This window comes from Balaenoptera physalus (genome assembly GCF_965194825.1).
Source record: "Balaenoptera physalus genome assembly, chromosome: 3".
Lineage (NCBI taxonomy): Eukaryota > Metazoa > Chordata > Mammalia > Artiodactyla > Balaenopteridae > Balaenoptera > Balaenoptera physalus.
This window is the reverse complement of record NC_138890.1, coordinates 153,316,973-153,893,688: the sequence shown is the minus strand read 5'-3', so window position 1 is coordinate 153,893,688 and position 576,716 is coordinate 153,316,973. Positions and strand designations below refer to the sequence as shown.

The window sequence follows — 576,716 nt, the reverse complement described above, 5'->3', positions numbered from 1 at the left end:
GATGAAGAGTGGCCCCCGCTTGCCGCAATTAGAGGAAGCCCTCGCACAGAAACGAAGACCCAACACAGCCTAAATAAATAAATAAACTTATTAAAAAAAAAATGATATCAACTTCGGGCTTCTTAATTCATGTGAATTACATTGCTTTTTATTATGACACATATCTTAATGCAATCCTTGACCTACCTTTCATTTCTTTTTACATTCATCTCCTTGCTTGAAGATTTCCACTCATTATCAAGCAGACTGAGCTAGTTTTGTTTATTCTTTAGGAATTAATTATGATTGTTAAGTCAGATTTGGGTATAGTTAGACACTATGTCACTGCACATGATGTAGATGCTATTCTAAAGGGATGTGATAAGGGAAGCAACATTGTTAAGTGTTTACTATTGTCTAGATAGTGATTTAGATATATGTACAGAGGGGAGTAAATGTTTGATCATGCTGTTTTCCCTGCACTGTTTTAATATAGTGATATTTGGATGCCAGGATTTGGGATACAATATTTTGATCACAAAACATGCTTTTGTATTTATGAATAAAAATTAAGTGAAAAACCAAAAACCTCCCCAATATTATGGATTAATTCTTATTAAAAAATTACTTTCCATCATGAAACTTTCACTACCAAGATAGTATTAGTATTCTATATGGATAAACATACTTCTATATGGATAAACATACTTCTCACATGTTATTATTTAATGTTAATTTAAATTAGTTTGTTTTAATTATTCTCAACATAAACATTATACTTATTTTTTACAAAATGTTACAATAAATACTACAATAATATTTTTCTTAATTGTGTTTCAGATTCAATTTTCCTGGATCAAATTAGCCAATCTAAATTTTAAAGTGCTGATTTGATTCTTTCCTCAATTTTTAATAAATAACAAATGTTATTGATGCCATTTTAGTCACTAAAATTTACATTTGTGGAATTTATACTTGTAATATTTATTATCAATATGCTGCTGATTTAAATTAATCTATGAGAAAATAGTGAGAATCTTGAGAGATAACTAGGTTATTTTTTAATTATCAAAATGTATAATCCTAATTATATCATTTATCAGTAGCTACCATTCTTTCCAGTGAGGAAAACTAAAAGAGCAGGATCAAAATATTTGGGGGACAAAATTTTCAGTGTCCAAATGAATGATTTAAAATGGAGGGACAAAAATTTTATTTTAAAAACATAATCCTATTGCAATAAAATAAGTATATTGCGGAAGCATAAGTGGTAGGCTTCAATGATAGTGCAAAGATATTTCTTCTACTGTTGCTCTAACTTTATCCAGTGCGCTAATTTTAACCTGCCACGGATAACTTTTCTGATTACTCTTTGTTCCTTAGATCAGGTTAAATTTGCCAAACCATCTCATTTCAGTAATATAAAATGTCTAGTTCATTAAGCATTCTGAATTTTTAGTTTAATATTGTCTTCTTCATGAACAACGGCTGGCAAAGTGTCGTAGTCCTAAAACATGGGAAGGGGGTAAAAAATCCTTTCCCCCCAACCCCAGTTTTCAACTTCCTACTTTGTTTTGACTAACTAGCTCCCATTTCTAACAGGTCAGGGTAGTAGAAACAAAGAGGGAGGAAGCAGGAGGAATAGCAGTAAATTCTCACTTGACTAAAGCAGTTTTAAAACTGGCTTCTCAATCTTTCCTCCAGATGACATATAAAACTTATGTCTTATTGTTTTGAGGCAACATTCGTATGTCTTCTTTGGAGACATCTTGTCATTAGAAATCTTTCACTTGTCGATGTTAGTAATGCACTCCCAGGAATGCAATGATATGTTCAGCTTCTTCCTACTGAAGTCGCTTGCTCCTCCAAGTACCATTTTGGGCAGGATCTAATTTGATCTCACACTAGTTGTCCCTCACATATTGTCTATATTGTGCTCCACAGGAAACAAACTCAAGCAGTAAGAATCTGTCCCCAGATAGCCACGCCCCCTTGGGTTTTCTTCAGCAGCTAAACACACTGTTTCTCAAATTTTAAAATCAGCTGAAAAGTGTTAAAAATTAGCTCATTGGATCTCCCAACCCCAACTGCAGTAGCCTTATATCCTGTTTCCTGAGTGGGCTATATCCTAAGCTTTTCTCTCTAATTCTGAGTTTGGGGGGAAATCCCCCACCTTCCAAAATTGTAGAGAAAAAAATTCATAGCAAATCAGCAGCTCTCTATGGATAAATTATCTTCCAAATCCTCCAATAACCTGTATTTATATCTTTAATATGGGTTACAGTTTTAAGAGTGGTGTAGCTAGTTTTCAGTATGTTGCTTGAAGACTTGTAATTTTGCTTTGGCAAATAACCACGGTGTGTCTTATCAATATTATCTGTTGCCTTGGGCTGAAATTCCATTTAAATATTCTACTTCTGAGTATATATCCAAAGGAAATGAAAACAAGATATTGCAAATATATCTTCACTCCCATGTTTCTTGCAGCAGTATTCACAATAGCATATGGAAACAATTTAAGTGTCTGGCAAGGGATGAAGAGATTAAGAGAATGAATATATATATATATATACATACACACACACACATAAGGGAATATTATTCAGCCATGAGAGAGAAGGAAATCCTACCATTTGTGATCACATGAAAGGACCTTGAGAGCATTATGCTAAGTGAGGTAAGTCAGACAGAGAAAGACAAATATTGTTTAATTATCACTTGTATGTTCAATCTAAAAAGACCAAACTCAAAAAACAAGAGAGTAGAATGGTGGTTACCAGGGCCTAGGAGGTGGGGATATTATGGAGATGCTGTTTAAGGGTGCAAACTTGAAACCAGTAGGTAGATAAGTTCTTGAAATCTAATACAGAACATAGTAATTATAATCAACAAAACTGTATTATAAATTTCAAAGCTGCTAAGAGACTAGATCTTAACTTTTCTCACCACAAAAAAGAAATGATAATTATGTGACATGATGGAGGTGCCAGCTAACACTACAGTGGAAATCATATTGTAATATATAAATGTATCAAATCAACATGTTGTATGCTTTAAAATTACTCAATGTTATTTTGTAATAACCTATAAGGGAAAAGAATCAAAAAAGAACATATATATATATATATTTATATATCTGAATCACTGTGCTGTACACTAACATGACTTTGTAAGCCAACTTACTTCAATTTAAAAAATAAATAAAATTACTTAATATTGTATATCAGTTATATCTCAAAATTAAAAACTAAATAAAAAATGTCATACGTATTTCTAAAAATCTTTACAGTTGGAATTATACTTTCTTCTTTTACATTTGTGAAAAAGACAATTCAAAGAAGTTAACTAATTCTTTTAAATTCCATAGTTAACAGGAGTTACAGCAGCTATTTGAAGCCAGATTTTTCTACCTATTTTTATTGTGTCTATGCCATGTCTGTAGTAAAACAAAACATGCAATGCAGTTAAATTGATCTTATCTTTATATAATATGTATATGAATATGTGTAAACAAATATTTACGCTGCATCATTCTATGTATTTTATTTCCAACTAATTCCTTTGCAATTTTCATACTGACATGAGTTAATACACTGCCTTCAATAGTTAAAAACAGGATTAACAAATCATTCTCATTTGCAGTGATCGTCAGCATGCTACTATTTCTCTAACCAGATTAGCAATGTGTTTATACATTATAGCTTTGGAGGTATGAGCCATTAATTACACATGCCCAGTGGCTGACATGTGATTAATTAGAAGTGGGAAAACTATTCTTCAGGTGACCAGAAAACTCCTTCCCCTTGTCAATGTTTATCTCTTTTTCTAAGTTGTATTATCCCAGAAGATATAGGAAATAATATTAAAGAAAAGAAAGCTCACCCAGAAATTTTGACAATCAAGTTCTTGGACATATTTAGAGGCTCAATGCCAAAGCTATTTGAAAAACGGAATCAAGATTATACCAAAAAAGAAAGCTGCAGGCTAATTTTACTTATAAATATTAAAGAAAAAATTAAGAGTATAGGAATTTTTTATTGTTTAGTTTAAAATATCATAAATAAGTTTCTATATTAAGGACTGTGGTGGACTAAAAATCAAAATATTCTCTTCATAATTATATCCTTAGTCAACTTCCAAAAATACAATTAAAGTCCATTCTTAATCTCACCATTATAAGGCTTTCAGATTTTCTTCAATGTCAAGTCTCAGGGTTTTTATAACATGAGAATGAATCTATGCTCTAGTTTAAGCTCAATTGCATTTTTTTGTTTGTTTAAACTTGTACCTACAAGCTTTGCATTTATTTATTCTATACAAGATTATTCAGCTATTTTATTGGTGTCGAAATCTTCCAATCATCTTATGATCATGAGATCAAAATCTTTTTTATAGTACTTAAAATTGTCACAGACAAGGTAGTCATTAATATCTACCTTCATATTTGAAAACTTTTTAAAATGTGAAGATCAAAATTGCTAAGTTTTTAATAATGATTCAGCTTAAGGCTAAATTGTGCATCTACTATATGGAATCTCAAAAAATAGAGTAGCTAAAAGTAATAAATGATTGTAAACACACATACATAAATACACAGACACATACACATGTTCATTGATTATCATAGTAATAGTTTTACCAGTTTTCTGAGTTTTTTTACATAGTGTTCTTCTAAACATCTTTAAATAGAAATATCCCTTTGAAAAAATTTGATAGTGTTTTTCTAAGTGTGGTCTGCAGATTGTTAATAGGAATTCAGGGAAGCATCCCTGATCTAAAAAATCGAAATCTTTGGAAGTGGGTTCAGGAATCACTTCTGACAAAATCTACAGGATAGTTTTAGTGGGCTCCATTGTTTGAATCATTGCCCTTTGAGGTATATACTACTATTATTCCATTATGTAGGCAAATATATTGAGCTTCTGAGAGATGACATGACCTCCCAATATTACACAACTAGTAAATGACTGAGCACTTATTCCAACATGGGGTCACTCTAAAGCTCATGCAGTCTCTAGAAGCTGGAAAAGGCAAGGAAACAGATTCTCCCCTAGGGCCTCCAGAAGAAACAAACCCCTGCTGACACCTTGATATTGACCCCATAAAGAACATTTTGGACCTCTGACCTCCAGAACTGCTCAGGGACACAGTGACTAAATGGACGCAGTTTCTGCCCTCCTTAAACATGGAAGACAGAAGCAGAAGAGTAAGTATCAGAGTAATATAATATAAGAGAGACTTGATGGGCCATTGCTGGTTTGGAAGATGGCAGGGTCATAAGCCAAAGAATGTGGGCAAACTCAGGAAGCTGGAAAAAGCAAGGGAAGAGATTCTCCCCTAGAGTCTCCAAAAAGAATGCAGCCCTGCCTGACATCTTGATCATCGTAGCCCAGTGAGACCTATGCTGGACTCCATATATATATACTTATTTTACATAAATGCATGTGTAAACTACCTTTGACTAATGTTCAGTTATTTTTACGCTCTTACTATAATGAAAGGAAGCTCCAATAAAAATTACTAGTCACAACTACACTTATTGTACTCTGATGTATTAATTCAGAAGAGTAAGTTAAAAAATAAAACTAAAGTATTGTATAATTTCAAAATATTAGAGAGTTGCAAGGCTATATTTCTTAACCACTATCACACTGATGTGTTGTGAATTTTTCACTACTTGTTTTGTCCATAAATAACTAAGTCTTGCTATATATTTTATTAAGATTAATAAAAAAAGAAATAAAAGCAGAAAAACCTCAACCTGAAATTAAAAATGGAAATGACTTTTTTTTTCCAAAATAGAATAACACAGAAATAGAAAATGCTATGATGTAAAAGAATCTCAAGTCCAATAAGAAATATTTTCACCTTCAAAGATCTCACCAAAATTTTTATTGTTATCATATTTCTAAAGCACTTCAGATATTTATAGAGATATTGAGACAGCTAGAGCAATACTGAGACAGTATTGGTATAGACAATTTAATTAGGTGGGAGAAGACTTAGCTGGTGAGATGTCTTTGCTTTTGCTACACTTACCTTCCTTTAAATTACCATTGTTTCACTCACCATCAAGTTTTATTTTTAATAAAAGAATGAGAAACATGTGACCTTAGGTAGCAGTGGAAGCAATCCCAGAGACCAAGCCCAGTTTCCAGTGCCCACAGCCTCAGGTGTGCATGGTCCAGCCATTTTCCTGACAAGAGCAGTCTTAAAATTCTAATCTGCCTTGTTCCACCATGTGCTTTGGAGATGTGTTCCTGGGTCAGTAATGCTCAGCCCACCCAAACAATTCCAAATTCTTGTGATAAACTCATTTTCTGCACAAATCCCCTGAATTTGGCTTCGGTTGCTTGCAACTGGGAACTTTTATTCATACAAGTAGGTATCATAATCTCATTTTCCATATGAGGAACTTAGATTTAGAGAATTTAATTTATCACCGACTTTATGTAGCTGGTAGAAAGCAGAATCTAGATCCAAATCCACATCCACCCGATTCCACCTGATTCCAAAATCCATTCTCATTAGTATGCTGATATCCCATACGAGCTGAATGAAAAACTGACACATGCTCCTACCTAAATATATTTGCTAAGTACATCAGATAACTACAGCTGCCTTGAAGTCCTATAATTTAAACTTATGGTGTGCATGTGATTTTAAAAATTTACCACATCCTCTTTTGTGCTTCATTTATGATTATGCTTGTTCCGCTGTTCTTTTCTAGCTTTAAGCATGAATTTTGCATTGTCATTATTTATACACTGGAAAAACCTCAGTGGTATCTCTGATCAGCATTCTTTTGCTTCTTGAGCTACAGTTAATGTTGTCATTCAGTGTAATCAATCTTATTTAAAAGCCGTCTCTCTTGTAGCAAACCATATTGCAAACATGTGCATGCGGCATAGATCCCTAATATGGTGTTAACATGGCTCAAAATAGGCACACTGCAAAAGAATCTGAGTTATCCTGGGGCCAGCCAGTAGAGTCAAGCTGAAACTCAGGTCCTGGATTTAATGAGGGAAGAGATCATACAGCAGAAGCACTTTGTGAAGAAGTAGATCTTGACACAGCGTAAACAATCCAAGCTGGAAGAACCGAAACCTGGCATGCAGTGATTCATTGGTTCATTAAGTGGAAAGAAAAAGAACAGTCTTATTGACGGATGATATCTCTAGGACAGTATCTTTGGGCCTAAACCTAAGAAACTCTGGAAAAGGGCACTTCTAAGAAATAAAGAAGTAATGTAGAATGTGAAGGTACCAGAAGACCGGAAATGGTTAGAAACAGTGAGGGGACAATGGACTGTAGCTGCCGTGCTGTGGTAGCTGCATCGGAGTAGCTGAATCAGAGCGTTGTGATGAAGTGCTTACAGGAAGCCATGGCAAGTCTTCATTTTCAAAAAGGAACTGCCCCAGTCGGACTTCTTGAATCCAAGAAGGCAAAGGCACATCTGGAAAGTTCAGAGAGCTTTCCTGAATTGACCCCAACTCCTCCCTTTAGTCTACACCTTTCCCAGCCTCCCAGCTTACTGAAGTATAATTAGCAAATAAAAATGTAAGACATTTAAAGCGTACAACATGATGATTTGATATATGTATACATTGTGAAAGGATTCCCCCCATGAGTTAAATAACACATTCATGTCCTCGCAATTTTTTTCTGTCCCCTCTTTTTATTTAGTCATTGACTTTGTTTCCAGCGTGTTCCAAATTTGGCATATCATTTTATAAGACTCTTTATCCACTATATTTTATCTTCTATACCAGACTTATTTCAGAAAAAAAACCTTACAGTCATGGAACTGTCTAGCCTTGGAAAATTACTTCTGAAGTTTCTTCAGGGATGAACCTAGAGGATTAGTGCCTGCTGGCACTGGTACTAGGCTTAACTAGACATATTGAAGAGAATAAGTTTTCTATCTGTCTATCTTCTGAAGATATAAATGAATGCCAACAAATTCAGTTAGCAGTATGCCAGGAATAAGGGGCTTTAATTTTATATGCATAGAACAATGGCAACTTTCTGTAATAATTTACCTTGAAGAAAAATTGTAAACTTAAAAGAAAAAGATTATCTATCTTATAACTCATAAATATATGACAGCAAAGAAGCCAGACCCTTTCACAAGGGTAGCCTAATCCCAAATAAAATTTGCTAAAGGTAAAAATTTCAGTTGTTATAGCATTTAGAAGAGAAAGACTTGTGCCTAGGAAGCCAGTGTGCCAAAAACTACTTAAAAAATGTGGGATTTCCCATGTAGAGTATAACTGCATTTCTGCAAAAATACTATCTTCTAACAATGGACTGTCCACAAGATCTCTGACCCTGGATTAAGGATTTAAGCTATAATCCATTCTGCTTCTACAGCTGTTTTTGCATGTAAAAAAAGTTTTTGTTATACAAATTTAATTCTTCAAACTTTTGATGATATGGTTAACCACAACATAAAAATAATTTAACGAAAACATTGTACATGGAGAGACACCATCTTCATCCCCTATCAGCAAGTTTTGAAAGTCAATTATAAATTAAAATAATAACTAATACTACAGAGCCTCTGCTAGCACATTATGCTAAAATTGATATTGCATTACTACTGAGGCAAACTCAACTCTCTCAAATATTAATTTATGGTAAGGGTAATCAACTTTTGTTCAATTAATCCAATTCCTAGAAAAGCACTGAAAATTTCATGAATATCTCTGAGATAATTAGAGAATTTCTATATTTGTAGAGTAGTGACATCTCATAGATATCACATTGTGCTTTTATCTTCATATATGCTCCTTCTCACTAAATATAGAAAAGTGGTAATTAACCTTAGAAATATCCATTAAACACGAAGGAAGATAAATATAAAGACTAAATGTCGTATACTCATTATAATTTGCAAAATAAAATACTGCTAATTCTTCAGTGGTGGCTATTAATATGGCAAAATGTTGTCTAACATGAAACCAGAAACTCACTGTAATCCCTATGAACTAAAGGTTTGCTAGGAGAACATCATCATGAAAACAAATCATAGCATTAATATAGGAAGAAAAGCTAGTAAGAGCATGATCTTCTACAACATAATTTCTTTTAATAAAATATTGTAAGAGGTAAAATATTAAGAGCAATTTAAAATGTTAAAAAATTCCTTATGCTGTATTAAAAATTAGAAACTTAATAAATTTTAAAATTTTCAAACAAAGGCAAAGTAGGGTGAAAATAAATGTAAACTAATATAGTTATTCAATTAAATTACAGGCCTTAATAAAAGTATTTAAATAGTAAATAATTTGAGCACATTGAAATAGAGACTGCTGCTATAGACCTCTAAGATTGACAGTCTTAAACTTTTTTAATAATGTTGTAAATTACCTAATGTGTCTTTCCAATTACAGCTAAACATCAAAGATCAGATCTTAATTTAAAATAAAAGTGTCACTTTCACTTTGTAAAACAAATTTTATTCAGAAAATAATATTTAATAACAATTTTAAAAAAGTTTTTGGATCATAGTAAGAAAAATGCACAGCTCTTTTAAGTAAAAATTAATTCTGTAGAATATATTCCAAGCAATACATTTCCCCTATGTCTCCAGCATCACTAGAAAAAAAAGGCTCTGGATTAAAACTAAAAACTGTTTTAATCAGAAGTGTTATATTAAATGATAGGCTAGTGATATGCTTAAATTCTCTGGGTTGTAATTTATTTGATATAAAAAGGGATTTTTACTATATAATATCAATTTTTAAAAATCATTATGAGTCTAAGTAATACTTAAGTAACTGGATTTCCTACCTAATTTCTAAATATAATAATATCTGTTGAATTTTAATCAGCATTTTCTATTTCTTAGAATTCATAACTATATTTAATTTACTGCTATTTATGTACTCTGAAGAGCTATTATTAAATTGGTATGTCTAAAAGTCAATGGTATTAAAATTGAAAAATATATAGAGAATTTCTATGTCTCTTTGCCTAGTAAGTCATTAGATTAAGAAAGCAAATGTGAAAAACAAAAACATCTTCTGTGAATTTCTGTAAAATCTGTAATTATGACAGTTTAAAATTAATACATAATTGTAGAATTATATACTCAACTCTGGGCTCTTCCTAGTAGCTCCTAAAACTTGAGCAACTCATTTTTCTCTTGTCAGTAATCATATCTAATAAAATGGGCTATAATAAAATATGAGTCACTTTACATCCATTTGGAAATCTTCTCCTCTGCATCTACCTCTAATTATTAGCCCTGCCATTAAAGGTCAATTCAAATAGGCAGTTCTCACTGCTTAGTGGAAGGGAGGGTTATATACAAGGAAAGAGGCAGGGAACCTATTTGGACCAGAGCTGTTCCAGGCAAGTTTCAAAATTTGGGCTGCCTCAGAATAGCAAATTGGTCCAGAAAATCAAGTTGTGAAATTAACCTAAACAAATGATTGCCTAGAACTACTTTCTCCAAATATGCATGCTCACACACACAAACACCACATTACTATGTTTGAAAGACTTTGTTGCTAGTCATGCATAATCATTTGTTAATGGCAAGTCAGTTTCATTTACTAAAAATAGCTTGGAGACTCAGCTATTATATGGTTGGGTAATGATGGTTATTACTAACCCAACTGGACCTAACAGATATCTATGAATAAGAACACTCCACCCCACAACAGCAGAATTCATATTCTTCTCAGGTGCACATGGAGCATTCTCCAAAATAGATCATCTGTTGGGACATATTATATCTTACAAAGTAAATTCTTCACAATGGAGTAAAATTAAAATAAATAGCGGAAGGAAATTTGAGAACTTCAAAAGTAAGTGGAAATTAAGCATCACAGTCCTCAATAACCCATAGATAAAGGAAAAAATTCAAATGGAAATTTGAAAGTATTTTGGATGAATGAAAACGAAGACACATATGAAAACTCATGGAAGCATTAAGATGATGATTAGAGGGAGATTTATAGCTCTAAATTCTTATATTATAGAGGAGAATTATTTCAAATCAAAACCTAACTTTCCACCTTAAGACACTGGAAAAATAAAAGCAAATTAAACCTAATGCAAGCAGAAGAAAGGAAACAATAATCATTAGAGTGATAATAAAAAAGGAAAACGGTGGAGAAAATCAATGCAAATAAAAGTTGTTTCTTTTCAATAAGCAAAAAATTGATCTTTAGTTAGACTGACCAAGATAACGAGAACAAAGTTTCAAATTACTAAAATCACTAATTATAGATGGGTACATTTCTGGTGAATTTACAGAAATGAACAGGATTATAAAGCTATACTATCAACAAATGTATGCCAGCAAATTGGATAAATTAAATCAAATACAATAGAAATACCAAGACACAAATGACAGAAATTGCCTCAAAAAGAAATAGAAATTCTAAACAAACTAATAACAAATCAAGAGTTTAAATAGTAATTGAAAAACATCTCACAATGAAAACTCTAGGCTCAGATGTCCTCACGGTGAATTCTACTAAATATGTAAAGAAGAATTAATTCCAATTCTTCACCAACTCTTTAAAAAATAAAAGGAAACTTTTCTCAATTTATTCTATAAATTCAGTATTACTCTGATATCGCCACAGAAAGATATTGCAATAAAAGAGATGACACTCTTTTTGCTAATATAGAATCCTCAACAAAATATTAGCAAACCAAATCCAGCAACATATTGAAAGGGTTACACCTCATGACCAATATTTATCCCAAATTTGTTTAACATCTGAAAATCAATCAATGTCATACATCACATGAATAGAATAAAGGCAAAACCACATGATCATCTCAGTAGATGTAGCAAAAGCATTTGACAAAATACAATAAACCATCATGATAAAAAATGTTCTACGTACTAAGAATAGAGGGAACTTCTTCAGCTTGGTAAAAAGCATCTACAAAATATCCACAGCTAACATTATACTTAAGGATAACAGTCCAAATGCTTTCTTCCTAAGGTCAAAAAAGAAAGTAATGTTCACTCTCGATACTTTCATTTAATGTTTTACTGGAGGTTCTAGCTGGGGTATTTATGTAAGAAAATTAAATAAAATGCACCCAGATTGGAAACAATACATAAAACGATCCCTATAGGAGAAAACATGACCTGGTACATTGAAAATGCCAAAGAATTCAGTAGAAAAAAAACTGTTAGATCTAACAAAACAAATTAAGCAAGCTTGCAGAGTATAAGATCAATAAATAAAAATCAATTTTATTTATATAAGTTATTGATAAAGTATCTGAAAATAAAACTATATAATTAATTCCAAGAGTATTAAAATCATATAGTTAGGAATATATTCAACAAAAAGGTACAAAATTTATACTATGAAAGAAATTAAAGACCTAAATAAATGAAAACCCATCCATGTCCATGGATCAGAAGACTTAATATTGTTAAGACAGAACTAAAACTATAAAAACCTTAGAAGAAAACAGAAGAGTAATCTCTGTGATCAGGGTTGGGGGCTTAATAAGAAGTAATTACCAATAGGGACATAGATTATTCTTAAGATGATTATATGATCGAAAATTGATTATGGTGATGGTTACACTAACCTGAATATACTAAAATCCATTGAACAGTATTTTAAATGGATGAATTAACATCTCAATAAAGCTGCTGTATATTTTTTAAAGTGTATAAATGGCTTCTTAGTAAATATCACTAAACAAAATTAGAAAGACATTAGGAATTTAAAAAAATATTTGTTTTCTTCTTTCATAAACAGCAAGATATTGCTGGTGTTAAAAATCCAAAAGCATTGCTTAATAAAAACACATTCAGTAGTTTTATTTTTCAAGTCATATGCCATTTTTATTAGGTCTTGAGCACTTCTCTGTTTCTATCATTACAATTTGGTTTGATGCAATAGTAAAGAGGATTTGATAATATATTTAAAGCTATAGATTATATAGTCTAGTGTTTTTCAGTTTGGTCCTGAAGATCACAGAGTACTCTCTGAAGGCTCCTCAATGTCTGGAAAGATGTGAAAAGCAATAAGGCAGAGGAGTTAAACAGCACTGTCTTCCCATTTCACTCACAATATTTGATGATCTAAATGAAGTTTCCGCTTTAGAACTGAAGAAGATCCACTCCAAAAAACAAAACTAAAGACTTTATCTGGCTAGCCAAGCAAATTAGTAAAATTTGAAACAAGGACTCAGATTGCGTGATTCTATATTCAGTGAATTTGTGATACAGCCTGCTTGATTTCAGGATATTTAACTGTTTCACACACTATACTTATATAACAAATATGAACTTTATTGAATTTCTCAATTAAGTAAATTTCTGAATTTTTGAATATTTACTTGTAATCTGTGATTCCTCCCACCATTATTTTGAATAAGTTTATTATTTTGACTAGTTCTTCTTATGGGGAACTGGTCATCCCTTCTAATTCAATCATGTCTTTAGTAGCTGCCAAACTCAATACTGTATCACGTTTCAAGCTGTCAAAACAAAAGCATGGTGATTGCCCAGAAATGGGTATATACGCAAGCATAGAGAAGATACGTAAGCAGACAGGAGAGTGTCTCTTTTCTTTTCTGATGGCAAGCTTTAAGTATGTGATCCTTGATATGTGCATGATTGTGTGTGCATTGGGAAATTTATAGGAGAGAAATGAACCAACATGTAGACGGAAGCCAAGTTAAGAGGCAGCAAATGACTTCTAATGGTGTTTGGGTCCCTAAAGTCAGTTATATTTTAGTTCCATGTCATACTTACTTTAGTCCCACATCTCCAAACCACTGTAAAATTATTTACAGTTTTATTATTTTCAGTTGCAATTTTACTCTTGTTTCATAATTACATAGTTCCCTTTTCCAGTAAAAAAATATGTTTTAAAATGTAGAGAATTAATAGCATGGTTTCCCTGGTGTGTTCTTTGTGGCAGTAGCCATATTTTCCTGTGGGTGTTCTCACTGTATAATTAATTTGCTTTATTCAAAGTCAATGTTACAGAACTTTCTGGAAGCCTATGAAAGAAATCATGATTCTATGACAGAAATTCTGCAGTGGACAGAGGATATGATCCTCTTACCAAGCCATCCACTTGAGCCGGGGGCTGGGCCATGGAGCCCCGGGACAATCACACTGATGAAAGTTCTGAATATCTTCAGGGTATCTGATTCAACCCATGATCAGTGGACCTCGCAGAGAAAGGGTCAGGGAAAGCACTAAAAGAAAGAAACGAAGGCCACGCCCGATGGCCCTGGAAGATCCCAAGCACTGTGGGAAACTTGAAAATCTCAAAGGCACTCCAAAGAGTAGTACCCACCACCCAACCCCAGGCACAGAACTCAGGTCAGGGGCATGCCTGTGTCTAAGTGAGGTACTGAACAATAGAAGATATGAAAATATATTTAATGAAATCAATGCTAGAACATGAATCAAATATGAGTGCATAACTACTGATGAAAGAAGTTCTGTGTTGCTCTGTATGTATAATAGTAAAACAATTTTGAGATATGAAAATATTAATTCAACAGATTATCTTTCCCACACTTCCTAAGCCACTTGAACATGAGTTCTTCTGTTGAATCCATTCAGTATTTTTTTCTCAGCTTTTTATAGACACAATCTGGTTCAATGTTACTGACAAATTCTCCAAGAGGGGAAAATGAGATGTGGCTGCTTTTATTCAATTTCCCACGCTAGAAGGAAAGAGGGGACTGTCACTCAGAAAGGCCAAGGGAGGAATGTGGATGAGACCACTGAGAATTGCCTGCATTTGGCTCTCAGCCAGACTCATACTATGTGGTGTTGTTTCAGCCACAAATTGAAAGGAGTTTGTGAATTTGCAAAAGTGCTTATAATATTATTTGACACATCTTTTGATTACTTAAATTATCTATGCCAAAACTGGAAAAAATTCATATGATATATTTATGAATTGGAAGGAATCCTGGAGAGAAGTAGCAACAGCAATGATTAATGAGGATTCAAAGTACAGACAAATTTCCATGTGTCAAATACACTCAAGTCAATCTTTAAAACTAGGATTTACCCATGGGTGGTTACTCCTTTCCCTAAAATGATATTTTTCCTAGTTGCTATGTAGCCATACTTGAGTGCAAAGAACCCCAGTGTAAGTAGTAAATGGTCAGAAACAGCTTCTTCCTTGAAATACAAATCCCTAGGACTAAATATCTATCAATAATTATTTAATCAAAATATTTTATCAAAAATGATCACTCAAATTTTTATATCCTCGTTTCTTATTTAAACTGTTTGCCAGCATCTACGTTTTCACTGTTTCAAAAATACCAGAACATTATTTTAAATCTGTGTCACAAGATAGTTTTCATCATTTTGTAAAAAATTCAATACTATAGGTTGCTTATTAATAAGAAGGATAATGTGCTATAATAAAAAGATATTTTTACAAAGAATTATTCGCAAGCCCTTAACAGTGATGAAATAATCACGTTTATTGAAATTAAAATATAATTAATGACGGAGGTTCTTATTCTTAATATTGGTAAGAATTCAGAAGACACACTGCCTTGTATAAAATTAATCTGACAACCATATTTTATATATCTATTATATATGTTTCATAAAATAGAATCGTTACATATATTTTTATTTTATTCCACACAAGAGTCATGGATGGGTTGGTCATTTTTTAATTGAATTAATCTGTTAGTTAATTAGCAGTCACTTGTATAAAAATATTCCTTTAGGCTCTGTTTTTAAAGATTTCCCATATATAAAAATATAACTGAGACTATATTGTTATTAATATATTCATAAATTTTTATCATTCCATCTTATAACTGTAGACCCTAGAAAATATAAAGAGATGATTTGATTGGTATAACTTTTGAAGATAATTTGGAATGAATTAATGTCCCTAAATCTATCAGTTAGCCATTATTGCTTATAAAATCCACCCAACACCTAGTTCCCTAGAAAACCACTTACTTAACTTGCAATTCTATGGCTTGACTGGGATTCTTTTATGCATCCGCGGTCAGCTGTGATAATCTTTTCTTGGATCTTTCACAAGCTTCGGGCCTCACCTGGGACAGCTGGATTGACCTGGCTCCGATCCCAGTGATCTCTCATCCTCCCGCAGGACAGCTTAGATCATTCACCAGAGGAGACAGGGGTCCTGAGAGATGACAAGTGTGCAGAGCCTATTGAGCGATAGACTCAGAATTGGCACCATGTTAACTCCTGTCACGTTCTACTGGACTGAAATTGTCACAAGACCTATTTGGATACACGGCGTAGGAAAACAGACTCAACCGCTTGAAAGCAGAAGCTGCAGGATCACAATGTAAAACATGCGGATGAAGGAAGGGTTGTAGAAACGGCACAATTTTGTACACGGTCTCTGCTACATCTGAAGTCTGACTCTGAGTGAAACTTTAAAGAAGTCTCTCATAAGCTTCCAAGTTACAATTACTCTCAAAATGTTAAAACCCTTTGCATACCCTCCACTTTCTCAAAATAGCCACTACACCAAGAATACCTATCTTGGTTAACAGAGGGATTTAGAGAAACCAAAATCCCCAAAGACCGATGATTTCTATGACTGTAGATCTGTATCCTGAGAGACCTCTGTTAGTATTTTGTCTTGTGAGTTTCTGACATTATGGCCTTTAGCATCTGCCTGTAAATACTGAGACATATGGCATTAACAGTCATAGTTGTGCTCTAGGTCCAAGTCCAAAGTTTTATATCAACAAAAGGGGAGAAAGCTTTTTTTTCCCCCCATGCTATACAATTATCACCTTATTTACAGGGAAATACAGCACTATGTATGTATATATACATGAAAGCACAAAACATGCACACACATATAATATCACAATGATTCCCTATCCTTTATCCATCCTTCTTTGCAATTCCAATTTACCTTTGCAATTCCTCCCATCAAAGAAAATTAACTTCCCTAGCCCTTGAATATGCACTGGTCTTGTGATTTACTTTGACCAGTATGCTGCAGCCAAAATGGCAATGTGCCAATTCTGAACCCAGGCATCAAGAGACCTTACACACATCTGATAGGTTTCTTAGGACCCTACTCTGCCATGAATACAAGTCCAGACTAGCCTCCTAGATTCCTTAGTAAGAAATGCAGCACTCAGCCACTTGATCATACTAGCTAACAGCTAAGCAATCATCAGATATGTGAATGAATTTATTGGTGACAAGCCAGTCTTAACTCAACCATAAGCTTACCACAGACACATGAATGCACCCAACTGAGATCACTCAAACCCAAGTCTGATTGTCAACAGTGCCCAATGACCTATAGATTTGTGAAGAAAAAAAGTTTGTTCTAATGTTAAAATACTAAGTGTAAGCATCATTTTTTACAGCAAAAACTAACAAATATAACTGTACATATCTTGTGTAAATATGTCAAAAATTAAGAAAAAATAAAAGCAATTATTCAGATATATAAAATTCATAACTCCCATCATTGACATGGTTTTAAGAATTTTGCACTCTTTCAGTATATTTTAAATTCTGGTGTGTTTTTCGTCCTCTCTAGAATTTTAATTTTTTTCTCAAAAATTGATTCTATAAATTGGATCAAATGGATTGACCAGTATGCAAAACAAGTACATACTGAGTATCTAATTCCTTCAGGGCATTTACATATTCAATGTTAACCTAGCATATGCATTGCCAAGATATTTAGATATTAGTTTGAATTCTTCTTTGCTAGACCTATATTTTGCTTTAGTCAGACACACTATGAATTTGAATTAGACCTCCCTTGGATTTTTCACCTGTCAAACTCTATCCTATTATAACAACATCAAAAGCCTAACTGTCTTCCCTGACCTAATTTTTCTCAAGTGGCCAGATAAAAGGGAGTGAAAAATAAATTAGGAAACCATCAGTTGCAACACAAGTAAGTAAATACGAAAAGAGGTTAATGAGAGGACAAAGATCAAATAAGCTCAACCAAAATAACAGGCAAACTCTTCTTAATGACTGCAAATGTTCACAAGACTTTTACTTTTATCCTGTAAAATAGAACATCCTAAAACAATGAATTATATTGAAATATGAATGAACACCATTTCATGGCCAGGGTTCATTGCCCTTATGTATTTATCAGAAGTGTGTTTCTCACAGGTCCTTCTACATCAAAGCTTTATATCAGATCACAGTGGTTATCTTTCATTTGGTCGTTTATTCAAAAGACTTATTCAGTAATACTAAGGAGCAAATTATCACTTTCTTACATACTTCTTTTACCAAGAGTCTGGGAGCTCACAATTAATTACTTACCCAAAGCCAATATAGAAACATTAGTCTCTTATGACTTAGGAGAACACCATACCTACATTGACCCAATTCCCTACTTGCCATTATACATGTTTCATAAAGGATTTTTTATTTCAAAATCAGAACTTATTATAAATTTGATATACATAAACAATTTTTATAATAATAATAAGGGAGACAGTAATCGTGCATTTTTATAAATCTAACTATTAACTCCCAACTAGATGAGAAAATATTAAAAAACATATTTTTCTTTTTTCTGCAACTTGAATATTCCTGTAACAAGTTACAGCTCAGTATGGTATATAAAAATACCAAGAACACCCTTGGAAACTTGCCTCTTGGAAAGACATTTTTAATATACAGTGAGAATTACACAATCCTTAAATTCAAATAACTTGCTATCTTGACTAATGTGTATCAAGCCTTAAGTGAGACCTCATTTTTTTATATAGTGGTGTTCCACAAAAAGTCTGATAATTTTTAAACTAGCAAATAACTTTTCTATGATCGTTTCTGTTCCATTTTTTTTCTTGCAAAACCACTGCGGTTTCTAAGTTATACATTTCTGCTTTATCTTCTCATATTTATTATTGTCACCTTTTTCCATCTCGTATGTAAAGCTTTATGTGAGTTTATTGAACAGTTAAAGCCAGGAAATCTTCTATCTGTATCAATAAGTTTTCTAAATGTAAAAATGAGAGCTCTATTCCAGTGAAGTTGTGATCTGCTGGATTTATAAGAAGCACTTGATGGATTTATTAAAATTAAATTCCCTTGGTTTGCAACAGAAAAGTTATATCTCTAGGTTGAGAGTTGACCAAGAAATCCATATGTTTGGTTTTCAAGATGTTTGTAATTTGCATGATTTTTGAGTGAATTTAAAGTCTTTGTAGTTTTTTTTTTAATAAGGACCAGTATTTTAGAATTACAATTTTCACTATGAAGTGCTTCCAAGACTGTAAGTATAGGTACCCTAATTCTCTAGGTTCTGTATAGTGCTGCTGATATCCACAAGCTGCTTTGATGCATTCAACTAAATGAATGTGAAAGTTAGATAAACATCCCCAATCCCAGAACATTTAACTCTTGTAATTACTTCCTTTTCTATTATTGGCTTACATTCTATACTCTCAAGCTAGGGAAAGATGGAGAGGTTAGAAACTCTATCTCTTCTTCCCAGGCAATAATGTAGTTCTGGGAGAGTCTCTAAAGCACATTTTTCAGTTCATTTACATTCAGGTAAGTGCAGATGTACCCCAGATTCTGCTGTGTTCTGTTACTCTTACTTCTTAACAGTGTGTGTTTGTGTGTTTGTGATTTCCATAGAACCATATGAAGAATGGTGTTCTTACCTGTTTATAATCAAGGTGCTGTTTATCAGCAAGTAAATTCTGTAATAATTTATAAAAACATAGATATAAAGATCTTGATTATGGTTGTTTACAGAAATTGTCTTCTAAATGTGATTTTAATTGTAGTTACCACTTAATTCAATCGTTTCTTTTTTAAAATATTTCATCAAAAACGAAATACTGGGGAGTGACATCAGCATCCTGGCTGTGTGACATCCTCCCTTTGTCTCTCTCCTTCAATCTACAACCATAAAACATCCATAACTCCGCAGTTTCCTCTGCCCAACACACCAGTACACCAGAGTTCCACAAACCTGTATGTCTAAAGTGGGCAGATTGGAACACACAGAGGAGGTGGAACCAGAGGAACAAAGGAGGGGGTGCCTGCAGTCCTGACCCCTGGCTGTGGCAGCTGAGCCTGCAGCCCCAGAGAACCCAGTAGCAGCAGAGGAAGCGGTGGGACGCACCCCAGCCTCAGGGGCGCCAGTGCCCCAGGGAACTGCACAGCAGAAGCAGCAGGACCTACGATCCCATCCCTTCAGTTGTGGAGGTGCCCATGACTCAGCCCTGCCTGCCTGCGGCAGCAGCCTCCATGAACCCTACAGCCTTTGGGTGCAGCTGAGGCATCCTCGACCCCGGGTCCTCCCCAACCTCCCTTCCCCCCGGCGGTGGCAAAGCCTGCAACCCCGGTGACCCTGAACGTGTTAGAGAATCCCACAATCCCTGTGCTCCTAGCGGCAATGCCATTGACAACAGTGACACCACCAGCAGCAGCAAGGCACCAGTGAGCCTCAAGACACAAGCAGACACAACGTGGGCACCAGGCAGCACCACTGGCAGAAGCTGTGCAGGTTACAAACTGCATTTCATTTACCTTTTCTATTTTTTTTTTTTGTCTCCATTTTATTTACTTTGGCTCTGATCTTTATTCTTTTCTTCCTTCTACTGACTTTGTGTTTCATTTGTTCTTTTTCTAATTACAAGCATGAAACTCAGCATTTTCTAAAACTAATGACTAATGATTAGGTTCTTGTTCATTTAGTTCTATATTTCATACAAACTGTCTTTTAATTTAAACAGTTATAAATTACAAAACTGCTATGATAGAATAATATTATACTCCTTATATGACCTGTTTTTCCAAAGAAGAATTGGAACAAACAGTTCAACAAACTGTAAGAAACAGTTTACATTTTTCGAGATAAATAACAAAAGAAAAAGAGAAGTTTACTACAGTTTTTATATGCAATTTATGTGTCTTATTTGATAAAATAAAAATGATTTAAAGTTAATGTCTTACAGTCGGATACTTAAAAAGTAACGAAGTGGAAATTTTGAAAAATATTTAGAATAAAAATAGCTATAAATAAATTGCTTCACAAATACTAATTGCATCAATTAGTAGCCTCGGGAATATGCTTTGGTAAGACACAAGCGATCATAACATCTCAGAAGCTTAAACAACATGTTCATGTTGGCCGGGCGGTGAGCTCTGCTTCCCATCTTTTGCGTTCTGGAACCCAGGTTGCCAGGGTGCAAGGGTAGTCACTGTCTAGATCATTGTTGGTTGTTGTGGCAGAGGGAAAGAGGATGGCACATTATGTATTGGCTATTAGAATTTACATCCAAATTCACAGCACTTCTTCAATTTCGTTGACCTCAGCAAATCACATGAACCAACAAAGCCAATCCCCAGAGGTCAGAGTCACCTAATCCTACCAGGTTCCCAAAATGATGCTGAAAGATTTAGTGCAGATCTGATTACCGCACTGGTTCTACATTATCTTGACAAGATGTAGATCAGCTTTTAAACATATTGATAACATTACAAACAGGTATTTTTTTATTGGAATTCATCTTAGGGCTTTATATTTATTGAATATCCTGACTTTCTAGGTTTGATATAATATTTAAATTGTTTTCTTTTAAGTCTTATGTTATTCATGTATTGCTAAATTTGCTTTAAGTTGTACTACTCTGCATGATACTAGAAAATGTCATGCTTTTACATTATTTAGAAGTTCATTGAAATTTTTGTGACAGGTCTAGTCTACCTGTGTGGTGGGAAGTTTATCTAACTGCTGCCTAATGAAGTCTGAGAGTCCACTGGGCTGCTGCTGCTGCTTTAGCCATCCAGTGGAAATAACTAGAGGAGTCTGATATGGATTTTAGTTCAGTCATCATGGCGAACCTTTTAGTGCTGCAAATGTTACAGATTACTCTTTGAAAAAAATGTGCTGGACTAGGAGTTCAAAGGCCAATGCTTTATTTTATGTACCATTGGCTTAACCTTCATTCAGCTTCTCTTTTGATTTCATCCCCTGGAATGTTAGTACTAAAAAGTAGGCTTTATTTCTTCTTTGCTATTATCTTATCAATGAAGATATATTGAAGAGAAGAGGCAATTAGACAGTTTGATGATTTAACTGGAGTGTGCTTGATGGTGTAAGACTTTACAGCCCAGTACCCTTTATTTGAGGTCTGCAGGAAGAACAACCAACTCCACAGCTAAGAGAACAGACCCAGTGATTTTTAAATAAAGATTCACAAACTTCTGGAGTTTCTAAAGGACTCTGCAAGTGACATGTTCTCTGGCATTTTTTAGTTTATTGGGACTACAATAATGTCTTGTTTGGTTTTCAATACTAATCTAACAAAGTCAGTTAACGCATTCTGAATCACCCAAAATGTCAGATTAACAAGGTAAAATAAATGAATTCAGTGCCCACATGTAGGTTTGCTTTTAAATTTATGATGACTTTTGAGCACTGTAGAGATCAAATGAAATAAGAAGTGGCTGCACAAAGGACATTTTTATAGCAATTTAAGGACAAGTATTCTGAAAATTAAGTCACCTTAAGACATTATATAGCAGTATGTTTAGGTCAAAGCCAAAAGTCCTTAAATGGTGTAAAGAGGTACAAAGTCACACGAAGAGTATAGGCATTGCTCAGATTCCAGGTTTGTACATTTGAACTTGAACCGCTTTTTTATTATGGAAACTAGTCATAAATAATCATTGGGACAAAGTTTAAATAGTGCCTTAGACATTCATTATCATATTGTATGAGACTTTATTAAATATATTTACTCATACAAATGATACACATATGTTTAAAAAGTTAATGACAGTAGCAATGATGGTACAATACTTTTCATCATATTCAGAAACAAAAAGCTAATATAAATAAAAACAATTGATTGTTTCACTAGAAAAATTATTTCACCACACTACTCAATTTTAACTTTAGCAAAAAGTATAGTTCACATTGGATTAGTATTGCCAATTTTAATTATGTAACTTTTAATATTGCTCGTATCTTGTTTATAAACTTGTTTTGAGTTTCTGATTTTAATAGTTATAAAATGAGTGAATGTAAACCTAATTTTACTATTTCATAATTTTTTAGTTTATCAGAATAAAAATTTTGAAAAATGAAGTCCATTAAAATATTTGCTTGTCACAACAAAAATATGGGTTTAATTAAAACACAAATTATTTTCTTCCCACTAACATTCTCACCTGCAAACTTTACTAAAAACTCCTTGGAGAAACACAAATTTTAAAAAAGAGGGTAATATTTGTATAAAGCACCCACTGTTGGCATGACTAATTTTTTTTTTTTTTTCTTTTTAAAGCTGAACTTTTAAACAAGTTGTTTATGAACATTCCTTTGCACTGAAATAGGAAAATAATGCTTAGGAGTGCCCACTGATGCACAAGCTGGCTTCCAGGACCAGCATGTGATATGTAGTTACAGGTGGTAGTATATTTTGCATTTCATAAATGTTAAATACATGCAAAATACAGCTTGATAATATGGTACTTTCTATAATTTACCAAAAAATGAGCTGAATCTTTGCGATCCCATCTAGGCAAACCTATTTTTCTACCAATGATTCATTCTACCCCAGGAACAGTAGTATTTTTTTTTTCATATAAAAATATAAGAATTATAAGGCCACAGAGTCTTTGCATGTGCTCATCCCTCCATCTGCAATAATTTTCCACTAGAAATTTCATGGCTTTGTTCAGGGATCACGCTCTTGGGGAGGACTTCCTACTCAGCTTGATGTAAAACTACGTTAACTTCAAATTTCTAATTCCTACGTGCCATTCTCATTTCTTTTCTCTATAGAAGGCATCTCCTTCTGGTTTACCATATAGTTTACACATTTATGTTGTTTACTCTCTCCTCTCACTAAAATATAAATCTGATGAAATTAGGATTTTTTCCTATTTTTGTTTCCTGTGAATCCCTTCTGACACACAGGTTATATACAAATTTTTTTATTAGCTTTTTGTTCCACCATACTCACTGAAAAATAAATCTTTTTATATAGCAGAAATAATAACTTTGGAGTGATATTATGGAAATTATCTATCTTTTTCAAAGTTGTTAAGAGGAGGTATGTCCTAGTTAACCAGTGACGTGTAATTTTAGTTCATTGTTTATTCCTTTAAAAGCAGATGGAATAGATAAATGTATACTATGTTGATGATTAAATTAGCATTTAAACACTTTTTTAGAGATTTTTTCTAATGTCAAATAAATATTATGAATAATATTGACCCCACTCAGATGGAATTCAGAGCTAGTAGTAATTCTGAATTTCCAAACCTCTATGTTTATTACTTTCTCTTTATTACTATTAGTGTATTTTGTCTATTTTTAAAATATTTAATGATATTTTCCTTTTAATCCTTCCTATTAAACCCTAAATAGCTAAAAGGAAGGACACATATCTACATGTGCTTGGAAATAATATTGACTCAATAAATATTTGGGCAAAGAAATCCAAATAAATGAATTACAGTAGTAAAATCCACTGTTCCTTTCAGACTGATTTGTGAACAGAATCATGAGACACAGAAAAAAAACCAAATCCCTCTGCAAAGGGACATAGTTGACACATGAAAGATTCTTCTTGCATGACCTTAAAATAATCTAATATTTCTCCATTATTACACAAAGAAATTACTGCAGTTTTATTACTGGTCCCGATTGAATAAGGGCTCACCTTTTGATGGTTGCCATTTTCTGCTTTTTGTGCGTAATAACTGACTTGACATTTGTGGTGCTCCAATGTGTCTTTCTTAATGTGAAGGAATCATCTGTGCATTAATGAACTGGCTTGATATATCTGCCAAACCTTTCAAAGAAGCAATTAAGTCTGTGTAAGAACTTGCATGAATGACACGATTTATTATAATCTAAGAAGAAGAAGTATAAACAAAAAGTAATTAATTTCTAAAGGTGGCAGTCAAGTAATACAACACCAGAACTCCATCTTTCGAGCTCCATCTATATAGAGCATGAAAACAACATGCTATTTTGTAAATGTCACATGAAATTTCAAATATTACTTTTGGGAAAATACTCAACTTTATTAGTGTTCAAAAATTTTTTGAATTAAAATAATAGGGTATCATTTTTATCTATCAAACTATAAAACTTAAATTAGACACAGAAAGAATATGAATATTCAGAGTTATGAAAGGAATGGTGAAATGAATACTACTTGACATTGTTAATGGCAGGGTGAGCTGCAATCATGTTGTTTGTTGATAAATTTTCGATCTGTATGAGACGCTTAAAAATGCCATATACTCTAGCTCATAATCTACTCTTCGTAAATACCCATAAATATAGTTTAAAAAGCACTAATGCCTGAGGATCACTATGGCATTTATTAAATAATTTTTTTTAAAATTCTACCATGAAAGCAAACATCTGAAATATCTAACAACAAAGGAATGATAAATTATACTATGTTAATGCCACCAGCTAAATTGTACATAGTACTTTAGGTGATATTTACTTACACAGAATGCATTTTCCCATTTAGCACGTATTGAACACTTTGTGCTAGACATCATGCTAATTGATTTACATTTAGTTCTTACAGGGCTTATTTCAGTTGTAAGACCTAATATTTTTCTTAATTTACTGACAAAGATCATTTTGATTAAAGTAACTTGCTCAGGGTCACACTGCTCTGGAACAAAGAAAAGAAATATGTCTGATTAGAAAAATCCATGCTCTTAACCCATGAACCATACTGACTATTCAATGATGTAATCTTACTGGGTAGAACTCAAATATACTCTCTGTGTATAGAGTAAATGCTTAAACTGAATTGGTAAACTCTAATAACCTTTTCATTTTTGTCATTATTATTGCTTGTTATGTTAGGATGTATAAATAGTTGACTAGGTGAAGGAGTTATTTGCACAACTTATTTTTTCCCCCAAGGCTTATAACATGCTTTTGCTCCCTCAGTTGGCCTCCTTGATTTTATCTTAGATAATCCATACTATACTAAGTTGGACTATTTGGAAGTTTCTGAATCAGGAATCTGCAACTTTTGAGGGGCTGCCTCCATGGACTGAAGATCAATTTTCCATACCATATTTTTCAGGAAGTCTGGATAATAAGGAGTACCTCTGAATGACACTTACAGGAAACAATATAACTCTCTATTTTTTAATGTGGTCTGATTGGAACATGAGCTGAAAAAGTCTACTATCCAGAAAACATTTTTTACCTTATTATAAAAACAACATGTGTTTTTATGTAAACTCATAGTTATCTTTATCATGGTTCATTCTCTTTTCTGTTCCTTATAGCATATTTTATTTGATCTTTGTAGTTCACTCTCAGTGTCAGTTTGTCAAGAATGCCTTTCTTGATTCCTCAGACATGACACTTTATCTGATACTCTGTTTAGTGACATTTAATACAATTGAATTGATTTCTTTGGTTAAATATTTTCTTAGTATTTCTCTTTCCCATTAGACTATGAATTCTATGCAGGCAGGGCAGGAAAGATGCTTTCATAATCTCTATTGTAACACCACGATAGAGCACAGTGACTAGCACATAACCAGTTTTTAATATATATTTGTTGAATGAATAAATGAGTGAGTGAAAAAATGGCTGTCTTATATATGTTTATAAGAAAAGGGAGAAATTTAATTTTTTCCTGATTAAATACAATACACACACACGTGTGTGTGTGTATGTATGTATATTACAGAAAATTGGGGAGAGCGTATAAAGTGCTCATGAAATTGCATTGATTTTAGGAAACCTAACTTAAACCCACTGAGGTAGGGTGGTGATACGGAATTTTTGGTCACTCCTGTGAGAGGCACAAGAAGATATATCTTCAGGATGAATTGTTTATAGTACACTGTTTTTCATAGAGAATATTTCTTTGACCTTCTTATCTATTGACTTTTAGTACATCTTTCTAATCATTCCAGTTGAGCACAGTGTGAGCTAAAGTAAGATTATTTGACTTTAAAAATGTTAAGTTTATATGTTGGCAAATGGCAGCTCTCAATGACATCCAGAATTTGAAGGAGGTAAGTATAGATTTTTCTATGGTTGCTGATAATATAATTAATAATATAAAGACATTTTCATCATTTCTTAGATTCTCATTCTTGAATATTAATAGCTTAGCTACAGTCAGAAGGAGACACTCACATATACTATGGCTAAATACAATTCTTTTTGCTTCATTTCCTTTCCCTTTTTATATTGTTTTAGTTTCAATAATCTTGAGGAAAGTTAGGAAGCATGCTGCATTTTTTTTCACTAGATATTGGTGGAAGTGAAGAAAGAAAATTGACACTATAATTTGCCATATGTTACATAAATATTTTAAATTATGGGCCTAATGTTCATTTTAATACAAAAATTTAGCAGTGCTAGGTAAAATAATACTTCCAATTCCTCTTTTCAGCAATTTCCAGATTCATGAAATTGTGGGATGAGGATGTGACAGGGTTGGAGAAGTAAAGATGTGTGATGGCTTTTTATTTAAAAAATAGAGAAACAAAGGAAAATTATATGAAAATAATGGAATGTTATGGTTGAGTCTGGACCTTGCATTCTGACATTTGCATTTATCATACTTAAATAAACTGAAAATTTGACCAGGGTGATTTGGACTTACAGTGCTGCTATCTCCCACTCAGAATAAGTAAAATAATATATTTTTCTTCTTTTTATTTATAAAAACAACATGTTTTGAGAATATAAAATGATGAAAGATCTACCAGCAAATAATGTGATAAAACATGCTTATGTACAAACTAAACACATTAAAATCAGTTACTTTGAGGAATGTAAAAATTCCTTTAATCTTTTTCAAAGATTAAATATGCTTTGAGGTACTTTATAATTTTACTTAGCATAGTTACATAATTTATTTTGCTTATTAGTTTTTATGGTAAAACTCTGCTCTCTAATATAGTATCAATAGAAAAGGCATGATGTACAAATAAAATAACTTCATTTTCAAAAATCACTTAACTGTGATTACATGTTTTGCTGACTATCCTGAAAACAGCCTGATTTGTTTCATAAAAATTAAATTTACAAAGCTGAATGCCATTTCAAAAGAACACTTTAATATATTTTACCTCATACAAAATGAATAGAAGTTGCAACAAACAACAAAAGCAGACAAGATATGGTCAAAGAAAGCCTTTGACAAATTATGGAATAATATTAAATTAAATGAAAACCAATTTCTAAAATATAAATTTCTTTCTAAAGGTTAGTATGGCTTTGCTTTTAATTCCAAAGAATAGTTTGTTAAGAAAAAGAAAATATTTGTAATTCATATTAAATCAGAATTATGACTACAAATTAGTAAAGTAGCCATAGCAACATGAAAATATATTGACAATAAATAAGACACAATTATGAAGTATATTTTAATAAAAACTGGAAAAAATCAGAAAAACTATGCTCCAATAGTTGATATATTTTGGACATATAAAATAGAGTTAATCAAGTAAAATCCTAAGAGTCATAACAAAATTATTTTAATTACAATAATAAATTCTTATATAAATCTAACAGTAGTTAGTTGATGGTAATAAGCAAGATTTATTAGATAAAAGAAGAGTTATATATATTTTTCAGTTATATTTAATATCATAATTTAGAGGAAAACATAGTATCAAGATATGATAAAATTATCATGTTATTGTATAGTAGAAAATTATTTGTACTCATATATAGAGTATAAATTATATGATTACAAAAAGTATAATAAATACATGTGCATATTTAAAAAGTCAACATTGGTTATAGTGTGGCCATAAAGTTATGGTTATTTTAATTTTCTTTTCTATGCATATATGCAAAATAGTTCCAAGGAAAATTCATTGCTTTTCAAAATAGAAAAAAATAGCACTGTTACATAAATATAAAGAAGAAATCTTAGTAAATCTACTTTAAAAAGTAGATGTGACTTAATATAAGGATTCAACAAAATCTCAGCAATTTATTTTGTGGATATTGACTGATTTGTAATTTTATATGAAGAGGTAAAATACCCAGAATAGCCAACTCAATATTGCAGAACATGAATAAAGATGGAGGACTGATACTATCTGACTTCAAGACTTACCACAAAGCTACAGTGATTAAAACAGTATGGTGTTGGTGAAGAATACACAAATAAACTTATGGAACAGAATAGAGAGCTCAAAAATAGACCTAATATAGTCAACTGATCTTTGACAAAGAGGAAAACATGCAATAGAGCAAAAATAGTCTTTTCAACAAATGGTAATGAAACAACCAGACATTCACATGTAAAAAAAAAAAAAAAATCAATATAGACACAGACCTTAAACCCTCCACACAAATTAGCTCAAAATGGATCATAATCCTAATTGTAAAATGCAAAACTATAAAACTCCTAGAAGATAGTATTCAAGAAATTCTACATGACCTGAGATTGGCAATGATTTTTAGATAAAATACCAAAGGGGTGATGCTTGAAAGAAAGAATTGATAAGCTTCACTTTATTAAAATTAAAACTTCTGCTCTGTGAATGATGCTGTCAAGAGAATGAAATGACAATCCACAGAAAAGGAGGAAATATTTGCAAAAATATATCTGATAAAGGACTTTTATCTAAAATATACAAAGACCTTAACACCTTCATAACATCACATAATTACCATTTATTTTTTGTAGCAAGAACATTTGAGATTTACCCTCTTAGCAACTTTCAAGTACATAATACAGTATTATTGACTATAGTCACCATGCTGTACATTAGATCCCCAGAACTTACTTATCTTATAACTGGACGTTTGTTCCCTTTCACCTAATTTTATTGGCATTTAGAACTAAAATCAAACTATGACATTCACTTTCATTTTATTGGTTTGGGGTGTGGGATTGTTTCATAAGGATGTTAACATAGGTTCTTTGCTTTCAGATGGGCTGCACAGCCACTACAGACTTTTTAAATGCATAGTCCAAGAATTATCTGTATCAAAATTATAGGAGGTGCTAGGTAAACAGGCAGATTCCAACCACAATGACTCTAAATTTTTAATAATTCTTTGTTAGCATTTGACATAGATATGTAGATATATATGTGATATTTATATATATTTATATATATACACACACATATATACATATATATGAAGTTCAAATTTCTTTTAACATTGTCTTATTTAATTTCTATTCAAAAATAGTATTATTAAACTTAATATTTAAAGAGTAGTATCCATGGGATTATCACACTTTTAATCTACATATCTATGCATCCATCTATAAATATTTAGACCTATTTTACATATGTATTGACATAAACATTTGTGTGTATGCATGTGTGTGTGTAGATCTGAATAATGTTTTCCCATATTTTTGTGGTTACTTCTGTGTTTTGGAATTCAGATATATTTTGTTATCTTGCTGTTTTACTATTTATTTCTACCTTGTTAGGTAAATTTACATATAACAAGCATCTGCCAAACATCGTTATTCATTCTAAATGATGCAGATTTCTGGGCTTACTGCATTACCACCTCTGGGGATGAAGCATGAACATTTGCCTTTACAAAATCTCTCCTGGAATTTTTGCACATACTCTCATTTAGAACCTTTGCAGTAGTCCATAGGGTCATATCACAATTAATGTGATAAGTTTAGAATCTGAATTTGAAATAGTTGTGCAGGTGATGTTTTCTTCCGATTCCTTTCCCCGCCTCTTGAATTAATCTTCTTTCCATAATCTGATAAGACAAGTTTTATCTTGGATGCAAAGAACATGGCTTTCTAGATTAAAATTATATAACATTATTATAACAAATTTAAATGGAATAGGTATCTTATCCTCTGCCTCTATGTCTTTCCTTGTCTTTTCCTTCCTTTCAATAAAAATGCTTTGATTTGTTTGGTATACATTTGGAAATACATACAGAGTAAAAAAAAAAAAAAAAAAGGCATAGTCAACAAAACCTTCTGGCTATTAAGTTCCAAATGTTCAAGTCCTAAAGAAAATTTAGAAGGAGAAAGAACATTCTTGGGTATACTTATTATGACTTAAGAAGTAAAATGAAGAGAAATTTTCCTCTTAAAACTAGTAAAAGAAGACTCAGCCTAAGGAAGATGACAAAGCCACAGCAATCCAGTGCCATGAGCCAGAGCCTAGTATCCTGAAAATTCCACTGAGGCTCTGGCTGTGTTATCCACTGAGTCACATAAATGACCATTCACTTTTTTCAGTGATATTTAGTAAGTCTATTTGCCAAGCACTACTTTAAACGCTGGTAACAGACAATGAACAAAAAACATACAAATCTCTCCCTTATGGATCGTACATAATATGTGGTGACAGGGAGAGTGTGCATAAACAAACAATTGTCAAGTGGTAACAAGTGCTATGGGAAATGATTTAGAAAGAAAAGAGGGATAGAGAGGTTGCCCAGAAGGTGCTGGGAAATATGCTATTTTACATGGTGAAATGGTTAGTTTTCTGTGAGAAAGTGATTTTTGAGCAAATTTCAGAAATATCTAGGAGAAGAGGTCAAGTAGATTTCTGGGAAACAGTAGCATATATCAGCAATTCTCATCTGCCTGCATGTTAGTAACAAGAGGCTCAATGGATAATGCTAATGTATATTCAAGGTTAGGAAAAATTGGCCTAGATTAAGGAGGTAAGAAGAAAGGATGCAGAAACATCAACCTGGTTATTGACACTGAGGGAAGAATTGTTTACTTCCATAGTCTCTACAAATCAAATTAGTGTGCTCAGGATATCCACTCCAAAATTTGGGGCCTGGAAAGAGGAATAGGTAGAGAGGTCAATGACTCTGATTAGGAAATGGGTATAAGTGGGACCAGTTCTTAATACCCGGCAAAACTAAAACTTCACAGAGCTGCTTTAAGTCAAGATAGTTGCCTCCAGCATGTTAAAGTCTGGTAGAAAATAGAAACATCCTTTTGTTTAGAGGTTAGAAGGAAAATGTAGAAAGAACATATTTGGGAAAGAGAGAAAGTAAGCTGCACCAAACTATCAGGATCCTCAGAACTCCTAGAATTTCTCAGACCAATTCAGAAAACAAATCAAAACCAAACCAAAACCAAACCAAACCAAAACAAAACTATTTAGACTGGTAGCCAGTGTGTCTCTGAGGAACCAAAGTAGATCTATCTTTTACATGGTGTCTTACAGTCAATGATCATTATCTTACAGTAAAGTAGTGAGGGTGCACTATGAGAATTCTGTTCAGTATAAAACTATAACTTTAGTAGGTTGTACAATAATGACACAAGTTTAGAGATTGCTTATGTGTTGGCAAACAAAAGAACCAGACTTGTGCAGAGTGGTAGAGCTGTGCTGAGTTTAAAATCACCCTGAGATGTCCAAGGGCAGGTATCCATTCAGTAAGTGAAGCTTTGGGGTCTGGAGCTCAAGAGGACAATTAGAACAGGTGGTAAACATTTGGGAATCATCAAAGCATTAAAAAACTGAAAATATGAAAATGGATTATATTGTTCATATATGATATACACATGTTAAAAAGAGAAACAGGCAGAATGAACTCCCAGGACTACACTAAATTTTAAGAGCTAAGGCAAAAGAAGAATGAAAGGGAACATAGGTGGCTAGAGAGTTCCGAGAAATATCACATGGCCTTTAATGTGACCTGCAAGGTAATTTAGCTGCGCTCCAAGCACCTATCGGGAATTATAAGTGGCAATACCTTGGTGCTCTGCTGAAAATACAACCTTTCTGATATAACCTTTGGGGTATGCAGTTTATCCATTCTACATAATCTATCCCTGGCTCACATCAGAACAGCTGAGGTTGCAAATATAAAGTACTTCATTTCAGTCTGCTTAGAATGGTTTTATTGAAATACCTTTGGCAAATACCTTGGCAGCAGTCATTAGCGGATGCTATAAGATGTAATTTTATTGAACTTTTCCTGTATTTCCTGTAAGGTTGCAGTGTTCAATAAATTGCAGTTTTTTGTGTGAGGACCAGCACTAGGCATGTCTCCTTGGTCACTGTACTGGGAATAGTAGTGCTATACCTCAGTAAATTTTCTGTTCTTTTATGGTTCTATCTTTCATTTAACTGACCAAAGTTTGATCTTTGCATTGGCTGGAAGAGGGAAATAAATGGCCTAACTTTAGGCTTACAGATATTTAAGCCATATTTTTCACACTTAGTCCTCGCTTGGCTCTTTCTACTTGTTCTACTCTCCTTTTACTTGTTTTTCATTATCTCATCTTAGTAAAATTACTTTTTGCTATATTATGTGTATGGAAGTCAACTTAAATGATGCTGAATATTCTCCGTTTACCCACTCAGATCTATCATCTATTCTGCTCCACCTTGACCTGTGTCTCGAAGAGCTGAACTTTATGGATAATATCAACTTGGATCAATTTCACTCTGGCTTTAGCTTAGTTTTGGCTAATGGTAGGTGCAGCTTGGAGATCAGAAGACTGGAAGACAGTGAGTTTGAGATATCTTTGTGTCATTATTTACCTGTTATACTGTGGTTTGGCAGTGGCTGCGTCATTTTCCAAAAGACATAGGTCCTATCATGTTACTCCTACTCTTGGCTGTAGAATCCTCTAGTTTCTGGTTACAAAATTTCTTCCTTTTTCATCTCAAACCTGGTTGTGGCATTGGTCTTCTGCTACTACTGTTAACTTGGTGCTTAGTCATTTGTTTGCCTAACTCTTTCCAAACTTTGATAAAAGTTACTTCAATATCTGTCTCGTATTAACTCTTTTAGTGTGTCTTCTTTCTCACTGAGATGCGGACCAATGAGGTCATTTTCTTACTTTTTTTTAATTAAATAATTTTTCTATATTTTATTACATGTATGCATGTATGCATGTTTCCACTTGTGCACATACCTGAACTGAGTGAATTATTTCTAATTTTATGAACCAAGAGTTTGAACGCCAGAATGGAAAAAAAATCTCCAAAACGTCTCCTAATAGCCTTAACTAGTCTTATTTCTCTCTCTCTCAAAACCACTTAAATAAATGAATGAAAGTTAACTTGTGACAGACAGCTTCAATATTGGTCCACAATCTCCCTGCCTCCTGGTATTTACACCATTTTTCAGTCTCTCTTAATATTGTACCAAGGTTGGTTGTGCAACCAGAAGCATATGCCAAATCAATAGTATGAGTGACTCTAGCAAAATAGTGCAATAGGCAGCTCCAAGCTCTCAACTCCCTACAGAAACAATGAAAAACAAGCAGAAACTGTCAGTATCAACTTTGTCAGAAGTCTGGAAAAAAAGCCAAAGATTTACAGCAACCAAGGAGATTGAATAAAAAGCAACTTCAAGTTGTGGAAAAGCTTTGTGGAGTTTTGAATTTCCCTTTCTCTACCTCTCCTGGATGTGACAACACTTTTTAACAGGGAAAGCCACATTCCTGGAGTGAGACTCTGGTTCTTGGTTCTGGAGAAAGCAGAGCAGACCTTATTTGCAAATTATTTTGTATGTCTGTTTTAACCTACCTAAGAGCTACTTGTGGGAGTGACCCTAAAGCAGGAGATAGATGGACTCCAGGCTAGACATTACAACTGGACTCCTGTTCACATTTCCTGGGGTGAGAAAAAGATGGGCTTCAGGCTGGACATTCACTACCAGGCCCCTGTTTACATTTCCTGAGGCAAGAGACAAATGGGCTTCAGGCTACATATTTATGACCGGACTCCTGTCTACATTTTGAGATCTGCACTTTGATATAAGAAACAACAACAAAAATAGGGTGGATAACTGGACATTGGACACTTTTATGGCAGAGACAGAGAGGGACTAAACACTGTTAGAAGGTCAAGAGGTCATACGTTTCCCATCCTTGGGGCAAGGGAAACACTACACATGTGCAAAAGTCTTTAAAGAGTCAAGAAGGCAGGAGACGCCAGACCATAGTGAGTCTTGCTATTTTCCTCCCAGAAGCCTTTGCGATTAAATCCATCTTGATTGAGGGGTGCGTGTGCACCCAGGGGAGGGTTCTGAGACAAATTAGACATGGGGTCAAACCAAGAGGATTGGCCAAGAAGAAGACAAAGACCCGAAAGACTGCCCCCTTATAAAGGATTTAAACTTCTCAAAGGCGCAACTCTGTGACTCTCTCGCTGAGTTCGCCCATGCGTCCGTCCGCGTGTACTCTGTTTTTCTAATAAATACTTTACTTTCTTCTGTACCTTCCATCTCCTTGTCATATTCCTCCTTTCAAGGTAGACAAGGACTGGGGATTTAGATTTTAGCCACTGGCCCCTGTGGTCTAGCAGTTAAGATTCTTGGTTTCCATCCAGGTGATCAGAGTTTGATCCCCAGTCAGGGAACTAAGGTCTAGCTTCCAGCTGCAGCTCACTGCAAGCTACTGCTTACTGCTGCATGCATCCAAAATCAACCCAAGGTGCTAATATCTATTTCCTCTAACTCAGAAATCAGGCCATAAAAGAAGTGGCTCCTACTCAAAAACACTGCAAGACAACCTAACAACCTTCAGACTCTTGTGGCAAGAGATTACAGTTGAAACATATCATAGGCTACCTATACCTGGGAGCAAAAGCTGGGAAGAATTTCTTTGGGACATTAAGACATTCAAAAATGTGAGTATAAGAGGGGATTTAGGAGGCTATGTTCACACCCAGGGCAAGACAAATGCTCACAAAGATTTGAGAAGACATAGAACTATCACCCCGTAGGGTACTTCCTGGGCTCAAGGAAAGCCTGGCTAAGTATTGAAGGGGTGCTTTGTTTGCAAATGAGATGATTGTCTAGGTAAAACATCTGAAAGAACTGACAAATAAAAACTAATAAGTGATTATAGCAAGGTTGCAAAGTAAACAGTTAATATATAAAGATAATTTGCTTTTCTAAATACCAGCAATAAACAAGTGGAATTTGAAATTAAAAACACAGTACTAGGTGCCCTCCAAAATGAAATACTTAGGAATTAATCTAAGAAAAATATGTAAGATGTATATGAAGAAAATTACAAAACTGTGATGAACAAAATCAAAGAAGAACTAAATAAATGGAGAGATATTCCATGTTTATGGATAGAAAAATTCAATATTGTCAAGATGTCAGTTCTTCTCAAATTGATTTATAGATTCAATGCAATCCCAATAAAATTCCAGCGTTATTTTGTGGATATTGACAAACTGATTCTAAAGTTTACATGAAGAGGTAAAAGACTCAGAATAGCCAACACATTATTGAAGAAGAAGAGCAAAGTTGGAGGACTGACACTATCCAACTTCAAGACTTACCATAAAGCTACAGTAGTCAAGATAATGTGGTATTAGCAAAAGAATAGACAAGTAGATCAATGGAACAAAATAGAGAGCACAGAAATAGATCTGCATAAATATAGTCAACTGATATTTGACAATGACCAAGGCAATACAATCGATCAAAGACAGTCTTTTCAACAAATAGTGCTGGAACAACTGGATGGCCACATGCAAAAGAAAAAAAAAAAAGAAAAAAAAAAATCAAGGCACAGACCTTACACCTTCACATAAATTAACTCAAAAGGGATCATTGACCTAAATGTAAAATGCAAAACTATAAAAGCACTGGAAGGTAACATAGGGTAAAACCTAGATGACTACTGACTATTTATATGACAATGGCTTTTTTAGATGCAAGGCTAAAAGCACAATATATGGAAGAAATAATTGATTAGCTGGACTAAAATTAAAACCTTCTATTTGTGAAATACAATCTAAAGAGAATGAGAAGACAAGAAGTGCTGGTAGAAAATATTAGAAAAGACAAATCTGATAAGAGACTGTTATCCAAAATATGCCACAAATTCTTAAAACTCAATAATAAAAAAAAAAGCCTAATTAAAAAATAGGCCCAAGACCTGAACCAAAAACCTCACTAAGGAAGAAATACGGATGGCAAATAAACATATGAAAATATACTTCACATAATATGTCATCAGGGAAATGCAAATTGAAACAATAATAAAATACTTCTACACATCTATCAGGATGGCCAAAATCCCAAACACTGAAAACACCAAATGCTAACAAGGATGTGGAGCAACAGGAACTCTTATTCATTGCTGGTAGAAATGCAAAATGGCATAGCCTCTTTGGAAAGACACTTTAGCAGTTTCTCAGAAAGCTAAACATCCTCTTACTGTATGATCCTGCAATCACATTCCTTGGTATTTACCCAAATGAGTTGAAAACTGATGTCCACACAAAACTTGCACATGGTTATTTATAGGAATTTTATTCATAAATGCCAAAACTTGTAAACAGCCAAATATGCTCTTCAGTAGATAAATGGGTAAATAAACTGTAGTACAACCAGAAAATGGAATCTTATCCAACACTAAAAATAGATGATTTTTCAAGCCATGAAAAGACAGGGAGAAACCTCAAATGTATATTACTAAGTGAAAGCAGCCAATCTGAAAATGCTACTTAGAGTATGATTCTAACTATACATTTTAGAAAAGGCAAAATTAAGGTGACAGTAAAAATATCAGTGGGCTCTAGGGGTTGAGGAGTTGGGAGGGGTGAATAGGCAGAGTACAGAGGATTTTTAGAGCAGTGAAATATTCTGTATGATACCATAATGATGGACACATGTTATACATTTGTCCAAACCCACAGAATGTAGAACACCAAGAGTGAATTATAATATAAGCTGTGGACTTTGGGTGAATAAGAAGTGTCAAAGCAGGTTTATCTATTGTAACAAAGATAAACTCTTAGAGGGTATGTTGATAATATAGGAGTGTCAACATGTGTAGGGAAAGGGATATATGGGAAATCTTTGTACCTTCCTCTTAATTTTGCTGGGAACCTAAAACTGCCCTAAAATATAAAGTCAATAAAATGTATTAATTTATATTTTATGTCAATTAAATATATATATATATACAGTTAACCCTTGAACAACACAGGTTTGAACTGCATAAGTCCACCTATATGCAGATTTTTTTCAATAAATACGTACTACAATATTTACTACATGATCTGAGTTTGGTTGAATCCAAGGATGGAGAACTCAGGATATGGACGGCTGACTATAAAGTTATACAGGGATTTTCAACTGCATGAAATCCTGGTGCCCCAACCCCTACATTGTTCAAGAGCCAACTGTATATTAATCATACATGTATTTATATATTTATATATGTTAATATAGTAACTTATAATTTAATAAATAAATTTATATATGTATATATATGAAATTGAATCAATATGGTTCTTTAAAAGAATCAACTAAATACAAAATATGGAAGGAATGGAGAAAATGAGAAACCAAAAAAGTGTCTATAAGATATACAGAAAACAAATAAACCCATACTTCTAGAGCAAATTGATTTTTGACAAGGATACCAAGTCCATTCAATGTTGAAAAAACAGTCTCTTCTACAAATTGTGCTGGGACAACTGGATAACCACATGCAACAGAATGAAGTTGGACCTCTACCTCACAACATACACAAAAACTAACTCAAAATGGACCAATGACTGAAATATGAGAGCTAAACACAAAACTCTTAGGAAAAACATAGGTGTAAATATTCATAACTTTGGATTTGGAAATAGATTTTAGATATGACACCAAAAGCATGAGCAACAAAAGAGCAAATTAGGTAAATTGGAATTCATTTTAAAAATTATAAGACATTCCAAAGAAAGTGAAAAGACAACTTACAGAATGGAGAAAATATTTGCAAATCATACATCTAATAAGGAATTAATATCCAGACTATATAAAGAAAACCTACAACACAACAATATCACCACCACTACCAACATAACCCAACCGAAAAATGAGCCAATGGTTTGAATAGACATTCCTCCTAAAAAGATATTCAAATGGCCAATAAGCACACAGAAAGATGCTCAACATCAGTAGTTCCTAGGGAAATGCATATCAAAACCTCATAACTCATTTTAAGGAAAGCGACTGGATGTCCTCAAAACACTTGTGGAAGGAAAGCCTGAGCAGCAGGAAACTGAGGCATCAACCACCAGCCAGTATCAAACACCAGACAAGTGAGTCAAGGAGCCTTCAGATGATGCAGTCTCAGCAGAAGTCTTGCCTACAACCTCATGACAACTCTGAGCCAGAAAGATACAGATAAGCTACACCTGGATTTCTAAGCCTCAAAATCTATGTGAGGTAATAAATATTTGTTGTTTTCAACAATGTAGTTGTAATTTAGGGGGCACTTTGTTTTGCACTAATCGATAACTAATATATAACTTACACCTTACCTGCAATGTAAGATTTAACCTCCACGTACCAGAAAACAATCCTTTGTTTTAGAAAATTAAGATCACTTATTCTAAAACCAAAATGAAATAATGCTTAAAAGGTTTAATTGTAATTATCTTTATTAATTTCATAAAAAGGAGAGAAGTAACTTTTTTTCATATATTTTCTGTCCATTGTTAACCTGAATAGAACACATTCACAAAATACTATTATATGTGACTCAAAATCTAATAAAAATACAAACTTTTCCTTCTTCACATTTTAGAGGCTTGTGAAGTTAACTGAAATGTAAAACACTGTAATAAGTTTCCAGCGATTATTTGGTGAAAAAGATCTGTAAATAAATGGTAAAAATTGTTTCAAAGTGACTATGCAAAACATGAGCAGACAGTAAAAGATACACACCCTAATTGCACTGCAGTTTATGGTGGTGTTTCATAACTTATGGGAAAAGTGTCATTTTATTTTAGAATCAAATTAATGACAAATTTAAATGAGGTGAAAACTATTATAATAATACTTAGGGGAAATACGATTACCTCATAAATAAAGCCAACTGTGGGAAAATATATTTCTAGGTGATAAAATTTACTAAAAGTAGTGTTTAATTAAATAATTGAAGCAATGATGAGGTCAAAGTGCAAAAGGAATTATAGAACTCCCCAAATATAATTAATCTTTCCTTGGGTATTGAAAATAAATATCGTTAATATACTATGTATGTAAAAATATCATAAACATTATATCAAACTTTCATTTATGTGGAAACAATTAGAATATACAAATATTTATGAAACTTTTCAATTAATCATTCAGGAAGTATGCTTAATGTAGGTGGGTAGCAAGCCGAAGAAAGAAAGGAAGCTTATATATGCTAGGTTAAAGCAGAAAAACACTGTGAGCCATGGGAGATCCACTCACAGCAGACCTCTGAGAGACCATATACAATGTGCCTCAGTGATGTCGCATCTATGGGGTGAGGAAGCTCGTCTATTTATCCGTCAACTCCACTCGTCATTGGCTGAGGGCTGCTCAAAGGGGCATTAAATCCCTATCACTTCCGGAGAAAGCCCTCAGGCAGACAGGCTGGTGTTTGCAGTAGGAAGCACTTGGCTTGAACAGAAACCGTGAGTATTGAAGGTATGAGCCCAGCGCTGCTGGATCCAGCCACGACCCAAAGTCTCGCTCCATCTCAACCTTGATCCCTGATTCTACCGCTAACATCATACCTACTCTATCAGGCTGTTATTTTAGGTCTAGTCTCACTTTAAATTAGCTGTCAACTGCTATTTTAAGAAATCTAATTCCCACATTGAGAAAGAGCTTGGTGAGTGTCTTCCAACCACTGTGCTGTTTAGAGGTGAAAAGAGGAAAGTATGTGATGACAGGTAAAAACATACTGTGTGTTGGTAGTGCAAACATCTGGAATTTATTTCATGACCCAAGGAAGAGGGAGTTATTATACAGACAACATGACACCTTTCTTCTCTTTCTCCAACCTATCTGCTCCTAATGCAGCATGAGGATTATGATTTGGACAGTTAATGCAATTCTGAATTCTGACTATGTATGCTAACTTTCTCTGTATGATTGCATCTCACATTTTGGTATGTATAAATATCATCTAAAATTTTTGTTAAAATGTATATTAACACACATATCTCCTAGGGAATTTGATTCAATTGTCCCTGTGTGAAGCCCTGGCCCCTCCAGTTCGATACAAGTGCCTCTAGATAATTTTGATACAAATAGTCCCTGAATCACATTTCAGGAACACTGTGTAGCATATTTCATAGATATTTACATTTTAATTGAGAATACTGAAAAAATAAGTAAACAGGCTTTTTCTGTACTGTCACCAGTGGAATTTTATGACTAGAAAACCCAGAGAGATTCGTATTCTGAAAATTCAAATATGGGAAGAAATAAAAATGTTAATATTTCAACTCAGTCTTTCACTCTGATTTTGACCTCTACCTCATATGCAGTATCACCCAGTGAGGGACTGGAATATGCTACTTTCAGCAAGACATTTAAAATTTGGCAGGAGAAGTGTAGGTGGCAGATCAATATCCTTAGAGGGCTCTATAAATGTCATTTGTGTGCCAGAAATGAAAGCGGCAAGTACCGGATAGAACTGAGTTCCCTGATCTCAATGAGAAAAATGGGATCTCAGAGGCTAGATATCAGTGCTCCATCAGAGATAAGGGGAGGCAGACTGACATCTATAATGATGGACAAACAATCATGGGACCCTGTAGTTGTCACAGACTGACAGTCTGTTAGGGTGATATGTGACATGTACAGGAAGAAAAAGTCTAGGACTGATAGAACCCTCACTCAAGTGCAAACTATGAGGTTGCTTAGCTTCTTACTAGTTCCCTTATGTTGGTTATGTAAGTGGAGGCCTTTGACTGATGGAGAGGGAAATATCTGAAGAGAATCCTACGACCTGGCCATTGGCTTGAAGAATAGACTCTACCCCAAGCATTCCCAACTGGGCTTTGCAGATATTTACCAGGGTGGGGTTTGGGATGTGTGTGTGTGTGTGTGTGTGTGTGTGTGTGTTTGTGTGTGTGTGTGTGACAGAGCACTAAGAAATAAGTATTACCCAGAACTTTAAGAGAATGTCAGATGCTGGTTCTAAACTTGCACTGCTTCACAGAGACCCAATGCCACTCTGGTTCACAAACAAAGGGTTTATGGAGGTCAGGTAATAGATAATAGAAAGATTTGGTCCAGGCAAATTTAATAATGTGTCCAGTGGAAATGTTGAAAAATCATGTGTTATTTATAAATCCCAAAATATAAATTAGAATTCTACCTTGGTTTCATTATTCATGGAGTAAAGTGTATTATGGCAGAAAGGGCTACTCAGAAGCCCCTAGAACTACATACTCTATTAAAGAGAGTAAGTCAAAAGAACTGCTCCATCTCTGAGGATTAGAGATTATTTCTATCATCAAGGAGAGATGCATGTGTACTGATACCTACATCTTCGATTTAACTTACTTGCCTGTGCAGCACACAAACCAACTGATCAATGCATAGTAACACTGGACAGTTGGACTAAATCAGGGGTTGATGGCAATCAGAGTTATTGTAACCGAAAGTGGGGTCCGGCTGCTTGCCACTCAAAAGCCAGTAAAGAGGCAAGTTTGGTGGAAAGGAAAGTTTGCTTTATTTTGGATGCTGGCAACGGCGGTGGGGAGGAGGGGGGAAGGGGGAGAGTGGATACCTGTCCAAAGGCCGACTCTCCCCACCACAACCAGTGGGCAAGAGCTTTTATAGGTTGAGGGAGGGGGCTACATGTAGAAACCACACAGTCAGCTCTGACAGTCATCTTGAAATTGGTCGTGCGGCATCATCTTGATTGTTTTAAGTACAGTTAATCTTCAGTTTCAGGGTCAGTTTCTTCCCATTCCTTGAGGCCAGTTCTCGGAATTGTGGCAGCTTATGTCATAGCTACAGTCTGGTCATCATGTAGTTAACTTCTTCCACCTGGTGGGGGTCTCAGTATCTACAAGATAGCTCATAGGATATGGCTCAGAATATTACCTGTAGCCCGTAAGAAGGAACTAAAGGTCCTTGACAATGTTTAATGACTACATTATTATTATTTGGTCTCCTTTGACTGTTTTCCTTTGTTTCTGCATTTTCTCACTTCTCTGATTAAACTTATTCTTTGGCTAAAGTTTTTCCACAGACAAAAGGCAGGCAGAGGACATGGGGGCAAGGACCATAGGGTCCTGCTCTGTTTCACTATGGTTCCAGATATGGTATCTTTATTCAAGGAAATCAGCATAACTCTTGGCACCTGAATGGCAACATATGCTTCCTTTGCATTCCCATTAGTAAGAAAAATATGAAGCAGTTTACATTTACAAAACAATACTAAACAATGGGGAAATAGTCTTTATCTTGTTCCAGGACTAAATCAATCTAAATCAATATACTGCTGTTTGTATAATGCAATCTGAATAAAAAGCCATCATACTCAAATCTCAGGAAACATCACATCACACCTGCTATTACCTTGATGGCATTATGCTAATTAGATATAGGGAGTAAACATGCTATATATCTTACAAATATAGCTGTGTGATAAAGGGTAAGAGATGAACCTGGATAAATTTTCAAGAATTGGTCTGAATTAAGGCATGTCAGGATATCTCTTTCAAAGTGAGCAAGGCATGATGGTTCATTTTGTTTCACCAATGAAAAGGATGCACAATGTTTGGTGGGTACATTTAGACTAGGACACAACATATATAACATATATCGTACCTAGGCAAGCTTCTTCAATCCATGAGGCTGACAGATTTGAGTAGAACCTTGAACAAAAGGAGGAGCCAATCATCATGATGGGTGTTGTTGTTGTTGTGGTGGTTTTGATTCACTGAATCATAAAATTGCTCACATAGGACAGTATTGCATTATACATTTGAGGTGGTATATTGGTAATTGGGATCAAGAAGGTCCAAAAGCCACAAGTAAACTTCCTAAGCTTATAACTAAACAAGCTGTTAATTTATTAATTTTCTCTTAATATCCTAAGATATAGGCTCCAGTAAACACAGGAGGAAGAAATGCAGCCAAGGTTAACATACAGAATCTCCATGGTATGCCAGAACCACCTGGAAGATGGTCAGGTACTTAGAAATAATAACATTGAAAAATTGGTAACAAGGATGAACTTCTTAGAATAGACACTGAGTGGGAAGATATTTGGATTACAAGTGAATGCAAACAATGAGCATCTGAGGCAATGCAGGTTCTCAGTAATTAGGAGGGCAAAGTGGCCCATTTTGTGGATGACAGCCTCATTTCCTGATTATTCTAATGATGGCTTAAAGGGCCTAAAACAACCATGATGACAAGCAATGCATATATGGAAGTGTAAGTGATTTGAATCTATGCTGGTATCCTCTATAACATCCTATCCTTGATCAATATATTTGAAATATTTATCCATATTGAAATATATAGATGTAATTAATTCTTCATATATTTAATTTTTGATATATAGTATTACATTATGTAATTATGTAACAATTGATTTATCAATTATCCTGTGATGTCCTTATATGTCATTTCTAAATATTTTCTCTTATAAACAATAATGTTGATTTCAACATTTTTAAATCTATCTTCTTATAAATATGTGCAAGAATGTCCTTAGAGTTCTATAACAATGACTGAAATTGATGTGCTATAGAATATTCATATCTTCAACTTTACTAGACATTGCTATATGGATTTATTAAATAGTGGTAGGTTAAATTCTTATTCCTTTGGATTATAAAATAAAAGTTGCTACATTAAGTATCTTTGTCAAATATCTGTTACAAAATTCTTTAACTTTTTCAAATATTGCATTTTAAAATTTTCATCTAATATAACCTCTTTTTTCATATGCAGATATTTTCAATTTTAATATTATAATTACTTCCTTAGTTTTGGTGTGTGTGTGTGCATTTTTAATCTTTTCAAATAAATCCTTCAGAACAATTTTATAAAATGTTTTTATAAGATTCTGAAATTTGTTTTTAATCAGACCAAATATCATAAAAATATCCTGACATATAATTATTGTATATTTGTCTTCCAAAAATAAAGTTTTTAAAATTTTATATTTATAATTTTAATGAATGTGGTAATGATATGTGTTATTGTTCTATTTACTAACCTCTGGCAAAGCTGTAATACAGTCCTATTGCCATGCTTTTGTCTACACTCTGGAAAATATCCTCAACTATCACTTTTTATTCTTTTTTAAATTTCTGCTTTTAATTTCAAAGTAATTGTATTGTTATTATTTTTCTCTAAAGGTTCTATTCTAATTTTTTTAAATTAATATTTCATTTTCTTCTTTCTTATAGACAACTTACCTTAAAGGATACCAATACTCCATTTTTTGTTTTATTTTAGATTGTTCTCTCCAGGCATTTACTGGGTTTTCTTCAGTCCTCTCTGTTGTTCATGTTGCTGTTTTCTCTTGTCTTTCACAATAGAGGTGTTCCTCAGCTACCTGAAGATTACTGTCCTTTGTAATCTCCAACTGCATGGGCCATGTTTTTTGATTGGTGGACATTCCAAAGGTAAATAGATGTGCCGTTTTATTGAGGGATTTTTTAAAATTTATTTATTTATTTATTTTTGGCTGCGTTGGGTCTTCGTTGCTGTGCGTGGGCTTTCTTTTTAGTTGCGGTGAGCGGGGGCTACTCTTCATTGACATGCGCGGGCCTCTCATTGCGGTGGCCTCTCTCGTCTTGGAGCACCGGCTCTAGGTGCGCGGGCTCTAGAGCGCAGGCTCAGAAGTTGTGGCGCACGGGCCTAGCTGCTCTGCAGCATGTGGGATCTTCCTGAACCAGGGTTCGAACCCGTGTCCCCTGCATTGGCAGGCGGATTCCTAACCACTGTGCCACCAGGGAAGCCCCCATTGAGGGATTCTTAACTCTCAGGATTTAAAATATTTTTTAAAAAAGGTTTTCTTTTCCTAATAGATTCCTCAGAAAAGTCCTCCTATCTTCTGAGTAGAGGTTTTAAGGCTGAATCCAGTGATTTTATAGCTGAGTTCAGGGGGGATGCTGAGGGAAATAATATTCCCCATGTAGATTTTCAGGTCTGGTGCCTAGTGGTTTTGACATTTCTTGAGAATCAACTTTTAGTATAACGGAAAAGATTGAAGATCAGGTGTTCTAACTGCATCCTAAATAGACTTTCCATCAATTTGTTCAAATAGATCCTTCTTTTTCTTTTTCATTGAGTTTATAATTACCAGATCCAAGTTTTTATCAACCTTAATTTTCTTGTTTTCTTCTGCTTTCATAATTCTTTTTCTCATTTCCTTTCTTATCTGGAATATATCTGTATAATAAAATTATTATTGGTAATTCAAGGTAAACAACTATGTCTTTATTTAGTGAAAAGCCTCTGTATTTCTTCACTTCTTTTCAGATTAATTTTTGATGTAGCAGGTATTTTGTAGGAATATATTGTCTATTCAACCATAGAAAGTAAATTACTGTCAGGGCCATGATTAAGACAAAAACTTAGATTTACAGGGTATAAAAACTGCACTATCTCTTTGTGTATAATTTTTTCTAGCTTTATATTAAAAATATTAAGTTTTGCTGGAAGTTTCCCAGTATAGTTTCATGAAAATTATAGCATTAAAAAATTCCAAAATATAAGTATTGCTAATATACATGAAGTGGCACAACTATTTAGGAAGTATGTTCCAAATGCTTCTTTCCTCATCCTCCAAATATATAGAAAGTATGATACATAATATGATTTATTATATTTCCTAAAATTCTTAATATTTGAAGAAAAAAGGAGAAAATACAGTTCATTGAAATGAAGAAAATCAGTAATTTTTATCACTTAATAAACATTTCCTTTTCAAAAATGTGCCCTACATCACCAGTCATTTTTTTTTTAATTATGTTTTCCAAGATTTCAGAACTACTGTTGTTTTGCTGTGCAATTTCATTTCAGTTTGTTTCAAAAGTAATTCTATTACAAATTTATTCCAATTTTTGTTTGTTTGTTTGCTTTGGTAGACAACCTTAGTAAAATTGCAAACAACAGTCAAAAGTGCAATCTTTTGTGTTGGTTAATAAGACAGAAAAAAAAAATTCAGTACTTATTCCCAAAGATTCTTCTACTGTATAAAGTTACTCATGGCTTCAAACCTCAGAGTTTCTTTATAAAACTTTGGTTGACATTATGATTAAGGGTTTAAGATTTGTGATAACTGTATTAACATTTGAGCACTCATGGTCTGACATGCTATGGAAAGGACAAACTAAGAGAAATTTTCATACAAACTAGGAGAAATTTGCTTCTACTCTTAGTCATTGAATAATTATAGCTAATCAATTAATCAATCAATCATGCCAGAGACACCTTTAGGAAATATACCTAAAATAGCATTTAAATTTTTTCCTTTGGCAAAGAGAGCTTCATTTTTAAATATTAAAGTGAATCATTAACTATATGGACTATGAATTAAACGTAACCACATCCCGAAAATAATCAGAAAAAATAAAATAAAGTAACTCTCAGTTATTTGTTTTCTAAAATTTTAATTGAAAATATACATTAATTTTAATTTTTACAGCTAAGTTTCATAGTTTTAAAATTTTCTTTCTATATACTAATTTTTTGAGGACTTTGATGTCTATTATCTTTTTCTCATTGCAATTGTGCATTTGCTTAGAATATTTACTAGAACAACTTGTAAATTTGCTTATAAAGTTAATATAAACTGAAACAATAGTCAGAAAACATGATAAACCTTACATACTAAATTTGAGATTTAGTTGTAACTTAAAAGTAATAGTTTTCTAAGAAACTTTAAAGCATTTTTTGCTTAACTTCCATGATTAAAATGTCAAACCATTTATAGAGTCAAAATAATAGTCTTGTTTTAATGTCTGACCTGTCCTCTGGAACATTTTAGTTATTCAAAGAAGATAAATGAATTGAATTGTTAAAAATTGGTTCTTTTTCTTGTTTACGGAACTTTAGGAACAGGTAGACTAATGGGAAGAGATGTATGGTTTCTGTCATTTAAATGGCTTTATTAGGTTAAAGAAGGCATGCTTCTTCTAACAGATGAATAGAGAAGTGCCTACCTCTAGGGATATTATATCATTATATTTTACTCCTGACAACATATCATGAATATCCACACAGATTAATATGAGTAAAAATAAACATATTTTTCATATTGCATAATATACTCTAGTATGGATGAGTTATAATTTTACCCAACAATCTCTTTCCCAATGGCAATTCGTAATATTTCAACACTTTTGCTACTGAAAATAACAGCATAATAATGTTCATGTTCCTTCATGTTGCTATGGGCTGAACTGTGTCTCCCCAAAACTGCATATGTGGAAGTTCTAAACCACAGTAACTCAGAATTGGACTGTATTTGGAGGTGGTTCCTTAAAGGAGTAGTAAGTTAAAATGGGTAGGTCTTAATCCAATATGACTGGTACCCCTATAGGAGAAGATTAGGACACAGATATGTGCACAGGGAAGACCATGCAAAGAAACAGGGAAAAGGCCATCCACAAGCCAAGGAGCGAGGCCTTGGAAGAAACCAACCCTGCTTACACTTTGATCTCTGACATCTAGCTCCAAAATTTTGAGAAAATAAATTGAAGTTGTTCAAGCCACCCAGTCTGTGGTACTTTGTTATGGCAGCCCTAGAAAACTAATACAAATGTATAAAATTTTTAGGAGCTAATTCATTATTTTAATATATTGATATTTATGTAATGAAGAGTTTCAATAGTGAACTTATTGGGTCAGAATGTGTGTATATATATATATATATATATATATATATATATATACATACATATATATATAATATTTAATTTCAACAGGCATTTCTAAATATTTCTAAAATGTTTATAATAATATATGATGTGTCTATTTGCCAAGGTTTTGTTTCTTTTTAAAACTCTACTAGTTTAATTATTTAATGTTGATACATATTTATTTATGTATATATTTATAACATATACAGATATATTAATAAATATTAATTATTACATAAATTAAGATTTTATTTATATATGAAATCCCAATTACTAATGATTAAGCATTTTTCATATTTGCTAGTCATTTGGACTTTTCTTCTTTCAGTCAACTGCTGGGTTCAAACAACTGGATATGATACCATTTGCACAATTTTTCTTGGTTAGCATTGGCTTTGCTTGCTTTCCATTGTTTTCTGTTCTTGAAAAAGAAATTGAGAGGAAATCAGGGCCAAGAGCTATGAAACACAAGCCTGGGAAAAGTCTCAGTGGAGATCATCTGGGCGGTGAGTGTATTTTTCTCTTTGTTCCATATAGAGACAAAAGTAGAAATTAGGTTCTGCCAGTAAATAAATAAGTGATGGCATATGTTAAAAGCATGTATGTTTTGTGCATCTTATATTCCTTATTTGTAAAATGTGCTCAAGAATGACTTTAAAAGTAACTTTTGGCTTTCAAATTCTACTAATCAGAGAGTTAAGTATATTGTATGGTAGAAGATTAGTTTTGTGCAGTAATAATAAGTAGGTAATTTACTATTAAATCTGTCCAGAAGTAACATATGATTTTTCACAGCAATAACTACCACATTATTTATGTAGGTTTAATATGCAAATTGGTAATTTGTGTTTTGAATTATCACCTAGGAAAATTAAGCTACAATCTAATGGTTTTCACTGACATTTAATTCCACAATAACTGATTACAGTATTACATTCCATTATATTTTTGAACCCATTATAGCTTTATAGTATTGTTATAAATAACTTACTTTTTTTCTCACTTGTTCTTACTGTATATAAATATTCTATACTATGAATGCATTGCATCTATTCTTTTCATGTTAACATATTTTATCTCATTTTACATATTAAGTACCTCATATCCTTAAAAATTCAACTAGTGTACTAATTTAACACAATCAGTAACATTTTTCTACATTACTGTCCTTTTAATTTATAGAGGAGAAACACTTAATGTATTCATATTACACACGAATTGATATCTGGCAATTCCATGCTCATTGAAACTTAACAAATACAAAACAGATACCTGAAAATTATTATGGTATTAATTTAATTACATCGTGATTTCAACTAGAATTTTAAAAATAATATTATTTTGGCATTTTGATAATTTGATACTGCTTTTTATTAAAACCTGATCTAATTTTAATTACATATCTGCATATCTACAGAACAACCCTCATTTTGTTTTGAAACAATCTGTGTTGTAGATTTTCTAGGAAATTTTAATGAAAACTATTTAAGTTTTATGTTAAGAATACAATTTCTAAGGTTAATTTCTAATTTGGCTACATTTAAATTAAAGTCCCACATTTTAGATGATCTAACAGCATGATAATAACATATACAACATATTTTATTTTGTCTTCAACTATTACTGATTAAAATGAATACTGCTTCTAAATATTTTGGTGATATAATGATTCATTTATATTTTTATCTGAGCACTATTTTTCTTATTATCCCCTTTGTTTTAGTGGTAAATGTTGCACTATTTTTTATTTCTATTCAGGGTTACCATTTCTTTAAGATTTAGATATATATTTTAGAATTAAAACATTTTATAATTCAATTTTTATCAAAATATAGATTTAATAATAGAAAATGGAGTGATGGTTAACATATATTCAATATATATTTTGCTTTGGGAAAACTGAAAATTAACCTACGTAAACACTTAGTGGCTTAATACATTGTGGCTAATAAATATAAACAAATACAAGAAGGAGTATGAATTAATATAAGGCATTTATAAAGCAGATTAAAGATATGTATAATTTCAGAATATTAGACATGATAATTAATACAAAAATGTGTATTAATTTTTCCTTTTAGCTTGATAAAAGGCATGCATATAGAAGACACCCTAAATTGTATACTTACATTTCATGTGTGAACAGAAAAAATCAAAGTTCAAAGAAATCCCTCCTCAAATTATCTAAAGAGAAAAATCAAGTCTAGAATGTTGGAACATAAGTGTTAAATGGACAAAAACAAAACAAAATACATGAAAAAACAAATAAATGAGAAATAATAACAGCAACAACACAAACAGGGTCTTAAAATCATGGCATACCTGAACCTTAGAATATAGACTTTCAAAAAATAAAATACTGTTTTTACCTTTTGTACTCAGATACTATGGGCCTGTAGTAATGGAAAATCTATATATATTCTTCACTGAGACTCTGATATTTACAAAAATTTATGGTGGTTTTAAAAGCATCTCAGGAAAATATTGCAAATTCTGGAAAAACTGGGAGACTGACATTGGTAGTGGGAATTCCATTTTTATAATTCCAGGCATCAGCATAAGCAAAACTTATAATCATGGTTGAAAATAGAAAAAAGCCTAGTGACAATGCATTCTGAGATTTAGGGTATATTGTTGGCCTTATCTTTTAAAATTTCCAGGGAATTAGGCAGTTAGCAGAGTATTAAGTAAAACCCAGCTTAAACTAGCTATTGGACTAGAAAATTTGTTCTGTAACCATGAGAATATTGCATATAAAAATGTTTTGGATATGGCCAATCCTGTTTTATGAGAAAAATTGTTTTCTAATGTTAATTATATTACTGCTTATTATGCCCTAAATGTGAATAATAAGTTGCTGCAAGTTAAAAACAAACAAATAAGAATAGCATTGCAAAAAGCATTTGTTACGCAACTTAAAATTATTATAAGGAAAACAAAGTATCGAAGAAAATTCAAATATTCTGATAAAAGTCAGAAAAGTTAAGAGAAATAAGAATACTATTTAACTAAAAATAAGAGTTTAATTGACCATACATATAAAAAATATTTAAATCTACTAACAATGATTTTTTCAGTAAAAGAGACCTTTCAATGTAGTAAAGTCTAGTGAAGTTTTATTCCTGGATGACAAAAATAACAATACAAAAATTTTAAAAATAGGAAAAGAGAAAATATTTCATTTTAAAAAATGAAATACTTAGAACTATTGTGAAGTCTTTCTGGCAAAAATAAATATAAGTAAATTTGGATTCAAACAGAACAGGAACATTAAAATACCAAGAAGGTCTGGATTCTTATGAAAAATAAATGAAATAAATGAAGGTGTCCTGGAGGATTCATCCACTGATACTATACTTAGAATGAATGCACAGCCAAAACCAGGTTCCATCAGGACTCAAAGAGAGTAAGTTAATCACTTTAAAACAACATTCTTACACATAAAAATTTGCCACACATAGAAAATTAAAATGTGACCTGGGAAAAAGGGAAGGTTGTGGAGAAAAATGAAAAATATTTAGCTTGCAGATGCTAACACAGCAAAACACAGATAACACCAAATAATCAAACAAAAAGACTTGTGAGCCACAAGCCTAGGTTTTGAGCCACTTGCACACATAGCTGTGTTGAATTGACTTATTATGTCAAATTTGTATGCCAGAAATTTACTGGACATATAAGTAAAGGAAAGAAGAACAAAAAGATTCATTGATGAAGATATTTAAAGCAGCACGACTATATATTTCAAAGGATATTAAAAGTGTATGGGTTACATTAAATACATCCAATCTAGAAATTGATCAAAAGAAGGCTCAACAAAGTTTTATTCTGGAAATGGCAGACAGGCTGGATTAAACTTGTTTTTCTCCAGAAAAATATAAAGTCTAAATTAAGTATACATTTTAAAAAAATCTGAAAGTGTTGAGCAAAAATCAGTGCAAAGCAGTATGCTTGAAAATAATAGAGGCAAATTGGATCAGGCAATTATTCACCCAGGCTTCTCTGAGGGGTATTTCTTGGTCTGAAGTGCAGAGAGATGAAGCCCAAATAGAAATAGTCAGTCTTTCCATGCAAAGGAGGCAAAGATCAGATTCCAGGACAACTATAGTGGTTTGAAATTGGAAATCAGGTACCAGACAGGGGAAGTCATTAAAAGGAAACCCCAGAAAACTGTGTGAAAAATTTCCTTGGACTTTGGATTATTTTCCTGGTTTTTTGGATTGTATGTGCACATGGACTTGAAGAGATTGGTAGGTAACTGTTGATGGGAGGCACACAGCTGAGTGGTGATTTCAACAGTTACACATGGTGTGGGATAGAGGTTGGACCCAGCCAGAATAAAGAGTCCTCAAACACCCTACACACTTACTTGAGAGTGCAACCAGGTCACACCCTAAAGCAAAACATATTTCCCATGAGTGATTAAAAAAATCAAAACAAACCAAACAAACCAAGAAAGCCTTCTGTAGCTCCTTGATAACAAGAACTATAACCAGGCATTGGGAAGATTAATTAGAATTGCCAGTAATTAAACTATCTACCAGAAAAAAGAAACCAAAACACTTTTTAGGAAAACCTTTACAATATATTTTCAACAATTTTGAATTGTTGAAATCATTTTTACAATATTCTGAAAAATCAGATAAAAGTGATATAAAAAGATAAAGTAATTAACATACATAGAGCCAGTGATAATCTAGACATTGGAATTAGCAAAAAAAGACTTTAAAAGAAGGAAAGATGAGCAAAGAGCATAAGATGGGGTATATCTAAAAAGAAGTAAAATATATATAAACACAACAAAAAGAAATTAATAAAGAATTAGCTGATATAACAACAAAATGGACATAGTAGGAGAAAAGTCCAGAGAAATTGATGACTAGTCAAAAGAGAAAATTTTAAAAATAAAGAAAAAATAATAACCTTTATTGGGTTTTTATTCCATACAGGACAAGTATACTATCTTGATCAATAAAAAATGTTTATTTTTGTATCTTCAGGGAAGACAGGAATCTTACTGTGTTTAGATTCAGGCTCTATTTACTCTATTTTCCTCTACCATATGCTTATCTACTCTCTCCTTTAGTTTTCTCACCTATAAAATGGCAAAAATAGTAACTAATTAATGTATTTGTTGGGGGACCATCACTTAACATATATGAACATATTAAAAACTCCGGTTAACATGTAATAATACATTTTATTGTTATTATTTTTATTATACTCTGGCTTCTGTTTCTGCATACTACTACATATACAATATTGAACATAGATAATATGTCTTACATGAAATTTTATTTCCAAAGTAAAATTATTTTCTGGGTACTTTTCTACACTGTTGTTACTTAAAGGTCTCAATATTCATGGAGTTAAAACATTCTATTTACAGCAAAGCCAACCTGTACGTCTGTGGTTACAAGGCAAAGTTAAATGAAAATTTAAGATAAAATTCACACAGTATTCTAAGTTGCCTTTGGCTTTTTGGGAGTATTAACTACTGTAATAAATGTGTGATTTAACTCTGCTCTGTCACTCAGAAACATAGCTACACCTTATTCAGTTTTCTATCTTAGCAATTATAGCATGATTTTCTCCCCTTTTTAGAATGCCGTATACTGAATGAAGTCATTAATTTTACATGTTTTTCTATCCTGATCACTTTATTCCAACATATCCTAATAAATGTCTATTGAAAGAGTGTATGAATAAATGAATGAATTAAGCTTTAAAAGAGATAAAGTCAAAATGAAAAACCAAGACATCTTCGCAGTTGCTGGCCAGAATTATGTCTTATGTGTTTGAAGAAACTTCAAAAAGTTTTTCATCCAGGCATCTTACCTTAATCTTTTGTAGTTAAAAAATGGAAATCTCAACTCATCACACTAATTTCCTTAAGAATTACTAACAGAGGTCCTATCACTATATACATAAGGTATTATGTTAAGTGCTTTTCTAATTAAATGTTGAGAAATCTCTTCTGCCCTTAAGGCAGAATTGAGAGGCTGCAAATGAAAAACTATTTTCTAACCTAAGAAGACCTGGGCTCTTTACATTTCTTTCATATTATAAATATAAAACAACCACTTTCTCTAGCCCTTCTCTTTGTTGCAGTTGTCATATTCTACCTGCAGATTCCCTAGTCAAACTGAAATATTCATTATGTACAATATCCATTTTTCAAGTTTCCTGGTAATAGTTTTACCAACTGCTTGGCTACTGCATAACACAGGTTACCATCTTACCATCACCCAATTACATCTTCCTCACTTCTTTGCAGCCTTCACTAGTGATAGACTTTCCATTTGTTCAGCCTCTGCCCACTGAAGGTCATGGTCAGTGCCATATCTTATAGCATTCCGATATGGTAGCATCCCAAACTTGAACAATTTCTGAATCATATAGCTGTTGCTGTATAACAAACTTGCCCAAACCTCAGTTTAAAAAAATGATGACTTTTATTTTGTACTAAACTGTAGGTAAATTGGGAAGTTTTCCGTCTGAGATTATGTGGAGGGGATTCTCGCAGTCTGAATAGGGACCATTCTAGGCCAGTCAGCCTGCCAACAGAGAACCCCTACCAGATGAGCGGAACCACTTACCTGACCCAGAGTTAACTGCCAACTTGGAGGAGAACTCCTGTAGACTTGTTAGCAATTGTTAGAGGTTATTATTTTAAACTACTGACATTTAAGATAGTTTCTTAATGCAGCAATACCTAAATAATTTATCTCTTCACATTGAAATATTTTGAAAAGATTTTTCTTCTTAAAAAAGTCCCTGAAATTATAAGCTATAGTATAATGCAAAAAAGCAGAGGAGGCCTGTAGTACTGAGAGTAGTTTAGGGCAAGAAAATAAAAGCATAGTTTAATATTCAATACCTTATATAAAGTATAGAAAAAGCATTTTACCAGATACTTAAATGTTAAACAGAATTTTGATGTAAGGTCAAATCCAATTATTAATAAAATAGCAATAGATATATAATTTAATAACATAATATTATTGCAGTTAACATACTGACATATTTCTTTCCAGGACTTTTCTATGCATTTTTAATATATAATTGAAACAAAAATCTTCACAAGGGTAGGCAAGCTAGAAACTATTATTTACTGTTAAACATAAATAAAGAGTTCATTATGTTTAATAAACCTATATATAAAATGAAGAAACAGAAAACAACACGTTTCCAAACAAATAATTAATGTAAAAGGTGTGTATATTCTGGATACTGCTTTCTCTTTAATACTTAAAATTCTGCCTGACACACAATAGCTCAATACCTTTTCAGTTGAATGAATGACTAAATTACAAGAAATTCAAAACAAAACTAAACTGAAGTACTGCCTTTTTTTTTCTAGGGAGATGGTTAAAGATGGACATTGAATTCTACCTAGTATTTTCAAGAATGTAAGAAAAAGACACCATTTTCAAATACCATTGTTAAGCAATTTGTCAATTTTTTTTCAAAGTTCAAAATGTGCTTTCATGAGGAATCTAGGAAAACATCAACTGGGGCTTTGATGACTAGCACGATAGGGAGAATTCAAACAACAAAATATCCCATGAAAGTGAGGCTGTGGACAAAGACCTTTGATGCATAAGGAACCTTGGTATGTTTCTAGGAAGGCATAAAATAGAACATAGACTCAAAAAATTAAACATAAAAATATAAAGATATTCTAATGACTCAGTCAAGATTCTTTACATATGTCAGACATTTAGCAAAACTCTCTGAGTCTTTCAAGGCAGAGGGTACTTTTGGGATACATTGTCATTGTTTACTTTCCAGGCCAAAGAATAATTAGGCTGAGTTTAGTTTACAGTTTAATTATCATTTCGGAAATTTTCGTAATTGTAATTTGAAAGCTATATATCTTATTTCACTATAATCATCTGTATACTTTGTTACAATATATAAAATAGTTAGAACTCAATTAAAATGAAGACAGATTTATTACTACTAAATATAGTGATGCAATTTTCAGTAAAATTTCTACTGGTACGTTTCCCAGAAAGGATTAAAAGAATCTTTAGATTATTAATAACACACATGCTGAATAGAATTATCTGACTGAAATTTGATGAATATCATGCATCTAATTTTGAACAAGTCAAATTAAATTTGACTACAATGAATCCTTTTAAGTTACCTTCAAGTGTGTTTTATTCATGAAGTTGCACATCTTGAAAATTACAAAAAATATAATGTACTTGCAAATTCTATGCTTCTGCATGCAGAATAGCAAGACAACCAAGAAATTAAATCATGGAAGAAAAAACACTGCATTTGTTACTTGATAAAATCTTAAATTATTATCATAATGCAAAAATAACTTTAAGAGAACAATGTCTTAATTGGTTTATAACAATCAAATCCAAACAGGATATCTCTATAACAGTTCCATCTACCAGGCAAATGTGGCTTATACAATGTAGTTCTTCATAAAAATCATCATTTAGTGTACAGCTGGCCACAGTTATCTATTGCAGGAAAATTGTCCCTTTCACTAGCATTTATTAAGAACCCATTTACATGTGACATTTTGTTCTTGGTGTTACAAAACTGCTTGATGAAAATAATAGAAGGTTTCAAATGTTGCTGTTTTCCCCTGTGCAGCCATTGAAGGTAATTAATATTTTAGCTAGACTGAACTAAGCCATAAAGTAATGGATAAAAGCGTTTTTATTTTTGCTTTGCTCCTTATAAAATATGTTTATTGGAGGAGAAAACACAGGAAGTGCACAAACATATAAAGAATAAAATCCACCGTACCCCTGTCATCCAGCAGCAGCCATAGTTAATAAGTTTCCAAAGTTTTGCTTTTTCCTGTTCATTTTAATATATGGGATTTTTGTGACTATCAGTCATAGCTATGTCCCATATGTAGCTGATATTCCTAATGTACTTTGATGTAAGATACATTTCTAGAGGTGAATGTATAGTGTTAAATTCACGAGGCTGTGTAGCATGGAGCTGAGGAAACAGTCAGCAGGCGTGTGATTCTGGGTTCTGTCCCCATCAGCTGAGTAAACAAATCACTCAATCTCTCTCTATCTTCATTTCTTTATCTGTAAAATGGGAATAAAAATAGTTCCTACCTCACAGACTTGTTACGAGGATGAAACTAATTCATGAAAAACTCTTGGACTATAAATTAAATCAAGAGATGTTAGTTACTTTTTTCAGGCTCTTATTATATATTCTCAAACAGCTTTCCAGAAACAGTGGACATCCTTTTTAGAAGTCAGCTCTCCAGTAACAAGTGGGTTCACACACACACACACACACACAAACACACATAGTATTTAGTGTGTATAGTTGTGTGTATATAATAAATTTAAAAAATGAAACTTAAAAATACCAAAATCATAACTTTTTTAACATCATAAAATAGTTCTGAAACAGAGAAACTGGAAAAGATAACCAAATATGAAGCTTAAAGAACGCTACCTATAACTAAACACAATGAGTCAGAATATCTGTCCTTTACTCTCCCTATATTTCTAAATAAACCATAATTATATCTACATGATTTTAAATCAAGTCATCCTAACTCCTCCCCAGAGATGTCTACCCATTCGTCTGCATCAGTGCAAATTCACACCACCCAAGTATTAGAAGCTCCAGTGATTTAGAAAGTGGGCATAGAGGGAATTTACCTCAACATAATAAAGGCCATATATGACAAACCCACAGCTAACATCATTCTCAATGGTGAAAAGCTGAAAGCATTCCCTCTAAGATCAGGAACAAGACAAGGATGTCCACTGTAACCACTTTTATTCAACATAGTTTTGGAAGTCCTACCCGCAGCGATCAGAGAAGAAAAAGAAATAAAAGGAATCCAAATTGGGAAAGAAGGAGTAAAATTGTCACTGTTTGCAGATGACGTGTTACTGTACATAGAAAATCCTAAAGATGCTACCATAAAACTACTAGAGCTCATCAGTGAATTCAGTAAAGCTGCAGGATACAAAATTAATACACAGAAATCTCTTGTATTCCTATACACTAACAACAAAAGATCAGAAAGAGAAATTAAATTTATACTATCCTGAAATAGTCTTAACACTTTATGCCATTACGCATGGACCTCACTCTCCATTAAGCATGGACCTTATTATCCATTATGCTACTCTCTTATATATAGAGTAACGTGGCCTTCCCCTTGTTGCTGTCAGAGGCACGCTGGGCCCTAGTGCCCTACAGGCAGGACAGCGTGTTGACATGCACATCTTCATGAAGAGCTTTGCAGAGAAAATGTACCCAAACCACACTCTCTCTCTTTCCTCCCACTCATTGTCATTGTCACTTTTTTATCACCCATCATAGAAACTTTTCCTCTCTTGGCTGAAGATTCAGTCTCTCACACCACCATTTAGAACTGCAACAAGATTGCCCACAACACCACATTTATCTCCAGAACACCAAAGTTTGGAAGTGCCTCAACTGGGGAAACACTGAAGCCCATTGAGCTGCAATGGGGCTACATGAGGGTGTATATTATCACTGAAAAAGAGTCCTCTAAAACGTATTCACCCACACATACTGTCTGGCTTCTGGCTTCATAATTTTTCAATACACTATATTATATGTGCCACTTAAACGGCATTGCTTAAACAAGTGTGCAAATTCGCAATATGTGTTGCAGTCTATCTATCCTTTGTCCACAATATTCACTGCTATATCGTTAGGGTTTCTTGAGGTTTCTGTACAGCAGATCTGGCTATAACCTATCACATCACTAATTTGTTTTTCTATAAAAGAACTATTGTTAGATTAATAAGACTTCTAGATTTACTAGCCTATAAATAACATTTTTTTTTGTCTAGAATTTTGGATTTTTATGGAGTCATATTTTGCCTAGTTTTAGTGAAATATCTTAAAATTATGAAGAATATGATCATTTTGTTATTCTGCCTGATAAATATAGGCATCCCTATAGAAATCCAGTTCAGTCTAGTTTAACTTTCCTTAGATTATTTTAGGTCACTGAGTTTTTAAAACATCATGACACCTTTTGTATGCAAAATAGAGATTTCCTACTGTGAACTCCTTTCATTTAATTTTATTGACATAAATCTAGTGAAGTTTCCAGATTTATGAGGCAGAGAGAAGTAATTTTTATGTCCTATTTTTGAATGATTTTCCCTTGGTTGAGGAGCTTACCAAAAAAGTAAAACTAAACAATAAAAGAATGGCAAGTGCAAGTAGCAATTTCTGGTACATCTGATGGATAGATTCTAGTTTGGGTATTAAAAATACTAAATCAACAAGGCTCACAGTCATGAGGAAGATGCCAAAATTCATGCGTGGGTCATTAAGTTTAATTATTTTAGTGATGAAAGGAATGGAATATATTGATTTAGAGTATATAAAGTATTCTTTACGACAGTACCCCAACTTCAAAAGGTGCTTTCCCCCACAAGTGGCACTATCGTTGATTCTTCAAGAGGCCATTTTTCATTCTATAGATCCAGGTGCCTCTGATGTATAAGTTAAAATAATAACCATTTAACCCATGGGAATTAACATGTTGCTTTACATTTGCCTTATGAATTCCACTTTTTGTTCATATGTGAAATACCACAGAAGGTGGGACTACAAGTAGCAATTCATGAAAGTAAGAAAAACTTAAATCTAGAATACATATGCTATCCAGCAGAACAGATCACTGTTCATCCTCTCATCTCCTACTTGTATGCTGGAATCTACCCAATGCCATCAACTTGCTATAAAGAAAGTGACTAGCCCTTTCAGGTGATGGGATGATAGAGTGGGTTCCACATTGGATGCTCAGAATAGGCAATTCCCAGGCCAGACTTTATAGAGGGAAGTACATGATATTTAGTACATATAGAATCAATCTTTCAGCAATTCTCTCCACACTGTTCATGGGCCCATTGATCAAATCCTTGAATCATGAAAGGTAGAAGCTGATTGACATCCACAGGACAGATTGTTAAGAATCTCTTCTGCAGTAGGGCCTTTGGAAAGCATTTACATGGGTGATGGAAAAGGTAGTCTCATGTTCACAGGTTTTCTACCCCTACTCAGGCACAGAAGAACGGGCCTTGAACTCGTAACTCTTCCTTACATAGGCCTAAAGCCTTCACAGCCCATCCTGGGTTTATCCCCTGGTGTGGGAATATCTTTTCCTTCTTCAGACTCAATGTGTACTCCTTTGTTCTGCTTAAGCATGTGCATCATATGGCACCTGGTCAACCCCAGGTTATATCTGTTCCTGGTAGGGAGGGAATAGCGTCCTTTGTTTACAGCATGATGGGGTGCATGCAGACTATGGCCTTGCCTTTGCCACAGGATGACACACTGGCCATAGGGGACCAGCACCCACAACTGAAGCTTTCAAGAAGACCATCCACATATAACTTCTTAAAACCCACGTTCATATTTTTATTTAGTCCCAGACTATTTCTTTAAATAACTGCCAAAATATTACCATTTTATAGTCTATATTCAGATCATTTATCCTTGATTTAAAAGAGGAGGGGAATGAAATAAACTGTTTAATGTCCTACCTGCTAGGAATATTTCCTTTCTTTACTTTCTTTCTGGGCCAGCCCTTAGTGAACTAAGACACCTTGCAAGTCCACTTCCAGCTTGCATGAACCTATTGGGCAAGCTGCCTGTAATACACTCAGCTCTCTATTAACTTTCTTCAAAAGAAAATTTATGATTTTACATAACAGGAAAAACTCTATCTCTTCGAAACCACTTATGTATATTTTATATCCCTGAATACATTTTCCTTCTAGCACCTATCATTGATGCAAATTTACATTTAATTACATGCTCATTTTATGGATAACAAGGTTTCTCACTTGTCTAAGGTTCCTTAGGGCAGGGATGGGTTTGGTTTATTTTACTATTGACTCTCTTGCACAAAATACGTAGCAGGGATCAACTCACATTGTCTATGAAAAAAATCATGAGTATACTAAGTTTTATTAGAAAGCAAATGATCAGCATGCACGGGAAAAAAATCGCTATTTTTTTCTCTTAACATTTCTTTCATTTATAGAATACTCTAACTTGAAAGTTGAAAAGGGTCATCATACAAGTTGCTTAGAGATAATTTTTATAATGTGTTCTGATAAAACTGCTAACCTTTCCCCTTCTTAAACCCTTGCAAATTTTCAGCCATAGAATCTTAATTTTGTAGAATTTTTTTTACAAAAGCTTGTCTTTAATGACAGGGTTTCATTTTTCGTATTTAAAAAAATTTAGTATACTTTTTAAATTATGTAAAAATTGCAAATATGCCCATAAATCCTGCATTCTGCTTCTTTGATTGTCAATGTTTTACTTTACTATGGTATACTTGCTTAATTTTAATATTTGAAAACTAATTACATAGGTCTGGGATATGAATAAAGTTAGTCCCTCCTTTCACTTCTTTCATTTGCTATACCTCATAATTACTCATCATAAACTGATACTTAAAAGAAATAGAATGATATTTTTTTGATCAACATCAGAGGCTATTTAGTATTTTCCATTTTACTCATTTGTTTTAAACTAATATATAACAAAGGGTTTAATAATAGTTACTGTTGGGAAATGACAGTGACTTTTACAAGAAACTTACAAACTTGAAATGTTAAAATGTGGAAGATTTAATTAAGTGCTATTCTGTATCTCTGATTATTTATCACTCTTCAAAAATGATTCACTCTGAGAATATAAATGTAGAGATATAAAATAACACCAGCAAGACAGTGGTCATAAATAGGCAGGCAATAACTAACAGCATGCCTTATTTACTCAGTATGATTTTTTACATTTTAACAAGAAAGATTATTCAATGACAGTTGCTCTTAATCTCTATGGGATGAATCACACACTCTCAAGATTGCATGCTATTTATGGACACTTTTTGAAGAATAAATATAGTCTCTCACTAAACATTAATTAATATTAATAAAACTTAAAGTTAGCAAATCTGAAATACTGTACCAAAAGGAAGAAATATTTTCTCAGAGTTTTTTTTTTTTTCTTTTTGGCAGTGCCACGTGGCATGCAGAATACTTAGTTCCTCAACCAGGGGTCGAACCTCTGCCCCCTGCAGTGGGAGCACACAGTCTTAACCACTGGATGGTCAGGGAAGTCCCTCAGACTTTTTAAAGATAAAGTGTGTGTCACAGTGCCTAGTTCCAAAATGGGAATTAGTAAGTGGGAAAGGATTCGTTTCGAATGAATGAATTTTTTTAGTGAATTTTGATATCACTGACAAATTGCTTTCTACTATTAAAATCATATGAAGCATAATAATATTTATAGTTGCATGGGAACATGAATATTGCCTTTAATAAATTAAAGTGAAGTAGGCAAATATTTTTAATAGGACACAAATGTTTCAGTTATGTAAGATGAAAAAGTTCACATTATATAATGTATATAATGGTGACTCTAGGTAACAATACCATGCTATATACTTGGAATTTGCTAAGAGGGTAGATCCTAAGTGTTCTTAGCACAAAATTAAAAAATAAGCAAAAGCTAACTATGTAAGGTAATTAGATGTTAATTAGCTTGATTATGCTGATAATTTCACAATGTGTATGTATATCAAATCACCAAGTTATACAGCTTAAATATATACAATAAAAAACCAGAATTGCTTTTCATTAAATGACACCATAAAAAGGTGATTGCACATACATTTGATAAAGCATCCTATATATAAGATATACAAAGAACTTTACAAATCAAGTAGCAAAATGCAGAAAACCTTAAAAAAAACTTGGCAAAAGACTCAGAATGACATTTTGGAGAAGAGTATTTCAGAATGATCAATAGACACATGAAAAGGTACTCAACTTCATTAGTTACCAGAGAAAAGTAAGCTAAACCTTCAATGTGGTACCTGCTCTATTAATAAAAAATAAGACAATAATACTAAGTGCTGGTGAGAATGAGTAACAGCTATAAATCTAATACTCTGTTGTTCAGAGTATACATTTTTATAACCAGTGCAGAAATCTTTCTGTCAGTACTTAACACTAGCTGAACATACACAACACTGCAAGTCAGAAATTTAACTAGTATATATACTTCAAGAGAAATATTTAAAACAATGTGTTTGTATACTCAGCAAAAGAAATGACTGAAATAGTCACAGAACCATTCTTATTACTCCCAATTTAGAAACAACTCAAATGTCCACAAACACCAAAATTGTTAAAAACGTTGGAGAATTTATAAAATAGAATACTGTAGCAATGAAAAAATTATTGCTGTCAAACAAACAACATAGATGAATCATAAAATAATATTTAGCTAATGAAATCATACACAAACTAGCAATATATATCACTATATGTATACACACAGAGACACAAACACACACATATATAGAGTTTACAAATAGACAAAAAGCAAAACTAATCTATGGTGTTAGAATTGAAATAGTGGTTATTTTGGGGATAGGCTAATAACTACAATGGTACTTGCGGTTTCCTGTGTGCTAGAAATATCTATTTCTTTTTTTTTGTTTTTTTTTTTAATTTATTTATTTTAATTTATTTATTTTTATGGCTGTGTTGGGTCTTCGTTTCTGTGCAAGGGCTTTCTCTAGTTGTGGCAAGCGGGGGCCACTCTTCATCGCGGTGCGCGGGCCTCTCACTATCGCGGCCTCTCTTGTTGCGGAGCACAGGCTCCAGGCGTGCAGGCTCAGTAATTGTGGCTCACGGGCCTAGTCGCTCCGCGGCATGTGGGATCCTCCCAGACCAGGGCTCGAACCCGCGTCCCCTGCATCGGCAGGCAGACTCTCAACCACTGCGCCACCAGGGAAGCCCCAAAATATCTATTTCTTAATACGGAAATTTTCAATATATCATATAATTAAACATTACATATAAGATGTAATCAAATTTGATAGCCACATAGATGCATGATTATACATCAGAAGATTAGTATCTTTTGATAAAAGATACTGTGAACGTAAATGAATATCCTAGAAATATTTTATAATACTTATAGAGTAGAATGAGGCATCTACACAAATTCAGATTGGAAATGAAGACTTAAGGTACTTCTTCAAATTTTAGAAAACTTTGCATAAAAAAATAGAGGATAGAATTATGACCACTGAGTTATTGTAGGAGCCAGATCTATTCCAAATAAGCAATGGCATTCTATCAGAGCTGTCTAGAAACTGACTGGAATGTTACTTGGATTCATGAGTCCCACAATCATCAAATTTATTGAAATAGGATCGATTTTCATTTCTAAGAGTTATTTATCCAGTCTTTTGTTTTGTTTTTTTTGTTTGTTTTACCTTAACAATTACTCACTGAGAATTTGTTGGTACAATATATTTTTCTAGGAGTATCCTGTAGACTGGATTTTTTCTTGAGCAAAGATGTAGATTAAATAATACTTTCATTTTTCATTTTAACTCAAGAATCAATGGTAGTCAAACTAAAGTGTGGTATATCACACTGGTTAAATTCCTGTGCTATGAATTCAGACTTCCAGGGTTTGAAGACTCTTTCCACAGTTTCCTGGCTCAGTGATGTGTGTAAATTTATTTCAAACTTTTATTCCTCAGTTTCCTCAGCAGTAAAGTGTGGATAAAATGGTTTCTACTGCATAAAACTTTTCTGAAGATTAAGCAAATTTTATAAGTTATGTATGCCTGGCTACTTTGAAAGCATCAGATGTCTTTACACTGTAAGTGTTATTTTTAATGTTATTTTAATTCAGATAAGTATAAATGTACAAATTTAGATATTTAAAACACTGAAGGATGATTTTTTCATATTCATAATGCTACACAGACATATACATTTGTTCAGGTATATATATATAGAGAGAGAGAAAGATAGTAGGTACATGCATGTGTGTAAGAAAAATTAAAATATATCAGTGAAAGATGTTATTTATTTCAGAAGCTTAGTGATATTTTAATTATATTCACTTTATATAAAATTATACCACACTTTCCTGACCAATTCAGGCATTTTGGATGTCCTACCACCCTCACTGAACCTTATTATTATGTGCTTCAAAGTTGTGGGATACTCAGTCAACAAATTTTCTCCTTTCACAACCAGAAGTTATTCAGTTACGTTTCTCATTTCATGGGTCAGTTACTTTCTTTGTTCCTATCCATGAAGGATAAGCCCAAACTATCTTATTGGATTAGAGGCAGGTAGTGTGAGTCTTAACTCTGTTATGGATCTTGGTTTGTCACAGATGAATTGCTTCTCTTTGATACAACTTGAGCAATCTATCTAGTATGTTGAAAAATTCCATCTCTGTAGAAGAAACACAATTCAGACCAAAGAGATGCTTCTCTTATTTAAAATGAATAGATGGTGGCTATTGGTGGATGACAAATCCACAGTCCATTTAAAGCTGCTAGTCAATTGTCTGTTGAAGGATAGACATAGCTGAAAAAATATATAGAGATTGTATAGTTGCACCATGAGCAATTTCTCCTGGAGTAAGTTAAACTACTAAAAGTGAATAATAGAAGCCAGAAAATTTTATTATTTTTTTTTTAAGTGAAGTAACAGAGAAATAGAAATCTTTCCATTTTCTAAATGTGCAAAGGAGAAAGTTTAGGTATGTGGGCTCAAAAAATGTTTGGGAAAAGCTGAAGAGGAGGCAACTGAGATGAGGAAAGATACCTCTTTCTCTCCCTCCCTCTTTCTCTCTCCTTCTTTCTCCCTTTCTCTGTTCTTTTAGGTAAAAGTCCGATTTTATTTCCCTCATATAATGATATGAACAAATTGCAGAGGTCATTTTGGTGTTGATACATTCAGAAATAATGTGTAATTCTTTGAGAATTATGTAATAATTTATTTTTGAGTAAATAAGAAATTAATTTAAAAATTACTGGCTTTGTGGTTAAAAAGTTTCTTAAAGAGTAGTTTGTGATTTTCAACATTTTTGAATATGATGTAAATGGAAATTTATATTATCAACAAACATTTATTTCAAGATAAATAAGACATGAATCATGTTTGTTTCACTGCATTTCTGGAGATTTGAGTGTGACTGCAAAGAACAAACATACATGTGCACTTTCTTCAAACTTAAGAGCTATCTGAAATAATAAAATTCATGAAATAATGTTGCTCTAAACCACAGTTCTGCATCAATAGGATTTTTTTTGTTTTAATTTTATTTATTTATTTATTTATTTATGGCTGTGTTGGGTCTTCGTTTCTGTGCGACGGCTTTCTCTAGTTGCGGCGAGCGGGGGCCACTCTTCATCACGGTGCGCGGGCCTCTCACTGTCGCAGCCTCTCTTGTTGCGGAGCACAGGCTCCAGACGCACAGGCTCAGTAGTTGTGGCTCACGGGCCTAGTTGCTCCGCGGCATGTGGGATCTTCCCAGACCAGGGCTCGAACCCGTGTCCCCTGCATTGGCAGGCAGACTCTCAACCACTGTGCCACCAGGGAAGCCCCATCAATAGGATTTTATACAACCAATAAGAAGTAAATAGATTTCAGATGAATAAATGCATTTTGCATTTTTCTTAGAGAAATAAATAGCTTATGATTAATTTTTCCAATACAAGGAGATAAATTATTCTGGTGAGCAAATATATCTCAAAATTAGAAAAAAATGAAAAAAGTATAAGAAATGTATAAATAATCACACTTGTAGTGGTAGTGAAATTTCATAGAATTAATATTAAATTCTTTATTTAGCAGTTTTCTTTTAATCCTATGCCATACAGAAAACAAATAAAATGAGTGGTGAGTTTTAGAGAAAGTAAATATTTAAAGCAGATATTTGTTTATTATTTATCATAAGCTATATAATGTCTAATTTTATTTTAACTTAGAAAGAAAAAGGAGGGCTGGCACAATGCATGTAAGCTTATAGCATAGGTTTATGTATCAAATTTGATATTATATTTATATGTACAACCGATTCATTAAAGGTTTTTTAAAATAATTATTTGTTTTTTGAGTACCATTCAGCTATATCTATATGTTACATGAAAATGATATGTTATTATGAATTCATGTGTTATTATATATGTATACATATATATGGCAAATATTTGTCTGCAATATCAAAAGTCTATTACCCAACATTTGTATACATACCATCTTAGAAGAAGAATCCTAAAGAAATCATAAACAAGAGCTTACATTTTTTTTCTAAGAGCCCCGTAACATTTCACAGTATAGTAAGTACTTTACTAAATCATATAATACTTTAGAATGTTTTTCAGACTAAACACACACCCCAACACCTTGATCTTTCTCCTAATACAAAATCTATTACATTATATAAATGTCTGGTTATTTGACATATTTTTCATCTACAACATTGGTTATGTGTACTTTCTCCCTATTTTCTCTATTAATGAACACTTTGGACATTGTTTTGTCTCTTTGCTTTCTTTCCTTCCACCCTTTCCTTTCTTCTTCATTTTTAAAAATAAATTTGGAAAGAGTTCAGTGTCAGTGACCTGTGCACAAACTACAAAAAGCCAAAGCCTTCTTCATTGATATCAGGAGACCAGACTGAGCCCAATAAGCTTCCTAAAATAGGAGCAGGACAATCTAAGCTAAGGAAGAAAGTTGGTCACTTGATGACCTTTTTGACAGTGTGTTGAATGTCCCAGGACCAAGATTTTCCTTATAGGAAGTAGCCCAGAGAGGAAAAAAGGAAGAATCTAAAGAGGAAAAAGAGGAAGGTGTGTCTCCCCAAGATATACTTACACTTAAGCATGATCCATCATGACTCTAGAACATGTTTAGCTAAAATTCATCTTCATAAATTGAGGACCATGCAAAGAACATGAACTGCGTAAAGGGAAAGCAGAAGGGACAATGGCCAAGGAAAAGTAATATTTAAGTAGAAAATATAAAGTTTTATATACATTTCTATTCTTTCTTTCTCACTTCCCTTCTAACTACCTGTAAACTGTTTCCACAAGGTTTCTTGCTGACCAGGAAACAAATCCTTCGCTACTGTATTTTTCTTTCTTATTTCATTAATTTTTTTCACCTATCATCAGCATTTCCTCCACTTAATTAAATTTTTTTTAAGTTTTTTATATTTCTCTAAGTCCTTAATTTGAAGACAGAACAATATTTTTCAAGTTTTCTTATTTTGTTAATATATGATTTAAGGTTATGTATTTCCTTCTTATTTTCACTACATTCTGCTTTAATTATTTTACATATTAATGTTGAGTTCTCCTTTGATCCATGAATTATTCAGTAGACTGCTTTCAAATTTCCTAAAGCATTATATTTATTTATCCTTTTCACCATTGATTTCAAGTTAATTATATGTCTTTACATGCAATTTCCTTGAAATGTGATACTTGTTCTATGACTTATTATGTGGGTCATAATATCTTACAGTTTTGGAAGTCAAAAGTATGAAATCAATCTCTCTGGGCTAATATCAAGGTGTTGGAGAGGCTGGTCCTTTCTGGAGGCTTTAGGTAAGAATCCATTTCTTTCCCCTCTCCACTTTCTAGATATCACCTGAATTCCTTGGCTCATTGCCCCTTTTTCCATCTTCAAGTCTAGCAGCCTAGCATCTTTAAATCTCTCTTAGACTCTTTGACCTCTGCTACTGTCATACTATCTTCTCCTCAAATGGTGACTCTCCTGATTCTTTCCCTTATTATATTGAGTTCACCTGATAATCCAAAATAATCTTCACATTTCAAGATCTTAATTTAATCATATCTGCAAAGTCCTAGCCATGTAAGGTAATCCATTTTTTAATAAGTTCTGAAGTTGGGATGTGAAAATCTTTGGTGGCAGCAGTATTTTACCACACGTGCATTCTCTAAATATTGATGGCAGGATTCTATGTATGTCTTCAAATCAAGCTTGGAGTAAGATTTCTGGGAATCAAGAAAGTTGAGACCTATAAATTTGACTGAACTATCCTTTCATGTGAACAGGAAAAATTTGCCTCTGAGAATAGTAGCAAATTATTTCAGTGGAGTATACTTACTGTGATTTTTTTTCTGCTTAATTAAGAGGGTAAACTCCAGTGGGTCCAAACTGGTCACTCCATGGTCACTTCTAGGTATCATCCAGTGTTTAATTCTGGCATGCTTAAAAGCAGCAGCAATGCCTAAGGCTTTCCAATGGGAAGACAACTGGAATAGATCTTATAATGTTAAAATAAACAAAATGAAAGTATGATCCTGCTACCTATGAGAGAATCATTCAGGATGCTGAATGGAATGGAGAGTGATCCAAAGCCTACTTTGATTCTTCAGTGACTGATAATCTTCAAATTTCTAGCCAGATGTTGATCAGTTTCCAAGGGAGACAGTAAAGATGAGAGCTGATTTAACTCTCACTGACCTAGCCCTCCTCATTCAGGCTAAACACAGGGACTACTAACAAAACCATTGTATCATTAATTAATCACATATAAAACTTAAAAGAGAATTGTGAACTCAAAATGTTATTTTATGTAAGCTAATTGGTTCCATAAAAATTAATAAACAGATAATAATGGTACTTGGAAAACAATTTCTCAAATATGTTTTATGTGTCCCAACTAGGAGTCATCTAAGCAAATCAAAATTACTCATTTATATTTTATCAGAAACCATCATTAATAAAATAATACAAAGAGCAATTTCTTTGTGAAACTTGTCTGTTAGAGTTAGATGAATTTATGAAAGAGGTTTGGCAAGGTAAGCATGACTGTCTTGCCTAAACATGTCTATATCAATTTGAAAATGAGGATGGATGGTGTATATCCCAGTCTGTGTCCAAAGCCCAAGAACCAGTTGTGCCAATATCTAACTGCAGGAGAAAATGGATGTCTTAGCTCAAGTAGAAGGACAGATTCACCCCTCCTTCCCCTTTTTGTTCTATTCAGGCCTTTAGTAGGTTGGATGATGTCCGTGCATTGGTGAGGATGAGCTTCTTTACTCAGTCTACTGATTCAAATACTCACACTAAAAGGCAAAAAAGCATTTTGAAGATACAGAAAAAGCGCCAGAACCAGACTCAGATATGGAAAGGTTGTTGGAATTATCAGAGTTAATTTAAAACAACTATAATTATTATGCTAAGGGGTCTAATGGATAAAGTAGGCAGCATGCAAGAGTATATGGGCAATGTAAGCAGAGAGAAGGGCATTCTAAGAAAAGATTTATTTGAAAAAAATGACTGAAAATTTCCCAAGTTAATGTCAAGCACAAAACCATAGATCCAGGAATCTCAAAGAACACCAGGAAAGAAAGATGGCAAAAAAATTTACTCCTAGGCATATCATAATTAAACTGCAGAAAATCAAAGATAAAGAAAAAATCTTGTAAGAAGACAGAAGAAATAAACACCTTGTCTATGGAGGAGCAAAGATAAGAATTACATTGGACTTCTCATCAGAAACCATTCAAGCAATAAGAGAGTGGAATAAAATATTTAAATTATTGAGAGAATAATAAAACCATTGAATGGTATTCTGTATCTTGAGAAATTATCTTTCAAAAGTGCAGGACAAATAAGACTTTCTCAGACAAAAAAAAATAATTGCACAGATTTGTTGCCAGTAGACCTGTGTTGGAAGAAATGTTAAAGGAAGTGCTTTGGAGAGAAGGGCATTGATATAGATCAAAAATTTGGATCTACTTTCAAAAAAGGAAAAGCATTGGAGAAGGAAAAGTGAGGATAAATAAAAACTTTCATTTTTCTTATTTTTAATTGATCAATTGTAATTGATCAGATAACAGTTCAAAATAATAATAGTAACAATCTATATAATTATATATCTTTATGGGTATATATAATACCTCATGATACAAGAGATAGGAGGAAGGGATTAGAAATATTTTGTTATTATACAGTACTCACACTACCCATAAAATGGTATATTGTTATTTGAAAGAGGTCTTGAATTAATTTAAACATATTTCACAAGATCTCTGGCAACAAAGTTTAAAAAAGTATAACTGATATGCTAAAAAACAAGAGAAAATCAAAACACATAAAAACCTCAATTAAAAGTATAAGTGGAAGAAACGCAGTGGAAGATAAAAATAGAAGCAAAGAACAAGGGCAAAAATAGAAAATAACACATATAGTAGATATTAATCCAACCATATCAATAATCATTTTATATGTCAATGGTCTAAATATAGCAACTGAAAGGCAAATATTCTCAGAGTGAATAAAAAAACAATACCCCATTATATGATGTCTATGAAAATTAGCCTTAAATTTAAAGACACATATTTTAAAAATACAGGGATGGAGAAAGATATACCATGCTAACACTAATCAAAAGTAAGCTGGAAGTAGCTTTATTAGAGACAGAGAAGACATAAGAGCAGGAAATTTACCAGTGACAAAGAGGGGTATTATATAATGATAAAGGGTTCGATTCTCCAAGAAGCAGCAAGAATCCTTAATCTGTATGTGCCTAACAATAGAGCATCAAAATACAGTAAGCAAAAGCTGAGAGAATTACAAGAAGAAATAAATTAATCCATTCTTATAGTTAAAGACTCAACACCACTTTATCAGAAATGGACAGATCCAGAAGGCAGAAAATCAATAAGGATACAGAGGAACTCATGAGTATCATCAAGCAACTGGGTATAATTGTCATCTAGGACTATGTTTTCCAACAACAACAGAATGCACATTTTCTCAGGCTCACGTAGAACATACACCAAGGTAGATCACATTATGGTCCACAAAATACACCTTAACGAATTTTAAAATATGGAAATTATACAATGTAAGCTTTCTGATCACAATGAAATTAAGCTAAAAATCGTTAACAGAAAGAAAACTGGAAAATCCCTAAATACTTGAATATTAAACAACACACTTCTAAATAACACGAGTCAAATAAAAATTTTCAAGGGAGACTAAATATATTTTGAACTAAATGAAAATGAAAACTTATCAAATTTGTGGGATGGTCAAAAGAAACGAATAGACCAGACATTTCATCAAAAAAGATATACAGGTGACAAAAAAGCATATGAAAAGATGTTCCACATCACATGTCATTCACGAAAAGCAAATTAAAATAATGAGATATCACAACTAGCCTACTTAGAATGGCCAAAATCCAGAATACTGACAACAAAAAATGCTGGTACAGTCCAACTTGTCTGGCCTCCAAGCTCAGCTGATGGGGCTGAATTTTTTTAGGATGACCTTACTTATATTTCCATTTGTTGGCTTGATATGTATTGGGGCGATACGTGTCATCCAGCAGGCTAGCCCAAGAACAGAAAGAGAGAACTACTCGAATGTGCAAATGCTTTTCAAGTCTCTGCATGTATCACATTTGCTTTTGAGTCATTGTTCAAATCTGGTTATCTGACAGAGTCATCACTCAAGAGGCAAGAAAATATGCCCAACCTATTCATAGGAGGAGCTGCAAAGTCACATTGTAAAGGGCACACAGACAGAGATGTGAAGAATTGTGGTCATTTTCTCCATTTACCACAATTGCAAGCTTGCTTTGTCGTTTAATAGATATGTAGTAGATCCTTGCTTTGTAACTTTAATACAAATTAAAATAATTCGTGATAATTTCTTCTGTCCTTTTTTTGTTCTTGTATAAGTAATAACTACCTATATAAAAAATAATGCTTATATATTCTTCTCTCTACTGGTATGACCTCATACTTATTTTTATTCTCTTAATCCATTTATCTTAATAAGACAGTGTTAAGTAATAGCAATGATGGCAGAAATGAATGACTTCATTAACTACACACACAAATATATATCATATTTGGAATGATGAAGCTACTTTACTGGAAATATTTTCATTTCATCAGAATTGATTCATTTTGTATTCATATTTTCCATGCAGAAAAAGATGAAATCATTGAGTGAAAAGGAAATTTCTACAAGCCAGAAAAGACACTCATATGGGCAAATGCAATCACTTTATTTTTTGTACTGTCTCATTTAAATGCTTATAATTTTAATAAATAGCTTATGTTTGATATTTTTCTCAGTTGTTGCTAAATAACATGTCACTGTGAAAGATAAATGCATTCCATAAATATTGAACTGTTTTATTTAATTACATTGGGCAATCCTTAAATTATGTTTTACTATCTTAAAAGCTAGTAAATACATTGTGCTAAGAATGACCAACGAAAATAAAATATTTCTTAATTTTCTTTGAAAAATATATGTTTGTGTCAGAATTTCTGCTCTTAGCTTAAGGAAGTTTCATTATAATAGTGTCCGCTTTACAGCACAATTTGTCTTGTTAAAAATGCATAAGCTAATATATCATATAAAGAATTCATAATATCCACAAAGTATTGTAATTGAAATAAATAGAATGGGATGCCAGGGTCAAAGATTAACAATATAATTAGTTGTTCAGTCCATCATTCATCTCATTAAAAATGCCACTTTAATGAAAAATATATAAATATAAAATTTCACAAAATGGTGATATATTTTAGATTGATTTATTAGATAGAAATTTTCAAATTATTATTTAAAGAAGTTGCTGAAATGTTTTACCAAATCAGCAACAACTATAATACAATAAATTCATTTCTTAAATATCATTGAAATGTCATGCTGATACCGTGCTTGGTTACATAATTAAAAATTGAAGAATCCCAAACCTATAAATCCTGGGCACCAATAAGATTAACCTTCACTGACTCACTGTCTACCCCAATCCACTCTATGTATGTATTACGTTATCTCAAGTCCTGGGGCAATAACTATATGAGATCACAAGAGCAGGGAGCTTTAGCAGTTTGAAACTTAAGACAAGTTATTTTATTTAAAGCACCCCAAAGCTTTGGGTCTCAGGCATTGTCCAGGCCATGACTCTAACATACAAATGTGAAAAGTGAAGAATTCAGGATGAGGTGATATCTAGCTCCTATATTCTTCCTATAGATTTGTTTCCATGGAATGCTCTAAGTAAAACTAAAGTCTGGAAACAGGTTAATATACATTTTACTTAAGTCAATTAGGAAGAAAATAGACAAAGCCTATTCAGGCAAAGCCATCCTCCTTTGCTTGATAATAAAGGAGGTAAGAGAATGTTTACATCAATTCTCAGACTCATAATTACTGATACACATAAACTTCAACCATGTTGTATAATTACGGCATGTTCCTTGGCAAAAGAGGAAGGAAGAAAACTTCTCTAGTGCTATAAGGATGGTAACAAATTCAATATCTCTGGGATTAAGACTATGTCTTAGTTGTTCCTATTTGGCTAGCCCAAATTATTATTATTTTTTGCTTTAATATTCTTGCCCAAGCCAATAAGAGAATGCACTGGGATGGTTCCTATTCACTAATTCAAAGGTGTAGACTATGTATCCTAGAGGAGAAAGACTGGAGAAATGTACTGATGATGAGCGAAAAAAAAGGTAATGCAAAAAATACCCAGAGTGAGTATTTGTCAGGATCCAGGGCCGAGAACAGAGCCAGGTTTTGTACCCACACTCAAGGTCAGCAGCATAACCTCTGAAAGAATAGCCCACAGTTTACCTAGGGTAGTTAGATCCTAGGTATTGAAATACAACCATTTTGAAGATTTTTCTGTTCAATCAAGGAATGACAGGGTAAAGAACCACTGGTTTTCAGATTTGGGAAAGGGACTCAGAAGATTTCATGATAGACTAGAAATGAGACTTTCTCTAAGCATGGGGGCAGGACTCCCACATTTCCATGTGACCTTGAGAAAGGGGTATGTTCCAATTCCCAGGTGCATTAATTTACTATTGCAGTTGTAACAAATTACAACAAACCTAGCGTCTTAATACAGCACAAATTTATTAAAGTATAGTGCTGGAAGTCAGAAGTACAAAATCAGTCTCACTGTCCAAAACTAAGCTGTTAGAAGAGCTAATTCATTCTGGAGGGTGCAGGGGAGAACCTGTTTCTTTACCTTTCCTAGCTTCCAGAGGCTACCCTTATTTCATGACTTGTGACTCCTTCCTACATATTGAAAGCCAGCAGCAATGTAGCACCTTCAAATCTCTCTCTGCTTCTCGCATCACATCACCTTTTTCTCTTTGCTTCTTAATCACATTGCCCCTGTGTCTCCTTCTTAAAAGACCCTTTGTATTACTTGGGACCCATCCAGAAAATCCAAAATAATCTTCCTATCTGAAAATCCTTAATCTATGCACATCTGCAAACTCTTATGCCATGTAAATTAACATATTCACAGGTTCCAAGGATTAGGTCATTGATGTCTTTGGGTATTTTATTCAGTCTATCACACCAAGGATATTAAAATTATTACTATTTTCACAGGAGAAAAATCGAGAAGGGAATTTAATTTGAATAAATTATTTCTTAAAAGTGGACTTTCCTGGCACCCATTTGTTTATAAACTAAATTCACCTTCATATCATTTATAGTTATAGGCCAGTCTATATTTCTGTTTATATTTAAAAGTGCTACCAAGTTTAATTATTAATAATTTTCCTTTGAATAACCTATATTTGATGGTAACAGTACTTTCACTAGAGTTTGGAGTTTATTTCTGCTTTTATTTCTATAATCGATTTTTTATTTATTTAGTGTATTTTCCTTTGTAATAATTTCAGAAGCTATGATTTATAGTCTTATAATTTTTAACTATACTAAAATACATACCTGTCATAAAATTAAAATGTTAAAATAATCACTAAATCCCTTTGGTTATCACTCAAAATGAGTGTATTTAATATATTCAGAATAATTCTGTGCAGTTTTACTAACTTGATTTTCCCACGCACAGTATTTGATAGTGATTATTCCATGTTAAAATATTGTCATTGTCTGAGTTGTATTTCACCAAACTTTGTATGTTGAAGTCCTAACCCCATGTACCTCAGAATGTGACTGTATTTAGAATCTTAAAAAGGGGTAATTAAGTTAAAATGTTGTCATTGAGGTGGGCCCTTATAAAAAGAGGAAATTTGGACCCAGACACACACAGAAGAAAGACCACGAGAAGATAAAGCAAGAAGATGGCCATCTATAAGCCAAGGAGAGAGGTCTCAGAAGAAAATAAATCTGCTAATACCTTGATCTAAGACTTTTAGCCTCCAGAACTGTGAGAAAGTAAATTTCTGTTAAGCCACCCAGTCTGGGGTACTTTGCTATGTCAGTCCTAGCAAATGAATACAAACATTAATATAAATTTTACTGATTTTAACAGTGTGTAGTATACCATACTATGGATACATCATTGTTTATACCTCTATGACTATTGATAATTATATACATTTAGATAATCTAAATGGTCAGGTGCTTTAAACCAAGAGTTTTAACTTTCACGACAACTGGCTACAGAGGTGAGTTAATGATTACTATTTCACATATTATTTGATGGTTTCTAAAAGCTGATAGTTTATTTTTTTTCTATTTTATTTTTCTTTGAGAGTAATGTCTACATTTTCCCACATCAAAGCAAATATCCATGTACTCTGTACAGGTTTCTATAGTTTGTGTTAAGACCAAGGCCAGTTTACACTAGTTGACATTTCTCTCACTTCTTTACACATTCTTCACTTTAAAATACCTCCTAATATTCTGATTTGTTTTTGTTTCAATTCCAGGTCTTAGATTTGAATTTTTCTTCATATTACATGTCTGTGGGGTATTTTATCAAAATATCAGGAAGAAGATACAGTAAATGCCTGAGTTCAAAATATCTTGAAAAAATCGAACAACTAAATAATTTTTAAAACTTTAATGAAGTAATAAACTAATATACAAGTCATATAACCACATTTTTATTGCTCTGTTAAAATTACGTTTACTCAAATTATTCTCTTATAAAACCAATCTACCAGAATGCATGCAACTCCAAGTTGTCAATAAAAAGCTGAAAATTTTCCTTAAACACCAATGATTTGAGTAAATAGCCAAGTATAGAATATTGTATTTTATTTCAGATATTTGTCTTATATTTAATGGATGCTTAAGAAATTTTTAAAATGCCCTTCAATTTTGAACACGTTAGGAAGAAGAAAAATATAATTACTTTTAAACTGCGCCGACACCCATAATTTTATACAGTATTCCTGCAAAATGTTGTTTTTAAATGTATCGGTATGAAGACGTTACCATCCTTCAATTCAAAAGTAATGCAGAGGAAGTGGCGGTGCGAGGGCTGCGGCACAGCTAGCGGAGCCGCGGTCCGGACCGCAGCGCGTGCCCGAAGCTCTCCGCCTTCCCCCGCCCGCCAGCCCGAGGCAGCCCGAGCCCAGCCCGCGGCCCCGGCAGCAGCCCCGAGAGCACCCCAGTAGCAGCGCCGTGGCCGCGTGGAACGCCTACAACGACAACGTCATGGCGGAAGGGACCTGTCAGGACGCGGCCATCGTGGGCTATAAGGACTTGCCCTCCGTCTGGGCAGCCGTCCCCGGGAAAACCTTCGTCAACATCACGCCAGCTGAGGTCGGTGCCCTGGTTGGCAAAGACCGGTCAAGTTTTTACGTGAATGGGCTAACGCTTGGGGGCCAGAAATGGTCTGTGATCCAGGACTCACTGCTGCAGGACGGAGAATTTACCGTGGATCTTCGTACCAAGAGCACCTGCAGAGCCGCCGCCTTCAATATCATTGTTGCCCTGAATGCCAAGACGCTAGTCCTGCTGATGGGCAAAGAAGGTGTACAGGGTGGTATGATCAACAAGAAATGTTATGAAATGGCCTCCCACCTGCGGCGTTCCCAATACTGACCTCAGCTGTCCCTCCCCGCCCCCCGCTCCCCACTGCTTTTGCACAGCTCTCCATCCCACACACACGTACACCATTTTTATTTTGGGGGCCATTACCCCACACCCCTTATTGCTGCCAAAACCACATGGGCTGGGGGCCCGGGCAGGAAGGACAGACACCCTTCTCCCAACCCATGCCCCTCCTGTGTGTGGTTTGAAAATTCTTCTGTTTTGGGTTTTTTTTTCCCCAATAAAAATGATTATACTAAAAAAAAATAATAAAAATCCAACTGTACCCGTATATGTCTTTTTTTTTTAAACATCTTTATTGGAATATAATTACTTTACAATGGTGTGTTAGTTTCTGCTTTATAACAAAGTGAATCAGCTATACATATACATATATCACCATATCTCCTCCCTCTTGCATCTCCCTCCCACCCTCCCTATCCCACCCCTCTAGGTGGTCACAAAGCACCAAGCTGATGTCCCTGTGCTATGCAGCTGCTTCCCACTAGCTATCTATTTTATATTTGGTAGTGTATATATGTCCATGCCACTCTCTCACTTCGTCCCAGCTTACCCTTCCCCCTCCCCGTGTGCACAAGTCCACTCTCTATGTCTGCATCTTTATTCCTGTCTTACCCCTAGGTTCTTCAGAACCATTGTTTTTTTGTTTTTAGATTCCATATATATGTGTTAGCGTACGGTATTTGTTTTTCTATTCCTGACTTACTTCACTCTGAATGACAGACTCTTGGTCCACCCACCAAAATACAAATAGCTCAATTTTGTTTCTTTTTTATGGCTGAGTAATATTCCATTATATTTATGTGCCACATCTTCTTTATCCATTCATCTGTCGATGGACACTTAGGTTACTCCAATGTCCTGGCTATTGTAAATAGTGCTGCAATGAACATTGTGGTACATGACTCTTTTTGAATTATGGTTTTCTCAGTGTATATGCCCAGTAGTGGGATTGCTGGGTCATATGGTAGTTCTATTTTTATGTTTTTAAGGAACCTCCGTACTGTTCTCCACAGTGTGTGTATCAAATACATTCCCACCAACAGTGTATGAGGGTTCCCTTTTCTCCACACCCTCTCCAGCATTTATTGTTTCTAGATTTTTTGATGATGGCCATTCTGACTGGTGTGAGGTGATACCTCATAGTAGTTTTGATTTGCATTTCTCTAATGATTAGTGATGTTGAGCATCCTTGCATGTGTTTGATGGCAATCTGTATATCTTCTTTGGAGAAATGTCTATTTAGGTCTTCTGCCCATTTTTGGATTGGGTTATTTGTTTTTTTGATATTGAGCTGCATGAGCTGCTTGTAAATTTTGAAGATTAATCCTTTGTCAGTTGCTTCATTTGCAAATATTTTCTCTCATTCTGAGGGTTGTCTTTTTGTCTTGTTTATGTTTTCCTTTGCTGTGCAAAAGCTTTTAAGTTTCATTAGGTCCCATTTGTTTATTTTTGTTTTTATTTCCATTTCTCTAGGAGGTGGGTCAAAAAGGATCTTGCTGTGATTTACGTCATAGAGTGTTCTGCCTATGTTTTCATCTAAAAGTTCTATACTCTCTGGCCTTACATTTAGGTCTTTAATCCATTTTGAGTTTGTTTTTGTGTATGCTGTTAGGGAGTGTTCTGATTTCATTCTTTTACATGTAGCTGTCCAGTTTTCCCAGCGCCACTTATTGAAGAGGCTGTCTTTTCTCCATTTTATGTTCTTGCCTCCTTTGTTGTAAATTAGGTGACCATATGTGCGTTGGTTTATCTCTGGGCTTTCTAGCCTGTTCCATTGATCTATATTTCTGTTTTTGTGCCAGTACTGTACTGTCTTGATTACTGTAGCTTAGTTGTACAGTCTGAAGTCACGGAGCCTGATTCCTCCAGCTCCGTTTTTCTTTTTCAAGATTGCTTTGGCTATTCGGGATCTTTTGTGTTTCCATACAAATTGTGCAATTTTTTGTTCTAGTTCTGTGAAAAATGCCATTGGTAATTTGATAGGGATTGCATTGAATCTGTAGATTGCTTTGGGTAGTATAGTCATTTTCACAATGTTGATTCTTCCAATCCAAGAACATGGTATATCTCTCCGTTTGTATCATCTTTAATTTTTTCATCAGTGTCTTATACTTTTCTGCATACAGGTCTTTTGTCTCTTTATGTAGGTTTATTCCTAGGTACTGTATTCCTTTTGTTCCAATGGTAAATAGGAGTGTTTCCTTAATTTCTCTTTCAGATTTTGCATCATTTGTGTATAGGAATGCAAGAGATTTCTGTGCATTAATTTTGTATCCTGCTACTTTACCAAATTCATTGATTAGATCTAGTAGTTTTCTGGTAGCATCTTTAGGAGTCTCTATGTATAGTATCATGTCATCTGCAAACAGTGACAGCTTTACTTCTTCTTTTCTGATTTGGATTCCTTTTATTTCTTTTTCTTCTCTGATTGCTGTGGCTAAAAATTCCAAAACTATGTTGAATAACAGTGGTGAGAGTGGACAACCTTGTCTTGTTCTTGATCTTAGTGGAAATGGTTTCAGTTTTTTACCATTGAGAATGATGTTGGCTGTGGGTTTGTCATATATGACCTTTAATATGTTGAGGTAAGTTCCCTCTATGCCTACTTTCTGGAGGGTTTTTATCATAAATGGATGTTGAATTTTGATGAAAGCTTTCTCTGCATCTATTGAGATGATCATAAGGTTTTTATGCTTCAGTTTGTTAATATGGTGTATCACATTGATTGATTTGCATATATTGAAGAATCCTTGCATTCCTGGGATAAACCCCACTTGATCATGGTGTATGATGCTTTTAAAGTGCTGTTGGATTCTGTTTGCTAGTATTTTGTTGAGGATTTTTGCATCTATGTTCATCAGTGAATTTGACCTGCAGTTTTCTTTCTTTGTGACATCTTTGTCTGGTTTTGGTATCAGGGTGATAGTGGGCTCTTACAATGAGATTGTGAGTGTTCCTCCTTCTGCTATATTTTGGAAGAGTTTGAGAAGGATAGGTGTTAGCTCTTCTCTAAATGTTTGATAGAATTCGCCTGTGAAGCCATCTGGTCCTGGGCTTTTGTTTGTTGGAAGATTTTTAATCACAGTCTCAATTTCAGTGCTCGTGATTGGTCTGTTTATATTTTCTATTTCTTCCGGGTTCAGTCTCAGAAGTTTGTGCTTTTCTAAGAATGTGTCCATTTCTTCCAGGTTGTCCATTTTATTGGCATATAGTTGTCTGTAGTAATCTCTCATGGTCCTTTGTATTTCTGCAGTGTCAGTTATTACTTCTCCTTTTTCATTTCTAATTCTGATGAATTGACTCTTCTCCCTTTTTTTCTTGATGAGTCTAGTTAATGGTTTATCAATTATGTTTATCTTCTCAAAGGACCAGCTTTTAGTTCTGTTAATCTTTGCTATTGTTTCCATCATTTCTTTTTCCTTTATTTCTGATCTGATCTTTATGACTTCTTTCCTTCTGCTAGCTTTGGGCTTTTTTTTTTTTTTTCTTCTTCTTCTTTCTCTAATTGCTTTAGGTGTACAGTTAGGTAGTTTATTTGAGATGTTTCTTGTTTCTTGAGGTACGATTGTTTTGCCATAAACTTCCCTCTTAGAACTGATTTTGCTGCATCCTATAGGATTTGGGTCATCATGTTTTCATTGCCATTTGTTTCTAGGTATTTTTTGATTTCCTCTTTGATTTCTTCAGTCATCTCTTGGTTATTTAGTAGTGTATTTTTTAGACTCCATCTGTTTGTATTTTTTACAAATTTTTTCCTGTAATTGATATTTAGTCTCATAGCGTTGTGGTCGGAAAAGATACCTGATACAATTTCAATTCTCTTAAATTTACCAAGGCTTGATTTGTGACCCCAGATATGATCTATCCTGGAGAATGTTCCATGAGCACTTGAGAAGAAAGTGTACTCTGATATTTTTGGATGAAATGTCCTATAAATATCAATTAAGTCCATTTTGTTTAATGTATCATTTAAAGCTTGTGTTTCCTTATTTATTTTCATTTTTGTTTATCTGTCCATTGGTGAAAGTGGGGTGTTAAAGTCCCCTACTATAATTGTGTTACTGTTGATTTCCCCTTTTATGGCTGTTAGCATTTGCCTTATGTATTGAGGTGCTCCTATGTTGGGTGCATAAATATTTACCATTGTTATATCTTCTTTTTGGATTGATCCCTTGATCATTATGTAGTGTTCTTCTTTGTCTCTTGCAATAGTCTTTGCTTTAAAGTCTATTTTGTCTGATATGAGATTTGCTACTCCAGCTTTCTTTTGATTTCCATTTGCATGGAATAACTTTTTCCATTCTCTCACTTTCTGTCTGTATGTGTCCCTAGGTCGAAAGTGAGTCTCCTGTAGACAGCATATATATGGGTATTGTTTTTGTATCCATTCAGCCAGTTTATGTCTTTTGGTTGGAGCCTTTAACCCATTTACATTTAAGGTGGTTATCGATATGTATGTTCCTATTACCATTTTCTTAATAGTTTTGGCTTTGTTATTGTAGGTCTTTTCCTTCTCTTGTGTTTTCTGCCTAGAGAAGTTCCTTTAGCTTTTTTTGTAAGGCTGGTTTGGTCATGCTGAATTCTCTTAGCTTTTGCTTGCCTGTAAGTTTTTTAATTCCTCTGTCGAATCTGAATGAGATCCTTGCTGGCTAGAATAATCTTGGTTGTAGGTTTTTCCCTCTCATTACTTTAAATATGTCCTGCCACACCCTTCTGGCTTGCAGAGTTTCTGCTGAAAGATCAGCTGTTAACATTATGGGGGTTCCCTTGTATATTATTTGTTGTTTTTCCCTTGTTGCTTTTAATATTTCTTCTTTGTATTTAATTTTTGATAGTTTGATTAATATGTGTCTTGGCATGTTTCTCCTTGGATTTATCCTGTATGAGACTCTCTGTGCTTCCTGGACTTGATTGAATATTTCCTTTCCCATATTAGGGAAGTTTTCAGCTATAATCTCTTCAAATATTTTCTCAGTCCCTATCTTTTTCTCTTCTTCTTCTGGGATCCCTATAATTCGAATGTTGGTGCACTTAATATTGTCACAGAGGTTTCTGAGACTGTCTCAATTCTTTTCATTCTTTTTTCTTTATTCTGCTCTGCAGTAGTTATTTCCACTATTTTATCTTCCAGGTCACTTATCTGTTCTTCTGCCTGTTATTCTGCTATTGATTCCTTCTAGAGAATTTTTAATTTCATTTATTGTGCTGTTCACAATTGTTTCTTTGTTCTTTAGTTCTTCTAGGTCCTTGTTAAACGTTTCTTGTATTTTCTCCATTCTATTTCCAAGATTTTGGATCATCTTTACCATCATTACTCTGAATTCTTTTTCAGGTAGACTGCTTATTTCCTCTTCATTTGTTTGATCTGGTGGTGTTTTACCTTGCTCCTTCATCTGCTGTGTGTTTCTCTGTCTTCTCATTTTGCTTAACTTACTGTATTTGAGATCTTTTTGCAGGCTGCAAGTTTGTAGTTCCTGTTGTTTTTGGTGTCTGCCCCCAGTGAGTAAGGTTGATTCAGTGGGTTGTGTAGGCTTCCTGGTGGAAGGGACTGGTGCCTGTGTTCTGGTGGATGAGGCTGGAACTTGTCTTTCTGGTGGGCAGGACCACATCCAGTGGTGCGTTTTGGTGTGTCTGTGACCTTATTATGATTTTAGGCAGCCTCTCTGCTAATGGGTGGGGTTGTTTTCCTGTCTTTCTAGTTGTTTGGCATAGGGTGTCCAGCATTGTAGCTTGCTGCTCCTTGAGTGGAGCTGGGTCTTAGCACTGAGATGGAGACCTCTGGTAGAGTTTTCACCATTTGATATTACGTGGAGCTGGGATGTCTCTGATGGTCCAATGTCCTGAACTTGGCTCTCCCACCTCAGAGGCACAGGCTTGACATCCAGCCGGAGCACCAAGACCCTGTTAGCCACACGGCTACAATTAGAGTTGAAGTACCTCCCTTATAAGGCTGCTGGGCAGATGCAGTGAAGTCATCTTTGTCATCTTCCCAGATCAGGTCTGATAGCTGGTGCCTGTAAATCTCATGAGGCCAATCTCAGATGCTAGTTTCTATTCCAGTAGAGCTGAGACTGCTAAGTTTTCACTGCAAATTTTATGCTGTCGTACCTCCTATCCCTGCTCCCCAGCCATGCACACACAGAGGAACCGTCCTGCTCTCTACAGCACAGCTACTCACACTGCTCTCATATATGTCTTATTTTTGTATTCGAAGTTGCACTTTCTCTTTCCCTTTCCTTGGTGACATTCATTAAAAGCATATCTCTATTGCTCATGTTTTTCAATGAAAACACTTTTAATTGATAACAATTGTTTGCTTCACCTTTGGTTTTATATTTTGTTATTTTCTACTTACTTGAATTTATCTGTTATTCATATTTTCTTTTTGCATTAAAAATCCCATTTCATACTTTTGATTTTTCATCTTTTTCTATAAATATGATTTATTCTTTAAGTGTTCTGATTTCTGCTATTGACATATTGTTAATATGTCATTCATTTATAGATGTTCCTTTGTTCTTTTATTGCATGGAAATTACATAAATCAGTCTTCAACATGAATCAAATTTCATATTCTGTGCAATTCTTCCACATGAATAAATGTATAATTATTAAAGAATATTATAGGAGACCATACTTATAAGACCAACACTTTAACATGGCTCAGAATGACCACTGGTCCCTTTCAGCTTCATTCTCTACCACATTTCCCCTTGCTCTGTAGGATTTAGCTCTTATTTCCATTGTTTGAATTTGTGAACACCCATCTCAGGGCCACTGAGGATGCTATTCTACCTGGATGCACTTCCTCCCCTGTCCTAACCTAGTTGTTGGTGCATTCTTTAGATGTGAATTATGATGAACTTTAACATGGACGGACATTTTAAAAATACTGCTTACTTTATAAAACTTTTAAAAAATATTAATAGTTAAATATGTGATTCGTTCATAGAAACAAAATATATTTTAATGGGGTAAGTGATTTTGCAATGTTTGATATAATTGCCATCTTCAATAGGTAAAAGTGTAAACATTTTTCAAAGTAGATTGTGACCAAAAGAATGTTTTATACTTTTGATTAAGAAAATAAATATTTAAATCTTGAGCACAGCTGGTAGGATATCAGGTAAAACTCAAGTATGTATCATGTTATAGTTTACCCCATACACTGACTGAAAAATTACTATTCAGTTAATTTTTTATCTCCTATCAAAAATATTTTATTCATAAGATGAAATCAATTTTTGTTTTTCAACTTGGTCATTTTACATATGGAAGAAAGGGATTTCCTCAGATCCGATTAATTTGTCAACAATAGTAAATATAAATCAAATAATATAATGATAAAGGTTAAAGTAAATACAATTAAATTAGATTATTTAAAAGCATCAATATATTCAATAAATATACTGATTATAAATGTTTGTTGATTCCAAAAATCTAAGGTTTATGTGTAATTTTTAAAAAATAATTGACAGTTCCTTAGGAGATATAACTTCTAATATCTGTGGAGAAGAAGATTTAAAAGTATTAATTGCTGATTTTACAGTATATATTTCCACTCAAATGTTTTAACGAAAAAGATTATTGTGGTGTACATATAGCAGGCATAGAGAAATGTGTTTAGCTAATATTTTTAAGAGTTAAGAGGTAGATGCATTATTTTACGTAAGTAGATTAGAGGAGATTTCTGCATAATTTAATATTAAAGATATTACTGCTATGGCAATGATTCTGCATTAATATAATGTCTTTCTATTTATGTACTCATAAATCCCATAGAGCAAGTATTGATACATGTTCCCTGTAAAGCAAATGGATATGGTTCATAAGAGTGCTGAGCTCCTTTACAACCTCATGACACCATAGACTCTGGTTGTTACTCTTTTGAATGGAATGACCATGGTTCATAGGATTTATGGGTAATCTTTATCAGTGTTGTATTTTGGAAGTTATAGCTCCTGTGGATATGTTACCTTCTATTATAACGCTTACAAACCACACCAGTTTATTTTCAAGGGGCTTAAAATAGCCATAGCTAATGCCACAAGAATTTCCTTACTGTGGTTATAATACTTTATTCCCTAGAAGTTATAGATTGAGTGACAGTTAATTCCTATGTATGTATAAAATGTATTATTCTATTATTTAATCAGTTTTGTGTGTGTGGGTGCTGGTCTGTACCATTAATTATTTTAACTTTCTTCTATAATATGTATGTGTGTTTAATTTAAAAAAATAAAGTGGTACATGGTACACTCAAGTCGACATATGTGTTTTGTTTTAGATAAATTAAAATGGCAAGGGCTTCCCTGTGGCGCAGCGGTTGAGAATCTGCCTGCCAATGCAGGGGACACGGGTTCGCGCCTTGGTCTGGGAAGATCCCACATGCCGCGGAGCAACTAGGCCCGTGAGCCACAACTACTGAGCCTGCGCATCTGGAGCTTGTGCTCCACGACAAGAGAGGCCGTGACAGTGAGAAGCCCGCGCACCACGATGAAGAGTGGACCCCGCTTGCCGCAACTAGAGAAAGCCCTCACACAGAAACGAAGACCCAACACAGCCAAAAATAAATATAAATAAATAATTTTAAAAAATTGTTTTAATTAAAATGGCAAGTATAACCAAACTGTTGACATTTTATCTCAAAATATTTCATTCCATTTCGTTTTTATAGATATAGCACACATATTAAAATAAAAATATTAACAAAATGTTATTTATATTCTCAGAAATTGTTAAACATTACTTTGCTACTTTTCTGGAGCACCATTTCTGCAAAAAAAAATTTTAAATGATTTTCATGTTTTTGTGATTAATTATTTAAAAATATCATATAATAGGTATTTATTTTAATGCTGTTTCCTACATTTAAATCTTTAATTATTTTCCCTTTTACAAATAATTTTATTTTGCTTTTTAAAGTTTTATTTTGTTTTTTATACTTGAAAAAAGTTTAGTTTCTAAACCATATTATTTCTAAGCTATTGATTTAGTCGTATACTACAATTCATAACACATCATGATTCATTCTCATTTTATCTTAGACATTTGTGACTTTCATTTCAAGGTAAATGATCTTCAGCAAGACACAGTTACCACAGGAAATAAATTATAATTTTACCAAATAAAAGCTCTAATTTGTATTCTCAGTAAAATTTTAGGATATTGTATCCAAAAATAAGAAGCTATACTTTGAAAAAAGTACAATTATACAACCTAACGTGTTCATAATGTTAAAGAACAGGAGGGCTAGAATAAAGTTCTCAGTAGAATGAGGACTGAATGAATATAATATTTGCTTTCCAAAAGGTAACTTAGAAAATTAGATTACATATCTTATAAAGAAAAAAATACTGAGAAAGATGGAAGAAAAGATAACACAATCAAAGAATGTTACTTATCAAGTCACTTATTTAATATGAATAAGCTGAAAAAAGATGAATAAAATTAAAACCAATGTAAAACTAAAACATTAAAATTGGAGAAATTTTTGTCTACAGATCAAAAGTATTAATGTAGAATTCATAAAAACAAACAAAAAAACCCATAGCAAAATAAAAACCAAATAATTACCCTCATCTGAAAAGTACGTTCTGTTAAAACTAATGCGAAAATCAAAGCACAAAAAATGAGTAATAAACAAACAAAATACATGCTGTCTAATAAAGAAAGTTAATAAAATTGCAATTATATTTTCCAAGTGTGAGTAGTGATTTGTTAAAACAGATTAGAATGGTTTCCATGTCATTCCCTCTTAATATACTTAAAGATTTTCCATTGCTTTAGAAAAAAATTGAATCTCCTTACAGGAGCCTACCAAACCCTGAATATTCTGCCACTGTTTAACTTTCTGAATGTATCAAAGGCCAGCCTTTCTTTTACTCATTAATTTCTAGACTAACTTCTGAGCACACTAGTGCTTTCAAGACTAAAAGACAATTGGCATACTGTTCCATCTATTTGGAATTCATTGCTCACAAGTCTGCCTGTTTTCTGCCTTTACATCTTTCAAGGCTTACATTAAGTCCTTCACTAAGTTTCTTTTATTTGACATGACTTTGTAATATTTATTTTAGAATCCTTTTTGGTTAAATTCATAGCACACCACTTAATGTGTAATTACACATTTGTTTATCATTGTTTCTTTCTGTACTTAGAACCTGTTTACCTGTTTACTGTCTGAATCATGGAATGCTAAATTTCATGAAGCCAGGGACCTTACCTATCTGGTTTACCAGACTTAAGACAATATGTTCAACAGATGAGATTCTTAGAAATTAATTGGAGGGTCAGAAGAGATGAAAAAGGGAGGTGAGTAACCTAGCTGCTATCTAAATTAAAAATAATAGGTGCCTGGATTAAGAGAGAAAGAGTGAAAATTAAAAGAAAAGAATGGACTCAAATATGTTTTGGAGGTAGAATCAATCATGTGTAATCTAAAAATAATACATATATTAAATAAATAAATAATACCCTAAGTATTATTATTTAATAACCCAAGTTAGGTATATATTTTGACCTTTTGCTCCATTCACTATACTGTGCTTATCATGGACACACACACACATACACACCGGCATGCATGCACCCAGACACACGTGATTTCTCCTTGGTCTTAGATTATACATGATTGATTTTTTTATGACTGATCCCTATTTTTGAAGTTATCTACAGTGCCATATCTTTAACTTGTATTCCAAATAAGCTATAAAAATAAATTCTTCCTTTCCTTTGACTCCCACATTTGTCAATATCTTTCTAGATTCTATGTAATTTAATTTCCAATATTTACATCTATGTTTTTTCTCGATGATGCAGATCAAATGTCAAATATTCTGGTGAATAATAGTAGCAATAATATGCAATCCAATACTTCATCTATGTTTTTCTCTTCTGACTATGGAGGGGATTTTTCTGTGTTACTGTTTAGATATTATCAGACTACCACAGAGTGTTATTTTTCACTATGTTCCCATAGTTTCCTTTTCTGACTAGATTAAATATAGCAGTCCTTTTGAAGGAATATGATGCAGTTTAGAATTAAGAATGAGCATAATGCTTAAGACAAAAAATATTTTAAAGCAATATTAAATGACACAGCAAGGCCTAAAAGACCTTTATTTTTATATCAGTCAGGTAATTTAAGTTTTATGTAAGAGAATATTAACTTAAATTCAATCAAAAAGTAAAAAGGGTTTTTGTAGTTATTGGCTTAACTGCAAATAATTAAGGTTGGACATATTGCAAGTGATGCAGAATCAAGACTAAATTAGCATTTCTGTGATCCTCTTGGAATTTCATCACTCATTGTGTTGGCTTCATCCTCTGAGTGACTGAAGTAATTTCATGTACCATATTTATACACCAAACTTCTAAGGGGAAGACTATTTGTGGCCCAGACTTACCACATAATGTTCTGATATCCGCACTGATTTTTGCTCTTGTATCAAAATTTGCAGACTGAATAATACATCTCATCCCATTGACTGGTTTAGGAGGGTGCATACTGAACAAATCACCTTGACAAGATATGATTATGTTGAATAGTTCAGTGATTTTCAATACTGGTTTTTATAGTAGAATCATGTGTGAACAAAATATATTGGTGCTAGGAATCATGTCTTAGATCTACTCAATCAACCTCCAAACCTGAATATTTTTTAAAAATCTTTTCAAATACTCTGTTATATAACATAGACTGAATGCCCCTTAGGTTTAGATTTAGTCCTTTAGAGATCACACTTATAATTGTGGATCAGATTTAATCCCATCCCACAGAACACTAAAGTTTGGCTAGTGAGAAAGTAGAGCTTCCTCTACTTTTCTCAGTAGTAGGAGAGAAAATTACCGAGGAGGGAAAAATCAACTTGTAAATACCTTAGTTCAAGTAGGGCAACATAATTTATTCTTTTTTGTCACTATTCCATCTTCAGTAGTGTATAGTGTATAGTTGATTTAGTTTTGGAATCTTTGCAGAGCCAATCCAAGATGCAATATTGAGATACTTTCCATGATTACATTAAGTTAAAGCGTCACAGAATTGGTTGATTTGTTTGAATGTAAATTTGAGAAATTATAGTAAAAAACAACTCATTGATATAGTTTATAATCATTTTTCCCCCCAATAAGTTTTTATTTAAAAACTTATAATGAATTATGCTACATTCATGGTGTAACCAACAGTGGGGTCTGGCTGCTCGTACCTCAAAAGCCAATAAAGAGGCAAGGTTGGTGGAAAGGAAAGTTTGCTTTATGTTGGATGCCAGCAACCTGGGGAGCAGGGTGAGGGTGACTGTCCAAAGGCTGACTTCTTGCCACTGACAATCAGCGGGCAAGAGCTTTTATACATGGAAGGAGGGGGCTACATGTAAAAGCCACACAGTCAGCTCTGACAGTCGTCTTGAAATTGGTCATGTGGTGGTCTGACCAGCATCACCTTGATTGTTTTAAGTACAGTTAATCTTCAGTTCCAGGGTCAGTTTGTTCGCACTTCCTTGAGGCCAGTTCTCAGAACTGTAGCAGCTTATGTCATGGCTACAGTCTGGTCATCATGTAGTTAACTTCTTCCACCTGGTGGGGGTCTCAGTATCTATAAGACAGCTCACAGGATATGGCTCAGAATATTATCTATAGCCCTTGTGGAGGAATTAAACGTCCTTGACTTTGCTTAATGACTAAACTATTATTATTTAGTCCTGTTAGACTGTTTTCCTTTGTTTCTGCATTTCCTCACTTCTCTGATTAAACTTATTCTTTGGCTGAAGTTTTTTCACAGACAAAAGGCAGGCAGAGGACATTAGGGGGAAGGTCCATAGGGTCCTGTTCCTTTTCAATGGGATAGAAATCCAATGGAAATTTATATTCGTTTAAAATTATATGTTCTTGAATTATTAAAGTGTTCATTTGTTCTCTTAATATTGACATTCAAAATTTTTTCTCTTAATTTAAAAATATGAGTAAAAGAGAATTTATGCATTATGTTGCTAGCTTGAGAAAAAATGCTACATCAGTATAAACAGTTTGATAAGCACACTAAATCTCCTATCACATCAAAAAGTATGTTTTGCTTTGTGTGCTATTTTCTATGGACTTTTGCTGGTGATACTGTTGTAAAATTCTCCAAGATCTAAAAAAGGCCTTGAATTTCGTTTGCTTCTGTTGCAAATCTATTAATAGGATGGGCAGAGAATTGTAATGCTTCACTGCTTTCAGCTGATGGAAGGAAATGAAAAGACCTCTTACTTTCAAAGTGGCATTGAAGCAAAATTACCTCAGATGTCCAGATATGGAATAAAGTAAAAATAGGATTTACTCTTTTTCTCAAGGCCTGAGAAGGATGCACATCTCTTTACAAAATGCAAGTATTTCAGAAATTTAAAATTTTGAAGCAATTTCATTTGCTTCAAATAAAATAAGAATGGTATGACTGTGTACTCAGTGTCTATAATCAACCATGAACTACATTTTGTATATAAACATGAGCTTGCTACATTGTGGCCCAATAAAGTCCACTACAGGAAAAATTCTAAATTACATAGGCTACAAAATTTCCTACCGTCTCTTATATTACATAATAGCATTCAAAAACATTTATTTAGATTTAAAATGTCCAGCAACAATTTTCTCTTCAATAAATGTAATTCTATAAGTACCAACTTACACATTATAGAGGATTTAGATATAAAAATACTTTGAAGAGCCACATATCAAAATGCAAAGTCTGTCTCCAAAAGGTAGTTTTAGACCAATATTTATGTGAAAATGAAATAAACAGAGAAAATTAATTTACTCTTTATACAGAACACTCTATATATGTAGTTAATTTAATCTATTTTATAAACATGGAATTTTTTGTGTCTTCTTACTTTTTAATCTTTGACCAGCATATATTAGGTTCAGAACAAAGAACTATATCTGCTTGTAAAATAGTAACCTGAGAAATTTAAGTTAGCCATAAAGAGAAAAATATCTGTGAAAATAAAGTCACACTGGAAATAAGAAATGGTGATAAAATACCTTAAATTGTGTCCCCACCATAGTGAGACACTGGCTATTTTTCAAAATGAAGGTAAACACATACCAAAAAAAAGGCACATGTACTCACTAGCAGAATATACTTGATTCTGTATATAAAGAAATATATTAAAAAGTGATATAATTTCAAGACTTCATAAGATACCAAATAATTCTTTTTTTGTAAGTAATCTCTATGGCATTTTGTGGAAATATAATGACTGATAAAAGAGGACTGTACTGTGAAGTGGACTTACACAAATCGCAGATCTCACCTGACTGTGAAATATGCTAGTGTATTGCTTTCCTACTGCTGCTGCTGCAAAAAATTACCACAAACACTGGGTCTTAAGACAAAACAAATGGACTGTCTTACAGTCTAGTGGTCAGAAGTCTGAAATAGGTTTAACAGGGATAAAACCAAGCTGTCAGCAGAGCTGTGTTCCTTTTGGAGGCTCCAGAGGAGAATCTGTTCTGCGCCTTGCCTGGCTCTAGCAGCTGCCTGCACTCCTCAGATTGCGTCTGCATCATTCCGACCTCTGCCTCCATCATGACATATTTTTCTTCACTTCTGACCTTTGCCTCTTTCTTATAAGAACCCTTGTGATTACCTTGAACAAACCTGGATATTCCAGAATAATGTTGATAAGGATGTAGCAACAGGAACTCTCATTTGCTGCTGATGGGAACTCAAGATGGTACAGTTAATTTGAAGACAGGCTGGCAGTTTCTTACAAAACTAAATGCACTCTTACCATACAATCCAGCCATCACACTTTTTGGTATTTACTCAAATGAGTTGAAAACTTATGTCCACACAAAAACCTGTACAAGGATGTTTGTTTATAGTGGCTTTATCCATAATTGCCAAAACTTGGAAGCAAATATGTCTTTCAGTAGGTGAACGGATGAGTTAACTGTGGTACATCCAGACAATGGAATATTATTTGGCACTAAAAAAAATATATACTATCGTGCCATTAAAAGACATGGGAAACCTTGAATGTATAATTCTAAGTCAGAGAAGTTAATCTGGAAAGAATATTTTCTGTATTATTTCAACTATATAACGTTCTGGAAAAGGCAAAACTTAGGAGACAGAAAAAGTTTAGTGATTGCCAGGGGCTGTGGGGAAAGAAAAGATAAATAATTTGTGCACAAGGATTTTTTAGGACAGTGAATCTATTCTGTATGATGCCACAATGATGAATACATATCATTATACATTTGTCAAAACCCATAGCATTTACAACCTCAAAATAAACTGTAATGTAAACTAAGGACATTGAGTGATATTTATGTGTCAATGTAGGTTCATCAATTGTAATAAATTAACCACTCTGGTGTGGGGTGTTGAGAGTGGGGAGACTTTGCATGTGTGTGGTGGCAGGGGGCTTATGGGAAGTCTCTATACTTACTGCTGAACTTTGCTGTGAACCTAAAACTGCCCTAAAATGACATCTATTTAAGCAAACAAACAAATAAGTCATTTTTTTTTTTTACTATATCTCAGTAAATGGCCATATATAGAAATAGGGACAAAAACACCCAGAAAATCCCTGTGAGGCTCTGAAACTCTTGACGCCATTTCCTAAACGTCCTGTTTTGCACACTGAGGTGCATGATAAATGAGTCCATGTATAAGTTGATATCAATCTGTCCCTACTGACTTTCCTTTCCACCCAGCCAGAGCAAAAGACCTAGTGGTTGTGGCAGTGTAAATCCAAGAAGTTTAACTTATTGTATACAATGACTATAATTACAGTTCTTCATAATGCAACCTGGCTACAGTCCCTGGAACTTCCAGAGCAGACAGATGCAAGTTAACTTCTTTGTACCTAACCCAAATTATTTCCTGCAAATCTCAGCATTTGCTGTGAAATTCCAATTAAATCTCCTACTCAGATTTGCCCTTATGAGGAAGTACCTAGAAAATCGATTGTTAAAAACTAAATTTGCATAAAGCTTTAAAATTATACCATTATCATTAAAAGGAAGCAGTTCAATAGCTGAGGAAACTGGGGGTGTGGTATATCCAGTTCTGTTTTAGGTAACCTGCTCCAAGTTCTCAAATTCCAAACATGTTTTAGACTCACCAACTGTTGGTAAAAATTCAAACATTCTGTAATTTGGTTCTTTACATTCATCTGCTCGGCCGTAAGTTTTCAATGACATGTAAACTTGTCCCACAAATTTACTAAAAATTCATTTTATTTCTTCTAAATTATCTTGAAGATGTTTCCTGCTCTAGGAAAGTGGATTCCCTTTCGGTTCAATACCTATTGCTCGATTATAAAACATTGTTAAAAACAGAACAAACCAGAAACTAAAACAAACCAACGAAATCATGGTCAGGACAGTGAGGATAACATAATAAAACAAATGCTGTAAGCCAAGCCCCTTTCTCAGAAGAAATGAGGTATAATGTATCCCAGAAGGAATTTGAAATGGATGATATACAAATAAGGTACGTAATAACTCAAAAAAACTGGAGGGAGAAACTTTGGAAAGCAATTGTATTTTGCTTTATTTTATCAATATTTTCCATAAAAATTTGAAATGTAAAGAACAAAGAACTAAATGGAACCACTTAAGAGAAATTAAATGTTTTTTAAAGGAAAATCATAACACAAATATTAAGCTATCATTGGAATTAGTAAATATCAGCATTATGATTTTAATTTCTATACAGAGACTATTCTACAGATGTTTACAATGAATTGATCATGAAAAAAACTGTTATCAATTTTTCCTATATTTACAGTGAAATTTTAAATTATTTTGTCTTCCTGCATAATCTCTATAAGCAGAGGTTTTCTAAAATCCCAGTTTAAGATAAATATATGAAAATAGCAAAGACAAAAATTAATGACATTAAATGTTCTTTACATTTACAATTTTAAAGGATATCTTCTTCCCTTAAAATAGGCAGATTGACTAGTAATTTGAGCAAAAGTAAAGAAACATATTGTGTTGAACGAAGAAATGATGGACTTTTCAGTGAGTTGTTATATATCCATATTAAATTTGAAATATTAAATTTAGAGAGCAAAAAGGAAAATATTAGAATATATGGGTGAACATATGTTAATAAGAGAATGTTTTAAAAATGCCTGTGGATTTAATTGAAGATTTATAAAAGAATATTTTTCATAGCTTTTGTATTACAAACACCATCAAAATATCAACATGGGAAAATAATTCTAAACCAGTTATGAATAGAAGTTTAATAACATTACTATAAAAATTTCCTTTCAGATTAATTACGAAGATTAAAGTAAACAAAATATAAAACATATAATTCATGTAATAAGAAATAATTTATTGCCACATGAAAACTTATTTCCTTTGTAAATAATCATAGAAATAAAAATTAAAACAATGGATATATTTCTATCATGTTGACAAAGATGAAAGAATACTAACCGACACTCATGAAAAATCAGTAAAATTTTAATTGCACACATTGCTGAATCCATGAACCTAATGCTTTATGTTTCTACTTTACACTGATGAGTAGACCTTGTTAGATGAACCAATATTGCAAAATAAGCTATTAATTATTCCCTGGTTGTTACTTTTTATTATTTATTCTTTATTCTGGAAATTATTTATATATACCTTATTTTATTATTTTACTGTCTTTTTTTTTTTCAACATCTTTATTTGAGTATAATTGCTTTACATTGTTCTGTTAGCTACTGCTGTATAACAGAATGAATCAGCTATATGTATACATATATACCCATATCCCATCCCTCTTGCGTCTCCCTCCCACCCTCGTTATCCTGACCCTCAAGGTGGTCACAAAGCACCGAGCTGATCTCCCTGTGCTATGCAGCTGCTTCCCGCTAGCTATCTATTTTACAGTTGGTAGTGTATATATGTCCCTGCCACTCTCTCACTTCCTCTCATCTTACCCTTCCCCCTCCCCATGTCCTCAGGTGCATTCTCTACGTCTGCGTCTTAATTCCTGTCCTGCCCTAGCTTCTTCAGAACCTTTTTTTGTTTTTTTTAGATTCCATATGTATGTGTTAGCATACGGTATTTGTTTTCCTCTTTCTGACTTACTTCACTCCGTATGACAGACCCTAGTTCCATTCACCACACTACAAATAGCTCAGTTTTGTTTCTTTTTAAGGCTGAGTAATATTCCATTGTATATATGTGCCACATCTTCTTTATCCATTCATCTGTTGATGGACAATTAGGATGCTTCCATGTCCTGGCTATTGTAAATAGTGCTGCAATAAATATTGTGGTACATGACTCTTTTTGAATTATGGTTTTCTCAGGGTATAGGCCCAGTATTGGGATTGCTGGGTCATGTGGTAGTTCTGTTTTTAGTTTTTTAAGGAGACTCCATACTGTTCTCCATAGTGACTGTATCAATTTACATTCCCACCAACAGTGCAAGAGGGTACCCTTTTCTCCACTCCATCTCCAGCATTTATTGTTTGTAGATTTTTTGATAATGGCCATTCTGACTGGTGTGAGGTGATACTTCATTGTAGTTTTGACTTGCATTTCTCTAATGATTAGTGATGTTGAGCATCTTTTCATGTGTTTGTTGGTAATCTGTATATCTTCTTTGGAGAAATGTCTATTTAGGTCTTCTGCCCATTTTTGGATTGGGTTGTTTGTTTTCTGATATTGAGCTGCATGAGCTGTTGGTATATTTTGCAGATTAATCCTTTGTCAGTTGTTTGTTTGCAAATATATTCTCCCATCCTGAGGGTTGTCTTTTTGTCTTGTTTATGTTTTCCTTTGCTGGGCAAAAGCTTTTAAGTTTCATTAGGTCCCATTTGTTTATTTTTGTTTTTAATTTCCATTTCTCTAGGAGGTGGGTCAAAAAGGATCTTGCTGTGATTTATGTCATAGAGCGTTCTGCCTATGTTTTCCTCTAAGAGTTTTAGAGTGTCTGGCCTTACATTTAGGTCTTTAATCCATTTTGAGTTTATTTCTGTGTATGGTGTTAAGGAATGTTCTAATTTCATTCTTTTACATGTAGCTGTCCAGTTTTCCCAGCACCATTTATTGAAGAGGCTGTCTTTTCTCCACTGTATATTCTTGCCTCCTTTATCAAAGATAAGGTGACCATATGTGTGTGGGTTTATATCTAGGCTTTCTATCCTGTTCCATTGATCTATGTTTCTGTGTTTGTGCCAGTACCATACTGTCTTGATTACTGTAGCTTGGAGTGTAGTCTGAAGTCAGAGAGCCTATTTCCCTCAGCCCCATTTTTCTTTCTCAAGATTGCTTTGGCTATTCAGGGTCTTTTGTGTTTCCATACAAATTGTGAAATGTTTTGTTCTAGTTCTGAGAAAAATGCCATTGGTAGTTTGATACGGATTGCACTGAATCTGTAGATTGCTTTGGGTAGTATAGTCATTTTCACAATGTTGATTCTTCCAATCCAAGAGCATGGTATATCTCTCCATCTGTTTGTAACATCTTTAATTTCTTTGATCAGTGTCTTATAGTTTTCTTCATACAGGTCTTTTGTCTCCTTAGGTAGGTTTATTCCTAGGTATTTTATTCTTTTTGTTGCAGTGGTAAATGGGAGTGTTTCCTTAATTTCTGTTTCAGATATTTTATAATTAGTGTATAGGAATGCAAGAGATTTCTGTGCATTAATTTTGTATCCTGCTACTTTACCAAATTCATTGAGTAGCTCTAGTAGTTTTCTGGTAGCATCTTTAGGATTCTCTACGTATAGTATCATATCATCTGCAAACAGTGACAGTTTTATTTCTTATTTTCCAATTTGGCTTCCTTTTATTCCCTTTTTTTCTCTGATTGTTGTGGCTAAAACTTCCAAAACTATGTTGAATAATAGTGATGAGAGTGGGCAACATTGTCTTGTTTCTGATCTTAGTGGAAATGGTTAGTTTTTCCACCACTGAGAACGATGTTGGCTGTGGGTTTGTCATATATGGCCATTATTATGTTGAGGTAAGTTCCCTCTATGCCTACTTTCTGGAGGGTTTTTTTCATAAATGGGTGTTGAAATTTGTAGAAAGTTTTTCCTGCACCTATTGAGATTCTCGTATGATTTTTATCCTTCAGGTTTTTAATATGGTGTATCACATTGATTGATTTGCATGTATTGAAGAATCCTTGCACTCCTGCGAACAACCGCACTTGATCATGGTGTATGATCCTTTTAATGTACTGCTGGATTCTGTTTGCTAGTATTTTGTGGAGGAATTTCACATCTATGTTCATCTGTGATACAGACCTGTAGTTTTCTTTTTTGTGACATATTCTTCTGGTTTTGGTATCAGGGTGATGGTGGTCCCATGGAATGATTTTGGAAGTGTTCCTCCCTCTGCTATATTTTGGAAGAGTTTGAGAAAGATAGGTGTTAGCTCTTCTCTAAATGTTTGATAGCATTCTCCTGTGAAGCCATCTGGTCCTGAGTTTTGTCTGTTGGAAGATTTTTAATCACAGTTTCAATTTCAGTGCTTGTGTTTGGCCTGTTCATATTTGCTATTTCTACCTGGTTCAGTCTCGGAAGTTTGTGCTTTTTTAATAATTTGTCCATTTCTTCCAGGTTGTCCATTTTATTGGCTATAGTTGCTTGTAGTAATCTCTCATGATCCTTTGTACTTCTGCAGTGTCAGTTGTTACTTTTCCTTTTTCATTTCTAATTCTGTTGATTTAAGTCTTCTCCCTTTTTTTCTTAATGAGCCTGGCTAATGGTTTATCAATTTTGTTTATCTTCTCAAAGAACTAGCTTTTAGTTTTATTGATCTTTGCTATCGTTTCCATCATTTTTTTCCACTTATTTCTGATCTGATCTTTATGATTTCTTTCCTTCTGCTAACTTTGAGGACTTTTTGTTCTTCCTTCTCTAATTGCTTTATATGTAAGGTTAGGTTTTTTATTTGAGATTTTCTTGTTGCTTAAGGTAGGATTGTATTGCTATAAACTTCCTTCTTAGAACTGTTTTTGCTGCATCCCATAGGTTTTGGGCTGTTGTGCTTTAATTGTCACTTATTTCTAGGTATTTTTTGATTTCCTCTTTGATTTTTTCAGTGATTTCTTGGTTATTTAGCAGTGTGCTGTTTAGCCTACATGTGTTTTTAATTTTTACAGTTTTTTTTCCTGTAATTGTTATCTAATTCCATAGCATTGTGGTTGGAAAAGAGACCTGATAGGATTTCAATTTTTTAAATTTACCAAGGCTTGATTTGTGACCCAAGATATGATCTATCCTGGAGAATGTTCCATGAGCGCTTGGGAAGAAAGTGTATTTGTTGATTTTGGGATGGAATGTCCTATAAATATCAATTAAGTCCATCTTGTTAATGTGTCATTTAAAGCTTGTGTTTCCTTATTTATTTTCATTTTGGTTGATCTGTCCACTGATGAAAGTGGGGTGTTAAAGTCCTTTACTATGATTGTGCTACTGTTGATTTTCCCTGTTACGGCTGTTAGCATTTGCCTTATGTATTGAGGTGCTCCTATGTGGGGTACATCAATATTTACAATTGCTACATCTTCTTCTTGGATTGATCCCTTGATCATTATGTAGTGTCCCTCTTTGCCTCTTCTAATAGTCTTTTCTTTAAAACATATTTTGTCTGATATGAGGATTGCTACTCCAGCTTCTTTTGATTTCCATTTCCATGGAATATCTTTTTCCATCCCCCACTTTCAGTTTGTATGTGTCCCTAGGTCTGAAGTGAGTCTCTTGTAGACAGCATATATATGGGTCTTGTTTTTGTATCCATTCAGCCAGTCTGTGTATTTTGGTTGGAACAATTAATCCTTTTACATTTAAGGTAATTATTGATACGTATGTTCCTATTACCATTTTCTTAATTGTTTTAGGTTTGTTTTTGTAGGTCTTTTCCTTCTCTTGTGTTTCCTGCATAGAGAAGTTCCTTTAGCATTTGTTGTAATGCTGGTTTGGTGCTGCTGAATTTTCTTATCTCTTGCTTGTCTGTAAAGGTTTCAATTTCTCCATCAAATCTGAATGAGATCCTTGCTGGCTAGAGTAATCTTGGTTGTAGGTTTTTTCCCCTTCATCACTTTAAATATGTCCTGCCACTCCCTTCTGGCTTGCAGAGTTTCTGCTGAAAAATCAGCTGTTAACCTTATGGGGATTCCCTTGTATATTATTTGTTGTTTTTCCCTTGCTGCTTTTAATATTTTTTCTTTGTATTTAATTTTTGATAGTTTGATTAATATGTGTCTTGGTGCGTTTCCCCTTGGATTTATCCTTTATGGGACTCTCTGTGCTTCCTGGACTTGATTGAATATTTCCTTTCCCATGTTAGGGAAGTTTTCAACTATAATCTCTTCAATTATTTCTCAGTCCCTATCTTCTCTTCTTCTTCTGGGACCCCTATAATTCGAATGTTGGTGTGTTGAATGTTGTCCCAGAGGTCTATGAGAGTGTCCTCAATTCTTTTCATTCTTTTTTCTTTATTCTTCTCTGCAATAGTTATTTCCACTATTTTATCTTCCAGGTCACTTATCCATTCTTCTGCCTCAGTTATTCTGCTATTGATTCCTTCTAGAGAACTTTTAGTTTCATTTATTGTGTTGTTCATGATTGTTTGTTTGTCCTTTAGTTCTTCTAGGTCATTGTTAAACGATTCTTATATTTTCTCTATTCTGTTTCCAAGATTTTGGATCATCATTACTATCATTACTCTGAATTCTTTTTCAGGTTGACTGCCTATTTCCTCTTCATTTGTTTAGTCTGGTGGGGTTTTACCTTGCTTCTTCATCTGCTGCGTATTTCTCTGTCTTCTCATTTTGCTTAACTTACTGTGTTTGGGGTCTCCTTTTCACATGCTGCAGGTTTGTAGTTCCTGTTGTTTTTGGTGTCTGTCCCTAGTGGGTAAGGTTGGTTCAGTGGGTTGTGTAGGCTTCCTTGTGGAGGGGACTGGTGCCTGTGTTCTGATGGATGAGGCTGGATCTTGTCTTTCTGGTGGGCAGTACCACATCCGGTGGTGTGTTTTGGTGTGTCTGTGACCTTATTATGATCTTGGGCAGCCTCTCTGCTAATGGGTGGGGTTGTGTTCCTGTCTTGCTAGTCATTTGGCATGGGGTGTCCAGCACTGGAGCTTTCTGGTCATTGAATGGAGCTGGGTCTTAGTGTTGAGGCTGAGATGTCTGGGAGAACTCTCACCGATTGATATTACGTGGGGTTGGGAGGTCTCTGGTGGTCCAGTGTCCTAAACTTGGCTCTCCCACCTCTGAGGCTCAGGCCTGACACCCGGCTGGAGCACCAAGACCCTGTCAACCACATGGCTCAGAAGAAAAAGGAGGAAAAAAAAGAAATATAATAAACGAAAATAAAATAATATCTTTGAAATAAAAAAATTTTTTAATGTTAAAATAAATAATAATAATAATAAAAAAAGAAGAGAGCAACTAAACCAATAGACAAATCCACCAATGATAAGAAACGCTAAAAACTGTAGTAAAGATAAACATATAAATCAGAAATTAGTCAGTCGCATACAGAAATCCCCAAGTCTATAGTTGCTCCCAAAGTCCACTGCCTCAATTTTGGGATGATTCATTGTCTATTCAGGTATTCCACAGATGCAGGGTACATCAAGTTGATTGTGGAGATTTTTCCGCTGGTCCTGAGGCTGCACAGAGAAATTTCCCTTTCTCTTCTTTGTTCACACAGCTCCTGGGGTTCAGGTTTGGATCTGGCCCTGCCTCTGTATGTAGGTCACCCTCTAGCATCTGTTCTCTGCCCAGACAAGCGGGGACTAAAGGAGTGGCTGATTAGTTTGCTCTGGCTCTCTCGGGCTGCAGGGAGGGAGGGTACGTAATGTGGGGTGAGCCTGCGGTGGCAGAGGTCAGCATGATGTTGCAACAGCCTGAGGAGTGTCGTGTGTTCTCCCAGGGAAGTTGGACGGCACTGGTGGGCTGCACAGGCTCCCGGGAGGGGAGGTGTGGATTGTGACCTGTGCTTGCACACAGGATTCTTAGTGGCTGCAGCAGCAGCGTTAGCATTTCATGCCCATCTCTGGTGTCCGCGCTGATAGCCGTGGCTTGTGCCCGTCTCTGAAGCTCACTTAGGTGGTGCCCTGAATCTCCTCTCCTCACGCATCCTGAAACAATGGTCTCTAGCCTCTCTGGCAGGTGCAGACTTTTTCCCGGACTCCCTCTCAGCTAGCTGTGGCACACTAGCCCCCTTCAGGCTGTGTTCACACAGCCAACACCAGTCCTCTCCCTGGGATCTGACCTCCGAAGCCCGAGCCTCAGCTCCCAGCCCCCACCTGGCCCGGCGGGTGAGCAGACAAGCCTCTCGGGCTGGTGAGTGCTGGTCGGCACCGATCCTCTGTGCGGGAATCTCTCCGCTTTGCCCTCCGCACCCCTGTGACTGCGCTCTCCTCCGTGGCTCCGAAGCTTCCCCCCCTCCGCCACCTGCAGTCTCCGCCCGCGAAGGGGCTCCTAGTGTGTGGAAACATTTCCTCCTTCACAGCTCCCTCCCAGAGGTGCAGATCCCTCCCCTATTATTTTGTCCCTGTGTTTTCTTTTTTCTTTTGCCCTACCCAGGTACATGGGGAGTTTCTTGTCTTTAGGGAAGTCTGAGGTCTTCTGCTAGCATTCAGTAGGTGTTCTGTAGGAGTTGTTCCACATGTAGATGTGTTTCTGATGTGTTTGTGGGGAGGGAGGTGATCTCCACGTCTTACTCCTCCAACATCTTGAAGGTCCTCCATCTAAACAACTCCTGTCTTTAGTCTTTTGACATGTTTTTCTTTTGTGTTTCATATATTTGATATATTTTGTTTGTTTTGTTTTTTTAATTTCTACTGATTTATTACTAGGTTAAAAAACAAAATTACAGTGAATGGAGAGCCTATGCAAGGAATGTTTTGGGAGAAATAGGAAATTTTCTCAGAATTAATATGTGGAAATAGATTTCATTTTTTCTTATAAAAACTACTAAATAATACAAGACTTCATAGTAACATATTTGTTAAAATTTGAAGACAGAGGTCATTAGCAAGTTTACTTCTGTTAATAAAGATTCTTTAAGTTCTTTTTCAGCTTTAATGATATATAGTAGGCAAATAATATTGTAAGATGCTTTAAGTGTGCATGTCAATGACTTGATACATATACATTGTTATTGGATTCTTTCCATCTAGTTAATTAACACATCCATCACACTATATATATATATATATATATCTATACATAGATATACAAAACATGTGAATGAAAACATTTAAGTTCTATTCTCTTAGTAGACATTGATTTTTTTTATTCCCAATAAGTAGTTATGGTTTTTATATCCCAGTTTGTATATTTGTATATCCTCATCTGTTCTAACATGCCTATTTGCTCCCTTTTGTATTATTGAACTTACATCAGTGTTGACACTTCTTTACTCTTTTTTCCTCATGTGTAATGTATCGTTCCTTTTATGGTTATTTATGTTCCCTATCACACACTTATCTATATCACTTGAATATGGTATAGCTGGGTTTTGTTTTATATTGCAGTTTGAGAATATACATCTTTCATAGGGTCTCATTTCCTTTCATGAATCAGGTACACACAGAGAAGCTGAAATTTAGACCTAATTCTTCTTCCTCATGCCCTCTCTCCTCTGCCGCTGTCATCTTTGCAGGCTCCTAACTGCCGCCCTGTCTTTCCGGTCCTCTCACTCTACTTTCTCCCTGTGCTATTATTATCACTATACCACTTTCAACTTCAATGAAATACAAGTCATTCCCAAATTTTATCTCAAGACAGCCCTTTCTCAGAAACCTGTCTTCCTAAAAACCTACTTTCTTCAACATTCATATCTAAATCATGACTGTCTTAATTAATATAATTCATGTATGTAATCCACATCTACATTTCCCCTGTTGCCTTGGTCATTCAACCTATAATCACCTCCCATCTCTACAGCAGTAGTTTTTCCAAGTTAACTCTGGTTCTATTCAAACCTGTTTGCTTCCTGTTAAAATCAAAGTAATCTTAACAAAATGAATATGTTATCTAGTCACGCTCTCTGTTTTAAATACTTATAATTGACTCCAAATTACTATCAGGGTTAAGATAAAAATTCTTAACTTTGCCAATCATGCCTTGCTTACCTCTGTGGGCCATTCATATATACTATTCTCTACATTTCTCACATGCCAGTCACATAAACATTTTTGTCTCTGCAACTTCCTACTTCTATTTCCTATGTGACTTTTCTCACATTCTTCTCAGTATCTCTATTAAGTTCCACTGCTTTTTAATTTTTTTTCCAGTCTCATTCTTACTCATTCTTAAGAACCAATTCCTCAGTTTGGACTCTCAGATTTCCCATCCAAAACTGGGGTAGCACTTTATGTTACATTTATCCATTAACACGTATTTCCCATTTATATCATTTATAATCCCTGCTAGATTTAAATTCCTGAGGTGTTTTATAAGAGCTCATATCTGGCATATAGTAACTAGCCTTCATGTTGAAAATATTGAAAATGGTTGTCCCAGTGATTTAGGGTCTCCCACCTTTAACCCCTGCCTATTTTATATAATAAAACTTAAGTATAAGTTCTATTACAAACTTAGTTGTAGCAAATAGTGTCAGAGCTGCTGTTACTATTGACATGTGTGATTATCATAGAATGAAACCTTGGAAACTCTCCACTATTGCTTTTTGGGAGTTTTGCAATATGGATATTTATTGATATTTGTTAATAGAAAAATTATACAGCACCATGACATATGTTATAAAAATAGGTGTCAGGGAAACAGTGAGACAAGGGGGATGCCTTCCATAAGGAATTAACAGACAATTTAATTTGGTTACATAAAGGAGTGTGGCCTACAGATAAGTGCTACATGGAAAGGATGATTTCTAATTATTTGTCATTAAAAATGTTTTGGTAATATAATTTGCAACAAGGTTTTCCAATCTTCAACATCACCGCATATTTTCATTCACACATTTTGAAATTTCATCCAAGTTTCTAGGTCTGCTAAAAGAAGTGGATGACTTTCACAGGATATAAGGTTATTTTCTAGCATAGAGGAAAATCTGAGAAAAACTCCACTATAAAAATTAAAGATGGCAATACCATACTCCCAATATTTCATATTTTATGGCATTACTATTTGTGTTTGGGGCAGACTGAAAATCTATTTTTATTATGCTTTCTGAGATGGCACTTTGAATTTAAGCCCCATTTTCCACGGCTTATAGCTTTTCCACTGAGTACCTTTGGGGATAAACTTCATCATGCTGGTTCTTAACCTAGAATGAAATAATTCAGGAAGTTTGAAGGAAATGTATTCCATCGGTTTTGATTTAAGTAACCACAAGGAAATTCTTTTGGGCTGTTGAAAACTATTATACAATTTCTATTATTGAATAATTCATAAGGCATTATGATTTAACTACATATATTGATAATGTAATCATGTTCTATAAAAGATACACACCTATTTAAAATTACTTATACAGAATAATAAATGAAATATAATCTATACTCACTACATTCCTCCATTCATATAATACAATTCTCTATGATCTGTCAAATCCATCAGAAGTTCTGAAATGTAGGCTTTTGTGGGAAGGTACTGAATCAAAATAAGAAATCATATTTGCAGGAATGACTAACCACCTATTAAAGAGTCAGGATTTTTGTGGTTATTTAAATGCAGTCTCAGTGGTTTATGTCAGCTGTCAAAATTTCCCATTCTCCCATTTTAAATGTGTATACATAAGGTTATTTTTTTAATATCCATTTACACAAAATCAAACTTTGAAAGAGTAATAAAGTGAAAAATCATAAAGGGCAAAAATGGCCAAGACTCATGTAATGGCCCACTCAGCTTAATAATCATTGGAATTCTCAGAAGAAAAAGGGAATACTTATACTTCCCAATACAATGATTAATGAGTGAAGACACCTGCTTTACTGAGAGAATTTGATAAGCATTATACAGTCAGCATTAATCAATTATAGATATTATCCATTTGAGAAATAAGGAAAGAATTTTGACCAGAAGCAGGAGAGTCCATCTACACAGGAACACAATATTTGTGTCTTTATTACACACACGCACACACACACACACACACTATTTATATATGTATATATGGTTGTGTGTATCTGTCTATATATATCTATATCTATATATAGCTAAAATATATTATTTATACACAGGCAGTTAATAAATAATTAAGTGGGAATGTATACAAAAGTAAATATAGATTATATATATCTGATTTTGGTTTAGTTGTCTCTAATTCTATTTCATAGTTTTTTTTTGTTTAACTTCTGGAAGAAGATAATCAATTGGGTTAGTTTAGTAATAGTTATTTTGAAAAATACCCAGTATTTAACAACATTCCTAATTATATTGCTCAGTAAACACATGCACACATATATTTTTATAAATTCACCACAGTTGAATTAATTATTTTTATTTCACATATTCTCTCAAAGTTATTTTTATAAAGAAATGTAAGCCTATAAAAAGTTATATTCATCTGGATTTATTATATCCCATCTTCTTTGTACTATACTGGGGAAAAAGATATATAATGAAAATTCATATGCAGTTAATTACAACAAGAGGTAAAAAAATTATTTATATTTACTTATAAAGTGTTTTTGGAACCAGTGAAGTAAGAAAATGTGGTCACTTTAAGGACAGAGACTTTAGTACTGAATTTTAAAGAATGAATGGAGATTTATAATGTAGAAAATGGAGGAAGTCACTGTTTCTATCAGGCATGTCTGCTCTATCAAACAATACTTATGATTTTATTTTTAAAGCCTACAGCACATGGTATTCCCAGACAGTCTTCTATCCAAGTACTAACCAGGTCCAACCCTACCTAGATTCTAAGATGAGACAAGATGGGGCTTGTTCTGGGTGGTACAGTTGTAGACTTGTGATGTTTGGAGGTTTTTTTACATATTATTTTTAATTGGGGTATAGTTGCTTTACAATGTTGTGTTAGTTTCTGCTGTATAACAAAGTGAATCAGCTATATGTATACACATATTCCCTCCCTCTTGGACCTCCCTGCCACCCCCGACCCCCATCCTACCCATCTAGGTTACCATACAGCACCAAGCTGATCTCCCTGCGCTATACAGCAGGTTCCCACTAGCTATCCGTTTTACACATGGTAGTGTATATATGTCAATCCCAGTCTGCCAATTCATCCCACCCCTCTTCACACCCCCAATGTCCACACATTCATACTCTAAGTATACGTCTCTATTCCTGCCCTGCAAATGGGTTCATCTGTACCATTTTTCTAGATTCCACATATATGTGTTAATATACGATATTTCTTTTCTCTTTCTGACATACTTCACTCTGTATGACACTCTTTAGGTCCATCCAAGTCTCTACAAATGACCCAATTTCTTTCGTTTTAATGGCTGTGTAATATTCCATTGTATATATGTACCACATCTTCTTTATCCATTCATCTGTTGCTGGACATTTAGCTGGCTTCCATGTCCTGGCTACTGTAAATAGTGCTGCAATGAGCATTGGGGTGCACCTGTCTTTTTAAATTATGGTTTTCTCAGAGTATGTGCCCAGTAGTAGGATTGATGGGTCATATGGTAGTTCTATTTTTAGTTTTTTAAGGAACCTCCATACTGTTCTCTATAGTGGCTGTATCAGTTTACATTCCCACCAGCAGTGCAAGAGGGTTCCCTTTTCTCCACACCCTCTCCAGCATTTATTGTTTGTGGATATTTTCATGATTGCCATTCTGACTGGTGTGAGGTGATACCTCATGCAGTTTTGATCTGCATTTCTCTAACAATTAGGGATTTTGAGGACCTTTTCATGTGCCTCTTGAGATCTGTATGTCTTATTTGGAGAAGTGCCTATTTAGGTTTTCTGCCATGTTTTGATTGAGTTTTTTGTTTTTTTGATATTGAGCTGCATGAGCTGCCTGTATATTTTAGAGATTAATCCTTTGTCAGTTGCTTCATTTGCAAATATTTTCTCTCATTCTGAGGGTTGTCTTTTCATCTTGTTTATGGTTTCTTTTGCTGTGTAAAAGCTTTTAAGTTTATAAGGTCCCATTTGTTTATTTTTTATTTTATTTTCATTACTCCAGGAGGTGGGTCAAAAAATATTTTGCTGTGATTTATGTCAAAGTGTGTTTTTCCTATGTTTTTCTCTAAGAGTTTCATAGTGTCTGGTCTTACATTTAGGTCCTTAATCCATTTCACGTTTATTTTTGTGTATGGTATTAAGGAGTGTTCTAATTTCATTCTTTTACATGTAGCTGTCCAGTTTTCCCAGCACCACGTATTGAAGAGGTTGTCTTTTCTCCATTGTATATTCTTGCCTACTTTATCAAAGATAAGGTGAGCATATGTGTGTGGGTTTATCTCTCGGCTTTCTATCCTTTACCATTGATCTATATTTCTGTGTTTGTGCCAGTACCATACTATCTTGATTACTGTAGCTTTGTAGTATAGTCTGAAGTCAGGGAGCATGATTCCTCCAGCTCCATTTTTCTTTCTCAAAATTGCTTTGGCTATTCAGGGTGTTTGGTGTTTCCATACAAATTGTGAAAATTTTTGTTCTAGTTCTGTGAAAATGCCATTGGTAGCTTGATAGGGATTGCATTGAATCTGTAGATTGCTTTGGGTAGTAGAGTCATTTTCACAATGTTGATTCTTCCAATCCAAGAACATGGTATATCTCTCCATCTGTTTGTATCATCTTTAATTTCTTTCATCAGTGTCTCATAGTTTTTTGCATACAGATATTTTGTCTCCTTAGGTAGGTTTATTCCTAGGTATTTTATTCTTTTTGTTACAATGGTAAATGGGCGTGTTTCCTTAATTTCTCTTTCAGATTTTTCATCATTACTGTATAGGAATGCAAGACATTTCTGTGTGTTAATTTTGTATGCTGCCACTTTACCAAATTCATTGATTAGCTCTAGTAGTTTTCTGGTAGCATCTTTAGGATTCTCTATGTATAGTATCATGTCTCTACAAACAGTGACAGCTCTACTTCTTTTCCAATTTGGATTCCTTTTATTTCTTTTTCTTCTCTGATTGCTGTGGCTAAAACTTCCAAAACTGTGTAGAATAATAGTGGTGAGAGTGGGCAACCTTGTCTTGTTTCTGATCTTAGTGGAAATGGTTTCAGTTTTTCACCATTGAGAACGATGTTGGCTGTGGGTGTGTCATATATGGCCTTTATTATGTTGAGGTAGGTTCCCTCTATGCCTACTTCCTGGAGAGTTTTTATCATAAATGGGTGTTGAATTTTGTTGAAATATTTTCTTCATCTATTGAGATTCTTGTATGGTTTTTATCCTTCAGTTTGTTAATATGGTGTATCACATTGATTGATTTGCATATATTGAAGAATCCTTGCATTCCTGGATAAAACCCCACTTGATCATGGTGTATGATCCTTTTAATGTACTGCTGGATTCTGTTTGATAGTATTTTGTGGAGGATTTTCGCGTGTATGTTCATCCGTGATATTGGCCTGTAGTTTTCTTTTTTTGTGACATCTTTGTCTGGTTTTAGTATCAGGGTCATCTTTGTCTGGTTTTAGTATCAGGGTAATGGTTGCCTCTTAGAATGTGTTTGGGAGTGCTCCTCTCTCTGCTATATTTTGGAAGAGATTGAGAAGGATAAGTGTTAGCTCTGCTCTAAATGTTTAATAGAATTCACCTGTGAAGCCATCTAGTCCTGGGCTTTTTGTTTGTTGGAAGATTTTTAATCACAGTTTCAATTTCAGTGCTTGTGTTTGACCTGTTCATATTTTCTATTTCTTCCTGGTTCAGTCTTAGAAGGTTGTGCTTTTCTAAGAATTTGTCCATTTCTTCTAGGTTGTCCATTTTATTGGCTATAGTTGCTTGTAGTAATCTCTCATGATCCTTTGTACTTCTGCAGTGTCAGTTGTTGCTTCTCCTTTTTCATTTATAATTCTGATGATTTGAGTCTTATCCCTTTTTTTTCTTGATGAGTCTGGCTAATGGTTTATCAATTTTGTTTATCTTCTCAAAGAACCAGCTTTTGGCCTTAGTGAACTATGCTATTGTTTCCTTCATTTCTTTTTTCATTTATTTCTGATCTGAGCATTATGATTTCTTTTCTTCTGCTAACTTTGGGGTTTTTTTGTTCTTCTTTCTCTAATTGCTTTAGGTGTAACGTTAGGGTGTTTATTCAAGATTTTTCTTGTTTCTTAAGTTAGGATTGTATTGTAAACTTCCCTCTTAGAACTGCTTTTGCTGCATCCCATAGGTTTTGTGTTGTCGTGTTTTCATTGTCATTTGTTTATAAGTATTTTTTGACTTCCTTTTTGATTTCTTCAGTGATCTCTTGGTTAGTTAGTAGCGTATTGTTTAGACTCCATGTGTTTATATTTTTTACAGTTTTTTCCTCTAATTGATATCTAGTCTCATAGCTTTACAGTCGGAAAAGCTACTTGATACAATTTCAATTTTCTTAAATTTACCAAGGCTTGATTTGTGATCCAAGATGTGATCTATCCTGGAGAATGTTCCGTGTGAACTTGAGAAGAAAGTGTATTCTGTTGTTTTGGCATGGAATGTCCTATAAGTATCTATTAAGTCCATCTGGTTTAATTTGTCATTTAAAGCTTATGTTTCCTTATTTATTTTCATTTTGGATGATCTGTCCATTGGTGAAAGTGGGGTGTTAAAGTCCCCTACTATTATTGTGTTACTGTCAATTTTCCCTTTTATGACTGTTAGCATTTGCCTTATGTATTGAGGTACTCTTATGTTGGGTCATAAATATTTACAATTGTTGTTATCTTCTTCTTGATTGATCCCTTGGTCATTATGTAGTGACCTTCTCTGTCTCTTGTAATAGTCTTTATTTAAAAGTCTATTTTGGCTGATATGAGAATTGCTACTCCAGCTTTCTTTTGATTTCCATTTGCATGGAATATCTTTTTCCATCCCCTCACTTTCAGTCTGTATGTGTCCCTAGGTCTGAAGTGAGTCTCTTGTAGACAGCATATATATGGGTCTTGTTTTTGTATCCATTCAGCCAGTTTATGTCTTTTGGTTGGAGCATTTAATCCATTGACATTTAAGGTAGTTATCGATATGTATGTTCCTATTACCATTTTCTTAATTGTTTTGAGTTTGTTATTGTAGGTCTTTTCCTTCTCTTGTGTTTCCTGCATAGAGAAGTTCTTTTAGCATTTGTTGTAAAGCTGGTTTGGTGGTGCTGAATTCTCTCAACTTTTGCTTGTCTGTAAAGGTTTTAATTTCTCTGCAAAATCTGAATGAGATCTTTGCTGGGTAGCAAAATCTTGGTTGTAGGTTTTCCCCTTTCATCACTTTAACTATGTGCTGCCACTGTCTTCTGGCTTGCAGAGTTTCTGCTGAAAGATCAGCTGTTAACCTCATGGGGATTCCCTTGTATGTTATTTGTTGCTTTTCACTTGCTTCTTTTAATATTTCTTCTTTGTATTTAATTTTTGATAGTTTGAGTAATTTGTGTCTTGGTGTGTTTCTCCTTGGATGTATCCTGTATGGGACTCTGTGCTTCCTGGGCTTGATTGACCATTTCCTTTCCCACGTTAGGGAAGTTTTCAACTATAATCTCTTCAAATATTTTCTCAGACCGTCTCTTTTTGTCTTCTTCTTCTGGGACCCCTTAAAATTCGAATGTTGGTGTGTTTAATGTTGTCACAGCGGTGTCTGATGCTGTCCTCAATTCTTTTCATCCTTTTTTCTTTATTCAACTCTGCAGTAGTTATTTCCACTATTTTATATTCCAGGTCACTTATCCATTCTTCTGCATGAGTTATTCTGCTATTGATTCCTTCCAGAAAATTTTAAATTTCATTTATTGTGTTGTTTATCCTTGTTTGTTTATTCTTTAGTTCTTCTATGTCCTTGTTAAACACTTCTTGTATTTTCTCCATTCTATTTCCAAGATTTTGGATCATTTTTACTATCATTATTCTGAATTATTTTTCAGGTATACTGCCTATTTCCTCTTCATTTCTTTGGTGGTGGGTTTTTACCTTACTCCATGTGCTGCATATTTCTCTGTCTTCTCATTTTGTTTAACTTACTGTGTTTGACATCTCTTTTTTGCCAGTTGCAGGTTCATATTTCCTGTTGGTTTTGGTGTCTGCCCCCAGTGGGTTAGGTTGGTTCAGTGGGTTGTGTAGGCTTCCTGGTGGAGGGGACTGGTGCTTGTGTTCTGGTGAATTGAGCTGGATCTTGTCTTTCTGGTGTGCAGGGCTGCATCCCATTGTTGTTTTGGGGTATCTGTGAACTTAATATGATTTTCAGGCAGCCTGTCTGATAATGGGCAGGGTTGTGTTCTTGTTTTGCTAGTTGTTTGGCATGGGGCGTCCAGCACTGGAGCTTGCTTGCTGTTGGGTGGAACTGGGTCTTAGTGTTGAGACAGAGATTTCTGGGAGGGCTCTCACTGATTGATATTACATGGCACCAGGAGGTCTCTGGTGGTCCAATGTGCTGGACTCTGTCTCCCATCTCGGAAGCTCAAGCCTGACACCTGGCCAGAGCACCAAGACCCTGACAGCCACACAGCTATATCCAGTGAGTGTCCAGGGTGTCAGGCATGGCCCCTGAGGCTGTAACAGTTCCCTGTAGTACAGTCTTCACAGCAGGGTGATGGAGACACACAGCTTTTTCATATATGATTATTTATTAATATTTTGTTTAAGATTTTTCATGTGTCTTTATTAGATATATTTTTGTAATGTTCCATTCTTAAATGTACTTCTTAGGTTTTGGTATGAAAGTTTTGATCACTTCATAGAGTGAAATAAGATATGTTTCATTTTCCTGTTTCCTTGAATACAGAAAATAGAAAAAGTATATTTTGCTATTGGAGGATGTTGTGGAGAGCATGTGACCACTGGTTGACTTCTGAACTAGATCCAGGCAATCAGAGGCTCCCCACCCCTACCCCTGTCCTTGGAATGAATGGTCCACCCACCATTGCCATAGCCAGAGACATTTCAAGGATGTAGCCTTGAGAGAGTAATGTGTTGTTGAGACCATCTAGACTGTAATTGTGACTGAAACTAGTTAAGTCCTCTATATAAGCATTTAAGATGCTGGTGGGTGGGTGCAGAGATCAACTCATCTTGTGGCTGCCCAAGAAGAACCTCCTATGTAAGTCCCCTTGCCAGTTAAAACTGTCACCTACTAATCTGGAGTGATCTGCCTCTTTTTTCAGTCTCCTTTGTCTCTTTTCAATTTCTCTCTGAGTCTGTATGCCAAATCAACATTTGCCCTCAGAAAAATTCCTGCAAGAATGCTTAGAACATCTGTAAGTTTAAATGAGTAAATCCTTTTGAGCCAGGAATTTTCCTCAAAAAACTCTTAATTAATAGGTATTGGAATATACAGGGTTTTTTTGTTTTTTTATATCACTGTTAAATTCTATTTTTCTAGGAATCTGTCTGACCATTGTATCTAAAGTGCCAAATTTATCACTGTAAAATTTTGCATAATAACTTATCTTTGTTACCATTGTAACTATTACTCGTGATAGTTTTACATGCTTGTATAAATACCTCTAATTTCTGTCTTTTTTTCTGACCAGTCTGTCTTGCATTATTTCATCAACTTTTAAGATAAACTAAATTTCTATTTTAAAAATATTCTTTATTGTACTATTTTCCTATTTTATTGATATTTGCTCTTTACTGATTTTTGCTCTTTATTCATTTCCTTCTAAAATTTGACCTTGACTTGCTGTGCTTTTTCTAGTCTCATGCAATAGAAGCCTATTTCACTAATTTTTAGAATTTCCTCTATTTTAATATTGCTATGGCTGCTTGTCTACCGTCAAAATTCATATGTTGAAGCCCTAGGCCCAAGTTATGGTATTTGGAATGGCACCTTTGGAGGTGATTAGGTTTGGATGAGATCATGAATGTACATACCTCATGATGAGATTGGTGCCCTTATAAGAGACACCAGAGAGCATGCATCCTCTTTCTCTACATCATGTGAGGAGCCAGCAAAAAGGCAGCCTTGCACAAGTCATGAAGGGAGCTCTCACTGGGAACCAACATCTTGATATTGGGCTTCCCAGCCTCCAGACTGTGAGAAGTAAATTCCTGTTGTTTAATTCACCAGTCTATGGTGATTTGTAATGGCAGTCCAAACTAATACAAATATATACCCTTAAATCAGTAAACTTACTTTTAAACATTGCTTTAAGTACATTTGATATGATATACTTTTATTTTCATTCACATAACAATATTTTCTAGTTTCCATTTTGATATATTCTTTGGCCCATGTGTTATTTTAAAGAGTATTTCTTAAAGACAGTGGATTTCTCTATATCTACTTTAACACTGTCAGTTAAAAATATTTGAAGGTATGTTGTCGTATGTATCCATATTTAGAATTGTGAAGTATTTCTGCTGAATTGAATTACATACTGTCTCAGTTAATATGGTATGATATTTTTAACACTAAAATCTACTATGTCAAATATCAACATATTTACACCAGCTCTCTTTGGTTAGAGTTTAGACAGTGTAGTTCTTTCCATCATTTCATTTCAACTTCTCTTTCATGTGTCTCTTGTGTGAAGCAAATACAAGGGTTTTCGTATTTTAGCTGATCATTTTAGTCCTTTACTTGAATATTTATTCTATCATATATTGTATAATTACTTACATACTTTAGTTTATATCTACTATGACACCAGTATTTGTTTTATGAATGGCCAGTCATTTTGTATTGAATATTCTGTTCTTTTTTTACCTTTGGATTCATCAACCCTTCCCTATTATTTTATTTTCTATTAACCTGTAATTTCTTATTTGTAAAATAATTTTAGGGGGGATGCCTAGATATTACAACATGGATAATTTAAGTTATTACATTATGGCAGAATAATTATATCATATTATTCATAATGCTAGAGCCTTAGTTCACTTGGATTTTATTTACCTCATTATTGTCTTTGGTATTATTGGTCTCCCAGATTTTAACACTGCATTATTTTACTTTTTCAATGGAGTCCATTTTCATTTTTTACTTATCTATATTTTCACATTCTGTGTTACTTTTTATTTTATACAGTATTTCTCTACTTCTCTCTCAGATGTTTTTCCTACTAGAAAGATGATTAAAATTTCTCTGAATGCAGTAATAAATACTGTTCATTTTTTATTCATCTCAATGGATCTTTTATTTTTACTTTATTTTCAAAGGAATTTGCAGGGGAGGTTTGGGAGTAGAATTTCTTGTTGACATTATTTTTAGCCATTTAAAAATGCCCTTCCTTTGTCTTCTGCTTTTCAGCATTTCTGTTCAGAAGCCAGCTTTCACACTTCTTATTGTTGCTTTGAAGATAATAATATAATGTGTCTAGTTTTTGCTCCTCTGACCACTTTTTATATGTTTCTTTCTGCTTCAGGTTTTCATTTATTCTATTATAATGTATCCAGGTGTGGTGTGCTATATATTTTCCTAGTCTGGTCCTTGCAGAATTTCTTGAATCCTTGGGTTGATTTTTTTCATCAGCTCTTGTCTGTTGAAATACTGCTTCTACTGAATTTTTTTCTCTTCTCCATATTGAACTTAAATTATATGTAGTGATCTTTCTTGCCCTACATTACTCTTATGTCTCCCTTTCTTAGACAAAAACTCTGAACAAACTCTTTAAAACAGTGGTCCCCGACCTCTTTGGCACCAGGGACCAGTTTCGTGGAAGACAATTTTTCCACAGCCGGGGTGGAGTGGGGGGCGGATGGTTCAGGCAGTAGTGCAAGTGATGGGGAGCGATGGGGAGAAGCAGATGAAGCTTTGCTCACTCACCCATCACTCACCTCCTGCTGTGCAGCCCCATTCCTAACAGGCCGCAGACCAGTACTAGTCTGCCGACCAATACTAGTTCACGGCCCGGGGTTTGGGGACCCCTGCTTTAAAATATTCTATTCACAAGATAACTTGCTTTCCTGTCATTACTGCACATAGTGAAAAAATTATAAATAAAACTTAAAAATCTTATACGTGAAAATCCCAGTCCTTGAGACAAATTGGCAATGCATAAATTATTGCAGACCTGAAATACATGAAACAGTCCCTAACCTAACATAAACCCTAGAAACATGGGCAAGAAAGTGTTGGTCTGCCTTGGCACAAAAACGTGAAAGCAACTTGAATAGGGTTATTTATTTATAGTGTGCCTTCACAGATGGCTGTCTATGTGGCTTTGAAATTTGATGAGATTTACCTGTATCATTATAGATTATGGAGAAGCAGTAAACCTAAAATATAATCCAGCAAAACAATCTGGAATGGCAGCAAAATATAAAAGCCTACTGAAATAAAGGAAAGCTATGTCATTTAATAACATAATAAGGTGTTCTTCATGGATTAGAAAATATATGACACTGGTTGAAAGTGCTAATCTCTCAGTATTTATCTAGCATTATCTAATTAGATGAGTTATGTGCTAGTGGATATGAATGTCAAAGTGTAAAAGATCAAATGGAATCATTCCTTAGGATGTACAATTCTGGGATGAAGTAACTTCCTGACATCCTTTCCTAAGGCTATATTTTAGTTAATCCTTTGTCTCCCCTGTTAATTTAATATTGAGAAATAACTATGCTATGTTAGAGGTGCTTAACTTCATCTAAAATAAGGATTCTATTTTAATATAAAATCTTCTACTGTATAGTCCTGTTTGTATGCAAGTATTGGGAAAGTACATAATAACAAAATATAACTATGAATTCAGTGCTATTTTAAATAAAATTGTTTTATTTGTATTTTTAATTATAACATTTTATATGGTTTAACACTGTCAATTGTTTACATAAAAGCACAGTGGAACAAATTCACTACAAAGGTCATGTCTGTGAATATTAAGTGATCAATAAAGTACACTAGTTTATTTATTACCTATGGAATGCACTAAATAATAGAATTAGGTACAGTTCCATAAATTCCTAAATTGTATATATAAAATGTAAGTGTACATGCTAAAAATGCATACAAAATTTAATTATGAAGATAATACCTTATATAAAGATTAAAATCAAAGTCTTTAAAAATGATTATTAGAACATCAGGGAGAACATCTATTTTCCAACTAGGATCAAAGTTTAAAGATATACATGTATTGGTATATAAGTTATCTTGGTCTTCTGTGATTAGGTTGTACTAAACAGATCATTGGCAATGGAGTAAAAATCACTGGCAATACATAATTTAGATAAAGAAAGAGTAGATGCAGACTTTTGTAAACAGGATTATTCATAGAATATTTTCTGCATCATGTTTCCATTGGAGGACATAGGAAAAGAGCTCAGAGAGGTGTTGCTACTATAAATAAGCCCAATATTTCAAGGAGTAACAGAACATGGGTGCTGACAGGGTTCACAACTACAACAGTTTTTGCATTTTTATTTCTCAGTTGTTCTGCTTCCCAATGCACTTCAATAGACAGTAGAAATGAAGTGGAGAAAACAGACAGAACTTTGATAGAGAGCATGAAGTCAGAACAACAATCCTGCTAAACACAGAAAGCATAGGTGAAGGGAATCAAAAGGTACAAACTTCCAGTTATAAAATAAATGTCATGAGGATATAATGTACAACATGCTGACTATAATTAATAATACTGTATTGCATATTTAAAAGAGGCTAAGAGAGTAGATCTTAAAAGTTCTCATGACAAGAAAAAAACATTGTAGCTATAAATGGTGATGGATGTTAACTAGACTTATTATGGTAATAATTTTGCAATATATACAAATATTGCAAAATTATGTTGTGTACCTGAAACTAATATAATGGTATATGTCAACTACACATCAATTTAAAAAAGATACAAACCTGTAAAAAAAAAAAATAGGAGAATACTGATTTGTTGAACTGGAATTCAATAATGTCTATTTTTTTTATGGTTGTGTTAGTTACTACCTCATATTCAGGAAGTCACTTAACTTTTTTAAGGCTCAGCTTTCTTTTATTATATAATAAAAATATAGTATTAAGCTCCCTAAAAAAGTATTTTTGAAAGTAAAACTATGTAATACTTTCAAACCATAGTGGGTGCTTAATAAACTTAACTTCTTCTTTCTTAGAATTCCACTTATGTTTTTATTTCTAAAGCAATAGTTGCATTCATTTTTTGATTTCAAATTTAAGTCCAGGCCAAACTCTATTTTATATAGACAACTTAATACTTTTAGTCTTCTATTCCTAGTGTCATTTGTAAATGTACAAAACTCTACATGTGATATCTCCCTAACACAGTGCTCAGAGAATGTTATATAAATATGAATATATAATATAATATATAAATATTATGTAAACATTCATTTACTGTTCTCAATCACATTCTAGGAAGACATATCATACAGAAGGAAAAGCATATTTTAAAAAGATCAACAGATAAAATTTTCATAACATAACATAAATTGTCATTATCAAACACATACATACAGTTTTAGTGTATATACATATATGTGTATATACATATATAAATATATTTTTATAAATATATAGAAAATGCAATTTGATTATTTAAACAAATTATTTGAAAGACCACTAAATATTTTAGTGGTCATGTTATATTTTTTCTTTAGCAGTTCCAACTTAATCATTTAGTGTCATTAACTAGATACTTATACTATAGCATTCACATCTTCCCATTTGTCTTCTGGCATTGTATGCTTATTTTGGATTTTTTCCTAAACTTTATGCTGATCAATTTTCCACCATCTCTTTGGTTACAGCTCATATTATTGTAAGGTTTTTCTAATAATTAATCATCATACGCTGCTTTCTAGTGTAGAAGATGTGTGCATTAGCTGCAGTCTTGTTTATTTTGCTTCCCAGTCAGCAATTACAATGCCAAATTAAATTAAACTAAATTATATTTTTACGGGTTTTGAGGTAAAAATTGATGATAATTGCTGATATTCTAGTACAGGCATATTGGAAACGCAGTCAAGTAAATTAACTCATGCATAAGACTCATTCATCATATAAAATTATTGATGAAAAATTACTGATGAAAATTAAGCAGGGTTTTCATCTATGTATATTATTTCCACTTGAGTTGTGTATACCTGTGAAAAAATACACTCTTAAAGTTTAAATTTCCTTTGTATAACTTTTTTATTCTGTTGAATGAATGAGCTTTCATTGTCATTTTTAAAGACACTTTCTTAAAATCATCTGAGGTATTCACATGGATTCTTTCAACCACGACTCTCCTACAAATCCCTGGCACAAGCTGATGTCTCAATGAATATTTTTCGGTGAATAAATGGATAAGTGGATGGATGATTTTCTTTCTATTATGAACTATTGAACATTCAGATTTGTTCTATCACTGAAAAATTCATTTTCTATGTAATGTTTTAAAAAAGAAAATAAGATAATCAACTGGAAGCTTTCAGTACAAATTATAGTGTATGTTATGGGAACATATACTATATTTTATAGTATATGTTATAGTATAGTATATTTAGGAAAGAATCCTTTGGCAAATGCAGCATTTCTAATATGTCCCGATCTCCAAGACACAAGGAATTTGAGTAAGCCTGATATAAAGTTAATGGCCGGCCACCTCTTCCTCTTTTGTGACCTAGCCAATTTTAAAACAGACATTGATTTTAAATGATTCAACATGTCTTTTTAATACTACATTGATCAGAATAAATGCACACCTCGGAGATATTGCAGGGCTTTTTTCCAGACCACCACAATAAAACAAACATCGCAATAAAGTGAGTCACACAAATTTTTTTAGTTTCCCAGTGCATATAAAAGTTATGTTCAGGGGATTTTCCTGGTGGTCCAGTGGTTAAGACTCTGTGCTTCCAATGCAGGGGGCATTCGATCCCCGGTGGGTGAAATAAGATCCCACATGCCGCGCCACGCAGCATGGCCAAAAACAAAAGTCATGTTTACACTCTGCTGTAGTCTATTAAGTGTGCAACAGCACTATGTCTAAAATCACAATGTACATACTTTAATTAAAAAACATTGTTTAAAAATGTTAACCATCATCTGAGCCTTCAGTGAGCTGTGATCTTTTTGCAATAGTTCCATCAAAGATCCCTGATCACAGATCACCATAACAGATACCATAATAACGAAGAAGTTTGAAATATTGTGAGAATTACCAAAATGTGACACAGAGACACAAGAGAGCAAAAGCTGTGGGAAAATTGGTGCCAATAGTCTTGCTCAATGCAGGGTTGTCACAAACACTCAATTTGTAAAAAATGTAATATATGTGAAGTGCAATAAAACAAAGTGCAATAAAACAAAGTGCAATAAAACAAGGTATACCTGCATTTTAATGTGGTGATTAACTTTTTTTTTAATTTGAATTTTGCCTTTTTTTTTAAACGAGTGATGATATTAGTCATTTACCTGAGTTAGCCTTTGTTTTCTTTTAAGCTCTATGATATGTTATCAGTTTTTGCCCATAAACAGTGTCAGATTGTTAGACAGATCATTCAACAGAGGGAACACACTTACTAGTAGGTGAATTGTATTACAGGATGCATTATTATCTATAGTTCTTGTCGGTATACTGGTAAATACATCTTACAGTTGGATACACAAAATTAAGTCATTTAATGGATTTGTAGTTCAGTTGATTGAGGTCCGCAGGTCTCCGTGCACTTCTGGAAGCCATTTTATTTCTTCTGTAATTGTCTGTCACTGTCATTTCCACTTGGCTGCTGTTCTGTGACTAGTCAGAACATAAGCACTGAAAATGGTATCACAACATTGATAAAATGGTGTTTAAAGTTACCTTTACACACATATATACACACGTACGTAATAAAGAAGTTTCTTCAGATTATTTTAAAGTCAATATTTTTTTTTTATTGAGGAATTGGGATGTGTCTGCTTATACTAAGTACACAACTTTACATTGCTTTCTATTTAATGCACAAAATAGAACATCCCAGATGCATAAAACGTCATAATAGAGACTAATTTCAGCTGTATCAGAATTTCAATGTAGAAATAAAAAGATTACAACAGTGAAGCTAACTCTAGCAACCAAAACCATTTTCTACTTTTATGTATTGAGTCATCTTAAAGTTCTTGTGGTCATTTAAAAAACTCACATCTACTTTCCTTCTTTAAAAATTCACCTGCCTTTTTTTGACAAACCACATCATTTCAGGAAAGAGATCAAATCTTAGGAAAGTAAGTTTGGCTCAAAATGATTTATTGTTAATAGTCCAGTGTTGTTAGGAGCTTGCCAGAATGCAAGGATTTGTTCTTCATTTTTCAGTGTCAGCAGTTTTCTGATTCAAAAGTCACAAACACAGCATTTTTTATTTTTAATTGACTCTGTGAGGACATTAGCAAATCTCAAATAAATAGCAGCTCTACATTCTGGAGGAGTTCTGAAAAGCAAGCTGAATTCCAGATGGAACTCTCAAGCTGGACACTGAAATGGCGTTTTAACCAACACTGTGGAAGTTAAGTGATAAACTTTACCAAATATCAGTTATGGTCAGGATCTTCATCTAAGGAAGGGCCTGAATTAAAAATGGATATATATATATACACACACACACATATATGATATATATTCATATATATTTATATATAAAATCATATATATGAATAGGAACAATGTTCCTTTTAATGTTTTAGAGTTCTAAATTACTATTGCATAATTGCTTACAATTATATTTCTGTGTCCATGAAGATATTTATGTTACAGTCATATTGAACAAACAGGTGTCTTAAATATAATTTCCACATAGAATTATGCAAATTATCTCTCAAATTTGCAAATATGTATATTTCATATATATATAGTTTTTAACCTTATTAAGTATTTCCTTGATATTTATAATGACATAAATACAAAATTAGAAGGACAAATATTTGGTAGTTATGAATCATGTTTAAAAGCAAGATAGAAACTGTGTTTCTATTTATATATTAATGATTTCTGGAACAAAAACTTTATCCCTAATAATGAAGTGTCATTAAAAAAATGACACAGAGAAATGACTAATGAATGAAGTCATGGAGTACACATATACACATATGTTATAAAACTAATTAAAAAAATACTTTTTTTTTAGTACGTAGGAATATTTTGCCATAAATTCACATATGGAAAAGTAAGGAATGGGGTAAGCTTTTAAGGTCCTAACCCACAGATAGTTGCACAATGGTGGAGTTATATGTTCTGGTGTTTTGTTGTTATACTCTTCAATCCTGATGACTTGCTGTTCGGCTTACTGAATATATCAATGACTTAAGTGATGCTTCCACATTATTCAAAGTTGATTACCTAAGAACATGTTTATTTAGAGCAGTAAGTCAAAAATCAAAGGATCTGGGACTTTTAGAAACAAGAACTATCAACTTGAGGGGGATATTTGCTGAAAAAGATAACACAAACAAGGCTTATAGGATATATAAGAGCCCAAAATCTGAGGCAGTAAGTGGTCAGGAAAGAAAGATCCACCTGACCTGGATTCCTAGAAAAAAGTAAGAGGTGGGTGGTCTGTATCTTGAAGAACCAGATTATACAGTAATTTGACATTAGACATAACGAAACAAAGCAAAATTTTTCGTAGGAAACTAGCATAAATAAGTTGGTATCAGGAAGTGATCATTCAATTATAGGAACAGATTTAGAAGGAGGATTCCAGGTCATAGGGAAGAAAGCTACACTCTTCGAAAAAGTCAGGTAAAATGTCAAGGCAAATACTTGAACTCAGAGGGTTGATTCATTAAGCCAGTTATGATAACTAGTATCTAAAGTGAAATTTAGCACTATGCAAAATCCCTGCATGAGAAGATATGCGGGGTATGAGTAAATTGTTTGGTGAGAGTAAGAAGGCAAGACACTTAGAGCTAGTAACTGTAGAAAAGGAGTCATTAAAATGCAATAGAATGGATAGTTTTCTATTATCTAACAAAGCCAGGGTATGGAAAAAAATTTGGATTAAATTTAAACAAGGTAACTGATGCTGGAGATATTTAGGAGTTTTGAAAAATGTTTGAGCAAAACTAAAATGCAGTCTGAATGAATTAGACTTAAGCCATAGTAGAACAATTAATGATATGATGTTCTCTAAATATGGAAATACTCATCGTTGAAGAGGGTTACAGACTCAAAATGTCTGATGCTCCTTCTCTACCATTGAAATATTCTAATTTCAACAGGAAAATTTGACTGTTTTTGGACTTTTGATTTTATTCTGTAAAATCATTTTGACAGAATAATGTTGGATGCCTTTTGGGATAAATTTTAATGTATTTTAAACGGAAGGTAACTTAAATTAAGTGTAATTGTTTGAACTGACCTCTATAACCTTCACTATTGGTCACAGGATATATTTTTTTTAGATAAGTGCTGGCTGTTAACCTCTAAAGCTCCGATTCCAGGTTGCCATTTGTCTTGTATTTTTGTTTTCTACTTCTACATTGCACGTGCCAAAGTCACTCAAATAATCTCAAATGATTCTTGTTCCTATGATTTTATTTGCAAATTTTAAAATGACAACTAGCAATAGGAATAATGTTCATTCTAATGTTTTAGAGTTCTAAATAGCTATTATATAATTGCTTATATTAATAATTCTGTGTCCATGAACATATTTGTGTTACTGAACAAACTAGTGTCTTAAATATATTTTCCACATAGAAATTATGCAAATTATCCAAAACAAGTAGAATTAAAGAGCTCAAACATCTGAATTTCTGAGGGTCAATAATATGTGTAAAAATCTGAAGAGAATGTACAGTGCAACACATTAATAGATACATTTTGTAGAATAAAACAGAATAAAAACATATAAATATGTATAAATACAGAGTCACTATTCAGTTTATAGTCTGTTCAATACTTTCTAAAACATGCATACTTTCACATTTTAAATCTCCCCACCTTCCTAGATGACACATTTATTCATTTAGTTGATATTTTTTTATAATGAGATTTAGATAAAATTTAAATGACAGTTTTATCTATTTATTTATTTAATTCCTTTATGGTACACACGTAAGAAATAGCTCAAACAATATGTGCTGAACTGAAAATTAGTACCTGAAGAAAGATAATGAGTTGTCATCAATATGTATTTATACAGTTTGCTAAATCAAGTGATTTATATTTTTCTTCTAGTGTTATTTTTAGAGTCTCAGCAGTGTTACTGGAAAATCAAAACAAAACACAAAAATGGCAAATTTTTCTAGAAAGAAAGTAGTTCATGGAAAAATATTAACACACTAAGGAATATAGAATTTATATATTCAGTACAGTAATTCACTAAGGATTCACTATATTATATGAAAAATTCAATATCCTTTTTAAAGTCTGTTTTATATATTTAAAATGTAGTGATCAAATAACTTCTACAATAAGAGGAAATCTCTGCAGATAGCATTAGGTAAGCATCATTTTTTGTGAGATGTGTATGTCAAGAGGCCTAGACAAATTCTTCAGAAATACTGTTAAGACCAAAATAGAATGAGATACTAGTATTTTTGAATATTTTCTTTTTCTAAGTTTTGACCAACTCTGTATTTTATTGATAGGAAGCCAATGACAAATGAAGCCAGCAACATGAAATAAAACAGAACATATAAATCTATTTGTGTCATTTTTCCAGGGGAAAATACTACCCTAAACAAGGTCAAAGACCAAATAAATGTAACACTATCTTTTATAGCATATTTCTTTCAGTATGACTCCACACACCTTCAAAAATTCACATCTAAAGCAGTTTTAACATTGTACAGATGCTGGCATTAAGAAGCTTTATGCTGCCTGTTTATTTAATCATTACTTGTATGTTCAGTGGTGGAAATCTGGAATGTTTAAACGTGTTAGTAATATTTTATATGTGATGTTGTCACATTATCTTGTTATTTAGCTGAAAACCCACATAGATAAATTCAATTCTTCTGAATTTCTGTGCACTTTATTTTCTATTTATAGTTTTTGGTACATCAACTACTTTCATATGAAAAATTTCCATTTAGTTTTTCATCCACATTCATGCTAAAGTCATACTACATTTTGAATTTCTCTTTCTGATAGTGTATTGCTAGTGTGTAGAAGCAGATTGCTGTCTCTAATGTGGGCAGACCTCATGTGATCTGTTAAAGGCTTAACTAGAAAAAAAAAATGCTGATCCTTCCCCAAATAAAGGAGAATTTTTCCTTCCTGAGAGCTCTCAGACTGGGACATTACTTTTTTCTTGCCCCCAGAACTGAACTGAAAGTTTAGCTCTTCCTGCCCGTCTTCCACCTGGAACTACATCAGCTCTCTTGGTTTCAGGGCTGAGGAAACAGATTGGAACTAAACCCTCAGCTCTCCTGGGTCTCCAGCTTGCTGACTTATCCTGTAGATCTCGGGACTTGCCAGCCTTCACAATTTTGTGACCCAATTCCTTATAATAAATCTATCTAAAGAGATTTATTGTTATATATAATAACAATAATAATTTATTATTGCACCTATAGCTGTATGTATTCTATTGGTTTTCTTTCTCTGGAGAATCTTGACGAATATATACAGTAAAAATTTTTATCCTATTTCTGTAAGAGAAAAGGAATAAAGAAAAAAAGCTATATTCTGTATTTTCTATTTTCTCTTAAGGACTTAAATTAATCATGTAAACTCTGCCACTAAGTGGAGAACAGTAAATTTAATGGGGAAAAAATAAGCATGTCTTCCATGCCAAGACAAGATTCCAAATGATTTTCAAAGATAATAAAATGTATTATTTAAACAATAAATCTTATATAAGTAATAAATATAAAATTGAAAATAAATAAAATTGTTATATAAAATTTAATTTAACAAATCTGTATTGATTTGCCAAAAGAAGAAGCTGAGAGTTGCCAGTGGGTAGTGGGTGGTGAAGAAGGATGTAAAGGAATCATCATTTGGAAAGTGGTAGAATCAGGTGATTGAATTTCACATGGAGATTCAATACCAAAATCAGGGATCCTTCATGATAAAAATATTTTCCTTGAGACTTTGACAAACCTAATCCCCTGACATGAATATCACTCTTACTCAGTGTTTGCACACACACACACACACACTTTTTGAGTTTTTCAAAATATGGCATGCAGTTCAAAATTTTTTCATATGATATTGTCTGACAAAAAAGTTTTGTAATTAGTAAATTGGAGCTGTTTTGCTTGAAATTGTGATGATAAAACTTTACTTCTTAAAAAAATTATTTAACTTGCCTTATAAGTAAAAATATTTTAACAAAATAACAACAAAACCCATCTCCAAAAATCTTTCAAGTGTCAATATTTCAAAAAGTATTGGAATAAACAATTGTTATGTAGGTAAATCTGTATATATATATATATATATATATATATTCCTAATATTTCCCATCATGAAAATAAGTACTGAGGATATCTAGCATAGTGTCAAATTTTATTGTTAGGAAGTTGTCAAAAGAGCTGCTTTGTTAAGGAAGAAAATTTTGTGTAGATCAGCTTGGGTCTCAGCTCTAACAGTATTTTCCCATGACCTTTTTCACCTGATGACTATTTATTACAATATATGGGGTATTCCTTTCAAAATAATCCCATATCTGTTCTTGAATCTTTGGCACTTAAAAGTCTTACCCCTGTTTACTTTTGTTGCCTGTGTCTTCTAATTTTCTCCATGTGTCTGCTTTAATTCTTGCATAAGAGTTCTTTAGAGAAACAGCACCAAATTTTACCAAACCAAAGCGAACATAATCTTCCATGCATTTACCCTAAACTACTTAGGAATTTAGTGGCAATCTTGAATGTCTCTTCAGTCTAATATCCATAATAAAGTTGGTACATTCTGGGGAATAGTACAAAATCATAACTGGTTTATATAAAAGTTAGTTTAAAATCAGCCATTTCTGAGAGTTTCCTGGGTTGGTCATGGCTGAGATAAATCTATAGGCAAGGAAAAGAAGTTTGGCTGTAGTGGGTGGTACTTACAAGGAATAAAATGTCTTTTGTCTCGTAACACAATAACTAGTACGTAAATTTTGCAGCCAGAGCAAAAGTAGCCATTGTATACATTTTTTTCTCAGCATCTTTGTTTATGACTGTTCTTTTAAAATCAAACCTTACCTGAACATAGTAGTCTAGAAGGCTGTGACAGAACAGGTTTCAGGAAGACATACAGAGTGTGATGTTCTCAGTGCTTCAAATTTAGAATAATGACCTTCATTTTAGGTTTAGCTGACATTTTTTATGACTGGCACTTGGTAATTCTGTCTAAAATGTAAAAACCTTCTTTTGTCCTATATACATAAAAAGCATAGTATGGAGGCAGAAAAATTAAAAAAATATATATATATATTATATATATATATATATATATATATTATATATATATATATGTGGTACACACAGCCCTGCCAGGTTGTAATGTAGTAGAATGCCTTGCTCTGTTTCTCATTCTTTATTCTCCTATTGGCCAGGCTACAGCAGGCCACTCAACTGCTTTTAACGACTTTCATTATTCCCTCTTATTTTCTAGGTTAATGACATACTGAAAGTGGTAATGGCATAAAATTTTCAAATAGCTCACATACTGTTCATGAAAAAGGCAGTATGTTTTATTTTATATGCATATAATTTTTCTCCCAGCGGATTAGCTGCAACATTTTGCTGCTTTGTAATTTCTCAATTTAATTGAGGAAGTAAAAAAAAAAAAGGAAAAAGCACGGTCTCCCAATGTGAAGTTGTAGCTACAAAAGTGGTCACACTTCACCCACTTCACCCCCAAAACTGCAAGGAGTGTTATACAGTCTGGGAAAGGAAGTGCAGAGAATCATAGATTTTGATTCTCAGCTACTTCACTTTTAAAAAAATCTGTGATAAATAGTCCAAGTTATGAAGATGCACTAATTACAGTCAACACAGGGCCAGGAAATGTGTATGATTCAATTCTTAACAGACATCAAGTTTTTCTACCCTGAGTTTTATGAGTCATTTCTCCAAGTAACAATTATAGAAGAAACATTCAATTAAATAATATCTAAAAATTCTAAAGAAGACATTTTACTTGTTTAATTAAAGCACATTAACATGAACAAGAAATGATACCATTTCTGAGTCTGCCTTTTTTAATCATATATTCTGTTTCTTAGTCTCTTTCATGGTACAGAGGAAATGGATGCATTTGGAGTGTTTTAGATAATAAAGAATTTTAAAAGTAAGTACAATAAATTGAAGAAGGAAAGAGTATACTACACAGTCAAGTCTTAAGGAAAACTGGGGATGACTTCAAGCAGGTCTCCCAGAATCTAGAGCATTATTTGTCAATGTGGTAGGAGTTCAAGATATAGCTCAGCCCCAGGAGCCCATTATTTTGTTTCTTTAGCAGCAGTTGAATGTTATGAAAATGTCTTAAATCAGTTTCTTTAGAAGCAGTGCCTGAGCTGGTGCTCTCCATGAGAGTCATATTAAAGAAGTATTCTCAGGAGAAGGGGACTGAGGAAAGCAGGACAGGGCAGGAAAAGAGGTTAAGCCAAGATGTGGTCTGTACTAGAGAAGAGCTTGAGTCTGGTGCTGCAGGGCACTGTGGAGTATTATTTACATCAAGGAGGCAGCTCAACCTTAAAGCCAGGAGTTAGACTTCTGTACCCCATGCTCCTGAAAGTTACTAGCCTTGAACCCTTTGGCATAATATCATTTCCTCTAAGGAGGCTAGTGAGAGCAATTTTTCAAAGAAGATGACACGTGTGAGACCTTGGCACCCAAGATTTATAGTAGCCAGTTGATGAGTGTTCTCTCCTGGGGAAAGGAATCCAATCCATTTAAATAGCCCCCATTCCAGATACGTCAGCTAGGTTAGGAAGACTAACTTAGTCTTGGTAGACTAGATCATTGACCATAATTAGTCAGTTGATTGATTGATTGTCTTTGTGTCAGGGGTTCACCTTTGAAATTTAGTAGACGTGTAATTTAGCATACCACGAAAAGAATTTTGATTCCAACCCTCTAAATTTGCTTTTTTCCTAGTCTTCTTTTTTTTTTTTTTTTAATAAATTTATTTATTTATTTATTTTTGGCTGCATTGGGTCTTCGTTGCTGCACACGGGCTTTCTCTAGTTGTGGCGAGCGGGGGCTACTTTTCGTTGTGGTGTGCGGGCTTCTCATTGCGGTGGCTTCTCTTGTTGCAGAGCACGGGCAGGGAAGTCCTTTCCTAGTCTTCTTAATCTCAGTAAATTACTTACTTTTCTGGCAGATGCACAGAACAAACACCTAGAAATCGTACTTTTCTCCTCGTAATACTCTTATTTAAACTATCAGTTAAGCCTTGCTTAATTGTGTTCATTTTATTGTTAAGTTACTCCCTTGCCCTATAGTATTTAATGTCTTTGAAAGTAATGGCTTTGCCTATCTTAAATATCTTACTATGATCAATGTCAAACATGTTTGGCACTCAACAAACACATTTACTTAACAATTTTGGAAAGCTCTCAAAGATTAATTCCTATATTTTAACTTTGATAGGGATGCTCAAAAATATCTATTTATATGACCAGTCATTAGTGAATAACTGTAGAAATGAAGCGTTGCTTCATATTTCCTTTATCTTCTCTGTAACAGATTTTGTGTCATCATCAAAAATAGTGTAAATATTCCCTCTAGTGCTTAACTCTTGGTCTGTGATCATTTAATTACATAGATTCTGAAAACACTTCTAAGTTTTAAATCAGCTTCCTTCACTAATCAGTGTATAATTTTCAACTTAAGATATCCCACAGGATTGGAAAAGATAAGCAAAGAAGAATTCATTAACAATCTATAATATTATGCTATGAAAACAAAAAACAGATTTTTATGTCTCTGTGGAAAGTACATTAACAATACAATTTAATTTTTGCATTTGTTCTCTAAGCAAAAAACATAATTCACACAGGACTGCTTTCTTTCTGAAAACACATTCTAATCTTCATACCAGGAAGTCATTCCTCATCTTAATGTTGGCATGTTTGATGAATTAACACATAGAACATGGAGCTTACATTCCCTCCTGATCTCCTATTACGTCACTTAGTCTTCTCAGGAGATACCTATCTTGAAAATATGGGAAAGAGAGACAAATGACAACTTCAAAGACAGAGGCAAGTTTGTTGGGTTTTCAACCCAAGACATATACTGGATGTAATGACACTAAGTGAAAAACATAAAACATATCTCCTTCCAAGTAGGAGCACAAAGAAAAACAACACAAAATTAAGCGAGGAAAAAAAAAATCTTTGAACATTCATATTTTAATTACAAACTTTCAAAGATAAAACCATCTTTTGAAATACTTTCTGTAAAGTCATATTGTTAAAAATAAATAAATGAAATTAAGTTGCTTGAGCAGCAGGAAATTCAATTTCAGATGGAAACTGTCAGCCTGATCTCATCCATCTTTCCAACAAGGATATCAATCATTGTTTCTTCCCTGCCTTCAGTATTACTTTTCTTACTTCCAGCCTCTTGTGCTGGTATAGTTAGCTGAATTTCATTGCTTCTGCCTTACTTGTGTTTTCAAAAGCTTGTGTAAGGACAGGAAAAAAAAAGAAAACACAACTCTGTTGCCCTTAATATTTGTTCAATAAACAGTCTTAGGATAGTTAAAAGTTGAAATACTATAACAGAGAGCAAATCTCACTCTTTCTTGAACAGGAAATACTTATAAACAGGCAAAATAAATTGATAATATAAATATATCATATATTTTGTATTTGTTTACATTTTTTCTTTTATAGAAATCAATTGCACTTCCTGTCATCAGTTCAATTTCTAAGCCTAGAGGTCTTTGTAAATTACATATTTTAATGTAGGTAGCTTTATCTATATCTATAATGGTATTGATATAGATATGTGTATCTCTGTCTATCTATCTATATGTAATCTTTAAACTCAAAATTTAATTTTTAAAACAAACACTTTTTAGCAAAGAATAAACTTGGCCACTAGTGATTTTAATTGTTACTCTTTCAATCATTTCTTTTTTAGTTTCCTAAATAAAACAACTTTATTAACATAAGTCTACTACTAAAAATGCCAAGGCACAATCTATTCGTAATAAAATTTTATCATAATTTGTTTTGTTATACCAAGTCTGTGAGCACTGTGATAATGACTTCAACTCCCTGTGCAATCCCAGATCCATTTCTGTATTTCATAATAATAGTGGTTGTAATTTCTGCCTGGGTTGTCATGGCTTAAAATAAGCCAACTTGAATTTTCAAATTTCAAATGCACTAGAATGATCTTTCATAATAAGAAGAGCACATGTATTAAATATCACAAAATAAGAACTCAAAGAAATGTAATAAGAGTACAAATAATTACATTTATTCATTTCATTGAAAGCCTTCATGAGAATACAAAGGGTAAACCATTAAAAATTTCCCCTAAAATAATAGGCTTATGGACTATAGTACTTTACCTTTTTATCTGAACCTATAAGTTATAGAACACTCAGATTTGCATTTTTCTGAATACACAAATGGGATAGACAGAAAAATGTCATTATAGTGTGTTGTCATTGACACCATAGGAAGAGAAGAGAAAGTTTCAAGAAGTAATGCCTAAGTCGAAAGCTATGACAATACAACTAAGATATCTCTGGAATACTGGTTTTCATGCTTTGCTCCTAGCTCCTTCTTTCTTCTCATTCCACATATTTGGTACAATACCTCAACATCTCTTGTGTCTTCAGTCCCCAGGCATGGGACAAAAATTCCTTAACATTGGTCTTCAGAACTTCTCTTTTTCTTCATATTGAATTGTATAAAGCTTAAGTCCTCTTAGACATAATTACTTATATGTTCTAGCATGGTGCATGTCTACTAAAAATAGCCCACATATTTGATTTTATTATTTGTATTTTAAAACAGATTTTTTTGGTTTCCAACTATTTTTACTATCATCTTTTATATATTTCACAACTAATATTACTTCTCAGTGTCATCAAATAAATGAAATCATTTGGTATAGGTTATGCCTATCTGTATTCAATTCTCTACCTCAGCATGCCCAAAACTGAACCCATAATCATGTCTCCCACAAAATTGGTTTGTGCTTCTGTGTTTCTTATCTCATAGAATGATTTTCTATTCATTTAGATGCATAAACCAGTAATTACAAAGACATCCTTCATTCCTCCATTACCCTCAGCCACTGCATATTCAATTAATTTTAATTTTTAATAATTTTACCCTCCAGACATCTGTCATATGTGTCTACTTTGTTCCATCCTCATTGCCAGTGCCATATATCAAACTATGATTTATTTCTTGGATTATTCGCATATACTTTTAAACAGTGTTCTTTTCGCTCTTTTGTGTCCATCCATTCATGTTTCACACTGCAGTTAGGGTGGTCCTTCTATGACTTTATGACTCCTATTTCTCTCAGTGTTAGTGTAAACTCCATGACAGAATCGTCAGTGTCCTATAGCATCGTTCCTTTTGCATCTATACATATGTCTGACCATGCCCTTATTCAAAATCCATGTTCAAGTTGTAAAGAACATCTTCCAAACCCATGCACCTATAGCCAACTAATCTATGACAAAGGAGGCAAGGATATACAACGGAGAAAAGACAGTCTCTTCAATAAGTGGTGCTGGGAAAACTGGACAGCTACATGTAAAAGAATGAAATTAGAACACTCCCTAACACCATACACAAAAATAAACTCAAAATGGATTAGAGACCTAACTGTAAGACTGGACACTATAAAAATCTTAGAGGAAAACATAGGAAGAACACTCTTTGACATAAATTACAGCAAGATCCTTTTTGATCCACCTCCTAGAGTAATGGAAATAAAAACAAAAATAAACAAATGGGAACTAATGAAACTTAAAAGCTTTTGCAAAGCAAAGGAAACTACAAACAAGATGAAAAGACAACCCTCAGAATGGGAGAAAATATTTGCAAAGGAATCAACGGACAAAGGATTAATCTCCAAAATATATAAACAGCTCATGCAGCTCAATATTAAAAAAACAAAAAACCCAATCCAAAAATGGGCAGAAGACCTAAATAGACATTTCTCCAAAGAAGACATACAGATGGCCAAGAAGCACATGAAAAGCTGCTCAACATCACTAATTATTAGAGAAATGCAAATCAAAACTACAATGAGGTATCACCTCACACCAGTAAGAATGGGCATCATCAGAAAATCTACAAGCAACAAATGCTGCAGAGGGTGTGGAGAAAAGGGACCCCTCTTGCACGGTTGGTGGGAATGTAAATTGATACAGCCACTATGGAGAACAGTATGGGGGTTCCTTAAGAAACTAAAAATCGAATTACCATATGTCCCAGCAATCCCACTACTGGGCATATACCCAGAGAAAACCATAATTTAAAAAGACACATGCACCCCAATGTTCACTGCAGCACTATTTACAATAGCCAGGTCATGGAAGCAATCTAAATGCCCCTCGACAGACGAATGGATAAAGAAAATGTGGTACATATATACAATGGAATATTACTCAGCCATAAAAAGGAACGAAATTGGGTCATTTGTAGAGACGTGGATGAATCTGGAGACTGTCATACAGAGTGAAGTAAGTCAGAAAGAGAAAAATAAATATCATATATTAACGCATATATGTGGAACCTAGAAAAATGGTACAGATGAATTGGTTTGCAGGGCAGAAATAGAGACACAGATGTAGAGAACAAACGTATGGACACCAAGGGGGGAAAGCGGTGGCGGGTGGGGGTGGTGGTGTGATGAATTGGGAGATTCGGATTGACATATATATATTAATATGTATAAAATGGATAACCAATAAGAACCTGCTGTATAAAAAGATAAATAAAATTAAATTGAAAATTTAAAAAAAACAAAGAAAGGAAATAAAGAGTTAGGGACAACAATTTATCTGCCACATGTTCCTCTTTTCTGCTTCCAAAGGGAAATGAAGCAAGTTTATTACAATATTCTTACAGGCCTTATCTCTGAGATTATTCCAACATTGCAGTGCTCCTTTGACCTCACATATCAAAATATATTATTCTAATATTTTTCCCCTTTATATGAGTATAGTCCAAAATTGTGGCTGTTATAGAAGGAATAAAAAAATTATTTAAATGACCAACTTCACAAAGCCAATATTTTCCCTCTCTTTTTGAAATAGCTTTGGAGTTAATATTTATCCACAAGAATTAATCCAAACCTAACAGATTTTGACATATTATGTTGTATTATCACAACTGTTAGAAAAAGGGCCTCTAAAATATTGAATCTTAGATAGTGGTTATTCTAGTCTCTAAATCTTCCACAATCCGATTATCTCTGAAAAACAGTTATGAAAATTATCCTGAAATATTTCAGTGCATATATATATATATGAATTAAGAAATGATACATACTGTTAAAAAGTTGTGCCTAATAAAATTGATTAATTAAACATGTGAAAATGTATTCCTAAGAATATATTTTAGGTTTTTCTAAAATGTTTAATTTGCCTTAACCTATGCATATTACATTCAGTACAAAGATATATATCACAGAAAAGAAGATATATATATATATATATATATATATATATATATATATATATATATATATATATATAGCTATTTATCTATCTATCTATATATATAGATATATATACATTTAGGCCAGTGTGCATCACTGATCTGGACCTATTCTTGGTTTATCGTGTCTATGGAGTTTTCCCATTTATCCTGTAATATCTTTCAAAATGCTTTCAAAAATGCTTTTACTCAATATATATATCAAAGTGAGGTAGAAACCTCCTGCAAGAATTGTTTCCTCTGGATATAAAGCCTTGTATCAAAGAACAATTTCAAAATATATGTTTAATATCTTGTGTTTCTCAAAGAGGGTATAGAATTTCAAACTAATATGTTCTTAACAGACTTATAACAAAGGCCTAATGCATTACTATATATTACAGCTAAAGGACAAGTATTTTATAAATTCCTGTGGGCGTTATTTTCCTTAGTAAAAATTATTTTATAAGTTTTCAAAGGCAGTAAAATTTGTGGGAAATTATACATGGGGACATATTAAAGGATATATTATTGTCAAAAAACTTTTTCTCCTCTATTTTAGATAACATTTGGTTTCTATGAAATAAGGCACCACTCTTCTTTGTATTGAAAAATTCTATTTCTAAAACTCACATAAGAAGATTAAATTTTTTCAAGAGCCACAACTGGAGTGATTTAGTGTAACTGTAAGATGATGATTGAAGAGGGAGAAAAGTGGTCAAATATAAAATATTATATTCAGTGGAGACAACTGAAGAATAATGTTTTATAAAAAAATAAATTTTGCAAAATGTATAAGGAGACAATAAAGATAGAAGAAAAAAATCTGGAAAGCGAATTAAGGATTGGCTATATATTGACAATACCTTATTTTTGAAAATGGATTAGTTAAAAAATTCATTTCAGTCACAGTAAAGATTACATAAACACAGAGATGTTTGCTAACAAGATTTTGAGAAAATATTTTTCTTAGAAAGCTGTACAAAGTCAATAAAGAAATACTATTAATGAAATTAAAGAAGGTACAATCATAATAAAGGATAAAATAACTTTAAAACTGGCTGATTAAAATAAAGTCATGTAATGCATTTTTTACATTGTTAGAAAGAAATTTTCAAAAGGGATATGTATACTACCTAAATACAGCAAGGTTTATACTTAAGCCCTCTCTCACTTTCTTCATACTGTGTCCTAAGACTAACCAGTCGATATTCTATCTTTAATGAGCATTCATAGATAAGTAATGCATTTTTAACTCTAGATCATATTTACTTATATTTACATATATTGCATGTATTCTTATATATCCAAGTAACTAGTAGAGAGCTCCACTTCAATATCTCTGAGGCAGATCAAACTCAATACATGTCATAATAAACTTCCTGTATTTCAATGTTGGTAAAGCATGCATAAGCTACCTTTATTCTGTTACATTAGCCAGCAGTGTGTCATTCTTGACACCTCTCTCTCTCTAATCCCAGTTCTGTGTCATAACACATGAGCTGTCAATCATCTGTATTCAAATAAAAGCCATTCTTTCCTCTTGCACACTGGATCTCATTCCTTCTAGCCTGCACGTGGCCATTGATCCAGTACTTGTCCCTTTTCTTGCTTGTGTTATTTATTTTGCCCTTTCTCAATCATCGTCATCAATATGGCATGTTATCTTATTTTCATTCTTTAAACAATCAAACAAATCTTGATGTCATTTACAGGCAGTGCAAAGTACATAAATCCCCTCACAATAAAATTCCTTGAAAGAATTGTCTTTTGAAATGCTAGATTTCTTTCTTCCCATTCTCTTTGGATCCACTTCAATCTGGCGTTGTCCCTTCATTTTTCTGAAAATGCTTTTATCAAGTTCCTCATTGCCCTCCATATTGCTGAATCTAGTGGCTGTTTCCGAGGCTTCAGCTTACTATCAGTAGCATTTGAAAGAGATGACCACACATCCTTCTGCTGGCAACTGTACTTTCACTTATTATTTTTTATTTAAATAAAATTAAAATTAAATTAAATTAAAATTAAATTTATTTAAATTAAATATTTTTTATTTAAATAAGTGAAATTATTTCACTTATTTCACAAAGTGCTTATTTTGTTTTCCCCCATCTCTCTAGCTACTTCTTTTCAATGTCTTTGGCTGGTTGCTCTTATGTCATACAGTTAATGTTACACTGCCACAAATTTTCCCTTTTTAGATTGGGATTCTAACTCCATATCCATTTCCATGGCTTTATATATTATCAATATGCTGATGAGTTCCAAAGTTCTGTCTCAAACTGACTCTCTCCCCTTAACTCCAAATTCATATATCCAATGGTCTTTCTACCATCTTTATGTGGATAGCTGATAGGCACCCCAATCCTGCTCAGGAAAGTACCCCCATGTTTGCTGAACATAATCATTCTCTTAACTATATGCTTCCATACAACCATATTTCTTGTCTTATGTACATATTTTTCTATTCTTACCTGTTAGACTATAATCCACCGTTATTTTCTTACTATATAGTATAAGCACTTAAAACAATAGTAGTGGGACTTCCCTGGTGGCGCAGTGGTTAAGAATCCGCCTGCCAATGCAGGGGACATGGATTTGAGCCCTGGTCCGGGAAGATCCCACATGCCACAAAGCAACTAAGCCCGTCTGCCACAACTACTGAGCCTGCACTCTAGAGCCCGCGAGCCGCAACTACTGAGCCCGTGAGCCGCAACTACTGAAGCCTGTATGCTTAGAGTCCGTGCTCCACAAAAAGAGAAGCCACCGCAATGAGAAGCCCGCGCACCGCAACAAAGAGTAGTCCCTGCTCATTGCAACCAGAGAAAGCTCGCAGCAACGAAGACCCAACACAGCCAAAAATAAATAAATAAATTTATATTAAAAAAAAAATAGCAGTCACATAATAGGTGCTAAGTGATTATTTGTAAAATGAATTAATGAATTTACCGATCACTTATTTAAAAAATTAATAAAATTCACATTAGATTCATTGAAAGTCATTATGAAAATGAAAATTTAGGAAAATTATCAACTGTTTAGTATATATTACAGTTAAATATAGTGCCTAATTTTTTTTTTAATTTTATATTAGTGTTTACACTCTAAATTACATTTAGAATTATGATTGTGGTTTGTTTTAGAAAAAATGCTTATTAAGACATTTTATGTGTGTCATAACTAGAAAAATATATAAATGGCAGTAAACTTATTGCTGGCTAATTAAATATAGAAGCCATAGATATTTCAGATTAAATAAATTGAAGCCCAGTGCCATGAAAAAACCTCCTAAAATCATATAAAGAGATTATGACAGAGCAGAGACTAGAATCCAGATAATTTATTGCTAAATTCAATCATTTATTAAGACATAAAACCTAATGGTTTTGAGAAATAATCCTATAATAACATGTTGATTAAGAAAAAATATAGATAAGGGTAATTTTTTTAAATACCTAGAAAATAAAATGTAATATAAGTCCACTAAAGACCTTGGCAGAGACCTTTACTTGCTCACACAAATATCCCTTCATCCGTTCCTCCTTAATAATAATAAGGAGGTGGTAGGATGTGGCAGGTTTCCAAGTTAATAGGCTATACTTCTCAGTCTCTCTTGCCCGTAGGTGTAAGCTTGTGACTGATTCTGACTAATGACATATAAGCAGAAGTCGTTTAATGGGACCTTTAAAAATAGTCTTTAAGTATACAACCCCCTTACCCACCTTCTTTCCTCCTTGCTTCCTCAAACTCAGAGGGAGTGATGCAAGTTCCAAAAGTTATCTAGGACCTTGGAATGACTTTGAAATTAAAAGCCATTTCCTAAGATAGACAAAGTAGAATAGATGGAACCTATGTCCCTGATGACTTTGACAATCATTCTACCTGCCTAACTTGGGAATTCTTTCATGTGAAAACTAAAGTTTCATCTTAGTTAAGCTAGAATATTATGAATTGTTTCTTATGTATGGCTGATCCTAACTGATCTAGGATACTTTAAATCATATAAGTGACTAAGTGATACATATTTGTTAGAAGGGAAAGCTTCTGATCTGGAGAATTAATTTAAAAATGATTATTTGGGGGAATGTCAAGAGTATTTACCAATTTTGATTTTATTTCATATTTATTTTATGTTCTCACAGGGATAATTTCTCATCCTTTTAGAAGAATCTTACAAAAAAGGGTTATTTACAGTTTTGTGTCCTAGAGTATGGTCTTCATATTTGTGTCCTAAATATCTGGTAAATATTATTGTAGCGATTTTTGATAAAGCTGAGGAAGTCATAAAAAAAGAGACAAGATGCATCTTAACATTTCAAATATTCATTCAGTATACTTAGATTCCATGCTTAGTGTCTTCCTGATTCACTCAATTTCTCTTTACACACAGACAACTTTGTAGTCTTATTTTCATGTTGTTTCCTTGTTCTTCTACTTCTAGTTTAAAAAGACAACTTAATTTTCACCTTGATGAACTACCTGTGGGCATTTATCTGTCTTATTTTAACATAACTCCACATGATCAAACAAGTGTACTCCCCTACTGTGTCTTTACATAAACAATCTAGATGGTAGTGCAAATGACACCACAGTGTTCCATACCAGATGGAATGAGATAAATTACTTGAATAGAAACAAGAACATTGAAATGAATACACACAAAAAGCAAAAAACTTTATTTTTCATCCCAATTAGTATTTGAAATAGCAAACCTGCTTTTTGATTATTGAATGCATGACTTCCTATAGATAACGAAAAGCACACTACCTGATGTATCTCTTGCTATTGCTATTATAGGAAAGGAAAAACAATTTAAATTTAGTTCCAGTGTCCTTTTTCTTATCTTAAAAAGATTATAATTAGTTCAGATGGCCATAAAAATCATAAACAGGTTTATTTACATTCATTATATAAACATGTATGTATATAATATAATGCATCGATATTAATCTACTAAACTTTTAATTAATTTTGCTCCTATAGTTTAGTGACTAAAGTTAAGTTCACTCAGGTTTTGGATTGGAAGAGAGTTAAAGATAAGTAGTAGGGGTCACATTTTTTTAGAACTGGAATGCAGGTTGAGAAGAGTGCTGTGAGAAGAAAAAAGATTTGGATATGAAGTGAAACAACTGATGAAGTCTTCACTATTCACCTTTCTTTCAACAAATATTCTTTGAATGCCTACAGTATACCAAATATTTTGGGGACAGGGAAAAATCAGTGAACAAGACTCAACCCTGTTCTAAAGCTACTTGTAGAACAGGGATTGCTCATATGAATCTATACTAAGACTGAATGCAAGAGCAAATGAAAACAAGCATGATGCATTATAACCTGGAAGTCAAGCAGCCATAGCAAATGAGATGAGAAGATCAAGAGTTCAATGAAAATGCAAACATAGAGGGATAAGTAAACACCAGGAAGTAGATCAAGGATTCAAGGGATTTGTACAACAGAGTGATAACACTGAATTTAATAGAATTTCAAAGGTCAAGGTATATCAGTTGACATCTGCTTATAGTTACAGCATGTTTACACCGAAATACATTAAAAGACAATAATGTAATGTTGAAACATTCTTATATAGAATACACTATTTTTTTAATATTAGAAATAATTTCAAATTCTCAAGAAGGGACTTTCACATTTCTTTCAATAAGCTCTACAAATATATATTTACTGATTTTTAAAATGTATGTTATGATATATTTCTCATGATGCCATCTGACTTTAGGTGCTTGCAGAAGTCATTTTTTGAACTTTCCAGAAACATAAGAATCAAACTCAATAATATCAACTTTAAAAACACTGGTACAGGTAGCTAATATTGAAAATCTGCTTACAATATGCCAAGATCTAAGTGAAGTGCTTTCTAAATTTTTAGCTCTTTCAGTTCTCACCACATTCTTAGGTAGTAATTATTATAATTATCCTCATTTACAGGTAAAACAGGCTGAATGAAATGAAGTTATCTGTCTTAAGTTATACTGCTGGGGTGCTAGAGATGTTTGCTAAACCAATGTGCTAACCATATCATCTCTATGATAGATTATCACCATTCCAGGTGATTGAGGTAGACAGACAGGGAGAATTTTCTAAGGGAGATTCATTCTGATATAGTGGAAAATCTGTGCAGCAAAAATGACCCTAATAATTTTATAATGTTTATCTTATCAATATATAAAATTCAAAATTTATTGATTCACAACATGTCTGAATCAACCTTTGCTGAAAACGAAGAGGATGATTAGGATGATCTTACCTAGAAAATACATGATGTGTGTAAAATAGACATTTCAGGGCTCTGGAGAATACTGCAAATCCATGATATTGTAGTTCAAAGACTAATGATATTGTAGCCAAAAAGACTGAGAAACAACAATAAAACAACTGTAAATGACATTCCAGATATAAAAAAATGTTAAGAAGAAAACAACCAAAAACACATTTTACATATGAGTTGTAACTGAAATTCCATAAAAGCAGATATGCTGAATACATATATATTTGCCATTGAACTACTTCTTGCATTATCAAAACTCTTGGTAACATCTTCCAAGGTAAGTAACAGGGTTTACTATTATTTTTTAATTAATTTAAAGAGGCTGTTCATGGTTCCCCCCCACACTGTGTAATATAATAAAGTGCCATTTTTTTATATAAAATAAGTTAAATTGAGTTGGTAAATATTGTTACTCAGAGCTGAAACTCTTTGTGGCAAATAGAGTAGAATTTTATATTTCATATATAATATTTATTTTTCTCTTTAGAAACAGCAGAAAATTACAAAAAAAAACATAGAAAAAGATAAAGAAAAAAATTTAAATCAGCTTTAAAACCATATATACACACATATATTCATGTCCCATTTTAAAATGTACTTTATATTCACTTTAAATTTTAGTCTAACATCTGGAGATATTCTTCCATGGTTACAAAAGTTGGCTTAATGGGACAAGAAAAGTTGTATTTTACCTTGAGTTTCTGTAGGAATCTTCAATATTTATCATCTGTATTTCTGAGTAAATTGCTTAAAAGTTATATGGACCTGTGTCATATTCATTGAATGATTTTTTTAGGGTTTGAATTAATAGTTTCTTTTAACTTTTTTAACCATATTTTGTCAGTGTTTCTCTGTGAACAAACTGTGTGTGAATTTTGTGTGACACTGTCATAGTCATTTAACACCAAAGCTTCTTAAGATATTTGCAAAGTAGCAAGTTCCCACAAGATATAAAATCTGAGACTGGTGTTAATTGCTCACATTCCAGTAATCTTCAAGTCATGACACTAATGTCAACATTTTTCAAAAGCATAAATGTTTAGGCAGAAAGGGCATTTTTGGCTCCTGAACTGCAAAACAGTCTATTAGAAAGATTATAAGTATCTATCTATATATACAGGCATATTTCATTTTATTGCACTTCACTTCATTGTGCTTCATCGATATTCTGTTTTTTGTGAATTAAATATTTGTGCAACTCTGCATTGAGCAAGTCTATTGGCACCATATTTTTAACAGCATTTTCTCACTTTCTGTCTCTGTGTCACATTTTGGTAATACTTTCAATATTTCAAACTTTTTCATTATTATTATTTTTGTTATCATAATCTGTAATCAATGATCTTTGAGGTTACTACTACTACTTGTTGAAGACTCAGATGATGGTTAGCATTTTTTAGCATAAAGTATTTTTTTAATTAAGGTATGTATGTTGTATTTTTAGACATAATGCTATTGCTCAATTAATAGGCTACAATATCTTGTAAACATAACTTTTCTATGCAATGTGAAATCCAAAAATCTGTGTTATTCACTTTACTATGATATTCACTTTATTGAGGTGGTCTGGAACCAAACTTCAAATTCGCTGAGCTACGCCTGTAAATAAAATCTTTTTAAAATGTGATTTATGTTCAACAAGTATTAGTTTGCTGGTAAGAAGCTAAATTTTGAATAAAAGGTATTTGACAAAACAAATTTTAAAATATTTCTTTACATTAAACACAGCAACCTATTTTAATTTACATTTATATCACATATGCATTAAATTGAAACTTAAACATCCCTGTGGAAGTCCAATTTTTGAGACATTTTGTTTTTTGGATTTTTAAAATACAGTGTGATAATTTCTTCATATACTTTCATTCGTCTATATTTTCTCTTCCTCTATCTTTATCTCTAAATAGATTCTGTAATAACTAACTAGTTGGTAGTTAGTGCAGAACACATGAACAGCTACTGTTTTTTTCTGGATGGAGAAGAAAAATTACTCCTGAATTTGTATTTCCAAAACCATGCTTTGTACAAAGATTTCTGTATGTGACTTTTATTTGTCTCATCTTTTAAAATAACCCATCCTTGCATTCTTCCTCAACTGTACTGAAAAAGCCCCAACCTCTCTCTGTGTTCAAGATATGAGGCTATCAAACACTAGTTTGTTCTCAGTATCGGTGAGTCTGCTTCTTTTTTGTTATATTCACTAGTTTGTTGTATTTTTTAGATTCCACATATAAGTGATATCATATAGTATTTGTCTTTCTCTGCCTGACTTATTTCACTTAGCACAATGCCCTCCAAGTCCATCCATGTTGTTGCAAATGGCAAAATTTCATTCTTTTTTTATGACTGAGTAGTATTCCATTGTGTGTGTGTATGTATATATATATATCACATCTTCTTTATCCGTTCATCTGTTCATGAAGACTTAACCTTGATTCTATATCTTGACAATTGTAAATAATGTTGCTGTCAACATTGGGGTGTATGTATCTTTTTGAATTAGTGTTTTTGTTTTTTTCAGATATATACCCAGAAGTGGAATTGCTGGGTCATATGGTAGTTCTAATTTTAGTTTTTCAAGAAACCTTCATACTGCTTTCCACAGTGGCTTCACCAATTTACATTCCCACCAACAGTGTAGGAGGGTTCCCTTTGTATTCCCTAGTGGTTGGTTACCAGTGGGAGGGCCAATATAGAGGTGAGGAAGTGGGAGGTACAAAGTATTAGGCTACAGGGATGTATTGTACAACATGGGGAATATAGCAAATACTTTGTAATAACTGTAAATGGAATGTAATCTTTAAAATTGTATAAAAATTTAAAAGAAATATTAAAAGAAACAAGGCTATTTCATATCTTTACAACAATATCTGACAGTTACTGTTTTGCATTTTTTAAACTTTTTTTTCTTTTCTATTCTGCCAATTGAAGTGCTTTCATTAAATGTTCTTCAAATTTAAGAAATAGTAAAAGCATTTGGAAAAGAAATTTTACTGAACTTGTTTTTCAGTTTGATAGAGAGGTGCTAGCTTGACCATAATTGCCAACAATATCTTTTGAAATTAAATGGCTTTGACTTTCTTTTGGTCTTTAATCACATCTGAGTACCTAGAAGGTAAACACCTGTTGCTCTTTGAAATGTTTGTATTTTTTAACTGGAAGAGCTTACTTTAAACATTTAATTATTCCTCATAGAAGCATAAGACTGTATCTATAAATAGCTAGCTATCATTTTTATTTGATGAACATAAGGGAAACCTGTTTGCTTCCTTATAGTACAGCTGACACTCAGAGGGACATATATGAGAAGAGGTTAGTAAGACATAGTGCCACTTTCATTTGCTTTTATTCATGTTCACTTTTTTATTTCACTAAATTAAATAACCTCCTTCATTGTTCTTCAAAACAAAAGCTACAGCTTTACTAGATTGCCAATTGGTATCACTTCTACCTGAGCGCCCCTGGCTTCGCTGCTAATGAGAATGGAGTTAGAATTTTAGCAGCCAGATTGGCTTCTTTCAAACTACCTACAGAGACAAACAAATGAACAAAAAGATTTTAATATTTAAAAAGCTACTATAATGACAACAAATAAACCTATTGAAATACAGTGCGATGAAAGTAAACCTTAAGTATTAGAAAGTGAGAAAAAAAGGAGACGTAGGATTCTTTTTCCTAGTCCTGGTTCCAATGTAAGAGCCCTGGATTCAGAGTCTAGAAATCTGAGTTCCAGTCCTGGTTCATTCATTTACTATTATTTTTCTGTTTGATAACTTACTGAATATATTTCAACCCTACATTTCTCATCTGAGTAATAAAGAAAAGAACCATATCCTTGTAATAAAATTTTCAAAATGATAAAACTTCTTTACAAATGTGAAGGTAATTAAATGATTTGTTCTACACAAATTCAACCTATAATTAATATATTTATGTAGTGCTGTGAATAGTTCTCTACCCTCATTGTCCAGAGAAGACATCTATAAAATCACCTGAAACACAACAGAGACATTAAAATTGATTAATTAAAAAGACATTTAGCATGTAGTCACATTCATTCCCTTAACGTTGTTTAATTCCTGTGTGCCACATATCACTCTTTAAAATAATGAAATTTTCTTACATACCTTCTGAGAATTCATTGACAAGAGATGATTTACTCTTTGGCTTTGCACTTTAGCGTTTATTAAATTTCCTGTATTGAGTGGGTTCTGGATGCCTGGTAGTTATAGGCATGAAACATGAATAGCTTTTTTCTAAATAAGGGATAAGCAGATTTCTCATGTGTCCAAATGGTGAAGTGAATGAAACATCAAAAGATATCAGTCAGATTATATCTCAGATTGAATCTTTTAGTAGTCAAATTTATGCAAGTATTCTAAGCAACATGGGCTCATAAAAGAATTCTGCTCTCACCTACGTACCAACATTTCTCAGGAGAAAAACAAATTTCCAATAAGAAGTGCCACCAAGTCAATTATCCAGTAACAACTATGTAATTTTTCTGTGGCAGAACACAAGTTATATATGAAAAAGTGAAAAGAAGCTACAGACATGGTGCACTTAAGTTTTTATTAGTAGCAAACAAAATATCAGTATATGTGGCATCAAAACATGATAGAACTGGAAAATTTTACACAGAAATATAAAGTGCATATATATGAAAATGTGAAGTGTAAATAATTATACACAGAAATATTAAGTTTAGTGTACATAAGGTCTCCCGATATCATTAGGGTAGTGGAAATTCAAATCATAAGACACATTTAGTTTATTTTAAGCAATCTGGTATGGCAGTCTATAGTAAGAATAGGGTATATGTAGAAGGTAAAAATGGGTATTTATTAGCAGCTGAATAATGGAAGATAGAGAGTAGTAGTCCTAAGAAATATTGGGACTATTATTATGGTGACTGAGAGTCTACGTAAGCTACAGAAAAAGAGAAACAGAGAAGGGCAAGAAGAAACACAGGGTAGAAAACATGCAGACATTTTGATGAGTCAGATTTAGACTATTTTTAAAAAAATAATGGACATGTGTGGAGATGGAAACATCCTTCTGTAATGCAATTAGGCAATAATGAATTTGTACCTGTTCAGAAATGGTATCAATCCTTGATTTTAATATCATTGGCATAATGGTGATAGTTTATTGAGCGTGTAGACTAGTAAGAAAGCAGAGTACAAATTAGAACAGAATCTTGAAATTGCATATAGGAATTTAAAAAACAAACACCAATAAAATCTATGTAGAAAGTATAATCAAAATAACAGGGGAAATAATCAAAAGTATGCAGTATTACAGAAGCCAAGGTAGAAGTTTTAAGATTGATCAGGGCTGAAATGTATCAATCTTAAATTAGATGTAGACAGGGCAAAGGATGTTGGCTATGGCAAAAAGTTAGAAAAGAGTAGTGAATATAGAGCAGTAAATACAGTGATGAAATGGGAAGTGAAGCAGCAGAGGGGTTGAATGGAGACATTTTTTTTGTAAGTTTGGCACAGAGGTTGAGGTCATTATTTGTATTTAAACCAGAATGGAGGAAAGAGTTTCACCACACAAACGACTAAACACGACTGCATCCAAGGGAAATAAGCAAGTTGAAAATGCGAAATTGAAGATACGCAGAAAGGGATAAAGGAAAACGTGATCAAAAGCTAAAGTGGTAATCACTAAATATAATAATTTGATATTGAAAAGAAGAGCAAAACACAAAGTACCTAGTCCAGCAACAAATTTCCTTAGAGTTGTACTTTATTTCAAATTGTATTAGCCTTGTAACCTTAAGCAAATCATTTAATGTCTTGGGCTCTATTTCCTTGTCTGCAAAATATAAGTGATAAACACACATGACTCACACAGCACTGTGTGAAAATATAAGTGAGAATAAAGGTGTTTCATCAGTTGAAAAATATTCTAGAGGTGATTAATATTATTATTTTCTGGAAAAAAAAAAAAAAGAACTTTGGAAACCGAAAATGAGGGGAGCAGCAAAAATGTTTCATGATTTTTACTGTGTAATGATTTAATGTACCTGGGTTAGTTAATAGGTTAAATTTGCATAGAACTTGTATTTGTGTGGTTTTTTTTCATTATTACTTGCACAACTTACTGATTGTTAGCATACTACATAATATCCCAGTAAAATAATTCTCTGTTGAGATATTTAACTTAAATTACATATATAGATGCACTCTTGCCAACTCTAAAACAAATTTCCCATGAATGTACTAAAAATTATGAGATAAAGGACTCTCTTAATTGGTCTTATACGTTCATATAATCTGGACACTATGTAAGTAGCAATAAAAGTTGCAATACACATGACAAGCAGCCTGTGGTAAGCAATAAAGACTCAAGGATAACAATATAATCAGTTTTCTAAGTCTACTGCTCACAGTGAGAGAGCAATAGCATAGAACATATTTTTATTTGTACGTGCAAAAATAGTTCCTGATAATAAAAATGTCACCATATGATATTGCAAAGAATACTTCACCCTACTGTTCCTAGAGGAATTCATAACACTCTAACTAGCAGAATTCATTCTCTGCGGATTTCAAAATGCAAACTGATTTGTTCATTTTCCTGGTTTAGAGAAACATAATATGCCCCTGCTGCCCCATGAGATTCTTCAGATTTCCTTGACTGAAGGCAAAGTACCTGTTAATACTTACAAGTAAATGCCCTTGGGGTCATACTGAAAGCACAAAAACTCACTGGGATCCATTGACTAATTTTTAGAATCATACGGAATTTCAAATGATCAAGCTTAAATACTTTAAAATATATTTTATTTTAAACCAACCAAGATGATTATTATTTTTATTCCTATTTTTCTATGAATTATAAAACCAAGAAACTAAACTTGTATCATAAGCCCTTTATTTAAAAACACTTGCATTAAAATTATACTCACTATTGAAGGTAATATGTATCATACAGTATGTAAGATATAGGTAGAAAGTGTTTTATAGATGCAGGAAGTCAATGAAAACTATTTTTATCACAAGCAAACTGGAAAGCTCTCAGTCAGAATGATACTATTTAAAAATATATATTGTGAACAGACTATACGTCATACACCTGGCAGGGATGTTGCAAATAGTAAGTATCACCTTTTACTCCATGGAAGGAAGTTTTGGAAGGGAATATTACAATAAAATGTGATAAGTTCTACAATGTTCCTAAGTAAGGTTATGCTGTGGGAACCAATGCAGTGCCCGAAGACAGCTGAAAAGGGGAGGATTTAGGTATGGACAGATATCTGAAAGACTTCTGTGGAGGAAACATTTTTGTTCCATGAGACATTTTGTCAGGACTTTGCCAGGTGACATATGTAAGGGATGAAGGCATGAGCAAATGCAGCATGATGAGGAAACTACAGGTAGTTAAATATAGTCTGCCTGAAGATGGAGATGATAGGAATGACAGGTGAATTCAAAGCATGAATCCCTTTTGTAACATAATAAGAAGTGAGAGAGTTTTTTTTTTCACCCTATAGGTGGTGAGAAGCCAGAGTAATATTTAAGTGTAATTTCAAAGCAGTCCTTCTACAGAGATTATTCTGACAGCAGACCTGATGAAAGCAGAGACAGGAGACCAAAAAAGGGGGAGGAAAATATATGTGGAGAAACATGGAGATGGGGGGACTCAGAACAGAAATGCCTCCAGTATAAACGTGGTTTCCTTTAGTTATTCATTTGATATGTTACGTAAATGACCGATAAATTTATGTGCACTCTCCAGTTTCAGTCTTGGGTAACTGGATGGATTCTATGAAAAATCACAAATGTAGGAGTAAAGGAAAGTAGGTGCCCCTATGGGAAGACATGTGCTATAAAACAAGTGGCTTTAGTTATATTGAAACTAAGTCATTGTCAAGAAATTCAAGATTTTGCTCTCCTTCCAGTCCTTGAATAGCCATAAATCTAAGCATGGTAAGGATTTTCAGGGTTGTACAGGCTTGTGGGAATTCAGGATGGTTGGTGTAGGGGAAAAGATTAGAATGAGTCACCAGTGGTGTTACAACGGTGTTAATTGAATCAAGTATCTTTAGTAGTGGAAATGCAGGAACTGGAATTGTTATGTCTTCTGAACTGCACCATTACACAGTTGAAGACAAACCTAGCTGCACATTTACCTAAAATATCACAACTATTGAGGCAGATTCACTAGTTGTCTCTCCCACAACATCTGGTTACCTCTTCTTCTATAATAGACATGTTAGTTGAGTACTTGAGAATCCAGGCAAAACAAATTTTTCCAGACTTCCACACAGCTGGAAGTGGCCTTGCAATTAGGTTTCCAACAATGGAATATAAGTAGAAGTGATATATGCACCTTTCAGGTCATCCTGAATAGAACATGGACCTAGAAGTGGGAATCAAAGTGGTATTTTAAATACAAGATCTAAGCCACAATTTGATGATGACAAAGCAACCACATAGACAGAGCTTTGGTCCTCAACGACATGGAGAAGTCAATCATAAACTGTTGATACTTAGTGAATGAAAGTGAAATAGACTTCTACTCTGATTAAGACATTATTGTTTCGTTATCACAACAAATGCATAAGAAAATGTTTTGAGGTGAGTCTAAACATTTATAGTAAAGACACGGCCTAATTATTGTTATTTGTCATTTAAAAAATTATCAAGTGCATGCGGGATTAGATTTTTAGCAAACAAGTACCCAATTTCTATGCTTTTAATAAGGAAGATGAATGAAGCTAAGATATTTAGCAAAGCATTTTGGGTATGTGTACAAAGCAAAGAAGGTTTCAGTTACTCGAATTTAGAACAGTGTGCAGAAGGGCAATGCCATCCCCTCATATCCTACATCATCTAATTCTATTTATTAAATTCTATGTTATTTAATTATGCTGATGGTCTGCTGTATTCTAAGGAGAATTAAAATTAATAATAAATATTAAATCTCAAAATGATAATATCAAATAGGAGGTAACCATTATGATTAAAAATGAAAAATGAATATGATTATGTCAGGTCCAGTATGTGACCTAGAGTGTTTATAATAGTTAAGGTACTTGTCTAAGCATTGTGCAAATTTAAAAGCTACAGTTTACACCCTATTTATGCCTTAAAACAAAATTTGAAGTAAGAACTTATCACTTTAAATATGAGAAAATAGAAGCTCAGAAAGTTTAGGTTACCTGGTTATACAGAGTAAGTGATGTCCGGGTTATTTAACTCCAATGTATAATCCCATAGACATCACTGTGATATTCTCTTCCCATTTGCAAATCAAATATGTGTTGATCATTTACTACATCCCAGGAACAATGCTGTGTCTTTAACATATTTCAACTTATTTAATACTCTCCTTGAATTAGAGGGGAAAATCTGAGGTTCAGTGAGGTCTGAGATTGCCCGTTTTGTAAGTTGTAAAATCTTTACTTAAATTCTGGTCTGTCTTAAATGAAATTTTGTGCTTTTAACCACTATTCTACATCTTTTATATATTTGTTTGTGAATAAAGATTTACCAAATGCAAAAAATGCATGTTTTATAGTGTTATATGTGCAGTTATTAGCTATTAAGTATTAATTAGTAAAATGTTCAGGGGAACCTTCATTCATTAAGGAAAATCAAGGCTGGATAATTAGAGTGCTTTGGGATATTCAATAATAAGATAGCCATCTGAGAGCCTGAACAATGATTAGGAATTTATAGAGGTTGAGAGGGCCAAACCTATTCCCTTAACTTGAAAATAATCTCCCTCTGCAGCCTTGCCATGCAAAATAAAAGCTCTGATTTAATCTGTTGACATGAGGCAATGGTAATTCCTGTTATTGAAATATTATCTGGAGAGTATGATACATTACAATAATTTTAGGCATCACAACTTCTCTCAAATTAATTTATTTGAGTAATTTTTTTTGCCTAGGAGAATCCTGAGCAAATGGGCTGTAATAATGAGTCATATGTTTTCTGATGATAAAATGAAGCCTCTAGACAGGATTAGTGCCATTAAAAAAAGAAGAAGAAAAGTTTATTGCCCTAGTTTTTCTGATGCACATATAACCCAAAGCAGTGCTTCATTCAGCTGAAATGGTTTATTTTTATCAATACTTAACTAAAACTATTTATAGCTTCAGTGCTATTTCTACAGGTGACATATACACGTTATAATATAGTCTTCAATGAAAACCAAGTATCTTTGTTTAAAACAGCCATACTGGGCAAGCTCTGCTTTATGTACATAGGAATTGAAGTCTGGGTTCAGAACAAGTGTCTTCTTCATGACTTCTCTTTTTTGGGGAAGAGATAGTTTTCCTCAACACTGTGCTTTTTCATCAGTGTTTTCTGTTGCTCCTGATATTACCTATTTGCCAGCAATATTACAAGATGTGATGGTGGAAATGTATAGCCCAATCCTCTGGGGTATATTTTTCAGTTCAAAATATCCAAAAGGTCAGAGTATCTAAGTGTCATTTCCAAGATAAATATTCTCATAAAGTGACCAGAGTTCCTATTTTGTACTTCTACTGGTGCTAGAAAGCCTGTGTCTTGTGTTTAGTTCTAAAAATAGCTATGGTACTTCATAACTTTACACATCATACAGCCCATGTTTCTGAAAGTATGTATTATAGGCTCATGCATTTCCAAAGTCTTTCCTCAGTCCTGCAGTTTCCAGATTTATTTATTTTTAAATCTCTGTTTTGTTTTTCATGTAGGTAACTGCATAGACTGGTATAAGATTATCATCAGAAGATTTTAGTCAACTTTGAATAGATCAGACAACAAAGCTATATTTCATATGAACTTAATGTAGTGTTTTTGATGTTAACTATAGGAACAAGTGTAATATTAGAAGTCAGAGTGGAAAAATAACCAAGGCTCATTTTCTTGGCTCATTAATTTTGAAGTGCAGCTGCATTTGGATTGTTCACCAAGATGCCTAAGTGCAGCAGATACTCTTTCAAACACACAATGCAGGGACTGTTCATCTTTCATACCTTTCATCAAAATAAAGTTGTATATTATACATATTGCAAATAGCATTTTGTGTGTTAATAGACCTATGAAACAGAGAGAAAAATAAAAGCTTTGCTATGTATATTGATCATGCGCCTTGCATCCAGAGAAACCCCAAATTAAAATCAATAGGTCAGGAAGAATGTTAAGATTAGTGAGATTTCCAAATTCTGTAAGAACATTGTATGGTAGCAAATTAGGAAAACCAAGCACACTTCATCCAGGAATAACCAAATGTGACTTGAATAATTCCAAAGAATATATGTTTATGTATGAATACCATGAGCACATAAAAATGGGTCAATTTACTCAAGATACAGTCTAATCAAAATAAATAACTTAAATAAAATACTTAAAATTCTTTCAAGTAAAGAAAACAAAACTTTATTTACTTCATAGCTTGAATGTGAATATAAACAACATGTATTAAATTCCTACATCGGCCAATTACTGTATTGTGGCAAATTCTGTGAGTAAAAATATTTGGTGAAATTAGCCGCCTGCCCTTCAGAATTTTGATACCACATTGGGTGAGGATACAGAGGATGCAGAGACAAAGGCACACATGCTGAGGTAAACCAGGAGAGGATTTAGTGGAAACCAAAAAAGAAGATAAGGATTGAACTTTGCAAAAGGAGCCTTTACTCTCACTCATTTCAGTCAATAGATTGAGCTTGCCACCCCTGCATTCTAGACCAGCAACATCTGCTGGAATGTCAGATAATTCAGGGTTTGAATTCCATGGTCTATAGCTTTGTCTAAATCATCATCTTTTATTCTAAATATTCTCATTTATTAATCAAAACAATAAGACCTGTTGTTCATGATTAAGTATTGGGAAAGTTCGTGGAGGTTCTTAAAAAGTGACACACTATAGGCAGCAACTAAGTACATTAAATAATTGAAATTATAATCTATGTCTGGCCCAGGGATATTGCAATGATAAAAAACAGACTGCAATTATGTAAAGCAAATCTCACTTAGAGTTTGAAGAAGACAGAGCAGTGATGGTGGCCAGTATTCTTTTTTTTTTTAGTTAATTTTTATCAGAGTATATTCTTGATTGCAGTCATCCTTGGCAGCCTGTGCACAGCCTGGGAAGCCACAGATCACAGGGGTTTGTCTAAGAGAGTTTGATTATAAGAAGAACCTCAAATTAAGATTTAGCTATTAAAACAAGTGACAGAAATTTGAATGAAACAACCAGAACCTGAGTTTATTAAGCTACACTCTCAGCCAGTGTATTGAGGTTGGCCCAGTAACCGGACCAAGGGAGAAGTCCACTCAGGTAGAGCAAGTGAATATTACAGATGAAGAGGCTCAGTCTGATTCTCTGCAATCCCCAAAGTTATCTTCAATATATGGTCACTAGAAAGTAGAGGAGATTTTGAAATCTGTAAATTAATGCCATACTCTTCTCTTAGTGGAGGAAAAAGATCTCAAGCATACAGGCACAGAGTCTGAGTATGTGTTAACTAGCAGATAGGGTATTATTATTGCAGGTATGGGCATGATTGGAACAGACAAGAATTTATACCATCTGTCTCCATTGTCAGCCCGGAGTTTGAGCCAGAGAAAAACAGAAAATATAGAAATTGGAAGGAGGCACATATTTCTTTGAGCAAGCTGAGTTCCCTTGCACATCTCTTTGAAACCACCTTAGTATTGCAACAGGAAGCTCAAGACCCGGCAACTTGGAGTTTTCATAGAAACCAGGCCTTCTATTGTTTTGTATCTTTATGTGCTACTTGGAACTTATACCATCTGTCTCCACTGTCAGCCCAGAGTTTGAGCCACAGCAGAGATCTCTAAAATTTATAGTCATGATCTAAGTGTTTTAATGTTAATTTAGAGCAGATGTACATGCAAACACTGAGTGTCTAATATTGCAATCAAAACACTGGTTAAGAATAATAATTCATGAATCTTTATATAACTACTGGCTTGGATCACATCATAGAGTTTATGGTTGTTTGTTAGTTATTTAGCTAATAAAGCCCCTATTTAATTGATAATAATTAGACCAAACACAGCAGTTTTTCTTTGTGTGTTATTTTTTTGTGTGTTTGCATTTTTGGTTGTTAAAGAAATAATTGGTTGGCTGTGTTCTCCTACTATTAGTCCTCTAATAAAATAAAATAAACCTCTCTCTATATATAAAATCTTAACAGTAACAGTTCTTTTTCTGTCTCTTGCCTTTAACACTTTAGCTTATATTTTCCAAATGGCTCATTTGTCAGTCAAAATGTCAACTGCCCTCCATTCCACTTTTCACTTAATTTCCTCCCCAATTGGATTATAAACCCTTCGGAGCATGTGAGAGGCAGGTGTGCCTTCATTATACATGTAGTGTTTTTCACTGTGTTTGGCACAAGTAGGCAATCCATAGATAAAATTTATTCTGAAACAAATCTTGAATTCAATTTTTCAAAAACCCTCTGCAGCTTTAGCAATGTTATGACCTGTTTGGTCTTCCCATAGATGAATAGGATGGCTTGCTTCATGTGACACTTATTTAGATTTATATTACTTCAGCCTTTAAGCTATGCAAATATGACAACCTATTAGCTGTATACTACCATTATCTAATTCTATAACATCACCATCTTATCTAAGGTATTATTTAATGTAATTTTTAATATTTAATACTTTCATATATCAGCAAAATGTATTTTCAATAGCATGTGAATATTTATTACGCATGATTATTTAATTCTAAAGAAAACCCCATTTATTCATTTCATGGTACAGAGATCAAAACATATGCTCTACTTCAACTAGACTGCCTTGCAATATTAACCACATAACATGATCAGAGATTTAAATATACACTAATACAAACTGACAACATTAATTCCAAATGCATGTGGCTTTTCTAATTAGTCATAAACTTTACTTGAATAAGCTGTTGAAGCATATAGTAGAAGAAAGGAAGTAGTTTTTGGCAGGAAATGGAGTTTATTACTTTAATTTACTCAAAAAAACATAGTGCAACATGTAAATCATGAGAGTAATATAAAAAGAAAAACATGTGGAATATTACTTTATGAGCCTTTGGCTGGTACTTGTCATAAGTAGGGAAATAAAAAACTAAAAAAAATATGTAAAGCTTTTCATATTAATTATTTCAACCTGAATATCACTGTTTAGCTATAAATGGACTTCTAAAAGTGTTTTTGGAATTATCTTTAAGACTGTTAACCCAGGAGCACTTACCTTATTATAATAATGCTTTAAAAGGAAGAGATTTCTTTATGAACTGTTATAAAATATTAAACACTTATTCATTAAGGATTAGTTAAAAAAAAAAGGCTGAAACTATAATGTCTAAAATGGCACCTGTGATAACCCCAAAGTCCAGTAAAAGCTAATGTTCCACAGAAAAAATGTGCTCCAACACTCACGTGACCATCATGACATAGTAAAGATTAAATGAGAGGAACTTGATTATTTCGGAGGCTCTTTCATCAGCATGCAGTTTCAGGACTGTGTTAGTTTACAAATGTGGTTTATCCTTAGATAGAGAATGAGTGAGTGAATGAATGAATGAATTCCCTGAGGTTTGGAAGTGTTTCTCTTATGCTCACAGCTTATTCAGCTCTAGATTTTGCCAGTGTTGATAAATGAGTTCTTGCGTTTTCCTGACATGCAGTCCGTATCCGTGGTACAGATGGTACAGATATCAAGACTTCTAGAGCTCAATCGTATCTGGTTTTCCTCTCCTTTTTTATCCCCAATAATATTATATTTTCTTTCTCTCTCTAATTGAGGGAGGAGGTGTCATATTGGTTTTGGCCAATGGGATTGGAACATAAATAGTGTGTTTCATTTCCAGGCCAAAGCACTGATCTGTTGGTGCCAGGCCCTTCACTGCCCTCTTCCCACTGCCCCATTGATCAAGAAGATCATGTGATCCAGAGAGCCCACAGGATGATCTCGGTCTCCACTAACCTGTCCCCCTGATGACTTAGAACACAAATCTCCCTCTGATTGATGCATATTGAGCATGTGCCATGAAGAAAATTGTTTTGATGCATATTGAGCATGTGCCATGAAGAAAATTGTTTTGTTTTTGTTCTTTAGTTTAAGCCCCAGGTATTTTAAGGTGAATTTGTTGTTCCAATATTCCACCATAATCTATGCTAGTTTAATACCCTCCCTTATAACTATGAATATAAGAACTAAATGACTCTGATGTTTCCTATACAAGAGACCCTGACTAAAACCTCAGACATATTAGATTAATGTCCAGCTATATATTTTTTACTGTTCTTCTTCATATCCTTCACTCACCCTCTGAATTGGAGATCACCCCAAGTATAGGGCTGTTTTCTTAGAAACTGATAACTATTGATGCATTTTCCAGATGCAGCCTAGCTGCTTAATTTGTGCTATTACCTTTCTTTATTTGCTCTAATTCTCTGGTCTTTATTTTCATTTTTTAAGGTACATATGACATATATTTTCACATGAGTAGTTAAGAATATTTTAAATTTATATTTCTTCTTTTTCAGCTCTATTGAGATATAATTGACATATAATTTTGTGTAAGTTTAGGTGTACAATGTGCTGATTTGATACATTTATATATTGCAAAATGATTACCACCATAGCTTTAACTAACACTTCCATCACATCACATAATTGCCATTTTGTTGTTGTGGTGAGAACATTTAAGATCTACTCTCTCAGCAACTTTCACGTGTATAATACAGTATTAACTATAATCACCGTGTTGTACACTAGATCCCCAGAACTTATTTGCCTTATAACTGGAAGTTTATACCCTTTGGCCAACATCCAGACTCTTTTAGAATATCAGCCCAAACATCCTAATAGCAAATCCTTCATGGGACTTGTGGCCTATCCACATGCCTTACCTGCTGAATTCCTTACTGCCTATTTTTTTTTTTCAACGATTCCTACAGCTGAGTCTGTTTTCCCCATGTTGATTCCACTCTAAGCTCTAAACCCCAGTACATCCTGTAATAAACAATTTAAGTGTTTACTAAGGTACCAAACAGCACTTGTTTTCAGGAGCAGTTTTTCCCACCAAGTAAATTGTGTGATCTGATTATAATTTGTTATTTTTAAAGATTTTTTCTATTCTTTACTTTTTATATTAACATAAATTGTTTGTGTGAACTTAGCAGTCATTCAGAAGTCCCTATTTTGGAAGCAAGATGTGGTTAAAACCCTGCCTTCCAATGGTAATACAGGCACATATACAAGAAATCAGTACAGTCTATTCTGTTACAATGCTTGCTTTGTAAAAAAGACTTTGTTCCAAAATAACTGATATATTAGGGAACAATGCAAAAACAATTTGCATTTCAATTTTGAGTTTGTTCACGTACAATTTTATCTTCAAGAAACGTCAAGTGAACACAAAGTTGAACCCACCTGAAAAGAACCATATAAGAATACATAAAACACACACATGCATATACCTCCAATATTCCCAGCGACCTCAGTTCACTGCATGTGTTATAAGCTCACCCATTCACATTCAGTGTTACAACTATTGGTCTAAATCAGATGACTCTCCTTCCACTACTTTATAATAATTCACAAGCTACAACCCCGCTTATGCTCATTTCTATAAACCAAGCACAGATTTTTTCAAGGTTAAGTGCCATATTTTTTGTAATATACTATATATGTATGTCAACCATTCAACATGAAAAAATGCACTATTATATTTCATTATTTTAATTTATGTGTCACTGAGGAAGTTTTAAGTGCTGTGTCTCTAGTCCCATTTTCGCCCACAAGCCTTGCTGTTTAACTCAGATGTCATGCTACAGTAAAAACACAGTACTTGAATTAAAAATGAAACTAGAGGGATCTGTATAAGAATGGATGCTAGCACACAGTCTAAGGGGAATGTTGAAGTAGGGTAACTGTTTACAGGGAGGAGAGTCTCTAAGGAATCGTGGCAGTGCAACACGAACTGATTTGAGTGTGCCATGTAGTACGGCAAACAGACAGTCCCAGGGCACAACAGGCAGGAAAAAATTGGCTCAATTCAGAATCGCAAACAAGAGGCACTGAGGAGGCCATCATACATGGTAACAGGGTCCTCAGATCTTTCTAGTAATAAGGAACTGAAGAATGATATTCACGTATATGACCCAAGCGTGTCCAGTGACGTCACTTCTCTTTCAGCTACACTGCAAACATTAAGAACTAATACAAAATAATTCAATGTTCATTCCTTTTAGAACTTGTCAGTGTACATTTTGCAAAAATGTGTTAAAAACCATGATAAAAAGACATTTGTAAATAAGGATTCTTCTTAATATTTGCATATATGTAAATATATATTTAGTCATAACATATGCTAGATGCTGATTAGTATGAATTTTAAAATCCTGATGTATTTAATACAGGCCAGGTGAAAACAGATCTATAGTTCAGCAGCATGTCTATTAACCTTGTATTTTTACTTGTTTCTCCATGTTTTGTGTCATTTCTTCCCCCCCCCCCTTTTTTTTTGTATCTACTTTGGTTTATGAATTCTAAATCCCATCCTGAGTACATTCCATCATCACGAGATAACCAGTATTTTAAAATTTTTCTTAGCCTCTACCCAGGAAAATTGTTTCAGTAATTAGTCACCTTACTGTGTATGTTTTGCTGTGGACACAACCTTAAGAATTTCTGTAATATGTAAGTCAAATTTTAGATATTGATACAGAAATACCATGTGCATTATATAGATGTAGTTACATTTGTGATTGAATTTGAACTAATATATTCAATTTATATATTGTGAATTATTAAATTTCTTGTACCAATTTCAATTCAAAAACTGAGGCAAAGCATTGATAGAACATGCACAAAGAAATTAATACATGCAATAAAAAGAGCAATATATGTGAAATAATAATGTTTGAGTAGTTTTCATGTTTAACCATATATGGTTTAACCATATAATGTCTTGGTTTGCTTTACTGATTAAGACTACTCTTTTTAAGACAATCTTTCAAATTTATTTATATATTACCTATTCAACAACACATTTTGTATACATCTAACATAGGCCAGTAATCTTCCTAGGGCATAAAACAGACAAAACGCCCTCAATATATATCTATGTCTATACACTAGACATACAAGATATATATTTTTTTCTGCCAATATCGGTAAAGTGCTATTCAGCAAAAAAAAATATGAAGTATTGGGAAAGATTAAGAAAGGCATCACTGAGGGGATTACATTTGAGCTAAGCCCTAAAAAAGATGACATAAGCCATGGAAATACCCAGAACTCAGGTTTCTAAGCAGAGGAAACAGCAACAGCATAAACCTTTAGGCTGGACAATTCCTGAAGTCTGCACAAAGCCAAGGAGACTGGAACAAAGAAAAGATATTAATAGAAGATGAGACCAGAGTTAAAGTGTTGCCAGACTGTGTCTTGTCTGGATACTTTGAATTTAGGTTGGCTTTTATCACTATAATTATGGGAGTGAGATACAAAGCCACTGGAAAAGTTTGAATATAAAATTCAAAGTATCTAACTTCAGAATTTAAAAGATCACTCTGTAATGCTGAGAAAACCCTGTGGGGCAGTATGTAATATATGTAATAGATTATTTCTATTACAATCATCCAGGGGATTGTGGTGGGTGAATTAGGATTGTACTGGTGTAGGTAGTGTTACCGGGTTGGCTGCATTGTGTCACAATAGCTTCAACTGAGGAGGTCAACGGAAGACCCGGACCAGCAATCTCGGTCCTCGCGGTAGCAAGCAAAGAACTGCAGACTACCACTTCAGGCATAAGCGCAAAGCAAAGTTTATTTAAGCATAGGTAGGCTCTCAGAGAGAGAAAGCCAGCTGTTTCTGCGAAGTGAAAGCAGCATTCCTGTACAGGCCTAACGGCATTTTTAAGGAGCATTTTGCCGGGAGGCGGGGTGACTGACAGAGGTCATTATTTGATTGACAGTCCCGAGCTATGTGACAAGTTCACTATTGCGCATGCTCTCACTCTTGATTCTCTAAGAAACGCCCACGGGAAGGGGGGTGAGGGTGAGGGTGGGGGTGGGGACAAAACCACATGTAGATTTTATTATAATGATGGTATAATGAGTTTGGGTTTACTATAGGTTATACGCCTGTCTGGTCTGGGCATGCGCAGCCTGGGTAAGTTCCCTCGTGTTACTGTGCCACCTCTTTATCAGGATAAGTTTGCCCACCACACGACCATAGTTTCACCCGTTCTGGGCAGCGTCAGGGGAGGGTCCCCAGATGGTTGGGGTGTTACTTGACTACTCCCTCTTGTCTTTTCACAGCTGTCACCTCCTAGCTGCTAATGTCTAACTACCTAACGGTAGTAGGATGCTGTGAAAATTTGGATATTTTTGAATGTAAATGTGAGGTGAGAAAGAAAAGAGTCAGAAATAATTCTACAGGTTTATGACCTGGACCACTGCAGTAATGGAATTGCTGTGTACTAAGTGTGACTACTGAGGAATTAGTAGTTTCAGAGAAGAAATGACAGGAGTTCCATTTTGGGCATGCTATAAATGAGGTAGCTATTATATATTTGAATGATATATTAAGAGGAAAGTTGGCTATATGAATCTGGACATCAGGGAGAGTTCCAGGATGAAGAAATACATGGTAATTCATTAGCATTTAAGGGACTTTTAGAGGTTTATATAACTAAAGATGTGGGGGAGAAAAGTCCAAGCTGTGAGTTGCAGGGAACTCCAACTTTGAGAATCTGGAGGATGATGGAAAACACAAACTAAGAAGAAGCAGTAAGTGAAAGTAAAAAATGAAGAAAATTAAGTATAATCAAAGTCAAATGAAGAAAATATAAAAGAGGATTTTAATACTCTGTCAAATATTGCTGATGAATAAAGTAAAAAAATAGATATTAAAAACGACAAAATAATTTTCAGCAGAGAGGTGGGGAAACACCTAAGTGGGATGTGTTGAAAAGAGAGTGGATAGAAAAAAAATGGAGAGAATGAATTAAGATAACGCTCTCAACAGTTTTGAAAATAATTATCTTAATTGAGAAAGGAGCAGAGAAAGATCATTAATGGGAAAGAGGTGGTTGGCCGAGACATTTTTTAGTAGGAGATATAATAGCATGTTTGCTTACTCAGTGAGGGCAACACTGTGAAACAAAAGAAATAAAGGAAAAGAGTTGATCACTATCCATAAATAGATGAGAAGAGATAAGATCTAGTAGACATAACACAACAGGCGGTCACAGATAAGAGTACAGATTTAACCATAGTTACAGAAAGGAGAGAAAATTATATGAGCTCAAATACAAATACATTTTGGAAACAGAGATGGGAAATAGTAGAAAGTTTCTTAATTGCTTTGCTATTCTCTGGTGAGGGGAGAAGCAAAATCAATAGCAGTGGAATAGTTGTCATAGGCTTTAAGAGAGAGAAGGGGGTTGAATTGGTCATTTAAGGAATTAAGAGAGTGAATGGACTAAGGAAATAGATGAGGATTGGTGAGGGAAAAAAAGTTTTCTGAGGTTAGTGGCCATGAGTTTGGAATGAGATCTGTCAGTGTGGTTGTGTTTTTCCCTCACCTATATTCAGCTTCATACAGGTGAGGAAGAAAACGAAAGTTGTGTTTACTAGGGTTTGCATTTTGCCAGGTAAATATGAGGACTTGAGAGAGGCAAAGAAATAGTGGGAGAAACCACTAGATTGATTTTAATGCTGACCCTGGGAAATTTAAATGAGTAGGTCAAGAAGTTAGGACATAGAAACAGTGAGTGACAGACCAAAGCAATAGACCCAAGGATTTGAGTGGGCACAGAGAATTGTGGAGTTGTTACTACAGGCAATGAGTGGAAAAAGAAGTTTGGGGTGGTTGGAGATTGGGAGTCTTAAAATTGAGATTATGGAGGGTTAAAATATCATTAATGAAACAGAGTATCACCACTGGTTTAAGTGGTTTGGATAGGAAAGCAAAATGTGAAACATTTTAATTAAATGCAACAATTTTATTAAATGTACTACACACCAGACACCATTAGTATAACATATAAAAACAAAAGCTCTGAGTTAGACGCATCTATTATACAGATGAGGGAATTGAGACACGTAGAGGTTAAGTAACGTGCCCAAGGACACACAACTACATTATGGTGGAGGTAAGTTTTGGAACTAGAAAATCTTATTCAAAATTCTGAGCTCTTCACATTTGACTATACATTGGAAGAAAGGAAGCTTGTTGGTCATATTATTGAAAATGGCATCTATATTGCATGAGAAATCAACAAGAGTTATGTCAGGGGTGTTGGAGATCATGGTGGTGAAACAGAAGTTAAAATTAAAGAGTGAACAGTTGTGATTTGGGGATCAGTTAACAATTACTATAAGGAGGACACTTCTAGGAAGCAAGGAAGGAGAATAGTCTGGAAGCAATAAGGAGAACAATGATTCCATCTCCAGATCCAATGGTAAGAGAGATGTTGAATGAAAAATAATTAAAATATTTTACAGGAGGGAATGTCATTGAGGAAGAGCCAGGTTTCAGTTATAGCAAAGGCATAAAGAAGACCTTCAGAAAAGAGGTTGAAGGTATAAGTCATCTGACTAAGTTCAGAGGGAACAGCCCAAAGGTTTAAATGTGGGAGAGTTGGAAGATAGCATCACAAAAAGGAATGTACAATGTCAAATGGACATAATGTTTTATAGAATCTTAGATAAATTGTATATTGTGTTTCAACTGTCATCAAAGATACACAATATTACAATTTGATTTTTCTGTATCATATAAAGAAATTACAAAATAATAATAGTAATGATAATAATAATAATGTATACATGGAAATTGATTTTCCATTATGGAATTGGTTACATGAATAATGATATACCTATATATTGAAATACTATTCAGTACTTAAAATTCACATTTAAAAATACTTAATGAAATAGGAATATATTCATGAGGCACTAGTAAACATTAAACATTTTAATTTTGATTTCACTGAATAGTCCTAAAATATAATAAGGGACACAAATATATACATATATATATACACGACTACATATAATATGCAGTGGAGTTAATGATAGTTTTCTGTCAATTCCAAAGTTTTACAACTAACTTATATTATCTGATAATGAGCAGAAACCTTTTTAAAGGCAACATTAGGAATCACAGAACATAAAACAAAATGTAAAGCAGCCTAGAGGGAGTACTATGTGGCATCGCAAAGTAGGATATTCCTATTCTATTTTTCTGCCCTTAAGATTTCAGTGGGACAAAGATCAATTTGCACTCAGTCAGCCATGGCTCTATGTGAAATGAAATGACAACTAATACACTTATGGAATCTACCCTAGAAGCATACATTAAAACATGATGGAGTTTGGTATGTGATATTTTAAAATAATGGATAATTTTGGAAAGAAAATACATTCTATGTAATTGAATTAGGTGATGAATTAAAATTAGGTATGTTTCTGTAGTAATTAAAGAATGTTTACTGTGATATAAGCAGCTGATGCCAGCACCTGCAGAACTGAGACCACTTGCATTATCCTTTACAGATGGAGTGGAAGTCCTCTGCGGGTCTCCATATTTTATTTTATTTTACTTATTTTTTTAACATCTTTATTGGAATATAATTGCTTTACAATGGTGTATTAGTTTCTGCTTTATAACAAAGTGAATCAGCTCTAAATATACATATATCCCTATATCTCCTCCCTCTGTGTGTCCCTCCCACCCTCCCTATCCCACCCCTCTAGGTGGTCGCAAAGCAAGGAGCTGATCTCCCTATGCTATGCAGCTGCTTCCCACTAGCTATCTATTTTACATTTGGTAGTGTATATATGTCAATGCTACTCTCTCACTTTGTCTCAGCTTACCCTTCCCCCTCCCATTGTCCTCAAGTCCATTCTCTACGTCTGCGTCTTTATTCCTGTCCTGCCCCTAGGTTCTTCAGAACCATATTTTTTGGGGGGGGGGAATTCCATATATATGTGTTAGCATATGGAATTTGTTTTTCTCTTTCTGACTAACTTCACTCTGTATGACAGATTCTAAGTGCACCCACCTCACTACAAATACCTCCATTTCATTTCTTTTTATGGCTGAGTAATATTCCATTGTATATATGTGCCACAGCTTCTTTATCCTTTCATCTGTCAATGGACGCTTAGGTTGCTTCCATGTCCTGGCTATTGTAAATACAGCTGCAATGAACATTGTGGTACATGACCCTTTTTAAATTCTGGTTTCCTCAGAGTACATGCCCAGTAGTGGGATTGGTGGGTCGTATGGTATTTCTATTTTTAGTTTTTTAAGGAACATCCATACTGTTCTCCATAGTGGCTGTATCAATTTACATTCCCACCAACAGTGCAAGAGGGTTCCCTTTTCCCCATACCCTCTCCAGCATTTATTGTTGGTAGATTTTTGGATGATGGCCATTCTGACTGGTGTGAGGTGATACTTCATTGTAGTTTTGACTTGCATTTCTCTAATGATTAGTGGTGTTGAGCATCCTTTCGTGTGTTTGTTGGCAAACTGTATATCTTCTTTGGAGAAATGTCTATTTAGATCTTCTACCCATTTTTGGATTGCATTGCTTGTTTTTTTGATATTAAGCTGCATGAGCTGCTTGTAAATTTTGGAGATTAATCCTTTGTCAGTTGCTTCATTTGCAAATATTTTCTCCCATTCTGAAGGTTGTCTTTTCATTTTGTTTATGGTTTCCTTTGCTGTGCAAAAGCTTTTAAGTTTCATTAGGTCCCATTTGTTTATATTTGTTTTTATTTCCATTTCTCTAGGAGGTGGGTCAAAAAGGATCTTGCTGTGATTTATGTCGTAGAGTGTTCTGCCTATGTTTTCCTCTAAGAGTTTGATAGTGTCTGGCCTTACATTTAGGTCTCGATTCCATTTTGAGTTTATATTTGTTTATGGTGTTAGGGAGTGTTCTAATTTCATTCTTCTACATGTAGCTGTCCAGTATTCCCAGCTCCACTTATTGAAGGGGCTGTCTTTTCTCCATTGTATAGTCTTACCTCCTTTATCAAAAATAAGGTGACCATATGTGCGTGGGCTTATCTCTGGGCTTTCTATCCTGTTCCATTGATCTATATTTCTGTTTTTGTGCCAGTACCATGCCATCTTGATTACTGTAGCTTAGTAGTACAGTCTGTAGTCACAGAGCCTGATTCCTCCAGCTCCGTTTTTCTTTTTCAAGATTGCTTTGGCTATTTGGGGTCTTTTGTATTTCCATACAAATTGTGAAATTTTTTTTCTACTTCTGTGAAAAATGCTAGTGGTAGTTTGATAGGGATTGCATTGAATCTGTAGATTGCTTTGGGTAGTATAGTCATTTTCACAATGTTGATTCTTCCAATCCAGGAGCATGGTATATCTCTCCATCTGTTTGTATCATCTTTAATTTCTTTCATCAGTGTCTTATAGTTTTCTTCATACAGGTCTTTTGTCTCCTTAGGTAGGTTTATTCCTAGGTATCTTATTCTTTTTGTTGCAATGGTACATGGGAGTGTTTCCTTAATTTCTCTTTCAGATTTTTCATCATTAGTGTATAGGAATGCAAGAGATTTCTGTGCATTAATTTTGTATCCTGCAACTTTACCAAATTCATTGATTAGCTCTAGTAGTTTTCTGGTAGCATCTTTAGGATTCTCTATGTATAGTATCATGTAGTATCTGCAAACAGTGACAACTTTACTTCTTTTTTTCCAATTTGGATTCCTTTTATTTCTTTTTCTTCTGTGACTGCTGTGGCCAAAACTTCCAAATCTATGTTGAATAATAGTTGTGAGAGTGGAAAACCTTGTTTTTTCCCAGATCTTAGAGGATATGGTTTCAGTTTTTCACCTTTAAGAATGATGTTGGCTGTGAGTTTGTCATATATGGCCTTTATTATGTTGAGGTAAGTTCCCTCTATGCCTACTTTCTGGAGGGTTTTTATCATAAATGGGTGTTGAATTTTGTCAAAAGCTTTTTCTGCATCTATTGAGATGATCATATGGTTTTTCTCCTTCAATTTGTTAATACGGTGTTTCACATTGATTGATTTGCATATATTGAAGAATCCTTGCATTCCTGAGATAAACCCCACTTGTTCATGGTGTATGATCCTCTTAATGTGCTGCTGGATCTGTTTGAAAGTATTATGTTGAGGATTTTGCATTTATGTTCATCAGTGATGTTGGCCTGTAGTATTCTTTCTTTGTGACATCTTTGTCTGGTTTTGGTATCAGGGTGATGGTGGCCTCGTAGAATGAGTTTGGGAGTGTTCTTCCCTCTGCTATATTTTGGAAGAGTTTGAGAAGGATAGGTTTTAGCTCTTCTCTATATGTTTGATAGAATTTGCCTGAGAAGCCATCTGGTCCTGGGCTTTGGCATGTTGGAAGATTTTCAACCACAGTCTCAATTTCAGTTCTTGTGATTTGTATGTTTATATTTTCTATTTCTTCCTAGTTCAGTCTCGGACGGCTGTGCTTTTCTAAGAATTTGTCCATTTCTTCCAGGCTGTCTATTTTATTGGCATATATTTGCTTGTAGTAATCTCACATGATCCTTTGTATTTCTGCAGTGTCAGTTGTTACTTCTCCTTTCTCATTTCTAATTCTATTGATTTGAGTCTTCTCCCTTTTATTCTTGATGAGTCTGGCTAATGGTTTATCAATTTTGTTTATCTTTTCAAAGAACCAGCTTTTAGTTTTATTGATCTTTGCTATTGTTTCCTTCATTTCTTTTTCATTTATTTCTGCTCTGATCTTTATGATTTCTTTTCTTCGGCTAACTTCGGGGGTTTTTTTGTTCTTCTTTCTCTAGTTCCTTTAGGTGTAAGGTTAGGTTGTTTATTTGAGATGTTTCTTGTTTCTTGAGGTAGGATTGTGTTGCTATATACTTCCCTCTTAGAACTTCTTTTGCTGGATCCCATAGGTTTTCGGTCATCGTGTTTTCATTGTCATTTGTTTCTAGGTACTTCTTGATTGCCTCCTTGATTTCTTCAGTGATCTCTTGGTTATTTAGTAGTGTATTGTTTAGCCTCTATGTCTTTGTATTTTTTACAGTTTTTTTCCTGTAATTGATATCTAGTCTCATAACGTTTTGGTCAGAAAAGGTAGTTGATACGATTTCAATTTTCTTAAATTTACCAAGGTTTGATTTGTGACCCAAGATATGATCTATCCTCAAGAATGTTCCATGAGCACTTGAAAAGAAAGTGTATTGTGTTGTTTTTGGATGCAATGTCATATAAATATCAATTAAGTCCATCTTGTTTAATGTATCATTTAATGCTTGTGTTTCCTTATTTATTTTCATATTGGATAATCTGTCCATTGGTGAAAGTAGGGTGTTAAAGTCCCCTGCAATGATTGTGTTACTGTCAAATTCCACTTTTATGGCTGTTAGTATTTGGCTTATGTATTGAGGTGCTCCTATGTTGGGTGCATAAATATTTACCATTGTTATATCTTCTTCTTGGATTGATCCCTTCATCATTATGTAGTGACCTTCTTTGTCTCTTGTAATAGTCTTTATTTTAATGTCTATTTTTTCTGATATGAGAACTGCTACTCCAGCTTTCTTTTGATTTCCATTTGCATGGAATATCTTTTTCCATCCCCTCACTTTCAGTCTGTATATGTCCCTAGGTCTGAAGTGGGTCTCTTTTAGACAGCATATATATGGGTCTTTTTTTTGTATCCATTCAACTAGTCTGTGTCTTTTGGTTGGAGCATTTAATCCAATTACATTTAAGATAATTATCAATATGTATGTTCCTATTACCATTTTCTTGATTGTTTTTGGTTTGTTATTGTAGGTCTTTTCCTTCTCTGTGTTTCCTTCCTGGAGAAGTTCCTTCAGCATTTGTAGTAAAGCTGCTTTGGTGGTGCTGAATTCTCTTAACTTTTGCTTGTCTGTAAAGGTTTTAATTCCTCCATCAAATCTGAATGAGATCCTTGCTGGTAGAGTAATCTTGGTTGCAATTTTTCCCCTTTCATCACTTTAAATATGTCATGCCACTCCCTTCTGGCTTGCAGAGTTTCTGCTGAAAAATCAGCTGTTAACCTTATGGAGATTCCCTTGTATGTTATATGTTGTTTTTCCTTTACTGCTTTTAATATTTTTTCTTTGTATTTAATTTTTGATAGTTTGATTAATACGTGTCTTGGCGTGTTTCTGCTTGGATTTTTCCTACATGGAACTCTCTGCGCTTCCTCGCCTTGACTGACCATTTCCTTTCCCATATTAGGGAAGTTTTCAACTATAGTCTCTTCACATATTATCTCAGACCGTTTCTTTTCCTCATCTTCTTCTGGGACCCCTATAATTCGAATGTTGGTGCATTTAATGTTGTCCAAGAGGTTTCAAAGACTGTCCTCAATTCTCTCCATTCTTTTTGCTTTATTCTGCGCTGCAGTAGTTATTTCCACTATTTTATCATCCAGGTCACTTATCCATTCTTCTGCCTCAGTTTTTCTGCTATTGATTCCTTCTAGAGAATTTTTAACTTCATTTATTGTGTTGTTCATGATTGTTTGTTTGCTCTTTAGTTCTTCTAGGTCTTTGTTAAACGTTTCTTGTATTTTCTCCATTCTATTTCCAAGATTTTGGATCATCTTTACTATCATTACTCTGAATTCTTTTTCAGGTAGACTGCCTATTTCCTCTTCATTTGTTTGGTCTGGTAGGTTTTAACCTTGCTCCTTCATCTGCTGTATGTTTCTCTGTCTTCTCTTTTGCTTAACTTACCGTGTTTGGGGTCTCCTTTAGGCAGGCTGCAGGTTCATACTTCCCATTGTCTTTTGGTGTCTGGCCCCTGTGGCTAAGGTTGGTTCAGTGGGCTGTGTAGGCTTCCTGGTGGAGGGGACTGGTGCCTGTGTTCTGGTGGATGAGTTTGCATCTTCTCTTTCTGGTGGGCAGGACTGCATCCGATGGTTTCTTTTGGGGTGTCTGCAACATTATTATGATTTTAGGCAGCCTCTCTGCTAATGGGTGGGGTTGTGTTCCTGTCTTGCTAGTTGTTTGGCATAGGGTGTCCATCATTGTAGCTTGCTGGTCATTGAGTGGACCTGGTCTAAGTGTTGAGATGGTGATCTCTGGGAGAGCTTTCACTGTTTGATATTAATTTGAGCTGGGAGTTCTCTGGTGGACCAATGTCCTGAACTCAGCTCTCTCACCTCAGAGGCACAGGCCTGACACCCGGCGGGAACACCAATACCCTGTCAGCCAAATGGCTCACAAGAAAAGGGAGAAGAAAAGAAAGAAAGAAAAAATAAATAAAATAAAATAATTAAAAAGTAAAAAAAATATATTAAAAATAAAAATATTTTAAAGTGATAAAAAGAAAGAAAGAAAGAAAGAAGAGAGCAACCAAACCAAAAAACAAATCCACCAATGTTAAGAAGAGCTAAAAACTATACTAAGAGAAAAAAATTTAAAAAAACACAAAAAAACAGACAGACAGAACTGTAGGACAAATAGTAAAAGCAAAGCTATACACACAAAATCACACAAAGAAACATACACACTCAGAAAAAGAGAAAAAGGAAAAACATCTATATCTATATATATAAAAAAAAGGCAGAGAGCAACCCAATCAATAAACAAATGTACCAATGATGATAAACTCTAAATAGTCAACTAAGATAGTCATAAAACAAGAAAATAATTAGGTACAGAAAGCAAACTGCAAGTCTACAGTTGCTCCCGAACTCCACCCCCTCAATTTTGGGATGATACTTTGTCTATTCAGGTAGACAAAGATGCAGGGTGAATCAGGTTGATTGTTGAGATTTAATCCGCTGCTCCTGAGGTTGCTGGGAGAGATTTCCCTTTCTCTTCTTTATTCGCACAGCTCCTGGGGTTCAGCTTCGGATTTGGCCCTGCCTCTGTGTGTCGGTCGCCTCAGGGCATCTGTTCTTTGCTCAGACAGGACATGTTAAAGGAGCAGCTGATTAGGGGGCTCTGGCTCACTCAGGCCGGGGGAGAGAGGGGTACGGATGTGGGGCAAGCCTGTGGTGGCAGAGGCCGGTGTGACTTTGCAACAGCCTGAGGCGCGCCTTGTGTTCTCCCCGGGAAGTTGTCCCTGGATCACGAGCCCCTGGCAGTGGTGGGCCTGTGCTTGCACACAGGCTTCTTGTTGGCTGCAGCAGCAGCCTTAGTGTCTCATGCCCATCTCTGGGCTCTGCACTGATAGCCACGGCTTGTACCCGTCTCTGGAGCTCGTTTAGGCAGTGCTCTGAATCCCCTCTCCTCGTGCACCCTGCAACAATGGTCTCTTGCCTCTTAGGCAGGTCCAGACTTTTTCCCGGACTCCCTCCCAGCTAGCTGTGGCACACTAGCCCCCTTCAGGCTGTGTTCACGCAGCCAACCCCAGTCCTCTCCCTGGGATCCGACCTCCGAATCCTGAGCCTCAGCTCCCAGCCCCCACCTGCCCCGGCGGGTGAGCAGACAAGCCTCTCGGGCTGGTGAGTGCTGGTTGGCATGGATCCTCTGTGCAGGAATCTCTCCGCTTTGCCCTCTGTACCCCTGTTGCTGCGCTCTCCTCTGTGACTCTGGAGTTTCCCCCCTGCCCACCCCCCCGTCTCCGCCACTGAAGGGGCTTCCTAGTGTGTGGAAACCTTTCCTCCTTCACAGCTCCCTCCCAGAGGTGCAGATCCCATCCCTATTGTTTTGTCTCTGTTTTTTCTTTTTTTGTTTGCCCTACCCAGGTACATGGGGAGTTTCTTGCCTTTTGGGAAGTCTGAGGTCTTCTGCCAGCATTCAGTCGGTGTTCTGTGGGAGTTATTCTACATGTAGATGTATTTCTGATGTATTTGTGGAGAGGAAGGTGATCTCTACTTCTTACTCCTCCGCCATCTTGAAGGTCCCTCAGGTCTCCATATTTTAAAAGGAGCTCCCTGTTCCAGTTTTTAAATCCTGAGTAAATCCCCAAAAAGAATAGAATAGAATAGAATAGAATAGAATAGAATAGAATAGAATAGAATAGAATAGAATAGAATAGAATAGAAAGACAGAATGGAACAGAATAGTATAGGACAAACAAACAATCAAAAAATAAAGCCATGCCAATCTCATCTCGTTTTCTGTGTTTTAGGTTTTATCAAGACAGGGTTTAATGCAGCTAACAGTCCGCCTAGAAACATTTGAGGTGGACACAGGAGGGGCCGGACTCTTCGTACTACTGCTTGCTGATCCACAGGTGCAAGAAGGTCCACAGCGAGGCCAGGATGGAGATGCGCATCCACACAGAGTATTTGTGCTCAGGGGGCACGATGATCTTGATCTTCATCGTGCTGGGAACCTGGGCAGCAACCTCCTTCTGCATCCTGTTGGCAATGCCCGGGTGCATGGTGGTCCCACCAGACAACACTGTGTTTTCATAGAGGTCCTTGAGAATGTCGACATCAAATGTGACAGCAGTAGGTTGGAGTGAGCAGCCCAAAGTTCTGCAAAGTGGCCGAGGACTTTGATTTTACATTGTTTTTTCTTTTTAAATCGTCTTTCCAAATATCGTGAGCTGCATGTTACAGAAAGCCCCTTGCCTTCCCCAATGCCACCCCACTTCTCACTAGGAGAAGGGCCAGTCCTTGCCTGAGTCCACACAAGCGAGGGTGATAGCATTGCTTCTGTGTAAATTATGTAATCCAATTTTTTAAAAAATCTTTTCCTTAACATTTGCTCTTTTTGTTTATGTTGAATGGCCAGCCATCATGGCTCCCCTTGTTTTCCCCCAACTTAAGATGTACGAAGGCTTTTGGTCCCCCTGGGAGCAGGTTGAGGTGCGGAGGCAGCAGGGCTCACCTGTGCACTGACTTGAGACCAGTTCAATAAAGTGTGCACCCTAAAGAAAAAAAAGAAAGAAAAGGAATTTTTAAAAAATAAAATAAAAGGAGCCCCCTGCACTGCCTAAAATGCTGCTTAGACCAGGTTCAGCTTCTTTATTTCCATAGTCTTGGAATAAAGTCACCCCAGGAAACTGCTTCATGGTACATGAAATGCCCCATTCTAACATCAAGCATTTAAGGACAGGATGAGGGTGGGGATAAATGATTCTTCATCAGAGAAGACATTCGTTTGATAGAGGTAGAGAAGTAAAAGCTAGTGCAGAGGGAAGATTTTTCTCCCTCTCACAGATTCAAAGAGGAAGCAATGTGGTAAAAAAAAAAAAAAACAACAAAACCCAGTTTTTGCCTCTATAAGAATAAAGCATCACACCATGTATTTCATAAAAATAATAACCTATGAATAGCTAATAGGTTTTTTGACTCAAAAGCTGCTAACAACGTTAGTATCCAAATTCTTAATTGTATCTGTTCATGATACTTTGTTGTACAGATGATGTGAAAGTTGTTTCAATAATATGAGTATTTTATAATCGAGGTCTAAATGACATTGGTATTTAATGTGATGATAATTGTGGGGAGGCTATTGAAACAAGGGTTCAAGTAGAAGATAAAACCTCACTCATGTTGCTGCACACTTTTTCCATGCAACCTTTGCCCAGCTTCCGATTTAAAGGGTCAAAATTACTTTTATCCCTATAGTAGAAGTGTTCCTTTCTTAGACTGAAATCAATTACTCTTGGCATGGAGTAATTAAATGAACTAATTAGATGTTGATTCAAATTAGGACCACACTTCTTTCAAACATTCTTGCACTAAACTCTGACTATCAACTGTCTGTTGTTAGTATCTTTTCTGCCTCTGTTCTTGATGTTTTCTGGAAAATAACACTTGTTATAGGAGAATATAATTACTAAATATTTTAATTGTTTTTTTACTCCTGGAAACTGAGAGGTTTTCTATAAATGTGAATTCACAAAAGAATATACTTCGTTGCCTATGTCTGCTGTCAACTTTACTGCTCAGGTTAATTTAATTTCAATTATTTTAGTGCATATCATACTGTAAAGTGATTTCAATTTCTTCCTGATGTAACTATCCATTACTTTGTTGTTCTCTGGCTTATTGTATAAGATACATTTTTGCCTAATATTTTTGCATTATTTTATTATTTTCTTAAATCCTTAACTGAATTGATAATGCAGTTCTGCTCCTCCAAGATTTTGAAGTCTAATACTGTCAGGTAGAAAACCAAATCAAATCACATTAAAGAATAAGGCTGAGACCATTTCCCTAGAGTAAATATGCATTGTTGTATATGACTAAAGGGATTACAGGGGCTTATTGTGTTTTGCAATTTCATTATATTTGAATGCATATGGATATATTTGTCTCATAGTAAATTTATCTTTCTCCTTCTTTCATAGATAAATTATCCTTTCATCTAAAAGCAAAGATGATAAAGACAAATTCATACATCATGGCACTCATCTCTCTGCACCATCAATTTAAAATGTGATGCATACCCACAGTCTTTAGTTTAAAACTACTCTATGCTGACCTAAAGCAATACTGTTTCCTGATCTCACCCATGTGCTGTATATGTGCGTGAATGTATTTCAAATGTAGGAGTTTGTGATCATGATGTTCTGAAAACATAATGTGAACACAAGATCACCCCAGGGTTCAATGCACCATCCCTTCAGTGCAAACCTCTTGTGCCCCTATCCATTTGTCGACAGTTCAATAGCCTTGGAGCATTCTCTGGATTATTATCCGCATAAGCAGATCTATTGTCTCCTGTCTACTTCAATATGTGAAATGTTATTTCTCACATCATCAGGTATGTCTCATCATGTTGCTGTAAGTCAATTCTTCTCAGCTTAAGTACCTTTTGTTTTCTTCTTTCTCAACTACACTTATTTAGTTTGGGTCACAATTATGTAGAAAAAGAATCTGATATTCAATTTTAGACCATATACATTATTTTTAAATAAACTACAGAAATCAAACTTGGGAAAATGGAAGTCAAGGGAAGGGTCAGAACACCAGGATTCAAGCAGAGCCTGGATCAGGGCAGTGATAGAAACTTAAGCAGGAGGGGTTGAAAAACCCTTTTCAGAGTGCTAAATTAGCATTAGTCAGCACCAGGCTATCTTAATTTTAGGATATCACTGCACCAAATTTTAAACACTGGGGAGAAAAGAAACTGCTCAGTTTCAATCAAGTGTTTACTTCTGGATCAGTTAGTGATAGCCAGAAGTGCTTGGGTCACATAGCACATATGTGACCACAAGTCTGCTGCAAGAGACTCTGGGGCTAAGGTAAGCCAGAGTCCCCAAGAGGTGTCTTTCTCTAATAGTATAGACAAGTGCTAATAGGTTACAAACAGCTACTACTTAAGGGATTGGTGATATATTAATAGTATAGTTAGAGGAAAATATTATGAGAGTAGTTAATAAGGCAATATACAGAGAAACACTATGTGGTTTACTTATTTTAACTGAGGACCTTTAATATATATCTTCATGAAATTGTTCCTCTATGAGAACTTTTCTAATGATATCAGAACCTCAGAGGTCTTTTCTTGCACCCATTCCCACCCTACCTTGACATAAAACCTAGGGCAAATCTCAATTTAAGTTCCAGTGCTCTTTATTTATAAATTTATTTATTGAGATATTTCTTCTAATCTCTAATAAATGAACATTCTTTAGTTGGACCAGAATCATGTCTCCAACCCAGGCAAAGAATTTATGCAACAGACCATTTGAACAAATATTAAGGAAACCAAAACTGAAGGGGATTTCCAGGTCAACCAGAAGCTACCTTGTAAAATGTGTTTAACTTTATTAGGTTGAACTAACTCGAAAGGGTTTAAATACTTTCAATGACTAGAGCAGGGAATTCATAGGTGAAGCTAGAAATAGGACATGAATTTAAGAGGAAGAAAACCAAATAAAGGGGAATAGGAAAGTGGTGGTTTTTGTTTGTTTGTTTTTTGTTTTCTCAATGACCACTAGCAGGATCAAGCCTACATCTATGAACAGTTTTGGTGGATTTGTCACAAGATTTCTCATCATTAGCAAGATACCTGAGAACTCAGTTTCTTCTAAAGGAGAAATGAATACTAACTTGGAGAAAGGGTTTTTTTTTTTTTTTTTGTAATCATATAGGACTAGCCTATACTTCATTGCCTAGGGTTTTTGTTTGTTTGTTTGTTTTGTTTCCTTTTGTTTTCTGCTGTCTGACTCATGTGTTGAATCCTTCATTGACTTCTGGAAGCTTATGTTTCTTCTTGTTATATTCTACAGTAATGTTTATTAAACATCCAAAGCCAAGCTATGATTTAATTGGGACTTAGATGCTTACATTATAACATAATGTTAATGTAAGTGATATGTTAACTTTTTAAAAATTTTTATTTATTTATTTATTTATTTATTTTATTTTATTTTATTTATGGCTGTGTTGGGTCTTCGTTTCTGTGCGAGGGCTTTCTCTAGTTGCGGCAAGCGGGGGCCACTCTTCATCACGGTGCGCGGGCCTCTCACTATCGCGGCCTCTCTTGTTGTGGAGCACAGGCTCCAGACGCGCAGGCTCAGTAGTTGTGGCACACGGGCCCAGTTGCTCCGTGGCATGTGGGATCTTCCCAGACCAGGGCTCGAACCCGTGTCCCCTGCATTGGCAGGCAGATTCTCAACCACTGCGCCACCAGGGAAGTCCGATATGTTAACTTTTTATACACGTGTATGTTTGTCCTATATTAGTATTTATAGTTCCCTCAATATATCACCTATTTATGGATAAGGGTCAAGTTTTTAATATGCCTCAAGATGCACTAGGAAAAGTAAATCAATATTATGTCCTCATAAATGGACTAATTCTTACTGGAGGAATGAGTGTTATAATGATGCCATACTGTGCCTATGTAAGATGTTATAATGTTACCAAATGACCTGGAATATTTCATTAATATATTTAATCTATTTAGATATACAAGTAGTAAGAATAACTTTCCTCAGCAGAATTTTTTAAAAAATACATTACACACTTTTAGCCTGCCTTTTTTCACTTAACTACTTGCTGGACCAGTCAATGAGCCCTGTTGCCTCTGTAAATCACATTGATTGATGCCTCGGGCACATCAAATGCCTATAATAGGTCAGCTTCCCTCTGGATGGCCATTAGCTTCGGCTTCCACCATGTGGGTTTTATACTTAAGAAGATAGGATGAATTTTTTCTCAAAGCTAGTTATACCACTTGTACTCACAATTACAGCAATGTCACTTACATATTAAGAAAGTTAAAATAAATTTGAAATAGAAAAGATTTATTATTTTGCTACAAACTATTGTGCATCATTTTGTAAATCAATAGAAATAATATAAGGGAAAAATAGGTGTGGGCCAGATAACTGTGAAATATGGAGATATAGAAATAGAATAGGTTTTTATATAGGCTGTCACACAAGTGTTTTCAAATTCTCTTTGCAGAGTGAAAAAACTAAACCGAGAAATATTAAATGATATATGATGGGTATGTTTCGTGTGATGATGATAATATCAATTGTCATTCGACACCCTGTATCTGTAAAAATGCCTTCTTCTCCATAAAAATATAAATTAATAAATTATATAAATACATATCTGTAGATGTATGCATGTGTACATACATGAACTGCATGCATGTATACAAATTTCTATATAATTTTCTTTATTCATTTTTGAATTCACTTCAAGAAACCAGACCAAAAAAAAGAATTTTACCTTAACTGACTTACAAATTTACTTCTATTTGGCTTAGTCTACAGACACTGAAAGAGAAAACAAAATACTCTGACTTCACTCATCAATTACATTTTTAGGATGGCAAGTTTGGAGTTGTCAAGTTGACACCTCAGGTAAAAGATTTACTGGTTTTTTGAAAGCTTGAGAAGTGAATTGTGTTATCTCTTTTATAATCTCTTATAACTAATATTATTTTGAAAAACAGAGTGTAAAATTATAGCATAAAGAACAATTGCTCCTGCTATTCTTAAGTCATTATGCCAGGATACCTTGTAATTTTGAGGTAATTTCTTTTTTCTTCTCTAGACATGAGTATTCCTTCATAAAGAATATGAAAGCACATAGGAAGAAGAGACAGTTTTTCTTGAAAATTCAGGCAAGACTGTGTTCTAACATCAGCCAATTTTTAATAGAATATTTTTCCTTTACTCTTCTTTAACGTGGATCCCCACTCTGTAATACAACTTTTTACTTTAATGATGTCAGAGCAAAAAATTTCACCAGATAATATTAAACAGGCAAAGAAGACTATTCAAGGGAAGAGAGGCTGGAACTCAGTCTGAGCTCAGCTCCACTGAGATAAAGAGCAGGATGATTTTAAGACTAGGGGAGGAGGAGTGTAGGCCATGTGCATTTGCTAATTCATTTTAGGAAAAGGAAAAGTAAACTTCCTTGTATCTTTGTTATAGGAGTGAGGTGCCCACTGAAGTTACCCTCCTACTTTCCCCCAAACACTGGGAGATAGAGAAGCTATCTTCCTTGATGTTTACATTTCAAAGGGATGATTCTTAAGTCCTTGAGAAACATATTCTTGGGCTGTAAAACTGACAAGAGCCTTTTAAATTGATTTACATCTCAAAGGGGCAGAGTAAGAATTTGCAATTGCAAGTAGTCTCAAAAAAAAAAAAGTCTCTAAGGAAAAGGAGGTCAAGACCTAGAATCTGGATCTGGAATCAGCCTGTCTAAAGTTTAGTTTAACTGAAGAGGACATTAAAGCTGCCTTGGTCCGTGGAAATACTGTTTCTTCAGTGGGCAGTGTGGTAGCCACTGGCCACATGTGGCTATTGAGCACTTGAAATGAGGCTATTATGACTGAGTTATTGAATATTTAATTGTATTTACATTCAGTTAAGGTAAATTTAATTAACCACGTTAATTAAATGTGGTTAGTGGCTGCAGTATTGCACAGCATGGATATAAATTAAGGCATAATCGATAGTTATTATTTTGAACAAAAGTAGAATCGTAGTTAAGAATGAGAAATAATTGACCCTCTGTAAAGCATCTGCATTTATGTTTGGGATATTTGGGATATGTGCTCCTTTTTGTTGCTGTTCTCTAATTTTTGGTTGTCATGTTCTTTCACTTATGATGGATCGTCAAAAATCACCAACTAAACACACACCAACTTATTGATTTTCAAATATGTGCGCTCGATTATTACTCATTTTCCAAATATAAGAAAGGCACCACAGCAGCATGGAATTTCTTGAGAGAGAAGAGTAAACTTCCAAGTTTTGCATTTCTGCTTTGGTAACAATTGTGTTATATATTCAGTGCTTGAGATACACAACACTGTATTTCAAAACCAGAATCTCTCTTTGCCTTTCTCTGAAAGTGCCATTGGTTGTTTATCTCACTTTTTTTTTTTTCTGAATGAGTGAAGTGGTTAAATGCCCATGTCCATAAGTAGATAATTTTCCCACTGCCTATTCCATTTATGCTGCAGGAGGTGGAAATCTTCAGCTGATTTCTCTGCATCCTCATTCCTTTTTTTGTTTCCTTTGTTTTTGAAAGTTATACACCTTCATCCTAAGATTAACATTTGTCCTCACGTTATCTCTTTATCTAGCTGTCTCTTTAGTACTTATATTAGTCATCAATTCTCCTCCCACTTGTAATGTCAACCTCTCTTTCTACTGATTCTTTCTCTGACCTAAGCCTAAAGTTAAAAAAATTTCCAGCCAAGAACCAATGAAACTATAGCAGCAAAACTAACAGCCCCCTACATACTCTCTTGGTTAAGTTATGATCACTTGCTCCAATTTTTAATGTGTTGAAATATAAGTAAGGCTTAAAGACATTCCCAGAATCCCTATTAACAAACATAATCTAGGAAAAGAAACAAATAAACAGAAACTAACCCAGTCTTACAGATATAGAAGTAAAAATTGTTAAAAAAGAAAAAAAGGTACAAAAAAGAAAGCAAGAAAGCAAGCAGTGAATCCAATATAGTACCAAAAAAGTTAATACACTATACCCAAGTAGGTTTCATAGCAAAAATGAAAGAATGTTTCATCATTTGGTTATTTGTTAATATAACACATCATTTCATTAAGTCATAAAGGAAAATATGTGAGAGGTTGTATAGAATTCCTCTTAAAAAACAGTACAACCTAGGAAAGAAAAGTTCAAAGTATAGACTGATAATCCAGGTTTAAGACTTGGCTTTGCCCCACTTTTGCTGTCTCCTTCACCAATTCATGTAACTTCTCTCTGCTTATTTTATTATCTGTAAAATTGGAATAACAATAGTGCCTGATTCATAAAGTTTAGAGGATAAAAGAACTAGTTCATTTAAAGCATTTTACTGAGTGTTTGGCACAAGATAAAACCTCAATGCATATTAGGTATTAATATTTTTATTATATTATATTATTTTATATATATAATATTTCAGTTGACTCTTGAACAACACAGGTTTAAACTGCACAGGTCTATTTATATGCTGATTTTTTTAAATCGTAAATACTACAGTACTACATGATCCACCACTGTTAGCTGAATCCAGGGATTTGAAACAATGGATACGGAGGGCCGACTATGAAGTTGTACATGGAATTTTGACTGCTTGGTGGGTAGGCACCTCTAACACTTGAGTTGTTCAAGAGTCAAATGTATATTACATTACATTACATTACATTATATTATATTATATTATATTATATTATATTATATTATATTAATTTGCTTTCTACTTTAGCGTCAATTTTCTCCAGAGTCCTTCTTTACTGTTTTCCTACTACCATTGTGGGCAACCTCATTCATTACTAAAACATGGCTTTTCAGATTTGAATGGCAAATTTTTGTTATAAGCTCATATCTCTATAACGTTCCAGCCTCATCCATATTCTCAGCTATCAATACTTATTGTACATGGCTACTAGGTTGCCCTTGGATAGATCACTATATCAAATGTAAAGTAACTACCACTACCTTCCGGCTCTCTACCTTAACCCCATGTTTGCTTCTTATCTAGGCATACTCTATACTGATTTAGGCAATATTGATTCTAACTCTTAAATTAAAAATTTTAAAAATACTTGCTTTTTCTCCCTCACCTAAACTATATGGCTATTGTTAATATTATACAGGTGAAATGGAGAAACAATCAGCTTGGAAATTTTTGGCACATGACAAGAATTTGTTCCACACTAATGACTAAAGGAGTATGATAAGTCGCCAATAACATGTGCATTTCCTTATATATTTTCTGTGTCTGTCACCTTCTTTTAATTTAATTTCCCCTCCCACAATTTGGATTAGGTTTTCATCTGCTCTTTCCCAGGCTACAGAATCTGCCTCTGATTTTCCAGCTTCCCAATGAATCCTTTATATCTTCAGTATATTCAATGGGCTTCATTTATTATAGCTTATACTTGAAAACCTCTTAGTAGCTTTTCAAGCCCTTCAGAATCACTTCCGGCCATGCTTTTGCATTCTTGAATCTCTGCTCACTTTAGTCCTTGGCCACTCCCAGAACTGCTATATTTCCCAAACAACCCAGGAGTTTTCTCATATTTTTGGCTTTCTACACACTGGTTTCCCTTGTTTGAGTCACTTTCCCCCTTTCCCATTTGGAAACATACTGATTTTACCTTCTTTGAGACCCAACTAAACTGCTATCTCTTCTATGAAAATCTCTTTTCTCCAAAAAACTTTGTAATATAAAAATTTCTCCCACTGAACTTACAAAACATAATTGTGGTATCTTATCAAATTATATTATAAATATTTTATGCTTTCATTTTTTTTTCTAGTAGAGTGTGAGTTCTTAGCAATTAGATATTGTTTTCTTAATATCTGTACATTCATATAATTAATGACTTGCCTCAATTGATCTTTACATGCATGACTAATATTTTGGAATATGTGCATCATTCAAGAAAACATGTCACTAAAGTTTGTTATTTAGTTTTGATAACGATAAGAAGTCTCTATTAAAATTGTTTTTAAAAAAGATTTCTTACCCCCATGTTAAAAAAAAACCTAAAACTGTAATAATTAAATATTAAGATACCTGTTTAATAATTAAACTTTAATTCAACTTATAATGTTATTTTGAATATTTTAAGATATAAAATAATTTGTATTTGATTATTTCAACTTTTCAAACATTCTTTTAATTATTGAATTTTCATTCATTTTGGCTCATTCTCTCTAGTATTTTAGAGGATAGGTCGCCACCTGGTGGAAATTTTAAGTCTTAACTAAATGACCTAAAACAATTTTGTGTAGCTTGCTTGTTATTGTTATCATGAGCATGTTAATAAGGATTCCGGTTGCAGTAGAGAAAATGTATTAAATTAATGAGCTGAAATCTAGTGTAAAATAAGAGCAAATATGTTTTAAAATTAAACAAATGTGTTTCTGCTTGCCTTAACCATCCATTTGTGTCACAATGAATTTCATACTGTGCATATTAAGGCTGTTGAAACTCAACAGATAGAAAAGTAACCATTGGTGACTTAAATCATAAACCATGATTTGCTTTTGCTGATATCAGGCAAGTTAAAAAAAGAATCTCTAAATTTCTATTGTTTTTGTTTTAGTAAGTCTCATATACAAACATTTCAAAGCTGATCATACTCATTATTTCTGAAGCAGTAAATTATTGAGAATAATTCTAGTGGTTGGTAGAGTTTCTTTCTAAGATTCTAGAGTAGCTGATTATATCCTCAGTACAATTCTTGACATCACCTCGAAAGGCAGTGTATTTTCATCTAATGAGGGTGTTATTCTTGTTGGATACAGTTTTATTTCCAAAAAATTAAAATTTAATATCACCATAATGGAATGTTTGCCTAGACATGCTAGGCCTGACAGAGATGATTTATGTTTCTGAAAATATAACTAAATTGCACAGAGCCCTTGAGGAACCTAAAAGCAGAATATGTTAGGGAATGAGGGTTACATTGTGAAGGAGGAAAGCTCAAGAGCAGTCCCAGTTCGGTTACTAATTCACTGTGTGATCTTAATAATAATGATATAAATATTATTATTTATAAGATAATGCAAAGTAGTTTTATATCACATATTATTAAATCTTCACAACAATCATATGATCCAGGTTCCCTTATCATCTGGATGGTATAAATGACAAAACAAGTTCAGAGACACAAAATACCTTTCAAGTTCAAAGGACACTGCCAGAAAATTCAGCGAGACTATCTGAGGTTCTGTTTGCCCACTGGAAAAATAATAATCTCTAAATTTTTTCAAGATTTTAGTTTCTCATGAGTTGAATCATAATTACTAGATATGTTTCATTGTGGGAACAATTCATGTGTTTCTAAATTATGTTATGCATATTTTATTATGATTCTATCATACATAGATAATGTATGGTACAATAGTAATGTAAAGAACAATCCAGAAAAATATAAATGCATAGTTCAAATAAATTAAAACAACGAACCGTAGCAGTTTTTATGGTTAGCATTGCAGAAGTTCCCAGCTATTTATACATGATTATAACAGTCATCTGCAACTGACTTGGATGTAAGATTTATGTTAAAATGGTTGACACTAATCTCTTTAATTTTCTTTAAAATTATATTTCCTATGTATCCATAACTAAACATAATTTAGTTTTGCCTGTTTTTCTCATTTAATCACACTGTACATTATTTCATGTCTTGTTTGTTTTAGTCAATAATGTTTGTGAAAAAAATTTTTTTTTACTTGAAAGAATAATCCAATTATTTTATTTTATTTTATTATTTTTTAACATCTTTATTGGAGTATAATTGCTTTACAATGGTGTGTTAGTTTCTGCTTTATAATAAAGTGAATCAACCATACATATACATATATTCCCATAGCTCCTCCCACTTGCATCTCCCTCCCATGCTCCCTATCCAACCCCTCTAGGTGGTCACAAAGCACCGAGCTGATCTCCCTGTGCTATGTGGCTGCTTCCCACTACCTATTTTACATTCAGTAGTGTATATATCTCATGCCACTTTCTCATTTCATCCCATCTTACCCTTCACCCTCCCCGTATCGTCAAGTCCATTCTCTACATCTGCGTCTTTATTTGTGTCCTCCCTCTAGGTTCTTCAGAACTGTTTTTTTTTTTTTAAGATTCAATATACATGTGTTAACATATGGTATTTTTTTTTCTCCTTCTGACTTACTTCACTCTGTATGACAGACTGTAGGTCCATTGACCTCACTAAAAATAACTCAATTTTGTTTCCTTTTCTGGCTGAGTAATATTCCACTGTATATATGTGCCACATCTTCTTTATCCATTCATCTGTCGAAGGTCACTTAGGTTGCTTCCATGTCCTGGCTATTGTAAATAGAGCTGCAGTGAACATGGTGCTACATGACTGTTTTTGAATTATGGTTTTCCCAGGGTAAATGCCCAGTAGTGGGATTGCTGGGTCGTATGGTAGTTCTCTTTTTATTTTTGTAAGGAACCTCCATACTGTTCTCCATAGTAGCTGTATCAATTTACATTCCCACCAACGGTGCAAGAGGGTTCCCTTTTCTCCACACCCTCTCCAGCATTTATTGTTTGTAGATTTTTTGATGATGGCCATCCTGACTGGTGTGAGGTGATACCTCATTGTAGTTCTGACTTGAATTTCTCTAATGACTAGTGATGTTGAGCATCCTTTCATGTGTTTGTTGACAATCTGTATATATGCTTTGGAGAAATGTCTATTTAGGTCTTCTGCCCATTTTTGGATTGGGTTATTTGGTTTTTTTGATATTGAGTTGCATGGGCTGCTTGTAAATTTTGGAGATTAATCCTTTGTCAGTCCCTTCATTTGCAAATATTTTCTCCCATTCTGAGGGTTGTCCTTTAGTCTTGTTTACGGTTTCCTTTGCTGTGCAAAAGCTTTTAAGTTTCATTAAGTCCCATTTGTTGCTTTTTGTTTTTATTTCCATTTCTCTAGGAGGTGGGTCAAAAAGGATCTTGCTGTGATTTATGTCATAGAGTGTTCTGCCTATGTTCTCCTCTAATAAGAGTTTTATAGTGTCTGGCCTTACATTTAGGTCTTTAATCCATTTTAAGTTTATTTTTGTGTATGGTGTTAGGGAGTGTTCTGATTTCATTCTTTTACATGTAGCTGTCCAGTTTTCCCAGCACCACTTATTGAAGAGGCTGTCTCTTCTCCACTGTATATGCTTGCCTCCTTTATCAAAGATAAGGTGACCATATGTGCGTGGGCTTATCTCTGGGCTTTCTACCCTGTTCCATTGATCTATATTTCTGTTTTTGTGCCAGTACCATACTGTCTTGATTACTGTAGCTTTGTAGTATAGTCTGAAGTCTGGGAGCCTGATTCCTCCAGCTCAGTTTTTCTTTCTCAAGATTGCTTTCGCTATTTGGGGTCTTTTATGTTTCCATACAAATGGTGAAATTTTTTGTTCTAGTTCTGTGAAAAATGCCATTGGTAGTTTGATAGGGATTGCATTGAATCTGTACATTGCTTTGGGTAGTATAGTCATTTTCACAATGTTGATTCTTCCAATCCAAGAACATGGTATATCTCTCCATCTGTTTGTAACATCTTTAATTTCTTTTATCAGTGTCTTATAGTTTTCATCACACAGGTCTTTTGTCTCCTTAGGTAGGTTTATTCCTAGGTACTTTATTCTTTTTGTTGCAGTGGTAAATGGGAGTGTACCCTTAATTTCTCTTTCAGATTTTTTATCATTAGTGTATAGGAATGCAAGAGATTTCTGTGCATTAATTTTGTATCCTGCTACTTTACCAAATTCATTGATTAGCTCTAGTAGTTTTCTGGTAGCATCTTTAGGATTCTCTATGTATAGTATCATGTCATCTGCAAACAGTGATAGCTTTATTTCTTCTTTTCCGATTTGGATTCCTTTTATTCCTTTTTCTTCTCTGATTTCTGTGGCTAAAACTTACAAAACTATGTTAAATAATAGTGGTGAGAGTGGAGAACCTTGTCTTTTTCCTGATCTTAGAGGAAATGGTTTCAGTTTTTCACCATTGAGAACAATGTTGGCTGTGGGTTTGTCATATATGGCCTTTATTATGTTGAGGTAAGTTCCCTCTATGCTTACTTTCTGGAGGGTTTTTATCATAAATGGGTTTTGAATTTTGTCAAAAGCTTTTTCTGCATCTATTGAGGTGATCATATGGTTTTTCTCCTTCAATTTGTTAATATGGTGTATCACATTGATTGATTTGCGTACATTGAAGAATCTTTGCATTTCTGGGATAAACTCCACTTGATCATGGTGTATGATCCTTTTAGTGTGCTGCTGGATTCAGTTTGCTACTATTATGTTGAGGATTTTGCATCTATGTTCATCAGTGATAATGGCCTGTAGGTTTCTTTTTTTGTGACATTTTTGTCTGGTTTTGGTATCAGGGTGATGGTGGCCTCGTAGAATGACTTTGGGAATGTTCCCCCCTCTGCTATATTTTGGAAGAGTCTGAGAAGGATAGGTGTTAGCTCTTCTCTAAATGTTTGATAGAATTCGCCTGTGAAGCCATCTGGTCCTGGGCTTTTGTTTGTTGGAAGATTTTCAATCAGTCTCAATTTCAGTGCTTGCAACTGGTCTGTTTATATTTTTTATTTCTTCTTAGTTCAGTCTCGGACAGTTGTGCTTTTCTAAGAATTTGTTCATTTCTTCCACATTGTCCATTTTATTGGCTATAGTTGCTTGTAGTAATCTCACATGAGCCTTTGTATTTCTGCAGTGTCAGTTGTTACTTCTCGTTTTTCATTTCTAGTTTTGTTGATTTGAGTCTTCTCCCTTTTTTTCTTGATGAGTCTGGCTAATTGTTTATCTGTTTTATTTATCTTCTGAAAGAACCAGCTTTAGTTTTATTGATCTTTACTATCATTGTCATCATTTCTTTTTCATTTATTTCTGATCTGATCTTTATGATTTCTTTCCTTCTGCTAACTTCGAGATTTTTTTGTTCTTCTTTCTTTAATTGCTTTAGGTGTAAAGTTAGGTTGTTTATTTGAGATATTTCTTGTTTCTTGAGGGAGGATTGTATTGCTATCAGCTTCCCTCTTAGAACTGCTTTTGCTGCATCCCACAGGTTTTGGGGCATTGTGTTTTCACTGTCATTTTTTTCTAGGTATTTCTTGATTTCCTCTTTGATTTCTTCAGTGATCTCTTGGTTACTTAGTAGTGTATTGTTTAGCCTCTATGTCTTTGTATTTTTTACATATGTTTTCCTGTAATTGATTTCTAGTATCATAGCATTGTGGTTGGAAAAGATACTTGCTATGCTTTCAATTTTCTTAAATTTACCAAGGCTTGATTTGTGACCCAAGATATGATCTATCCTCGAGAATGTTCCATGAGCACTTGAGAAGAAAGTGTATTCCATTGTTTTTGGATGGAATGTCCTATAAATATCAATTAAGTCCATCTTGTTTAATGTATCATTTAAAGCTCGTGTTTCCTTATTATTTTCATTTTGGATGATCTGTTCATTGGTGAAAGCGGGTTGTTAAATTCCCCTATGATGATTTTGTTACTGTTGATTTCCCCTTTTATGTCTGTTAGCATTTGCCTTATGTATTGAGGTGCTCCTATGTTGGGTGCATAAATATTTACAATTGTTATATCTTCCTCTTGGATTAATCCTTTGATCATTATGTAGTATCCTTCTTTGTCTCCTGTAATAGTCTTTATTTAAAAGTCTATTTTTTCTGATATGAGAATTGCTACTCCAGCTTTCTTTTTATTTCCATTTGCATGGAATATCTTTTTCCATCCCCTCACTTTCAGTCTGTATGTGTCCCTAGGCCTGAAGTGGGTCTCTTGTAGACAACATATATACGGGTCTTGTTTTTGTATCCATTCAGCCAGTCTATGTCTTTTGGTTAGAACATTTAATCCATTTACTTTTAAGGTAATTATCAATATGTATGTTCCTATTACCATTTTCTTAATTGTTTTGCGTTTGTTATTGTAGGTTTTTTCCTTCTCTGTGTTTCCTGCCTAGAGAAGTTCCTTTAGCATTTGTAGTAAAGCTGGTTTGGTGCTGCTGAATTTTCTTAGCTTTTGCTTGTCTGTAAAGGTTTTAATTTCTCTGTCGAATCTGAATGAGATCCTTGCTGGGTAGAGTGATCTTGGTTGTAGGTTTTTCCCTTTTGCCACTTTAAATATGTCTTGCCACTCCCTTCTGGCGTACAGAGTTTCTGCTTAAAGATTAGCTGTTAAACTTATGGGGATTCCCCTGTATATTATTTGTTGATTTTCCCTGCTGCTTTTAACATATTTTTTTTGTATTTAATTTTTGATTGTTTGATTAATATGTGTCTTGACATGTTTCTCCTTGGATTTATCCTGTATGGGACTCTCTGTGCTTCCTGGACTTGATTGACTATTTCCTTTCCCATATTAGGGAAGTTTTCAACTATAATCTCTTCAAATATTTCTCAGACCCTTTCTTTTTCTTGTCTTCTTCTTAGACCCCTATAATTCGAATGTTGGTATGTTTAATGTTTTCCCAGAGGTCTCAAAGACTGTCCTCAATTCTCTTTATTCTTTTTTCATTATTCTGTGCTGTGGTAGTGATTTCCACTATTTTATCTTCCAGGTCAGTTATCAGTCCTTCTGCCTCAGTTATTCTGCTATTGATTCCTTATAGAGAATTTTTAATTTCATTTATTGTGCTGTTCCTGATTGTTTGTGTGCTCTTTAGTTCTTCTAGATCCTTGTTAAACGTTTCTTGTATTTCCTCCATTCTATTTCCAAGATTTTGGATCATCTTTGCTATCATTACTCTGAATTCTTTTTCAGGTAGACTGCCTATTTCCTCTTCATTTGTTTGGTCTGGTAGGTATTTACTTTGCTCCTTTATCTGCTGTGTTTTTCTCTGTCTTTTCATTTTGCTTAACTTACTGTGTTTGGGGTCACCTTTTCGCAGGCTGCAGATTCAGTTCCTGTTGTTTTTGGTGTCTGCCCCCAGTGGCTAAGGTTCGTTCAGTGGGTTTTGTAGGCTTCCTGGTGGAGTGGACTGTTACCTCTGTTCTTGTGGATGAGGCTGGATCTTGTCTTTCTCGTGGGCAGGACCATGTCCGGTGGTGTGTTTTGGGGTGTCTGTGACCTTATTATGATTTTAGGCAGCCTCTCTGCTAAGGGTGAGGTTGTGTTCGTGTGTTGCTAGTTGTTTGACATAGGGTGTCCAGCACTGTAGCTTGCTGGTCATTGAGTGGAGCTGGGTCTTCGCGTTAAGATGGAGATCTCTGAAAGAGCTTTTGCCGTTTGATATAACATGGAGCCCAGAGGTCTCTGGTGGACCAATGTCCTGAACTCGGGTCTCCCACCTCAGAGTCACAGGCCTGACACCCAGCTGGAGCACCAAGACCCTGTAAGGTACACAGCTTAGAAGAAAAGGGAGAAAAAAAGAAATAAATAAATAAAATAAAATAAAATATTTTTATTAAAATAAAAAAATTTAGTAAAAATAAAAAAAATTAAAGTAATAAAAAAAAGAAAGAAAGAAGAGAGCAACCATACCCAAAAACAAATCCGCCAAATGACAATAAGTGCTAAAAACTATACTCAAAAAAACCCAAAAAAAAACGGACAGACAGAACCATAGGACAAATCGTAAAAGCAAAGCTATACAGACAAAGTCACACAAAGAAGCATACACATACACAGTCACAAAAAGTAAAAGTAAAATATTATATCTATATATTAAAAAAAAGGAAGAGAGCAACCAAATCAATAAACAAATCTACCAATGAAAATAAATTCTAAATACTAAACTAAGAAAAACATAAGACCAGAAACAAATTAGCTGCAGAACACAAACCCCAAGTCTACAGTTGCTCCCAAAGTCCACCACCTCAATTTTGGGATGATTCTTTGTCTATTCAGGTATTCCACAGATGCAGTGTCCATCAAGTTGTTTGTGGAGATTTAATCCACTGCTCCTGAGGTTGCTGGGAGATATTTCCCTTTCTCTTCTTTGTTCACACAGCTCCTGGGGTTCAGCTTTGGATTTGGCCCCACCTCTGCATGTAGGTCACCTGAGGGCATCTGTTCTTCCCCCTGCCAGGATGGGGTTAAAGCAGCAGCTGATTAGGGGCTCTGGCTCACTCAGGCTGAGGGGAGGGAAGGGTACATAATGCGGGGCGGCCTGCAGCGGTAGAGGCTGGCATGACATTGCAACAGCCTGAGGCACGCTGTGTGTTCTCCCGGGGAAGTTGTCCCTGGATCACGAGCCCCTGGCAGTGGCAGGCTGCACAGGCTCCTGGGAGGGGAGGTGTGGATAGTGACCTGTGCTTGCACACAGGCTTCTTGGTGACTGCAGCAGCAGCCTTAGCGTCTCATGCCCATCTCTGGTGTCTGTGCTGATAGCCTCATCTTGCGCCTGTCTCTGGAGCTTGTTTAGGTGGCGCTCTGAATCTCCTCTCCTTGCACACCGTGAAACAATGGTCTCTTGTCTCTTAGGCAGGTCCAGACTTTTTCCCAGACTCCCTCCCAGCTAGCTGTGGCACACTAGCCCCCTTCAGGCTGTGTTCACGCAGCCAACCCCAGTCCTCTCCCTGGGATCTGACCTCCGAAGCCCGAGCCTCAGCTCCCAGCCCCCGCCCGCCCCGGCGGGTGAGCAGACAAGTCTCTCAGGCTGGTGAGTGCTGGTCTGCACCGATCCTCTGTGCGGGAATCTCTCCGCTTTGCCCTCCACACCCCTGTGGCTGCGCTCTCCTCCGTGGCTCCGAAGCTTCCCCCCTCCGCCACCTGCAGTCTCCGCCCGCGAAGGGGCTTCCTAGTGTGTGGAAACCTTTCCTCCTTCACAGCTCCCTCCCACTGGTGCAGGTGCCATCCCTATTCTTTTGTCTCTGTTTTTTCTTTTTTTCTTTTGCCCTACCCAGGTACGTGGGGATTCTCTTGCCTTTTGGAAAGTCTGAGGTCTTCTGCCAGCGGTCAGTAGGTGTTCTGTAGGAGTTGTTCCACATGTAGATGTATTTCTGATGTATTTATGGGGAGGAAGGTGATCTCCATGTCTTACTCCTCCACCATCTTGAAGGTCTCAATCAATAATAAGTTTGTGAAAATTACCTCTTATTGTGTAGATATTCAGTTTATTTTCATTGTTCTATAGTAATTTATTCTATTAATTTGAAATTAATACAATAATTGTGGTCATGTAACTGGCTTTGGCCAATGAGATATGAGAAGGAGTGATGTATGTCATTTACGGACAGAAACTTTAAGAGCCAGTTTATAATTTATCACATTCATTTCCCTCTGCTGTGGTGATCATAGGTGCATGGTCCAGAGCAAGCCTCCACTAGCTTGAATCCGTGAGTGACTCCAGGAGCAGATTCATCTAACAGTCTACATCAGATATGAAATGTGTGTGAAATGTATACTTTTCGTCTGTTAAGCAAGTGAAATTTTAGAGTTGTGTATTACCACCGAATGAGATGACCTGTTGTGATTGTTCCTATAACAATATGTGTTCTTATCAATTTCTACAACACTAGTGCTGCCCTTCTAATACTCCCGGAATAAAACGTTGTGTAAACACCAGGTCTCCTTTATCTTATTTCCTACTGCTATGTCTTGCTTCTGTATTTTAAGTCTCTCTATTTTAAATACACTGTATCAATATATTATATTCTTAAATAGTTAAAGCTTGTTAAGATTTATTTTTATATGAATCACTTTTGTCATCCTTTATTCTTTAAACTACCTCAGTATTTCCATCTGGAATTCCTTTCCTCCTGCCTGAAGTATAGGCTTAATGAGTAATCGATTTTGATGTGGAACTGGTGGGTATGGCTTAGACTAGACATTCTTTACTTAATGTGAAATTATGGCTACACTAGCTTTCTTAATACACTCATGTTGCTTCTATCAAACATCAGACAGATTTGATTTTGTCATTAAAGAAGAAAGAAAATGTGTCAAAGTCTTTTGTCTTGCCTCCAATAAATAAATAAGTTATTAGCTTACTTATTTTTTGTAAAAGTTTTTTATAGAAAGATTGACACAATTGAGGGGAAAGATTTGAAAGGCCTGAAGAGTAATTTTTACTCGTTCCTTCCACAAAGGATGTGAGACCACTTTGAATTAAGCATGAAGATACAAAGTGCATTCTGAAGGTTAAGCCAATCATGTTGAGAAGATATTTTTATTTGTGATTTAAAGCAGGGTGATTCTATATCAAAGATTTAAAGTGCTGTTTCTTTTGCCTTATGGCCAAAAGAAATGGCCTGGAAGAGGTTCTCCAGGGCTGATTAATTACTGTGTGTTATGAGAAAGTAAATGAACTTGCAGCTTAATTGTCTTTTTCCTCCAGTAAGTTCAGCTATGATGTAGGTTATCTGTGTACTCAATATGAACAACACACCTACTGATAGTTATAAGTGAACAAACACTTTTACTTACTCTGTGTTTTATTTTAACTGAAAAGAATATAATCCAACAATCTGAGTAAAACGTATAGCCAATAGTTAAAACACAGACACGCTTATACACACACTTACACAGAGCTACACTTAGTATGCAAATGAATTCTAAGGTCCACTTATTTTCTTAAGAGTTTACAGTAAGGAAGAAAATCCTAGAGTTGAGGGCAAGGTTTAGCATACTAATGAGAGTTCTTTTGTTTTTTGTTCTTACTTTTACTTATTTTTTCTCTAGAAGTATATAGTATGCTATCTTCATCATTTTTCAAATTTACCTGGTTTGTATTCTCAGGATCATCCCTGAGTCTTTTTCCTAACATTATTTCTAAACTTGCTGTTATATTTTATTTCAAAGTCCATCAACTTTTCATCATAGTCTAAAATAATTTTGTCTGTTCAACTGATTCAAGTGTCATATGATACAACAGTTGTAAAACACTGGACTGTAATATTAATGTACCACCTAATGTGCAGAAAGAAAAAAAATTAGTTATTTTAAATTGCCAGCAGTTGACTGTTTTTCAGTGGAGAAATTCAAATTCATGTATGAGGATGGATTACAGTTTCTTTTTTTGTAAGTAGTAAAACGTATTAAGCCAAAAAATTAGTAAATGGGTCCTGTGTTTATGTAAGCATAATTTTAATTACCTAGACTTAATTGGAAATGAAGAACTTCAACACTATGAGTGGCTAAGCTGCTCAACATAATTATGTGAAACTTTGTGATATTAGTTGCATTTTTACAGATTATCCTAAATTTGATAAAAGTTGAGCCTACAAGCAGAAATGGAAAAAAAAGAAAGGTCTTACTTTTTTCTTTTCTCTTTGATCCAGTGCCTGTCATTGAAAAGCCTGGATTGCTGATTAAAGGGGAATAGTCAATAAAACTATCACTGGGAGAAATAGGTTGGCTGTTACAACAAGGTGGCAGGTGAGGAAATCAGCAGAGGTGGTCAAGTCAAGCAAGACCATCTCTAGTGGGATGTCACGTAAGAACTTCAAGAACAGTATTATCTAATAGCCAATAAAAAAATTTCAGTTCTTAAATGGTACTTTCAATCCGTTGACCAAAAACCTTTAGTAAAGTTTCTTTAAACACCATAGTCTTAATAAATTTTTGAGTATTGAAAGTTACCAATATCCGCACTTGGTTGAAAGTGGCATATTTTACCACAGAAGAGGGAGAAGCTAGTTAATAGATAGCCAGGTGACATTTGCAGAAACATAAAAATCATTTGGGTATTGATAGAAATATTGACAGAGTAAACATACACAAAATTAAAAGTCAGACTATTGTCTTGGGGTGTTACAGACTGCTCACTGAAGGCTAGAAAATGCAAATTTAGAAATGCTTTGCTATATACATTCAGCCCTCTGTAGCCACGGGTTCCACATCCTCAGATTCAACCTATCTCAGATAAGAAAATTTTAAAAATTCCAGAAAATCCCAAAAAAACAAAATTGAATTTGCCATGTGCTGGCAGCTATTTACATCATATTTACATTGTACTTACAACTATTTACATAGCATTTACATTTTATTAGATACTATAAGTGATCTAGAGATTATTTAAATTGTGCTGAAGGATGTGCACAGGTTATATGCAAATACTGTGCCATTTTATTAATATATAAGGGACTTTAGCAACTGCAGATTTTGGTATTCCCTTGCAGGGGGTTTCTGGAACCAATACTCAGCAGATATCAAGAGAGGACTATAATGAGTGCCTATTTCCAAATGCTAATACTATGATCAATCTGAAACACCTCAGCCAAAATACAGCTATACTATTTTCCTAGATAGGCCTTCCACATTTTTCTACCTCTAAACTAGATGAATTTCTACACGGGGCCATAGGGGTCTTCTTAAAAGTTGCCCAGATCATGTCACTTCTAAACTTAAAGCCCTAAAGCAATTTCTTGTGTTTTTAGAGTCACATCTAAAAATCATTAACGGTCTGTAAGCCACTAACTGACTCATGTTGATTTCTTCGAAAAATTCTTAAAAAACCTGCTGGCACTCTGGCGTATTTTCATTCCCTCAAAACCACCAGGTCCTTTCTCTACACTTCAGGACCTTCGTGCATGCTCTTCCTTTTGCCAGGGACACTTTGAATTCATAGTCTAGTTCAAATGCTACTTTCTCTATTTCAACGATATATCCTTAGTGTATTTCCACAGCACTGTTTACTTCTCTTTTAGAGAAAATGTCAGAATTGTGTTATAATTATCTAAATAATTTTACGTATCATCAATCTCCCTGATTAGACTGTAGAGTCATAAAGGTAGGGGTCATTCTTGGCTTGTTCACCACATTAATACTTGGGAGAATGTTTTGCAGATAATTGACTTAAAACTCATGCTTCATTGAGTGAATGAATTCATGAATAATTAAATAAAATCATGAATGTAAGGCAGATAGTGAGATAAATACTGAACTTTTTCACACTTGGTATTTATGCAAAGAACAGTATTAATAATATTAATGTTAATATCATGTAGCATTCATTTCACAGTCCTTAAGAATCAATCTCCTGATAACTTATTTTAAAAATTGAATTTATGATCAACTTTCTAGCTCAGTTCTCTGAATTTCACCACATATTTTCACCATTTTTGCTCTAATTACATCTTCATTTTCCTCTTACCCCTGTAAGGCATTACTCAGCATCATCTAACACATGTCCATAAACACAATGTGTTAAAACTCCATTTTCTCTGTCACACAAGAGTACAATGTATATTTCTTTAGTTAGTATCTACATCTATGTGCTTGTTATAGCGCCCTAAATGCAATGGGTGCTCAATAAACATTGGCAGGTGAAAATGATGAGGAGCCATACCTTGTTAAAATGATTAGAATTCAATCAATCAGGGTGGTTTAAAATCCTTAGCAATTTCTGTCTTTGAAAGTTTAAAAAAGAACCTCTTAAAAAGAGTATAACTGTGATAAAAAAAAACACACCTGTATTATTTTAGTTATATACATTATTCATTTGCAAGTAGTTTAATTTGATATTAGAAATAAAAGAAAATGGCTACTGAACAAAAGACTTGGCTCAGATTATTATAAGGAAAATTCTTTTTTTTTAATATATTTTTTTAAAAATGTGACACATACTTTTAATTTTATTCATTTATTTTTGGCTGTGTTGGGTCTTCGTTTCTGTGCGAGGGCTTTCTCTAGTTGTGGCAAGCGGGGGCCACTCTTCATCGCGGTGCGCGGGCCTCTCACTGCCGCGGCCTCCCCCGTTGCGGAGCACAGGCTCCAGACGCGCAGGCTCAGTAGTTGTGGCTCACGGGCCTAGTTACTCCGCGGCATGTGGGATCTTCCCAGACCAGGGCTCGAAACCGTGTCCCCTGCATTGGCAGGCAGACTCTCAACCACTGCGCCACTAGGGAAGGCCCGGAAAATTCTTGATATATAAATACATGCGTGATGTGGGGAAGGCTTCTATTTCCAGGTGTATAAGAATGCTTTTACCAAACCTGAAAGCAAGAATAAAGGTACATTTTGGAAAGATTTACCAAAATATGCTTAGTCTGGAAACTCCATGTTCTAAGAAGATTCTCTGAAGGAAAAACTAAAAGCTAGAATGAAGGTGTAGGGAACTGCCTTTCAGTTCCATGTATCAGGCAATCTATGACAAATTTATTGATAACAAGCTGATTTTACAGCAAGTGAAAACTCAGTATGAGTAAAGAATGTTTTCATGAAGCAGCACTAGTGCATAAAGTGTGAAGAAGTTCAGTACTCCAGCTGCCTTTCCTGTAATAGAATGTACAGCATAATTCCAAATGCATTGTTCCCAGATTTAATTGCATAGTAATACTCAAATCAAAGAAACAGGTAACATTCTTGGAAATATGAGCTAAGTTATGACTCAGTAAATAGTTTAGATGATTATGCTCTGTGTTGCATGAATGAAGCCATAAAAATTCAACTTTAAATGTAATTATGATAAAAATCATTTTGTTCATGTACTCTAGTTGATTGATGAGTTACATTCATTTTAGACCAAAATACATGCTAAGCAGAGGAATGTCCTCTAGCTACAGCATGGCTTTTTTTCTGACTAAAAGAACCCAGACATGAGCAATTGAAAGACTGCATAATTTATCTATATCAATGTGGTTAGAATTAAAGTACATAGTCCTATACTATGTACATTTGGAGGCATTTTGAAAAATTATCAAAATTGACTACTTTAGGTTTCATGTTTCTTTAGATGATCTGTCTCATATTACCCTAAAGTCTAACGTTTAAATATTCTTTAAAAATTTCCCTAGCTGAATAGAAGTAAAATCCAAATATTTACCTATAGTATGCCATATTCATAATTAAATAATCTTTTCAACATGCATAGTTACCAATGTGGGAAATGTTAAAACATAATTAAACTATTTTTAATGTAATATAGGTTATTAAATTGTTGTTTATTGTGTATAATGGCAAACTTGTATGCACAGTTTGGCTTAAAAAGATGACATTTAGAAGAATCAGAATTTTGTTTTGTTTTGTTTTAGCATTCAAGTACCTGATTTAGATAAAAACAACACTAACAAAATCTATTTGTGTCATTTAAGGTAGCTATAAAAAAGGCCATGCCATTTAAAGCATGGCCAGAATTATATTCTGAAGGTTGTCAGTCTCTATGATACTCTAGATATTCAAACCAGGAAGTTTAAATTTCTATTGGGTTCAAATGAAGCGTATTTATTTTCTATTGTTCCATAATAAATTGCCACAAATTTAGTAGCTTACATAATGTTGTAGGTTAGACCTCTAGGTGGGCTCAGTTGGGTTCTCTGTTAGGGTCTCACAAGGCCAAAATCAAGGTGTAGGCCCAGTTGAACTCTTATCTTGATTCTCTGGAGAAGAACCACTTTCAAGCTAATTCAGATTTGGTGTAATTTAGTTCCTTGTCACTAAAAATCTGAGGTCCTCGTTAGTTGGTTGGCTGTTGGCAGGACATCTCTCACAGCTCCTAGATACCATTCTCTGGTCCTTGCATGCTGTAAAAGAAAATTGCATCTGATCAGTTAAACATGCAAGGAAAAAATTTTCAAGACTATTGCAGTAGGAGAAAAGAGATGATTTCAATACAGGAGAGACCTTGAACTGAACTCTGCTTTAACAAAAGCCATGACGATTTTTAAACATTTTGGTGAGATAATGGAATAGTACTGGTTAAGGTTAGGGGAGAAGTTGGGCAGTTGGAATTGCTGCTTATTCAAGTCAGGCTCCTACCCTCCCACAGAAACTGGGAGGTAGAGGTGCTATCTTCCTTGATGATTACATTTAGAAGGGATGACTCGCAGGTCATTGAGAAAAACATTTCTGAGTTGTGGAACACTTACATCTCAAGAAGGGCAGAGGAAGAATTTGCAATTACAAGTTTGCTAAAATAAGTGCTCTTATTTTAAAGGAGGCCAGGGCCCTATAGTTAGAAAGAAACCTGTCTAAAATTTAGTCAAACTGAGGGAAACATTGTTAATATCATCCAGGTCAACGTGGACCCTTCCCTCTTTCTTCAAAGCCAGCAGTGTTGTCTTGAATCATTCTCATGCTCTCTGATTCCTCTTTCAGCCACCATCTAGAGAAAATTCTCTGCTTATAAAGGACTCATATGATTAGATTAATTCCACCCAATAAGCTCTCTTTGCCTTATAATGCTCCATAATCACAGGGATAATACTCCTCATATTCACAGGTTCCATCCACAATCAGTGAGGTTAAAACTTATACAAGGGTGAGAGACATTGAAAGTCATTCTTAAAATTTTGCCTACTACATGAGCTGTGCATTTCTCCTTACATTATAATTTCTAGAAACCATGTTTAATTACTATTCAGGGCTGCACATTTTGAAGAAGAGAAAGAAGTGCTCCACTGTGCACCCTTCAGTTGTTTCTTTATGAGTAGGGAAATATGGTGAATTAAGTGTGTGCACAGCAGTGGTAATTGTAAGGATGTCCCACATAGTTTCCTTTTAATCTCCCCTTCTTATCTACCTGTTTTCAGATCCACATACTCCTCACATGGGTAGGTAAAGAAATGTTTACCTTTGCAACCCTGAGTTCTAAATTCTGCTCCTCCAAGAGTAGCTTCTTCAGGAAATGTAAGTAGCCTAACCCTTCTTTTTGATACCTGAAGTTATCAGAGAAGTTACCCCATCTGCATAAATTCACAGAGATCCTTTCCCTGGTAGCTATGATGTTCTATCTCTGATTTAGGAGGGAGTGAATTGAGCAGAATAAGTATATGTGAAAGTCTGTCTATTTTAAAGTATGCAACATCAAAAAATGAATGCATATTACTCAACTATGTTCCAATACAAAATTTAAAAAAATTTTTTTAAAACTTAGTTAATTAAACTTATGTTTGTTTGTTTTTTCCAGATTTTTTTCCCAACAATTTTCAGTTGTTTGCCAAAAGAGTTTCCATCCAAAGTGTCACTGGTTTTAAAATCAAAGTTTCCAATATGTATATGTGTGCATCTCTGAGCACTATTGTAAGGGACATTTTGATCAGTATTATTAGGTATAAGTGAGAGCAGTGAACGTTTGGCAGGGCTGTTACTGCAATGATGCACTTTGGGCAGAAGGCTGCAGTATTAGATCACACTGAACACCTCTAGAGGTTGCATTTATCTCCTTTGAATTAGCAACTAGCCAAACATTTTAATATTCCTCCTTACCTTAAACATCTCATATTTATTTTTGCTTTTCATTTCTTTAAATCAGGATTCTTTTGTCACTGATAAATTCCAACACAAAAAGAAATGAGGGTAATAACTTAGGCAGTTCATAGCACAGGAGAATAAGTGCAAAATCATTTGTTCTAAATATGTATTATGCCTATATCAGGATTGGTAAAGTTCTTCGTGCTCAATGGTACAATTAAACAATATTTCACATGTATTACTGTGAAATATAAATTACAGAAAGATCAATTACATGAAAGGTTAATGGAGCCATAAGAAGGGATAGTAAACAAGCATTTTGCAAAGTGGGATATGGCATTTATTAATCAATATAATCACTTTTGAATCATACTCATACATCTTTAAAGAAAAAACAGACAATTTATAGTAGATATTTCACATTTTGGTATTGAAGCTGTCAGAATCATTTTATTATTTTATACTACAGTTTTGTAAAAGGTATACAAAATGGTAATAATCTCATATTTATACAGCATTTTTCTCAACATTAAAGAAAAATATTGCCTTTTTTTTCCCTCAGTAGACCTGTGATCTTCACAATTTCAAAGAATCAGTGAATTACAGACTTGAAACTCAGGTATTCTTTCTTTTTCTTTCTTTTCTTTTTTAGTATGTTTCTCATTAAAATGCAATCTGATAATTTTTTTGCTAACAAGTCTAGAAAAAATGTGTAATATTTATGAAATACATTCTTGTATTTTATGTAACAGAAATTTTAGGTGACTTGATGCTTTATAAACTGCTCTAGGTGGGAGGTAAACTAATTTAGGCAGAAGGTATGATAAAATCTGTGATAAATACATTATCAAGAAATCTAGTGTCACATATACTGCCTTTTCAGATAGGACTAGAGGGATGTTTGAGTCAGGAGAATTTTAAAAAGGAAGTAGTAGTTACAAGTGTATACTAAGTGGAGATACTGCCACGCCCTTAAAAAGTGGTTTAATACTTACAGAGTCATGGCCAAAGAAGAGAGAGGTTGTACCAATCTCACATTGCTTGCATCCTTCCAATACAAGTATAATTTCTGATTCCTGGTCCCAGAGCAAAGAGTATTATCATATCCAGTTTCCCATTCTATTGGATAGGGTTGGTGATCGAATTCATGGTAGTGATTCTTTATGAACCATGACTTGACTGCACAGGGGTTTCCCACTTCACTTGCTTATTCAAATAAAAACCAGGTGATCCAGTAAAGTTTCATATTTTCATTTGAAAATTTGATTACAATCTCCCTCTCTTCCCTCTGTTTTGGTCAAGACTCAGTTTCAGGTGACAAAATGTTACACTCAAATGAGAGTAAAGGGAATTGCAAACTTATTGGTTCACAGGTAAAAAGGAATCAAAGGAAAAGTCAAACTTTAATAGGACTAGGCCCAAATGCTTGAAAATGGTCATCAAGAGTCTCTTTTTCCCTCCAACTCTTAGTGTCACACTTTGCTCTGAGTTTTCTTCATTTTCAGGCAGTCCCTTTCCAAGTGGAGACAAAAGTGTCCCAAAGTAGGTTCAGGTTTTATCCATCATTGCAGGGAGAATTAGTATGCCTCTTAATACGTTCACTACAAATTTCAAGGCTGTCTAATAGACCTCTTTGGGACAAGAACCCATCCTGAACCAGTCATTTTTGGACAAAGGAGGAAATGCTGTGAGTAGTTCAATTTGGATTATGCCTATCCAGAGCTAAGGGATGCCTGATCTGAAATATGTAGGGCTCCTGTAGGCAGAAATAGTTCTTCACAGGGAACTTGGTGTATTTTTAATAAAAGAATAGAAATTACATTCTGGTAGGCACATTAGGTGATAATCTCAGCACTCCCTGGTTCCAGAGAACACATCCTGTGTCCAAAAATTAAGGTGGTTCATCATTTCTAAGGATAATTGCTTGGTCTGCTCAGCATACTTCTCTTTTTTTTTTTCCTGATAATGAACTTTAATAAAACATAAACATTAAAAGATATATATTACCTTAATTATAACTTTAGGTAGCTGTTTTCTTTTTAAACTTTTGACTTTGAAATAATTATACTTAGGAAGTTACAAAAAAAAAAACACAGGGAAGTCCCCTTTACCCAGTTTCCTCCAAAGGTAACATCTTTAAAAACCAGTAAATTGACATTGGTACAAGCCACAGAGCTTATTCAGATTTCACCAGTCCTATATGCGTTCATTTGTGTGCATGTGTATGTGTGTGTGTGTGTGTGTGTGTGTGTGTGTATGTGTGTGTATGTGTGTGTGTGTGTGTGTGTGTGTGTGTGTGTGTAGGTTTAGTAGATTTAACATGCGTACATTCATGTTCCCATCACCAAAATCAAGATACACAACTCTCTGGTCACCACAGGGCTACATCATGCTATTCCTCATTCTTGTCTCTGACATCTGGCAACTACTAATCTATTCTCTATCTGTGTAATTTTGCATCAGAATGTTGTATGAATAGAATCATGTGGTATATAACCTTTTCATATTGGCTTTTCTTGTTCAGCATAATTCCCTTGCAGTTCATCCAAGCTACTGCATACGTCATTAGTCCTCAGCGTACTTCTCTTATTCCATGAACCACGCTGTGTGTTTTGGGTATGGTTCCTCCACAAAGACAAACATATTAATTTGTGGCTGCAGTAATCATGCTATAACACACTTATGGTCATAAAATGGGCCAATGAAAACCAAGTTCCTGGGACTTGTTTTGAAAATGAGAAGGTAAGGATTTGAGAATCAGTCTTTCTTGGGTGAGAAACCTGGGATTTATCAATGACCATGTCAAAATATAAGATAAAGAGTTTCTGAAAGCCAACTCATATAGAAAAACAGAGGTGAAATTTAGTAAGGAGTCTTAAAGGTATTTTGGACACTTCTGTCCAGTTACTGCTGAAGTCCTTGTTCTATAGAAATTTGATTATCACCTCTGTCTTTTTTTGTTGTCCTAGTAAGTTAGTTATACACTTAAATTGAAACTAAAGACATTATCAAAAAATGCCACACTCTCCACAGATCATGTTTAAAAAGTGCCACTTCTCTCATCGTTGTGACAACTGAAGTAGGGAATTATTTCTCAGTGTCTGGTTACTTAAAAAACAGCCTGCAGGAATTGGGAACCTAATTCTTATTAGTTCAATTTATATATATCTTTCTTATTAAAGCAAAATTTACTAATATGTGAAACTAAAGTATTCTTGAAGACAGCAGTCACTGAGAAACACACAGATGGTACTTTTATATGTCTGTCATAGTGATCCACAGTAACTGTGGATAGCCATTAACAATCTCCATATGGAAAAAAATACACTTGGTGTAATTGATGACATTATAAAATGGTATGAGTTAGTGGTAGATGATACTGATAAGGAAGAATTAAAGGATGTAAATATTACATAGTCAATTCTCTCTTTTAGATTCCCCTAGATATCTCTAGATGAGCTACTACTTCTACCTTTATGCTTTTGCTCTCTGCCCCTTGCAATTTATCACTGAATTAGTAATGATGGAACAAACACCATCAATATAATGATAAAGCACCCTAAACACTCATTTCTCACAATATAAAATTCACTGCAAATTGTTATAATTATGCATTTTTGCCCACATAGCCCTTCCATGACTGAGGTTCCTTCCATTGTTGATGTCCCCATTTTTAACACATTGTCTTCCATACAATGTAACCATACAATGGGAAGAAATAATAGAGGATTATGCCTTACAAAATTTAAGTGCCAAACCTGGGAATGGAGCACCTCCCCTTCTGACCTCCCTTTCTAAATCAGATGTTTGGTCCCAAACTAACATTTTTTTTTTAAATAAGACTTTACTTTTTAAGGGTAGTTTTAGATTCCCAGTAAAATTGAGAGGAAGGTACAAAGATTTTCAATATATCTCTTGCCCCCACATATGCATAACCTTTTCCATTACCAACATCCTCCACCAGAGTGGTACCTTTGTTACAAATGATGAACCTGCACTGACACATCACAGTTGTCCAAAGTCCATAGCTTACATTACGGTTCATTCATGGTGTGGGACATTCCATGGGTTTGGATAAATGTCAAATGGCATGTATTAATGATTATGGTATCATACAGAGAATTTTCACTGCCCTAAAATTTCTCTGTGCTCTGTTTCTTCATTGCTCTCTTTCTCTCTCTCTTTCTCTGTCTCTCCTCTATTTGAATATACAAGGAGAAGAGGCCCATCTGCAAACCAGGAAAAGGACCCTCACCAGGCACCCAATCTTCTAGCACCTTCATCTAGTATTTCTCAGCCTCTAGAACGGTGAGAAATTGTTTGTTGTTTGAGTCACCTAGTCTATGGTGAATTGTTATAGCATCCTAACGTAAGACATCATGCTTTAAAATGGAAGTAAAAGGCAAAAAAACCTAACAGACAGTCGGAAAGAAAGAGGGAAGGCCTTCCTGATTCAACAAGTATGTTACCAAGGCTTTAAAACTGCCTTAAGACTTATGGATTTTAATTAAACAATCTGTTAAGAAACAAAGCAAAACAAATAAACAAACCAAACACAAGCCAAGTTAAACAAAGCAATACAAAGAAAGTAGTACAAGAAATGCATTTCATGAGACATAAAGGTAATGAGACAAAATGTTAACAGTTGATGAATCTTGGTGTAGAGTAGAAAAAAATTAATTGCGTTATTTTAAAAACTTTTGTGTAGATTTTTATTTGGAGAAATTTATTTTAAGTAGCTAACTCATTAGAGAGAAAGCTGATGTAGAAATGGACAAATGAAGGTATCAGAGAATGCTGCAGTTCTGCCTAGACTGTACACTGTGCTCAGTGTTAGTGATGACCAATATGCCTTATTAATTTCAGCAGAGATTTGGGCTCATAATCAGCAGGTCACGTAGAGGGCAGGCGTGAGAAACAGCCATGTAAACGGAGGTATTATGAGAGATCTACATACAGAAAACAAAAGGTGCCAACTGGCCACTACATTCTCTTTCCTCCTTAGAACACAGGTAAAAAGTGCATTCCATTAAAAAAATAATATAATCTCCCTAAATAAAATGAGTTAGAAATTTGGGTGAAAATAAGGCTTCTTTTGAGGAAGCTGATATCTGGGGAAGAAAAGTTGTGCTAAGTTTCATATTATGACTTCAGCCTGGCAACTTGCTCTCTATAAATGTGATTTGCATGGAATTTTCAAGAAGGATTCTTACTCAGAGAAAGGTCTGGAAGTAAAGATCTAATAAGAAAGCCAACTAATTCTTGAAATTATAAGGGCATTGCATATCTCATAGGCAGTCTAAGTCAACCAAATGAACAAGCATCATGACATATAGCTGAGCAAATATCTACAAAATTCTGAGTCAGAGAAGGAGGCTGATGCCTAAAGCTCAGCTTCTCTGTACCCCGGAGCCGAATCAAAACTCAGAGAGAGTTTTGGTGAAGTAGAAAAGGACAGCTTTATTACTTTGCCAGGCAAAGGGGGATACAGCAGGCTCCTGCCTTGAGAAACTATGTGTCCCAACTTGGAGAGGATAGTGAGAAGGTTTATAGTAATTGTTCAAAGAGGGCGTGATTAGCTCATGGACATTCTTCTGATGGGTTGGTGGTGAGGTAAGTAGGAGTCAGCATCATTAACCTTCAGGTTCCAACTGGTCTGGGGTCTACGTGCTTGTGGGCAGCATACCATCGTTAGCTGTTAACTCCCCCCCACTGGAGGGGGTTTCAGTAGCTGCAAAACAGCTCAAAGATATCGTTGCCTGTATCCATTGATGGGAAATCGGGACCTTGTCCCAAGGCTGCACTATTGTTTCTCCTGTTTTTTTCTCCCTGGTCTCACATCTCCTCCCTTCCCTAATTAGCAACTGCTTGAATATGCCCGTTGGAACTCAGGAAAGGTCATGGAGGCTGAATGAAGGTGATTTCCTATAATCAAAGAAATGGGGAGACCCAGAAAGGCTTTGTGACCAGGAGCCCCACAGGGCCCTGCTCTGTATCAAGACCAAGATGTTATATTCAGTCAGTCTCCTTTCAACTGTAAATTCTATTTAGACAAGAATGTTAAAGCATTCAAGAGGTCAGGAAATGTAGACTTGGTGATCCTGTTAGGTAGTTAGTCAGACATTAGCAGCAAGGAGGCGACAATGGCGAAAAGACAAGAGGGAGTAGTCAAATTACACCCTAACCATCTGGGGACCCTCCCCTGACCCCACCCAGAAGGGGCGAAACTATGGTCATGTGGTGGGCAACTTATCCTGATAAAGAGGGGACACGGTAACAGGAGGGAACTTTCCCAGGCTGTGCATGCCCAGGCTAGACAGGCATATAACCTACAGTAAACCCAAACTCATTATACTATCATCATTGTAATAAAATCTGCATGTGGTTTTGCACTCCCCCTCATCCCGGGGCGGGGGGCGGGGGGCGGTAGGGGTGGGGGGCGCTTTTCTTAGCAAATCAAGGGTAAGGGCATGCGCAATAATAAACTTGTTACATAGCTTGGGACTGTCAATCAAATAATGATCCCCTTTCACTCACCCATAATCGCACTCTGCCTCCTCACAGAACCCTCCTTATAAACACTTAAGCCTGTACAGGAGCGCTGGTTTCACTTCGCAGAAGCAGAAACAGCCCCCTCTCCCTCTGAGAGCATAACTATGTTTTAAATAAACTTTGCTTTGAGCTTAAGCCGGAAGTGGTAGTCTGCAATTCTTTGCTTGCTATCACAAGGACAGAGATTGCTGGTCCGGGTCTTCAGTTGACCTCCTCAGTTGAAGCTATTTGACACAATGCACACCAACCTGGTAACAGTCCCTAACTGGGGAAAGGGACTATCAGAAAATAAGACATCATCACCAATAATATAAATTAAAATAAGGAAAAATTGGAATCAGTGAAAATATTCTTTATTATTCTATAATGGTGGATACTTGGCATTTGTCAATACCCAAAGCAAAGAGTGATTCCAAATATGGACTTTTGCTAATGATAATATATAAATATTGGCTCATTAATTGTTACAAAGGAAACACACCAATGCAAGATGTTGATGTTGGGAGAAACTGGGGTAGTGGGAGCATGAGAGAGGACATGGGAACTCTGTAGTTTCCACTCAACTTTTTATGTAAAACTTCTCAAAAATAATGTCCACTGATTAAACAAAACAAAACAAAAACAATATGAGACATCAATACATGTCAATGTAGATATTGACAATTCCTAATGCTGACAAAATTGCAGAAAAAGAGACTCACTCATTGCTGTTAGAAATGAAAACATGGCACAGCTTCTTTGAAAGACTGTTTGGCAGTTTCTTAACAAAACTTAACAAAGTCTTAGCATAAGATCCAGCGATTATGAAGGTATGTCCACAACAAATTGAAAACTATATACACATCAAAACCTACACACAGACGATTATAGTAGCTTTATTCATAATTGCCCAAACTGGAAAGAGCAGAGATTTTTAACAGGCAAATAAACTATGGTAGGTCCATACATTAGAATATTATTCAATGATGAAAATTAATCCATTAAGCCATAAAAAGCCATGGGGGTACTTTAAATGCACAATGATAGGTGAAAGGAGCCATACCAAAAAGGCTACATATTGTATGATGTCAGCTATATGTCTTGCTGGAAAAGGCAAAAAAAAAAAAAAAACTATAGAGATAGTGAAAAGATTAGTGGTTGCCAGGGATTTGGGGTTGTGGTAGGAGAGCCTAATAGAGGAAGCATGAGGTTTTTTTGTTTCATTTTGTTAGGATGGTGAAACTATTCCATATAATAGTGTAATGGTGGATAGATGACACTATGCATTCTTTAAAACCATTTTTTTATTACTTATTAAAATGCATTTATAGAACTTTACAGCTTTCACAGTCATGAAATAGAGCCTTAATGTAGGCAAATTTAAAAATATATTTACATGGTCAGGGGATAACAGGATGGACTGCAGTTTTGACATGTGAACCTAAATATATTACAAATATATGAAACAATCCCACTGAAGGTGATGTAGGGAAAAGTTGCTGAACTTTAGAAATAATGGGCAACTGCAAGAATAAAGCAAAAAGAAATTGCACAAAAGAACTGCCCTCTCATTGATAACATTGTTTCACACTGGAGTATGTGATAACAATTGACACTACTATACGTGTGTACAGGAATTAAAGACTTAGTGAAAGGATAGCAGATTGTGGGAGCCAGGTTTCTCACTGTTGGAGTGGGAATTTATAGATAAACAAGGGAGAAGGCTAGAATGATTCACATAGTAATGGATAGAGATGGAGAGGTCAGGAAGAATGCAAGATTAGCATATACAAATACACATGTTTATGTATAGAAATATATATATATATAAAATATATATATACACACACACATATATTTCATTTCTCTACCGACTGAAGGGGCTTAAAAGAAATGACATTTTGTTATAAAGGATCACATCTAGTACCCAGAACTTGGGTTCTAATACCATTTGTAATAAAAGGAACCAGAGTTCTTTGGAGAAAGGACTGATTTTAGGATATGGGCAGTAAAGATACAAGATGAACCTGAAGCAACTTGTACTGACAGAAAGAAAGTGCAAAAAAACACCAATAAGCACACACATTTATGGGAGCATGTTAAAGCACACTATTATAGGTTGAATTTTGTACCCCCAAAAGATATGTTCAAGTCCTAACCCTCAGTATCCGTAAATATGACCTTATTTGGAAATAGGTTATTTGCAGATGTAATCTACAAAGTTACAATGAAGTCATACTGGTAGAATGAGCCCTGATGCAATGCCTGGTGTCCTTGAAAGATGAGGGAAATTTGGGCACACAGGTACACAAAGATGGAAGACAGCTTTGGGAAGAAATAGAGTTACCGGGGAGAATGTAATATGAAGACAGAGGTAAAAATTGGAGTGATGTATCTACAAACCAAATAATGCCAAGGGTTGCTGACCAGGACCAAAAGCTAAGAGAGAATCATAGATGGGATTTTCCCTCAGGGCCTCAAGTAGGAGCTGACCCTACTGACACCTTGATTTCAGACTTCTAGCTTACAAAACTCTGAGAGAATAAATTCCTGCTGCTTTTATCCACCCAGTTTGTGGTGCCATAATAACAGTCCTAGGAAACTAATACAGATTTAGATATTGGGAATTGGGTGCTGCTGTAACAAATATCTAAAAATATCAAGGTGGCTTTGAAATTGGGTAATGGGTGGAGATTGGAAGAATTTTGAAGCACTTGATAGGAACAAAAGTTAGATTTCCTTGAAGAGACAGTTGGTTAGAAATACAGATTTTTAATGCAATTATGGTGAGTACACAAATAGAAGTGAGGAACATGGTAGAAAAAGCTTCTGTCATCTTATACAGATAATCATGAACAAGCAGTTGAAGTATGAATGTTCATGGTGCCTCTGGTGAGCTCTCAAATGGAAATGAAGAACACGTTATTGGATATCGGGGACTCGTAAAGTAGCAGAGAACTTGAGTGAATTACGTTCTATTGTTGGATGGAAGTAGCACTTGTAAGTAACAACCTTGTATTTTTAACTGAAAAGATTTCCAAACAAAGTGTAGAAGGTATGCCCTAGTCTTTCCTTGATGCTTACAGTAAGATGTGGGAGGAAAGAGAATAAGACAAGGAAGGAATTGTTAAGCAAAAGTAACCAACACTTGAAGATTTAGAGAATTATCAGCCTATTCAGGTAGCAGCAAAAGATGAGAAAGCATGCTCTCAAGATAACATTAAAGGTGTGGCTGTACAACCATTGGATAAGTTTACAAAAGGGATCAAGCATGTGATTTATGAATTCAATCAACATCTCAGCAGAGCTCAGCAATAGAGAATGGATTATTCAAGGAAGGTGTAGGGAAGCCTTTATGTCTTGGATTTCTATGAATTATGCAGAAGACCAACAAGGATTATGAGAATTTGATACTAGCAGAAACGCTGTCAGCCAGGACTGATAGAGACAGAGGTAGAAAAAAATGAAGAAAAAAAAGTGACTTTGAGGGAAGATCCATGAAAGCAGAGGCCAGGAGGACAAGGCTGTTGGCACAGAGGCTGAGCAGTCCAAGGGATCCTCCCCACTGTGAGACAACAGGGCCTCAGTCTGGAGGACCCAGATTGTGGAGTATAAGCCCACAGAGAATTATTCTCAGGCCTTAGAATCTATGGAGTTTGTCCTACTGAGTTTCAGACTTGCTTTGGACCCAAGACCCATTTTATGCTTCCAATTTCTCCTTTTTGGAATGATAATTTCTACCCTATGCCTTTCCTATCACACTATAGCTTGTTAAAAATTTGATTCATACAAAGTGTGTTATCTCAGTACAATGGAACAAAATTAGAGAAACAAAACAGAACAAGAATTTAAAAATTCATGAACATGTGAGAACTTAAATTACATCGCTAAATAACAGATCAAAGAAGAAATCATAAGAGAAATTATAAACAACTCTGATATAACTGAAAGTGAAAATAAACCATACATCAAATCTTGTGGGATGAGACTAAAGCAGTACTCAAAGAAAAATTTACACCTGCAAATGCCTATATTTAAAAAAAAAAGAAAAACTCTCAAATCAATAACCTAATCTTCCACCTTAAGAAATGAAAAAGAACATTAGAGCAATCTAACCCAAAACAAGCAAGAGAAAGAAAATTATAAAGATTAGGGAAGAGGGCTTCCCTGGTGGCGCAGTGGTTGAGAGTCTGCCTGCCAATGCAGGGGACATGGGTTCGAGCCCTGGTCTGGGAAGATCCAACATGCCACGGAGCGACTAGGCCCGTGAGCCACAATTGCTGAGCCTGCGCGTCTGGAGCCTGTGCTCCGCAACAAGAGAGTCCGCGATAGTGAGAGGCCCGCGCACCGCGATGAAGAGTGGCCCCCACTTGCCGCAACTAGAGAAAGCCCTCACACAGAAACAAAGACCCAACACAGCCATAAATAAAATAAAATAAATAAATTTATTAAAAAAAAAAAAAAAGATTAGGGTAGAAATAAATGGAATGGAGAATAGAAAAACAATAGAGAAAATCAACAACCAGAAATTGTTTGCTTTTTAAAAAATCAACAATATTGTCAAACTTTAGATATATTGCCAAGAAAATAGAGAGAAGGCTCAAATTACCAAAATTAAGAATGAAAGAGAACATAGAAATACAAAGGATTAAACAAGAATTTCCACCAACTATATATCAACAGATTAACACATGAAAAGAACAAATTCCTAGAAAGAGAAATACTAACAAAATTTGCTCATAGGAAACTAAATTTTAATAACGCTTTAAGAATTAAAAGGATTAAATTAGTAATTTTAAAACTTTCTACAAATAAAATCTATAAAGAAAAACCCAGATTGTTTCAAAGGTGAATTCTATGAAAGTTTAAAAAAAAAAATCTATACGAATTCTTCAAAATTCTTCCCAAAAATGGAAGGTAAGGGAATAGTTCCAAACAAATTTGATGAGGTATATCATACCTTGATAGCAAACTAGACAAAGACACCACAAATAAACAACACTATGAGCTAATATCCCTTATGAATGTAGATGCCAAAATCCTCCTCAAAATCCTAGCTATCTGAAGCCAAAAATATAGAAAATGGATTATACAGCATGATCTAGTGTGATTTATCCTAGGAATGAAAGATTGGTTTAACATCTGACAATCAACTAATAGAATGCAGTATTTTAATAGAACAAAGGAACATAATACATGTTCATTTCAATAGATGCAAAATTTTATTTTGACAAAATCTAAAATATTTTCAAATTAAAACTCAAAACAATCTATGAATATAATAACACTCCTTAAACTAATGAAAGACATCTACCCAAACCAAAACAAAACAAAACAAACAAAACAAAATAAAATTCAACAACAAAAAACTTCATGATAAAAGACTGAATACTTTCCCCCTAAGATCAGAAAAAGCAAAAATATCCACTCTGACATTTCTATCTAAAATTCACTGGTGTGTCTAACCCAGGCAATCAAACATTAAACACTGATATCCAGAAAGAAGTAAAATGATTTCTGTGAATTTTCAAATGGCATATTCTTATAAACAGAAGACGCTAAAAGAATTTATTTACAAACTATTAAAACTAATAAACAAGTTCAGCAAGATTAATATAAAATAATAAATTGAATTTTAATAAATTGAATTGAATTTTAATATATTTAATTTAATATAACCTCAATGAAAAATTCAAATAACATTCCATACAATAAGATCAAAAATAATAAAATATTTAGGAATTCATTTAACAAAAGGCATGCAAGGCTTGTATAGGGAGAACTAAAATTCTAAATAAATGGGGAAAATCTCATATTCATGGATCAGAAAACAATATAACAATATTATTTAGATGTCAACATATCCTAAATTGACACACAGATTCAAACTTAACCATATCAAAATTCCTACAGCATTTCTTTCAGAAATTGTTAAAACGATCCTAAATTTCATATAGAAAAGCAAGAAACTCAGATGGTCCAAACAGTTAAAATAGAAGAACAAAGTTGGAAGACTCACATTTCCTGATTTCAAGATTTACGACAAAGCTACAGCAGTCAAGGCACCATGGTATTGTCATATGGTAGACACATAGATCAATGAAATAGAGTTGAGAGTTTAAAAATAAACCCTTACATGTATGTCAATTGATTCCAAAGAAGAGTGCAAGATGACTCAATTAGAAAAGTCTTTTCTACAAATATTACTAGAAAAATTGGATATCCAGATGCAAAAATATGAAGCTAGATCTTTTCTACAAACATACACAAAAATTCACTCAAATACATTATAGAAGTAAATGTAATTATTAATATTTTAAAACTCTTAGAAGAAAATATAGGAGTAAATCTTCATTATAAATGGTTAGACAATGTTTTCTTAAATATGACACCAAAAAAACACAACTGACAAAATTAAAAACAAAGTTTCCTCCATGAAAATTGAAAACTTTTGTGTTGTACGCAGTATCTTATCAAGAGGGAAAAAACATTCCCCCCAGAATAGGAGAAAATTTATTCAGTGACTTCTGGATTTATATATTCTGGAGTTTTATATTTATCAGAATATATTTAAATAATTATTAAACTCAATAAGCTCAATATTAATAAACTCAATAAGTTTAAATAAATATTAAACTCAAATGACCTTATTTTTTAAATGGGTAAAGGATCTGTATAGACATTTCTCCACCAAAATATGCAAGTGGCCAATCAGCACAGGCAAAAATGTTCAACATCACTAGCTGTTAAAGAAATTCGAATCAATCTATGAGATGACACTTCATAACCACTAAGATGACAGTAATCCAAAAGACACCCGATAACAAGTGTTGGCAAGACTTTAAAGAATTTGAATATTTATATTTTTCTGGTGGGAATGTAAAATGGTGGACTTTGGAAAACTGTTATTTCCTCAGAATTTAAGCATATTATTACTATATGGCCAAGTTTATCCACTTCTAGTTATGTCCCTAAGATAATTAAAAGCATATATCTACACAAAAAGTTGTACATAAATGTTCACAGCAGCATTATTCAGTTTAGCTGGAATATGGGAAAAATGTATATCAGTTGACAAATTGATATATATATATATATATATATATATATATATATATATATATAATGTGGTTTATCCATACAATAGAATATTTATCTGTATAGTGTAAATAAAATACTGATACATGCTGAAGACTACATGTTGCATAATTCTATTTGTATGAAATATCTGGAATAGGCAAATCTATAGAGATAGAAAGATTCCCTGGATCTGCGGGAGTGTGGCATGAACAGGAGTGACTGCTGATGGACATAAGGTTTCTTTTGGAGTGATGAAATGTTTTAAATATAAATTGTGTTGATGTCTGCACAACTTTGTGTACATACTTAAAAAATTAAGAATAATGGGTATATTTTACGGCATATGAATTATATCTTACTAAATCTGTTAAACAATTTAATGAATTTGTTGCATTAATTTTTTTAATTAAATCATTTTATCAATTCCCTATGGAATGCTCATCCTTTTCTTTAGATTCTTGTTATTATCATTTTTCTACATATTTATATATCATCTCAGTTGATTTGCACATCTGTTAAAATCAGATGTCATTAAATAATCTACTGAAAAGTATTTAGATGAGTCTTAGAAATAACACTGGAAAATTGTGAAAGTTTACTGGTTATGGCAGTTATGCCTACATTGTATGAACATTGCTCTTTTAAAAATTCATTATAAATCATCCTGAAGATCACATACAGGGAAAAAAGTCAGCAAACATTTTTCTTTTGAGAGAAATATTTTTTTGCCTCTTTATCAGGGAGATACAATTGGATAAAAGACTTTGCTAGCCACATTAGTTTGTACTGTTGTATTTTTGTCTCACTGTTGTCCATTTATACATTTGTGTTGTCATACAGCAAACATCTGCTGCACGGTAAGTATAATATAATAAACTTTTTTTAAAAAGGTCAAATCTAGATTGAAATATAACCGTTGCCACTTACAAGATTTTGCAAGCTATTTTACCAATTAATCTCAATGCTTTTATTTGTTAAATGGGTACATACACTGAAGTATTGTGAAGATGAGATTAAACGGCAAGTGCTTAGTCAATATCACCATGCCAGATATTTGGCGTTTTTATGAAGTCTGGACTTTGTGAGTGTGGATGTGATTGAGCATGAGTGTGTTTATATGAGTGTATAAAGTACCTGTATATTTTTTACTACATTTTCAATTATATCTCTTAAATCTTGAGATATCTACTACCTAAAATTTTCCTACAACTTTAGATAATATTCTGTTTAATTCTTGAAGCTTAAATATTAGAGACTATATTTATAGTTTATCTTGGTTTTGTTTCTCTTGCTTTTTACTATTTATTAAGGTAATGTCAAAGTATACATGTTAGAACTTATCATGGCTCTATACTTTATCAAATAATCCTGAGTTTATTTTTACCATCACACTTTAGTTGAATATAAAATAGTTTATGTCTATTTTATTTTATTTTTAAAGAATTTCACTTTTTTATCCATTTATTTTTGGCTGTGTTGGGTCTTCATTTCTGTGCGAGGGCTTTCTCTAGTCGCGGCAAGCGGGGGCCACTCTTCATCGCGGTGCGCAGGCCTCTCACTGTCGCGGCCTCTCTTGTTGCGGAGCACAGGCTCCAGACGCGCAGGCTCAGTAATTGTGGCTCACGGGCCTAGCTGCTCCGCGGCATGTGGGATCTTCCCAGACCAGGGCTCGAACCCGTGTCCCCTTGCATTGGCAGGCAGATTCTCAACCGCTGCGCCACCAGGGAAGCCCCTGTCTATTTTAAATGGTTAATTATTTGATGCCAACAGTGATTTTAAGCTGAAGAAAATAATTTGGCTTATTGATAAAGATTCATGATATTACATTTACCATCTTAATCATCTCAGTTTATATCTAAAACTTTAACAATTTTGAAACAAAAAATTCATAATCAATTGTTTATTAAAACTGATTTCACCTTGAATTTTCTAAAGTGATTTTTATTAGTTCAAAGTAAATCTTTTGAGAAGTAAGTGAAGCAAATCTACTTCCCAAGAGACAGTACATCACAGAGTGTTGGAGCAAACAAACACAAAAAACTGACAGTATATTTACATCTGCCTCAGGGGAACTGGTACTTGTGAATTTTGTAACAAAATCTAATACTTTGAAAGAAATTTGATCTTTCTGACAGTTCCACCAAGTTATCATACCAAAAACAGAAAGAATTTTGTCACTTTCGGGAAGTCAAGGAAACATTATTAGGAGATAAGAAAGCATGATATTCAATACAATGTGTCTTTGGCTCTAGAATTTTAAAGATATTCCATTTTGGCAATATTGTTCCACATTAAATGATCTAATTTTTCAGTTATGCCATTCAGTTACTCTCTAGGTCTTTTGTATGAGTGATAAAGAGAAAAAGAGAGAGGAAAAAGAGAGAGGGAGAGAGGGAGGAATTAAGAGAGAGAGGGAGTACTCATTCACAATCTCTTAAAATAACGGCAAAAGTTTTATTTTCAGATATTTGCCATCCATAAAAGTCTAACATCTGTTATATTTCAATTTTTCTATGTTGTAAACTTATAGACGGAATTATGTTTATTTTCCATACAATTTTGAATAGCATGTCATTTATCATTTCTGAAATGTAAAATTTCTAAAATACACACACACATGATTTATTAAATGCTGATTACCTTTCGATTGCATTATAGTTGCCCATTTTTCTGTATTCCACCTGCTGGAGAGTAAGATACAATTTTGTGGTGGACATTCTGTGGAAGAGAGGGATGTTAAAGGTAAGTCATATATTTTTCTAAATATCAGATATGTAGAGGAGGGGGCAGTGCCTATCTAAGTGGTAGGCAATCTATCAGAGGCTGTAGAACAGAATAAAAGTTGTGTGCAGTCTGAAGATGTGGCAAAACAAGGCTGCAAAATGTGGCTCAAAATAAAATTAAAATTGAAGTCTGGAAGCATAAACAGACACTGAAGTAAGACAATATGTGTGTAGCATCAGACTAGAATAAACTTCAAGAAACTGTTCCCTGAAAGGGCAGTCTTGTTTATGTTAGGGGTTGTATTTCCAATGAGTAACTTAAAGAATTAAATCCTTTTTGGACGCATGATGATGATTATTATTACACATCATAGTATTTGCCAAAAAAGGAAGTGTAGAATAATGCAAAACATTTTACCCTTAGAATTAGATGATCTTACTCAGATGATTTACCCTTTTATTTATTTATTTATTTCAGATTTTATTAATGTATGATTTTCATGTAATCATATTAATCAGGTTTCATTATACAATTTGATAAAAATTTTAAATGTATGCAATCATTTAATCACTCCCACATCATGATATAGAACATTTCTAGAACCAAAAAGTTCCCTTATGACCCTTTGCAACCAATCTTCTAATATCCTCTATTGGCAATATATAAACTGTTTTATATCGTTACATTAAATAAAAACATATAATATGAAGTCTTTGGAGGCTGGCTTCATTCAAATGTCTTTGAGAATTAGCCATTTATTTTGGGGTTCCTGGTCCCAATCCCAGTGTTGGAGGGATGCCCCCACACCAACAAGCAAGCTGGGTGTCCTATGATTTAACTCAGTTTTGAAACTGTCTAACTGGGGAGAGCATCAGATTCCACAAGTTAAGGGTTCAGTCCCACAAGACTGCTCCCCCCCACAACAGCCCATCTCAGAGACCAGTCATAAGCCCAGGTTGTTACCTGTGCTTCTGACAGGGCTATAAATAAGAGTTCCCACGACCCTCTTCTCAGAGTTCATTAATTGCTAGGGTGGCTCACAGAACTCAGAGAAACATTCTACTTACTAGATCACTGGTTTGTTATAAAAGGATATAACTCAGGAACAATCAGATGAAGGAGAGGCATAGGCCAAGAGATATGGAAAGGCATGAAGCTTCTATGCTGTCTCCAATCTCGCCATTCTTTTCAAATCTCCATGCATTCACCAAAACAGGTCTTGGAAGTCTGTTCTTTTGGGTTTTTATGGAGGATTCATTACATAAACATGATTGATTAAATTAATGACCATTGGTGATCCATTCAACCTCCAGCCCCTCTTGTCTCCCAGATCAGGGGGTGAGACTGAAAGTTCTAACCCTCTAATGAGATGATCGGTTCTTGTGAAAACCAGCCCCATTCTTATGTGGGGTCCAAAAGTCACATCATTAAAATAACAAAAGACATCTCTATCATTTTCATCACTTAGAAAATTCCAAGAGTTTTAAGAGCGCTATACCAGAAAGGGGATAAAGACCAAATATATATTTCTTATAAATCACAATATCACATCATGCTACTGTGTCTATCAGAAATCAATTCATCTTTAGTGTTGATTTGGATTTCGTTATATGGTTATACAACAGTTTATCAAATTTTCAGATAGTATGAAGAAAGCTGCTGTAAATGTCTGAAATCTTGTCTTTGAGATACACATGTTTCAATTTACTTTGGTATCTGGCCTAAGAGTGAAATTGCTTATTCCATGGTAATCATAGGCTTAACTTTATAGGAAACTGTCAAATTATTTTTGAAAATAGCTAGCTTAGCTTGTATTGCAATGCATCAGAGTTTTTCACCAATATTTGGTAATAACCAGTCAGTTTAAATTCAATCATTCTAGTAGGAATGTAAAGGTATCTCATCATGGTATTAATATGCATTTCCTAAAGACTAATAATACTGACTACATTGTCATGTGCTTAAGTATCAGCTAAATTTCTTGTTTGGTGAGGTATAGCTTCAATCTTTTAGCAATCTTTATTGAATTATTTTTCTTTTTATTAATAAGTTGTAAGAAATCTTTACATATTCAGGATATAAGTCCTTTATCAGATATGTGTTGTTTAAATATTTCATCCTAGTCTTTCACCATTAAGTATAATGTTAGCTGTAGTATTTTAGTATGCCTTTATCAGGATTAGAAAGTTTCTTTCTATTCCTACTTTGCTGAGATTTGTATCATAAATCAGTATAGAGTTTTATCAAATTCATGAGATTTTAATGATATTGAAACTTGGTTACTGGGAAAGAATCAAGCATCTATCCTGTATCACCATATGAACTATATAGCACTGGATAACCAAATAGTATACTATGGAACCCACCTTTTTATAAAATTATTCAAATTAATAAATAAAAATAAATATTTAGAATTAGAATATCTCCATTTCCCAAACCCCAATGAATGAATAAGAAAATTAAAATATTTTATTTTACTTTCATTTACTCTTTCTCTAATATTTTCCCTTTCCTTATGTAGATCAGAATTTCTGACTTGTATCATTTTCCTTCTCCCCAAAGTCCTTATTGGCCACTTATTGCAAGGTAGTTCTACTGTTAAAAATGACCCTCAATTTTAGTGTGAGAGATTCTTTATTTCTCTTTCACTGTTGAGGGATAATTTCACTGGTTAAAAAATTCTAAGTCAATGATGGTGGGTTTTTTTCAGCACTTTAAATATTTCACTTCACTGTATTCTTGCTTGCATGGTTTCTGATAAGCAGTTTGATATAATTCTTATCTTTGTTCCTTTGTACGTTTTGTCTCCCCTCTTGGCCCACTTGTAGTTTAAAATCTCAAGCTAGTCTACACTGAGCCTCCAGCAATCCATCAATTACAATTTAAAGTATTCCTTCTGATACTGGATCCACTTGTAGGATTCTGCTCCTGGGCTTCTGTTCCCCATAAGCTGTGGTTCTTTGTATCTACCTATCTGTCTCTCTAGTTTTCAGAACAGCAGTTTGCTCTGTTACCTCAGTTCTCTGATGAATCTAAGAAATATTGTTGATTTTCAGTTTTTTTGAACTCTGGTCTTGTTGTGAGAACAGGACAGAAAATCTCCAAGCTCTTTATATGTCAGACCAGAAATTAGAAACAAATGTAAAACATAAATTATAAAAAAGTTATAGAAGATAACAAAGGAGAAAACCTAGGTGGCCTTGGGTATGGCAGTGAGTTATCAAATACAACACCAAAATCACAATGAATAAAAAAAAAAGTTAGGTTACATTGACATTTTAAAAAATCTGCTTTGTTAATAACACCATTAAGAGAGTGAGAACATGAGCTACTCACTGGGAGCAAATATTTGCAAAATATATATATGATAAACAACTTGTATTTAAGAAATACAAATAACTATTAAAAATCAACATTAAGTAAACAAACAACCCTATTAAGAAGTGTATAGAAGACCTTAATAGATACCCTACCAAAGAATATATATAGATGGCAAATCTCAACATCATATATCATTAGGGCATTGCAGATTAAAATGAGATACGACTCACACCTATTAACATGGCTAAAATCTAAAACCATGACAATATCAAATGCTGGAGAGGATGTAGAGAAAGAGAACTCTCATTCTTTGCAAGCAGAAATGAAAAACAGTACAGTTACTTTCAAAGACAGTTTGGCAGTTTCTTACAAATCTAAACATAGTTTTACCCATGCGTTCCAACAATTGTACTCCTAGATATTTACCAAAAAGTGTTGTTCAAACAAAAACAACAACACAGATATCTATAGCAAGTTATAGCAATTATTCATAATTGCCAAAAGTTGGAAGCAACCAGGATGTCCTTAAACAGGTGAATAGATAAGCAAACTATGGATCATTCATACAATGGAATACAGAGAAATGAGCTATTGAGCCATGAAAAGACATGGAAGAAACTTAAATGCATATTGTTAAGTGAAAGAACCAATTTGAAAAGACTGTATACTGCATGATTCCAACTACATGACATTCTGAAAAATGCAAAAGTATAAAGACAACAAAAGGATTAGTTGTTGCCAGGGATTGGAGAAAGGAAAAGAAAGATGGATATATCTGAGTACAGATTTTTAGGGCAATAAATTCTGTATGATATTGTAATAGTGGATACATGACATGCATTTGGCAAAACCCATAAAACTGTCCAATACAAAGAGTAAATTTTACTTTAAAGTATGAGCTTTAGTTAATAATTTATCACTGTTGGCTCCCCAATTGTAGCAAATTTACTATACTAATTCAAAATGCTAATAATAGGGGAAACTCTGGTTGAGTGGAGAACTCTCTGTACTTGTGTTCAATATTTCTATAAACCTAAAACTGCTCTAGGTAATAAAGTCTATTAATTAGAAAAAAAATAGAAGTGCCCTGAAACCATATATATTGAGAAGACAATTCTTATGTTTCTTAACCTTGAATATATTGACCGGAGGAAGTGTATCATGGATGAGTTTCAGGATATTGACAAAATTTCTGGATCTGTGTGAAAACTTTCTCTCCTTGTAATTGAAAATTTGTGTGAGATTCTCATTATAGAAGTTGACCCCCAAATTTTAACAATTCCATTAAAGAAATCATGTTAATGTTACTTCTGAATTCTAAAATTATTTTGTTAAATATTCATAACTATTCCTTAAGCTAGTTTACTTATACGTAAAATACTTTATTCACAGATAATTCATTTTTCAAAGTCTTGACACCACAGTTCAGATATAGAAATTCTCTCCAAAACATGAAGTTACTAACATATAAAAAACACTTACCAAATTTCATGTAATCATGTGTTGAACACTATTTTCCTTTTTAACACCTTTGTCAACTTACATGGTAGTTTTGACTTCTCCAGTGATTTTTTTAAAAAAAATCAATTTAGAAAAACTGTCATGTCCTAAGTGATTTCTGGTAGATATATTTCCATCTAAACCTTGGCATTCATACCTTGAAGAACCCTGGCAGCAACATCATTTTGATTAAACTAATAACTTAGTTTTTGTGCCAGTTGGATGCACAAAAATCTTGACTTCACATTTGCAGTTACTGAACTGCAATGAAGATAGATCATTCAAACTATTTTGGTTAAAAGTTCTGATCAGAGTTGCATAATCGTTTGGCCACTGTAAATGTGAAATAGGCTAAATGAATTACTCTACAGGAACTTAATCAACTTCATCTTGTTTATATCCAGGCTCCTCTCCAACTCATCAAGGTCATTTTGAATTTTAATCCAGTTTTTAAATGTGCTAATTGTCCTACCAAATTGATGTCATCAGCAAATTTCATAAAGACACTCTGGTTCATCACCCCAATCATTAATTTTAGAAATGTTTAATAGTAGCAGACTAAGTAATGTCCCCTGCAAAATATACTTAGCACTTAAAATTTCAAAAGATGATACAGTATAATCGATTTCCTGACAACTTGAAACTTTTCATTGGTTAAAGAAATTATATATACATATAAAATTTTATTTAAATATCAATTTACGTTTAGTTATCTATGTGTAAATGCTAGTGTCAGATATTTGACCTTAGAGCTTGAAAGAAGGAAATGTGTCTATGTCACACCTTGATGATATTTTGAAACAATATTACTTTTATTTGAAGTGCCCCAAATCAAATTATACCACATATCATGTCTTCTTCTTTCTGTCTTTTGTGGCCTCACTTTTATAGCTCCCCATACTCACTGAAACATACAGTACTTTGTGTTTCACCACTATACTTGGTTCAGTTGCCCCAACATCCCATTATTCTGACCTTCCAAAAACCTATGATTTTTCACTCCATCTTTCCCAAACACTCACATGGTCATATTTCAGAACTTGTCATTAGTTACTGACTAAAAAGTATTATGGACATACACTAATTTTTTAGGAAGTGAAACAGGATATATAATTACAGATGTGATGGATATGTAGATACAAACATAAGCACATGCATGGCAATGAATTCAGAAATGTGAAAATATCTAAAAATACAAAATATTAAACCTGACTCCGAAGAGAATAGTCTATTTCTATACTTTTAATTATTAACATTGAATTAGTTGAAAACTTGCTCCCACCAAAAATAAAAGAAAAACAATTACAAAAAGCAAGCCTGGTGATTTTACAGGTATATTCTTTTAAGTGCTTGGGGAAAAGAAAATTCAAATATCATTAAACTTTTTCAGAGAATGTAAAAAGAAGCCTTGCTTTCAAAATTATTTATGGGGCTTTTATAACATTAATGCCAAAAGTACTGAAAGACTATAGAAAAGAGGAAAATTATAATCTAACCTCACTTCTTAAATGTATTTGCAAAAATCCTAAACAAAATTTTATCAAACACATCTAAAGACAGAATTTCAAAGAAGTTGCAAAATGATCAAGTTGAGTGTATTGTGGGCATAGGTTGGTTCATTATTAGAAAATATATTAATGTAAATTTCCACATTATTGATTGAAGGAGAAATCTCATATAATCATCTGAATAAAAAGTATCTATAGAACTCAACAATTAATATTTAGAATTTAAGGGAACACGGCACTTAGATTTAACCATTTATATTCCTCAGTACATAACTACCATAATTTGAGTACCTGTAGATCCATAATAATTCTTTAAGAAAATGTCAAATGGCATTGACTACACAGGCCATTTGAGTTCTAATTTTGAACCCAATGTAGGAGAACTCATGATTAGGGGATGTTTTGACAGGTATATGTAACAGTTGTTGACTAATATGCTAGTTATCCCACTTGGATTGCCGTGTGACTTTTATGATACCTTTAAATTGGTTCTTAATTAAATCAATAGTAAGCTGAGGAAAATACAAAAACAAAGACTTTATTCCTCCTATATTCGGTCAAAATTATATATCCACAGACACAAGTTTATAAAACAACCTCTAAGTCTAAAAATGTTCCAGCTTTCTGGACTGCCCAAATGAGAAATTCTTAAAAGCAGTAAATTTAGTACCTGCCCCATAATTCTAATGTGGATGCTATGATAAATGTTACTCATGAAAACATGTAAAATCTCAAAGTAAAATATTTGCAAAGATCTATAAAGAATTAATGTATTTAACCATTTTAACAGCTGTATTTCTGTCAAGGTTCTGTTCAAATACAAATGAAACATTCAAGTTGGGTAAGTTGAAGACAATTTAATAAAGGGCATATTTACAAAGACATTAATTGGTTGTAGAGATCCCACGAGAGACTACACCTTGTATAATAACTTTGGGATATTAACAGCTATGAAACATAACTAATATTAAGCCTGAGGGGTAAGAAGATGGAGTAATTGCATAGAATAAGTGCCCTGAACCCAGAGACAGAGAGAACAATGAGAAGGGAACAATCTCTCCTTTGGTAGAGGAATGTATTTAGATCTCATTGCCACCCTTATGACAAACAGGTTACTGTTTGTCATAGTTGCATAGGACAGCCTCATACAGGGCACAAAACACATGGAGAGAAGATCTGGAAGGGTTCACAGAAGACATCCACCACTGCTGAAAAAATCCATTTGATAAAATTAAAATATATACATATAATACAAACACTTGGAAAAATAAGAATTGATGAGCACTTCCTTAATTGTGCATGTGCATGTAGGTGTTTGTGTGCTTGTGTGTGCTTTTGCATGTGTGTATGATTGTGAGTGTGTAAGAGGATATTAACATTCAACTAGTGTTTCTACAAAAATTTAACTTCTGTTTGTTTCAGTTTTCATTTTTTGTATTAAATTAGAAAGATTGAAACTATTCTAAGGGTGAGGACATCTCTGCAATGGTCATTTTTTCCCTGCCACACAGCTTACTACGTATTTGAAATATTTTACCACATCGATATTGTGTTTTTGAAGACTGCCCCCCCCACCAGTCATTCCAAAGAGTATTAAGGAAAAAGGTTTTTCAGGTTGCAAGTCAAGAGAATGCCAGTGTAGATGATACACATTGAAAAGTAGAGTAGTTGTAAGAGCTAATGACAGGGAGGAAAATTCAAGATTACACATGGTTTTATATAAATTATAATGATTTTGGACTTTATTCTAAATATGAGAGAAGCCACTGAATGATTCTGATCTGAGAGGTGACCAAATCTGAAATATTTAAAAATGATCCGTCAGGTAAAGTGTGGAAACTATACTCTTGGGTCAGAGCAAAAGTGGAAGCAGGGAGATTAGTTAATGGCCATGTCAACATTCTAGGAAAGAGATAGTGGTGGCTTTGGCCAGAGAGGTTGCAGTGGATATCATGAAGAGTGGTCAGAGTTGGTCATGGGGTAGTACAGAGTTGGGAATATCAAAACAATTACTGAAGGGTATATTGTGTTTGATGCTATTAAATATTTATATGCAAATTGAATTAGGAAGTGACAATTGTGTGTGGATTTCCTGCCAGAGATTCTGGCTGAAGCTACAAATTTGTCAGTCATCAGCAAATATTTGCTACTAAAAGAGATCGGTGAGAGAGCTTTGGTGCGGAATAGAAGAGGAGCTTGGACTGTGCCCGGGGATTTGACAAAATTTAAAAGTTGGGAGAATTAACAGAATCCAGCAAAGAAATCTGAGAGGTATCAACCAGAGAAATAAGTTAGAAATCAGAAGAGGATATAGTGTTTGGAAAATTAAGTGAAAGTTTTTCAGGAAGGATGAAGCGATCAACTGTGTCAAGTACTGGCAACAGGTCAAGTAAGTTGTGGACTTTAGAACTTCTGGATTTTGCATTGTGAATGTCATGGGTAATTTTGTCAAAAGACCTTTTGAGGAAGAGTAAGGCCCAAAGTTGGACTGCAAAATATTTGAAAAGGTGTGAGAGAAAAGTGGAAGTTGAGATGACATATGCTACTAGATGAAGTAGAAAAAATCACCAGGTAGAGATTTCAAAAGGATGGGTTAAGTTGTAGTTGAACAGCTTCAACTGAAATTGTAAGCCATGATCAAAAAAGCAAAATATAAATGTAGCATCCAAAGTTACAGTTATTTCATTGCATACTTCTTAAGAAGCTAACATATAGATAGAGCTCCACTCTAAGGAGATCCATTGTTGAAAACTATTCAGTGCTATCCTCTTATAGATGATATATTCATGCTTATATTTTTGAGTCAGTTTATAATATAAATTAAATTATTATTCATGAGGAATGCTTCCATGATTTTCTCTAAAGCTGAGAAAATCTGCCTTCACTTCCACACATTTTTAAAGTAGCTTTAATTTTTTTCTTGTACCCTAGTTTGTAACATACTGATACATAAAATACATTTAATATTTAACTACAAATAAATTAATTTTAAAATGTTATAATGTTAGAAAACTAACTGAACATAATCTGATTTTTAATTGAATTCAACTTGATTTATAACAAAAATTATTTGGAAGAACTGAGAAAATACTAACAAGATAGACAGATAGATCAAGCATGAGAGATCCAGATATTATATCTTAATAAATTTAATGGGGTTATTGTTTAAGCCTTAACCCCAATGATACTTCATGGTATAGACAATTATTTTATAACAATGGTTCAGTGTATTTTAAACCATCTTTTTCATAGAGGATTATTAAAATAAATTGAAAGTCGAGATTATTTGATGATAATCTGTGCCATTACTAGGTCAATATTTTTCATGTAATAAACTATAAACACACTCAGCTTTTAAAATTACATCGAATACTAGTTGTATACATTACTTACATTTAGCATGGTACTAAGACTGTTAGTATATCAAACTTAATATACTTACAGATTTGTTTTACATTAATTTCCAGAGAGAAATACAGAAGGATGTCTAGATATATTTTGTCCCATTAGATCTGCTCAAACAGTTCGAGGTAGGAGAAATAAGCATGCTAGTTACTGTGGCATTTCTAATAGGACCAGCTTTCTCATTATTTTATTAAACAGGTCTTCACCTATGAACTACTCTCTGGGCTATACACAATTGACTTGTTTTACATTTAATTGTACTCTTGGGAATATATTAGTGTCTTTAACTTTAATGAGGAACTTCTGATGCCCAGTAAGTAATTTTTTTCTCTCTTGTTTGCTTCCTTAATCATATTCAGCAGATATAATTAAATAAAAGAAATAAAATGTCTTATATACTGGTCCTAAAACCTACTACTGTGAAGGAAATCATATCCTTGATTATTTCAATACATACTTTTACACACATACACAGAAATGTTCATACATACACAAGCACACACAATACAAATGAGTAATGTTTTTCAAACTGAGATGTATGATTTTATAAATTTTACCTCAGTTTATTTTTTCTTTACATTTTAGACATTTTAATTTCAGCATAGTGATGCAAGTACATTCCGAGGAAAACCAACACACACACACATAATTGACATGAACTTTTTGTTTTCTCTTGGACTTGTAAGAAAGTGTTTTATTGACCTACCAGTTACTACACACACACACACACACACACACACACACACACACACACACACATAAATGAGAAATCTTGAAGGAATCATTTAGTTCTATAAAATTCACTTTTCTGAATTACAGAATAGGACAATATATGTTCCACTAATGCAGATGTTTTTATGATAACAAAAGACAAATATATGAAACTTTCTATCAGTTATAAAAGACTAAAAATAATAGTTTTATAATACACAAATGTAATTTTGTATAAAACAGTAGTAGAAATCCCTCTATATGAAGTTGCAGAATGATACATGTAGTACCAAAACACCCAAGATTTTGAAAAAGTACATTGATGAAATGAGGAAAAGCATATTCAAGTATTTGGGCATTTAGTTATTCCATAGTACTTAAGAACAGTAAAACTTTTTTTTTTCCAAGTCCCTTGTCTAAGTTATTTTTTGATATCATCAAGAGAGAAAACAGGAAGATAAGATTAGAAGAGATGATTTATTTTCTGATGTTCAGCCTCAGGAGAGGTGGAGTTAAGCCATTAAGAAGGGCATAGTTTTAGATTTCCCTCTCTTCTGAGGAGAGGCAGTGAGATACCAGTGATTAGGAAAAGCTTGGTAAAAGGCCCAAGCTCATTCCAAATAGAGCTAAAATTATGTCACATTGTTTTGGAAGAAATAGTAGGTGATGGGTAGACGTAGCTTTCCATAATGCATGAGGGAATCGTCTTTCTTAAATTCAGTGAGGAAATAAATAATTATCACATTTTATTTATTAAATAAACTCCAAGTCTGAAGCCTTGGCTACATGATCTATTGAGATGAAAGATAATAATTATGCTTATCCCTCAAGATTTTAAAAGTTATAAAAAATGGACACACAACCACAGAAAATAAAATGTTACATGCAGATGAGGTGTTTTACATACGAAGAAAACTCAAGATCATCAACAGAAAAATACTGGAAATATGAAATAAAATACGTTCATTGGGCATTCAAAACTGTTCTCCAATTCCATATTGTAGTGTATTTAAATATTAAAATTAATTTATTCCATACTGTAATGCCTGACAGTAAGCTTTTTGATTGTAACGTTAAGCTTTTAAATGGCAGAAACATTCATTCAAAGACATCCATCTCAAATAAATATATTGCCAGCTATATGACACAGCTTCTAGCAAAACAACTAGATAGGAAACCAAGCCGCACCCACCCATGAAGTTTCTCTTTTAGAAAGCCTGGTTAATCTAAATAACTAATGGCCTGAGTGACGCTACTTTACCTTCCTGTGTCCTAATTCCAGCTTTTATGCTTTAAATTTGCCAATGAAGAGTGAACCCTGGAAACCCTAGGCACTCCTCCCATTGACCTTAATAAAGGTAGAGCCCCAGGTTTGCACTCCTTCTCTCTCCCCTCAACCTCATTTTGTGGTCCTTGAGCATGCCATGTACCCTTCAGGACTTCTGAATAATAAATTTTGTTCTTCAAAGTTATCTGATGGTTTTGCTTAGGTGCGCCCTGCAATCATAATAAGAACCACAAGGGCTGGTGCAGCCACAACATTGGCCCTGATGGTGATGGGGGAACATCTGTGGGGTTCTCTATCAGTAAATATGGCCCAGGTAACTGCCTCAGGCATTCCTAGCCAAGAACATCGCTATCAATAGGCTGGGACCGACTATATATATGTATATATGTATGTATATATATAATATATGAAAATAAATATATATATATTATATATCACAGTCATCTATATTTATATGTATAAAATTTTCATGCATTATGCATCTCTGAGATCAGAAGCAGGAATGAGACATTTCCAAATGCAAGAAATCCATGGAAACCAACAAGCACATGAAAAGATGTTCAACATTACTAATGACTAGGCAAATTAAATCAAAACCAAATGAGAGGTCATCTCACACCCATTAGGATGACTACTATCCAAAAAAAAAACAGAGAATAATAAATGTTGGTAAAGATGTATAAGAATTAGACCCCTTGTGCACTGTTGGGTAGGTAAAATGGTGCAGCCACAGTGGAAAGCAGCATGGCAGTGTCTCAAAAAATTAAAAATAAAAGTACTATATAAACCGTTTGGCAATTCTATTTCTTGGTATATATCCAAAGAATTGAAACCAGGATCTAAAAATCTATTTGCACACTCATGTTCATAGCAGCTTACATAGCAGTATGTGAGCATACATATTGGTTCATAATAGTCAAAATATAAAGGCAATACAAATGTCTCTCAATAGATAAATGAATAAACAAAATGTAGTATATATATAAAATGCAATACTGTTCAACCATAAAAGGAAAGCCATTTTGACACATGTTAGAACATTGATGAATCTTGATGAAATTATATTAAGTGAAATAAGTCAGTCACAAAAGAACAAATATAATGTGATTCTATTTATATGAGATACCTAAAGTATTCCAGTTCATAGAGACAGAAAGTCGAGTGGTGGATATCAGGAGCTGGAGGAAGGGGGAAATAGTGAGTTGTTTAATGAGTACAGAGTTTGAATTTTGCAAAATGAAAACATTCTGGAGATTGATTTCACAACAATGTGAATACACATAACACTACTGAACTATACAATTAAAAATGGTTAAGTTGGCACATTTTATGTTATGTTTATTTTACCACAATTTAGAAGAAAAAAAAGAAAGAAAGAAAGAAAGAAAGAAAGAAAGAAAGAAAGAAAAGAAAGAAAGAAAGAGAAAAAGAAAGAAAGAAAGAAGGAAAAAAAGAAAGAAAAGAAGTGAATGTGTGCATGAGTAACCTACAGTGTTGAGTAGGTGTAGGAACATTACTGTCAGTTTTGGGGTTTAAATTCCCAGATGGGTTAAGAACTATGTGTCAGAACATTTAAGGCAAATTGAACTGTGCTCCCTGTATAAAGATAGTAGTTTAGAAAGGGTAATCCCTTTAGAAAAAAATAAAAACGAAGCCAAAAAAATGACATCAAATTTTAAAATTTCAAAATACAGTATTATTTATAAGCATTCATAAACAAACATTCTATTTGAAAGACATGCAAAATATTTACAAGATGTAGGTTCTTTTTTCTTAATTTTTTTTTTCAGAATAACTGCAATGTATAAATGTAACTTTACATATGGAAACTCAAATTTTGTAAATGTTCATATAATGTATGATTGTCCTTTGTGTAAGGAAGTGCTCCATTAAAATGTTGAATTTTACAATATATAGATGTTAGCTATTAATATGTTTTAATATATTTTTTTAAAAATCAAAGCAATAAGGAAACCATCTACATTTCTATTATTTTCAATTGTTATATACCACTGAGATAACCTAGATAAAAAAGAAAAAAATGATTACTCTTTACCCTTGAACAACTCAGAAGTTAATCTGCCTATAATTTGTAGTCAGCTCCTCTATATCTGCATTTTCTCCACTTTGGTGGATTTAATCAAGCATGGACCACATAATACTGTATTTTTCACTATTGAAAAATGTCTACCTATAAGTGGACCTGCACACTTTAACCCCCTTTGTTCAAGGGTCAACTGTATTAACAAGGATTTATACACAATTTCTTACGTTGACACATGAACTTTTTCCATTGTTGCTAATCTATTATTTTTCACTTTATGAAAACATATATGCTCTGAGGAAGCTTATATAAATAAATAAAATACTGAAATCTTTGTATATTTAAGAAACAATTTGCATGAATCATCATAACATTTTATCTTTTGTTAAAACAGATTATTCACATTTGGGGGCTTAATATACGCAAGGTGTGACTATTTTAAAAAATGCCCTGCAAAAATACAGTTTAAGTTTTGGAAGTTTAAGTACAGTTCTACTGTATAATTAAACACGTTGAAGTGGTAAAATAATTAGTAAAGAAAGCAACTGATTCCTCTAATTAGAAATTATGGTTTCCCCTTCTGAAATATCCCAAAGTAAAATAATCAGGCTATTAAAATGGAAAAATTTCAGGTTATGTTTTCACAAAATGTGACATATCATTTCATGGTGTACAACCAGCAATATCAAATTCTGTTTATGTCAATCGGATTTTCCCTTTTTAAACAATATGGTTCTAAATTATTTAAATGAATACATTTAATTTAATATCTGCCTAGACTATTTCTCTTAGTCACTAAAATTCCAAATAACAAATAGACTCTTTTTGCTAAGCATCATTAGAACATCTAATATGTAAGGTTTTATTTTTTTCCATTTATACCTTTGGTTTCTGTTACCAAACTATTTTTTTCTTAGTTTCAACTAACTTTACAATGTTTTTCCTTACTAGACCATTATGATTCCTTGAAATAACAGAAGAGGTAAAATTTCCCTCTGAAATGAAAAAATGTTGAAGTAGAACTGTTCTTTCAGTTAGGGAACATTGTACAAAATCTAGTTTAAAATGTCTGTAGTGTTTGAAGCATTATCAGCTAGTTATCACATGTGGTACCTATGCAAATTTCTTTGAGCAGATGTTGAGAAGGTAGTAAAATTCTACTCACTATGATCATTCAGATGTTCAGTTTGGTCTTTGTAAATGTAATCCAGCCTAAATGAAACATAGAGCCCCTGGCCGTGCTCCTTATGTGCTGCAGTTACATCCAACAGCCCTTAGCACAAGACATCTGGAAGTATATGCTGTTGTATTTGACTAATCTTTCTCCTGGATTCCACCTTAAAGTTGCCATTTATTCTAAGAAATTCAGAAGAGCAGACACACACACACACACACACACACACACACTGGAATGAGAAATAACATATATAGTAATATATGTATTATGTATTACATTATATCTTATTATATACATAATAAACAAACCTATGTATACTTTATTGTATGATAACATATCTTTGGTGAAATAATTGCGCATATCTGTATATTTTAGATATGACAGTAATTTTACATTTTATATTATTTCCTGTTTGGACAGTGTTCATTAACAAAGCAAAATACTTATTGCAGAATTCCAAAATATAATCTATACTAGCAAATATTTAGAATATTGAAAAACTATTGATAAACCTCATTATCAATTCACAAAATAATCAAAATTTCTGTTGCTATCTTTTAAATGCCTGCAATTTTTTTTTCTTGATTTACAAACAAGCTTTATTTACATATAAGAAAATGTACTTATGATATGTGCAAAATTTGATGGTTTTTTTTTCTTCTCTCAATAGTTTTATTTTATTATTATTATTTTTTACATCTTTATCAGAGTATAATTGCTTTACAATGTTGTGTTAGTTTCTGCTGTATGACAAAGTGAATCAGCTATATGTATACATATATTTTGCTTTGTCAATCAGAAATATCAATTAAATGTATCCTTATGTAAAGATATTTTGGTAGACGTTACTATTGTTCACTAATATCATGTTCCCATTTCAACATAGGCACATGGATGTCCATACTTCCCAGCACTTTTTCAGTTAGCAGGGCTATTGTGGACTGAATGTGGGCCTCCAAAATTCATATGTTGAAATCCTAACCCTCAATGTGATGATATTAGGGGACGGGGCCTTTGGGAAGTGGTTAGGTCATGAGAATGGAGCTCTCTTGAGTGCCTTTATAAGACCCTTCCATCCTGTGAGGGATAAGCAGCAAGGGAAATTATCATTGAGGCTGGAAAAATGTTTTAGTGTAATGCTGTGACAAAATATTTACTAATTTTATTGTCTGCAGCTGAACCTGCAGTATCTCTGAGATATGCCTGTACACATACTGAACCTAAAACTTTAGGGATAAATGTTGGAAAAAAGAAGTTTAAGTAGAAAAAATGCTGGTTACTATCGGCTGCCTCTTACAAAATATTACCAAAAAATGAGCTCAGGGAAAAACAATGGGGGGGGGCAATTTGCAAGCAGAAATGAAAGAGAATGAATAAAGACATGATAAACATTTAGAGACTTGCAAGATTAGAATAGCTGACTGTTGTTAGTCCCCAAAAGGTAAGCAATGAGATTTAAGTGAGGTTTGAATGAAAAATATCTCAGTCTAATATATGCCTGAATTGCAAAGATTTGTTCAAGGACTAATGCCAAGTAAAAGTGCTTAATGAGTAAAAATACTCATGACAAAGTTTAGGTCTGTAACTATATCTACACCCTTAAAAGTAGAGGTAGGATAGGCTGTACTATAACAAACATACCTGACATTTCATATGAAAGCTGATTTTCTCACAATAAATTCTGTTTTACAACCAGTAGCACGTGGGGACCACATTTATGCTAGGCATTGGGAATATGCCATCCTTGGAAGCTGAACTCTTTCCTCAGTCATCTTGAAATCTTGACTGTTTAAATCTCATGGTTTTCATAATATAAAGTGCATTAGTTGGTTACTGCTTTGTAACAAACTATAGTGATTATTTGTGGGTTGAAACAATGATTATTTTACTCAGGATTCTGTGAATTGGGCAATTTAATCTGTGATTAGTTGGATTCATTCTTCTGGTTTTGGTTGATCTCAGCTCAGAGTCCTCATGCATCTGTAGTCTCTGGGTGGGTTGGCTAGTAGATAACTGGCTTAGGTTTGTCTCAGCTGCAATTTGTCTTCTCTATTCTATGCCTCTATTAGGCTGACACGAGCAGATTTTCATGGAAAAGAGTTACGCCACATCTCTATTAGCCAAAGCAGCATTCACTGAATGGGGAAGTAGACACCATCTATTGATAGAAAAAACAAAACAAAACAAAACTGGAAAGCCATCGTAAATACTTTCTGAAGACTTAAACTGGGATCAAAAGTAGACGTTGCTTGAAACAGAAAATATATGGGGAAAATTTTGATTCCCAACATAGCTAATAATGTTTCTTGAATGAACACCTTTTAGAATAAGGAATAATAAGTGTTTCCTGTCCTTTATATATGGCTCTAATATTTATATTACCTTCTTATTCTTTAACAGTCTATTTGTTTTGCATCACTGCTTTAATAAACTGTCACAAAATTAGTGTCTTAAAATAACACAAATTTATAATTTTACAGTTCTGGAGTTTAAAACTTTTAAAATCAAGGGGTTGGCAGGGTTATGTTCCTTCTGGATGCTCTAGGGAAGAATCCATTCTCTTGCATTATCTAGCTTCTAGAGGCTGCCTACATTCCTTGGCTCACGGCCCCACATCATTCTGACCTCTGCTTCTTCCTTTTTTCTGACTCTTACCCTCCTGACTTTCTTTTGTAAGGACACTTTGGACTACACTGGCCCTACACTGATAATCCAGGATAATCTCCCCACTGCAGTCTTAATATAATCGCATTTTCTAGGTCTCTTTATCTACGTAAGGGATATATTCACAGGTTTTAGAGATTAGAATGTAGACATCTTTGGTGTGTGTGTGGGAGGAATATTCTACTTACTAAAAATACCACCTCATAGAAGTGGGTCTTTAGATGGACAAACTATGGTACAGTTGGCTCTAAATATCTGAGCATATTCTGTTTATGGTACTAGGTACTTCTGGTGCCTTTGTGCTATGCCATTTGTACATATGTGCAGACATTGGAAGAAGTCCTATAGAGGTTTTTTTTTTAATAGTAAAATCCAACACTTGTCTTTCCCTTCGATTTTTTCATTTATTTTTATGAGAATTCCAATTTTTAATTTTTTCCAGTTTTGTTTAGATACAATTGATATATAACATTGTGCAAGTTTAAGGTGTACAATGTGTTTATTTAATGCATTTATGTATTGCAAAATCATTACTACCATAGTGTTAGCTAAAACCTGCATCAAGTTACTTAATTACCGTTTCTTTTCTGTGGTGAGAACATTTAAGATATTTCTTAGCAACTTTCAAGTATATAATATAGTATTATTAACTATAGTCACTATGATGTGTATTATATCCCTAGAGAAAATGCCAATTTTAATCACGTTAATATTCAAAATTAAAATGATGAGTGATACAAAATTTAAAGGCATATTTAGAGATAGGAATAAGAATATTGAATATATTCTGATGAATTTCGTTAACTACATTTTAAAAGAAAATCCCATTAGCAAGAAAAATAAAATATTTTGCTTAATTGTGGTGTCCTTAAAAAATGCTATTACCTTTTAGAGAGAACTCTCAGGAAAGTATGCTTTAAATTTGCCTTCACTATTCCAACTTGATTTAGAAAATAAGACTATGTGATCAATAACTTCTGAAGTTAATAAAAAATGTTTTTTTATAACTTTTGATAACTTTTCCTTCATATAAATACTCAAAAGTATTTAGAAATAAAAGAGAAAATTTTAATGTCAGTGTCATATGCATTATATCTTTTCTATCACCTGGTTATAAAATATTATTGAATTTTTAAAAAGTTTTGAAAGACTAAGAGTTATCAATACTACCATGTGATTAACCTAAGACAAAACTGAGCTAAATTATCTGTGACATATTAATAAATGTTATGCCAAAACATGAATTGTGCAGGCTAAAGGTTTATTCATCTCTTGGTAAGAAAATAAAAGCTTTTTCTTTCTTGTTTTTCTTAACTCTAAGCCATGATTATATCAGGTAACATCTGAAGCTACAAAGAAAAACAAACTAAGTTGTTGTGCCTTATAAACATAAGGATTGTTGTTTTGTTTTTTAAATGCTAGCTTCACGCATGTGCAGTAAAGACTACTTATAATAATACAGTGAAACATTTCAACCAGTGAATGGGTTCATCTTATTCAAAGCTGCTCTTTATCTTGAACTGAGGCCATTAATTCTACCCTACTGGTATAGGCTAATTATTTATTAATGAACGTAACAAATATGACCTTTTTCATTGCCCATATTTCCTTCATTATAACTTTTCCTAAAAACAGACATATGGAAATCTTAGCATAATACTATTATTAAATATAAAATATATTACCAACCAAATCTAGTCTCAGTATTCCACCTATTATTCCACTGCACATCTCACTTTCCAGAAAAGTCAAATGTAACTTTGCTAAGAGTTAGTTTCCTAAATTTTCACAATCTAATATATCGGTCAAGGAATTTTTTAAAAATGGGATTAGTCACTGAAGTACACATCCCTCCCTTAGTGGGGAAAATCTTTATCCACTAAACATTTAGAAAGGAAAGGATCTGGAAGATTTAGGTGATGATTTGCAAGTAAATGTTCTGCTCTTCATGAAGTCAAGGGGAGGACATAAAATGCTGTGCCCTCACTTGAGTGGCCCAAGTGTCCCTAGATCTAAGGTGCCCTGCCCGGGATGCCAGCAGAGGTAGCTGCTCCTGCCTGTTTCCCGTTTTGTCCCTCGCAGCCTACTGTTCTTGTGGTCGGTGGCCAGATCCAGCCATGGATAACCCAGGCTGTCACCCGCCCACAGCCGCTACTCCCCAGCTGCCCCAGGTGCAGTGCCTGTGTCAGGGGTGGCTACATCCCTCCGAACATGCCCGGCATCTGGCTGGATAACTCTGGTTAACTATTCAGGGAAGTTCAACCAGGACCACTTGTTCTGAAAGGTGGCCAGCAGGTCTGGGCTGTTCTGAGGAACCAACCTGCCAAACCTGTACCCTGGGACCCTCTGGTCTTCCCTGGGGGTTTTGGGCACCCCACTACCATCCAGCAGCCCATTCCTCCATATGGAATGTACCTTCCCACTGGAGGAAACCCATTCCCAGGAGCCCCAGTGTCAGGCTACCCAGGGCACCCAGTCTGGACCTGTCCCCCCCGCCATGCCCCCACCCCCATCTGGAAACCAAGGCACCATCACATACACTTCTGGATGATTTCAATAAATATCAGCTAATGTCAAACAGGTGGAGCAGTGAAAAGAGCATCTGTCAAGAGATGTCTAGGGACCTGGGGCAGGGAACACTGCCCGTGGTGGAATGTCTCAAGAATACTCCAGCTTTCTTTGCTGAAATGCTCGACAAGGCCATGAGCGGAGCAGAAACAAAGGACCATACCCCGATTCGCATCCTGGAGTCTCGCAGCAAGATGGACCTCCTGGATCAGATTGGAGTATAAGTGGCCGTATGGCAAGTCGCTGTACCATGACATCTCGGAAAATATTTCAGGGGATTACCAGAAGATTCTGCTGAAGATCTGTGGTGGCAAAGACTGATTGGTGATGGGTGGCTCCCTGCTGTCTGCTTGCTGCCAACTGGCGATGCCATGAAAAGGCCCAGAGAATGTCTGTCTGTTTTTAGCAGATACACAAAAGAGCTGCAGAGGAGGTGTCCCAGTGCAGACCATCCAGAGAGCCTTGGCTCCATCCTTTGCCTGCCCCTCCTGACCCTTTCATCGTGCTTGTGAATGACCTGGTTCAGTTACCAGCTCTCTCAGGATGTCTTTTCCTCCCCACCCTCACAGACTTTTGCTGCTAAAGTAGATGTTTTAGTTCCTAATTCTTGCAATAATTCCCCTTTGCTTGTGGCTGAGACTCTTGGCTTCATTTTAGTCATGTAATTTTATGTTTTTATTTTAAAGTATTTTTATAGTCATTGTCAGACAGACGCATACAAGCCTCTGTGCTGCATACACATTTTGGGTTAGAGACGTTGGGTGTGGGAGTGCCATGCCCTCATGGAGAAGTAAAAGAGAAGACATTTAAGGGTAATTTTTGGATGTGTTAAGACTGTGTCATGAGCTTTTTTATTGCCAAACGCACTCCTTTTTAGAAAAGGAAAAGAAATAGTCAAAATCATCTATTCCTTCTTCGATGAAAAGCCAGGAGACATGGCTTCTTCAATTTGGAATGTGACTTAAATATGAATGTCCATCTACCATAGGTACTTAGGAGAAAGGAATAGAGATAAAAGGGAACACAGACATAAATGAATAAAACAAGAGAGGTGCTGGGTGAAGGGCTCAAAAATTACAAACTTCCAGTTATAAAATAAATGTCATGTGGTGTAACGTACATTATGGCGACTATAGTTAATAATACTATATTTTATATTTGAAAGTTGCTAAGAAAGCAGATCTTAAAAGTTATCATCACAAGAAAAAATTCTAACTATGTGTGGTGATAGATGTTAACTAGACTTATTGTGGTGATCATTTCTCAATATATACAAATATTAAGTCATTATATTTTACACCTGAAACTAATATAATGTCATAAGTCAATTATATCTCAAAAGAAGAAATTTTAAAAGGTGTCTTGCATAGACCAATACCAATCTTTCCCCTTGAAGTATACCCATTATTGCTGTGATAATGGTATGTGACAAATAATGCTCCAAATCTCAGTGATTTACAACAATAAACATTCATTTCATTCATGGCTCTGTAGATGCAACAGAGCAGCTCAATTTCAGGCTGTTGGTCAAGTTCACATCTGCTTCGGTTTCTTTCCATTCTCCTTGGACCAGCAGTGACCCAGGGTGGGCTCTTCTCATAGTAAATGGTAGAGGCATAAGAGATGGGGAAAACCTAGCAATCACATTTGAAGACTTTGTTCCAGTTGGTCCACTAACATTTGATTGGTCCAGTCATCTCACATGGCAAAACCCAATTTTAGTTTGTCAGGGAAGCAGATTTTGCAACCTCTACTAGGAGGCAGAGCTATGTTACATAGTATGCATAATCATTCCTGTTTCCTGGGTAGTGAAGAATTAAGAGCAATATTTTATCTATCACAGATGCACTGGAAAACACACTCTTCTATATGCAGGTTTTTTTAAGAAGAAGAAAAAAGTGCTGCATAAAGTTTGTCAAAAGTAAACAACAGTGTACTTTAAAATCAGACTACTTCTATCTGCAGCCCTTTCCTAGTGTCTTTCTTAATTCCTTTGAGTAAGGGCAATTGAAATACTTTTCTTTTATCTTTGTCTTCTAAGTGAGTAGTATAGTTTCTCCGTCTTTTAAATTATTTTTCCAAGTTGCACATAACACCAAAAGGACTTCCCAGTTTATAGACCTCTTTCCTGTGTTATGATCTGGGACATTCTACCCTTTAGTGCCTCTATATGCCATTTAGAAGGAACAATAAGAAAATCTATAACAAAGGGCACAGAACACACATAATGTGTTAATTACTTAGAGTGTGTTTATTTTTAAGAAAATGTATATATGCCACATAGAGTGATAATTTTAATTAACCTAAAACAACGTATTTGGTAGTGTTTCCACTATTATATATTTATTTTAGAGATTACCAAGTACTCAATATCTAACCAGTGACCTTGTAAGCCTATCAAGGATTGAAGAATTCACTTAAAAATTTCTGGTTTGACCTACGTTTATGTGAAATATTTTACTTCTAGCTTCTCTAGCTTCCTTCTCTCGACCTTCCTATGCATTCACAGAAATAATGCTTTCCTAATTTTTCATGATTTGCATTATTTCCTTCAAATATACTTTTAGCTTTTGTGACTGGAATTATGATGTTGGTTTTTTCCTCTAAATCCTCTAAAGTGATTTTTTGGAGTTCATATGTTATGCACAACATTATTTGAATCCTTGAGAATTATATCTCACACTCTACCTCTACACACACACACTAACACATAGATACTCACACACAGTCACACACTGATGTTTGCTTAAAAACAATAAAATATATAATTATATAGGCACTGCTGGATCTTTGCTTGTCTGTCCACTGTCTGTAACACAATCCATGCTTGATGACTGCAACATGTTCCAGCTGCAATTCATGTCATTCCATTAGAGTGAACCTTAGGGAACTTTAAAAATAGTACATAAAAACAATAACCAAAATAATCAGAAAGAATATAAGAATACTTATAAAATAATATTATATATATATATATATAAATCCATATTTGGAAACTATTAGTAAGTATATATGAAGGTTGATTTTATATATCAACTAGAAGATCAATATTTAATTGGTGAACTTTGAAAAAGGAAGATTATCCTCCATAATGTGGGTGAACCTCATCCAAACAGTTGAAGTCCTGAATATAACAAAAAGATCAGTCTTCCCAAGCAGGAGGGAATTTTCCTGGAGACTGCCTTTGGACTTCATCTATACCATCTCTCTCCTGGATCTCTGCCTGCTTATCTTCCAACTAGAACTGCACCATGGGCTTCCCTGGGTCTCCAGACGGCTGGTCTTTGGCTGCAATTGCACCATCAGCTCTCCTGGATCTAGAGCCTACAGGGTCATACTACAGTTTAGGAATTGCCAGCCTCCATAAACTCTTGAGCCAATACCTTATAATCAATCTCTTTCTGGAGAATCCTAATACAGTATATTATATTTCAGTTTCATTGCAAATATCTTAACACTTGCATAGAATAGCTATGCCTCTATAGCATCTCCCATTTATGCCTGTGCAATTACACATATCTCCCCCAGAACAGCAGATACATTTCATGGTAATTATAAAAATGAAATTTCTTTAAAATACTTCTCCAATAAAAATACCTCCTACCCAATTTAAGATGCAAAGTATATATATTTTTAAGAGAAATTTTTTGAAAGAAAGGCTCATACTTTTCTAGAAATTAACCTAATTTAATGGGGGAACTTTTTGACTTTTACTATTATACAGGCTTTGCATTTTCTTAAACAATTTGATATAACTGGAAGCATTGAATTACTTAGAATGATACATATTCCCAACCACTCGACTCATTGAATCCTCAACAAGAGGCATCATTACCATTTTCACACATTTTCATTAATACAGATAAATTATTACCACCCTCAACACAAACTCTCAGGTTTTAAACCAAATAGTCATAGATACTCTTAACAACCATAATTACAATGTTTTACATTATTTATATCTGATACTGTGGTCTGCACTAAATAGAGAACATAGCAGGCTACCTCCTTCACACTAAGTGATAGCAAGTAGATCAATATCAGTGTTTTATCCATTTTAAAATAAAGAAGAGGAGTTTAGTTTGAGTGACTTTCAGGTCAAAAAAGTCATTCCATACTAAGTGGGACATTTTTTTTTTTAACATTTTCAAGATGCTGATCTAAATTATTCATTGTTATACTCTGTTATCACCTTTACACAGGAAATTATGGTGAGAACTAAAACAAATATTTATCTCATGTAATAGGTCATCTGTGGAAAGATAAATAATCATCTGTCCTTAGGAAACCAAATTTCCAGCTTGAACTGCTCATTAAAATGGTTTTTTCTACTTTATCATGTAGTGTACTTGGAACATAACAGGTCCACATTAATTCCTGATGAACTGATGAATCAATTAGCTATATTAGTTAATAATAGATGATGACATTCTCTGAGAATAATTTCTGTGATGTTCAAAATATTAAACCTTGCTCACCCTCTGAGGGAAGCATACACACACACAAATAGATAGTGCTTTCCACTGAGCAGTCATTGCAGATTCAAAATAAGAGTTTTCTGCATATACACACCATAAAAATTAAGAGGGGATTAATGGACTAAATACCAACATGGTCAAAATATGATGGAGATTTATAATTTTGGTTTTTTTTAACTTTTGTTACTGTTCTAATTTCATTGCTCATACTGTTTCTCACATATAAACTAAGAAAAATCACTTGCTGTCACTTATAATAGCTAAGTGATTAGACATTGATGATGAGTTAGGAAGAATTTCTGTGAATATGTTTCTCACCTAATGTCAAATAATTTATTAGTAAGGACAAATAAAGCAGATTGTAGGTTATCACTCTCTTCCTAGCACAGAAATTTTCATTGTTATTGTCATTTTTCTTTAAAAGTTCAGGGAAAAATGAAAAATTAAACAAGTGAAATGTTAATAACTTATGACTACCTGCAAAATTGACAGAATTCTATATAACTTGTGAGTGTTCTTCAGATATTTTACACCAGACTTTTTAATATAATATTAAGTATGAATGTATGAATGTCTTATTTAATATTTAAAATATCCATAGTAGACCACTTCAAAAAAAGTGTACATCTTACCCAGTGATAACCAAAAGCTAATTGATTTTTATATCATTTATACTTGGAGTCTAAAGCATGAGAATCTATGATTTTTTCCACTTATTTTAGTATTAATTAAATACATACTGTATACAAAAATTATACTTACAAATTTTATTCAGTATAACACCTGTCTTCCAGTGGAAGAAATAAATTATTTAAATAGCATATAACAAGATTTTGAAGTTTTAAATGGCTTCTGGTTTGCCATTCCTAAGACAGGGAAAGTAAATAAAAAATTTAAAAAGTAATCTCAGAAAAATGGTAAACCTTAAAACTAAAAGAAACTACAAACATAAAACTTTCATTTATTTAAAAACCATGAAAACAAATGTCTATAACAAAACAGAAACAGACTCACAGATATAGAGAACAAACTAGAGGTTAGCAGTGGGAAGAGGGAAGAAGGGAGGGGTGACATAGGAGTATGGAATAAGGAGTATGTATAAAATAAATAAGTAATAAGGATGTATTGTACAGCATGGGGAAATATAATCATTATTTTGTAATAATTCTAAATGGAGTATAAACTATGAAAATATTGAATCTCTATGTTGTATACCTGAAATTAATATAATATTGTATATCAAGTATACTTCATTAAAAAATAAAAAATAAATTAAATAAAAAATAAAAGCCACCCTATTTTTACCATGCACAATTCACTGTGTGAATTGCTGTGGGTGTAGAAAATGCATGGATTTTTGCAAGTTGGAAAGGTGAAGAGAGTAAGCTAACAACTGTAATATAGTGAAACAGGTGTTCCAAAAACTCTCTTCCAGATGAGATGGGACACATTGGGAGAGTGCTGTGCCAAGTCTTCAAGAGTGAGGGAAGATTTCCTGATTAGAATGGCAAGTAAACCTTAATCTGATGGTTGATCAGTTAAAAGAATTAAAAGATATTGGAAGGTGATTAAATAGAACTTTTGAGACTGATATTACTTTAATGTAATTGAATTATGTAAGTGGAGATATCAGGTATTGGGGAATGATAAAACATGAAGCAGGAAGGAAAAACAGGAAAGAATAATATAAGCTGTATTAATTCACTATGATATGATAGAAATACTTGAAAGGTCACTTTTTTTCACTAAAAAGTGAATGACTTAGACAAATATATTCACTGGCCCTGGTAGCCCAAGAGAAGGATAACTTCCAAATTGATAATACAGGATAATAATATTCCATAATACTCTTACAATGCGGTCCATGAACCACAATCAATAATCACATGGGTTCTTAAATAAGCATGCAGATTTGGGGACAACTCTATCAAACCTACTAAATGAATATTTTGAGGAGTGAGACCAAAAAATCAACACTTTCTTGTTGATTATCACTTAATCACTTAATTCACTTAATCAACACTTAAATCACGTAATCAACAGTTTAAGTGATTATCAAGCACATAAATATGTAAGCTTAACTTTATAACTTCTGATTATATTTCTTGGGAATCTAACAGTGTGTAATTGGTCTGGTTAATCCCAGTAACAGGAGTTAGGGGTCTTGGTCATATTATACAAGAGCCTCTGCCCCCCACCAAAGAACATGGTAGGTAATAACTTATATGGGGGTTTCAGTTTACTATCAATAATGTATCACATTATACTAATTTCAAATGTAATATTTGTTATAGTTGTCTTCAGGAGCATATTTAATACCAAATAGGTTAGTCAGGGATAAATTGTAGTAGTTCAATTTCATTTACTGGAACTAGGAAAATGAGTATGGAAATTGGCTTCCAAAAATGCTAAAATGAGAGGCTTATAAAAGATTGGATGGCCCTGTATTTCTTACATATTAATTTAGTGATGCATCTTGATTACGTGATATAATAGAACAATTACCAATTGTTAGAACAATTACAATTATTAGAATAACTAATATTGGAATCTAATCTACGTATATTAACTCCCTGCCACATCACTCATACTTGCTTCTTTCCAAACTTCTACTATGTTCATCTTTCAAGATGCAAATAGAGACAAATGACACCAACCATTACAGTCCTGACTGGAAATCAGAGAATAAGAGCCTGTGTGATAATAAGAGCCAGTGTTAGACGATAATTTGCAGGCCCCAAGAATATTATTTTACACTTTGAGTTTCATTAAACTCAAAACAAAACTAAGTAACCCTATTAAGATATTCATCAAATATATACATTTATCCATTTAAAGTTTCCTTTCAGATGACCCATTGCTTAAATCCTAATTTTAATGTTTATGATTCTTTATTCAAAAAGTTCATCCAAACAGCATCATCATGCTTTAGATAGGCAGTGTTTATTTGTTTATTAAAATGGTTAGGCCTTGTCTTCATTAGTTCAGGCTGCAATAACAAAATACCACAGACTGGATGGCTTATAAACAGCAAAAATTTGCTTTTTCACAGTTCTGGAAGCTGGAAGTCTGCAACCAGCGAACAGCATGGTCAACAAGGGCTCTTTTCTGGGTCACAGACTTCATGTTATATCCTCAGGTGGCAGATGGGGCTGGGGAGTTCTGTGGGGTCTCTTTTATAAAAGCACTAATTCCATTCGCGAGTGTTCTACCCTCATGGCCTAAGCACCTCCCAGAGACCCCATCCCCTAATGTCACATTGGGCATTGGAACTTCAGTGTATGAATTGGGGGGGAAACACAAACATTCAGACCATAGCAGGCTTTTTTGTTTGTTTCTTTTTATTCTGACAAGTTTAAGGAACTTGAAATATGTATATATATGTAATTTATATATAATATATAGATGTATATAAAAATATATAATTATAGTATTATATATATATTCCTGGAGAACACTATAGAAAAATAATAAGGAAAACATTTGAAACTGCAAGGCAATTTAGAAGATAAGTTGAATATATATGTCTACTTGATTGATCTCTCCTGCTTTTTCACCTACTCTTTCCTCACTTTTTTGGGGGGATTCCCCAGGACATCTTCCTGGGATCTCTTCCTTTTTCTTTTTGAAATTTTACTTCATCTCTTCTACATATACTTCAAGCAACAACCCCCATGGTCACACACTCAACATCTTATATTCTTTTCCCTTCTACCACACATAATTCTCAAACAGGTCTACCACTCCTCATGAAGAACCAAAACAGAAAATAATCCCTACCCTTTATAACAGAAAGAGATTAATGAAGATCAACAGAAATGATCATATGAGCATTTAAGGTCTTCAGAGACAGTATGAATGAAAGTAGTAGTTATAGTAGTAGAAATAGACTATGGGTTTGGTCAGATTACAGCTGGCAGTGCCATTTTTAGGGGTGAAATAGTAAATATAAGTAAATGCATCTAAATTTTATTTTAATTATTAAAATCCAGATTAAAAAGGAACAAAGAATATATAATATTTTTCACCAAAACTGTTAACATATAATAAGAATAAACATAGTAACATATTTTGGTACATTCAATTACACTATTTGTGAGTTTTACAATAATTGTATTATTGTTACAATTACCAGTCAGAGACTTGAAGTTATATTTACACAAGGGAATCATCATTTATTCTGTCAGAAGGAATTGGCTTAGCATTCTGTGAAACACTGAGTCGTTATTTTATATTATTTTATAAAATATATACCTGCTGATAGCTTTTTTCTCCCATTCTAACACTTTAAGTACCTTTGGGACTTTTGATTTTAGAAAAGATTAAGATGGTATAGAATGTTTAAACTTTAAAACAAAATTAATTGTGAAAATAACACAAAGATATTGAAAGACTCAAATTATTTTTCATTAAAAATTATTGCCATGGCTCCTTTGAAATGTACTATATGGAAAACTTCTAAAGATCATATATTCAGTATGATATGTGTGAAAAGGTCACCAGTTAAAGGGCAATTGCACATAAGACAACTAGATTGCTTTGTTATTAAAATATCATGTGAAAAGTTTTATCATTTCAATGTCTAAAAGGAAACTTCAGAAGTTGGAAAATAATCATTCTGAATAGTATATTTCTAAATAAAATAATTTAATTACCTAATACATCAGTAGAACTGATTTCAGTTTATTTTTCATATTGCATTTATAATGGATTTTTCTGATAATGAATTCTGAGAGGAGTCTAAAATAGTATTTGTCAAAGAAAACTGTGGGAAGTAGATCTAAGAAGAGAAAATAAAAAAGATTTTTGGAATGGTATTGTGCAAATTTACTTACATGTTGAATAGTTTTCATCATTATTAAGATCTACCTGTCATGATAAAAAGTGATTCTTTCCACTTAGCTCATTTTCTCCTAACACTGTAATGCCCTAACTTCACCAATTATAAATAGACATAGATGTAAGAGATGGAGATGGAGATAGAGATGGGGCTGCAGATGGAGATGAAGATGGAAATAGAGATGGACATGGAGATGAAGGAGGTGCGGGTAGAGAGAGAGATTAAAACCACACAGACATTTCTTCCAGGCTTATTTTTAAAGGTAATCATACTGATTCAATTCTGATTTCCTCAGTAAGTTTGCTAGGACTGTTGTACCACAGACTGGGTGGCTTGAATAACAAACATTTATTTTCTTACAGTTTTAGAGGCTAGAAATCTGAGATCAAGATATCAGAGGGATGTGCCCTTCTGAGGGCTGTGATGGAAAAATCTGTTCCAGGCCTTTCTACTTGGCTTTTAGACGGAAGTCTTCTCCCAGTGTCTTCCCTCTATACTTGTCTATGTCTAAATCTCCTCTTCTTGTAAGGACTCTAGTCATACTGGATAAGGGCCCACCCTAAAAACCGCATATTAATTAATTACCTCTGTAAAGACCTTATTTCTAAATATGGTAACATTCTGATGTACCTGGGATTAGAACTTCAACATAGAGTTTTGGGGGGCCTGCAATTTTGTCCACAACATGCCTTAATATTTAGTATTATTATTTTAATACAATAATTAAAGTTATAGTATTTTTATATAATAACTATAACAATATTGACATTCCTTTATGAAAAATAGAGGTTTTAATTTTCTATCCTACTACTCATCTTTCTTTCTCGTCTCATATTCTGTGTTTTTTATTTGTTCAGTTAGTTGTCTATATGTATTCATTAATATAATTATATCCATGCCAAATGTTTAATTTTCTATTTGGGTAATAACTTCTTGCCCTATTTGAGATTAGTTTTCCTCTGAATTTCATCTTGATTAGTTGTTGTATGGCAATTACATAACTTTTTATTCCTTTCATTGATATAAAAATTCACTTTATTCTTGAAGATGATGTCCTTGGAGTTGGCCAGATTTCTGTTTGAATTTGAATAAAATTACTTCCTGACATATGGCACAAGAATCATCCTCACATTCTTTTCAATTGCATTTTTAAAATTCATTCCAACTTTTCTGGATTTTCTTCCTTTGTTTATAGCTTTTTTTAAGCTAGAAACCATACTTATGTAATTCTTTAGCAATACTGTACACATTTTATAAATTTGTTTAGTTAGCCTTACACTTGATTATTTTTCTAAAATTTTGCAATTTAAAATGCAGTATAGCCAAAGAAAAACTGTGGTGCTAATATGAATTTTATTCATTTGTATACCTGCTTATTTTTGTTCCTCCCTCCACTGAAATTCATAATAGTATTATGAGATTAGAACCCCTGAAATATCTATTATCTGTTGGATTATTGTTTACCTTCTATAATACTTGTTACAGGAATTGTGTATCTAATTCTGTGTATCTTCGTGAGCATTAACTTTTATGCATTCCGTGTCTTCTCATTTACTTTACTTTTTGGCAAGGAGCTGATTTCATAGATTTTAATTTGCAGCCCTTCTACACATTTGTTATATTTTATATTTAATTTTTTAAAAATTCTTTTTCTCTGAATGTTCCTATTTCTTAGCATTATTTTTTTTCTTTAATGTAAAATATCTTTTCAGATTTCTCTTATTATATGTCTTAACATCATCATTATTCTTATCATCAACAAAATCACCATCATCTCAATCACTTTTTTCCAGTTTTATTGAGATATACTTGACACATAACATTGTATTAGTTGAAGGTGTACAAGATAATGATTTTATATATATATGTATTGCAAAACGATCACTACAACAAATCTAATTGGCATCCATTACCTCACATAGTTATAATTCTTTTTCTTGTGATGAGAACTTTTAAATTCTACTCTCTTAGCCACTTAGACATCCAAATATACTATGCAGTATCATTAACTGTGTCACCATGCAGTACATTACATCTCCAGAACTTATTTATCTTTCAAACACTTTTCTAAAAAATTATTTTTGTCCTAATTTATTGTTATTTTATCTAGAGTTCCTTGATCAGTTTATTCATCATAGTCTTTCTCTTGTTTGTTGTTTGTTTTCGCTATTTGTTTGGCATTCCTTGCTGTTTACTCTTAACATATGAATTGATTGTTCAGTTAATCCATTGAGGGCACTGGTATATATTTCCTTTGCAATCCCATCCTCTTGTTTCCCCTTTGAATAAGCTGTGCCCTGCCTATGTGGATTATTCTCTTTCATATGTGGGATCTTAGAGTCCCCTCTGTCCATCAGCCATTTCCTCTAACGAGGTAAAAATCTGCTTTGGGCAACCAACGTACATACTATGGATTCCTGCACTCCTTGGCAGTGATTTATTTTGAGCACGTCTTCACTTTTAACCACTGCTCACTGCTTTCTTTATCATTGCTTTCCATCCAATTTCTGACTTTTTTATACCTACTGGGCATTGAGACCAGGATTTTTATGGGTCTCTCCTGAGAGGAAAAGATACACCATTGTCTTGTCAGTGCAGTGGACTAGAACTTGTTGCTTCTAGTTTATCTGTCAGTAAAATTCAATTTGCGTGACGTCATCCATAAATTTTTCACAATCTGTTGTTTACTTCCATACCACCATTATCATTATGACTTTATTGTAATCTGTACTACTTTACTGTCATTGTAATGTTTTTTGGGGGGCAGAAGAAAAGATAATAACAATAGCAAAACACACACACATGTTTCCTTTGTATACCAAACATATTTATTCACACACACATACACATATAGATGAAGGAGAGATAACAATAATGTATTAGGGTTTTCCAGAGAAACAAAGTCAATAGAATAGATGGATAGATAGATAGATAGATAGATAGATAGATAGATAGATAGATAGATAGATAGACAGAAGGATAGATAAGGTAGATACTTATTAGAAGGAATTGGCTCACACAATTATGAAGGTTCACAAGTTCCAAGATCTGCTGTCTGCAAGCTGGAGACCCAGGAGAGCCATGTACCAGCTCCCAGCAGTCAAACTGGAGCAGTTCCCTCTCACTGAGGATTTTTGTTCTATTCAGGTCTTCAATTGATTAGATGTGGCCCGCTTACCGTAGGGAAGGCAATGGGCTTTATTCAGTCTAACCATTCAAATGTTAATCTAATCCAGAAACTCCATTACAGACACACCCAGAATAATATTTGGCCAAATGTCTGGCCACACTGTGGCCCAGTCAAGTTGACACATGAAATAAGATTAACAATTACAAGCAGCAAACACTTTTATATAATTTATAATGTTTTTGCTATTGTTACTATATATGTCATATTACATCACATATATAGTTTATTCCACTTATGCACCATAGGCATGTTCTAGAATGTCACTGCAAACACTGAATTAGTGAGTACTAAACCCTTGCTCCTAAGAAAAATAAGGGTTAGGTTTCTATAACTTCTATTCAGAGCATTTTAGTCAACCATTAAATACATAACCTTGCTTTATATGTGTTTCTCTTTAAAGACATCATAGTTAGTGTATATTGTTGATTCATAAACATTGAACTCACAACCAATAGCACCATAACACATACCTTAACAAAGCTAATCAGAGAGTATGATATTTTCTCCATAATGCACATCACATCTTGTGCTTGCAAACACTAGACTGCATGTCAACACTACACTTAGGGTCTTATTAAACAGCAAAATCACCAAAGAAAACAGAAAGATGCAAAAAAATTGTGGCATTAAATAGACCACAAAAAAGAATGCTTGCTTACAGTATGAGAGCTGACATAAGAAGGCAGAACATCGCCCTGTTGGAATTCAGCTGAAAAAGTGCATGTCAGGTGACTCACCCACTCTACACATATCCACCAAAGACGAGGAGAGAACTGCACGTATTGATTTGGGGTATAAAAATACATTTTAGCGAGTAGGCACATTCTCAAATGGAGAATAATGAGGATAGACTGTATCTGAGAGCAACTGAGAGCAGCTGTTATAATCATATATATCCTTTAACTTACAAGAACTCTGGAGTGGAAACTGGATACTTAATCTCCCAAGTCTACCCTACTTCTCAAGATCGACCACAAAATAGTTTCTTTACTTTTAACACTGTTTGATTCCACATATTTTATCCAGATCTCTAGATTAGAATATTTTGCCATAATTTAATAGCATACAAATACAAAAATAAAATTTTGCTAATAATTTGTTAATGAATACAAAAATCTGTTTGAAAATAAGTACCTTGGAAGCACAACTTAATATTTTGTAATCAGCTCTTGCAAACTACCTTATTATCATTTCATAATTTATAGAACTTAGAACATTTAAATTAATTGAAAAAATAAACAGTAAAAATGTGACTGGATAGAATTTTTGCAAATCTCGTTGCAAATATATTAATAATTAAACACTCCTTAAACGTGTTTGTTGAATTTTCTGTTTTTGCTGTACGTTGGGATCTAACATGATTTGTTTGCTTAGATGCTCTTTACTAAGCAGTTCAGATGGCAGAGCTAAGGCAGAAAACAGCTTATGTTTCCCGACAGCATCCTCTCTGGCTCAGAGCAGGTGCTTTCGTTGCTTTTATACTTCTCCTACGGGTGAGTTCTTCCAGCTCCTGAGGAGGTGGTAATGTGCATTACTTTCCTCAATACTAGCTTCAGTCCAAGGACTGTGGCTCTAAAAATAACAGTGAACATAAACCATCTGCGTTTAAGTACTTGACATTTTGGTAAAATACGATAGCTATACCAAAAACTCCAACTGTTTGACTTGAATTTGTTTGATCTTCTTTTTTTTCTTTCTATTTTTATGGGGCAAAGTTCAAAAAAAGCACAGTTACTGTTTAATGAAAACAGCAGGCAATGCATTTCACAAACAGAGAACTGCTCTCATATTCCCATTTGAGAGACCTGAATTTTAAAATCTCAATTCCTCCTTGGAAATCATCCTACTTTTTATTCAAATTACAAACATTCAGGTTACCAACTGTTTGAAGAATTGCAAGAGGTTTTCAATTTGAAATTGACATAAGAATCCTTTTAGTTCCTACTGGGAAAAGAAATTCAGCTTGGTGTTTTTGAATTCTATATATGATATAACACCTTTCCAAACAAGACAAAATGCATTTCATACACTATTTCTGTGCCCCTTGCTTCTTTCCTCCCTTTCTTCCTTCCTTCCTTCTTTCCTTCTTTCCTTACTTCCTTTCTTCCATCCCTCCCCCCTCTGCCTCATCCCTTTCTCTTTTGCTTTTCTCTCCCACCCCCTTTCTTTCCAAAATATTCTGTCATTTCTGTGAGTCATAAATACTTGATTCTATTGTCCACTCTCTACATATTCATTTACTATATATATGCATTGAGGGCCTAATATACTAGAATATCCCTATTCTAAGGGCTGTGGACAACACCTCAAAAGTTCTTGTCCTCATGCAGCTTACTTTCAAGTGGAGAAAAGTACATTGAATTAAATCAAGAATTTAAATTTTTTGTTTAAACTAAATAAAATATTATTCTAAATAATTTATATTTTTGTTTATGAAACATTTGAAAACACCATGTTTTCCTCCTCCTCATTGCCTATTTCTTATTTGAATGAAGAGTAAATATTTCTAATTGTAAATACAACATAAAGCTAAACTTATTTAAAAGCCATTGTTCAGTTATCCCCACCACAATTAAAGTTTGCAGTATTTTCTAAGAGATTTAAACAGAAATAAAGCCTGTAAACCAACTGGGAATCTGAAAAGCACTGGTCTTCTGACCAGACACCAAATCAATGAGGCTAGAATCTGAGACAAATTCCATATTAAGTAGAAGCTTAATGATTAGCTTAGTGTACAGTTTATTGTCTATCCTTCTTTCTCTTTCCCTTTGTCTCTTCCTCTGAACAGATGTAGAGGTATATGTAACATAAATATATTTTTGTCCTCAACAGGATGCTTAAAACAAATTTTCATGTCTTTTCACTTAAATGTAAAAGAAATTGTTGTCATAGAATTGCATATTCTCTATCTACATGTGCAGATATACTGTATTCACACCATCCTGTAATTATTCAGTTCCTTTTCATTTATATGTTCACTCATTTATTCAGTAAATATAAAATCAATAGAATGGAAATAATATTTATTGATTTCAACTCATTAAAAAAAGAAATATATCAAGAACAACTCTAACTGTAGAGCACAAAAACTATATAAATTTAAATGGAAGAAACTAGAAAAACTAAAAGCAGAAATTTAATACAGACAATACAAGACATAGGCACTTTTATTAAATAATATTTATAAAGGTAAAGTTTCTTATTTAAAAACTCACAAATTTTAAAAACATGGAGTACAAAATATTAAAATAATATTATAAATTATAATATGCAATGAATTGCTTGTGATATTTGAAATATTTAACAAGGATATAGCATGGATACGAACCAGTCAAAGCTGAGAATATACTGATGGGTACTAGCTGAATTTCAACTCTGCAAGAATGCACAGGTGAAACAGAGCTGATCTTGATGTTAAACAAAGACACAGGTGAAACAGAGTTGATCTTAATGTTAAACAAAGTGACATTCAAGCCAAGATTCATTTTAAAAGATTTATTTAAAAAGATTCATTAAAAAAGAAGGATTTTATTTAATGAAAATAAAATCAGTTATGATTGTATACTGATCACAAATTCTTATTGAATTAAACAGCATTAATATAAATAATGACCAAACCCTTAAATATTTGGAGACGCTGGGGAAAAATAAATGTGGAATGTGTAAGAAACTGAAGCATAGAACTCCCCAAATAATTTGCAAATATAATAACAAAAATAAAATAAGTAATATAACAAATAAAGAAGAAATGATCTCACATAAAAATACCAAATAACAGATTAAAGTTGTATATTTATGGAACATTTACGTTGCTCAAATTTTATGCTGCAAGGAAAGTCCCTTTTCTTTGCCAAAAGACATGTTTCCCTAGAAAATTCTATGAAAAATGCAAATTAAGCATGAGCTAAGATCTCCCTTTTGTTCCAAAATTATAAAATGATTTTAATGGGTAAAATACCTATAAAGACTAATAAATAGACATGCAGTCTAATAGATAGTTGAGCAGCCATTCTGTTAGAGTGTAAAACAAAGTCAGATTTGAGTCATTTGACAAGGAAAAGAGAGAAAGAGAAAGGGGAGTGAGAGAGAGAGAGAGAGAGAGAAATGGATCCATGAGTCCATGAACACATAAATACATAGTGAGGGGTATGAATTTCATTTACGTGTTTCCACTGGGAGCTCAGTCTGGATCTTAAATTTTTCCTGAAAACAGTGCAAAGGTACACAGAAGTGTTCAGAATAGCTCCACCTATATTGTAGGGAGAAACCTATTGAAAATTTAATCATAGATGCTCAAAAACCTGGCAACCTGGCAACTGAATCAACTGGCCATTGTTTATGAAAACTTGCCTTGCTAATTATGACTATTTATTTATTTTAGGCCACTTGCTGTTGACCTCAATTGTGTCACTCTCTCAAGTGAACTTAAACCTAACAACGAAAAGTGTTTTCTGCTAAGTGCCTTCTCATGAGTTCTTTGCCTATTAGTTTCCTGGGAACTCAAGCTTTACCCTTCTATATCATTCTCTCTGGTGAGATATATCTAGTACTGAAAATGATACATGAAAAGTAGTAATTTCTCAGGAAATGCTAGTTCTTATTCCTGCCTTCAGGTCTTATTTAGGGATGCTTTAAGTTTCTGCTTAATTTAATAATTGTTGAAGGTATACCACATGAAATTGACCATGTTACTTTATGTATATCATAATTTGATAAATTAATAATCATAACTACTCTTTAAGCATGACATTATTCTTACAGATTTGCGTATGAGTACACTCATCTTCTGAGAGAAAAAAATTCATAAATTACAAAACTAATCAATATATGATAGGAAAATGGAAAGCAGAGTGTTTCAGGACATTAGCAATTCTCCTTTTAAGTGAAATTTCTTATTTTTAGTAGAACATCAGGCATTTTCAAAATTTAGATTAAAATGATAAAAAATTATTAAAATAGTAATACAGATTTGCCAGTTTCTAATTATGTACTCATGTGCCCATAAAATTCATGCCTGTCTCTGCCTGATTTCAATTTCATTTCTAAATATAACCTGATGACTGAACTTCTAAATCACCTATTCTCAACAGGGGCAAAATTTTCTACAAGGGGGTCAAGATTGATTATAGGAGTGCAAATATAATAATACTGTAATTTGGACCACAATGGATAAAAAGAGATGCAATGTATTTCTGCAATTAATTTTATGAGGGGGAAGAGATTAGGGAATAAATGTTTAAAAAGGCTCCTTGTTGGGGGTTGAGTAGTAAAATAAAAAAAGTTTAAAAACTTTGTCTTAAACTAAGAATTGCCTTATGTCAAGAAGCGCGCACACACACACACACACACACACATACACATACACACACACACCATGACAGTTATTTACCCATTTCTCCAACCCACTTCTCAAAGCTATCTGAAAGCTAACTTTCTTTTTCTTTCTCACATTAATAGAAGCCCTTATTTCCCACACATCTTCATGAACACTGACATGAGAATGGCACATGCCAGCTTTCCCTTCCCGGCACTGAAGTGCATTTAGGACACCAGAGCCAGCTCTTTTAATTTCCTATATTCTATTAGTGAGACAAAGTATCAGTATGAAAGCAGGCATCAACTGATTTTGAGTATTTTCTTCTGAGCAGTCCAAGATAGCGGAGGAGTAGGAGGACACGGAGTTCGTCTCTCCACACAAACTCATCAAGAATATATCTACAAATGGAACAATTCTCACAGAGCACCTGCTGAACACTAGCAGAGGACCTCAGACACCTAAAAAGGTAAGAAAGATCCTGACATAACTGGGTAGGATGAAAGAAAGAAGAAGGGAAAAGGAAGAGGAGAGGAAGCAGAAAGGGACCTGCATCCCTGGCGGGAAGCTGAAGGTGAGAAGAGGTTCCTGCATTTGCGGAAGCCCCCTCACTGGCAGGAAGATCAGCTGGGAGAAGGGGAGGTTCAGGGACTTGAAGGAGAGTCCAGCAACTGGTCTGTGGCAGGCAAGACAGAGTGAGACCTACACAGATGGTCCATGTCACAACCCTGCATGTCTCAGCCTGAGATGGGTATCCGCTAGTGTGGATGAAGGCTAGGTGCTGGAACATGGGGTTTGGAGAGCAGACCTGGAGAGGAGACTACTGTTGGCTGTGAGCCGACAGTCTAAGGGGACAAAAGTGAGGAGCTCCGCAACCAAGAATGCTCTTGGATGATACCCAAACCGGCACAGAACCAAAGCGCCATTGTTGAGTGACACACAAAGGGTGGGACCATCATTGCAGCCTCTCTCCTCATGAGCTGGTCACCCGTCCTTCCAGCCCTGAGTGGCACTCCACAACCACTTAACAAGGTCACGGCAGGCAGCTAATGGGCATTTGGCAGGGCCTCTCCCAGTCAACCTGGGGCAGGTGCCCATGGCCCCATTAACTGCCCACTACCAGTAGGGATGAGACAGGCCTTTCACTGCACCTGCCGGCCCTGGGGAAGTCGGCAAAGCTGCTGGTGACTCCAGGGGACGAACCTTTCAACAAGAGCTGATGGTGCCATCGAGAGAGACCAGCAGGGCCGGGCACTGAGTGCTAACGGGATGCCCGCCTGGGGTTCAGGAGACAGACAGAGTCCTGGCCAGACCGGCTGAGGCCGAGGCTCCTGCCAGGCAGAAAGTGGCACCTTGTCTCCTCTGGGGCTCGGGGAGAAGTGTGACAATGCCTGTTCCCTCGGCAGGCCCAGCCCTTCTCTGCTTTCCCAGGAAGGCTCTGGAGTGGGGTGGGGGGGGTGAGGGAGTTGGTGAGAGCTAGGGGACCGGAGTGGGGCGGCCTGTGTAAAAACAAGAAAAAAGAAATCTATCCCAGCAGCCTCAGGAGCAGCGGATTAAGTTTCCACAATCAACTTGATGTACCCTGCATCTGTGGAATACCTGACTAGACAATGAATCATAGCAAAATTGAGGTGGTGGACTTTGGGAGCAACTGTAGACTTGGGTTTTGCTTTCTGCATCTACTTTGTTTCTGGTCTTATGTTTATCTTAGTTTAGAATTTAGAGTTTATTATCATTGGTAGATTTCTTTGTTGATATGGTTGCTCTCTTCCTCTTTTTTTAATATATTTTTTCATTTTTTCTTTTTGTGAGTGTGTATGTGTATGCTTCTTTGTGTGATTTTGTCTGTATAGCTTTGCTTTCAGCATTTGTCCTAGGATTCTGTCTATCCATTTTTTTTTTTTTTTTTTGGATAGTTTGTAGCACTTGTTATCATTGGAGGATTTGTTTGTTGGTTTGGTTGCTCTCTTCTTTCTTTCTTTTCTTTTTTGGTTACTTTTTAGTTTTTTCTTTATTATAATTATTTTTTATTTTTTATTTTAATAATTTTTTTTTTTTTTCTTTTTTCTTGCTTTTTAAATTTTTTCTTTTTAATAACTATTTTTTACTTTTTAATTTAATAATTTTATTTTACTTTTTACTTACTTCTTTTCTTTTTTTCTACCTAATCTTTAAGCCATGTGGCTGACAGGGTGTTAGTGCTCCAGCCGGGTGTCAGGCCTGTGCCTCTGAGGTGGGAGAGCTGAGTTCAGGATATTGCTCTGCCAGAGACCTCCCGGCTCCACATAATATCAAAAGCAAAAGCTCTCCCAGAGATCTCCATCTCAAGGCTAAGACTCAGCTCCACTCAATGAGCAGCAAGCTACAGAGTTGGACACCCTATGCCAAACAACTAGCAAGACAGGAACACAACCCACCCATTAGCAGAGAGGCTGCCATAATTAGGTCACAGACACCCCAAACCACACCACCAGACGTGGTCCTGCCACCAGAAAGAAAAGATCCAGCCTCATCCACCAGAACACAGGCAACAGTCCACTCCACCAGGAAGCCTACAAAACCCACTGAATCAACCTCAGCCACTGGGAAGAGACACTGAAACAACAGGAACGAGGAACTTGCAGCCTGAGAAAAGGAGAACCCAAACACAGTAAGTTAAGCAAAATGAGAAGACAGAGAAACATACACGAGACAAAGGAGCAAGGTAAAAACCCACCAGACCAAACAAATGGAGAGGAAATAGGCAGTCTACCTGAAAAAGAATTCAGAGTAATGATAGTAAAGATGAAACAAAATCTTGGAAATAGAATGGAGAAAATACAAGAAACGTTTAACAAGGATCTAGAAGAACTAAACAGCAAACAAACAATCAGGTACAACACAATAAATGAAATTAAAAATTCTCTATAAGGAACCAATAGCAGAACAGCTGAGGCAGAAGGATGGATAAGTGACCTCGAAGATAAAGTAGTGGAAATAACTACTGCAGAGCAGAATAAAGAAAAAAGAATGAAAAGAAGTGAGGACAGTCTCAGAGACCTCTGGGACAACATAAAATACACTAACATTCGAATTATAGGGATCGCAGAAGAAGAAGAGAAGAAGAAAGGGACTGAGAAAATATTTGAAGAGATTATAGTTGAAAACTTCCCTAATATGGGAAAGGAAATGGTTAATTAAGTCCAGAAAGCACAGAGAGTCCCATACAGGATAAATCCAAGGAGAAACATGCCAAGACACATATTAATCCAACTATCAAAAATTAAATACAAAGAAAAAATATTAAAAGCAGCAAGGGAAAAACAACAAATAACACGCAAGGGAATCCCCATAAGGTTAACAGCTGATCTTTCAGCAGAAACTCTGCAAGCCAGAAGGGAGTGGCAGGACATATTTAAAGTCATGAAAGGGAAAAAACTACAACCAAGATTACTCTACCCTGCAAGTATCTCATTCAGATTTGATGGAGAAATTAAAACCTTTACAGACAAGCAAAAGTTAAGAGAATTCAGCACCACCAAACCACCTTTACAACAAATGCTAAAGGAACTTCTCTAGGCAGGAAACATAAGAGAAGGAAAAGATCTACAATAACAAACACAAAAAAATTAAGAAAATGGTAATAGGAACATACATACTGATAATTACCTTAAATGTAAATGGACTAAATGTTCCAAACTAAAGACATAGACTGGCTGAATGGATACAAAAACAAGACCCATATATATGCTGTCTACAAGAGACCTACTTCAGTCCTATGTAAACATGCAGACTGAAAGTGGGGAAATGGAAATAGATATTCCGTGCAAATGGAAATCAAAAGAAAGCTAGAGTAGCAACTCTCGTAACAGACTAAATAGACTTTAAAGTGAAGACTATTACAAGAGACAAAGAAGGACACTACATGATGATCAAGAGATCAATCCAAGAGGAAGATATAACAATTTTAATATTTATGCACCCAACATAGGAGCTCCTCAATACATAAGACAAATGCTAACAGCCATAGAAGGGGAAATCAACAGTAACACAATCATAGTAGGGGACTCTAACACCCCACTTTCACCAATGGACAGATCATCCAAACTGATAATAAATAAGGAAACAAAGCCTGTAAATGATATTTTAAACAAAATGGACGTAATTGATATTTTTATGACATTCCATCCAAAAATAGCAGATTACATTTGATTCTCAAGGGCTTATGGAACATTCTCCAGGATAGACCATATCTTGGGTCACAAATCAAGCCTTGGCAGATTTAAGAAAATTGAAGTCATATCAAGTATCTTTTCCGACCACAATGCTATGAGACTAGATATCAATTACGGGAAAGAATCTGTAAAAAATACAAACATATTGAGGCCAAACAATACACTACTAAATAACCAAGAGATCATCAAAGAAATCAAAGAGGAAATCAAAAAATACCTAGAAACAAATGACAATGAAAACCTGACAACCCAAAACCTATGGGATGCAGCAAAGGCAGTTCTCAGAGGGAAGTTTATAGTAATAAAAGAGTACCTCAAGAAACAAGAAACATCTCAAATAAACAACTTAACCTTACACCTAAAGCAATTAGAGGAAGAAGAACAAAACCCCCCAAATTTAGCAGAAGGAAAGAAATCATAAAATCAGATCAGAAATAAATGAAAAAGAAAGGAAAGAAACAATAGCAAAGATCAATAAACCTAAAAGCAGGTTCTTTGAGAAGTTAAACAAAATTGATAAACCGTTAGCCAGACTCATCAAGAAAAAACGAGAGAAGATTCAAATCAATAGAAATAGAAATGAAAAAGGAGAAGTAACAACTGACACTGTAGAAATACAAAGGATCATGAGAGATTACTACAAGCAACTATATGCCAATAAAATGGACAACCTGGAATAAATGGACACATTCTTAGAAAAGCACAACCTTCTGTGACTGAACCCAGAAGACATGGAAAATATAAACAGACCAATCACAAGCACTGAAATTGAGACTGTGATTAAAAACCTTCCAACAAACAAAAGCCCAGGGCCAGATGGCTTCACAGGCGGATTCTATCAAACATATAGAGAAGAGCTAACACCTATCCTTCTCAAACTCTTCCAAAATATAGCAGAGGGAGGAACAATCCCAAACTCATTCTACGAGGCCACCATCACCCTGATACCAAAACCAAAGATGTCACAAAGAAAGAAAACTACAGGCCAAATTCACTGATGAATATAGACGCAAAAATCCTCAATAAAATACTAGCAAACAGAATCCAACAGCACATTAAAAAGATCAGGCACCATGATCAAGTGGGGTTTATCCCAGGAAGGCAAGGATTCTTCAATATATGCAAATCAATCAGTGTGATAAACCATATTAACAAATTGAAGGAGAAAAACCGTATGATCATCTCAATAGATGCAGAAAAAGCTCTCAACAAAATTCAACACCCATTTATGATAAAAACCCTCCAGAAAGTAGGCATAGAGGAAACTTACCTCAACATAATAAAGGCCATATATGACAAACCCAGAACCAATATCATTCTCAATGGTGAAAAAGTGAAACCATTTCCTCTAAGATCAGAAACAAGACAAGGCTGTCCACTCTAACCACTATTATTCAACATAGTTTAGGAAGTTTTTTGCCACTGCAATCAGAGAAGAAAAAGAAATAAAAGGAATCCAAATCAGAAAAGAAGAAGTAAAGCCGTCACTGTTTGCAGATGACAAATTACTATTCAGAGAATCCTAAAGATGCTACCCCAAAACTACTAGAGCTAAACAATGAATTTGGTAAAGTAGCAGGATACAAAATTAACGCACAGAAATCTCTTGCATTCTTATACACTAATGATGAAATATCTGAAAGAGAAATTAAGGAAGCACTCCTATTTACCTTTGCAACAAAAAGAATAAAATATCTAGGAATAAACCTACCTAAGGAGACAAAAGACCTGTATGCAGAAAACTATAAGACACGATGAAAGAAATTAAACATGATACAAACAGATGGAGAGATATACCATGTTTTGGGTTTGGAAGAATCATCATTGTGAAAATGATTATGCTATGCAAAGCAATCTACAGATTCAATGCAATCCCTATCAAACTACCAATGGCATTTTTCACAGAACTAGAACAAAAAATGTCACAATTTGTATAGAAACACAAAAGACCTCGAATAGCCAAAGCAATTTTGAGAAAGAAAAACAGAGCTGGAGGAATCAGGCTCCCAGACTCCAGACTATACTACAAAGCTACAGTAATCAAGACAGTATGGTACTGGTGTGAAAACAAAATATAGATCAATGGAACACGATAAAAAGCCCAGAGATAAACCCACGCACACATGCTCACCTTATTTTTGATAAAGGAGGTATGACTATACAATGGAGAAAAGACAGCATCTTCAATAAGTGGTGCTCAGAAAACTGGACAGCTACATTTAAAAGAATGAAATTAGAACACTCCCTAACACTATACATAAAAATAAACCAAAATGGATTAAAGACCTTAATGTAAGGCCAGACACTATAAAAGTCTTAGAGGAAAACATAGGCAGAACACTCTATGACATAAATCACAGCAAGATCCTTTCTGACCCACCTCCTAGAGAAATGGAAATAAAAACAAAAATAAACAAATGGGACCTAATGAAACTTAAAAGCTTTTGCACAGCAAAGGAAACCATAAACAAGACAAAAAGACAACCTTCAGAATGGGAGAAAATATTTGCAAATGAAGCAACTGACAAAGGATTAATCCCCAAATTTACAAGCAGCTCATACAGCTCAATATGAAAAATAACATACAACCCAATCCAATAATGGGCAGAAGACCTAAATAGATATTTCTCCAAAGAAGATATACAGATTGCCAACAAACCCATGAAAGGATGTCCAACAACACTAATCATTAGAGAAATGCAAATCAAAACTATAATGAGGTATCACCTCACACCAGTCAGAAAGGCCATCATCAAAAAATCTACAAACAATAAATGCTGGAGAGGGTATGGAGAAAGGGAACCCTCTTGCACTGTTGGTGGGAATGTAAATTGATACAGCCACTATGGAGAACAATATGGAGGTTCTTTAAAAAACTAAAAATAGAACTACCATACGACCCAGCAATCCCACTACTGTGCATATACGCTGAGAAAACCATAATTCAAAAAGAGTCATGTACCACAATGTCCATTGCAGCTCTATTTACAATAGCCAGGACATGAAAGCAACCTAAGTGGCCATCGACAGATGAATGGTTAAAGAAGATGTGGTACAGATATACAATGGAATATTACTCAGACATAAAAAGAAACGAAATTGAGTTATTTGTAGTGAGTTCGGTGGACTTACAGTGTGTCATACAGTGTGAAGTAAGTCAGAAAGAGAAAAACAAATACCATATGCTAACACATATATATGGAATCTAAAAGAAAAAGAAATGGTTCTGAAGAACCTAGGGGAAGGACAGGAATAAAGACGCAGACATAGATAATGGACTTGAGGACATGGGGAGGGGGAAGGGTAAGCTGGGACGGAGTTAGAGAGTGGCATGGACTTATATATACTACCAAATCTAAAATAGATAGCTAGTGGGAAGCAGCCTCATAGCACAGGGAGATCAGCTCGGTCCTTTGTGACCACCTAGAGGGGTGTGGTAGGGAGTGTGGGAGGGAGATGCAAGAGGGAGGATATATGGGGATATATGTATATGTATAGCTGATGCACTTTGTTATAAAGCAGAAACTAACACACCATTGTAAAGCAATTTTACTCTAATAAAGATGTTAAAAAAGAAAGAAATATATTCCAATCAAATTATGTAAAAACATATATGGTTTTAAATTATGTTTTCTATTAACTATATTGCAGTTTACTTACAATTTTAATAGTCATCTCTAATATGTTAGGTATCTTTGCCACTGTTTTAATAATTACGTGCATATAGAAATAAGTGCAAACTGGATTCAAAAATTATGATTCCTATTCCTTATACAGTCATTTATTTCTGAGTATAGTCTTAATAACCTAATTTTTGATTGACAATTATTTCATGGATTCTTTTTTAGGAAAAGTCAGGTCTTTAGTTGAGACCAAGAATTATCTTATCATCATTTCGTGACAATGCATAATGAAAAGGATATCAGTGTAATATCAAAAGAGATTTTTATGAACTTTCATCAGGAACCTCTTACAATTCATTTGAAGAAACTGACATGTAGCATATTACTGCAATTTACCTTTTTGCAAATGAGAATGAAACTCAGCTTCCAAAACTTATTGAGGAAATGAGGAAGTATTAACTTAGATATAAATCAATAACAAGACAAGACAAAGATATTTGGGGACCCTGCTCCAACAATGATGTGGCGGAATTATTTGTGAACAATAAATAAATGGAGTTGTGATCTGCTATGGTAACAGCAGCATCTTCAGCAGCAATAATTAGAAGTTCCTCCCAACCACATCATAACAACTTTAGTAAATAGTATTCTTGAGATTTTAATCTTATTTCTAAATAACAAAATTCTCATGATATTTTTCATAAGATTATACTTTAATAGAAAGCATTTATTTGAAAAAAATCTATTTTTAAACTCCTTCAACTTTAAATACACTGTTCCATGGGAAAAACTTATTGCTAGTTTAGATATCCTAACAAACTCAGCTTCAGTGAAGTGTAATTTATAAGGCAGTAAGGCTAGGGTACTTGACTTGATTTAAGTACAAGCCAAGTATCTTTGAAGAAGTTGCTTAACCCATTTAAAACTCATTTTCTCAAATTTAGGAAATATAGATTCCATGAAAATAAATGAAATGATGGTTGGGAAATGCTGTTTCTAGAACATAGCAGTGAACAAATTCCCCTTCCTCTTTATCCTCCCCCTTTTAATCCCTCCCACTTCTCTCTCCCTCTCTCAGTCACACAAACACACACACACACACACAGATACACCCAAGACTTGATGAAGGAACTAATGAAAAACACACTTTTTTTTTCCATTGAGGTGAAATTTACTGGCTATTTCTATCACAAATATGATAACAAAGCAAGGCATAAGAACCCAATTACTCAGAAAGTAACTACATACCTTATGTGCATACTTAATATTAGAAAGGTATATGGACTCTTGTTTTATATTTTTGTTGAGGCTTTTAAATAAAGGCATGACCTGTATTTTGTTTTTACTTTTATTTTCCTGTTTAAAGTGGATGATCCAGAAAGCTTCTCTATGTAACCTCTCCAATAACCTTCTATAACATTGTTCAAGGAGTCATTAGAAGTAGGAATAAAATCCATAGTTAGTGAAGACCACTTAGAGAAGACAAAGCATCCTGCTTTGACAGGGTTCAATGACTTATATATGTGAATTAAATCTGGGATGCTTTCCAAATTTTAATATAAAGATATAAAGTTCCCTTGTTCAATTTTCTATTAATAAAGAAGCTTTTCTCTTACATTTTCTCCTTTTCATTTATTTTTTAAATTTTTTGCATGGGTATGAAAACTCCCTTTATATATTAATGACTATTTTTTTTTTGTAAATTTAATGTGATATTACATTTATTGTAAAGCTATTTCAGGAATAATGTTATACAATAATGATGTGCATCTTCCAAGTTATGAATCTCAGATCCATGTCTAACAGCATAGAGCCCTGGTATGAGTTCTGTTCACCACTGTGACAGTCACAAGCCATTTATGATGGAACTATATAGATCTTCACTAACACTGTAATATATTAAGCTGTCTGAATTCTGCTGCACTAATATGGAGAATGAAAAATAAGTTGATAAAAGTCTAATTTAAATTCAGCAACTAATAAAGTAGGATAAAATTTTAGTATTGAAAAAAATTTCTCAAATATGCGATGTGAAAAGTCTGTTATTTTGCAGCTCACTTATGTAAAAGGGAATGGCATGGTAGAAGTTTAATTTATGACTGTAATAACTCTTATGGCAGATATCTCAAGTGGAATTAATAATGTTTTAATTTTCTTATTATAGAATAACTTATTTTTTAAATAAAAAGAATAATTTTACACACTTATTCCCAATTATTTAAGAATAAATGAATTTATATTGAAAAGGTGTGTCTATGACAAATTAAATCAAGGAGTTTTTAAGATTTTAATTAACATTTGTGTCTCCAATACAGTAAGTGTGAATCAGTATTCAAATATTTCTTTAAAATGAGTATTTTTGTTAATTTTCTAGTCAAAAATAACATCTACAAAAGTAATAAATATCAATCAATCCTTGTGATTTTGGGTCACTCAAATATGTTATATTTACATATTAAATTAGCCTCTCCCTCTCACATACACATATACTCAAATAAACACACACGCACATGCACACACACACAAGAATGAATCCAAAGTGAATAAACATGTTTACAGTGGAAGTTTCGATTACTGATATCAAGTTAATACATCAGTCAATTAACTGAAGTTCTCCAATCAGTGCGGAAAAGATGATGACAGATGGACACAGCATACTGAATAATCATTTAGATTTTTTTTTAAACTCTAAAATGTATATTATACCTACTTATGTATTACATAATTTGTATAATTGTGATGATTGATTTTATTTTTTTTCTCATTTAGTTTTTATAATCCTACCAAGTCATTTGCTTTTTTCCTAAAACAGTTCATGTCAGTAGTGTTTGATATTATCAGTATGAAATTGATTTAATTTATATATATTACATAAACAATTGAATCAGGCATTATATAAACAATTAAATATAAGTGCAGAGGTAGAGCTCATTTTTTTATTGAAAGAGTCATATTATTAGTATTCAATAAAGATGAATAGCTCTGGTCAAAAATTCTAGATAATCATTGTAGGGAAGGCTACAATAAAACTGCATTTTCAATGAGGGCAACAGCATTCCTAAATGGACCATTACTGGTGCTTGGGATGATGTGAAAAAGTTACAATTTTTTATGTATAAAGCAGAAAATATGCATAATGTACATAAACAGATAGTAGAATATGTTTGGTATTAGAATTTCATGGGGAAATTAGGAAAAATGTCTTCAAAAGATCCTTAGGAGGAAAATAATTTTTTATAAAAGTTTGAGAAACACTTATCTAAAAATGTTTTTTAAACTTTTAAAATAAAGTATTTTGAAGTCGAATTACTCTTTGTCTTTTTTTGTTATGTTATACCGTAATGAATCAAACCAAAATCTTAGATGATGAATATGGTTGAGATTTATACAAAAGTATTACTCAAAACTCCAGTAAGTAGACCCACACTCCAACGAATGTTGTTAAAGATTTTCTATTTATATATAACATTGTCATCATCTGGACAAACAAGGAGAAATTTAAGAGCCATCTTTGATCATTTGATTTTATTTTAGTCCCATAAAGAAATCACGACTAATTTTGCCCATCTTAGCTAGTACATACTTCACTAATCTGATTATTTCTAACCTTTGCGATTGTTACCTCCCATATCCAAGTTTTGAAAGTCTGGACTCCTGCATTTTGCTCTCTTTCAGTCCAACTCCATTTCACTCAAGCACAGTTCCCTTTTCCCCGCAACCCAAGTATAGTTAGATTGTAATTTTGGTTGAGCTATAGATTCATATTCAGTATTTGAATTATTATGACAATCTAAATTTTACTTACATCTAAGTATCTGACAATATCATTTTCCTTTTTGGCAGCAATTCATGATTTCCCCAGACTTAACATTTATCATAATTTTCTTTGCTTAGTTTCTATATATATCTGTTTCAGTTTCCTAAAGTTGCTATAACAAATTAACACAAACTTGGTGTCTGAAAATAGCAGAATTTTATTCTCTCAGATTTCTGGAGGCCAGAAGTCTGAAATCAAGGTGTCGGCAGGACCATGCCCCTCTGAAGGCTCTAGGGGAGAATCCTTTTTATGCTTCTTCCAGCTGCTGGTGATGCCTGGTGTTCTTCGGCTTGTAGCAGCATAACTCCAATCTCTTCCTCCATCTTCACACTCCTTCTTTCATGTGCCTCTATGTCTCAAGTCTCTTTCTCTTGTCACCCTAAATTCAACATGAGCTTATCTCAAGATTCTTAACAATTACGTCTGCAAAGATCTTACTTCCAAATAGGTCATATTCATAGGTATCAGGGGTAAGTTCTTGGACAGATCTTTGAGTGACGCAATTCAAATCACTGCAACATCAAATGTGTATAAGTACGTTAGGAATTTGATCAATTTCATCAATTAAAGCAAATCTCTTCCAAAGCCTCCATACCTGTTCCAAACTGGAAAATTTGTTCTCTAGGCCAGATTCCTATCTCTCATTTCAGGAATTCTACTCACAGTCATCTGGGGAATTGCCTTCATCTCTATCTTGTGTTGAGATTTTTTTGTTCTGAATCCAATCTCTAACTTGGTTTATATTCTTTAGTGTTTATATACCAGTCTCTCCAATAGCCCCTTGATAAAGATAAAATTATGAGATTTTACATATCTAAAAATATTTTAATTCTACATTTACCTTCATCTGCAAGTGTAGCAAAGCATGAATTTGTAGGTTAGATAAAGTGTAAGCTGTGGGCTAACTTTCAGATGGCTCATGGTAACCTGCTCTTCACCTGGAGCCATGGTACTGAGGTTTGCCCAAGATAAGAATAGGGTGTACTGGTGTTGGCGACACCATCACTATTTTACATTACAAAACTTCGTGGGAGGGGTTCAGTTCCAGCTTATTTACATTATTTATTGAAAATACATTGTTTGATATTCTGCACCTGGGTTTATTTATTATATGAGATCATGCAGCCTGAGCTTCCCTGAGACTGAGACATCTCACACATGTCTTGACAGTTTGGGATCTGGGTCCTGTGCAACTTGAAGAGAGAACACTAGAAGTTCTGCTTGTGTGTTCTAGTCCTCCCTGCTACTCAGTTATGCTTCCTTCCCCTGATGTTAAACACCTTGTGGCTGTAATAAAACTTCTGTGAGCATACCGTGTTAGCCTCTTATGAATCCTGTTGATCATCCCAATTGATGCAGATATTTCTGAAGTTTTGAAAACAAATCCCCATTTTCTAATTTCCATTTTTGTTTTGAGAAATGTTTTTGAATATTCTGATTCTTTATCTTTCACTAAGAACATTTTGTTATTTGCTTGAAACATGTAGGATCTAATTTCGTTATCAACTGATCTGAAATGTCAGGATGAAGTGTTGGTGTAAGATTATTTTTATCTATCCAGTTAGAAACTTAGCTACAAATATTTGTCCTTCACGTTGGTAATATATTTTCAAATTATATATTTGACAATGTCATCTGGTCTAATTTTGATTTTATCACATTCTGGAATTTCTATTTGTTAGGCGTTTGGACCATCAGGTCTGGCTCTTTATGTTTCTTTTCTTTTATTTTCTTTAATATTTTTGTAGTTTTGTACAAGACTTCTGCAAGGTTAACTGTATATTATTTTGGTTATCATATAATTACTTTATGAAATTTTTCACCTCTGCATATTCTTTTATACAGCATCCATATTTAAATAGTTTCTGATACATTTTTTTGAGAATATTTTTGAGGAGCTCAGCTCCTGATTAAAAACTGACATGTGATTTTTCAGGCCTGACCATAGGCAATCACCAAGTCTTTAACTAGCAGGCCTCTGCCCTCCCCAAACATTTGGTGCACAGCCCAGATACCAGTCTCTGAAGGGAGTTGCAGTCAATGACTGAGACCCCTCTGCCTGATTCTGTTCTTTGTGTATCTGCTTTTCTAGCCCAGGCACCTTCATTCCTGGATTTCTCTGTCTGAGGTCTTGCCAGAGGTCTTCTTCAGGGACCTCTGCTGAAACTTCCTGATGTGGGAAGGAGGGGGAAACCTTGAAGACATTTTCCCTACTCTGACTCAGTACCTGCTGCTTTTCCACTCCAAGCCCTCCCTCTTGTCCTTCCTCCCAGACCTCTGGGTACATAAAACTGCTGGAGTCTTTTGTTAGGGTTCCCTCAACAGTGAGAGGACACGACATTTGTGTGGACCCACCTGACCCTCCGCCAGTACACCATTCCACTCAGGAAAATGGAACATGGGGAGTCGGCTTTTTTCTCCAGTTTTAACTTCTTGCTTATACCATCCCAGTAAGTCATTAGCAACTTACTTTCATTTTTGACTTACTGCTTTAATTGGCTATTCAGACGTCTGACAGCTCAGTTTCTGCCAGCTCAGCTAAGCTTCTGACAACTTGAAATATGTGTTTTGAAATTTCTTTACCTAAATAGCCTAATGTCTTACAAGTTACAATTTTTTCTATTTCTTTGGATCATTCACAGAGATCTACCCATGGCTTTCTGATGGTATTTAGAGGTAAATATTGAAACCATTCGTAAAAGCTTTGTGCGTGGAGTGTGGATTTCCAATTAAAGTCTTTACTACAAAGTGTACAAGTTTCTCTTTCACTGAGGTATCTGAAATGGTCATATTCCAAAGAGAAAGTTATTAAAGTTTATTGACTTAGGAGTATAGACATTGCTGCCAATGATTCTGAGAATCAAGATCAGAATAAGGCCAGGTCCCTAATCACTTAATATGGGGAATCACATTACGCTGTTTTCAGTTTTGTCTCCCTGCTCGCAAATGTGCCTGATATCCTTCATATAGAGACCAAACACTTTATCTTCTCTAGAGAATAAATCTCCAACCTTCTATTGATATGGAAAAGGGACAAATACACAGCTGCCTGGAATATGCCAGTAAGCTGAATTTTTTCTTTTTCAGACAGTTATTTAAATTTTCTTCTTTTTTTTTTTTCCACTTTCTTCTTCATTTTCAAAGGACACTGAAACAATTTTCGTGCCTCTTGGGAGTCCTATGATGTATTTGCACTTCACTTTCCTCCAGTGCTAAGTCAGTTAGCACTTTTGCTTTACTATTTTCTCTGCCATTACATTTCTCACATTCTGCTCGCCCCGGTGGAATTACCTCTTTAAACACACCACACGCACACACACACACACACACACACACACACACACACACACACACACAGACTTCATTTAGTGAAATTTTTTGAATGAGTAAGGATTAAATATGTGCCCTAAACCCATCATCTTTAATCAGAAATATTACCGTTCCTTGTATGTTCATTTTCTGTTTTCTTATACAAAAGTATGTTGAGAAGGTTGAGAATGGCCTCAAAATTCTATGGAAATTTTGAAGATTTTTAGACCTTCTATTTCTGATGATACAGCACAGATTGGCTTCCAGTTGTATCTTTCAATCCAAATTCATTGGGTTTATAGTTAAAAACACTTCTCTACTAAACTTTTATTTTATATTCAATATAAAATATTGTCTTAATTGCTTTAAAAAGAGAAAACAGACATTTTTAAGGAAAATTTGAAGTTTTAGCTTCCTAATTCTACTCATAGAAGTAACCTCAAAGATAATAGCAACGTGCTATGTGATTGTGCAGTGTGGTATATGTATGCATGTGCTATGTGTGTGTTTGTATACACACTAATTTGCTATCATCATATACATATGATACATATATATGATACAGTCATACACATATGACTGACATTTTGGAATAAACATTTTAAATATGATTATATCTTTAGAAAATTTATAGAATATTCTATAGTCTTAGACCTAGAAATTTTACAAGGTAAAGTGAATTTAATTGAATTAGATTGAATGCAAACATCTCCATCCTGGTTTTCTTAAGTTTCATTCCTGCCAGGAATCTAGAACCCTTGGAGTTTATTGAAGAACTGGTGTGTTCCATTTTTCTTTCTTGAATAACTTAATTCATTATGAAGAACTTTCTTTAGTATTTCTTTTAGTACTGGTGATGATTTTTCTGTTTTTATGTAGCCAAAAGGTATTTCTTCATGGAGTTGACATTTTTCCCAGCTCTAAAAATATAAATTAGATTTTTTTTTTCTTTCACAAATTTGCTCTTTTGCTTCCATGGCGTCTATTTAAAAGTCATCCACCTATCGTATTAATTTGCTTTTGAAATTAATATCATTCTTCCCTGGCCAGTTCAAAAGTGTTCTCTGTATCTTTGATGTTCAACAGTTTAACTACTATGTGTCTTTGTACGTATGAATGTATGTAGGTATATGGGCATGTGTGTATGCATAGGCTTTGTTTTCCTATAGGGGGTTAGCTGAGATCATTGACTCTAATTTGAGGAAAATTTTTAGTCATTATCTTTGTCAAATGCTTCTTCCACTAATTTCTTTCCCCTTTCCCCTGGTGACTCCAATTACACGTATGTTAGGACTATTGACTCTGACCTACAGGTATCTTACACTGTTTTTGTTTTTGTTTTCAATTTTTCTTGTACTTCAATTTGGATATATTCTATGGATCTGTCATTAATTTTAGTAATACTCTTTTCTATATTTTCTGGTATACTATGAGATATTACTCTAAATATAGTTTATAATCAGTTATTGAATAGGTATATGAATCTTTTTAATAGATTGCTCTGTTGTAACTGTTGAAATTTTCCATTTTCTTCAGGTTTTTCTTAATGTTTTCATAGTTCTCTTAAAGCACTTTATGCAAATTCCAATATCTCTATCATCTGTGAATCTGAGTGTATTTTTTTGTTTTGCTTGATTGCTAGTCATAATTTTATACCTCTTTACACACTGTGTGTGCCGGGAATTTTGTATAAAGGAAATATAGAGGATCTATAAGAAATTTTTTAAAAGATTCAGTTCTGTTTTCACTCTGTTAAAAGGAAAAAGAAAAGAGCCAGTTCCTGAGAGGATAAGATTTATTCCATCTTGTTTGTTCTAGAATATTCGTCCCAGGCTTCTGATCAACTAGTAGAACTTTTCTTCACACAGGAAAGACTGCATGGGATTTAGCTTTGTACTAAAAGATTTTGAGATTTTCTCATAGGGCTCTCACTGCAAAGAGCTTCAAATATGGCAAACTTATTGAGGGGATATCACATATTTGATACAAATTCACTCACTGCACCAGACCTTTGAGTACTCTTAACTTTGAGACTGAAGACATTTTCACATCACCATCTAAAAGCTTGTGTTATTGTACCCGCAACCTCCAGTGTGTTCCCCAAATATCCCACAGGGAAAACTAGCTGTGCAACTGTGGACGCTTTTCACATCTGAAAGTCTCCATGTTTTTCTCATTTCCATATAAGATCCTTACTAACCCTCAGAATTGTCCATAACCTCCTATAAACAAAACAACTAGTGACCCTCAACTCACCATGGACCGATGCATTCTCCCTACAATTTTAATTTATCATGTCCTTGCTGTTTTTGTTTATCATATCCTTAAAGTTTTTAAAACTATTTTTGTAATTTAGCTGGCTGGTCCTAACTATTGCAGAGAAAAGTGTTGACCTTCAAGAATCTAGTATATCCAACCTGGAAGCAAAAGCCTCCTTCCCATATAATTTAGTTAGAAATGAGATGTTTGAAAATACCCATTTTATATATCTTGCTTAAATGCCCATTTCCTACTTTTTCTTCAATTCTTCCGGTATGACTTGCTAAAGACTCACTCCACTTTTATGACATTCCACAATTAACTAAACACTTCTTTAAGTCCAGGTTTGGTTATTATTCATATATGTCCTGTTAAGCAGGATATGAGCAGAGTGTTTTTTTCATAGTCAAAGTTCAATGATGAGGTTGGTTTGACTGCCGCTAAAACATTGAGATTCCAGTAGACCCTATAAAGGTCTTATTCTAAAAATTTACACTTTCAATTTCATCAGCTTTCAGAATGAACCATAGACACTGAAGGTTTCTGAAATTATATGTGTCAATATATAAATGAAATACAAACATTCTCATCTAGTAAGGAGCTTTGCTTCCAAAACTCATGTGAGGACCTTAAAAACATGGTAGTTCTCACTACTGTGCTGAATAAATGTGGACTCTGCCAGCGAAACCAGCTCTCACTTTCTTCATGTAATCAAGAAATCCTCTATTATATAGATAAGGCAACTCTGTAAGACAACTTTTCACCATGCATTCTCTATAATCATTCTTAACACTGGTCCTTCTTTCTATTTATTTTATATCCATTGTGATCATAAGATTTCTCTTTCTCAGCATCTTCCTTCTTCTTTGCAGAACATCCATATTTGTGTTTTCTGCTATCTCTTATTCTGGGGAATAGGGAGCTGAGAAAAAATCTTCTCCTTAAAAGAGGCTAAGAGAGGTAGTTCCATGATTTCTACATTTACCTCACCTTTAGCAAATATTTGGACCGGGATTGTCATTTACCTATCCATAGCTAGTACCCTAGAGAGCTAGGCAGAAATATTTGGATTTCAGGGAAATATTCTTTCTGCTAACTTTTGAATTTTTATTTTTTCAGTGTTGAGCAATTTATTCAATTTCATTGGTGCATTAATAGTCTTTTCTTCTCTGCATTATGGGATAATGTTATATCTCTATACTTCATATATATATATATATATATATATATATATATATATATATATGTTTGTGTCTTCATTTCTTTCAGATAGATGCAAGTAGTGTCTGATAATAATACCTTTACCTCAGTTTGGATGTATATTTCCTTTTGTGTGTGTTCTCTGGTGGATCCAAGTCCCTCCTTTCTTTCTTTTACATTTCCTTTGCTTTTAGATGAAAACAATTGTTTGTCTGATAGCCTCATCCAGGATTTTCATTATAGGTTCCTTTGAGTAATATAAGTCAATGAGCTGTAGCCAATTTAACAATTAATTCATTTGTCAAATAAATTCTACCTATGTCTACTTGCTGATTAGGGTAATTTGACTGTATTTATCAATCTAAATTTTAACTAAAATGTGAACTCATCAGTTATTGTTTCTCCTTGCTCCCCTTTAGTATATTAATTCTTCTGTGTACTTTACCATAGATCCCTAATGCCACAAAATGCACAGAACTTTTCCCTCATGAAAATAGCCATACTTGTATCCTGACTTTCAATAAACATCTTCTGTTAAAATGCAATGATGGACTGTCAAAGATATTCCAAGCTAAACACTCTAATCTTCCTTTCTTAAATTTATCAAAAGTGTATATAAAAACTCATTATGAATAATAATAAAAGTAATTGTAATCATTATGTTAATGTTCTTGATACAAGATAATATTACATACAATATCTCATTTCACCCAAACCACAACTCTAGGAATCAGGCACAATTACTATTCTCATTTTATTTAATTGAAGCCCCGAGACATTAAATAGCATACCTAAGTTTCACTGCTATTCCACATTAAGCTAAATTTGTACCTGGGCACTTGGACTCCAGTATCTTTGATTTTACACTGTACTACAAGTGCTGTGATTTCTATTACATCCCATTTGATACTCTTGGTCAGCCAATGGAAAAAGACAGATGGGTCTGGGGTAATGACAATGCGCTTACTTAAGCTTAATGAAGTTAAGATTCCATTTGTAGCCGTGGTCTCCTTAATGGTGAAATCAATACATGCCTGGCTCCCGTGAACAGCTATTGACATAGTAAATCTATTTTATCCATTCTGTTAAATAGAAAACACACAAGAAGTACCCTTTAACCTAGTACATATTACCATCCTGCAAAGAAAAAAATACACTCATTTTTCCAAGGACAGGAGAAAAAAAAATGTTTATTGTATCATGACTTCCTTGTCAGAAATCTATGGGGAAAGAAAGTCTAATTCTCCTGTACTACAGGTCCTAGCTAATAGTTATGGAAGGAAAAATGTATGTGTGTGTGTGCACATGTGAGCACGTGTGTGTGTTCATGTACAACAGTAAATTCATAGAATGTAATTACAGAACATACAAAATGGAAGCTATCTCTCTTTTAAAAATAGTTAATATATAATATGATGCATTCAGTTTAGTACAACTTGCTTAATATGTATCAGAATGACAATTTTAACAATGAATATCTAAATGATGCATTTAAAACTATAAGGACTCATAAACTCTAACATGTGATGGGAAAGATTCTAATTTCAAACTCATGCTGAACATTTTCTCAGGAGGGGACCACTGTCAGTTTGGTGCTTAAAGAGGCAAAGCTGAACAAATGATGAGTCAGAAAAAAAATCCTATCTTCAAAAGATGGAGAGAGAAGAATGTCCAAGTGCTAAGACAGTATTTTAGGGCAAAAAAAAAAAAAGCTATAATAATGAAAATTACTGAGTTTGATGACACTAAACACTATGTAGCAATATAATGGGGAAACTGTGAGAGTGTTTCCAATGGAGAAAACTGAATGTGTCATACCAGGGTGACAGCATAAAACACACAAAGTGGGTTTAAAAACGTACTGTTGAAAGACTTGTATTTTCTTAAGAATCCAGGAACTTTTCTAGGTAACATATGGATCACAGTGAAAGCAAAGTATTTTCTGACCTTTCTTATTTACAGACATAAAATTGACTATCATCCAAATGCCAGCAGGTAGACAAGAACAAAACTCTGGTGTAAGTTAAAAAAAAATCCTTACCATGCTGGACATGCCAGCTTATATATCTGCTGTTGGGATCTGACAGTGCCTGCTTATGTATCTGTTATTTAGGAACTGAGGTTATGTCACACCTTTACAAAGCAGGGCCAATTTATTTGTTCATTTTATTCACATAACATTGAGAAAGAGTTCCTATTTCTTACTGGAATGTTTTAATGTCTAGTGGAGATTGTGATATGTTCTTCAACATGAATCAGCATCAAATGTTCCCCAAGTTGATCTACAGATTCTATACAATTCTTACCTAAGTGCTAGGTGCTTTGCTTGCAGAAATTTGCAAGCTTATTATGAAATTAATATGGAAATAGAAAGAATCAGGAGTGCATAAAGCAGTCTTTAAAAAGAAGAACAAATTTGGAAGACACACTTTACAAGTTCAAAACTTACCACAAAGCTAGAGAAATCAAAACAGTATAGTATTGGCACAAAGATAGTCATGAAGCATAAAATAGAATTGAGAGTCGAGAAATAAACTCTTACATTAATGATCAATTGATTTTCAACAGAGTTCAATTCAATTCATTGGAAAAGCATTTTTTTTAACAAAAGTTCTGAAACAATTAGATAACCATAGCAAAAATGTAAGATGGAACCTTACAACAAATTACATGCAAAAATTAAATCAAAATGTATCACAGACGTCAATGAAAAAGCTAAAACTGTAAAATACTTACAAAAAAACACAAGGTTAAATCTTTGTGACTTTGAGTTAGGAAAAGCCTTCCTAGAAATGCTGCCAAAATTACAAGTGACCAAAGAAATGATAGATTAATTAAACTTCATCAAAATTAAAAACGTTTTGTTCTTCAAAGGACTGTACCAAGAAAATGAAAGGACAGCCCCCAAAATGGGAGAAAATATGTGCAAATTTGAAAATATTTGATAAAAGACTTTTTCTAGAATATATATACTTACAACTCAAAAATATAAATATAAATAAGCTAATTTTAAGATGGGCAAAGGATATGAATAGAAATTTCTCTGAAGAAGATATAAAAATGTATAATACACACCTGAAAAGATGCTCAACAACCTTGGCCAGTAGGAATAGGAAAATTAAAACCATAATGAGACACCACTTTACACTTAGTACAACAGCTATAATCAAAGAGACAGTTAGAGGAGCTTCAAGATGGTGGAAGAGTATGACGTGGAGATCACCTTCCTCCCCACAAGTACATCAGAAATACATCTACATGTGGAACAACTCCTACAGAACACCTAATGAATGCTGGCAGAAGACCTCAGACCTCCCAAAAGGCAAGAAACTCCCCACGTACCTGGGTAGGGCAAAAGAAAAAAGAAACAGAGACAAAAGAATAGGGACGGGACCTGCACCAGTGGGAGGGAGCTGTGAAGGAGGAAAGATTTCCACGCACTAGGAAGCCCCTTCGCGGGCGGAGACTGCGGGCGGCAGAGGGGGGAAGCTTCGGAGCCACGGAGGAGAGTGCAGCCACAGGGGTGCGGAGGGCAAAGCGGAGAGACTCCCGCACAGAGGATTGGTGCCAACCAGCACTCACCAGCCTGAGAGGCTTGTCTGCTCACCTGCCAGGACGGGTGGGGACTGGGAGCTGAGGCTAGGGCTTCGGAGGTCAGATCCCAGGGAGAGGACTGGGGTTGGCGGTGTGAACACAGCCTGAAGGGGGCTAGTGCGCCACAGCTAGCTGGGAGGGAGTCCGGGAAGAAGTCTGGACCTGCCTAAGAGGCAGGAGACTTTTTCTTGCCTCTTTGTTTCCTGATGCGCGAGGAGAGGGGATTCAGAGCGCCGCTTAAAGGAGCTCCAGAGACGGGCGCGAGCCGCGCCTATCAGCGCGGACCCCAGAGACGGGCATGAGACGCTAAGGCTGCTGCTGCTGCCACCAAGTAGCCTGTGTGCGAGCACAGCTCACTATCCACACCTCCCCTCCCGGGAGCCTGTGCAGCCCGCCACTGCCAGGGTCCCTTGATCCAGGGACATGTTCCCCAAGAGAACACACAGCACGTCTCAGGCTGATGCAACGTCACGCTGGCCTCTGCCACTGCAGGCTCGCCCCTCACTCCATACACCTCCTTCCAACCGGCCTGAGTGAGCCAGAGCCAGCGAAGCAGCTGCTCCTTTAACCCCGTCCTGTCTGAGCAAAGAACAGACGCCCTCAGGCGACCTACACGCAGAGGCAGGGCCAATCCACAGCTGAACCCCAGGAGCTGTGCGAAAAAAGAAGAGAAAGGGAAATCTATCCCAGCAGCCTAAGGAGCAGCGGATTAAATCTCCACAATCAACTGATGTACCCTGCATCTGTGGAATACCTGAATAGATAACGAATCATCCCAAATTGAGGAGGTGGACTTTGGGAGCAATGATATATATATTTTTTTTTTTTTTCCCTTCTTCTCTTTTTGTGAGTGTGTATGCGTATGCTTCTGTGTGTGATTTTGTCTGTATAGCTTTTCTTTTACCATTTGTCCTAGAGTTCTCTCTGTCCGTTTTTTTGTTTGTTTTCCTTTGTTTTTTTTTAGTATAGTTTTCAATGCTTCTTATCATTGGTGGATTTGTTTATTGGTTTGGTTATTCTCTTCTTTCTTTCTTTTTTTTAATTACTTAAAAACATTTTTAATGATTATTTTTTTATTTTAATAAATCTTTATTTTATTTTACCTCTTTCTTTCTTTCTTTCTTTCTTTCTTTCGCCCTTTTATTCTGAGCCATGTGGATGACAGACTCTTGGTGCTCCAACCAGACATCAGGGCTGTTCCTCTGAGATGGGAGAGACAAGTTCAGGAAATTTGTCCACCAGAGAACTCCCAGCTCTGCTTAATATCAAATGGCGAAAATCTCCCAGAGAACTCCATCTGAATGCCAAGACCCACTTCCACTCAACGACCAGCAAGCTACAGTGCTGCACACCCTATGCCAAACAACCAGCAAGACAGGAACACAGCCCCATCCATTAGCAGAGAGGCTGCCTAAAATCATAACAAGGTCACAGACACGCCAAAACACACCACCAGACGTGGACCTGCCCACCAGAAAGAAAAGATCCAGCCTCATCCACCAGAAAACAGGCACTAGTCCCCTCCACCAGGAAGCCACACAACCATTGAACCTACATTAGCCACTGGGGACAGACACCAAAAACAACAGGAAATACAAACCTGCAGCCTACAAAAAGGAGACCCCAAACACAGTAATTAAGCAAAATGAGAAGACAAAGAAACACACAGCAGATGAAGGAGCAAGGTAAAAACCCACCAGACCTAACAAATGAAGAGGAAACAGGCTGTCTACCTGAAAAAGAATTCAGAGCAATGATAGTAAAGATGAAACAAAATCTTGGAAATAGAATGGAGAAAATACAAGAAACGTTTAACAAGGATCTAGAAGAACTAAAGAGCAAACAAACAATCAGGAACAACACAATAAATGAAATTAAAAATACTCTATAAGGAACCAATAGCAGAATAACTGAGGCAGAAGGACGGATAAGTGACCTCGAAGATAAAGAAGTGGAAATAACTACTGCAGAGCAGAATAAAGAAAAAAGAATGAAAAGAATTGAGGACAGTCTCAGAGACCTCTGGGACAACATTAAATACACTAACATTATAATTATAGGGATCCCAGAAGAAGAAGAGAAAAAGACAGGGACTGTGAAAATATTTGAAGAAATTACAGTTGAAAACTTCCCTAATATGGGAAAGGAAATAGTTAATCAATCCCAGGAAGCACAGAGAGTCCCATACAGGATAAATCCAAGGAGAAACATGACAAGACACATATTAATCAAACTACCAAAAATTAAATACAAAGAAAAAATATTAAAAACAGCAAGGGAAAAGCAACAAATAACATGCAAGGGAATCCCCATAAGGTTAACAGCTGATCTTTCAGCAGAAACTCTGCAAGCCAGAAGGGAGTGGCAGGACATATTTAAAGTGATGAAAGGGAAAAACCTACAACCAAGATTACTCTACCCAGCAAGTATCTCATTCATATTCGACAGAGAAAATAAAACATTTACAGACAAGCAAAAGCTAAAAGAATTCAGCACAACCAAACCAGTTTTACAGCAAATGCTAAAGGAACTTCTCTAGGCAAGAAACACAAGAGAAGGAAAAGACCTACAATAACAAACCCCAAAACAATTAAGAAAATGGTAATAGGAACATACATATTGATAATTACCTTAAATGTAAATGGATTAAATGCTCAACCAAAAGACATAGACTGGCTGAATGGATACATAAACAAGACCCATATATATGCTGTCTACAAGAGACCCACTTTAGACCTAGGGACACATACAGACTGAAAGTGAGGGGATGGAAAAAGATATTCCATGCAAATGGAAATCAAAGGAAAGCTGGAGTAGCAATTCTCATATCAGACAAAATAGATTTTAAAACAAAGACTATTACAAGAGACAAAGATGGACACTACATAATGATCAAGGGATCATTCCAAGAAGAAGATATAACAATTGAAAATATTTATGCACCCAACATAGGAGCACCTCAATATATAAGACAAATACTAACAGCCATAAAAGGGGAAATCAACAGTAACACAATCATAGTAGGGGACATTAACACCCCACTTTAACCAATGGACAGATCATCCAAAATGAAAATAAATAAGGAAACAAAAGCTTTAAATGATACATTAAACAAGATGGACTTAATTGATATTTATAGGACATTCCATCCAAAAACAACAGAATACACTTTCTTCTCAAGTGCTCATGGAACATTCTCCAGGATAAATCATGTCTTGGGTCACAAATCAAGCCTTGGTAAATTTAAGAAAATTGAAATCATATCAAGTATCTTTTCTGACCACAAAGCTATGAGACTAGATATCAATTACAGGAAAAAACCTGTAAAAAATACAAATACATGGAGGCTAAACAATACACTACTTAATAACCAAGAGATCACTGAAGAAATCAAAGGGGAAATCAAAAAATACCTAAAAACAAATGACAATGAAAACACGATGACCCAAAACCTATGGAATGTAGCAAAAGCAGTTCTAAGAAGAAAGTTTATAGCAATACAATTCTACCTTAAGAAATAAGAAACATCTCAAATAAACAACCTAACCTTACACCTAAAGCAATTAGAGAAAGAAGAACAAAAAAACCCCAAAGTTAGCAGAAGGAAAGAAATCATAAAGATCAGATAAGAAATAAATGAAAAAGAAATGATGACAATGATAGTAAAGATCAATAAAACTAAAAGATGCTTCTTTGAGAAGATAAACAAAATTGATAAACCATTAGCCAGACTCATCAAAAAAAAAGGGAGAACACTCAAATCAATAGAATTAGAAATGAAAAGGGGAAGTAACAACTGATAGTGCAGAAATACAAAGGATCATGAGAGATTACCACAAGCAACTATATGCCAATAAAATGGACAGCCTGGAAGAAATGGACAAATTCTTAGAAATGCACAACCTTCTGAGACTGAACCAGGAAGAAAGAGAAAATATGAACAGACCAATCACAAGCACTGAAATTGAAACTGTCATTAAAAATCTTCCAACAAACAAAAGACCAGGACCAGATGGCTTCACAGGCGAATTCTATCAAACGTTTAGAGAAGAGCTAACACCTATCTTTCTCAAAATCTTCCAAAATATAGCAGAGGGAGGAAAACTCCCAAACTCATTCTATGAGGCCACCATCACCCTGATACCAAAACCAGACAAAGATGTCACAGAAAAGAAAACTATAGACCAATATCACTGGTGAACATAGATACAAAAGTCCTCAACAAAATACTAGCAAACAGAATCCAACAGCACATTAAAAGGATCATACACCATGATCAAGTGCAGTTTATCCCAGGAATTCAAGGATTCTTCAATATACGCAAATCAATCAATGTGATACGCCATATTAACAAACTGAAGGATTAAAAACCTTATAATCATCTCAATAGATGCAGAGAAAGCTTTCGACAAAATTCAACACCCATTTATGATAAAAACCTTCCAGAAAATAGGCATAGAGAGAACTTACCTCAACATATTAAAGGCCATATATGACAAACCCAGAGCCAACATCATCCTCAGTGGTGAAAAACTGAAACCATTTCCACTAAGATCAGGAACAAGACAAGGTTGCCCACTCTCACCGCTATTATTCAACACAGTTTTGGAAGTTTTAGCCACAGCAATCAGAGAAGAAAAAGAAATAAAAGGAATCCAAATCGGAAAAGAAGAAGTAAAGCTGTCACTGTTTGCAGATGACATGATACTATACATAGACAATCCTAAAGATGCTACCAGAAAACTACTAGAGCTAATCAATGAATTTGGTAAAGTAGCAGGATACAAAATTAATGCACAGAAATGTCTCGCATTCCTATACACTAATGATGAAAAATCTGAAAGTGAAATTAAGAAAACACTCCCATTTACCATTGCAACAAAAAGAATAAAATACCTAAGAATAAACCTACCTAAGGAGACAAAAGACCTGTATGCAGAAAATTATAAGACACTGATGAAAGAAATTAGAGATGATACAAATAGATGGACAGATATACCATGTTCTTGGGTTGGAAGAATCAACATTGTGAAAATGACTATACCACCCATAACAATCTACAGATTCAATGCAATCCTTATCAAACTACCACTGGCATTTTTCACAGAACTAGAACAAAACATTTCACAATTTGTATGGACACACAAAAGACCCCGAATAGCCAAAGCAATCTTGAGAAAGAAAAACGGAGCTGGGGGAATCAGGCTCCCAGACTTCACACTATACTTCAAAGCTACAGTAATCAAGACAGTATGGTACTGGCACAAAAACAGAAATATAGAACAATGGAATATTATTGAAAGCCCAGAGAGAAACCCACACACATATGGTCACCTTATCTCTGATAAAGGAGGCAAGAATATACAATGGAGAAAAGCGAGCCTCTTCAATAAATGGTGCTGGGAAAACTGGACAGCTACATGTAAAAGAATGAAATTAGAACACTCCCTAACACCATACACAAAAATAAACTCAAAATGGATTAAAGACCTAATTATAAGACCAACACTATCAAACCCTTAGAGGAAAACATAGGCAGAACACTCTATGACATAAATCACAGCAAGATCCTCTCTGACCCACCTCCTACAGAAATGGAAATAAAAACAAAAATAAACAAATGGTATCTAATGAAACTTAAAAGCTTTGGCACAGCAAAGGAAACCATAAAAAAGACGAAAAGACAACCCTTAGAATGGGAGAAAATATTTGCAAATGAAGCAACTGACAAAGGATTAATCTCTAAAATTTACAAGCAGCTCATGCAGCTCAATATCAAAAAACAAACAACCAAATCCAAAAATGGACAGAAGGCCTAAATAGACATTTCTCCAAAGAAGATATACAGATTGCCAACAAACACATGAAAGAATGCTCAGTATCATTAATCATTAGAGAAATGCAAATCAAAACTACAATGCGGTACCATCTCACACCGGTCAGAATGGCCATCCAAAAATCTACAAACAGTAAACGCTGGAGAGGGTGTGGAGAAAAGGGAACTTTCATACACTGTTGGTGGGAATGTAAATTGATACAGCCACTATGGAGAACAATATGGAGGTTCTTTAAAAAACTAAAAATAGAACTACCATACGACCCAGCAATCCCACTACTGTGCATATGCTCTGAGAAAACCATAATTCAAAAAGAGTCATGTACCACAATGTCCATTGCAGCTGTATTTACAGTACCTGGGACATGGAAGCAACCTAAGTGTCCATCGACAGATGAATGGATAAAGAAGATGTGACACATATATACAATGGAATATTACTCAGCCATAAAAAGAAACGAAATTGAGTTATTTGTAGTGAGGTGGGTGGACCTAGAGTCTGTCATACAGACTGAAGTAAGTCAGCAAGAGAAAAGCAAATACCGTATGCTAACACATACATATGGAATCTAAAAAAAAAAAAAAAAAAAAGGTCATGAAGAACCTAGGGGCAAGATGGGAAAAAAGACACAGACCTACTAGAGAATGGACTTGAGGACACGGGGAGGGGGAAGGGTAAGCTGGGACAAAGGGAGAGAGTTGTAGTGTATATATGGACATATATACACTACCAAATGTAAAATAGATAGCTAGTGGGAAGCAGTCACATAGCACAGGGAGATCAGCTTGGTGCTTTGTGACCAGCTAGAAGAGTGGGATAGGGAGGGTGGGAGGGAGGGAGACGCAAGAGGGAAGAGACATGGGGATATATGTATATGTATAACTGATTCACTTTGTTATAAAGCAGAAACTAACACACCATTGTAAAGCAATTATACTCTAATAAAAATGTTAAAAATATGTATATAGCAATATTGATAATTATAAAAAATAAAAAAAGAGAGACCGGTAACAGTAAGCAATGATAATGATGTGGAGATATTGGACCTCTCATATATTACTGGTATGAATGTCAAATGGTTCAGCTACTTTCAGAAACCGCTTGGCTGGTGTTTAAAAGGTTAGGCATAGAGTTAGCCTGTAACCTAGAAATTTCACTCCTAGGTATATATCAAGAGAAATGAAACCATGTCTACAAAAAAGTGTGTGCATATTTTCATAGCAGCATTATTCATAGTAACAAAAACCTGGAAACAATATAAATATCCATCATCTGATAAATGGATTTAAAATATGTAATATAGTCATAAAATTAAATATTATTCAGCAATAGAATAAGGTGAAGTACTGATACATGTTACAACATGAATGGATCTCAAAAATAAGAGGCCAGTCATAAAAGACCAAATATTATATAATTGTACTTATATTAATAGCCCTTAATTGGTAAATTATAGAGGAAATAAATGGTAGATTAAGCGTTGCATAGGACTGTCGGAGTTGTAGGGAAATGAGACTGACTCTTAACGGGTAAAAAATCTCTTCCGTATGATGGGAATGTTATAAAAATAAATTGTAGTGATGGCTCCACAAATCTTTGAACATACTTAAAAACACTGAATTGCGCACTTTAACTGGGTGAATTTCATGATAAGTGGATTATGTCTCCATAAAACTCTAAAAATACCTAATTGGAAGTGCTCTGATGTAATTTATTTTGACTGCAATATTTTACTCTCAGCATTTACGTAGATACCTACTTTTTCTTAGATTTTCTCAAAAATGTTTTTCTATACCACAGTTTCAGGCTCCTAGAAGTAGCAGTGCAACAATACTCTGTAGTACCCATTTTACAGTAAAAATTGTGAAACAATACATTATTTATACCCTAATACTATATCACAATCATTATTTTACTTAACTTCATCTTAATATTTCACTTGGCTTAATAATCCTTCTTATCATTACCTTTCCATTATTATAAGTGAAATAATATAAATGACATCATTGAGTACCATAATACATTCTATATTTTGGATAAAAACTCTTATTATATGCAATGATATTTGCAGGAACTCAGCCATACCTACAATGAGCTGTTAAATGGTGGGATGTACATAGGAAAAACAAGAAAAAAAAATGGAGGAAAAGAAAGAATCCTTGTGGTTCAGTGTTTTCCCATCAAGAAAAAGAGAAGAACAGACTTCGTATATATGGCAATCTGATATACCTCACTCCACCATTTTTTATGGTAATTTTCCTCTTATGTTATATAGTTCAGGAGATGATAAATCTCTGCATAAAAGTACATGAGGGAAAAACCTCTACAACTTTCTTGACTCCTTATGTGTCCTCTCTACCCAAATCAAATCAATCCCCAATCTCACCATTGCTTTCACCTTTATGTTCAAATAGACCTTCATATTTTATATTTTATATTTCCTCACTTCCCCATTGTTGTTACCATATTTAAAATTCCATCATCAAGGACCTGATTTACTGCTATTGTTTTCTACGGTAGAAAAATGCAACTAATTTTGAGTACCTTATTTATAAAAGCAAACAGTAATAAGAAATGTTAGAAATATAAGGGTTAGCTCAAATAAAAGAAAGAACAGCTTAGCAAACATGGCCTCAGAGAAGACAGGGACCATAATAACAGAAGGACTTGGAGGTCATCTCCCTAGACTTTTAGCACGAGGTGATTCAATTCCAAACACTTCCAGTGCTTCTATTTCTCTGCTCAACAGAAAGCAGCTGTATGGCCTATCTTGTATTAGATCCAGATGTGTAATCAGGGTAGGTGGGCCTTATGATTCTCAGACCAGCCAGAATGATATGGAAGTGGGGACATTACAGTTCTCCAAAGGAAGTGATTTGGTGATCTGTATGGCATCCACAGGACACTGTCAGGTTTGAAGACTTGTGAGAAGGTCTCAGAGAACCTGGAAGAGCTGATTTGCTCATGGTTATGATTTTTTGCATTGAAAAGATACATATTAAAATCAGTAAGGAATAAAAGAGCATTGGGCAGAGTTCAGAAGAAACCAAGCAAAATATTCCAATTGTCTTCTTCAGTGGAGTCTCATGGACAATGCTTAATTCTCCCAGCAACAATATGTGATAATGTACAAAGTGTTGTCCACCAGAGAAGCTCTCCCAAACCTTGGTTTCCAGGATTTGTACTGGGGATCAGTCACATAGGGATGCAGTGCCTGGGTACCCGACCTTAGGTACTCCATCTCCAGCCCCTCTAAAGGTCAAATTAATACGGGAGGACCCAGGGCTCCAGGTGAACACAAACAGGCATTCATCATAAATCACATTGTTAGCATATATTATCTGTTGTGTCCCAAAGTCCCACTCTTACCAGGCACGTCTTAGACGTTATCTCCCAGGAACTAGTCAAAGACCAGTCCTAAAAACCTTTGGAATTGCAGGGTTTGAAAAATCAGTCCGATTGATTTAACCCTTTTCCACACAAGATCTTAAAAACAGATGCCCAATTCAACCTTGTAATATATCTAATCTTACATCTTTTCATATAGTTATTTTCATGTAACCAGAGCAATTTTTAAAAATATAAAATCATGCCATTCTCTTGATTAAGGCAACCAATGGCTTTGGTAGGCTTGCTTTGACATCATTAACTAGATAAACTTTCATTGCACATAATAGTTTTGCCCCTAAATGATATATAACTGGTAAAAATCAAAGTAATGAAGATAGAGAAATGTAATCAAGTAAACATTTCATAGCAATGTAATCAAATAAAGACAGGAAAAAGAGTAAATATTTATCAAATATCCATATGTCAAATATTTTTCAATTATGTATTTTATTTAATCCTTATAAGAACAATATCAAGTAGAGTCTACCATTATTACAGCTGTAATAATTGAGAAACCTGAGATCATAGACATTATGTCTAGTAATTCAATAAACTAGGTTAAAGAAAAGGTTCTGAATATAAGAGGAAACTGTCTTTCTTTACTGATATTTAGTAGTAGCAAATCTCCAGGATTGTTTATTTCCCTAAGGTGATTTAACTAAGAGTCTAGGTATAAATCTTAGTACTGGCATGTTTTGTAAAGAACTTGAGCACATCTTGCTCAGTATATGTAGTGTGAGGTAGTCACATGTCTGCAGGACCTTTGAATAGAGTGGACTTAATGACTTTTTCTCACAGTGAAGCAATGTGGAAATACAATAGCAGCAACAGCAGCAACAATAATGGATACTATCTCCCCAAAACTATTCCAAGTACATGGTATGAATTAGCGAATCCAATCCATACCATGACTTTACAGAGATTATGCTATTGCTATCCCCATTTACAGAAGAGAGAATGAGGAATATGTGTTCGTAACTTGCTCAAGACCATCTACCAAGTAAGCTTAAGACCATGATGTAAATTCAGAACTGAATTTTGAAAGTTAGAGAAGTGATGCCATCCATACAATGTAACTACATACCTATTGTTACTTTCTACACTAGAGTCAAACTTCTGTATGAAACATTTCTCCTTTTTTCCCTGCAAATATGAAAGTAAGTAAAAATAGGTAGAAGTCAAATATTAATGCATGTCTAAAAAAGGAATAATCATTATGTTTTTAGAAACATAAATTAGTGTTTCACCTCTTGTTTGAGGCGTATAATCATGCTGGTGCCCACTTAACCATAAGCGGTAGAGCTACATCTTTTCCTTTAAATTTCTTAGAGTTTATTGGAGAAAAAGTGTTGTTTCTGGGGCATAGAATTTGATAACAATGTAACTCAGGTCTTTCCTAGATAAGAAAAAGAGTGCAGTTAAGTTACCTGATAACTCTCACATTTAAGCATATATATAAAATCAGTTAAGCTTTCTAGAAATTGAATTCATTAGTTTCTAGAAATTGCCAGTGAGTAGTAAATTTTCTCTGGATTGTAGTGCTAAATGTTTTCAGATCCTTTTATGATAACTTAGTTCTTTTTTTTCCCTCCCAGTAATCATAATTGTTTTTATGAATAATCTTTTTTAAACAAAATTTTCATTTCATTAAGACATTTTAATCAAAATTTGGAGCATATTTTAAAACTAAAATTACTATTTTTAGCTTTTGTTTTCTTGCTTTTTGTGCTCCCACCTTGCCTCTGTACTTTATGTAATTTTTTGAGGTTGAGACCTTCTCTTGTCCTAATTCACCTATTAAAACTCGTATAGCCAGATTCAAAAACTGTTCTTGTGGGCTTCCCTGGTGGCGCAGTGGTTGAGAATCTGCCTGCTAATGCAGGGGACATGGGTTCGAGCCCTGGTCTGGGAGGATCCCACATGCCACGGAGCGGCTGGGCCCGTGGGCCACAACTACTGAGCCTGCGCGTCTGGAGCCTGTGCTCCATAACAGGAGAGGCCACGATGGTGAGGGGCCCGCGCACCGCGATGAAGAGTGGCCCCCGCTTGCCGCAACTGGAGAAAGCCCTCGCACAGAAACGAAGACCCAACACAGCCAAAAATAAATAAATAAATAAATAAAATTTTAAAAAAATAAATAAAAAAATAAATAAAAAAAAAACTGTTCTTGTGAGCATATATATTATTTATGTTCTGGCATTTAGGTACATGATGCCATACCATGTTTATTATTTTTATAATGCTTATTGCATACTTGCTGGTTCCTAGACACTGTACAAGGCACTAAGAGTTTGGTCCTTGAGAGACTTAGAAAAAGATAACACTTTATATATAAAAATGCTCAAATATTTATAATGTAGTATATTGTAATTAGTGATAAGTGAAAAATAGAGAGGTATAGAAATTCAATTTAACCTTTCTATGGGCTATAAAGACAGACTTTATTGGGAAAACGGATTCAAATTGCATTTTGAAACAGATAATGAATAGGAGAGATGGAAGGATGGATGAATGGATGAACATGTAAATAAATGGATGAATTAGAAGATATGCGACTTCTTTACAGAGGTTACTTACTACCCATTGTAACTGACCATAAACAAGTCACTTTAATCTTGTCTTATTTCCCTAAATAATAAGTGATATAATTGCCAGTACCCTTCCAGTTCTAAGTTGATTCTCTGGCAATATGATATGGCCTTAGGTTTTATACTTCAAGTCTGGGGCCTTGAAAATTAATTTTGAGATTATTTGTCTTGAGTGTTCAAAAGAAAATTTTCTGCATAGGTGCATGTGTACATTTGGCAAAGGGGAAGTAGAGACTCTCTTATGTTTCAATTTATATTTACAAAAATTTGAATTCACGTTATAGTATTACCTTGACATTTTTTTCTGGTTTGGTATTATGTGCTTTTACATAACTTAGTTTGATTAAGATCACAATTTTTTTGTAAAGAAAGAAGATAACTTTTTCAACCCAGTCTTCCTAAAAATAATGGTAATTGAATGAACCGTATATACAAATTTTGGCATTCATATTGATTTTTCTCTTTATAAAGAAAAATTTGAATTTTTAAAATATTTTTGAGACTAAAATAAACACATAAAAATAACCCAAACATCAATAAGAAACTATGAGATGGATGATTTCCTTTATAAGAAATGATAATTTTAGTCAAATTAGCTAATTTTAAGGTGAAAGATGCAACAAAATCCGGTTATGTTTTACTACCATTTTTTCTTAATTTAGTTTTAGGACCTGTAGGCTATTTTCTCTTTCCAGATGTTTGAGAATGCAGAGCAGCTGGAAGTTCTAAATGAATGCTTCTTAAGTAGATTCTGAATAGAGGACTATTGTAAAAAAATAATTAAATAAATACTTAAATGATTTTTCTTTTCTAATAAAAAATGTAAAGCAAAGTGAAATACATATAGAAGTCCTATAATTGTTCATGACTTATTCAAACTACAAAATAAAAGCTTAAAGAATATATGACTAGTTTTTTCCTTACTTCATTTCATGGTATCTTTTGGTATTCTATGTCCATTAAAGTTGTAATTCAGACCATTTAGATTAAAGTTCAGTTTGCAGCTTCTTGACAAAAGTTTTCATATTTATGTCATATAAATCACTTTAAATTTAAATTTCTACTTTCCTTAACTGAGTCACTAAAGCTATATGATTGGCACATAATCCTAAACGTGGTATAGTTTCTTAGAATCTTTAGAAACAAAGTCTTCCTGGAATTAAAATCAGATATACTGATTGTACTGCTGCTCAAGGGAAGTGCTGATCAGGCAGCTGTGATTCATGCAACTGTGGCTGGTGGCATATATTCAGCCCAGAATAGAGCAGGCAAGACATCATCTATAAAATCAGAGCAATAGACATTCTTTATTACTCTATCTAAGGGCATGCTATCATTCCCTTCTATTCTTACATTCTGCACCTTCTGATGCAAACAGTTTGCATGCCATTCCAACCAAGAGCACGATTAATCTTTGTTTCACATTCATGAATATGGTTGTCTTTCATATTCACAGATGACAACTCTAAGGGTTTTACTCCAAAATGATGTGAGCAAAGATATTAGTGCTTTGCTTATATTTATTTCTGCAATAATTATTTCAAGGATTGAATTTGTATTGAAACTTATTTTTGCCAGGCTGGAGAAGCAGATCTGTAATTGTCCAGCAGTTACAGCCAATACAAATTTTATGCAGTATTTTTGTATTTATTTAGTTTTCATTAACACTCAGAAACTCGAATTGTTCACTGAACTGTCTCTATACACAATGTTATTATTTTACAAGTGTGCCAATATCTATTGAAAAAATATACAGTATAGACCATGTGAGTACCCATTCACTAAGATTTTGTTTTTAAGTTGTGTAGAATAAACTTATTTCCCAAGTCATTCTGTTTCCCATGTAGGTCAGTTACATAATACTTTAAGGTTCTCATTTGAATTGAAAAAACTATCGTTCAGGACACTCTTTATACAAACATAACTCATTATCTCCCAACACGAGCAATTAAGAAATATTTCATAGTAAGTCACAACATCTTAAAAGGTATTTCATGCCCCCTTTAACTTTCATCCATTTTTTTAAAATAGCATTCATCATTTTTCCCATGAGATTTATCTGAACTCGTCATGCCAGTAATGACTGGGTTCATATGAGAAGACATAAATGTGATCAGGGTTTGTATTATTGTTAATTTTATGAAAGTAGCACAACCATTGTGTTAAAAAGTGAAATTGTACAGTAGGAATTATAATGGGAAAGAATAGTTCTCTCTCCCTCCTTTTTTCCTCCCCATGCCCACCACTTCCCAAACCAACTCCTTTCAATTCTTTCCTTCTTCTTTTGTTTAATCATCTGGTGGTTATTACTATATTTCCAGATAACGTTTTTATACCTCTATTGCTTAATTTATTAGCTTTGCAGTTCCATGAAGATTTAGCTCAGGTTATCCAATATCTCTCTTTTTGCTTTATTTTCTTTCCTTTTTTAAAAGTGCTGTTTCTTTGCCTAATCTTGTTATTTGCTACTTGATATAGCAAGTTTGTAATCTACACAGTTATTGTGCTGATATATGTTCCTACTATGAAGCTCTCTTTGTATATATTCCATCTCGCTGTTTTTATTTCCGTTTTATAAATTATCCATCTATTTAATGACTTCTTAATAAGTACTTTTTTTTATTTTTATTTTTATTTATTTATTTATCTACTTATGGCTGTGTTGGGTCTTCGTTTCTGTGCGAGGGCTTCCTCCAGTTTCGGCAAGCGGGGGCCACTCTTCATCGCGGTGCGCGGGCCTGTCACCATCGCGGCCTCTCTTGTTGCGGAGCACAGGCTCCAGACGCGCAGGCTCAGTAATTGTGGCTCACGGGCCCAGTTACTCCGTGGCACGTGGGATCTTCCCGGACCAGGGCTCGAACCCGCGTCCCCTGCATCGGCAGGCAGATTCTCAACCGCTGCGCCACCAGGGAAGCCCTTTAATGACTTCTTGTAAATGTATTGAAATCTCTCAATACTGATGTCCTCTTCTTTTCTTTAGCATGTTAGAGATTTAAATCTTTTTATATGTAAGCTAATTTAAATGAGATCCTGCTAGTAAGATGAGTCTCATTGGTGTGCTCAGTTTAACATCTTGAACTGGAAGATGTATAACTGTTCATTTTTACTTCTCATTTAGGCAATACCTGTAAAATAAACTACAAGATCATTACCTTTTAATTAATCAATATAAGTAAATTAATTATTATTTTGGTGACCGAGGTAGTATAAAACTAATGAGCTATTATGTAAGAAGGGATTTTATCATATTATCCTTGTCATTTTACATCTAGTTTATATACTCAATAGTATATTATATTTTTTCATCAATGAAACTAGGTCACATTTGCCAGGTTCAACTGAGATCTGGAAAGTCCATATGCCATAAAACCCTGGTTTTTTTTGCTCTACACACATGCCCAGAGTAATTTCATATTTATAAACCCAGGAAGATAATACCTAAAATCTCCTTGAATTCTCATCTGCTTGTGCACAACAGAACACATTCAAGTCCATGTGACACAAATAGTGGCCCTACATATTTCATTATAAATGATATGGTGTGTAATGAATGGGCATTCAGTTCTTCCTGCAGAATCTGCAACTAAATGTGAATTGGGGAGGTAAAGGAAAGACAAGCAATTTATATGAGATCTTAATAAAAATAACTTTGTTATTTTCAGTCATTCATTACATGTAAGGTTATATAAAGTAGGCTCTTTGTATAGACTATGTGATCTTTGTTCATTCCCCAGGGCTTTTCTGTTCTGAGGTTCGAAGAATTAGTTAGGTAATTTTACCAGGAGGTAAATTGGAGGAATGGCAGTGTTCCCAACGGAACACGTTGCCTATAAATGGTAGTAAGCCTTCAAGTTCTACTCCTAATTATGCATTTTAATGAGTCCATGTATCCAGTTTTAGGGCAAAAATTATTGAAACTAAATTCAAATCAATACACTTTGAAACATTAGAGACTGCATTTCCAGTAATCACTTCTTTCTGTAGTGAGGGGTCCATCAGATTCTCTTACTTTGGCTGACAGGTTCTTAAACATTGCTATAAAAGTGATAAATACTCAGTCTCTTCGCAGTCAAAGCTACTAGATGCAAATCTAATGGAATGAATTGTTACAATAAGAAGCTAAGGTGTTACCCTTTTCTGATTATTTGTCTGTAAAGATGAAATAATATATAGTATATGCCACATTGTACAAATACTGAAAGTATATTTCCCCATTCTTCTAATTATTAAAAATGTACAAAACCAAAGAGACTCAAATAATTGAAAGCATTTCATGACTTTTGACTTTTCAAATTTATTGGGAAGAGGAAGGAATGATTTATTAAAAACATTTAATGATTTAATAGCAAATTTTCTACATGATTTGTTGAAAAACTCAATGTCATTTTAAATTTGAGACAGGACATTTTTGTAGATGAAAAATCTAAACTGATATATCTAAATATCAATAAATACATTTTGTTTTAGAAGTATTTACAGTAAGATGCATTTGAACTACAGTAAGTGGAATATAAAACAATTACTTAAGTGGTATAAGCTTCAAATTATGTAAATAAACACAAAAACTATCTGTTCTCTCTTCCTAGTATGTATAAAATATTAAAGTAAATCCTCCCTTATATTATTATGGATCATTTCCTTAATAATCATTATACTTATATCACCTATGGCCATCACTTCATTTGTTGGTGGAAAATAAATCTGCTCTAATTATGCTTTTTTAAACTGGCAAAAATAGAGCAAAGCTTAAAATCTGTTTATATTTAAATATTCCAATATTATGATAGAGACTTTTTAAAACTCAAACTATTTTTATATATTAGCAAAAGTTTTACGTTCAGCACATTTAAATCATTCTACTTAGGGACGTCTATTATAATGAGATATTGCCAGTGGCTCAGGACTGGCTTAAAATTTCTCTCTGTGCCTGAGATGATTCATTTTTTTTATTATTATTCAGAGAGTTCAATTTAGTTAGATCTACTATTTCGTGGTCTGACAAACCGCCTCAGTTCACTTCTCTGTGGCTGTAATTACCTTAATGTTTTAGCTGTTGTGTATTATCCCTGGAAACCTGAGATACTAGTTAAATTTCTCTTGTAAAGCTTCTCACTGTAAAGGCTTGTTAACCCAATGTCAGGCCTCATTAAAAACTCTGAGTAAGACAATAAAAAACTGAAAAACTATATATGGTTTCTTATAAATATTTCTTATTACTAAATGTAATAAGTGGCAAATGAAAGTTAACAATGGAAGGAAAGCAGGTATTAGACATACTTTGTGACCAGGAGAAGTTCAAACTAGAACATTAATCTTCTTTTCCCTCAGTAATGGCTAAATGACAAAAGGTTGGATTTATCTAACCAAAGGTGTGACAGCAAACGAACCACACAGAGTGCCACATGGTCTAAATATCTGTGCCACTTTGGTCAACACCTACATAAGCTACAGTCTTCAGGTATTCTGTAGAATCTAATTATTTGCAATCAGAAAACAAAGGAAAAGATGAAGTCATTTTCTGCCCTGATGGTCACCAGAATAAATTTACAATCACAGATACAGAAAGCACAAAGGAGGAGTACAATTTCCCATTAGAATTTTATGACTTATAATTGAACTAAGGAACTTTTGTCCTTCTGATTATTAAAATTGGCAAAGAATATTTTGCTTCTTAACAATAACTTTATAGTGTAAAATTAATAGCAATCAATTTTTATAATTGTAGCACTGGCTAGGATGAGATCATAACTGCTATCTAGTCCATCTGCCCTATTTCCAAAATTATTATTAAATTATTTCAGATTAATAGCCTCAGACAAATAGCATACACAAGGTAATCCCAGGAAGTGCTAAGTGCAGTATGAAGAAAATGAGCGCACGGCAAATTCATAACTGGTGATTATTTTAGATATGTTTTTGAGTGAAGATTTCTTTGAGGATGATTATTTTAGATAGGTTTTTGAGTGAAGATTTCTTTGAGGAAGTGACATAAATAGGGATAGTAATAAAATGAGGATGGAGTTATATAAACATTGACTGTGGTACAGTGTTCAGCCAGAAGGAAATGCAAATTCAAAGGCATTTGCTTCAGAAGACAGAAATGAAATGAATGTCTTCTGTATACATAAATGTCAATGTTTACCATATGACTATTTCTCTGAGCTCTCACTTATATGCTCCATTAGAACTCTCCTAGGAATGGTAAATTCTATATGTATATAAGATTACTGATTATTGCTCTCCCTTCTTCTTACCCTGCACCACCAAAATCTTCATTCACAAAACTGTTACCCAGATTAATGGTATTAGTATACACCTACTTGTACCTAGCAAGATACTATTACATGTATAACTATTCACTCATATTCTTCCTCATATTCTGTGGGCATATGTTTTTTCCTCTGATAGTTGATACCCCTCTCCCAGTTTGTCAGTATATGAAGATATTCACCATACAAACCATAGCAAATCACAGCTAATTAAAAAGCCTATTCCTTCAACCTCAACCAAGCAAATTGATATGCGTTAGTGATCTATGAAGTCTATATATTTCTATGCCAGTACTGCAGTCTAGCCTGGTCCTTGCATGATATTGCCTCCTTTGAGTCAATATGTGCCTTTTATTAAGAAACTTATTCTTTCTGAGCTACTATAAAACTGTTGGGTCAAGATTCATCCTGAAGAAATACAGGATGCTTTGTGTAGAGAATTGTTTAGCCTGATGCACGATTACTCAGTCTATCGATGTTTGAGCCAGATTTTCTTCATTTTACACACAAACACAATCTCTATGCCCTCAGTGTTAGAAACAGAACCTTCATTCCTGTCTTGTTCACCCCTTATCTCAATTTACCTTTGCATTATCATTGATACCATGCAGACTAGATGAAAATATAAGATGATTGAATGAATAAGAAATTTACTCTCCCAGTTGAATGAATACATTTGTAAGATAATGTTAATTCTACTTATTTATATCCTATGCATAAGAAAATTATAACCATTTGTTGTTTCTAAAACAGCCCTTCTCTTACACTTTTTAAATTTCCTTGATTGTGTCTTTGCTTTGCCTTCTGCTTCAGTAACAGAATTTTCTCCCTAACACACCTTACTTCTGCCAAAATCCTACCCATTCTTGAGGTGTTATGTCAGGTGGTATACTCCAGGAAGATTTCTCTGGTTCCTCAACATAATATTGATCTTCCTTTTTAACCTTCAATAGGACTGTGCACCTCACTTAGTCTAATCATATTCTATCGTTAAAATATTGACTATGTATCATTTTCTCTAAAATTTTAGTTTGCACTGACAGCTTCTAGTAGTTCCATAGTATGGCAAATTCTTTAAAAAAGCAGCACTTATTACTGCCATTCTTCCATCATGCCTCACAAATAACTGCTTTGCTTGTGATTTTTTTTATCTAGGTTAACGGCATTGTTATAGAACTAGCTGGCTTTACCAAGAAACCACTGCAGACGTTAAACTCGACTCCTTCTTCTTCTTCACACCTGCAGACATTTCTCTTATTTACATTGGTTCATACCCCTTCCCCAGTATAGTAAGTTCTCCAAGCTGTGATTTGTCAAAAAAGGGTTATGTTTGTTTACTTCTAGACATCCAATGCCTATGCAATGCTGATACACAAATTAGTAGGTGATTTTAAAAGGTATTTCCTAATATCCTTTCCCTTTTTCATTCCTGTATTGTAGCTTTGGCCTATGTGGTATATTTAAAACATATTAGTTTCAGTGCTTTTGCAATTTTAATTTCCTCTGCCTGGAATACACCATCACAGTGTATGTATTCCCAGTAAAAGATAAGTTCTATAATGCTTTGGATTTTGTCTTTTCAAATTGTAATCTAATGTTTAAAAACATGCCTGGCATAGTGTAGGAGCTCACTAATTTGTTAAGTTAATAAATAAGTAAACTGAACTAACTGGTTATTAATTAAGAATCCCTCACACTTAACTATGCAATTACTCCAACATAGCAGGCATCTTATCCTGCTTCAATTCTTATGTCTGAATCTTCATTAGGTTTTATCATGAGTATTAGAAAAGACTCCTAGTTGGTTTTTATGACCCAAATTAGATTTCCCTTCCCATCTATGTCATCTTCCATAGGGCTGGAAATTAGATCTTTTTAAATGTTAAATCAAATTATAACAAGCTCCTACTTTAAAAAATTTTTAAAAAGATTTCTCAACACTGATTGGATCATCCAGGCGTTTCCTTTTGGGAGTTGTCTTTGAAAACATGTTCTCAGTCTCACTCTCCAGCTGTAGTAACAAAATGCATCTTCTATGACACAGCCTCATTGGACATCTAGCTATTCCCTCAAAAAAACACATTTTTACAATTTGTTTATGTCTACGAGCTTCCTCACCAGATGTTACCTGTATTTGCAACTTCACCAAATCCTCACTGTAGATTTTCTTAATTCCATAGTATAGTTGTCTTGACTCTATAATGGTAATTCTAATACAATTTCAAATATAAATATAAGGATAAAAACACATCATATGTTTTATTTATTCATTTAAAAAACAAACATTATTTTTTCTCAGCTTTGTTGAGGTACAATTGGTATACAAAATACTGCATGCAATGCATACAGTTAATGTATACAATTTGGTGTGTTTAGACATATACATACACAAGTGTTATGATCAATATCCTATATTTTAAAATATAAGCAAAGCTTAGGATACTAGAGGACTTAAAATTCAAGATGAGAAAGGATCATGCAGGCAGAGATTCAGGGAATTTAAATAATAATACCAAAATTTTGAAATAAGCTTATTTCAAAGTAGAAATGTTTCAAGTATTTTTGTTTTTGTTTCAGTTAGTTTGTCTGTTCTCAGTAACTATGAATGTCTCATGATTCCAAATGTGGCCAAAATAAATTTTATTCAGAAATAAAGCCAAAATTGCGTTGTGCTCACCTTGATATTTATTGGATACATAGAAGATTTGGTAGTTTCAGGGAAACCCTTAGACATTTAAATTATAGAAAATAATTCTCTCTTTTTAAGAAAAATTATTTAGTATGTCTTAATATAACAAAACAGGAAAGAGATTTTCAATAGAAAAATAATGTTTGACTTATACTAGAGCTCTAATTATCAGTTTACATCTGAATTATATGTAGCTTATTTTATTAAAAATTCTGTAAAAAGTCAACATGTATATAAAAGAGAAAATAGAACTTTACTCCTGCAAGAAATACTGGTTTAGTGGCCTTAATCTGCCATCTTGTGGTGTGATAGCGTCATCTCACATTTTCACACACATTCCAGGCATTTATAAGTATTTTCTTAGATATATAGAATAAGTTTAAGGGTTGCCTTTATTTTTTTAAATTTAACTTTTCAAAGAGAACTTTTTAGAGGTAAATTTAAAAATTTACCGTTATTGAGACTGCTTTGTCTTGAATATGGTGTGTGTTAAAAGTGCTGCAGGTTCAGTTAATATTTGACTATGAGCATTTAGTAGTTAAATAGAAAGATGAATAAGAACTAATGTTTTACATGGTTAAATCACACTAAAACCATACTGGGAATGAATAGTTCATATCACATGACCAGGAGTTAACATATTTTTTGTATCTTTTTTTGATAAGACAATTTTGCCTCTATAACATACTTTCACCTCTATAAGCCCATGCATTTATATTTTATGTAGGAATAAATTTATTTTAGCTTCAAATCATGTCCATAATAATCTGAAATATATAATTATAAAATAAGGCAATATTTCACTGGGGTCAGTAAATTGAGCCTTGAAGTATAGAACTAAACTTACTCATTTAACTTACCCTAATTTGTTAATTTATTATCATAAACCATTAGCTAAGAATGCAATTACAATATGAACATAAATTTCACTTTTTCATAATTTTGAAGCTGTGCTGAAAATACTTTAGTGATGATATCATATGAGCAATGTGAGCAAATAAAAATCCAAATACCATTTTTGGGAAGAAAGACTGACTGAATATGTTTAACATGGCTGCTTTGGGGAGTGATACCAGCAAAATAGTGGAGTAGGTAACTCCAAACTCCAGCCTATCCACAGAAACATAAAAAAGAAAAAGAAACTATCTGAACTAACTATGTCAGAATTCTGGAAAACAATCAAAGCCTTATAGCAATGAAGTGAATTTGAATCAATAAATGGTAACTTTAAAAATGCTCCTGGAATGCAAAGAAATATCAGTCAACTGACTGATTGCAAGCTCTGCCTTCAACAATAAAAATCCTAGGGAAGAGAAGAATCTAATTTCCAAAGTTGTAGCATTATAACATTTAAATGTCCAATTTTCAACAACAACAACAAAAATCACAAAGCATACAAAGAAACTGGAAAGTATGGCCTATTAAAAGGAAAAAAATGACAAAGTGTCCCTAAGGAAGCTGAGACGTTGGACTTACTAGACAAAGACTTCAAATCAACGGTACTAAATATGCTCAGAAAGCTAAAGTGAACCATGGAAAAGAACTAAAGGAAACCACAAGAACAATGCATGCACTAAATGAGACTATCAATAAAGAGATAATAATTATATAGAGGAAATAAGTAGAAATTCTGGAATTGAAAAGTACAAAAACTAAAACAAAATTTTTCCTAAAGAGTTCCAAAAACAAATCTGAAAAGGTGGAAGGAAGAATCAGTGAACATGAACTTAGGACAATTGGAATTAGACAGTCTGAAGAACATAAAGAAAAAATAATGAGGTAAAGTGAACTGAGCATGAGGAACCTATGAAGCATCATCAAACAGGTTAACATATTCATTATTTGAGTCTAAGAAGGAACAGTGAGGAAGAACAAAAAGGCTGAAAAGTTTACAAATTTGATGAAAGAAATGAATCTACACATCCAGATACTCAACAGGATACACTCAAAGAGATCCACATTGAGACACATTGTAGTTAATTTATCTACTGACAAAGACAAAAAGAGAATAATAAAAGCAACAAGAGAAAAGCAACTTGCAAGTACAAGACATCCTCCATAAATTATTGGCTGATATCTTATTTGAAACCATGGAAGCCAGAAGGCATTGGGATAACTGAGTCAAAGTACTGAACATAGGAAAAAAAAAAAAAGCTATCAACCAAAATTATCCTTCAAGAATAAAGAAGAAATTAAAAGCTAAGGAAGAACATAAAAGCTAAGGAAGTCCATTACTAGTAGACCTGCCTTACAAGAAATATTAAAGGGAATCCTTCAGGCTGGAGAAAGGACACTAGACAATAACTTGAAGCCATATGAAGAAATAAAGAACATTGCTAAAGGTAACAACATAAGTAAATATAAAAACCAGTATCATTGTATTTTGTTTTGCAACTCCTTTTTTGTTCTACTATATGATTTAAAAGACAAATGTATAAAAATTATAAATCTATATTAATGGGCATACAGTGTATAATGAAGTAATCTGTGACATTAACAAAACAAAGTGGTAGGGACAGAGATGGCTAGGATCAGTGTTTGGACACTATTGAAAGTAAGGTAGTAGTCTTCAAATTAGGTTATTAAATGTTTAGATTGTTAATTGTAATTTCCAAGATAACCATGAAGAAAATAAAAAAATATATATAGGAAACAAAAGAAGAAGTGAATCAAAATGATACACTACAAAAAATTTTTAAGGCAGTAATAGAGGAATTGAATGGAAGAAAGCATACATAAGAGATACAGAAAACAAATGGCAAAATGGCAGATTTAAGCCTTTCCTTATAAGTAATTAAAAGTGAATGGATTAAACTCTCCAATTAAAAGATAGGAATTGGCAGAATGGATTAAAAAAACATTATATGCTGTTTACAAGAGAATCACTACATACAAAGACACAAAGAAGTTAATAGTTAAAAAATGGAAAAATATATCCCATTTGAATATATATATATAATAAATATATAGTAAACAAAAAGAACTGGCACTCTTTATTATTATTAGAAAAAATTGATTTTAAGTAAAAAATAATTACAAAAGACAAAGATCTTTATATATTGATAAAAGTTTCAATCCATCAGGAAGCTATAGCAAATATAAATGTATACACACCTAATAACAGAGTCCCAAAATATATGGAGCAAAAATTGACAAGGTTGAAATGAGGTATAGATAGGTCTACAATAATAGATGGATACTTTAATACACAACTTTATCATTAAATGGGGAAAAAACAGTCTTTTCAACAACTGGATAACCACATGCAAAAGAAAGGAGTTGAGCCCTTATTTTACACCACATATAAATAGTCACTCAAAACAATTCAAACACATAAATGTAAGAGTTAATACTACAAAGCTTTTACAAAAAGTGTAAATACAAATATGCATAATTGCAGATTTGACAATGACTTTTAACTGGAATACCAAAAACACAGGCAACAAAAGAAAAAAGAATTGTATTCCATTATAATTTTTTAAAGTGTGCATCAAAAGACACTATAAAGAGAATGAAAAATAACCCAGAGAATGGGAGAAAATATTTGCAAATCACATATATGATTAGAGATTAATATGAAGAATATATAAAGAACTCCTACACCTCAATAAGAAGAAAAACAACACAATTAAAAAATTGATAAAGAACTTGTATAGACATTTCTCCAAAGAAGATTGAAAAATGGCTAATTAGCACATGAAAAAATGGCTCAATACAATTAGTCATTAGGGAAATGCAAATCAAAACCACAATGAGATACCAATTCACAACTACTAGGTTAGCTATTATCAAAAAAAAAAAAAAAGGGAAAGAAAGAAAAGAAAAGAAATGTTGTCAAGGATGTAGAGAAACTAGAACACTTGATCATTGTGGGTAGAAATGTGAAATAGTACAGCTGTTGTAGAAAAGTCTGGTGATTCTCCAAAAAGTTAAACATAGAATTACTGCATGGCCGATCAATTCCACTCCTAGGTATATACCCAAAAGAACTGAAGTTGGGGAACACAGATATGTATGAAAATACTCATAGCAGCATTATTTACCATAGCCAAAGGTGGCAAAAACATGATTCTATCAATAGATGAATGGATAGGTAAATGTGACATACACATACAATGGAATACTACTCAGGAATTCCATAAATTTAATTCCATAAAAAGGAATAAAGTTCTGATATATGCTATAACATGGATGAACCTTGGAAACTAATGCTAAGTGAAATAAGCCAGTCACAAAAGGACAAATACGTATGACATCACTTGTAAGAAATATCTAAAACAGTAAGATTCATAGAGATATGAATTCACAGATATGATTCACAGAATATGGATTAGAGATTATCAATGGCTACAGTAGGGAGGAATGGGAAATTATTGTCTAATGGGTACAGAGTTTCTATTTGTGGTGAGGAAATATTTTGGAACTGGAGAGTTCCAAAAATATTTGTGATGGTTGCACAATATTGTGAGTGTAATTAGTGGCAGTGAATTATGCATGTGAAAATGGTTAAGTGACAAAAAACAGCTGCTTTGTGACTGATTTAATGATTACTAACATTAAGAAGCATCCTCCATGCAGAAAAAACTTTTCATTGATTTCTATTATACTTCTCTTTAATAGTACTTCTGCTTTTCTCAACTTCTTTGTTTTATTTATCGTCCCATTTTTTTCTCATTAGGAAAAATAATGGCAATTATGACCTCAAACTCAGTCCTTGGTCTTATGCTTATCTGTGTTGACTATTTCCTTTCTTTTCACATTGTACAAAATTTGTTGCACATATGTGCTAATAACTCCCTGATATTTATCTTCTTTTTTGATCATCTTTCTAGATTCCAGGTGCATGTTTCTAACTCTTTGGTACACAATTCTACCTTGTTTTTCATGGTAATTTCAAATTATCTTCTCCAAACCTTATTCTGAAATTCTTTTGAACATGCTCCGTGATTTGCCTGTTAATCCTTTTAGTAATTTGAATCACCATTTTACCATATTAGAAATCTAAAAGTCACCTTGAACTTCTTCTTCATCACTGCCAGCATTGAATTTATTGTAAAGGCCTAACAAATAAAAATTCCTAATGAATTTTTCCATATTGTTCATAAGTGAGTACTGTCAATACCCTGTTTTTATCTTCTGCAGTATTTTGCTGGACAAATACTGTAATTTATGTGCTAATTCTAAGTACTCCTAATTCCCCACCTCTCCTTATCATATAAGCTTATGTACAAACATTGAATTTCCCTGACTACAAGTTCTTTGCCATTGACAAAATATGACTATTTATCTTTAATCTCTACTCAAACCTTAACAAAGCCTATTCCAGCCACACCAAACCTCACACAATCTTGCTGAATTTGTTCATCTATTCCTTTACTCCTTTGTTCTTCCTATTTTGTGGGACACTAACAATTCCACCCTTTTTTATTAAATTTTATTTGTATTATATTTTATTAAAACTTAATTTATGTTCTATGCTCTCTATAAATGTAACATTCTCCTTGTGGTTTTCCCTGAAATTCCCAGTAGAAGCTAATTTTTACTTTCTTTTCTGACTTACTTCATTATTTCATTACTCTTGTTAGTTGTGATTTTGTTACTGTTTTTGTTTTTATGCACAGATCTTACCCATTTGATTTGAGAAACAAAGTACAGGTAAAGACCAGAAACTATATGAAAGTAGGTTAAATAATCCACATTTTTCCTTGAGCCTTCCTATGCTATTCTTATAAGAGCTATTCAGATCATAATTTGACCTCATCAAAGAAACAAAAAAGTAAAGAGAACTATGGGCTGAAGTAAATCCTTTCAGTGTTTCAAGGGAGCAAGATGTAGAAAGTAACCCTGGGTTTCATAAAGGAATAGGGGTAGGGATTTTTTTCTTGTTGCTTTTTCTGCCTAAAAATAGTTTCCCCTCCACATAGTCTTGTAGCTATATCTTTTGTTTTCCTCTCCTCCTCCTCTTCCTCTCCTTTTGCTTCTTCTCCTTCTCCCTCTCCCTCTGTCCCTCCTCCCTCTCTTCCCCTATCCCTCCCCCTTCTCCTTCTTTTTCTTCTCCTTCCTCTTCTTCTCCTTTGTCTTCTTCTTCTTCTTCTTCTTGTTTTTACTTAAATATTATCGTATCAAAGAAGATATCTTTTTTTTATCAAAGGTATCTTTCTTTTTTTTAACATCTTTATTGGAAGTATAATTGCTTTACAATGGTGTGTTAGTTTCTGCTTTATAACAAAGTGAATCAGCTATACATATACATATATCCCCATATCTCCTCCCTCTTGCATCTCGCTCCCACCCTCCCTATCCCACCTCTCTCTCTAGGTGGTCACAAAGCACCAAGCTGATCTCCCTGTGTTATGTGGCTGCTTCCCACTAGCTATCTATTTCACATTTGGTAGTGTATATATGTCCATGCTACTCTCTCACTTTGTCCCAGCTTACTCTTCCCCTCCCCATGTCCTCAGGTCCATTCTCTATGTCTGCAAAAGATATCTTTCTTTATTTAAGCTGACAGCAGAAATTTTATTTTATTCATTGTTGTACCTTCACACCTAGACAATGCCTGTCACATGGTAGGTCCTTGAAGAAATATAACATAAAACAAACAAAAGAATAACCTTTTAGGAAAAAAAAAAAAAAAAGAATAACCTTTTAGAATTAATATTGGAACCAGACAAAAGTTTCAACAGCTCCAGAATACTAGCCACTACTGCAGAAGTTCACGGTCATGATTGATTTTTGAAAAGTCACTTAATCTTTATACCATTTACACAAGTTTCTCAGTTCTACCCAGCTAAATAATAACCTGAACCTATTCCTAGTACCTGAGACTTGGTTTTCAGAGCACGTGGGGAGGAAGAATCTTATCTACTCCTCTGAGGATTACTCTCAAATAGGAAGAGGGCTTAAGGAGATGTGAGGAGAATAATAAGAGAGGAGTGAATAGAACTACCTAGCACTGGCTGGATACTTGAAGGAGTTCTTCTAAAAATTGTACAATATATTTATTTATTGATACAATAAGAAATTCTTCTATTACCAAATAGTAATCATATTATTCATAGTCTGTCACTGGATATATACCACCCTGCTTCTACTGTAGTTTTATTCATTTCAATATTAATTTATTTTTATTTTGCCCATAGAGATGACTATTCTAATCCAAGTTGGGAATTTAAAGGAGGTGTACAGTTGCAAGCATGGTAACAATTCACAGAAGAAGTAAATTATGAATAAGCAATTTTATCCATTGGACCTCTGGGCTTAATGGTCAGTTTTCAGACATTGATTTCTAGGAGCTGAATTAGGTAGGAATGATATTTATGCAGCTTCACATGGGTGTTATTGTATATGTATTTTATTTACTTATTTTTTAGACAGTCTCTAGAGAGTCTACTTGCCCATATCACCTGGCAGTGCCACATGGGGAATTCCACTTTGAGTAACAGCAATGAATATTGTCATTTCTTCTATGAGCTGCTTTAACATCCATTTCCCTAGGTGAAAGTGAATCGCTGTCACTATGAATTGGCCTATAGTACTGCAGAGATTTCTAGAGAAGTAAATGGGATACTATTGTGACATTTGTTTATTTCTAGTACACACTAAAGCATATCATCACATTCTTCTTTGTTTTGTTTTTTAAATTTTTAACTCAATGTGTATAGAAACTCTATTATAATGCCCAAATTAGCAACTCTGCACTACTTTATGTTGAAAACTATTTAAGAATTTCATTGAACTGTAATGCCAATGTCAAATGATTTCTAATTCAAAGAAAAAGATTTTTAAAAAATCCTTGAAGGACAATTTTAAGGTATTCAATTATTAATAAATTTGTCCTAATCATGTAATATAGGTTATATTTGGAAAATACTAAATGATGAAAAAGCGTATGCTTATTAAATCATTTTAGCTTATACCCTTCTCTGTCAAGGCTGAGCCAAGGTTATTGCATAAAATAGATAAAATAATAGAATAAAAAACAAAGAGGGTTTTACTGAGAAAAGAGTCTAAGAAACTAGTCTTTGTGTAGAGAGTTATGTGGTTTCTCTGTAAGGTCTCCACTTTGGAAGCCAAAATGATATGGCAATTATGAAAAGTGAAAAGCTAGGCACTCAGTGATTTGGAAAATTCGTGTTGAGATACAAATGTCATGAACTCCCCTAAATTGCTCAAACTCAACCTCAATCCATCACATATGGATTGATGAAAGGCTCTCTGATAGCTATAGAATGTCACTATGAAATATTTCTAACCATTCAAGTGCCAGTGACTTAATCAAAACTGGACGCTAGAAATACCATGGCCACTTTTTTCTTAAGCTGCACATTCACATCCCAATGTTTAATATGATTTCTTAGCTGGATTTTATAGTGAGAATCTACACAAAAGTGTAACTGATCAACCTATAGCTAGGCTTACTGAGACAAGTTTTATGGAATTTTGGTTGCCTGAAATGTGCACTGACATGGTTTTAATTATATCCCAGTCTATGAGTTTTCTGTAGATCTTAATAGTTCACATATTGCACCATGTCTATATGTAGAGATGAAAGCATGATAATTACTATTTTGTGCAATTTTAACATTTTGGATTTATATTATGTAATTGCTTTCAACATTGTCTCATCTCATAGTCTTAACATATAGCTCTTTGACATTGTAGTTCACTTTTCAATTCTGTATCATCACATTTGCATGTTAGCTTTGAGCATAGAACATGACACTATGTATTCCAAATATATTCATTTCATTGAATGAATAGTGGAAACTATACTTAAAAAGTTAATACCTAATATCAGTGTATTAAAGTCTTGGCCCTTTATTGTAACATTAGAGCAATATGCCACAGTCTAAGAAGTTAGAAAGATGAGACGTTGTCATGAGTGGACAACAAAATAGATTTAAAGAATACCACGTATAGAAATGTGCAACTCCCATGTAACACAAAATATTGTTGTACTGTTGGGAAGGAGAAAACACTGTGCACTTCATCTATATAGGATCTCGAGTAATGAGCACTCCTTCCATTAGCCCATGAAAACTGAGCCCCTAACCTAGACTGGAACTCTATTTTTCAATGAGTTTTTGAGTCTTGCTGAGTAGAACTATTCTCACCCTTTACTAGCCCATTAATTTATGTAATGGTTAATTTTATGTGTAACTTGGCTAAGCTGTGGCACCCAGTTGTTTGGTCAAATACCAGTATGGATATTGCTGTGAAGACATTTTTTATATGTGATTAACATTTAAATCAATAGACATTGAATAAGGCAGATTACTCTCCTTAATGTGAGTGGGCCTCATGCAATAAGCTGAAGACCTTAAGAGCAAAGATTGAGCTTTCCTGAAGAAGATAGAATTCTTCTCAAACTGCAACATACAATACCTGCCTGAGTTTCTGAGTTTTCAGCCTGCCTGGCCTGCTCTGTGGTTTTTGAACCTAAAATTGCAACATCTATTCCTACCTGAAATTTCTTATCTGCTGGCTTGCCCTGTGGAATTTGTACTTGCCAATCATCAACAATCAGCAGTTCCTAAAAAAAAAATCAATTTCTCTCTCTCTCTCTCTTTATATATATGTAAGCAAAATATAATTCACTTATATAAATACATATAATATAATATAATATAATATAATATAATATAATATAATATAATATAATATAATATACACAATACAGTCTGTATCCCTCTTCAATAGACACTACTTCCAATGAATAGGTTAATTTTTGCTAGTGTTGTTTTCAAATACCGTTACTGTAAGAAAGCTTCAGTACTACATTTATACATTAATGTTATAACACTGAGCCATTTTTTTAGTCTCTTCAAACATGCAGTAATTTCTCTTGAAACAGAGATCTTCTCATCAACTACCAATTGGTTTGTACCAAAGCTACCTTCTAAGAGGAACAGGCTGTCCATTACTGAATTTCCACAGACACATACTCTTACTTTACAGAAGCTATCTTCATAGTAGCACCATCTTACATGGTGTGTGTTATAGCCTTGTAATTTCGGGCCCATGAACATTTAAAACATATGTTTGCATTCTGGTTCCAATTATGCCAGTTCTTTGGACACTATCACTTTTTTTCCACTTCTACTATATCTTTTTCCCGTCCTGTGTGCTATCCAGGCATCTAAATTTTTGATGCTGTTGACTGACTTGTCACGTGTTTTGTCAAAGAACTCAGCATATGGGACTTTTTAACTGAATATGGCTTCCCCAAATTTGCTCATGAATGAGCTGTTTTACATCTGTCTACATAAAATAAATTACCCCTCTAAACATTGTCCAGCTCTGTATCACTGACAGATCATAATCAGATTAAGTAAAAAGTAATATGATCATGAACGCCATAAGATTTTAAATGTTACATAAATCAAATATTAAAATACTCAAAATGAAGATGTTACATGTGAGTAAGTATGATGATTGTATATGAACAAATCTCTAAAACTGATTTGATTTTCTCATTATCTAATTTTTTTCTTAGGTAATATATTTATTCAATAATATTTATTGAATACCTGAAAGTGCCATATTCTATCAGCTAGCTAGCTAACTAGGTAGATAGACAGATTACCTCTATTTCTGACTTTTTATTGTAAATATTGTTTAGAGTGTCCCTAGGGTCTTCAGAATCCCCAAATCTGCTCCTGCCTAGTTATTTGGATTTGGACAGCTTCACCAGCCAATCTATCAGCCAAGACAAAAATATCTAAGTCAAATTTAACTTCTTCCTTTTCAACAGTTTCAAATTTCCTTCTCAATTAAATTAATTATAAACTACGTCTTGCCAGCAAAGCAACCAGAAAAGCAATTAATTTAGCACTAGGATTATCACACTTGATTTAAGTATATTGTATTCACCTAAATTTCATTTTTCTGTTTCCTACACCTTACATGGACAGAATGAAAGTTTCTATTTGCTTATTGTTACTTCCCTTCACTTAGAATCTATGTGCAGTTAAAAAAAAAACAAAAAACCTTGTTTATAAAATCTTATGTAAAACAATGCCAAGCCCTCTTTCTCCTGAGTGGTAAAGTTAACATTAGTAAATTTAGGTCTCCCCCATCCTTCTCCTGGGGTTGAGTCTAACTTCTTGCTGAACATGCATTATGCCAAGAGCTCAAGGACCAGTTACATGATCTTTGACATCTCTACCCACCCATGATAGCGTCTACTGAGACAATTTGATTATTTTGTTATTTGACCCTAGGTATATGCATGTAACTGTTGTATATTCTTAAATTCTTGCTTTCTCTCTGGTCTGCTCAAAATCAACGAGACCTCTCTGTGGTTCTCAGGTTTCACCTTGCTATATTTGGTGAGACACGTGGTACTCTGTGGCACTACCCTTTGGCATTTGTGTCCCAATATTTAAGGTGCACTGGCAATATACCAATTCTTCAGCAACATGGTTGGGATAGTTCATCCGTAGATGCAATGTGTTCTGCTGAATCTGGGACCTTGATGATACTTCACACTCTTCTTAGGAGAGGAAAAGTGATTTCCTTGTACTTTCAAGTCCCCACACCTGTCTGTCTATCTGTCTATCCATCCATCATCTATCTGTCATCTATCTACCTATCTCCCCTGGAGTTTCTTCTCAGAAACTTGCTCTCTTCCTTCTCACTCTTAATCTGCAACACAAATGGCCTATGTTGTAATCTGAGAGTTTGATAGTGTAACCTATTATCTTCATGTTTTCTTCTGACTCTAAAATCTTCATCAGAACTTTTCCTATTCCCTCAGGGCTTAAACTTTCCAACTCCAAACTATGAAAATTATCTTTTCTATATGATCAATTGCATTACCCATTTCCCAAGGAATAAATGAAGGAGGTTCCAGCTGTCAGATAGAGAGAAAAATCAGGCGTAACAGGCAATTGAATGTGGGATAGAAATGGTTAATATTTCAAAAATAGAATCTCCCCTAAATATAAACTATAACCCTATTGTTCTGCTTACATTTACCAAACTGAGTTTAATGAACCAACAGAAATATAATTAAGGGGAAAAAAAACTCACAAGTAAACCTGAAATTTAATACGTATGCTTACGGCTAAAATCTTTTTGGGTCTTAAAGACATTGGATATTTTTAAATGTGTGATTTTAAGATTGAGGAAACATCTATGCTATTACAAGTCATTTCCTAATACTTTCCCAGTCATATAGAAATTATCTTTATCGTTTCAGGTCTGAATGATTTAGATACTATTCCAATAACTTACCTACACTTTTATGTGTAACAAAATGGCAGGATCCGTTTTGAGGCCCATAGTTCCAATACTAATTTGGGACTCACTCTGGAATATGCTGGACCTGCAAAGATCGTGGCATTTTTCAGTTTTAGAAACTGATTGGTATGTTTTCAAGAAGTGAGATAAGTTAGATTCTTTCTTTCTTACTTACTTTTTTTTAAAATTTTGCTTTCACTTGTTTTGATTTTTAGAAATTGGTTTTGCAAAAGTGAACAAAAGAGGATTAGAGAGGGGTGAGGCTTGCATACATAACTCTATAATTTTGCTAATAATTTCATAATACATTCAATTGTTTATAGTATTGGCCCTTTATGGGAAGAATAATCAAAATAGAAACATGATAATGGTACAAGTTGTAATATAATTCATCATAATCATCATGATTTTCTTCTCACTCTTTTGCACCAATCATGTTCTTTAATTCCTGGGCTTTCTCAGAAGGAAAGAATTTCAAATGCTCATCTAAAAACTGTAAAAATAAAAACTCCTCTTGTCCTTGAAAAATTACCAAATGTGTCTAAAATAATCTGATCTTGTATCTAAAAGTAAACTAGAAACATGTAAAGCAAAGAATCGCTTCAGTGAGAGTACTCCAGACACCTATTTTGTTAACAAATCCTTTTTTTGTGTGTAAGTGGTGACATAAATCCTCTCACCTTAAGGATTTATCAAATAATTATAACTTGAATCCCTACTGGCAGTATATAGCCAAGCAAGAGAAATAGCAACGAAAAGTATTACCTAAGAGAGGAAGCACTGTCACTTGATTCACGAATTTCAAAAACACCACTTTTGTTAAGTGTTCTCTAGAAAATTGCTTTTTTATGTAAAGGCAAAGGTTCTGCAAATGAAAATAAAATGGACATATTCTCAAAAGTATGCTCAATATGAGATTCCTCCTATATCTTCTGAATTTCCCATTTTTATAAAATCCCTGATCTTAAAATATCATTAATTATATTATATATATAGCTATGACTAGTGATAAATAGAAGTTTAATTATGGAAAATTAACAATTTATCCTATTTATTGTTGCAACTGATATTATCTTGAATATTTAAAAGTGTTTTGCAAAAAACAAATAATATAAAATTCTATATAATGCCTGGTACAGGCATTTGAATAGCATTCAGTGCAATTTTTTTAGGGAAATATGGTTCTCAGTCTGGGGAAAAAAAATAGTTTTGAATGTCACATTTACATATATTATTGAAAATCTATATTGGCAAACAAAGCGAGAGAACCAATATTCACAGTGAAAAGTCTGTCTGCTCCACAAATATTTCCATAAAAATGTATGGATTATATTAAGAAGTTGAAAATTTGTATCACAATTTAGTTGGAAAGTTCACATAAAAATGGTTTCTTAGAGCATGAACCAAACACTTTCCCTGTGCATTCCAATTCTATCCATATTCTTTCAAAGCAAGGTTCTATTACCCCAGAAAGAAGAATGTCACCAAGGTCAAACTTAATTGGCCTTAATTCTCATACACTAAAAACATATCTGTTGAGTATTGTCTTAAGAGTATCTGCTCTTCCAAAAGCACTCATAAGTCAAATAGCCTCAAACATTTCATGCTGTTTCACTGTGAGAAACACTTTCATATCAACTGATTTTATCTTTAAATGGGTTCTATTTGTATTTGCATTGGATAATTTAGCTTTGGTGATTTCTGTTTTGCCATTTCAATACAATAAACCATATGCAATAAAAATCACTTCAGCTTGGGAGTTTCCAAACATTTTCTGGTTCCTACATGTTTCCTTTTATAAATTTTAATTTATCCATTAGCTTTTAATTGACTGAATTCACCATTTTAAGAAAAGTGCTTCATATTTTCAAACAACTTGACATATAATCACATTATAAAATAAGGCAATACTTAAAAGATTGAAATCTAGAATCAACTAATTCATTTTGGTTGCATCTCTGAGATACAATTTCCCCTGTTTCACACACCTGCTCTGGAGATAGTTCTGCTTCACAGAACTACTATGAGAATTAAATTACATAGTGAAGACATAGCACTTAGCAGAGTGCTTTAAAATAAAAAAATAAATAAACAAACTATTCTTATCATTTACTATAAGTAGCATTAGTGCATAAATTTTATGTAAGAGAAAAAGCTCCAGAACCACCTTTGGCTTTCGACTTATTTCAGATCTAAAACTATCACCTGAACAATGAAGCTCAACTGTAGACACATTTAAACTCATAGCATAAAAATAACTTTTTTTATTCTAAAGTTTGAAACATACTACATTCATTTTGGATGCACCTTAATGAGTTTTCATTCTGGATGACTTGAAACAGAATATTCTTAAAATATTTTGGTTTGTCTGTCTCCAAACTTGACATGAAACCTGAGTGTGATGCTCTTTTGGGGTCATGAGGTTAAGGCTTTTTTTTTTTTTCTTTAGAGCTAAACTAATTCCATGTCTCAAGAAGTTTTATACTGAAATTTCCAGAGATTTTTTGTTTTTTTTTTTTTTTTTTGGCTGTGTTGGGTATTCATTGCCACGCATGGGCTTTCTCTAGTTGCAGTGAGCAGGGGCTACTCTTTGTTGTGGTGCACAGGCTTCTCATTTGCGGTGGCTTCTCTTGTTGTGGAGCATGGGCTATGGGCGTGTAGTAGTTGTGGCATGTGGGCTCAGTAGTTCTGGCTTGCAGGCTCTAGAGCGCAGGCTCAGTAGTTGTGGCGCAGGGGTTTAGTTGCTCTGCAGCATGTGGGATCTTCCCAGACCAGGGCTCGAAACCGTGTCCCCTGCATTGGCAGGCAGATTCTTAACCACTGCACCACCAGGGAAGCCCTCCAGAGACATGTTGAGTGATTTTTTTCAACTTATATCACCACAAGTTGGGCTCTATCGTAGACTGAATTTTTTGTTCACAGTTAATTGCTCTCTCTCACTCTGGCCACACTTTCTTGAGGATGATAGATAAGTCCCCAAATAGTTGAGATGAAAATCCATGCAGTTACTTTGTTGGTAATGATATTTAAACCTGCTTCCTAGCATGTTATGTACAGTATTTCCTGTCAAATAAAATGACTAATTATGTCCATGAAGATACTTCTATTCTTGAACACTATTGAGCTGTTTAGTGGAGGTTCACTTATGAAGTTTGGGAATTTTTCTTAATAACTTACATTATTAAGGAAACATTATATGACTTTTGTTCTATAGCAAAGAGACTCTTGCCCTCTTTCTTTCTCCCCTCTCTTCCACCCTCCCTTCTTTCTGTCTTTCTTTCTTTCTTTCTGTCTTTCTTTCTCTTTTCTTCCTCTTTTCCTTCCCTTTTGTTTTTATTTTATTTTATTTTATTTTTGTGTTAATTATGCTATTGTTTCTTAGAAAATTAATACCAGTTAAGGTATTTTAACCCTTAGGTGGTCATAATACCACATTCTATATCCATGTTTGTCTGTTTGTTTTGAAAACAGTTTACTAAAATATTACAGAAACAAATATAAACTACCAGATTTTAAGTCAAAGGAGAAAAAAAAATCTTGTCTATTTAGTAAAAAACTATTTTTCTAAGTCTTTCTTTTATATTATTTATAAATCAATACTTCTGCAATTCTAGTTAGCTTTTTCAAAAAGCTTCATATATATTTGAGGCATAATTAATGCTCACTTGGTGCCATGGGCTGAACCTGCACAGCCCATCCTTCTTGCCCTTTCCTGAAAGCTAAAGTGACACATATGTTAGGGATTTTGCAGATTCTTCTTAAATAAACGGCAGCAATTGTTTCCTTGAGAAAATTTACAATCTGGAGAAGTTTTGCCCTGGTTTTACTGTCTCCCAAGAGAAAGTAGACAACAACTCAAGAAACTGAGTTGAGACTATCTAAATGTACTTCTATATTCCCAAGCTAATCACAGATTCTAAGGATCCCGAGAAATTAAGCCTAATTTGTAAATCATTGTGTTTATCGTTCCCAATATGCCATCACTTGTTTCTAATAACAACATAACTTTTCTGCAAATGGGGAGGCTCTGTGATTTGATGAATAATATCAATGTACATAGTATTATTAGGAAGTTAGTTACATTTGGAGTAGTTAATACTTTTTCCATATCTGTAAAACATGCAAATTCTTATTTTGCCCTCTATAAATCCAGTACAATTTCTGCTCATTCCAATCATCCCTTTAAGTTTTTAAATTATATTTTCTTGCTTTTGGAGTAGAGGAATTATGCAAATTCCTGTGTAACAAAATGTTAATTTTGTTGTAGCTATAAGCTAGATAATTTTGGTCATGAAAAGAGCAAGTAAACTAGATTTGGCAGAAATTAGAGGAGTCCCGATTCAGCAGTAACCTTACACAAAACCTAGATTCTGTTGTAATCAAATCAGACAAACTAGATTTGGGTATAATTAGATCAGCATAATTAAATTCTCCATCTCTTAGGGAACATCAAAATGCACATATGTAGGCTTCATTATCTTATTTTATTTTTGTCCCTGGTTGTAGCAATGAAAATCTATAAGTAAGAATTCAGATGAGTCTGCCACTTAACAAGAGGGGTTCTTACCTGTTGATATTTCTCAAAATTAATTTTGCTGAAGCAGCTAATTGTAGTTTTTAGAAAAACAAAGCTGCAAGATTTTCTAAGTTTATTTCTACTCTACAGTTTACCCACAATTGAAAAAATAAAGTTATTTATTTAAAAGAATTAAGGACAGTACAAATGCATTCTCTTTTGTCATATGTCAGATTGGACAATTCAAACCAAATGAGTGGAGTTTTGGTAAGTTACATGGCAGTTTTATCTAAGAAGGGCACAGGGGAAGGCACTGGGTGGTGGAGAGAATGCTTATTCATGGGTGGTTAAGGAAGCCATGTAACAAATTACGTTTGCTTGTGACTCTGTGGGCTGTCATCTAGGGCATGTGCTTGCATGAGGAAGATAGTGTCAGTGGAAGGCCCATTAAGGTTGCTTAGCCCAACAAAATGGATACCAAGACCCCAATACCATGGAGTAACTTAGCTAAACTCCTGACAATCATTCATTTTTGAAGTGATTATTCATAGCTGGATTAATATCTACCATGTTCATAACTCCTTTCTGAAGCTGTACTTGTTCTATTTCTTTCTTTAATCTCCCTCCTATTTTTTGCTTCTCTGGTTAGAGTGAGCACTTCACATGAATTGACTTTTTCTTTGCTCTTCACATATTGACACTATTTCCTTTTAAATTTTTTTGTAGTAATTCCCCTTAAATGTTTTTTCTTTGCTTGGCATTTAAATCTTTGCCAGTTAGGTTTGTGTCTATGTGGAGAAGGTTCATGGCACTCTTCATGTTTAAAAAATATGATTTTGGTTATTAATGGATGATGAGTTATAAAGTGATAAGAAAACATATAGTATAAACTGGTTAAGATAATATTAGTCTTACCTTCTCATCTCATACACTAGAGAAGAGATGGCAGTGGTTTGGGTAGAAATGATGACACTGAAGGTAGAGAAAATTCAATGGATTTATATGTTGTGTTAGTGATATATCCAACACCACTTGAGAATGGATTGTACAGAAGTATGAAACACAGAGATTAATAATGGAGTGATAACTCTTTGGCTTGATGAATTAATTCTTTACTCAGATTGGCAAGCCTAGGAGAGGAAAATAAGGAGTATCATAACATTCATTATTTTGTAGTGAAATAATGAAATTTTGTGCTTTTGATTTCGTCACTACATATTAGACTACATCCTGGCTGTTGCGTCAAGATGAAACTCAGAAGAAAGCTGAGTTACAAAATTCATTTATAATTAAAAGGTAAAAACTGAATGCATGTGTGGACCAGCTTAAAATGACATAAAGGCCTGAAATTCAGGATTCCCCTGACCTTCAAGAGAGATAACTGAAAACCATATCTATCCACATCATAAGGAGGTTCTTGATTCCAGGTAGATCTTTTCTATGCTTGTCTTAGATTGGATAGTAAGCTATGATGAGAAAACAGCTACTGTGAGTTGCTGCCTAAGTATTTTACAGAATGACACCCTGCTCACACCCAGAGTATGGACATTTAGATAAGGACATGAGCTTAGGATTCCAGCCACAAGTTCCCACTTTGCTTTTCCTGGGGCACTTTTAAAATAACCAGTTAGAGTTGAAAAGTTAGTGGCTCCAACCACCTTATAAGTAATAAGTGCTTGTTACCTTGCCTTCTAGCTCCTACTCACTTGTGACCTGACGGAGGACTTCCCCTGGTTCACTGTGCCTACCCCTCCCTGCTTTGGGGATCTGTAAGTAATAAGTCTTGTGATTTTAGTTCCTTTGTGCATTGAAATTGTGCCTTTAATCACAACAGTCCCAGGGTTTTCCCTTCCCCAAAGTGGGAGCTCTGATACTGATCAGGGAGACATCTGCCAACTCTGTGACGTGGGGGTGGCTCATGACTCTTCATTCAGCAGGTCATAATCTTCATATTATTAATCTAATACACCAGCTACAGGCCTTCCAACATGAAAGCCAAAAGGAAGTATTTCAGTGCCCATATTCTCACCAGTCTTGACCCCAAAATGCAGAAAATATTTGATGCTATCATTATCTCTCTGAGCCCAGCACAGTGCCTACTACATAGTCAAATATTATTGAACCTGCATAAACAATGAATACTGCCACTCATACACTGCTATTAAAGAAAAATGGTTTACTTTTATATAGCACTATCCTGCTAGGTAAGTTTGTTGATGCTTTGTATGGTTTTCCTGTTAAGCAACTGAGAAATTTAAGGCATGCATTGTTTTTCTAGCTTTTATAGATAAAGCATCTGAAGATCAGAGAAGTGATACCCAAAATCATAAAGCAGAGCTAAAAACTGGCTGAGCCAGGGCTAAAATAGACACTTTCAGGATCCAAATACATCAATCTTTCCATTAAATCCTCCCACTCAAGAGAATAAAACAGTTGTGCAGGATTGTATGCCTTAACCCCTCCTTAGGACAAGAAACTTTCTTTCTTTTGTACAAATGCTCTTGTCTAGGGTAACCTTTACTGTAGGCATCTAAGGGCTGGATTAATTCACAACAAAATCCAATCCTTGTTAGAAACTTTGGACCCCCAAAATTTCAGGGACTTCACAGTCTTTGACATTTTTTTTTATAAAATAAAAATAATTTTATTCCTCATAAATTGTTAACTCAACACTTGAAGAGTCAGAATATAAATAACATCATCATCATTAGGCTTTATTCCTTTAAATGTCCTTTATAGAAAAACTTTGCTTGATTTTCCATTTTTAAAAATCATATATGTTCTCTGAGTTTTGGTAATTTGAAAGAGCTCAATTCTAGTTAAATTTTCACTAACACAATTGTTTTTCCTGGGGTTGGTTTGGCACTTTTCCCTTTGCAAGTGTGAAGCAAATTGCTATAAAATACCAGTGGCATCCCTCTAAGGTTAAAATTGTAATGAGGAATTGGAAGGTAAAAAAAATTATTCCAAATCTTTCTAGGCTTACATAACTGGATGAAAAAATAGGGTGAAAATGAAAGCCATTCCACCCTTGGTAATAACATGAGCTTTTTTTTTTTTTTTTTTTTTTTTTTGCAATTTCCTGATTCTAGGATTTTGAGGCAAACAATGGATGTCAGCATGGTGACTCTCAGTGAACAAGTGGAAGAATAAGATGAGATGAGATGCAAAGTAGGCAAGAGCCAAACTATGACTCCTTCTAGGTTCTAATGAAGAGCTAAGATTTAATTCTAGGATGTCAGTCAGAAAAAGGTTTTTATGGTAGATTGATATAATCTGATGGAAATTTTTAAAAGAAGACTAAGGATATCTTTATAATTTTCACCAGATGTTAATGATAATGATTTATAAATAGATTCAACACTTTAGTACATTCTGGAAGATCACTGTTTCTAGAGTAATATCATAAGGGCACTTTGTTAAAGGACACATTTAAATTAGATGAACAGTAATAAATCTATTGAGAATCACTTATAAAAAATGTTTAAAATATGATCAGATACTTTACTTACAGACCTAGAAAATGAAGAGATGTACTTTATAAAAATTGTCAATGATGTATGCAGGGGAAAACAAAAAACAACAACAAAAATGTGTGATTTACCATGGAGTCTAAAGCTTTTTAGTGCTAATAAAAACTTAAAATTTTGTAATTAAATTTTATAGAATTGATGGGAAAGTATGTGGAAATTAAAATAAACACAGGAGGAGCTTCAAGATGGTGGAAGAGTAAGACATGGAGATCACCTTCCTCCCCACAAATACATCAGAAATCCACCTACATGGGGAACAACTGCTACAGAACACCTACTGAATGCTAGCAGAAGACCTCAGACCTCCCAAAAGGCAAGAAACTCCCCAGGTACCTGGGTAGGGCAAAAGAAAAAAGAAAAAACAGAGACAAAAGAATAGGGACGGGACCTGCACCAGTGGGAGGGAGCTGTGAAGGAGGAAAGTTTCCATACACTAGGAAGCCCCTTCTCGGGTGGAGACTGCGGGTGGCAGAGGGGGAAAGCTTCAGAGCCACAGAGGAGAGTGCAGCCACAGGGGTGCGGAGGGCAAAGCAGAGAGATTCCCGCACAGAGGATCGGTGCTGACCAGCACTCACCAGCCCCAGAGGCTTGTCTGCTCACCCGCCGAGGTGGGCGGGGCTGGGAGCTGAGGCTCGGGCTTTGGAGGTCAGACCCCAGGGAGAGGACTGGGGTTGGCGGTGTGAACACAGCCTGAAGGGGGCTAGTGCGCCACAGCTAGCCAGGAGGGAGTCCGGGAAAAGGTCTGGAACTGCCAAAGAGGCAAGAGACTTTTTCTTGCCTCTTTGTTTCCTGGTGCGTGAGGAGAGGGGATTAAGAGCTCTGCTTAAAGGAGCTCCAGAGACGGGCGCGAGCCGCGTCTAACAGTGCAGACACCAGAGAGGGGCAAGAAACGCTAAGGCTGCTGCTGCCACCACCAAGAAGCCTGTGTGCAAGCACAGGTCACTATCCACACCTCCCCTCCCGGGAGCCTGTGCAGCCCACCACTGCCAGGGTCCCATGTTCCAGGGACAACTTCCCCAGGAGAACACATGGCACGCCTCAGGCTGGTGCAATGTCATGCTGGCCTCTGCTGCGGCAGGCTCACCCCGCACTCCGTAGCCCTCCCTCCCCCTGGCCTGAGTGAGCCAGAGCCCCCGAATCAGCTGCTCCCTTAACCCCGTCCTGTCTGAGCGAAGAAGAGACGCCCTCAGGAGACCTACACGCAGAGGCGGGTCCAAATCCAAAGCTGAATCCCAGGAACTGTGGGAACAAAGAAGAGAAAGGGAAATCTCTCCCAGCAGCCTCAGGAGGAGCTGATTAAATCTCAACAGTCAACTTCATGTACCCAGCATCTCTGGAATACCTGAATAGACAATGAATCATCCCAAACTGAGGAGGTGGACTTTGGGAGCAACGATATATATATATTATTTTTTCCCTTTTTCTCTTTTTGTGAGTGTGTATACATCTGCTTCTGTGTGTGATTTTGTCTGTACAGCTTTGCTTTTACCATTTGTCCTAGGGTTCTGTCTGTCCGTTTTTTATTTTATTTTATTTTAATATTTAGTATAGTTTTCAGTGCTTGTTCTCATTGGTGGATTTATTTTTTGGTTTGGTTGCTCTCTTCTTTCATTCTTTCTTTTTTTTAACGATTTAAAAAAAATTTTTTTTATTAATTATTTTTACTTTAATAACGTTTTTATTTTATTTTATTTTATTTTATCTTTTTCTTTCTTACTTTCTTTTTTTCTCCCTTTTATTCTGAGTTGTGTGGATGACAGGCTCTTGGTGCTCCAGCCAGGCGTAAGGGCAGTGCCTCTGAGGTGGGAGAGCAAAGTTCAGCACATTGTTCCACGAGAGCCTCCCAGCTCCATGTAATATCAAATGGTGAAAATCTCCCAGAGATCATCTCAACGTCAAGACCCAGCTCCGCTCAATGACCAGCAAGCTACAGTGCTAGACACCCTATGCCAAACAACTAGGAAGACAGGAACACAACCCCACCCATTAGCAGAGAGGCTGCCTAAAATCACAATAAGGTCACAGACACCCCAAAAGACACCACCAGACATGGACCTGCCCACCATAAAGACAAGATCCAGCCTCATCCACCAGAACACAGGCACAAGTCCCCTCAATCAGGAAGCCTACACACCCACTGAACCAACCTTAGCCACTGGGGGCAGACACCAAAAACAATGGGAACTACGAACCTGCAGCCTGCAAAAAGAAGACACAAAACACAGCAAGTTAAGCAAAATGAGAAGACAGAGAAACACACAGCAGATGAAGGAGCAAGGTAAAAACCCACCAGACCTAACAAATGAAGAGGAAATAGGCAGTCTACATGAAAAAGAATTCAGAATAATGATAGTAAAGATGATCCAAAATATTGGAAATAGAATGCAGAAAATACAAGAAACGTTTAACAAGGACCTGGAAGAAATAAAGAGCAAACAAAAAGTGATGAACAACACAATAAATGAATTAAAAATTCTCTAGAAGGGGTCAATAGCAGAATAACTGAGGCAGAAGAATGGGTAAGTGACCTGGAAGATAAAATAGTGGAAATAACTACTGCAGAGCAGAATAAAGAAAAAAGAATGAAAAGAAGTGAGGACAGTCAGAGACCACTGGGACAATATTAAACACAACAACATTCGAATTATAGGGGTCCCAGAAGAAGAAGAGAAAAAGAAAGGGACTGAGAAAATATTTGAAGAGATTATAGTAGAAAACTTCCCTAATATGGGAAAGGAAATAGTTAATCAAGTCCAGGAAGAGCAGAGTCCCATACAGGATACATCCAAGGAGAAACACACCAAGACACATATTACTCAACCTATCAAAAATGAAATACAAAGAAAAAATATTAAAAGCAGCGAGGGAAAAACAAAAAATAACATACAAGGGAATCCCCATAAGGTTAACAGCTAATCTTTCAGCAGAAACTCTGCAAGCCAGAAGGGAGTGGCAGGACATATTTAAAGTGATGAAAGGGAAAAACCTACAACCAAGATTACTCTACCCAGCAAGGATCTCATTCAGATTTGAGGGAGAAATTAAAACCTTTACAGACAAGCAAAAGCTAAGAGAATTCAGCACAACCAAACCAGCTTTACAACAAATGCTAAAGGAACTTCTCTAGGCAGGAAACACAAGAGAAGGAAAAGACCGACAAAAACAAACCCAAAACAATTAAGAAAACTGTAATAGGAACATACATAATGAATATTACCTTAAATGTAAATGGATTAAATGCTCCAACCAAAAGACATAGACTAGCTGAATGGATACAAAAACAAGACCCATATATATGCTGTCTACAAGAGACCCACTTCACACCTGGGAGACATACAGACTGAAAGAGATGGGGTGGGAAAAGATATTCCATGCAAATGGAAATAAAAAGAAAGCTGGAGTAGCAATTCTCGTATTAGACAAAATGGACTTTAAAACAAAGACTATTACAAGAGACAAAGATGGACACTACATAATGATCAAGGGATCAATCCAAGAAGAAGATATAACAATTGTAAATATTTATGCACCCAACATAGGAGCACCTCAATACATAAGGCAAATACTAACAGCCATAAAAGGGGAAATCAACAGTAACACAATCATCGTAGGGGAATTTAACACCCCACTTTTACCAATGGACAGATCATCCAAAATGAAAATAAATAAGGAAACACAAGCTTTAAATAATACATTAAACAAGATGGACTTAATTGATATTTATAGGACATTCCATCCAAAAACAACAGAATACACTTTCTTCTCAAGTGCTCATGGAACATTCTCCAGGATAGATCATATCTTGGGTAACAAATCAAGCCTTGGTAAAATTAAGAAAATTGAAAACAAGTATCTTTTCAGACCACAGTGCTATGAGACCAGATATCAATTACAGGAAAAAATATGTAAAAAATGCAAACACATGGGGGCTAAACAATACACTACTTAATATCCAAGAGATCACTGAAGAAATCAAAGAGGGAATCAGAAAATACCCAGAAACAAATGACAATGAAAACATGACGACCCAAAACCTATGGGATGTAGCAAAAGCAGTTCTAAGAGGGAAGTTTATAGCAATAGAATCCTACCTTAAGAAACAAGAAACATCTCAAATAAACAACCTAACCTTACACCTAAAGTAATTACAGAAAGAAGAACAAAAAAACACTGAAGTTAGCTGAAGAAAAGAAATCATAAAGATCAGATCAGAAATAAATGAAAAAGAAATGAAGGAAACAGTAGCAAAGATCAATAAAACTAAAAGCAAGTTCTTTGAAAAGATAAACAAAATTGGTAAACTGTTAGCCATACTCATCAAGAAAAAAAGGGAGAAGACTCAAATCAATAGAATTAGAAATGAAAAAGGAGAAGTAACAGCTGACACTGCAGAAATACAAAGGATCATGAGAGATTACTACAAGCAACTATATGCCAATAAAATGGACAATCTGGAGGAAATGGACAAATTCTTAGAAATGCACAACCTTCCGAGCCTGAACCAGGAAGAAATAGAAAATATGAACAGACCAATCACAAGCACTGAAATTGAAACTGTGATTAAAAATCTTCCAACAACAAAAACCCAGGACCAGATGGCTTCACAGGCAAATTCTATCAAACATTTAGAGAAGAGCTAACACCTATCCTTCTCAAACTCTTCCAAAATAAAGCAGAGGGAGGAGCACTCCCAAACTCATTCTCCGAGGACACCATCACCCTGATACCAAAACCAGGAAAAGATGTCACGATAAAAGAGAACTACAGGTCAATATCACTGATGAACATAGATACAAAAATCCTCAACAAAATACTAGCAAACAGAATCCAACAGCACATTTAAAGGATCATACACCATGATCAAGTGGGGTTTATCCCAGGAATGCAAGGTTTCTTCAATATACGCAAATCAATCGATGTGATACACCATATTAACAAATTGAAGGAAAAAACCATATGATCATCTCAATAGATGCAGAGAAAGCTTTCAACAAAATTCAGTACCCATTTATGATAAAAACCCTCCAGAAAGTAGGCATAGGGGGAACTTACCTCAACATAATAAAGGGCATATTGCACAAGGCCATATATGACAAACCCACAGCCAACATCGTCCTCAATGGTGAAAAACTGAAACCATTTCCACTAAGATCAGGAACAAGACAAGGTTGCCCACTCTCACCACTATTATTCAACATAGTTTTGGAAGTTCTGGCCACAGCAATCAGAGAAGAAAAAGAAAAAAAAGAATCCAAATCGGAAAAGAAGTAAAGCTGTCACTCTTTGCAGATGACATGATACTATACATAGAGAATCCTAAAGATGCTACCAGAAAACTACGAGAGCTAATCAATGAATCTGGTAAAGTAGCAGGATACAAAGTTAATGCACAGAAATGTCGTGCATTCCTATACACTAGTGATAAAAATCTAAAAGTGAAATTAAGAAAACTTTCCCATTTACCATTGCAACAAAAAGAATAAAATACCTCGGAATAAACCTACCTAAGAAGACAAAAGACCTGTATGCAGAAAATTATAAGGCACTAATGAAAGAAATTAAAGATGATACAAATAGATGGAGAGATATACCATGTTCTTGGATTAGAAGAATCAACATTGTGAAAATGACTATACTACCTAAAGCAATCTACATATTTAATGCAATCCCTATCAAACTACCACTGGCATTTTTCAGAGAACTAGAACAAAAAATTTCACAATTCGTATGGAAACACAAAAGACCTCAAATAGCCAAAGCAATCTTGAGAAAGAAAAACGGAGATGGGCGAATCAGGCTCCTGGACTTCAGACTATACTACAAAGCTACAGTCATCAAGACAGTATGGTACTGGCGCAAAAACAGAAATATATATCAATGGAACAGGATAGAAAGCCCAGAGATAAACCCACGGACCTATGGTCACCTTATCTTTGATAAAAGAGGCAAGAATATACAATGGAGAAAAGAGAGCCTCTTCCATAAATGGTGCTCGGAAAACTGGACAGCTACATGTAAAAGAATGAAATTAGAACACTCCCTAACACCATACACAAAAATAAACTCAAAATGGATTAAAGACCTAAATGTAAGGCCAGACACTATCAAACTCTTAGAGGAAAACATAGGCAGAACACTCTATGACATAAATTACAGCAAGATCCTTTTTGGCCCACCTCCTAGAGAAATGGACATAAAAACAAAAATAAACAAATGGGATCTAATGAAACTTAAAAGCTTTTGCACAGCAAAGGAAACCATAAACAAGACAAAAAGAGAACCCTCAGAATGGGAGAAAATATTTGCAAAGGAATCAACGGACAAAGGATTAATCTCCAAAATTTACAAGCAGCTCATGCAGCTCAATATCAAAAAAAACAAACAACCCAATCCAAAAATGGACAGAAGGCCTAAATAGACATTTCTCCAAAGAAGATATACAGATTGCCAATAAACACATGAAAGCATGCTCAACATCATTAATCATTATAGAAATGCAAATCAAAACTACAATGCGATATCATCTCACACCGGTCAGAATGGCCATCATCAAAAAATCTACAAACAATAAATGCTGGAGAGGGTGTGGAGAAAAGGGAATCCTCATACACTGTTGGTGGGAATGTAAATTGATACAGCCACTGTGGAAAACAGCATGGAGGTTCCTTAAAAAACTAAAAATAGAACTACCATATGACCCAACAATCCCACTACTGGGCATATACCCTGAGAAAAACATAATTCAAAAAGAGTCATGTACCAAAATGTTCATTGCAGCTCTATTTACAATAGCCAGAACATGGAAACAACCTAAGTGTCCATCAATAGATGAATGGATAAAGAAGATGGGGCACATATATACAATGGAATAATACTCAGCCATAAAAAGAAACGAAATTGAGTTATTTGTAGTGAGGTGGTTGGACCTAGAGTCTGTCATACAGAGTGAAGTAATTCAGAAAGAGAAAAACAAATACCTTATGCTAACACATATATATGTAATCTAAAGAAAAAGAAAAAAAATGGTCATGAAGAACCTAGGGGCAAGATGGGAATAAAGACGCAGGCCTACTAGAGAATGGACTTGAGGACACGGGGATGGGGAAGGGTAAGCTGAGAAAAAGTGAGAGAGTGGTAGTGTATAAATGGACACATATACACTACCAAATGTAAAATAGATAGCTAGTGGGAAGCAGTCTCATAGCACAGGGAGATCAGCTTGGTGCTTTGTGACCACCTAGAGGGGTGGGATAGGGAGGGTGGGAGGTAGATGCAAGGGGGAGGAGATATGGGGATATATGTATATGTGTAACTGATTCACTTTGTTATAAAGCAGAAACTAACACATCATTGTAAAACAATTATACTCCAATAAAAATGTTAAGAAAAAATAAATAAATTTAAAAAAATAAAATAAAATAAACACAGTTCTTTTTGATTCATCTGTAGTTAAAGTATTTAAATATTGAGGCAGCTATTTAAAATTTCTTTAACAGAAATACATTTGTAAGTTTTATGTATATATATATATAGTATATGTAATATATACATATCCTGCATACACACAGGTATACATGTGTATTTGTGTTGTATATAGTTGTATATATGTATTATACATATATACACAATATACATATAAATTTACATATCTACAACACAAATATATGCATACATATATATACACACCATGCAAATAAGTTTACATAATATTTAAAAAATAAATATGTAGATCACTACATTTCTGGTTAAAATTTAGAATGTGTGTATTTCAGCCTGGCAAGGTGTTTCATTAAAGTGTACACTTTGTAAGAACATAATGGCAGAAAATGCAATTACTTAATTTTGAGAATATATAAAAATGAAAGTTAATTTAACATCTTTTCCAACAAAAGTAGAAGAGATATTAAGGAAACAAAAATTTCCTCAAGCAAGTGTTGGAAATTAAGACACTTGGTATGGAAAAACTGTGTCAATTACTTCTTGATCCTATTAGTCTTTAGCTTTGGGCATTACTAGGAAACTTTGCTCTATTGCTATCAATATTTTATTGCAGTTGTCCTTAAAGCTTGTTCCCATCTATAATCACACTTGTATATGTGCCATAGACATTATACAATAAAGCCTTTAAAATCCATAATGTTCTAATGTAAAACACAAAGTTCAAGTCTAAGATAAAATTATTGGTTATGCCTTATATACATTTGTGAATTCTGAAAAAAAAAAATGGTGAATTTTTTTTTCTTTAATTTACTCCAGCTACAGGACAAAAATCTAAAAAAAATTTCAGTTGCTTTGTAAGCACCATGGGGTAGTTTATGTCTTTTCAATTTAAATTATCTTAAAGTACAATAGCCAGTTTTTAATATTTTTTCAATTTAAATACCTGATTTTATTTATATAAGTGTCTTTATAAAGTTTATTATATATGTGTTATATTATACACACATATATAATAAAGTTTATGTGAGTTTGTGTTTCAAAATTTTAATACTTAAAAAAAGTATCCCCTAATTGTATTGAGGAATGGAGAGGGTTGTTGACTAGAAAGGATAAAAGGGAGTTCTGTGAGGTAATAGAAATTATCTATATTATGATTGTCATGGTAGTTACAGGATTGTATGTATATATCAGCCAAAACACATCAATTTGTAAATTAAAAATTGATAAATATTTATATTTTAATATATCTCAGTAAATATGACTTATAATACAGTTATTTCACTATCAGGAGGGATATTCTATTTTCTACTCTATTGATGATACTTTGATAAACTTACACAAATTGCTAATAAGTTCATATAAGGAATCCTATATTAATTTCAAAATCCACATTATAATAAAAAGATGTAGATTTATTTATTCTTAAAACTTATTATGCCCACTTCTGTCCATGATATGAAGAAATAGGTATTTCTGTTGGAAATGTAGATTCCTACCATAGTCTTAGTTAGTAATTAGACAGACTCCATCAAATAATAAAGAAGGCTTATATGTCAAGTCATTTTATGTTTAAGAAACTATCAATGAATATATTACACCCCATATAAAAAATGTGTAGAAATGTGACCATCAAGAACTTTTTTATATTTCTCAATAATAATGAGTAAGAACTCTATCATATTGAATAAAATATGCCCACACAATATATTGATAATTTATTTTTAAATCAAATTTTAGATCCCAGCAATAGTGTATTAGTGTTATGTAGCTGTTATAACAAATTATCACAAGCTTGGTGGCTTAAAACAACAGAAATTTATTCTTTACAATTCTGGAAGTCAAAGTACAAAGTATCACTCGGGCCAAATCAAGGTGTCAGCAGGTCTACATTCCCTTCAGAGACTCTAGAGGTGAATCCATTCCTTGCAACTTCGAGCCTATGGGGCTGGCATTCCTTGGCTTGTGGCCGCATCACTACAATCTCAAAAACCAAAACCCAGCATCTTCAAATCTATCTCTGCTCAACTTCCAGTTGCTTTTTCCCCTCCTTGTGTCAAATCTCTCTCTTCCTCTCTCTCATAAGAACACATATGATTGCACTTAGGGCCTGCCTAGATAATTCAGGATAATTTCCCCAGCTGAAGATCCTTGATTTAATAACATCTGCAAAGAGTCTTTCTTCCAAAAAAGTAACATTTACATGTTCCAGAGATTTGGACCTGATATCTCCAGGGGCCATTTTTTTAGCTTATCACTACACATTTGTATGTGTAGTCAAATACATACAAATACACACAAAATCTGGAAGACATAACAAAAACTGTCAATATAGTCATCGTTAGGGAGGGAAAATGCTAATACTGAGAAATCTGTGTTCATAAGTTTTATTATAAATATTAAAAATAGTATCTTGAAGAGGATACTATTTTTCATGACTTTTTTTTTTTACTTGCAATATGCATATACAGAGGTTTCTTTTGAGTGATAATATACGTGTAATAATTTTGACTGATTAAAAACTCAGATTGGTTTATAAACTAAAAATACTAATTGTTATAATTACATTTAAATAACATTATGAAACAAGCAATTGTTAAATAAAATATATTATTTATTGTATTAGCTAAATATAATCTTTTAATAGGTTTTTATTTTTATGAGTTTATTAAAATATATTCCCAGTAATTTTTAACATAGGAATACTTATAAAATAATATTTTATCCTACTAAAATATAAATTTTTCAAAAGTGGCAATTTTAAATCATGTCAGTAAAGTACTTTCATATTTAATTTTTATGGTTTACTAAAGTCTCTGGAGAAATTAAAAACAGTAAAACACTAAAAGTAGAGTATCATGAATTTTTTTCCTTACCAGGAAAAAAATATTATTTCCATGAAGTGAAATTATCTCAAAAGAAATAATTTAGATTGTTACTTTGAAAAAGATTCTTACCTTTTCAGATTAATTTTAATGGAAAAATCCTAGCCCTTTTATTTTCCTTTCTAATGTAAAAAAATAAAAATAAAAAATTATACACATATTACTTCCATTATCAAACGTTTATTTTGGTTGGTTGGGGATAAAAAAAAGGTCTCTGACAGAACATGCTCTTGAAGGGCTTACAGATTGGGGGGTGGGGTAGGGGAGATTGCATAACTTTAATATAAAACCATACAACTCAATATAAGCCTGCTGCTAATTAAGTGAAATAAACAGTAATAAATGAGGGGTAAATTCAGAGGGAATGAGTATTCAGTATGGAATGGTCCTTGAATCATGAGGTCTTATTGGAATTCAAGGGTTCTGGGTTTTAATTCATACTGAATGTAGAATTGCAGTAATTATATCTCTGGTGCCTAATTATTCAGTCTCAGGTTCTCTTTTTCTCTCTCTCTCTTTCTGTATGTCTCTTTTCCCTTTATATATTTTACTGCAATTTTTAAAATGATCAATGATCTTATGAATGACTCATAAGATCATTTATAAGAAAATAAAATCCTAACCTAAATTTTAATAAGTAAAATAAGTAATTATGCTGCTGTGTTAGTTATGCCTTAGTTTGTTACTGACTTTAGTTTTATGATATTAAGCTGAATGGTTCCAAAATATATGGTATTATATCTGGCTGACTTTATTGAGTTCTGCTGAATGTGGTGTTGCTTTGCAACCTGCTCAGGAACTGCCCAAGTATAATCTGAAACCAATCCCCTTACGCAGAGGACAGAGAGAGACTGAAGAAAGAGGCAGACCACTCCAGATTGGTAGGGGACAGGTTTAATAAACAAGAGAACTTACAAGGCTTCTTTTGGATGGCTGCCAGAGAGTAGATTTCCACACCCACCTGCCAGTCTTAAAAAATATATATAGAAGCCTCAACTGAATTCAGTCGCGTACCATGTCCAGACAGTCTCAACATCACATTTCTATCTCAAGGCTGTATCCTTAGAGCAGCTTCTGGGAGCAGGGAAGGCAAGTTGTATTCACTATCTAAGGAGAGGGTATGAGGTAAGGAGTCTCCAATTGCCTGGATCCAGTTTGCAGGTCAACTGGCACTCAGGTCTTTTTGAGGGTTACCTCCAACATCTAGGAAGAAAAACAATGACATTGTTTTCCTATCCTGAGAGAGCTTAATAAGTTTCAGAGATGAATCAAGTTAACAAAATGTATGCTTATCATAGCACAAAATTCTTCAGGACAACTAGAAAGTACCTAACTGGGCCTGAAGTACAAGAGAAGTCTACCAAGAGAAAGTGATGCCCAGGCTCAATTTCAAAGGCTTAGTAGAATTTATTCACTTAAAAAGGGTTGCAGGTAAACAAGTTTCAAGCAGAGGGAGCAGCAAGAAAAAAAAAAAAAAAGCCACCGAGGAAAGAAGTCAAAAGGATATTAGGGCACTCTAAGCAGATTGTCTGCTTTGCAGCAAGACACTAGTGGAATGTAGGATATACCATTAAGAGAAATATGACTAAAGAGATACTCAAGGACAAAGTCATGAAAAGCTTTTTATTTCAGGGTCACAGATTTGGAAATTTAATTGAAAAATTAAGGAAAACTTTAGGAAAAGACATAACCAACTCTAAGTTCTTAAAGATTTTCCCAGTTGCCGTGTGGATAGTGGATTAGAACAATATTTTTCAATGGGGGCAATGCTGTTCCCCAGGAAGCATGTGGCAATGTCTAGGGACACTGCTGATTGTCAGAACTGGCAAGAGTGGAGGCATTACTGACATCTCATGTGTAGAGGCCAGGGTTACTACTGAATATCCTACAATGAACAGGACAGACACCCACCACCACAAGAAATCATCCATCCAAAGTGTCAATAGTTCAGAGGTAGAGAAATCATGGATTAAAAGTTGGAAATCACTAGTTTCTGATAAATTCAGTTAGGAGGCTATTGCAATAATTAACATAAGCTGACTTAAGCAAGATGGTTGAAGCAAGTGAGTATGAAGAGAAGGACATTGATTCTCAAAATCAATATCGACAAAACTTGATGATTGATTGAACTTGAGTATATATAGACAGCTAAAAGGAAAAGTTGGAATAATATAGTCTAATAAAAGCCAAATACAAATAAAAATTGTGAAAAAAGATCTGCTATAAAAATGCCTTAGCTGTAGCAGAGATGTAAAAATGTAATTTTACTTACATGTTTTCCATTCCAAAGTGTGTTTACTTAGCTTGAGTCATGAATGGGTTGATTCAGGATCAGCAAACAATTGCAATTCAGGGTCTGCATCCACGGTGAGCTGCATGCAAATTCCCTGCAAAAATGGAGAGAAGAACTCTTTTATAGAAAGGAAAAGGAAGTTGGGAGAGCTATAGGAGACCAAGAGACCATGGCTTTTCATTGGTCGATGTATGACAGTCTCTCATTGGCTGAGCTCTAGTCAGGAAAGAATAGAAAGTCTTTCTTCTTCCTGTTGAGTTTGGCTATCATCATAGGGCACGAGAGCTCTCCCTTCTAGTCTCCCAACTCTAATTAATCAGGGTTGTGTTTTATTAATTTTTTACATTGTCTACAGGATAGGTGGGATTACTTTGCACAGCATCAAAGTCCTTCTGATAAGAACTAAACTAATCTTCCAAAAGAAGCACTTACCACTTCTACACCTTCTATGCCACATCAGCTAACATAACATTTCTCCATGTTGTTTTTCCCACATATCTCATGTCTTCTGTCTAGCTCATTTCCCCGTCTTTTACCTTTAAATATCTTTATGTATCACTACCACTATAAAGTCTTCCTAAATTCTCTGAGTTCCCATGGCATAATGAATATGCTTTTTAGCAATTTTTCTCGTGAACATGTTGCCATCTTTCTTAAAAATCTATATTCTGTCTTTTAGATTCTATGAATAAAATATTACAAAACATTGATTCACTCAACTCTAAGTAATACAATAGTTTTCAGGTATATATGTACTGGTCACTGATAGCAAACAGTACCAATTTTGAAAAAGAAGATTTTCTATGGTCCAGTGCCCCTCTAAAAGATCATTGACAACATCTTTGTCTCCCTGTAAGTGTCCGTGACTCTATGTTTGTAGGTTCAGAAGTTATTGTTTTCTTTCTCTTATCCAGGGAAACTTTTCTCAATAAATTTGTTAATCACTGACAATTGGCAGTTATATAGTCGGTCACTGATGGTGTTTTATGTGATGCATCGATCAATTCTTAAATCATTTCTTCTTTCCTGTGCAGGAGAACCACTTCAACCAACCTTTTAGCCACAAATGATAAGTACTGCTGCTGTCTGTCCTGAAATATGGTCAATCTGGAAGAGCTAAATAGTGGCATTTGGGGTTGCTGTGTTAGAGAAATGGCTGTTCTTTGGGCTTCTTTATTGATCAGAATCTTTTCCTATGGGCTATTATTCATTGGTGAAGCAATGACAATGCTGAAGGAGCAGAAGTGGAAAATATCTGAAGTCATGTCTGACATCTGTGAAGTCAAATAGCTTTAGCTTAGTTTTAATAGATGCTTTATAGAATCCAGAATTACGGACATGATATTTGTGATTATTCTTAGAATATTTTTAAAAACAATAACATGCCATGCAAAAAGTTAGGAATAACCATTGCTTATTATCTAGCTTAAAAGTATTCCATTATGCAAATTCTAAACCACTATTTGCTTTGTACTATACTCTCAGGTATAGTACAGTATATGTTAGTGATCATGCTTCATTTAGTGTTTATTTCCATGCATCATTATTTTACTGTATATATAAATGTGTCCTTAAATAATGTATAGTACACTATCACATGTTCTGTATGTTTTATAGGGCCTCATCCTGAAAGTAAATTTCTACAACATGCTGTGTTTGTGCAAACATATGTTCATGAGTTTCACTGGTATGTTTTGTATAGCTCCTTGTTCAATTTTGTATAATAATTTATTGTATGAATATAGTACAATTCTGAAATCTAGACTGTTCCTAATCTCTGCTATTGCAAACATTAATATAAATAATGCAGTCTGCATCTTCTGGGGTATTTGTACAAATTTTCTCTAAAACATATTCACAGAAGTTAAATTAGTGTTCATAAGCTATATGAATGTTCAACCTTAGTAAACATTGTAAAACCTCTCTTTTATAACAGCTGGCTATAAGATAGCATGTAATTACCCATCTAAAAATTGTAAGGAATTCTCAAAATAAGCCCCATTGATAACCATAAAAAACACATGTTTATTTTTCTACTAGAGGGTAAGTATTTTTGTTTACTATTTTTGATAACTCTGTACAACAAAAACCCTGAAGCTTCTTTTATCCTCCTCCTCTTTCTCCTTAACATCACCATCATTAGTTCACCATCATTATCATTATTTTCATAGTAATAGAACAATTTCTCAATGAATATTAAATTTCATAAATGAATTCCCTACTAGGATTAAGGTTCTAACTATAACATGCAAATATTCATATCTTTAAATGCTGAGTGTTGAATTAAGAATATGTGGTTACTAGTTCTTCTATTAGCCTTTAATGTGTTTATGACTAAATCATAAACTGTATCTATAAAATTTTTGAAATATTAACAAAATAATAAGTAATATTAAACATATATAATTTTATATTTGTATTTGAGAACAAGAACTGACAATAATTTCACTTCTATATCTAAAAAAACAAAAGTGCAAAGTGATTAGAACACTTGTTCAAGCAAATGTAAAAAATAGTTAATTCTGGAATTCTGGGTTTCTTGGTTCCTTTGCTAAGCTGAGGCTGCTTAAAAGCATTTCCACTCTCTCACTTCGTCCCAGCTTACCCTTCCCCCTCCCTGTGTCCTCAGGTCCATTCTCTATGTCTGCATCTTTATTCCTGTCCTGCCCCTAGGTTCTTCAAAACCAGTTTGTTTTTTTTTTAAGATTCCATATATATGTGTTAGCATACGGTATTTGTTTTTCTCTTTCTGACTTACTTCACTCTGTATGACAGACTCTAGGTCCATCCACCTCACTACAAATAACTCAATTTCATAAAATAGAGAGCTAGTAGGAAGCAGCTGCATAGCACAGGGAGATCAGCTCGGTGCTTTGTGACCACCTAGAGGGGTGGGATAGGGAGGATGGGAGGGAGACACTAGAGGGAGGAGATATGGGGATATATGTATACGTATAGCTGATTTACTTTGTTATACAGCAGAAACTAACACAAAAATGTAAAGCAATTATACCTCAATAAAGATGTTAAAAAAAAAAAAAGCATTTCCAGCTCTAAAGAGCTGATGTTTTAGCGTATTGTTTCTGTCCTGGATTAAACCTCTCAATTGCTTGAATGACTTAATTTTGTGGCGCTCAAGTGAGCGCCTTCTCACCAGCACAGGTGATGCATGAACACAGGTGAACTGTGCCTGCATTTTTCCAGATTGAGGGTTCTAACATTTTTCTACACTTTTTTTCATGCTAAACTGTTAGTATGACTGAATAATTAAGACCTGGCTTCTTTCCCAAATTATTTGACTAACGATAATGAACTTGACATCTTCACAGGTATTTTGGGCTCAGAATTAGACAAAATTAAGATAATTTGAGAAAATTACTTAGAGATTTTTAACTACAAAACATCTGAAACAATCTTCCCAATTTAATTTTTCCATGACAGTAAACTGATAAAAAGAAAATATGTTAGTATTCTTCATTGGCCATTAGTGAAAGCTCTGTTTTGATTAGATGTTGTAGAGATACAAAGAATGAAGTATGTTTTTTGACTTCAAGTAAGTTAAAATCTTTAAATAAAAAAAAGGAAGCCTTAAAGTGAATTTCTTCAAGAAAATAACAATTATCAATGTACCGTACAGGTAAGCATAGGCAAAAAGTTTAAGTATTGGAGAGATCTGAGTAACTGGATTAATCCTAACAATAAATAATTTGAAAGCATTAATATATATGTGATCTTCCTAAATAGTAATACAACAAGTAAATATTTATTAAATATATGTAACTAAACATTACAGTTTTCCCACCTTTTTGTATTTCCATTTGAAATTAGCACTGATTAGATATTCCTGAAGAGTAGATGATATTTAGATTATAATATTTCACAAGAAAATAAATATGCTTTTTATGCAAAAATCTTTTTATTTGTTCCTAGATAAGGCACATAAAATTGACTCAGTTATGAAGTAAAACTTTATTTTTTAGTATTTAAGTAACGACAGTGGTTTCAATTTATTGATTTATTTACTATGTTTTCTAAACAAAGCAGATTACATATGTCTTCTTAATAACACCTCTTCTTACAACATCTCTTTTGATTGAGCAAACTGAATCTGAAATCATAAATTTACACAAGGTCAAGAGTTTGGTCATTTGCTAAAACAGGGTTTGAATTCAGGTTTGTATAAACACAAGTCTTGTTCTTAAAATAATGCTATAATTCTTCCACATATATTGGCATTTTCTATGAGAAACTATTTCATTACTGAAGGGTTACAATATACTTGAAATCATATTTTTTTAAAAAGGGGGAATAATACTTTAAAAATATCTACATCAAGTCAGAAAATGTACCAAAAAGTTGATGTTATATTACTATATTCTTTCCATGTTACAGTCCTAGGAATACTGTGTCTAACAATGCTAGGTAGTTTATAAATCATATCACAGAGAATAACTAAGGCTCACCAATCACTCACTGTCTCAGAGTATCCACCTGACTGTGGTTAAGATCTTTTGAGTAATAAGACTTACTATGTTATTATATAGATATATGAAATTTTGCATTACCACACAGAATAAAGCAGATGGCAGATGTTCCCAGTTATACATGATGATATTAACATGACAAAATCCAAATCATCCTGCAGCTCATCTAAAATTCCATCACCTCATTATTGATTAATTTTTTCGACTTTAAATTTACTTGCGATGAACGTGACTTATATGTCTACTTTGTCTATTTATTCCAGAATGTTCTACCTGTCAAAATGAATGAATCTAATGATGTTCTTTCAATAAGGAGAAAATTTATATTAGTGCATTTGTTCTTGATATTAATAACACACAAATAGTAAAGTTGTATTTATCCTAACAAAGACACATTACACATGTAATGATTATTCCTGTAGTTGTTTCCCCATGACTAAAATTATGGAAATATTTTTAGTTTTACACAAGTAATTGGTGCTCTTATTCTATTTTCCCTTTTATAGCTTTGGTCTAAAAAACTATAAGAAGTAAAAATAACTGTGCCTTAAATATTGTAAGCATTTTGAAAATCCCTAAAGAAAAAAAATACCTGTAAGAATTTTTTTTTTGTAATATTATTGACTATGGCATAGTAAAATTTTTTGACTTTTTAATTTATCACTGGTGAATATGGACATTATAAGTGTCCTATATTATATTGTGCATGCATTTATTGATGTATTTTTCAATATATTTTGGTTATTTATTTTCATAATTTAGAAAATGATCAAATGCTAAGTGACTGAAGAAGTCTATTGGGCAGGCACTTATTTATAGAAAATATTCTTTTTCTTTTTGAAGGATGTAGAAAGCTTTAAAAGTGATCATTTTTTATTGTACTTTGAAAGACATATATAGATCAAATAGTTGAAGATGAAGAAGTAGAATGTCCTGGCAAGGTGAATTACTCATTTAAAGTATGATGTTCAAAAAAACAATACACAGCATGTTCAATGTTACTAGAGAAGAGAACCTCACTGGGTATGAGTGGGTATGCCACACAGAGTTAGAAAGTGGAACAGTTAGTCAGGTTAGTGGTTATGGAAACGAGATAATATATTCAGTCAGCATTTATTGTGTGCTTACTTTGTTCAGCACATTTCTCATTCTTCTAATGTTTCAGTTAATTTAATTCTTATAGCCACTCTAGGAACCACATAACTTCATCTTATAGAGGAGGAAATAGAGACAACCATCATTATTCCCACTGCTACCACCCTAGACCACCACCACCACTACCACCACCATCATCACCACCACCACTATCACTACTACCATGAAGGTATTCACAACAACCCTATTCAATACTACTATTACTATGATCACCACTACCACCCTAGCCCACTACCACCACCGTTACCAATCTAACCTAAGCCATCATCAACTCTGCATTGTGCTCCCGAACTTTATCCTAATTGGTCCTCCACTGCTGCTAGTACACTCCTACAAGTCTAATGTCTACACGAAGACCAGATAAATCTTAATAATGTAGTCTGTAAAAGTTTAAAATAATTACTATCTGGCTTTTTACAGAGAAAGTTTTCCACCACTTAACTAGTGCATTGAAGTTGGACTCTCTGGTATGTATATGTATATTAGTTCTTATGTTAAGCTGTTAAAGACCTAAAATCATCAGAATCCATTCCCACATACATTATCTACATTTCTGGTAATATCTTCTAGCAAAATCTTGAAATTATTTTGCTATAAAAATTTATTCCAGGTTTGCCCAACCTCATCCACTCTTTTTTTTTTTTGCTTTTATTTATTTATTTATTTATTTTTGAATTTTTGAATTTTATTTTATTTATTTTTTTATACAGCAGGTTTTTATTAGTCATCCACTCGTAAGCAAACAGGAATTGACTTGAGTATAAAACTGAAGGCAATGAAGTGAGGCCAGAGTGAGGGTGGAGGAACATCTACATCCCCAACAAGGCACCTGACTGAAACAGATTATTATAGAACATTTAAGCAAAACAGAAACAGACACATGAGAGAGTGAAAGAGGAGAAACTATTGTCGGCAATGGAAATTCTGTCGGGTTTGGGAATTTGCTGAATGATCTATACCTCCCATATTGCTCCGTTACGGTTCTCAGAGTCTCACACTTTTACAATGATTCACTGAAATTTTAACAAAAACCTTAGCAAAGCTGATGATTCAAATGAAAATAAATTTCTGCCATCTTTGAATTTGCCTTTTGGTTACTTTAGTTCTGCAGTGACATTGAGATAAATTCTTTCAGCATGACCATAGACAACTCCTATTTATCTGATCATTCCCCAAGTTGAGAAATTGGGGGAAAGAGTTATTATCTTTCTCTAAGGCTACAGTAAAATTAGAAGTAATCAGCCTATCCTATAGACCTTGTATTTTTCATGCCCACATCATGTCACTAGAAACATTAAGTGTAGGTAGTTTATATCAGTAACCATGGTTGAAAATTTAAGTAACTCTTTTGTTACTGTCTGTCAAAGTGTTACCTTTCAATATCAGCTGGATCCTCCCTGATTGGTAATGCAATCAGGGCAGATAACCAGAGATGGATTTTCATTTCCTTGAGGTTCCATTGCCTGTAATCATGTTTTCCATCAATTTCTGATATAGTGAGTATTTTTAGATAGAAAAAAAAAAGGAAAAGAAAACAAGAAACTAGCCAATTAAAATATAAATGGAATTTACTGAAAGATATTTGGATCTTTAGGTGGGTTAAAAAGTCAGGCATAGAGATTACTTACTACATAACCACAAGTCATAACATGGGAACGTTCCATCGAAGACCCCACAACTGCCATTTTACACTGTTGATGTGGGTACTGGATGCCAGAAACTTTTTGCACTTTTGTCCCTGAAGTCCAGGTGATTTGGCCATCATTCTTGCCGTACTTGGATCATGTATGGTGTTTGCTGCCTTCATTCCTCTTTTCTGGATGAAAGTCTCGTATTTAGAATTGACAAGATGGACCCATTGTGAAATATCCTAGCTGTAAGAGAAGCTAGGAAAGCAAATTTCTGACATGCACCTTGGTGAGAAATAACAATGGTATGAGAATTCACTTATATGTAAATAGGAGGAATTCAAAACTTGCTGCGTGACTAAAATCATGACAAATTTCCACCACACCTATTGGAAAAAGATGGAACACAATTTTGACATCTTTATCATTGTTTCAATGTATGCACTCTAGAAACAATAATGTGCTTGCTACTCTTGAGTGAACCATAAAAACTGCACATCTGTCCCTTAAAGAAGTTGACATGATCTGGCCCAGTAATTTTTGCATACTGATTGTTGATGTTCTCCAAAACATCAGTGAACATATTGTAACGCAAAAGGTACTGAATGTCTATGTCTATGTCTGTCTTATGGTGTCACTTAATTTAATTTCACATTGATTACAAATAAGTGCTATACTTCTAATTTCAGTAACAGGTAGTATTTACATCCATATGGCTTAAGTACTAATTAAAAAGTTTGTGTGCAAATCTAAAGCAAAACTGTTTAACTCACAATTAATTCTCAAATATTCTCTAATTTCTCTCTCTCTCTATAGATAGAGAGATAGATAGAGATATATATGTATGTGTGCTACTGATAGCAAATATTCTCTAATCTTTCTCTCTCTATAGATAGATAGATAGATAGAGATATATGTGTATGTGTGCTATTGATAAAATGCTAAAATGTGTGCTATTGATAAAAATTTTTAACATTTGATTTCAGCTTCAATCAATTGTAATGGAGAACACAATTATTGTACAAAATAATTAGAGGTGAGGAGCCAGGTCAATTCAGGAGGAATGAATTATTTTTTTCTCAAGAAATATTCTTTTTATAATAGGCTTCTTGGAAAATGGAACCTAAAAATTAGGACATCGTTGCCTAATTCTTGGATTCCTATCTATTTCCCTTCTTATTAATTTAATGTGCACTTCAGTATCTCATGGATTCTAGGAGTAGCTAATTAACTTGTCAGCATGTAATGATATTTGGCTAGCAAAGTAAAGTGATTCATTTTAGAAAGCAAAACTAAAGTTTTTAGTTGCAATTTTAAATGTCTATATTTCATTTAGTACTGACTAAGAACCTCAGCTTAGAAATTCAGCTCTGATCTATGAATGGGATAGGACAGGGATATATGGCTTTTTCTTCTCATTAACTATTTCTCTGTAGAATATATTTATCTCATGCCTTTATTTTTTTGGCCTAACAAAGAAACTACAATTACCCAAATAATGTGAACAGTACTAACTATAGGACAAATGTAACTGGTGAAACTTGAAATCAAGTGTTAAATCTTTTCATTACTACAACACATTTTATCAAACCATTTTATTTATAGAGGAATACATATAGTGTGCCAGTCTCATCCTACTGATAACCAGTGCTGCGGCTGGACTGGCTCTTGTGGTTATTACGATTACAAGACAACCTCAGTAATAACCATCAGGAAACTGAAAAAATAAGGAGGTTTATTACTTACAAGTTCTGGAGCATATAAGGCACGGTCTGGGGCAAATTGTGAGATCTCAAGCAGAGAGAGAGAGAGAGAAAGAGAGAGAGGGAGCAGATCTGGGGTTCTTCTTTTATTGAGGTTGAGGTGGGGACACAGAGATTCTTGGTCTCACTTTTTATTAGTGAATTTAAGACACCAGAGCAGGAATATTAAAGCACAGGAAGAGAAAAATCAAATGGCCCAAATGGTCAGTTATGAAAATCAATCAAGATCTCTAAAAAAAAGGAAGGATGGGCAGCCCGGCAGACAATGTGTTTATTCTTTATCTATAGCCATCTTTGAAGTGGATGCTTAGGCTATCAGGCTTAAGTCAGGCGCTTGCATTACAAAAAGAAGAGTCAGATGTAACGGTTTACACTACAGCATATATATATCAAGATAGATATCAAATTTGACAAAGGGAGTCCTAATTGTGAATCTAGACAGGAAAGAAAGTCACACCGTGACTTACCAACCCCTGTCTCATACCTCTGCACCTGGGTCATTGAGTCAAGGCATCCTTTTATATTGAACCATAAGAAATGGCTGGTTTGGGACATTTTTTAACACAATGTCGATTTTCTATGGTTCAATTTAATAAATCTAAAACCATGATTATCGTATAGCTATATGATAGTCATCACATCAGATCAGAGGCTCTGTCTTTTCCTGCTCCAACTTTGGCTACTATAACTACAGCAAGTAGCAAGTACAAATAAAATGTGTGTTTTACAGAACAGGACATTTTACATCAAGAATTTCTGATTTTAAAAGGCCTTCTACCTGTTTACTGTATTATCCACTTATTCACTCTTACAAAGAAAGAAACATTACTATTATTCATCTGATCATTGTCTCCCCCATTTGCTGTGGGCAAATAAAATTTACTAAAGATGTCATTTGTGCTGGAATAACCCACCAAATAAATTGTCATCTCTGGTAGTACAATTTTAGGAGAAATGTGTTTGTGAAGAAAATGGAAGGAAGATGGAGAAAGTGTAAAATTGAGGTTAGTCTAACTTTGATAGCGTTTCCTTTCTAGCATGAAACATAAGAAAACAAATTGAAGAGTAAATTCCAACAAACAGCTTATACTTTATTTATTCAATCTGGGGACAATTTTCTATATGACTGCATTTCAAATACTGCATTTTCTTTCTAATAGTTTATTCCTTTGAAATAATTGGCTTAACTGTGTCAAAATAATACTTTTTCTAATGTCTCACTATGTGTTTCTCTTTTCCCCATGGAAACAAAATGAGATGTTATGCATCAATATGCTGGTTATAAATGTAGAAATAGTTGTTTGAGAGCAGCTCTCATGACCAGTAATGCTCTGGAATACATCCTTCTTTCCCCTCATCTGTAACCAAGTGAAAGATTTTATTTTTTTGTCTCATTCTACAGTCTTTTTGGACCACTCAGGGCCCTTGTTTATATAGGGCTTCTACTACTCATTTCCTCATAGTTTTGTGTGTTTTGGCCTCTGCTTTCTGATCAGGTGAGCTAGTCAGCATTGATCATAGGTACCCCATTGGGAAATGTGCTTCTCCCCTTGTGTTTCCTAACAAATGTGAATAATTCTTCTTTATCTTAAATCATCCTGGTTCTTGTTGGCTTTATCAAAGATCACCTGATAAAAGTATGGTAATGTGTGGGCAAGAAACTTATCAGAAAGAGGCCATAGACGTGAGTAAATGACCAAAACCATGTATTTTCCAAGATTTGTGTAATTCTGTGAGTATACAATGCGGTCGTTGATAAGGATTAAAATCATTTTTTAAATTATCATAGTGATTTAACTTTGAAAAGACAGTGACAGTGCTGAGATATCTATCTGAATGTACCTTACATTTTGGACATTTTACAATGTACAAGAGTCATCTTACTATTTTATAATCTTGGAAGGATACTACACGTCAAAATACCTGACATCCTACCAAGAAAGTAGAAGTCGTTTTCACATTGTTTCCATATTCCCTGTGGCTTATTTTATTCCATGGAGGGAAATTAGCTATTTACAAATAAATTGTATTAATTGTAAGGTATCAGGTTATTGTATATAATAAAGGAATAATCACATAGAAAAATGGGAGATTCAGAAACACCGGAACATATACATTGAAACACTTATTAATTAATGTAATTCTAACAAAGTAAAGCCATTGCATCAAATTAGCAGAATATCTTGCAGTGTGATCAGGAAATTATTTTTTCTCTTTTCAACACTTTCAAATATAGTATATTGGAATTGTCAGGAAGATCCTGTAGCTATTTTGTTACTTCAAGATTCTATAAACAAGCAAACAAGCAAACAAAAACTTAACCTGTTTAATTCAAAATCCACATATGCAATTCCAAGTTCCATTCAAGTTCCTCTGTTTACCTTTCAGAATGAAAACCTGTACTTGGTTTTATCTTGCACTTTTCTACCTGCTTCTTTTATTCTCCATCCCTGTCCTGTAGCTAGATCTTCCAAGGCAATTGATTGGAGGAAGTGGAATTAGAGAAAATGATCCTAATTCTTAAATACCGGTGCTGTTGTGATCTGGCCATCAGTACCACTTTGTGATGGTAAGCCTGAAGATGTTGCCTCTTTCTCTGTCCCACTCACTGATGTGATTGAACTCAACTACTACTACTTCTGTTATGCTCCCCAAAATAGTGCATCTGCAGCTTTTTTTCTTCTAAATTTTCTTCACCAAAGCAGATATTGTCTGGGCAAAATCTTTTAAAGACGACTTTTCATTTACAAATCTCAGTGGGGTCCAAAAGTAGCATCATAAATCCTTGCTAATACAAGTGAAAGTTAACTGATTCCTGCCCTTTCTCTTTGCTCTAATACCACGAGTGATTCTAATTAGCCTCTCGCCTTAAGCGTTTTCTATTCAAAAAGCAAAAACAGGTACAATGAATATTCTCACTTGTTTCCCTCCCATAGGAACACAGAGTGGGGTGTGAGCTTCCCCTTCTGTGAGTTATCCCTCTTTTCTCTGTAGAATTTTTTTTGACCTTCCTTTAGCCTAAATTTCCCTGTCCCATGGAGGTAGGAGGATGACAGCATCCTCTCTTTGCCTAGATGAATCCCTTCGAAGAATCTCCTCAGTTTATTCTCAAAGAGTGTTCCCTCACATAGGCTATTCTGTGGGACAGGTGTAGGCTGATTTTGCTGTTTGAGTAAGTCTTGCACAGATTGCCTAAACTTTTTAAAAGGTAGAGCCTCTTTTCACACATTTTCTCCAAGATTTATAAAACTTGCAAAATACAGAAAGTCCTCTTCTATATCCTGTTGAAAAGGAGTCAATGAGAAGGTGCATTGATTGGAAAGAAAAACATGGAAAAAGCTGAGAGTTTAAAATGTGTGCGTGTGTGTGTGTGTGTGTGTGTGTGTGTGTGTTTTCACTGGTCAGAGGAATGGGTTTCTTGACTCATAAGGACAAAACAGCAGTCTATATGTAAGAGCATTGATATGGGAGTTAAAAATTCAGCTTTAACTCCATATAAATGCGTGAATCATAAATGTTCTTTAAGGTAAGCTCTTAAAAGAGATTCAGAAAATTTTATTTCATATCTTAATAAGTGATCCATTAGGTAGCTCATAAAGTAAAAAGCTATTTTTATACCTATGAGTCAATCTATTTCTGACAGATACATTTAACATGAATCGAGTATTCACTTAAAGAGAAATATTTTCTTCATATAGCCTGTTCACTATTATTAGAATTTTTAAACTGTAGATTGTAATTATACTACCTTGTAGTATTAAATCATTCATGCATCCTTATATATGATAAATATATAATCATAATGTCACATTATAATATCAAATTATCATTAACCTTATACAAGAATTTTTTAAATTCTGAATTATGAATATTTAATAACAGGCATGAGTTCCTAGAAAAGTCCTATTTAAAAGAAATAAACATTGGTTTACATACAAATTATTATTAACCAAAATTCATCCACCTGATTTTATTGACAACATAGAAAATAATTTGTTTTGAAAACAGATTATCTCATACATTAGATTTTAACTGTAGTCTTTCCATTTTGATGAGGTCTGATAGATTAAAAAATAATAGGTTTAAGAACTCAAAAAGAAAATTAAACAGTAATTTGGAGTCTTACAAAACACCAACATGACTGTTTACTTCACAACAAATTGTTATGGAAAATTTTTTTGAATTAATCATTCGAAACACTCTATGTGTGAAACTGAAGCCAAATCCGGCCTGTGTACCCCCCAACACCAAATTATATCTCGGAGGACAGAGTTTTGGGTGAAGTAGAAAAGAATAGCTTTATTGCTTTGCCAGGCAAAGGGGGCCACATGGGGCTAATGCCCTCAAAACTGTGTGTCCCAACCCGGGGTGGAGCGGCGGAGGCCGTGAGGAGTCTTATAGCCCGGGGCGGGGGGGGGGGGGCTGCTGATAAGGATCAGGGTGCCTGCATGGCATGCAATCCTTCAATCCAGATATCACCTGGCATCAGGTAGTGATGGGCGAACTGTGACCTTCTCTGGAATGAAGAGTGCTTCATCAAATAATTAACATCTTCCATTTGGTGAGGGTTTTAGTTCTGCAGAAGAGCTCAAAGATATTGTTATGAATATCCTTTGAGGGGGAACAAGGACCCTGCCCCCCAAGGCTGTACTATTGTTTCTCGGCTGCTCCTCCCTTGTCTCTGCATCCCCCCGCCCCGCTCCTGATTAGCAACCATTTAAATCTGGCCTTTGGAACTCAGAGAAGGGGACACAGGCTTTTGTGCCCAGGAGCTCCATAGGGTCCTGCTTGGTTTCAAAACTACGGAGAAGAAATGATGCTCAAATTTGTCCTTTTTGATTAACTTACTTTTTAATGTTGGGTTTATGATCCTAACAAAAAGCACTAATTATGTAAAGAGCATAACATGGAATATGTGGACATTTTCTTATTCTTCCCAGTCTAGATCCCAGTAATCCAGTCATTTTGATAAACAATTCCTTTAATCTGAGTTCTTTTCTGAAAGATAACAGTACTCACTATTACCAAACCATTAGTTTGCACGCCAATTTGGTTTGTTTAATAATTATGATTTAAATAGAATGAATGAGAAGTGTGTTTCTTCATCGTTCTCAGTCCTTAGAATAGGCTATGAGATTGAGAAAAGTGAAGGAGCATTGAATCCATTTTCCCTCAATCCATTTTCCTAAAAGAATCAAATTCATTAAAACTAAGAAACTATTAATTTTCTCCTCTGTTTTCAATTAGAAAAGCAAAGTTGGTAACATACCAAAGCTCAGTTCTTTGCTGCATATATTGCAACCTAAAAGCAAATCAATATGAAACTTGCATTTTTATAAAATGATATATAAATCTGTTATGATGTTTTCAATTCTTGATACACTAGACAGATATCTTGTTTGTTTGCTCTGCATTTTGGCTTTAAAGAAGATAAATGCCAATATGATTAAACAAAAACCTATATTGTGAACATTTGCTTGTTTCCTATAAAAATATAAATATGTGAATATAAACAAGTATAATTTGGGTATGTGAATATACTTGCATGTATGCATACATGGCATATACTATATACGTATACATTAGACATTTCATGATAGAAAATATTGTAACATAATGAAATATTTATGCTAGATATTGTAACATAATGAAACTTTTGTCTTTCCTGTTACTCTTTCATGAATGTTTTCATGTTATTAGATGACTGATAAAAATATATTGGGCAACCATGTCAAATAAGAAGTTCGATATGTTTAAATGTGAAAAAATAACTTAGGTACCATCTAGGATGAATTTGTGGGAAAAAAAAATTTCATGAAGTAACAACTGACAGCTTTATTCCAGAGAGGAGATTAAATCATGATTTATAAAACATACTTTATTTCCATTTCATTTACTCTTTCTATTGAATTTGTTCATTTTCCTTTATATTTCTCTTATTATTTTACCTGTTTGACATTTCAATTCATTGGTATCTGTAGAAATATGATTGAGTGACAAATATTGAAAAAGACATTTTCAGGTATACAGTTGAAATGAGGCTGATTTTTTTTCCTTTTTCAGCTTTTTAATAATAATAACTTGTATTTGTATTTTAATTCTTCAGAATATTAAAAATGTGTGCACTCTTTTGACTTTACTTTGTACAATCATGTATCTGATATGTAAAGTGTACAGAAATTTATGGAAAGTAATAGTACAGTTCATCAGAAAGCCACAGAATTTCAATTTAAGTGTAACTAATCAAATCTTAATAACAACTGTACCTTTATTTAATATCTGTTTTAGACTGTCTTTAATCAAAATCTAATTGAAACTGTACAGTACTTGGGAAAAATTTTTGTTGTGAGTTTATTTATATAAATATTTGAGACAGCATATCAATATTCCTGAATAACTTATTTCTTTATATTAGTAAACATAGATTAGATATAAAATTGAAATATGAACTTTCATTACAAAATAAAATTATAAAGCTATTTACTTAAAATTATTGACTAGTAATACATTAAGAATGCCTTAGACAGCATTTAGGAAAGTCATTTTTAAAGTAATTGGATCTCAATTCATGTATGCCAATTATTTATAAATTTTAAAATATTATACATCATAAATAAACATGTCATTTAAAATAATAAATATTTATATGGTTAAATGGTAACACTGGCAAAGTACTACACCACTCTCCTAACAAAGTGAAGTAAATTAGTAAAACTAGACTCTGTTGCCCAGAAGTAGCCTCACATGGCATATACATATTTAAATACATTTCTGTGTATTTCACTTTGTTCTTTTTTTTTTTTTTACTTTTTCTCATTAACATTTTATCTATCATAATTTTTGTCTATCCTTTGTTCTCTTGTTTCATCATGTGAACTCTTCAGATGGTGAAAATATTAAATGCTTGCAATATTACTTAAAATCATTCTTGACACTTTTCATCAAAGCTATTATTCAATAATTCTTGTTAAATCTTTCTTGGCAATGTTTTTACATATGACAATTATTTACTGATATCACTAAAATGATGGCTGAAAAACTTAATCAGAATTTAATTGTATTATTGCAATAAATATGTAACTAGTCACTTGCTTTCTACATCTGCATATTAAATAGGTGTATGTACACATTGTTTATAAGAAATGTTCAAAGTCCTTAACATGACAATCCAAGCATCTCAAATATAGCATTCAAACTTATCTTGTTATTCTCCCACATAAACGCTCATTTTGAGTATTTCATTATATTATGCTCAGTCTCTCTTTCAAATCTTGTTTATGATTTTCTCCTTTGCATAAACCCAGACATCTTTATCCCTATATATATCAATAGTATTCGTCCATCTAAATCTTCTACTTACACTTTCATTATAACAAATAACAGTATCCCAAAGAATCAGAGTCCTAACTAAAGCCCTTTTCTGCAGCTAATTAGGTTGGGAATGTGTCTTACACAATAGAAACAATATATTTCCTCTATCCATTCTTCAGATATTATCTCTTCCTATCTTTATTAACATCTTCATCCATTAATTTTCTGTCCTTAGCTCTTGTATGCTCAATGCTTCTCTTCTTTTGGACTATATCCCTTAAACCATAAGTATGGTTAAGCCAGTGACATACTCTAAATAACAACAGTAACAAGGAGAACATTAAATGAACAAAATATAAAAATAAAAAGTATTTTTATTGCACATAATAGTCTCTGTACCTCCCTATACTGCCTGTATTTCTCTGTGCAGATGCAGCCACATTCTCTAAAAATAAATAAAATAAAATATGCTACCTGCCTCTACTTATTTACCTATCATTTATATTTAACCAATTACAGTCTGGTTAGACAGTTCAAAACGAAATCTAAGCTAATTGTCAAGTTAAAAAACAACAAATGACACCTTTTAAATATTCCTTTTACTGGAATTTTGTTCATTTGACATGGTTGCAAATTCCATTGTTGAAACCCTTTCTTTTCATATTAATGACACCCTTCTCTCCTGGTTCCTTTTTTATAACTTTGGATTCTCTTCTTAAGGGTTTTCTTCCTCCTTCTGTTAGGCAGACTCCATGGTCTTACATAGAATCACACCAACATCCCAATTATTTACTCTAAGTGTCCTAAGTAGGTGGACTATACTAGACTTCAGACTCTAATGGCCACTTACAGGGATTTCATTTTCAATCTTAACACTTCATGGGACAATTTTCGAACTTGGATCTCTGACCAACACACACACACACACACACACACACACACACACACACACAAATTCAATTTTCCTCTAAGCTATCCTGATACTTACTTTTGCATCGCTGTAAATTATGTATTTGTTTGGGATCTAATGATCTGAAGTGATGGAGCTGGATTAAAATTATCCTTGTCCTATCAGTGCCTAGCACAGTTACTGACATATAATGTTGAATCATTGGTTGAAGAATGGATGAATGCAGATATTTCTGGTATTGGCTCAACAAGTTTTATTTTGAATAACTAAAATTCTGATATTCACTAAATGAATTGATTAATGCATAAATGATTCAGTGAAGGGTATGAAATAAATGAAAGAATTTACTTTGACTTCATTTTCATCTGATATTTCACATTACTTAGAGTCTTTCATTGAAACCTGGGTAATGCCTTGTCTGCTTATTTAAGTATTGCACTTGAGTAAATTTATCTAACAAGATTATGTTCTCAATAAAGACAGACATAGTGCCTTACATAATGCTTTCTGCAATTCTTAGGATAATACTGTGTACATACACACTTACTGAATAACTTAAAACCAAATACTTCTTATCTATTAATTTTAATTGAGTTGTATGGACTCACATATGTAATTGTGTTATAATTCTGAAATATAAAATATTTCATATTTCCCTGGGTGGGGGAAATTACCATTACAGCAAAACAGGAAGAGACAAAGAAGAGACAAAATATAACTTGTTTCTTACTATAAAGCTGATGCCTGCTTTCACTTCCTGGGTTCTACTGTTTTTCTTCATTTTCTTCAGCAGGGTGGAACACACTGATACCATTTATTAAAGCAGCCAAATAATCTTAATATACCCTCAATACATTTGATACATCATACATGGGTGATACTTGAAATAAAACCAGAGAGTTAATCAGATGTCTCAGATTTATAAATGGGGAATTTAGGAAGTTAATGAACTGATAAATCAGCAATAGACCTCTTATAAAGACTGAGACATTTTGACTCTCTTCATTAAGATTTGTGTCTCATGGAAAGAAAACTGTTTCTTAAAGTAAAATCCTCTAGAATTTGATGTGACTTATTTTCCAAAACAAAATTTTAAATGATAAAAAGTGGCTATAAAATAAAACTTACAGAAAAAGATAAAATATTTTCTTAGATATTTTGCAAAAAGTAAACAAAATATATTATTTGTTACTGTCTGTATATTTTCCAAGATAACATAAATATTCAAATCATTGATGTTAAGAGAAATACTACATTTTCTAAAACCATAGGATATTCTTGTACAAAATAAACTGACTCCCTTTTATAATAAAAAATAAATAAGATAAATTGCAGATTTATTCCACACATGTCGGCTGAAGTCATTTCACTTATATTCATGAGGTTTAATTCTGCTAAAATCAGTGACATTACATAGCAAAAGCATATGAAGTATGATTTTAATGTATTTTTAATTCGATTAACAAAATATATCTGAAAGATGATCTAGAATAAACAGAATTTTGAGTAGCAATGAAAAGCAATGTTTAAAATAATCAAATTTGTATCCTGCAATTTCAAAAAATATATTTCAAAAATGGCTCACAAGCATTAATTGAAAACCTTCATGTGAGGAACTACTTATGGGAAAAGGAGAGATTTTATTATAAACCAACTTGCTAAGTCAATGCAATACAGTGGTAAAAAAGAAAAAAAAGTAAAAACATATAAAACAAACAAACAAACCAGCAATGAGATTACATAGACTTCAAATTAATTAAATATTTCCAAGAAAATATAACCAAGAAAATTTTGAATTATCCATGAGTATTAATAGACTATATATCTAGCATCACAAAAGTTAAAACTTGTAAATGGTTTAGGTGGGTGAAGAATTGTTGAAAACAACAAAAATCATTCTGAACTTTGTTCATGCCAAAGGCATGAAGGAGAAAGGTTTGAACTACTTCTTGGTGAAATGTTAAAATACTAACTGAATTAGTAGATATAATTACACCTATTATTTAGCTTATATGTTCTATGAAAAGAGGAAAACGAATACAATCTTTGTGAGAAATATCTTAGTGGTTGCCCTGGGGATTGCAATTAGCATCTTAATTTTAAACTACCTGGTTTGGATTAATTTTAAGTTAATTTCAATAGTGTATACAAACTGCTCCATTATTACTCCATCTCCACCTTTGTGCTATTATTACCATAAAAATTACATACTTATACAATAGAAGCCCATCAAGACAATGATATAATTATTCCTTTATGCTGCTATTTTTAAACTAGATAGAAGAAAAAGTTACAAAAATATATTTATTCTATATTTTAATTTCAGATGTAATTATACATGTTGGTGTTCTTTATTTATGTGGTTACAAGTTACTGTCTAGTGTCTTTCATTTCATCCTGAAAACCTCACTTAATATTTATTGTAAGACTGGTTAAGTGTGACAAATATTTTCTGTTTCCAGTGGTCTAGAATCATCTTAATTTTTCCTTCATTTCTGAAGGATAGTTTTGATGGATATAAGCTTCTTGGTTATCCATCTTTTTCTTTCATATTTTGAATGCTACATCCTACTGCCTCTGGCCTACGTGATTTCTTATAAAATGTAATCTATTCCTCTTGTTGAGAACCCCTTGTACAAGATGAATCATTTTTCTCATGCTTCTTTTAAGATATCTGTCTTTCATTTTCAAGTTTGACTATGATGTATCCAGGTCTGGACCTGTTTACATTACCTGGAGATCACTGAGCTTCTTGGATATGCAGATTAATGTTTTTCATCAAATTTGGGATTTTTTCTGAAATATTTGTTCTGCTCCTTTCTTTCTGTCCTGCCCCAGCATATGTTGATATTCTTCATGAAGTCTGATAGATCTCTAAGACTCTGTTTATTTTTCTTGGTTATTTTAAAATTTTTGTTCTGCAAATTGAATAATTTCAATTGACCTATCTTCAAGTTTGTTGATTCTTTCTTCTGCCAGATCAAATTGGTTGTTGAGCTATGCCTGGTGGATTTTTCATTTCAGTTATTTTACTTTTCAATCCCCAACACTTTATTTGGCTCTTTTTTTTATTATAAATTCTCCTTATTTATATTCTTTATTTGATGAGACATCATTGCCTGATTTACCTTTAATTCTTTAGACATCATTGTCTGTCAGTTTTAGAACATATTTATAATGGCTGATTTAAAATATTTGTTAATTCTGAGATTTGGGTCTCTTCAGGGACAATTTCTGTTGATTTTTTTTCCTATCAATGGTCTATACATTCCTGCTTCATTGCATGTATCACAGTATTTTGTTGAAAAGTATTTATGCTAAATAATACAATGTGACAACTCTGGATATCAGCTCCCCTCAACTTGGATTTATTGTTGTTTCTGGTTTTGTGTTGCTGTTGTTTCAGTTGCTTCTGTTAGTATTTGTTTGTTTAGTGACCCTCTTTGGCTAATACTTTAAGGTCTGTATACATTGTTGTGTGTAGCCTCTGAAGCCTCTGCTCAGTTAGGTTTATGATGGGATAATGATTGGACAGAGATTTTCCCAAATGCCTTGACCTCATAATTTTTTCAACATTGGTCAAAAGCTTTATGTTTATATTGATGGAATATTTTCAAACTCCAGCAGTTCGCAGCTCTGCTTTTGCCTTCACTTCTTGCTTGTTCAATGACTCAAGATCAGCCAGACTGAGAGATTAAGACCTTATGGGTACTGACTGAGGCATATACACATTACCATATGTGATTATGGCCTTCTTAGATCTCTTAGAATATGTCAGAACTTTTTAAAGCTCACAATGACCTCTCCAAATGCCTTCTTTATGTTTTGGCAAGTCAGTTGATTGTCTCCACTGATATTGTAGCTTCATACAACTGCGATGATAAAAATGGCTGATTATATTTTGTGAAACATCCTAGAGAGATAAGGTTTTTCCTGCTGAGTGAGCACCAAGTCAAGTCAAATAATGACAACACCTGGTGAATTGCTTTGTTTTTGTTTTTGTTTTCCCAGGGAACTATGATACAAGCCAATTACTATCAATGCTCTAATAATGGGATTTTGAGTAGCTCAAAACTTGTTCTTCCTCCTCTGGTGTCTGCAAGGCTGCTCGTTTTCACCATTTCTATGGTCAAGAGGCTGCTGATTTTCTAAGGCTATTATATGGGGAGAGACAATTGAGAGCAGGTCAACTTACAACATAGCCTGTTGTTCCTACAGAGATTCAGCTGCTTTGTTGGTGGTAGTTGGGCTGTTGCTTTTATAAAAAGGCTACTCAGAGTTTTTACAAGGCTTTGGGTAATTCCGAAAAAGTTGATTGCCAATGCTTTCATTGCTTTTGTGAAACAACAGATATTCAGACATTTCACTCTTCCAGCCCCAAAGTTTCATCTTCACTTGTTTTTTTAAGTGTATATATTGCTGTCTTGGATTATTTCTCACAAAATATCCACTATTATATTTACAATTATTATCTCTTCTCCATTCTCTATGTCTCCAATTAAATTTATGTTAGATGTAGTACTATAATCTCTCTTTCTCTTATATACTCTTCTATATTTTCTCCCTTGTGTCCCATACTTCATGCTGTAGAATTGCATCTGAAGTATCTTTTAGTTCATTAGTTCTCTTTTCATTTATATCTAACTTGCTTTTAGTATTTGCCTTTGAATTCCAAAGTGTTGTGCTATAAATTTCTGTTCTTAATTACTCCTGTGTGTGTTTAATCTGATATAACTGAGTCTGGAAATTTTAGTTCTCTGAGAAATACTTTAACAATTATTTTACATTTTGAATATAGTAACTAATTGGAATTATCTTACCCAGAATATATATTTTTTTAACCATGAGTCTTTCGACCTAGTTCTGTTGTCTTTTATTTCTGTTTAGTCTTGTTTAGTGTGTGTGTGTGTGTGTGTGTGTGTGTGTGTGTGTGTGTGTGTGTGTATTGTTAGTCAGTGTTCAGGACATGATACTTTAAAATGTTTTTGAGAGAAGTATTTTTGAACTAAGATGAACATATTTTCCTTATATAAAGATTTTTTTGCAGGGGTATGGCGTTTGTTTTTCCCGAGTTCCTTGCAGGGCTACTGGTGTGTGAGTAGGCTTCTTAAAAAGTGTACAGGTTTTAATTTTCTTGAAAATTCAATAATATGTGAAACCAAACTAAACGTTTATGGGAAGACTGGCTTTCTTCCAAACTTATACCTATTCTTCTCTGGGTTTATCAGATTCCCAGTTTTTGTCAGGCCCTATGCCTTGTCTTCAAGACTATTGTCTTGATGTAAGGTAGACTCTAATCCGATCTGGCTGGTGTCCTCTTAAGAAGAGGGCATTAAGACACACAGATTGATACCAGAGGTGTGCACACACTGAGGAAAAAATCATGTGAGGACAAGCAAGAAGGTGGCCATCTGCAAGCCAAGGAGAGAGACGTCAGAGGTCACCAACCCTACTGGCATCTTTACTTGGACTTCCAGCCTCCAGAACTGTAAGAAAATAAGTTTCTGTTGTTTAAGACACCCAGCCTACGATATTATGTTATGGCAGTCGTAGCAAACTAATACAGTAAGGATATTTGTTTTATGTTGTTTCTTGGGTAATTATAATATTTTTAGTTTTGTGAGTTTGAATATGTTGTCTTTTGCATCTGCTGGCTTTGTTCATGATGCCATTTCTTCCTTCTGTGTCTGGTCATCTCTGATATAGTGATGCTTAAAGCACTTGAGAAAAACAGGATAATTTTAAACTTAGGATAAAGGGACTGAACTGCATAGAGGAATTGACTTTCCTGTCAAATGACTGGAAAAACTATGAGAAGACCAATTTAAATCAACTTCAATACTTTTATCCCTGCACCACCTAATCAATAATAATACAAACCAGCAAATATGTGTGAAGGCTGGATTATCTAGAATTTACCTCTTTTGAGCCCATTATAGATGATGTCTTCTATTAGACTATCTTGTGGGAGTGTTTGGCTTCAAGTTTCATTTTTTTAATAATTCAAAAAGAACAGATTCACAGACTTAGAAAACAAACTTATGGTTACCAGGGGGGAAATGTGGGTGGAAGGATAAATTAGGAGTTTGGGATTAACATATACACACTACTATATATAAAATAGATAATCAACAAGGACTTACTATATAGCACAGGGAACTCTACTCAGTACTCTGTAATAACCTATATGGAAAAGAATCTGAAAAAGAATAGATATATGTGTATGTATAACTGAATCACTTTGCTGTACACCTGAAACTAACACAACATTGTAAATCAACTATACTCCAATATAAAATAAACTTTTTTAATGACAAGTTTAATAAACTCCTGCAATCAAAATGGCTTCCATATTCTACATAAGTTACTATAGTACAGTTTGACAATTCCTCTCTATCTCTTTAGTTTATCAATGTCTTTAAAATATTTTAAACCTTTTACCAAACTATTTTAGTTTTATTTGTTTACTGTGGAAAAGTTGGTTTTATGATCTCATAGACCATTACTGGAAATTGTGAGCACTCATTCCATTGCTTCTTTGCTGACCTTTCTCTACTCCTCAATTATAAATCCTGCTATGACATAGAGAAGATCCATTCCAAACTCTAAAATTACTTGTTTATTCAGGATTTATTTCTTGTTTATAATTTTATTATCTGTTCTCATTATTTAGAACACAGATACCCCATAGTATACCAAGGGACCTGATTTCTCTCTAGTGGAAGGTTTTTTCTCTTCAAATATTGGTACATCTGTAGGGAAAGTTGCAGAATCAGGAGAGAAGTACACAGTAGCAGGTAGGACAAAATAAGTCATCTATCTTTGTCTCAAATAGCAGAACTTTATTTTTCTATAAACACTGTATAACTCATCTATCTTAATCTACTCAAAGACACTATAACTCTCTGCCTTTGTTGTACCATGACTGTTAAAAAATATTAATCAACCACAGATCAAATATGCTTACTTTATGTAATTTCTTAAAACAATTCCTCAATGACTTCAATATCTATTGTAATCCTTTTAAAACTAACAACATTTAGTTTCATTGCTCTCAATCTCCATTCTGTATTGGCTTCTCAATCTTACTGTTTCATATTGGAACATATTAAATCAAGGCATTTTCCCTTTCCACCAAACAAGATTTTAGTATGATGGGGTAATAATACTAGACTAAGATTCTAATGCTCTCTCCTAAAAAATGATAATAATCATTAAATTTCTTCAGTTTCCTAATCTCCATTATCAATGAAATTGTACTTTACTCATCTATTATTATCTTTAACACATCGTATCCCTGTATTTGTTTAAATATACCTATCCCAATAAACTGTTCACCTCCTCTTGATTAGAAAATCAGTCTTAATTATCATGCACCTTTAGTACTTGAAACATTGACTGGTAACAGATGTTATATGAGTAAGTATTTTTATACTGTTGGCTTTCTTCATTCTTGGCACATATGAATGTATATCTTGGCTATTCAGTAGGTGCTGCTTTAAATAACTTTTTAACTCTATTTCAAGTTATCTGAGTGTAGTGTTTACAGAAGTTTCCATGTTTAAATAAAATATAATTTTGTGCTGAGTTTAGCTTTAGAAATTACGGTATTTTCTTTGTTTGGTTGGTTGGGTTTTTTTGCACCAACATCTGTAGGAAGCAGATCATGTTGACCTTTTAGTATATGTTTCTTATTGTTTTCTATGGAAACCTATAATTATTTATCAGATAAAAATAAATTCTGCTTTGGATGAATCAACAACTTGATGAAAATATTAAAATGTTACAATTCACCAGGGTATTAATTCCACATAGAATATGATGTACTTGAGAAATCATAATTTGTTTTAAGCATGTAGTAGGGGACGAAATGTGAATTTCACAGGAAGGCAAACTAATTTTTACTCCTCTCTTTTTTGCTCTTCTTGATAATAAAAATATGTGCATACATAAGGGGAATCAAATGTTTCAGGTATAGCAATCATCCATTTCTGACCAGGGCTTCTTTAGAGAAAATTATTAGGTGGCCTAGTTTTTGTACATTGCGGTAGTAATAAGATCTAGCTTTGGTGAGTTCAGACTGAATCAAAAGAATAGAACAAATTAGGACAACTGAGGCATTTTGAAATTATATGATAAACAGTAAGAATAATTATAGAAAGCTCTAAAATAAGTTTGCAGTCACAGTATTTCCGAAATAAATTGTAAATGGTATAAGAAAGCTATTTGTTTAAATGAGTAGTTTTTATATATCCTAAACTACTTTATAAAATAGCACTATTTAATTGTATTTATTTTTATATTAGTGTATTTATAACATACTCCTTTTTCCTTACTCCATAAAAAGATAAAAAAATATATGGAAAAATATTTTTGACATTATATAAAATGGTATATCACATATGTTCTGCCCTAGATGTCATTTTAAACTTACTGAATAGGAAAATATTGCTTAAAAGAAACATAAATAGTGTAGAATATGACACCAAAGTAACTTTGTGATATATATCTTTAATTCTATAGCATACCTAAGCCATGCTAAGTTATAGGATATTTGAAGTTAAAGTGGTTCTGGAACTTCCTCAACTTTGTAATTTAACATTCTGGAAGATGTAAATTAAGCAATATTATTTCTATGTTCCAGTTATGTCAATTATGTATCACTTTCTAATAATCTGGTGCTCCTGTGGTCTTGGAACAACCCATGACTATGAAATCATGAATTCCTCAAACAGTCTTAACTCTGTTTTTTTATGGCACCATCCCTAGGTTTATTCTCAAATTTAAATCCATTCATTCAATTTGCTAAATTCTATAGTCTGGAACCCTACAAAAAGCATATATTTTTTCTTGACTTGTGAAATATAATCATATATTTGTTACCTTTTAGGGAATATAAAATAATAATTCAAAAGTAGTAATCATTAGTTTCTGTCCAAAGTAACATTGGTGAACATTATCAGGTGACTTTTTTACTGTACAACATAAAAGGGATTAATAGTTCAAGTAAAGTTAGTCACTCAATTACCTGGAAACCCCATAAGAATATATATACACATAAAAATGAATCAAAGTCTCAGACAAACATTCACAGTGCATATGCTTAAGAATCAGAAATATGTTGGGTTGCTAAGAATAATCATTCAAAATGAATAGTCAAATCAATCAATTGATACACCATATCAACAAAAGACAAAACCACATGATCATCTCAACAGATGCAGAAAAAGCATTTGATAAAATTCAACATCCATTCAATATAAAAATTCTTACCAAAGTGGGTATAGAGGGAACATATCTCAGCATAATACAGCTTTTAATGACAAACCCACAGCTAACATAATACTCAATGATCAAAAACTGAAAGCCTTCCCACTAAAATCTGGAACAGGACAAGGATGCCCTTCTCACCATTTCTATTCAACATAGTTTTGGAAGTCCTAGCCACAGCAATCAGATAAGAAAAAGAAATAAAAATTATCCAAATTGGAAGGGAAGAGGTAAAATTGTCATTATATGCAGATGACACGATACTCTATATATAAAACCCTAAAGACTCCACCCAAAAACTACTAGAACTGATAAATGAATTCAGCAAGGTAGCAGGATAAATATTAACATACAGAAATCTGTTGCATTTCTTTACACTAACAATGAAACATGAGAAAGGGAAAGTAAAAGAACAATCTTTTTTAAAATCACATCAAAAAATTTAAAATACTGAGGAATAAACCTGACCAAAGAGGTGAAAGTCTTATATACTGAGAACTATAAAACATTGATAAAGGAAATTGAAAATGATTGAAAGAAATGGAAAGATAACGCATGCTCTTGGATTGGAAGAATTAATATAATTAAAATGGCCATATTACCCAAAGCATTCTACAGGATAATGCAATCCCAATCAAATTACCTATGACATTTTTCACAGAACTAGAACAAATAACCCTAAAATTTATATAAAATAATATAAAAGACCCAGAACTGCCAAAGCTATCCTGAGAAAAAAAGAACAAACCTGGAGGCATAACCCTCCCAGACTTCAGACAATACTACAAAGCTACAGTAATCAAAACAGCATGGTATTTGCACAGAAACAGACATATGGATCAATGGAACAGAATAGAGAGCCCAGAAATAAATCCACACACCTACAATCAATTACTCTTTGACAAAGGAGGCAAGAATATACAATGGAGAAAAGTTAGTCTCCTCAGTAAGCAGTATATGGAAAGCTGGGCAACCACATGTAAATCAATGAAGTTAGAATACACCCTCACTCCATACACAAAAATAAACTCAAAATGGCTCAAAGACTTAAACACAAGATATGATACTATAAAACTCCTAGAAGAGAACATAAGCAAAACATTCTCTGACATAAATCAGAGCAATGTTTTCTTAGGTCAGTCTACCAAGGCAATAGAAAAAAAAGCAAAAATAAACAAATGGGACCTAATCAAACTTATAAGCCTTTTCACAGCAAAGGGAATCATAAACAAAATGAAAAGACAACCTATGGGCTGGGAGAAAATATTTGCAAATGATGGGACCAGCAAAGGCTTGATTTCCAAAATATACAAACAGCTCATACAACTCAATAAAAAAACAAACAACCCAATCAAAAAATGGACAGAAGAAATAGACATTTCTCCAAAGAAGACAGGCAGATGGCCAATAGGCACATGAAAAGATGCTCAACGTCCCTAATTATTAGAGAAATGCAAATCAAAACTTCAGTGACGTACCACCTCACACCAGTCAGAATGACCATCACCAAAAAGTCTACAAATAAAATGCTGGAGAGGCTGTGGAGAAAAAGGAACCCTCCTACACTGTTGGTGGGAATGTAAATTGGTACGGCCACTATGGAGAACAGTATGGAGGTTCCTTAAAAAACTGAAAATAGAGTTCCTGTATAATCCAGTAATTCTACTCCTAGGGTGTATATCTGGAGAAAACTCTAATTGGAAAAGATACATGCACCCCAATTTTCACAGCAGCACTACTTACAACAACTAAGACATGGAAGCAACCTAAGTGTCCGTCAACAGATGAATGGATAAAGATGTTGTGTATATACACAATGGAATATTACTCAGCCATAAAAAGAATGAAATAATGCCATTTTCAACAACATGGATGAACCTAGAGATTATCATACTAAGTGAAGTAAGACAGACAACGATAAATATCATATGATATCACTTACATGTAGACTCTAAAAAAAAAAATGATACAAAAGAACTTATTTACAAAACAGAAACGGACTCATAAACATAGAAAATAAACTTATGGTTACCAAAGAGGAAAAGGGGTGAAGGGATAAATTAAGAGTTTGGGATTAGCAGATACAAACTACTATATTTAAAATAGATAAACAGCAAGGTCCTACTGTATAGCACAGGGAACTATATTCAATATCTTGTAATAAACTATAATGGAAAAAAATAAACTTACCCAGCATCAGCATCAGATAGGCTTCTGACTCCAAAGCCAGTGACCTTTCCCTAACAACATGGTATTTCTATTCATACATAGATGACCAGTTCTGCATGTGTTATAAAAAAATAATAATAATAATATTCAGCCACATGATCAGATAACACAGGTTACTTTAGTACTGTTGTTATTCTTAACAAATGAAAATGTGGCTATTTTGTTCTCCTGAACTGCCAAAAGATAAAATTTGATTAGAAGTACATTTGGGGCTTCCCTGGTGGTGCAGTGGTTGGGAGTCTGCCTGCCAATGCAGGGCATGCGGGTTCGAGCCCTGGTCTGGGAGGATCCCGCATGCCGCGGAGCGGCTGGGCCCGTGAGCCACAATTACTGAGCCTGTGCATCTGGAGCCTGTGCTCCGCAACAGGAGAGGCCGCGATGGTGAGAGGCCCGCGCACCGCGATGAAGAGTGGCCCCCGCTTGCCGCACCTCGAGAAAGCCCTCGCACAGAAACGAAGACCCAACACAGCCATAAATAAATAAATAAATTAAAAAAAAAAAAAAAAAAACTGAAACTATAAAAAAAAAAAAAAAAGAAGTACATTTGAAGAAAACTAAGCATAATAGTAATAATGTTTCACTCTATCTTCCTCTCTTCTCCAGCTTCGCATTTTTCTAAAACATTCTTTTCTCATTACAGTCTTGCAGTTTACAAAAATAAATTGACCTTGTTAGTTAACCACAATTAATTGAAAATAACAGCTAAACACAGGAGTCTGTATGAACAGAGAGCTTCTGATGATCCAGTAAGCATACTGGTGAATTCTGATAGCTTGAAAAAGCATCAGTAATCTATGTCACATCATTTTCATTTGGGAAAAATATTCTTCAAGCACACCCGTGGTTTCATGAGTCTTTGTTAATCATGATAGATTAACTTACAGGTATATCATGTGGCAGGTTTTATAATCTAGAGTATAAGGAGGTCTTTTTTGACTTAGAATGTAAAGAGAGCTCATGTCTTAGTATGAACTTTTCTTGCCTCCATTACATATACACATTACTATATCTGGGGTTGGCTGTTTACAGAAATTAAAAAAAAAAAAAAAACTTTAGTAAAAATTCTATCTGTAGTAGAAATAAAGCCACATAATTTTCCAACAGGACAGGTCAACATTTTATTGCAGGCTTATTAAAATTATTCATTGTGTTTACAAAGCCAGAGTTCCCAGATCAAAGTTTACTTAACACTGAAAATTCATTTTTAAAGTAATTAACAGTTTTATTTCACTTTATACTTTCTCCCTTCCCTGTACATACTCATTATTATTGTTGTCAATTATCTTCTTAACAGTATGATTTTAATACAGGTAGCTCTACTATTAGCAAATTGCTCAGAAGCTGCTAATAGCTCTCTGGAGAGCACTTGTCTCACCCTATATCTCCCACCTTATCAAAAGGTCACATTAATTATATCACCCTTACTGAGAGGAAATCAACATGTCAGTCAGAGAGCCTCACAACTGTGCTTCAGGTAGAACATAAGGAGTGAATCAGTTATATTTAGTGTCCCAAAGTAGCCCATCTACATTTAGCTCTTGTAAATACAGTTAACACAAAGGAAAAAAAGATCACACTTACACTTATTTGTTTAATTTTTTGACAAATGCTAGTTTGATATTACTTTATGTTTATAGTTGTAAAATATTAGATGTTAATTTTAACAAATCCTTAAACAATGCTTTCAAAAGACAAAGCATTTCATTGTGCAGCAGAGATCCTTCAGTCATCATTTGAATTTCCAGGTAATTATGCACATAAATTGGTTTCTGATTAATCTTCTTTTACTTTCATGTGCTCCACATTCTTGGGATCACAGCTTAGGAATTAATTCTGAGAAAAGCCAGGACAGTGGCAAAGAAAATCTGTAGGAAAGTGAATGTCTAATTATTAATAATACATTTTACCTGGGTATCTAAATGGTTTCTAGTCATTTTTTCAAATGAATTCTATGTGCCAATGCTCCATTTTTCCTGCTTGATATTCTTCTACCATTAATAAACTATCTCCCATATAAGAAACAATTATTGGTTCACTTGGAATAGTATATGCTTTAATGACTTATTGATGGTTTAAACTGAGAATCATGCCATTGTTTACAATTATTTTGTATTATTTTGGTCAAATAACAGACTGTGTATGAGTCATGGTGCCAGTAGGAAATAAGTGGCAAACATGTTTTAGGACAATTAAAAAAATTTTTTTTAAATGACCGTTCATACAATTGGCAGTTGGTGAGGAAAACAAGAAGAGATAATGCAGCCTCCCTGGTGAGGTAGCAGGATCTGGGTATCTAATCCCAAAGAGACTGTAGAATAGGGCAGAGAACAGTTGTAGTGACAATGGACCTGGAACAATGGAGCCCCAATAACTGCAGAGAGGAAGCCAAGGGGTCAACACCCTTATCTCATTCTCCTATTTCCTTCTAACCTTGGTTCCCTTTTTGGCAACACTTTACCAGAAGCAGAAATCAAGGGAGACCACTGATATAGTCCATATAGGTCAACTTACCAGGGTGGATAGCAGAGTGGAGAAAGGTTGAAAATTGATCTGAAGAGTCAAATTAAAAATGGCAGTTTTTGAAACTGCATTCATAAATTTCTAATTATCAGCTGGGATGAAACATGACATGATACAGGGAAAATCTGATATGTGCAGAATCAAGTAAGAGCAGAAAATTAGGCAAAGTTGCAAGCATTCTTAAAAAAAAAAGAAAAGAAAAATGATTCAGAGAAAGTCACAACTTATAAAGGGGTTACAGACTAGCAAATAATTATATATTTGGGAGAGAAACAGGTTAGAAATCCTGAACTTTAAGTAAGAATAAAACTTGATATCAAGCACACAAACTTGGAATCAATTTGGGAGGCAAAGTTCTCTCAAAAGCACCAGTTGCATACTTCGTTACTGGGGAAACTTAAGTTACTAAATATGTGTTAAGCCTAATTTTTCTCATCTATTAATTAGCATCTAACAGAGTAAAGGCATGCTTAGGACTGTGAGGTAAGAAGATGCAAATGAGAGTCCTCAATTTAAGCTCCATGTAAAACAGCTCAACTTAAGCTCCTTTTAAATGTATATGTATGTGTATATATATATATATATATATATATATATTTAAGTAACTTAAGCTTACTTTTCTATACACTGTTATAGCACTGCCTTTTTCCAATATCCATTGCAAAGTGAAAAAAAAGCACAATTATCATTTATCTGAAAATCTAATAATTGCAGGGCATAGCTACTCTAATTTTCACTTCCTTGTAATGAACACTTAATTATATCTTAGATTAAATGATTTCCAATTAGTTTTTGATGTATTAGAGAATGCTCTTTATATAATGTCTTGAACCCAATTTTAACAGATTTTATTAGTGATAACATTGTAATAATGTCTTCATTAATACAGTTAGCCATTCTAGTTGAAGTACATATTTCTCCCCATAGCCACATGGGCACCAGTGCTGCCCTCTCATTACTCAAATGCAATCTTGCCACCAAAGAAAACTCAACAAAGGAGAAATAATTCTATTTTCAACTCTTCTGAGTTTGAAGAGGAGGTTACAGCCTCAGAGTGATTTCTATAAATAACTGTTGGACTCAAGATTTTAATATTTTATTTTTGACTAGATGGAGAAGCAGAGAAACTAAAAAATAATTTCTGGTGCAAAATGTTTTTCTCATCAGAGTGCCACTGAACCTGAAATAACTACCACTAGAGTATTCCTAGAGATTAAATTACTACCGCAAAGACAATCTTTTAAACTCCATATGTATTATTGGGGGATAAGCGTTCCAGTTAGGCACATTAATGTATATTGATAGGAACCTTTGATACCATTAGCTTGTAGTTCTTCCAAAATCATTCCAGATGACTTATGTTTTGAGATATAGGAAAACATAATTTTGATGACTGATTTAGGGAGTGTTAACAGGTGGCAACTAATAATGCACTAACTTCCATAGAGACTGATTGTGTAAACTGCATCAATGAATTAAAACATAGTCCTATTGTGCTCTGTTTATTAAACAAAGACTGTGAAATTGACAGACCATCAGGAACATATGTGTCATGAAAGCAGATTTTTCAATTAAGGAGCCTAGGTTTTAAGTTGGGCATTTGTCTACACTCTTACTATAAAATAAAATAATAAAATAAAATAAAATAAAATAAAATAAAATAAAATAAAATAATATAATGTAATAGCATTCAGACAAATGGCAGTACTATCTTTTCCAAAGAGGAATTTCATACTGATAGACAAACTGTTCTTAATATATTTGTGAATTGCCCATGATTTTATTGGGAAGGGGATTTTGAAAGTTCAGTACAGCTTATATGACCAAGGATTTTGGATATAGGCTACTTTGGTTAGATTTCAGGTACAACACTCACTACTTTGACATTGGGCTTTAGTTTTGCAGTTGTTAAATGGGACATAATGGTATTATGTCAATATCATAGTTTTGTTATGAAAAGTCAATGGATTTTTAATCAAAATAAGTTAATATTTATACAGCACTCATAGGTCCACTCGCAGTTCTAAGCATTAAAATATATATTTAGTATTTACTGTATATATATAAATTACATATATATATTTAAAGGGTTTAGAACTATGACTAGAATTGTGATTGTTATAAAGATATTAGCTATTATTTTATACTATTATTTGGATTACTATATATGCTATCAGTTTTTCTATGTGCATATACTTAACTTGAGAGAAGGGAAAGGCAAATGAGAAATGCAGTAAGTACAGTTCATTACCCTTTTGAGATAGTTTATCTTTTCTTTTTCTCCCCATAATTCTGGTCTACTATTCTGATCTGAGTAATGCTTTTCTTGAGTAATTGATTACATAGGGTATTAAATTGGTTGAGAGGAGGCTTGGAACACAGTTTACAAAAAGTGCTTTTGCTTTGACAAGATGTTGACTCAAAAAAGAAAAAAAAAAGAAGACAATGATTATTAGAGCTCCAAACAATATAGGACAACATTAATAAACTCAGCTTCCCTTTTAATGAACTTAATCATATTCCAATGTCAGAAGAAATAAATAAAATGGTAAGTTAAAATAAGGCAATTGTCATATGAATTATTAGAAATATTGCCTAGGGTGAGAGGCAGCAAGCCACACAAGAGTATATAGTTAAATATGTACACCTAAAGACACATATTTGTTATTATTGCCAAAAGAATATTAAAAAGATAAATGTAAACTATAAAAATTTATTACAAATCAGGGAAGAAGGAGAGAAAATTGTGGAGGGAATTGGGAAAAAAGTTATACTTCTCTATTTTTATATAGTCTTGATTTTTGTACATGTAAATAATTATATATTCAGAATAAAATTTAACTAGAGAGAAAAGGAAGTCCAAAAATTGAAAAAAAAATTACAACAGATTAACTTAACTTTATGTCAAATTAGTAATATATAACTACCCAGAGAAAATATTTTGTACTTATTAAAGAACCTAACAAGCAGTAATACTAACATTAGAAATCACACTTTTCAGAATAGAGAAAAAATATACAAATATAAAAGTCAAAGAAATTATGGATACCCTCTGAAGATTAATTATTTGAATTGGGAGTATAAATTCATCTATTTTTTAAAATTTATTCCCTGCCCTACTCAGTGAAACATGCTGTATAACTGTGCAACTCAATGCAATGAAACTCCAGTAGTTTATCACTCCAAGAACTCAGATGTTTATTTCTAAACAGTATTCCCTCAAAAAGGAACAGGAAATTTTGGTAAATGGTTAATTCCATGACTAGAAAAGGGGAACTATAAGGTGATCCTGCCACATATTGTGCCAGAACATATGTAAACAGGCAAAGAATGTTGAAAGCATGTCAAAAGGGTACAAGAGCCTTATTAATTAAACAGCTTTATAGCTTATAGTTGAAATAAATTTATTAAAAATTCAAATCAATAGGAGGCATGGGCTAGAGAAAAAAATTACTATAAATCAAAAATTTCACTGTGAGCCAAATCTATGCACATATTTGTGACTACACTTTTTTTTTTTTAGATAGTGGTCATCTTTTCTTTTTTAAATTTATTTATTTATTTATTTTTGGCTGTGTTGGGTCTTCGTTTCTGTGCGAGGGCTTTCTCTAGTTGCAGCAAGCGGGGGCCACTCTTCATCGCCGTGTGTGGGCCTCTCACTATCGCGGCCTCTCCCGTTGCAGAGCACAGGCTCCAGACGCGCAGGCTCAGTAGTTGTGGCTCACGGGCCCAGTTGTTCCGCGGCATGTGGGATCTTCCCAGACCAGGGCTCGAACCCGTGTGCCCTGCATTGGCAGGCGGATTCTCAATCACTGCACCACCAGGGAAGCCTGTGACTACACTTTAAAATATGTTGTTGGAAATAAAGACAAAACAAACACACCCAAATTTAGCAGCTTTTAGATAAATTATGGGTGATTTTATCCCTTTAAGTTTTCTAAACTCTCTATCTTGGTCATATTTTATAATTACAATTAGCGTTTAATGGAATGAAAATATTACATGTATTCTTTTTTTTTTAAATATTTTCTTCATTCTTTTTTTGTTTTTTTTTTAAATTTATTTTATTTATTTTTTTATGGCTGTGTTGGGTCTTTGTTTCTGTGCGAGGGCCCTCTCCAGTTGCGGCAAGCGGGGGCCACTCCTCATCACAGTGCGCGGGCCTCTCACTACAACGGCCTCTCCCGTTGCAGAGCACAGGCTCCAGACGCGCAGGCTCAGTAACTGTGGCTCACGGGCCCAGTTGCTCCGCGGCATGTGGGATCCTCCGAGACCAGGGCTCGAACCCGTATCGCCTGAATTGGCAGGCAGACTCTCAACCACTGCGCCACCAGGGAAGCCCCTACATGCATTCTTGCCTCTCACCATCGCGGCCTCTCTTGTTGCAGAGCACAGGCTCCAGACGCGCAGGCTCAGCAATTGTGGCTCACGGGCCCAGTTGCTCCGCGGCATGTGGGATCTTCCCAGACCAGGACTTGAACCCGTGTCCCCTGCATTGGCAGGCAGATTCTCAACCACTGCGCCACCAGGGAAGCCCTGTATTCTTGATGGAACAAGAATACTGAGCTTAATGAATCATTCCACTGCATTTAATAGAATATTAGAAATTAAAGCATTTGAAAAAGATATACTAACATGTACATGTACTGTTTGCAATTTGAAAAAATACAAATATAATACCTTGTTTGTATTTTAATTATAGTTCTAATCTGTCTCATTACTAGGCATTAGTTTCTTTCCAGATCAGATTAATCATGCTGAGGCCAGGTAAATATTTTCAATCACCTGAATTCTAATATTAAAAGAAAAAATCCTGACATTTAAAAATAGAAATATTTAATCTTGATATTAATGGGATATTGAAATGTCATATCAGAAGGCTTCAATTATGGAAGTTTCCCCAGATCAACTGTGATTATAATTATCTGTGGAGAAAATATTGTTTAAACATTTTTACAATCTATTTTTATTTATACAAACTTAATTTAAAATATGTGTATTTTTGAAAAAATTTAAAAATTAAAATATTGTCTTCTTATCATGATATTTGTTGAATGTTTTTTGGGTTTTTTTTCCCCCCATAGGATGGTGAATAATTTTGAACTTTAAAATGTACTAATGAAATAAGTCACTCCTTCCAGGGCTATAATATCTATATCAAGTAGTTGTTTTTAATAGGTTATACAAATATGTAAATGTCACAAATTTTGTATAAAACATATAACAAAATGTGTAAATCCAGATATTAATTCAACAGAATAGTAGAGAGAATATGATGTAATAAAATAAAGTATCCTCTGTGTCATTCTAATTTTAGACTTTTAACTGTAGTTTCCAAGTACTGGTAGTATTTCTATGAGGCTAATGCTTTGGCTAAACCCAGTATGATTAAAGTAATATTTTCCTGATATTTGGATATTTGTCTTCACTTCATATTAAACATAACATAAATTTCTCTTTTGGTCTCTTTATATTTCAATAATAAAAATTTTGAAGTGTATACTGATGTTGCTTGTAAAATAAGATGGATATTAAGTTCCTCGTTAATAAAGAAAAAATACTTGAAAGAAAATAATTAATTAAATTAGTAAATCCTTTTAAAACATTTAATCAGATAAAAAGAAGAACACCAAATTTAAAGTACAAAAATGGCATAAGATTTTCTTATGGTTTTAAAAAGAAATTTTCTTAGGCAAAAAGTTAGAGGTCATTTAACTTTGTCAAGGTCTAGAATTTCATTCTTGAACATAGTTGAAACTAACTCTGATAACTTTGAGTGTCCATCAAATTTTCCCAAGAAACATGACTTGAAATTACCTGTCATAATAATGGGTATTTATTAAAATGAATTTGGATAGCTTCTTTAATTTCAGATTTATTCTTTGTCTCCAACTGCCAATGTCTCCACATCACTCCCTTCTATTTTTGAGAGCACGTGGTTTTGTCATGGTCGAATATGAGAGTATTATTAGCCTCCCCAGCAGATTTCTTTCTTTGGAAAGTTAAGACATTTTTAAAGAAAATCTCCAGATTTCAACATCTCTTTATTAATAGAAATTCTGAAATAGAACTTAGGAGTTATAATACATATTACCCTGATGTGCTGGATATTTTCCGTTTGTCCTTCCTGATCCCCTCTTTACCCTTCTTCATCTTCCCAGTGACCTGGACCACTGAACTTTCTGCAAGGCATCATTGAGCTTTCTGCTCTTTGACTCTCATTAGATGTAGTTAGTTGGAACAGCCAGTAGATTAGAGAATGAAAGAGTAAAGCCAGGACGTCCAGGACACCTCCCTACTTGCTGCCATGGGTTTCTATGTCACTCTATCTGAAGTAACATCTCTTGTCAGACAGCACTACCCTCTCCATCTCATGTGACCACTCCCTTCACCCCCCTCTGCTCCCTGTTGTTGCTAGCACCAGGTCCTGTGCTATCTTTTGTTGCTATCCTCATCTACAACTTTGGAAGTAGTCCAGTTATTTAACTTTAATCAATTATCCTGTTTCATGGGCAATCATTTTCTGATGAAGCCTTACTGTTGCAACTACTGAAGAAAAACTGTGATGTGTTATAGAATAAAGTGAAATTAGTAAAAATATGCACAGGAGTTCATTTTACATGCCAGCCTAAAAACACTAGAAAATATATACATAATTTTAATATTTTAGGTTGAGGGATTATTATAGCTTGTAAATCTGAATTGAGAAAAGTAGATCCAGGGTATTTTGTTCATTTGTCTGTTTTTTGAGATCATGGTGCCCAGGTTTAGCATGGGTGTTGAATATTTTCTGTTTTGTCTTCCAAATGTAAATTCCACCATTTTCTATATTTCTCTGTGCCCTGAGAGACTGATATAGCCATACTGTATCATCTGGGCTCCCTTGCTATTTGGCTTCTAGTTCATGTTGGTCAATGGATGGCATCAAGAAGAGATGAGAAGAAATGAGGAAAGGTAACTTGTGGTATTTATTCTTGCCGCTCCTTCCCTCTTCCTCCTCAGACCTAAAGATAGTAACAATTTCTCAATATTGCTAGATCTTGGGAGTTTCACCATCTTTTTGTGGTTCCCTTAGCTCTACCCACACTTTTGTGATCATGTCCTCAACAAATATTATTCAGTTACCAATTTGCGTGTGCCTTCTATTTCCTTCCAGGATTTTGACCAATTCAGCATCAGACTCAGTTACAAATTGACAAAAACCAAAAAAAAAAAACAAACAAAAAAACATAATGTGTCAGGAACCAGCTGCAAGCTGACACGGCTCTTGCAGCTTAAAGCATGGCAAAGTCCTGCTTAATTCTTGACAGGACCCGAAAGAGTTATTAGAGAAGATATGAGTCTTGGCCCGTGAGGTTGCTTGTGGTTTCTTTAACTATAGTTTGGCCTTGGCATGCTTCGGTAATCACAGTCTGTTCTCACGCATGTTTATATTCTGGTTCGCAGAATGTTTTGTACTATAACTTCAACATTAAGGAAATACTGTCTGATGATTCTGTCTTGTGATTTTAACAAAAACATGTATTGTCTACTGCAATCTATAAAAAGAGTTTTGATGGGAAATAAAGTGTGTGTGTGTGCTTGTACACCACCCTCCTGACCCCGTCTCTTCTTAATCCCCTCACCTGCTCTCAGGACTTGTTCCTCAGTCTAACAGCGACTGACAATAATGTCTGCACCTTCTATTAAAGTAATTCTTTTTTTAGCAGCCAACTAGAAAATTTTAAACTTTAAAAATGAACACATTTTCTGCAATCTAGTCATAAAAAAATCCAGAAGTTTTATTTTAACCCTCAAATTACCTTGAATCTAAAATACAACAAAGCTAATTTTAAAAAACTACAAATAGCAAAACAAATAAACAAATAAAAACCAAAACAAGTTCATATCAAGAGAGTTGAGAGCCAGGGTGATTGTCCAAGGAAGTCTCAACTTATACTTAGTGTCAAAATTAAATTAATAAAAATGTTCCCATTCACTAAAAAAAAGGCCATTTGGGCAATCTGTTTTATGGTCACTCATTCATATCATAATATTATTTTAATTTGTTAGATAATATGTGAAATATTTTGTACAATATAAAGCATTTTCAGGCTAAGGTAGTTGCTGAAGTCAAATGTTGAATTTGTTCAGGTAAGGGAGGTGCCAGGAAAGTTGTTTGCAATTACATGTAAGCTCCCTTTCAAAATATATGAGTCTGTAACTCAGGGGGAAACATCTACAAAGATATATTTTAACATCTTTATTTTGTTAATTTCTATTTGTTAAAAAATAATTTTGTCACCTTCTGAGGCATGCATTAATTTGTGGTGATTGCCAAATTTATGAGTCACTGTTTATTTCATAAAGAGGTAGGTTTTTTCTGTTTTTTTGTTAAATTAATAGCTACTTTATTTATTTATTTATTTTACTTATTTTTGGCTGTGTTGGGTCTTCATTTCGCGCGAGGTCTCTCTCTAGTTGCGGCAAGCGGGAGCCACTCGTCAGCGTGGTGCGCGGGCCTTTCACTATCGCGGCCCCTCCCGTTGCAGGGCATAGGCTCCAGACGCTCAGGCTCAGCAGCCGTGGCTCACGGGCCCAGTTGCTCCGCGGCATGCGGGATCTTCCCAGACCAGGGCTCGAACCCGTGTCCCCTGCATTAGCAGACAGATTCTCAACCACTGCGCCACCAGGGAAGCCCAAGAGGTAGGTTTTAATAGAAATTTTAAATGTCTACTATAAAATTTCTGAGAATACTGTAGAATTGGCATGCATTTTAGTGAGTATAAAATAATATTGTGCTTGGTGTGTGTTGTTAAAACATGCAGTGATTTAAGACCCAGACTCATTTACAAAATGGTCATAAATTTCAACACCATTCTATATGAACTTTCAATTTATTATCTTTTATAGATTAAAAAAAATAAAACAATGCAAAACAAAACAAAACTAACCCTAACATCCCTCCCATAGAAATGTTTGTCAGTACTTTCTGTTCTGCCCTTATGGAAATTGTCTGCCAGTGATCATGGCCATAGAGATCATTTGGATTTGCTAACAATTACACCTAGTAGCCTTTGGTAATCTAATCATATGATTGAAGGAGAGTCAGCGCTCCTGATTTAACTCAGGAATAATTGTAATTGTGACAGTACCCTTTGCCACATTATATTTAGTAAACGCCTTAAAATATTTGAAGGATGTCAAAATATATCAATCTTGTCAAATATAAAACTTCTGTCAAGGACTAAGAATGTAATGGTTAGGGAGATGAGTTCTTGAAGTTATATAACAAATTACCTTCACTTGTTCAATTTTAAAAGAAGTAGGAGTAAATCTTTAGATGGAATTCATTAATACGTCTTAAAATTAAATACTACCATTGTCCTATCTGAAAAAGATATTTCATTTCATTTCTGGCATTTTTTTCTTCTTATTTTAGATGCATAAAATTAGTCACAACTTTTACAATACATTAAAAAGTTTTAGATTTTAGGAAGGACCATACTAAAGGAAGGCGCATCCTTTAGGAAGGATGATCTATGCTAACACAAAACATTTCAAAAATATCTAATTTCATTTTTTTATATGGATAAGTGTGTTCGTTATCAATTTATTGCCTTTAAGCTCCAAAAGTACTTTTTTTTGCCTCTGTTAAAATGAAGTTAGCTCTTTAAATATTTTTTCTTTGCCAGCTGACAGTGAAGCTGCGTCAGTGGAGAGTGCTGGTGAGATATAGAAGTGTAGAAGGAAAGAATTTTGCTTCCTGGTTCTGGTGTGCTCACTTGGCAAGTTTCTGCAGTGTGTATAACTTCCTCCTGGACCTGATTCCCCAGTGCCTACAGCTCCTGCAATGCATTGTGGCAGGCAGTACCAGGGACCAGCAGTTACCCTGATTCAGGCAGTTTTGTAGCAGAGTTCCTCCAGCCAGCTCCTGCAGTGTTCACAGCTTCTCCAGTGCTTGGCTCTTGCACTGCATGGCGGCCAACAGAACCCATTGCTCAGCAGCTCCCCTAGACCTCAATTTGGACAGTTTTGTAGAAGAATGCCTCCCCAGAAACCTCTCATGAACAGCTTTCCTTGACACACTGAGGGCAGATTTCTGGTAAGTTTCAGAGAGAAAAATTCCAGCAAATTCTATTGTTATAGCACCACAGAAACTTACTGTCATGTCAGAGCCACAGGTGTGCCGTCTCCAAAAAGTGTGACTCTTATCTCAACAAATGAGGCTTTTCATTGGAGCAGTCACTGCTCTATCTGCTGTTCCTATGTTCTTCAGAGTTCACTTTACTTCTTACCAGCCAATTCCCTCAGTATTTGAATCTTCTGCTATATTAATAATTATTTATATTAAACTTTTTCTGTTCAAATTTACTGTATTGTTTCTATCTTTTTATTGGGCACAGAATGATAACAATAAGTAATTTTGCAGCACCATTCATTGATGAGTCACTTTTTCTGCATTTATCTGAGTGTTTATTTACATCAGAAGACTTGAAAAAGAATGTTCACAACAGCTTGCTATTTATAAATTTTAAAAATGGGAAAAAATGGAAAAATTTTTAAAAGTTCATATCAGTCAAAAATAAAAAGGAAACAACTCAAATGTCCATTAAATTAGAATGGATTGATAGATTTCATGCCAGTTATAATGTCTTATGCTTCAAAGCCCATTTTGCCAAAAGTTTCACCAGCAACTGAATACCACTTCTGTTTCATTTGGGGAAAGGTAATGTTTCTTGAAACGTGTAAGTAGTGGGAGAGGTTAGTTAACGCCTCCACACATACTCTGATGGATAGATCTTGACTATTGACTTAGTTATATCCATCCAGTTGTCTCCATTTGAATCTGTGAATTTTAAGGTAATGATGAAAAACCTCATCGTTTAGAATTTCTTCCAAAGGTGTCCTAGCAAATGTCTAGTTGCAATGTCACCTATAACATCTTAAGCAGATCATTCATTTGGTCGATTCTTGACTCTTCTCCATTTGCTTTTATTACTGTCTGAATATAAGTAGTTGAAATACTCTAACAAATTAATAAAAAGAGTTTAAAAAAAGGATTGTTTACAAATTTTGAGACAGTGTAACAGACAGGGAAGTTACTAAGCACTAACTAGCCAGAGTATGAAGTCACTGCTACTCCAAGAACTTAAGTGGCAAGAGGAGTGTGAGGCTTAATTTTATGTTTTAACTTGACTGGGCTATTGGATACCCAGATAGCTGGTTAAACATTATTTCAGGGTGTGTCTGCGAGGGTGTTTCTGGTAGAGATTAGCATTTGAATGGCTGGCCTGAGTAAAGTAAGGCCATCCCCAATGTGGCATTAAAAATAAATAAATAAATAAATAAAGCAAACAACAAAAAAAACAGATGTGATCCTTGTATTTTAGTTTACATGCTTGAAGTTGGATCAGTCACACAATGAGCTACAAACTGAATGATTGCGATAGATATTTCGGAAAGATCATGATCTTTCTACGATAATTTGCTGGATTTGTTTAATCACTGAAGTGTTCTGTATAGAGAGTAAGCGTCTCAGGAGGCAGCAAGCTTTTAATAAAAACAAGTGTTACTGACTATCTGGGACCCAACAAGAGTCCTCCTGCTTGGCGTCACTAGAAAGAGACGGGGTTCCATTCAAAAGCAAAAGAGAGCTTTATTTTTTATCAAAGAATGGAGATCCAAGTCCACACTCTCCCAGACAGGCAGTGGGCGGGGCTGCTTTCTAGGGCTCTGTCCGTGGGGAGGGGCGAGGGCGGAGTTCTGACGAGGTGGGCGCGGCTGTGCCGCTCAGGCGCCAGAGCGCAGTGCTGGGCGCAGCGTTTCTGCACACGCCCCAGTGCCGCCATCTTGAGTTGAGTGTCGTGTGTGGCGGTTATGCATATCATCCGGGAGCTGAGGTGTCACCGCAGCCGTTTCGCACTAGGAGCTCTGGTCTGAGGTGCCTGGGACAAGACCTCTGCATGCAGCACCCTATGAGCGAGTGAGACTAGACTAAGCGCAAAGGAAAAAAGGTTAGACCTTATTACTCACATTCTATTTTTATTTCCCAGGAATTGTTAATAGGCTTTGCCGGTGACACTATTGTTTCTGTTTCTCTGGAGAATCCTAATTGGGAGTGAGAAGAGGGAGCTTTTTCCTAATTGCTACAAGAGCTATAGATTTTGGGGCGGTGCTATCCGACCCATGTTGTGGCCTGAGGAAGGGGAACACAGGCATGACAAACCCATAAAAGAGCTGTGAGATAGTGAGGCAAATAAACATCTCAACTTTTTCCTCTGTGCCCTCTGCTCTGCTTCTGAATCCTGTGACTAAACAAAACCAGAATCATCAACAACTGGAGGATGAGAAGTAAGAGATAAAAATTCCAATTAACCTATTATTGAAACAATCCTGAGGTTCATTCTTCATGGCTCCTCATAGGGCCCCCAATGGATTAAGCCACAATTGCCGATGTCAGCAAACTTTTCATTTAAGGTATAAATAAATGGAATTCCTGTTTGCCTGTCAAACTTCTTCCTCTCCCGTACTTGAGCTTCATAAATTTATCTCTCAAATAAACTGCCTAAACTTACTTCCTTGTCTCAGGTTCTGCTCTTAAAGGAACCAAAGTCAAGGGACTGGGTACCAGAAGTAACTTTAGGTTTTCAGAATGGCATTCAGAAATTGAATCAGTCCACATACAGATAGCAATAAGAACCCCGCTATTGTTAAGTGGCTTGGTGATAGTCTATGGGTTTCTGGAATAACAATTACTGAATCTCCTACCTGTAGTAGATTGGGATAAAGTACAAGAAAAATAGGATGCATTGGCTTATTTACTATATCCAGCATTTGAAAGCTATGGGAGCTTTGATACATAAGAATCTACATATACACACCACGATATATAAAATAGATGACTAATAAGTACCTACTGTATAGCACAAGGAACTCTGCTCAGTACTCTGTAATGACCTATATGGGAAAAGAATCTAAAAAAGAGTGGATATATGTATATGTATAACTGACACACTTTGCTGTACACCTGAAACTAACACAACATTGTAAATCAACTACACTCCAATAAAAATTTAAAAAAAATAAAAGAGGAGGAAAAAGTAAAAAAAAAAAAAAAAAAAAAAAGAATCTATTGTAAGGGTAAATAGACCATGTTATTTTAAAAAGTCAATGTTAATGAGTTGGCAACATGGGTTCTGCTTATTACGGAACCAAAAATTAGCAAAGCTGGAGACCACAAGGCAGATGTCAGCTGACATAATGGAAAATCATGATCTGAAAAACAATTGAAGAGACCTGTTTCTTTTCAGGAAGGACCCTGTAACACTATCACATGTTCATATAATAAATATTACCCTAATCTTTTCCTTAAAGAGATACAAGAATATTTGCCAGAGCAACTGTACAGTAAGAAAATAAATACCCATATATGTCAATGTCTGTTAAATATAAGTTATGACCTGGCTTAGTATCAAAAGAACCTGAAATGCTATTATTTTCATTTATAATAGGGGCTTACTAAATAATTTTGAGTAAAAAAACATCCTATCTCACAGCCATCTCACAAAGATTACAGTGGATTCATGGATTAATTCTGCAGTCATTTGTGTGTCTTCTGAGTGGAGCCATAATTAGCAGTAAATCATAGCGCTATCACATTAGTTCTCTAATTGTGGAATAAGTGTCAGTATGGTAAGAAGGTTAATTAAAAGTTCCTGAAGTCACCTCACTCAGCCATATACTAAGTGAGATAGTAGGAATTGCTACTCTCGAATATTTAAAAGACACCATGATAGTCTACATGATATTAATATTCAGTTCATCAGTATGGTGCCTATAAAAACTACACAGATCATGTTGAATGACAGTGGACTATTCTAGATTTATCCAGTTACTAGCCCCAATTGTAGCTGTTATATCAAATATTGTATTTTTAATAGACAGATTAACACAGGCTCTAGCATTTGGTAATTGGATATTTATGTGGTAATTTTCTTCTTTTCCATCTGCATCAGAAAAATCAATCAAAAAAAAAGGTCACTCACGTTCACAAAGGAAAAATAATAGTATACATCCACTTTCTTGGCTCTGGCTGAAGTTATTTCCCATAATCTCCATTTCAGTATATAATCTGGAGGGACCATGGCCATCTTGATATTCTGTAAAACATTATGGAAGTCCATATTATTAAATTTGTGTTGCTAATTAAGCATGATAAACAGAAAGTGGGAAGTATCTGGATGTCCTGTTCAGACACAAGCATGCAAGATCATGTGAGATAAAATCCACAAAGTTTTGGCAGTCTGTTATATTGGTAAAGATTTTCAGAGTCCAGTGATATGTACCCTGAAAATATTCCACCTTCTACATCTTACCGCTAAGAAAGAGACTCATAATTGGTGGCGTCTGCAAATTATAAAAGCAGTATATAGCATACTTGGAAATATGGCCCTATCCAATTTAACAAGTCACTTGGAAGGATTTCATATTTAAATAGGTCTCAATAAAAGAAGACTTTGCAGCAAAGCCAGGGTCTGGTGTAACCTGTCATTCCACTCAGGCCACATGACCCAGAGGGCAAAATTACACTATAGGTACTCAATGTAGATAAGGATATCTGTGAGGCAATAACCTATAGGAGAGTCATGGTGCAGACCCTTATGTTTCCAGAATTTGATCATGCCTTCTGCAAAAAAGAACTACCCAATGCTGGAAAAGAAGCTCTTGGTGCTTCTAGAATCTGAGGTCTTGATTATGGAGCACCAAGTAACTACAAAATCAGATATGCCCATCATGAATTGGCTATTGTAAGATTTTACAAGACATATTACTAGACAGGCAGTGATCCTTCATGAAATGGAAATGATACAATTTAGTATGTGGCTCAAGCAGATACAGTGGGGAAGAAACTCAGATTTAATTTGCAAATTAGTTGGCCTGATATGTTATTAAAAGCTGAAAATGAACTGCTGTCACCCTGAAGTACATTTCAGGGATGGTTCTGAATGACAGGTTGAGGGAAAATCTTAATGCTATGAACAGTCCACTTAGTCATCAACTTTGCAGAGTAGGAGAAGTGTTCTGTAAGGCTTACATAGATACTTAGGCAATGGCCAATTGTTTGACAAGTAGTGGTGGCTTTAAAGAGCAAAATTGAATGGATGGCCAATAGTTTGACTGGTGGTAGTGATTTCAAAGTGCAAAATTGAATGACCTGATCAGTGAGCCTGGGAAAGAAGCATATGTATGAAAGGATAGGTGTAGGTACAAACTGTGAGAATCTTTATTATAATGGCCATACCCAACAAAATGTACCCACTGCAGTAGTGCTGCTGAAAAAACAGCATAATTCATCTGGTGGATGTTAATCAGTTTTTATCTTAAGCTACTCTAGTGTTTAAAAAATAGTCCCATGCATAGTGTAGCCATGGTGATATGAATGTAAACTAGACAGGTTCAACCACATGGGTTCTCTCTCACTATGGCTTATCTTACAGATGGCAGCTGTTAATGTTTAGTCTGTCAGCTTCAAAGACCAGCACTGAATTATAAATGTGATATAATTCTTTTAGAAGACCAATCACTTGTCAAGTTGTTTACATGAGATAACTTCCATCTTAGAGGAGGTAACAAATTTTCCTCCCTTGGATTGACATTTATTTTGGATATGGAATTGTTTTTTCTGCTCTTGATAATTTTGTTCTTGGTGCTTCTGCGAAACTACTATCTGAGAGATGATAAACTGCCTGATATAACAGTGTAAAATCACATATAACATCCCCTTAGGACAAAGGATCTATTTTAGGGTGAAGATTAAATTGGTCTAAAAGGGACCCTTTGGTCCTACTACAAACTACATCAACTACTAGCCAATAGAGTATTGGTTTATTCGCTTAAAATTTCATCTAAACCATCAAAATGGGAATTGTGTGGATGAAGCAGTGTAGTAGATGTGATGTTATATATGTGTACCAATGTGGAGCTTGGGTAAGGGGAGAAAATCCCTTCCAGTGCACTAAATTTAAGGATACTTTCAGGTCATTTTGGTCTCCAAATGCTGGCCCAGCAATCAATCAATTAATCAATCAATCAAAAGATAAAATAAAAGAGGGCATTACTCTATTGGTAGGTGAATTGCCTGTGTAACAAAGTTCTATGGATGTTCCTATATAAAAGCAAAAAGGAAGAATAAATCTAGAACACAGAGGATTCATTGGAATACCTTTACAAGCTTCTGAACATAGTAACAAAAATCAACCAGCTGAAGTGCTAGCCAAAGATGAGGGTTACAATTGATTAAGAAAGAAAATAAATATTAACTACAGTCTTTGGTGTAGTTGCAGCACAGGGATTCTAGCCTGTGGACTTACCTTCCAGTGTTAACATCATTTTTCAAGACTATAGCTAGCCATTACTGTGAAGTTTCCGTAACAGAAAGAAATCAGTGTAGGTCATGGGCAGATTTGAATGCTGCAATGGGTGAACTATAAAAGCCAGTGTAGATGCAGTGCTTTGCACTGTCTTAGCCACCTCTGAGTCCAGGTAAATCTGCAGAAGACATTTTCCCTCAACACTGACAGCTTTCTAACTCAGACACATGTGTCTCTTTGCTTCTTTGACTGAGGGCTTCTTATAGCACCATGGGAGCTAGCTAGGTTCACCAGTTGGATAGTGCTGGAATGCCTGAGATTTAAGGTTGTCATAGTCAGCACTCAATTCATGAAGGACAAAAGCCAGAGGTTAAATATCCTTATCTTCTCATACTTCCTTAGAACAATTCTGAGGACACTCTACATAGTTTCTCTGTTACTTCCAAGAAGATTGAGCTTAAATTGCCCATCTCATAACTTACTCATAAAATCACACTTTATTGGCTATTCTCTTTCCTCTGTCACTCTTTTCTACACCTTCACTTGTACTATATGGATCACTTCCCCAAAATCTACCTGTAATATTTTCTTTGTTTCAGGACTGTTTCTGGGGAAAATCAAACTGACATGTCTCTAGTTTTGTAGAAAATATAACGAGCCTGCATTATGATATTGGTTTCAGTTCTAGAAATATATATCTGTATATTACCTCATAAACATGATGTTGGTCCATAATTTTGTATTTTTCTCCATAATTCACATGTCAGTTCTCCCCAAGATAGTTAATCAGTGAAAGATGAAAGAATATTCAAAGTCCTATTCAACCACTTCTGGAATTTATCTCTCACTAATGGGCAGAGTAATCCTGCTGTAACATTTCATCCCTTCATATAAAAGTAGTAATCCCCCTTGCTTTTCAGACATAATGTTAAAGTTGCTGCTTTTAGCTTTTAGCACATTCTTAAAGAGGAATAGAAAATCACATACTAAGACCAGGAACTAATCTCTCATAAGCAGAACAGATTTAAAGAGGGAAGTTGATTGCTTTGAATAAGCATCCCTCTAAGGATACACGAACAGATATAATAAGACTATGAATGATTTTTCTCAGCGTAAATGTTAGTGTTTTCTAATATTCTACTATTTATAATCAGAGAAATGACAATAGGTTAAATGAGGAATTACAAAAATCTAATTTTGATAGAAAATTATTATATTAGAATTATAAGTAAAAATTATGTATAGAGCTTTTATTTATACATTGTGACTGCAACTATGTAAAACAGGTAATAATCTTTTTTTAAGAAAATGTGTGGTAACGAGATTTATATATAGTTGTGCAAACATAATATTTGAAACTTTGCATTCAGTAAGAGATAAATTAGTAATTATTTTAAAAGTATGTCTAGAAAAAACAAAGTTCCAGAAAAAAATACTACAGCAAATTAATATTGACTATTTCCATTACTGAGACTTTGGGAATTATTTCTTTGTAGATTTCTATATCTTCTGAATTGTTTTAATGAATGAAAATTAATCAATGAAATATTCAAAATACTATTTAAAAATATGTCAGATGTGTGTATAAACTGCAAACAGCCTGTGATATACTTTTAACAATTTCTGGATACACATAATTGAAAATCTCTAATCTACATGCATAATATATGGATATCCAGCAACTGTTCTCCTATTTTACAGTAAAGCACTCTGTATTCCTTGTACTTTGTCCCCATTTTACATCTTGCATATCTTATAACCTTTCTGATATGTTCAAATTTCTGTTCTTTTTCTACTCTTTCCAATGTTGTAGTTACTAGCCATTTGTGAGCCTTTGACATGTGGCTAGTGTGACTGAAGCATTGACAGTTTAAAATTAATTGAGAGAGAGATTTAAAGGACCACATGCGGCTAATGATTGCCATAATGGACATCATAGTTTCATGTGATTTAAGCTAACAACTTTGAATTACAATGGGGATTAAAATTTAAAAAGTGAAAGCTGATCTCTTCTTAAATATAAAAATGACCTGAGCCCTGAAAATACAAAGATTATTTGACTGATTCAGTTTAGGTTTCATTATTTTCTGATGTATTTCATCAGCAGATTTGAATACTAAAGAATCAATTAATTGATATTAAATATGTACTGTATGCCTGTAGATTTTACTTTTATGTTTTGTGGTTGGAGGATCAGTGGGGTTTGAATTCACGGTAAAACTTAATGTACTTTTGTGAATGAATGCAACTGTTTCTTAATTGAACATGTTAAGATATTGAACTATTTTATTAAACTAATAAAAAGGCTAATATTAAGTTAGGCAATATGTCATTGTATGCTTAGGGGAAGTGAATGAACAATTTAATTTAATATTGAGTACTTTAGAGTTAGAATACATGTATTACAAGGTAAAATGGTGATCATTGCTGATTAAAATGAGCTAGTGAGTTTTATATCTAAGTGTGAATGCTAAAATCTCCTAAATATGTTTAGTATAAAAGTATTTTTCTTTCTATATATGTCATGTATAGATATATAATTTTGCATATACTTTAATATAATTAATCCCTTCAGTAAGATATTACTATAGAATGATTTTTTTCTGTTATAAATCCAAAATACATAGATGCACCTTATTATATTCATCACAAATATGAATGAATTGACTATCCTAGTGGGGTAAAGTCATTGTCACTCTCCAGAACATAATATTAGAAGAGCAATATACTGAGAGTTTTATATTCTAACTCCTATTTGGTAGCATTAAGTAAATCACTTAAACACTCCTGAAAAGTGCTTGCAAAATGTTAATTAATGAGATAATAACTAAATCACTTTAATCTATGGTTTCAAAAGCATAAAGATTGAATACAATTTAATAATATTGATAATAATCCTATGTAGTATTTATCTGTATATATATTTAGAGAGGCAGATTTAATTTTGAGAAAAATATGAACTATGCATATATGCTGAGAATATCATAGAAGTATATTTACTTATTTTCTTATATCACAAGAAGGTACCAATTTGGTTCCCTGCTTTAAACTAATATTATTTGTGCAGAATATATTGCACTTTTTAGAAATGATAATAAAATTAAAAATCACTGGTAACTCTGGGTACTTCCTAGAACATTTTAGTATTGTCTACTTTCCAGGCACAGTTGTCATAAATATCCTGATTATATTTTTTGGTGTTTTACTGCTGCCATATTTTAAGGTCTCCTCTCTCTCCTTCCCTTGTGCCCCACATCTGGCAAAGCTAAGGAAGCCTGGACCCTCCCTCCTTTGGTGCTGGTGAGAAATTCCCTGCCCACATGGGAATCCTCACCCTAGGTCTATGCTCTAACAGCAATAAAAACCCCAAGCCAGTCTTCTGTATCTGCTCTCTCAATTCATTTTTGGACCAACTTATGAGTCACCCTGCTATCTCCAGAAAGCCTCCTTTTTTTTTCTTGGCCAGCGCGGCTTGTGGGATCTTAGTTCCCCAATGAGGGATTGAACCTGGGCCCCCTACAGTGGAAGCACAGAGTCCTAACCACTGGAATGTCAGGGAATTCCCCGGAAAACCTCATTATATGAGTAATAAATCTTTTTATACCCTCTTGGTGTGTGCGCTTGGTGTCATCTGTCTTAACGTATGAATCCATTCTGGGGTGGGGTGGGGTGGGGTCCATCCTTCCTATTCATAGTGGCTGCAACAATTGGCACCGTAATCAGGGTGTTTAGATGATGATCACCACTGCCTGGAATCTTTCTTCTCTTGTTTAGCTTGCTAACTGACTCTGTTGCCTAACCAAAGCATGTACTTTGAGCTGCTTCTTGTTGGCTAGCTTACACTTTAAGCTGTACTGCGTTGTACTGTATTTCCTGAGTTCTATACTGCCTCTGTTATGGATATTACTCAACCTAAGCCAGAAGTTTTGATAATTGGCATTTGGGACATGAGGACTGAGGCCCTCCTTAAAGTGGCCCTGGGTCATGTGACTTAGCCCAGAGCTGTTAGTATGTCTTGGATGAAATTGCGCATCTCAATTCCAGCATACACATGATTGACCTCAGGCTCAGAGGAACAATTTCTACCCTATGACCTTTGTGTGTGTGCCTCAACCTGGTGTTGGCTGCCATTCTACAGAACATGCACGTGAAAAACGTATACCATGTCTGATATATAGGCCCATCAGATAATTGCTTTTGTGGAGGAAAAATATCACTATTTGGTTTACTGAGGTCCACATTTGGAAAAGCAGATGGCTCACTAGGATCCTACAAAATAACTTGTATTGCCACTGCTACCTACATCTCTGTCACCAAAAAAGAAACTGATCCTAAGATTATAAGGAAAAGAATACATGGCACCAGAGCCAAGGAATTAATTCAAGCATTTCTAAGGGATAGGTGTTTAACCCTGATGGTACTGATTTGAGGCTCTCTGGGGGAAGAAACATAAATATGAGCTGGGTGACAATAGCAAAAACAAGAAAGAAAGAAATGGACCAACTAAAAATACAGGGTTTACTAAAATAATTTATACAGCAAATAACAAGGCACAGATTTGGTTTTGCACTTCTAAAACATAGTCTCTGATTTAACTTTAACATCTGCCAAAATGCACAATTGGCAATCATTCATGGCCTTAAGCAATACAGGGACTCAAATTTCATTTATACCTGGAGATCCCACTAAATTTAAATGAGGTGCCACTATAATCTTAGAGAAGTTACTGAACAAAAAATAGAGGACAAATAGCTATGCCTCACCTTAACTATTGTAACTATTACCTTGCCTAAATTTTCCAAGGTCATAGCACCCATTGTTCTGAAATATCCCATGGTGTACATGGACACTCTGATCCAATGAATGATAAATTAAAATATTTAATTTGGCACTTGCAAATTGGCTTGACAAGTAAGACCCCTTGGCCCTTCCCCCACAGATAAAATACTTAATATGGCCCAATGTAAATTCTCTCAAGGATTGAAACTCATTGTACAAGATTTATTCAAAGAAGGAGTGATTATTTCTACTAATTCTCTATTTACAGTCCAATCTGGTCTTAAACTTGGAAAAGATGAATGGCAGCTCACATGGATTATCACAGCTAATGGCACTTAATGCCATGGTGCCATGGTCCCATCCATTGAGAGTCCCATAACCAATATTATTGAGACTACTGACTATCCAATCAGCAACTGGTAAATATTTTGCTCTTATTAGTTCAGGCTAATATATTCTCTTCAGTGTCTATTTCAACATCTCAGATGAAGATACATTATGTACTTTTACCTGGGTATCCATGGGCTACCCCAGTAGCTCTGATAGTTCACACAATCTTTGTAGGCATGATCTTAACCACATCCAATTCTATTCAAGAGTACTGGAATAAACTTGCACTGATGGTAACCTCCTCTGAGGAGTTTCATTTGACTCCTTCAGGATATAAAGATACTCACAAAAGGGCTCACAAAAAGGGATGGGCATTGCCCTACACATAGCAAATCCCATCACCGCATTTAAATTTCTGTAAACTATGTTGTCAACTGAGGGATACTCTATCCCTGACATTGTAAAAAAAACAAAACAAAAAAACAAAACAAAACACAAAACCCAAAAAAACAGCTATTGACCCTCTCAGTACCCATGATGTTAAAACAAGACAAGTATCTGTTAGGATCTTTTGGGTGGTCCTGGAGGAAAAGTATTTATTATTTACAAATTTTACTTAAGACAATTTATTCTATTACTAGCAAATCAGCCCATCTTGAATGAGACTCCCTTCAACAAAAGGTGCTAGTATCTGTACATATAGCAATTCATGCAGGCACTTCCATTAGTGCCAACAAAAACTCCTTTATTGTAGAGGCTTTAGAAACTTCATCTCTTAATTCTTAGAGTTTAGCCTGCAATTTTGATGCCAGAAATTGCCCATGGGTTTCTGATGCAAGAAACTGCCCCTCTTGGCCCTACAGTACATGCCATTATAGTGACAATTCCTTATCCTTCATGCTAAACTACCTACTGTGCTTCGGATCATTGAAGCAGCAACCACAAATTCAGCACAGCTATTGAAGCCTCCTTGCTACAGGATGGAGGTAAACATGGACCTTCTTGTATATTCCACCTGCAGTTTCTTTGACAGATGTCATGTTGCTGTAGGAGGTCACTCCTTTCCCAGACCTCTTGGCCACCTAAGGAACTTCCTATGATTAACTGAGTAAACAGAGAATAAGGTTCATATAATTTACAGATGGCATCACCATCAATGAACACGATGGAGCACAGCAGGAAGTGGCTGTTTTCAATACATTAACCAGGAAATCCTAATATAAAATGGGACCCAAGGGTCATCACAATTAATTACACTTCAGGCAGTCATTTTAGCACTGGATGCTCTGGCCAACCATCAACCTCATCTGCACATTTTGCAGACTTCTGAGCAATTGTCAAAGGTAAAATAGTTGGCCAGTGCCAATTGTGGTAGAATGAAAGACAGACATATGGATGAAGTGATGAATAGATATGTGATAAAATAAAGTAAAATATTAATGATAAAATATCAGTGGTAAGTATAAGAATATTTATTGTAAGATGCTTTTAATACTTCTATACATTTGAAAATTTTCATAACAAATGTTGTGAAGAAAGATTTTTAAAGGCCATAAAAAAGAAGAAAAAATGTAAGCTAAAGAACAAAACAAACGCTTATAATACTTTCATTTTTGACAGAACCCAGATTTATAAACAAAACAACTATAAAGATAATTTTGGTAATGTTGGGAACATGTAAATGTGAAACGAGATTTAAATTATACAGTTTTTAAATGTTTTACATGTAATAATGACATCACTTTTTCGTAGAAAATATACTTAGAAGATACATAACTAGAGTGAAGTTTTATGATATATACAACGTGCAGAAAATGTGAAATGGTTCATCAATATAATTACAAAATAAATAAAAGATACAGATAGATATAAATGGATAGAAGCAAATATCATATAACAAAAAAAATGTTTAACCTATGCTGTGAATCAAGAGTCATAATAATTCTCTTTTTTTTTTAAACTTTTCTTACTATTTTTATTCTTAAAGTACAGTGTTGGAAGGAAATATGAGAAGAAGCAACCAGGTTTAATGATGATTGGAAATGAGAACTTAGATAATAGATACTGGTACCCTTGAATAATTTTACATTGACCAAAAGGTGGGATACTTAAATGTAAAGGCTTTGTTGCTATCATTTTTTGTAATTGTTTTTTTCACTTCTGGATTGTGTAAGTCAATTCTGATAGGGATTCTTATAGGTAATAATTATATTGCTTCTTTTTAGTTCTATGTCTTTTGTGTCTTACATTTATCTTTCCTCCATTTTCTTCTACATATAAAATGATCATGTTCTGATATTTCTGAATTTTGTTCAAAGAAATTCACTTGCTGCTTTGACCACAAGGTGTCCCCTGCCACCATCTACTTCAGTGGATTGCAATGTAAACTGTTAGTAACCTTATATTTATTAACACAGTATTTGAAGGATTCTATACATCAATTTAAGACAGAGCCTAGAGAGACTTTCTTCTGAAATGAATTGATTAGAAAATACCTACAACTATACAGATAGGTGGACAAAACAGATTTATAGCTAACTCTCCACGAATTTGAATTGAAAAGTCTTACTGGGTGTCAATGTTATGCCTGGCAAAGAGAACAAGGAAAGTCCATTTTCAGAGAGAGTAGATAAGTCCATATGGCATGGTATCTGTCATGTCCCCATTCTACAATGTAAAAAATCCCAACAATTGTCTCTATGGTATTTGTTATGAACTAAATGTTTATGTTCCCCCCAAATTCATATGTTGAAACCCTAACCCCCAATATAATGGTATTTAGAGATGGGATTTGGGGAATAATTAGGCTTAGGTGAGATCACCAGTGTGGAGTTCCCATGATGGAATTAGTGGCCTTATAGGAAGAGGAAGAGACACCAGAGCTTCCTCTCTTTGTCATGTGAAGATAGAGTCAGAAGATGGCTTAAGCTCCTAGTCTATATTATTTGGTTGTTAAAAGCTTTAGAAGACAAAAACAGTATTTTACCTCCCAGGAAAACACACATGTTTCTCAAAGGCATTCTCACCAGATAATAATTTACTATAGGTTAACAGACTATTTTAGTGTAAAAAAATGAAATCAGAGTCCTAAGAAACAAATCAGGAGAACATTCAAAGAACATGCTAATTTTAACATATTGTCATCCTTCTCTATTCATTTTGTGCTGCTAAGATGGGGACTCTGCCAGCACATCTTTCCTTTGTTAGCTGGCTACCAGTTTAGCTCTTCCAATAGGAACACCAGGGGAAGATTGACAAGCTGGAGGATGAATAATGCACCTGCTCCTTACTGTTCTCCTGCTTGTTTGTGTCAGCACCGATTCAGCAATGACTCCATTAGTGGATTCCAGTTAGAACTGATTCTGCACCTCCCCAGAGCCTCCAACACCAGCTGGTGGGTGTCTCGGCCCCAAGGTTTGAGTCTTAGACCAAATAGATCTAGCTAGTTCCTGTGGCACTTTAGAAAGCCCTCCATCAGACAAGCAGAGTGACAGGAGAGCTTGAGGTGGGATGCTGTCAGTGTGCATGGAAAATGTCTTTGGGGGCTTCAACTGGATTCAGAAGTGACCAAGAAGATACAAGGCAGTGCATCCACATTCACTTCCCAAGTCCATCTATTGCATCATTCAGATCTGCCTATGCCCTATGCTGAGTCCCTTCTGTTATCGATGCTTTAAATTAAGGGCTAAAAATATCTAAAAGCGATGTGACACCAGGTGTTAAGTGGAACAAGCTGTAGTCCCTGCTGCAGCAACTGCTCCCAAGATGGTATATAATGCTCATCCCCTTTCTCTAGCAACCGTTGCCCTGGATTAGCACATCAGTTGTTTGTGTTTCTTGTTCAGGAGAGTGGTGCAGACATGGAAGTCTGATGGTTATAACCACCTGCTTACCTAGCCCTTTTCAGGCCACAGTAAATGCATTGCCAGTGATATTGTCACCAGTGAATTTTCTGAGTTCCAGACTTCCTCTTCCTTGTCCCCATTATGTAGCAATAAGTCTAGCACCCATTATCTACTAGGTAGTTCACCCACCAGTAGAGTAAGGCCTTAGCTTGCTTACTGATCTATCTGCACTGAGAGCCCAAAATAAACTGATAGCATTCATAACTTTAGTTCATGGAAGTGATTCACTTCCCCCACCTCAAAGCCCTATACTATAAAGGATGGGAAATACAAATTCATCAATTGGTCACTGACAGTGATGATAATACAAGTCAGTCCTATTATCACACCTTGATTTCTGGATGCAAGTCTTCTATCTATTGACATCTCAGCAAGATAAAATGACAATTGGTTCAACATCTATACCATGTCATGTCTAACATACTACTCCAACAACACATATCTTATACCCTATCTAGTGATTTGGCTGAACTTTTAAGAGAACATCTCAGTGCTCTACTAGACACTAGCTCTAGAGCCAGTTTGGCAGTGCCTTGTCTCCTAGTTCTGAGTCTCTGCTCTTCAGTGTCTTTAATATAATTTTCAAAATCTATAGTCTTAGCTTCATCCATTTATTCCTTCCAGCTCTACAGGTGGAAGCTCTTTCCTGAAGTTACTGTCTCTCTGAATCCTTGGTGCCCACCTCCCTTTTTTTTTTTTTTGCCCTTTCAGTTCTCTACTACCTGTTCAAATAATTCTTTATTTGAACTTTGTTAAAATAACCAATGTGGTTTGTGTTTCCCTGCCTAGAAACAGAGGAGTGGGAGGGGAAGCTTGTGAAGAAGGAAATGATGTCAGAGTATTGTAAGTATATTGGGGCAGTGTGTTAAATTGAAATACAAGTAGCTAAGAATTTTCCTGAAGTCCATGAAATGTGGTACCTTGCTGAATGTTGTCCTCGGAGGATAGGAACAGCAGGAGCAGGGGGGGAAAAAAAGAGAGAAATTCAAGTCTTTTGGAAAGGATCATCACTTTTTGGTGGGACTGAAGGAAAAATATAGAAATAGTTTGGACACTCAGCAATATTAAAAAGAACTCTGCTAGATGTTGTGGTACAGAATAGATCATATAGAAGTTCAAACAAACTATATTTACCAGGAGTGATACCAACCGGGTGCAGTTGTAATTGGGTGACAGAATTATTTGAAGCCAGAATGTTTGGGAGTTACTACTGTAATTTAGTGACGAAGGACCAGGGATGCTACACATGCTGCAATGCATGGGACTACCCAGCACAAGGAAAAGCTGTCCCTAACCAAATGCCAGTGGCACTCCGATGAGAAATACCATCTCAGATATTATTTTTAGTATTTTTCCTACTGATATTTTTTCTTAAAACACTTTCTTGTATTTTTCCTCACATACCATATGGCTCAGGTAATACTGTAGTAACTGAAACATTTAATGAATATAAAAATGTTAGCTGAATAAATCTTAAACATAAGACTCTTGAATTTTGTAATACGTAATTTCAAAATTTCATAAGTACTTTCTATTAATCATATTCAATTCGGAAAGCACAGATATTCTCAAGATGTCAAAATTGTTTATATCAGAAACAGTAATAAATATATGCAGATTTTCTCAGTGGAATCAAGCAGTTTTGTAAATATTTTCCTTTCGGAATAGTGTAAAAATTTAAGTTCATTTTTTCACAAATTCCCTACTCATCATTCTTTCCTTTGTACATATTTAGATGAAGTAGTCAGAATATAAGCCTCTTGATAAAAAGAAAACCTGAAAGACAAAAATGTAGATTTTCTATGGCAGGGAAAAAAAATGGTGCTGAATCAATGCTGCTACCTGGCAATACCATAATCAAAATTTTCTGTGGTTTGTACCTGGTCCAGTTGTGAATATGATGTCTTTGCATATAGATTGGAGATAAGTAAATAGCACATGAGTGGAAAATTCAGAACAAATAATATCCAATTTTAAAATGTGTGCCTATATTGAATGCAATCTAGAGTGTATGAGAGAAATTTCTCATCCCAAACCTTATCTGAGAGTAAACTATTTTTTGCTTGATGTAATTTATAGTTTCCTCTGGAGAGTAAAGCATTTCTATTAAAATCCTCAAGTGTTATTTTATGATTTTAAAGAGATTAAGAATTCATTCTAGAGAATAAGAATCACCCACCTAACTGACAGACCATCCATCCTTATAATCTTTTAAGCATCTCAGCTATTCCTTTAATCTACCACATTTGTTGTTGTTTCTGTGTATGTTTTTCTTTGTATGAAAATGCATCTACAAATAGTAAAAAACCTTTGAAATGGTTTTTTAAAGCTCTTCTTCTCTTTGTCAATTTGCAATACAAATTTTGACAAATATAGTCAAACTAATGTACATGAAGACAATTATGAGCAGAAATAGCTCTTTCATGTTGAAATAATAATAAATTTTAAGAATTGTTACTGACTTCTAAGTAGCCACAATAAAATTTCCAGACTGGCTGTTTCACAGTGAGGAAGGGATTTCCACCTAGAGTTGTAGGGAATGGCCAAATACATGATACCTAACACCAGACAGATGAAATCAACAGCAGCTTATTAATCACATATACTCATAACCCAGGGGAGGATGGCAAAGCAAGCCACACAAAGCCATAAGGAGGTGCATTTAGGATCATAGTGAAGAAGCAGGAGCCATTGGGGTGAGGGGTGACCCCTGGTCCCGCAGGAAGATGTGATTACTTGTTTGAATAATTCCATGGGATGGCAGAGAAATCAAACCTGCTACTGACAGTGGTGTTAGTAAGAGCTCCAAAATGGAGAAAGATGAATTTAGAGCCAAATGGATCCGGCTCTGAGCTTGAGTTGCCCCACCTACATATTTTTGAGCTCACTGGAGAATCCAGAATAAATACTACCTGGGGGTTTGTCCTCTGTGTTTGTCTCCTCCTCCTGGCCTTGTGTGGCCTAAGTATTATACCTTGAACAGCATATTTCATCCAAATGCAATACTAGAAGCTGCACCTTTTTTGGACTTCTGCTGGCCTGTTTTATTTCCTTTATATAAATGTGATTTTTCAGAAGTTGATTGTAAACACTATTCTAGTCCTGTTCTTAATCTAAACTACAATTTTAATTAAAATTAAGTGCTTAAAAAAAAAAAAAAAAAAAAGCTCTGCTAGCTTTGCCTGGTTCCACCCTCTAGGTGGACTTAGAACATTTTGAGAAAGACACTTCAAAGCCAGGGTCCCACGTGCTAGGGTTTCTGTTTGCCCAAGACTAGGAGGTTCAAAAATAGAAAGAGACCTAGACCTCTCACGAACCCTGAGTTACATCCACATAGAATAATTTTTAAAATTTCTTCTTTGTAAGTGAAAACACTGCATAATAAAACATTCAAATCTCTTAACCTGAAAGACTTTTCAGATAATTGAGTTATTGAAATATAACCTATATACATTTAAATCCCAGATGACCGTGCCAATTACATAGTAGTTTATAAAACAAAATTTTATAATTAAGTTAGAGAAAAACAGTTCATTTAAAATATTACTTTTTAAAGTAATTATTAGGCTCCAGTAGGTACTACTTGAAGTTTAGGCAGTTTAGATAAAAATTGTGTATTTAGGAGAGCATTTTTCCAACCCATCAAAAATATTTTCAAAGAAATTTGAAAATGGAAATATAAACTGCTATAATGTGCATGATTATATAACTCTTAAAAAATATTTTAAGCTCTTTATATGTATTCATTCTCTCAGAACTGTTAAATGGGAGAGATGCCATTACACTGAATAAGTACTTAACCATTTCTATGGAAACAAATAAGAGCAAAACAAAATCTCAGGTGCCTTATAAGTAAGATAATAAGCAAAGAAATCTGTAATATACTTAATGTCATTTTCTCCACCTTGCCCGTTATCTTCAATACTCATTTTTATTAGGTTTGATAGATTTTACCCTCTCAGTAATCATCATTTTCTTCTCTGCATCTCACATACAATTTAGTTTAGGATTCTTTCTATTCTGTATTGCTCCTACCTTGCCCTCCTCCTTTGGGACAGATTTCCATCAGTTGTCAAAGTACTCTTTCCAAAAACAAAAATAGATCATGTTACTTCTCAAATTCTTCAATAAATCCTAATATCCTTCAAATTCAAAGCCATTTATCAACAGTAGGTCCTTGGGGATCAGCACATATTGAATTATCTTGTCTCATTCTGTTAATGTATCATTCATCCATCCCTTCATTTACCTATCCATTTGTATTTATAGACCACCAGGTTTGGGTCATGAACTGTTATAAATAAGGCTAGGGATGATATAGCATGAGCAAGCACCATGGTTCTTGCTCTCATTCACCATGAAAACGGTGTCTTAGTGGGTAAAAATACAATGAAAATAAAAACAAATAAAAAACACAACTTTGGAAAATGATACAAATCTTAAAAAAATAATGAAATGGCACAGTTTGACGGCAATGAGATTTGGTTACCTCCAACCAAAACAAGACAGTCAAGAGAGATTACTTCAAGAATAGTGGTGCGTCCTTCACTAGTGCACTTTCTAAATCTTTGGTAATGAAAGAGGTTCCTGATCCTCCCAGGAGGTATGCTTAGGAGATACAGAGCAGCTTGTAAATAATAGATCCATTCCAAGGTTTCCTTCCCGCTGAGCTTGCAGATTCCTTTCTCTGCAGCATGCCAAAGATCCCACTTTTTGACCTTTTTAAAACTTTCATACTCATTATTAAAATTTTAAAACACATCTAAACTGCATTGAGTACCAACACTTTCTTGTAGCCAAGAAACCCACAGCCTTGTTCAAGCAGGCAATGGGTCCAGTGTATGACTTGGGGTACACTGTTATTTTTCACGGTGAGGAAAAAAAGAAAGGATAGTAAAGAAGAAATAGACATTATTTCTAACTCCTGCTCAGGACTCTGAAAGATAAAACTGAAGGATATTAACTGTACGTCATTCATTAGTCCAGGTGACAATTGTTGAAATACCGCAACTGTAACTCCATGCCCATGTTCATGAATCAACACACTAAATCTGAAATTCTAGGTGACTATATCCATAGTAAAGAGATTGGCTTTACTAAGCCTATTATTTGTTCTTACTTGGTTTAACACGCTTGAAATCACCTCCCACATAATCTCTTCAGAATACTAATAATATAAATTACTGTAGGCTTGCCCTTTCAGTGTATAGGCTATCTCTTTCTAGAATAAATCTTCAATATTTATATTCAAGACTATGTTGGAATCTAACTCATTTTGTACTTGAGAGCAATAAGATGTGGTGGTGAATGGGAGAAGAACCTGGAGGAGAATCAATATCAGATTTTGATAAAGCAGTTATTGAAAATATGTTATATAGCAAATAGAAGGCTTGTTCCCTCAGATGTGGTAAACTAAAGCTGTCTCCTCAGCTAAAGTTGTTCAGAGGAACATCAATATTCAAAATTCTCAGTCTCATTCACAGCTGTCCAAATGACCCTCTCCCATGATGCAAAGTTCCAATCTCTTCTTAAAAGTATCTTGGTACCAAGGAACTCTCTTTTGGTATTAAAACCTGATGTCTCAGTAATATATATTACCAATAATTTATACTTCATTTTAACATCTTTGAGTGGCAGATTGGGAGCTATTAAATGAAAATTAAAATCAATTTAATGAGTAGACAACATAATTTTTAAGTGAAATAATTTGGGCCCCCAAAAAAAGAATATGTCAGAATATATTACATATAATAAAATACTATTTTTTTAAATTTTGATATTACATACACACACAAACACAAATAGGGTTAAATTTAGATTTTGCCCAGTTGTTCACTAAAAAAATCAACTGTTTAGCTTTTCTTCAGGTTTGAATTTCGAAAATCAAATGCCTACCTGCTACATCAATGTCATTTCCAGCATCCTTGTATTTGTGGCATGATCAATGATCCACTAACTTTGTAGAGTATCATCAGGTCTGATCAACATAATAACATGGAATGACATTCTGATTTACTAATAATATCTGAATATTTTAGTTAAATTCAGGTAAGCTTTTTAGAAGAATATCAAATGTATATTTTTAAATGCCATACACAAATTGCTTATAAATATTATCAGCAGGAAATAATACTGCAAAAATAATGATGATTTAATGCATTTAATTATAAAATCAATTTGCAAATAATTTAAATAGGTAAATAAATAATAAAATTCATTTAAGCTTCTGTAAATGAAGGGATATGTTAGATGTAGCTGATAACAGCTGTAAACAATTTATAAAAATTCAAATAATATTACAAACCAAAATAATATCAATTTATAGCATCCTAATTTTAATTCTTATAAAATTGATGTAACAATTTAATTAATGCCCAAAGTGACACTAAAGTGTTTGCAGGGAAAACATGATAAAACACACATTTTAACAAGGTTTCTCATTGAAAGTCTGAAATGAAACAAGTTTGGGGGAGGAAAACAACAGAAAGAACTCTTTCCATAGTCAGATGAAAAATGATAAATATTCAAAATAATGTAGGGAATGTTGTTAGGGGTTCAGAACAGCCCTCCCCAAAATGTGCCACTTTGGCATGTGGATTTTTTTGAGCTAAAGGAGACCCTCTGGGTTCAAAGGAAACAATTGTCTCTGCCTTAACTACCTTGAAGAATTTAAATTGGAGATTTTTTTCCTGAAAAAGAGTTACTACCAGAGACAAATTTTATCTAAGTGACCCCATCTATATGGCAGGGCAAACATCTAATTATTAAACATCTGCTCTTCTTCTTGTTGCCCTGTGAATAATCTTCCTATCCTTGGATGCCCCAGGCCTCTGTCCCATTCCTTAGGTATATGGCCTATATATGTCACTTTACCTTTCTGTCTGAACCTGTCATGTATGTGGGGTTCCCATATGTACAGAATTAAATTTGATGTTCTCCTGTTTATCTTCCTTATGGCAATTTAATTCTTAGACCAGACAGAAGAACCTAGAAGGACAAAGGAAAGTTTTCTTCCTCCCCGACACTGTATCAGAAATGAAAGAGAGACTTGAATGGTGATAATAAAGTATGAGCAACAAATCTTGATAGAAAAATAATTGGATGTAAACCCTGGGGAAAATGAAGGAAACTAATTTAACTCATGTTTCTGTTTTCTGTAAATGGGTAGTTGATGGTATGAGAGGTACTGCAGGATGACACAGATCTGTTGGAATAGCTGATAATGTAATGTGTATTTGAGGCAGATTGAAGGGGGATTGCATGTTAGGAAGTAAAAACAGTGAATAAGGAACTGTCATTCTAGGTATTTGGTGGTGAAGGAGAATTATATCTTATTTATTTTAAAGTAGAAGAGATTTGAACATACATTTACTTTGAGGAAAATTTGCTAATAGAAATAAGTAGAAGTGAAAGATGCAGGGAAAAGAAAGCCTGAGAGAGGATGTGGAACAGAGGTTTGAGCAAAGATGGTAGGATTAACCTCCAAGAAAGGCAGAGATACTGTTCTTCAAAGACACAGCTGGAAGCTCTGAAATTAGCTTCCAAAAAAGGTAGAGTAGAACTATTAGGTCAGTGTGTCCAGGGGTCTCATTCAAGAGAGCCTCAAATTTCTCGGAAAATAGTGCAATACATTGATATTACAATATATTTAAGAAAATAGTCTTTATAAAATAAACAAAAAGTAATTTTAAATCTCTTAGATACAGTATAAAGCAGCAGTAAATGTGAATCTACCTGAATTTTCCAAATCTAGTATAGTTACCCCAATTATCCATATTTTACCTAGACAACAAGTAATGGAGCAAAACCATTTGTTATCGTCTTTTATATGTGTATATATTTAGATGAAAGCATAAAAATTGGTAGCATCTCTAGCATCTGAAGTTATGTTATACTTTGTATTATATTATTTTTAAAATGCTATAATTATTCTGACTCCAGTAAAAGCATCTAATTAAGTCTGCATCATGAAAAATGTTAATATTGCAAAGGGAATAAAATATATGGAAAGTTTTAATGTCAATGATCACTTTGCCAACATTTTTCTGTAATTATAAATCAGTTTAATTACCAAATAAATACAAATAGTCTATTTCTCAGTCTTAAAAATTCACTTTTATTTCACAAGACAGATTAGTAAGTATCAGTAGTATCAATTATATAGAAACAAGGCTTTTATCCACTATTCTTCCTTGCAAATATTTCAGGCACTGTATTTACTAAATAGGTAGGTGAAATAATTTTTTTTTAACTGTTCATATTACGAATTTTGTTTTCTTTTGATTTTGAAAGCAGGCTATTAAGAATGTTCAACATCTTAGTTTTTTTTTTTATGGTCAATCTTTGAATACTAAACATAATTTTAATTTAATATGAACAGTTCTTTTTTTTTTTTTTTAAATTTTCCTAGGGCACATTCTTAAGTTGTGTGGCGGGAAAAGCATGAACTGAATATGTCTCTGTTATAGATTTTCTGTTGTTGCCTAAACTGACTAAAAGTAATTTGAAAATTTGAAAGTATTTTTCCCTCTGTCACAGATATTGAAACATATCATTGTATCCCCTACTTATCATTACTATTTTCTCAATGTAGGTTAGGAAGGTGTGAGGTATCTGATATTGAATATTTTCATGAAGTAGCAAGTGTATATTATTTAACTAGGCCCTCATCTGATCACTTATCCTAAAAAGAGAATGATAACTCATATACGTCCTGAGTACATTCAAGAGTAAGGCCATATTTCAAATCTTTCACTAAGAACAAACCCTTTCATTCTGCAAGTGTCCTTTCTCCTAACTTCCTTTTTAGTCAGATAATCAGAAGCAGGAATAGTTCCAGGTGAAAAAAAATAAAATAAATGTATCAATTAAAGACTTCTTAATAAAAGTATAGTTTACATTTGTAAGTGTTAAAGTAACATATCAGACATGGTCTTTGATTTCCAGAAGATGAAAACCTAACAGGAGAAACAATATATTTATACCTAAAATAACAAAAATGATTGTTGTCATGGATGTGCCCAGAAAGTTTTCAGTAAAAGAGTCATTCTTGACTCTGAGGACCTCATAAACATTCCAGACACAGGCAGTACAGTAGATATAGTCCAGAAGAAAACCACAATTATTCTTTCACCAAATTCAAATGTTGTCCTAGTCTTTGTACAGAGGATAATGGATTAATGCAAGTATGTCTGGAAGTTCCAGGATCCTTTCTGTCCTTTGTCCTTGGTCAGCCAAAAGTATTCTGCTCTCCTGTGACAATGACAAATACAACCCCAATTCTAGTGGAGAAATTTTATGATATCAGAGTGGATTGTGCTCATACTCAAACTCTCAGCACAGGGTTCTAAATAATTATTTCCCTGTCAGCTTTTAAACAGTAGCCTGTTTGTTGCATCCAATCAAGGAACCTGGAAATTGTATTACTTACTCATTTGTTTTTATCCTAATCAGGTGGTGGATGGGATGGCTGGCAATTTACATGGATCTTGAATTCAGTCAACTGAATTGTGCTGCACACCACTGTGTGTGTTGAAGATATGTTCTGATAGTAAGAACACAACTCTCCTTTGAACCCAGAGTCTGATTTGCTTATGGGATTTGTATTAGTCGGCTAGGGCTGTCATAACAAAATGCCACAGAATGGTTGGCTTAAACAACAGAAATTTATTTTCTCATATTTCAGGGGCCTGGAAATCCAAGATCAAAGTGTCAGCGGGTTTGATTTCTCCTAAGTCCTCACTTCTTGGCTTGCAGATGGCCACCTTCTCTCTGTGTCCTTATATGGCTTTTGCTCCGTGCAAACTCACCCCTGGTGTCTCCTCCTCTTATAAGAACACCATTTCTATTGGATTAGGGCCCCACCCTTTTGACCTCCTTTGACCTTAATTACCTCTTTAAAATCCCTACCTCTAATAGAGCCACACTGGAGTTTAGGGCTTCCACAAATGAACTTTGGTGGAAAACAATTCAGTCCATAATGTTATATTTACATAATATTGTCATCAAAACCAGAGATTTATTTTGGGTTGCCTTATTACCAAAAAAGCAACTCAAAATCCAGTAGATTTTTGGTTAGAAATTGCTGGCAAATACTTGTGCTAAAAAACAGAATAAAAAATAATTAAGCGAAACAACAGCAACAAAGATCCACTTATTTGCCTGAAATGCTTAACAAATTATTTTCAATTCCAATTTTTCAAGGAAAGTGTAATTACATATATGCCTCTTTTATTTGACTCATATATATAATACCAGGTTATATAAGATGATATATTATACTCCCAAATATGGTTATATGAACAATAACTGTTTCTGAAGTTCAGAAAAGTGGGCTAGAGTTGTTAGGAATGGTAGACTAGAGTTTCCAGAACTGGTTTTGCAGACTGAATCACAAAAGCAATAACCAGGTGATTTGTGATTCCTTCTGATCCTCCACTGTAAGTGAACATGGATGCCCCTAATGTCACATTTAAGGGCTGAGAGGATTTCTTTTTGTACTTGTTTGTCTGGACACATTGAAATATAGAGAATAAAGGGGATTAGCTGAGAAAATCACATGTAACCAAACTTATTTTCAGTTGTAATTATTTTAAGAACAGAAAATGGCATTCTAAGTCAGGGTCCATGGAAAACAAAACAAAACAAAACACCAAAACATAAAAAAGGATCAAACACTAAGCTAAAGATAAGCCATGAATCATGCAGGTGGTTTCCTTTACTGTTGGGCAAATATGAATATCCATGACTGAGGTGGATGGATAGATAGTAGATAAAAAAGTTATTCCACGTTTCTGAATTATTTCCAAGTCATGTAGTGCTTCAACTCTGATGAATAAATAGATAAATGATAGATAGAATAATTTATTTACCATCTTTATGTGATCAAAATATGATTAGTAAAATATTTGTTTTTAAGGACAATTTTAAAATGTACCAACCTCATGGTATTCTGTAGAGCACAATGTCTTGTAAATATTTTTTATTACAGGAAGACTTTTGAGAAAATGTAAATCTAAATATATAATATAATATAATATTATATAATAATTTCAGACAGCATCTTAGCACCTTATATACCACAGCATGGATTTTGCAGACTCTTAGGTAGATATGGTAGTTCTCTCATCCCTATAGTCTAGAGACACAAAAACCGTTCACTCTGACATTCGCCACTTGCAATCTATTATGTAGTTCTTTGTAATATTTCTAGGTTTTGAGTATATAAAGTCGTATAGCCCTTGGCATAGCTTTTAGGAAGTATAATTCAAACCCAATTGCCTTTTGTGTGGAAAGCTAATTCTTAATATCTAACATAAAATTTTCATTCTTTAGCTTGTGGCAATTGTTCCATGTTCTCTCTCTGCTGCCTACTATAGAGGCAACTGGTCACTTAAAGGACATTTTCTCCCCAGGGTCTTGAAATTAGAATCAGGTGATGTGTCTTAATAAATACTGTTTTAGGCATTATTAGGAGGTTATGCTGGATATTTAGAATATATTTTTTTGTGTGTGAGACATAGTCAAACCTATCTGGTGTTTCAAACAAACTGGAAGGACCTCAACCAGAATAGGGAGATTGCCAAAACACATATCCTATATATAATAGAATACAACCAAAACATATATCCTATACATAATAACTTGGTAGACTCAAGAAATCAAGTTCCTTGAACTTCTTCAGCCTGACACTGGTATCCAGAGCTGAGGCTATATTCTCTTGAATTTATTACAGCAAACTATAACTTCTGCACGACTTATGTTGTAGATTAGATTTTTTCAAAGTCAAAAGTCATCCTGTGAGAAAATGTTTTACTTTTAATGTATTATATATTTGTGATAAATGAGCATTAGCTGAATAATATATAGATATTGATATGAATATGAACTAATGTTACAATGAAAACAATACTCCTCACCAAATGTGTTATTAAGTAACACAATTTATCCAAATTCATGGCCAGCAGTTGAACTCCTCTACTCTTCCTCTTCTTCCCACTCCCTCATTCTATATGAGGACTGTAACCTATCACATAAATGACTTGACTGATTATTTACTTGTAACAGTAATTCTTCGGAGGACAGCAAAATCTTCTATTAAAGCTATTTTCAGTTCTTAAAGAAAAGGTAGTCTAAAGAAAACTAAAGGAAACTTAGCGACTTACAGAATGTTTTATGAAAAACAACTTATTGAGAACGAAAAGATGACTGTTGCTTTATAATTCCTTTAAAGTTTACTCACATTTGTAGAGCCTGAAGGAGACTGTGTAAAGAAGATAAAATAAAAGCTTGGATGCCACACAAGATTAACGTGGCAACAGAGATAAGAACATTTAATCAATGGAAAACTAGTTTCATGGAGCAGATCAGATCACAGTGACTGGAGGGCAATGTACAAAGCCCATGAATGATTGCTATTTACCTTTTGAGAACAATGACAGTAATATTTTGCATTTTGATAGCTACTTTGATCAGAAGTTTCCAAACTCTTAGCATATTTTAACATATTAAGCCTTCTAAGATAGATATGACTTCAATCAGAATTTTATAAAGGGATAGGCTGCTTGAATTTCTGTTGGAGAGAATGCAAGATGAGTGGAGATTAGAGATGCTTTTGAAAACATCCCACAGCACAACCCTTGTGGAGTACAGGTTTACATTTTTATGAGAAAACCAATAGAGTTTCAAGATAATCAGAATCCTTAGCTAGGTATTAATGATATTTCCATGTAGACAGAAATATTGAAGTCTTATTGTAGAAGGGATGCTGTATATTAATCACTAAAAGTAAATAAATCATAAATCTTAAAGGAGCAAATATATAGCAGTAAAATTGGAGTAGAAAAATATCAGAAACAATAGCAATAGCATCAGTTTGAATGTAGTGAGACATTATATGATTATATTATGATGAATTAAGCACCCTTATGTAGAGTAATTATAATTATAAACTAATAACTATTAGTTATAAGTAGTTAGCACAGGTATGCTAATGGACATTCATTAATATTACCTTCTTTAAATGAAAACATCTTTCACACAGTTTGTAATTTCACACACATAATTAAAAATAAATGTCTTCCCTCACTACAAACATGTGACGTACCCCAAGACTTTGTAAGCTTAGGAGAAAAAAAATACCTTTAATGAGACCCAGATAAAGAAGGGGAAAGAGTAGTATGGTAGAAAGAGAAGATCTTTTATAGTTCTATTCTTCTACTAAATGAGTAGATAGATAGATTGATGATAGGTAGGTAGATAGATAGATAGATAGATAGATAGATAGATAGATAGATAGACAAAAAAATAGATAATTTCTCTCTACCTTACATTTAGGGACAGATTTTATATTCATTGCTTTCTGTCTCAGACTGTATATAACATCATGTTTAATTTTCCATAGCTTGTCTCTGAGGGAATGGATCCTTTCTCCACCCCGATTTTCCTTGTTATACAATATCTTTGTGCAAATGTGTATCCAAAAATAATACTATTCACCTGGAGTTATTAGAACATGTGCTTTGAATTTATTAACTAGTTTGAACTGATATATTAAGCCCATTCTTTTATTCTTATCAACTTTCTTATAATGAATAAAATAGATTTTCAGGAGAGTTTTCTAGAATAAGGAGGAACATGATTAAGTTAAATGATTTGCTATGCAATTGACCTCTTGACTTAAATCTCATCGATGGTCTAATTAAAAGAGCTAACTTAACTACTCAGTAACATGTTGCCAAAGACAGCACTAATTATTGTTAAGGCAATTTATTATGGGGAAAATGTACAAATTTTGAAAACATGGTGGAAAGGGACCAAGACTGAAGAAGCTGATCCTAACATTATTTAAATGACCTCAAAATTTGGGAATGCATTCAATTTTGTAATGAGTATCCAAAGCTTAAGAATGATGTGCTAACTCTGCATATTTCTTATTTCAATACTATAAGCCAAGTTCAACGACCTCGAGGAGGAAAATATATTGTGCATTGTGTAACTGGATATTAACTAAGGGTACCAGATAAATTTCCAAGAAAGCATCAAGCGAAAAGCGATACAAAAGAGTGGCAAGGATGTCTTCAGATATATTGCAGACACTGTTAATACTTAACTGACAATCGCACTCCTTTCTCATATATTAACAGAACTTTACTTTCATTTATGTTTTGGATTATCATATTTTTCAGGAGCTCTTCCCAAGGCATGTAGAATTGTTTTTATTTCTGAACCAGTACATAAAGCAAGAATGGAAAAGACCCACATTTCTATATATCACAAAAAAACTCTGGGAACATATATTCCATATTTGGTGTTGGAGCCAATGCTTGCTCTAAATCATGTCCTTTAAGTGTTATTCTATGTCACCATAGAATTGCAACATTTTATGTCTAGTCACGTGAAAGTGACTAATGTTATTCTACGTAAGAAGAAAAAAGAAATTAAGACTCACGAATATATCTTTATTTTAAACATTTTTCTGATTTTTCTTTTTGAAGTAGAGTTGATTTATAATATTGTGTTAGTTTCAGATGTACAGCAAAGTGATTCAGTTATATTTTTTTCAGATTATATTCCATTATATGTTATTATAAGATATTGAATTGTAATTCCCTGTGCTATACAGTAAATCCTTTTTGCTTATCTATTTTGTATATAGTAGTTGGTATCTGTTAATCCCATACTCCTAATTTATTTACAAATTAAACAGGTCTATTAATAACATGTTTTCTCTGTACAAGAAAAACAAGTATTAATATTTCTAATACACTTACCATTATGTAGCAAATTTAAAACATGTCAATTTAAGTACAGACCTTTATACTTTATAAGATAAGCACACTAAGTTATTACATACAAGGATTCAAATAGTGGTGAAGCAAATAGTAAAATTTTATAGGATTCTTGTTTATTTTATTAATATATGAATGCATGTAGATCAGACTTATTTGGGGCTTTAATTTTATTGTTTTCTCTCTATTTGTGTGTATGTGTATACATACACATACACACATAAAAAGGCAACGTGAAATTGCCATTACATTTCTGAATTAGACAATCTTATGAAAACAAAATTGGAATAGTGTGAATCTCTTTATTCCGAAATGTCTATTTTTATTCATGCATTTAGCAATTTCTTGCATTTTAGTTTTGCTAAATAAAAAAAAATATTTATATGCATTTTGACTATTTTTGAATATAGCTAATCTAGACATGAGAAGTAACATTTATCAAATGTTTGATAACATAAAATCTAAGTATTTTAGTATTACTAGAACACTTAAAAAAATTTTTTTCAGGACATAAAAAATGCCAGTGTATGTCACCTGAAACATATATCTATAAAGCTAAGTGCTGAAAAACACTACAAATCTATATTACTAAAAACCTTTATTACTAAAAATAGTTTTCACTGAATTCTCAATCTCACTATAATGAGTGGCAAACATTAAATTATTTTTCAAAACAAATATTTAGAGCCAGTTCTCAAAAAAATGACATGAAATCAATATAGGCTTTTATGTTTTGCATAGGATTTTTAAAATATTCAGTATTCCCTATAAACGAATGGAAAGAATCAGAATAAAAGAACTAAAAAAAAAAAAATGAAATGAAATGCTTCTATTGAAAATTTTACCTGATGATAATATTGGCTTTCAGAAATAAAAGGAGACATTCTTAAAGAATGATTTTATATTATTTTTTAAGATAATTGTGTATTAAGTAGCTATCAATATTACAAAAACACAAAGAGAAATTCATCGGTATAATTATATTGCCACATACTTTATAATTACATATCTCTAACTGATGCTTTTAATCGCCTACTGTGGTTGAACTACACCTGCAGAAAGGTTATACTTAGACTTCCAGTACTAACTAATGTGTTTTCAACTGCAGAACTGAGTGTAACATCATAGAATAAATAGAAATTTTCATGAAAATCATATTAAAGTTTTGAAGTTATAATTCCCAATAATGTTTACAATATAATCCCAGTCATATTAAAGTCCTCAAAGTGAGATAGGATGATTTAGGACTTCTAAAATAAAAATATGCCCATCATGTGTTTTTCAAATATCAATAGATTGTGTATTCTACACAACTACTCTGTTTTAAATGTTTCTTTAAGAGAATGTGATCAAAATGCCTTTCAGGCTAATTTATTTGACCTCCTAAATAGTAATTGCTTGAAAGTGATGTCATTATTGAAGTTTCAATACTACTAATACATCCTCCAAATTAGGTCTAGAGAGAATTTTCTAAAACTTATATCTGATAATGTCATAAAATTATTGAAAAACACTCACAGCTATCAAGGAAAAAATTCTTAGACTATTTGGCATTAGTCCGTATAATATACCCTGGTATATATTTAATTTTAGGCTTCAGCTATTTATCATATATACCCTCCACCGAAGGTATATCAGTTCAAAAATCTCTATTTGTCTCCAAGACCTGTTTAAACCAATCTCTTCTATCTGTTTAACTCATTTATTTGCTTACTTTTTCTTTATGTTTAAGACATCTTCCCTGGAAACTGTTTCTGGATATTCTCTCTCTGCTTTAGCATCCTGTGTGTTACCTATATTATCTAGCAAACATCACAGTACACTATATTTTAATGTATGATTTACATAGGTGAGCTCTTTGAGGGAAAGAATAGTTTACTAATTTTTCCTCCCAGGGCCTATCTGTGACTATTTTTAAGGGTATTTCAGAATCTCCTTTTACACTTTAAAACATACTTAAGATAATTAAACTGTATTATTGAACACAAATCAAAAGTCCTTCTTTCATCTAGCATTTTCCCCACATTGCCAAATGTTACCATATGTTCTAAAGTAATAATTTTCCAATGGCACTGGATTTATCAAAAGGAATACATTGGATAAGTTTACCATAATATAAGTATATGAAGTATTAATACATTTATTCATAAATGTAAATTAACAGAGTTTTTGTCACAGAAGAAACCTAGCTGTTAAAATTTTAAAGATATACTTTCATTTTAAATTGACTTGATTTTTTTAAATTTATTTTTTATTGAAGTATAGTTGATTTACAATGTTATGTTAGTTTCAGGTGTACAGCAAAGTGATTATACATATATATATATGTATATGTATATATATATTCTTTTCCAGATTATTTTCCCATATAGGTCATTATAAAATATTGACTATAGTTCCCTCTACTATACAGTAGGTCCTTGTTGCTTATCTATTTTATATTAAATTGACATTTTAAACCACTATGTATTAACTATGTAAAAAACTTGACATTTTAAACCACTGTGTATTAACTATGTAAAAAAAGCCCACAAACATTTTAGTTTTACTATTCCCTAATTTTTGGGGGGAGGGGCAGAGACATCTATGTACCCTTTCACATGTTTTAATTTGCTTTCTATGTGAGGTTGAACAGTCCAAATGACACAATTGTCTGAGTTTTGTGATTTTTGAGGTTATTTAAAAAATAGATATATAACTCTCTTAATTACCAGTACAAATTACTATAACAATTGGATACTCACTGTCATTTTCTGTCCCCACATCTATCTATTTTGAGCTTATTCTTTGAGCTATGGGCAGTTAATATATTTTATTTTTCTTCATGGAAGTAGTATTTCCACTTAACTTCCTTTACAGAATTTTTCCTAATAAAACCCATTTTAATATTTATATATTTGAAAGTTCAATTTATCATTTTTTTAACAAAAATTCATTTTTCTTCCCTCTCTTCCTATATAAATAGTGTATTAGTTGGGTTTCTGCAGAGAAACAGAAGTAATAGGACGTGTGTGTGTGTGTGTGTGTGTGTGTGTGTGTCTGTGTGTGTGTGTAGAGACACAGAGGTTGTATTTTTTTTTTTTTAAGATTTATTTTATTGATTGATTGATTACTATGTTGGGTCTTCGTTTCTGTTCTAGGGCTTTCTCTAGCTGCGGCAAGCGGGGGCCACTCTTCATCGCGGTGCACAGGCCTCTCACTATCGTGGCCTCTCTTGTTGCGGAGCACAGGCTCCAGACGCGCAGGCTCAGTAGTTGTGGCTCCCGGGTCTAGTTGCTCCGTGGCATATGGAATCTTCCCAGACCAGGGCGCGAACCTGTGTCCCGAGAGGCTGTATTTTAAGAAATTGGCTCTGCAATTATGGAGGCCAGGTAGTCCAGAATCTGCAGGGTAGATCAGCAGGTTGGAGACCCAGAGAAGACCCAAAGAAATTAATCATGCAGGTTGAGTCTGAAGACAGTCTGGAGATAGAATTCCCTTTGTACATTTGTGTCCAAATTTTCTCTTCTTATAAAGACATAAGTCATATAAATTACCTCATTTTAACTTAAGTACCTATTTAATACAGTCTCTAAATACAGTCATATTCTGAGGTACTAGAGGTTAAAACTTCAACATATGAATTTTTGAGGGAACTTAGCTGGTTAATAGATACATAGAGATGTAGATATGGAGAGGTGACTAGATATAAATTAAAATTTAATTTTGTATTCATAAGTATATAAATATATTGAGATGAAAACAATTTTTAAAAATTTTTTAAAATATAAAATATTTATATTTCTGTGCAAAAATTTTGTTTATTTCTATGATCTGACAGCATTCAGCAAGGCTATGCCTTTAGATTTTGTATATAGAATTAAGAACTAGGAAATCTTAAATAAGTAGATGGCTATAGTTCTGAGTTGTATTCCAAAAAAGAATCAATTTTTGCGTATAACCAAATGTGTTGTTTAAAAATAGATAATAACAGATAAGAACATTAAATCATATTTCAGTTTTTGGGGAGATAAACTTTTTGAAATAATTTGATTTACAAAATGATTTTTATCTAGTCACTGATATAATCGACTTTCTCTATACAAACATAGTATTTAGAATTGCATTTACTTGATTATCTGCAGAAGTTTACTTCACTTGAATAACAGATAAGATTCTGGATGAATAGAGATATGCTTTCTAGGAAATGAAGAGTGAGGAAAGAAGAATTTTCATTGCCCTGGGCATTTCTCAGACAATTCAATTCTGGAAAAAACTACATATAAAGTTATGTACCTGGTATTAATTGACTTAAAACTACCCATGCCCTTATACACTTACAGCGTATTTTTATATAAACAATATGAAGAATGCTTTTATGTATAATAAAATAATTAATAAAAAGAATGCATATATGGATATTCTTCTACGAATATTAGCATCAACACCAAATAAATGAGTTAGATTGTATCATGTGTATATACTCAATAATATACCAGGCAAGTGCATGGTTTATATGTGTTATCTTCATTAATCCTCACAATAATCTTGCATATTAGAGATAAGAAAGTTAGTTAGTAGTTACATAATTTGCTTGAGATTATAAAATTACTGAGTGACAAAATAGAAATTTGATCAAGATATCCTTAATTTTTTTTAATTTAATTTAATTAATTTATTTATTTATTTATGGCTGTGTTGGGCCTTCGTTTCTGTGCGAGGGCTTTCTCCAGTTGCGGCGAGCGGGGGCCACTCTTCATCGTGGTGCGCGGGCCTCTCACTATCGCGGCCTCTCTTGTTGCAGAGCACAGCCTCCAGACGCGCAGGCTCAGTAATTGTGGCTCACGGGCCTAGTTGCTCCGCGGCATGTGCGATCTTCCCAGACCAGGGCTCGAACCCGTGTCCCCTGCATTGGCAGGCAGATTCTCAACCACTGTGCCACCAGGGAAGCCCTATCCTTAATTTTTTTAATTGAAGTATAGCTGATTTACAATGTTGTGTTAATGTTTGCTTTACAGCAAAGTGATTCAGTTATACACACACATATATATATATACTTTTTTATGTTATTTTCCATTACGGTTTGTCACAGGATATTTCATCTGCTAATCCCAACCTCCCACTCCATCCCTTGGCAACCACAGGTTTGTTCTCTATGTCTGTGAGTCGTTTCTGTTTCATACTTAGGTTCATTTGTGTCATATTTTAGATTCTACATATAAGTGAAGGATATCCTTAATTCTGAAGCCCGAGTTATTTCCACTAATCTTGCTTGTAAATATTTGAGTTTGGGTTGAGTGGAAAGCAGATTTTTTGCTATGGTAAAGCATTCAATTCATGCTTAATATATTTGGAATTTGGAAGATACTCTTATGCTATCTTAGTAAAATCCATTAAAGACTCTTAGACAATGTCCTGAGGCTGCTTAGATTTCTCATTTGTTCTAGAACTATGTCAGAAAAAGAGTGCCTGTGCCTAAAGAGCGGGTGGCAGTCTCTAACAACAATTATCTTGAGCTATGCTTGAGATAGACTAGGGTGATCTAATCAAAAGCAATTTCTTGGGACAATTTGTTATGTAGCCCTATATTTATGACACTTTTCTACGGAGCAACTATAGGGAATTGATGATGTACTTTTAATACATTCACTCAACATGTTAGTTCCTGGGGACCCAGTTATAAAAAAGACATGAAAATTCAAAAATAATTTAGTAGTAAAAATGGTAAATGTAAAAACATAATACGATGAGCACTATATCAATTATTTATTAGGAGAAAAGACAAGATATTCAAATATCTGATGAAAGTTTCATTCTGAAACAGGGCATATCTAAAATTCCCGTATAGATTTGTTAACAATTTCCTAGAAGGCAGACTTATTGACTAGGTAACTCAGAACCTAATTCTGATTCACAGGGAGGAACTGGTTAGAAAAAGTTGCAAGTGTTGAAAATATTTGAAAAAAGTATTATTTTCTAATTGTCTTGAGTTTTGTCTAAGAAGAATTTTGGAAAAAGTCAAAAGCATTCCATATATGATAGAAAGGAGGAGTTTTAATAAGGTCATATTTAAGTTGAGATTATAAATCAAGAATAGTCTACCTCCAAGACTAACTATAGATTCAAACCAAGAAAGACAAATTTTAAGAGATCAGATTTCTTGTATTTCATAGGTTAAAAAAAATCTCTGTCATAGCTTGCTGTTCAAGAAAATGTCAGGGCAATACCTTCCTGAAGAGAGAGATGGTATTGTGAACCACAAAAGCTATTATAAACCAGTGAAAACTTCACCGTTGTCTGGGAGGAATAAATTTTTCTCTGCCTTTCTAGGTTCTTCTGGCTGGTCTAAAAATTAAGTTGACATGACACAGATTAACAGGAGAAAATTAAACAAAATTTAATAACATGTATATATGGAAGAGACCCAGGAAAACTGAGTAACTCACCAAAATGGCTGGAGTTCCTACCTTAAATACCATCTTCAGCTAAAGACAAAGAAGATGTTGCAAGTAGGTGCGTTTGTTACTTCAAAGGGGAGAAAGGCAACTCACAGGGAGATGGAAAGCAAATGTCTGGTAAACAAATATTTGCTGGCCCTTGCAGAGACAGTGGGACACAGAGTGCACTCTGATCTCTAGGCCCTGCTGGGTTTCCCTCACCACACTTGGTCCACGTTCTTTGCAGATATATCTGGTGATTGCTCTATTCCAGGAATAGGCACTATCTAAATTCTTTTAGGCAGTTAGGGGAAAATCAAAGTTTCTTCCTGAGTCTTTTGGGTTTTGATTGTTTTCATCTTGAAATAATCCACATGTCAAACAAACATTCTGGTGTGGGAAATTTTGCTCCCCTACACTATCACAGCACAATTTATACAACATAGCTGTTCTTCCTCTCCCAGTGCCAGAAAGTCCAAAACACTTTGTTCAGGGAATGGCTGTGTCAAACCATGGGAGTAAGAGAGAAAAGTAGACCATTTACTGGAAGAAAACAAAGCAATAGCAAATGTACATTTTTGCAGTCTAGGAAGAGCTATCAGTAAAATTAGAAACTTCAAGTTTAAAATTATTTAAATATAACCTAAATGCATATGTCATTTAGAAGTTATGGCTAAGTTCTTTTAATCATAATTTGGTTACAGATTTAGCAAGCATCTATAAAATAGATAATTCCCATGCAGCAAAATTGGAATAAGATAACAACAAACTAGGCCACTCCTCGACTTCTCATTTGGGGCACTTTGAGAAACATTATGGTGTCTTGGATTTCTCCTTTTTAAATGTAACTATCCAGCTGTTATCTTAATTAAGTCTGCCACAGGCAAGGATCTGGTTTTCCACACCTGTGGAGAAGATTGTCATGGCATTTTAATGACTTAATAGGGCTTGAGGAAATGGGAGCTTGTGTGAATGTGAGTAATGATTAGTTCAACTGAGTGCCAAAGCTGTCAATTTCCAATTAAGAGACGTGTTTGTTCCTCAACAATGTACTACCACAAATTGGGTGTTTTGACACTGTTAATAGATCTTTTGCCACCTGATAGAAAAAACTCAAATGGCTCCCAGTAAAATCTTCCATGAGAGAGAGTTATTGAAGTTAGCCACAGCTGTATATCATTTAAAACCAAACAAAATAAACTATTTTCAGCAATAGAAATATATGACAAAATACTTATCTTTGTTAATGTGCCAAATTTATGGTTTAACTGAATGCTATGTATGTCAGATTATATAACATTGTAAGCATTAAATATTATATTTGATAGGGAATTCTGATATGGTTTATATGAGTAGATAAAAAGGGAAAAAATAAACTATAGTGCTCAATGATAAGTGATAAGACAAAGGAAATATAAAATTTGTCTCCCAATGAAGCACCAATCTATTTATTATTTTCTATACAGATGTGCTGTAGAATGTTGGAAGGAAGGTTAAAGAAAATATAAGAATGGATCAATAATAAAAAAAGACATTTTAATTTACAATATTTATTCCTGGTGAAGTAGTGTATCTCTTCTCTGCTCAGTAGTAATAAGTACTACTTCTGAATACTATGTAGTATTACAGAAGTTCTAAGATATGGACTAAGAAAATGTATGGAGAGCAATAGATATACTCATTACACCAAAATTGTATTTCTGGATGTAATATCATCACCAATGTCATCATCATCATCATCATCATCGCTGTTATTTATTAACTAGTATATATGTGCCAAGATTGGGATAGGTTCATTTTCACAAAGGCTGTTTCATTTAATCCTCACAATTTTCATGTAGGTTAATTGTTAGCATTATTATTTTTCCATTTTACAGATGCTAGAAGTGAAATTAAGACAAATTAAGTGAATTGCCACATGTAACAAAGGAAGGAATATGCTATCAAAAGAGTACATCTTCTGATACAAATCTTCATGCCCCTTTGTCTCAACTACGAAGTTCCTTGAGGTATTAATTCTCTTTGTTAATATGCAATGATTCATCTGCAAAGGTCATATTGTTGGTTTAGCTAGCACTGATACTATCAGTTATCTATTGCCATATAAACTCATTCTAAATCTTAGTGATTTAGGGTTTTGTAAGTGAGACTGAGTTTGGTGGGAATAGTTCATCTCTGCTCTACTTAAGCTTCAGCTGGCAAACGTGATTTAGGCTGGAAGATACACTTTCACGATAGCTCACTCACTTTGTTGGCAAGTTGATGCTGGCTGTTAGCTGAGAGCTTAGCTGGAGTCATTGACCACAAGCCTTAGATATCTGCACGTGATGTCTCTCCATGGGATAGCTTGATCTACCTTATTACATCAAGCACTTGGGTTCCAAGAAAGAACACTTTCAGAGGAGAAGCCCTAATGGGAGACGCTGGTGAGCTTCTGCTTCCCTTATGCTTGCCAGTCACATGAACAAGCCCATTGTCAAAGTGTAAGGTGACTTCCCAAAAGCATGAAAACTGGGAGGTATAAATCATTTGGAAGCACCTAAATAATAGTGAATCAGAATATGATATCTACAACTCTAGGCTGAAAGTATGAGACAAATGTGTATTTCCTTTATTTGTGGAGAGAAATTTAAAGTAGCATAGAGCAAATTTTTTCCTTTCACTGTAATACAAAATAGGCATTTAATAATTACGCTTAAACATCATTGATATGGAGGAAAGATTTTACTACAGGCTGTGATGTCTAAAATTATATTTAGAAAATGTGCAATTATAATTTTTAAAACTCAGGCTTTTCTATCCAGCAAACAGGCTGAGTACCTTCATTGGTGATCTCACTGGAAAAACAAGACAAAAATATCAAAAAATGAATGATGATGAGAATATCTTTAAAATTGCTTTAAATGTAATTAATGAAATGGTAAAATAGTAATAAATATTTACATATTAAAACCAAGCAAAATTAAGAATCCCAAATCTGACATTTTTGTTAAGGGCATTTGCAAAAGGGATGTGCTTGAGCTTCAGTTTTCTTGACCTTGAGGAACACAGGTGCAGTTGATAAAAACCCCATATCCACCAAGATGGAAAATTCAGTTGGAGGTAGCCCATAAAAAGCTGGAAGCCAAAATTTCTAACCACTCAGTAGATGGATCTATCCCAACCCCAGAAAATGACAAAGAAAGTCCCCGGTCAATAACCTTGGTAGTAAGTGGTGATAAAATAATACCCCCTTGAAATTCATAGCCAGGTGATTTAAATGTAATACTTATAAGATTAGTTTACATGTGAATTTAAATTCACTCTGTAAAATCAGAAAACATATTAATATTTAAGCTTTGGAAGTCATGACTATGAATATTATACTAACTCTGGATTACTTGTGTTCAGTGAAATAAAAGGAATCTCCATGGAAATGGAATAACTAACATCAAATTAGAGAAATATGTCAGAAATGGAAAAATAAGTAACAATGGTTCTTCAGTAGACTTCTCCTTATTAAAAAATATTTGAGTAATTTTTGTAGAGATTATTTTAGAACTTCCTGACAGTTTTGTTAAACATATTAATCCATTCATTTAAAATATGATTTTTCTACACCTAATCTTCAATCCATTTGAACAAAATATCTCAAGCAAAGATTTCTTTTATAATAAGTCAAATCCATAGCAAGGGACACTAGGATAGTATCCTAATTCAAGATTCTTTGCAATTTAACTTAATTTGGGGGGAAACGGCTTCATTCATTGGTTTACCTTCAATTAATTTTTAAGTAAACCTTGGGTTTGCTTACATTTCTTACCAGAGAATTTTCAACCCCCAGTCTTATTAAGGAGTATGGCATGCTGATAATGATGTTTAATATAATCTAAATCAATAATTAATGTGTTAAAGGGAAATGCACATTCATAGGTCCTGATTTCCTTCCATTAAAAGAAATCTTTCCTAAGCCTACTGTGAGCCTTCTAGGAGATGCCTTTGGGAATATGTAGACAGAATTTATTGGTAAATTTGGAAGTGTGGGAATTGGTTTACCTGCAATTAGTATGTGTCCTCCTTCACCCTTCCATTCTTTAAAGTTGTCTATACAAGAGATAGTCTAAATACAGTACTGTCTAGGAATGGGTCATATCTGCCAAATCTGGAGTTCCCTTAGCTGACTCGTTTGGTTTCCATACTACACTATGCTTTCCAAAACTGAAGTGCAGGCTTCTGTCTGCTATTTATTTGCTTTCTCAATTATTTAGAAACCAGACACAAAAGAGGGATTCTGTTAATTAGAGGACCCCACCCCTCAGAGACTTCAATAACATTAATAACATTAAAATAATATTAAAACACTGTTAAAATGAATGTATTATACTAGAGTTTTGTAACATAAATTAACCATCAAATTGTCAATATACACATTACATTTTTAATTTATTTTTTAAATTGAATGGCAGATTATTTAAATTTTATAGTGCTTTACAATTTTCAAAAGTTTCACACATAAGACTTCATATAACCCAATAATAACCTCTTTTTCACCCCCCTACTTCTATATTGCCACTCTCCCTTGCCTCTCCCCACTGGTAACCACTAGCATGTTCTCTAAATCTGTGGGTCTGCTTCTTTTTGTTTTATTCACTGGTTTGTTGTACTTTTTAGATTCCACATATAAGTGAGATCACAGTACTTGTCTTTCTCTGTCTGACATTTCACTTGGCATAATCCCCTCCAAGTCCATCCATGTTGCTGCAAATAACAAAATTTCATTATTTTTGTGACCGAGTAGTATTACATTATGAATACATATACCACATCTTCTTTATCTATTCATCTGTTCATGGACATGTAGGTTGCTTCTATACCTTGGCAATTGTAAATAATGCTGCTATGAACATTGGGGTGCATGTATCTTTTCAAATCAGTGTTTTTGGGGTTTTTTTTCAGATATATACCCAGGAGTGGAATTGTTGGGTCATATGGTAGTTCTATTTTTAGTTTTTTGAGGAACCTCCATACTGTTTTCCACAGTGGCTACACCAATTTACATTCCCACCCACAGTGTATAAGGGTTCCCTTTTCTCCACATCCTCACCAACATTCGTTATTTGGGTTCTTTTTGATGATAGCCATTCTGACAGGTGTGAGGTGATATCTCACTGTAGTTTTGATTTGCATTTCCCTGATAATTAGTGATGTTGAGCATCTTTTGTTGTGTCTGTTGGTCATCTGCATTTCCTCTTCAGAAAAAAATGTCTTTTCAGTTCTTCTGCCTATTTTTTAATTGGGTTGTTTGTTTTTGTGATGTTGAGTTGTATGAGCTGTTTATATATGTTGGACATTAACCCCTTGTCAGTCATATCATTTGCAAACCAGTAGGTTGCCTTTTCATTTTGTTGATGTGCCAAAACTTTTAAGTATAATTAGGTCCCATTTGTTTATTTTTGCTTTTATTTCCTTTGCTTTAGGAGACAGATCCAAAAAAAATATTGCTGTGATTTATGTCAAAAAGTGTTCTTCCTGTTTTCCTCTAGGAGTTTTTAACCAGTCTTTCATTTCGATCTTTAATCTATTTTGAATTTATTTTTGTATATGGTGTTAGAGAATGTTCTAATTTCATTGTTTTACATGTAACTGTCCAGGTTTCCCAGCACTACTTATTGAAGAGACTGTCTTTTCTCCATTGTATATTCTTGCCTGCTTTGTCATAGATTAATTGACTAAGTGTGTGGGATTATTTCTGGACTCGTTATTCTGTTCCATTGATCTATGTGTCAGTTTGTGCCAGTACCATACTGTTGTTTTTTGTTTGTTTATTTGTTTTTTAGTACCCTACTGTCTTGTTGACTGTAGCTTGTTGTATAGTCTGAAATCAGCATGACTCCTCCAGCTCTGTACTTCTTTCTCAAGATTGATTTGGCTATTGTGGTTCTTTTATGTTTCCATACAAATTTTAAAATTATTTGTTCTAGTTCTCTGAAATATGCCATTGGTATTTCGATAGAGATTGCATTGAATCTGTAGATTGCCTTGGGTAGTATAGTCATTTTAACAATATTAATTCTTCCCATCCAAGAACATGGTATATCTTTCCATCTGTTTGTGTCATTTTCTACTTCTTTCCTCAGTGTCTTATAGTTTTACAGGTATGGGAACTTTACCTCTTTAGGTAGGTTTATCCCTAGGTATTTTATTCTTTTAGATGTGATGGTAAGTGGGACTGTTTCCTTAATTTCTCTTTCTGATATTTCATTGTTAGTGCATGAAAATGCAACAGATTTCTGTATATAAATTTTGTATCCTGAAACTTTACCAAATTCATTGATGATCTCTAGCAGTTTTCTGGTGGCATCTTTAGGATTTTCTATATATTGTACCATGTCATCTGCAAACAGTGACAGTTCTACTTATTTCTTTCCAATTTGGATTCCTTTTATTCCTTTTTGTTCTCTGATTGCTGTGGCTAGGATTTCCAAAACTATGTTGAATAAAGTGGTGGGAGTGGGCATCCTTGTCTTGTTCCTGATCTTAGAGGAAATGTGTTCAGCTTTTCACCATTGAGTGTGATGTTTGCTGTGGGTTCATCATATATGGCCTTTATTATGTTGAGTTGAGGTATGTTCCCTCTATGTTCACTTTCTGGAGAGTTTTTATCATAAATGGATATTGAATTTTATCAAAAGTTTTATTGTGTATCTATTGAGATGATCATATGATTTTTCTTATTCTTCAATTTGTTAACATGATGTATCACATTGATTGATTTACAGATATTGAAAAATCCTTGCATCCCTGGAATAAATCCCACTTGATCATGGTGTATGATTCTTTTAGTGCATTGTTGGATTTGGTTTGCTAATATTTTGCTAAGGATTTTTGACCTATGCTCATCATTGACATTGGCCTGTAATTTTCTTTTCTGTGATATCTTTGTCTCGTTTTGGTATCAGGGTGATTCTAGCCTCATAGAATGATTTTGGAATCATTCCTGCCTCTGCAATTTTTTGGAATAGTTTGAAAAGAATAGGTCTTAACTTTTCTCTAAATGTTTGGTAGAATTCACCTGTGAAGCCCTCTGGTCCTGGACTTTTGTTTGTTGAGAGTTTTTAAATTACCGATTCAATTTCATTACTGGTTATTAGTCTGTTCATATATTCTGTTTCTTCCTGGTTCAGTCATGGAAGATTATACCTTTCTAAGAATTTGCCCGTTTCTTCTAGGTTGTCCATTTTATTGGCATATAGTTGTTTGTAGCAGTCCCTTATAATCCTTTGTATTTCTGTGGTGTCAGTTTTAACTTCTCCTTTTTCATTTCTGATTTTATTAATTTCAGCCCTTTCTTTTTTTTTCTTTATGAGTCTGGCTAAAGCTTTATCAATTTTGCTTATCTTTTCAAAGAACCAGCTTTAGTTTCATTGATCTTTCCTACTTTTTTTTTTTTTTAATTAATTAATTTATTTATTTATTTATTTTTGGCTGTGTTGGGTCTTCGTTTCTGTGTGAGGGCTTTCTCTAGTTGTGGCAAGCGGGGGCCACTCTTCATCGCGGTGCGCGGGCCTCTCACTATCGCGGCCCCTCCCGTTGCGGGGCCCAGGCTCCAGACGCGCAGGCTCAGTAATTGTGGCTCACGGGCCCAATTGCTCTGTGGCATGTGGGATCCTCCCAGACCACGGCTCGAACCCGTGTCTCCTGCATTGGCAGGCAGATTCTCAACCACTGTGCCACCAGGGAAGCCCCTTTCCTACTGTTTTTTAGCCTCTATTTCACTTATTTCTGCTCTGATTTTTATAAATTCTTTCCTTCTACTGACTTTGGGTTTTGTTTGTTCATCTTTCTCTTATTGCTTTAGGTGTAAGGTTAGATTGTTAATGTGAGATTTTTCTTGTTTCATTACAATGTTTTTTAAATAAACTTTTTAAATCTGTGATTTGTTTCATACACATATTAAAATTATTGATCAAGGACTTAAATAACAAATTCCAGTATTTTCATTATGATCTGAAAAAAATTTCAATTTAACTAATCCATATGATTAATTCAAATAATGAAAACAAGTCAATGAATTTACCTTTGTAATCTTCTAAAAACATTAACAAAGCTATTTGGTGGGAATATTACTATTGAATATCTTATTAGAATATAAACACTCAGAAATAAATGATAATGGCTGTAAGGTTTCCTACTCTCTGTGAAGTTTTTATTACTTCATTGTTGCTTTGGTTGATTTAATTGTTGATTTATTTTTTATTAAAGCATACATTTCTCCTATGTCAGACAGAATTGATCAGAAAATTAAAAGGAGACTAGACACTTCCTCTGTCAACTACGTGTCACATTTAATATCTTAATCAACAGGTCCTTTGAGAATCCGTGTAGCTTATTGAAAGAAGGGTCTCTGTGTTAGAAATATTTTTGAAATCCTTGCTGTACATTTATTTTCTTTATGACTTGGACCAATTATTTCAACTTCATTATTCCATGTTTTCTCCTGTGTGATATGGGAATAATAATGTTTAACTAATAGTGATGCCAAGGATTAAAGATATGGGACTAAAACTATGTAACAAGTTTAATATTTAGCTATAATACTGGTTTTTATATGTTCTCGTATGCATCCTTTTTCCTACTGAATGTGACACTTTCATTTTGCCTAAAGGGAGATTAAGACTATGAAAGTGCAAAAAGAATAAAAGATGTAAATGAAATTATTGAGCCATCATATTCTGGGAAATAAGGCCTTCTTGATCTGAAAAGGATTTTTCTATATCCTTTAACTGTAAAACATAGATAATTCAGAATATGGCATATAGGAGATGCACCCAGTCTAAGGTGGATGTGAAGAAGTTTTCTAATGGTAAGCAAAAATACATGTGCACAGAAGAGGCAAGGCATCAGATGTCAAAACTCCTTCTTCATTAATAGTAGAAACTTGACTCAATGATAATAAAACAATTGATTACAGGACTTTAATTTAAGGAAAGCATATGGTGCTTTGTATATTTTTGTCTTGTAGAAATGCAAATTATTTATTGGGTTGGCCAAAAAGTTCATTCGGTTTTTCTGTAAGATGCTATGGAAAACCCGAACGAACTTTTTGGCCAACCCAGTATTTCTGGTGAAAAGTATAATCTTCCATATTTATTGCTCTGTGAGACTTTAACCAGTTTTGCATCTAATGAAACAATCTTAACGTACTTTTATTAAATTTATGATTAACGTGGAGCTCCCCAAATGCTTTAGTATACACTCTTTGATGTTAGAAACAGTGTAAAATGAAAATTTCCCTCTAATGTATTTTAAAGGACAGAGCTGGAGAAACACATATTCCGAAGGCCAACCTGCACTCTATAAAAATACTTAAGCTTTATTTGAGACAAATTGATTTATTTTGTGAAAAGAACAAAGGAGAGAATTGACTAAATCAAAAAGATTAAATGTTAATTCACTTGATACTTAAAAGGAAATTCTACGCACCACATTTCTCTAGTGGTCTTATTAACACCACTTCAGGCCAAATACAATACACATGTATCATCAAAGAATTTACAAGCATATTCAGTTCTCTCTGATTTATCAACTGCATTTTCTCACTGAATAATCTTTTTTTCATTATACATATGAATTAGTTGCAATTTAAAGTTTATTTTATTAGCCTTTTATTACAATTACTGTCCTGATAATTGTTACTTTGATTGACTATGGCACATCTGCACTGAAAAATGATATATATGTTTTTACATAGAGATGGTGATATTATTTTCTGTACCTTCTGATTTGAATTATTATAATTATTTAATTTATCAAATATAATGTAAAGAGACACCCATATAAAGAGACAACCAGTTTTATAAGATTTGTTAAGAACAAAGGTAGTCTGCAAGCCCTGTTCGTTACCCTTCCTCATTTTCCCTTCCTTAGGTAACTGTTTTCAAATATGTTAGCTGAGCTTTTGTGATTTATTTCCATATCTCCAGAGAATGTATTACACGTGATTGATCCTTCAGGCCTTTTCTATTGACTTCCCACAAGAGAAGTTGAAGACTTAACTTTCTTTCCTTCCCCAAGCCCCAACACATACACACACATTTCCCATCTACCATCCTCCAAAAATGGATATATCATTATATTTATGAGGTCAGTATTGAATGTTTGGTTAATGAATGGTATTCACAAATGAGCCACATAATACACATGCTTACTTATTTCTACCTGCATACTCTATTTTCTTTACATGTCTTACAGTTACATTTGCTTAATTTGCTATGTATCAATAATTTAGCCACAATTTTTTGCTGTTAGCTAAATCTTCTTGTTTGGTGTGCATTTACTTCCGTTTATTAATAACTTTATTCTTAACGAAAATTTTCATAAAGTCTTTTGATCTGCTTCAGCCTGGATTGCTTTCCCTTTATATTTGGTGTCTATGTGCATATCTAGATGTCATATTTGTCTCCTCCTAGAAGCATGGTCTGCCTCTTTTCCCTGCTGGGTTTTTGGTTTCCTTCAGCAGTTATCATCTTCTCAGTATAGGCCCTCTGTCTGAAAAAGGATACGTGGAGTTATAAACATTTGATACATTGCATGTCTGAAAATATTTTTATTATTATATGTGATTAATACCTTAATTACTATAAAACTCAGGTGAAAAAACAATTTCTCTTCACAATGTTGACCATATTACTCCACTATCTCTGTTATATTTGGCTTCCTGTTTTGCTCTTCATAAATATGAAGTCATTTTGATTCCTTATGTTTGTATGTGATCCATTCTCTTTTTCTCTCTCCTTTTTCTTGCCAGTGTTCTAAAATTTCTTGACATCCTGCTTTAGTAAAAGTCTACATTCATGCATTGTGCCAGGGCCTCAGTGGACTCTGAATTTGGAAAATGTTCTTTAGTCCTGAAATATTTTTATTAATTTATAAGATTTCCTACCCTTTTTTCCTTTGGGTGAATAATCTATACATTTATGCTCATTCTAGTTGATCATTCCTTTTTTCTCCTATTCTCCATATCTTTGACTTTCTAAGTTATTTCTTCAACTTTATCTTGCAAACATTCAAATAACTTAATATATTTTTTAAAATTTCTGCTATCTTAGGTTTTTAGTGTTTTCTCTGAATTTTTATGGTATCTTACTTTTGTACCACAAAATCAATATCTTCACTAATCTGAGAATATCACTGAAATTTATATTTTTATAAATATACATATAAATATATAATTTTTTTTAATTTTAGCATATTCCCTATGTTTCTTATTATCTTTTGGTTTTAGTCTTTTTCATTCAGGTTTCATAATTTACTTTCTATTTTCTCTTATTATTTCCAAAGAGCAGTTTGTACTAGGAGCTCCAGAGAATGTTGATAGGACTGGTGCATATTAGGGAAAGATTTCAGTGTCACTCTCTTTAATATTTCCTCTTGGGCTGGTCATTTTTCCTAGGGACTACTCCTGGAAAGTCTTTGTGTGATGCTAGAACAGAAGATTAAGTTGGAGATGGGCTATCAGCTTTCAGTTTGCATACATAATTATGATTTCTGCTTTTGTTATTGTACCTGTGCTTGAAACTGTATCTGAATTCCCCTAATTAATAGGCTTTTTACCATCTCCAGGGAACAATTTATTGCTAGTTTGAGAGACTGTCAGTTATGTAACTGAAATATCAGAAGGAATTCAGGGACCTACTCATTCTTTAATACATTTTATAAACCCAGTCTTATCACTACTTGCAGAGGTATCAGATGCTGTCAATTCATAAATCATTTAAATATTATGTATTAAATGTAAAGTTGATTATCAGCTATCCCTACTGCCAGTTTAGAATTTCCCTTTTTATGGTTTACTAATTTAATTACCACTCATTTATTTGCTTTCCATTCTTCAACATTTGATTGGTATTGTTTTATATTTTTTTCCTTGCTTAGGAGGGTTTTACCTTAAAGAATAATCTTTACTCTCAAAAGCAGGTATAGTTTGGGGGATTAATGAAGATTATATAATGTAACAGGGTTTTCTTTAAGAAAGATAATATGCAAACATGAATAAAATGCAAAATTAGACACAGATCTTGGAAGCAGTCCATGTAATATCAATGCTCTAAAGTTTAAGATTAACTAGATTCACAGTGAATTCTACTGTTAGTGTTTTTTTGAAACGGGGGGAAACTAGATGATTCTTTTCAACTTACCATCATTATTCAAAGTCTGATTTGAACCACCTTGAAAATGCACTTATTCATCCTTAATTTTTCTTTGTACATTTTGTGGTAATTGGATTTTAATTTTTGTTCATCATATCAGTATATAACTAGAGTATCATGTCTTTAAAATCCTTGAGCATTATGCAACAATAGATTTATTTTAGCCTATTTTACTCTATCATAAGTACAAACTACTTTCAGTATGGTAAAACCTACTGTCTCACAGAATATAAGTAAATATTAACAACATTAAAGTGACTTGTTTCTCATAGTTACATTATCATACAGAACTTAATAGATAGGAATTAAAATATGCAAGAAAATATTTTGTGGTTAAGATGACATGTGCATGTCTTAGCATCCTCTTTTATTATATTTTATAGTTTTGGAAAAGATCACTTTATCAATTCAACAAATATTGAGGACCTACTATGTGTTAGGCATTGTTCTACGTTTTAAATAAATAGCATTAAAAAACATAATAAAATGTTTCTTTTTATCTAGGTTAGAATTTTTCAAAGGGAAAGAGACAAATAAATGAAAAAGCAAAATATATGAGAGATAGTTATGAGTGTTAAAAAGAAAAATATATGAAATTGGAAAAAGGATAACCTCAGACAAAAGGTTTAGTTTTAAGTAGGATAAAATAGATTCCAATAAGGTGACACTAATATCAATCAATTGATTAATCTCTGGGTGCAGTAAGCAAGGATTTCACAAATTATAGGAGGCAAGATCAGAGTTGTAAGAACAGGGGCAAAAGAACCTATTACATAATGTCTGGTGGGGCATTGTACAAATTTTGGCTTTGAGAAAGAAAGTTAGCTGTTTGAGGATTTCCTAACAGGTTAATTGTTGAATTTAAGATATTTGTCATGGATGATTTCAAGATTTTTAGAAAAGCATTTCCAAATTAATCAGAGGGAAGATGGAGTATATGTATCCAGATGAGAAAAAATGAATGAAGACAATTAGAAAATGATTAAATTATGTGATGTATATAGAATGATTAATAAAGTGCCTAGCATAAAAAGGGGGCAAAAAAATAATACTTATTACATAAATAAAAATGCACATAAACATGGAAATGAATCAGATCTACTGTTAAACTACTGAGCACTCAAAAAACGCAAGTAGCACATTTAAGCAAGGAGCAAATATGTCCTTTTCAAAGGATTGGTGAAACAATATATGTCTCCAGATAAAGAGTCAAGTAGACTCATCAAGACATCTTTCATCTTCTTACCTTTACTTAAAATTTAGAAGTTCTAACTTCTAAACATATATTCCTTCACTAAAACATGTTAATTGATTTCTGTAGATTAAAATAATATGGCATAAAACTGAACAGGTTACTCTTATAAAACTTATAAAGCAATGTATGATATAGACGTATGCAAATAATTACTCATATAAACAAACTTTGTTAAGCCCTATAAAGACAAAATTCTGAGATCTGTGATGTACTGAGTAGCCATTCAACATTTTACCTAAGTCTGGAAAGGTCATTGAGAATTAGCCAGGTAGAGAGCAGAGGGAAATAATCTTCTAAGCAAGGAGAACATAATTCTTGAAGGCAAAGGAGCAGAAAAGTATTTGTCTGGCTCTAGTTAGGGAGGCAACATACTGAGATCTCTGAAATACTGTGTTATTGTGTGGATTTATTACAGAGAAGATTGAAGCCCTAAGAAGGACTAGATATGACTGGGAAGCCATACTGGATTTTGGCTTAAAGATATAAAGTCTCCCAATAGATTGGATGATAATAAGAATTGAGAAAAGTGGGCTTTATATTTGCCCAGGTAAGAGATGATGGTTTCTCTAACTAGCATAATAGTAGGGGAGTTAGAGAAAAGTAAAAGTATTAAAGATAAATTTGGAGATAGAACTGGCAGTATTTGGGAGTTGAATGATGGTTGGTGAAGGAGAATGAGGCACAAGAATGATTACCATTTTTTGTGGCATGAAAGGCTGGAAGGAAGGAATACAATATAATAATATTCACAAGACTAGAAAAGGAAAATAGTTGTTGCAGATCATAAGTCCATTTGATCAAATAATCTCACATATAAATGGAACCATTAAAATTAAGAAAATATGTGCTAGAGAAATATAAATAACTACTTTTAAAGAATACAATAAAATGTTTTGAATACATGTATACATTTTAATAAAACACAGAGAATCCATTCAGAAAGCATTATGTTAATATACCTGTTGAACATAATTATTTAGATGCTTAGTATATTGGTTTAATATAATAGGCTTATTCAGTGAAACATTTTGCTCTGGTAAAAGGGATGAATTGTGAATAGGTGTTGTATAAATATTTGTTTCTAGCAAAAGCAAATTGCAGGAATAATTTTTTTACTATGCTATGTATTTCTACAATTAGGAAAGTAAAATAATAAATTAGCATGCACAATTTATTACCTATAATACTTACTTAAGTGGTCATTATTGCACATATTAATTATGATTCTTATAGTTATTGAATAATAAATGAATTACTATATAGTTCTCATTGAACTCACTTAGAATCCTGAAATATATATCTCATCACTGAAGAAATTAAAATCTTCAAGTTACTTTCAAAAGGACAGAGAAATGAATTTAGTAATTTGTAATTTTTGGTATATTGAAATCTCTGTATATTTAACAGATGAAATAGTTTTATTTAAATAAACAGATTTGAGTGAGTTTGATTCAGTAAGAGACTGATCTTGAAAACCAGTTTCTGGGTAGAAATGTGTGTGTGTGTGTGTGTGTGTGTGTGTGTGTGTGTGTATTGTTTAAAGATACATTATTTATTTATAGAGTTCACTGCAATATAGAGGACAAGATTACTGAAACAATGTATATCAGAAAATTTACTCTTCCTCTCCACTCTCTTCTTCATGGAGTAACCCTGCCATTGCCATCTCCTTGGCTAGGGAGTGCCATAATTTTTTCCTACCTCATAATTTAGCCAAAAATTAGAGTTTTTTTATGGAACAATTGGAAATTATTACCATGCACAATACTACTAAATTTTAATTCTGGAGGCCATATGACTCTAGAGAATTAGACATTTTCAAACAATTATCAAATACTACTACTACTACATACACAGTCATAACTCAGTGGATAAAATTATGTTATTTACTCTTCATCTCTCTTTCTCATATATAAAATATTGAATTAAAATACAAATTGAGATTTATAATTTCAAAAAAGACTATTAATTTGTATGATTATATATTGGCATTATACATAATGGCTTGTAGAGATAGTCTATTAACATTGACACATTGACATTTCTGTTTTTCAAATAATTGTGCAGGCAAAATGGAATGAATTCTCAAATAAGATAGGTTTATTATTCTTCTGTAATAATCTTGTCAAACAATAAGTTCTGCTTGTAATTATGCATCCTATTTATGCAGTTGACCCTTGAACAACATGGGTTTTAAATTGCATGTGTCCACTTATAGATGGCATTTTTTCAATAGTAAATTTTGCAGTACCACAGGATTGGCGGTTGGTTGAAGCCCTGGATGTGGAACTAGGGATGTGGAGGAGCCACATACAGAGGATCCTCATGTGTGAAGGACTGACTATAAATTATACTAGGATTTTCAACTGTGCAGAGGGTAGGGGCCCCTAACCCTTGCCTTGTTCAAGGGTCAACTGTAATCACATGTTGACCTCACATCAATTAAGCGTTTAAATTAAAATCATTTGTTATGTATAGATATTCTGCACCAAACAGTAACTTTCACAGAATATGTGCTTTAAATGTTTGGTATGCTGAATCTAATTTATCACTTCAGAAAATATATAGTAGGAATGTCTTTCTGACAGTATGTTGGTTAAGTATGCAATACAAGGATATTATATCCAAAATTATATTGTGTCTATATTTAGGATACAGTTATACCAGATACATACTATACATTTACAAATATTATTTATGTATGCACAGATCAATAAAGGATACAGTCCTATCTTTAACTTGCAGAAAATGTCACAATGAATCTTAAAGAAGTTAGATCCTTTATATGTTTAGATCAAAAGATATTTTCATTAAGATAAGATAACAATGAAAATTTGTTAAATACCCTTTTCTGAAACACACCCCCAAAACAAAAGCAAATATCCAACTACATGGAGATTGGGACTAGCAACCACCTCATATCATAAAAATGAACACGATATTTTAGACAGACTCGTTTGAACGAAATTGAAAGATGACATAGAAACATATTACTTTCAATGTTTAACATGGTGTAGAATTCAAGGAAGAGTTTTGAAAGGCTCTATTATTTACAGCTGTGTTAGAAGGATTTTGACATATCATCTGGTCTTGCCATGTGAGGCAAAAAATCAGAAGAGAGAAAAGAATACACACCAAAAAAATTTTAGCACATTATATACATTTTGAATTTTAGGAGGAAATATTGCCAAAGTAAATAAGAAAAAGAGCCTAGGAAAAAACTTTTTTCATGTTGCTATTTCACAATTGCAAGCCTGGATAGGACTGTCTGTGCTACAGGTGAATAAGCCAAAGAGATGAATCAACCCACAAAAAAGAAACATGTTAACTTTATGTAGTTGGTCAGAAAAGCAGCATGCTAGAGAGTGCAGAACTGTATACGATATTCAGGGAAAAAATGAAAGAAAAAATCCTTTATGCTTTCAAGGAAACTGAAGCAAATACTGGAAGTATAGTGAAAGAAACAAAGCTTCATGTTGTGTTCTAGATTTAGAAACTGACAGAAGTACTTTTAATTTGACTCGGTCCTTCTGTAAAATGCTACAGGAGAAAAACTGTGAATTGTCTCAAATACCAAAAATTGTACTGAATTTTACTGTGTGTAATAAAAACACTGAGTTGGGAGAAATAAACAGAAAAACTCAACCTGTTAAATTTAAATTCAGATAAATCTGAAATGATTAACAATATGTAAAATCTATGAAATACCATCAATCATTTTTTATGACTTCCTACAAATATGTTAAGGAACGTTATCATCTATATAAGATACCGGTTAACATTTCATATGGTAAAGATGGACTATGTCACAAAATTATTTGACATGATCCAGAGTTCGTTATAATTGAATGCCACAAGTTCAATAAAACCTCTTTTACTCATGGTAAAGAAAATAGTATAGTCAGATTTAAATTTCTTGAGTCCTTTACCTCTACTTAATTATTTTAAAAATAGGATTCTTGTTTAGCTGCATGGAGCATATCCTATAAGTTTCTTATCAGCACAGAGAATAAATTTAAAACATAGCACCTGACTAGGGGAATTAATTTTAGTTCAAGGTGAATTGTTTGATTTTTTTAGTGAAAAATGTACTGTAAAGCAAAATAGATATATTTTATTGAATTATAATATGTTCTCAAGTTGGTTTTGTTATATTTGATTTCCTTACTATGAAACTGGAAATATATACAATAAAATACACAAATGATGGGAAAAGGTGATTGGAAGAGTTAGTAGAAGAATTGAGAGAAAATAATGGAATACTTTATCTGAACATTGGATCACCATTTTTTCAGAAAAAAAAACGCTGCAAAAAATTGACCATGAGACTAGACTAGTAAAACTATAATGAATAGCAGCTGTAATGAACTACACCTGCTAGCATTCAATAAAGAAAATAAGGCCGTCTTTAACTATTTTTTGTAGCACTGTTAGGTGTCAGGAGATCGTACATAAATTTTCCCCTGAATTCAATAAACAACTTCTAGAAGGAATAAGTGAATTTAGCAAACTTACATAACAAAAAATCAATACACAAAATATAATTGAATTTCTGTATTCTAGCAAAAGAATCAAATATGTAAATATATGTTAAGGAGATTCACAAGGACAGTAATTTTGAGATCAGATAAACTATTGCCTAAAAAATACTATACCTGAGACAAGAGATCCATATAGGCTAACATCAAATTGTCTCATAGCTGACTTTTGGACCATTTGGCTGACATTTAGGCCATATATCTATTGTAAGTTTTGTTATCTATGACTTGGTATCTATGAATAGGATACCAAGACAGAGATGTCTGATTAGGCTAACCATGACATTGTTTTCTATAGAACAAAGTTAGCCTTGCCTAGTTCATAACTGTACTTCCTTCCTAGGACATCATAATTTTAGAATAAGCAAGATTCATCAGCTTTTGTCTCATTGGTCTCTCGTTATATCTCTGGAATTAAAATTCTGGAGGACCAAGCCACCATATCCCCCCCTGTTCCATAGAATCTGGTATTATGGATACCACACAAAATTATTGCTCTTTTTCCTTACCTGACTCCCCTAAGGTTGCTGGCAATGTCCCACAATATTTTCTCAGATTGCAGGTACTGGTGCAATTCTGTCTTTAGGGTGTAGCTTATGTATGACCATGATTTCTAGATAACAAAAATAACAGCTTGAAGGTGACTTAGAATATCCAGATTTGGATGTCTCTTGAAGTATGTGTCATTTAGGATGCTTTTGGTCAAGCAATAAGAAAGTGAAAATAAGTAGAAGTATCTTAAAATGAGGCAAATTTATTATTAAAATTAACCGAAAATTTGAAAGAGATGGCAACTTTAGGGTTAAGTAAGGAGCTCAACAATATCATCAAGGAACAGATTATATCAATTTGTCCCCTCTGCCATCCTCAGCGTGCTGCCTCTTGTTTAGCCTCTCATATTTATAAAATGGACAAGGCTATTTTAACAATTAAATCTCCACACAAGAAAATTTAAATTCATAGGAGAAGAGAACATGTTTTTTTCCACACATCCTTTTTTCAGAGAAGACTTTTTAAGAAGTTGCTCACACCCCAGCAGATTATTTCAACTATTAACAATGCCTGTCAAAAATCTACAGAGATATGCAAAATGCCTGTGGGTTACCCATAATATGAGCACATAAAAGGTATATGTGTAATATGCTTTTAAATTAGGATAATAGTAATTTTTCAACCATTGAGATATTTTTAAATATGAAAAGATTGAATGTACTCAAAACAATATTTTAGGCCTTTTGTTACATTGACAAGAGCAAAGAAATTCATTCTTTGCAGTTGACATTTCTAACTCCTGTTGTGAATTCTTGTTTCATAATGGTATTTTAAAAAGATGTCAGTTTTAAGTTATCCTTTGTTGATTTAATTCAAATCCTCAAGAACTTCTTTTCTATATTTGTTTTTCTCTTCTTTTGTATGACATTTTGTGCTAATATAGATGATATGTTTTGTGCATCCAAAACAAAACAAAAAAAGTTGGTGAAGTATTTATTATTATAAATATCCAATCTTTCAAAATAAGACTCTGTATATTTAATTTTTAAGGTAACTTATAACACTGGATTTCTCATTTAATTATATTATTCAATTTTATGAATCATATATGTCTGGCTAACTTTTAGGTAACTTCCAGTTTAGCAGTCTTTAGTGTGAAATTCGAATGGTCAGTTCTGTCTACCAATTCTCAAGTTCCTTTTGTCAATATCTAAGTAGTTCTTAAACAGAGGTTTTTGAAAATGTTAGCACACATTATATGAGAAGAATCAAGGAACGCTGTGGAATAATAATAGATAATAATAGCAAACACATTATATGCTTGTAATGGAATACCTGTCCTAAATGCTTTATATCTATTATCTCAAATAATCTTCCAAAATGCTCATGCAATGGTATTATTTTTATGCATCTCACAGATGAGGAAACTTGCATGAGGTGGCATTACAGATTTCCTCAGAGTCACACAAGTGGTATTGCTCACTGAGAGAATATCTCTTCACCAGTGTCCTTCAGGGATACTTCATAAAGAGGCTGCCCCCTTCCAGAGAGTGCCTGCGTGCCGTACAAACTAACTGTCAACCAGGCTCAAGTTTTCTGTCCTCAGTCTACTGGTCATAGGAAATTCCTAATGAAGTCATAGGCACAGGCAAGGAGAGAAATGATAATTCAGTAGAAGTAGGGGGCATTGGTATTTGTCCCACTTCTAAACACAAGTTACTTGTGCCTTCAGGACCAGATGGAGCCTTATCTCATATATATCATTGCCATTTGATGATGGAGTGTTGCTGTGTGTGCTCATATTTATGGCTTGGTTTATCAGAAAATATGTTGTTCATGATGAGCAACTCAGCTTTCAGACTCTGAAATTGAGGCCAAATAGCAAGCTAAAACCTGTTCTCAAAAGTAAAGCAGTTATCTACAGAGGCTGCTAAGGTTTTGCCCCCAGATTCCAAGGGCTTTCACTGTGATCCAATTATCTGTACCTGCCATGTACTCCAAACAGCAACTCTATCTGCCACTGCCACTCCAAGCATCATTGGAAAACCATGTAAACATGTTGGTATGTATTACACCTGTATGTGGGTCACTTTGTACCTCACTCTTTGGGGATTTGTCTGTACTTGGGTATACTTATAGGTCTAGAAGAAAAGAGGTGTGGCAGGCGTAGACCCTGAGGAAAATCAGCAGGGCCTTGAAAGACAACTACTTCAGGGGAAACAATACCAGATTCAACAGGAAAATAATGGCTAACATCCCCTGGCAGAGGTGAGGGGTCTGCTTCAACTGGCAAAGACTTGTCAGAATATGGGGGTTCAGTGTTCTCAGCTTCATCAGCATATGCCCATGTGTCCCAGTTACAATTTTTAGGATCATATTCCTTCCCAATCAATGCTCTTGATTTAACAGAAAACACTTGTAAAGTCGGGAATACAATTTGTATTTTAATTCAGTCACTTAAAGGATTAGACTCTAAGTTTAGTTTTCAGAAATCTCAGCCCTATGACTATAGGATATAAAGGTTTCTTTTAAAGCAATATAGAAGTTTTATATCATGTATGCGGAGCTTGAGCTGGGAATTTGAACCCCTGAGCTCATCTTTTTCTTTCTCTACTTTGTCCAGCTCAATTAGGAGCAACCAGCTCATTATACTCATTAGTTTGACAAAAATGTTCAAAGGTATTAAATACATGGTCACCCAGAATCTTGTCTCATATAAGTACTTGGTTAGAAGTATCCAGTGATGATATTTTGTGTATCCCTATTGCCATATTATGCCATGAGCTATCAGTACTCTGTCTACCACTAAAAATAGAATAATTGAGTGTCTCTAAATCTGATCAAATTAGAAAACCAATTGTATGTCACACAAAACCAATTCAGAAAACACATTCTTAAGATTCTGTTCCTCTAGAACCACTCTCAGTACCAAAATCTGTTTCAGTAAAGGTTCTCCAGAGAGGCAGAATGAATAAGAGATACATACTAAGATATTTATTGCAAGAAATTGGCTTACACAGTTGTGGAAGCCAAGTAGGCAATTCAAAATCCATAAGGTGGGCCGTCAGGTAGAGCATACCTGTACTCAGGGACACAGGCTGAAACTACTACCCATAGGCAGGGTTTTCTTTTTTAAGAAAGCCTCAACTCTGCTTTTAAGACCTTTTAACTGATTGAACCAGTTTCACCCATATTTTCTAGGATAATATTCCTTACTTAAACTGATTATAATTCACTGATTATGGAGTTTAAGCACATCTACAAAATACCTTCACAGAAACACCAAGTTAGCATCTGAACAACTGGGAATTGTAGTCTAGACAAGCTGAAGCACCAAAATAACTGTCATGATGACAAAGAAAAATTAGTTAGTTTGTCGGCAGAGGTCAGAAAGTGAAGAAATTTATGTTCCCTTCTAAGTGAAGTAGCACTTAGTGTAGGTTGTATCCTGTACAAAATGAGGAGATACAGAAAAATTTTAAGCAAGAAAATTGTCAAGATTTGAGCTCATTTTACAGTGATAACTCTGGCTCCATTGTGAGTAATGACATGAGACTTCTTTAGGGAAGAGCCTGAAATACACATATGGAAGTCATCAGATGTGGTAGGGGGTGTATGCCAATGGGAGTGGGTAACATCACCCATTAATTACATAATTTAATTAAGATTACATTTAAATTCATTTCTTAAGTACTTAGAATATGTTCAAAACTAAGTTAGAAATTATTAATACCAACTGGATGAAAACTCTGCTCTTGCCAACAGGACCTCACACTACAGAGGCACTAAATATGTAGAGAAAAATGTCCAAGACTGAGGATCTGAAGCAATGGGGAAATACATGGAGTAGTATGGGCATGGTGGAGGGAATGCCCATATGCAGGGACAGGAAAGAATTCCAGGAATAGGACTAGCATATTAAAAAAGAAGAAGGCCTGAGGCAGGAACACTCTTTAACAAAATAGACAAAGAAATTGAAATTCGCTATTAGGCTTGAATGCCCAGAGGATCTGAGAGAAAACTAGTATAGAATAGTGTCATGGAAACTAAGAAGGCCACTTTCAAGAATAAATTAATGGAGCACAAATTAAGTGGTGCAGCAAGGTCAAGTGAGACAAGAACTGAAAAGGATTTATCATAGTTTGAAACTAAGAGGTAATTTGTGAACTGGGGAAAACAGTTTTATTAGAAATATAGAGTGTAGAAGCTCTATTATGGTACATTGAGGAGTTAATGTGAGGTCAGAAAAATGACAATAATATTTTCAGACTGTAGAAGCTTGACTTTAAAATAAACTATATTAAATTGTTAGTGAAGAGAGACATGGAATATTTTTGTTTTGTTTATGGGTGGGAATTTAGCACATCTTAGGCTAAGGGAAAATAATCCAGTGATTTGGAAGAGATAAAGAGAAAGCCACAACGAGGCAGGAGACACCTGAGTTGAGTGAAACTAAGGAAAGGAAGATTATATGTACAATACAATTTGTCTCATGTGTTTCAAAAACAGTTCTACTCTGCATTCTTCTGCCCAGAGGAAATATAAGGGAGAGAGGGATGGATGAATAGACTTCTATTATTCTTGCTGCAAAGAAGGTATACTATCAATTTCCAGAAAACAAAAGCAACAAGCAGATGCAGTTACTATATAAGGTATTATTCATAAATTTAGCAACAATTTGTTTCATGCATGTCCATTAAAAAAGAAGAAATAGATCTCTAAGGAACATAAAGATTATATAAAAATTTTATTCTGAAATAAATTTCCTTTACAAAAGCAAAATGAGTTTAAATAATTTGAATACTATAAAGAGATAGAAGGCCAATCAACTTTCTGTTTTGATGATGATTTAAAATCCAACTTATCTTCTTCATGGTTCCCTGGACAAAAAGGCCTTAGAAGGAATCCAGTGCAGCCAAGTCACAATTTGTGACCCTTACTCATATTTATCTTGAGAGTGAGAATCTGAGACCGTGAGAATATTTTGCACTGTTAATAGGATAAAATAGGAATAATGGAAAATGGACACCACTTTCCTATTTTTAACTGCACACAATAAATTAGACTTTTCAAAGTTCCTGCTTGTTCAATTTAAATGGACCTTATAGCTGAGTAAGAGATGATTAAGATTAAAATAATGTGTTTTTTCGTACCTTTTGCTAACTTTAGAGTTATCTGCACAAGATAGCTCTACACACTATTCTCATGTGGTAGGCTGGGTGCTTTCTGATTTGGGGAAAGAGTTCTGGGAAACAGAGACATGACAGCTGTCCAATTCTTTGTCCAAATTTAATCAGGAACCAGCCAGAAAGAAATGTCTTAATCCATCAACACCTGCTTGGGATAAGCAGTAAACCCACCAGAGAGAGAGCCAAATATAGTGACTTAATTAATTGAAAGGCTTTGGCAACTCATCAACATGTGGTGCTTTTAGAGCAAGCTCTGGTGTTCAACTAATGTAGAGCAGAATCTATGTAAGTATCTTTAAACTTTAAGTTATTAGAAGTTTATTATTTTTTAATTAGAAAAGATTTCAAAGTACTAGGCAAAGATACAAAAGAATGCCTTTTTGATTTTTTTGTTTTAATTTGATATTACGATTTCTTACAATACTTTAAATAAGTATTTGTAGTTTGGTGCATGGCTATTCTTCTGCATGAGTAGCATTTTTATACAACTAACATGGTACTGATTAAATTGATGAATGGGTGTTCTATGACGAAGCTATATTTGTAGCTCCTGTTCTGAAATGCATACGTAATGGCCTAAAGACAATTCTTTCACAATCAGTTAAGTCCCATAAGTGGAATTGTACAATATGTAGGGTTTTTTGGGGAGAGGGACTGACTTCTTTCACTTAACATATCATTTTCAAGGGTCATTCATGCTGTAGCATATCAGTACTTCATTCATTTTTATGGTTCAGTAATATCTTATCTCTAGTAACATTATTTATTTTAAAGTTTCTTTTGTAAGGTGTTGTTATAGTCACTCCAGCTTCCTTATTTTTGCTGTTCATATGATGGAGATTTTTCATCCTTCTATCAATACTTTTAACTTATTTGTATCATAGATTTGTGTGTTTCCAGTAGAAAACAGACTTAATGCTGTTTTTATTATTCAGTGTGTCAACCTCTCTTTGATTGGTTTGTTTAATTCATTCATATGTACCGTTATTGATATATTTTGATTTATGTTATATGCAATTTTATTTTCATTTTCAAAATGTTTCACGTCTTATTCGCTCCTCTTTTCCTCCATTTCTTTCTTTTTCATTAAATGAATATTTTTACAGTGAAACATTTTTAATTCCTTTAATTACTTTTTTCACTATGTTTTTCTGAGTTATTTTCTTAGTAGCTGGTCTGGAGCTTACCATAAACATCTTAACATCATAATCACCTTCAAATTTATACTAACTTAATTCCTGTAAGATATAGAAATCTTCCTCCTATATAGCTCAATTCCTTATTCCTCCTTTTTGCACTATTATTGGTATACATGTTACATCAAATTTATGTTATAAATTCCAAAATAAAATGTTTTAATTATTATTTTATGCATTTTTATGTCTTCTAAAGAAACTGAAAAAATAAAGGGGAGCAAGTATATATTTATAGAGTTTGTTACATTAACTTATTAATCATTTCTGGTTCACCTCATTTCTTCCCGTAAGTTTGAGTTACTATCTTGTGTCATTTCCTTTTTCCAGTACAGTTTGGGGTCCAACCTCTGCATTGCCCTATGTCAAATATATTACATTTCTATATGTGACAGGCCAAACAGCACAGTTATATACCTATTGTTTTATGGAATTGATTTTTGTATCAGCTAAAGTAAGGAAAGAGAATGCATATGCATTTACCTTGTCTTTCATAATTATGTAATTAACATGCTCTTTGCTTTGTGCATGTATATGAATTATTGTCTTGAGCCACTTAATTTCAGATTAAATGATTATTTTACTAATTCTTATAAGGCCAATCTTATAGCAATAAAACTCTCTTTTGTTTCTCTGGGGAAGCATTTTTTTAACTTTTATTTTTGAAAGAGAGTTTACATTCAAAACATTCTGGAGATAACATTCTTTTTTTATAATTTTTTAATAGATTTATTTATTTTTATTTATTTATTTTTGTCTGCATTGGGTTTTCATTGCTGCGCACGGACTTTCTCTAGTTGTGGCGAGAGGGGACTACTCTTTGTTGCGGTGCGTGGGCTTCTCATTGCAGTGGCTTCTCTTGTTTTGGAGCACCAGCTCTAGGCACGCAGACTCAGTAGTTGTGGCTCTTGGCTCTAGAGCGCAGGCTCAGTAGTTGTGGCGCAGGGGCTTAGAGGCTTAGTTGCTCCATGGCATGTGGGATCTTCCTGGACCAGGGCTCGAACCCGTGTCCCCTGCATTGGCAGGCAGATTCTTAACCACTGTGCCACCAGGGAAGTCCCAGGGGATAACAATCTTGATTGGATATATTTTTTTCTTTCTTTCAGCACTATGCATATATAATCCTACTGACTTCTGTTCTGGACCTCGTTTTTTCTGATGAGAAGTTAGCTGTTAATATTATTGGGGTTTTCCATATACATGAAGTTATTTTTCCTTGCTGCTTTCACAACATTCTCATTGTCTTAATATTTCAATATGTTTACTGTGATGTGACTAAGAAAATTCTAAATTAATCCTAATTAGCACTTATTGAGTTTCTTGAGTGTACAAATTAATATTTTTATCATAATTTGGAAATTTTTCAACTATCATTTCCTCAACTACTTCTTCTACTCTATCTCTCTCGTCTCCTTTGTGCTTTTAGTATTTGTATGTTGGTACAAGTAAGTGTCCCATATTTTTCCAATGCTTCGTTCATTTATCTTTATTCTTTTTTCTTTCTTCTTCAGATTGCATAATTTCTATTGATCTATCTACATGTTTTCTTATTCTTTTGCTTTTTCTTTTTCTGCCAGTTCACATCTGCCAGTTGAGTCCCTGTAGCTGATTTTTCATGTCAATTAGTATGCTTTTCAACTCCAGATGTTCATTCAATTATAATTTCTATAATTTTTATAATTACTATGTCAATAATTTTTATTGATATAGTTTTTTTGATTAGGTATTGTCATCATGCCTCCCTTAGCTTCGTTAAGCATGGTTTTTGCTTAGTTATTTGAAAATTTGTGATAGCTATTTTGAAGTCTTTGTCTGCTATGTCCAAGCTGTGGGCCCCATCATGAACAATTTCTGCTTTATTTCCTTTCTATGCATCACTCCTTTTTGTTTATTTGCTTGTTTATTATCTCATAACTTCTCATTAGAGATGGAATATTTTAGATAATATATTGTAATAATTTTGGATTCTGATACCACCACCACCACCATGACCCACCATGACCCCTCATGCCCCTCCGAGAGCTTGCTGACATTGTCTGTTGATCTGTTTAGTACCTTGGGTGTACTATTTTACTTCCTGTTATTTTCCCAGCAGGATGCTTACTCTGGTTTCATTCTCCAGAGGGAACAGCCTTGGGCTTACACACAGTCACCCTGGGACAATATTTGTTTTCACAATGTAGTGTTTGAATGTCGTCATCTCTGATATGTTTGTTAATCTGTGTACTTCTGTTGAAATCACATCCAGCTTTTAGCTTCCACTAATTGACAGCTGATCTCTCTATTGTTTTTGACAATGACCTCAGATACATATTGTTCCATAGTCTGATCAAATTAAATTTAAGCTCCTTCTTCAGGGGTATTCTTTCAGGCCAGTTTTTGAGGTTTGTTCTGACCCAAGGAGAGCTATTATTGGAAGTCTCTTTCCCTGGTTCTCTCTGGTAAACTTGTAATTTATGTAGAGTTTAGCTTATTGACTCATAGAAATACCAGCCTACTCCTAATTCCTTAACACCAAAATCTCTGTTGTGTTCTAAAGTGCTCTTAAGCTTAATCTTCCCAAAACTCTGTTCCAAATAAAGTCAGTTCTTTTGGGATTGCTTCAGAGGTTCCCCCTAGGCAAAACCCCTGTGCCACTGCTCCATACCTGGGCATGGATACAGTGCCCACTTCTCTTGGTATGACACTTCTTCTGTAAGAGTGGGAGTACTCAGCAAGGACAATAGCTTATGATCTTTTGGGTTTGCCTCTCCACCCATGAAACCTCAGCCCTATTATTGAGCTGCAGTGAGTACAGTTGGGGCTGCCATACTCTCAGCTAGCTGTAGCTGAGGTGGAACCTCAATCTAAGGAGTGGGACTAGGTAGAATGGAACCCCAAGCTTCTTAGCTGTTCTTGCCTGACACAGAGCTTCTGCACTTTGAAGCAGGGATGCATGAAACATGCTGGTGGCCTGTCCCTCCTGGGGCAATACTCTATTTTTTGATTGGTTGCTTGATGAATAGGAAGCCCTGTGATCTTACCTGCACATGCAGGAGTAGAAGTTTCTGTCATGCTGAGCTTATAGGTAAAGGGAGAGAGTCACAGCTCAGATGCCACAGATTTTTACTGTTCTTATCAAGATTTGGTAGATTTATTTGAATAAATGTTTCCTCATTTATTGTATTTCCTTAGGACAATTTTGAGAAACTTGAAAATTGTGGTAATTTTCACCAATTATAGTTGTTTAACTTGAAAGTGTGTCTACAGAGATCTTAATGCCATCATTCTAGAAGTAGTTGTGAAGCTTTCATAAGATTTAAAAATGTGTTGAAACATTTTACTTAAGTGAGGGACATTTGTTGATTTTCAAACTTCCAGTAAAACTAGATTTTCACTTTTTTTTATCGCTGCATCCAAAATAGCTGGTAATCTGTCAATTGTGCACCAGATGGCATGTCAGAAAATGACTCACCTAGGAAATGGTTCTTATCTTCTTGTGTTGACTCTTTCAGCTTTCCTCTTTAGTACTCTGTGAAGAAATAAGTGTAATTCTACAGAAGTGTATCTTAGGATGAAGGATATGAATGATCCCCAATGAATGTACAAAACATTGATGTGAAGATACCTTAGTTTCTGAGAAATAAGCACAATATTATTTGTTATTGAGTTATTTTATTTAAGGGTTTAAGAATTGATTTTATAGTACTATATCTAATCTTTCTATTATTTCCAAAGTAAATTTACAAAAAATAATGTCTATTTAGTTTATTGGAATCCTATTTATAAACTGTAACTCTTTGTATCTCCAGCTGCTCAGAATGATAAGGTATAATTTTGTACTATCTACAAACTTAGAGGATATGAATCTAACTATATTACTACACAGATTGGTAAACTGAGGTTCACAAAGATGAATTATTTTGTCCAAAGTGGCATAACTAGTTACTAACTGAAAATATGAGCTCATGAATCTAGGTTATGTTCTCTTTCCACTTCATCACTCTGCTTTACAAAATGTAGAACCACTTCTCTTTCCAAACAACAAAAATAATTATGTCATCACTACCTTTTAGGAAATATATAAATGGCACTTGGTCTAATTTGTGGGCTACAGACAGTAATCCATCATTAAAAGAAAAGAATCCCATAGCTTCATGAGATTTCACATATAGTGGTCAATAGCTAATGACTACTTTTTTTGTTTCACTTCTATAGCCCTAAGAATTACTGGAAAAGTCAAAAGATTATAATTTATTGGAAACAGAGAAGGGACACACCATTCTGCACCTCTTCATAGTTTATGATGCTATTCCAATATAACTATGATTGGTGAGGTTGGGGGAAATTTTAGTAGGATCAATTAAGTGCCTGTATAGCACTACCTTTTAAGGGAATCCAAAGGTAAGAATTTGGCTATAGCTATATTTTTCTTATAGATTTATCTTTAAAGAAAGGGTGATACAACAGGGACTGTCCTATAATAATTTAATGACACAATTTGTTAAATAACATGTTGAAGTGTTTATATAATTTAGTAAATCTCTACCCTCTGTACCCTTCTTTCTTCGTTCTAATAGGGGGAAGTCCTAATTTCTTATCCAAATTGAATTTCTAAAAATCTAATAATAATAATTCATTTCCACTTCACTCTTGCATACTATGTCACTTTAGTCTTTCTTATACACGTTTCAGCTTTTTCCTTCCAATGGCACAATGTTCCGCATTTCCTCTACTTTTTTTCAGATCAACTAAGTATGTCTTCCTAGCACACACGGTGTTTGGAATAAATGTCAAAGTTACACATGATTTCCATTACTCTACAATACATTAGTTGAGTAAAATCATTTTTGTAACAGGAAGATCAGTATAGTAGGTGCAAGTATTCCTGGAAGCCAGAAATGAATGTGAACTACATAGACATAAAACACTAAAGTCAAACTCAATGTGTCTCTTAGCCATTTTCCCTTCATATAGATTAACAGTGGCCATTGCAACACCATTTGACACCAGGGTATTGTGACTATAGGGGAAACAATGACAGTAAGAAATAGCAATGCTACCTAATTGCAGATAAAATATGTTATTTTACAAACTTTGCAAAAAACCCTTGCCTACATGAATACATTATTAATCTTCCTCATGGACTAAGACAAGAGAGTGGTCTTGAAGATTAATCTTCATTAGCTTCCTAGTAAAACTTTTTGCTGCTTCTATTTCCTCCTGGCACATTGGAAGAAACAGCTCTGCTCTCATCTAAACTCATCTTATGGAAGATATATTCTATCCTCTCTCATCTACTCTAGGACTTTGGCTTCTTCAATTATCTCCAATACTACTGTATAACCATTCAATCTATTGTCTATATTAAAAATATATATAGGTATATACAATTTCATATATTGTATCATTTTCTTGGTTATACTTTTTAATGTCTTCTATTGTTAGCTAAAAAAAAATCTGAAGTCTTTATTATGGTTTACAAACTCCCTACATGATTGGCCTCTCCCATCCCTACCATCAAATCTCCTAATCCTCATATTCCTTATTAATTATTCCACTCATATTAGTCTTATTATGGCCATTGAAAACCCTATACATGTGCCAGTTTCCTGGGTTTTTATATTTTTTCTTCCACGTCCCATGAAAGCTGTCTGCAGTTATTTACAAAGCAGGCTTCTAGTTGCAATCCATACCTATGCCTAAATGTCCTCCTAGGCAAAGCTTTCTCTGAGCACCTCACCTTTATTACCTTCTATTCATTTATTTAAATAGTATCTACACAATTTGAATTAAAAAGTATACACACACACACACACACACATATATATACATATATATACCGTTATATATGTACTGTTTTTTGGTGGTCAAGACAAGGCATTTTTTTGTCTATTGACCACTGTTTCCTTAGTACATACACCAGTGCCTAGATTCTTTTGGCACTTAATAGATGTGACTTGAATAAATAAATTAATAAATTTCTATTTATATTTACAGGATGGGTAAGTAAAAAAAAGATGTATTACCTAGAGAAAATGAGTAGGGAAACGTTAGTATAGTTGACAGTGGATTTTACAAGGCAAAGAGAAGGAAAAAGAATACTAACAAAGATATGTATAAATGCCCTTAATTTTTAAAATTGTGGTTAAATAAACATAACAAAATTTACCATCTTAATTATTTTTAACTTCAGTAGTGTTAAGTATGTTCATAGTGAGGTAAAACTAATCTCCAGAACTCTTTTTGCCTTACAAAGCTGAACCTCTATATTCATTAAGCAACAACTCTTCATCTCCTATGCCCCCAATGTTTAACAACCACTATTTTTCTTTCTGTCTCTATGAATTTGACTATTCTAGGTATATCATGTAAGTGGAATCATACAGTATTTGTCTTTCTGTGACCATTTTTTTTCACTTAGCATAATGTATTCAAGTTTCATCCGTATTGCGAGCATATGTCAGAATGCCCTGTTTTTAAGGCTGAATACTATTCCATTGGCTATTGTGATTAATGCTGCTATGAATATGAGTGTACAAATAACTCTTTGAGACCCTTGTTTCAATTATTTTGGATATATACCCATAAGTGAAATTGCTGGATCATGTTGTAATTTGCACTTTATTTTTTAATATTGAATTAGTATCCAGCAATATGGTGAATTCTTTTCAATTACAATAATTTCATGTAAAAGATTCTTTTGGATTTTCTTGTTATATAATCATATAATCTGAAAGTAAAATAATGTTTCTTTTATCTTATTTTCCAATTGACATACATTTTTGTCTACATATTAATGCGCTGACTAGGACATCCAATGCAACGTTTAATGAAATTGGTAATGTGGGATATCCTTTTTTTGTTCTCAATATTTGAGGGAATGCTTTCAATGTATTACATAGCTTTATTGTACATATCTTCATGAGTTTACAAAAGTTAGCTTTTATTCTTAATTTGTTATTTTTTTTCTTTCCTTGTAATGGGTACTAGGATTTATAAAAAGTAATTTTTTTCTACATCTATTGTATTAAGTATATGACATATCCCTTGAAATCAATAATATAATAAATTTTAGTAATTCACTTTTAAATTCCAAGCCAAACTTGCATTCTCAGAAAAACTCAAATTGAAAGTGATGTTAGTTGTTTTATTTATTTCTAGATGGCTTAACCAATTAAAAAAAATTATTGTATGCATATAACCCTTCCTGCCCCTTCCTTTCTTCCTTTGAGTACAATACTGAATAGGAGTGTAGGCGTGTACAAGCGTAGGAGTGGTAAGTGTAGCTATGTTTTCCTTTTCTTTTCTTTTCAGTCTTACAGTGAAAATCTTCAGTCATTCATCGTTTGGCATGATGTTAGATGTAAGCTTTTTTATAGATTCTTTTTATAGTCAGATATATTCCCTTCTATTCCTTGTTCAGTGACAGTTTTCATTGTGAATGGATGTTGTATTTTTGCAAAATGCCTTTTCTGTGTCAATTGATATACATATATATATATTTTTTTTCTTCTTGAGACTCACAGTATAGTGAACTAAACTGATTAATTTTCTATTATTGAACCAGACTTACATTCCTGGAATAAACCACACTTGGTTTTGATGTATTCATTTTTATATTGTTAAATTAAACTTGCTTATATTTTGTTGAGGAATTTTGCATGTAGTACATGAGGAATATTAAACTTCTATTTTCCTCTTGTACTGTCTTTCTCTGATTTTTGAATGAGGATAATGCTGGCTTCATTAAATGAGTCGCAAAATGTTCTCTTGTGTTCTATCTTCCAGGAGGGATTTTGTACAATCAGTGTTATTTCGTCTTTAAATGTTTGGTAGAATTTTCCAGTAAAACCATTAGGGCCTAAAGTTTTCTAATGTGAAATGTTTTTAATTACAATTTCAATTTCTTAATAGTTATAGGGCTAGTTACAGGGATTAGCCATTTCATCTTAAGTAGGTTTTAGTAATTTATAGATTTCAAGGTATTGGTCTATTTCATCTATGCTATCAAACATGTGTGTAGGTTTCTTCATAATATTCCCTCATTCTCTTGATTTCTATGGTGTCTTTAGTTATATCCCATCTTTCATTCCTGATAGTGGTAATATGTGTATTCTATTTTTTGTTGCTGTTGTTGTGGTCAGTCTTGCTAAACAATTATCAGCTTTATTGATTGCTTCAAATAAACATTATTGGTTATTTTGTTTCCTTTACTATAATTCTGCTTTCAATTATATTGATTTAGCACATAATTATTATGTCCTTTCTTTTGCTTTCTTTGATTTATTTTGCTCATTTTCGGGAGGCTGTTTTGAAAGTGAAAGGAAGGTTTCACTTTTGATTTGAAACTCTTCTTCAAATCGGTGGTGAGCTCAGGAATTCATAAAAATTTTGTGAGGTTGCTTTCTTGAGCTCTCCCCTTTCTTTGATCTCTCCAGTAATTTTTGGTTCCCTATGGTTCCATATTTTATTCTCCCAACCATAAAGATGGAGTTGCTTTAGTAAGTTCGCTCTGACCTGAATCTCAGCAACTAAAACTACATCCAGGATTAAGTGATGGGAAATCAGTGAGAAAAGAAAAGCAGCAGGGGATGGTCCCATCCTCTTGCAACCACAATTCCAAATTTTGGAAAAGTTTCCAGACCCTCTTAATTTTGGTCCCTGCACCTCCAATTGCAACCACTGCCACAGCTACAAGTTTGCTCGGAGGCTGAAGTCCCAGATAATGGAGAAAATGAAAAACCAACCAACAAACCAACAACAAACAAAATGGGTGATTTCTGTACACTCCCTGAGTGTTAGGGGTTCTCTTTCCCATTCTCAAAGAAGAAACTTGGAGAAATCTGGGAGAATCATTTCTGAAAACCAGAAAGTGAACATACTCAATATTTGAATTATATTGAATATATATCTCTAACACAAATATAGTAAAAACAAGAAAGACATTTTGAAACTCAAAAGAGAGAATTAAAGAAAAGAAAAAATGATACCCATAAAAAAAGGGTCAAAATAAATTTCCTAACTGGTATGTTTTTAAGCAGTTATTAGAGTATATGGCTAATGCTTAAAAACAACATTCAACTTCTATTCAACCAGGGGTCTTCACACAGGATTCATATAAAAAGAAATGCAATTCTATCATATTATATTTCTCAGTATAGATAAATATATAGAAAGTCAAGACAGAATAAATACTGTTTATAGGTTTTAAATTTTAGTTTTCATTGATGAATAAAGAACAGAAGTCCTGGCTATAAAGAAAAATTGGACAACTTGGAAATCATAAAAATAAAAATGCATAGAAGTTGGAGCCCAGTGTGGCAAGGGATTATATGATCAGGAAAGGTGTAAAAAGTGTGGAAAATATGTATATGAATATAAAGGTGTCATCAGATTTATGAAAAAAAATAAAAATGCAAATAATCGCAGAGATAAATTTAAACTATCATCAAAGCAGAAAAGTACAAACTCAACCAGGAAAAATATCTAGCTATTAATATAGTGAAAAAGCCTTTGAAGCCTAAGATATTCTCCTTAGCTTAACAGATAATAACAGTGATGAAAATTGCAAAAAAATATTTTTTTAATTAGCAGCTGAGAGTGGGACTGAGAATGGCTAGCACCTCAACATACAAAAAATTGACTCCTAAAAATCAAAACAGCAACAAGAACATTAGACACTAACAAAAAGACACTTTAATTATTTACTGTGGAAAAAAAAAATCCTGAGGTGAAATAGACATGAATCTGCAAATGAAAATAGCTCATTTACTACAGTGAAAATTAATGGGAAGAGATATCTCTACCACTGAAAATGCTGAATTTCAAAGATCAATATAATCCTCTATAATTAATCTTTATGAGGTAAAAAACAGAAGATAAAAAGGAAAGCATAAATGAAGCTGTGCTCTTAGAGGTCTCAAATCAATAATAAGAGTAGCAACATAACACAGCAACAGCAGCAAAAATAGCACTACCACTACAAACAATAACAAAAAGTTGTTCAATAGCTCAGAATTTTGAAAAGAAATCAAAGCTTCCCAGATGCTCAACAAATAGAAAATTCTCTATGCATATTAATTTCCTGAAAAATGTTATTAATCCCTATATGGACAAGTTAGAGATGAATAAAAATAACAGCAAATTGGGAAATTTAAATTTAAAAAGACAGTGAGATGGCATGCTTCTTAGGCTACAAGATAAATTTGCACAGGATTTAGCAGGGAGAAGTGAAGCACAGAAATATCATAGAAGTTTAGGAGCTGCTTCAACTCAAGCACATTGTCAGTCTCAGCTGGGTCACTCTGTTGGTGACTGGTGGTTTCAGGGCCCTCAGCTCCTCCAAAGTCTCCATCGCTTTAGTGCAGCAGCTGGGCTTTAATTCCTTCAGCTTCCACCTGATCCCTTTGTTTAGTTTCCTCAATTCCTAGGCGTGGTTCATATGGAGTTCTATGATGTAGTGTATCAGTTTTTCTGCAAGTTACATTGAGGTTGGAGGATAGAAGTGATCAGAGAAAAACATGGATTAATTTCAATGGATTTCAGTTCATCCCTGATGGGGCCAGTTTGCCTGGATACCCCTTTTTCACGTTCATCTTTCCTCCCTGATAGCCAGACCTGCTGACTTCAGGACCAATACCAGATGCCAGGGTAACAGACTTATGTAGTGGGCCTAACTCAGTTTCACAATTATATAAGATCATTCAGCATAATAAATTCCTTTTATTACTCATAGTGGTTCTGCTTCTTTGACCAAACCCTGAAAAATATACTTTCCTAAAACAGAATGGCAATGTTATTGGTCCTAAATACAAAGAATATAATAATGGTTTATTTGAAAATAATAACCTCTATTGTAATTCCCAGAAGAAACAAAGAGAAAGCATACATGAGAAAGAGTTTAGTAGAAAGATCTAAAGTAGGTTGATTTCCTCAGTTTACATAGGGGAAAAGGGTAATATGTAAATGAGAATGTTAAAAATAATGTTGTAAATCAACAATTACATGTAGTTTGTGAGGAAGTACAATTTACTTTGCAAAGAGACTATGGAGATGTCTTTCTAGTGTTTGCACTAGAGCTTAAGTGAATGGAGAAAATATTCCAATAAGATGATTTGCATGAAGAAAAATATGATTTATGTTGATTTACATGTTATTTTATATTCTTTAATAGTGGAAAATAAAATTCTCTGGTTTACATTGATGGTGCTTTAGCAACACAAATTTGTTGTGATATGGCAATGCCTTTCACTAGTAACAACTCATGCACTTCTGACTGGCAAACCTCAGAGCTGCCAAGACATGAACACGTCAGCACATCAAGTTGGACACTTTGAAAATTCCAACATAATTTTCTCTGCAGTTTTGTAAACTACCTTCCCCCAGTAGAAATGCAATATGCTCAGTAGAGTAAAAGGAGGTATTTTGCTATTTTATCAGCTTTGACTTTAAAAGCTATGAATACTTATATCATGCCGATGACATCATTTCCTGACACTGATTCCTCAATCCAAGTAAAATTTACCCATCTATTCCCTGAAACTTTTGCACATGTTTCAATAGAAGAGGCTTTATAAGAAACATACTCTGCTTACTATACTTTGTAAATGATATAAAATATTTAAATTTTAAATTTTCATTTATTGCCTTTGAGTTAAACTTGTGTGCATAGTTTCAATAAGAAATGTGATGAGGAATATTTTGGCTCCTGACAGAGAAGAGAAGCTCATATCTAAATCCTTCTTATAAACTAAGTTGAATTGTAAAAATAGAAGGAAAATGCACTTTCCTATAGATTTCTGTGGGCAAACTAGCATAAGACAGAAGAGAGCAGAAGAAATTAATTCCACTTAGGTAGTATAAAGAGCTAAGCCAGAGGGAGGGGATAAAATGAGTTCAGGGTTTATGCACTTTAAAAAGGAAAGAAAGACACATGAACCAGTGAACAAATCTGCCTCTTAAAATGGTTGTTGAGCTGTGAACAGTCTAGAGCTAAATGGCATTGAGATCAAAGTGAACAGTTTCAGAAAATTTGACGTTAATTTGCACAATTTTTGTCGACTGTAAAATCATATGGGAAATCAACATTTATCTAAAAAACTTCTTTTTTTTTGGTCAATCACAGAAAGGTAAACATTTTTAATCAAGTAAAGATTTTAAACTTGAACTGGCTCTTTGACTTAACTTCAGTTATGGTAGCTGAATACATAAAATTTAACTCAATAATGAAACATAGGAAACACATAGGGGAATAAACTATATTTTATGCTGACAAAATATAATTTTTAAAAAGTTAAAAGCATACCTCTTCTACAAGTATGATATGAACATGTGTCAAAGATTTATTCACTCATTAATGAGGAAATCAGTAAAATGATAAAGCTGATTCAAAAAATTTTTTGAAAATTGGGCATTGATAGTCATTAAAAAAATATTAGAATAAGGTAGTTAAATTAGATATAAAATTAGGAAATGTCCTATAGGGTAATAAAACCATAAATTTGGGGGTTATCTTCTCTATCGGAAAGAAACCTGCATGTTAGCATGCATTTTAGATCGTCTAGGCTTTAATCAAATAGTAAATAGCAAAGTCAGCACACAGGAACATTCCCCTAGATAATTAAATAATCCTAAGTTCACGGGAATCTTGTTAAACAATACCCAGTATGACATTGAAATCCTACTGTATATTCTTTTGACTTATTTTCAAATTTTGGATAGTTCTTCTGTACAGTTCATTGACAACAACAGAAGACAAGGGGCAGGCCATTTTAATTCTTGTAATAAATATAATAAAATTATTTTAGTTTATGATTAAAGCCAAAGTTATTTAAAACCAATAATAATAGTATATACACAAAATCAGATGATAAAATATTAAATAACTAAATTTTTCTCCTTACAGAAACAAAAAAGATTATGCATCTCTGATCTTGACTTATAGGGATGACCATTCCATCGCTTATATTCTTTATTTACAGCAACATCGGTGTTAGTATTAAAAAGTAAATGCATATAAACTTTGTACGTGTTCACAACATTAATCATTGCTTTTTATTATCTTAATTCTCACAATTAAGTATTCAGTTTTGTTTTTGTCAGTTTAGTTTTTTTTTTTTTTAATTAACCCAACATTCACATTTTCAAGGAGAAGGATAGTGATGACTAAAAGTAAGTTAAAAAGGGACAGAGAGAGGCTTCCCTGGTGGTGTGGTGGTTAAGAATCTGCCTGCCAATGCAGGGGACACGGGTTCGAGCCCTGGTCCGGGAAGATCCCACATGCTGCAGAGCAACGAAGCCTGTGCGCCACAACTACTGAGCCTGCGATCTAGAGCCTGAGTGCCACAACTACTGAGTCCACACACCACAACTACTGAAGCTCACGTGCCTAGAGCCCATGCTCTGCAACAAGAGAAGCCACCGCAATGAGAAGTCCACACACTGCAACAAAGAGTAACCCCAAGATAAAATCTGAAATAATTGGTTTGGAAAGATGCCAAATGAATACTAATCTAGGTTTGAACTTGCAGCTACAGTGGCCAATTATTTTACAAGCCAGTTTTAGACATTTAGCATAACTTCACTTGAAACCAATTTTATAAGTTATTTAACACTAAAAATAAAGTTGGTTCTTAAAGGATTAATTTGGGAAACTAAGTAGTTTCAGCTACAGCAGTTGGCGTCTGCTGCTTAGTAAATAATAACATTAATAAAGGAATGAGATTTTCTACAATGAATGCAGTGGATGGTCTAGTAAATCACTAGACAACTTTAGTCATCAATCTTTTCTTGCTCAAGTCTAGGACCTGACTAAAAACAAGAAAGAAAAGGAAAATAAATTGGAAGAGCTGTTCAGGAGAATGAAACATACGAGTAAGTTTTACTATTTGAGAGAAGACAAATGTTTCCCAGTCAAGGAAAACTACTGCTGAAACAATAGACTGACTCCAAGCTAATACTGCTTGCCACATGGCAGGCCAATAAATTGAGAGACAAGTTATTGAGGCAAAGAATAGCAACTTTATTCAGAAAGCCAGCAGACTGAGAAGATGGTGGACTAGTTTCCCAAGAACGATCTTACCTGAGTTAGAATGCAGGCTTCTTTCATACTAAAAGGGGAGGGGTTGTGGTTGGTTGTTACAAATTCTCAGGTGTCAGAATCCTTTGTTCTTGCAGTTGTCCCCATAGGTCAGATCATGATGTTCCTGTAAACCTTCAACAAGGCAAATGTTAGTCTCTGTTCTGCAACTTTTTATCTCTATATGAAGAGAAAAGTGTTATATCTTTGAAGGTCAGAGCCTTGAGAATGAACTATCCTGTATATTTCAGGCTACAGGCAACATTCATAAAGTAAAAGAAACAGATCCAATATGGAGTCAGATTTGTTCTTTGCTATTACAGAATGATGACATGAAAAAAAAAGTTCAGAGAATTTCCCTGCTGTCAGTAAATAAGTATAAACTTTCAGGTTCATGGCCTTCAATTAAAATGTTATTCAAAGGAACCAAAGTGTCAAGTTCAATAGAAACATGAAAAGGTAATTCATTATGGCAAAAAAAAAGCATTTTCTTACATTTTTATAAAGTATTTCTGAAGAATCTTAATATATCACTTTATATAAATTGAATTTTCTTTCAGTATGGAATAAAAGGTTAATTAATTTGTTCTCATCAAACCATATATAGAAATACCAGCTTTGTTATGTATGTATACTTCATGATTCTTCTCTCAACATCAGTAACATTTTATAATGTAATATGAAGAAAACAATAATTGAAGTGATTATCTGGAGTTAAAGACTGTCTCTACATTAAGAATGTAGTTTGTGTTAATGAAAAACAATCTTGAAATGAACATGTTTGCCATTTAATTATTTTCTCCCACTTCTGTATCAAGTGCCCTGCTATGTTCAAATTAAATCATAATTTTCTTTCAAATAAAATCTATGAACAGTCATTTAATATATTTTATAAGTATTTGTTAAATCTCTTTCTCTCTCTCTCTGTCTCTCTCTGTCTCTGTCTGTCTCTGTCTTCTCTCTTATTTAGGACCACAGAAGAGTTAAGCAGTTTATGGGTGGTCCTAGAGAAGCCACTTACTCTTGCGCTTGAATTGCTATTCCTCTAAAAAGTCACACTACTAATGCTTTCTACCTCACCATTCCCTCAACCCTCTGCAATTCAAGTCAGCCTCTTTATTCGGCCATGTGTTCTTGCAGTTGGATATGTGGACAGTGTTCAAGTTGAAAGGCAGAACGGTGTAGCAGTCTTTATAATGATGTACGGCTATCTCAGGAAACACGACACTTTCCAAAGTTCATGATACTTCAAAGAATCTTAAGATAATTTTCAGATCCTCATACTCTTTTACACTCTTCCCTAAAACTGATCTTTATAAGAATTCATCTGCCAATCTTCCTTATTTACACTTTTAAAATTGTCCCTTCTCATGTATTTCTCATATATTTGGAATCTTACCAGAGAAGAATATCCTGGGAGTAAAAAAAATTTCAATATAACAAACAAAAGGATGTTTAAAAATATAGTGCTTAACTGGTAAAGTTATTGAAAAAAATCGGAAATGCCAATTCCTGAGTAACAAATCCTTTTAAACCACTCCGTTTATTTTTGTTTTTGTTCTAAACATATTGGATGAAAAAAAAAAAATTCAGTTCTCATATTATTGAAGATCATTAAAAATAATTTTTAATGTAAATCACTATGAAATTTTTTTCATGTAAGGAGGTGTACAAGAAGTTGAGTGACATCACTATAAAATACATTGCCACTTCTATTTACTTTTTATGTGAACAAATTTTCTCAGAGTCTATAGTTATAAAAAGGAAGACTGTTGGACATGGTTTCATTTCAGGAAATGTTAGTATCTATTTGTGAATTTAATGATTTTAAATAGGTCTCTTCTATCAAATTAAGACATGCATAAACCAGAAGATTTTATTTTTAATAAATATTTATCAAATGTGAGGTATATTTATATATGCATTGTTTTGATAATCACATACTGATATATAATAATTTTATATTAAAAACTCTGATAATAACTTTATAAAATGTTATTAAAAACTCAATTATAAAAATTAGAGACCTAGAGCAACAGGATATTTTAAGAAATAAGCTTCAAATTATGTATATGTTTTGTTGTATGATACGCTAAGGTAATAAGTATAAAAATTTTCAAGAATAAATTAAGATGTTCTTTTAGGGAAAATTACAGTAAAATAGAGTACAAAGAAAGTATTTAAACTCTTCATTGAATATTACATAGAAACAGAAAATGTGCAAGTCACTCAATAATTATAAAATTATTAAAAGGCTTCTTTGTGCCTCTTTCCTATCATTAACCCCACCTACCCCAAGAAAAGCCCTATCTTGATTTCCAATACCAAAGATGAGTATTTCTTGTCTTGAACTTGATCGATACAGAAAATACCCTTAGGTTTGGCTCTTGTGTCAACATTATACTATGAGACTCTTCCATATTTTTGTATGTAGTTGAGGTTTGTTCATTCTAATTATTGAATAATATTTTATCATATAATATAACTAAACTTCATTCTGATGTTGATAGGCATTTGGCTAGTTTCCAGTTTTAGGTTGTAACAAGTAGTGTCTTCATGAACATTCTTGTACATGTCTTTTATAAAAGCATTAAAATATTGCTGTTAGATTATTTATCTGGGAGTGAAATTGCCTAGTCATAGGGCATGCATGAGTTCACTTCTCCAAAGTTTTTCTACTTATTTTCACTCCCAACAGCAGATGATATTTCAAGTAGTTCAAGACCTTCCTAACATTTTGCTTTGTCTCTTTTTGACATGTTAGTCATTCTGGTGGGGGCATTGTGTCATCTGCAAATAACGGCAATTATCTCATCATTTCCAAACCATATGTTTTTTATTTTTAAAATATTTTTTATGATATTATATATTATCCTACATTGCATTTTTTTTTTTTTTTTTTTGGTTTTTGGCCTTATTGTTCCTGTGTGACCCACTCTTATAACATGTTTTATTAGTACTAGCAATGTCAGGCATCCTTGCCTCATAAGAACTTAGGGTTTATATTTCAGAATTATTGATCATAGTTGTAGATTTGGGGGACAGTAATCTTTATTTAAATGAAAAGTATACCCTCTATTTCTAGCTTACTAAAAGTTTATATCATGAATGGATTGATTATTTCATCAACCTAATTTTCTGTATCTATAGAAATACTAGGGTCTTTTATTTCTATTACTGCTATGAATTACATTGACTATTGTGGATGCTAAATCACTTATGTATTCAAAGAATTAACATACTTTATTGGATGTATTTATCCCTTTGCTTGCCTGATTTCTTTCACTAATATTTTGTTTATAATTATTAAATCTGTGCTCATGAAAGTGAGGTGTCTGCATTTATTTTCCTTCTAACACACATTTCTGAAGTTGGTATTGATACAGGCTGGAACCTGGGACCCTTTGCTGCAGTGCTGCCATGCTTGCACCTGGACATACCTCTCCTCAAGCAACAAAATACAAAGAAATTTTATAGGACTAAAAATAACTGCATGCATGCACAGTTGGGGCAGATTCTGGGCAAAAGATACAGAGACCAAAAAACCCAACAGCCACTTTTGAAGAGCCCGGAGCAAAACCAGGGGGTCGGGAACAGAAGCAGGGTACTGCGCATGCCCCCTGCACACAACACCACCTAAGCCACGCCTCCAACCCGACACCTGGGCACACCCTTACCCTCACCCTATATAAGGAACAAGCTCACCCTCCCTCAGAGAGCAAGCAAACAAGGGAAGCTGTTGTTTGTTCTCGCTCCCCCTTGCTGCAACAGAGGCCCCAAAAAAGCCTTGCCTGAATTTCTTGTCTGGCCTCTGATCAAATTCCATTGATTAAGGAGGCCAAGAACCCTGGTCAGTAACAGTATCAAAGTTACTGAGGCCTCATAAAATTAATTGCTTTGTGTTCCTCTTTTTCCATTACATGGAGTATTTTGTGTAAGGTTGCTATCATTTCTTTCTTATATATTTGGAAGAATTCTAAGGAAGACATATGGCTCTGAGCTTGCAGATTGTAACTTGTAGGGATTTTTATATTTTTTTCTGTAATAAACACCAGACTTTCAGATTACCTATTGCTTCCTTTATTTTTTGACACATGGTGTTTTTAAAATGTTACTACTTTCATGCAAATTGTCAAATTTTATTGGCATAAGGTTAGTCTTAATATCCTTTCTCTCTTGACTATCTGTACAGACTTTTTCCAGACTAATAAAAAATATTAATATTAAAACTATGATGTGAGATCATAAAAATCATATTTTGGAAAAAGAAATAAACAAAAAATTAAATGTTCATAACATATTTTAAAGTGAAAACAATTTAAAAATGTTTCAGAATTTTTACTAATTAGATAATTTGTACATAGAGAGAAAGAGGAAAATAGATTGAGGCATACACATGCAAAGTACACACACTTAAATCATAACAAATTTATCACAGGATAATGAGAATACAAGTGCCTATCATTTTGTCCTTAAAGATTTTTCCTGCAATTTACATGGTTAAGATGAACATGAATTGCTTTCATAATGTGAACAATCTTTCAAATTGAAACAGGAACCCATAATTTTGTTAGGATCAATCTCAAAACTAATTTAATTTTCTAAAGCATATTTATAATTGTCTGTATAAATGTAATTATTTTATGTATTATTCAAAGGCCTACTAAATATACCATATATACTTTTACTTCAAGATTTGCTTTTGGAAGACTATAACATTATTTCTCTAAATCTATATTTAGTTTTTCTCTAATATTTACATCTATTAGAAAATATATTTAACACCATTTATTTACAGTGGTATGACAAATCATGTTGTTATTTCTCACAATGATAATTTATTATCATAAATCATTTGGTTAGTGTTGGAAAAGACTGTAGAAAAACCACTCTTGTTCCTGCGTACATTACTAAAACAACTGATCGTGAGATTCTATACAGATAGAGCAGACATGGTACCTAGATCAGTTGCATAAGTGAATCTAGCCAAGTACTGCCAGAATAGGGATGTGACATAAGTGAGGAGATCTATGTATGAAGAGGTTTATACTCACATATTGAGACTTGCTGGTAAAAGAGTGGGAGCATGTGCCACCGAAGTAGGTCTTGGAAAGAAGACTGGCTGGGGGTTTTTATGGTGTTTAGATGATGGGGCTGGGATGCAGGTCACACATTTTGAATCTCTTGTCAGCACCGAAGAAGGGAGCAAGTCCCCTGCTTTCTTATTAGCTTACCCAGATGTGAGCTAGAAGCGTAAGAAGGAAGGACAAGGCTTAAAATTTAATATCTGCAGTCAAACATCAAAATTTGGAGTTAGACAATTTATGACACCCTACTAGGCACATACGAAAATTCCAGACTCCTAGAATGAAAGCAGATGTGCAGGATTAACTACAGTTTTAGCACAGTAGGCTAGTTTTATCACTGAGGAAAGTTTTATACTAATGTAAGAAAGTTTTTCCACCAGGTTCCCAACCACCAGTCAAGAGCCAGCTTGGCAAGTAAGCCCTTTCTTAGGATCGAGTCTTGGGCCTGCAATGTTAACTCTTCTTTTTTAAAGTTAATTAATTAATTTTTATTTTTATTTTTAATTTTTTTTATATTGGAGTATAGTTGATTTACAATGTTGTGTTAATTTCAGGTGTACAGCAAAGTGATTTTAGTTATGCATATACATATATCTCTTCTTTCTCATATTATTTTCCCATATAGGTTATTACAAAGTATTGAGTAGAGTTCCCTGCACTATACAGTAGGTCCTTGTTTATTATCTATTTTATATATGGTAGTGTGTATATGTTAATCCCAACTTCCTAATTTATCCCTCCCCTCCACCTTTCCCCTTTAACCATAAGTTAGTTTTCTAAGTCTGTGAGTCTGTTTCTGTTTTGTAAATAAGTTTATTTGCATCGTGTTTTTTGATTCCACATATGAGTTATATCATATGATATTTGTGTTCTACTGTCTGATTTACTTTACTCAGTATGCTAATCTCTAGGTCCATCCATATTGCTGCAAATGGCATTATTTTATTCTTTTTTATGGCTGAGCAATATTTCATTGTATACATGTACCACATCTTCTTTATCCATTCATCTCTTGATGGACACATAGGTTGCTTTCATGTTTTGACTACTGTAAATAGTGCTGCTATGAACACTGGGGTGCATGTATCTTTTATGCACACTGTACACTGAAGTTCACATAGACTACTTCACCACTTTGAGATCAAAATATTTTGTAGTAAGGCTTTAGCAAAATTTGTTTCCCAATTTTGTACTTGCGTAACATGCAGCTAATAGGCCATCCTCTAGAAGAGTTGTTGCAACACAGAAAAAACAAAAAACAATCCTCAAATAGAGTGTAATATACAATATTCTGTCTGTCTAAGTTCTGGGCATTTTTAGCTGTGTTATCAACTTGTTGAACATTTTCTACTGACCTGAGTTGTACAGTGTGAATGCTGCGTCGGTTGATGAGGGTCTCCTAGGAACAACAGATCTCTTTTATTGCCAAGGCATGATGTCCTTGATAATAACAATGAATGTGTAAAATAGAGATTTTCACCCTGCTTCCTTCTTTGCCCTGAGTGGTTGGTATCTGTAGTCATCTTCATGAATAATCTAATTCTTTTTCATGTTCTCTGCCTGAAGAGCTACTATATATATTTATATAATATTGTTTCCCATATTCTTTAGCTTATCTTTTTGATAAGAAATTACTTAATGAAGTTTTAGAGTAAACTACATACAATGTGAAAATAGAGTTTAGTTAACTTACACCTGTGTTGTCAGTAAATATATCAGTATGCTTTCAAGGCTTTTAACACTCTACTATTTAAATGCTATAGTTTTAAAATTCAATTATCTTTTGATATGGGAGAATCAAGTTTTTCATTGTTGTTGGAGCATAGTTACAATTCTTTTAATAAATAGGAGATTGAAAATATATGCAAGGTATGGCACATTTATTAAAGTAATTATACTTTGAATACTTAACTACAAATTTTATACCTCCTGGCAGAGGAATAAAATTGAAATAGCAAACATGCTATAATGCAATTTACAGTATAATTAGCTATCAGTAGCATTAGGTATTTTAAGTAACTCCATTATTAAAAAATTTATAATTTACATAATCACACAAATAATTTAATGAGGTTCAGATAGAAGAGTTTTTTCCTATATAAATAAAGGACTTTTCACAAGTAGAAGTAATGGCTAAGTTTAAATACAGGGAATAGTTTAAGTGTCACAAACCAGAAGAGATGTTTAACCCAAATAAAGTAGAAAAATAAATTTTATCATTAAGGTATACTCTTTTTTTTTTTTTTACTATTATAAATGATTGTCAACAAAGGTAAAATGAAATGTTTTTATGGCTTTACAATTTGACCTTTAATGTATTTGATATTTATCATAAAATAATATAATACAGTTTACCCTTGAACAATGCTGGGGTTAGGGGTGCCAACCCTCCTTGAATTTGAAAATCTGCTTATAACATTACAGTGAGCCCTCCACACCCTTATCTTCAGATTCAACCAACTGGGGAGTGTCATACTGTAGTAAGTATTTAGTGAAAAACAAATGTGCTTATAAGTGGACTCAAGTAGTTCAAACCCATGTTGTTCAATGGTCAACTGTATTTAACTTACTAATTAGAAATATCTTTAAAAAGTAACTATACTTTTCCTTTGTGGAGTTACCAAAAAAAATCAAAAATTTTTAAATTATTTTGATTCCTTCTCTACTTATGTGTTGTAGGGATATCACCTGAATCCAGGCTATTATCAGTGCTAGAGTCCAGACATGTCTGGGAACTTTGAAAATAGAACATACAGGCTCAATAGAAGTCTTTTTATAGAGGAGGAGAGGCCCCTCCTAGAAGGAAACTCATTCAAAGGGAAAATTAGACTAGACCTTAAGAACTAGATTCAGTAACTCTTCTGTTTCAAAAAGAGGAATTCTGATTACAGTCCAGTGTCTGCCACTGGATAATTTTTTCCTTTACTTTTCTGATAGTTTGAGGTCAGATTAGGGCTTATGTAAAATGTAAGAAAACATAAGTTATGTTGAGACATCCTGTCTCATTCCCTGGGAAACATTATAATAGTGGACTCTCAAGAAGGGTTCACTGTGAAGTGGTTTTTGAGGGCTCCCGGCTATGATTAGAGAAGAAAACAGAATTTCCATCCACATAGGTACTAAATAAAGGGTGTTGATTGCTTGCTTTTTGTTCAAAGTGCAACTGAAATATTTCAAGACTCTCACAGAAACAATTGTAAAGCTTTATAGGATCCTGAGGTTCTTGTGAGAAAGAGATGCCACAGGTAAAGTGGGCTAATGTTGTTTTGACTAATTTGATTTCGTCATTATTGTTTCTTGCAATGCTATTCTGTTATAGTTACAGGTATCAACTTTTTGTGAATTTAGAGCGCGGTTCAGTCAGTCCCTTCTTAGTGTAGCTATGCTTGATTGCAGGGCTGCTCTAGCACTGGGTAGAATTCAAGATATTTGTTGGACCACCTTTGTCCTTCCTTAAAATCTTTTAATAGGAAAAGAAATCAGATTAAAATCAAGGGATGCCTTAAATGAGAATGAAATCTAGAAACTTTGTGTGTTTTACTTTTGACTTCTGGTCTTTTTGAGTCAACACACAGTACTTTGCACATCTTCCTCTAAGTATTCTTATCTACACATTTATCTACTAAGTTGTCATATTGAGCATGGATCTATAAACTATGGTCTACAGGTCAAATCTAGCACGTGGCCTATTTTCACACTATCATGAGCTAAGAATTGCTTTCACTTTTTTTTTTTAAGAGTTGTTTTTCAAAAAGAAAAGATCATGCAACAGAGACTGTACATAGACCACAAAGCCTAAAATATTTACTTCTTGACCAATAACAACAACAAGTATAGTCTATTCTGGATACAGAGAACTTTCAGCAATGATGGAAGTTCTCTATATGGACACTTTTCAATATAGTATTACCCAATATATATCCAATAAATCCAATATGGTATTCACTAGCCACATGAGTAATTACTGAACACTTGAAATGTGGTTAGTGTTACTGAAGAACTGAATTTGTGGTTAGTGTTACTGAAGAACTGAATTTGTAATGTTATTTCGTTTTAAATAATTTACACTTAAACGTAAATGCCACATGTCAGTACCATATTGTGCAGCAAAGATCGTAAGCTACAGGAAGGCAAAACCTATTGGATACTTTAATGCAATGCTTATTAAACTTCAATGTGCATATGAATCACCTGGAATCTTGGTAAAAGATTTTGATTTGGCAGGTCTGGATTGAGTCCTAAGATCCCGCATTACAAAGAATTTTCCAGGGTATGCTGCTAATGCTGGTGTTCAGGTCATAATCTGTTGGGGAAAGCAGAATACCTTGAGTCTAGTAAGTAACAAATTGTAGAATAAGTGATTTTGAAAATACTGTTACCAGGAATTCCTGTGAAGGAATAAGAAAATGATGGTAAGTGACATAATCACGCACTTACACTCAAGTCTGTGTGTAACACTCACTGCTGAGCCATCCGTCATCCCAGCATTTGCTTCCTAAAGTTAAGAAATCTGAGAGTGGACTGGACCTCAAAGATATTTTCTAGGAATAATTCTGTGTGTGTGTGTGTGAGTTTGCTTGTGTGTGTACATGTGTGACAATGGTGCAGCTATTCGCTAATTGAATGCTATTTTATATAATTCAACAATCATGATACACTGTGTTGTAAGCCATGAGTTCTAAAACAAATTAACTTAATATAACCTGCATTTATAAGAATTAGGGATGTTTAAAATAATGAAGACTTACATTAGAGATGGTGATTAAGAACATGGACTTTAGAGCCAAATTGCTTGGATTCCAACCCAGGTTCTGCCATTACCAAACTTTGTAACTTTGGTCATATCATGAAACTTCTCTGTGGCTTCAGCATCTTTCTCTAAAAGGGGAAGAATAGTAGTATACAGTCACATAAGGTTTTTTATGAGGATTAAATGAGTTAATACAGGTAAAATGTTAAGATTTATTCCAGTCAATATTTCTCAGTTATTATTGGGTAATAAATATTGATATGTTAACTAAGTATGTAAAATTATCTGAACAAAGTGATAAGAGTAAGAGCTGTTGAAATGTGAGAATCAGTGTTTAGCAGTACAAGCAATATGTCTGTATCTGTGATCCAAATGTGTTAATATAATATCAAATAGAATTGGAAAGACAGTATAAAGTATAATAGTATTAAATAGGATTATAATTTTATTTCAACCTATAGAATAAAAGTGACTTAAAACTATCTTATGTTAGTTTTTAATGACTACAGAAGTTAAAAATGTATTTTCTGCCATGTTCTGATACTTAGCTTCATGGATGACAATTTTAGGAATATAGCTATTTTCTTTTCTCACACCATACTTCAAAGCATATTATAGATAATTACACACTTAGAAGCCAGGAGCCATGAGTGCATCAAAAATATTTTATTACAAACTTGGAGACTTAAAGTTCCAAATTATAATTACAAAAAACATTACAGATGGTGACAAGGGAGACCTTTTTCTTCAGCGTAGAACACAAGTCTTAGAGAGGTTGCATCTGAATACATTTTCTTTCTACTCTCTTTCCTTCTTTTCTCTTTTTCTTTTCTTCCTTCCTCCCTCCCTTCCTTCTTTTTTTCCTTCTCAGCAAAGGTGTTTAAAAACAAAAACAAACAAACAAAAAGAATTTATGAAAAATAAAGAAAAGCAGAGCATGCCTAATGGATACAAACTGGGATACTAAGAAAGAGGTGAAACTAATTGTATGAGTAAATAAACTGCTATTTTTCTCAGAGAAAAAAGTCATGAGGAAGCCACGGTGGTTATCTTTTTTATTAGAAGCTGTGCCTTGATTTTTTCCCTACAAAAAATTGGGTTAAAAATACCTACCCAAAATAACTTTTGTGAAAACTGAATGCTCACATTTGTACAAAGTGCCTAGGAGAGTACAAATGATTTTTGTTGTGAGAAAATTGTTGCCCCCCAATTTATATTCTTTAACAGTCTCTAATGAAGAAAAAAGTATAAGGCTTATTTTATGTGACTTCAAAATTAAGGATAAACTTCTTTGGGTGGAAATTTTAAGAAGAAAACTTCGGGTTTAGTATAAAAGAACATTTCCTGAAGTTATATACAGACAAAAGATGCATGAACCTCATTGAGAAGTAGCTATTTCTATGTTTAGATGTTTTGAAACAGAGACCAGATAGCAACTCCTCAGTGGTGAAGTTTAAAGTCTCATGGAGTACATACAAAGAGCTCTTCTAATTCTGCTGTTCAGTAAGTCTATGTGGAATTGACTGGCTCTACCTTAACATTTAAAATGGATTCCATGAAAATAAATATTCACTCAAAGCAAAACCACATTGCCTCTTAAAAGATACTGGCTAAGTTCAGGAGAAAAAAAAAAAGCAATCATATAAATTGCCAGAAAGATCTGTGCATAACAGCTTGTCCAGATAACCTGAATACATTGCTTATCAGACAATGGCAAATAAAGATTGTATCTCTCCCCCACTTATGGCACAATACAAATAAAATGATGCTCCACATCCCCAGAGAGAAAGACAAACAGAGAAAGAGACGGAGTGACAGAGAGAGGGAGAGAGAAAGCATTCTGTATTAACAAGGTGGTGATTGGTGACTGCTTTTTAGTGTCTCTTGTATAATTAAACATGCTCTGCAGTCTCAGTGATCAGCTGGGAACTAATTTTGAAAAGAAGCTCTTCTGGAGTGTTTTTTTTTTTTTTTTTTTTTGAAAGACTAAAGTGTTTCAAGCACATTAGGAGTTTAGAAAGTCAAATAATATAATAACAATTAGAAAAAGAGGTGTTATTTAGATAAGGTAAGGTAATGACATTTAATGAAAACACTCTAGAGTACCCAGGACCATTGGTAGTAATATTTTCATGCACAAGAGCAAAATTCTATTACTCCCTTGGTTCTTTCTCCTTCAAATTTGTTTTATAATTATATGGGAACAATAGAATGAAAAAGACTCCTTCCTCAATAACTGTAGAAGTGGACGTCTTTGTGTAGCACAAAATGCATGAAAATAGGAGAAGAATACATTTGGTGCTCAGGGCTTTCCAAAGACAACGTACAGTAGTATGGGGAGATTGAACTTTAACTTATGCAGCCAGCTCCCATAACAAACAGTAAACACTTATTAAATAATTTTTTGTCCAAGATATTTTGAATAGCACTCGGGGGAATATAAATAATATAGCGCAACATTTCCTGCTGATATGTTTACAGTAAAATTGAAAATGCAAAGTAATCAGACCTGCTATGATAGGCATATTGTTTATATTAAAGCCTATCAAATCTCATAGGTCAAATATTATTGTTCCTATATTATAAATATGAAAACTGAGGTTTAGAAATGTTGTCATTTATCCAGACCTTCAATTAATAGCTGCTAGAATTTGTTCTCAAACTTAGATATGTCTTACTCTAAACTCAGAATATTTAGCCATTGGACAGATTCAAAGTGGAGAAAGTGATGAGTGCTAAATGAGTGTTGTGAACAGTATTGAATATAAGAAAGACATAACTCTGATTTTGGATGAGCTAGAAAGTTTTCATGTAGAATAGAAAGCAGCATTTTCTCTATGAAAGATGACAGTTATTTAGGTAAGCCTAGAAGAAGGAATAGGGTAGATTTTTAAGAATTTGTAAAATTTACTGAAACATAAATATACATTAAAATAATTATCTGCCAATTCAGTGATAACATTGTTGAACATGAAAACTGGCTGGGAAATATTAAACCTTTTTTCAACTCTCAGACAACACAATAAAAATGGCTTCCATCTCTATGTCCAACAAAACCACCTAACTCCCTTAAACATAGAAATAAAATATCTTTAATTTGCCTTTCTCATTCTAGTCTTTAGTCTACCTGGAAATTATTTTATGTATGTCACAAGGTAGGATTACAAATTTGTTTTCCCACATCATGATGGTGATTATTTAGTGATGCTGAAGGTAGTTATGATAATCATGGATAATAACCCATACATGTTACGTTTGCTAGTTGTCAGTTATTTATCTTAATACATTACATATATTAATTTAATTAATCTCCACAAGAACCCTCCGAAGGAAGCATGTAATTAGTATCCCTGCTTTACAGAGGAGGAAACTGAGACACATAGACATTAACTGCTCAAGATTACAAACCTGGTAGGTGCATTTCTGAGATTTGGTTGTATACATCTGGCTCCAGGTTTGCGTCCTTAATGACTATAATCCAACCTCTTTTAGTTAGAAAACCAATCACCTGGCACCATTTATTTTAAACGTCTATCCTTTGTTCACTGATCTGCAATTCAATCTCAATTAAATATTGTGTTTATATAATATAGATCTATTTCTGAGCTCTCTTTTCTGTTCCATTTATATATTTTCCTATTGTTTCACTGATGTAATTCTGTCTTAATTACCATAGCTTTACAATAAACCCTGTGGTGAAGAAAAATCCACCAACTCTGTGAATTTTCTTTAATAGTACCTTGACTATTCTTGACTGTTTGTTTTTCCAAATAAATTTTAGAAAATTTTGTTAGGTAACATCAACAAAAGAAAAAAAATTTAATGGGATTTTAATTTATGTATTCTTGAATCTATAGCCCAATTTGGAGATAATTGACATCTTTACACTTTTAGGTCTTCTAATCTATAAACATAGGATATCTGTTCATCCATTTGGTCTTGTTAGATCATGATTTGCTCACTGTCTCTTAAAATAATTTATGAAATTATTAAGGAAAACTACTCCAAAGATGATGTGTCTTTACCTATAGTAAACATTTAGGAGAACTGTCTTTTGGACTAAAAATGTGATGTGATCTTGGTTTTCAGATCCATGTTAGGATTTGTTTCTGATTACAGCTTTTCAGGGAAATCCTCACTCCACAGACCTCCTGCTCTACAATAAGCAACTTTTATTTCAATCTTCTTAAGATGAAAATTAGACTTGATTCTTACTTTCACAGAAATTGTAACCCTGTGGAATTGTAGTTTTATAAAAAAAATGGTCTTGAATTCAACTTTAGCAGGTGTTGAGACTGGGTCCTCATCCCTTGGTGTACATTGAGTCTTGGAAAACCAAAGCTTGTCAAGTTCATCATTTTTGTAGAAATGTAGCCAGAACAAAATTGTCTCTGATACTGGGTTCCCACCTTCATTTAGATATTTTATCTCTTTAATGATTTTAGGAATATTTTGATAAATTGTTTAAATACTCCTAACTGCTGCCTTTTTAGTTGTTTTCTGGATACTTAGCCACCTATTTTAATATAAACAAGACTCAATTTTATTTATTTAAAGTTACTACTACCAGCTCTTCTTGAATATTTTATTACAATTTTTCCTATCTTTTGTCAGTCATGTGCTTATGAGATCATTTATGTTTATATAAAACATACATATTCTACCACTTGTACTTTCTAGTGACATCCTTAAATCTTTATAAATTACTGATATTACTGTTTAATATGAAAGGTGTGAGGAAATCAGAAAGATATAAGATGACTATGGATATGAGCTAATTTTTAGCAATAGAAAAAACACATATGGTATATAATATACGTAAAAAGGAAGCCTAAAAACAGAAACATACAAAATATTCATTCAATGATCTTGTATGAATTGAGAAGCACTGTCTGAAATCTTTGTTGTTAAAATAAACAAACAGTCAAAATGGAGTCTCTCATGCTTTTAATAATTTTAAGGCCAAATATCAGTTGAATTATCCACATATAAACTTTAAATATGATAGATTTACATACAGGTTCATAATTAGAGACCAAGCCACTTAGTCTCTTAAAATTTAGAGAGATTGTGGAGATTACAGAGTTGAAAAAGAAAGAAAATATTCTGAGTTTTAGAAATGTATGCAAAGCTACAGATCTTTCAAATATGGTGGTGAAGATCTTAATAAAAATAGATTTTTTGCCAGCTGTTTACAGATTTTCTAAATTACAGCAAACGCGTTGTAAAAAACCATGTACCAGATGGAGAAAGGCTCATATTTCCTAAAGTGTTAATGAAGTTTAGCTATAGCAAGTTAGATACAGAAAAAAAAATATTAGTATAAGACATAATGATTTTGTCAAGCCAGCAGCTGCCACAATGAACTACTCAAGTGCCCATATTTGGGCGTGTTTCCCATATTAGTTACCACATTTATCATATAATGAAATACTGAAAAATGTTGACTTTTGATGCAAGCCAGGCTTAATGTATGCCACTTATTTATAAAAAACAATTTTAATATAATGTGATATTGTACAACTACAATAATTCTAGAATACATGAATGGTTTCATGGACTAATTTTTATTCATGTTCATGACAGAATCACCATTGAAAATAGTTAAAGGATTGATATGGATGAGCATACACAAACAATTTTATTAATTTGGGTAATTTCAATGTATTTTTAAATGTGTTTATGTTAATATCTCAAATGTTGGAGATACCAGATAAGTTTTTTATTACACAAAAGTAGAAAATTGGCCATTGATAATACTGATACATCCAGAAACTCAAATTTATTCTCATTTTAATGTTATAAAAGTTGTCTTCACAAATACAGTACCTACTTGTCTCAGTAATCAGTAGGCAGAAATATCTTCCTGAGACATGAAATGGTCTCCACTAACATTGTAATAGATTGTAATATTTTTTCATAAACATTGGCATGTATAGTTATTAGCTTTAGCTTTGAAAACATAAAGAAAATAAAAGATACTTACATTGAATTTAGTAGAAAAGTTGTATTAATGGTAGCCCATATAGAAATTTGTTAAGCTTTGTCAGTAATGTTTGTTAATACAAATGAAAAAGTGTTTTACCTGTTCACTTAAAATGGTGCAAAACTAGTTTATTAAAACTAGTGGATATAGTGTAGTTAAAAAAACTGGTCAGAAAGGGTTAGAAACTGTATCTGATTAAGAGTAAACAAGATAATGAGGCCTAAACTAAAATGATATGAAAAATATAATATTGCTTTCCCAAACCAAATACAACAGAATGTTTAAAGTATTGCTCATGTTAAGTGATCTATTTTTTTTTTTCATTAGCACATAAAATTGATGGGTGGAGGGCATTCTGTAAATAGAGAAAAAAATCATTTACTACCAGTATGAGGATAAGGATGTTCTTGAGCTTGAGTGTTGAGAAAGTCAGATTTATAAATCTTGTCGTTTATTTAATACAGTTGTAAATATGTTAATTCAGAGAAATTTGTTAGTCTTTATAATGTCTATATTTATTAAATGTAATATGTGTTAAGATTTATTATGAAATTTATAATGGTTTTTTATTGAAAATCAGAGATTAGACCAGATAAACTATAAAGTCTTTTTTTACCTTTTTTTTTTTTTTTTAATGATGATGAAAGCTTGATGGTATTCACATTGCTTAATTTGTGTCATGCTTTATTTATTTATTTATTTATTTTTGGCTGTGTTGGGTCTTCGTTTCTGTGCGAGGGCTTTCTCTAGTTGCGGCGAGTGCGGGCCACTCTTCATCGCGGTGCGCGGGCCTCTCACTATTGCGGCCTCTCTTGTTGCGGAGCACAGGCTCCAGATGCGCAGGCTCAGTAGTTGTGGCTCATGGGCCTAGTTGCTCCGCGGCATGTGGGATCTTCCCAGACCAGGGCTTGAACCCGTGTCCCCTGCATTGGCAGGCAGATTCTCAACCACTGCACCACCAGGGAAGCCCTTTTTTTACCTTTTAAATATATGTTTACTTGAATATGGCAACCTTTTAAATTCCACATATTGTACCAACCTAATAGGTTAGTTTTCCAAGGATAGGAGTGTACTAAGATGAGCAGTGATGCTGCCAAAGCTCTACCAGAATATGTTGTTTGAAATACGTGACATCTAAATGTAGTGCACTTTCCCTCCTCAAATACTGAGGGAAAGGGTGTTATCCAAATTGGCTCCTTTATGCTCTTTTAGTTAGGTATGCTATAAGGAAACTTTAGAATTATTTATTCCCCTGTAATGCTTTAAGAATATACATCAGGGGTGACCACTTGTGGTACTGATCATGTATGTGAACAGGTAGATGAGATATCTTTGGGCTCTACATTAAATCCCTCTTAGAAGTTACCTACCCTCATACTTAAAAGGGGTTAAATATCTCTCCCCTACAATCAGTTACTAGAGACTCCCAACAAGCGTCATGGCTCAGGGTGGAGAACCAACATATAATCTGGAAGACAGCTGCATTGTGACCTGATAGCTGCATTTGACTGAAGAAGGGAAATATATATCCTCTAAATGAGCAGAATTAAAAGTCGTACTTTTCATTTCATCAGAAGAACTATATAACAACAACAGTGGTCAAGTATAGATTTATACAGCTTCTTAGACAGTAGTTAACAGACTGGATATATAGTTAGAAAGACTGGCCTTAGACAACTAGAGAATGGAAGGAACTCTACTCTGGGCACTGATATGGAGATGGCATTTCAAAGTGGGACAAATGGATATTTATCAAAACAAAACCCTTGCAAATTCAGTAGCAACCAGGAACAAACAAGTGATTGCCTTTATTCAGTACCTAGAAGTGGTCTCTTAGCTACATTAGATGAGCAGTCATAGAGGCACTCAAGCAATGCAAAGAGAGGAAAAAGGAATATCCGTTTCTCAACCTCACCATCAGGCATGAGCTCTGTCTCCTTTCTCATTGCTCTCTATAGGACAATTTCTGAACTATCAAAAATTACTCACCAAAGGCATAAGCTGAGGCTATATTCTTCACAAACATAATTTTTAAAGTCTTCTAATTAAAACTAGTGTTTCTTTGTTTTAAAAGGCATATTTTTAGATTTTCTAATTTTGAGTAAAAATAATTTACATTTTAGATGGAAGGAAATATGCTAAATGTTCTGAGACCAGTGTTACTACTACTACTGTTATCAACCCTTCCGAATTGGTCCCTGAACAAGGGTCCTTCTGCCCAGTGTTGCTTGTGCCAATAGAACGAGACTGAGTTGGATTCAGAAGCAAAGGAAAGTTTGATTCTTCCATCAGAGCATGGAGACGTGCGAGCTCTCACTCTAGAGTTGACGCTGTCCCCTCGGGCGATGGGCGGGTCTGCGTTCTAGGGTTCTGTAATAGGGACGGGAAGTGGACAGAGTTCTTGCCTGGTGGGCGCAGCTGTGCTGCTCAAGTTCCGGAGAGCAGTGCCTGGTGCAGCGACTCTGCACACAGCCCGCCTCCACCATCTTGAGTTGAGTGTGGTGGACAGCGCTTCTGCCCACCGTAGGGAGCTGAGGTGTCGCTGCAGTGTTTTCTCACTGGGAACTCTGCTCTGAGGTGCCGGGGCCAAAGCCTCTGCACACGACAGCCTATGAGCACATGAGACTAGACTAAGCACAAAGGAAAAGAAAAAGGTTAGACATTATTTTATTACCCACTTTTATTTTTATTTCCCAGTAATTGTTAATGAGCTTTGCCGGTGACATGAGTACTATCACTACTATTACTATTAATTCCCATTTATTAAATATTTGAAGTGAGTCAGATATTGCTTAACTTCAGCTGAATTCTTTTCAGTTAAATTTTAGTGTTTTCTGAGAGAGTATTATTAATATCAACACGGTAAGTTAATTGACTTTTCCCGAGGTACACAGCTGAATAAGTATTTGCACCCAGGCAGGCCACCTTCAGGGAATGCATTTTATATTTTTTATTATTTATTTTTATTTATTTTTTTAAACAGCAGGTTCTTATTAGTTATCCACTTTATACATATTAGGGTATACATGTCAATCCCAATCTCCCAATTCATCCCACCACCACCCCCCCACCACTTTCCCCCCTTGGTGTCCATACGTTTGTTCTCTACATCTGTGTCTCTATTTCTGCCCTGCAGACCGGTTCATCTGTACCATTTTTCTAGGTTCCACATATATGTGTTAATATATGAAATTTGTTTTTCTCTTTCTGACTTACTTTACTCTGTATGACAGTCTCTAGATCCATCCACGTCTCTACAAATGACCCAATTTCGTTCCTTTTTATGGCTGAGTAATATTCCATTGTATATATGTACCACATCTTCTTTATCCTTTCGTCTGTCGATAGGCATTTAGGTTGCTTCCATGTCCTGGCTATTGTAAATAGTGCTGCAAAGAACATTGGGGTGCATGTGTCTTTTTGAATTATGGTTTTCTCTGGGTATGTGCCCAGTAGTGGGATTGCTCGGTCATATGGTAGTTCTATTTTTAGTTTTCTAAGGAACTCCACTGTTCTCCAGAGTGGCTATATCAACTTACATTCCCACCAGAGGTGCACGAGGGATCCCTTTTCTCCACACCCTCTCTGGCATTTATTGTTTGTAGATTTTCTGATGATGCCCATTCTAACTGGTGTAAGGTGATCCCTCATTGTAGTTTTGATTTGCATTTCGCTAATAATTAGTGAAGTTGAGCAGCTTTTCATGTGCTTCTTGGCCATCTGCATGTCTTCTTTGGAGAAATGTCTATTTAGGTCTTCTGCCCATTTTTGGATTGGGTTGCTTGTTTATGAATATTGAGCTGCATGATCTGTTTATATATTTTGGAGATTAATCCTTTCTCCGTTGATTCGTTTGCAAATATTTTCTCCCATTCTGAGGGTTGTCTTTTCATCTTGTTTATAGTTTCCTTTGCTGTGCAAGAGCTTTTAAGTTTCATTAGGTCCCATTTTATTTTTGTTTTTATTTCCATTACTCTAGGAGGTGGATCAACGAAGATCTTGCTGTGATTTATGTCAAAGAGTGTTCTTCCTAGGTTTGCCTCTAAGAGTTTTATAGTGTCAGATCTTACATTTAGGTCTCTAATCCATTTGGAGTTTATTTTTGTGTATGGTGTTAGGGAGTGTTCTAATTTCATTCTTTTACATGTAGCTGTCCAGTTTTCCCAGCACCACTTATTGAAGAGACTGTCTTTTCTCCATTGTATATCCTTGCCTCCTTTGTCATAGATTAGTTGACTATAGGTGCGTGGGTTTATCTCTCGGCTTTCTATCCTGTTCCATTATCTATATTTCTGTTTTTGTGCCAGTACCATATTGTCTTGATTACTGTAGCTTTATAGTATAGTCTGAAGACAGGGAGTCTGATTACTCCAGCTCTGTTTTTTTCCCTCAAGACTGCTTTGGATATTTGGGGTCTTTTGTGTCTCCATACAAATTTTAAGATTTTTTGTTCTAGTTCTGTAAAAAATGCCATTGGTAATTTGTTAGGGATTGCATTGAATCTGTAGATTGCTTTGGGTAGTATACTCATTTTCACAATGTTGATTCTTCTAATCCAAGAACATGGTGTATCTCTCCATCTGTTTTTATCATCTTTAATTTCTTTCATCAGTGTCTTATAGTTTTCTGCATATAGGTCTTTTGTCTCCCTAGGTAGGTTTATTCCTAGGTATTTTATTCTTTTTGTTACAATGGTAAATGGGAGTGTTTCCATAATTTCTCTTCCAGATTTTTCATCATTAGTGCATAGGAATGCAAGAGATTTCTGTGCATTAATTTTCTATCCTGCAACTTTACCAAATTCATTGATTACCTCTAGTATTTTTCTGGTGGCATCTTTAAGATTCTCTACATACAGTATCACATCATCTGCAAACAGTGACAGTTTTACTTCTTCTTTTTCAATTTGTATTCCTTTTATCTCTTTTCCTTCTCTGATTGCTGTGGCTAGGACTTCCAAAACTATGTTGAATAATAGTGCCGAGAGTGGGCATCCTTGTCTTGTTCCTGATATTAGAGGAAATGCTTTCAGTTTTTCACCGTTGAGAATGATGTTTGCTGTGGGTTTGTCATATATGGCCTTTATTATGTTGAGGTAGGTTCCCTCTCTGCCCACTTTCTGGAGAGGTTTTATCATAAATGGGTGTTGAATTTTGTCAAAAGCTTTTTCGGCATCTATTGAGATGATCATATGATTTTTCTTCTTCAGTTTGTTAATATGGTGTATCACATTGATTGATTTGCATATATTGAAGAATCCTTGCATCCCAGGGATAAATCCCACTTGATCATGAGTTATGATCCTTTTAATGTGTAGTTGGATTCTGTTTGCTAGTATTTTGTTGAGGATTTTTACATCTATATTCATGAATGATATTGGTCTGTAATTTTTTTTTTTTTTTTTTTGTAGTATCTTTGTCTGGTTTTGGTATCCGGGTGATGGTGGCCTCATAGAATGAGTTTGGGAGTGTTCCTTCATCTGCAATTTTTTGGAAGAGTTTGAGAACGGTGGTTGTTAGCTCTTCTCTAAATGTTTGATAGAATTCACCTGTGAAGCCGTCTGGTCCTGGACTTTTGTTTGGTGGAAGATTTTTAATTTCAGTTTCAGTTTCATTACTTGTGATTGGTCTGTTCATATTTTCCATTTCTTCCTGGTTCAGTCTTGGAAGGTTCTGCATTTCTAAGAATTTGTCCTTTTCTTCCAGGTTGTCCATTTTATTGGCATAGAGTTGCTTGTAGTAGTCTCTTAGGATGCTTTGTATTTCTGTGGTGTCTGTTGTAACTTCTCCTTTTTCATTTCTAATTTTATTGATTTGAGTCCTCTCCTTCTTATTCTTGATAAGTCTGGCTAATGGTTTATGAATTTTGTTTATCTTCTCAAAGAACCAGCTTTTAGTTTTATTGATCTTTGCTATTGTTTTCTTTGTTTCTATTTCATTTATTTCTGCTCTGATCTTTATGATTTCTTTCCTTCTAGTAACTTTGGGTATTGTTTGTTCTTCTTTCTTTAGTTCCTTTAGGTGTAAGGTTAGATTGTTTATTTGAGATGTTTGTCGTTTCTTGAGGTAGGGTTGTATTGCTATAATGTTCCTTCTTAGAACTGCTTTTGCTGCATCCCATAGGTTTTGAATTGTCATGCTTTCATTGTCATTTGTCTGTAGGTATTTTTTTATTTCCCCTTTGATTTCTTCAGTGATCTCTTTGTTATTTAGCAATGTATTGTTTAGCCTCCGTGTGTTTGTATTTTTTAAGCTTTTTTCCCTGTAATTGCTTTCTAATCTCATAGCGTTGTGATCAGAAAAGATGCTTGATATGATTTCAATTTTCTTAAATTTACTGAGGTTTGATTTGTGACCCAAGATGTGATCTATCCTGGAGAATGTTCCATGTGCACATGAGAAGAAAGTGTAATCTGCTGTTTTCGGATGGAACGTCCCATAAATATCAGTTAAATCTATCTGGTCTATTGTGTCATTTAAGGTTTGTGTTTCCTTATTAATTTTATGTTTGGATGATCTGTCCATTGGTGTAAGTGAGGTGTTAAAGTCCCCCACTATTATTGTGTTACTGTTGATTTCCTCTTTTATAGCTGTTAGCAGTTGCCTTATGTATTGTGGTACTCCTATGTTGGGTGCAGATATATTTATAGTTGTTATATCTTCTTCCTGGATTGATCCCTTGATCATTATGTAGTGTCCTTCTTTGTCTCTTGTAACATTCTTTATTTTAAAGTCTATTTTATCTGATATGAGTATTGCTACTCCAGCTTTTTTTGATTTCCATTTGCATGGAATATCTTTTTCCATCCCCTCACTTTCAGTCTGTATGTGTCCCTAGGTCTGAAGTGGGTCTCTTGTAGACAGCATATATATGGTTCTTGTTTTTGTATCCATTCAGTGAACCTGTATCTTTTGGTTGGAGCATTTAATCCATTCACGTTTAAGGTAATTATCTATAGGTATGCTCCTATTACATTTTCTTAATTGTTTGGGTTTGTTTTTGTAGGTCCTTTTCTTCTCATGTTTCCCACTTAGAGAAGTTCCTTTAGCATTTGTTGTAGAACTGGTTTGGTGGTGCTGAATTCTCTTAGCTTTTGCTTGTCTGTAAAGCTTTTGATTTCTCCATCAAATCTGAATGAGATCCTTGCCGGGTAGAGTAATCTTGGCTGTAGGTTCTTCCCTTTCATCACTTTAAGTATATCATACCACTCCCTTGGCTTGTAGAGTTTCTGCTGAGAAATCAGCTGTTAACCTTATGGGAGTTGCCTTGTATGTTATTTGTTGTTTTTCCCTTGCTACTTTCAATAATTTTTCTTTGTCTTTATTTTTTTCCAGTTTGATTACTGTGTGTCATGGCGTGTTTCTCCTTGAGTTTTTCCTGTATGGGACTCTCTGTGCTTCCTGGACTTGGGTGGCTATTTCCTTTCCCATGTTAAGGAAGTTTTCAACTATAATCTCTTCAAATATTTTCTCAGGTCCTTTCTCTCTCTCTTCTCCTTCTGGGACCCCTATAATGCAAATGTTGTTGCATTTAATGTTGTCCCAGAGGTCTCTTAGGCTGTCTTCATTTCTTTTCATTCTTTTTTCTTTATTCTGTTCTGTGGCAGTGAATTCCACCTTTCTGTCTTCAAGGTCACTTATCCATTCTTCTGCATCAGCTATTCTGCTATTGATTCCTTCTAGTGTATTTTTCATTTCAGTTATTGTATTGGTCATCTCTGTTTGTTTTTTCTTTATTTCTTCTAGGTCTTTGTTAAACATTTCTTGCATCTTCTCGATCTTTGCCTCTATTCTTTTTCTGAGGTCCTGGATCATCTTCACTATCATTATTCTGAATTCTTTTTCTGGAAGGTTGCCTATCTCCACTTCATTTAGTTGTTTTTCTTTGGTTTTATCTTGTTCCTTCATCTGGTACATAGCCCTCTGCCTTTTCATCTTGTCTCTTTCTGTGAATGTGTTTTTTGTTCCACAGGCTGCAGAATTGTAGTTCTTGCTTCTGCTGTCTGCCCTCTGGTGGATGATTCATCTAAGAGTCTTGTGCAAGTTTCCTGATGGGAGGGACTCAGGGAATGCATTTTAAAACACTTTGTTACATTGGTTTGCACAGTATCTGAACATAATTAGTTTGCATCTGGGTTACAGATAATACAACCTTATACACTCATGTAAGCTCCTCAAGTATCTAAGGAGTGATTTTGTTCCTATTTTGTTCTGTAGACATAGGTAGAAATCATTCTCTGGAATTTGCTGGCCTGTGCAGTCATTCCTGAGTACATCTCTTCTACCAACAAGCAACATAGTCTTAATTAATGGTTAGGAATACATTTCAAAGCATCACTGTTTCTGATACCTGCTATGATATGGAACTCTGGGGCAAACTATCCTATTTTTTTTTTTCTTTTCCCATATGCTAAAATATATCTGAAAATATTTCTAGAGGTCAATTCTTGCTTTGCCAGCAGAGTACATTAGGGCCAACTCTTCTGTAATGTTTAGATAGCTTACTATCTGAGAACACTGATTTTGTTTCTCAGGTTTTATAGAAGAAACTTGCCTGCACTACAGAAGTACTCTTTAACTCATTTTTGATTATGATTAAGCATTTGTCTAATAATGAATTTTGTTGGCCTTTGTCCCCAGTTCCTGGGAGGTCACCTCTAAACTCTTGGATCTTCCTTAGTGACAGAAGTGTCGTTGTTATTCATGGTGGGTTCTGACTACACTTGATGGTTTATACTGAGGTGGCTTAGGGTGGGCCCCTAGATAATTTGTGCAAAAGAGGTGACTCAGGATAGAGGCTGGCCATGGACCAACCATGCGAGGATTAGCACTTAAAGCAACATGATATCCAGACTTCCCTGGAGGTCCAGTGGTTAAGACTCCACGCTTCCAATGCAGGGTGTGCAGGTTCGATCCCTGGTCAAGGAAGTAAGATCCCACATGCCACGTGGTACAGCCATAAAATAAAATAAATAAAGTAAAATAACTAAAATAAAATAGTTAAATATATTTTAAAAGCTATTTCAAAATTAAAATACATTAAAAAAAATAAAAGCAACTTGATATAAACCAGCCCTCTGGAGAGATGAGTGAAGCTGGAAATTGAGTTCAATAGCATGACCAATGATCCAACCAACCATCCTTATAGAATGAAACCCCAGGAATTCCCTGGTGGTCCAGTGGTTAAGACTCCATGCTTTCATTGCTGAGGGCCCATATTCAGTCCCTGGTCTGGGAACTAAGATCCCAAGCTGCATGGCATGGCCAGAAAAAAAAAAAAAAAATGAAACACCAACCAAAACTTTTAGATACTAGAACTTGGGTGACCTTCCTTGGTTAGCAACTCTCTCTGTGTATTATCATACATATACTGGGAGGTTGATGCTTCCTGATTTCACAGGGAGAGGACAACAGAGGATTTGTGCTTGGAATCCTCCTAGAGTTTGCTCTATGTGTCTCTCTCTTTGGCTGGTTCTGATTTGTACCTATTTGCTATAATTAAACTGTAATCATAAGCATAGCTCTCTCTGAGTTCTTTGGGTTGTTCTAGTAAATTATCAAACCTGAAGCAGTGGTGAGAACCCTCAAATTTATAACCAGCTGGTCAGAAGTGAGGGTGGCCTGGGGACCCCAAAACTTGTAGCTAGTGTCTGCAGTGAGGGCAGTCTTCTGGAGGACCATGCCCTTAACCTAGAAATTCTGGCCTAACTCTGATTAGTTAGAGTAATCTGAACAAAGTATTTAAATATATGATTTTACTTTCAATTTAAAACTATACCAATAAAATATTGTGAGATATTTAAGGATATTCAAATATGGTATAATACGAGTTTATGTGTAGTGTTTAAATATTATAATTATATTAACATCATAGACAAAAATGTGTATATTAGGTTCTAATATTTCCAAGTGTTAAAGCCTAAGTATTTTTGTAGCAATTTATCTTTAATTTAAAATTAATTTAATTTGCTTCATTTAAAATTGTGTTCTTCATAATACCTGAAACCATAAAACTCCTAGAAGTAAACATAAGTGGTAACCTTCTTGATATCAATATTGATGATGATTTCTTGGATTTGACACCAAAAGCAAAGGCAATAAAAGCAAAAATAAACAAATGGGACTACATCAAACTAAAAAGCTTCTGTACAGCAAAGGAAACCATCAACAAAATGAAAGGCAATCTACTGAATGGGAGAAAATATTTGCAAATCATGTATCTGATAAAGGGTCAATATTTAAAACATGTAAAAAGCTCACACAATTCAATAGCAAAAATACAAACAATCCAATTAATTAGTGTGGAGGTTCCACAAAAAATAAAAAATAGAACTACTATATAAGCCAGCAATTTAATTTTTGATTATTTATCCAAAGAAAATGAAAACACTAACTCAAAAAGATATATGCACCCCAATGTTCATTGCAGTATTATTGGATATGGAAATAACCTAAGTATCCATTGATGGATAAATGGGTAAGGAAATTGTGAGAGATATATATATGAACAGTATTCACCCATAGAAAGGAAGGAAATCTTAACATCTGCAATGACATGGATGGACTTTGAGGGCATTATGCTAAGTGAAATAAGTCAGACAGAGAAGGACAAATGTAATCTCATTTATGCATGGAATTTAAAAAAAAACAAAAAAACCCCCATGAGCTCATAGGTATAGAGAACAGATGGATGGTTTCCAGATTCAGTGGTAAGGGGTGGGTAAATGGGTGAAGGGGCTCAAAAGGCACAATCTTCCAGTTATAAAATAAATATGTCTTGGGAATGTAATGTACTGCATGGTGACTACAGTTAATAATACTGTATTGCATATTTGAAAGTTGCTAAGAGTAGATCTTAAAAGTTTTCACCACAAGAAAAGAATCTGTAATTATGTATGGTGATGATGTTAATTAGACTTACTGTGATAATCACTTCACAATATATAAAAATATTGAATCAGTTTTATTACTGAAACTAAAATAATGTTATATGTCAATTATACCTCAATTTAAAAAAAGGGACCCTTGAAAACTGTTTAAGAACAGAAGTAAAGAATACTCTAGCTTCAGGTTGTTGGATGCTCCCCTTATTTCTTCCTTTTGAAATCTTGAAATAATTGACAGAAGTTATTTAAAAATAATAATCATAAAATTACAGAACTAGAACAAAAAATTTCACAATTTGTATGGAAACACAAAAGACACCAAATAGCCAAAGCAATCTTGAGAAAGAAAAACGGACTGGAGGAATCAGGCTTCCTGACTTCAGACTATACTACAAAGCTACAGTAATCAAGAGAGTATGGTACTGGCACAAAAACAGAAATATAGATCAATGGAACAGGATAGAAAGCCCAGAGAGAAACCCACGCACCTATGGTCATCTTATTTTTGATAATGGAGGCAAGAATATACAATGGAGAAAAGACAGCCTCTTCAATAAGTGGTGCTGGGAAAACTGGACAGCTACATGTAAAAGAATGAAATTAGAATACTCCCTAACACCATACACAAAAATAAACTTGAAATGGATTAAAGACCTAAATGTAAGGCCAGACACTATCAAACTCTTAGAGGAAAACATAGGCAGAACACTCTATGACATAAATCACAGCAAGATCCTTTTTGACCCACCTCCTAGAGAAATGGAAATAAAAACAAAAATAAACAAATGGGGCCTAATGAAACTTCAAAGTTTTGCACAGCAAAGGAAACCATAAACAAGACAAAAAGACAACCCTCAGAATGGGAGAAAATATTTACAAATGAAGCAACTGACCAAGGATTAATCTCCAAAATTTACAAGCAGCTCATGCAGCTCAATATCAAACAAACAAAAACCCAATACAAAAATGGGCAGAAGACCTAAATAGACATTTCTCCAAAGAAGATAAACAGATTGCCAACAAACACATGAAAGGATGCTCAACATCACTAATCATTAGAGAAATGCAAATCAAAACTTCAATGTGGTATCACCTCACACCAGTCAGAATGACCATCATCAAAAAATCTACAAACAATAAATGCCGGAGAGGGTGTGGAGAAAAGAGAACCCTCTTGCACTGTTGGTGAGAATGTAAATTGAAACAGCCACTATGGAGAACACTATGGAGGTTCTTTAAAGAACTAAAAATAGAACTACCATATGACCTAGCAATCCCACTACTGGGCATATACCCTGAGAAAACCATAATTCAAAAAGAGTCATGTATCACAATGTTCATTGCAGCTCTATTTACAATAGCCAGGACATGGAAGCAACCTAAGTGTCCATCGACAGATGAATGGATAAAGAAGACGTGGCACATATATACTATGGAATATTACTCACCCATAAAAAGAAAAGAAATTGAGTTATTTGTAGTGAGGTGGATGGACCTAGAGAGTGTCATACAGAGTGAAGTAAGTCAGAAGGAGAAAAACAAATACAGTATGCTAACACATATATATGGAATCTAAAAAAAAAAAAGATTCTGAAAAACCTAGGGGCAGGACAGGAATAAAGATGAAGACGTAGAGAATGGACTTGAGGACACAGGGAGGGGGAAGGGTAAGCTGGGATTAAGTGAGAGAGTGGCACTGACATATATACACTACCAAATGTAAAATAGATAGCTAGTGGGAAGCAGCCGCATAGCACAAGGAGATCAGCTCAGCTCAGTACTTTGTGACCACCTCAAGGGGTGAGATGGGGTGGGTGGGAGAGAGGGAGACGCAAGAGGGAGGAGATATGGGGATATATGTGTATGTATAGCTGATTCGCTTTGTTATAAAGCAGAAACTAACACACCATTGTAAAGCAATTATACTCCAATAAAGATGTTAAAAAATAATAGTAATAATAATAAAATTAAGTGTTTCTAGGGGAGATGGCAGAAGAACTAGAAGCAGCTTTCCCCTACCTGCTCTGGGAGAATGACACCTGCATGCATGGATGGGACAAAGGAGGCCATACAGGATTCATGGGAAGAACCAGAGACTTGAACAACAATTTATGTAAAGAAATCTGCAAATGCCTATGCTACCACTAAATCCTGTGAAAAGGCTTTGCAAACAACAGCAAAAATGAAGTGATAAAGTATCTTTGAATAAGAGAGAAAAGCTGCTAAAGATGCAAAGGAGTTGGTCAGCCCTTGTCTGTGTCCCAGGTTCCAAGAAGAGTGGGATCATGTTGAAATAATATATAGCATATTGGGACAGAAGGCATTTGGCCTCCGTGAACTGTGTGCCAGCAGAGTGGCAGAAATCCTTTAGAACAAAGTGCACAAAATGGAAGAAGTGAAGAATTTGAATTTTTATGCATTTTTTTAGCATCATGACTTTGCAGCAAATTTTGTCCTCATGGATGCAGAGAAAGGAGGCAGGCTTATGGGTGGAGACTTTTGAGATTGCAGCCAAGTATGTGTGTTGGACAATGGAAATCCACCCACAGAACAACCCTTTCATATGTACGCACTTGTCTCACCTTTGTCAGTTTGCTGCTGCAAGAATTCAGGTTTCTGGGGAACAAAGTGCTGAAGCTGACTCAGAAAACTGACAATGTTGAGACTAGCTGTGCTCTGAGAGCCATTTTTCATTATGTGGACTCACTGACCTGACAGAAGAGTCAAGCCTCTTGGCAGCTCCGCTCCTCAGCACTTCCTACTGCCAACCTGCTTTTTTTTTTTTTTTTTTTTTAAAGCAGCAGCCTCAGGAGGCTCACTATTTATTTATTTATTTATTTATTTATTTATTTATTTATTTATTTATTTATTTATTTGCTTTTTTTGGCTGCACCTTGCAACATGTGGGATCTTAGTTCCCTGACCAGCGATTGATCGATCCATGCTCCCTGCAATGGAAGCACGGAGTCTTAATCACTGGTCCACCAGGGGAGTCCCCCACCTGCCTTCTTCTCCCTTACCTCCCAGTCAGCACTCAGGTTTACCTTGGGACCTCCTCACAAAAGTGGTGATAGTCTCCATATGAGCAGTATTTTTAAGATAAATTCTGAGGATCTAATGTATAACACGGTAACTATAGTTGATAAAACTATACTGTATAATTGAAATTTGTTGAAAGTAGAACTTAAGTATTCTCACCAAAAAAAAAAAGAAAGGCTAATATGTGAAGTAATGAATGTGTTAATTAACTCGATTGTGGGAATCCTTTCACCATGTATACATATATCAAAGCACCTTGTGCACTTGAAATATATTTTTATTTTATTTGTCAATCATACCTCAGTAAAGCTGTAAAAACAGTCAAAAACAGAAACAGATACTGTGCATAAGAGAGGACTAGGGACTTACCTGGTGGCACAGTGGTTAAGAATCCGCCTGCCAATGCAGGGGACACGGGTTCAAGCCCTGGTCCGGGAAGATCCCACATGCCATGGAGCAGCTAAGCCCGGGGGCCACAACTACTGAGCCTGCACTCTAGAGCCCGCGAGCCACAACTACTGAAGCCCGTGCGCCTAGAGCTCGTGCTCTGCAACAAAGACAAGCCACCCCAATGAGAAGCCCGCGCACTGTGACGAAGAGTAGCCCCTCCTCGCCCTAACTAGAGAAAGCCTGTGTGCAGCAACGAGGACCCAGTGCAGCCAAAAATAAATAAATAAATTTTTTTTTTTTTAAAAAAAGAGAGGACTGGAGGAATGTTCCTTGATACACCCATCCTTGAAGGTTTACAGCACAGTTTGTCTCTGTCTGCCTATTATAATCCTTAAGATGGATTTCGAAGCATAAGGAAATGGTTTTGACCATTTCCCTTCACTTTAACTCTTTAAAATAAACAGAAAAGAACAGTACACTTTTGTGAAACTCCCACCCTATCCTAGTCTGTCAGCTGGCTAGACATCCACTAATGTGATTTTATGCTTGATTTTACTGTTGAGGTGTTAAGAGGGCTCACAGGGTGGTCTGCCACCCTCGTCCCTTCTAACCTCAATGGGGGGAGGGGGGAGACCTGCCCAAGGGACTTGCAGAGCTCTCTGCGTGATGGCTCTTGGGTTGAGCATTAGCTTCACCTGTGCAGCACTACAGCCGCACTGTGGAGTGAGGCATTATCGCATGTGACCTGGAGACCAAAGGGTTGGGAGAAGTTCCAGAGGTAGGAACAAAATACAGGCCCAGGCTTTCTTACCTCTGTATACCTGTTGGCATTAAGTGAGCAGTGGACCAGACTGGGGCAAAGGTCATGTTCAGGCCAGTGAAGCTCAGCTCCCACCATGCCTCACTGGGGAGTCACCTTCCACACTGCCCTCTCTGTCTCCAGTGTTCTCCCTGCCGTGATGGGGCATCCCCATGGTGCAGGAGTCCTTTATTGCTCTCCCTGCTGCTTTCCTGGTTTCCTCCAGGTAGGGCAGTTCTCCACCTTCTCTGGGGAAGAATTGGGTGGGAGGTTCTATAGACCAGCCTGGCTGCTCTCAGTGTGAGCCAGTTAAAAGCAAACGCAAGAAAACAAACCAAAAACAAAAACATAAAACATTCAGAATGCCAGGAGAGACGGATCCTGGGGTAGCCTCCTGTGAACTTGGGAATTTAACATGTTTATCTCTTCCTTGGGTGTGGACATGTGAAATATTCCAGATGTCTGTTTTCCTCAAATCCTTGGATGGTTCGGTTTGCAGTTAACTGGCAGAACCGTCTCTATGAATAGAGTTATGTGTACCCCAAGGAAGACAGGGTTGGGAGTGGCAAAATATAGACTTTCATGGTGATTAGACTTATCATGGTGATCATTTTGAAATGTATAGAAATATCAAGTCAGTATGTTGTGTAACAAGAACTAACATGGTGTTGTAGTTCAATTATACTTCAAAGACAAAGAAACAATCACATAGAAAAAGAGACCGGATTTGGGGTTACAAGGGGTGGGAGGATTGGATGAAGGCAGTCAAAAGGTACAAACTTCCAGTTATAAGATAAATAAGTACTAGAGATGTAGTGTACAGCATGATAAATATAATTAACATTGATGTATGTTATATATGAAAGTGTCTAAGAGAGTAAATCCTGAGTTTTCATCCCAAGGAAAAAATACTTTGTTTCTTTTTCTTTCATTTCGTATCTATAGGAGATGATGGATGTTCACTAAACTTATTGTGCTAATAAAATATATATGCATGCCCCTGTGTGCCCTGTCTCTTCATGAAAACGTGCTTAAATGTGAACGTGATTCTAAGAGTTAATTGTAAAAATATTTATAGTTGTAGTGCTCCGGTTTCCAGGTCTTTGAGTGATGCCTCTGCAGTGTGGGTGCTGAGTAGTTTGTGTGAAAATTATGTTCTGAGCGCTCCCTGGCCTGGGCACCAATTCTATGTCCAAGTGCATCACCACCACGTGCAACATTTGCAGCCAAGCAAGGGCAGAAGATGCTGGGAAGCCCATGTGTGGTTTTCATATGCAGACCCCAACTGAGGGGTCAGAATTAGAGTCTCTGAATCACCATCTCTTTACTCTACCTGGTTTTTTGAGCCATAGTCCATTCACCTGCCATCACACCAATATCCTTGATACTCATTCTTGACCCATCCTGTGTCCTTCAGGGCACTGTGATACCTACTGTACAATAAATAGAATAAACTGAACCTTGTATGTTCCATTCAAAATAAAAAGGCTTACAAGTGGAAAGAAATAAAGTGTTCTTATCAATTTTTCTCTAGCAACAGCAGTACTTACCAAAAATGTATTAAATATTGCTTACTTCTGTTATTGAATGAATTATAGTAACAGCTTCAAACAAAATGCACAGGACACTAGCCAATTTTTCTGAGCCTCAACTGCATATTACCTGAGGATCTAACCTTATTGTCTATAGTCGTATATTTCACCCAACATTTTACAATTAATGGAGTAAATTACAGGAGCTTTAAAATCATCAAATGATCAATTTTACTTTCATTAAAATTTCATAATTATATTTATCAGAAAAGAAAGTAAAACAACTATGCTAATTGGGTTATGCTTCACCAAAAGAGATGGAGAATGGGACCACTTTAAATAGAGGTTTTGTTCTTAACTGCTGCAGGGTGAACTGTGAGAGGTTAAACTATAACACACAGAAGAGAAAGAAGTTCACAGATTTCAAAGACAGAATACATTCTAGAGTTCAGAAAAATGAGGCATAGTGTCTCTCCTCTAGTCCTAATATAGGCCATTGATGCTGTTAAATTTGCTGAAGCAGTTCTACGGCAGGTCAAAAAGCATAAATGATTCAAAGAATTATCAGAATAAGAAATTCATTTCTTCTTCCAACATTATTTTATATATCTATATTAGTTAGAGCTTTTATTTTTAAAAAATTTTGGGGGGTTTTCAAGTGATAGCACATTAATGAATGAAGTTAGATTAAGGGATATGATACAGGGTCCCTTCCAAAGCTGGGCACAGGAGAGCTAATGATTGGAAAGGCTTATAAGCATCCCTCAGAAGCTGATCCACAGTGTTTCTCCTTCTTTATCTTGCTGGTCACACGCAACATTATTCCTTTTCCAGAAAAAGAGCCTATTTAGAGCTCATGAGTTTACAAGTTAAACATCCAAGTGCCATGAGAAAACGATTTCTAACATCACCAATTAAAAATTCCTTGGGATGAAATTCTGATTATTCTTGCTAAGTGAGGTACCTGCTCCTTGTCTAGTTAGGTGTGACTGAACAAATAAAGTGGAGAGTCTCTGCAAACAAAGGATTCTGATCCTACCATGGAGTGTTTAAAGCCAGACTCATATTCACCCTTCAGTGAATTTCTGGCAGTTATGTATGGAAATTTTATTAATATAATTATATAATTAGTAAATAAATAAAATATTTTTATTAAAAGTAGAGTCAAGTAGTTAATTGGATTTTTCTTCTTTTCATCTTTTAACAAACAAAGGGAATTTAAAGTTAATTTCATATAATCATAGATTTCTATGGGGAAAACAGTGTTCTGTATATTCTTCCTGTAATATGATTTCACTGAACTTTTTTATAACTTATTCTTTTTACTTAGATCCCATCTGCATAACCAGCTTGTTTCTTTCCCTTAGGATTAAGGATTGTTTTAATAATAGGCCTCCCATATCCCCATAGCAATGTCACAACATGATAAAATAAAGAGAAAAGAGGAGGTGAAGTAACCCCTAGAGAAAGAAAACATATTTCCAACTTGCCTTTTTATTCCACCATGTGTTGATAAGTTGGATGAATAAAAATGTATGCACGTGCGTTTTGCTTTTCAGGCAGTTTTCTAAATATTAACCTTTGGACTTAGATTTTATCCCACTGCTGAAGTATGGATGACTGATGTGTGTGTGTGTGTGTGTGTGTATATATATATATATACTGGATTTCGTTTAATAGGTCATTATTAGGAGACCAATTTGTAACTGTATCTAATAAACGTTCACATAATCACTGAGATACTGCAATTTTTAAAAAAGGGAATTCATGTATATAGAAGAATGCTGAATTTCTTCTGTAATTAGGGTAGCTCTCCATAACGTAAAAAATAAAACCTTGAATTTCAGTGACTTAACATAAAAGAAGTTTACTTCTCACTTACTTAGCTAGCTAATGTGGGTATTCCTGTCTGATGTGGGAAGGTTTTCTCCATCTGGTGATTCATAGACCAGGTTGCTCCCGGCTATGGTTCTGCTGTCCCCCAGAAACTCAAAGAATCCTCTGCTCTCGGTCCTCAAAAGGGAAAAGTAAGAGTAAAGGGAAGATTCCCCTGACTCTTAATTGACTTCATCTAGAATGACACATATCATTCTGCTTACATTATGCTCACTGGAGACAACTCATATGACCACCACATGTAAGGAGTCTATGGAATGTCATCTCTAGCTGAGAAGCCACTTCCCAACGAGAGCTGTATAACATAGAAAAGGAAACAGATTTTGTTGTAAATCATTTATATATGTTGCATCTTCCATAAAAATATTCAGGAAAGTTAAAAGAAGTTTCGCACCTTGGACAGAGTAAAACAATCTCAGCTTTATACAAAACTTAGCATTCACCAAATCTGAATTCTGACTCTAAATTCCCTATCCAGTGTGAAGTTACAATACAATGGAAACCAGATAATATATAGCACAGTTAAGATTTCCTTAATTGGGAATTGTTCTGGACTATAGACTCACTCAATGGATAGACATGTATTTCTTCCTTTTGCTATTACATATGCCAAACCAATATAGGATTTACTATAAAAGTATAGTAATAGATAGCAGTATACTAATATATCAACGTAGTTGATATACAGGTACAGCTTATAAGTTATGGTGTATTCACCAATGCCACAGAATTTGCAAATGAAATAATCTATCACAGAGTATTCAGCCAGTAAAACTAAGATAGTTTGAATTTAACTGCAAGTTCATTAAAACTTCATTTAAAAAAATATCATTGCATATATATATATATATATATATATATATATATATATATATATATACACATATATAAGCTGTATAATATAGGTAATTCTTCATTGAATTCTACCTGAACACATTTCTTTTTGATTTTACTTTAATGTTTGTATCTGTTATCTATTTATATGAATAATTATATATTTGATCTTATACCTTGCATTATTATTACTATCTCTTCTATTGACTGAAGTCATTAAATATTATGACTGGTGTGATTTTAGTAGAAATACTTTGAGTTAATTAAAACCCACTAGGATTTTGGCTTCCAAGCCACAGTATGGAAAATGGTAAACAGACTACTAAGGAGTGACATAGCAAAAACTCATTAAAAACACTAATTAGCAAGATGAATCTTTCTGACATACCCACTTCACTAATCCGCTAACTAAACACATCATAAAAATGTACTTGCATTGTAAGTGAGTAAATATCCAGAGGAAGGCTGTTTTGAATTTCCAGATTACTTTCAATTAACTGGAGGCAGAACAGTCTAGAAAATGAAAGGCTGTGTTATTGGACTTTTATGGTAAGTCTTTAAATGAGCCTTAGAGTCCAGTCACGTGGTTGCCTTAACTTAAGCAGTATTGTTTTTTATTTATCTTTTAAAAAAATTTTTATTGAAGTATAATTGATTTACAATATTGTGTTAGTTTCAGGTGCACAGCAAAGTGTTCCAGTTATTTTTTTGAGATTTTTTTCCATTATAAATTACTATAAGGTATTGAATATAATTCCCTGTGATATCATTTATATGTGGAATTTAAAAATAATACAAGTGAATCTATATACAAAACAGATTCACAGACATAGAAAGCAGACTTATGGTTACCAAGGGGAGAGGGAGGGAGGGAGAGACGAATTAGGAGTATGGGATTAATAGACACAAACTACTATACGTAAAATAGATAAATAACAAGGATTTACTGTATAGCACGGACAGTATTCTTGACTATTTCTATATACATACTCACCCTTCTCCTTACCCTCTCTTTCCACTAAATTATTTATTTATTTATTTTTACAGATTTGAGAAATTTTATTATATCATTTTTCACATTCTGTCTTTTATTACATCTACATTATTACAAATATTATCTCTTCTACTACTAGATAAAAAGTTCTGTGAGGTCAGAGAGTAAAGTTTTTTTTCTTTTCTGTTACCAGACACACAAGGCCCTGTTTTGGGAAGTATATCTGAGAATCAGTTTCTGCACTTTATAAATGCTGCATTAGACCTTTGACAACCCTGTCCTGGAGGTGGAAGTTGGTATCTAGGTAGCAGTCCTGCTAAACACAAGTTTTTCCTTTTATTCTTAGATTTGTGTGTGTGTGTGTATGCAATTATATTCTTCTAGAATACATTGGATAGATTTCTTTAATTTTAATTTCTTGAAAAAGTGATATAAAGTGGGAATTATGTGTTTCTTAAACGTGAGTCTTGACAAATCTGAAGGACTCTCTGGTCCTAGTTTCTTTTTATGCCTGATACTTTAAATTACCAATTTATTTTTATGGTAGTTGATTTTTTTTGTTTTCTAGATCTTCCTGAAGTGTAAAATCCACTTTTTATTTTTTCAGAGGCACATTCATTACTCTTTAAGTTTTCAAAATTTTAGTATACCTTTTTCATACTCTGTTCTCTAAGGATTATTTCAATCTTTACTCTCTGCAATTTAATGCCCTTTGAATCCATATTTGCTTATATAATTTTCTTAGTTCTAAGTTTTTTGATTTGTCATTTATGCCCTAATTTAATGCTTTTGTTAAGGTAGAGCTTTTAAGAAATGTTTATACTGTGCTGACCTTTTCCCCCAAAAACTTCAGCTTCTACTTGTTTGTTAATATCTTTCTCTCTCTCTTCTTTTTCTGTTCTCTGCTTGATATTCCTATTCATATGTTTATTATTTTTTTCTTTACACTTTCTTATGGTTGATGTTTTGAACAACTGTTTTTGTCTATTCTGAATAAGTGCTTTAAAGTTTATAAAATTACACTAAATACTTATTGGTTTACTGCCTGTGCCTGTCACGGGTTCTGATGTGCATCAATGTGTTTCAAATCTAAATATCTTATCATTTTAATTTACTAGAAATTTAATATTTCTCTTATGTTTAAGGTTCCACAGAGAGCATCTTCCGTGATAGTAAATTATCATGAAAATTTTTCCCTCACCTTTACTCATCCTTCCTTAGGGGGCTGATGTTAATTGATAAGTGTGTGACATCCGTTGGCCCATGTTTCTTGATTGTGAGGTATTAACCTATAAAAGGGCTGAAAGAACTAGAGATTCTTTTTTTTTTTTTTTTCCTCCACTCTACCCCAAACTGATATGAAGCAGTAATCCTAGGTAGTTAAGGCTGCTCTGTTTTCCCCAATTTTTCCTAAGTTGGGAATCCAATAGTTTAGGCAGTAAAAATGGCACTTCATAAACTCTTAGTCTTTTGGCCACAAATCTAAATTCATATTATATAGATGGGTTTATTAATGGTAAAGCTTCCATCATAATTTTAATTCAGATGTCTGTCTTCTGTTTTATTTCTCAATTTGCTTCAACCTCAACAGGGGAAAAATTTTAGGTACCTAACAGATGGATGCCTTAAAACTAACTTTTTAGTGAATTGGTCTGAAACCATAAAAAAAGATTTATACATGGAGTGATCTGAAGCAGCCCAAGTGGGTGGCCTTAGATTTTAATTTTGGTAAATATAGGCTGGGCAGGATTTTTACAGTAGCAGGTCACTGAAGATTACCAGTGTTTTATCTCAGTAATAGGCTTCATTGTATAGAGTGAGGAGACTGATATTTAACAGGCCACCTAAAATCCCTAGTAACTAAAGCTATGATGGTCTTCGTAGCTGACCATGACCACTTTAGCAAATTTATTTTTACTAAGTTGGCATGTTAGAAGCAAGGGCTTATATAGAGGAAAATGGGTTCTCATAATAAGAGCATTTTATATATTGAAGATTAGAAATAAATATTGCAAATTTAGCCTAGTTGTTCAGGAAGGTCTGAAGACTGAAATTTAGACTGCAAAGAGCTAAGTTCCAGATGAACTACAGAACACTACTATGTACATTTCCTGCCATGTGGTGCTGGATGAGATGCCTAAACTTCATTCCAATAAGTGTTGTCCTGCTTTATGTCATAGAGAAAAATGTAAAGGGGCTTATCTTCACCATCACGTGACCTATCCTGAGCATAAATGTCACCTGCTCAAATGATGTTCCAGTATTGCTATATTATCTTAATTGCAGAATCTCTGAGTATCTTCCCCCACCTTATGGCCCCTGGCAAATACTATTCCACTCTCTGTTTCTATGAGTTTAACTTTTTTTTTCTTTTAGATTCCACATATAACTGAGATTTAAAGTATTGATATTTGTTGTTCTCTGTCTTAACTTATTTCACTTAGCACAATGACCTCAAACTCCATTCATGTTGACACAAATGGCAGGATTTCCTTCTTTCTCATGGCTGAATAATGTTCCACTGTATATATTTACCACATTTTCCTTACCATTATCTGTTCATGAATAATTAAGTTGATTCCATGTATTGGTTAGAGTGAATAATGCTGCAATGAACATGGTGGTCCAGATATCTCTTTGAAAGAGTGATTTCATCTCCTTTGGATACATACTCAGAAGTGGGATTGTTGGGTCACATGGTAGTTCTATTTTTAATTTCTTGAGGGGCCTCCATACTGTTTTCTATAGTGGCCGCACCAATGTACATTCCCACCAATAGTGCACTAGGGTTCCCTTTTCTTCACATCCTCTCCAACACTTGTTATCTCTTGTCTTTTTCATAAATATACACACTAACAGGTGTGAGATGGTATTTCATTGTGGTTTTGATTTCCCTTTCCTTGATGATTAGTGATATTAAACACCCTTTCATATACTTGTTGGCCATTTTTATGTCTTCTTTGGAAAAATGTTTATTCAGGTCCTCTGTCCATTTTTTAACTGGCATATTTTTTTTTTCTATTGAGTTGTATGAGTTCTTGGTATATTTTGGAGATTGACCCCTTATCATACACGATTTTCAAATATGTTCTCCCACTTCATAGGTTGTCTCTTCATTCTGTTGATTGTTTCTTTTGTTGTGCAGAAGCTTTTTAGTTTGCTATAGTCCCCGTTGTTTACTTTTACTTTTGTTTCTTTTTCATTTGGTGTCATATCCAAAAAAGTCATTGCCAAAATTAATATCAGGAATCTTTTTCTCTTCATTTTCCTCTTAGAGTTTTACATTTTCAGGTCTTATATTTGTCTTTAATCCATTTTGTGTTAATTTTTGTGAGGGGTATAATTTTGTGAGTGCTATAGGGATCCAATTTCATTCTTTTACATGTGAATATCCAGTTTTCCAAGCAGCATTTATTGAAAAGACTACCTTTTCTCCATTAGGTATTCTTGGCTCCCCAGCCAAATATTAGTTGACTGTATATGCAGGGGGTTATTTCTGGGCTTTTCTGTTCCATTGGTCTATGTATATGTTCTATGTTGTGCACTGGAAATTTTAAAGCAACCAGAATAGAATTCCCACAATGGCCAAGAACAACATAAATCTATGATGCAACATTCTTCCTATTATACTACAGACGAACTGTTTATTCTGTCTAAAACCAAAGTCACTTCCTTTTACATGTATCTTACGCTTTTTACCTATGAAAATATGTTTGGTCCCAGCAATTCTTGCCTCTCCAGAATCATCAATTTTTCTTTCCTTTGTGGATCTTTCTCAGTAGTATAAATTCATGTTGCATTATTGCCTATATCTATAAGCAAATATTTTGATTCCACACTAATGTTCTGCTATGACCTCATTTCTCTGCTTTTCTATAAAACACTAGCCTAAATTGTACCCAGTCTTACAATCTACAATTTCACTGGTCCTATTATCTTGTAAATCTACTCTACTTTTTTGTTTGTTTGTTTCTTGCTACATCCAGTGATCTGTTCCCAGTCCTCATTTTAGTTGGTCTAGAAGAACAATTAACAGTTAATCATTCCCATCTTCTTGAAATACTTTATTAGATTTCACATATTTCCAGATTCATTTTTTATCTACTGTTTGCTCTTTCTCAGGCTTTGGTGATGACACTTCTTCATCTCCTTGATGCCTTCTTAACTCATGCAGTATGTAGAATTGTTGTTTAATTTCCAAATATTAGTGAAATTCTCTAGAAATTTTATGGTTAATGATTTCAAATATAATTCTGATCGGAATATGGTCAGAAAATATACTCTGCCTGTTTGGATCATTTGAAATTTACTGAGACTTGGAGTTAACCCACACTGGTCCATCTTGGTATTGAGGAGAATGTGTATTTTGTTGTGATTGATGTAATATTCTATAAAGTTCCATTAGATCAATTATTTATAATAGTATTTAAATCTTCTAGATCCTTACTTTTTTTTATCTACTTGTTCTTTCTATTATAGAGAAGAGGGTTAATATCTTCAACTATGACTTTAGCTATCTCTCTCTCTCTCCCTATTTCCCTGCATTATTTCCTTTAAGTAATTACCTGCTTTGTTATTAGATGGCAACATATTTAAGATTTCTAGAAGTTCTTCATGAATTGACTCTTTTATCATTAAGAAATGTCCCTATTTGTCTCTGGATAAATTCCTTGTCCTGAAGTCTACATTTAAAACTATGATTGAGATCCACCAGGGGGCAGACAGCAGAAGCAAGAAGAACTACAATCCTGCAGCCTGTAGAACAAAAACCACATTCACAGAAAGACAAGATGAAAAGGCAGAGGGCTATGTACCAGAAGAAGGAGCAAGATAAAACCACTGAAAAACAACTAAATGAAGTGGAGATAGGCAACCATCCAGGTAGAATAATGATAGTGAAGATGATCCAAGACCTCGGAAAAAGAATGGAGGCAAAGATCAAGAAGATGCAAGAAATGTCCAACAAAGACCTAGAAGAATTAAAGAACAAACACCTAGAAGAATTAAAGAACAAACAAACAGAGATAAACAATACAATAACTGAAATGAAAACTACACTAGAAGGAGTCAATAGCGGAATAACTGAGACAGAAGAACGGATAAGTGACCTGCAAGACAGAATGGTGGAATTCACTGCCACAGAACAGAATAAAGAAAAAAGAACGAAAAGGAATGAAGACAGCCTAAGAGACCTCTGGGACAACATTAAATGCAACAACATTCGCATTATAGGGGTCCCAGAAGGAGAAGAGAGAGAAAAAGGACCCGAGAATATATTTGAAGAGCTTATAGTAGGAAAATTCCCTAACATGGGAAAAGAAATAGCCACCCAAGTCCAGGAAGTGCAGAGAGTCCCAAGCAGGATAAGCCCTAGGAGAAACACTCCAAAACACACAGTAATCAAATTGACAAAAATTAAAGATGAAGAAAAATTACTGAAAGCAACAAGGGAAAAACAAAAAGTAACATGCAAGGGAACTCCCATAAGGTTAACAGCTGATTTCTCAGCAGAAACTCTACAAGCCAGAAGGGAGTGGCATGATATATTTAAAGTGATGATAGGGAAGAAACTACTACAGCCAAGATTACTCTACCCGGCAAGGATCTCATTCAGATTCGATGGAGAAATCAAAAGCTTTACAAACAAGCAAAAGCTAAGAGAATTCAGCACCACCAAACCAGCTCTACAACAAATGCTAAAGGAACTTCTCTAAGTGGGAAACACAAAAGAAGAAAAGGACCTATAAAAACAAACCCATAACAATTAAGAAAATGGTATTAGGAACATACATATTGATAATTACCTTAAATGTAAAGGGATTAAATGCTCCAACCAAATGACACTGTCTCGCTGAATGGATACAAAACAAGACCCATATATATGCTGTCTACAAGAGACCCACTTCAGACCTAGGGACACATACAGACTGAAAGTGAGGGGATGGAAAAAGATATTCCATGCAAATGGAAATCAAAAGAAAGCTGGAGTGGTAATACTCATATCAGATAAAATAGACTTTAAAATAAAGAATGTTAAAAGAGACAAAGAAGGACACTACATAATGATCAAGGGATCAATCCAAGAAGAAGATATAACAATTATAAATATATATGCACCAAACATAGGAGCACCTCAATACATAAGGCGACTGCTAACAGCTATAAAACCAAGTCGACAGTAACACAATAATAGTGGGGGACTTTAACACCTCACTCACACCAATGGACAGATCATCCAAACAGAAAATGAATAAGGAAGCACAAGCTTTAAATGACACAATAGATTTAATTGATATTTATAAAATATTCCATCCAAAAACAGCAGGTAACGCTTTCTTCTCAAATGCACATGGAACATTCTCCAGGATAGATCACATCTTGGGTCACAAGTCAAGCCTCAGTAAATTGAAGAAAACAAATCATATCAAGCATCTTTTCTGACCACAACACTATGAGATTAGAAATCAATTACAGGGAAAAAACGTAAAAAACACAAACACATGGAGGCTAAACAATACATTACTAAATAACCAAGAGATCACTGAAGAAAACAAAGAGGAAATCAAAAAATACCTAGAGACAAATGACAATGAAAACATGATGAATCAAAACCTACGGGATGCAGCAAAAGCAGTTCTAAGAGGGAACTTTATAGCAATACAACCCTACCTCAAGAAACAACAAACATCTCAAATAAACAATCTAACCTTACACCTAAAGGAACTAGACAAAGAAGAACAAACAAAACCCAAAGTTAATAGAAGGAAAGAAATCATAAAGATCAGAGCAGAAATAAATAGAAACAAAGAAAACAATAGCAAAGATCAATAAAACTAAAAGCTGGTTCTTTGAGAAGATAAACAAAATTCATAAACCATTAGCCAGACTCATCAAGAAAAAGAGAGGACTCAAATCAATAAAATTAGAAATGAAAAAGGAGAAGTTACAACAGACACCACAGAAGTACAAAGCATCCTAAGAGACTACTACAAGCAACTCTATGCCAATAAAATGGACAACCTGGAAGAAATGGACAAATTCTTAGAAAGCTATAACCTTCCAAGACTGAACCAGGAAGAAATAGAGAATATGAACAGACCAATCACAAGTAATAAAACTGAAACTGTGATTAAAAATCTTCCAACAAACAAAAGTCCAGGACCAGATGGCTTCACAGGTGAATTCTATCAAACATTTAGAGAAGAGCTAACACCCATTCTTATCAAACTCTTCCAAAAAATTGCAGAGGAAGGAACACTCTCAAACTCATTCTATGAGGCCAAGATCACCCAGGTACCAAAACCAGGCAAACATACTACAAAAAAAGAAAATTACAGACCAATATCACTGATGAATATAGATGCAAAAATCCTCAAAAAAATAATAGCAAACAGAATCCAACAACACATTGAAAGGATCATACACCATGATCAAGTGGGATTTATTCCAGGGATGCAAGGATTCTTCAATATATGCAAATCAATCAATGTGATACACTATATTAACAAACTGAAAAATAAAAACCAAATGATCCTCTCAATAGATGCAGAAAAAGCTTTTGGCAAAATTCAACACCCATGTATGATAAAAACTCTCCAGAAAGTGGGCAGAGAGGGAACCTACCTCAATATAATAAAGGCCATATACGACAAACCCACAGCAAACATCATTCTCAATGGTGAAAAACTGAAACCATTTCCTCAAAGATCAGGAAAAAAACAAGGATGTCCACTCTCACCACTATTATTCAACATAGTTCTGGAAGTCCTAGCCATGGCAATCTGAGAAGAAAAAGAAATAAAAGGAATCCAAATTGAAAAAGAAGTTAAACTGTCACTGTTTGCAGATGACATGATACTATACATAGAGAACCCTAAAGATGCCACCAGAAAACTCCTAGAGCTAATCAATGAATTTGGTAAAGTTGCTGGATACAAAATTAATACACAGAAATCTCTTGCAATCCTATACACTAACGATGAAAAATCTGAAAGAGAAATTAAGGAAACACTCCATTTTACCATCCAATTTACCATTGCAACAAAAAGACTAAAATACCTAGGAATAAACCTACCTAGGGAGACAAAAGACCTGCATGCAGAAAACTATATGACACTGATGAAAGAAATTAAAGATGATACAAACAGATTGAGGGATATACCATGTTCTTGGATTGGAAGAATCAACATTGTGAAAATGACTATGCTACCCAAAGCAATGTACAGATTCAATTCAATCTCTATCAAATTACCAATGGCATTTTTTACAGAACTAGAGCAAAAAATCTTAAAATTTGTATGGACACAAAAGACCCTGAATAGCCAAAGTGTCTTGAGGGAAAAAAACGGAGCTGGAGGAATCAGACTCGTCTTCAGACTATACTACAAAGCTATAGTAATCAAGACAATATGGTACTGGCACAAAAACACAAATATAGATCAATGGAACAGAATAGAAAGCCCAGAGATTAACCCACGCACCTATGGTCAACTAATACGACAAAGGAGGCAAGGATATACAATGGAGAAAAGACAGTCTCTTCAATAAGTGTTGCTGGGAAAACTGGACAGCTACATGTAAAAGAATGAAATTAGAACACTCCCTAACATCATACACAAAAATAAACTCAAAATGGATTAGAGACCTAAATGTAAGGCCAGACACTATAAAACTCTTAGAGGAAAACTTAGGAAGAACACTCTTTGACGTAAATCACAGCAAGATCTTTTTTGATCCACCTCCTAGAGTAATGGAATTAAAAACAAAAATAAACAAATGGGACCTAATTAAACTTAAAAGCTTTTGCACAGCAAAGGAAACCATAAACAAGAGGAAAAAAGAATCCTCAGAATGGGAGAAAATATTTGCAAATGAATCAACAGACAAAGGATTAATCTCCAAAATATATAAACAGCTCATGCAGCTCAGTATTAAAAAAACAAACAACTTTATCAAAAAATGGACAGAAGACCTAAATAGACATTTCTCCAAAGAAGACATACAGATGGCCAAGAAGCGCATGAAAAGCTGCTCAACTTCACTTAATATTAGAGAAATCCAAATCAAAACTACAATGAGGTATCACCTCACACCAGTTAGAATGGGAATCATCAGAAAATCTACAAACAACAAATGCCAGAGAGGGTATGGAGTAAAGGGATCCCTCGTGCACCTCTGGTGGGAATGTAAATTGATACAGCCACTCTGGAGAACAGTATGGAGGTTCCTTAAAAAACTAAAAATAGAATTACCATATGACCCAGCAATCCCAGTACTGGGCATATACCCAGAGAAAACCATAATTCGAAAAGACACATGCACCCCAGTATTCATTGCAGCACTATTTACAATAGCCAGGTCATGGAAGCAACCTAAATACCCATAGACAGATGATTGGATAAAGAAGAAGTGGTACATATATACAATGGAATATTACTCAGCCCTAAAAAAGGAACGAAATTAGGTCATTTGTAGAGACGTGGATGGATCTAGAGACTGTCATACAGAGTGAAGTAAGTCAGAAAGAGAAAAACAAATATCGTATATTAACGCATATATGTGGAACCTAGAAAAATGGTACAGATGAACTGGATTGCAGGGCAGAGATAGAGACACAGATGTAGAGAACAAACGTATGGACACCAAGGGGGGCAAAGTGGCAAGGGGGGTGGTGGTGTGATGCATTGGGAGATTGGGATTGACATTTATACGCTAATATGTATAAAATGGATAACTAATAAGAGCCTGCTGTATAAAAGTAAAATAAAATAAAATTCAAAAATTCAAAAAAAATAAAAATAAATATAAAAATGGTTGGATGAATAGAAAAAAAATATGGTTGAAAATATCTGTGTTTTATTAGGAGTGCTTTTTCCATTTATATTTAGTGCAATTATTAGTATGCTTGAGTTTAAATTTCCACTTTTCATTTTCCATATGTTTATTTAGTCTGCTCTTTCTTTTCGCTATTCTTTCTTTCCAACTTGTTTTTCTGAAAAAGGGGTAAATTGATACATTTTAGTATTCCATTTTATCATCTATACTGAATTTTTATGTGGTCACTGTCTATACCAAAATACACGTGTTTAATGTTTCAGTCTATCTTCAAAAAATATTCTAACTCTTAACCAATAAGATCAGATCCTTAACATTGGCATACTTTCAAAACTTTTATCTGCCTCTGCATACTTTTTTAGTCACTCATTTTATTTCTACATGTAATATAAATCCCAGATATTGGAAAGTATTTTTAAAACTCCTTTTTTTTCAGATTGTGGAATATGTAACGTAGTTAAATTTCATGAACCAGAGTGAAATGTACCAAGAGTGGTAAATCACGAGATGTATTATTCTTAGACAACAGTTTCAACATGACCTTTAAAGTATATAAAGAATTAAAATACAGAATAATAACATTGCTTATGCATTGTTTATAGATAATATAGTAGGAAAGGAGAAGTTTTCCTGATCCTCTTAGGGTCCCTGGCTGGGTCTGAAAATTTATTTAATCTTAATTGCATGTGACATGGAAGACTTCATAAGGAAATGAGGACCCAAAGAAACAGTTAGACCTGAGTATGTTTATGCTAGGTTTGATGAAGAGTGGGCAGTTGTGTAGAAATGTGAAGTAAATGTATTAAGCTGGGGGAATCTTAGCAAGGTCTGTTTGTTCGAATTCTACCCATGTCCCTGTGTCTTTGGAGATAAGGATGCTCCTTTCTTCTGGGTATTGTGAGGGCTCACATGATGGTTTTATGACCTGTTTCAGAAGAAAAGGGCAGAAGGTCAGAGTGACCTTCTTGCTTCTGCTGTTTTCTCATACTCCTGCTTAAAATATCCGGTATACCAAGGTGCCATATTTTAGGGTAGTGTCCTGAACCCCTTCAGTATTATACTAAATGTGCTGAAAACACAGGGTAATAATGTATATCAAGTTCAGTGTAGTGGTTCCCTCTGGGGAGAGAAAATGATCAAGAATGTGGAAAATAAAGTGGAGAGGGAGGTGGGCCTTCAAATATAAATGTACTATATTAATTCTTTAAAAAAATTAGTGTAATTATGACAGTATCATTTATTTTGATGGTGCTGAGTGGTGGATACTCTGGCATTTGTTGTTTTCACTGTAATTTTTAATATATTTTAAATATTTCATCATAAAAAATAAAAATTTATATTATCTGTGTAACATTGATATAAAACATTTAAATTTTCTCATACTATAGATAACTTGTTAGCTAAATTATCTTCTTTTGAGTTTTCATTATTTGTGTTGCTACATCTAGGTTATTTATTTTGATTGCTATAATTTCACCATATGTCCTTGCCAAATAACCATTGATATCATTGATATTCATTTGGATGGTTCTCTCACTTAACTTCTGAACACAAGCAAGATTCCCAGTGGGCTTGTCAGCATATCCATTCTCTGTCATGCAAATGATGTTCTTACTTTCTCTTCTCTTCCTTCACTTTGCTCCGTTCATCACTTTCCACTCTAAAATGAATCATGCCATGTTGTCTTATCCTGCCCATGGAACAAAAATTTGACAGAAGAAGCATTGAAAGGGTCTAAGATGTCAAGCACTGTACTTGATGATTTTGTTCATTCATTTCTCATTCTTGCAACATTCTTGTAAGGATTTATGATGGTTCCTATTATACAGATGAGGAGTATAAAACTTCTTGTACAGTCATTACAATTTACTTGTTCACAAAGCAAGTGCTAGAGCATGGATTAAACCCAGATGTGTCTGAGTGAAAATCATAACCCAAATGATTGATGTTGTTATGGTTGCTTGTTGTGTTGACTCCATGTTCAGGGCACAGAATTTCTCATTGGTCAAGCAAAGTTCGCCTAGGGCCATTCAGCTCTAATGAAATGATGTTCAGTTAAACATCATGCGTTTGGAGGCTTTTTCTAAACCTTTCCTTGATAAGAAAAAACATGTTTTATTGTTAATCTGCATCATGATCATACCTACTTTTTTTCATTCTTTTTGTAGAAGCCTGTTTTTTCTTTGGCTTAAAAAAAGAAAGAAAGAAAACACTTTTTTCTTTCTCTCATTCCTTTTTTTTTTAATTTAAGTACAGTTGATTTACAATGTTGTGTTAGTTTCAGGTGTACAGCAAAGTGATTCAGTTATACATATATATATGTGTGTATTTTTTCAGATCCTTTTCCCTTATAGGTTATTACAAAACATTGAGTATAGTTCCCTGTGCTACACAGTAGGTCCTTGTTGGTTATTTATTTTATATATAGTAGTGTGTATCTGTTAATCCCAAACTCCTAATTTATCCCTCCCCCAGACCCTTTCCCCTTTGGAAACCAAAAGTTTGTTGTCTATGTCTGTGGGTCCATTTCTGTTTTGCATATAAGTTCATTTGTAACATTATTTTTTAGATTCCACATATAAGTGATATCATATGATATTTTTCTTTCTTTGTCTAGCTTACTTCTCTTAGTATGATAATCTCTAGATCCATCCATGTTGCTGAAAATGACATTATTTCATTTTTTTTAATTGCTGAGCTATATATTATACTATTATATACTATGCTAATAGTAATATTTGTATAAATATACCACATCTTTATCCATTCATCTGTTGATGGACACTTAGGTTACTTCCATGTCTTGGCTATTGTAAATAGTGCTGCAATGAACATTGGGGTGCATGTATCTTTTCAAATTATGGTTTTCTACAGATATATGCTCAGAAGTGTGATTACAGGATCATATGGTAGTTCTATTTTTAGTTTTTTTAAGGAACCTCCATACTGCTCTCCATAGTGGCTGAGCCAATTTACGTTCCCACCAACAGTGTAGGAAGGTTCTTTTTTCTTCACACCCTCTCCAGCATTTATTATTTGTAGACTTTTTGATGATGGCCATTCTGACCAGTGTGAGGTGATATCTCATTGTAGTTTTGATTTGTATTTCTCTAATAATTAGCAACGTTGAACATCATTTCATGTGCCTTTTGGCCATCTGTATGTCTTCTTTGGAGAAATGTCTATTTAGATCTTCTGCCCATTTTTTGATTGGTTTGTTTGTTATTTTGATATTGAGCTGTATGAGCTGTTTGTATACCTTGGAGATTAATCCCCTGTTGGTCGCATCATTTGCAAATATTTTCTCCCATTCTGTAAGTTGTCTTTTCATTTTGTTTATGGTTTCCTTTGCTGTGCAAAGGCTTTTACATTTAATTAGGTCCCATTTGTTTATTTTGTTTTTATTTATATTACTCTAGGAGACAAATCCAAAAAGATATTGCTGTGATTTACATCAAAGAGTGTTCTGCCTATGTTTTCCTGTAACAGTTTCTTAGTATCCGGTCTCATATTTAGGACTTTAATCCATTTTGAGTCCAATTTTGTGTGTGGTGTTAAAGAATGTTCTAAATTCAGTCTTTTACATGTAGTTATCCAGCTTTCCCAGCACCACTTATTCAAGAAATAGTCTTTTATCCAATGTATATTCTTATCTCCTTTGTCATAGATTAATTGAGCATAGGTGCATGGGTTTATTTCTGGGCTTTCTATCTTGTTCCATTGATCAATATTTCTGTTTTTGTGCCAGTACCATACTGTTTTGATTACTATAGCTTTGTAGTATAGTTTGAAGTCAGGGAGCCTGATTCCCCCAGCTCTGTTTTTCTTTTTCAAGATTGCTTTGGCTATTTGAGGTCTTTTATGTTTCCATACAAATTTAAAAATTTTTTGCTCTAGTTTTGTTAAAAATGCCATTGGTAGTTTGATAGGGTTTGCATTGACTCTGTAGATTGCCTTGGGTAGTACAGTCATTTTAAGAATACTGATTGTTCCAGTCCAAGAACATGGTATGTCTTTCCGTCTGTTTGTGTCATCTTTGATTTCTTTTATCAGTGTCCTGTAGTTCAGTCAACATGATACATCACATTAACAAATTAAAGAATAAAAACTATATGATTATCTCAATCGATGCAGAAAAAGCTTTTGATAAAATTCAACATTCATTTATGATAAAAACTCTCCAGAGAGTGAGCATAGAGACATATTTAATAAAGGCCATATATGACAAACCCACAGTTAACATCATATTTGATGGTGAAAAGCTGAAAGCATTTCCTCTGAGATCAGGAAGAAGACAAGAATGTCTGCTCTTGCCACTTTTATTCCACATAGTTTTGGAAGTCCTAGCCACAGCAATCAGAGGAGAAAAAGAAATAAAAGTGGCCCAAATTAGAAAAGAAGTAAAACTGTCACTATTTGCAGATGACATGATACTATACATAGAAAATCCTAAAGATGCTACCAGAAAACTACTAGAGCTCATCAATGAATTTAGTAAAGTTGCAGGATACAAATTTAATACACAGAAACCTGTTGCATTTCTATACACTAACAACGAAAGATCAGAAGAGAAATTAAGGAAACAATCTCATTTACCATCACAACAATAAGAATAAAATACCTAGGAATAAATCTACCTAAGGAGGCATAAGACCTGTACTCTTTCATTTCTTATGCTGGAGGTCTGTTCAAGAAAAATTCGTTCAGCTCTTGCCTGCCTAAAAAATGTATTTATTTTGACATTATTTATGAAGAACATTTTTACTGATTTTACAATTCTAGATTAACAGTACTTTTTCTCTCATAATTTTTAATATGTAGTATCATTGTTTACTGAATTCCATTGTTTATTTGGTGCAGTGAGATTTCATTCTAATTGCTTCCCTTCTTTTTATATTTCCTTTTCCCCATCTGATGGCTTTTAAAATATTATATTTTTGTGCAGCTTGGCTATAATGTGCGTAGGTGTAGTTTTCTCTGGATATATTCTGCTTGACATGTGCTGAGCTCTATGAATATTTGGGTTGATGTCTTTAATCAATTTAAAAAATTCTAAATTATCATCCGTCATATATTTTTAATGCCTAATTCATTATTTCTCATATTTTTTTCTGGAATTTCAGTGATGGGTATGATAGACTATATGATATTTTCCTATAAATTTCAGATTATCATTTCTTTCTTCTTTTTTAGTTCTATTTTTCTATAATGTAATTTCAACTGTATTTGTATTTTTGACCTGTATTCAAATCCATTGAATTTTTTCTCTGGATAAACCAAAAAATTTTGTTATATAACACTTTCGATTTGAAGCATTTCCATTGTTCTTTTATTTATTTATTTATTTTATTTCACTTTCATCTCTGTCATGTCAGGAATGCTGTTCCCCTTTTTTGTTAGATTCCTTAATGTATTTATCTTAGTTAATTTAAGTAGATATATGATAATTCCAAAATCTATGTTATCTCTTTATCCTGTTTATTGACTTTTTCCTTTCTTGATAACGTACCATATTGTTTTGCTTCTTTTATGCTTTGTAATTTTGTTTTCACTACTATGTCAGACATTTTGGTCAACTATCATTAGAAATTTGTATAAGTAATATTTATATACAGAAAACTGCAGGCTTTCTCTTCTGTCAAGCTGAATCTTTTTTGAAACAATCAAGTCTGTGTTGGAATAGCTGGTATTATTATTATTATTATTATTTTAATCTTCTTGCTTTTTTTAGATTCAGTTCATTGCATACTTCAAATTATTTGAGTTCAGAGCCATAAGCTTCTATTTTGCAGGAAGGCAGATCTCAATGAGATTCCTCTGCGTTCAGCCTCATAGTTCTGGGCAGTTGCGAACCAGAAGAGATCTCTCTCTTTCTCAGTTCTCCTGTCCTTCTTCCAAATGCATATATCCAATGTTTAATACTGCCTATAAGATTCAGAGAGACTTTTTCTCAGTGGGTCCCAAGACTGTAATTTAGCAGTCTCTGTCACCTCTCCTGCTATTTCCCCAATTGTAGAGGGGTGCTACCTTAAATCCAGTTAAAGCCTGAAGTGTCTATAGTGGTTATATCAGTTTTCCTACCTTGTCCTAATACTCTCAGGTCTCTCTTTGCCTCCATCCTTTCTACGAACACTTAGTAAAGACTGGTGGAAAGAACTGTCTGATTGTTAAAGTCTGTCTTTACATCTGTTACTCTAGAGAATTTATACTCTTAGGCTAGCCCTCACTTTGCCTTTAAAAGAGTCATTAAAACTCTTGTCTGCTTTCTTCTCTTTCCTTCCTCCTCCTATCGCTCCACCAAAGATAAAAGAGGCGTGGGCCTCTTTGTTCACAAGAGATATTCATCAAATTGGATGTTAGTTCATTGGTCTTCTTTGTGGCATGAGCTCTCTTATATGCTTAAATAATAGTTCCATTAATTTTCTAGCTTGTTTTCATTAGTACAGAGAATTCATAGTTCTCTTGTGACTCCCTACATAATAGTGGAAAGAGGACTTTTTCTCTGCTTCATTTGTGATGAAATTCTTCAGATTATATTGTGACTCACTAATGTGCTTTGGGTGTAGTCTATTGTTTCTCAAATCCTTAAGAGTATGCATAACTTAAATTTTATACAAGATTTCTAATTTTTCAAAATGTGTTTACTTAGTGCTGACATAATATCTGTATTTATTTTTGTTTAATAATTTGTTTATAAATTTTTAGGACAAATATCCTAATTTTATCTCTGTGAACATCTTCAATATTCTTAATATCCTTTTTAAGTTGTTAAGTAGCATTATTATTTCCTGTTGTGAATTTATATTTTAATTATAACATTTGTTACCTTTTTATAATTAGGTTTCTCTCTTATTTTTAGATTTTTCTTTTCTTATTATTTTGGATTTCTATCTCCTTTGCATTCTCTTTGCTTTTCTCTTCTCTCTCTCTCTCTCTCTCTCTCTCTCTCTATCTTTCTCTCTCTCTCTACCTTTCTGGTTCTCTCTTAAATTCAACCTGTGAGGCTGGATCCAGTTTCTCATCTATGTATGCAGTGTGTTTTAGCACCTGTTATGCTGTAGAAGCCAAATTTCTGACCACCATTGCATATGGGACTAAAGCCCCTTTAGACAATAGCTTAAGTGTGCTCACTATTTTTTCTACTATTCTTTTTTTTTTTTTTTAGTTTTAGATATTCATCTTTTTTATGAGCCTGATTTTGAAGCTTTTATTTTACACACTATCCATCACTGTAATGTATTTGCAACAAAAATGATTATCAATAGGTGAATTCAGAGCACTACTCTGGCTGTACACACCATCCCTCTGTTTTTTAAGTATATTTTTCCCAAAAAGCTCAACAGGAATTTTTCAAACACAATTTGTTATATTAGTTTAAATTTTAAAAAAATATATAATTAAATATATATATTAATTTAAATATATATATATACATATATATGTATATGACAGTCATAGAGTCTGAACAAAAGGAAACCTAAGCTATAATTCTATAGAGAGGTCAAGGCTCTAGGAAAAGCAGACTAACTAGATGCTAATTACACAAAGTATTTGCTTTTTTTTCCAACTTCCTCTTTACTCTGATATGGAAAGGGCCTGTGAGCAAAAATGCTAGTTAACCTCTTTAACTTCCATTAGACTTTTGACTCAATGCTATTTGGCAGTGTCTCCTGGGTAATTCAGAAAACTTTTGCTTAGTAACTATAGTGAAACAGACATTTCAATTTCCTGAGGTTTCCACTCGGTAGAGGCAGCAATTTAGGAACTTACGAAACTGGTCAATGCTAGTGTGATATATTGAAAAAAGAAAAAACTAAAATAGATGTGTAGAAAAGCAACGTTTGGAAAAATAATCTAAATATAATTTAAACCTCCTACCTATACACAAATGCTTTCTTGAGCTTTGGTTGCTTTGATTTGCACCCTGAATCCCCTGTTATTGAGTAAATTGGATCTCTGAATATAACATCACTATTCACTAGCTGATGAAATAACCAAGAAATTAAGCTAGTAAGCTGTATAAAAATTCAGCTATTTTACAAATCTTTACAAACATTTTGGGAGAAAGAAGAAACACACAATATAATTGGCTAAAAAATGAGTATAAAATCGAATAAGTGCATTGCAGGTACAATGTAGGTATCAACACCAATAGTACAACTCATATATCTTTGTCTTCAAAAGATAGTTCAGGGGATAGATCAAATAGTGAACAGTAAAACTTTCAACAAAGTACAGCTTCATCCCTCCCAGGTAAAAATAAAATTGTTTTAATAATAATTATATTCATGATTGCTTTATTTTGTATACCTCTTTGATTACATTATGCATTTACAATATACCAAGATTTATATATGTTACACAAATAGAAAAACTATATTTTGGTTAAAAATATAGTCTTGTTCAAAGCTTAGAGAAACTTTATTTTGACAGTCATAAAAATGGAGGATAGCTGAGAAATGTTAATTCAAAAAATTAATTATTTTTATTTTCAACAAGTCATCTAAACCAATAGGAATAATAATTCCAGTGGAAATACAAATAAATCATACAGGAATATATAGTGGTACCGGAAGGGGCATTATAAGTTGTCTGGTTTCACAATTTCATCTTTCAGGTACAGAAACTAAAGCACAGAGAATATTAGTGGATTTTTCAAGTTTATATTCAAATAGTTAGTGGCAGAGCCTCTCTCCTCATTTCCATCATATTTGATTTCTTTAATGTGTAGCCCTTTAATAGCCTGCAATTTGAGCAAAGTCTTTTAGAGTTTAAGTATAATGCCCTAATTTCTGTAATTTAGCTGTTTGAATATTTTAAATTGGCCTTTAGAGCCCAGAAATAAATGTCAAGCCACAGGGAGATGTTTTGTCTTAAATCAGCAACCAAATCTTTCTTGGCTGTCTGAAACCTGATGGACGCTCACATGTTGTCAGCTGCCTTAACTGCAACATGTAAATGAATGGCCAGAAGAATCTAGGCAGATGTTGTTAAAATACCTACTTTTGCTTTTGGCATCTATCCTTTCTCCTGTTTTTTGCCAGTTTAGTGTCTCCAAGATCTGGACTACAATCAGTGCGGTTGTTTTCTAAGCCAGTAAAAGAAATCCATTTCTTATAATGATAAAATCCAAGTGCTCACACACGGAGGAGGGATTTTCTCGCTTGCACGTCCTGAGACAAAATGGATTTCTATGGCACTCGTGTAAAGCAGAGCAGATAACAACAGATCCCATACCGACCTGCCCGTTGGCCGAGCTGGAGCCCTGAATGCCCCAGTGAACGTGCAGCCCTGCCAATGTCTTTAAGTGGCGTTGGCACTCAGCCTACTTTGAGGTACCTATATGATATTGTTCTACTAAAACGGATTGAAGAAAATTTACAAAGCTGTTCAATCAATTTTCATGAGAAATAATTTTCTTACAAAATGCTTCCAATGCAAAATGTTTTAGGTCACACATATTCGTATTAAAATATAAGTGCCTCTGGTGCTCCAGCCAGGCATCAGGGCCGTGCCTCTGAGGTGGGAGAGCCAACTTCAGGACACTGGTCCACAAGAGACCTCCCAGCTCCACGTAATACCAAACGGCAAAAATCTCTCAGAGATCTCCATCTCAACATCAAGACCCAGCTTCACTCAACGACCAGCAAGCTACAGTGCTGGACACCCTATGCCAAACAACTAGCAAGACAGGAACACAGCCCCATCCATTAGCAGAGAGGCTGCCTAAAAGCATAATAAGGCCACAGACAGCCCAAAATACACCACCAGACGTGGACGTGCCCACCAGAAAGACAAGATCCAACCTCATCCACCAGAGCTCAGGCACTAGTTCCCTCCACCAGGAAGCCTACACAACCCACTGAACCAACCTTAGCCACTGGGGACAGATACCAAAAACAACAGGAACTACGAACCTGCAGCCTGTGAAAAGGAGACCCCAAACACAGTAAGATAAGCAAAATGAGACGACAGAAAAACACACAGCAGATGAAGGAGCAGGGTCAGAACATACCAGACTTAACAAATGAAGAGGAAATAGGTAGTCTACCTGAAAAAGAATTCAGAATAATGATAGTAAGGATGATCCAAAATCTTGGAAATAGAATAGACAAAATGCAAGAAACATATAACAAGGACGTAGAAGAACTAAAGAGGAACCAAGCAATGATGAAAACCACAATAAATGAAATTAAAAATACTTTAGATGGGATCAATAGCAGAATAACTGAGGCAGAAGAAAGGATAAGTGACCTGGAAGATAAAATGGTGGAAATAACTACTGCAGAGCAGGATAAAGAAAAAAGAATGAAAAGAACTGAGGACAGTCTCAGAGACCTCTGGGACAACATTAAACGCACCAACATTCGAATTATAGGGGTCCCAGAAGAAGAAGAGAAAAAGAAAGGGACCGAGAAGATATTTGAAGAGATTATAGTTGAAAACTTCCCTAATATGGGAAAGGAAATAGTTAATCAAGTCCTGGAAGCACAGAGAGTCCCATACAGGATAAACCCAAGGAGAAACACACCAAGACACATATTAATCAAACTGTCAAAAATTAAATATAAGGAAAACATATTAAAGGCAGCAAGGGAAAAAAAACAAATAACACACAAGGGAATCCCCATAAGGTTAACATCTGATCTTTCAGCAGAAACTCTGCAAGCCAGAAGGGAGTGGCAGGATATACTTAAAGTGATGAAGGAGAAAAACCTACAACCAAGATTACACTACCCAGCAAGGATCTCATTCAGATTCGATGGAGAAATTAAAACCTTTACAGACAAGCAAAAGCTGAGAGAGTTCAGCACCACCAAACCAGCTTTACAACAAATGCTAAGGGAACTTCTCTAGGCAAGAAACACAAGAGAAGGAAAACACCTACAATAACAAACCCAAAACATTTAAGAAAATGGGAATAGGAACATACATATCGATAATTACCTTGAATGTAAATGGATTAAATGCTCCCACCAAAAGACACAGGCTGGCTGAATGGATACAAAAACAAGACCCATATATATGCTGTCTACAAGAGACCCACTTCAGACCTAGAGACACATATAGACTGAAAGTGAGGGGATGGAAAAAGATATTCCATGCAAATGGAAATCAAAAGAAAGCTGGAGTAGCAATTCTCATATCAGACAAAATAGACTTTAAAATAAAGACTATTACAAGAGACAAGGACACTATATAATGATCAAGGGATCGATCCAAGAGGAAGGTATAACAATTGTAAATATTTATGCACCCAACATAGGAGCACCTCAATACATAAGGCAAATACTAACAGCCATAAAAGGGGAAATCGACAGCAACACAATCATAGTAGGGGACTTTAACACCCCACTTTCACCAGTGGACAGATCATCCAAAATGAAAATAAATAAGGAAACACAAGCTTTAAATGATACATTAAACAATATGGACTTAATTGATATTTATAGGACATTCCACCCAAAAACAACAGAATACACATTTTTCTCAAGTGCTCATGGAACATTCTCCAGGATAGATCATATCTTGGGTCACAAATCAAGCCTTGGTAAATTTAAGAAAATTGAAATCGTATCAAGTATCTTTTCCGACCACAACGCTATGAGACTAGATATCAATTACAGGAAAAGATCTGTAAAAAATACAAACACATGGAGGCTACACAATACACTACTTAATAACGAAGTGATCACTGAAGAAATCAAAGGGGAAATCAAAAAATACCTAGAAACAAATGACAATGGAGATACGACGACCCAAAACCTATGGGACGCAGCAAAAGCAGTGCTAAGAGGGAAGTTTATAGCAATACAAGCCTACCTCAAGAAACAGGAAACATCTCGAATAAACAACCTAACCTTGCACCTAAAGCAATTAGAGAAAGAAGAACAAAAAAACCCCAAAGCCAGCAGAAAGAAAGAAATTATAAAGATCAGGTCAGAAATAAATGAAAAAGAAATGAAGGAAACAATAGCAAAAATCAATGAAACTAAAAGCTGGTTCTTTGAGAAGATAAACAAAATTGATAAACCATTAGCCAGACTCATCAAGAGAAAAAGGGAGAAGACTCAGATCAATAGAATTAGAAATGAAAAAGGAGAAGTAACCACTGACACTGCAGAAATACAAAAGATCATGAGAGATTACTACAAGCAACTCTATGCCAATAAAATGGACAACCTGGAAGAAATGGACAGATTCTTAGAAATGCACAAACTGCCGAGACTGAACCAGGAAGAAATAGAAAATATGAACAGACCAATCACAAGCACTGAAATTGAAACTGTGATTAAAAACCTTCCAACAAACAAAAGCCCAGGACCAGATGGCTTCACAGGTGAATTCTATCAAACATTTAGAGAAGAGCTAACACCTATCCTTCTCAAACTCTTCCAAAATATTGCAGAGGGAGGAACACTCCCAAACTCATTCTACGAGGCCACCATCACCCTGATACCAAAACCAGACAAAGATGTCACAAAGAAAGAAAACTACAGGCCAATATCACTGATGAACATAGATGCAAAAATCCTCAACAAAATACTAGCAAACAGAATCCAACAGCACATTAAAAGGATCATACACCAAGATCAAGTGGGGTTTATACCAGGAATGCAAGGATTCTTCAATATACGCAAATCAATCAATGTGATACATCATATTAACAAATTGAAGGAGAAAAACCATATGATCATCTCAATAGATGCAGAGAAAACTTTCGACAAAATTCAACACCCATTTATGATAAAAGCCCTGCAGAAAGTAGGCATAGAGGGAACTTTCCTCAACATAATAAAGGCCATATATGACAAACCCACAGCCAACATTGTCCTCAATGGTGAAAAACTGAAACCATTTCCACTAAGATCAGGAACAAGACAAGGTTGCCCACTCTCACCACTATTATTCAACATAGTTTTGGAAGTGTTAGCCACAGCAATCAGAGAAGACAAAGAAATAAAAGGAATCCAAATCGGAAAAGAAGAAGTAAAGCTGTCACTATTTGCAGATGACATGATACTATACGTAGAGAATCCTAAAGATGCTACCAGAAAACTCCTAGAGCTAATCAATGAATTTGGTAAAGTAGCAGGATACAAAATTAATGCACAGAAATCTCTTGCATTTCTATACACTAATGATGAAAAATCTGAAAGTGAAATTAAGAAAACACTCCCATTTACCATTGCAACAAAAAGAATAAAATATCTAGGAATAAACCTACCTAAGGAGACAAAAGACCTGTATGCAGAAAATTATAAGACACTGATGAAAGAAATTAAAGATGATACAAATAGATGGAGAGATATACCATGTTCCTGGATTGGAAGAATCAACATTGTGAAAATGACTCTACTACCCAAAGCAATCTACAGATTCAATGCAATCCCTATCAAACTACCACTGGCATTTTTCACAGAACTAGAACAAAAAATTTCACAATTTGTATGGAAACACAAAAGACCCCGAATAGCCAAAGCAATCTTGAGAACGAAAAATGGAGCTGGGGGAATCAGGCTCCCTGACTTCAGACTATATTACAAAGCTTCAGTAATCAAGACAGTTTGGTACTGGCACAAAAACAGAAATATAGATCAATGGAACAGGATAGAAAGCCCAGAGATAAACCCACACACATATGGGCACCTTATTTTTGATAAAGGAGGCAAGCATATACAGTGGAGAAAAGACAGCCTCTTCAATAAGTGGTGCTGGGAAAATTGGACAGGTACATGTAAAAGTATGAAATTAGAACACTCCCTGACACCATGCACAAAAATAAACTCAAAATGGATTAAAGACCTAAGTGTAAGGCCAGACACTATCAAACTCTTAGAGGAAAACATAGGCAGAACACTCTATGACATACATCACAGCAAGATTCTTTTTGACCCAGCTCCCAGAGAAATGGAAATAAGAACACAAATAAACAAATGGGACCTAATGAAACTTAAAAGCTTTTGCACAGCAAAGGAAACCATAAACAAGACCAAAAGACAACCATCAGAATGGGAGAAAATATTTGCAAATGAAGCAACTGACAAAGGATTAATCTCCAAGATTTACAAGCAGCTCATGCAGCTCAATAACAAAAAAACGAACAACCCAATCCAAAAATGGGCCGAAGACCTAAATAGACATTTCTCCAAAGAAGATATACAGATGGCCTACAGACACATGAAAGAATGCTCAACATCATTAATCATTAGAGAAATGCAAATCAAAACAACAATGAGATATCATCTCACACCCGTCAGAATGGCCATCATCAAAAAATCTAGAAACAATAAATGCTGGAGAGGGTGTGGAGGAAAGGGAACACTCTTGCACTGTTGGTGGGAATGTAAATTGATACAGCCACTATGGAGAACAGTATGGAGGTTCCTTAAAAAACTACAAATAGAACTACCATACGACCCAGCAATCCCACTACTGGGCATATACCCTGAGAAAACCATAGGTCAAAAAGAGTCATGTACCAAAATGTTCATTGCAGCTCTATTTACAATAGCCAGGACATGGAAGCAATCTAAATGTCCATCGACAGATGAATGGATAAAGAAGATGTGGCACATATATACAATGGAATATTACTCAGCCATAAAAGGAAATGAAATGGAGGTATTTGTAATGAGGTGGATGGAGTTAGAGTCTGTCATACAGAGTGAAGTAAGTCAGAAAGAGAAAAACAAATACAGTATGCTAACACATATATACGGAATCTAAGGGGAAAAAAAAAAAAAAAAAAGGCCATGAAGAACCTAGTGGCAAGACGGGAATAAAGACACAGACCTACTAGAGAATGGACTTGAGGATATGGGCAGGGGGTGTGGTGAGATGTGACAGGGTAAGAGAGTGTCATGGACATATATACACTACCAAATGTAAAATAGATAACTAGTGGGAAGCAGCCGCATAGCACAGGGAGATCAGCTCGGTGCTTTGTGACCACCTAGAGGGATGGGATAGGGAGGGTGGGAGGGAGGGAGATGCAAGAGGGAAGAGAAATGGGAACATATTGTATATGTATAACTGATTCACTTTGTTATAAAGCAGAAGCTAACACACCAAAAAAAAAAAAAAAAAAAAAAAAAAAAATCCAAGTGCTCTCACCTAGACTTACTAAAGTCCTATTGCCTTCTTTAAGATCTGGCCTTGGTGTATGTGTCAATATATTGTCTGTAAATATGGCAGTAGAGATAGCAGAGACAACACATCCAGCACCACAGCTAGGGCAAGAGGACTTCTTTCGATAATAAATGGACTTGCAACTTAATTATGTGCATTAGAAATGGAAAGGCATTAACTCTGCGTAATGTTTCTAAGCAAAGGTAACCAGATGTTCTACTTTGACTAATTTATTTAGTTAAATACCCTTGTAACTTGATTGTTTCTAAATGTTTGTCTACTCCTATATTTTTATTAACCTGCTAACTGCTGTGTATATAAAAATACATATTTGCAATGAAATATTATTACTTACTATATTCTAGTCTGAATTTTTATTTTCCACCTGCTATTTATCTAGTAGTCACCATGAAATTAAAGTAGGTTCTTTTTTTTTTTGGTAAATGAGATGGTTCTAAAAAATTAATACATTGTGTCTAATTTCTAATAGTACTTAATAGAGCAAGTCCAAAATTTAAAACCATGTAGTCCTGTATAGACAAATCTTTCTCTTTACTCACAAAACTTCATAAAGTAGAACTTTCTGTCAGTAATTTTCTAAATCAAACTATCAGCAAAAATACATGAAGAGAAAATGGAGAAGTTGATACTGGAATTCTTAAACTGAGTGAAATTACCAAATGATCATTCTTATTTACTTATTTTATTGAAAAAAAAGATATGCCTCTAACATTAAAAAATCAATGTAATAAAAGGGTATGTTAGCAAAATATATCATTTGTAAAATAAACTATACCAGTAATCTTCAAAAAATTAAAGCAACTAAAATGCATCTCATCCCTTGACAAGGTGTATAAAGTTTCATGTTAATTGAGCAGTAAACTTTACTTATTTAAATTAAGATATGTCTATAAAATGCAACATTAAATAGTCATAAGAGCTGACAACTTGTATCCAAATTTATTGTTCCATGACCACAGTAAAGTGGGAAATACAGAGGTGCAAACATTAAATGCATATAAACATTATATGGTTCCAAATTTATGGGGAAAAAAAACAAGACCAGGGAAAAATTATGAAATAAAAGATCAAGCCCCATTATATTTCAAATTCTTTAGTATACTCCTTATGTAATTTTTAGATTTCAAAATTATTTATCATATTAATAAAACCATAATTCCTTTTGAACCATAGTGAAATGAATAAACAATTTAAATAACCCAGTTTCTAAGATAAATACGTATTAAATCAAGTCAATGGCAAGCAAAAGAAAGAAAGGAACAAAAATCACACTTTTTTTAGCTTTGAGGTTGCAGTATTTCTTCTACAAAACAAAGTCAATCTATCCATAGCTGCCAGGATTTTTTGTTTGTTTGATTGATTATTTAACTTAATGTTATCTAATCCTCACTAAATATGCTTGAATATATCTACCTTCTTTAATAATATGAACTAAAAATATAAGGACTCTTATTTCCAAATAATGGAAATAAGATATATTTTAAAAGGAAGAGATGAGGGAAAAAAAATAAGAATAAAGCTAATATATTACTCCTCTGAGCTGCCTATATAGCAAAAATATCTCTCTATAAAATTTTATTATACCTGTATTCCATTAATTTCTGCATACCATATCTGTGTCACACATATTAAATTTTGTGTTAACCAAAGGAAAAAATCTGGAAGTTTAGGGATCAGAATGTGAACACGGTTTTTTTAATTGGTAGTGGGAATTCTAGGTATATTTTACCATTTTGTTTACACTTAACTGTATGATCTGTTCGGTTTTATTTTTTCTTTTTTCTGATGAGCATACATTAGTTTTATAACTTATTAACAAGTCTGTTTCCAATTTGGAAGAAAAATAAAGTGAACATCTTTTAGTTTTAAAAATAATGTTTATTGAATTATTGATCTGTTCAAAATTGATCTTAGTACTACTTTTTAAAGTGGTTGGAAAGCATCATGTAATAATATGAGGTGTCTATCATAAATTTAGATCCATGTGTGGATATTTTCTAAATTTTAAGATAAAGTCAATTTTTTACAAATTAAATTATGTTTTGCTTCTTTATTTACATTAATAATTCGGAGTTGCTGTGTCTTAATTTCTTCTTGGTATAAAGTTGACAATGGATATTAACTTTTTGACTGTTTCTGAGTTTTCCTTCTTTGCCTTACTACTTCTTTGTAGTAGATAGGATACATCCTTCTTCAAGAGATTGAGAGCTTTACTAAGTGGCTTGAAAAGAAGTGTTATATTTTCTCAGTATAACAAAATATTTGAGGTGTATAGTTAAAAAATAACTTTACTGAGATATAATTGAGATTCAAAAACTACACTTATTTACTGTAAAAAATGTCATGACTTCAGATGTATGCATACATCCGTGAAACCATCACCACTATCAAGGTAATAAGCAGATCCATCTCCTCCAAAAGATTCCTAATGCCCCACCCGCCTGCCTTTTTTGAGAGGGTTGGGAGGGGAAAGAATACTTAACATGAGATCTACCTTCTTTATAATTTTTTAAATGCACCTACAATATAAACTATAACATAGACACTGTGTTGTACAGCAGATCTTCAGAATTTATTCATCTTGCATAACTAAGTGATTCAGAGCTATGAGGGCAACATCTCATGATTTCTGTGGTTTTATTCACACTGTCTATCCTGCAACTTCAGTCATCCTATTTATATTCAACACAGGAGGAAGGGAGAAAGAGGTGGCACCAGCAAAATCACTTCCTTGCATCAGGAAAGTAAAAGCTTTCCCAGAAGCTTCCCAGCAGTTTTGCTTTTGTTTTCTATGATAAAAATTGTTTTACCTGCCAATGGAGACAGTGAAGACTGTGAAGTTGGCAAGGAAGAAGTCATTTGGGAATGGGCATTGAGTTAGCCAACTATTTCTCTGTTTCCTTCTGAAACGTTACTTGGCTCTAAGTTTTGTTCATCAGATCTCATGTATTGAATAATACAACAATCAATCACTCCTTAAGCAATCTCTTACATAATCACCCACCTCATGTTACCTCTTCCCAAAACCATACCCATACCTCACCTCTGAGTTCCATATCCATATGCACATATACTACCAACCAGACTTCTTCCTTTAAATAGTGTATATATTAGATGTATCAGATAACTCAGTGTACACCATTCTGGATAACTGCTAACAAACAACCATCCTCTGACTCCAAACGTGTACACACACAATAACTACTACCACGCACAGACAATAGACTCAGCTCATGTGAATTATTAAGTAAAAGTTAGAATCCAGGTCTTTACATGGATTCCCCCTTGCTCATTACCACCCACCATGACCCCCTTAATGGAACTTAAGATATTATTTGATTCTCTCTTCTGTTCCCTGTTACAGATATAATTACATTAATTTAGGTTCTTAATTGCTGACATGAACTACTGCAAGATCCTCTGGGCTCCAAACGTCCAGTATCTTTATTCCCCAACATCTCTTTAAATAATACCATGCGTGTTATTTTAAATGTATAAAAGGCTTAAAATGTCACTCTGTTGAAAACCCTTTCATTGATTCCTAGTACTGAGTACAAGCACCTAAATGTGGCATTTACTATTCCCTTTTCTCACCTATCCCCTTCATTGTTCTAGCCATACTGAACTATTTGCATTTATATGCAAGTTTGTGCAAATTGTAATACACAGCTGGGCATGAACCCTAATCATTCATCTGCCTTTGAATTCTGCCTCACCTGTATGACCCATTACTGTGACATTTGTGATTTTTTAAATCATTTTCTCCATAAAGGTTATAACCATCCTTCCTACTTAGTTAGCATTCTAATTTGCCATAACTTTATTATAGAAACAAGTCACTTATTTTATTTTTTTTTTTTTATAAATTTATTTATTTATTTATTTATTTTTGGCTGTGTTGGGTCTTCGTTTCTGTGCGAGGGCTTTCTCTAGTTGGGGCGAGCGGGGGCCACTCTTCATTGCAGTGCGTGGGCCTCTCACTGTCACGGCCTCTCTTGTTGCGGAGCACAGGCTCCAGACGCGCAGGCTCAGTAGTTGTGACTCATGAGCCCAGTTGCTCCGCAGCATGCAGGAGCTTCCCAGACCAGGGCTCGAACCCGTGTCCCCTGCATTGGCAGGCAGATTCTCAACCACTGCACCACCAGGGAAGCCCACAAGTCACTTATTTACGCTCTGTTTCTCATACTAGAATGTGAGCATCTTGGAGGCAGTAAATCTTGTTTCCCTCTGAATCTTCAAGGCCTAGAGCCTTACAGAACATGCAGTCCAATAGGATTGGTGTCCTTATAAGAAGAAAAGACCCCAGAGCTCGCTTGTGCTCTTTTTCTCTCTGCAAGGCTATGTGACACAAACAGAAGGTGCCATCTCCAAGTCAGGAAGAGAATCCTCACCAGCACTAACACTGTTGACATCCTGATATTGGACTTCCAGCCTCCAAATTTTGCAGAGAACAGATTTCTCTTGTTTAAGCCATTCAGTCTGCATTATTTTTTTATGGCAGCCTGAGCAAACCAATACAATTTGTGGATCAATTGTTCATTTAATTTAACCTGTTGAATAGTATAGACTGTGCTAATAAAATTCATCAGAGACCTGCTTTTTTATGAGAAGGTAAAATACACAAAGATTGAGTTTATAGCAATTACAACATAAGGAAACTTGCATTACATTTATGCAGTAAGTTTAGCAGATTGTCAGATCATGGGGTAAAATTACTGAGTCTGAATAATTTAATTCATGCTTGTATTCAGAATCAGTATCAGGAGGCAACAATGTAAAATTAATTTCCAGAGTCAAAATCTTTTTACTTTTTTAAAATTGAAACATAGTTGATTTACAAAGTTGTGTTAGCTTCAAATGTACAGCAAAGTGATTCACTTTGAAAAAAAATAATATATATAATATATATATATTCCTTTTCACATTCTTTTCCATTATAGATTATTACAAGATATTGAATATAGTTCCCTGTGCTACATAGTCAGTCCTTGTTTATTTATTTTATATACACATTGGTGTGTATCTGTTAATCCCAAACTCCTAATTTATCCCTCCCACCACCCCTTTCCCCCTTTGGTAACCATAAATTGTTTTTCTATGTCTGTGACTCTATTTCTGTTTTGTAAGTAAGTTCATTTGTATCATTTTTTTTTACTGTTTTTACTTTTAAATTTTGTTTTCTCTAAGTGTCCCTTAATTCGAAAACTCAGAAAGACTAAATATATCAGTAATTCTTGTTCACAGTGTAGGGCTTTTCTTCTGTGGAATAGAGACTGATAATATATTTTATGTAAATTACTTTAAATTTAAATACCGTTGATTACTTATTAAATTACCATTTGTACAATCATAAACCTCTATATAAAATGAATCTAAAAATAAATAATTTTGCTATCTGTATTGACCTTTCCCCTCCTTTATAAGTACAGTATATTTTAATTACACTGATTAACAAAAACAAAGACACAATGAATTGAACAAGTTAAAAAATTCTTAGCAAATCCGCATGCTAGGATAATTAAGAGACTTAAAAAGATTACACTGAGAAAAGAAAAGAAGATTAAGAATTTCCATCATTTTTATCTATGAGGGAAATTACTAGGTACATTTTTATGGTTATTATTACTGCTTGAAAAAAGAGCTTAAAAGAAATATGACAATTAGAATAGGTGATGAAATTTCAGTAAATTTCCTGGGATTGAATCCAGGCTCTGCTGCTTCTTTTCTTTATGACTTTGGGCAAATTACTTAACCTCTCTGAACTTCAATTCCTTGCACTGTAAAAAAGGAATAATTATGGGACTCACCTTCTAAGGTTGATGTAAAAATCGCATGAGCTCACATATGTAAAATGCTTGGCATAGTGCCTGACACCTAATAACACCCAATGAAAGTTAGCTATCTCATAATAATGCTAATAGGTGTTAATAACCCATTTTGTATTTGATATTTAAAATGAACTTAACACATTTACATTAGGTAAATAGAGATATACCTACGAGATCTGTCATAAATGTCAGAGATATGTCTAGTTCACTCTACCACCTATGATCATCCAGGGAGTTGAACTTTTGAGCCCTAACAAAAGAGGTTTACCTATAAAAATTAGAATATACATCACCTTCCTGATATACTGTGTGGAGCAAAATGTTTGTTTATTTTTCACCAAAAGGCAAATGCTTCTAAAATACAGTTTCTGTATAATACAGAGAATCCATTGAAGGAATCAGGAAATTACCAGGTTATCTTGATACAAATTTACTTTCACACACACACACACACACACACACACACACAACTAAAACTCAGCATCCCCCAAAATAAACAACTATCAGGTGAAGACTCACAAAGAAATTTAAAAATTATTTAAAAATACATGAAACCAATAAAGGGAAAATTCAAATATAAATGTTATTTACACACCAATAAAATACTTAGTTTCTTTTTTCTTAATATATACAAACACTTTCTAATTTGACAATCTAAGGTGTTTTGGAGTAATAACACAGAATAAGATGGTTTAGGGGAAAATATGAATGGAAACTTCCAATTTTTAAAAAATAATACATGAGTGCCCTAGTCAAGAGCTAAAAAAATATGGCAAGTATAGTGGTAAGGAGAAGAAATTATCATTAATTACTTTTCAACAGCAGTGGCAGTGTTTCAAGGTTGTCTTCTGCCTGCAGATTTATTAGCTCCTTCATGGAATATGTCACAAGGGAGGTATTTTTGAAGCAATAACAGAAGTGTGTGAAAAATCTCAATATGATGCGCGAGTGTAATCTCCTTCTTGCAGATGTTAATTCCCTGCTTGTTGCAGCTAGAAAGCAGGTGCCAACATATTTGTGAATGTTCTTTCCTTCTGGACAGCACACCGGCAAGTTGGGGAAGAATCCTGTAACATGCTAGATGCCATTGATATGTAATAAATCTTAGTAGTTCAAAAGTCTTTCCAAATGCATGAGTAGTTTCAAATGATATTTAGCCCCCTTTAAATTGGAAGATGAAATGAGGCAATTGAAGCTGATTGTGTTCTCTGAGCTTGGAGGTCAGATATTTCCTCATCACATGTTGTCTCTGATGAACTCTCAACAAATAATGGATGTTGTCAAATACCTTCCAAAGTGAATTCCGTTTCAAAAAGAAAATGTCCTTTTTCAAAGCACAGTTCTTTAATGAAAAAAAAAATCATAATAGTAAAAGAAAAACTCAATAAGAAATTTCAACTTTCAAGGTCACATAGGATAACTTTGTAATCCAAAGGTGACGGAAAGGAGAAAAATGAACCTGAAGAAATGTAAAAGCCAAGATCTGTGAAAGAAAGTTTATATTCTCTCTACAGAACACATAGATTAGAAAAAAATGTACAGCAAAAAATGTTAGGGTTTTTTTGTGTGTGTGTAATAGATGAGTGTTCAGGATCAATATGAACTTCTGAACTGACAACTCATGGTAAAATATAGTACATTTTACCTAAGAGATGACCTTAACTATCTAATACAATGATTTTTTTTAATCTGAACAAATACAGAAGAAAATGAGTTTTCTGTGTTGTCACTGTATTTTAATTGTCCAAATACTAACTTTAATATATTTTCCATGTACTGAGAACTTCTATTAATATCCTCTAGAACTATGAATGGAGGAAGTAAAGTGGGCTAAAATTGAAGTTTTAGCATGTGCAAAACATAGTTTTATAAACATTGGATGTGTAAAATAATTTAATTTCTTCAAAAACTCTAAAATACTCTTATTTTCCTAATTTGAAAATGAGGAAATTGAAGCATGGAGTAATCATGTAACATTCTCAAGCAGTTAATTTGTGCCACGTCAAAGATCTGAACCAATGCTATTTATCTCCAAAAGCACCTTCTAAACTTTTTGTAATAAGAAAATCATAAAGATGGATGAATCAAAAGAAGAGTTTACCTCTAGTTAAGAAAATGCACCTAACATTTAGAGTTGAGATGAGAACACGAAAAAATAGGAAAGAAGCAGTTGAGAGATAAAGAATAAAAGAAAAACAAGAAAAGCTTTACTATGTTTTGTATCTTACTAAATCTGATTACTTATACATAAGTCAATATTTCTTAAAAAAAAGTGTTGGGAGCTTTTTTCTTAATAGTTATTTTGATTAGAGCTTAATCATTTTCACTGGGTCAGATGAAACCAATCTGATTTTAGAATAGGAATGTTGAAAAATTGAGTAGGATGGCTAAAATCACCATCATACAAAAATGAAACAAATGCTTATAAAACATTGAAGGTTTAAGGCCAAATCCAGTTTTCTTTTTCTTTTTTTTTTTTTTCTCTCTCAGGTAATACTAAGTTCTTCTTTAACTAAACTGGGAAGTTTGTTCTAAATAATTTCATAGAAAGATGCAATGTGTTGACCGGCTCCCTTTATTCAACAGATATTTGTTGACTATCTATACCAGAGTGTGTTCCAAATGCTTGAAATACTTCAGTGAAGAAAACTTTGAGAAGAAGAAGGTGGTGGAGGAGGAAGAGGAGGGGGAGGGGGAGAGGAAGAGGAAGAAGAAGAAGATGGAGAAGGAGAAGAAGAAGAAGGGGTGGGGAGAAGGAGAAATAGTAGTGGAGGAAGAGAAAGAGGAAAAAGAAGAGAAAGAGGAAAAGGAAGAAGAAAAGGGAAATAAAGAAAAGAAAGACAAGACACGTCCTCTTTACTTTTGTGGAACTTGAATTACGTCAGTGGGAGATCTATACTACACTGTTGATACACTAAATAAGTGTACCATTTAGTATGCTAGAGGGTGATAAGTGCTTTGTCAGAAGGTTATGTTATGCATAGGGATTGAAGTGTGGGTTATAATTTCCAAAGGGAGGTTGTGGTGGGCCTCACAAAGAAGGGCCGATCTGAGCCAGTGATTGGAGGTAAGAGTCATGAGGAAATCTGAGGACATATTTTCTAGGCAGATGGACTACCAGGGCAAATGTCCTAAGCAGAGGTATGACTGGCATGTTCCAGGAACAGCAAGACTATCACTCCCACCGCCCCCACCCCCATCCCCATATGATTTGAAGAGAATGAGCTCTCGGGAGAGCAGAAGATGAAGTTAGAGAGGAAGCAGGTGTCCAATCACATGGAGGTACTTGTAGCCCATTTCAGGACATTATGTTTTTACTTACAGTTAAATGGGAACCTGTTGCAAGGTTTTGAGTAGAGGAGTGATATGATTTCACATACCATGAAAGAACCACTTTGGCTTCTTTGCTAAGAATAGGCTGAATGAGGGCAAAGGTATAGCACAGGTAGGAAGTCAATGCAGTAATATAGATTATCAAAGAGGATGGCTTGGATCAGAGTGATGATTGGTAAGATATCAGTGAGATAGTGAGAAGTAGTTGGATCCTGTTTATATTTTAAAAGGGGAGCCAGAAATGTTTCCAAATGTCTAGTATGAAGGAAAAATACACTGAAGAATGACAGGTATTTGAAGAATGATGCCTAAAAATATGTAAAATGAAGTTGTCATCAACTGAGACAGAGAAGTTGGCAGGCAGAGTAGATTTGGAGGGGGAATATGAAGGGTACACTATTAGATATGTAGAATTTTAAATGTCTATTAGACACTAGTTGAGATGTTTAGTAGGCAGTTGGACTAATGAATCTGGATTTCAGGTGAAAAGGACTAGAAATTATATTCGGGTGTCATTGGCACATAAACAACGAGGCTGCTTGCGATAACCACTGTAATAAAGAAGTGTAGAAGAGGTCTGAAAGTCTAAGTCAACATTATGAAGTCAGAGACAAAAGAAGAAAAAGAAGACAAGAATTAGGAGAACAAACAAGAAAAACAGTGCCCTGGAGGCAAAATGAGGAAAGCTTATCAAAAAAGATATAAAGAGCAGCAGAATTTTATGCTGCTGATGGGCCATGTAAGATAAAGAATGAGAATCACATATTGGATTTAGTAAGGTAAAGATCACTGATTACATCAACAAGAGCACTTCTGCTAGAACTGGTATAATGCATGGTCATTGTGGCTTCGTGACAGAATATGTGGAGAGAATTGGGAAATAGTGTGGGTTTCAGGGAGCTTACCTGAAAAGGGAAGCATAGGAATGGATTTGTCTTTGGTAAGGAAAATAGGATCAGATCACAAGAAATCATATTTTTAAATGAGAGAAATTTAAGAATTTTTTATGCCGATGACAAAAGTCTGGTATAATGGTTAATTTTAGGTGTTAGCCTGAGTAGTCTATTTTGCCCAGTTACTTGGTCAAATGCTGTTTAAATTGGTAGACTTTGAGTAAAGTGTAGGTGGGCCTCACCAAATCAGTTGAAGGCCTTAAAAGAAAAAATTCTTAAATCTCCCTAGGAGAAAAGAATTTTGCCTTCAGACCTGTCTTCCTCTCTCTCTCTCTCTCTTTCTCTCTCCTTCTCTCTCCCGATCCTACTCTGATTGGTCCCATTTCTCTGGAGAAACCTGACTAATATGGAAGTAAGCAGGAAAAATTACTGGGATGATGTCCTTGAGTGAGTAAAAGGGAAATAATCTAGTATACATGTAAAGGGATCTGCTATAGTTAAGATATGGTCAATTCTTTAGAGGAGTTCTTAAAATTGTTATACCATGAACCTTTTCGGCATGCTGGAGAAGCCTACTGATTCCTAGTCAAAGTATTATTTTAGGACTTCAAACAAAACCAATCATATGTAAATGCATGTATTTTTATAATATTAAAAACATAAAATTTTATTATAGTAAACTGTATTTCTCTATTAACAGTTTAAATAACAAGTTCAAGTGGTATGTTTGCCATTGTTTTCAAAGTTGTGATGAGTGTAAAGGATATTTACACTATTGCAGTGCAATATGAAAATTATCTGTGCTTTCTAACAATGACGAGTTACAGATATTGCAATTCAGTGTTTGCCTATATTCATCTTTTAAAGAAATATAAAATGTCAGTTAGGAATTATTAAAAATAAGGATATAGCTTTTTTCATACAAATTCATGGGCCCTGTAATTTCCATCCATGGGAAATTTGGGGGATGCTGGCACCCAGTTTAGTACCTGCTCTACAGTGATTAAGAGGCAGTTAGTTAGAGGAAATGGCGCAGATGCTGTTAAGTGGGTAGAATTGGTAGTGGAAGTTGGAAAGTTTGTGTCTAATTGCCTCTAATGATGTAAGACACAAGTTCCTCAGCTGCAGATGAGGAATAAGAGATGTGGAGATTTGGAGAGAGGAGAGGATGGGTAATAATGGGCTGGAAGAATGAATGTCCTAGGGAAGCATCGTATAATTGCAAATTGCATTAAGATTTCACTTGAGGTTCAAGTCATAAATTTAAAGTGAGATCAGTCAATGTAGTTGTGTATTTATCTCCATTCATGTTAATCTTTAAGGATGCAGATAAATAGCAGTTGAAGTGGTGGATTTAATCAGAGTGTGGTTTTGCCAATTGAGTATGAGGAAGCATGAGGCGGGGGCACAGAAATTAAGTATGTGTACTTGACTATGGAATTCAAGATGGGTAAAGGAGGTTGACAAGGACATTAGGAGATAAGGAACAGTGAAACTGATAGAATCAAAAGATTGATGGCTTTGATGATATATATGATTGTTGGGGTCTGGGTTAGGTAGTGAGTTATAAATACACGGAGCTAGAAGATATTACCATGCCTCTCACAAAGGAACAAATTTTATTTTTAACATCTTTATTGGAGTATAATTGCTTTACATTGTTCTGTTAGTTGCTGCTGTATAACAAAGTGAATCAGCTATATGTATACATATATCCCCATATCTCCTCCCTCTTGTGTCTCCCTCCCACCCTCCCTATCCCGCCCCTCTAGGTGGTCATAAAGCACCGAGCTGTTCTCCCTGTGCTATGTGGCTGCTTCCCACTAGCTATCTATTTTACATTTGGTAGTGTATGTATGTCCATGCCACTATCTCACTTTGTCCCAGCTTACCCTTCCTCCTCCCCGTGTCCATTCTCTACGTCTGCACCTTTATTCCTGTCCTGCCCCTAGGTTCTTCAGAACCATTTTTTTTTTAGATTCCATGTATATGTGTTAGCATACTGTATTTGTTTTTCTCTTTCTAACTTACTTCACTCTGTATGACAGACTCTAGGTCCATCCACGTCACTACAAATAACTCAGTTTCGTTTCTTTTTATGGCTGAGTAATATTCCATTGTATACATGTGCCACATCTTCTTTATCCATTCATCTGTCGATGGACACTTAGGTTGCTTCCATGTCCTGGCTATTGTAAATAGTGCTGCAATGAACATTGTGGTACATGGCTCTTTTTGAATTATGGTTTTCTCAGGGTATATGCCCAGTAGTGGGATTGCTGGGTCATATGGTAGTTCTATTTTTAGTTTTTTAAGGAACCTCCATGCTGTTCTCCATTGTGACTGTATTAGTTTACATTCCCACCAGCAGTGCAAGAGGGTTCCCTTTTCTCCACACCCTCTCCGGCATTTATTGTTTGTAAGTTTTTTGATCATGGCCATTAGGGACAAATTTTAAAATAATTGACTGTTTCTTTTAACCAGCACTCTTCATGAAATATCGGAGGAAAAGATCTTTCACAGAAGAAAATTCTCAGAAAGGGGCATGGTATTCTGAACAAGCAATTGCCACAAAGTCCTATTGCAGGATGGGGAAAACTGGTCTGGATCACATAAATACTATTTTTCATTTATGCTACGCTGTAGCAATTCCAGTTCTGGTGTTCTGCAGTGGACTGAATGTTTGTGTCCCTCCACCCCAAATCCATATGTTGAAATCCTGGTCCCCAGTGTGATGGTATTAGGAGATAGGGTTTGGGATAGGTAATTAGTTCACGAGGAGGAAGCCCTCAAGAATGGGATTAGTGGCCTTATATATAGGACCCCAAAGAGTTCTCCAGCCCTCTTTCTGCCCCAGGAGGATATAACCAGAAATCGGCAGTCTACACTTACGAGGGACCTCACCAGAACCAATCACATAGACACCCTGTTCTTGGACTTCCTAGTCTCCAGGACAGAAATAAAATTCTATTGTTTATAAGCCACCCAGTTCATGGTACTTTGTTATAGCAACCTGAATGGACTAAGATAGGTCTCAATCATATCGAAGGTCTGAGACACTGGATCAAGTAAATACGTGCCTACATGCCTAGAGCAAAGTATTTTAATCTTTTCTTGACAAGAAACTATGGGAAAAGTTAGGATATTCTTTTCCTTCGAAGCCACATCATTCTATTTAGCTTGACAAAAGGAAGAGATAAAATTAAAAAAATATCTCCAATGTCATGGCTGGTAGATTCCCAAGAGTACTAATTCTAGGAAAGGAGCAGAGCATTTTCCTAGAAAATAAGGCTCCAACAGTGTCCTTGATATTTAAGAGATTATTCTCCAGTTTGGTTGTGGAGTGAAATAAAAAGTCTTGATCTACTCTTGTTGTGTGTTGGGCAGGAAGACAGGCAGTTAAGGAATGATAGGCATTGAAGTCTCACCCATGAATAAATGCTTTTTTAGAAAATTTGAAACCATTCAGTTTTTATAGCACCTGACTCATAATGGAATACAAAGAAGAAGAAATGCTTATAATCCTGGGAACAAAGCCATAACCAAGAAGGATAATGCTATTGTTGAATGTCACCCAACTCAAAAGAAAGACTTGAATATTGAAAATAAACTCTTAAATCACAGTCATTTTTCTTCATGGGACACTAATAGTCAGTTCCTAAATGGAACTGTAGGTCCCTACCCATGTTATTCGCAATTATTTTAGCTAATGAATGTGGATTTCTGAGATTCAAATTTTTGTTCTTTAAAACAACAGTAAAAGGAACAGGCCTGTATATCTACAAGAAGTTTGATAAAGATCAAATTACATAATATATATGAACAAAGCAAATTATAAAAATTGTTGATATGCAATAAAAATTAAATTAGTATAAATTGTCATTAGATAGGTAAATAGATGATAGATAAGATAGGTAGCTATAGACATATAAAGTTTCCTCAATTAAATGTTACCTTCAATAGGTCAAGTGATATTACCAAAGTAAACAAAATAAAATAAACAAAATAAAAATCAGTCAATACAAACATCAAATAGATTTTTAAAAGATAACTAATATTTCAGCAAATAAATGATACTTGCTGCATGTTTTACATAAATTGGTAATTTCAGTAAAATGAATAACAAACCAGTTTATTTTTGTCAAATTGTTTTTGATATATATATATATATATATTTCAATTAGAATACATACCTAGATGTATGTACTCATTTTTAATTGAGTTTGCTTTTGTGCACTATTTCTTTTATCATTGTTCACCAGCTTCCACTCCACTGTTTCCAGAACCCTTTTCACTTTCCTAGTCACATGATGAGAAAGATGTAAAATATAGCTTGGACAATAGGAATCCGAATGGTGCCATGGGCTAAGGATCATCCTCCTTTTCCTCTCTGGAGCACATGGAAAGAGGAGGATAAGATAAAATAGTAGTACTGAGTGTAAATGTGAGAAAAACAACTAAGCAAGAGGCTCTATATTTAGCAAACTTTCACAAGTGTTCAGAGCTTAGGGAAAATACAAATATGCTTAGCTCTTGAGTTTTGGTGTCCGTGACATGCAGGCATGAATTTTTATATCTAAAATTAAAAAATTTTATTCTTAAGCAAGTTTATGCTGTTTAATAGAGAGACTCAGATGCAGGATAGGCAATGGCAAGAAATCTTTTTCAAAATCAATGTTTTATCGTTTATTAAAAATATAGTCCTTGTACTTGAGGATATGGGGAGGGGGAAGGGTAAGCTGACAAAGTGAGAGAGTGGCATGGACATATATACACTACCAAACGTAAAATAGATAGCTAATGGGAAGCAGCCGCATAGCACAGGGAGATCAGCTCGATGCTTTGTGACCACCTAGAGGGGTGGGAGAGGGAGGGTGGGAGGGAGGGAGATGCAAGAGGGAAGAGATATGCGAATATATGTATATGTGTAACTGATTCACTTTGTTATAAAGCAGAAACTAACACAACATTGTAAAGCAATTATACTCCAATAAAGATGTTAAAAATATATATATATATGTATAGTCCTTGTGACAGAAATAGATTTCAAAAATGTACATATTTATAATATTAATAGGAATATTTGAACAATTTAAATTATAATGCTTCAATTTAATATATAGATTACTTATATGTCTAAGAAATTATCTGAAAGTATTTTACATAATCAAACACAAGAACGAGTCAGAGAATTATGATTTATTAGGAAAATTGCCTTTCATTAGATGAACAAATTGCATACTTAATGTATAGGCAAATAATGAGATATTGTTTAAAACATTAAAAGATATATGTATTCATTTCTTAATATTTAATCATTTATTCACTAATTCAAAAAATAGTATTTAATATCTACTATTTTGTTACATTCCATATTTAAAGTTTTTTTTTTTTAATTTTTAAAGTCTTTATTAAATTTGTTACAATATTGCTTCTGTTATATGTTTTGGTTTTTTGGCTGCAAGACATGTGGAATCCTAGCTCCCCGACCAGGGATTGAACCCACACCCCCTACGTTAGAAAGCAAAGTCTTAACCACTGGACTGCCGAGGAAGTCCCCATACTTAGAGTTTTAAAATTCATTACAGATGATAAATCATGCACAGAAACAGTTATAAAACAAACTAGGATGTTATGAATTTTAAAGAAAATAGAGTGTACTTATGATTAACCAATAAAAGAAAATGTTAGTCTCAAAGAGCTTAAGTTCATTAATTCAGTTATACCCAAGTACATACTGATTGCCAAATATACTTCACATAGTTTTGTAAGGAGGTGATAATAAAAGAGTGGATAGCGCAGATACAATTATTTTATTAATGATGGTTATGGTTCATTTGAAAACTACACATATACATACATGTATGTGTGTATTTGCAAATGTGTGCATATGTGTGTATGATTACAAATGATGGAATTACTATGATGGAAAAAAATACCAAACTCTTTGCTCAAAAAGAGATTACATGGGTAATTTAGTCTTTATGATCAGTTGAAGCCTGTTGCATGTCAGGGCTTGTAAGGGGAAACAAACAAATAAAACGCAAGGTGTGTAGAGGAAGGGAAGAAACCAACCAAAGATTCAGTTTTGGAAAGGGTACACTAGAGAGGCTTGTGAGACATCAAAGAAATGTCGAAAAGACAATAAGAAAGGTGAAGTAGATATAAAGTTCTGGAATGAAGTAGCTATTCTTTTTCCATAGTGATACTCTTTCAAACCAGGGTTAAAGGATAAGATTACCTGTTTTTAAAATTATTTCATAAACACAGAGTGCTCAATAAGTGTCAAGCACTTGAAATATAATTGCAGTACTGCATGGTGCTACCTATAGAAAGAATGGGAATAGCTTGAGTCCCAAGCGGCACCAAAATCAGATGTCTGTTTCAAGGAGGAGAAGGTGGTAAAGAACACTGAGAAAAAAAGAAATATCTTAGTACAACTGGGGAGGGAGAAAGGAGAGAGAGACAAGAACTGAATAAAGGAGAAAAGAGAAAGGGGATGTGGTTTTACAATATACAGGGAAAAAATAATGTTACTGATGGAAAGAAATAAATGCTGGCAGTAAGACTAGTAAAGTATGGTAAAGTGAAAAGTATAAAGTTTTCCTCGGCTTTAGTATAATGCAATGGTGACTGCAAGATTTTTGACTGAGTGGTAGTAGAGATGCAGATGCCAGGCTGGAATAGGTTAAAGGTGGACCAGGATGTAACAAAATAGTGGCTTTTTATGAAGGCAACTGTAGAGGAGCTTGGATGTGGAGATGGTGGAGCACAGGGCAATAACTCTAGGCAGATGTGTGCCCAAAGAACACAACTCCTGTGATATTCTAAACAATAGCTCTAATCAAAACAACATGCTGCTTTTGCAATCAATGTCTACAAATTTCAGAATTCATTTGTCAAAATATATTATATGTTAAACATTGTATTTGATTTTGAGTCTTAATTGTGTATTATTTCATTGGAAAATAGAATTATGTAAGAAAATGTCTTAAGGCAATTAAATTCCCTATCTATATAACATGAATAATACTTAAATCTTATAATTTTCCATTCAATATGCTCCTTCAATTTGTCGAGTAATATGTGAAAACACAGAAAGAGTTTATATGGTCATTTTAGTTTTCAAAGGAGAGAGCAAAGGTTATTAGAGAAATGGAATATTCTAAATACAAGTTATTAATTAATTATATTAGGGAAAAGCAAAGTGACTGTTTTCCTTGAGAATAGATATATCTCAATGCATTGTACAAATATGACTTTTTTATTACAATCTAGTTCACTTTTTGCTTCTGACTTCAAACATATAATTATATTCTGTTTTAACCACTGAATAACCCTGTGACAATAATTATATTACAGTGTGTATTAATCATAATCCATTTTTGCATATACAATTTGTCTCTAAGTAGTGGTAATTGTTATTTGTTTTGAGTATTTTTCTGAATCTTCACATGAACACTCATTTAAAATCATTCTCAATTAGGTAAATGCTCATAGTTTTCTGAACAAAGGATTTTGTCAGTCTTTCTAAGATAGTGACAGTTAATCATGGTGCAAAGTCATATTATCATATTGGTATATCAATGGCTTTAAAAAGTCTATGTTGTCTAACTCTGATATCAAAATTGTGTTTTCTGTTTTTAGGAATTTGGTCTTGTCTTTTGGCATGCTTGTTGTTTGTGTGTTTATTAATTTATTTGTTATTCATTTGAATGCTGGTCATTGTTTATACAACAGTGTCAACTTCTCAGCAACAATTTTTTTTTCTCCAAGTGAGGCTTATAATTCCTTCTGTTAGTCAGTTAGTTTAAGGCCAGATCGTCTCAATTCAGACAGAGACTGAGAATATTCAAGACTAGGATTAAGTTTTTGTGAAGAATGGCCTATTGTTATTTTCTAGAACATAGCACTTCGTGGATCATAATTGAAACCTTAAGATTTTACCTTTTCTCCTTGGCAGTCTATGAACTCCATTTTTTGTGTTCCCAAATCCCAGAGACCACAATAGCCAAACTTTGTTTGGCTTCTTAGTTTCTTAGCTTCTGTTTATTAGCCTTTCCCCATGAGCCACTTGTAAACTGCAAAACACCTCAAGACAGGAAGCATTGTTACATGAGTTTTAGCTAACCTCACTGAATTTTCCTTCTTTCTGGGATTTTGGCCCCTTAAGCCCTGGATTACTTGGTAGCTTTAATATGCCTTCAAACATGTTTTTGTTGTTGTTGTTGTTAATTGAGCCCCACTTTTCTAGTTATTTTTAATTATTTCCTCCGAATCTATTGGTCTATGATAAATGAATCTGCCATTTGCAAGAAGTAAATTGTATTTATCTTTTCCTCATTCAGTCCCACCACCTCAAATATGAAGCCATGTATTTCAATAAAACCCCAAATCTCTTTTTTAATATATTTCACATCAACAAAAATAAGCACACCCAGAAAACAAAGAAGTACAGATACATATAGACCTGTACACAATTTGACTTATTCTTTTCTTTGCTTTCCCGTAATTTCAGCTGATCTTCAAAACATAGCAAAATAGACTAACATGTCCAGATTTCACATCGTTATACATAAGAACTGATTAGAAAACAAAACACTTGTGTATTTTTCCCTTCATGAAAATAATGATTTATAAAGAAAATTGAATCTTCTTAAAAGAATTCATGAGTTACATTGTATATTTTTTCACACTAAGTCTTCAAAATATGATATGTGTATTATACTTAACAACACATCTCAATTCAGACGAGCCACATTTCAACTTCTCATTAGCTACGTGTGGCTAACAGCCATCATATTCGAAAGCACAGTTCTAATTAAATCTTAATATTATCTTTATAACTAACAAGTGAGTACGGTAATCAATAAATTAAGTATATTCCTTTAATATAAGCTAGATAATATTTGTAAAGTACATGATAAGGAAAAACATAAATCAAAAGAGAGAAATTCTAATTAATGTCAAGATGTATAAAACTTCTGCATTTTATTCTCTTCCATACTACGTATCTTTATTAAAATTAGGATATATTGGTAGTTCTCACCAAGTGCTCCTTATTTATAAATCTAGATGTATTGCAGTTTAGATTTTCTGTTAATATTGGTTATTTTATTAAATGAAGCAGCCTGTAAAGAGAAATTTAAGATGCAATCACATATTAGCAGCTTAAATCAAATCTCTCATAGATTTTTTTGCTAAGAAGTTTCTAGACCACATAGTACTAGAAAATACTGTACAATTTTAGGCAACATGGACCATATTATATTCATTTCTTTATCTCAAGGACACTTGTAAGATTGACTGGAGTAGAGTAGGCTTAGATTATTTATAACAAAAGATATTTATTTTCTCAAGTTATCATTAATATTTTCCAGAAAATATTTTATTTTTTCTGAGAGGCTGGTGGTGGGCAATTTCTGATTTGATGTCTGCTTTTGAGAGATTCCACAGCACATACATGGATGGTAATAATCTTTTATTACAGAATAGTTTCCAAAATGATCAGAGAAAGCAATAAAATTCTAATTTAATTCCAAAAATATCATTTGTTTTGGTACATTTGAATCATATAATCTATGCTTCATTTTATGCAGTGCCAGCAACAGCTTCCACTAAACTACATAACAGTGTTTACTAAGGCATTCAGCTTTTCTGAGAAGTGGGATTTGAGGAAGAGGAGGAAAGATATTGGGGAAGAGGTTTGAAAAATATTAAAACACATATTTCTTTGATATATGTTGCCATGAATTTATATCCAAAGGTCATACTACCAGGTTTATTATCTTTGAAACATAAGTTAATCATTTATAAAATCAGGAACATATTATGGAACATACAAGTGATTGTAACACCTACCAACGTCTGAATACAAAGCTAAAACTGTTCTTGCTCATGGATTTCTAGTTTCATTAAATCATAGAAAATGAGTTTTATGACCAATCCTCCAGATGGGCAAATATTCACATGCCACACAACATTTCACAGATTTATATGAAAAGCAATCTGTAACTATATGCATATTAGAAATGAGAAAATGAATCTTCAAACATACATGGGTTGCCATAGGTGCACAGCTGTACAAATTTGAAGTTTTCCTTCCAGCAGGTTGACCTGTTGCCCTTTTACTGTAGGGTGACTAATAGTGATTAACCTTTACAAGAAATTAAACATAAAATTACCTTTACAAAAAATTAAAATTAGACATAAACAGTGTTTTTTTTGTGTGTGCTTTTTTTTGTTGTTTTTTTTTGTACTGGTGACATATGAGAACAACCTATACAGTTACAGTTTTACCCAAAATGAGAAATGAATTTTGCATCATCCACAGTTCTCATACCCAGAAATACAAGGGTGTTACAGAGTCACATATTTAGTTTAGTTTAGTGTCACAGAATTTATTTGCTTATTCTTTTGTATAGCAACAAAAGTGTCATTAATATAAAAAATAATACCTATCAAAATATTTTGGTCAAGATTAAAATGTTTTAATCACTTGCATAATCAGAGATAATTTACTATCTGTGCATTTTCCAAAACTCTGTTTCTTAATCTTTTAATGATAGCATAAATATAATAGCATTAAGTATAAAACATATGATAAAAAAAAAAATATGATAGCGTAAATAATGATAGCATAAATACCACCTAGGATTTCCCCTCCTCCCTCCCTTTCTCCGTCTTCGGCATCCTCTCTCTCTCTCCTACTATCAGAATTTAATGATTCCTTAATTTTCTCCTACACATGGTTAATTGCTGGAATGCAAAGATGTACAAGAGAGCGTATTACATTGTTCTTTTCTTCTTTTATAAAGAAATAAAGTTATGATAGGATGCATTTAATCTATATAAACAATTCCAAGGGCTTTACTCTTAAGTTTTATAAAGACAGAGTTTCTTCTTTGACTTAGTGCTAAAAGGACTTGGAAGTTTGCCTGGCATATAATAAACTTTCAAAAACTACTAAAATAAAACAAAGCCTACTGAGTCCATGTGGATACTGTTACAGATCTTTAGGCAATCAATTACCATTAAAGTGTAAATTGTATTATTTGCTTATAGACTTGCCTTTCATATTTTCCTCATAGAAATTATGTTCAACTAAATGCTAAGTTCTACATGTGAAATTATTTCACATGATGTAAAAGTAATAATTATTTTTGAGTATATCTTGCAATGGATAAATTGTCTATCATAGCTTTTAATATAGTTTACATTTTAAATTCTTGACATCATTCTAAGCTACTTTTAGATTTTCTTAAATGTATTCTATAATCACACAAATAATACTTTATCCTCTACAGTCTTCTCTAGACAAATTAAGTCATTAATGTATTTTTCTTGCTTGATAGTTCCTTCAACAAATTCCTAAGCAGAATGAAATCCCACCTGTGGCCTCTTTGACCCATAAACCTAATGTTTTGAAGTTTGGTAGTTGTAACAATATGTTACATTCTCAAAAATGGATGGGGTTTTTTGGAATGAATATGAAACTTGAACTTGTGTAATAAGTTGCTAATTATGAAATTAAGAAAATTAATTTTGGCAAAAAAAAATGGCAGAATATAAATCATCACAATCATCAGAAATGTTCTAACTGCAGCATTTGTAACCCTGCTAGTTTACTATTAGTGTAAATCTTTACATGTAATTGCCTTTCATTGATCTATTGCCTTAACACAGAATAGTGTGACAAATATTTAATGTTATTTCACACATTTCCAGCATGCATTATTTATTAAAAATAAAATAATTAATTAGAAATACTACTGATTTAAGAGCTGTAGTTCAGTCCTTCGAGTTCCCCCAAATCAGTTTTATTCGTGAGCTCTGACTCCACTTCGTCTTGCTTCCTCTCCAGAAGTAACTACGGGTCAAACACTTACCTGTTGTCTTTCCATATTCTATGTTTCTATTTCTTGCCTGAAATGACCGGACTGGCTAACCATGCCTGGAAACTTTTCCTGGAATGCATAAGTCGACCTAACAGTACCACACAATAGGAAACCAATAACCCTAGTTTTGTGTTATGACTTTACTGGAAAAAATCATTTAATTTGGCTATGCCTCAGTTTCCACAGCTGTAAAATGGTGATATATTTTTGGGTTGTTTGAAAAATTACAGTGTTCTTATATAAAAGCTGGCACAAAATTTAATTGGAAAACTCTTCTTTCCGTCCTTTTTTGTGATATTCCTTTCATCTCTTCCTTCAACCCTCCTCAGAGATCTTCTGTTCTTTGGCAGGAGGACCAGAGTTTCTGTAATCATACGGGTGATTTAACTCTAAACAGATGATTGTGATAATTGAGGAAAATGTTTACACGCTTTCCAAATCTAGCCTCAACAGAGAGAAAGCACAGTATCTTCTATATTTCATAAGCTGTTAAATGTTTTAAGGCAAATTATAATCCCACATCAACAGCCAACCTCTACTAATTCAATCTATCTGGAATAAAGTTTTATTTAAACACATAAAAAATATATCATTTATGTATCATATTAACAGTTTCTGCAGTTCAATTTAAAAGTGCACATTGCTATGAACAAGTTAATAATTTCTTGCCAAATAGAGCTTTAAAAATGGGTAAATGACATATATTAATAAGCCACTTACATATAATTTGGTGCTTCTAAATGCAACTTTTCCTCTTAAGTAAGTTAAGCATTCTTGTAATTCTGGTTTAAAATGTTAATTTATTAATTTTTTTCATATTGGAAAGCAAAACCAGATTTTATATTTTATTCAAATCACATTTATTTTAAATTTATTTATTTATTTATTTATGGCTGCGTTGGGTCTTCGTTTCTGTGCGAGGGCCTTCTCCAGTTGCGGCAAGCGGGGGCCACCCTTCATCGCGGTGCACGGGCCTCTCACTATCGCGGCCTCTCTTGTTGCGGAGCACAAGCTCCTGACGCTAAGGCTCAGTAATTGTGGCTCACAGGCCTAGTTGCTCCGCGGCATGTGGGATCTTCCCAGACCAGGGCTGGAACCCGTGTCCCCTGCATTGGCAGGCAGATTCTCAACCACTGCGCCACCAGGGAAGCCCAAATCACATTTATTTTAAATAAGACTCTTCTAGATGAATATTTTTTTCTGTAGTAACCCTAAACATTGCTTATTTAAGTGTTTCAAAATACAAGAATAAAATTAATATCCAATATGTTCCTTAGCCATCTCAGTATGAACGTGACCTGTGCCAGGTATTATTATCATATCCAAGAACTTTTCATTGCTTCTCTTGATCCAACTAAATCTACAATCTTCTGAGTCCAAGATTTATAATGCCTCACCTCCCTGACCCCCACAGGAAGCGCAATCTCATGCATGCCCTGCTTCATTGAGAATAGGAAATATAAAAGATTTATTTTTTTATAATTTACTGACTCCATATTATTCTTACAATACACAGATAATTAAGGCAGACAAAGTAATCATGCACATTTGTGCAAAAAGAAACTAACACATTTAGTCACATGGACAGCTGCCCTAGAAGACACATCTGTCCAAAAGCTTACTTGTGCTACCGTGAAAAACCTGAAATTTGAATACATGATTTGACATGGCTATGCTATTCATTTATCCATTTTCTATCATCTGCATACATCACATCCCCAAATGCTATTTTTACCTTATTGAGAGAGGGAAGAAAGAGTACTTGTTAAATATCCCAATATTGAAATAAATACTTACCTTATGTATTCCCACATATGTTCTTAAGTGTTAGGAGGTACGTCGCATCCATTTTTGTATTCCACTGCCCCCAACATGTATATTTTCTATAGAAGCATTCAACATGTTTTGTTTCTGTTTTACAGGATATTGAATCTCATGAACTACACCTATTCTACCTTGGTTGGTTGGTTTGTTGACGCAGGCCAAGTCAATCCTATTTGCCATCCATGCCAACAGGATTGTTCAAGGAATACATATAAATCTTAAGCCAGACCAATGAGAAAACTTTTTGAGGTATTTTTCTCCTATGTTTGTTCTTGTTTTTGTTTTTGTTTTCTACAAATGCAGATAAGAAAGAGCTCATTTTTTTCCTTTCTGTTTATGACACTCTTAAAAACAGAAGCACATATCTGTTTGCAACCATAGCTCCCACTATGTAGAGAGAACTGGCCTTAGAGAATGAAATTAAAACAAAAAGAAAAGGGAAAGGAAAATGGAGAGAGATCAGAGAGGAGAGATGCTGCTCGACTCTATAATTCTAGTCATTTCTTAGGCTATATACATTTCTGATCTATCTATTGACTTTTTACAAAAGTTACTGAATTCAACTTTTTTCTGCCTAAGCTATCTGGAATTCACTTGCAAACAAGTAAGTGCTAGTAATCTTATGCTTTAATATCGTGATAAAACTAGGGTTACATACTTTGAGAATTTTAAGGTGCCCCCAAATTAGTATCTTTCGCCATGCAAATTCTGAATCAAATGAAGGAAAAGGCAAAAGCAGATGGAGAAGTAAAAATATGGTTGATATGGCTGACATTGGATAATATGCCTTAGGTGTTTGACAATAGGGCTTTGACACCGCACTCCAGAACTGGATAGACTTACCCTCTTGGTAAGAGGCTGTGCTGGACCTTAATGTCCTTCTAGACAGAGCCTATCTTCGTAAGTTACATTATGGAGTAACAAAGAATGTGTCCTCCAGAGGATAGCTAACTCCAGATAGACGTGAGGGGGGAATGCACTCCCCACTTTCTCTCCTAAATACTCTCATAAGGCAGGTAATTCCTTCTGCCTAGAGGAGGAAGCAGTGAGGGAGTAGATAGACCTGAAGTGTTACACTGATGGGTGCCCCTCCTTGTGAAAGGAGACATCAGGATTTGTAATAAGACTTCCCACCTAATTCGTAAAGACAAGTACATGGTATTTTTAATTAAAAATTGGATGTGGTGCTTTTAGAAGAATCATTTTAGGAAAAAAATCTAAAATGACAGGCAGTTTGTTTAAAAATAGTTCACTGTTATGTAAAATGTGACATTTTCTCTGTTATAAAATTCTACTACTTTTGTAGCCAGTATGTTTGGTGTAATTTAATTAATTTCTTAAGCATGCTTTTGCACCCTAATTTTATGAAAATCATTTGAAACATGAACTTTAAGATGGGAATGAACAAATTTTAATAGAAAAATCAATATTAGTCATTTTAATCTAATCAGTCTGTTGTCAAAAAATGCTATTTTCTGGGATGTTAGGACTCCAGTCTAACCTTCGACAAGTATGGCTAGGAGCAAGAACAGTTATTTAATATAAGAAAAGAATAATAAACCACAAAAATAATACATATATACACATACATATATACACATACTATATATATACACACACACATATATATATACATATGCATATTTTTCCTCTGTCACTAAGGGTTCTGTACTTTCATTTCGAAGCAATCATTTTAGATTTTAGCTAGTGCCCTTACTGAAAGTCAGATTAGGTACTATCCTGATTTGCTCTTCATTATAATATAGATTTATTATTTAATAAGTTAAAGAAATGATTTCTTTCAAAGAAAAGATATTTCTTCACCAAGCTTTAAAATATTAGTTTTCATTTTGCCTCAGAATAAGATATTTTATTCATTGGCAAAATTCCCAGTCCAGTAATAAAAGGAATAAATTACGTACATTTGGATGGCGTTTTAGTGGACTCTTAATTAAGAGATGGTAACCATCATCTAAGGGGGCACATTTTATTTAGCGAGTAAAAGAACAGATCCATTAACCCCCATAAATTCCAATATTTAGCATTAGGGATGAATTTTAAATTACTGTTAATTTTTTTCATTGTGTAAAAAAAAACCCTCAGGATATTGATTAAGTATAAAGAATGAATGAAATCTCCTTGGTATATACATATAACAAATATTTTGAATATTTAAATATGAAATGTGAACATAATCATTACTTAGAATGTTTTATTATTAAAAAAATAGTGGATTTCTAACATTTTGAAGCAGTTTAACACACTGTATGTAGTGTTTAACAGAGCTAGCTATTGAACAGGCAAGTATTTCTTTAAGGACATCTGCATCTCTGTAAATGTGAGCTAGTAGTTTGATTGGGTATTCTCTAATGATGACGAAACCCCCTAAAATCAGCTGCATGTACTAAAAATTACTCGATAGATTTTTTGAAATTGATATAAGTATGTTTTTGAACAGAGAGAAAACAAAGAAGCAAAAAGGTACATTTCTGAATGGTGAAGGAAGGAAACAGTAAGATATTTTATACATGTTACATATCAAGATAGAAATAAAAATAGGGTAGAAATTGATATTTTGCTAAAATAGTAATGGGTTAAAATATTTATGTACTAAATACATACAGACAAACACTTAAACATAATAGCAAGCATTTCTGGAAATTTTAAAAGAAATAACTCTTTACAAGTAATATTTTCAAATTGAAAAGCAGGTGAATATTCAAGCTAGCATATGAAATATTTATTGATTTATAAAATTCTGGTACAAGTGATTTGCTTGTATTTGTGATAGAATTCATTAGCCTTTAAATATGTTTCCAAAGATGTGATGAATATTTATTTAAGAAACTGATGATTTTAGGAAAAGTGGTATGGTGTATTTACCAAACACTGGCCTATGATTTATAAGCAGAGATGGCGCCTTATTAATGATTTAGTAGCAGTACTATCTATCACTGTCAGGGCAAAAGGTAAGAAAATGCCAATAAAAATCAATTGTATTTGATTTCTTTCCTCATAATAAATAGTATAATAAAAGGTATATTGACTTACAGAGACATAGTATACTTAACAATTTAACCTGCAATACCTATATTCCCAAAACAATTTAAACAATTCAAACTGTATGTGTATATGTGGCTTGTTAGAATATTGAGAGAGAAGGGGATTGGTTCAAATTAAGCTACTTTTCTGTTTTCACTGCATGATTTCTTTATCTCCCAGAAATCATATTGACTTTTAAACAGTATTTCAATATTATAATGTAGACCAGATTGTCCCAATTTCTTTGAAAAGAATATTCTCTTAATAATAAAGTTATTTTCTAAAAATAAATGGAGTAGTTTTTTTCACAATGTATCAGTTTTTTAAAATTCTGGAAAATGCATATTCCTGCTTTATGGAATTACTGAATCAGATCTGCATGCTGATTTTCAGGATCTTTCAGGGAAAAAAATTTTTTTAATTAAAGTTAGTCTGAATTTATAATATTGTCAGCATTCCTTGAGATGTTTACTACGATGTACCAATATCCAATTTTATAATGACTTTAAATTATTTTTAACAATGTAATTGGCACAAATTAAATTTCTCATTAAGTATATTATAATTCATCCATATTTTTATACCTTTGTTAAAAATAGAAATATATTTGTAAGTCATAACTACTAATTAGGTATCTGGTTTCAGTCATCCTAAATATCATTGGCTAGAATCTTATTTCCACTTTTTAAATCATAATGATTAGTTATAATTTTATAGATAATATTTAAATAGTTAACTCTATATTTTAGTAATATTTATAACTGGCATTTATTCCATAATTTCTGTTTGGTAATTTTTTAACAGAAATTCAGTGAGTAGTAAAATATTGGTTCTTGTACTGATGGAATAGCCTTATTTCACTAAGAATCTCAAATGATAGTTTACCCCATTATAGACTCGCAGAACAGTTTCCTTTCCTTAGGTCTTGTAAGGGATTACTCCATCTTACCTTTTGTCTATTATTGCTGAGAAAATGGCTCTCAGTCTCACTGTCATTCATTTGCAGGTAACTTACACTATTAAAGTATCCTTTCAGATTTTCTCTTCATATCTGATATTTTCAGTTTCACTATGTTCTATCTGGTGTGGCTTTATTTTACTTCTCCTATAAAGTAATTTGTGTCAACTTTTAAGGTAAGAGTTACGTCTTTGAGTTAGAACAAATCCTTAAACTTTATTAGATTTACTTTTTTCTCTACTATGTTCTTAATTATCTTTATCTGAAATAATCATTAGGAATATATTGATGCCTCTTAAAATAACACACATGTTTCTTAATAGCTTTTTCATAGTTTTCTTCTCTCTGTGAAGAGTGAAGGGGTCTTTGTCCTAAATTCTAATTGACTAAAATGCCCTAAGAATTTGTCCAGTCTGTAATTTTTAACATGTGGTTTGTTTTTACTCCAGTAATTACATAATTTAATTTCTGTGTGTTCATTTTTAGTACATATGCCCTTACTTAATCTTCCACTTTTACATTATACACTCTACTGAGTTGTATGAGTACTATTACTCTCCTTGTATCTGAAGTAATTAATCATAGTTATTGTACTTATTTGTTTTGTCTGGATAGACTAAATCTTCTGCTTTTTCAGTTTGTTAGGAATTATTACTACAAATTATTATTGTACCTTCATAACAATACTAGCTATTCTAATAAATAGACCCTCATTTATGACAGTTCAAAGACACCATGGAATTTTTTTTTTTTTGCCTTAAAACAGTAAAAAATGGCGGTTCTTGTTGGTAGATAACCTAGCCTCCTTCTATCTTGCTATACTTCTATCAGTAAGAGCCTCACCATTTTTTGGCATCCACAAGACAGAAGAGAAAAGGGATTAGGTGTAAAAAGCACATCCACAGTTTAGAATCTTACCTTGTAAATGAAAGCGATCTCTTCTCTTCATATTCGAATTGGAAAACAAGTCACATGGCCATACATAGATACAAGGGACTCTGGGAAGGTAGAACCTGGTCCAGCAACTGCTTTCTAGTCACAGTCACAGGTCTCTACTATGGACAGAAACGTAAGAGTTAACTGGTCTAGCCATTTCTGCCAACTCATATATATATTTTTTTTCTTCACGTACTTTGGATTTCTAGTTTAGGTTTACCCTGAGCCTCTGAGTAGAAATTCTCTCTGCTCATTCTCTCCCTCTCTCTTTCTCTCCTTTCTCTCTCCCTTTGTCCCTTCTTCCCTCCCTCCCCCTCTCCATTCATTCCCCTTTGTATTTGGTTTTGTGATTGCTTCACCCAGACACTGAGAGCCCCAAATACTTCACGGCTCAGATAGTCACAGCTCAGTCGTCCTTCACTATGTTGGCTTTTAGACATTGAATGATCTACCTTGTTTGGATATGATGCTCACTATGAGGCTGAGTGTACTTCTTCTCAAACCCTGACTATGTAGCCTTGACACAAACTATGGTCACACGTAGAGTGCATAGGTAAGATAGCCTTGTCACATCCCAATTTTTAAAAGTCTAAAAATTTACAATACACAGGTCTTTCACCTCCTTGGTTAAACTTATTCCTAGATATTTTATTCTGTTTGATGCAATTGCAAATGGAATTATTTTCTTAATATCTCTTTCTAATAGTTTGTTATTACTATATAGAAAAGTTTTTGTGTATTGATTTTGTATCCTGCAATTCTGTTTTTTGATCGAGTCTTTAGGATTTTTATATATTGATATAATATGTCATCTGCAAATAGTGACAGTTTTACATCTTTCTTTCCAGTTTAGATGCCTTCTATTTTTTTTTTCCTTGCCTAATTGCTCTGGCTAGGACTTCCAGTACCTATGTTGAATAGAAGTGTCAAGACTGGACATTCTTGTCTCGTTCCTGATCTTAGGGGAAAAGCTTTTCACTGTTGAGTATGATGTTAGCTGTAGGCTTGTCGTATATTGCCTTCCTTATGTTGAGGTACATACGCTCTAAACCTGCTTACTTGAGAGATTTTATCATAAATGAATGTTGAATTTTTTCAAATGCATTTTCTTCATCCTTAAATTTTAAAAAATGTTAAAAGTTTTTCTTCTTAGCTAGACTAGTGATACTCGCCCTCAGTTATTCTACAGAATGAAATTCCCACCACATGGTCCATTCCACAGCCAGTATTCCAGGATGCTAGGAAGATCAGTCTGAACGTTTTACTTTGAATTGCTGTTTGATTTCTGGTTTATACAGACAATGTTCTTCTTTTTTTTTTTTTTTTCTGAGTGTCCCTGTGGCATTTATATCTCTTGCTCTGTATTTAGAGTATTATGGAGTTAAATATGAATGGCCAGAGTCTTCCATATTGCTAGCCCATCTTTTTATAAGTATGTTGCTTATATTTTGTGAATTATATTTTCCACTAGTCAATTTTATATATTCTTCTTCTTTTTTGACTTGTGTCATCTTCTAATCTCTATATTTATTTAGGTCTTAAAATTTTATCATATTTGATGTGAATATTTCTGGTTGGCTTGGTGCCTCCAAATATTTCTAATGTTTATGTGGAAAAGTAAGTAGATAAAAGCACACCATTAACAATCTGCACCTTTATCTGATTCATTTTACGTAATCCCTATGTGCCCTTATGTTTTCTTTTCTTTTCTTTGTTTCTGTTTTTTGTTTGTTTGTTTGCTTTTGTGGTTTTTTTGCTTGGGTTTTTTTTTGTTTGTTTGTTTTTTGGTTATGTATGTATATAGCCAATACACTGTATACAATCTGGGAATTAAGTCCATAGGGATAGGAACTAAGGAACTATCAAGTCTTTAGAACAGGCACAAGAAAAATGACCCATAAAAAATTACAAGATTTTTACAGTTATAACCTCCAGATAATTTAGGGTGTATCAGACCTTATTTTTTTAAAGCAAAGTTAAAGCAATCTGAGAATCTTTCCTGAGACATCTAGGACTTTGCACCACAGTTAGTTAGCAAATTGATCCATGGTTCCTTTGTTTCTCTGGACCAGAGAAGTCACAGAGCCTACTTTTTCCTAAGGAATAGATTTGCTCATTCCTCCTTTCTCCTAAAACACAGTGAATGATAATGACAGACATTGCTCCCATGGCTCCCTCTAAAATGCCTTCAAGGTATATTTTGAGAAAAAATACCTTTCCCCATCCTGATTTAAACTTAGTGCTACCCTGTGATTCTGAGTCATTCATGAAATTTAAGCAGTTTCTATTTTTTTGAAGTTTAAAAAAATTGTAAGATAATTTAATACTTAAAACTAAGACCATTTATAACAGCTCTGTTCTAACAAAATAATTTTCACTTTTGCATGATTTCACATATTTGTATCACTTCACTTTTATTCAAATAAAGTTAAAAGAATGTGTGTGAAAAGATCATTCCCCATTACAACCAACACCTTCATAATAAAGTTTTTCTCAGTATTTATATTTGTAGTATCTATCAAGACATATCTTATGCCATGATGGCCTTCAGACTAATAGTCCCATATGAGGTTACATTCAACTATATTTTCACACAAAATGATTCTGATTCTCATTCAATACTTCACTACTTCAATATACTTCAATACCTCACTTTGGTTTTGTGAAAATGAAAGTCTCACACATACTGCTGAAGTAAGTATAAGTTTAAGAAGGCTTTTGTTTTCTAACTTACACAATTCTACAAAAGGGAACAGCTAAAGATAAATTTAAGTTGTCATATTTATAAATCTCATATATTTTTCCTACAAAATAAATATAAATATACATTTTGGGTATTAAAATATATGGAAGAAATACATATCTTTTGTGCTGCTAGCTGTCTAAGGTAAATACAGCTCATGTTTAATACATCTACCCAATATGTAGGCAATTTTTCTTGATGTAATAAATTATTATTTAGAATCTTTAGATTTTCTGCTTCAGACCACAGAGATTCTGGTTAATCATAATCACATTTTTATAGGTAAAAATTTAGTCATTATACATTTTCTGATGTGCATAATACAAGGAAGTATGATTTTGCTGATTATATACATATTGTTTACATATACATATATATTTATATTTGTTTATACATATATTCTCATTTTTATTTTATGTATGTAATAGGAAAATTCAGTAAATGTAATAAAAATAATAAACATGTTGATAATATTGTTTCAAGCTTGGATCTGACTTTCTAGTATCTAAATTACTAATACATTTTTTATTTTGTTTGCTTCCTTATTTAATTGTTTTTAATTTTTTTCCCCTTATTAACCTAACTGTTATATCACTGGGCTAAATACACCATGTAGAAGAGAAAACCTTCACTATCGATAGTCGCATAATATAAAGAGGATACATAGTGGCTTTCAAAAGTAATGTATTTCTTTTGATTATGAAATAATACATGGTAATGCTGGAAAAACTGGCAGGGGAGAAAAGTCTAAATATAATCTGTAATTCAATTCCAGACAATAATATTGTTATTATGTTTCCTTCCAGGTTATTTTATATTTATATTCACATATAAATAGATATTCAGTGAAATCATATAGTTGCCATATTTGTGTAACCTGCATTTCCCTTGATTTTAAGAACTTAGTATATTATTCTATTATATTAAACCCCATATTTTACTTGGCTAATCTCTTACTGTTTCTAAATTGCAGTTTTTGAATATAACTTTGGAAATTACCGGTAATACTTGCTTCCTTAGAAAAAATAAATTTCAAGTTGTTGATTATCTCAAAATACATATTTTATGCACTTTGAAAATATATTGCCAAATTATGCTTCAGAAATTTTCCATAAATTTATATTCCAAAAATATACATCAGAATCAATATGCTGCTCTTTTACCAACACAATTAAAAATATATACTAGGTAGATCACATGTTTTTCAATAGTCATAGGGATGGTGGTAGAAAAGCAATATGAAAAATTTCATCCATTTAAGAGAAGCAGGCTGAGGGGATTTAGGAATCATACAGAAAAACACCAAATAATTCTAAGACCAAAAGTCTTTCCAAACTATAATAAATGTTCTCCTACTCTTTAGATTCCTCAAAGTCTCCCTGACTTCTGGCCTGAAACATTCATTCTCCAGTGCTGGAAGCGTGGAATGTGGGCATACAATAGCTCTCCACTGAGTTACTTCCAAGTCTTGTCATGGGCTGAAGAGAGATGCTTGCCCAATGTCATTACTCCTTCCTTGGGGCAACCCACTTGCAATAACTAGTTGACATGGCAATATGAAGGCCCAGATCCTTTGCTCCAATTTGGTACAACTCTGAGGGACAATTCCAGTTCTAGTGTTCCCTTTGGATGGGATCTGTGTTACAGTTCAACTTCCACTACTACCTAAACCTGCTTCTTTACTTCCTTAGAGATGTTAATTCTGAGAATATTTATCATAAAATTTCTGCATGGAAATTTCCATCTCAGAGTCCTCCTGGGAGAAACCGACTTACAATACCTAATGTAATCTTCATAACACCAAAAAAGGAAAAAAAAGCATATTTCTTATTTTTTTCCTTGTGTGACAGTTGGAAAGAGACTGATTAATCCTGAGACCACCTTATTCTTTAATATTAAAGGTATTACTAGAAAGGGGACATTGAACAGGAAATAATATAGAAAAAGAAAACTGAGGTGGTCAGTGGCTCCTGGATGAAAAAAATTATATAAACTTTATGCCCCCTTTGAAGTTTTCCTCCTTTACTAGATTAACAATTCTTTGAACAACACTTGGAGCTTTCACTATATATTTCTCCATGCTGTGGGAACAGGGGATCTGCTAAGGAGACTGGAATGAAGAGGAAACTCTAGAGCTGACTGTCTCTGAAAAGCAAAGTTCCTGGGGTCAGCCTGAAGTGGAAAAAGCTGTTCAAAAGCTTAAAATATGCTGGATAAGAATAAAATATGCCTCAAATCTGAAGTGATTTGAGGACTTTTAACCTAAACACATTTTAAAAGATCAAAGACTAAATCTACCAACAGGCAAATGCAAAGCATAGAGGCTAGAATTCTGCAAACCCAGCCCTCAGGTCTAATCTCTAAGGAGAGAAAAACCAGTCTCAGACAAAGTGCATATGAAGCCAGGGAGAATGATTAGATATGTTACCTGGGAAGTATCTAATTTAGGTAAGGCTGTCCATGTTACACATTAGTAAGATTGAAAGAAATATGGCAAAAATTATGGAGAAAATTTTAAAAAGGAGGAAAAGAGGGAAGTATGACTTACCAAAGTTAAAGACAAACATACTTTTTACTCAAGATAATAAAAAAATTTTAATCAATGAAAAAAGTTATATTTAAAATACAATGTTAAGATAAACAGATAATGCTGGGGACAAAAGTAAAATTATTATAGAAACAAACATTAGTAAGATAAAATTATAGCAGCAGAATTCCATTTTATCAGTACCTAAACAAATAGACTGGAAGATACACTTGGGATAATCACTGAGAAATCAGAGGGGAAATTAACATCAACTTGAAGCAAGATAATAATTATGAAGTACATATTACAAGAATATTAAGAAATGGATAATTGATTCACCTGAAATATAAAGCACAAAATATGGAAGAGAAAAAATATTTTAAAATATTGTAGAATATAAATTTATTGAAATTAAAAAATTGAAGCAGAAAACTGAAAGAAAAATCATTTGTCAATAATTAATTGATTAAGGTACAATCAACACTTGATATATTATGTTATGGCTATTTGAAGCACCCCCAGGGATGGGTAAAATTCAAGTAAATTAAAGGGGTGAAATCAGGATGGTTTCAAAACTCTCCTGAGGAGTATTCAGCAGAAAGTCTTCAAGAACGATTTCTGTAGGTCAATGAAGGAAATCCAGCCAACCTGTCATGCAGATATAAAATCAAAATTACAATGGTTGTTTTCCTTTATCTTAGCTAACTGCTCACATGGTCACACTTAAGATTAACCACCAGCACTAGTAACTGCCTTTTCTCTGAAATGCATATTTTAAGAATCCTGTTGGGAATTCCCTGGTGGTCCAGTTGTTAGGACTCTGTGCTTCCACTGCTGGGTGGCCCAGGTTCGATCCCTAGTTGGGGAACTAAAATGCCACAAGCCAAGCAGCACTGCCATAAATAAATAAATAAACAAACAAATAAATAAATAAAAAACAATTTGTGGCAGAGTCAAAAATAGAAAAAAAAGCCACTATTTAAAAAAAAAAGGGAATCCTGTCTCCCGAATATCATGTCTTTTCCCACCAAGTTTTCTTACTCTAAGTGCTGTACTCCAACAGTCTTGATTGCCCTGAGAACTCCAACCAGTTGATGCCACAAGTTTTCACTATGCAGCAATCAATTTGTTTCCTCACTTCCTTTATTAACAATATCATCCCCTAAATTCTTATGCTACTCTCCCCATCTGACCTATGCAAGTAGACAAACCTCACCCCAGTTACTGATCTATTATGAGTTCACACCTAAGTGTCTGAATAACACTACAAAAATAATATAACAATGTTACATAGTCCCACCTTATTTATGTACACAAATCTCAAATGGGCACTATTACATGTATCTATTAACTTCACATTCCCATTCTCTGATATAGCTAGTTTATATCCCATCTACTTGCCCCTGCACACTCAGCAGAAAACTTTTCCTAACGTTTTGTTTGAAAAATGAAAGCAATTGGAAGAGAAAAAGTCATACTTCTATTCCCAGATCTAACAATGCTCCTTCTTTTGAACACATATGTTCTGACTTCACTCATACTACAAATTAAGAAATACCTTACTTCCATCTAACGTCTTGTAACTTAGCAGGACCCTATGGGGCCTTCCTGGGACCAAACACCCCCAACCGTGTCCTCTGCTTGCCTCTTGTTTATAGAAAAGCCGTAGTCTTCGAGGCATCTCCTGAGTCACAAAATCTTGACTCACGGATTAATGGTTGAAAACATGTAAACATTTAATAACAAAAATAGCAGTTGGGCTAGGAGAACTGGTAAGAATTTAGAGTAACTCAACTACATGACTGTCACAGAATCTTTAGTTCTTCCCTGAAGTACCTAGATAACAGTATCTGATGAACATTTCCTGAGTTGTTTTACATATGCTAAACCTCCACCAAATGGAAGAAGTTAACTGCATGATGACCATTAGCATGTAGCCCCCAGACCTACTGGAGCCTGAGGATTGATAATGTTAACCCCTGTGACATAGCCCTGTTACCTCACCATCAACCAATCAGAGAATTGTGCATAAGCTTAACCACATACCCTGCAACTGTCTTCTCTTACCTTGCCTTTAAAAATGCTTCCCTGAAACTCATCTGGGAGTTTGGGTTTTTGAGCACAAGCCACCCATTCTCCTTGCATGGTTCATGCAATAAACCTTTCTCTGCTCCAAATTCCAGCGTTTGGGGTTGAGTGTCCTCACAGTGTGCCAGGCACATGAACTTGGGTTTGAAAACAGTCTGTCATTTGTAATGTGACTGCCATACCCCTCCATCAACTCAAGAATTTTAATACTGAAATTTTCCTCTCTCACCGTTTATCATCAAGAGTTTTTTTTTTTCTATATCATTTATAGAGTTTTAGTTTAAAAATCCATGTTAAGAAAAAAATTCCCTTGACCCAACATTTCCCTCTAGGAATTTTCTAATTCTCTGCTGTTCATTGCAAAAATAGTAACCTAAAAGAGGTGTCTATATTTATGTTCCTTTTTACTTCCCCATACATATTTTCCAAGTCATTTCATATGGACTTTTATATCCTCCTAATTTAAAAAAAGAATTAAAAAGGATTTTGTAAGATGGATGAATATTAAATAAATTTCCACAACTAATGTCTAAGTGTTATTTATATACTGGACTATGTTATGAGGACTGTTACAAGCTTGCTAATCTATAACCCTAAATTAGAGATTAGCGGTAACTAGATTATTAAGATTACAAATGAGAAAAATAAAATTTGTAATTGGATATTTCTATTTTTATATCTTCATAGGTACAAAAGAGGGAGGCATAACACATTCAGAGAGAATATTAGTAACCAGGTGCTTATACAAGGAGTTTAAATATTAGAGTATCTCTGTCCATCCATTCAAGCAGGAAGAACTTGGAGAGTTTCTATTTCCATTCAAATACTTGAAAGATATAAGGTAGAAATATGTATTAGCCATAGTTTCCCAGAGAAACACAATTAAGAAGATATATATACGTATATATAGAAAGAGATTTATTTTAAGTTTGGCTGACATGATTATGGAGGCTGAGAAGTCCCACAATCTGCCTTCTGTAAGCTGGAAACCAAGGAATGCTGGTGATTTAGTTCAAAGGCATAAGAATCAGAGAGCTGATGGTGTATTTCTCCAAGTCTATGTCTGAAAGCCTGAGATCCAGGAGCACCAAGGGCAAGAGAAAAATCACTGTTCATATCAACCACTCATGCAGAGAGAGAGAGCAAGCAAATTATTCCTTTCTCCAAATATTTGTTATATTCAGGCCCTAAAAAGTTTTTATGATGCCCATTCACATGTGGAGGGCAATTTAGTTAACTCAGTCTACCAAATAAAATGCTAATCTCTTTTGGAATCATTATCCCAAATACACCCAGAAATAATGTTTAACCGGATATCTGGACATCAATGATACAGTCAAGTTGACACAAAATTAACTATCACAATGTTTTATGTTTAAAAGGCTGAGCTATTGGTTATTTTGATATTATGTATATTCATTTGATATATGTTGTAACATATAAAAGTACTATTTAAAAAACAGACTCATTTGACTGATGTTTACATTTAGAGTTTGAACTTTTTATTCATTTTAAAAAATCCTGATAGATCTATTAGTTGTGGCCTGGCACTGAAAAGTGTTTATCTCCTGATATTTGACCAATACTTTTCCTATATCAAGAATTTGAAATAATCATAATACAGCATACTACAAAACACCTTTAAAAATAAATTTCAAAACTGATAATAAATGGTTTATTTTGATTTTGTACATATATATGTATGGTATATATAAATATTTATATGTATAATACATGTATATCTAAAACCAATACAAAATATCCTTATATTAGAAGACACAAAAATTTTAGGAAACATCAATATAGTTCATATAATTAATGTAGAATTACCTCTCTTAACAAATAAGGTTCTAGCCAGTAGGGTTCATAGGCAAATTGTTTCAATATATTTAAATAAATTTTCACCCTTCCAGATATCCATGCTTCTTAGCGTGTAATTTTGCAGTCCCTCTTGCTAAGAGCCAACATGTATATCTGAACCTTAACTTTGGACTTGGCCAAGTGGTGACAGTCCAAGGTGATGGAAGTAACAGTGTACTGATTTTGAGTTTAGGCCTAAAAAAACCCTAACCAATTTCTGTTTCCCTCTTGCAGCTCTTCCATCTCCATGTGAAACATGTTCCACTTAGGTCTGTGGTCTCAGGAGAATAAGATCCAGTGTAACATGTCAGTTTTTCCCTGGTTTACTGGTAGAGTCATGAGCAATTCTGCCCAAGACTAGCAGACTGCTTAGCGTAGCCCAGTGTGAAACAGCTTATATCAGGCTGACCTACAGATGCCTGAGCAATAATATATTATTGTTGGTTAAAGCCACTGACTTTTGTAGTGGATTCTAGGCAATAATAAAATATAGGTGGATTTATAATGATTGATTTGAACACACTCTGATAGTCTAGAAGATCTAATGATAGAAGAGATTACCGAATGATTTTGATGGAACTATTATATTCTCATATTGAGCTTTGCCAGACACAGGTTGATGCCCTGGTGAATCTAGAACTGTGGGTGTTCTGAATGCATCAAAAGTCTAGGCCAGTGAGAAATTCTTCCAGCTGGGATGCTGTATTAACTAAGCTGTATAGAGAAGAGATATTTAAGACACTTATACATTTAGTTATGGTCTTGATTTACTGTGCCGTATATCACCTGGATAAAAACTTGATCTCTCCCAACAATGTCTTTCCAATCTACTCACAATTATTTAATTCAGTTCTGGAATTCAACAGTTTTTACACATCACCTCTCAACTAACTCCTAAAATACACCAGATTGTCATGTTTTCACTGCTCAAATTTGAAAATTAAGCAAATCAAGGTGCTATCATTAAATAAATTAAACTCATAAAGATTTTTAAGTTTTTAAAAAAATTATGGGTCAAGGTTTTTTCATACACTCATATTTTTCTTCTCATATTACAACTTTCACACAAATTGAAATACTTAAAATCCTGACTGTGAGCCACATGGGATGAAAAAAAAACTGTGCCAAAGCTATCAACACATGTAATGCATTGTGAACAAGGAGAGAAGTACATATAGGAGCTATTTTGTTTGTCTACTGCTATGTTAACATGCTTATAGTTTTTATGGCTTGTGATCACTTAAAAAGCTTCAATCATCTTGTAAAGGAAGTATGCCAAGATCCGTGAGTTTTTTTAGAGCAGATTAAATGACTGCCTTTTAAAACTGTAACCTTCAAGTACATGAAGGACTATTATAACCAGCTGCTCTTCATTTCCACTGAGAGTAGAAGACATGGAAATATGTTTAAATCACAGCAGGAGTGATTTAGATTGGACAACAGGAAGATACACTTGACAAAAATTCATACTGGACCCTAAAAAGATTACCAAGGGAGATTTGTAAACTCCTTTTCCACACAGGTCTTTGCCAATAAATTCTACAACTACTGTGATGACCTTGAATTCTTGCAAGTAGGTCAAGGAGGTGAACAATGAAATGCTAAGGTAACCAGAAGTCTTATTGTTCTGTACTAGGATGGTAGAAATTATCTTATTGTACTCATTCCCTTTCTCACACACATGACTTCCTTTTTTCCCCTTACTTAATATGAATCCTAATGACTAAGTCAGTGTAAATTGGTCATTTCTCTTTTCCCACTGTGGTGCTTTGTTATGAGCAATAAAGGTCTATACCAAAATACCAAATGTAAAGAAAGCTAAAATGATGCCATTTTTTATTGACTTAATTTATCTCATATTTCATTCTTAATACTAAATGATGCCATGTATTTTCTATTCTGAGTGTTATATTTTATCAAAATTATTTATTACTGCCTTAATATTGCTTTTTATCTTGGTATTTTGTACTGAGAAAATAATATGAATCAAAATATCCTTTGCATTCAGAAGATATTCTACTTTGTTGTTGAAAACGTATTTGAATGAGTTGGAAATGAAATACCACTATGAAAGAGCAAAAATTGTCAAAAGTGTACTTTTTCTTTATTACTATATTCATCTAAGTTATGCTTTCCCATTTAATGTAGTATCATTAATAGAATAAGTTAAACTGTTATTTCTGTAACTAAACTAGCTATCTATATTCTTTTTATGTTAGGTATTGGAGTTGATTTATTTTAATGGCCTCAATAATTCCCCTACCCCATGTGTATGCTCTTTGGCAATAGCTTTGCAATACTCCTAACAAGAAGTAGGATTCATTTCCTCAACCACTGAATCTGAGCTGGAAATATGACTTCCCTTGACCCATAGGATGGTGTACAGATGACATTTTAGAGTTCAGGAGATGACTTGACAAGAAGTCTTTAACTTCCCTTCCTTTCCTCTTCTAGCCATAAGGCCACTATATAAAGCCATGCCACTGGAACATGAGAAACCACATGAATGAGAACTGAGGAACCACAGTCCGCATGGGTTCAACCTAGGTCAAGCCATTTTATGACTGCAACCTCATGAGAACCCCAAGAGAAACCCCTCTCAAAGTCCCTCATGTGAGCGCAGCTCAAGTTTCCTACCCACAACATCATGAGCAATTAAGGTGGCATTGTTTGAAGCATTATGTTTTGAGGTGGTTTGTTAAGGAGCAATAAACAACCCATAGTGATATTATGGACATACCACATCATCAATTTATAATTTACAAACAAAATAAATTATAACATGAAATATGCTTTTACCCACGTGAAAATAATATTCTATACTGCATAATGTACCTTAATAAAACCATTATGGGTGAATAAAAAGTATCATAATATAATATAATTAAAGAAGAAGACACATTTAAAGGGAAAAATGTAGAGATGAAAAAAATAGAACCATACAACCAATTTGATAAGGATTTCAAAGGGTCATGGGCTATTATATATGGCATCTGAAAGACTAGGTAAATGATTTTTTTAAAAATAATTCTTCGGCTACTATTGACATAAACTCTACCTCAGTGTCTTCACTTCGTTTTTCCAATGTCATGCTCTCCCCATGTCCTCACTGTACTATTTTAACTGTCTTTTCTTAGCCTCTTCGTTGGTTCTTATTTATTTGCCAAGTCTTTCAAAAGCATAAGTAAATAGCATTCAGTGGGATACAGGGGAGTCAGGAAAGCAAATAAACGGAAGTGGCATAGTGGAACTGCCTGCCAGCCAGAGTCCTGAAGCAAAGAGCATGGGGACTGTTAAGTATCAATGGCGGAGGCAATGCTAGCTTAAGCTGATTGTTTCTGAGGAAAGATTTTGGCTGTGCCTTTCTTTCTTAACTATTGTCCAGGTCTAGTGTTTCTGCTTTCCCATTGATTCTACAAACTCTTTGATACACCTATCTTGCCTAATCAAACATAGTTTCTAATGCTTGCAACCAATAAGTAACAATGTGACAGTATCTGAACTGAGTGGAAGCAATAGATCCTCAAGAAAATGAGGAAAACCTGGAACTGGACACCTGAATTTGTAGCATTAAAAGGAGTGAAAATCAGGAGATGGATATCTGGCTATACATGGCATACAATAGAGAAACATCTCAACAAATTCTTGTCTGGAAAGTAGTTCTCATGAAAAGTGTCTTTGTGTGAATAAAAGGCCACTTCTATGAAGGAAATAAGAAGTTTAAGATGTTGGATTTCTTTAATGACATTGGAAATTTTCCATAAACTAGAAACAAAAGCTCAAATACATTTATAAATATTCTATATTTCAGTCAATTTTAACTATAACCTGTTGCTAAATAACTTACCAGATTGATATTATTTTCATTCCTCCTGGCATGGCACGGTTGTAAATCACAACTAAGTATCTAAACATTTTATTTAAAAGATCTACAGTTTAGCTTACAGGATAATTTAGATTTTTTTCTGCATACTCCCTAAGGACATTTCATGTAAGTGGAAGTTGATAGACCATTCAGGTGAGTTTATGATAAGTTCCATAAGATCACCGCAGTCTTGTCTCCTAATTACACTGTCTGATAAGAAAAAAAAAAAAAAATGCTACTCTCTTCAGTCAACTGAGGTACATTGTGGTGAATTCCTGAAAAGCCCAGTTTTTGAATATTTGTTATTTAACAGAAGCCAAAATGCAATTGAGGGAAAGTGATAATTAAGATAGTCATAAGTAGGGAAACTATATCATTTATTGTTTATACAGTGACAATTTTGAGAGTAAAATGGGCCATTACTGACAATAACATCTGGATAATGGACATAAATTGACCTGTTCCAGGCAAACTGGGAGGTACAGTCTTTAAAGCATATTGAGGATCCATTCCTCTGGGTTTTCTTAATTCAACTTGCGGTATTCTTCTCTTAGGTAACATTCAGCACACTTGTAAACATTTTTTTCCAAGTTCGAATTCCCCGCAAGAATACAAACTTCAAGAGGGAAACAACCTCATGTGTCTTATTCAGTATCTAGCACAGTGTATGGCATGTAATTCTGCTAAATATTTGATAAATAAATTATTCATTGCTAAATATCCAGCTAGTGTTTGGTGTAAAAACAAGAAAAATCCAGATAAAATTGTTACAGAAAAAATAGTTTATTTCTTTGTGTACCCATATTATAGAAGGGATTGTCCAATATACTATTTTTGGATCTTTACATTAGTGAAACTCATTTTATACTTCTAGAAGATAATAACAGAAAATTATATAAATTGAAGAACTGAGATAGTTCTACCTATCCACAATAAATGTAATATAACTCTCACAAATCTAAATTGAGTATGGATGCAAAAATATAGAAATATCAGAGATAAATGAAAACATTAATATCAGTAATTATTTTATCAAATAATCTTGGGACATCTTTTATTTTCAGATTACCATTTTGGGTCTTTTTTTGATTTTACGGACTTTGTGTTTGCACATAATTATGAAATCTGTATAATTTCACTTTATTATAAAATTTTTTTATTGCCTGAAATTATTGGTTAAATATGAACATATATGAATTACAAATACTGTCAAATGGTAGTTGTTTGTTAATTACTGCACTCTTTTAGTATATTTTAATCAAAATGAATTACAAATATTTTCAAATGGTAGTTGTCATTTCTTGTGCTCCTTTAAAATATTTTAATCCATATATCAGCATCAAAGAAGAATTGTTTATAGATAGCTCAATCAGTAAATGTTTTATTTTATTACAAAAATAATAGAAGATAAATGTTAAGTGCTTTTCTTTGCTTTTTATTTTCATATTTTTCACTATTAAAATCCATCAATAAATTAATTGCTCCTTAGGGTCTTTTTTGCTCAGCAGTTTGGAATCATGAAGTAGGATCTTAAGAAAAACCTGCAAATAAATTTTGAATTATTACTTGAAAATGTAATATGAGAAGCCCTTATTTGAAATTCAAAGAGTTGCTTACAAAGCTCCTGATATGTCAACATTTTTAAAGCTTTTCTCTTTTAAAATATACACACACACACACACACGCACACACTACTGCACTTTAAAAATCCCCAAATATTTTTAATATCTTTTATTATTTGTAGAGAGAGGTCCAGATAAATACTATATAGTAGTAAGTGTATATTTCCTATATAGAAATGTGTATCTGTGGTAGAGTCCTAATAGTAATAATTAATTAGAAATGAATACAAAACATGAAATTAACTCTCCATTCTATTACAGTTTCTGTGATGTGGTATGTCCATTCTTACTTTAGAAAATAATTACACATCTTGGTCAAAATGGTGTTTTAGATTCCTCAGTTGTTTGACTTCATCAAATTTGAGAAACAGATTTAACTATCAATTTGAATTCTCTGCTTTATCCAATATAGAAGAGAAATACATTTTCTAATATAAATTCTAATTTCAGCTGCACAAATCTTTGACAGCATGACTGAGCTGTTTTTTTGACACATCTTCTACCTTGAAAAATAACCTTTATAATCTTCTTGAGTTTTGAGATAACAAGATCTTTCTGCAAAACAGACACTGAGGAAATAATCACAGTGGCTCGCTCTGCCTTGTATCCTCCATTTTATCAGCTCTCTGCTCTTGCTGCCCTTGTTGACCTCCAGAGTCGAAGCTGAAGAGCATCTTAAGGCTTTTTTCATCATTGATTAGAAAATAAGCAAAAGATTAGCATGAAAATTAAAGCCTGAATGCATACTTTCGTTTTCATATATATTTAGAGTATACTTATTAATTGAATTTAATAACAAGTATGAATGCAATTATAGGCAATTGACTTGACATTTGTGTCCTTAGAGCAGTTTCAATTAGAGAACAAAAAGTCAACATAAAGAAGGAATGCTATTAAGAAATAGGGGTAGCTATGGAGGGGTTCACTTGCTGGTTCATAGAATGTGTACACTTTAAAGCTTAATAGACACTAACAGATGTGGGCTTTAAAAAATAATAAGCTTACTATGTGGGTGGTCTTATCCATTTTTGTCACAAAATATGTTATGCTGTTTATGAACTATTTTTTTAATCCAGAACTTGATCATTTTGTAATCACTTGGTAAGTAAGAATGAAGGTGAAAAGGAGACCTACGTCATTTAATCATAAGTCCAAGATTTAAAATTTTAGATACAAATTATTTTACTTGAGCATCAATATTTAGTTTGATTTATCAATAAGTTTTTTCAAGTGGATAAGGTAAATGTGAATCTTAAAGACACTCAAAGTGGAATCAAATGCAAGCACACATGTGAAATCTCATGTACATATTTAGATGACAATTACAACTATATTTTCTTTAATTACTACTGAAACTGACTTAAACTCCAAAAAGAAGTAGTTTGCAAAATATAGAAAAAGGATTTTAGGATTGGGGATTAACCAAGATGGCGGAGTAGAAGGACGTGCTCTCTCTCCCTCTTGCGAGAGCACCAGAATCACAACTGGCTGCTGGACAATCATAGACAGGAAGACCGTGGACTTCACCAAGGAGGATACCCCACGTCCAAGGACAGAGGAGAAGCCACAGTGAGACGGTAGGAGGGGCGCAATCAGAGTAAAATCTAATCCCATAACTGCTGGGTGGGTGACTCACAGACTGGCGAACACTTATACCACAGAAGTCCACCCACTGGAGTGAATGTTCTGAGCCCCACGTCTGGCTTCCCAACCTGGAGGTCCGGCAACAGGAGGAGGAATTCCTAGAGAATCAGACTTTGAAGCCTAGTGGGAATTGATTGCAGGACTTCGACACGACTGGGGGAAACAGAGACCCCACTCTTGGAGGGCACACACAAAGTAGTGTGCACATCGGGACCCAGGGGAAGGAGCAGTGACCCTGGGGGAGACTGAACCAGACCTACCTGCTGGTGTTGGGGGGTCTCCTGCAGAGGCGGGGGGTGGCTCTGTTTCACTGTGGGGGCAAGGACTCTGGCAGCGGAGGTTCTGGGAAGTGCTCCTTGGCGTGAGCCCTCCCAGAGTCTGCCATTAACCCCACCAAAGAGCCCAGGTAGGCTCCAGTGTTGGGTTGCCTCAGGCAAAACAACCAACAGGGAGGGAACCCAGCCCCACCCATCAACAGTCAAGTGGATTAAAGTTTTACTGAGCTCTGACCGCCACAGCAACAGTCAGCTCTACCCACCACCAGAGCCTCCCATCAAGCCTCTTAGATAGCCTCAACCACCAGAGGGCAGACAGCAGAAGCAAAAAAAACTACAATCCTGCAGCCTGTGGACCAAAAACCACAGTTACAGAAAGATAGAGAAGATGAAAAGGCAGAGGGCTATGTACCAGATGAAGGAACAAGAAAAAACCCCAGAAAAACAACTAAATGAAGTGGAGATAGGCAACCTTCCAGAAAAAGAATTCAGAATAATGATAGTGAAGATGATCCAGGACCTCGGAATAAGAATGGAGGCAAAGATTGAGAAGATGCAAGAAATGATTAACAAAGACCTAGAAGAATTAAAGAACAAACAAACAGAGATGACCAATACAATAACTGAAATGAAAACTACACTAGAAGGAATCAATAGCAGAATAACTGAGGCAGAAGAACGGATAAATGACCTGGAAGACAGAATGGTGGAATTCACTGCTGCGGAACAGACTAAAGAAAAAAGAATGAAAAGAAATGAACACAGCCTAAGAGACCTCTGGGACAACATTAAACGCAACAACATTCGCATTATAGGGGTCCCAGAAGGTGAAGAGAGAGAGAAAGGACCAGAGAAAATATTTGAAGAGATTATAGTCGAAAAATTCCCTAACATGGAAAAGGCAATAACCACCCAAGTCCAGGAAGCGCAGAGAGTCCCATACAGGATAAACCCAAGGAGAAACACGCCGAGACACATAGTAATCAAAGTGGCAAAAATTAAAGACAAAGAAAAATTATTGAAAGCAGCAAGGGAAAAACGACAAATAACATACAAGGGAACTCCCATAAGGTTAACAGCTGATTTCTCAGCAGAAACTCTGCAAGCCAGAAGGGAGTGCCATGATATATTTAAAGTGATGAAAGGGAAGAACCTACAACCAAGATTACTCTACCCGGCAAGGATCTCATTTAGATTTGATGGAGAAATCAAAAGCTTTACAGACAAGCAAAAGCTAAGAGAATTCAGCACCACCAAAACAGCTCTACAACAAATGCTAAAGGAACTTCTCTAAGTGGGAAACACAAGAGAAGAAAAGGACCTACAAAAACAAACCCAAAACAATTAAGAAAATGGTCATAGGAACATACATATCGATAATTACCTTAAACGTGAATGGATTAAATGCTCCAACCAAAAGACATAGACTGACTGAATGGATACAAAAACAAGACCCATATATATGCTGTCTACAAGAGACCCACTTTAGACCTAGGGACACATACAGACTGAAAGTGAGGGGATGGAAAAAGATATTCCATGCAAATGGAAATCAGAAGAAAGCTGGAGTAGCTATACTCATATCAGATAAAATAGACTTTAAAAGAAAGAATGTTACAAGAGACAAGGAAGGACACTACATAATGATCAAGGGATCAATCCAAGAAGAAGATATAACAATTATAAATATATATGCACCCAACATAGGAGAACCTCAATACATAAGGCAACTGCTAACAGCTATAAAAGAGGAAATCGACAGTAACACAATCATAGTGGGGGACTTTAACACCTCACTTACACCAATGGACAGATCATCCAAAATGAAAATAAATAAGGAAACAGAAGCTTTAAATGACACAATAGACCAGATAGTTTTAATTGATATATATAGGACATTCCATCCAAAAACAGCAGATTACATGTTCTTCTCAAGTGCGCATGGAACATTCTCCAGGATAGACCACATCTTGGGTCACAAATCAAGCCTCAGTAAATTTAAGAAAATTGAAATCATATCAAGCATCTTTTCTGACCACAACACTATGAGATTAGAAATCAATTACAGGGAAAAAAACGTAAAAAAGACAAACACATGGAGGCTAAACAATACATTACTAAATAACCAAGAGATCACAGAAGAAATCAAAGAGGAAATAAAAAAATACCTAGAGACAAATGACAATGAAAACACGACAACCCAAAACCTATAGGATGCAGCGAAAGCAGTTCTAAGAGGGAAGTTTATAGCTATACAAGCCTACCTAAAGAAACAAGAAAAATCTCAAGTAAACAATCTAACCTTACACCTAAAGAAACTAGAGAAAGAAGAACAAACAAAACCCAAAGTTAGCAGAAGGAAAGAAATCATAAAGATCAGAGCAGAAATAAATGAAATAGAAACAAAGAAAACAGTAGCAAAGATCAATAAAACTAAAAGTTGGTTCTTTGAGAAGATAAACAAAATTGATAAGCCATTAGCCAGACTCATCAAGAAAAAGAGGGAGAGGACTCAAATCAATAAAATCAGAAATGAAAAAGGAGAAGTTACAACAGACACCGCAGAAATACAAAGCATCCTAAGAGACTACTACAAGCAACTTTATGCCAATAAAATGGACAACCTGGAAGAAATGGACAAATTTTTAGAAAGGTATAACCTTCCAAGACTGAACCAGGAAGAAACAGAAAATATGAACAGACCAATCACAAGTAATGAAATTGAAACTGTGATTAAAAATCTTCCAACAAACAAAAGTCCAGGACCAGATGGCTTCACAGGTGAATTCTATCAAACATTTAGAGAAGAGCTAACACCTATCCTTCTCAAACTCTTCCAAAAAATTGCAGAGGAAGGAACACTCCCAAACTCATTCTATGAGGCCACCATCACCCTGATACCAAAACCAGACAAAGACACTACAAAAAAAAAAATTACAGACCAATCTCACTGATGAATATAGATGCAAAAATCCTCAACAAAATACTAGCAAACAGAATCCAACAACACATTAAAAGGATCATACACCACGATCAAGTGGTATTTATCCCAGGGATGCAAGGATTCTTCAATATACGCAAATCAATCAATGTGATACACCATATTAACAAATTGAAGAATAAAAACCATATGATCATCTCAATAGATGCAGAAAAAGCTTTTGACAAAATTCAACACCCATTTCTGATAAAAACTCTCCAGAAAGTGGGCATAGAGGGAACCTACCTCAACATAATAAAGGCCACATATGACAAACCCACAGCAAACATCATTCTCAATGGTGAAAAACTGAAAGCATTTCCTCTAAGATCAGGAACGAGACAAGGATGTCCACTCTCACCACTATTATTCAACATAGTTCTGGAAGTCCTAGCCACGGCAATCAGAGAAGAAAAAGAAATAAAAGGAATACAAATTGGAAAAGAAGAAGTAAAACTGTCACTGTTTGCGGATGACATGATACTACACATAGAGAATCCTAAAACTGCCACCAGAAAACTGCTAGAGCTAATTAATGAATATGGTAACGTTGCAGGATACAAAATTAATGCACAGAAATCTCTTGCATTCCTATACACTAATGATGAAAAACCTGAAAGAGAAATTATGGAAACACTCCCATTTACCATTGCAACAAAAAGAATAAAATACCTAGGAATAAACCTACCTAGGGAGACAACAGACCTGTATGCAGAAAACTATAAGACACTGATGAAAGAAATTAAAGATGATACCAACAGATGGAGAGATATACCATGTTCTTGGATTGGAAGAATCAACATTGTGAAAATGAGTATACTACCCAAAGCAATCTACAGATTCAATGCAATCCCTATCAAATTACCAATGGCATTTTTTACGGAGCTAGAACAAATCATCTTAAAATTTGTATGGAGACACAAAAGACCCCGAATAGCCAAAGCAGTCTTGAGGCAAAAAATGGAGCTGGAGGAATCAGACTCCCTGACTTCAGACTATACTACAAAGGTACAGTATGCAAGACAATATGGTACTGGCACCAAAATAGAAACATAGATCAATGGAACAAGATAGAAAGCCCAGAGATTAACCCACGCACCTATGGTCAACTAATCTATGACAAAGGAGGCAAAGATATACAATGGAGAAAAGACAGTCTCTTCAATAAGTGGTGCTGGGAAAACTGGACAGCTACATGTAAAAGAATGAAATTAGAATACTCCCTAACACCATACACAAAAATAAACTCAAAATGGATTAGAGACCTAAATATAAGACTGGACACTATAAAACTCTTAGAGGAAAACATAGGAAGAACACTCTTTGACATAAATCACAGCAAGATCTTTTTTGACCCACCTCCTAGAGTAATGGAAATAAAAACAAAAATAAACAAATGGGACCTAATGAAACTTCAAAGCTTTTGCACAGCAAAGGAAACCATAAACAAGACGAAAAGACAACCCTCAGAATGGGAGAAAATATTTGCAAACGAATCAACGGACAAAGGATTAATCTCCAAAATATATAAACAGCTCATTCAGCTCAATATTAAAGAAACAAACACCCCAATCCAAAAATGGGCAGAAGACCTGCATAGACATTTCTCCAAAGAAGACATACAGACGGCCATGAAGCACATGAAAAGATGCTCAACATCACTAATTATTAGAGAAATGCAAATCAAAACTACAGTGAGGTATCACCTCACTCCTCTTAGAATGGGCATCATCAGAAAATCTACAAACAACAAATGCTGGAGAGGGTGTGGAGAAAAGGGAACCCTCTTGCACTGTTGGTAGGAATGTAAATTGATACAGCCACTATGGAGAACAATATGGAGGTTCCTTAAAAAACTAAAAATAGAATTACCATATGACCCAGCAATCCCACTACTGGGCATATACTCAGAGAAAACCGTAATTCAAAAAGACACATGCACCCGAATGTTCATTGCAGCACTATTTACAATAGGCAGGTCATGGAAGCAACCTAAATGCCCATCAACAGACGAATGGATAAAGAAGATGTGGTACATATATACAATGGAATATTACTCAGCCATAAAAAGGAACGAAATTGAGTCATTTGTTGAGAAGTGGATGGATCTAGAGACTGTCATACAGAGTGAAGTAAGTCAGAAAGAGAAAAACAAATATCATATATTAATGCATGTGGAACCTAGAAAAATGGTACAGATGAGTCGGTTTGCAGGGCAGAAGTTGAGACACAGATGTAGAGAATGGACACATGGACACCAAGGGGGGAAAACTGCGGTGGGGTGGGGATGGTGGTGTGCTGAATTGGACGATTGGGATTGACATGTATACACTGATGTGTATAAAATTGATGCCTAATAAGAACCTGCAGTATAAAAAAACAAACAAACAAAACAACTAATACTAAACTTTCATTGGGTTATTTGTGTGGAAATATGTTAATATAAATGTTTCAGACATTACATGAAATTTCTAAAAATCTAAAAAAAAAAAAAAAGTATATCATGATCTTCAACTTCAAGTCATTGCAATTTAACAAATGTTGCAGTGCTTACTACATGCAAGGCACTGTGCTAGCTGGTTAACTTCCCTCCTCCCCCACACTCAGTGTTGTCAGACGTGTCAGACATGGTCCTTTTAAAAATCCATTGTTGCTTTTCACTTGCCTCTCAGAGAGTATTAAAGATATGAATCGTGAAAAAAAAAAAAAAAAGAAGACACTGATTTTCTGAGACAAACCTCTTGTACAAAATAAATTGAGAGATAATAAATCTCTATATAAAAATGATTGTACACACACACACTTATATGCCCACAAACACATATTTACCTTTCATTTTAAACAAATCACTAGGAAAATAAGGGTTGAAGGAAAAGTTCCTTGCTCCTTTACAAGGTAGGCAAATCAACATAGGGTAAAAATAATACCCCAAGTCACCTAATCTATTTTGGAATAGTAAAACCAAAAGAGATGAAGAATCAGTTTTATCTTGGGGAAGTTGTTTCTGATTTTAAAATGTAAGCACAATACACATGATGATAAAATGGACTTCTCAACTCAGAATAAATGAACTTTTATGAGTGTACATAACTCTAAAGTAATGATAATGAAGTAATTCAAATAAAGGGAAGGTTGGTGTGTGAGATGTCTCCAAAATTTTTCATAATATTTGGTTTTCCCTTTACTTAGGACTTCTTTTAAACAAGGCAAAAACTTAAGGTTTTCTGGCCTGTTTTGGACAAGTTGTTATGAATTTTAGCATCTCATCTTTAAATCTCTATTCTTGAACTCCAAATGTTTCCCTCGATTACAGTGTACAGTAATAAACAACTGCTACTCTCTGCTTGTTCCCACCCACTTGTACAAGTAAGTCTGTAGTATTTCAGGACCTCTGATTTGGTTTTCAAGAGGCTTTTTCTTGTCACTGGCTCTCCTCCATTTCTGCTGACCCAGGCTTCCAAGAGTGTGAGGGGAAATGGGATACACTCTCTGAAGAGTTTGATGCCTCTCTTTTTATTTGTTTTGCTCATCACTGTATTAAAAACATAAAATTCTAACTGAGTAAATTTGAAGATCGAATTGGCTTTATTCAATGATTTATGAATCGGGCAGCATCCCATTGAGCAAGTAGAAAGGAGCTCTGCGGAGCTGTAAAAAATGCAAGAACTTTACAGGCAGGAGGGGGCAGAAAAGGGAAGTTTCTAGCTAAGAGTGGATTGTTTCAGGCAGGGTCACCTTCCTTTTGGGGGAAGGTGGGGGGTCACCCCTCTAGTGCTGACCAGGTAATTCCAGATCTATTGGTGAAAGGTCCCATTCCTGAGAGAGGCTGAAACTGCAATTAGGTTAGCTATTAAGTCTTGGTTTGCTGACGTGGGACTTAGCACAAGTGACTCCATTTGGGGTTTGTTGTTTCTTTACTAACAACTGTATCTCATTCCTAGCTCTTAACCCCAGTACCTAGATACTTGCTGGTGAATGGATGACCAGACCAGTGAATTCAGAATTTCAGAGAAGTTCTTTATAATGAGAGACAGGCAGAGAAATGGCAGTTCTACCACCCAGTAAGTTTTGAATTCTTGCAGGTCTGATGCCCAAATCAAGCGTGGGAACGTGAACAGTGAGACTGAGTGAAAACACAGCAGTTCTTTCTGTTTCTGTTAGAGAAACACTGGTGGGAGACAGAGGACAAAGGAAGGAGACACAGGACTGGAGTGACCTCAGCTGGGGGCAGGGTTTCACAGTGTTGGGTGCTGCAGAGAGGTAGTCAGCAGGAGCAGGGGCTGTGTACATCATCAGAGGCATTTTTTATTTTATTTTATTGTTTTTATTGACGTATAGTTGATTTACAATCTTGTGCCAATCTGCTGTATGGCAAAGTGACTCAGTTATACACATATAGACATTCTTTTTTTATATTCTTTTCCATTACAGTTTATCACAGGATATTGACTCTAGTTCCCTGTGCTGTAGAGTAGGACCTTGTTGTTTATCCCTCCTAAATATAATAGTTTACATCTGCTAATGCCACACTCCCAGCCCTTCCCTCTCCCACCCCCCTCCTCCTTGGCAACCACAAGTCTGTTCTCTATGTCTGTGAGTCTGTTGCTGTTTCATAGATAGGTTCATTTGTGCCATACTTTAGATTCCACATGTAAGTGGTATCACATGGTATTTGTCTTTCTCTTTCTGACTTACTTCACTTAATAATCTCTAGTTGCATCCATGTTGCTGCAGTCATCAAAGGCATTTCAGAAGAGGCTCTGCTTGCCATAGCTTCTGGCAGCGTTGCTTCCTACAGTGGAAAGAAGAATGTTGTTGATGGGAATTCCCAAAGTTAGGCTAAAGTGGGGGTGAAGTAACTTTTCTAGGTGAAGAGGTGATCTTTTTTTTTTTTTTGATGTGTATGTGCGTGTTTTGTTATATATTAGTCTCTTAAATCAAATAGAAGACAAAAAGTGGAGCTACAAACCAAAGTTACAACAGTATTAGCTTTTCTCATCGCCCGTCTATCTACTTTTGCCAGAGGTCTTTATTTCTTCATAAGGCTTTGAGCTACTGTGCAGGGTCCTTGACTCCAACCTGAAGAACTCCCTGTGGCAGGCGGGTCTGGTGGTTAAGAACTCTCTCAACTCTTGATTAACTGGGAATGTCTTGATTTCTCCCTCATTTTTGAAGGAAAGTTTTGCTAGATATAGGATTCTTGGTTGACGGTTTCTTTCCTTCCACACTTGAAGTACATTGAGCCATGCCATCTGGCCTCCGAGGCTCCTGATGAGAAATCTGCTCATGACCTTCCTGGCAAATCTTCTCTCAGCTTCATAGAACTTTCATAATGTACCTTATCGTGTCTTATGCAGCAGAACATTTTGTATAGTATCGTGAAGTCAGTTAAGTTGTAACATTATTTTGAGACCAGAATTTAAGGAAAAGGAATTGAATATTTCAAGTGTAGACATTATGAGGTCTTTAAAATTATTACAGATTTTCAAACGAGAAATAAAAAGGCCACTGAAGTATCCTACAGATTTTAATTTATAACAAAGTGAATACCAATGTCTAATAACACACGTAAAGAGAAATTTCTTTGAGATCCTTTTTCCTAAGTGTCAAGGGGCCTTGAACTCAAGAAGTGAGAAAACCCCTGTGGTTTACCCCCAGCTGTGATGCGTCCATTTCTTGCTCTGACCTCAGAGTGCACCACTGTGATGTACTTCACAGAGCCCTGTAAAAGGGGCAGCTGGGCCCAGGTTTTTGGTCCTTAGAGCCCAGGAAGCTGCTTTTGGTGACCTGACGGCCTTGGACCTACAGTTAGCTTGTTTTTTCCTTGTTTCTGCCATTTTGTTGATTTATTTTTCTCTTTTCTCTACTCTTTTTTATTTTTCTCATTTTTCTTTCTTCTTTGCCTTCTCATTTTTCTCTCTTTATCATTTCTTTTAGTTTTAAATTTTTTCTTCTCAATTTTTTGGTGTTTCTTTTCCATTTCTTCTGCTTTCTTTTCTTCCTTTGTTCTTTTTCTCATTTGTATCTTAATTTTAGTTAGTATTGCTAGATTAGTATAGTTAGCATAGTCAGTACTGTTGGTATAGTTAGCATAGCTGGTGTAGTTAATACTTGATTAGCATAGTTAGTGTAGTTAGTGCTAGTTAGCGCCGTTGGTACAGTTAGCGTAGTTAGTGTTGTTAGTAGAGACAGCACACTTAGCACTGTTAGTACAGTTAGCATTGTTAGTTAGCGTAGTTAGCTTTGCTAGGTAGTGCTGTCAGTCAGTGTAGTTAGCAGGTCACCACGATGCAGGGCCTCACAGCCAGCTCTGCTGACAAGGAGGCTCATATTGATGGCTTTGAGATCCTCCGCACCATTGGTGAAGGCACCTTCGGTAAAGTGAAGTTGGCGCGGCACATTCTGACCGGTACACAGGTGGCTCTCAAGGTGATTAAGAAAAGGCGTCAGAGCGTCACAAGTGTCCAGGCACTTTTCCGGGAAGTGTGCGGTATGAAGCTCCTGAATCACCCCAATATTGTAAAACTGCTGGGGGCGATTAACACAGAGGAGGCATTTATTCTGGTGATGGAGTACCTCAGTGGGGGGGACATGTACCACTATTTGAAGATCCATGGCCGTATGACAGAGGCGGAGGCCCGAGGCCCGTTCCAGCAGCTGCTCTCCGCCCTGCAGCACTGCCACCAGAGGGGCATCGTGCATCGGGACCTGAAGCCACTGAACCTCCTCTTTGATTCGAACATGAATATCAAACTTACAGACTTTGGCCTCAGCAACAAGTGTGATGACTCTGGACAAATGGACACAATCTGCGGCACACCCCCTTACTGTGCCCCGGAAATCTTCCTGGGGCAGAGCTACAGCGGCCCTGCGGTGGACGTGTGGAGCCTGGGAGTAGTGCTCTACACCATGGTAACTGGGTCCCGGCCCTTTGGGGGAAAAGACTACCAGGAGCTGCGGAAGCAAGTCCTACAAGGGAAATACTACATCCCACCTTATCTGTCTTTGGAGATAAGGGATCTATTAGAAAAAATGATTGCCCTCAACCCCAGTGACAGAGGCACCTTACCTGACCTCATGAGTCATGCTTGGTTAAACATGGGCCAGAAGGAGCCACTCCAGCCACCCTGTGAAGAGGACCTGAAGGTGACAACGGTGACGACTCTGGGCTTGACTTGCGACCAGATCCAGGATGCTGGAACAGGCAGTGTGAGCGCCAAGAAACCCCAGGTAGGGGCCTCCATCGTAACTGTGAGGCCCTTCTGTCGCGGGGACCTCAGCGGCAGTGAACTCGAGCCTTCTCCAAGCCCTGTGGTGTCCCCCCTGAAAAGCAGGTGGCTCTACCAGGGAGAAAACGTGCAGCTGCAGGAAGACCAGCAGGCGGGGCAGAAGACCGGTGAGTCTGCCTGTCCCCCACCCAGCCTGGAGTCGAGGACTGCCACCCCCAGCCCAGCCCCCCAGTGTGGCACTGGGACATCCCCCTCCACCAGCAGCAGGATTGGAGCCCCAGAGGGAACCAGCTGCCCCCCGGGTGTGTCCAACACTGGAGGGTCCTCCCACACTGGGCAGCCTGAGAGTGTGTCCTCATCCACTCCCTCTGGCCACAGCCAGAAAAAGCAAGGGGTGGCTAGGAGAATCTGGAACTTTGTTTTGAAACATCTTTGTTGCAAGCTGCCCAGCATGAGGCGTCATAATAAAGTGAGCCCATGTGAACCCCATGCATGACCGAGGCAGGAAGGTCAGGCCGCCGCGCTCCCTGGGGCCCGGTCCAGTGGAAGATGAGGGTGTTTTCTGCGCGGCCTTCAGAAGCATCGTATCCAAGACCCTGGCCAGCTCAGAGGATGGTCTGGAGCAGCCCGGGCGACCGAAAGCGAGGCCACCGTGGCTGCAGGTCTGCCCCTCAACCCCCACCTGGGTGAAACTTGAGAGACTGGACTGTCATTCCTGGGGCACGTCTCCCCTCCCCCACTCTTCTGTTTTCCGTGTTGGTGGGGGAGGGGGATAGTTCTTGTTCCAAGAACTCCTTGGTTCTTCCAATTCTAGTTAATAAACTTGATGCTCCAGAGAGATGCATCACACTCTGCTTTGCGTCGTCCCTGCACAGAATTGGGGCTGTGCATTTTCCAGTGACACGTGTGCAGCCATGTAGCGCTTGGAGGTAGTCAGAACAACTAAAGGGAAAAATGACCTAAGAGAATTAGCACAGTGACTCCCAACAGCAACAACTGCTGCACTGCAGGGCAGAAATGCAGAAAGTGTGTATTACCTTCCTGCACTACCATTCCCGAACATTTTCAGAAGGGCCGAGGGGAACTTTTGGTCCCTGCGGCCTGTGTTAATTACAACAGAGAGGCCCATTAACAGGATCACAAGGTCCCCTGAACCAGCCTCTGCGCGGTGTGGTAAGGTCCCTGTGCAGCTGAGTTTCATGACTGTCATGCAGCAATAAAGCAGTCTTTATTGAATTTGTTAAAAAAAAAAAAAAGAAAAAGAAAAAGGATTTTATTATTCAAGTAAGTGCATTATTTCTGGCATCATTTTTAAAATTAAAATAACTCAAAATACATTAATAATGATAATACAGATAAAGAATGTGAAATATGTTATAATTCAGAAATGACATCTTATATGAAATTGCAAGAATGAGGACAGTAATACAAACAAAGCTCTTGGGCCAATTTCTTTGCTGTTCTCTTTTTTTTTTTTTTTTTTTTAATTTTATTTATTTATTTATTTATGGCTGCATTGGGTCTTCGTTTCTGTGCGAGGGCTTTCTCTTGTTGTGGCAAGCGGGGGCCACTCTTCATCGCGGTGCGCGGGCCTCTCACTATCGCGGCCTCTCTTGTTGCAGAGCACAGGCTCCAGACGCGCAGGCTCAGTAATTGTGGCTCACGGGCCTAGTTGCTCCGCGGCATGTGGGATCTTCCCAGACCAGGGCTCGAACCCGTGTCCCCTGCATTGGCAGGCAGATTCTCAACCACTGCGTCACCAGGGAAGCCCTTTGCTGTTCTCTTTACCTCAGTTCAGGTCTATTTTATTCTTTTAATTGCTTAAGACAAAACCTAAGTTTATGCTTGTCTCCTCTCTTTCTATCACAACCCTTCACATTATGGACAAACCTTGTCTGTTGAGCGTTCAATATCCAACTTTTAAACTCTTCAGCACTGACAATGTCACCACCCAGATCCAAGAATTGTTGCAAACAGGACCAGCTTCATATGTGAGTTACCTATGCAGTAGGTCCCTGTGAATAGAAGGACTCTGCTCTTGGTTTAATACTCTGCTCTTGGCTTCTTGAAATTCTTGATAATTTTTTAAATTGGAACCCAACATTTTCATTTTGCCCTGGGCTCTCAAATTATGTAACCAGACCTGATTGCAAAGATTGTCTAAATGGTTTCCTTGCTTCTGCTCTTATTCCCGCTAGACATGGCAGGACAACCAAGATGATCTGTCAAAACTTAACTTAGATCATATTGCTCCTTTGCTTAAAGTCCTCTGACTGTGTCAAAGTTGAGATTTTGACTAATAAGGTCGTATATAATTTTTCTACCCTCTTATCCCTCTTATTCTTCTACTGTTCTCTTTCTATAAAGCTCTCTCTGTCTCAGGCACTAACCTGCTAGATGTTCCTACACACACACATATTCTCATACAAGGGCTTTTAACTTTTTGCATTTGTTTCTAAATCTAGAAAACACATTTTTAACCTGGTCAGTTTTTCCCCCAAGAGAGCAAAAATGAATTCTTGGGCAACAAAAAAACTTTAGATATTAAAATTGGTTTTGGTCCTCCAATGTTCAACACTACTGGTCAAAATCTTGTTCTCAGGGTTGAATTTCTTATAAAGGGGAAATTAAGGAATGTCTCAAAGGCTCCTGATGATATTTAAAAAATGTTGAGAAACATTAGTCTAGAATATTCTTCCACCAGAGATCTTAAGATATGTTACCTCAGTTTTTATTCAGAATCACCTCCTCAGTGGGCTCTTCCCTGACCACTGTAGCTCAAGTTTCAAAACTTACTCAAGTCTCTGCACTTTCTACCTTCCAACAATTAAATTCCTCTTTCCCTAATACACACACACATACACCACAATGTAACCTGCTTTATATTTTATCTGTTGTGTTTAGTGACAGTTTCTTCTACTAGAACATAAGTTCCATTAGAGGCGAGCTATTGTCTGTTTTGTTTACTATTATATCCCTGTTCCTTTCATGCAGTAGAAACTCAGAGTATATCTGTGAATGAATGATTCAAATAACCTGAGAAGAATAAACAAACTGTCTAATGTGCAATGAGTTTATTGAAAAATAACTAAAATACAGTAAGAGTCAATAAATTGTATCTGTGATCTTTTCGATATCTAAAAAATATGAAATATGTATTATAAACAGGAATAAAGTTTCTGTCTAACTGGTAATATATTCAAGTGGAAAAATATATTTAGTTTAAGCTCTGGCTTTCAGATAAAAGACAGGTAATCAAAATATTTTTGTGAAGAAACAGAGGAAGCATATTTATTTTGTTAACCTTATCTTTCTTTATTGACACTATAAGATACCACCCTGTATCTCAAATTCAAATACACAGTAATAAAATTTTAATGTTTTATTTCAAATGAAAGTGAACACTGGATATGTAAGACTTTCATAAGAGACTTTCAGGTGCACAAAAGGTTTATAGATATGTTTAGTTAGACTCCCACCATATTTTAATGGAATATGACATATCAAAAACCAACTGAAAATTAAAATAATTGGCAGTATGAGGCTATCACTACCACATAGCTGCCTTACATTAAGTTGAGTGACAGCTTTAACATCTGGAAGAATTATACATTCCCTAGTTTGCTGCAGTATCTGATACTCTCTAAACTCTCTTCTGCCCCTGGTCAACTGTTTTAACTCCATCTCTATCTTTCTCTCCTTGACTCTTTCATCACCAAGTTTAGTTTCCATCTCTTCTTCCTCACAAGCAGCCCTCTTCTGTCACCCTGGTCTTTTTTCTTCTTTCTTTCTTTTTTTTTTTACAAAACAACAAAACTCCTCAGTAGACCATCTGTCTAGTCACAGCTCCTATAGGTCTTCTAATCTGACTGCATATTTCTAAAATGAGTCCTTACTGTGAAACATAAACAAGAATTTGTCTAAAGCATGGCATTTCCTACAATTTTTTTTTTTCTCACCAGTAGTTACAATGTCTGAAGTACTGACTTGGCACTTGGTATACACTTTTTGTCATTATGATTGCATTCTGTCTCCTGACTGGATAATACTCTTTAGGACAAGGCTATTTATTTCATATATTGGGGGAAACAAAGATACAAGCAGAAAATAAATAAAAGCTTTTAATCTGTTAATAAATAAGATCTTCCTCAGCCAAAGACTTATTCCCTAAATGGACTAACAAAATAGATGCAATTCTGAAAAATTCATGAAAAAAAATAATAAAAACAAAACAAAATGTAAAAAGTTAGCCAAGGATAAACAACACTAGAATGAAAACATACAAGTGGGATAAAATAATCATAACAGAATTCTGCAAATCTAGACTGTTTTGGAAAACGAATGAATTATATATGACATTTATTATCAAAGCTTGGCAGTCCCATCACCTAGCCCAGCGTGAAAACAAATTAAACATACATTGGATCTTGATATTTTATATTGACCCTGATTGCTCCAGTTATTGGGATAAATTCAATGAGATTATATTTATAAAATAAAACAAATACATTTACAATACACACAAAAAAAACCATATGGGCAGCCCCTTAGGAACCCATACACATAAAATAAAATATATGAGCTTCTGATTTGATTGTTCTCATTTCACTGGGAATAGCAATTATCTACTGCATGAAATAGGTCATATTTGTTGGCTCATAAAGCCAGCAAGTTTGAACACTTGTTTTGGATTTTATATGTTTGGCTCACCTTTTTTATCTAGACTTCACTGATACATCTGTTGTTTATCTTTTTGGTGAAGCTCAACCATACCCCATTCTTCTAAGCTTATAAAATCTGATTAGTTATCTTTCCTCTCAGTTGTAAAGCTTTTAGTAAATGCCCATTTGAGCTAAATCATTAAAGTAGAAATGCTTAAATTACACATGGTCACATGTTAATCACAGATAAGAAGAGTTTCAGCAGAGATTAGAAATAATAAAATGAAATATCAGAATTTTACTTCTTAAACAATCACAAAAGTATATCTTCTCTTACCTGAACTGATAATGTAGTATTAACTCCACTGATTTACAGATGTAAGTAATAATGATAGAATATTAACTACACATAAAACATAAGTAATACGTCTTTTATTTTATTTTTTAAATCAAGTCTGGTTTTTAATGCTGTGTTAAATAAAAACATTGATTAAATTAAAAGATTTGAATTAAAATTAGTTATTAATTTAAAAATAATATTTTTGGATTTTCTTATATTTATGTTTGCTATGCTCTCATGATTTGAAAAACATAGTTTATTATCACACTAATATGAAAAATCACATATCAATTGCTGTTTAAAAAAAATTCTTGTCTGCAATTAAAATAATAACAGAATTTTTGAGATAAATATCTATTAGCAGACTTCCTGCTTGAAACTTTTCAGTTGTATAATCTTAATTGGTTAAACTACTTAGTTTTTATAACCCACAATTCCTATGTAAAAAAATATCTATGATGAACCCAGTGTCTAGCCCAGAGTAAGTATTCCATAAGTGGTAATTTTGTTATAAAAAGCATTAAAATAACACATTCAATTGTGTCTAACAGTCAAAGGAGAACACTGGATTTTAATATCTTCAACAGTTCTATATCAGTTACAATGGTGTTGAGACTCATATAACAAATATCCGACAATAGTGGAATTAATTAGGAGCCCATTTCCCTCATGTGATTAGATTTGGAGCTAGGCTTTCCATGATTGGGACAGCCACTTAATAAGGAAGTCTTTAAAGAATACAGTCCATTCTAGATTTCTCCACCAACAATCTAATTAAGCCTGTCTCTGCTTGTTTGTTCATTTTTGTTTTAGGTTTTTACAATAGTAATTTATTAGTTTACTTCTTGGCATTGGTTCATGATCCAGAGAGATAGGTGGGAAGCTTGTAACATTTTTGTCCCTAGGCTTACTAAATGCCATCTTATTTGTCAAGTTTGAATCACTTACTTTAAAAATATGGAAGTCTGTAATATATATGGTCACCTAATCTATGACAAAGAAGGCAAGAATATACAGTGGAGCAAAGAAAGTCTCTTCAATAAGTGGTGCTGGGAAAACTGGACAGCTACATGTAAAAGAATGAAATTAGAACACTTCCTAACACCATCCACAAAAATAAACTTCAAATGGATTAAAGACCTAAATGTAAAGCCAGACACTATAAAATTCTTAGAGGAAAGCATAGACAGAACACTCTCTGACATAAATAGCAGCAAGATCTTTTTTGACCCACCTCTTAGAGTAATGAAAATAAAAACAAAAATAAACAAATGGGACCTAATTAAACTTAAAAGCTTTTGCACAGCAAAGGAAACCATAAACACGACGAAAAGACAACCCTCAGAATGGGAGAAAATATTTGCAAACGAAGCAACTGACAAGGGAGTAATCTCCAAAATATACAAACAGCTCATGCAGCTCAATATCAAAAAAACAAACAACCCAATCAAAAAATGGGCAGAAGATCTAAATAGACATTTCTCCAAAGAAGACATACAGATGGCCAACAAATACATGAAAAGATGCTCAACATCACTAATTATTAGAGAAATGAAAATCAAAACTACAATGAGGTATCACCTCACACCTGTCAGAATGGCCATCATTAAAAAATCTACAAAAAATAAATGCTGGAGAGGGTGTGGAGAAAAGGGAACCCTCTTGCGCTGTTGGTTGGAATGTAAACTGATACAGCCATTATGGAGAACAGTATGGAGGGTCCTTAAAAAACTAAAAATAGAACTCCTGTATGACCCAGCAATCCCACTCCTGGACATATACCCTGAGAAAACCATAATTCAAAAAGATGTATAAACCCCAATGTTCATTGCAGCTCAATTTACAATAGCCAGGACATGGAAGCAACCTAAATGTCTATCAACAGAAGAATGGATAAAGAAGATATGGTACATATATACAATGGAATATTACTCAGCCATAAAAAGGAACGAAATTGAGTCATTTGTTGAGAAGTGGATGGATCTAGAGACTGTCATACAGAGTGAAGTAAGTCAGAAAGAGGAAAACAAATATTGTATAATATTGTTTATATGTGGAATCTAGAAAAATGATACAGATGAACTTATTTGTAAAGCAGAAATAAAGACACTGAGGTAGAGAATGGATGTATGGATACGGGGAGGGAGGGGGATGGATTGAGAGATTGGGATTGATATATATACACTACTATGTGTAAAATGGATAACTAATAAGAACCTACTGTATAGCACAGGGAACTCTACTCAATGTTCTGTGGTGACCTAAATGGGAAGGAAATCCAAAAAGGGGATATAGCTGATTCACTTTGCTGTACAGCAGAAACTAACACAACATTGTAAAGCAACTATACTCCAATAAAAATTAGTTAAATATATATATATGGAAGTCTGCAAAGGTGAATATACAGTATATATATATATATCCCTAGGTTCATATATTCTAGCTATGGGGGACACATCACCATATATGAGGGTGTAAACTTAGTATGTAATTTTATCCTGGAAGACAACATAACAACATTGCTTACAGAATATAGGTACTATTGAGTGAATATTTGTGACCTCCCCCCGCCAAAAAATTAATATGTTGAAAACCTAATGCTTAAGGTGATGGTATTAGGAGATAAAGATTTGGGGCGATGATTAGGTCATGAGGGTGGTGCTTTCATGAATGCTATTAGTGCCGTTATAAAAGAGACCCCAAAGAGCTAGCTCATCCCTTCCACTCCATGAAGATACAGTAACCCAGAAGAGGGCCCTCACCTGACAATGCTGGCATCCCTATCCTCAGACTTCAGCCTCCATAAATGTGAAAAATAAATTTCTAATGTTTAAAGCACCAAGGCTGCGATTTTGTATTATAGCAGTCTAAATGGATTGACAATAGGACATGCTATAAAACTTGGAAATCTCATGATATTAATGCCATTGGCATGTCTGCATTGCCATGGAGGTGGTGTTTTTTGTCCTAAGGTATTTTCCATGTGATACTATGTGATAGTTCATGAATTCTGTAAGCACATGTGTGGAGATGCTGGTGAGGTATGTGGGAGGAAGGTTCATACTCCTCCCCAAAGATGTCCACACCCTGCTGCCCAGAACGTGTGAATATCTTTTCCTGTAAGACTAATGGAAGTTTGCAGATGTGATTAAGATTAAGGAACTTGAGGTGGGGTTATTATTCTAGGTTATTTGATATCCTAAAATTGGACAATCGTTCCTGACTAGGTCCCAAAGATGAGATAAAAGAGGGAGTAGAGATTCAAAGTTTGACAGGGGCTTAATCTGTTGTTCCTGGCTTTGAAGATGGAGAGAGGAGCTCTAGAAATGTGTGTGACCTCTAGAAGCTGGGAACAGTCCTAAGGTCACAGCCTGCAAAAAAAAACAGAGATTTCAGTGTGACCACCACAAAGGACAGGATTCTGCCAACAACCTGAATGAGCAAGGAACCCAGCCCTTCTCTAGAGCCTGAAGAAGGAATGGAGCCCTGCTACACCTTGATTTTAACCTGGTGCAGACTAAAGCACTGCTTCACACTTCTGAGCTACAGAACTGTAAGATGGTAAATTTGTGCTGTTTTCAACCACTAGTGTGTTGATAATTTGCTAAAGCTGTAATAGAAAACTAATACCCGAGAGGAAAGGCAAACCACCCATAGAGTATGTATTGATTCTTGGAAGTAGAACTTGCTGCCTCCGAGCTAATGGAGGTTGCCAGATAGATAGATGATTTCTTGGGAAATGTCATACTGAGTGTTCAACATCAACCTATTCTCTGGAAGTTTGAGAGTTTAGCAGTGGTAACAACTTGATTAGACTTGGAGAGAGTGATCAGTGCCCACCTGTTAACATGGTCACACTGCTAATGGAAGCTTTGGGAAAGCAAACATTGGAATGACCATAAGAGAGACTGGCTGACATTTACAAAACAGATACACTGTTATTAGACTCACGTCTTCAACTGATGCTTTTTGTTGGGTGTAATATGAGAAACAAATATTTACAATGTTTGTTCTCATAATTTTAGTTGATATTTTCATTTATGTTTTGGTTATGTTGACAAATAAGACAAAACTAAAACAACAAAGGTATATGTCAGATCCTCATGAATTCATCAATGACTTTTTATTGAATTGGACAATAATTTTAAAATACTTGAATATTTCCTCAATTGTTTTTGTGCTATTTAGAATGTAACAAATATAGATGAGACATTTTTATCTTAACCTAATCTAAATTTAGCCTCCATTATTAACATTTTCTTCACCACTTAAGCATAGAAAATCAACTGTAATAACAAATCAAGTCATGATTTGTACCATTTGCTAATTTTCCCCATGGCATTTGCCCATCCTGGCTGATTTCAAGCTACCAATGTGATATCACTGACCATGAAGCTGGGAAGTTATGCTCAGTAACACAACATTTTCTGTCATTTCTGCCAGGTAGGTACAATAGATATATACAATCTCAATCACTTAGGTAATATCAAAATGTAATACATTATTAGAAAGTGATGAATTTGAGTCTTTATTATTTTAGTTGTGAACATTGTTTATTTAAGCTTATATAATTTTATTTTTAATATTGCTTCTATTTTACAACTGCTTCACATAAGTTCTGAAGACTTTCAGCCAAAGTTTGGTTCAGGTGTTAAGACTACTGATGCACACATACACCTAGAGGGTATGGAGGCATTTACTTATTACATAATGAAGCTTTCTGGGAAAAGTAGGGTAGGTTCCCAAGCAGACATGAAACTGGCTTCAGAGATTAGGGAAAGATTAGCTTCGTTTTTCTGTGATTAGGAATTGGGGATAGGATGACAATTCCCTTACACCGTCCAGGGCTTTCATTATTTGAATGTCTTTTCAGTGCCAAAGAAGGGTGCACCCAGATTTTTATTTTAATCAGCTGTGGGGCAGAAGAGGAAGGGTTATGGGTGAGGCTTGAAAACTGTCACCAGTGAAACATCAAAATAATGTCAGACTCTTGACAGGCAGCTTTCTTGGGACATTGTGAGCCAAGTCCAGCATGTGACTCCTTGTGTATAAGTTGACAAGCTTCTGCAGATGATCCTAAATCAAGAACATGCTTTGAATCTGCTCAAATATCTTTAAACCTTCTGTCCTACAGGCTGAGTTTCATACTAATTTTTTAACCATGTAAGGTTCTATGAATTATTTCATTCTTTTTGCAACCAAAACGTCAGTTATTTTTGAACATAGACTAAGTTTGCAAGAAATATCTCAAGAATGTAAATTGACATTTGTGTTCTGGGGTAGAGAAAACTTTCTAACAGTATCAGAGTCATCATTCAAGAATAGTTTTTGGATTTACATTTGTGATTTACATAAGCCTAGATAAATAAATTTTAAAAGTCAAATATAACTTCACTCCTGCTATGGACTAAATGTTTGTGTTTCCCCAAATTTCATATGTTGACATCCTAACTCTCAGTGTGATGACATTAGGAGGTGAGGCCTTTGGGGGGTGATTAGGTCATGAAGGTGGCCCACATGAAAGGGATTGGTGACCTTTTAAAAGAGCACCCAGAGAGCTCCCTGGCCCTTCCTACCAAGTTAGGACGCAGCCAGAGACAGCTGTCTATAAACCAGGAAGCATGCTCTCACCAGACATCGAATATGCCAGTTACTTGATTGTGAGACTTCACATCCCCAAAACTGTGAGGATCATATATTTGTAGTTTAAGTTATCCAGTCTATGACATTTTTATTGTAGTGGCCTGAATGGACAAAAAGAATTCCTTTGTTTGACTTTAAAACTTTTTAAAGTTTTAATTTAATTTAAGTATTTTAAGCATGGTGTTTGGTTCGTGGATGGTCATCATATAATGTAAATTAAGCTTGAATCTGAAAATGCAAATGGTGTACTTCTTATGTGAGAGATATTTAAATTGTATGTCCTTGACTAAGTTTAAATTGACAAAGATTATTCAAATGTGTTTTCCAAAAAGTACTGATTATATCCAACCTCTTTCAACCTGATATTCATGATACATTTAGTTAACTAAACAGTTTAGCAGAGCACAGGTCAGGTGAATGTTGATTTTTTAAAAGGGCAGCATATGATATTAAATACAGCAGATTTGGATTGTGATGATGGAGATCTGAGGACTATGCTTATTGCAATTGATATGTCATCTATTTTAAAGAAAAATAAAGTAGTGAATATATGACAAGCAGGAAGTGTCACAGTATAATGTTTCACTGACAAAGTTCTTTTTATGTAAGATAATATTTATTGCAACTCTAAAGAAACATAAAGAGACTAGAATTTGAAGCATTTAGGAACATGATTTTTTTTTCTAGAGGCTACTGTTTTACATTGAAGTATTTAACAGCTGTCCTCTAAAATTACTAGTTCCTAAAATTATTTTCTTTTAAAGTATTATTCAGAAAATACTTAGAGGCTTATGAGAAATAAGATATTTGGGGGCAAGGGTAAGCACAAAAAACCTTATCAATATTTATTAAAAATAATAAAACTGTGCACACATATTCCTATTCTCAGAAACACAATTTACCACATTCTTCCCCTAATTCTAAAACATATGCCTAGTAATGATCTGTCAAAAAATATTACCATATTCTATTTTTTCCTGATAAATTTATCTTCAATATTGCCAGCAAGAGAATACCTAAGATTTTAATCAATTGTCTTTTAGAGTATCACTGTTAAATGTTTAAAAACCACTTAGTAATTACAACTGTTTTATATTCCCTTTTAAATCATATTTAGATGCAAAGGTTGCTTGTTTCCTATTATTATTAATTATGAGCCAATAATATCCTGAAAATTAATTAAAGTCATATTATTGGCTGAATGTCACTGCAGGCTATTAGTTCACCAGAAATGTAATATGTATATTGCTTTAAAAACTGTTATGCTTATGTTATCGTACTTAGGTTCACATTATAGTAGCAATAGCAAGCATTTACGATTATGTCTGGTGATCATTAGTAAATAGTTGGATTTGTGGTCAGAAAAATATATAATAATCTACTTTTCTTTGTTATTTTCAGGTTAATGCCAGCAGAAGTCACATAATATATACCATATATTATACAATATGCATCATTATTCATGAATTACGTACAGATAGATTATAGGTAAGATTTGAGCCTTATCAAGTTTGGTAACTTTAAGTTAATTTTTTTACTTTTCAAACTTGCAGTTGAACATTAGAGCACTTGAATACTTTTGTTTCATTAAAATACATGGCAAATATAAAAATACTACTTTAGTAAGTAGACCAATGAATTATGAAATATACAACAATTTTGTGTAAGCTAACCTGCAGGCATCTATAAACCAATGATATGTACTTGGAAGTTGTTGGAAATTGGGACAATTTAAATAAATCCTGGCATTTTTCCAAGGCTATATGCAAGAAGTCTTTACTTCTGTGGAAAAGCATCTTCCTGCTGCCAATTAAAATTACCAAGTGTGAAGAGTAGCAAGATTATATTTGAATATATAAAAGTATTCAAATAGATAAGATGAAGTAGTATGTCTTGCATATATGTCTAAATTATTAAGAAATTCAGTATATAAATGCAGAGGCATGAGAAACACTTTTTCCTGTGAGAAGAAACTCCCAGTCTTAATATTTGCTTCATTTAAGTTCTCCTAGATTAAAGGACAGTTTTTAATCAAAGATATATAAACGTATAATCAAATCTCCTTTAACTCCCCATGTACCTCAGGTAATTCCAAGTGATTTAATCAATATTTGGCTGGGTGACAGGTTTTTGCATCAATGAACCGTATGGCGTTATTAGTATCTATAAATAGACAATGGAATAATAAAAGTTCTATGTGGAGCACCAGTCTTTCAAATTCTAACTTTATGATTGCTGACTTTGAAGAGAAATTATTAAAAGTAACATTTTGTTTTAAAACTCACTATAAAAAAGTGAGTTTTTTAATATAGTATGCCAGTTTTAAAAGTGTTTATAAGCCATCACAATATAAAGTGTGAAAGATTTAATCCTGTATGGGTATAACCACATTTGTAATATAAAAAATTTATCCCAACAGTCTGAAATCATATATATATATGTGTATATATATATATATATATATATGTGTGTGTGTGTGTATATATATATATATATATATATATATATATGACCTTGGTGTTTTCTTAATGCACTTAAAAATTTTAATAATCAACTATTTTTAGAAGTATGCATCAGAAATTAGGACATTTGCTGTTAGCATACTACCTTGGTATGGAGAGCAAGAACCCTAAGGAAATTATTAGGGCATACAGACACATAAAGGGTTTACCTTCTCACTCATGGTTCCTGCCACAGCAGTAGGCCCTGGAATCCAGGTACAAAAGTATTTTTGGAAAATATTCCCTCATGTATGTGACCTAATTTATAAGTATGAACTGTTCACTAAAAGACAGTATGTGATTTATTTTTCCCCTTAAGCAAAATGTCCCTTAAATTTTTTATAAATTTTAAAGTTCCACAAATATAAGCCCATGTCCTAGAGCACAATCATCATTCTAAATTTTTCCACAAATCAAATTTAATAAATCATATTTTCTTTTCCCACCAAACTGGAAGAAATTCGAGACATGAATAACTTGCTTTTCTCTCTGGTGATCTTTGAAAGTAAAATGAGGTGAAGAAAGTGTTCTCTGCTCTTTTTCTGGAATTGAAATGTCTTCTGTGTGAAACTTATATTCCATTTCAACATGAATTTTATTTACTATCTAAACTCTTTATTTGAAGAGAACTTTACAACAACTAGTTTGTTTTTAACACGAAGACACTGTAATTCTTATCAAGTGTTTTAAGATTTGTGGTGGTTATGTGAAGGACTTCCATATTGCACTTGCAGATAATTGATGTTGCCAGATACAAAGGGTGCTTAAGACCTAAGGATCTGGCTTAACCTAAGATGATCCGTAAGAAAATGGAATTTATAAACCAGAAAGATCTCACTTGTTGTACCATATTTAATTAAATTGATGCATGCGTGATGCTTTAAACACTGAAAATACAGAGATTTTGAAAGAATGTATTTATGACATTTAGTTATAAAGCCTAAATCACTCACACACTCTAAAATATTAGTAATCACTTTAACACATTGAGATACTGAGTTCTAGTATTTAATAAAGAGTAATTTTGCTTTAAAACAGTACAATCTTATTTAATTAGAGCTCTCAAACCCTTTGAGGAGAGATTTTCCATTCTCCTCTATTTATTTACTAAGGAATATTAAATAGTAATGAACCTTTTCTTGTTAAGATTTAATTCATTTGCCTTTATGAAATGACACTATTACCATGTACCATTCTTTACATGATCATTTGTGTGTGCAGACTAATCATGGTTTTCTGAGCAAATGACTGTCTGAAAAAAGTCTTGAAACATGTTGCAAGTTATGTGTGTTGATAATCTCTTATGGTGATCTGCCGGATTTTTTATACTACATATTCCCCACCTTTGAACTTTTTTGTTTTGATTCACTTTTACTAGGTATCTAATAAATACTTTTAAGAAAGCTTTGTGTGTGGCATAGCTACATAATTCCTCATATCTGAGAATGATTTTCTGTTGCTTAAATTCATGAAAGAAAAAAATGTCCTAATTATGTATTCTTGGGTTTAGTAATTTTCCTTGTACTCTACGGAAGTTACTCCAATTGTCTTCTGGCACTTAATATAGTAGAGGAAAAAACCTACATCATACTATGTTTATTTTCTTTTAAGTAACTTTTTAATTATTCTACCAGAATACTTAAAGGACTATATTTCCAGCTTTAATTAATATAATTCATTTTTTAAAAAGGTAAAAAAATTATTCTCATGAGAAACTACAATGTTCTGTCTTACTTTCCCATTCTAAGACTTCTCACAGGCAAATATTTTTGAATTACTTCCTTTAGTCTTTTTTGTTGTTGTTACCTCCCTAATTCTACATAGCATGATTACAATACTAGGTGTTGATGAATAGATATAAGGCATTATTTGCTGACTACCCTTAAGGGATATAATAATTTAGATTCTTACCTACACCTTCCTGTCAACAATTCAAATTTTTTGATATGTGATTAAGTTCTGTTGATGATTGTTGCGTTTTTAAATAATATGACATCAAGAACTTTGAAGGGTCTAAGATTTTAGTTTACTTGCGAATTC

General features: G+C 34.1%; 2 long non-coding RNA genes and 1 pseudogene across 3 annotated transcripts; 2 read left to right on the top strand and 1 right to left on the bottom strand.

The window, feature by feature from the left end:
• Positions 1–77,622: 77,622 nt before the first annotated feature.
• On the top strand, positions 77,623–86,817 carry LOC309656876 (profilin-1 pseudogene; annotated as a pseudogene). Its single transcript has one exon. The product of its transcript is annotated as a profilin-1 pseudogene (transcript).
• A 23,048-nt stretch (positions 86,818–109,865) lies between these two features.
• Positions 109,866–552,191, bottom strand: LOC309656921. The gene is made up of 2 exons (XR_014261614.1): positions 551,795–552,191; positions 109,866–112,040 (listed from the first exon to the last, which is right to left on the bottom strand). It is a non-coding gene; the product is annotated as an uncharacterized lncRNA (long non-coding RNA).
• LOC309656917 lies at positions 325,562–357,012 on the top strand. The gene is made up of 2 exons (XR_014261611.1): positions 325,562–350,222; positions 350,257–357,012. It is a non-coding gene; the product is annotated as an uncharacterized lncRNA (long non-coding RNA).
• Positions 552,192–576,716: the final 24,525 nt, after the last annotated feature.